This window comes from Podarcis vaucheri (assembly GCF_965113315.1).
Source record: "Podarcis vaucheri genome assembly, chromosome: 6".
NCBI classification, from domain to species: domain Eukaryota; kingdom Metazoa; phylum Chordata; class Lepidosauria; order Squamata; family Lacertidae; genus Podarcis; species Podarcis vaucheri.
The window spans coordinates 78,047,925-78,497,539 of record NC_138764.1 but is presented as its reverse complement, the minus strand read 5'-3'; the positions used below and the strand labels follow the sequence as shown (position 1 = coordinate 78,497,539).

The following is a 449,615-nucleotide window of genomic DNA, read 5'->3' as shown; positions in this document are numbered from 1 at the left end:
AAAGGAAGGTGTGTGTTTCTTACAGCCTTTCTAAAACAAAAGAATATGGAACCAGCAGGCATCTTTATGGTACCCGCACTGTCAGAACATAACAATCCTGCGGAGCCATTTAGTCCAGCATCCTGTTTGCCTACAGGAAGCCCACTAGCATGACATGAGTTCAAAGAAGCCTGCTGCTTGTGATCCTCAGGAACTGGTATTCTGAGGCATGCTGCCATCAGTCTTGGAAATATAAGTATAGAGCTGCTATGACAAGCAGTCATGGGTAGCCTTATCCTCCATTAGTTTGTCTTTTAATGCCATCTAAATTAATGGCCACCGCTATATATTGACACAGGAATCCTTTTAATTATTATATTTAATGGGGCTGCCAAGTTTTAACCTATACCTTTCAGATTTCCCAGGACAGTGGATGATAAGCTAGTTGCAGCTTCTCCCACGAATTAGTCTCTCATTTCTCTTCTCCCATGAATTAGCCCCTCATTTGTCTTAATTGACAACACATCTACTTGCAGTAGCAAGCAGAACTCTAGGGCTGTGTACATATTCCCATTAACTCTACATCTAGTGCATTCCCACTCACACAGCATTAGCCACAGGTAGAGGCTGAAGGTAGGGATAGAAAAACCAAGTCCTCTTGATTTTGCATTTTCCCAAGTCCTCTTGATTTGCAATAATACATTCATTTTAATGCACACTTTTACCTAATAATTGCATTTTGTAAACATCGGTTGGGTGGACCAGCGGCATTATGAAATTTGAATAAGTGCAAATTTTGAAGGGGGGGGTGTTATGTACTGAGTCGAATAGGATCCAAACTGAAGCAGTCTGATTGGTCCTAGAACAATAGGATCCAAATTGCAGCAGTCTGATTAGTCCTAGAACAATAGGATTCAGAATGCAGCAGTCTGATTGGTCCTAGAACAATGCAGCAGTATGATTGGTTGGCAGGAACCACCCAATCCTGCTCCAGATAGAAGTGAATCCACAACCTGATTGGCTTACAGTAGAATTCCGGAATTAGCCAATCATGTGCAGCCCATTGTGTAAATAATGTATATAAAGCAGATACTGTGAGGGGACATTCATTCATTCCTCCTCACCACTATGAGCTGAATAAAGAGCATGAAATCACTTTGCGACTCTGAGTATATTTCAGGGGGGCTAAGTTTCAGTTCTCAAATCGTTTCAGAAAGTGCCTATTTGATACGTCTGCCTTTAAATGTGAACTGAATTAAGTTTCTCCCTCATCCCTAGCCACAGTCCACACCTACGCTGTCATTTCTTTTTAAATGCTGCATTTCCTCATAAACCAGCCACAATCCAATTACAGTAGTATACATAATAAAACGTATGAGGACATCCATGCCCCAACTCTGCCCACTGGTGTGGACAGACAGCAGGTGACTTGGAAACAGATCCAGCCGTACTGATGTGAACCATAATATGCTAATACAGTCGAAAAAGCAACAGAGGTGGGGGAAGAAACCTGCTGCGTTTTAAGGTGCTGGCGCTGCACACAGCTTGGGTGTGATGCCCAGTCAAAGGAAGATGGCAATGTCCGAAAAAGAAACACATGTAGGACAGGGACAGAGATGGAATGTATGCAAGCAGCTGTGACTCTCTTCTCTCCTGCTGCACTGTGGGAGTTAAAGATACGTTGCAGGCATAAAATGCCATTGAATACTTCTTTTCTAGTAATCAGCCACCCTTCTCTCTCTTTCTGGCTACAGTTATGGATGTCTGTTTTTGTTACTGTGATGGTTCTTCTACTCTAATATTCTCCCCCACTATGCAACGTTCTACACCTCTTTTATTTCTTTTGTACAATTCAGCTAACATCTGTTTGGGGGGGGATACTTCCCAGCATCATCTGCTTGAAATCATGCCTAATATGTGGTTTATGTGACACTCAAAAAGTGAAAGATGAGATCTTGGTACAATTACACCTTCTTGAAGAATTTAAGTTCTGAGACGTACAACTTCTTTTCCCTTCCTCTTTTTTGCCTTTAGTCTTTTTATCCTACCTAATTCTTTTCCCACAAGGAGGAACTGCCTTCTCCCAGTTTCCATGCCATAAAATTGGATAGCCCTTGCTGTCTTTGTCTAAAGGTGGGGGGATAACAGTTATAGCAGTTGATTGGACAGATGTGGTTGTATTGCACACAAACCATACACTTAAAGCAAATCCCCTCAAACAAAGAAGCCTGGGAACTGTAGTTTACCTCTTACAGAGCTATGATTGCATCACCCTGAACAAACTACAACTCCCAAGATTCTTTGAGGGAGTGGGGACATGTTTTAAATGTGCTTTAATGCAACCACCACAAAGCCAAGATAAAGCTAGAAAAGGCAACTGAGTAGTGTTAACGGAGGAATCCGAGGGCTCCCTTGGACAAAAAAAAACGAGGACAAAAGCCAGGAATACCAGAGCAAAACAGCAGCCAGTACGCTTGGTCTTTATTGAAGACTGTCGCGAGAGGACTCCCACCTGCCACCAGGTGAAACAAAATGGAAGCCCAGAACAAAAGACGATCCCAACTTTTATTCGTTACTAATCCTCCAAACTACACCCCTAGAACTACATCACAACTACATCATGACTACATCATTGACACATCACAAAAAGGACGGATTTAAGGAGGAGTTGTGGAGGTAACCTGAGTATCTTGTCACCTGGCTGGTTCCTCCTTTCCCCCTCCCCATGAGTCATTTCCAGAGGACAAAGGGGAGCTGGCAGTTTCCTGCCCCCAGAGGGAAGATCTGATCATTGTCCTTTGTTCCAATCCATGTTGAATCCACTCCCATATGCAAGTCCTTTGTGACCTTGATGGTCTTCTGTCTGGGAACATCAAGGTTGTCATGCCAACTGGGTAGGGCTCCTGTGTATGTGCTGGTACGGTTAAGGGATTATGGCCGTCCTGTATCCAACCATCCCCCTTTGATAGTCCTTCCTTCATGGAGTAAAATAAAAGTGGACCGGTGTAAATCCAATGTATGGTTGATTTGCTATGAATTTATAACAAAAACGTTGCGTATGTCGTGTATGAGTGTGTCGTGTTTGTACAAACTGAATGATTGAGGGGGGGGGGTCCTGCAACAGTAGACACTTGAACTGAACATGACTGAATGTTGCCCATTCTTAAATATCTGTATCACCACTGCAACTTGTGATCTTGCTATGTAAGGAGAAGGGGAATAAACTAGAGGAACACCTTGGGTAAGCAGAAAAACAAAACGTGTGTGTATTCCCCCCCCCCTTTGGCAATCTAGAGGTGCTTGGGGCAGGGGGAAATGCACTGTGTTTATGGGCCTGATTTTGTGAGAAATGAAACAGGGAAGGAATCAGCAGGAAGGAAGAATGATAAGGCAAAGTACTGATGAGAAGCAGGTGTGTTGGCCAGGGACCTTCAGAAGGAGCTGGCAGCCTCCTGGTGCTTTTAAAATAATGGCGTAATCTTGGCTAAAAGGATGAGAGTGCATTTCATCTTTGGACCAATTTGTGGTGTTTTCTGCTGCACAAATGATGAGCTGGGAGGAGGTTTGGCCCACAGAAGTAGCAACAAAATCTTTGTGCCATCTTCTCTAGCTGGGCTAACTGCAGTCGCCAAAGGAAAAAGGTAACTTTATGTTCATTACTCTTCTGTTAGGGCAAGATAAACATTTTTATTAGGCACCTAAGGATTCTACATAAAACAGTATTCAGCCATTTCTGGCCCTTTGTAATAAATGAAGCTGTTGCCTTTATCTGTAATACATAATCTGAGATTTTCCTTTCTCAAGATTTGACCCGTTACATTTTTTGGTGTCTTCTTGTCTGATTTTCATTCCTGTTCCTTTCTTTGTGTCTTTTTTTTGGGGGGGGGTAATTGATGTTACGGGACGCGGGTGGCGCTGTGGGCTAAAGCCTCAACGCCTAGGGCTTGCCGATCGAAAGGTCGGCGGTTCGAATCCCCGCGGCGGGGTGCGCTCCCGCTGCTCGGTCCCAGCGCCTGCCCACCTAGCAGTTCGAAAGCACCCCCGGGGGCAAGTAGATAAATAGGTACCGCTTACCAGCGGGAAGGTAAACGGCGTTCCGTGTGCGGCTCTGGCTCGCCAGAGCAGCGTTGTCACGCTGGCCACGTGACCCGGAAGTGTCCCCGGACAGCGCTGGCCCCCGGCCAATAGATGTGAGATGGGCGCACAAACCCCAGAGTCTGTCAAGACTGGCCCGTTCGGGCAGGGGTACCTTTACCTTTACCTTTAATTGATGTTAATCTAGCACCAATAGTGCCCACTTATTGAAAATGTGGGCAATCTTTTAAAAGATCAAATTTCACAAAATGTAATCAAAAGCTCCACAACATTGTTACAAAGAGCGAAGTTGTATTCCTAAAGTTTCAGAAATTGTATCTCTGTATCTTCCACAGCAAATGAGTAACAACTGTACATCTAGGAAGACCTTCTGAGTCTCATAAGATTCAATGTTGTTCTGTTTACTCAATCGCGATATGTACCTCTGACAGAGGAATGCATGAGCTCCAGTTACTCAGTGGTGTTTTTCATGGGTTATGTTATGGGTAGGCAAACTAAGGCCCGGGGGCCAGATCCAGACCAATCATCTTCTAAATCCGTCCGGCAAACGGTCTGGGAATCAGCGTGTTTTTACATGAGTAGAACGTGTCCTTTTATTTTAAATGCATCTCTGGGTTATTTGTGGGGCCTGCCTGGTGTTTTTAAATGAGTGGAATGTGTGCTTTTATTTAAGATGCATCTCTGGGTTATTTGTGGGGCATAGGAATTCATTCATCTCCCCCCCCCAAAAAAATATAGTCCAGCCCCCCACAAGGTCTGAGGGACAGTAGACCGGCCCCCTGCTGAAAAAGTTTACTGACCCCTGGGTTATGTCATGTAGTTATGTGCAATCTCTCCCCCCCACCCCATCTCTTGTATTAGTGATACTGCGGCCACCCAAAACTCACTTTTACATGAATTCTTTTGCCCTCAGTACATTGGCAAATGGCCATCACATCAGTCAGTAGAGAAACCTAAATTTCCAGAAACTAATCAGTGCTCCCCAGGGGAAACAGAACGCTTTAGCAAAAGAAACAGCCATTTATTTAAAGAATTGCTTCTTATTGTGGCACCTGGCTATTGAGGTGATGAGTTTTAGCTAAAATGACAAATACTATTCAGGCTGGCCTTACCTCCCCAAGGGCTCTCCAGATTTTATAAACCGTTTTCATCTGCAAGATGATTGGGGATTTGGCCAGTTTTCTTTCAAGATCAAAAGGAATTCCAAGATCAAAAGAAGATTCTTGTTGTATGTGAATGTTTCTCTGGTTTGGGTTGAATTGGAGAGATTTGTGGCCTAGTTGGGAGGATGGAATGTGGGGAGGGTAGGAGAAAATGAATTTCATCAAATAAACATAGCATTACAAAATGGGCCCGAGTCTGTGCTGTGTAGGTAAACCTTACCTGAAGAAATAAAAAGTGAGAGGAGGGGCTGGTGAAGCACGTTGCCGGGGGGGGGGGGTTGTATCTCTTTGAAGCTTGACAAAGTTTATTCAGCTGTCATTTTGGCTGGTCATCTGTTCAGGGCTGGCTACAGCACCTGGATTCCCTTGGTAGTTACCAGGGAATCAGCACCATGACAAGGCCCATCATTGATGCTCATTGTCCTCACTATATTTCTGAAGCAACACTGCCTTTGGAGAAACTGGAGAATTAAAATGCTAGTCCTCAGCAACCAAACGCTGTTGCTGCTACATGTGAACATATTAAACCGTGTGTGCTATAATGAGTCACACTGTACATACTTCAAGTATGGAACGCATTCTCACAAGAGGCCACCAATTTGGATGGCTTTAACAGAGAATTGGACGAATACACTGGGCATAAGGCGATCAGTAGCTGCTTGGCACAATGGCTTTCATTGTCAGAGGCAGCATGTATCTGAATATTAGTTGCTGGGAATTGCTTCTGTGTAGTGGAAGTGCTGGCTTTGGTTGGACTAAAGTGTTGAACTAGGACTGTGAAGACCCAAAATCAAATTCCTACTCAGTCATGAAGCCCATTGGGTGACCTTGAGCCAGCCATGCTCTCTCAGCCCACCTCACAGGGGTGTTGTGTGAATAAAATGGGGGTAGGATGGAGAACTGTGTATGCTCCTTGGAGCAAAGTTGGCATTTAAATATAATAATAAATATAATGTAATAATCAATAGACTAATGGAATTAGCTTTTTGACAGAAGAGAGAAAATTATTTGGTTGAAAGACAGACATAAACTTGGAGCCCACCATTCAGAAGTTTGAAGCAGAATATAATAGTTTCATTCATATACTGAGAGAAGATCTTGAGAGGCTCAGAGCTTTTGAGCAAAAGGATGTATAATATTCATTGCGGAATCATCTCCACAGTTTCCTTTATAATCACATTTCTACTGATAGTGACCAGGAAATTTTCCTTCCCAACCCAATTATTTTTAAAAGACAAGAAGCATTATTTTTGATAAATACTTTATTCGTTTCCATACCCTGTAAACGATCACGCAATGTGAGCCACGGCCAAGAAATTCAGTAAGGCATATGATTATTTCACAGTGCTTATTGTGGAACACATTGTCCTTTTTGCCATTAATTATCATGGTAATGAGTCACAGGAAATATTAGAAACAACATCTTGCGCACACCTTTGTATCTAAATAGTGGTGAAAAAGCAGTAGTAACAGAAGATCATGTGAGTGTATGGAAAAAAGACATAATTAATTCCTGGTTAATTCTAAATGCATAACAAAATAGTTAACTGCGGGCCAAAGGAGATATGACATCTGGGTGAAAGCAAGTAATGTGCACAGTTTAAAAAAATATCAAAAAGACATTATGGGGGGGGGAGGAGAGGATATCGGGACTGTTTTCAGTCCCCCTGACTGCTCCTGATAAAATTACCTCTGAATGGGAGCTCTCCCCTTCAGAACTAATAGGAGTTTTGGGGAGGGAAAATTTTCATTGGATTTTGAAGTGGGGGATATGGTCAAATCTTTCCCTGTGCACCATGCTATCAACATCACATCGAATTTGGTCCTGAATTACTGTGTTAAAAATCTCATAACGGTCTAAGTAAAAAATATTTAACTGCATTTAGCTGCCCATGTGCTTGTTCACATCTCCACACATGTATACATGCCCACATGTAGACCAAATGTTGATTTGCTTTTCTTACCAAACTTTATGCTGCTTCGAAGTAAATAAACTCTAAATGAATACATCTTAATACTGGTCTTCAAATATCGGAAGGGCTGTTATTGCAGAGTATGAAATAGGCTTCCTCTCTGTTGCTCTGGAGATCAGGACTAGAACCAACAGGTAAAAATGGCAGGAAAGCAGATTTTAGATCTCTGTTTAGGCAAAACTCCCTAACGATAAATGTGGTTTGACAGTGAAGCTGTGCACATGCTGTAAATGTAAAGATGACCGCCCCCTGGAAAGAATTCTGATAGCTGTAGTTAGTTAAGTGCTGAGAATTGTAGCTTTGTGAGAAGTAAGCTACAGTTCCTCAGGAGGTGGGGGTCTTTCCTTTGCTGGAGATATTTAAACTCAAAAAAATCTTCATTTTCTGCAAAAGAGGTGTTTGTTGTTGTTGAAACAGGGAGAATGGGAACTTCGGAAGAAGAGAAATGTGGGACTGGTGTGGAGCCTAAGTTGATAACAATATCTTTCCCCCCCCAAAATTATATCTATGTTATAAAAGCCTTGCTTCTCCCTAGTAATGGTGGGGCTCTTTCACAAAGCGGAATTTGTCAAATTCGTACTTTCTGAAACAATATGAGAAGTGCACTTAACCAAATTTTGTGATGCAATTGTTTCACCAATCAGAGTTGACAAAAATGCACATATTAGGTAAAAATATGTATAAAAATGAATATATTATTGAACATAACATATAAAATGCATTATATGGCTAGAAATTGCTTGCAAAAAAGCGTACATTAGTCAAAACTGCATATGTGTATATTAGACTAAATTTCCACTGAAATGCTGAAGAACTTTCACGAGGATCTTAAAACAGAAAATTGTCAAATTTCACTAGAAATATGCAAAACCAAATTTAAGATTGGAAAAGTGAGAAATACAGAGAACCAAAAATTGACAGAAGTATCAGGGAGCAAAATGGGATTTACTTTCATTTTTGTTTTTGCATAGGATTGCAGGATTAAGAACTGATTGTTATTGGAATGGAATATTAATGGAATTGAGAAGAAAACCACATATTTGGTTCCTAAACCTGTATTTATTGAGCTAATACAAATGTGGGGCAAAGAGGATATTTGCCAGTGAGATTTGGTGGGGGATAAGGAAGAGTGCTTAAACTTTCTTATACTAACCACTTCTCTCCTGCAAATTGTTCTCCCGCCTATCTTCCCCTCAGCTGAACTTACTGCTTTGGAGCCCAGGTGGGTGAAGAAACAATTCAAATCACTGGAAAGGGCATTTGTAGGGGAGAATCAGCAGCTGGAGAACTCCTTCCACTGCTGTTTCCTTTTAAGTTCCACCAGCCCTCATATTTCCCTTGTAAGGAAAACACGGAGTTGGGGACACCATATTTTCATCATGTGGTTCTACCTAAATAAGGAATTCATGATCTAGGCTGCAGTATTTCTATTTTGTTTTGCTGTGGTATTAGGCAGTCTCCTGACATAATATGTTATCCAACCCAAGTTAAACACATTTAAAGTCTAATTGATTTCAATAAAAGCGAAAACCACATTCTTAATTATCGTCTACAAGTTATTATCTTTCATTTGCTTCTGCTAATAATTGTATTTTTACTCTAGCACAGCCCCTCCCAACCTTGTGCCCTCCAGTTGTTCTGGATTACAACTCTCATCAGCCCTCAGGCCAAAACATCTGGAGGACACTCAATTGGGGGAGGCTGCATGAATCATTATTATTTGTCTGGTTCTCTTTCATTCCCATCTTCATGTATTGGTCTTTAATAACCAGTGTGATATTTTTATTACTCCTTTTTGAAGAGGAGCCCTCACAGCTGGGATTTTGTTAAGTTTGCTTGACAACCATACTACAAGGCTCCCTGATATTTTGTGCTGCCATTAATTTAAAAAAGCAGGTTATGATGCTGTGCAAGATTTCTGCTGTTTGGTGGAATGCAACAAAAGGCAGAAATGGGTTTACTGGATTGAGGCCAAGGTGGCTGGTTTGTCCTCTGTCAACACTTTCATATTAGACAACAAGATCAACATGCCATGCTAAAAATCCATCACTGGGTGGATGGCTGCTTTTATTGTGTGAACTATCCCTTCTTTTCACTTTGGGGTTTTTCTTTGTAAGCAAATTAAGTGCAGATCTCCAACGCTGTAGGGCTGATTAGAAGTATCGTAATTCTTACGAACATTTTAATAGAATCCAACCTTCTAAGATTTATGGCAGTCAATAGACAATGTTGAGGGAGACAAATGTTCTTTGAGGTTTTGTCTGTCACTGCTTAGACTCCCTCTTGGTCTCTGTCTCTGTCTTTCTGTCCCAATTTCATAGAAGAATGGACTAGCAAACCTGCCCTCCACTCTCTCTTAACATCTGGCCTTTATATTGAGCACTGGTCTTTGAAGAGGGTGAAAAAGAATTAAATAGCAAAGGCATAAAAACAAACGTTTCTGAGCCCACTTCACAGAATACATCTATATTATTTGTGTCTTTTTGTTTACTTTGTTCTCACACAGTTCTCTGTAAGGAAATCCAAGTCTGCAAGTTATCCTCATGTCCCAGAAAGCCCAATGACAGATGATTCACTGTGCTTTAATACAGATGTGAGAGCACATCTTAAGAAAATAGCTCCTGTATGCTTGGGGAATGTGTGAAGGGCACTCAAGTAAATTCTGCTTGGATATAGCCATGTTATGCACTACACTGAGTGAGGTGGCAGAATTACAGATTGTACCACCATACCAGTGTTCAACAGCCTGGTGCTTCTAGATGGTTTGGGTTCTATAATTCTCATCAACCTCAGCCAGCACATTGCATGACTGTTGTTTGGAGGGCACAAGATTGGTGAAGGGTGAACCATGCAATGCTAAACCTTTTTCACATTGTGCTAATTAAAGCCTGTTGACTATTAAAGCTCTATGATGGATTTAGGGGTTGTTATTATTTCTGTATAGACCATAGCTTTTTTATATTAAAAAAATCATCATGGTGTGTTTAGAACATAATCAACCACTTCAACCATAATATACCACTTTTTTGGGGGGGGGGATTTGTAGAACGCTTTTTTTTTTTTTGCAAAATCTCAAAAAACATTCTGACAGCTGAATCCTGGCATATGGCAGCTCTAACCAGAAGCAATGCAGTTCAGAATTCAGGCATGGTTAGGATTGTACTGTTGTTAGTCCGCCACCTCATCAGAGCATAAGACAAGACCTGCTGAATTGGTTCAAAAGTTCCTCTAATTTAGTACCCTGTTCCCAACAGTGATCAGTCAGATTCTTCTGGAAAGGGCCTTCACATCCCCCTTAGTTTTTTTGTATTCAGCAGTACAAATGGGGACGTACAAAAAACCAAAGTTCACTGTTTTAATTTGTATGCATTCTCTTCCTAAATTAAATAGTTTTTTTTAGAAAATTAAACATTAATTGGTGTGCCAAAAACTCATGCCAAAACTTCCTAAATATACATATATAATGCTTTGCTATGTTGCGTGTTCATGTTCAGGGGAATTATTTTAAATTGATGCCCGCAGATAAAAACAAGACTACTGTTACACTGGTAAATATCCTGGAGGAAATAATATGCAGGAGGATTTTGGAAAGATCTTGGACATTCGGCTACTAGCACCCTGACCATGGACTATGCTGTCTGGGACTGATGGGAATATGACAACATTTGGAGGGCCACAGCACATCTGACAACATCTGGAGGGCCACAGCACTGATCAAAAGTTCCTTTAATTTGGTATCCTGTTCCCAACAGTGATCAGTCCCTGTCTTAAAGGGACCGCTTTTCTCACTTGTGAAATGCTTCGCTGAGCGACAGAGCAATATTGGCACATACTTATCAAATTATGTATATTATTCAGGTGCCTGAATAATTTGACCATGGGTGTTGTTGTTGTTTAGTCGTTTAGTCGTGTCCGACTCTTCGTGACCCCATGGACCAGAGCACGCCAGGCACTTCTGTCCTCCACTGCCTCCCGCAGTTTGATCAAACTCATGCTAGTAGCTTCAAGAACACCATCCAACCATCTCATTCTCTGTCGTCCCCTTCTCCTTGTGCCCTCCATCTTTCCCAACATCAGGGTCTTTTCCAGGGAGTCCTCTCTTCTCATGAGGTGGTCAAAGTATTGGAGCCTCAGCTTCACGATCTGTCCTTCCAGTGAGCACTCAGGGCTGATTTCCTTCAGAATGGAGAGGTTTGATCTTCTTGCAGTCCATGGGACTCTCAAGAGTCTCCTCCAGCACCATAATTCAAAAGCATCAATTCTTCGGCGATCAGCCTTCTTTATGGTCCAGCTCTCACTTCCATACATCACTACTGGGAAAACCATGGCTTTTACTATACGGACCTTTGTTGGCAAGGTGATGTCTCTGCTTTTTAAGATGTTGTCTAGGCTTGCCATCGCCTTTCTCCCAAGGAGCAGGCGTCTTTTAATTTCGTGACTGCTGTCACCATCTGCACTGATCATGGAGCCCAAGAAAGTAAAATCTCTCACTGCCTCCATTTCTTCCCCATCTATTTGCCAGGAGGTGATGGGCCCAGTGGCCATGATCTTCGTTTTTTTGATGTTGAGCTTCAGACCATATTTTGCGCTCTCCTCTTTCACCCTCATTAAAAGGTTCTTTAATTCCTCTTCACTTTCTGCCATCAAGGTTGTGTCATCTGCATATCTGAGGTTGTTGATATTTCTTCCGGCAATCTTAATTCCGGCTTGGGATTCATCCAGCCCAGCCTTTCGCATGATGAATTCCGCATATAAGTTAAATAAGCAGGGAGACAATATACAGCCTTGCCGTACTCCTTTCCCAATTTGGAACCAATCAGTTGTTCCATATCCAGTTCTAACTGTAGCTTCTTGTCCCACATAGAGATTTCGCAGGAGACAGATGAGGTGATCAGGCACTCCCATTTCTTTAAGAACTTGCCATAGTTTGCTGTGGTCAACACAGTCAAAGGCTTTTGCATAGTCAATGAAGCAGAAGTAGATGTCTTTCTGGAACTCTCTAGCTTTCTCCATAATCCAGCGCATGTTTGCAATTTGGTCTCTGGTTCCTCTGCCTCTTCTAAATCCAGCTTGCACTTCTGGGAGTTCTCGGTCCACATACTGCTTGAGCCTTCCTTGTAGAATTTTAAGCATAACCTTGCTAGCATGTGAAATGAGTGAAATTGTGCGGTAGTTGGAGCATTCTTTGGCACTGCCTTTCTTTGGGATTGGAATGTAGACTGATCTTCTCCAATCCTCTGGCCACTGCTGAGTTTTCCAAACTTGCTGGCATATTGAGTGTAGCACCTTAACAGAATCATCTTTTAAAATTTTAAACAGTTCAGCTGGAATACCATCACTTCCACTGGCCTTGTTATTTGCAGTGCTTTCTAAGGCCCATTTGACTTCACTCTCCAGGATGTCTGGCTCAAGGTCAGCAACCACACTACCTGGGGTGTACGAGACATCCATATCTTTCTGGTATAATTCCTCTGTGTATTCTTGCCACCTCTTCTTGATGTCTTCTGCTTCAGTTAGATCTTTACCACTTTTGTCCTTTATTATGGTAATCTTTGTACGAAATGTTCCTTTCATATTTCCGATTTTCTTGAACAGATCTCTGGTTCTTCCCATTCTGTTGCTTTCCTCTATTTCTTTGCATTGCTCGTTTAAGAAGGCCTTCTTGTCTCTCCTTGCTGTTCTTTGGAAATCTGCATTCAATTTCCTGTATCTTTCACTATCTCCCTCGCATTTTGCTTGCCTTCTCTCCTCCGCTATTTGTAAGGCCTCGTTGGACAGCCACTTTGCTTTCTTGCATTTCTTTTTCATTGGGATGGTTTTAGTTGCTGCCTCCTGTATAATGTTGCGAGCCTCCATCCATAGTTCTTCAGGCACTCTGTCCAGCAAATCTAAATCCTTAAACCTGTTCCTCACTTCCACTGTGTATTCATAAGTGATTTGGTTTAGATTGTATCTTACCTGTCCAGTGGTTTTTCCTACTTTCTTCAGTTTAAGCTTGAATTTTGCTATAAGGAGCTGATGATCTGAGCCACAGTCAGCTCCAGGTCTTGTTTTTGCTGACTGTATAGAGCTTCTCCATCTTTGGCTGCAGAGAATATAATCAATCTGATTTCGATGTTGCCCATCTGGGGATGTCCATGTGTAGAGTCGTCTCTTGTGTTGTTGGAAAAGCGTGTTTGTGATGACCAGCTTGTTCTCTTGACAGAACTCTATTAGCCTTTGCCCTGCTTCGTTTTGATCTCCAAGGCCAAACTTGCCAGTTGTTCCTTTTATCTCTTGATTCCCTACTTTAGCATTCCAATCCCCTATAATGAGCAGAACATCCTTCTTTGGTGTCACTTCGATAAGGTTTTGTAAGTCTTCATAGAACTGGTCAATTTCAGTTTCTTCAGCACCAGTAGTTGGTGCATAAACTTGGATTACTGTGATGTTAAAAGGTCTGCCTTGGATTCGTATCGAGATCATTCTATCATTTTTGAGACTGCATCCCAGTACAGCTTTCGCCACTCTTTTGTTGACTATGAGGGCCACTCCATTTCTCTTACGGGTTTCTTGCCCACAGTAGTAGATATGGTAGTCATCCGAACTGAATTCGCCCATTCCCGTCCATTTTAGCTCACTGATGCCCAGGATGTCAATATTTATTCTTGCCATCTCATTTTTGACCACATCCAACTTACCCAGGTTCATGGTTCTTACATTCCAGGTTCCTATGCAATATTTTTCTTTACAGCATTGGACTTTCCTTTCGCTTCCATGCATATCCACAACTGAGCGTCCTTTCGGCTTTGGCCCAGCCGCTTCATCAGCTCTGGATCTACTTGTACTTGTCCTCCGCTCTTCCCCAGTAGCATGTTGGACACCTTCCGACCTGAGGGGCTCATCTTCCAGTGTCATAACTTTTATATGCCTGTTGTCTTTGTCCATGGAGTTTTCTTGGCAGGGATACTGGAGTGGCTTGCCGATTCCTACTCCAGGTGGATCACGTTTGACCATGGGTACTATGTGCAATTTTCTGTTCTTCCTCAGGCAATAAGGTGTCTTGAGCCAGCCCTGAACCTTCTGTATTCTCTTTAAGTCATGCAGATAAAGGCAATTTCTTTTACAATGCTTCCTCTATGCCTTTTGATATCCTCTCTTCTTCAGTTTTTCAATACAGGGGTACTATTTGGGTATAAGCCAGGGGTAGGCAACCTAAGGCCCGGGGGCCGGATCCGGCCCAATCGCCTTCTAAATCTGGCCTGTGAACGGTCCGGGAATCACCATGTTTTTGCATGAGTAGAATGTGTCCTTTTATTTTAAATGCATCTCTGGGTTATTTGTGGGGCATAGGAATTCATTCATTCCCCCCCCCATATAGTCCGGCCCACCGGCCCATGGTCTGAGGGACGGTGGACCGGCCCACGGCTGAAAAAGGTTGCTGACCCCTGGATAAGCAGTCTTATTTCCCTTGGTTATCTTCAGCTTGCTGTACAAACATTCTATATCTATAGTTATTTTTCTTTATTGACAGTATGCCAACATTGGTTCATTTTTTAAAAAGAAATGTTCCCTTTCCTTCCTTCCTCAGTTTTATTTTCCTCACATAACTTCATTCAATTTTGCTTTCAGGACCGGCCTCACCATTAAGCAGAGTGAAGCTGAGGCAGCTCCTTCAGGCAACTGATTTTGCATGTTATGCAAGGGCAGAAAAAAAGGTTAATTTATATACAGTGGTGCCTCGCAAGACGAAATTAATTTGTTCCGCGAGTTTTGTCGTCTTGCGATTTTTTTCGTCTTGCGAAGCACGGTGTCGGGAAAGTTTTGGAAAAGCTTCAAAAATCACCAAAGTCTTTAAAAACCTCAAAAAAGGCTACCACACCGCGTTCTATGAGTTGCTCCTCGAAGTCAAGTCGCAACTGTATTAACGGTGTTAAGAAAAAGGAAACAAACTTCCAAGACGTTTCCGTCTTGCGAAGCAAGCCCATAGAGAAAATTGTCTTGCGAAGCAGCTCAAAAAACAAAAAACCCTTTCGTCTAGCGAGTTTTTTGTCTTGCGAGGCATTCGTCTTGCGAGGTACCACTGTAACAATAAAATCTGCTTTTAAAAAATAATCAGGACAAAATCTGGAAAGGCCCTAAGGAAATGTTTCATGATGTGTAGATCAGCTTTCCTGCAGTCAGATCAACATGAACCTGCATTTTCTAGTTATTCTCTTATTAGTCTCTGGAAGCATATACAGTGGTGCCTCGCAGGACGAAATTAATTCGTTCCGCGAGTTTTGTCGTCTTGCGATTTTTTTCGTCTTGCGAAGCACAGTGTCAGGAAAGTTTTGGAAAAGCTTCAAAAATCACCAAAGTCTTTAAAAACCTCAAAAAAGGCTACCACACCACGTTCTATGAGTTGCTCCTCGAAGTCAAGTCGCAACTGTATTAACGGTGTTAAGAAAAAGGAAACAAACTTGCAAGACGTTTCCGTCTTGCGAAGCAAGCCCATAGGGAAAATCGTCTTGCGAAGCAGCTCAAAAAACAAAAAACCATTTCGTCTTGCGAGTTTTTTGTCTTGCGAGGCATTCGTCTTGCGAGGTACCACTGTACTTGTTGTATTTATACTCCCAGAGGGGAGGGGTGGAGAGGCATCTATGGGATTATCTGATTTAGGAGCCAAAATAACTAGACCAGCCAAAGTTACAATGCACCTTGACTGGGAATGTTGAAGCGACGTTTGCTGTTCTGCCTTAGGCGGAAAAGTGATTTGGGCCTGCCCTCTCAGAAGGGAAACCATTTCATGTTTACTTGAAGCTAATAAGCAGTCCAAAGAATATTAGTCAATTTTAAGTAAACTTGAAATAAAGGGGGTGGGGTGGGAGAGAGAAATCAGGTTTACTTGAAGCTAATAAATGATTCAAAGACTACTATTTATAGGACTATTTATTTATCAACTTCAAGTAAACTTGAAGTGTTTTTCCTTATCCCTGAGAGGGCAGCCCCAAGTCACAGATCAAAGCCTATTTATTTATCAGCTTTGTTCAAGTAAGCTTGAAATATTTTTCCTTATCACCTCTTTTATTCAATTTGCTCCACTCTTTTTTGGTCATAAAACAATAATGTCTATGTTTCCTTAGGCAGCCTATCGATTTCTTACATTATTTTTTAAAGGACTGTGTATTTATTTGTATATGCTCCTCCTCCTCTATACTGTAAGAATCTTCTTTGTTGTTGCTATTTTTCTCTGACAGTGCATGTGGAAATTTATTTATTTTTTAATCCCCAAAAGAAACATAAATAGCATAAGAAATGCTATTTTTATTGATCTGTTATTAATGCCTGTTATTTATGCAATACAAATTGAACATATACCGTTAATTCCCCCCCTTATTCTTTCACTGTTTTTTCCATATATTTTAAAGTTGCTAAATGTTCCTTTTTTTTCATAGTTGATGGTTGGTTGAGATTCCTGCATTGCAGTGAGGTGGTCTAGATGATCGTTGCGGTCCCTTCTAGAGATGGGAAGGCCTGGGAAAAAACCCAGAAAAATGGGGGGGGCAGTCCCCCCCAAGCCAATTTTTTTCTGTTTGGAAAAAAGCTGGAAAAACCCTGGTGTCTCTCCCCACCCCCCATTTTTCCAATTCCCCCCAGGCCTTAGATATTCAGTGTTTTCATCTCAATTTAAGTTTCCTCTCTTTTTCTATTTCGCTATGGATTTCTGCCTGACGTATTGCTTTGCTGCCCTATCCTATTCCTCATCGCGACAGACACTTTATATTTAAAGAACATTCAAGCAGACATTTAAAGCACACGACATATTCCAAAGAATCCTGGGAACTGTAGTTTATGAAAAATACCTGGAACTGTAGGTCTGTGAGGGGGAAACTGCACTGCAGAGTTATTGGAAAGTACCCATTGCTAGCAGATGTGTTGATTAACCTGTATAAATTAAGCAAGAAAACTTGCTTAATCAACACAGCCTGCAGAGCCCAGGTATTTTTGGGACAGAGTTTGAATTAATTTGGTAAAGAAATCATATCTATTTTAGCACAGGCTACCTAAAAGTGGAGATATTGAGATGAGATTTGCTGCAGTGGCAGAATGTATTTAATTTAAAAAAAATAAAAGAATGAAAGAGGAGTGCATTTTTTCACAATGGGAAGTAAATGTAGTTTGTGATGTAGTGACGGGCACCAATTGTGATGGTTTAAAAAGGGTTGGATTCATGAAGGATAGCTCAGTTGGTTAGAGTGTGGTGCTGATAACACCAAGGTTGCAATTCTGATCTCTGTAAGGGACAGCTGCATATTCCTCCACTGCAGGGGACAGGATCAGGGATGTCCAACCAGTAGATCGTGATCTACTGGTAGATCCCCAGCTGATCCTGGTAGATCATGGGATCCTTAAAAAGGTAAAGGTACCTCTGACTGTTAAGTCCAGTTGCGGACGACTCTGGGGTTGTGGCGCTCATCTCACTTTACTGGCCTTGGGAGCCGGCGTTTGTCCGCAGATAGCTTCTGGGTCATGTGGCCAGCATGACTAAGCCGCTTCTGGCGAACCAGAGCAGAACAAAGAAACGCTGTTTACCTTCCCACCAGAGTGGTGCCTATTTATCTACTTGCACCTTGACATACTTTCGAACTGCTAGGTGGGCAAGAGCTAGGACTGAGCAACGGGAGCTCACCCCGTCGCGGGGATTCAAACTGCCGACCTTCTGACTGGCAAGTCCTAGGCTATGTGGTTTAACCCACAGCGCCACCTGCGTCCCCACATCATAGTAGCAAAGTAAAAAAAGAATATTTGTGCATGTGAGAAGTGCTTGTGGAAAAAACTAAAAAACTCTGTGCAATCCTCCCCCCAAAAAGCTCAACAACTCTGGGACTTCCCTCCTAAAAAAAGCTCAAAAATTCTGGGCAGTCCACCCCACGCATGCTCCTCTTCCCTTCAATGACAATGGGTAGATCACTGCCAGTTTTTTTTTTATACTGGGAGTAGATCACATTCTCTTGGGAGTTGGATATGCCTGGACTAGATGATCCTCAGGGTTCCTTCCAACTCTATGATTTCTTTATGGGTAAAGTCATTAATGGCTACTAGGCGCAATAGCCTTTTGTTACCTTTTGTTACAGAAGCAGTGCACCTCTGACAACCAGTTGCTGTGGACAACAGCAGGAGAGGTCTATTACCTTTGTATCTTGCTTGTAGGATTCCCATAGGCATATGGTTAGCCACTGTGGTAAATAGGATGGGCTGGATTTGTGGCATGTTGTGTTGATATCATACTATTCAGTAGGTGTCTGTGGAACTAAGTGCGGCCATGCTCCCCGCTTCAAAGGAGATGCAGTGGTCATAATAATTTGGGTAAGGGCCACTCTTTTCTAGGACCTTGGGTTGGCAGTTTCAACAGGCTTTTATCTTCCACCCTTGACAGAGAGCTAACTATAAAAGACTGAGCAGTAGCTTGTCTCCATCTGCCCTATACTATTTAAAAATCTTCTTTATTGCTACATGGCTGACTTTCTGGAATGTGCCTTTTGTAGCTAGTCAGTGGCCCATGTTTCTCGTTCAAACTTGTAATGTGAAATATAATACCACTTCTGAAGAGAGATATAATTCCTTCTTGACATGAAATCTGCTTCTTTTCACCTCTCTCGTAAATACCCTTTCAGGCCGTCAGGCTGCATCTCCTTTCTTTCCATTCCTTGTCATACTTGCTAGGGCAGTGGCTGTCTTGCTTATGACAGCATTTACCTCATGAAATATATCCCATAATTCATGCAGTTTGGGAGGGAGTAAAAGCCAGCCAGCCAGCCAGCTTCAAAAGTTCTTGGCTTCCTTTGCAATGCACATAAGACAAAGAGGCCTAGAAGACACACTTATGGGTCTAATAAGACACAGAGTCCCCGTGGCATCCCTGGTTTTTGATTTAGCAGTTTGGGTTTCCCATACGGCAGTAGCAGACTGTCTGAAATAGTCGGCAGTGACAGAAGGCACAAAAATCGCAGCAGGGACGAGATGGTGGCTTGCAGCTTGACCAAGTAGGCACACAGTTGGGTGGTGGTGGTGGTCTTGGTTGGGGAGGCTTTTTTTGCTGTGCCTTTTTCTGAGGAGGGGAAAAAAGGATGAAAAGCTTAATAAATCTTGGCTACAATAAAGTATAATAAGAGTTCCAACAGTGTAAGGTTGCCATAGTTCAGGACACCCCAAAAGTTGTTGAGTTTTTTAAAGAAGAAGAAGAAGAAGAAGAGTTTGGATTTGATATCCCGCCTTTCACTCCCCTTCAGGAGTCTCAAAGCGGCTAACATTCTCCTTTCCCTTCCTCCCCCACAACAAACACTCTGTGAGGTGAGTGGGGCTGAGAGACTTCAGAGAAGTGTGACTGGCCCAAGGTCACCCAGCAGCTGCATGTGGAGGAGCGGAGACACGAACCCGGTTCCCCAGATTACATGACTACTGCTCTTAACCACTACACCACACTGGCTCACACTGGCCTGCACAGTTTTTCTATTGACTTGTCTAAGATCCAAGACAAAGCACCACATTCCCCCTGGACGTCAGTTCCACCTCTGAAATCCTGTTAATGTCTGGGAAGATCCAGATGTATGGCAGCCCTGCAACAGTGAGGATTTGTTGCTCTTAAAAAATCTACTTAAAATAAAACCCCAGAGAAGGGCCATAGATCACTAGTAGAGTGTATGCTTTCCTTGCAGAAGGTATTGGGTTCAATCCCAGGCATCTCCAGTAAGGGTGAACTGAAACCCTCAAGAGTTATGGCTTGTCAGGGTTGACAATACTAGGTTGGATGAACCAATGGTCTAACTCAGTATAAGGCAGATTTCACTGTTTCTACTGGTCTGTGAAGCTGGTAAATGTAGAATATCAACATTGTTGAATAATAAAGAAGCTTAAAAAAAAACATTATTGAAGGTCAGGAAGAAAGTCTGTGATCCATTTTTAAATCCAATTTTTTGCATACCTGTCAATTATCATAGTTTTACTATGGATATGTGTAGTTCTCTGGAAATAAGCTTAATTTCCTATCTAGTTGTTCTGCTGAAGGCAACCGTATAATTTTTCTTTTAGCATGTCTGGCATTCACAGATAATCTCATGGTTCAATTGATCCGTCTGTATAGATTCTGATTTAGTTCTCTACTAGCAGTCAAACCTAATATCAAACTTGTAATTAGTGCCAACCCTGCCCCCCCAAACTGTGGGATATAAAGCTGTCAGTCAAGTCCAACATTCCGAGAAGACTAACTGCCTCTATGTGGCAGGCAGTTTTGTCAGTTGGTTGGTTGCTGCTAGGAGTTTTAACTGGTAACTGCTCGGATGCAGTCTTCTCATGATTCACTACTATCTAGTATATAGTTTATCTGTCATGTAACCTAAGCCTGCCTTCAGGAACAACTGTGTAAACCTGAATGAATCTGAAAGTAAAGTAGTTTATGTTAATATGATTCAGATTCATGTGTGTTTTTTTAAGAGGAACAGAAAGGGATTATCAACCAGGAAGGTATAATTATTGATAGGACTCAAACGAGTTAGCAACCCTCTTGTTGCTGCATAAACTCAAACAGAGGATCGTTTAAACTCTGCTAAATTATATAAACGTGCCCACACGAAGCATATCCAGTATACAGGCAACCCCTGATTTACACTAGGGTTATGTTCCAGATTATCACGCACTTGCATGAAATCATGTGCAATTGAAACACTTCACATATGGCACATGTGGCCACCATCTTATTGAAGCTAAGTAGTTCTGGCCAGAGTGGCAACTGCTTGGGAATTACAGTCATGCTGCCTTGACTTCCATGAAGGATATTGTGTGTCTGTGTATGTATGAACTTTGGAGTAAACTAGATGTGAGGTACATACCTTGCTTTTTTCTTAACTGATTTTAGAGTGTGAAGACACAGAAAGGTGAGTTATATATATAAGTACAGAGATACTGTACTTGTTAATATAAGCTGGTAACATAGATATCCCCATCAGCAACAGAAATGTAAAAGTGAGAAGTCCTATAACCTGTTACTGACAACTTGAACTATTTTGACCTTGCTGACTTTTCAAGATGGACCACTCACCTTCATAGATTTCCTTTTCTCAGCCTCATTCCTGCTGAGCTTCAGGGACGTTTTGGTTAAATCTTTAGAGGGGAAAAAACATTTTATTAAAGGTGCTACAATGCACGAATGTGTAACATGAAAGTAGATACTTTGAGAGACATGGATTTTCTCACATTGCTTGTCCCCTTATTCCAAGTAATGTGGCAAATTACAATATGTAACATGATGACATCACCCTCTGTGTCACCTCACACTTTTGCTTACTTCAGGGGTAGGTGATGTAGTACCTTCCAGATACTACTACAACACCATGTTTCATCCCCGTGAGTCCAAATCAGACCGGGACGAAGGATTGACTGATGCCCCAAATAACTCAGTTGCAGGGATTCCAAAGAAATATGCATAAAATGGCAAAGTGATCAGTTCAAGTGCTTTATATCAAGAAGGTTACATACAGCAATGCAATGCAGGATTCCTTGCTGCTATACCTCAGGACAGACACTGAAACAGCAAGCACCATGGCTTTGTTTGTGACAGGCCAATTGTATATGGGCTACTTATATAAAAAGCCAGCTACGTAAGCTGGCCCCAATTAACAACCCCTGGCTTAGAGGTCCGTTCCCCAGTCCCATCCATCTCTCAGATAAGGGAGTGGCTGAAAGGCAGCCAGCTTGAGACTTTAAAGCTTCAAAGCAAGCAGATAAACATGTATGAGTTTATTTTTGCAGTAAATACCAATTAGTCCTGGGGTTATCTTGACTACCAAGATAGTGTTTACAGGCCTTCCGGGACATTTGCACAATTTGGTTCTATACCCTGCCACCTCACCATCCCTGATCATTGGTCACATTGACAGGGCCTGCTGAGTACATTTGGGGGGGGGGGTTACTGTATTGCCTTTTATATGCCATACATCATGAGATGTCAATTGTAGGGTCAGAAGAACTAAACATACAAAAATATGCTTATGAAGAATGGGGCGGGGGTAAAGAGATGGGGAGTGATGGCAACTCTATGCTTCTCATATATCTGAGCACTAAAAACGTTCTGTGTAACTCTTACCGAATTATATATAATCTAGTGCAACCACCTTGCTCCATATGTTCATTTGATTTTGAGCATGCCAGGTTTGCTTGAGCTTTTGAGCATTCAGCTTATCACCAGGTGACATTGCCTATAACTTTCAGCACTTGGAGACATAGCTTCTGCAACTCTCCTCCTATTTCTCCAGCAGTTCTCTAACCTACCTCCTTTCTTCACCTCTTGCAAGTGAAAATAATCTCCTTAATAGGCTGGGTGGAAGTATGACATTGAAGAATTGGGTAGGTTTGGTTGTAATGAGAAGCCATGGTTTCCTGCTGTGTCAGGTGTGGGGAATCATTGGTCCTCCAGATGTTGCTTAACTACAGCTTCCATAATCCCTGGCTATTGGCCATGCTTGCTGCACAGATGCTCTTACAAAAATATAGTACTGCTAAAAATCATTGTAATTCAAATCAAACCTTTATACACCACCTGGATATAAAGCCATAACTGACCCTCTGCAGACAGACAGATGTGATCCATGTGACGCTGTCAAAATCCTATGTGGGCTGGGAGTATAAAGTGCATTGGGGCAGACAGGAAGGAATGTCTCTGCCTATGCTGTACCACTGAAATCACTGTTGCCCTACCACTTTCCAGATCAAAAATAACTCCACCCAGGAGAAAAAATGGCTGTGGGGAAGTACCCTTCTCACTCAGCTGTACATTAAATTACCTCCCTTCTTCTGCTTTAAAGCAATTTAGCACAACCTATGTCAGATCATGTTTCATCTAGTTCCTCTCTTGGAAATCTCACATAATAGATAATATGCCTTTTGTGTTTTAAATACACACTGAAAAGCCTTATGGTACTTGTTCATCACTTCGCTACTGAAGGATGTAATTGAAAAGGCCTACAAAAAGAGAGGTCACACCTTCTATCAGCGCTGACTTCCAGCACCTCTGCTGACATTTACTTTTGTCTTGCAGCCTTTCATCTTCCTGAATGCATCCATCGCTGCTGCTTCTAGGTCCTCAATTCCATCCTGATTTGCTTCATGTGCTCTTTGTAACTGATGATTACTCAAGAGTATAATGATCTCCATGTAATCCTGATGACAGTAAATCTATACTGATAGAAAGTGTGAAGCATCTTTTTACAGGCCTTTTCAATTACAGTCATTTCTCATTTGTCTATATTTGTTTCTAATATAAGCTTATATGCTCCCTTGCCCTTGCAGGGATTTATTTACACATACATCAATGTACATAGCAGACACATGCAAGGGTACTAGACATGTACCTTGTCTCTTTTCCTCTCTCAGTACCTTACAGTCTAGAGTTTGGAAGTAGGTATGAGTCACACAGTTATATTGTTCCTTTTTTGATTTGTTAGAAAACCCAAGGTTGCAAAACAAAGAATTTCTCTCTGCCACTCCTAAGAAGAGCCTGGCTGGATCAGGCCAATGGCCCATCTAGTTCTGCATCCTGTTGTCACAATGAACAGCTAGATGCCTATGGGAAGCCCAAACATAGGAACTGAGTGCAAGAGCACTCTCCACTACTGTGGTTTCAAGAAACTACTATTCAAAAACACCCTGCTTCTGGCATATCCATTGTGGCCAGTAGCTAGGAGCCATTCTGCATGAATTTGTCTAGCCCCCTTTTAGAACCACTGAAGTTAGTAGTCATCCCTGCCTCCTGTGGGAGTGAATTCTATTGTTTAACTATGTATAAAGTAGTACTTTCTTTTGTCTGTCCTGAATCTTCAAACATGACTCTGCATTGGATGTTCCTGAGTTCTAGAGTTATGAGAGGAGAAATTTTTTCCTCTATCTACTTTCTTCAAGTCATGCATAGTTTTTTTCTCCCTCCTTTCTCCCCTTCATCCTCTCTCTCACTCACTCTCATATACACACAAGCACATGTCCTATTCTGCCATCATCCATTCATTCTCGCATGTGCAGGTCCACTGGGTAGAGAAACTGAAAGTATCATTGGAAGTTTGGGCAGTTGTTGCTATCCTTCCCATCATTGCATCTGAAAAGCTAGCTAGAATGGATCTTGGAAAGCAGTTGTTTCCTCAGTACTGAGCAAGGAAGAAAAGTGAGCTGCTTGTTTGTTCTGATAATACTGTGGTGTTCCTCCACAGATGGCTTGCTTTTCTTCTGTGCCGGATACATAGAAATGATCTATTGCTCCTTGGCAGCTCACTTTGGGAAGGAAAGAACCAAAGAGGAGGCTAGGCAGGGGATGTTCTATGGCCTGGTGGTTCTGGACCCATTCCAAGACATCTAATTTTAGCAACTGCCTGTATATCTTCATTTTTCCAAAGTGGACTTCGTTGCCATTACAAATGGATTGTGATAACACGTCTTCTACCAAACCTCATGCAAGAGATAACTGAGATCCAGTTGACTTTGTCAGAGGAAGTAGAACACAACTCTGCTCCATTCTGGTAGTAGTGAACCTGACTTCAGCAGTCTAGGTAATTATTGAGATTTATTTTACATTACTTTTATACTGCACCCTTCAGTTATATTCTATGATCTATGATGATGGTTTACAAAAAAACTTTGCGTGGGATTCACCTAAGGAGCCACATCTGCAGAAACCCTTGCAAGGGCTTCCACTTGCACAATGGAGCTTTCCCTCATCTTCTCCCCTTGTGTCCCTGAAATTACCTTGTGTGTGTGAGAGAAAGCCTCCAGAACAGCACATGGGAAGGAGGGGGAATCATTCCATCTGGCGAGCTGAAATGCTTCTGCAGACAGAATGTTCAGAATAGTGCTACATGGAATTCCAACCGATATAGCTGGCGTTCTCATTCAAGAGCATTATAAAGGAAAGCGAATTCCACTATTGTCTTTTGCAATGTTCTGTGACTTATTCCCAAGCATTTAGAAGTCATGACAATCCTTAACTTGGGTAGGCTGTATTCTGAAATGATAGCAGATTCAGGTCAATTATGAAAGCCATATTTTGCTTAGATGTTGAGCTTTCCCAATATCAAATTTACTTTACTCTCAATTTAGTTCAATTAGCTATTTGTGAACAGATGGCTAATGTATATGTGTTTCTATTAATCCCAGAATGCCTATGAAGAGCCTTTATAAAATTAGCCTTGAAGTTTTGATTGACTCATCTGGTAACTCTGTGATGTGGTGGAGTTCATATGGGTTCAGTTTGAGTAGTCCTGGAAAGCTACCCCATAGCTTTATGCTTTTTTTAAGGATGACAGAGGCATTGGTGGGATTGCGATGATTTGAGCTAAAGTGCAAAGATAGCTAAGGGATTTACATGGATTCAGTCACTCAGTATCTAATAGGAGTATAGGCTTTTGTTTTTGAAAACGTAAATCAGCTGAATTTGAGAGGTGTTCCTTTCCACTCCTACTTGCCTGAAATGACGGTATTAGTTTATTTTAAAAATAAATAAATAATGGGAGGGCTCAGTTACAGATTAGATCCAGTTTGATCAAGGCTGGGCTATAGAGTACCAGAAGAGAGGCAGAGGTAAAAGAGACACAATGAGTTCTTTTTTCAGAAGTTGCATGCCTCCCATTTCTGTTTTTAAGATTCCAAACAGAAGACTTTACTGACCTACTATTGAGATAGGTGGGAGATCCGGAAACTTGATTTTGTTACTATTTACCGTACTGTTGACAGCATTCTGCTTTTCCTCAAATACCATGTAAGAGTAGCTGGTTATGAGCAAAGTGCAGCAGAGAAGGAAGCCAAGGAGGAAGTTCCTATATTCCATTCTGGTGAGAGAGAGAAAGAAAATAACACCGTATTAATTTTTTGTATCAGTCACATATACCTGAGGGATAAGAGGGTAGTGCATATAATGTCAAAGTATACAAATATTTTTGCAGCGTTTCGTTCTGTCCTTCCGACTAGTCACCTTTGCTAGAATGGAGAGAATGTAAGACCTTAAGCACACAAACCCTCTAGAAAGCCCTGGATTCACTTCTGGATGAGTTTTTTAGAAGATAAAAAGGCATCAAAAAGGATGCCAACTTTTTGTTGTTGTTGCTTTGCTCTATTTGCAATAACCTCAGTTACTCACATCAGTATGGGGTCAAAGGAAGCAAAGGTTGTTGGGTTAAAGAGGCAAAATTATTACAATAGGGCAAAAATAGCTTTCACTTTCATTTACTGATTGCATCATCATCATCATCATCATCATATTTTTTTATTTATATCCTACCCTCCCCAGCTGAAGCCGGGCTCAGAGCTGCTAACAACAGTAAAATAATACAGCATTCTAAAAGCAATTTATTATAAAATCAGTTCAAATCAAATTAATGGGCTAGAGTTCTGCAAAGTAGCCAGAATATTATCACCACTGCCACAAGATAGGAAACACCTTTAAAATTTTGTTTCTATAACAAGATCTGTTTAACTATATTTTTGACTGGCTCCAGGAAGAAAATACATGCAATGTAATTGAAATAACAATGATTTGGCTTCTACAATTCGAAAAAAATCTGGTATACCAGAACAGGGAATGTAAACTGTAAACTGTTGTCAATGTGCAAATAATTAAAATAGAATTAAAAAGGGCTCCTTTTATATCCCTATGCCCTGTTCCTGCTATGTTGCATTCTTGCAATTTCTCTTTGTTACTGTAAAGTAAATATTTGTCACTGCCTTTTGCTGAAACAATTGAAGTTATTGTTGAAGCATTGTGAAGGCATACATAAGAGAAAATGCAAAGCACCTGATTGCTTGCACAAGGCAAGAGGAAAGTAAAGTATCAGCTTTCTTTAATCCATGAACAAACAATTAAACCCAAGTGAACACTATCAAATCAACTGAAAAATCACCTGTGGTGATCAAATTTAAGCAGCCATTTCCAAGTCAAACAGTTCCAAGTTTATCCATTCTTAAATATCAACTTAGTCCCATAAAAATTGCTGAACACATTTAAACTCAGTCATATTAACAACAACAACAACAATTTATTATTTGTACCCCACCCATCTAACTGGGTTGCACTGGCCACTCTGGGTGGCTTCCAGCAAATATAAAAACATTAAACCTTAAAAAGCTTCCCTATACAGGGCCACACTAAGAAGCTATTTTTAAATATCCCCAGAGTTAGGGGTGAGAGCTATGTATATAAATAAATAAATAAATGGAGAGATCCAGTATTTTATTGTAGCTGAGATTTGACACATCTCCTTAAAACCATAATGGAGCTCCCCACCCTGAAAAAACCCAGAGCCAAATGAAGATAGGTTGTGGGTGCTCAGTGCACACTGGATGCTTTTGGACTGTTGCAGGAGGATGGGGAGATAAATATTTGGGGAGAAATGATGGAACAGAGGGGCTGAATCACTCTACATAGTAACATTTTATTTCAGTGCCCCACTTCTTGTTTTCTGTTTTTAAATTGAACTTGTACACTGTCTTGAAATCCAGTATAGTAAAAAGGTGAGTGAGACTATTTAGAAACAATGAACACGTTCAAACCAAACACAAACCAACACTTGTTGCTTTGTGGAATATCTCCATAATATTTTGCACAAAACATGTTAACCACAATCCCACACATAGTCAAGTATGCTTAGGTTCAATGAAATCAGTTTCATGCTGGTTTGTATTCCCCATCACAACAAGTTATGGCCTGCTTTAATTATGCAAATTGTTTTATTACCCAATTGATTAGGGGGGGAAATGACTCTCAGGGTCCTTTCCCACTCTACAGTTCTATGGTTTTGACAGCTATCAATAAACAATAACACAGAAAAGATTTGTTTTCAGACTTTTAAATAATTTTTATATGCCCATCTACCTTTGGGAATGTTACATATTGAGAACACATTCAAACCAATTCTCACCACATAATCCCAGAGAAGACAAGGTGCAAAGACTTGTGTGTGATGTGTATGTCTGTGTGCAGGATATAGTACATTTTAATCATTATTCATGAATGTTAGAACCATCCCACATTGAATATGTACTATAAGATTCATGTTATTTAAGAAATAGGCCTTAAAAAACCCCAACTTAAGCTCGAAACACCACTCATATACATATATTTTTGCTTCATTCTTTTTCCATCTAGCCCTTTATGCAGTTCTTAAACTCAGAACTAATCCTATCTGTTACAGTTAGTCTGCATTGATTGATCACAGTCCATCGCAGTTATGAGTGCAGAAACTCACTGGAGTCAAAGGGCTTCGGTTCTGTGATGCATTATGGCTATCAGTGTGCTCTAGATATGACGTGCATAATTCATTAAGTATAATAAATCCCCTTCTGTTTTGCAAGTGCATCAGAATCCATTCGTTTCAGGAAAACCAGACATATATCAATTATTCATATTATTCAGTGCCTCCAGATGGCCTTGATCTCTCAATACAAATTATATCATAGTTACCTTCTCTGAAGCAGCTCTCTAGGACTTCTCTGTCCTCTCCTTTCAGTTCATTTGTAAAGAGCAATTAGTCTGTTCATTGGCATTAAATATTAGTTTTTAAACTTGTTGACAGGGGGAAAAAGACGACCACAGAGCAAAGCTCTATCAGTAGGGAAATGCACAGTGAAAGTCTGTGATCACGCCTTCTTACCAATAATATATTTCAACTCTAGGGCATTTTTCCATTCTGGAAAATTCACTGGCACAATGCCACATCTTAATATGGAACATAGCCTGGGCCAGCTGATTGCTCCTGTTAAGACTTTGTCCGGGTTAATAAAACTACACTAGCTGAACTAATTTAACAGAACATATTTAAATTTTTGCAAATATTGAATTTAGGCTCACATAAACCAGCTGAGCTCTTGTTGAAATCAATTTAGCTCAAACCATCTGTAGCAAAACCAATGGATTTACAGTATTTTTTCATGTATAACACTCCCCCCCCCAATGTATAAGACACCCCCTATTTTTGGGAACTCCAGATTAAGAAAATGGGGGGAGATTGTGTCCATGTATAAAATGACCCACAATTTTGAACATATTTTTTTTTATTATAAAACCTCATATTATACACTGAAAAGTACAGTAAGTGCTATGTAAACTGGTTTAAAGCAGAATGACCAGATACTAAGTTTGCACTTCAGCTGCTGCTAAAATGTAGAGATTTATGGGTTAGGAGTGAAACTGAATCTAAGTAGTGCTAAGTTACACATCACACTGAAACATTAGTCCCCAATGCTTGTCCTGGAAAGGGTATTTGGTAGACAATTCCAGATACTTCGTTTGCTCTTCTCAGCCATGGCAAGGATGCTCACACATGTCCTAAGTTGTTGTGGTGGGCATTTTGCCAGGCTGGCACAAAGAGGGGAAATACACTAATTGAAGAGGGCATCTCAATGCACACTCCTTAGTCATCTCTAGGATGACCTATAGAATGCTTTATGGCTCAGCCACACTTCTGCTTATCCCATGTCTAGGACGCATGGGTCTGGGTAGTTTACCGCTTGTCACATGCTTTCTAGACACAAGTCTGAGTGGTTTTCGGTTTGCTCTACCGCTTTCTCCAGGAAAACCCACTCTCCACCACCAAATTGGAGCAAACGTCAATCCGCAGAGAAACTGATGTTTGCTCCAATTCCATGGTAAAGATCAGAGTTTCCCAAGGGAAACTGTCAGGATAAGCAGAAGTCTGTCAAAAAAGAAAGAATGAGTTGAGATGCAGAAGTTTCCATGTGCAGTCTCTGTGTGAAAAACTCATGACAGAATGTAACCTTTGTGGCATGTGGCTTGTCTTGGCCTTTTTAGGACTGTTGTGAAGGTTTTCAAAAGGAGTTATTTATTAAAAGGAGCTATAGTTATGAAAAATATTAGTCCGCATAGCATTTATGAAAGGAGTAACCTCAGGTAGTCTTAAAGGAATTCTACTTTGTTCTATCGTGAAAAGATAGCCAACCTAATCGGTACTGATACATTTCTTGTGCAAGCAACTGAACAAACTACGTGTGTGTTTGTTTGTCTGTCTGTCTGTCTGTCTGTCTGTCTGTCTGTATGTGTGTGGTGTGTTTGTGCACAGTACCTTGTGTATGTAGCACTAAGAAGGAAACTTAAAGCTAGAAAGTAAATAATGATTCTGAAGACTGAGTTCTTGCAGTTACCAGTATTGCTCCAAGAGCATGTTATCTCCTTTGTTGATTGAGAAACTAATTATTCTATAACAGCTATCTGAATGTTTGCCAGCTAGCCCATATTCACTTTGCATTAGGATTGCCATATTTCAAAGAGTGCAAATCTGGACACAAAAGTTTTCGACGAACGAATCCCGGTTATGTCCAGGAAATTCCGGACGTACAGCAGCCCTACGCTGCCTATTTGTAAAAATATAACATTTCCAAAAAAACCCCTGTGTGTCTAGATTTATTTTGGCGGGTTTATATTTTATCCTCACAAACACCCTGTAAAAAGCTATAATTTATATCATTTCCATATATCATTTGCATTCTTCCTGTTAAGCAATGTGTTCTGGGCAGTTAATGATAAACTGAAGCTGAAATAAACCCTGAAATTTACTACTAACTGGGGTCATGGGAAGCTGAGAGCCACTAGTATTAACCCTACAACTGGGATCATGCTTGGAGTTTGGGGCATGAGGAGAGTAGGCTACTATCTACCATACCCCAAACAATGTTTCGGTCAGCAATTTATAAAAAGGTTTATTCTGCTTTATGCCAGTCCCCCCAATTCACTGCTCATGCATAATACAGTTCATGTTCTTTCGAACAAGAACACGCAACCAGCTTTTTGTTTGTTTGTTGTTTACAACAATTTGGGCCTCGTTTAGAGATGCTTTAGGAAATTGATCTTTGTGAATTTCAATACAAATTGACCTGATCTGAACCACCAAGACTAATGTCCAGATAGGAACTTACAGTGCAATCCTCACCATGCCTACTCAGAAAGAAGTTCTATTGAATTCAATGATGCCTACGTACAGGAAAGTGGTGTTCGGTCTAAGCTATCCACTGGCTTTTAGTTTTGATGTCAAAAGTATCAAAATATGTTTAAAGCATGTATTTTGAGAGAAAATATGTTTAGAAATGCATATTTAAATACTTAAATGAAAATTGTCATTATTTGGCAGATTAATGTGGAAACAGGTTGGGTGCAAATTTATAGACTATTTCGTTTTATTTGGGGTGATTTCAATGGGAAATTAATTGGCTTTCCTTCTATGAAATTACATAAATTCTATTAATTTCTAAAAGCACCATTGTTTAGTAGGATTAGCCCCTATCACTACGGTATTAATCTTTATTATAAAATACCAGTATTAAAATTTAGTCTTCAGTCCTCGAACTGTACCTGGAAGGAAACTAGATGCCAGTTAGCTGATACAGAAAAATATAATACTGTGGCTTTAGGCTTCATAAGTGTATATCATAGTGGCAAAATTCAAGGACTGAAGGATACAAGTCATGGAGCAAGATGCTCTCCATACCAGATGGCACATTGACATTGATAATAATAATAAGCAAACAACTTTTTAAAATGACACATCTGGCAATGATTGTCTGAATTGCACTAACGTCACACAGGGTGAGCCAAGTCAGAGTTATCAAGTTGTGTGAAAATTCATAAACAAAAACAAGTTGCTGAAAACCTAGATGTTGTAAACAGCTTGCATAAAGTTCTGTCCAGTATGAAGGATCCAAGAAGATAGGTAGTTCAGTTCCCAGTGATACTTGACGTGACAATTGAAATGCTATGGCTCAGCCTGTTTATGAGTCTTACAAACAAACAAACAAACAAACAAACAAACAAACAAACTCCAGTATACCAGAATGTGGAGGATGCAGAGAACATTATGGGAAACAATAGGGTTTGTGCCATCTTATGTCATTAAAAGGTAAAGGGGCCCCTGACCATTAGGTCCAGTCGTGGCCAACTCTGGGGTAGCGGCGCTCATCTCGCTTTATTGGCCGAGGGAGCCGGCGTACAGCTTCCGGGTCATGTGGCCAGCATGACTAAGCCGCTTCTGGCAAACCAAAGCAGTGCACGGAAACGCCGTTTACCTTCCCGCCGCAGCGGTACCTGTTTATCTACTTGCACTTTGATGTGCTTTCAAACTGCTAGGTTGGCAGGAGCGGGGACTGAGCAACGGGAGCTCACCCCGTCGCAGGGATTTGAACCGCCGACCTTCTGATCGGCAAGTCCTAGGCTCTGTGGTTTAACCCACAGCGCCACCCGTGCCCCACGTCTTATGCCATTACCACACATATATTAATCTTGGGGGGGGGGAGGACAAGTGGGAAGATTTCAGTGGCTTGAATGCAACACATAGTTGTCTAAATCACACAGTAACAGTCTATCTAAATTGTTAGTAGCAAGATAGATTTCTTCCTTCGTTCTCTGTGGATTATTTATCATGTTTATATACTCTTACTTCCAAGGCAGTTTATAATTTAAATTACTAACACAATGAATGATGCAAAATATTCTCAGGCTGATTTCAGGAGCTGATGACACTTGCTCCCTAGCTTCTGCTTTCCCTCAGGGCAGCCAGATCTTAAGTTACCCAAAGAAGGTGAGGTTGGATTCCCAAGCAGTTCTTTCAGGATACTTCTTTCAAGGGCTGATTGTTATTTGCTTCCTGCCTGGGCTTCTGCTCTTTTGGCTTTGCTCAAGGCACACACAGGTCTTTCTGCTTTTGGAAGTGGTGGATAATACAGCCCCAGTAGTGTCAGCTTGCTTTGGTTTTATTTTCTTCATCTTCATTAATAGATTTATTCGGTATCATATGTGGATTATTGCCTAAGCTATGGATGTCTAACAGAAACCTAGAGTGTGAATATATGTAGATATTATTTGAATTCATTGTACAGTGGTACCTTGGTTCTCAAACTTAATCTCTTCCAGAAGTTTGTTCCAAAACCAAAGCGTTCCAAAACCAAGGCACGCTTTCCCATAGAAAGTAATGCAAAACGGATTAACCCATTCCATACTTTTAAAAACAACCCCTAAAACAGCAATTTACTATCTAACAAGACCATAGATCCATAAAATGAAAGCAATAATAAACGTACTGTACAATAAAATAAATAAGACAGTGTTGTAGATGATAAAAATTAAAATTATTATTTATTATTATTTATTATTTTTTCTTACCTGCATTGATGATAGTCATTGTTTGGATAGTCATTGTTTGGATGTGAGGCTTATCAATTTCCACAGTCACACAATCAGTAGCTGAACTGGGTTCCACACAGTCACAAAAACAAATTAACCAAAAAAGCCTCAAAAACAAAAATGCAAAATAAATAGCAAAAACAAAAGTACCAAACTTAATCTGTTCCGGAAGTTTGAAAACTAAGGCACAGCTTCTGATTGGTGCAGGCACCCCAGATACAATAGCCAACAGCTGCACCAGACATTCGGCTTCTGAAAAACACTTATTTCCAGGTCTTCGGTGTTTGAGAACTAATGTGTTTGAGTACCAAGGCATTTGAGAACCAAGGTACCACTATAATCATAAAAATAATGCAACTGCTTTAGCCTAGTGTATGCTTATCAGAGGGGCAGAGCAATTCTAACCTCTGTCAAAGTCCAGTTGAGGGAAGCTACCACATATAAAGAGGCTATATCAACCAAAGGCAGCATGAGATGATGTCACTGGTGTTAAGAGGCCAATAGATCTGGACCAGTCTCATCTTGAACTGGGCTGGGAAAAGACACGGAGACCTGCCTGCCTTGCTGTTCATGCTGAGTCCAAAGCTATGGGTTTGGGGGCCTCCCTAGAAATCTTATAGGAAAGCAAGATCTGTTGAAGTGTTAATGCTGTGAACTCTTCCATCTAATGCATCTAATGCATGGAACTCTTCCATCTAATGCATATATATCTAATGCTTGCATATAGGTGTGTAAATAAAACTATATATCACAAAGACACCACTGTCTCCAGTAACCTTCATTCAAAGGAAATCAAGCCCAAGATATATGCTGACAGCCCTGAAATCTTTCATCATTTGGAAATTGTGGTGCAGCTAACAATATAAATAAATAGGAATGCAAGATACATATTGTTCATTCATTCATTCATTCATTCATTCATTAAATTTATTAGTTACTCTTTTTTTACTCAACTCAGAGTGACTTACAGAACAACAGTATACACATATACAACAGTATACACATATTAAATGGAACAACTGTAGGGTGTTTTCATATTTATCTTGGAGTTTTTAAGCACTGGCTTGCATAAATTTCTTTTTGTAGTAGAAGAAGAGAAGAGTTTGGATTTGATATCTCGCTTTATCACTACCTGAAGGAGTCTCAAAGCGGCTAACATACTAACATACTCCTTTCCCTTCCTCCCCCACAACAACACTCTGTGAGGTGAGTGGGGCTGAGAGACTTCAAAGAAGTGTGACTAGCCCAAGGTCACCCAGCAGCTGCATGTGGAGGAGCAGAGACGTGAACCCGGTTCCCCAGATTATGAGTCCACCACTCTTAACCACTACACCACACTGGCTCTCAGTAGATCTTAAGAAAGTCCATGACCCTGCTGCTGGCTTCATAGCCATTATAGGGAGCATCTTAAATGAACTTTTATACTTCCTATGTGGAACTTCCCTAATTGTGAAACCATGATGTGGCACAATTTAACTGGGAAAAAATCAGTGTCACTGCTCATAAAAATCTTACGCTGGAAAACAATAGGTTGCTACTACAGGCATATAAGGAAAGGGAAGGGGGAAGTGAACTTAAAAGCTCTTGTTTGTTTTCATTTGCATACAATCTATTTGGCATGTTCAACAGTATTGGGTAAAGTGGGGTCATCACAAATACTGATTCTCAGTTAGATCACTGCATTTCAAAGATTCTGCCTGAGAATACTTTCATCAACATGTCTATAGAGGATTTCCTTTATGTTGCAGAGAATTGTGTGAGATTTACTAGCGCACACAATCATGCAGAGTGCTGCTGTCCAGGCCTGTTGGGCTCTGCATGCATGAGAGGGCACCCAGAACCACAGTCAATACATCTTTTTGTTGAGTATTGTAAGGGAAACTGTAACGGAAACCCTGTTTGAAATGGATCCAGACAATCCCAGAAAAAGCTCTAGAAGCCCCTGAGTGAAGAAGTCAGTATTTATTTATTTAATATTTCTATCTCACTTTCACTTCATCTGGGGGGGGGGGGTCTCAAAGTGACTGGCAGAAAATGGAAAATATACAATGTACAACATTTAAAACATAGATTAAATAATCAGAGACTGAAACAAAGGCCACCACAAAAAATGCACAGAAGACCAAGAAAATCTGACAGGTTTCCCCAGAAAAGCTCAACAATTTGGGTTTGTTCCACCAAAAAAGCTGTCAGGAATTTTATTTTTGAAATATGGCAACCCTAGATGTAACATCGTGTAGCGAAGAAGCAGAATCAAGCCTCCCCTTCCCCCTCCCTAACTGGAGATAAACTCCAATTCGCTTTATCATTATGTGTGAACTGGGAAAAGCCTGGTCCCTTTAAACTGTGATTTGTTTTAACAACACGGGATTACAAATCATGGTTTGATCCTCAACAAACCATAATTGAAAGTAACTAAAGATCCCCTGTCTGGTGCATCTAACAGTACACAATGGTTAGTTGAAAACAAGCAGTGAATGCTTCCTATCTCCTTGTGGCTGTGCCAGAGATAGAGAGGAGAGCATGTGAGCCCTTTGCTTATTTCTGCTTGTTAGCATTGTATCTGAAATCCACCATTAAGTCTGTGACATTTCTATCCAAAGCCCAAATGTATACAAGAATAGAGTGACCCATTCACTGCAACAGTAATAGGCGGTAATAGTATTATCATAATGAGGGCTATGGAGAATTTTCCAGACACAGAGAACCATGAATTCAAAATGGCTAGTCATATAATTAAGTTAATTTAATTTACATTAGTAAGTTCATTTTATTCAAGTGGATTTAATATCTGAAATTACCTGAAAGTATTATTATTATTATTATTATTATTATTATTATTATTATTATTATTATTATTATTATTAAAAATGTATTGAATTAAGCAGGATCTCCACAAAAGCAAATTTGTGTTGCAAAAGACAAAGTTACATTGTTCATCACAAAACATAAGTTGTGTCCACATATCTGTCAGTCACACGGTTATAAAAATAACCCATTTCTCTTTCAAAAGTCCATCAGTTTCCCTGCTTTTGCTGTTTTTCTTTATTTTTTCTACATATAATGGTTAATTACATCTAAGTTATAGAACTAACTTAGTTATAGACAAGGACAAATAGTGTCTGTTTCTGTGGGCAAAATTCCAGTATTTAAATGTTGATCAAGGAAACAGAATTTGATCTTGTACAGACTATTTTACATTTTCCCTGCGTACTAGAAACTTTTATTTTCTCCTTCCTGCAAAAGCAACACCACCCCTGAGAAGGGAAAAGAAAGGACTTAAAACTGAGGAAAATTTATAGATGTTTAAGAGAACAATTGCCAGTATGATTTTATTATTCTAAATTACAAACCTGAAGTCACCATAGTCGTTGGAAGCAAAAGGAGATCCTACAGAATCTTTCAGACACTTTAAAAATGATAAGAAAACATTTCCCGAAAACAACCATGCCAACAAAAAGTACAAAAGATGTATATCTTGTGATACAAAATTTTACTTCATTTTGGAATAATGATAAAATTGAAAATATGTAATTAAAAGGCGAAAAGAAATACTTAATATTGTTAAAACAGGAAACCAACATTCAGAATACTAATATGCAATAAATTACTTTGCAGTTATATGGAAGAAGTTTATAATCATTCTACCGCCATTTAGTCACCACTTGCTTATGCAAGAAAACGCCTCTGATCAGGCAACTTGTTTTTTTGTTTTATCAGGCAACTTGTTTTAAATTAAAAATAAATATATCCTTCTTTTATTTTCAGTAGTGAATATAAGACCAAAAGAACAATGCGTAAGAAATGAAAAACGGTTACTATTGTCTCCACGGAGTGATTCCAAAACCTTCAGAAAATAATGAAAGAATACTAAATAAATGCTGCCCCACTTTAAACTTCATACACCATTCCTAAAAATGCAGATACCGAATGTACTTGACCAGAATACATTTTTTAGTATAAAAAAGTGAAGGAAACAAAATCAAAAAGAATCTTTTGAACCAAAGTTAGAAGAAGAAGTAAAATTGATAAGATTAATGAAGCAAACAAATGAGCTCAGTGTAACAAGTGATGATAAAGTTTTGTTTTAAATGTTAAAAAGGAGCGCAAATACAGCACAATATTTGAACATTAGGAAGATCTGAGTACCGGTAACTCTTGGATTCACTTTTTCATCCCACCAAGCCATCCTTTGGGGTCTGGCTGGAAGTGGGAAATGGAGAGTCTAAAATGTAAACTTTTCTCCATAAAGGTATGTTAGAATGCAGAATTTATCAGAAAAGGTATTATTATTATTATTTTCCTATGAAAGTAGCAAGTGGCTACTGCATTCAGTACTCACTAGTGCAAATCAGAGCAGCTTTTCTTTCTTGTCGTCCTCTTGTCGTCTTGTCTGAAGAGAATACGAGCGATGCTCCTGGAGTTTTTGCTGTCACCCTCCTCCCCTAGGATTGCTGCAAACCTTTTCCTCTTCTAGCCTTTTTACATAGAGCCATACCAAGTTGCAGCCAAATTAATCAAAGTACCTGGATGGGCTCTCCCCTCCCACTTTAATTTACTGCATGTGGTCAGGTGTTTTCCCCCGCTCCACATGACTCTTCAAATCATTTGCAAACAGGAAAAGAGTGTACTTGAACTTAATCCTGTGTAATTTTAATCATAGAAAAATTCCACTGAGTGCAATGAGAACATCCCCAGATGCAAGCCAGACACAAATAATTGCTAGAAAAGCATTTGGAATAGTTCTTTGGTAAAATATCAAATCCTTCCGTAAAGTCCAGTTTTATCTGTTGACTAGGCACAGGCTTTGCTGGCTTTGATGAATGCAAAAGGGTTGGACACTCACTCACAGCCCTAGTATAGTTCTAGCCTTTCCTTAAGTCTGAGGAGAAGAAGAAACCTGGCAATGATTTGAATTTGAAAAAGCAAGCGACATCTTAGTTATTTTTAAATACTTTAAAAATGCATAGAAAGAAATTAATAGTCCCAGTATTGACAAAGAGCAGGTATGAGTTATAGGAGAAGCAGTTTAAAATTGTGTGTATCAAGGCTGGACTTTTATACGTTCCAGTCTCCCCTAGTCAATTTCACAAGTGTGCTCTTAATTGATTCTGCGTTGGTTTACACCACTCCATGCAACGTATATATATATTTAGTGCTGAATTGAAAATACTGCTGTACTGCCATAGTCCGATTTGCAGACTGCAAAATCATGCTTGCGTTTTTGTGATTTCTTGGGGGATGTTGAAAGAAAGTCTAGAAATGTAAACTAAGAGGCTTATTTGGGTACAAGGTACCGGTGCACCCAACTCAGGCCCCCCAACTTTGCTCCTCCCTTCCTCCAGAGGGGAAGCAGACCATGGAGCAGCAGACTTTGCATGATATCCAAATCAGGGGTGAGAAGCCGTGATCTGAAATGAATGTTCGCTCTTGGTTTGCGGTTTGCTCGGGAGCAACAAACAATGAGCGCTGAGTCAGAAGTACGGTAATTCTAAGCCATACTGTTATCTGTTTTCCCTCTGGATAAAGATTAGAGTAGATCAGGAGTGCTGGAACTACTGTAGTTTGTTAAGGGTGCTGGGAACTGTAGGTCTTGAGGGGTGAACTACAATTTCCAGGATTCTTTGAGAGAAGTCATGTGGTCTAAATGCACATTGAATGCACTTTAAATGCAAGATGTGATTCTGCCAATTGTATCACATCTGAATATGGCCAACAGTCACACATGCCTCAATACAGTGATGTTTTCAGCCTTAACATGGGTGTAGAACCAGCTCTCACTTTTAGACTCAAGTATGCATGATCCTGTTCAGAAACATCTCTTTCCCTCCTGCTCTTCCCCCTCCATTTTTATTTTGAACTTTTTTCCCTGATAGTGTTATAAAATTTGGATTTACATATTACTTTAAGTGGTAGAAATAAAAGTTACTGATTAGCATCCACCGAACCATGGAACTAGGTCTGTATGCCCCACAAAGTACTGAGCATGTGTTTGTTGAAAAGCAGCCTCCAGTGCCATAAGGAAAATGGAGCATGATGAAAGCAATGGGTATTTCAAAATTAACTTTTAAAATGTCATGGAAAATCTGCTGTTCAAATTGTATGTGGGGGAGTGAAAAATTGTAATTAGAATTCCAAATTCCAAAGTAGCTCTTTGGAATGAAATGGGAAATGGTACTTTACAGTGCAAGCTTATAACCTGATTCCCAGGTATGGGTGAATATCTCAGTTTTGGTTTCTCTGTTTCTCATTTTCAAAGCTTAGCTTTGTTTCTTCATATTTCTACATCCAGGTTTTGTTTTTTCAGGTCCTCATGAAAGTTCACCAACATTTCACTACAATTTTCTCCTAATATACACATGTTTATATATACTTTTTGCCTAATATACATATTTTGCAAAGCAATTGTGCTTTTGTATGCTATTTTCATTAATGTATGCATTTATATGCACACGTTACCTGAATACTGTATGAGCATTTTTGTACCTATACATTGACTGGAGAACTGCACTGCCAAATCAGGAGGAGTTTGCATTTTGAAAGATGACTGTGTTCCGTTTTGCTTATTGTTTCGGAAAGTGTAAATTTCATAGGTTTGGCTATAAATGGGAGCTGAATTTTTGCCCCATCCCTACTCCCAGGCAAGCGGGTAAACAATTGCAGCTTTAATGTCAGTTCACCTGAAACCACTTGGACATACCAAAGAAGGAGAGAGGGGAGGGAGAAGCATACGGACGGAACCAGTACTTAGCAGTTCAGATTACACGTACATGTAATGCTAAGGCAAACTATGCTCTAAACCCAGACCCATGGTTTGTCTTCTCCAGACAAATTATGGTTAAAGATTGTTGTTTGTCTGGAGCAAGACAACCCAAAAGCAAGGGTTTGGGCAACATACTAAGCCAAACCATGGCTTGACGCACAACAGCAGCAACAGGCCAGATATGAAGAACAATATGGCCATAATCTCCGTTTTGGGAGCCCACATGCTTGCTCATTTATACTAAGCTGTGGTTTTGCTTAGTGCTATGAGTGAACTACGTCATGCTGCCCTTGTTTATGAAGCAAAGATTCTCATGCTCAAACTGTCCCATTGTCTTGTTCACTGTTTCTTGAGCTACATTTCGAGAACTTAGAAAAGTCAGCCATATGGGCCCTCCCCATCACAACCCATGCCTCTTCCAGATAATTTTAACAGGTCTAACTACTGACAGTGTGGCTTTTGCAGTGGGCAGTAGTCCAGAGAGGATATTATTCAGAACCCTCTTGCTTCATCTGCTCCCTCGTAGGTTCTCTTGTGTTCAGTGCCAATATCGAAAGAAGAAGAAGAAAAAAGAGGGAAAACGAATACAGGGACAATAACTTAACTAATTGCACCCCCCTCACCAGGTTTATAAACTTCACTGAGCTGTGAACAAGTCATGCATTTCTCATAACCTGCACAAAGCCACACAGTTTTTGGTATATAAAATAATCACAACCAGTTTAAATAATTAAGAAATAAGGATAAAACACAAGACTTGAAGGCTGGCAGTTAATGCAATGGAGCAAGCCAAAGGCAAGGGCCATTTCTCATGATGTTTCAATCTAACATTTATCTGATATTTGGTGTTGCTGCAATTTACACAAATGTCAGAAAGCTAAGCTAGCTGCCTATAGGAAAGAGTCTGATTCAAGTTACAATACAGTACTGATCAGGTGGGCACCCTCCAAGCTTGTGGGATCTACTTGTTTTTTGTTTTTTACTAGAACCTCAAGATCTATTAACTGAAGCCAAATTTAAATTGGTGGCAGGGGCAGAAGCAACATACTGTTAGTATTAAGGAATAGGGTAACTCTGAATTGATATGCAGCCCGTGAATTTATTTTCAGTACCAGCACTTAGCTCATAGTCCTATCACACAAAAATTAATTCCTGATTCCACCCTACAAGCTTTATTCCTCTCAAAAGCCTAATTTGGAATGTGGGGAAAGGCTTTTTGTTGCTATTATTAAACAATAGAGAGTCAGAATCCTTGCTGATCTTCTGCAGCTTACCGAGAGAACCACCGGTAGATCATGATCTAAGAACATAAGGAGAGCTTGGTTGGTTCAGGGCAAAATTCCATCTAGTCTAGTATTACGTTCTTGTAGTGGCTGTGATGGCCACTCCCAATCATCCTGGGTCTGGAGCTGTCTGATGGGAGCGTGTTCCCTACTAGCACAGAGTATACCCATCTGCTCAGAGTGTGCGGTATGTGTGTTGTTGTATGTCACACTCACTGTTTCTGGGTACTTTACAAAAATGCAGGATCTCATACCTTTTAAAAAAGATAAATTGATGGGAGTTTTTGCTTGGGCTCTTCTTTTTTGTAAGCTCACTTATATTTAGGTAGGTTGTTTCAGGACTTGGCACAAAAGAGCCTGTGCTTATGCATCCTAGGAGTCAAGCAAGAGAACAGGTTTGCATTCCATCATGCATAGGGTTGTCATCCATCCCTAGAAAATTGGGATCACACTGTTTTGGGACAAAAGTGTCCCCTGTCCTGTTTGGACTTCAAACAGGATGCCACCCCCCATGTTTGAGCTCAGCTGGCCCAAAATGGCAGTTGTGTCGCTGTTGGTATGGCTGAAGGGGTGTCTGGCCCGGCACAAGTGTCAGTAGAGGGAAGGAGCAACCTCCTCTCTCTCCCTCTTCCCCTCCTTCCTTCCCTCTCGCTGCTCCTCCTCCTCAGCCACTGCCCCTCTACCACCCTGACCTGACCTCTCCTCCTCCTCTGCCCTTGAGTCTTCTCTGATGCCAGCTGGGGTGAGAGGATGGAGCTGTAGCTCAAGTCACTGTGGGAGCTGGCCTTCTACCCATGGCCCCTGCCCATCTACAGGCCAGGCCAGGGTGGCGGGAGGCTGAATGAGGAGAACCTCACCTCCTCAAAGGGGGGAGGGAGGATTTGGTGCCATGAAAGAGAATGTGCCCCACAATTCCCCCAACCTGTCCTTTATTTTGTCCCACCTGTCCTGTATTTTGCCTGACCAAAGATGGCAACCCAAGCCCAGTAGCTAATATGGATTTGCCCCACCATGAGACAGTTACAGATTGATTTGCACATCCAAGCATGTGGCTGACAGACTCATTGCATAAGCTGCCAGGCTATTTTAACAAGTCCTCAACTAAATAACTATATCCAACAGTACGCAAGAGTCCAGGCTTCTAAAATGGCTTTTATATTGAAGACTTCATTCTGCATAACAAAAGCATAAAATCAGTTATTCACAAGATGAACAAAGCTCACTTATTTGAACGGCCCACTCTACCACATTTGTTTCGTTAGAGACAAATAAACATGCCTTGATCTAGCAAGTGCAACCCGCACATGGAATCTTTTCTGTAATTGGCAACCAAAGAGCTATAAACAAGTTCTGCCCTAGTTTAGCAGACTTTGGGCTTCTTTCTTTTGGGAAAAAAACCCACCCATTAAGATGTAATAAAATTTGCTTTTAAAAGTTAAAAGACTTTCATAAGAGCATTTAAATAGGATATAGTTGGACCTGCCCAAGCCCATGCCTATGGTTGATGAAGATGTTTGTTACATATAGAGTAGGGTGAGGTACACATAATCCCCACCGTGAAGCCTGCACATATAATTCCAGTTGCTGGAATGGGGCTGCTTGCATAGTGCTCACAGTGATCAGTTTTGCTAGCAGGCATGCTAATTCTGATAATCAGTTTGGGCTGAGGGCAGTCAGAACACACCCACCCAGTAGATGGTTGGTACTATCAAAGTAGACAGCACAGACCATCTGTTGGATAGGTGTACTCAGTTCTTGCAAGTATCATACATTGATATATTTGCACAGAGCCATCACCGAATTCCTATCCCTCTTCATCATATAGATAAAAAGAAATGGAGAGGAAATACAGCTGGGGCTTCAGGAAGAGTGGGCAGCTAGATGCTTTGAGGAAAAGGACAAAAGCATTTTATTTTACTACAAGGCTGGTCAAAGTTTTCGTGCTACGCTGCACAATAGCTTTGCCATAACTCCTTCAAACATAAATAGCTTTGATATTTCCCAAGTGTTCCCCCCTCAAAATCTTCTCAAAATGTCACTAAAAAAATCAAATCCAAGATTCTTTCTGTTGAAAAAGAAAGAAAGACTCTACCCATAGTACAAACATCTGTAGACATTGTGCAAGAGTTTTGGAACTTCATCCTGGATCAGCACATACCACCAGAGCCTTTTCTGCCTCTATAGAAAGCAAATGATTCTTGCAAAATATGGTTTCAATGATTCCTTCTCTTTGTTTCTTGGATCTGTCAAGACAAGACCTTTCTTATCTCAGCATGCAATACTGTTGTGAGCCATCTCAAGAAACGGGAAAAGCTGTACAGAAATAAAATATATACATTTTAAGAAACCCACAAGTATATAACTAAAGAATCCTTACTGTCTCACTCTACAAGTGGTTATATTTTAACTCCAAGAATAAGTTCTATTCCGCAACCTATTCAGTGAGGAAGAATGCTAAGAGACTGAAAGGTAGACATCTTTGTTATTGGCATTGTCATATATGTAACTTTGATTATTAATTTATTTGATATGTATGATTTGTAGCTTATACAAAGAGACCTATGAAAGCACACATACAGTCTGAAATAAAGAAAAAGCAGTGTTGTCGTTGTCTGAAACTTCTTATGAGCACAGGTGTAATATAGTAGCTAAGGAAGTGAACTATGAATTTGGAAGTTTCTAGCTCACATCTCAACTCTACCATAAACTCATTAGGTGGCATTTAACAAGCCATTCTCTCTCTACGTCAGTCCCCTTCTCTCCATATGCAGTATGGGAGAATAGTAGTATATATTGGTCCATTAGGGCAAGTTGGGCACTGCCCCACCAAGATGATTTTGCCTTCACTCAGTCCCCACCTGTCTGCCTCCTAACTTACAACCAGTCCAAGGGTTGTGGCACTGACTGTCAGCCTCCTCCTTAGTCTCACTCAGTGATGCCTTTGTTGAACTCAGCAAGGAGGAGAATGGAGGCAAATTATCCTTGGCTCTGTCTCCACTGTTGTTCTTCCTGTCTTCTGCCATACCAGTCACCACTGGGATGTGTGCACTGGACATGTGCAACTGCCTGATACAGATTCAGCCCATTAGTCCACCTAACCCAATATTGTCTACTCCGACTGTCAGCGACCCACCAGAGATTTTCACTGGTATAATTATTGCCTCTCCCATGGGGAACCTTAAGAACTTTAATTATGTGATGGGGATAATTAAAGATTTATCTTTTAGATTTATTAAATTAAAGATTTATATTTTAGATTTATCAACTGCCCAATGAACAGTTCTCAGGAACTGGTATCAATCCAATCTGAGTTTCTCACACTGATATGTTTATTTTCTGTCCTTAGTCATGGCCATCTTTAGTTCAGAATTTTGCAGTGTGTGTTAGGAGATATTTGATCAATCCAGAAATGAAGTGGGGGTTAACTATTTTATTTCTTGTAAACTTTATTGAAAATGCATTACTTTTTTGTTATATTATTGGTTAATGTAATTTCCGAAAACATTGTTCTTAAGCTGCAATCCAAAATACATAGACAGCTGGGGGACAGTAATTGCGCAAATGCCATTAATGTTTGTGTATTTGTGATGTAAGTATCAGCAATGGAGGAAGCAGTATCAGGACCGCAGAAGACTACTGGCAGGATGGGCTGGGGGAGTTAAACGAACATTTCTAGAAAGGAAGTTCCAGAATCTGGGCACTGCCACTAGAAAGGCGGACATTGTGCATCTTCCCTGCTGAGGCTACCTGACTGGATTTAATTATTTTGTCATAGAAAAATGTCTGTCTTTCTCAGGAAGATTGAAAACAACTACCCTTGTGTATGTATTTAACTATGGAGGTTTAGGAGTTAGGAAGAAAATGGGCTGCAATGTATTTGTGACTAAGAAAAGAAGGCCCCTTTCGTTTCTTTTCCCAGAAACCAGATGCACATTTTGTCTTTTTTCTCTAGAGAAAGACTGTTTTGCTTTAAAAATAATGATAACTGAAAAGCACTTCAAATTCGGCATAAGTGTTTTGGGACTCCCCCAATGTGAGGCCACATGGAGGTCACTGGCTGTATTTTGCACAAGACTGGTCTTATTTCCAGGAATTGTAAGTAGAACAACTCAGAGTGCTTCTTTTCCATGAATGGGCATCACTCGCAGTGTGTGGAACCAATGCCATTTAATTTCTTATGCAAGCAGTCTCTGTTTGGTAAAAAATATTTCTTATGGATATTCATATTGCTTCCAGATTTGTCTGTATTTTGTGAGTGGGGTTCAGTTGCAAACTGGCAAATTCAGGTTGCACAATTTTGTGCAACAAACCTGTCCCCCCCCAAAAAAAAAATCAGGAACTTTTTCTGCAGTATGTAAAGCAATGGAGAAAATACACCGAAAAGCTTGCAGTAACAATTTCTCAGTAATATGTTGTATATCTTCACTGGAAATAAATCAGAATGAATACTCAATAAATAGCCAACATAGCATAACCATCCTGCAAACTTTGTGCCATCAAATCAAGATCAATGCTAAATAAGCAGGTTATTTTGAAGAGACATCTTCCTTCCTCCCATTGTCCTTCCAATCCAGTCTCAATAGCCAGAAAATACTAATTTGTGATTAACCCTGGACATCCTAAATTACTAACTTGAATGTTAGTGATGTTCAACTAATTCTTAATCAGAGTAGAACCATTGAAATTAATGGACCTAACTTAACCATATTCATTAATTTTAATGGGTGTGCTCTGAGTAAAATTTAGTTGACTACCACCCAAGGTTTGGATCTGTCACAATCATGGCAAGCAGCGGAATAAAGGCACACAAAGGAGGAGGCTTTATTTTCCCACAAGGGCCATGCCGATATTCTCCAAGCTGCTTTCCTTTGCATAAGGCAAATGTTTATAGAGCTATATGCTTCCCCATTGTGAACAGAAAAGCATCCTGAGGAGGCCTATTTTGAACACAAAATTGCTGACACCTCGCAGCTGTTGTGATCAAGTCTGCATCACCTTCACTGCATGTGGGAGGGGGGCAGCATAAAGGAAACTGGGAGACCAATAATAAATCTCAAGCTGCCACATGGAAATTGATGTCTCAAAACAAATAAGAGATATCTAAATGATTTGTTTGTGTTGTGTAATAATAATAATAATAATAATAATAATAATAATAATAATAATAATTCTGTTTATACCGCACCTTTTTCCGTGACCGGGACTCAAGGTAGCTTACAAATAAAATAACAGCTATTCCAAATTAGACCAAGAAAAGCAACCTTGAAGGCAGAGCCATCTTCTAGGGGAACGTGCCAGAAGAGATGAGGCAACCCCAGGCCAAGAGACAGTGAAAAGATTATGACCCGTTTGTATACGGAATTAAGACGTGTGTTGTGTTTATGACATTTTTACTGTTTTTAAATGTAAGGGGGATAAGCTCAATCCTTTGTAAATATATCTCTGCCACTTCAAACATTTTTTTAAATAAAAAAGGCAAAATCATGAGCTTTAAAAATCAGCATATGGAAATAGGATTATGTTTATTACTTTGCTCATAACACTGTCCAGCTGCCCAAACGAATCTCATGTTAACCACACCATTTTTTTAAATATCATTTTAGAAATTTATTAGCTGGATCATCTTCCGCATGTGAAGCAGATGATAATAACAAGGGACATTTTTCCAGAAAAAGAGGTGCTGGAACTCACCATGAACTTCTCCCTCGCTCTCTTAGAATGGCAATTGTGCCCGTCCAAGAGGGACGGGAGCTGAGCACTGGTGAGCTCTGGTTGAAAAAAAGCCCTGATAATAACTAAATTCTCACTTCAATGTACTGTGCTTTTCTTCTTCTTTGGATTTAAATTTGATCATTTCCTTTGCAACCATGGCTCCAAAAAAGTGGTGGTTAAAACTGCATGTTGCAGAAAAAACTTTTTTTCTTTCTCAAAAAGCCTGCTTAAACTATCCACTTGCATTTATTGATTGATTGATTTTTGTTTGGGGAAAGCAGCCACGGCTTCTTGATCTAGGATAGGGGTTGCACAGCTGTGGCCCTCCAGATGTTGGTAGACTCCCAACTCCCATCAGCCCCAACCACTATGGCCAATGTCCAGAGATAAAGGGACAACTCCCATCAGCCCCAGCAACTATGGACAATGGCCACAGATAAAGGGACAATATCTGGAACACCAAACCTTCCTCTGCTCTAGGATACGTTTCCAATCAGAGTTGGCTCAAGACATTTTGGGACCTGAGGCAAACCATAAAATGGTGCTCCCTCTCTAGCCATGCAACTTGACTAGGACATTGAACAGTCACCAGGTAATAACTACCAACCCGTAGGATCTTAGACACACCCTCTTAATCATTTTTAACGTATTTGTTCAGTGTTGTTGAATGCACATTGAGCAGCACATTAATGACTTCCAAAGACTGTTCTAAATCAAAATTGCTATGATGATAATTGGAGCAATCTAACTGTGGAGTTTAAGGAGCCTTGTAATAGTGCAGATTTTTACTCAGGTGAAAAATGGCCCATCATGTTCAGTGGCGCTTGCTCTCAGGAAAGTGTGCATAAGATTTGTTTGTATGTTTGTTATCCTAGCCTTTGGTACTGAAACAAAAAACCAGAGGGATTGATAATATAGTTAACATGGCACCCCAATCTCTATGAGCTGGGCGAGAGTCCATAGGCTGCAGGCACATTTACTACAGTAGGTTCCCTTTTAGGAAAATGAGGCATAGCAGAGTCTGCGGTGTTTATGATACAGTGGTGCCCCGCAAGATGAATGCCTCGCAAGACGGAAAACTCACTAGACGAAAGGGTTTTCCGTTTTTGAGCTGCTTCGCAAGACGAATTTCCCTATGGGCTTGCTTCGCAAGACGGAAACATCTTGCAAGTTTGTTTCCTTTTTCTTAACACCGTTAATACAGTTGCGACTTGACTTCGAGGAGCAACTCATAGAACGCAGTGTACATAGTAGCCTTTTTGAGGTTTTTAAAAACTTTGGTGATTTTTGAAGCTTTTCCAAAACTTCTTTTGCAGCCATTTGGTAAGTTAAGCTTTTAAAACTTTTTTTTTGGGGGGGAGGGTTTGGATTTTGGGTTGGGGTGTTTGGAATTCAAGGACTTGATGTTGGGAAGGGGTTTGCAAGAATCTGGAAGCTTGTGTTTTTTTTTCTGCATTTTTATGATTTTCTGTGACCATTGGGCCACTCTGCTGTTTTTTTTAAAAAAATCTGGATTTGAATTTCTGTGTGCTGGGTGGCTGGGGGAACAGTTGGGGAGGGGTTTGCAAGAATCTGGAAGCTTGTGGTTTTTTTCTGCATTTTTATGATTTTCTGTGACCATTGGGCCACTCTGCTGGGTTTGAATTTTGAAATGCTCTTTACAGTATGTGCGACTTTAAAGAGCACTTAATAAACTCTTGTTGTACCAAATTTGGCTTTCTTTGGACTTTTTTTGACCATAGGAACACATTAATTGATTTTCAATGCATTCCTATGGGAAACCGTGCTTCGCAAGACGAAAAATTCGCTAGACGAAAATATTCACGGAATGAATTAATTTCGTCTTGCGAGGCACCACTGTATATGGTTTATTTACACATATACACAACCTGCTCCTAGATGGAGAGAGTGCAGAGCATTCACATCCCAAGAGGGTCCTGTTTTTCCCATTGCTGCAGCCTCAGACTCCAAATATCACATCTGACCCTCTCCGGAGCATAAAACAGACTCCCCATCTCATGCTCTTTTACTAAATCCAGGAATTATGGGGAGGATCTGGCACCTAAGAGTTCAGGGGATCCTTGCCCCTCTCCCAACTTATAGCAATACTAAAAATACAAAGCTAACCTTAATTACAGGATTAAGCCTAAAAGCAGGAACCCTGGGGGGAGAATGCTAGGATGCTCTTTTGCTTCCAAGTGTCTTCATTTAGGCTGCAGTTACCAGAGGTGAGTGGGTTTGGTTTTTTTACTGTAGTAATAATAATAATAATAATAATAATAATAATAATAATATACTATTTCGCACACACAGCTCTGGCTGTGGAACTGCATGCATACTGCAGTCATTCTCACATCCAAGCCCCCGTCCCTTCCCAAGCCAGGGACAGGCATTTGAAACATTTGAAGATGTTCACCAGTTGCAAGGCTCTTTACAAATTCGCTTGATCAGCAGTGTCCTGCAATACAGTGGTACCTCGGGTTACAGATGCTTCAGGTTACAGACTCCACTAACCCAGAAATAGTACCTCGAGTTAAGAACTTTGCTTCAGGATGAAAACAGAAATTGCACGGTGGCGGCAGGAGGCCCCATTAGCTAAAGTGGTATCTCAGGTTAAGAACAGTTTCAGGTTAAGAACGGACCTCCAGAACGAATTAAGTTCTTAACCCGAGGTACCACCGTCTATATCAGCTGCCCCCAGTTTAATTAATATGCTTTATGTAAAGAACACTATGATAAAGTTAACCATTTGGGCATATGCAAGGCTTTACATATGTAGCACCATTTCAGAGGAGTGAACTGAACAGAAATCTACATTTTGAAAAGAAAAAGGGAGAGCCCGTTGTCCTGGTATATTCCCTGAAAATAAAATAAAAATTACATGTAGTGTTTCAGATTATTTCTCCACAGTAGGATTTATCTGTGTTATTTGCTCATAAGACATTTGTCTTCACTAAATACCCTTCAAGGCTGACGATGGTTAATATTTCAATAGGTTTAATTGACTGAAGGCTACAGTCACACACTTGCTTGGAAAGAAGTTTGACAGAACTTAGTAGGCATTGCTTTTGATTACACATGTACAAGATTACACTGTAAATTAGTTAAAACACTGTTCTTCTGGCTAAACCTTTAAGCACCTTGAAATATATGCACACACACACACACACACACACACTCACACACACACCTGCATCACTTTACAATGGTATAGAGTTGGAATGTGTAAATGCCAAAGTTTTGAAAATTATCAAACCATGACCTATTAACATAATTAAATATGAGACTTCGCTCCTTAGGCTGAAGTATGTTCTTTCATTCGCAGTGGTTAAAATGAATGAGTTAAACCTGTATCTTACAGGGGTCTTTTACATTTATTAGATTCGCTTTGAATGTTAGATAAAAAGAGAAATCATGTTCTCCGGATGATTATTAGCAAGTCCTATGTTTTCAAAGATAACCTTGTTTTAAGAAATATGTTAATTCCTTTTACTAGCTCCCTGGTTCTAACTATGTTACACAAAAGAAAAGCTTGAAATCGACAAAAAGTTTCTCCCACCAAAAGTGTTAAGAGCCAATGTGTAAATCTAAGAACTAGAAGATATCTCTGATGTCAAACTGATTTTGCAAATAATTTTGGTAAAGGTTTATAGATGTTCACACAGTAATTTGCACATTGGTACGCATTATCTGGGTACATTCTTTAATTATTTTCACTGATGCTTAGAATAAAAATTTAAAAAATCAGGTTTCTGGATGAAAGTATCACATAAGGTCCGAAAGCCCAGAATATTGTCATCATAAGAATATTCTCTTTCCTAAATACATCTTTGATGCATCAAATCTTTATAGTTTGTTTATATTGTAACTTTTAGCATCTCTTCACCTCCACCTAATTCTTTAAAAAACCCAACCCTGAACATTAAGTCCACAAGTGATATTATCAGAAATAAGAAGCCTTGATTAATTTTCTACTAATGATTGCTAGGGGAGAATAAAGTTTGGGTACACAAGTGGTAGGGTTGACTAAGATTCACAAATCCTCAAGCATAACTGCCACATACCTTAGTGTTGTGCCAGGCACTATAAAGCTTCAAACGATCTGCTTCTCCCTTTTTTCTCCTCACAGATAGGCAGCTAAGCATCGGTTGGCGAATTAAAGATGCTAGTCATCTTGTTTATATTGCCTGTCATAGTTGGGCTGGCAGGGGCGGTACCCCAAAGCAGTACTCTGCACCCATACTCAAATTCATGTACACAACACAGCTGCTTTCGTCACCCCCATGTGGGTTGGAGAACTTTGTAACAGTAGACTTTAGAATGCTTTGATCTTTTTCAGACAGAAGAAAACCAGAAGGTGCAAAAGCACCTTTCAGAGGAAAGAAATGGTTGAAATAAACACGTGCCCTACGCCATGAGGGAATGCAATCTGTCACTCCATTGATGAAAATGGATGCATTCCTCATAACTCCTCGCACTATATATGTTTTGCTCCCTTGGAGGACAGCTTATAACATGTTGAAGGAAAAGAACAAAAGGGTGTATACATAGCCTGTGCAATGAGCAACTATTTACTTGTGTAATTTTCAATACACAGAAGCCGAAAAGATTACTAGAATAATTCATCAAAATCTGCTTTTGTTGATCACAAATGCCAGTTTTCCAGGTGGGCGTGCCACTGATGTTCTGTATCTAGTTCTAAGATTCAAATGACCTTTCCTGAGGCTAGGGCTATACAAACATCTGAATTTCAGTTTCTCTGCACTTGCTTCACTTTTGAGAGGTAGCTGCCTGTCACTATCCTAAGCTTGTGATTCAGTTGAAATTAATTTGCATCTCTTGAAAATGTATTTATAGGCTATGGTTAAAAGTAACCACTGCCTTCCTGTTACCTTCAGATTCTGTTCCTTAAGATGCAATCCCCCCCCATACCTATTAAAACAGCATCTGCTGGGCTGTGGGAAGGAGAACAGTTTGTGCCATCAACCAAAGACTGGAATGAGCTACTTATTAATTTGTGAAAATGAGCATCTAGGTTTTAACTTAGCACTGCCTGCTGTTTATCTATATAATGTTTACCGATGGTTTTGGATCTTAAAAACAACAATGTTTTAGGTGCTTTTTGTGGTAGTTCTTTTTCTGTATTAATTTTAATGTTTTATAGGGATGCTTTTTATTTGCATTCTTTTCCTTTAAGCTGTCCCTAACTTTGGAGAAGCAGGATCTTTGTCTATACAGTATTTGTTTGTGCCTGTGAGTACGTGAAATAAATAGGGCGCCCCATCAGGCTTGCTAAATGGAAAGAACAATCTTGCAAAGCTTAAAAGAGAGTGTAACTGCCCGGTTAGCATAAGCTCCTTCTGTTTTGAATTCAGTCTGATTCTTCCTCAGTTCAGCTACTCTGGTTTGAATCAGCACATGGTCGTTGCAGAAGTATGACAGGAGCAGCTGGAGGTGCTTGGTAATTACCTGATATACCTTTGCTGAGTGCTTTTCCCACCCCAGTGGTTGCCGCTTGGAATTCTCCCTAAGGGTACTATTTATCAAGCATCTCCTGTCCCACGCTGGGTCACAAAATTTACAAGTAAACAGAAATTGACTAAAGGGGTGGGGTGTGCTTTCATAATTTAGCTTTAGGAGAAAAGCTGCTACATAATAACCTCTGCATATTCCTTAAAGGAGGGCCCTGTGTGCAAGGTAATCAAAGCTCCTTATTGGATACTTCTCTATAGCCCAAGCATTAAAAAATGCATGGTAGTGCTAATCACCTCCAGATGCGCATAATAGCAATAACTTGGACTATTGTGTCCAGCTCAAAAAGGATATTGTACAAAAGGGAAACCACAATTATCAAGGCGCTTGTGATTAGGTTTGGGGTTGCACTAAAGGCTACTGTGAAGGGCTATATATTGATTTATTATTTTTACTGAATTTCAGTGGGGAGAAAAAGGAATTATTTGCCCCAGTTGCATATAAACCTTGCCAGTCATTAAGATCTTCTTTGGAGGCCTCCTTCCAGTTGGCTGTACCTTTTGAGGAGAGATTTTTGGTGTTAAAGCAGAAGATCACCTTTGTGGCAGCATATTAGCTATGGAATTTCCTCACCTGTTCCTTATTTAGTATTGACTCAAATAAGGAACCTTGTAATAGGGAACAGGAGGGCAAAGACTGCTTGACACCTTCCTCTTTGTTGAATTATATACAGCAGACCAAAATGGTGATCTGTATTCTTGATTTTTGTAAAGTGCAAAATGAAGAGCTAGGAATCCATGGCCCTCCAGCAATCCTGGAACTCCCATCAGCCCCACTGTGTGTGGCCAACGGTCAAAGATGATGGGGGTTGTGGTCCAGTAACATCTGGAGGGCCTACTGGTCCCCACCTCCCACTCCCAAGAATTTTTGCTGACTTTGCAGAATCTTGCTGGTCAATAGTTTTATTGATTATTTTTACATTGAATAATGATGTTTTTGAGTTATCCCACCTTGTTTTGTAAATTAAAAGAAGATGCCCAATGCAGGTTCCAAGATTCATTTATGTCTTTAAATATGTCTAGACCTCACTTTCATATAAAGTCGTATGCAACCTAGTACCAGTACTACAGTAAAAGCTGAATGATTGAACGTTGAGATACAATAAGACCCTTTGTCAAAATGTGATCATGCCTGTTTCAAAAACTAGCTAGGTTCTAAATGTGCACAAGAAAATAAGACTAGACTCCTGTGTCACTCCAATGCCCATCTAGTCTAGCACCCTGTTTTCATAGTGGGCAGCCAGGGGCTTATGGGGAGCCCAAAAGAAGGACTTGATCTCAACAGCACTGTCACCTCCTGTGGTTTCCAGCAACTGGTATTCAGAAACATATTTTTGTGCTTTTATATTGTAAACCACCCTGTGATCCTCAGATGAAATGCAGCATAGAAATCTAATAAATCTAATAATAAAGATAATATTGCTTCTGATAGTGAAGGCAGAACATTGCCATCAGTGTTAGTAGCTACAGATGGCCTTATTCAAAATGGCCACAACTTTATTGATTACAGATGTAAGTTGGTTTTGGTTTAGGCATTGGGTATGTATCCTGAATCAGCCCACCCGCTTGCTGACTGATATCTCCATCAAGGTCAAACCAATTGAATGGGTGATCCCACCAGGTTGCCCTTTTGGCATGCTCTACGGCCCATCAGCCCTCTTTGTGCTTTCAGACAGAACCCAACCCCTGGACCCCTTTACTAGGGTCTAGGGGTGGGGAACCCACCCATCCCTAGGTTGACAGGGGCAGGTGCCAGAAGCAGATACTAGGTGCGGGTCAGCACATGGTTTCAGGGAAGTCAACTCTTTATTCAAAGAAACAAGACAGTCTAGGAGGCCAGGCCTAGTGAGCACAGCAACTCTTCCTGATAGAGCTTGACCCTATGAGGCTGTTGCAAGGGTTGGGTTTTGTTGGGGAAGGTGGCAGGAGAGCTCTTGGATGAGTCAGAACACTGTGCCTCCCTCCCTAAGCTAGGCAGAAGCTTCCTGGGCTTTGGGAAGGAGGTGCCAGGCTTTAATACTTTAACACTCTAATTTACTGGGAACATTTAGGGGACTAGTCTAGTCCCCCATGTCCACTGATTGCATGCCACTGGTTAGGCATGCACTTCTTTGGATGCTGTTGACTCGTTTTTGACAAGCTCTTCATACTGCGTTTCTAATGCCCATGATTTTCCATTGTACTTTAAAGACACTTCTTAGCAACGAAGTGACTCATAGAAATGTCACAAATAAATAATAAATGTTTATGATTTATTGAGAGCTGGCCCTTTCCAAATATTCATCCAAATACATGCCAAATGGAAGCTGGAAGAGAACAACAGGGGACAGTGTGTTTAATGCGTGTTTTGTATTGTGGTGGCCTGTTATACACAAACACTTCACAGCGGAGCCAAATTATTCCCAGGATGTATTTATTTAATGTATTCATATCCTGCCTTTCTCCCAAGCTGGGACTAGAGGCAGCTTAAAACATTAAAAAACTTCATAAAATACAAAATATTTTTTTAAAAAACTAGTAAAAAACCCCAAATAATTAAGATACATCAGAATGCATGTACAGCAGCCCCAGTGATCAGCATCACCTGCAGCTTAGTTTTCAAAGATCTCTGTCTCGATAGAAAGGTCTGTCTCGATAGAAAGGTCTTAGCCTGCCAGCGGAAGGATAATGAAGAGGAAGCTGATCTAACCTCTCTTGGGAGAGAATTCTACAATATGGGAACAGCCACAGAATAGGTTCGCCTGTCACCAGCATCCTTGCTTCTGATGTTGTTGAGACTTAGAGAAGGTGCTCACCCAAGGATTTTAGCACCCAGAGAGACTTGTATTGAGAGATACGATATTTTAGGTAGGCTGGGCTCAATGCCTTGGCCTTGTATATTTAAATGTTTTCCTACCACACCATCCCTGCAAATAGAAAACCAGCATGCCAAGAAGCAAGCTAGGCTAGAACCTCCCCCCTAGCACCAGTTCACATAGGAAGACCCACCATATGGCAGTGCTAGAATTGGTGGCGGCAGTGCTGGAACCACATGGTGTAGACTCTACAAGTGTGCAATCTGCCATTACTGGCAGCGTATCAGAAAGACCATATAGCTACAGCACATCCCATAGCACCATAGTCATGCCTGAAGGGGCTCTGGACTGAGTCCAGTTCTAGAGATCCCTTGCATTTATTAATCTGACCTGGGTGAAACTAGTTTTTGTCGGCAATGTATGCACATAGAACAGCCTTCCAAAGCCTGATGCCTTCCATCAGCTTCAGCCAGCATAGTACAAATGATGAGATTTGTGATCTAAAACATCTAGAGGGCACCAGGTTGGTGATGGGTATTGAGGCTAAATTGCTGCATTGGTGGAAGCTACAACAATGTTTTTGAACCTCTCCTTTACCGCTATGAGGCCCCCCTAATACAGGTTTTAGATTTTGATTGGCTTCTGTCAAAATTGCTTACTTCTTTTCCTCTGGTTTGGGATGGGAAAATATATCAATTTTGGTTTCTTTCCATTTCACATTTCTCCAATCTTATGTCTCCTCCTACTTCTCAAAAGCTGCCTTATGTCAAGTCAGAACAGTGGTCTATCTAGCTTAGTATTGTCTAAGGAGACTGGCAGTTGCTCTCCAGGAATTCAGGTAGGATGTCTCCCAGTTCTACTTGGAGATGTTGGTGATTGAATCTGGAGCCTTTTGCATGCAACACATGTGCTCTGCCATTGAGTCATGGATGATGACAACACCACCACCACCATCAATATATACTTGTATGCTTCAGGTGCCAAATTGCCTTCATCTGTCATTTTGTCTGGTCCCTGGCACATGCATAGAAACACACTATATAGTTCTAAGAAGAATTCCACCCTCAAAAAAATATTCAAAAATAAAATAGGGACAGTGTTTTAACAAAGAACAGGTGCCAGAAAACAGAAGTCTGTCTGTGATATATAGGGACACTTCTGTAAAGAAAGATTGAATTGTGAAAACATGACACCCCCCCCCACTTCAGCTCCAATTATATCTGTAGTTTTAATCAAGCCACACTCTTGCTCAGCCTAAACTCAACAGAGGGATAAGACTACTGATACTATCTTGGAGGGTCATTGTGTTAGGTTTTATTGAGATATGTGAAGTGCACTGAATACTCTTTTGTTGTTCTTTAGTCATGTCCTACTCTTTGTGACCCCATGGACCAGAGCATGCCAGGCACTCCTGTCTTCCACTGCCTCCTGCAGTTTGGTCAAACTTATATTGGTAGCTTCGAGAACAGTGTCCAACCATCTCGTCCTCTGTCGTCCCCTTCTCCTAGTGCCCTCAATCTTTCCCAACATCAAGGTCTTTTCCAGGGAGTCTTCTCTTCTCATGAGGTGGCCAAAGTATTGGAGCCTCAGCTTCACAATCTGTCCTTCCAGTGAGCACTCAGGGCTGATTTCCTTCAGAATGATCTTCTTGCAATCCATGGAACTCTCAATTGTCTCCTCCAGCACCAGAATTCAAAAGCATCAATTCTTCGGCGATCAGCCTTCTTTATGGTCCAGCTCTCACTTCCATACATCACTACTGGGAAAACCATAGCTTTAACTATACGGACCTTTGTCGGCAAAGTGATGTCTCTGCTTTTTAAGATGCTGTCTAGGTTTGTCATTACTTTTCTCCCAAGAAGCAGAGGACTTTTAATTTTGTGACTGCTGTCACCATCTGCGGTGATCATGGAACCCAAGAAAGTAAAATCTCTCACTGCCTCCATTTCTTCCCCTTCTATTTGCCAGGAGGTGATGGGACCAGTGGCCATGATCTTAGTTTTTTTGATGTTGAGTTTCAGACCATATTTTGTGCTCTTCTCTTTCACCTTCATTAAAAGTTTCTTTAATTCCTCCTCACTTTCTACTATCAATGTTGTGTCATCTGCATATCTGAATACTGAATACTCTAAAGGATTATATAGGCAGGCTTGCCATTATTACTCCCAAAGTCACACACAGTTTAATAACTTGACCGCAAGAGGGATATTATGAGACAACTTTTCACTGTTTTGTAGCTTTATGACTGATCCATCAACAGCGCACCCACCGCTCGCTTTGTTCTGGTTTCTAATACAACACTGCTCCCTTGCGTGCAAATAATACATTGCTTTGGAAAAACCCATTTCCCTTGAGGCTGTTAATGATTCTGCAAATTTCTCCAAGATAGTGAGTGTATAAGCTTAATAAGGTGTTTCTGCAAGTTTAGCAACAACAACAACAACAACAATAATAATAATTTATTATTTATACCCTGCCCATCTGGCTGGGCCTCCCCAGCCACTCTGGGCGGCTTCCATAAAACCAAAAATACAGTAAAATCACACGTTAAAAACTTCCCTGAACAGGGCTGCCTTAAGATGTCTTCTGAATGTCAGGTAGTTGTTTATCGCTTTGACATCTGCTGGAAGGGCGTTCCACAGGGCGGGCGCCACTACCGAGAAGGCCCTCTGCCTGGTTCCCTGTAGCTTTGCTTCTCGCAATGAGGGAACCGCCAGAAGGCCCTCGGCGCTGGACCTCAGCGTCCGGGCAAAATGATGGGGGTGGAGACGCTCCTTCAGGTATACTGGACCGAGGCCATTTAGGGCTTTAAAGGTCAGCACCAACACTTTGAATTGTGCTTGGAAACATACTGGGAGCCAATGTAGATCTTTCAAGACTGGTGTTATATGGTCTCGGCGGCCGCTCCCAGTCACCAGTCTGGCTGCTGCATTCTGGACTAGTTGTAGTTTCCGGGTCACCTTCAAAGGTAGTCCCACGTAGAGCGCATTGCAGTAGTCCAAGCGGGAGATAACCAGAGCATGCACCACTCTGGCCAGACAGTCCGCAGGCAGATAGGGTCTCAGCCTACGTACCAGATGGAGCTGGTAAACAGCTGCCCTGGACACAGATTTGACCTGTGCCTCCATTGACAGCTGTGAGTCCAAAATGACTCCCAGGCTGCGCACCTGGTCCTTCATCTGAAAAGCGGGACACGTGTCTTTGGGTGTGCAAGTCAGTGGGCCGCCTTCCCTGCCACAGCTGCTCACTTCCTTCCCTCCTCACTCACTTCCTCCACCCACACTGTGGCAGAGAGGGGCTGGCAAGAGCATTGTGCGTGTCCACCATCTCCACTCCAGTGGGGAACTGACTCTCCCACTCATGAGGGTTCCACTTCACAAGGGTCCTACTGCAAATGCCGGCTGCAAGCGCCAGCTCACGCTCCTCTCTGAGCTTGGTGGCAGCAGCACAGGAGGGGGGAAGCAGAACATTCCGGGATCAGATTAGAAGCCAGGATGGCTCCCGTAATTCCAAGAATGTCCCAGGAAAACTGGAACGCTTGAAGGGTATGGACGAATGTATCTGAACAAAATGCTGGTTTTTCTCCCCTGGTTTCCTAGTGAGACAATTTTGCATTGCCCTTTACATACACCTTGAATCAGGCCCCAACTGCACTATACATTTAAGGTAGTATTATACCACCCTAAACAGTCATGACCCAAAGAATCCTAGGAACTGTAGCCTGTTAAGGGTGTGGATAGTTGAGGAGACTTCTATTCATTCTCGCAGAGCTACAATTCTTGAAGTGGTTTAACAATCAACCCCTCTTCCTAGGAAGCTCTACCACAGGCATAGGCAAACTGGGAGCTCCAGATGTTTTGGGACTACAATACCCATCACCCCTTACCACTGGTCCTGTTAGCTAGGGATCATGGGAGTTGGAGTCCCAAAACATCTGGAGGGCCGAATTTGCCTATGCCTGCTCTACCCTGAGAGGGGAATGGTGAGTGTGTCTTCTAACAATGCTCACCACCCTTAAACCACATTTCCTAGGATTCCTGGCAGTGGCAGCAGGGAGAGCCATAACTGTTTAACGTGTTTAAGTGTTATAATGGTGCTTTAAATGCTCAGAGGCACCAGGTTGCTCCCAAGATTGGGGTACTGGGTGCTGGTGTGTGTTGTGTGTTTGTTGTGTGTCACGTGTCACATGCGGCACAAGAACCCTGGAGGATCTGGTCACTGGACCTGCACCACATATTGCATGTGTGACATCACACACGTGTGATGCACACAGGATGTCACACACACTTGACGCATGCAGGGCCACCTGAAGATTGAGGGGACCCATTCCCCTTAAAAATATATGTATTAAGGGGGTCAAAACAGTTGGCGTGCTGGATAGTGAAAATGAAGCCTAAGGCTGTAATCATATAACCACTGGGAGTAAGCTCTATGGAACTCAATGGGACTTGCTTCTATGTAGACATGTGTTAGGTTTGCACTGTAACTTTATCACAGTGACAAGGAGATTGCCTCCAAATGTTGCAGTCAGGAAAGTCAGGAATTGTACTTTTGACATGGAAGTCAATTGATCTAACTTCAGCAAACTGGGCTTAGTTTTATGAGATAACATCTGGACTCCAGAGAATGTATTCCTTATGTCCATCATTATAATATCCAACAAAAGAAAGAAAGCCAGTGGTTCTTTTTTATAGATAGATAGATAGATAGATAGATAGATAGATAGATAGATTATTTATTTTATTTCTAAAAAGATTTTCCATCAGGGCAGCTCTCAATCAGTAACACCTTTTAAAACAAATAAATTTAACATCAATGAAGCACACAGCAAACCCACAGCAGAACGATGATAAACAGCAATTGGAGTTAAGTCAGCAGTGAAATTGACTCAGCTCACATTTTTATAAGACACATGTCTAAATAATATTATTTTTAAACTGATTCCACAGTGCACTTAGTGGTTGAGTGCTGGGTGAAAGAAAGAGCTTATGTATACTCTTGTGAGGCTTGAGAGCTTGTTAAATCTTACAAACAGAAGTTGAGTTAATGAAGAATTACAAACAGCATGCACTAAAGCTGGACAATCATTTCCAGGGAGTTCCATGGAAATGATTCTATGTCAAGACTTGCACCATTCCATATTCTTGGGTAAAAAGGTGGCAGCCCCTATTCAGCCAAGTACTACTGACCGGTAGCAGATGGTGTGGTAGGATGACACCAGTCAGCGAACCTTTGAGCAGTTGTGTTGTTGCTGCTTACTGGGAGGTAAAGGGGAGGGGTGGGGAGGCAACGACGAGATCAGTAGGGTGCAAATGCACAAGAGCCAGTTTGGCTCCGCCTGTGCATTTACACTACACTGACCTTGCTTCCATATTGGTCATCTAGGTCCTGATAAGCTCTTAAGGGGTGTGTGTGTTGTAGCCTATCAACTTTAGGATTCCGCTTTGGGGCTTCCTTGATGGGAAATTTCTGTATTGTGGGAAATTTCAGAGCTGGTGGCACACATCACTCTTATGCTTGAAAAGAGGAGGTTTCTTTTACACTCAGTGCAGAATTTTTCACTTCCACCACGCAGGCTAATTAGCAAGAGGCAAAGGTGGAACAGTGACAGCCGACATTTTGGATGGTGGAATTTGGACTCAGAGGGTGTCTTTGATTTATTTCTTTTTTACATATGAACACCAGCACAACACTTGAGAATCGTTGATACCAAATGAAACTCATTTGCAGATCAGTTAATCCTGATTCGCTCACTTGGATTTTCCAAGCAAATGTAAAGCAATTAATACATTTAACACAAACTGTCAGTGACAGGGAAAGTCATTATGTGATTGCTTGGATTTACATGATGAACACTGATTGTGTATGGGTGCACAGATAGAGTACAGCTTCCTGCGAATGACAGTCTCATTTGGGTTGCATCAATGTACCCAAACCTATGGAAAACTTTCTACTGTACTTCATATTGGCCCTACTCCAAAACTGTGAATTGGCTACATGTTTTGTGGACAAATCTCCACATGCCTAGCTATAAAATGGGTGTCTGCTGCTGTAATTTTGACTAACTCAAATCACCTTGTTTCAGAAGGATTGTGGATGTGTTAATCCAAGCTCTCTCCATGATGTAGAAGCTCAGTAGCAGAGCACATGCTCTACTACTACCAATCCCTGGTGTCTCCAGGTAGGGCTGAAACAATAGAGAGCTGCTGCCAGCTGGTGTCAACAGTACTGAGTCACATGGATCAATGACCAAATATAGCTTCCTATATTCCTGAAACCTCATACAAAATGTCAGTCAAAGCACCTATAATGTGTTCAATACCATCTTCCCTATGTCTTCCTCTCTCCCATTATAAAGGCTAAGCCTATGGTACTGTTATGTGGTTTTTTTTGGGGGGGTAGGCTGCATGCTGAGACCCTTCTAACTCCTAGATCCAGCAAGTGTCGGCGGGGGAAAAAGACAGGCTAGCTTCCTGATGAGGTGATTGCCTGGGTGATGAGCCATTGAGGGGAACAAAGAGAAAGCACTCTGTGCGAGATGGCAAATGGGTGGGGCCCTTTTCTCAACTCATGGGTAGCTAGAAAGACAAAGCCAGAGTTGAAGGCTGAGAGTTTGGAGTGATGTGAGCTAGAAGTCAGAAAGAGAGGGAGAGACAGCACACCATGTCTGATTTCTGCTGGAATCCCAGGCTGTGGCTATGGGAGAAACAAGGCGTGTTTTGGGGTGTTAATGCTGCGAACCCTTCTATCACAGACTCAGGTTGTATATATGTATGAATAAACCTTATATCATAAAGACATCACAGTTTTTGCTGTCCCTCGTTTTGAAGGAAACACAAACCCTGGGTAAGCGCCTGGAACTCCTAGAATCTCACATCATTTGGAGATTGGAGTGGTGTGCAATAGTATTGTAACCCTGCTAGCAGGAATACCCCCCCCCCAAAAAAAAATCATAATTAGCTTAAGAGCTGAAGAGTTGATTAACCAAAGGTTATAGCAAAGTTTTGTAAAACTGCTTTGGTTGAAGCTTGATTACCAAAATAGACAACTTTGTTCTCCTAACATAACCTCTGTTAATATACTCTCTGCCTAAAGCTCGATTTGTACAGGCATTTTGAGTTTTTATTATGTTGATATCAGTTGTTACAAGGTTATTTGAATAGCATGCGATTATCAGTAGAGCATTTTGTAATAAAGCCAGCCAGATCAAGGCTTAGTTGAGATTCCTGCATTGCAGGGGCTTTGGACTAAATGACCCTTAGGATCCCTTCCAACTCTGATTCTATGAAACTCAATTTACTCATGAATTGGCTTCAGCTGTCAGTAAATAACTACAGGCTAAATGTAATCTTATACTGCCATCTAGCTTACAGCTCTTCACATTTCCCTCAAGTATTTACTGCAAAATAAATATATAATTTTATTTTAAAAATATCCTCAATTTTTCTTATTGGCAATTTGGCATTGCTCTTGAAAAGAAAAAAAAGAAAAGGGAGAGAAAGAGAGAGAGAGAATAAAAAGCCATCCAATGGCAAGGGGATAGATCTAACTGAATCTGCTGACTCTAAAATAACTTAATACAAAATGAAATAACATTTCTCTGAACTCTGAAAATGTGCAGGAAAGGAATGTATTGGCTGGGGTGACTTATTCTGTGCAAGTGGGAAGAAGTCTCTGTTGCAACTTTGTTCGTTGGTTCTTATATTTTCGGGCAGTACACAAAAGCTTTCACTTTCAAGAATTCACACGATCTCATTTTGTAAGGCATGTTGATGTACTAATTTCTGCTATAATACTTCTTAGCTTGCTTATTATTACTGACGACTTTGAACACAGTCTAAAGCATCTTTCCGCTACCTGGTGCTTTCCAGATGTTTTGGAGTGCAGTTCCCATCAGCCCTAGCTCCACAAGCACTACCTTATTCCAACTCTTTACACCAAACCTATCATGTAGGTGAATATGCTGTAATCTTACAAGCATATGGGAGTAAGGCCTGTTGACCACAGAGGGACTTCCTTCTCAGCAAACATGCATATAGCATTGTTCTGTATAATTATCAACGCTGTGGTGTAGGTGACTGGGGAAGCTGATGCAGGGTCAGTGGCGTAGCATGGGTTGTCAGCACCCGGGGCAAGGCAAGTAATTTGCGCCCCCTAACCAGTGGATTTGCGCCCCTAACCCTAACCCCCAGATGTTGCGGCCAGTGCGGCCGGTGCGACCGGGCCCCCCTGCACCCCCCACGCTACGCCACTCTGCAGCAGTAGCTTCAAAACCCACCTTGCCAGTTCCCAAAGGGCACCATGCACAGCAAAACCCAACGCCTTTCGTTTTTCTCATTTATTTTTATTATTACTATGTATCTTTAAAAGATAAACATTCAGCGTAACAAAGAACTTAAACCGGAAGCCTTTCTTTAGCACACACACACACCCTTAGGGGGATGATCCACCACTCATTTACTCGTGAGCAAGCCCGCCAAACTTGCTGACGTGAATAAAACCGAAAGCCTCTTAACCCGCTGGCGAGAGGCTTAGCCGGGCCTCGCCCGCCCACCGGCTTCCTCTCGGAGGTTTTTGGGGAGCGCAGGGCGTGGCGAGGCCCGGTGGCGCGTCGGGGTGTGGAGGCTGCCCGTGCCGGCCAGGCGTCGGTGGCGGCGTCGGCGCTGCTGCAGCGGCTGCTCCTCCTGCGAGCAGTGAGTGGAGCGCAGCCGCAGCGGCGGCGGGTGGCGCGCGCGCGCTAGGGCGCAAGGCTGGCGGTGGCTGCGGGGAGCCCAGCGGAGGAAGGAACTTGTCCCTTCCCTCTGGACTCGCGCCCCCCAGATGTTGCGCCCGGTGCGGCCGGCACCCTTGGCACCCCCCACGCTACGCCACTGTGCAGTGTGTCTTGTCTAAAGAAGCCTGGTAATTTCATTGCAAAAAGGGACACATGGATCAGGGACATCCTGGTTAACAGTGCAGTTTCTCAGCCACTGTAGCACTCTACTAATAGAAAGGTTAGTGGAAGGCAAGTTTTTGCATATGAAGCACTGTGTTGGGATAATGCAAAACCTGAAAGAGTGGGAAAAGGTAGTCAGTAAGGGAATTATGAGTATTGAGTTCCAGGGTGGAACAACTGTGGAGTGAGGGAATGTAAGAACTGTTTTAACAATGGTGTCATGTGTGGGACGCGGGTAGCGCTGTGGGTTAAACCACAGAGCCTAGGACTTGCCAATCAGAAGGTCGGCGGTTCAAATCCCCACGACGGGGTTTGTTCCCGTTGCTCGGTCCCTGCTCCTGCCAACCTAGCAGTTCGAAAGCACATCAAGGTGCAAGTAGATAAATAGGTACCGCTGCGGTGGGAAGGTAAACAGCATTTCCATGTGCTGCTCTGGTTTGCCAGAAGCGGCTTAATCATGCTGGCCACATGACCTGGAAGCTGTACGCCGGCTCCCTCAGCCAATAAAGCGAGATGAGCCCCGCAACCCCAGAGTCGGTCACGACTGGTCCCTAGCACCTTTACCATGTGTTCTAGACTGGAAACACCCACCAGAATTCTCTCTGGGCAGTTGGAAACCTTGGAAAATTTGGGTTATTGGTGGTATGGGGAGAGCTTTGTGTATGTACAGTCTACACATTTATGTACACATGTAAAAATGAGGTGCTGGTGCTCATATTAATAAATCCTCTCCCCCCATCCATTAATCACACACACCACAAATACAACTCTCCCTCTCTCGAACAAATCACCTACATACCTCTTTGTTTTTGCCACTTACTCCCCCTACAAATTGAGCGACTCCTTCAGAAAATTCCCTCCATTTCCACCTGACTGGCGGGCAACAGCAGGCTGAGTTTGCTGGACATACCTCACTGCTCCTTCCTTCTCTCCCCAACCTTTTTTAATTTTACACAAGCCCTAGCACAGGGTGAAGAAGTTGCCTGCTGATGGATGGTGAGCATGTGGGGGTATCTTGCCACTCCTCCCCATCCACTTTCCCTCCAGCTAGTCCCAGCATGGGATGAGGTTCAGCTGCCTCTTGGTGGGCATCTCACTTGTGTTTAATAAGTGGGGAGTGGAGCTTTCAGAAAGAGTTTTGAATCCATGCATTAGATTAGTATTAGAATATCAGAGCAATGCCATGGCAGCAACTGCTGGCAGAGAAGATCTCTTCATTAATATCTTACTTCCAACACATCAAAATTTTCCAGTTCATGACAAGTAAAAAACTATTTCCACAGAAGTGAGAATATGGTAGCAACGAAACCGTCAGCACATTATAGTAAGATTTGAAAGTGTTTCCATGTCATGAACTGCTTGCAGCTGGGCTGCTTGAGAGAGCATGGGTCCCGCTGTCCCAATTTGGAGGACACATCCCCCCAAAGCAACTGGTTTGATACCCTTTCACAAAATGGTCTACATTTTTGCAAAGCAGTTTCATCTCTTGTAATGCGTTTTTCATTGTTATTTTCATACATGCATTTCTATGCGCACTTTACCCTAATATATGCATTTTTGTACACATTGCTTGGCTGGAGAACTGCATTGCAAAATTCAGGGAAGTGCACATTTTAGAAGAAGGCTACATATTGTTTCAGAAAGCGCAGGTTAGGTAGCTTCAATTTTTAATGTGAATTGAATCAAATGTCTGTCCCATCTGTACCTTTTGCAGCATAAACTACCTTTCTAGTTTAAAGTCAAATGTGTGAGAGCTGACAGCAGGACCGTATGACTGGCCTCCAAAATGTATGGAAATATTTCTCTGGAACCAAAGCACCAGCTGCCCTCAGCCCAAAATGCCCTATCTCTCATTTCCTATAAACATGTGAGAGGGATTTCGTTTACTGAAGCTGGCCAGCAGCCCACAAACACTGCAATATTATCTTCAGGAACCTTTCCTTTGCCCCCTAATAAATCCTTCACAGATTTTTTCCATTTGCCTGGCAAGTTAGAGTTCACATCTTTGGTTTGTGAGGGTTTCTGGCCCTTCCCTAATTTCAGGAAATCTGGTTCTCTAGTAGATTTCTCAACACATCTGTTCATCTTCTGGGTGCATTGCATGGAGGTGAACTAATTTTCTTTCTTTCTTTCTTTCTTTCTTTCTTTCTTTCTTTCTTTCTTTCTTTCTTTCTTTTTGTGTTTTATTTCATTTGAACACTGCCCCCAAAACTGGCAAGGCATTAAGAATTTATATCTTGTATTGTGAGGAATCGACAAGTGGATTTATGGAGGTTTGGTGGTGAGAGAGATTTTGAAAAGGAACATCACATAAAATTACCTGTGTTCACTCAGAAGATTTAATAATCCTCATTAGGAAGTGAGAAAACTGCAGGAGGCCTTTGTAAACTTCACCAAAGGAATTCTCTTTGCTGAGTTGTCATTCATAGGCCTATCCAACAAGGCATACACGGGAAAGAAGGCATACACGGGAAAGAGGCAGATCATGACAGGCCCTGGTCTAGGCTGCAAACAGAGGGACCATCTCCAGGGGATCAAAAGATCAGTTATATGGCAGGAAGTGTCAGTGGGAGGGGGAGTGAAGAAGGCCCCATTCTCTCACCAGAACTTCTATTTTGCATGGAGAACCCAAGAAGCTCAAAGCGAGTTTGAGAAAATCTTCACTTTATACACTCTTCCTCTTCCGGGTAAAGGTGGTGCTGGTATCAGCACTTGTATCCTTGGGTCGATCCTGGGGAATAATGACCACTCCCCGCTTAAAACGGGGGGCGCCCTTTGCGTGGACGCGTGCAGCCCCTAGATCTGGAGCGGCCCCAACAGCATAGGCTTGGCTTTGCCTTCCCCCAGGTGGGATACCTGGAGGTCTCCGCCTACCTCAGTCAGTTGTCCAATCCCACCTGGGGGAAGCGTTGCCAAGGAGACCAGGCCAGGTAGGGGAGGGATTACCTGCCCACACAATAGAGGGAGGATCTTACCTAGGAATCCTCACTTGGCTCCAGAGCTTCTCCCACCCTACCCACCCTCAGTTAAGGTCTTATTTTGCAGGTTAACTTTTCTTCACAGGTTTTGCAGGTTAACTTTTCTTCACAGGTATGCGGGCGCTGCTACGTTAAGGTCGCTGTTAAAGGGCCGGAAAGGAATTTCCCTGCATTGGCAGGTTTCGCCTTTCCTGTAGCAAAACGTCACATTTTGACGGTATCAGGCCTTGGGCAGAATCCTTTTGTCCATCTTCCTTTTGCGGCGGCGATACCAGGGTTCCCCATTAAAGGGGTTTTCTGAAGGGAGGCTTTTGCCGTACACCGAAAGGTCGTCATTGCTCTCTCCTGCGGTGGCGGCGTTATGGGGGCGGCCATCTTTGCTTGAACATATGTTCTCCAGAGCCGGCCCATCCCCCCCCCCACACACACTGGATAACCCTGGCGCTCCCTAGGTCCCCGGCTGGGGACCGGGGAGGGAGAACGCCCAATGCCTGAGCCAAGGTCTACCCACATTTGAAATTTAATAAAGTTGTGGCCAATTTAATCCCATAGCATGTTGTCTTGAGTCGTTATTCCACATGACGGGGGGACCGTGCAGGATCTGGGGACTCCGCCTGTCCACGCAATGGTGTGATCCTAACCCTGGCTATTAACAAACAGGTGGGGTGTAACGAAGGTGGTGGTGGGTGGAGAAGCAAATTGCTATTATAGTTTGCAATTGGCAAAGTGATCAGGACAAATTGGGCCCAGTGCCATTACATGATGACGGCGTGATTATTTATTTATTTATTTATACATACTCCGCCCATCTGGCTGGGTTTCCCCAGCCACTCTGGGTGGCTTCCAACCGAATATTAAAAACAATACAGCATCAGACATTAAAAACTTCCCTAAACAGGGCCGCCTTCAGTTGTCTTTTAAAAGTAAAATAGTTGTTTATTGCCTTGACATCTGCTGGGAGGGCATTCCACAGGGCAGGCGCCACTACCGAGAAGGCCCTCTGCCTGTTTCCCTGCAACCTCACTTCTCGCAGCGAGGGAACCACCAGAAGGCCCTCGGCGCTGGACCTCAGTGGCCGGGCTGGATGATGGGGGTGGAGATGTTCCTTCAGGTATACAGGACTGAGGCCGTTTAGGGCTTTAAAAGGTCAGCACCAAGACTTTGGAAATGTACTGGGAGCCAATGAAGATCTTTCAGAACCGGTGTTATATGGTCTTGGCGGCCACTCCCAGTCACCAATCTAGCTGCCGCATTCTGGATTAATTGCAGTTTCCGAGTCACCTTCAAAGGTAGCCCCACATAGAGCGCATTGCAGTAGTCCAAGCGGGAGATAACTAGAGCATGCACCACTCTGGCAAGACAGTCTGTGGGCAGGTAGGGTCTCAGCCTGCGTACCAGATGGAGCTGGTAAACAGCTGCCCTGGACACAGAATTAACCTGCGCCTCCATGGACAGCTGTGAGTCCAAAATGACTCCCAGGCTGCGCACCTGGTCCTTCGGGGCACAGTTACCCCATTCAGGATCAGGGAGTCCTCCACACCAGCCTGTCCCCTGTCCCCTGTCCCCCAAGAACAGTACTTCTGTCTTGTCAGGATTCAACCTCAATCCATTAGCTGCCATCCATCCTCCAACCGCTTCCAGACACTCACACAGGACCTTCACTGCCTTCACTGGTTCTGATTTAAAAGAGAGGTAGAGCTGGGTATCATCTGCATATTGATGAACACCCAACCCAAACCCCCTGTTGATCTCTCAGTGGCTTCATGTAGATGTTAAAAAGCACGGGGGAGAGGATGGAACCCTGAGGCACCCTACAAATGAGAGCCCAGGGGTCTGAACACTCACCCCCCGCCCCACTTTCTGGACACGGCCCAGGAGAAAGGAGCAGAACCACTGTATAACAGTGCCCCCAACTCCCAGCCCCTCAAGACGGTCCAGAAGGATGTTGTGGTCAATGGTATCAAAAGCCGCTGAGAGATCCAGCAGAACTAGGAAACAGCTCTCACCTTTGTCCCTAGCCTGCCGGGGATTATTGACCAGTGCGACTAAGGCAGTTTCAGTTCCATGGTGAGGCCTGAATCTCGACTGGAAGGGATCCAAATGGTCCGCACCCTCCAGGCGTTCTTGGAGTTGTTCAGCAACCACCCATTCAATCACCTTGTCCAAGAATGGAAGATTTGAGACTGGGCGATAGTTGGCCATATTGGCCGGGTCTAAAGATTTTTTTTAAGAAGCGGTTTAATGACCGCCTCTTTCAGTGGGCCTGGGAAGGTTCCCTCACAGAGGGAAGCATTCACTACCCCCGAAGAAGAAGAAGAGGAGGAGGAGTTTGGACTTGATATCCTGCCTTTCACTCCCCTTAAGGAGTCTCAAAGTGGCTAACAATATCCTTTCCCTTCCTCCCCCCCAACAAACACTCTGTGAGGTGAGTGAGGCTAAGAGACTTCAGAGAAGTGTGACTAGCCCAAGGTCACCCAGCAGCTGCATGTGGAGGAGCGGAGACACAAACCCGGTTCACCAGATTACGAGTCCACCGCTCTTAACCACTACACCATGCTGGAAGAGATTGATCAGGCAAGGAACAGGCCAGTAGATTCCTCACTATCCCCCACCCCACTGTCTCCTAGATCCAGAAGGGGGTTGAAGAAGGAAGGGCAGAGACTGCTTTTGTGATGGGTGCTTGGAATATATGGTTGAGATATCAACTGAAATATGTAGCATGAACCCCAAAATGTGGGTGCTTTTGACAACAACAACAACAACAACAACAACAACCCAGCAATGTTAGCAATAGTTGGCCACTCTAAGAACAGATTCCTGGGCTAGATAGACCTTTGGTCTGATCTAGAAAGGGTTTCCCTAAGTTTCATCTTCTACAAAGACTTTTCTTTAAGTAGCTCACGACTTCATTTCTTATAAATCTGTGATCAATGGATTATTATTATTTTTTGCATTGTTGCTGTGATTAACTGGAGCATTCAGTCCAAGCAAAGAAGCATTTGTTAACATCTTTTGGCAGTTTGACCTTTCTTCATATAATAAAGAAAAAGATACGCTCTTATGTTTAATTAACCTGAACCTTTAAAAAGGAACTATATCTACTTAAAGCCCTAAAGTGGGGCTTTAAGTCTAATAGTTGTCATTCGCGTATTCACTCACTGGAGATAATTTGGCCATTTTCATTCATTATTTATAGTAGAACAATTTTGTGTGGCGGGGGGGGGGCGGGGGCGGGACAGGACACAGACACTCAGGAAAACAGCAAACATTTGGAAGTATTTACAGGTCTTCGTGCAGAACTGAAACTACGAAATAGCAGTGCTCAGAGAATTGGTTCCAGGTGCAAATTAAGAACAAAAAGACTAATAATTTTATAAGCATCAGGGCATATATAGTTCTCCTTTTAGAATATATGTAAATATTTAAAATATATGCTACCACTTATAACCATTTCAAAACACACAAACAAAATATATGAGTTAAATATTAAGGGAGGAAATATTTAACTCTCATATATATATATTGTGCTAAGCAGATTATTCCATCTGCTTGCCTGATGCAACAATATTCCCTCTCCTCCTTCAAGGCAAGAAAGTTTCTCATCTCTTCCACCCCAGCAGTCACCTGCACCACCTACAAACCATCTCATGAGTACCATGTAGTGCTGCCATGTGTCCTCTTTTTCCTGGGTAGGGTTGTCATAGCTATCCATAGTTGAAAGTAGAAGTCGGCAAATGTGTCCTCTTTTTTGCTCTTCAAAATATGGCAACCTTAATTAGGACATAGGGTGCTACCTTATATTGAGGCCATTGATCCCTCTAGTTCCATATTGCCTGCATTGACTGAAATTAGCTCTCCATGGTTTCAGATGGAACATTCCCAGCCTTACCTTGAATTGATGGTAATTGAACCTCTAACCTTCTGCATGCAAAGCTCCACCACTGAGGTATGGCTTTTACACAGGTGGAGGCAGAGGGAAGTGAGGTATGGGAGACTTTCCTTCCATGTTTTGCCTTAACATCTTAGGATCTGAGCCAGTATCTTTATTGATATTTTCTGACAGCTTCCTTCCTTCCTTCCTTCCTTCCTTCCTTCCTTCCTTCCTTCCTTCCTGCCTGGTGTATTCACCGTGTTTGTTAGAAATTGACCCCTAGTGTCTTGCAATTTTGGCAAGATCTGTTACTATTACTATTATTATTATTCTATTTATATCCTGCCACTTATGGCAAAGCACTTCCAGGTGGACTTGCAGCATAAAATAAACACAGAAGAGGTACATTTATCTTAATTATTATATTTATGAGGCACCCCATAAAATAAATTATCCAGGCATAATAAAGAATAAAAAGAATAAAATATAAAAACATGCTGCAATAAAACCAGACTATAATACACTGCACACTAGACCAAAACCACAATAAGGTTAAAGACAAGCAGCCTGAAAAACCAAATACAAAATCAGTCCCCAAAGAAGCACATACAGCAGCATAGAACCAAATTGCCAGCCATGCTGCGGGATCTTAAAATCAGAACTGAGAGAAAAGAAAAGTCCTCATCTGAAAAAGATAGCAATGTGGGCACCAGGCATGGTTTGCTAGGCAGAACATGTCACAGCTAGGAGGCTACATCAAAAAAAGCCCTGCCATCCTCCAAACAGTAGTTATAAAAATGTTAATGTTTTGCATGTTTCTTCTTCTTTTCTTTTTCAATAGTTTAATGTACTTATATTTTAATGCAAGTTGCTTAGAGACCTTAAGTAACAAGCAAATAATAATAATAATAATAATAATAATAATAATAATAATAATAATAATAATAGGAGGGTCACACTGAAAAGGGTGCCTGTTGATGACCTGAAGGTATGCCTAGGTGAATATAGGAGGAAGTATTCTGTTAGGTACTGAGGTCCCAATCTGTGCAGGGTTGCCAGTAGTGTGGAAGAGAGAAAAGCAGTCGCAATGTGTGACCAAAGGTGCAGACACTCAGCCCCAAATTCACTCTTTAAAACATCAGATCAAACAGCAACAACAACACTATAAAAGGTAAGTGTGGAAAGGTCTGTGGCCTCTGTCCAGGCAGCTCCCGCAAGCAGCTGTGTGATGTGAAGTCGTTGAAGGCAGAGGAAATCTTTCAATCCTATTCAGAGTGAAATTGTTAAGCGTTGACAATGTGCATCATGCATGCCACCTCATACCTTTCACAGCTGTATGACAGGCAAACATGTAACGTGCTTCTCCATCAAATAGATTTGATGATGGGGGGGGGGATACCACTTTAATTTCAGAAATGTCTGCCTGCCATGTAGCTGTCACAAGGTATGTGTGCTTTTGTACTTTAACCACTACATGAAACAGGAAAAGTCAGTCAATGAAGCTGTTCTCAACGCTGCCTCATGTTAGGGCTGGGAAACTTGTGGCCTTTCTAATGTTTTTGGACTCCAGCACCCATCTGACCCAGGCAGCATGGTCGAGGGTCAGGGATGATGGGAGTTGTAGTCCAGCAATGTTGGGAGGGTCACAGGTTCCCCACCTTTGTGTTAGGGAAAGCTTCTCCTGCAAGATGTCTACATATTGAAGACACAAAGGTGCTGCCGGGAAATTTATTTATTTATTTTAAAAACACACAATTTTAATGTTATTGCTGTACTATGTGCTGAGGCAGGTGTTGGGCTGGATTGCTTTCATGTGCTGAATTTTACTTTCAAGATGTGCTGGAGTGATCACATGACCAGCATGCTAAATTCCATACTAATTGCTTCAATCTACACTCACAGCAGTGTAGCTCAGTGGTATGAATTGGTCATTTGCACTGCTTTGCAAAGCCTTCCAAGATCTTTCTGAAGCACCATTTCAGCGATATACTGAGAGCCATACTTCACGTGAGGCACAGCTGTGTGGGTCTTAAATGCTTAGCCTGGAGTGCAGAGAGGGTCCATAAAGAGCAAGGTTAATTGTGAGGCCATGACTGCCTAAAATAGTTGTCTGTTAGACAAGCTGTGATCTTGGGTTTGATTACTGGCTTGTCACAAAGGCTTAGTTCTGTGAGGTGGTGAGAAGTCCCACAAGGTGAGGCTTATATGACAGAATGCTCCTCCATCAAAAAAAAATCCTTTCTGTCACAAAGGCTTAGAAGACTCAATGGTCAGGAAGCTGCACAATGACTTTATTATCATAAACAAGAACATGCCGCCACAGGAAACTCCATCCAGACAAAACGATCAATCCTACACATTCTTGCCTGGGAGTAGAGCATCTGTTTTGCATTCAGAAGGTCCCTGATATCTCCCTGCCTAAGACCTTGGAATTGTTGCCTAAAGCCTGCCAATACAAAACTGGATGGACCAATGGTCTGATTCGGTATAAGGCAGCCAGCAGAAGAACATCTTTTAATTAAAAGGAAACCCCAGATGTATTCTCACAAGCTATACTTACATTTGAAAAAAGGCATGTTTCATGAATGCATTCATTTTAAAAAGAGTCCTGGGATTGTAATTTCTCATTTCTAATTGCACAGGCTCAGAACCAGTTGCCTATACTACCATTCTGCAACTACATTTGCGCTGCAGAAATATCTCCAGTCGATGTTGCAAATTTGGATTAAATTCTGTAACTGACATGGCTTCCCCCTAAAAAATTCTAGGAATTGTGGTTTGGTGAGGAATTCTCAGAAATCCTGAGATCCCTTTCATCCAAACTGCAGTTCCCATAGCTCCTAGAAGAGGGAATGAGTGACAAACAAGTTTATTGGTGCATGTTGCAATCCTTTAAATACCAGGAAGTAAATCCCATTGAACTCAATCCGATTCACTGCTGAATAGACACAATGGGCTTGTTCTGTATGTCCCATTGGAGTCAAAGGAGCTGACTCAGTTCTAAGTAAGTATAGGCTTGCAGCATCAGGCTAAACTGAACAAAATATCTGGTTTCTACAAGGAAGAATACACCAATTCTGCAAGTTTGGGCAGCAGCCAAAATTAGTTAATGGAATAGTTTTTAGCAATTTAAAGGGTTGAATATCTTAACCTTTTCCAGATGTGAAGAATTGCTTGAGATGTTTCCCTCCATATATTTAATTCAGGCATCTTTTATTCTGTTACATATATGCTATAAGAGTGAGAGTTCAAAATTGGAGAACCAAAACAGATCATGCCCACAAAATATGAACACATGTTGCATTACTATAATTACACATTGCTCAGTTTCATAGGAGATGCAATGTGAAAAATCATCAAAAGGCTTAGAATTGTTTAAGTCCAAGTTGGGTCCCCACATCAACCCCCTTCCCTACATATTCCAGTTGTTGAAAGTATGCAAACACATACAAAAGCACAGAGAAATATCAAAGAAAATCCAATTGTAAGTGCAATAAAAATATTGTGTATCTGGATGGCATAATTTCATAGGAAAAGTGCAAAATGTTTATGGAATAAATATGACTGAAAGAATTAAAGGGATCAAAAACTGCTAACAGTCACCAACAATTGAACCACATAACAGTTTTCAGGAATTATTAATGGATGGTTATTTCTAGGTTTTAATATGTTCAGTATTGATATAAAGTAGTTCAGGCAAACATTATAGCTGCAGTAAAACAAAACAAAACAAATTCTTTGGTTTGTATGTAATAGGTTAACTGCTGGCCTACTTGCATAGACCTGTATGGATATAGGCTGTATGTGCATTCTGTGAACCTGATCGTAGGAGTTTGGAAAATACATGGAAAGCTAATGCCTTAATGGAGTGCCACTACCATAAAGGCCCTATTCCTAATGGAAATGAATGCACTAGAATTACCAGACAGGCAGGCTGACCTGGAGTCTCCAGGTTTGCCTAACCCCACACCCCAGGTGGCAGGTGAAGGGCTTGAATCTCCAGGTGGACGAAAGTGGCAACAACAACAACAATTAATAAAGAAGACTACATGCAGCTTGGAAGCTTCAGGCCAGCAGGAGCTGGTTGAAAAATATTGCATATACTTTCAGGGGAAGGGGTCTGCCCTTTCCTCCCCTCCCCGTCCCAGTTAACCTCCATCTCTGAAAATGATTGTGTAGATGCTCTGGAGGTGTATGCATCTGCCCTTCTCTACTGTTGCAATTAGCCTCTTTCTCCAGGCCTCAGTGGTGGGAAGGAGCACAGAGGACGACAAAGGACTGGGCTGTGCTCAAGAGTCCAGGTTATGAGTACGCATGCACACCTGGCACAAGGTGTGGGGCCGCAGAAGTGAGCAGAGCACAGCAGGGGCAGGAGCTAAGTCCTGCTGCTTCTGCCACCCACACCAACTCATGGATGGGCCTTTGTTCTTCCTGAGCAAGTTTGAGGAGGTGAGGCCGAATACCGACTGAGGGTGACTAGTGCTGAAAAGCTTGAGTGGAGGAGGAGGTATTTATTATTTATTTTCATTCGCAGTGGAGTAGAGACTAGAGGGATCATTTCAGGGAGAAGTAGGTGGGGTGGGGGCTGCCTTGGAGACAGAGGAACAGAAAAAGCTGCCAAGATCCCAATCTCATTCTTGCGTGTTTGCCCCATTCCAGTGCGTTCCCTCCCCTCTTTCCACCTCAAGGGAAGCTTAGGATTGTGCACAAGAAATCAATTTGGATATGGGAAAGAATAGAATGATGGAAGGGGAGGTGTTTAAGGAAAATGGCAGAGTTTGCTTTCCAAGCTAAAATCTGAATTGATATATTGATTCACAGAAGCTATATTGAATCACAGCTACATCCATTCATAAAATGGGTGTGTGCTAATGAGAACCTAGTAGTTCCCCCCACTCCCACATGTCTGAAACACAGAGTTTGTGGAATATATTGTGCCTGTGTATAAAGCAGATGTTTGGAAAGTGCTGTTCTTAGTGTGAAAATAGGTCCTTGCAATTTTTCCATTAAATCCCACACAAAGCTTGGAGGAATGAATTGTATGTATTTCTGCACCTTTTTGTTTAAAGCAAAGACTGGGAAGGTTAATTTGTGCCTTCCTCACTTATGCCAGGTAGCCTTATATGCTAGACAGGTAGACCTGCACATGTGATTTTGTATGCCAACACCAATGTTAAATGTTCCTTAGAGCTCTTAAATCCCCCCCCCCCCCGGCAACAAGCAAGAATGTCTTGTGGTATCTTAAAGAGTAACTAATTGTATAACTATGATAGCATAAGCATTGCTGAGGGGCGGGGTGGGGGGCAGGGCAGCTGTAGATCATGAGATTAGAAGGAAATTAAATGCATACCATACTGACTGGCAATTGTGTCATTTACACTGGCTGTTCACAAGAGCAGTTCACAGCAAGCACAGGAGCAACCCCTTTAGCTATGGTTTCTACCTTAATTTCCAACCAGTGACATATTTGCTCATTTGTTAGACTTTGGTTTTTTATTTGAATGACATGCTCTCAGCAACTGTGGTTAATGCTTGGTGTGCCATGCTTACGTACATCACTGGGGGCCACCCCTAGGTCTCGTTTGGGCCCTGGGATCCTCCTGATCTACAATGCACAAGTATACAGGTCTACATTTGTAGGCTTTCTCTTGCAGGCATCCATGCCTAATGCATGAATGTCAGTCAACGAACTGCAATAAAGACATATGCTGCTGCCATTAGTTGATGGGATTGAGCAGCCCTGGAACTTCACCCTTAACTCCTTCCAAAACTGACATAATTCCTTTTTAGTTTTATCACTCTGTCACGGACAGAAATCAGGACCAGAGCTTCTTAGTGAAGTAAGAGCTGCCACATGGTTTGAAGGTTTCAGTGCCATTAACCAAAAGCACCTCCATCTTAGAGATGTCAGATTTCTGGACATTTTGAGGCTGTAGGGAATAAACATTTTTTCCTCTCCCCTCCCTGGTAAAAAGGAGGTTTTTGGGGAAATTGAGATATATGCAATACATAAGCAACAAATGTCCTGTATATGGGCCTCATTAAGATGCCATCCCTCACTAAGCGCAGGGACATACCTTGATTGTGGCTATTTTATATGTCAGAATTATCATTCTTGAATGTTGTAGGCCATCTTAGATAGAAAATTGTGATTTTAAAAACCATTTTGTATTATAAAAGAGAAAATATTTTTTCACACACACCCCCAATCAGATTTTCTATTGGAAACATGTGGGGAGGGGGAGTCTTCAAAAATGAAGAAAATTTAGAACGCATTTAAAACGCTGTTTTTTGACTAATGTAGCTGAGTCCCAGATCTCTACTCCTTCTAGAAAGCCTTTGAACAAACTGGGCTTACCAGCTGGTGCTTTAAATTTTGGGCATCGCACTGTGACATCTAGAAGAGACGATGGCTTCTAGGAGCATTGGCTTCTGTAGCTGTCCACGCGCCACCTCTTCACCAATGTATTTGTTTGTGGCTCTTTTACATATTCAAGCATTGTAAACTGAACACATAAGAGGCAGCAGCAGTGCTTTTTTCTGGCAGTATGTGACAGTACAGAGTACCACCACCTTTTTGGGGGGGAGGAGAAGGTGGGAGGGCTCTTTGATCCCATCAAAGCATCGCACCTTCTTCCTTTAAGCTGGGCTTGGGGAAAGAGGCGCAAGCCCGTGTCCCAGCAGAATGTTGGACAGTTTGACCCTGTGGTGCACAGTCAGGTACTGAGAGTACAGAAAAAGGTATGGTGTTGTAGCAAGTCAATTAATTATCATACATTATGCAATAATGATATACCAAGATCTTAGTGACATTCCAGAAAAAACATGCAGTTGTTTTACATCTAATTGTTTTTCCTGACCCCAAGGAATTTTTGTGTCCAGGGCAGCTGCCCAGAGTACTGGCACCTTTTTTTCCTAGAAACAAAGCACTGGGCAGTAGGATGGCAGTGGCAGGCCCCACCCTGTGCACATCCATTTTTAGGCTAGTATAGGGGCTGTTGTTACACAACTGAGAACCCTGAAAAAGCAGGCCAAACTTTTTATCCACATTTTGTAATGCCCCTCTTTAGTTTGTCTTCTACAGTAAAGAGCCTCCAAACTTTAGTTCAGTATTCACCAGCTTGGTGCTGGCTGGGAATGATGGGAGGTGTATCTCAACAACGTTGCCTTATGACGAATGGAAACGTTGCCTTATGAGGAACGGCTAAGGGAGCTGGGCATGTTTAGCCTGGAGAAGAGGAGGTTAAGGGGTGATATGATAGCCATGTTCAAATATATAAAAGGATGTCACATAGAGGAGGGAGAAAGGTTGTTTTCTGCTGCTCCAGAGAAGCGGACACGGAGCAATGGATCCAAACTACAAGAAAGAAGATTCCACCTAAACATTAGGAAGAACTTCCTGACAGTAAGAGCTGTTCGACAGTGGAATTTGCTGCCAAGGAGTGTGGTGGAGTCTCCTACTTTGGAGGTCTTTAAGCAGAGGCTTGACAACCATATGTCAGGAGTGCTCTGATGGTGTTTCCTGCTTGGCAGGGGGTTGGACTCGATGGCCCTTGTGGTCTCTTCCAACTCTATGATTCTATGAACATCTGGAGGGCACCAGGTTGGCAAAGCCTGACTTAGCCTTTCCTTGTATGGAAATTGCTCTGACCACTTAATCATTTTGACTGTTCTTTTCTGGACCTATTCCAACTTTTCTTTTTTTTTAGATGGAGCAACCAGAACTGTATTCACATTATTCCAAATGCAGCTGAACCATAGACCATAAAGGGATCACAATACTATTTTATTTTTGCTCTATTTCCTAATAATCGCCCAAATGGAAATTTCCCTTTTCACTGCTGTCCTGCCACACACAGAGCTGTTCTTCCCACCAAGCTATTCTCTTTCCTGTTTAGTCACTGGCGAATTAGGCAACATCAGTGTCAATGTGAAGTGAGGAATTTTTACCCTCATCTGCTTCATTAACATTGAATCTGATTTACCATTTTGTTTTTTTCCAGCTTTGTTTTGTTTATTTTTGTTTGTTTTCCAGTTTGAAGAGGTTCTTTTTCTTTACCATGAATAATTTGGAAGTATAATTTGGAAACTTAGCCACCTCACAGCACATCTGTTACTATAGATCACTTTTGAATACATCAAATAGCACCATTCCCAATACGGATGTTTCTGGGACCCTGCTGTATCCTGCACTGCAAAGATGGTATAATTATTACCATCATCCACTTCCTGTTCTTTAACTAGTTACTGAGCCATAAAAAGACCACTTCTCTTACCCAATGACTGTTAAGTTGAGCCTTTGTTGAAGGAAAAAGCCTTTTTAGAAATGAAAGTATATAACGGTCTCGTTCCCACGACATGCATTAACAAACCTTGGCTGCAGTTTGTGGTTAGTGTTGGTTGCTGTCCAGACTCAGCCCCAACTGGGGCAGAAATACAGCTAATACATGAATCACAAAGATATAGCTCAAAGCTAGAACATAAGTTGCTACATGGTGCAAATGGATACGTGTAACACAGGTTCCCAACATGCACACTAACAAATTGTAACAGATCCGGTAACCACACTGAATCAGCAAAATTGCCAGTGCTTATTGCACATCTTTAAACGAGGGCATGATGTACATGATTGGTGAAAATTGAAATGCTTTGTTTGAAACTTTATAAATACCACTGCCTGAACCACTGGGCGTGGTTGCAGTTTTGCAGAACAATCCTACTGTAACCTATTGCTTTTGCAATAAACACTGGACTCTTAACTCCTCACGTTTCTGAGTTTTTATTGGCATAAACTCAGGAGATAAGCCATTTTTGACTTACAACAGTAGGACTGGATCCACTTAATACAATACCAGTATACCAATCCCATGACCCAGTTCAGGAGGGACCTACATCCATTACACTCATATCTTCCTTGTGGGCTTCCTTTGGGCATCTGGTTGGCTTTTGAGGGAACAGAATGTTGGACCGGATAGGCCTTTGATTTAACCCAGCAGGGCTTTTCTTGCCTTCCAGTGAATGTGAAAATGTTAATGGATACAGTTTCAAAAGAACACAAGAGATTTATAGATACAGTTCTGAGCTTTTCTAGCAAAAAGTGAAATGGATCCTCACTGGAGAAAGCTGTAAATGTCAAGATTCTGAACTAGAAACAATTATTTATGATCACAGACCCCATGCGCTTGTATACTTAAATGGGGCTGGTGGTGTTTTTTTTTTTTTGGGGGGGGGGTTAAAGCTTTCACAAATCTCCTTCAGTTATGTGAATATTGTGTTACAGAATTTTGGTAGGTGAGAAAACAAAATTGCTCTCCATCTGATATTTATTTAGCAATTACCAAAAAGCTAAATTCTCTCTAACATCACAGTTATCATTACATAGAAAGTCCAGGAGCACAGAACATATAAAGAGAAAAGAAACGTTCTGCACAAATAACTCACATCTTTGATTCTATAAATCAGATTTGCTACTTCTGAAAAACAGGAGAAAAAGCTGTATGCTCCTCTTTAAAACATCAGTACTAATATTCTCAATTTCATCATACTTTCTTTTCCCTTGATGAGGCAGATCTGTTCTGAGAACATATATAGGGAACTTCAAAAATGACATTAGTTTGTATGTTTGCATGAAATGGGCAATATTGCGTAAAATTACATCCACTTCTTAAACAATTCTACAAGAAAGTTGTTAATGTGAAACCCAAAATACGTAGTTTGACTTTGAAATGTTACTAACCAAGTCTCTAAAATAAATTGCAGACCGGTCTTTATTGCTCTGTATATATTCCGTGTATAGTTAGCTAACCACAAGGAAGATTTCAGCCCAGTCTGAAAAATGTACAGAATGCCAGAGTCTTCCCATCTCTCTTGCACTGTGGCACAAAGGCACAAAGTACTTTTTTCTGGCGGGAGTGCTGATGCAGCTCTTTGACAGGGGTGACGTCTCTGTGTCTTTGTTCAACTAAGGTCCAAGCTATAATGGACTCTCCAGGTGTTTGTTTGGTTTTTAAAGCTACGGTGCTGGAAGAAAATTTGATGGAAGCAGTACTATTGGGAAAGGGCCTACTAACTGATTACCCCATGCTATTTCCTGATCTAAATCAAAGGACCCATGTGGCAGCTAAATCTGGGTCCCTGTATTACCGAAGGCTAACAGCACAGGTTTTGATTGGGGTAACAGTATGGGGGAAAGATTACCTCTTCATCTAGTGCCTGGGGGCCGGATCCAGCCCAATCGCCTTCTAAATCTGGCCCATGGATGGTCCGAGAATCAGTGTGTTTTTACATGAGTCGAATGTGTGCTTTTATTTAAAATACATCTCTGGGTTATTTGTGGGGCATAGGAATTCATTCATTATTATTTTTCAAAACATAGTCCAGCCCCCACACAAGGTCTGAGAGACACTGGACCGGCCCCCTGCTGAAAAAGTTTGCTGACCCCTGATCTAGTGCTACTGCTATGATCAAATTTACCCCCCTTTCCCTATAGCTGCTCTTAAGAAAAAGTTTGGAGATATCATCAGGAACACCTATGACATGTGTCATTTGGTCCTTGAGTTGCATAAAAAGCTGCATTTTAACAATGCTATCCTTAAAAAAAGAAAAAGAACGAGAGTGTAGTTATTCTTAAAAAGTTCTATGCTACTCTGTGGGTTCCAAATACATTAGAAGCATGGGACATAAGCAGTGATTTTTTTCTTTTAAAAAAATGTTTAGGAGTACTCTCATTTTGACTCAAGAAAATCACCATTGACAGGAACACCATGACAGGAAATGAGGCCACCATTGGGGTAGCAATGGAACTGATGATTCACCGTGCTAGAGAAGAAAATAAAATTTTTAAAATTTTAAAGTTCTTCCGTTAGAGTCACAAAATGTTTAGGGGTATGTGTACCCCTGCGTACCCCCAGAAAAAAAGCACTGGGCATAAGTTTTCTAAATGATAACATTGCAATATAAACAGAATATAAAAACAGCTATGGCTAATATTTCCATGAAACACAATGTCAGAATTTCATCTGTGTTCCAGTAGAACATAATTTTCTTCTACAAAAATTATTATTTTGTAAAAGGCAGAGGAAACAAGAAAAAATAGCTTCCCACTCAAACAAAATTAACATATGGAAGAGTATGATGAACATTACATTAAAACCTATCTGAGAACCTTGTTTATCAACTACTGTGAATCCATTTGCCTTTTCAAAAAACAGTATTCAGTCTACAAAATAATTTTAGTTCCTTGATTTTTTCTCAGAATCGCACATTCATTCTAACTTAAATAAAAATAGAAATAGTATTGCAACAAAAGCTTTGCCTTCTCTTTCAGTATCAGTACAACTGAAATAAATGGACTTGTTAAAGCATAACTAACTTAAATCCATTTATTTCAGTGGGTCTAATCTATGGTTTAGGCCAGGTTAAGGGAGGACCACCCTAGGGTCTTCAATTACCATATGTAAACCTGGTGAAATTCTTTGGGCTTATAGTTGGCAGGCGGGGGTAGAACTAAAATTTCACATAAGTTTTTTATTAACATAAATTATCATTATTTTTAAAATACTGAAATAATTTTGATCTGTGCCAGGCACACAATGTTTTGATTGCTCCATGTATTTTATTTTGTATGTGGGATTTTAAAAAAATTAGAAGATGCAGAAGTATAGAACAGTCATTTTGTTAATCTGAAAGAAAAGGCTTTGGTTTTTTCCTAATGCATTTTTATGAGAAATGTACAGTAGCTTGTATATAAAATGTTTTAAGATCTTGGAAAGATAAACACAAACACTCCTGTACAATTTAGGGCATGGTACACACTTTTGTGTGGCTTACTTCAACACAGAGAGAATATTAAAACAGTTTTATGCCTTCCTGTTGATTCTAGCAACTGTATTTGAGTTTCACCAGAATCTGTAAACATGGCTTTTAAGTAGCATCATTTACACAAGAAGCTGTGGACCACAGTACTTGTGTCCATTTGATGCTATTTATCATCATGTAAAACTATTTTAACCCTGAAATCCTATTCATACTTTCCTGACCACAAGCCCTATTGAACACAGTGGGACGGCTGGTTAAAAATGCACAGGGATGCATTACACATTTGTTTTTATAAGTTTGTTCTTATTAATCTCCACATATAAAAAATACAATTATAAATTAAATGAACACCAGAATTTAACATACTGTAATGAAAATAAATGCAGTTCGTTATAATATTTAAAATTAATTTGAAATGTACTTAATTCTTTATTTTTTTTTACACCAGATCAATTTAGGATCAAGTCCTGATGTGTTAAAAGTTTAATAAGTAATAGTTACAGAACTAAAAGTTTGAAATTTACTGGTAATTGCCTTATTTGTTCTGTGCAAGCTTGAAAGGCATACCAGGTTGTTAGACCCATTAGCTAGACCCATTGTCTCTCTGATCGGTTCTGAGCACTTTGTATGACAAGGAGAATTTTCAATATCTCGGAGATCATTATGGACACATTCATAATAATCAGCATTTGAATGATATGTGTGCAAGTTCTATAATAATTTTAATGGGGGGAAACAGATACAATTCTTTCTCGCTGGGTGCTATGAATTGAAATATGCCTACAAGAAGAAATATTTTTATTTTCCATATGGTAAACATTTCCATTGTTCAGACATTGCTTATAAACCTATAACCTAGCACATTCTTTGTGGGAAATAATCACAGTTTTAAAGCACATTTATGCCACACACTTCAATGAGCTATTTCTGAACAAATTAATCTTTAAACAAATTAAAAAACGTGTGGTTTTTAAAAAACATCTAAATGTTCATCAATTTAATGCCTTATCTCCATGCTTTTTTATTGTAAGTTGAAATGTTATGCACCCTGACTTGTAAGTAAATTCAGTTGAAATCAATGAAAGTTTCTTCCAAGTAAATACGTTTTAGAATCGAATTCATAAAAAGATGCACATTATTGTATTAAAATTGTATATAGAAAGCCACTGGGTTACTCCTAAAACAAAGCATTTGAAAATACATTATAACTTAATTCATGCAAATTCAAACATGAATGAGAGAAAAAAAATACAGCATTCATTTAAATTAGTATCAAAAGCATTGTTGGGATTAAAAAGAGGATCTGTTCCTCCCAAGTCAGCTATAGTGTATTCTTGTTCGGTAAATGTAATAACGGAGCATGTTACAGAGGCACAGAACTAACGACAAATATATCAGGAGCAAATGTATGCATTTAAAAAGCTATCACAACAAGAAAAAAGCATAGTACAGTAGCCAAACCTCTCTAAGCCAATAAAGGTACTTGAAAGCATAATTAGGCACTTCGAAAATTCAAGCAACAGTGCTACAGTGCAGCATTTAATTTACTTTTGATGAGAGCCTTAGGGTGTCTTTGCAGAGCAGAGTATCTTAGAAGCAAATAGACCTTCCCTCAACAGTCAGCAGATTCCTACAGACAGGCAGCCCCACAGCTTCATAGGGCTTTAGCATTGTCCACTCACTCCCCTCCCCTCTAACTCTCACAAATTCAAACTGAAAACTGTCTGTGATCAGTAGGGTGGTCAGTCAGTCAACAACCATAACAGTATAAATACATGACTACTCAAAGGTGTTGGGAGTGTCATTCTTTGCAAGAAGTTTGACCCTGAAGGGGGGGGGGCTTACTAGTATGCTGCATGAGCATAACACTGAATTTTCACACGCACCTATTGCAGCCAGTTTGCAGTTCTTAGAAGAGTCTGACAAAGCACATTGGCAATTATAGAAGCAGAAACCCATAGGAAAGAGGTGCATTTGAAACCTCGAAAAGTAAAGCAGTACAAATCTGAGCGGGACAGAAAAAAGGCAGGGAGATGTTAGTAAAGGGTACATGAGAGAAACAGAATTTTATTTGTTATTCAGGGGAAAAAATGTGATTTTGGCTCCTACCTGAAAAGAATGTGCCTCTATTTATTCTACCTTGGGAAACAAAAAGTTCCAGATTCTCCCTAGTTATCTGGATTAGCTTTCCCCTTTAAGAAGTTGTAGGTTCATAGCAAGAGGGGATTTTTTTTTTTGCACAAATGCCTATTGAAAAGGGAGGGGGGAGACGGGGGAGGAGGGAGGAGGGAAAGGGCGCGTGTTGGGGGGGGGGTCAAGCCCAGTACAATAAATGAGTAGAATCAAAATACTGCCTGCACATTGAATCCATCAGGCTTCGCTGACACTCCCCTAGAGTCTAATTCATCTGAGAGGAGAGGGGATGCCAGCTCAAGATAATCTCAGTTTCTTTCTCTGTCGCAGGGCAGATCAAAACTCAATCTACTCAAGGAATATGGCATAGTTTATCGTCTCTTTCCTGGTTCTAATTTGCAGTGAATTTCACAGGGCTTCCTGATTCATTTCCGGTCCCTTGTAAATCAATGTACAGACTTCGCTGTTTGCACAAGAAATTCACTGTTTAGATTTAGGCCAACGAACCATTTTCTGCCTTTAGATTGTCATACATGACTTTCTGGCATATAGGACTTTTCAGCGAGTAAGACTTTGCTTTTCAGCAGAATTAGAAAAGATACAGGGAGACACTATGCCTAGCAAACAGAGTCTTACAAAATCTGCAGCATGGAGGACCCTTCAGTAAGGATCAATCGTTTGGATGTATTAATTTATTTAAATGCATATTTGTTTAAAATTGCTCATTGATAAAAACTGAGGGACAAAACAAACCTGGACTGGGTAGTATGCGGAAATAATAAGACGTTTAAAATAACCTTCTCCAGCTTTTGCTAGGCTATTAAAGAAGGACCTGAAGCAAGACCGGAAGGAGAAATTCAGGCCAGGGGGCCCATGCAATCAGCTTCTGAAGCACCCATTAGCTATTATTAATTAATTCATTAAATTTATTTATTAATTTTATTTCATAAAATTTATACACCACTTGATTGTAAAAAAAAACCAAACAAACCTCAAAGTGGTTTACAAAAAGATAAAACAAAATCAAGCCCAATCAAAACCAAAGTACAATACTGTAAAACATATAGTGAAGGCACCTGCTTGATATCAGTAGGCAGTCAAGTGACCACAAGTGGAGTAAAGTGATATTGTAGGTAAACTGGTCTCAAGTTATTATGGGTTTTGCATGCTAATTGCAACGCCTTGAAATTGGCTGGTAGCAGATGGGCAACTAGTGCAGCTCTCTGAGCACAGGTGTTACATGCAGATATTGGTGTCACTCCTGTTGTGCAATCGTCCTGAAGCATTATTTGGCCAAGAGGACTCTGCTCCATATTTTCTACCATTTATTTGCTTTAGTCCTTCAAAATTTGCATTTATTTATACGGTGACTTTTGTCTCTGTCACTGCCCACCACTGACACATGGGAATGTGTCCCGTGGGCTGAAGAAAGTTCCTCACTACTGTCCTAATGGAAGGTTTTGTGTTTTGGTTTGGGCTCCCCCCCCCAATTGGGATGCTGGTGGCACTGTGGGTTAAACCACAGATCCTAGGACTTGCCGATCAGAAGGTCAGCAGTTTGAATCCCTGCGACAGGGTGAGCTCCCGTTGCTCAGTCCCTGCTCCTGCCAACCTAGCAGTTTGAAAGCATGTCAAAGTGCAAGTAGATAAATAGGTACTTCTCCAGCGGGAAGGTAAACGGTGTTTCCGTGTGCTGCTCTGGTTCACCAGAAGCGGCTTAGTGGTGACATGACCCGGAAGCTGTACGCTGGCTCCCTCGGCCAATAAAGCGAGATGAGCGCCGCAACCCCAGAGTCGGTCACGACTGGACCTAATGGTCAGGGGTCCCTTTACCTTTACCCCCCCCCCAATATTTAGCTCTCTAACGCTTTCCTTCTTCTTCTTCTTCTTTTTAAATTAGCTAGTGAACCTTAATTAATTAATTTTTTTGTAGTGGGAACGCAACAAAAAACACTTAAAAATAATATCGTTTGACTGCCCTGAGGCAGTCACTATCAGTGTTACTTGTCTCTGTTAGTTCCTGCTAATAATGGAATCCAGTGCACAGTGAATCATGCCTTTACCCAATGGATGGACTGTGGTAGAGATGGATTTAGGGCAATGTGACCAGTTCTGCTGCACTGGGCGCTGGACCTGGGGGGCACTGCAGGACGTTGCAACTATGACATAGTAAAATGGAAGCCATTTATACTCCTAATAGCATTTCAAAGGACTTGGACTTTGTGGGGAGTTTGACATTTGGAAAACATCACACTCTCCTGATCTCTGTCATAATACAGAGTTGACAGGAAACAATTGCAAACACTTTCTAGACTTTCAACATTGACTCTTTTTTTTTTTTTGTCCATGTCATCTGGATCCACTGAATATGTAATTCTAGTAATTATTAAATTTTGGAAATACTTGAATCCTCATAACAGATTGTGTGGGGCAGTGAGAGGGATAGAAAGTGGAAGTGGTCACAGTATTGGGGAGTTTGTGGTTTTGGGGGGGGAGTGACTAAAGGGAGACACGATGGATTTAATTATGCATGGTAGGGGGGAAAGTCCTCCCCTCTCGTAAACATTAGAACACAAAGCCCACTGGCTCATGGCTACTGGCCATAATGGTTGTGCTCAGGTCCTCCTTGAGGAGAAAGGTCAGGATGACTGTCTCAAGGAAATCTAAACAATGTAGTATAAACACTGACAAATGGGAAATTGTGTCCTCCCTAAAAGAGGGCACATGTTGCGGTGAGACCTGGAGACCGACCTCCTGTGTTGTGGATGGGTGAGATTGGACAGCCACAAAACCCAATTGGTAGGTCCCTTGTTGCTGGGTGCAATCTGGCCAATGGGGCACAGTTCAAATGGATTGAGGGACCTATATATATACCCATGCACATGACCCAGAGCTTCCTCTTTCGACTTGTGCATTCGGAACACCCGTCCACCTCTCCCTATATTTAGGGTATTTTGCAATTGACCTTGCTATGCCGTTGTGTGTCATTGGGACAGGGGCACAGGAGGAATTTCCCCACTTGGCTGATTGGCTGTTGCCATTTGGGTTTCGCCTGCCGCGTAGCAAATCGTCACAACTTGTAAGGTTGTGGATAGGCACTGGTTCAGGTGATAGGGATGGGAGAATGGTATCGCCATCCCTATGTGAAGGGTATTCCATTAAAGGAATCCATGGACTCAACTGGTTTGGTCAACCCCCAAGAGGGGGTTGTGCCCATGCCTAAGTCCAGGGGGGCATCTGGGTTGTGAACATAGTCTGTTCCTGGCTTTTCGCCTACCCAGGTGTTCACCCTTGGCTAACCTATGCTGGTGCCCTGGGTCAGCGCTGCCTGCAAGGGTGCAGGCAGCTAGTCGAACCAGAGCCTATGCAACCACTCACCTTCTGTAATCAATAAAGTTGTGGCCTAAATTCTGCCAAAAACCAAACTAAAATTTGAGTCAAGTGTGTATTTATTTAGGGGGGGAGGTCTCTGGTTCTGAACACACAAACACTGGCCTGCGTGCACGCCAGTTGGAGAACAGCTTTTACCAAAGGTGTCATGGGCTTTGAAGACACTCAAACTCAGGATGCAAGGGAGAAACGTGCTAAGAGGAAGTCACGCTTGGCAAATTCACACCATGATCAACTCCCGTCCAGAAACCAATGCCCCAACTGTGGAAGGACAGGTGGATCCAGAATTGGCCTCCACAGTCACTTACGGACTCATTGTTAAAACCCTGTTTATGGAAGACTATCTTACTTGGCTACGAGTGATCGCCAAAGAAGAAGAAGAAGAAGTGATCTCCAGGTTTTTAGTCACTATTTGCTATTTAATGGCTGGTTACCACAACTGCAGAGCTGTCTGTGGGTGTCAGGGCACAATTGGAAGGCACATACTGAAACTAAAGCTTATCTGGGTCTAGTGAGTAGTCTATTTCAGAAAAGAAAATCACTGTGGAAACGTGAACTTCAATACATTTGTATCCTGCAAGTATAAACTGTATCTTTTAAGGACTCTAGAATTGATTAGAGTCATACATTAGCCTGTCAACACCCCACACTCCACTTTTCTGCCATTTCTTTTAGTTTCCTCAACATTCCTCAACATTCTGTCACATTCTGTATCTGAAGAAGTGTGCATGCACACGAAAGCTCATACCAAGAACTAACTTAGTTGGTCTTTAAGGTGCTACTGGAAGGAATTTTTTTATTTTGACTATGGCAGACCAACACGGCTACCTATCTGTAACTGAATTCTGTCACATGCTAGTGTGACCAAGAAACAGAACTCAGGATGAGTAGCAGTCTTGGTTTGCAATGGCCGGGATCAGCAGGAGTAGGAAGCTGCTTTCGTAGGTTGCCACCCCACTGATGCCTCAAAATGCAACCAGACTTACATCTTTTCTCTAAACGGTTATAGTTGCTACTCATTCCGATGAGAAAGTGTGATCCAGTCACTTTCTGGAATATGAACACTATGATTGTAGCAATAGTTTTATAGTTTTTATATTCTGCTTCTCTTGCATTTTACCTTGTTTTATATTATTCTACACCACTTTGATCGCTTCCAGTGGGAAGATGATTTGCAGAATGAAAGAATGGCTACTCTTAAACACCTCTTAGCTGCCTCAAAAGGTAACTGCATAAAAAAACCCCCGACTGATAAGAATTTCACTAAACTTCCCATCCCCTTCGATAATGTTCAAATACATTTTCCCATTAGTTAATGGAGAATGGTAGAAAAAAAGCAGCTGGGGGGCATAGAACTATGGATTTAATAATCTTTCATGGTCAAAAAAGCTCTCTACATTGAAATCTGATGTTATGCAATAACTTTTACTGTGTACTGGCTTGGTAATGATTTTACTCATTCATATAAGCCAGGCAAAGGGAACCTTTGGCCCCCCAGATGCTTCTGAACTTCATCAGCCCTACCCAGCATGGCCAACAGTGAGGAATGATGGGAGCTGCATTCAGCCATATCTGGAGGGTCAGAGGTTCCCCACCCCTGATGCAACCAATCATGTTGAGGTCAAATGTCAACTCTTTCCACTTGGCCATCCCCTAGCATTTTGTATTAGGACTGGTTATAATACTGTCATGTCCTTCCTAATTAAGAACTTATGTTGGGCATGTTTACTAAGGATACCCCAACACACTTGGGAGCCTAGCCAAAGTCTTTGGTTATTGCAGTTGGGTTAGGAAACCTGCTGGGTCAAATTGTTACAGTTGGACTTAACAAGGGAAATAGGGAAATACTGTTATCACTTTTAAGGATATGAAACCCTTGTTAATCGTGAGAAGTGTTGTTTTCTCCTTCCTTCTGTTCATGCCAAACCCACTAATGACAGAGTACAGCGAACACTTAAAACACAAATAAACAGCTTGTTCTAGTTTTAGGGGGAATGGCTTTCTGTCTTTGCAACCTAAAATTGTCCCACAGCTTTTTTTCTGCATTAACTTCCATAAAAAACAATTAGATATTAATACTCCTTTGTAAATGTTTGAACTGTTCCAAGGGTTTTTAAAACATTTTGGGTGGTTCTTCTGGATGGGATTTAGATAGACAATTGAGACCATAAAATGTATTGCAGTTTCTCCACCATTAATACAGGATGTCTCTTGGTGGTGTTGGAAAGTAAATGCTGCTGAGGACACATAATGATGTCTGTTGTAGTGAGGATGTTAATAATTGCAAACAGGCAGCACTTGAAAGGGATTTCATGGATAAACTAGTCAAGTGATTCTGAAATTCTGGTGTGTAGTGGCTATTTTCAGGTAGAAGGAAGAACCGTGATATCCAAATTTCATTTAAACAGGCCAGAGCTTTTTTTAAGAGCTAATAACAAAGGACCAGGCCAATGGGGTCTGTGCAGTTGTTAAACAAGATAACAAAATCACTATGTCCCATTAAATTGAATCATTGCAAGGCATGCATAAGGTGCCCTGGGGCACAGTTTAACAGACTGGAAGCATAAATAGCTCACAGCATACTTAGAAGCGGGGTGACTTAAGCAAAAACACGTGAAATTTGAAGTAGCCATTTACATGCCAAAAATTATATTAAGAAATAAAATGGCACAGCCCCATGATCATTTGGGGTATGCCATCTGAATTCCTGTGAGCAGGATGAATATTGTTATAGATTGAACCGTAGAAATTAATAAATGATAGGATTTTGATTATTTGGGATGCAAAGAGAGAACTACAAGCTGCAGACAGATTCCTAAGCTAGCCTATGCAAAATGACCCGCCAAGCTAGAGCTATTAAGAAATGATACAGGGCCATTGAGGACCATTGGCAATACTGGGATCCATCTTGGGCAGGCTGGCTGGGAGAGATGCCTTGGACTCCAGGGCTCCACTGCTGTGGGGGACAAGTCCCTCTTGAAATGACCATGCATAGTGAAGGTGTAAATGGGTGATTAAACCATATTTATTAAAGCTATGCAGTGTTCACTGTGTCTCAGTTCTCCAAAGGAACACAGACCCTGGACTCCCAGTGGGAGTGACACCTGACTTTTGTAGCAATACTAAGTTCAGAACCATTTTTAGGGAGTGAAAGAAGACAAAAAGCACCATAAATGCTAGAATGTGAAGGACTGGGATAAGAAAGAGTGAAATTACTGTTTGCAAGCAGAGAAGAAACATAGTTTACCTTGGGTATAAACAAAGGGTCAGTCCCAGTTAATACCTTGTCTAAATGAAACACACATAACTGAGCACACAGCTGCAGGAAAGAGCTGGCCAAAGGTTCAAATGCAGCCCTGTGAAAGAAGAGAACACCTAGTTTAGGCTGTAAGGCAGGAATTGGTATAAAACCTAACACAATATGATGATGATGGTGAATAGTAATATTATTATTATTATTATTATTATTATTATTATTATTTCTACTCCAGCAGTAGAACCTCATGTCAGATAGACCCTACATGTGCTACTACATATGCAGTTAGAGGAATCCCTCCTAGAGAACAATGTGGCCTTGACACTCGAAGCAACCCAGAGCCATTCAGCTGTGTTAAATAAATAAGGGCCAGCTGGAAATGTACAACTGAGCTCTGCAACAGCAGAACTTCCTGGATTGGACCCTTCAGGGGCTGTGGAGAAAGAGTCAGCTTTCAACAGAGAAACTATTTGATGATAGTCTAGCACCTTCAGGAAGAAGGAATAGTCCCATGTCCCTGCCCAGGATGTTTGTATCCTTGTCTGCTGTGAGGAGACAACCCTGGAACTCATTAGAATTCTTCACCAAACGCCTCACCCCTTAAGTTTCTGAGGGGTAGGGAAAACTGACAGATAACCCCAACGTTGACAAAGGCTTGAGGAAACCTCCTCTCTCTCAGCACAGAGGGGAAACACTGGACACCAAGATAACCACAATCCACCTTACCGTATGAGCCTTCTGCATTGACTACACTACACAAGTCCATAGCCTCACTCCTTCACCTAAATCCCTGGCATTTAGGGGCTGGAAAAAAAGAGGAAAGAGATACTGGGCCGACTGTTGTGGGCCTTGACTGTATTCATTACAGTTGAGTGAATTACACAATCTCCAAAACCTTGATTAGCATTCTTTGCTGCAGCTGACAAACTCTGGGAAAAGGACATAATATCAACCATCAAGACAGAAACAAAGGAAAACAGAGACCAACTTCACCACACTGGAAACATCCACTCAGCCTGCCAAGCTTTACAATAAGCTCATGGGGAAAGCACTGCAGGAGGTTGGTGGGAAGAGAAGGAAAAACTTCAGCATTTGTGGCCAGATATTGGGCTGAGGACCCAGGCCGAACCACAGTGAACTGAAAAGTCTACCACAGAAGACTTTGCGTTATGGACTGTTCTGGCACCAGATCTGTCCCTGTTGCTTCTGTGCTTCTTGGAACTACATTTTCCCTTCCACTTATTTGATCTTTTGGCAGAAGTCCCAGCCATGAGAGGCTGTAGTGCAGTACTGAAGGAGACCTTTAACCCTCTGGGTAGGAACCATCTGAGGATCAACTACAGAAAACAGGAACTCATCATTTCACAGCCCAAGAAGGTTGATTCTGTAGCATCATACATACCACTATGGGCATTAGACACATCTCCTTCTTGAGGCAAGTACAGTGGTACCTCGGGTTACAAACACCTCGGGTTACATACTCCATTAACCCGGAAGTAGTATCTCGGGTTAAGAACTTTACCTCAGGATGAGAACAGAAATCGTGCGGCGGCAGTGGGAGGCCCCATTAGCTAAAGTGGTACCTCGGGTTAAGAATGGTTTCAGGTTAAGAACAGACCCCCGGAACGAATTAAGTTCATAACCAGAGGTACCACTGTAATTGTGGGAGACTGAGGAAGTGTCCAGGGATGCCAATGAGGCAAGATGCAGCAGTCCTGCAGATTAAGCAATAGTGTGGGAAAACTGCTGAGGTGTATGTGCTGTTAGCCATGGCACTGCTCAACCTCAATAAAACGTGCAGTCTGGACAAAGCAGGCAGGCATGACATTGCCAAAGGCCGCAAAGTTCAAACAATGAAGATGGAAAGGAGGGAGCCTGGTAGCTGCAGTCCTGCAAGGACGGGTGTATGCAAGATAACATGGTGCTATGGGGCTGCTGGGTCCAGCATTGATGATTCATTTGCAAGGGCACAAATCAGTGATCCAACTCTGTTCAAAGATGTGGAACATGCCTTCAAGTCACCAGTGGTGGATTTCCTGCACCCAGCTGGACAGATCTAAACACTTCTCCCTCCCCAACCAGCAATCAGTAACAGTGGGGATGAAAAAACAAGCAGGGAGGCAAAAACAGCCAGTGTAGCCGGGGGGGGGGGGATAGAGGGGAAATGCTAAGAACCCTGATAAAGGAGATAAACACTCAAAGGAGCCCAAATGACAGAAGCAAATTTGGGAGAGGAAAGGGGGAAATCACCAAACTCAGAAACCGACATGAATCAAACATTAAAATGGCTATAGATAAGGGTTTTTTTCCAGAGAAAAAAGATCCAGCTGTTACTGACAGTAGACAAGTGGGTCAGGAGAGAGAGGAATGACTCCTCCCCATGGAGAGGAGGCAGAAGGCTTCTGATGACCCTGCCTGGTCTTTCCAATAGGAGTTATCTATTTTTGTGTTTCTAGACCAACAATTTAGAAACACATTACCATATTCTGTGACCAGAGATTCCTACCTGTGTTTTTATTGCTGCTGTATGGAAAAGACACATGAATCTCACCTTTGGAAGTTTGTAAGTAAAATCCACTTTAAACTTATCAAACTGTGTGGGCTGTTCATTACAGATGAGGGTAGAAAGGGGAAGCACTGTAAGCAACTTGGGATGGTATCTTTAAAAGGTTCAACAGCCTACATTCCGAAACTTTACTTCGCTGCTGGGGCTCTTTCTTACTGGAGAGTGTGCTTGCTTCTGTGTTTCAGTCTAGGGATCCAGTGAACTCTTTTAAACAAAATACATTTATTTATATAATAATTCCTAATAGATCCATCTAGCTCAGTCCTGTCTACACCAACTGGCAGCAGCTCTCCCGGGCTTCAGGCAGGGAACATTCCCAGTCCAACCTGGAGATGCTAGGGATCAGACCTTGGACCTTTCACATGCAAAGCAGATGTTCTGCCACTGAGTTAAGGCTCTTCCATGTGAAAATGACATCATCTGCCAGAGTGCAAGGGCGACTTTGGCAGCCTCTCCTTGCTCTGGCAAGTAAATGGGATGATAAACAGGCTTTCCGTTTTTCCCTATTGTTTGACAGATTAGCAGAAAGGAAGTCAGACAATGAGAAAAATAAGCAGGAGATGGATAGTTATTTCTGTTATCTTCATACCAGCATTCAAATGGAAGCATTTCTTTGAAATCTTGTTTGCATTTCTAATTGAAGGTTGCATTTCAGCTGGCTGAAGATCTTTTGTTAAAGCTGAATGAGTTTTGCAATTTGAATCAATGCAATCAGAAGCAAGCACGGAGCTTACCCCAAGAAAACTATGTATAGGATTGTGGTCCTGCTGATTATAATAGGCTGGAGTGTTATGCTGCATACTGCTGCTCTGTGTGTAGTAATGGATTGGGTACAGCTGCCTGCAGTTTTGGACTCACATTTCAACATGGCCTTGGGGGCTGTCAGGATGTGCTCCTGCTGTTTGAAATTTACCACTGAAAATTTACCTCTTTTTCTTATTCTGGGTATATTTTGAACAGCAAAGACCGAGCAATTCTAGCAAACACCATAGTGTTATTCTTTTGAATCTGTGAAACTATGCTAAGGATAAAACAGACATATTGCTATTAACTTTGACTTGGATTTAAAAAGAAAAGGGGGAAAACTGGGGGAAGAGCTGTAGCTCAATGGTATCAGCTTTGCATCCCAAAGGTGTTCAGGTTCGTGTCCTGGCATCTCTAGGTAGGGCTGGGGAAAACCCGTTTTCAGTAAAATTACACAATACTGAACTAGATGAACTATTGGGCTGACTCAGTTTAAGGGAGCTTCTTATGCTGCTTTGAATGATAGGTCTAGGAATAAACACCTTAAGGCACTATAACAAGGCATCCACTCTTGACCCTCCCCTGCTCACACTTTTCTCCCCCACAGTTAGACAGATTATCTCATAAAAGCATAGAGTTGGAATGGACCCCTGAGGATCATCTTAGTCCAACCCCCTGCAATGCAGGAATATACAGCTGTGCCTTACAGGAATTGAACCATCAACCTTGGCATTGTCAGCGCCACACTCTAAACAACTGAGCTATCCAGTCATCCTCAGCTGTTTTTCTCCTGATGACAGCTGCTTCTGACCATGGACCCTTACTGGGATTTTTAAAAAGCTGGGTGAAAAGTAGCATTAAGTAACACAGTCTGTCAGTGAAGGATTTCCATTTGTGCAATTGGACCTCCCCCCCCCCCACCTGCTCCCCTGAGCACCCCTAAAATCTGTTCTAGGGGTTCCCTAGATTTTGAGGGATGTGTAGGAGGGAGGAGAGTGGGCAAAGTCCTGTTTCACAAATGGAATATTTGGCTCCTCAGCCCCACTAATGCTGCAGTTTAAATTTCTTGAAACTCCCAGTTTACAGGGAGTTTTTCCAAGGTTTTTTTTTTTCCTTTTGTTATCTCCTCTCACACACATAGTTTTCTATTAAGGCTGATGATTTCATGGGGAAACACCCTGCTGTGAATCAAATGCCAAGCTGATATTTAGGGGTGCTGAACATTTATTTCAAAAGAAAGAGAAAGAAGTCAGTTTTCTCTGACTTGATCTCTTTGAAGAGGCTTAAGGTACAATTCAAACCCCAAGCAGAAGTTTTTTTTCTGAAGAGCAGGGTTAGGAAATCTTACACTCGGGGCCTCAATGCCTCTGGCGCTTTCCAACACTTGCATGTGGTCCCTGGAAGTTTGACCAGAACCTGCCCTTTAGTTAAAAAGGTCCCCCACTCTTGCAGGAGTCTGATGATATTTTTTTAAAAAGACAATTAAAAATATAGGTTCTGCTTCCTATGATAAATTCACACTATTGTTTTCTCCTACCAGCCCCTCTTGTCAAACAAGCTTTAGAAGTAGTATAAAATCTTGTAAAACCAGTATCGTAGAGGAATTAGTGGGCTGATGAACCCTCTTTGAAATTCCCTGTAACCCTCTGAAAAGAAAGTCTATCTCAAGACTGAAACAAAGCCCTATCCTCAGCATCACAGATGTGCAACAAAACTACGGTATTTGTTTACATATTTTATGTTCTGCATCTTCAACATAAATGTATGCCCCAAAGCAGCTAGGAGTAGTAAGAAACAACAAAATACAATTCGATAGTAGTGATCGTGAAAATAGTAACAATACAGCAAAAATAAAACAATAAACAAAAGCAGCAGCAATTCATTCACATAAAAAAAATATCAAATTGTTCCAAGTTAAAAATACTTCTATTTTGCTGTTGTTTAGTCATTTAGTCGTGTCCGACTCTTTGTTGACCCCATGGACCAGAGCACACCAGGCACTCCTGTCTTCCACTGCCTCCCGCAGTTTGGTCAAACTCATGCTGGTAGCTTCAAGAACACTGTCCAAACATCTTGTCCTCTGTCATCCCCTTCTCCTTGTGCCTTCAATCTTTCCCAACATCAGGGTCTTAAATCTGCAAAGACATATGATTTTGCCTGCTGACAGCAACTACTTCACCAGATTGTTGCTGTTGGTAAAATTTCTATAACACCCTTTATCCGAAGATCACCCATGGAGAAGACATTCCAAGGCAAAGGTGCCACAACAGAAAAGGCTTTCTCTCCAGTTGCCACCCACATTTTAGAAAGCAGTGGAGTCCAGAAAGAAGCCTCAGATGATGACCTCAGTGGGTGGGCAGAAAGATGTGGAAGAAGGTGGTCCAAGAACATTCCGGATAATTGTGTGCGATAATTCTCCCCCTCCCTTTTCTTGAAGTCACATAGGATTAAAGGGAGGTTTTCCATAGTCCTCCTACTCAGAGCAGACCCACTGAAGTTATGACTAACTTAGGGTCTTAGTTGAATGTAACCCTGTTCTATCTTTCTCTCCCCCCAGCAGAGTTCTGAAGCAGAATCCTATTCAGGCACTCATCTGACACAGCTGTGCCTGGCTCCAGCAAGGTTACTACATTTCATATTTTGCTTCAGGACCTGATACAGTGGTACCTCGGGTTACGTACGCTCCAGGTTACAGACTCCGCTAACCCAGAAATATTACCTCAGCTTAAGAACTTTGCTTCAGGATGAGAACAGAAATCGTGCTCCGGCGGCACAACGACAGCAGCAGGCCCCATTAGCTAAAGTGGTGCTTCAGGTTAAGAACAGTTTCAGATTAAGAACGGACCTCCGGAATGAATTAAGTACTTAACCCGAGGTACCACTGTATTCTATGTGCTGTAGTACAGGGATGCTGCCCACTCTGTGCCTATTCTGTGAACCTACATAGCCCTAAAAGCAATTCAAATTTTGCATATGCGATTGAATCCTCACCTTATATTTTCCTTTCTTTTGCCACACCTTGGAATAGAAGAGGAAGCTGTTGCATCTGTTTAATCCAGCCTTGTTTTTAAGTGCTCCCCACAGGCAACAAAAATGCCCCAAAGGCAAGCCAGTGATCTGCTGGAGGAGTGATGGGGCTCCGGTCTTGATCACTCCCTTGCTTTGCTCAGCAAGCTAGTAATTTTTTTGTGGTCTGGTTTACAAGGCATGTTTAATCGTTACCAATGGTGGGTGGAGGTTGCGAGGCACTGAGCATATGCCATCACCGATAATTCTGGGGAACTGAGGGGAGAGTCATTTGCATTCCAGTTGCTCCAGTTTTCACTTTCTGCATTGGCACTGACTGATGGGAAAAATTCTCCTTGGAACCTGAGATTCTTCTGGGCTGAGAGCCTCATAATAACAATGCTGGCTGCTGGATGTATTGACAATTAGTTAGGACAATGGTTTCCAAATGGGAGGTTCATATCTACCAAAGTATTGTGAGATGTCTTTAAGGTGGTCTGCCAGCCTGGCTGCTTGGGGGGAAGGTGGCTTTGGAGTTGGTGACAAAATCTGGAATGGATCTTGAGGAAAGCCAAAAGGCCTTTGGCGGGGTTTGCAATATGCCACCTAGTCTCACTTGGGATGAGAGATAAGATCCGCTACTCAAAAACAGAACTTATGGCAAGAATCCACCAGCCTCACCACTGCATATGGTACATCTGGAATCGTTAATTGCTCCCAACTTTCCCAAAGTTTAGTTTCCTAAACCACTCATTTAATGCAATGGATGCGCACAGGGCTTTTTTTTTTTTTTTTAGCCCAAACTTGGCACCTCTCAGGTGGGTACCATTGCCATTATAAGAGAGGAGTTCATGGTGAGTTTCAGCACCTCTTTTCCTAGAAAAACAACATTGGATGTGCCTATTGTGTTAAATGGAGTTCTTCAATGCTTTGGTGTAATTTTTGTCAGTTTGAGTCCTAGGCCAAATTCAATTCATAAAAAAGAAATGTTCCTGCTGTTGTCAGTCACTGCACCCTCTGTTTTTCACAGACATGCTGTGGACCACCTGTATGAAGCGCATGGACCACGGCTTGTGAATTCCTGAAAAGGATGTCCTACTGTATGATGGGGTAACCAGGCCTTTAGTGTGGTGGCACCTACCACATTTGGAACTCCCTCCCTGTTCTTATCAGACAGGCGTCATCTCTATTTTCTTCCTGGTGCCTCTTGAAGGTCTTCCTTTTTCAATATTTCATTTAAGTGGATATCTTTATTCCAGGCTAGATTTGTATTGTTTTTGGAACTGTTTTTACATATGAAATTGATTTCAATTGTTTTCTACGTATGAAGTTAAGCAATTGTTTTTATTCTTGATGTTCTTATTGTGAAATCGCTTTTAGCAAATGTTATGTACTGAGCTGAATCCTAGAACAATAGGATCCAGAATGCAGCACTCTGATTGGTCTGCAGGAGCCACCCAATCCAGCTCCAGGTGGAAGTGAATCAGTGACCTGATTGGCCTGTAGAAGCAGCTAATCAGGCTCCTGGAGGAGGTGAATCCGCAACCTGATTGGCCTACAGAAGCAGCCCGGAATTAGCCAATCACGAGGGGCCCATTGTGTAAATAATGTATATATAGCTAGACGTTTTGGGGAAAGTTTCATTCATTGCTACTATGAGCTGAATAAAGAGCATGAAATTCACAATTCATACTTGACTCGGTGGAGATCTTTATCCCAGGCTAGATTTGTATTGTTTGGAACTGTTTTTACATATGAAATTGATTTTAATTGTTTTCTACGTATGAAGTTGTGCAATTGTTTTTATTCTTGATGTTCTTATTGTGAAATCGCTTTTAGCAAATGAATAAACCAGAGAGACAGCAAGCATTCTAGCCCTACCTCTGGCACACACTAGTATAAAACTAATATGTTTGCTTTGTGTGTGTGTGTGTGTGTGTGTGTGTGTACACACACACACACACACACACACAGAGAGAGAGAGAGAGAGAGAGAGAGAGAGAGAGAGAGACATAACTTTAAATATAATCACCTCAGTATATGGCATTATCTCTGTTCATCCCTACATCTCCCACCAAATTAGCAGTAAGACAAAAATGGGCAAGAAACCAAATAAATTGAAAACAGATATGCCTCCTCTCCCTGCCCCAGCTAAATAACAACAATGTGAAACAATCCTTAAAGCAGATTAAGATGATTTGAGAATCAGATGAGTTGAGTCAAGCATTTGGTGTTAAGGGCTCTGTTGGGTTTCAAGAATATGTATGAAAATAAATATTTCCTAGAAATCAGTGTTCAGATACCTGGAGAAAGCAAAGATAATCTAGATTGATTACAGAAGCCAAATACACCATTGTACAGTTACAGCTGTGTATCTTATGAAGAAAGGGCTATTTTTAGTGCACTGGAAAAACCATATCTGGACTACAGTGTTCAGTACTGACTGCATCACAGGTCAAGAAGAGTATTGACAACCTCAGAGATAAGCTATAAAGATGAAAAAGGGGCCTAAGGGATAACATTTTATAAAGAGCTATAAATGTTCAGCTCAGATCATGAATCAGCAACCAAGGACAATTCAGTGCTCATGCATTGCCTATGCCAGGGAATGAGAACATGTGCCCTCCAGATGTTGCTGAACTAATGCACTCATGAGACCTAATGGCACTCATGGCCAACGGTCAAGGATGATGGGAGTTGTTGTCCAACAACATCTAGAGGGCCACAGATTGTACATCCCTGGCCTTGCCTCTCTAACCTCATCATCCGAGGCCCTTCTTTGTGTGCCTCCTATGCAAGAGGTCTGGAGACATCAGGAAACTATTTGGACACTTAATCCTCTGGGATGGACCATGATAATAAGGTCCCCATCCTTGCGGTGACTGCAAGCTATTGTGAGTATAAACTTGATAAGACAACAATCTGTCCAGAAACACTGGATCGTATCCAGAATTGGCAAATCTTCAATCCAACCACTCTGATGCATGTAGGGGCTTTGATAAGAAGAAGGAATTCTGTGTGAGTAGGGCCTACTATCCCATTCTTTCCCAAATCACTCTGTACACATGCTGCACATCTGTAGAGCACTTCTCAGTAATGAAGAGCTTCTGCTTGCACAGCGTCTGTATTACTGGAGACCCTGGGCAGGATTCAACAGATGAGCTCCACCAGTGGAAGCCACATGAGGACTTCTGCTAGAGCAACAGGGCCTTTTCTTCCTTCTCTTCCTCCCCTGTACCCTGCGTGAGTTGGTTTGGGAGGAGGGGGGTTAGGAGAACCTTAAGACAGGGTGGCGCTGTGGGTTAAACCACAGAGCCTAGGACTTGCTGATCAGAAGGTCGGCAGTTCGAATCCACGCGACATTGTGAGCTCCCGTTGCTCGGTCCCTGCTCCTGCCAACCTAGCAGTTCGAAAGCACATCAAAGTGCAAGTAGATAAATAGGTACTGCTCTGGTGGGAAGGTAAATGGCATTTCTGTGCGCTGCTCTGGTTCGCCAGAAGCGGCTTAGTCATGCTGGCCACGTGACCCAGAAGCTGTACGCCGGCTCCCTCGGCTAATAATAATAATAATAATAATAATAATAATAATAAATTTTTATTTATATCCCGCCCTCCCCAGCCGAAGCCGGGCTCAGGGCGGCTAACAACACTAAAAAAGTGCAACAATATAAAAACATCATAAGAATTAATTAAAATCAAAATTAATGGCAACCATAAACTAAAGTATTGTAAAGATTGCTGAAGGAGGGAGTCAGGCTGTGCCCCAACCAAAGGCCTGGTGGAACAGCTCTGTCTTGCAGGCCCTGCGGAAAGATGTCAAGTCCTGCAGGGCCCTTGTCTCTTGTGACAGAGCGTTCCACCAGGTTGGAGCCGCAGCCGAAAAAGCCCTGGCTCTAGTTGAGGCCAGCCTAACCTCTCTGTGGCCTGGGACCTTCAAGATGTTTTTATTAGAGGACCGTAAGTTCCTCTGTGGGGCATACCAGGAGAGGCGGTCCCGTAGATACGAGGGTCCTAGGCCGTAAAGCGAGATGAGCGCCGCAACCCCAGAGTCGACTACGACTGGACCTAATGGTCAGGGGTCCCTTTACCTTTACCTAAGACAGGAACAGCATGAGGGAGGAGAGGGCAAAAATGCTTTCACTCATGGACCAATCTGCTTAGCGTTATGTTGCATTCCACAGAAACACAGACTATAGCCTACATGAATGCCAGCACTTTCTATTGGCTTGGTTTCACTAGAAAGCCAAAGTACGGTATTTTTCGCACCATAGGGCGCACCGGACCATAGGACACACCCAGTTTTTAGGGGGGGAAATCAAGAAAAAAAATATTTTCCCCCCCAGCCCCAAAGAGCAGCGCACAGGCTGCACACAACCTCTCCCTACCAGAGGGGTTGTGCACAGCTATGGAACAAGCCAAGGCAGCGAGCGGGATGGATCCCGCTCGCTGTTTTGGCTTCCCCTTTAGCCCCGTGCAGCCTCTACCTCCTGGGAGAGGCTGTGTGGGGCTAAAGAATCCATAGCCCCATGCAGCCTCTCCTTGCCGGAGGGGTTGCGCGCAGCTATGGAAGAAGGCAAGGCAGTGAGTGGGATGGATCCTGCTCGCTGTTTTGGCTTCCTCTTTAGCCCCGTGCAGCCTCTCCTTGCCGGGAGACGCTGCACAGGGCTAAAGAAGCCATAGTCCCGTGCAGCCTCTCCCTGCCGGAGGGGTTGCGAGCAGCTATGGCACAAGCCTGCATTCGCTCCATAGGGCGCACACACATTTCCCCTCAATTTTTGGAGGGGAAAAACTGCATCCAATAGAGCGAAAAATACGGTAAATATTCACTCAAGAACAGCAAGGGGTTCACCTAAATGGATAATTTGTTGTGATTTTCATTGGAGTGTTTTTCTAAATTAATGCCACGGCTGTGGAGGTGTTTCTGAAGACCAGCTGTTTGCTTAGTGGCCTCACTCAGCTAGATCTTACAATTTCCCACTGAGCTTCTGGTATTTCAAGTACTCACCCTCATCCTGTGCAGCATGGCTCCGTTTACCAAAATGTGTAACAAGTTCAGCCTGGCAGACATTCCAGAGAGCAAGCATTTGTTAATTTCCTTCAGGCTGCAGGGAAAACTTTATTGCAAAGATCCTAATGGTGATATTTACCAACAGAATTATCTGTTCATCATTGGAGGGGGGCAGCAATGTGATTGATTTCCTTCTCCTATCCTGCTCTCAAAGGAAATGAAAAAGATTACTGTGGCTAGGAAAGGATAGATATACAGTGCACGACAGTGACAGTCCAGGAAAGTGGAGAGACTTCCCATAATGTATGGCAGATGAGTATAGACAATTTTAACATCTGTTTGTCACTTGAGTGGAACCCCATCCAAACTGGTATCCTCAGAATACATTTATTACTTGTCCTTTTATTGACAGGCTGTGTTTTAATGTTACGAGGTGGAAGACTTTCTCCATACCATGCATAATCAGGTGTTTTTCCTCAGCCAGAGCTCATCGGAACTCGGTTCTGGAACCTCTCAGGTGGGCGCCATTGCCATTCTAAAAGGACAAGAGGGGCATTCATGGTGAGTTCTCGCACCTCTTTTTCTAGAAAAATAGCCCTGCTGGTAAGGATGCCATATACCGTATTTTTCATCCTATAAGACGCACCAGACCATAAGATGCACCTAGTTTTTGGAGGAGGAAAACAAGAAAAAAAATATTCTTAATCCCAGAAGCCAGAACAGCAAGAGGGATCGCTGTGCAGTGAAAGCAGCAATCCCTCTTGCTGTTCTGGCTTCTGGGATAGCTGTGCAGCCTGCATTCGCTCCGTAAGACGCACATACATTTCCCTTTACTTTTTAGGAGGAAAAAAGTGAGTCTTATAGAGCAAAAAATACGGTATTTTACAAACAGCTGTCTCCTTTTGTTGCAGGCTATATAAGGAATGGGGCACCTATATCCCTCTATGGTGGTTTTGCTGCCTAGTTGTGAAATTCTGGAAACTGGTCCTATGAGAGATGAGTAATTTGAGTATATATTTTATGATCCTGAGTGGTGTCTTTTTTCTATATTTCCTGAACAAAAAGTGAGTTTGTTGTTTTATGTAGGTTGCTGCATGTTTGGTTATTACATGCACATAATCTGGTTTTAGAGGCATGGTAGAAAGAGCTCTTAACCATTGTGTTATCAGAAGGGGAAAAAAGACATCAGGATTCTGAAACTGTTTGGTGCCCATTTATTAATCATACAGCAAGTGATTCATGCAAACATTGTATCCAGAGACATCATTTATTTATATGTAATTACTTGTAACCCCTTTCCATTTGAAATATATTCCGCATCTTTCTATGGATTATGATTTTTATATATATTATATTGGAACAGCTAAACTGAGCTAAATACAATGGTACCTCGGTTGTTGAACATAATCTGTTCCGGAAGACTGTTCAACTTCCGAAACGTTAGACAACCGAGGTGCAATGGGCGGTCGGCAAATTCAATTGAGAAACGCACCCCAAAAGCCGTTCAACTTCCAAGGCATTTTCGAAAACGGAAGCAATTACTTCCAGGTTTTCGGCATTTGAAAACCGAAACATTTGGCTTCCGAGACGCTCAAAAACCAAGGTTCCACTGTATATAGGTTCACTTTGATGTTATAAGACCATGTACTTGTGGACTTATAGCATATGTTTCCTTTTTTTACATTTGCTACAGAAGGCAATGGAATAAGGATTATGTACTTAAATTTTTGTTATATGTGTTATATGTGTTATTGGAATTCTTTGAAAAATGAAACCAGCCAATCGGTTGACATCACTCCGATGGTGTATGTGTGCTGGATGCCAGCTGTTAGCCCGAACTGCTCACATGTCAGAGTTGGACCTCCATGGGTGGAATCTGACCCACCAGCCAGAAAAGTTTCCCCACCCCTGGAGTACAGCCTTCCTAGCTTTCTGCGCATACAGGAAAACCATAGAATTGCAGACGCCCAGGGAGGCTACACAATGCAGAGCACTGGAGAGATAATTTGAAGAATGAAAGAAATGACCCTTACTAATACGTCTTGCCCCCTTAGAAGACAAGCACAGAAAAACAACAACACCAAATCAAAACCCATATCCCACAAGATTTTTTTGCTCCCGTTGGAAAACTTTTATCATTAATTGTTGGAAAGGAAAAAAGAGGCTTTCTTTTCTTTCCTTTTTTTAAAAGCAGCCACTAGTAAAAACTTTACCTAGCAACTCATCTAGCCTACATCATAGCTGTCAACTTTCCCCTTTTTAAAAGGGAAATTCCCTTATTCCGAATAGGATTCCTCGCAAGAAAAGGGAAAAGTTGACAGCTATGGCCTACATGTATTTGGGTCAATCAAAATACATTTTTATAGGTTACTGCATGTGAACCAAGATTAATCCACCAATCTTATCAAAAGAAAATTAGGTGAGAGGAAAGTAGTAGACAATATGTTGCCCAGTGGGGATTTGTCTAGCAAAGACCTAGTCAACCAAACTAGCCTGTGTGGGTCTTTGATTAGCCTTAATCATTCATTTCCTGCATAGGAAAGAGGCATAATAGCTATGAGGATGAAAGGAAAGAAACTTACAAATTGTCAGCTGGCGCTCTCTGACATGCAGGAAGCCAAGTACATGAAAAGCTTGCCTTCTTACATCTATTAGCGCATTTATTTCACACATTTCTATACCAAGGCAGTTTACAATAGCTTATAAAGCACACCAGAAAAGCAATAACCAATCAGTTGTTGACAATAAAAGGCAGTGCTAAAGACAAACACAACTTAAGTAATAAAATAACCTAAAATGGAAACAGGAGAGGAAATTGCTGGTGTTCGCTTATTCAGCCCATGTCTGGAACGAAAATCAATCCGACAATTTATATTCAAAGTTGTCGTTGCTTTCAGTCTGCAAATGATGCAGAGGTCTGTTTACTCCCTTTTGGGGTATGGCAGCATTGCGGGACGGGCAGCACCTCCCCTCCCCACCCCCCCAACCCCAAACGAGGGAGAGCTGGATCCCTTGGGACTATCCTCAGCTGGGGTGGGAGCTTCAACTCACACACCCTGCTTGAGATCCGACTCTGCCTCAGCTTGCTAAATTGGTCAATGGCCGGCTGATGCTGAGGGCAGGACCAATGAGGATTCAGTCTGCAAAGGATGCAGAATTGATTTGTAACTTGACACACTACCTAATTAAGCAACTGAATTATGTTAATTTCAATGTGTGAATTTTACTCAAGACACACTGAAATCAATGAATCTATCTTAGTCATGATCCCGAATTTCAATGGGCCTGCTCTGAGAAACACTTTGTGTATCAGTCCTTGGTGTTAGGCGATTCCACCCATTTATTTCCATGCATGCAAAGGAAACACAATACAAAAAGCGATGTCAGAAAATTCCAGCAAAAATAGAAATAGGGGCAGATATTGCCAGTGTTCATTCTGGACAAGGGACAAATAAGTGAACACTGGCAATATCTGCCCCTGTTTCTATTTTTGCTGGAATTTTCTGACATCTCTTTTTGCTCCCCAACCCTGGAGGACTCCCCCGCTCCCCGCAACATGGGAGACAATCAAGGCAGTCTACAAAACTTTTTCCATGACTTTGTCTGTTTTCTCAAATATTGCAATTCCTCTCCTTGGATGCTGTTCCCTGCCTACGACTCTTCACAACTTCACCCTCCCCAGGGCCACTGGAGATGGAGTTGGGGGTAAGAGGATTCCTCAATGCCCCACTGCCACCTCTCACCTAATAAGGACCACAAAGTTCTCATTCTCAAAAGGCCCTGCTGGGTCAAGGCAAGATTTTTGTGACCTACAAAAAAAAAGGGGGGGGCGAAGGGCAGCAAGAAAGCAACATTGTGGAATTCCAGCTCAGTTGGAGTTGCTGGAGAAAGAGAGTTCAAATTTTCCTCCCATTTAAAAGATTTCAGCTTTATTGATTGATTGGTTTTGCTACATTTGTATTCTGTTCATCCAAACAAGTTCTCTGGGCAGTTTACATAAACAATGAAATAAAATATACCATAAAAGCAAAAGCCCAGCAACCCCCCCAAAAAAACCCAAAAACAACCACAACCACTGACTAAAATCAGCATAAAACACAACAGTGGAAACAATTAAAACCAGGATAAGACTTATTACCAAGGAGGCAATGGAAAGGACCTGGTAGATTGTAATTCAAAGGCCTGGGAGAATAAGAAGACAGCTAAAGGACTGCCGCGTAGCCAGCAGGAGAGCCTCTCTGGGGATGTTTTTCCACAAGTGGGGTATTACCCCTGAAAAGGCCCTCTCTGTATTCACCTGCCTCCGTTAATTAGGCAGGGACCTGGAGAAGAGCCTCCAGGCACTTGCTGAATTCAAAAGCCTGGCAGGATTTGGGGGCCTGACAGGTGACAACAGAGTTGTTTTTTTAAAGAGCAGAACGGAGGGTGAAAACCCAGTAGAATAGCTGCAGACATTATGGTCAGCAGCTAGAGGAGAAGAGACTGTGATTTTATTAACCTGTCTGTCAATGGGAGTGTTCTAATTATCTCGTGGATTGCAGTTTTCAAATAACTTTGAAGTACTTTTCAATGAAGCCTATGGCAGCTAGAGTGATGACATTTCCCCCTCTATCCATGCTGAAAACACAATTCTGAAATCCTTGTTGCGGACAGAAAAGAGGCTCTGCTCTGGAACCTCACTGACAGAATTATGCCGACACTGCCACGCCCACTTTCTTCCTTACACCTGATCCTGGTCTTTCTGCTTTGCATTGTTTTGTGGTCTCGAGCTGAATGGAAAGTGAAGCTAAATTCGAACAAGGCCTGAAACAATGTCAGGATTTAAAATGAAGCAGAAGCCTTACCCTGGTATGGCGTCTAGCATTTTGCTGAGCCTTTCCAAACAAATGTTCTCTTTTGTGTTCCTTCTGATAAATGGAAAGCATCCAGGAAATCTCTCATTCATTAACCCAGTACCACAGAGGCAGTCCACTTTTGACATTTCAGCTGGAGAGTCACTGCGTTTTGAAGACAGCTTTTGAACGTCATCGAAGCAAGATCCATTGGATGGAAAAATACTCTTGTGTTTGTTCTCTGTCCAAAGGTGATTTGGTTTTGGAAAATACAATACAAACTTCCAATTTTAGCCATATGTGTATATGCTGGGCATCTGGCAAATCTAAAAAGACACCCCCCTCCTCAAACACAAAGCTACGAATCATTCTTCTTCCCCTGGACTTTTAAGAATTGCCATGAATGGTTTCAATGAGGGCTCATTATTTAATCATTTTTTCAGCACTGTGGTTGAAAATGTTCATCTGGGGTCAGTTTGGCGAATATGACTTGCATCCTGGATAATAGTTGGAAATGTATTTTGTTACAGAGCTTCTGGTGAAGAAACCAAAGTGTCTGAAGGGCGTTAAAGAGCAGCTTGAGGAATGCCACCATGGGATCCCAAAGCCACGCTGGTGGGGGCTGACGGGAGTTGTAGGCCACAGCATCTGGAAGCACTATGTTGGGGGAGGCTGGGATATGTGATTTAGAAAAGCACCAACATGACAGTGATGGGGAGATTGAGGATAGGAGTGATAGTTCTGTGGTCAAGTCAGCTTATTGTGTTTTAGCAGACAACCATTATACACATGAAAATGATAACAAAAATAACAATATTTACATTTCTGCTCCTTAACCGTTAAAGGATAAATCAATTCCCATCATTCTGTGGCATTATGGCAGTAGGCAAAGCTGAAGTGTAACTCTTGATTTTGTGGGAAATGTGCTGTTACGATTTGTTTTAATATTAAATGAGTGTGTGTTTTTTAAAAGAAAGAAAGAAAAGGACAACCAAAATGATCAAGGGGTTGGAATGACTCTCTTGTGAAGAAAGGTTGCAACATTTGGGACATATCAGTTTAGAGGTAAGGTGAGTTAAGAGATGACATGATAGAAGTTTCTAAAAGTATGCATGGCATGGGGAAGGTGGGTTGAGGAAACTTTTTCACCCTCTCTCATAACACTGGTGGGCATCCAATTCTGCTTGGCCATGGACTCTCATTGATCCACATTAGATTTGTGTGGTTGCAACCTTTATTGTGCCACCATTACAATCTGGTTTGGAAAACTTTGGACTGTACCCAACAGTGCCCTATGCATGAGTGGAACAATTTTTTTACTCAGGCAATAGGACCTTCCCTTCCTCTCCTCCCCCTCCATCTCATGCAACCCCCCAAATCTGACCTGGAGGGTCAGGGAACCATCCAGGGAACCAAATCTGGGAGGTGCATGATTGCCACAGGGGGAGGAGAGGATGGGGAAGTCCTGCTATACAAGCCAAAGCCCACTTCTGTCTATTCTTATGTACTTAGAGAGGAGACTGAGGCATGTGCACGAGCTCTCCAGATTTCTGAATTGGAATATTATGAGCACTTGTACTATTATTTTTATCTTTGGCTGCCCTTCTGACAGAACATATAGATCTGAGATTCTAGAGCCACTTGTAAAGAGGGCAGAGGCTTGCTCGTACATGGCTACTTGGCTTGGGAATGCTTTATGTATATCCATCAATGAAGTCGGCAATTATTTGGTTCTCTCTGTATTAATTATACTTGTGTCTGGAAAACTTTTGTAAGAGTGCCCTCTGCCAGTGGACAAAGGTATAGATGAGCACTTTGAAGTTAAGAGCTGATTCCACAGCCTGTGAGGAAGGAAGTTTGGAACTAGACAACAAAGGATATGTAACTGCTGTGAAACATCTGAACCAATCCAGTTCCAGGTCACAGGAAGGAATTTAAATATTCACATTATTTAAATGAATGGGAGCAGAGGAAGAAGGCTCAAATTTATTTAAGAACCATCTGTGTCCCCCAAGCTAAGGGTAGTTAACTTAAAGCACTGAGGGCCAAATCCGATCTCCAAATATTTTATTATAATAGTAATAGAAACTATCCTGGCTGGATAACTCACACACGCTGCTCCAGGAGCAATTTCAGGGTTAGGGTATTGCAATATAAATCAGCAGAGCAGAAATAAGAGAAGCAGCGGGTGGGTACGAGTTCCTTGAGCATCGTTTTTGAAGACAATGACATCCTGTCCTCCAAGTCGCGCAGGGGGGGGGCACAAAAGTGAGGATCAGGATTTCAACTCGGGCTCCCTTAATAGATCCAGCACTCAAGTCACCACGCGGGTTACAACTCCCTGACAAGACTGCATGCATTTTCGACCGGCGAAATGTTCGGATTGATAACACGAATACCGTCGCCCATTCCGGCGTGCCAAAGAAACACCAGGTCCGCCCCGCAGGCTCCCCCCCCCCGCCCCCCGTGGCGCGCCTGCCGCTCGACTAACGCGCGCCGGGCCCCGCCCTGCCTGCCTGTGACCTCAACAGCTCGACTTCCTCATCCCCTGAGCAACACGTGCTATAGTCCCAATCCCCGGACTCCTGCCGCGCTTGCGCAGCGGCTGGACTACGATTCCCGAGAGGCTCTGGCGAGGCGGGGCGTGGAGTGAGCGCTGCGCATGCGTCCATCCGGGGTAGCCGGCCCCTGTCTCCTGTCTCCTCCTGCTGCTGATGCAAGAGCTGAGCGCGACGGCGAGGTGGGCAGAGAGGCGAGAGGCGCCTGGGAGACGGAGCGAGGAGTGACTGACTTGGCCGGCGGCGTTGCGGCCACCCAGAGCGGGGACGAGCCCTTCCGAGCTTCTGCCTTGAGGGCCGGCGAGAGCCGCAGCCATGTCGGGAGACGAGGTGAGGGCCCGGGCGCGCCTAGGCCTCGGGTGACGCGGGGCTGTGGCCGCCTCCCGCCATGTGAGGAGCCAGGCCTGAGGCCTTCCCTCGCCCTGGCCGGAGACCGGCTGGGGGCTCCCCTGCCCGGCCTGCTTCGGCTTGAACGGAGGTCGCTCCGTCCTCGCCCGAGTCGCTTTAGGGAGAGGCGCTTGTTGGTTCCTTCTAATGGGCAGCGAGGTGCTTCCTCTCACTTTCCACGGATCAGGACATAAAAGGGAGGCCCGCTGGACCCAGGCCACAGGCCCGTCCAGTCCAGCATCCCGTTTCCTTCAGGGGCTAATTCGATGCCTATTCGAGGACACGAGCTCGCTCCCTTCCCTTCCGCCCCTGAGACATCAGAGAGCGCTCAGAATCTCTTCACACGTTACATCAAAAGCGAATTGGCTCTTGCGTGTACACTTAATAGAAAGGTGCAGGGTCACTTCATGTAGCCTTTAATATATATTTTTTTTAAAGAGAAAAGCCTCTGCCATAAAACGTAAAGAGTGAGTGCAGCCATCTTGGTTACAAGCATGTGTAAAGGTGCTGGAAGCGTTGGGTGTGGGCGCCAGTGAAGTGCACGTTTCACAGCAGGCCTGTGCTCGCCATCACGTAATGTGTGGATTAGAATATACCCGATTTATGTGCTGATGGGGAAGACCCCTGCCTCTTTAATTGGTGTTAAACCGTTGTAACCACACTTGATGTGCTTAGGTGTACAGCCAACACATCTTGTGCTTTTGTTTAGAGAGTTAGCAGAGCTCTTCTCTCTTTCCTTCCACTGGGCTTTCTCATCCTTTTGTACTATGGACAAGTGTGCCTGTGTAGTACTTGCATGCTGTGTTTGTGCTAGTTTGTTGCTTGAGCCCCAAACAACGTTTTGTGGAAATTCAGGGTTAGAATTAATTGTGAAGCTCATCAAGTCAATGACTCTTGGACCTTGTGAAATAAATGGACTTGAAAAGAATTGGCATACTTAACAGCATTGATTTAAGATTGTAATCTTGCTTGGAGTAAGGAAGAATTTAAACTCCTCATTTTAAGTTCTGATCAAGGCAAGCTGGCTGTCTTGAATCAATTTAGGTACCTAGTCTTTTGTGCAGAATAAAATTATTGATGGTTTGTTTTTATTAAGATTTGTTGATTAAATGGTTGAGCTTTTCCACTTCTTTCTATGGTAGTGGTGACATCGTGCAGCTTCTAACCCAGAGATGTGCCAGGGTTTACACCAGGGGTCAGCATACTTTTTCAGAAGGGGGCCGGTCCACTGTCCCTCAGACCTTGTGGGCGGCCGGACTATATTTTGGAGGGGGGGAATGAACGGCTTCCTATGCCCCACAAATCACCCAGAGATGCATTTTAAATAAAAGCACACATTCTACTCATGTGAAAACACCAGGCAGGCCCCACAGATAACCCAGAGATGCATTTAAAATAAAAGGACACATTCTACTCATGTAAACACACACTGAATCCTGGACCGTCCACGGGTCAGATTGAGAAGGTGATTGGGCCAGATATGGGCCCCGGGCCTTAGTTTGCCTACCCATGGTTTACCCCCTAAAAATGCAGATGCAAGATTTAGAAAAATAATGTGCTACACCTGAAGTAGCTTAGGATTAGGTATTAAAGCACTACTCCAGCACAGGAATGAAAATGCTTTAGATTTTCAAGCATCTGGGTCTTTAGAACAGGTTTTATAAAAGTTTGTAGTCTTTAGAACAGGTTTTATAAAAGTCTTTATAAGGGGCTTATACTTTTGATTCTGAGTTATTAATTAGTAGTTGTACAATCACAAAGGCTAGAAAGTTACTGGTTCAGATTTTTTTGGTATACTAGTACATGTGGTCTGCACCAATTTATATGAAGCTTCTGGCTATTTAGTTGCTGATTTATTTTCTTACATTTATATCACCACCTTTCACCTGCCATGGAACTTAAGGTGGTGTATATATGGCTTCCAGAAGGGCTCCCATGCAACCTGTTTACCTCCAGCAAGTTGATGCCCTCAGGTGCCTTCAGACCGTACCCAGTACAGAATAGAGCCTTCAGTGGATTTATCCCATAATTATTGTTTGTGAACACTTGTTAGCCCATTGTCACATGTTCCTAAGTTTTAAATGGGTATCCTTAACTATAATGTACTAAGGTGACATTACCTACATAATCTAGAAATTAAGAACTGTACCTGGCTATTTAGAAACTTTTCTCCACCCAGAAGAATTCTCACTTTAGCTTGATGAGTCAAGAGTATTTTAGCCCATCATTTTTCTGAACATTTTGAGGAGTAATCACTACAGCTGTTTTTATAAGTTCCAGGGCTAAGTATGTGATGCATGTGCTGCTGTCATTCATGGCACCACTGGGTAGCAAACTAAAATATCTACATAAGATTGTTTTAAAAATATTGCACAGAAAAAGACCAAATTCACAATAAGACCAATCAAAATTTCACAAGGGTTATATGCATGCTTGTTTATTATCAATGTATCTGGCACAATGTTGAAATCATTTGGAGAGCTATGAAATACATACAGTTCTTTCTGCATGAGACTTGCATGCCTTCCAATAATGTAAGAACCAATCTGTAGCATCATAGTGGATACTAAGGGAAAACATTCATTCTGCTCTCAACATTGCAGTGCATGCTGGGGGAAGCAGTCCAAAAATGCATTTAATAGGCAAACAAGTTTATTGTGAAGAGAGAACTAGTCAGAATGAGACTATTAGTTTAATTCTTAAGGCACAGAGGAGATTCTTGAGATTTTGCTTTTGGCCTCTAGTTTGTTTCATCCCTGCCTGGCAGGAGCAAACACACAACAAGTGGTATGTCAGAAATAAATCAAGGCTTGTTAGGTTTATTTCTGGCTTACTACTTATGGTTTGTTTCAAATAAGTCATGCTCCTGGTTCAGATGACAGAGAAGCCATGCTATGGCTTGTGGGAGGCATTTTTATGTTTAAAACATGGTTTAAGATAAATTGCTGGTTATTGTGATGTGCAAACCAAACCAATATCTGTTAGAGAAATATTGAAATGCCTTAAAAAAACCCCCTGTTAAACTAAACTTTGAATTCTGCAAGATAGTAGAGCATCTTTACCCCCACCTTGGTTCAAATTATGAAACTCCTTGCAGGTCATGGGGAAAATCTTTAATAGAATGTTGGTTGCTTAAATATAGGTGGTAAACTAGCTTAAGCTGGAGAATTGTTTTAAAAATAGGTTTAAAGTTGCATAAGAAAACTGTTTCTTGTAGATGATTTTTGATCCTACTATGAGCAAGAAGAAGAAGAAGAAAAAGAAGCCCTTTATGCTTGATGAAGAAGGAGGAGATGCGCAAACCGAAGAAATGCAGTTATCAGAAACAAAAGAAATGGAGCCAGAGCCAGTGGAAGACAAAGACACAGAAGCAGATGAAGAGGACAGTAGGAGAAAAGGTAAACTAAAATCTTCATACCTCGGGTTACAGCCGCTTCAGGTTGCGTTGTTTCGGGTTACACCTCCCCCCCCCCGAAACCTGGAAGTACCGGAACGGGTTACTTCCGGGTTTCAGCGGTCTCGCATGCGCAAAAGCGCTAAATTGCGCTATGTACAGAAGCACCGAATCGCAACCCACGTGTGTGCAGACGCGCCACTGTGGGTTGCGAATGCTGCGAGTTGTGAACATGCATCCCACATGGATCACATTCGCAACCTGAGCATCCACTGTATACGGTAACTAAATCCACCTTGCCTTGCAGTAGTTAAATTTACATGGGATAATCCCATGTTTGCTGCCATGACTTCCTTGAATTTAGGAAGCAAAGGTCCTAATTCTGCTATTCACATGCAGAATTAGGTACACCAAACCCACTGAAATCAATTCATAGGATTGCAGCCCTGGGGACCCGCCATCTGCTACGTATGACAAACCCAATGTTGCACAAACAGATTTCCTGTTCCTCTCCTGCAGCCACCTGCAGCCCTCCAGTCTATTCTAACCCTCTTGTTTATGCCAGCCTTCTGCCTTCACCGGTAAGCGTTTTAATTCTGTAGCACTTTTAAAGGATTGGGCTACAAGCTTATTTTGTGCATTTCATAAGAATCCTGGTTAGATTGGTATTTTCCTATAATTAACAGGTTATAAAGCAACCCAGCAGTTTCACTTCCTACCCCCATTGTTACAAATATTAAAGTAATAGCATGTAGCAATAAACCCTACCTTCTTTTGTATGTCATGCCAGCTAAAATGTAGGCTCTATTTTTTTAAAAAACTGGGAACCAGTTCTTGTTTATACTTTCAGTAGCACACTTTGATTTTTTTTTAGTCAGATGCTATGTCAGTCATGAATAATAATAATAATAATAATAATAATAATTTATTATTTGTACACCGCCCATCTGGCTGGGTTTCCCCAGCCACTCTGGGAGGCTTCCACAAATACCAAAAATACACTAATATGTCATACATTAAAAACTTCCCTGAACAGGGCTGCCTTCAGATGTCTTCTGAATGTCAGGTAGTTGTTTATCTCTTTGACATCTGATGGGAGGGCATTCCACAGGGCGGGCGCCACTACCGAGAAGGCCCTCTACCTGGTTCCCTGTAGCTTTGCTTCTTGCAATGAGGGAACCGCCAGAAGGCCCTTGGCGCTAGACCTCAGCGTCCAGGCAGAACGATGGGGGTGGAGACGCTCCTTCAGGTATACTGGGCCGAGGCCGTTTAGGGCTTTAAAGGTCAACACCAACGCTTTGAATTGTGCTCAGAATAGAATGGTGATAGCGTTTTCAAAAGTCACCATTGATCAACTTTCTACACATTGCTAAGGTATTGCACAATATTTTTTCAAAGGGACTACTTCGTTCACACAATCACCTTGTTCGATGGCAGCTAAGCTAAAGCTGATTTGCACTAATCTTGAAATGTTGCTGCTGGGTGCAGAAAGGTCTGGAGAATTATTCCTGAATTATTGTTGCTGCATACATGATATTGATGAATATATTTCAGTGTTGCATTTTTGTAATATAATTGCTCTGTAATGTTGCTTTTGACTTTCAGATGCATCAAATGACTTAGATGATTTAACATTCTTCAATCAAAAGAAGAAGAAGAAGAAAACAAAAAAGATATTTGACATAGACGAAGCTGAAGAGGGTGTAAAGGTCAGTCTTCCAAAATTACTCAGTTGTGCCCTTTTCCCTTACTGCTCTTGACTAAATATTTTATACAGCATAAGTCCAGTAGAAGTTTAGTTGGTTAAATCATGTAGCTCTAGATATATTTGGTGATATCTAATACTTCTGCTCCATGAACAGAAGGAGAGTTGAGCTCACAGAAAATACCTTTCCTTTTCTTGGTGCAAAAACATTGGCTACCACTCATTGGAATGGTGTGCATATATTAAACCATAGTTTAGCATGACAGGAATGAACCTTCTTTGGCACAGGGGTGAAGAGTTGTAATGCAATGATATGGCAAGCTGTGGTTAAGCAAAAGCATCTTAACAGTATGCTGTGATTCCCATCAACTAGTTCAGTTCTAATCCAGTTCTGGGCACCACAGTTCAAGAAGGACACTGACAAACTGGAACGTGTCCAGAGGAGGGCAACCAAAATTGTCAAAGGCCTGGAAACGATTCCTTATGAGGAACGGCTAAGGGAGCTGGGCATGTTTAGCCTGGAGAAGAGGAGGTTAAGGGGTGATATGATAGCCATGTTCAAATATATAAAAGGATGTCATATAGAGGAGGGAGAAAGGTTGTTTTCTGCTGCTCCAGAGAAGCGGACACGGAGCAACGGATTCAAACTACAAGAAAGAAGATTCCACCTAAACATTAGGAAGAACTTCCTGACAATAAGAGCTGTTCGACAGTGGAATTTGCTGCCAAGGAGTGTGGTGGAGTCTCCTACTTTGGAGGTCTTTAAGCAGAGGCTTGACAACCATATGTCAGGAGTGCTCTGATGGTGTTTCCTGCTTGGCAGGGGGTTGGACGCGATGGCCCTTGTGGTCTATTCCAACTCTATGATTCTATGATTCTAACTAGTATTCAGAAGCATACTGCCTCTGACAGTGGGGTGGAACATAGCCATTGTGGCTAGTAGATATTGATTATCCTCCATGAATTTGTCTAATCTTTTGATGTCATCCCAGTTGGTTGCCATCACTACCACCTTCTAACCTCTCTGCCTTGCTTCTCTTTGCTCTGGTTCCGCATTTAACTTGCAGATTTTCAACCAGCCAGCCTTCAACTGTGTTCAGTTTAAATGCTGCAAGTTAAATGTGCATGATATGTGATTCTCTTGTACTTTGCTGTTTTCTGCTGCTGTAATTGCAGTATGCTGCACTGTTTGTTGTGCAACATTAGCCTATCCTAAATGATGTCTTGCACCAGCTGGGATCTGTAGGCTATGTACACTCAAGAGTTACAAACCAGCAGCCACCAGCCACCCTGGGGTTTGTCATACGTAGTGTAGTGGAGTGGCACTTTTGGATATAGCCTTTTAATTTTGCTGTTACTTTGTATAAATGCCTGCTATTTTATGTCCCTTCAACATTATGTTAAAGGACCTGAAAATTGAGGGGGATGTTCAAGAGGTAGCAGCAGTAGCAGAACAAGCAGAAGATGACCTTGATATCATGCTTGGAAAGAAGAAGAAGAAGAAGACTGTGAAGTTTCCAGATGAGGATGACATATTAGATAAAGATGAAGGTGATTTTCTTTTCTTTTTGTGTGTGTGTTTGCTATGAGTGAAAGAATAATTTTAAATGTTGGAACAAAACATATTCACACCTGGTAGAGTGGAAGAAAAACTGTCTTTCATAACATTTACCTCCACAGTAGCTCCAACTTCACCATACAGTTCAGCATTTCGGTATGCAGCCACCTTTCCTTCTGTGTTGTTTTCTTTCTATGTCTCTCCCTTCCTCTCTTCCTCTCTTCCTGCTTTCTCAGAATTCCAATGGGGTCCCGTGAAGGGAGGGGGAACTCTTTTGAAACTCTCAGTAGGATCTCACTTTCAGTTGTCAATCAAAACCAGGGGTCAGCAACCTAAGGCCCATGGGCTGGAAGCGACCCGCGGAAGTCGCTTGACCAGCCTATGAGCCACCCCAGAACCGAGCCGCGTGCTGCGCTAAACCAGCACAGCACGGCATGGGAACTCACTTCTACAGCGCCGGAAATCGTGTCTGTGCATGCGCAGACGCTGGAAATCGCAGGCGCATGTGCTCACACGCAATCTGGCCCACGCAGGGGTCTCCACAGGACCGATCCGGCCCAGGCAAGATAAACCTTGCTGACCCCTGATCAAAACAATGGGAGGTCATTTCTTCAAAGCTAGTATAGGCAGCTACTGATTTGCTGCAGGGGTTACTTTCCAGACCCCTGCATGTGTTGGGAACCATGTAAGGCCCCCCCCTTTTGTGCTGTTTTTGGGGCACTTCTGGGTTCAGAGCAATGTGCTGTTGTTGCACGCATAGTAGACGCGCCTAAAGCAGACGTTGCCTGTATCTAAAATAACCATAAACTTAAGCCTTAATACAATTTTCTCCAGGAAACCCTGGGACTCTGTGTGTATACTGAGAACTGTTTTTGAGACGCCGAGGCTACTTTGAACTAAAATTCCCAGAGTTTCCTGAGAAAAGCTGACAATATTGCGCCTTCCTTCCTCTATCCTCTTTTGTTTGTGGGTTTAGGTTGCATGCACATCTGCGCTCATGGCTTCTCTCTTCAAACCATGAGTTGTAACAAAGCAGCAAGGTTTGTGTTCTTGGCTTTATGCACATGATTTGTTTAGGGCAGGCATGGTCAAACTCAGCCCTCCAGGTGTTTTGGGACTATGGTTCCCATCATCATTCCCATCATCATGACCACTGGTACTGTTAGCTAGAGATGATGGGAGTTGTAGTCCCAAAACATCTGGAGGGCTAAGTTTGGCCATGCCTGGTTTAGGGGGAACAAACGGTGATGCTGGGTTTGCACAAACTACTAAGCCAGACCTTGGCTTAGTTCCTGGTAGTGTGGCAGCAGCAGGGCCAGAGGAAGGAGCAAAGCAGCCACAGATTTCTAAATAAACACCAGCATGCTTGTTCATTCATGATAAGCCATAGTTGTCCACAAATCATGTGAGTGCCATTTTTATTTGATTTAGCAAATCTGAATATTTTCATTCCCTCCCCGCCTGTAAAACTAATTGCTATTCACATATGGAAGACAGGAGTGCCTGGCGTTCTCTGGTCCATGGGGTCACGAAGAGTCGGACACGACTAAATGACTAAACAACAACACAACATTCACATAGGCCAAACACTTCCATGGGAAGACAAGGGAGAGCTGTGTTTCCCTTCCAGAATGATCCGGTGTCACTTTAGATGATCCCTTAACTTTCAAGACTAGTTTCTGCCTGTTGTTAGTTGGTTGAAAGTTTTCTTTTGTATCCCACTTTTGTAAAAGTAAGTGACACTTTGTCCAAGACCAACTGGAAGACAGTTCCTTCGATCTCAAGTATATTTCTTACTCTACAGCATTGGAGGATGAAGACAGCAAAAAAGATGATGGAATCTCCTTTAGCTCTCAGTCAGGACCTGCATGGGCAGGCTCAGAGAGGGACTACACATATGATGAGGTAAATAGTTTATATGCCTCTTACTAATCTGTTTCTGTCGATAGCTTGTTTGGGGGCCATGTGGACAAATATAGCCTAAAATTGCTTTCGATTTATATAAGGCTTGGTGCATTTTGTTAAACTTGGGCTGTTGTTGCATGAACAAAGGAGAATGAATTATTTCTGTAGGGCGTTAATCAGGAGGTCATAAAGTACATTCACATACACTTCAGTGAGAGTTCTTAACACTGTCTTTCTGGCCAGGAAGACTATGTTCATCGAAGTCACATGCTTCCTGTGGCACAAGCCTGTGACAAAAAGATATGTTTTGGAAACAGAAGAGTGGGCTCTACTCCTGTACACTTAATTCAAAAAGGTCAAGAATAAGGTTATTTCTCATGCTTAAAGCAACATGCATGCCTGTCAGCACAACTCTGAATGAAATATAGGGGCTGAGGCATAGAGGACTGAATATGGTGTTAAACTAAAGTAACAATTGATGTGAATAGGGCCTTTTCTGCCCTTCCCTAAGGCGAAGAACATTCCTTGTTCAGTCCTAACTCCTGCCCAGAAACACGTGCACTTGCTATCAGTAAATAGAAATAAAATAACTTACTGCAATCTGTGGTTCTGAAAATGCAGAGTGGGACTTGCTGAGGAAGCAGTAGCAGTGATGTAAGATGTTTGAAATGCATCTCCTAATTCTTGATGTCTTCAGATTTGCCCAGCAGGGAGAGCTTACACCAACCTCTTGGAGTATAGTTGGGAACTACTGCTTTTTGTGGCCTTTAGTTATGATTTCTAGCCCTACATCTTCCCTTGCTACACTTTACAAAGCAAAAGGAAGCAATATGAGACAAATTGTTATTGTTTCATTGGAGACATTATTACTTTTTTTTTCTGAGGAGCTAAAACAAGAGTCTGGTCACTGCTATTAAAAGCTTGGTTCCATGTGTTTAACATACAGAGGACATAACAGCCACTGGTTCTGCCACTGACCTCTCTGTACCAGTGTTAGAAACTGAGATATGAAAGCAAGGAGCTAAATGGCACCTTAAACCTAGGTTATGGGTCCAACAATGGAATATATAGGTCAGGGGTCAGCAAACCTTTTCAGCAGGGGGCCAGTCCACTGTCCCTCAGACCATGTGGAGGGCCGGACTATATTTTGAAGGGAAAAAAAAGGAACCAATTCCTATGCCCCACAAATAACCCAGAGATGCATTTTAAATAAAAGCACACATTCTACCCATGTAAAAACATGCTGATTCCCGGACCATCCGCAGGCCAGATTTAGAAGGTGTTTGGGCAGGATCCGGCCCCCGGGCCTTAGTTTGCCTACCCATGGTCTAGGTGCACTTTTTTTAATTACAAGAATACAAAGCTGAAAATGAATGAATTGCAGCTAAAATACTGTGTTCATTTTTCACATGGTCTAGTCCTTCCCTTGCCCACCCCCCTAAAATTCTTAAGAGGGCCTCTTCTCTAGTCTTCAGAGAGTAGCTGGAAGTGGGGAGGCAGAAAAAGGTCCTCCTTTCCTTCCCCTCTGCAGTTTTAATCTGAGATCCTAGGCGCAGTACTGCATCCAGAGCTCAGAAACTGCTTGTGCTAATGAAATTCCCTGTCACAAAATATGCCTAAAAATGGGAGTTTTGTACACTGCTCTGTGCACTTAATGGAGTGTGAGAATAGGCTCTGTGTGTGTACAGCTGTAGACCTGATTGAAAGCCCCAGGTCAACTCTGCTGTCCTCTGTGTGGTTTGGTGGGATGCACCAGAGCATGAGAGAAGGGCTGTTCTAAAACACGTCACAGAAGATCAAAATCCCCCATCACCCCCACCCCCAAAGCCAAACTTAATATGTTGACTTGATCACTGGGAAACCCTTGCTTTTTTTGATAACAATAAAGTGAGAGATGGTTCATGACTGAAGTAATAAATACCTCCCTCCATGTGTTTGCAGTTGCTGAATCGTGTTTTCAACATTATGCGAGAAAAAAATCCAGATATGGTAGCTGGTGAAAAACGAAAATTTGTCATGAAGCCTCCACAAGTTGTAAGAGTAGGAACCAAGAAAACATCATTTGTCAACTTCACAGATATCTGTAAACTGTAAGTCTGTCTGTATTGCAACTTGGAGCAGGGTGCAGCATTGGGTGGAGGGGAACCATGATCCTTACATTGTGTGCTGTATAGTTATTTAATTGCATGGACTGGAGGGAACTCAGTTGAAAGTAATTGAGTAGCCCTACTGAAGAATTAATGGATCGAGTATAGAACCATCTTCACTTCAAAGATGTTTGCTTTGTCAGACGTCGAAGACAGTTGAAGAACTGAACTTAATGCATCACCACTAAAGGTTATTACACGGAAGGGGGCTTCACTTGGGGGTGTGGTGAGAGTTTGGGATAGCTCTGCAGAAACACAATGGTGTTTAACAAAACAAAAGGCCAGCTAATTTCTTGTGAATTAAACCAGCCCTTTCATACCCTTAGGGATACTGGATGTCTCTGCCAGCCTCCCACTCAAAACCATCTTTGTGTGTTTGTGTTAAATTCTAATTCAGTGAGTCTTCACTGAAAGCATTCTCTTTCAGAAACCAACCAATAGTGTCTGTGGTGCACTGGAATACTAATGTCAGATCAGTTTTCTGTGTTATTTAAGTCTCTTACTGCTGAAATAGAAGCAATCTGATTTTTACTTTGAAGATTTATATCTTGCTAATCTCTCCTTCCCTATTTTTTTCTTGACTGATTCTTTGCTCTCTTCAAAGAGGTTCCCGTCAGGCAGATTTTGCTGAAAGTTTTATATCCTGACTTTTGTGTGTGTGTGTGTTGGGTATTACTTTCATATTGCATCCCTACACTGAGGAACATCAACATTGACCCTGTGGACACACATGTACCTGTCAAGGCCTTTCCTGGTGCCCACAAGGTCCTTTCCCCTGTCAATAGAACATGTCATGATGTGTGCTTGGTTGCAGTGTGGTGCCCACAGTAGTTACTCCTGTTTGCAGATGTGACCATAGAGACCCTAGGTAATACTATGTTCTAGGTCAGATGATGATGTGTGGAAGAAATTACTGAGCACTTAATCACTGCATTGAGCTGGGCTATTTGCTTAGTACTAAGTGCCCTAAATATATAGTTTGTGATCATCATCATAATTATTTATTATTTCTACGCCCGCTCATCTGGCTGGGTTTCCCCAGCCATTCTGGGGGGCTTCCAACAGAAGGTTAAAAATACATTAAAATATCAGTCATTAAAAACTTCCCTAAACAAGATTGCCTTCAGTAAACTTCTTTCTTTATAGATTACATCGTCAACCAAAGCACCTCTTGGCTTTCTTGCTTGCAGAATTGGGTACAAGGTAAGCACCTTCCACTTCCGCAGTGTGTACTCCAGTGTTTCCTGAATGCAGGTGTTAGCTGTCTTCTCTGGGTAGACTATTTTTGATTTCATTCTCTCTCTTCTGGAAGTTAAGGAAACTTGCTATTAAAGGTGTTGCTTTTGCATATTTAGATTTGAAATTCAAGTATCTTAAAGTGCTATGGGCTTATGGGAGGAAAGGTGGGAGTTGTTTGCAAGAAGACCATATTTTCCCTTGGGGCAGCTGCTAGTACCGTTCATGAGCTTGAAGGTTTCTTGCAGCAGATATTTCTTAAAGGTACAGATGCATACTACTGCTTCTAAATGCTAGTAATTAAACTTATCAGGGAGGAAATAAACAAGTACTTTGCAAGGTAACCAGTTCTGCATCCTTTCCCAAGGTTCAAGTTCTTGTACATAAAAGGTAATTTGGGAGTAAAAAAAAAGGGTGGTGGTGGTTGACTCGCAGCATCCACCCAGGGGCATGTATGCACACAGGGGGAGGGGCACAGATTTCTTCCTCCACCTCAGCTGTAGTCCTTCACACTAGCCCTGGTTCCTAATTTTCAGAAGGAGAGCAAGCAAGCCTATTTGGGGAGTGGAAGTAACCTCAGGCTATTTGGAATCCAGGCTTGATCAAGGTTTTTTTCCTTTTCTTTGCAGTGTCTCTTTCTTAAGGATAGATAGGGCAATTCTTAAGCAGGCGGGTTATGATTAGCTTGTTGGCTGATGTACCACTTTAACTCTTCTTGCTTGCAGATTGGGATTAGATGTGGTGAACAGAACTTTGAAGGGTATCCCTGGCATTCATGTATTACTTGAGCTTTCTTATTTTTTATTATTTAGTGAATTTATATACTGCCCCATGCCTGGAGGTCTCAGGGCGGTTCATGGAATAAAATCAAAATATAAAACCACAACATACATAATCAAGATAAAAACAATCCAGTAACTCCCCCGTCCCCATCTACATTTTAAAAAGTCATAGGCACTCCGGACCACTGAGGCCACCTGAGCCTTGAGCGACAGCAAAGGATCCAGGAGTACCCCCAAGCTACAAACCTGCTCCTTCAGAGGAAGTGTAAGGCAATTTCCCACCCATCTGGTCTAGGGACCCACCCATTAACAATGCCTCAGTCTTATCTGGATTGAGTTTCAGTTCGTTGGCTCTCATCCACTCCATTACCAAGGCAAGATTCTGGTTCAGCAATTCCACTGCCGAACCTGCAGGTGTAAAGGAGAAATAGAGCTGAATGTCATCAGCATACTGCTGACAATGTACTCCAAACCTCCGGATAACCCACCCAGCTGTTTCTTGACCAAAGGAGCTGGAAAAAAAACATATAAGAGAGCAGGCAAGATGGGAGTCCTTGCTCTAGTTTGAATTTGTCTTCATGTACTTTTTCAAAAAATGCTTTAAAGTGCAACCAGTGGGAATGTAAATCAATGGTAGATGAAGCTTAGATGATATTTGAGTTCTGATTTGGCATGGATGGTGGTTTGGGGGGTCTGTTTTTAAGCAGGCTGACCTTTGCTGCAGCTTGAGAGGTATAGGGCACTTAATCTAAACCTGCTTCAGCCCCACCTCTAGCCTGCCATATTAATAGACCACATTGTAGGGCTGCCATAAGCTATTTTCTCAGCGCAACCTCTCAGTTGTAATAGGAAAATAACAGTGAACATCATTGCAGGACTTTTGCTAGTGACTCTTCCTGTCCCAAACACTGCTATAAGGGGACAATGAAAATGAAGCCTATTTTTAAATGTACAGCCATACCTCATGTAACGTTTGCTTCAGGTTGAGCGTTTTCAGGTTGCGTCCCGCGGCAACCTGGAAGTACCGGAAAGAGTTACTTCTGGATTTCGCTGCTTGCGCATGCACAGATGTGCAAAATGACGTCACACGCATGTGCAGAAGCGGTGAATCGCGGCATGTGCAGATGCGGGTTGCTTTCCTTTCAGGTTGCGAAAGGGCCTCCAGAACGGATCCCGTTCGCAACCAGAGGTACCACTGTATTGCACTAAATAAGACCTGGTGTTTTTTTAAAAGTAAGAACTCTTCTCTTTTTCCAGCTACACTAAACTCTTAGAGTTTTATGCACAGCTCACACTTCTGTCCCTGGTGACTTCTCAGTGTTAACTTGAAAACGACCTGTTCTCTCTACTCTTTTTTGTTCTGTGTTTCTTTGTCTATTATCTTCTGCTTATTTCTCTTGGATAAAGAGAAATTGAGTAAATGGCAGTAGAAGAAAATATACACATAAAACTGCTCACCTTCCATTCTTTCATCCTAGTCTTCTTTCTCAGCTAGCTTCAACTTCTACTTTGTTGGTCTGTGTTCTCTCTCTCTCTCTCTCTCTCTCTCTCTCTCTTTTACCATACCAGCTAAGTAAAAACAGTTTGCAGCAGGAAGGAAAGGAGAGGAGAGGAGAAAAAAGAAAGTGTTAACTCTTCCCCTTAAACCACATACCTCCACCATCCACCATCCCAACCCTCTGCTGTTTCTTTCTCAACAATCTCATGATGTTCTGTAACTACTCAGCAGGCACAGTAAAGGTGTTGTGGGATTCCCCCCCCCCTCCATCTTATGTTGGAATTATTTTTATTAAGAGAGTTTACAAATTCTGTAAACCTTCCCTGGGCACATTGATATGTCCCTTTTGATGCTGCATAGCCTGGTTTTGGCTTCAAAGCTGTCAGCACTCTGGGAATGAGTTCAGCTTTAGCAGAAGTGATGAAGTTTGTTACCTCCATACAAATGGAGGTATCCTCACAAACCTAAGTTTGTATATGCTTTAATTAGCATTAGGGAAGCTTGCAGCCAAAGAAATATATTCTATTTGATAGTGTTATTTAGTTCTAAACTATAAAATTCTTCTTTCAAATCAGTGGCTCTATAGATGGTAACAACCAGCTTGTAATCAAAGGAAGATTCCAACAAAAACAGATAGAAAACGTCTTGAGAAGATATATCAGTAAGTATATTCTGCTTCATTTAAAGTTGATTTCTGTGTTTTGTTAGCACTTAACATGAAAGAGGCAAGTTGATAACTTCATGAGAAGGTTTCAAATATTGTCTGAAATGTGCACATTTTTAACTAAAATATTTACGCCAGCTTTATGTAGATAACGATCGTGAAAAATAATAAATCATACAACTTTCAAAAGAGAACAAACCATAGCAGATCCATCATCATAAGTAGCAATCCAACCAACTTGCGATTGTCATGTCTTCTGAAACCATCGTATTTTCACTGGTTGCCATATGACAAGTAGTGTTTGGACCAGGTGGACACTGAGAAGGGAGTTATTTGCAACATGAGGCTCAGATCAAAATCTCTTTACACTGCATCTATCTGAGTGCTTGAGTAGCATGGGAAAAGGGGTCCTGTCTGGAATCCCTTGGCTCTAGATGGTTTCTGAAGCAATTCAGCTAAAATGCAAAATGAATAACCCTTCTTGTGAACTTAAGGAGTTTTGAATATCACACATACAAAACATGTATTCAACTGCAGACTTTTTGCTAGCTTACAATAGAACTAGCTCAATAACAGAAATAGAAGTTTTGGATGTGGAAGATCCTGTGTGGAAGATTCAGTCCGCTCAGTCTCTGGCATCTGCAGTTAACTGGACTGGGGGAGCAGGTGATGGGCAAAACCTCTGCCTGAGATTCTGGAAAGCCACTGATAGTCCAATAGGCAGCAGCAGTTTTGGCAGCAGGAGCAATTTCTGAATTGTCAGAGAAAAAAGTGTTTCTCTTTTCTTTGGCAGTTCAGAGTTCCGTTGATAAAAAGTTGACTAACTTATCTGCACAGAGCCCTGTGAGCTGCTTTCCAGACCTACCACTCAAACCGTCCTGTGGCACATAGGTTAAATGTGAGTGGGCAAGCAGATAGAACTTTTCGTGGAGTGTTGATTCTTTAGTACTTTCATCCTAAGGCAGAACTGCATACCAGGAAGATGTATTAATGAGCTAGCGTGCAGTACTGCTCATTTGAGAAGAGGTAATTAACTCTTAAAACAAGTTTATGGGGCAAATAGAGAGCTGCTATTAACTTTAGTCTTCGCAAAATAATTTGTTTATTTCTTTGTAGTAGTATCATTGGTGCTTGAAGACCATTGGTGTTGTGACCTAGGCAATTTGAAAATTATGTTGCTGTGACACAATTAAATAACTAATCATCCTATACAGTTCGGCATGTGAAATTTTGGTTAATCTCTCGTTGCTAATTCAGCATGTTTAATTGTTCCCCCAGAGGAATATGTCACCTGTCACACATGTCGGTCGCCAGACACAATCTTGCAGAAGGACACCAGATTATATTTTTTGCAGTGCGAGACCTGCCACTCGCGCTGCTCTGTCGCCAGCATCAAAACTGGTTTCCAGGCTGTCACGGGCAAGAGAGCGCAGCTCCGTGCCAAAGCTAACTAGTTGGTTGGTCGACACTGGATTTTTGCAAAGTGATCTGGGCACAAAAGGCTGGACAGGCTTACGACCTGAGTGGATTTCCAATGTATTAAAACAAGATTGTAAAAGCTGCTTGGCTTTGGGTTGGTCTGTGAAATTCTTGCAAGATGCAGATCCTCAAGCTGTTGACATTTGCTAACTGAATATTTTACCAACTGTCAAGTGTGATGAGAGGAGGTGCTTTTTAATCTGTTCATAGAATTCTGTAAAATGCAAGACAAATTAAAGTTATTATAACAGTGACTCATTTCAAGCTTTCTTTCTGTTTCTCTGTTAAAATGACTGCTATGGCGACAATAATACTGTGAATACATGCGAGTGTTGTGGCTGATTCCAAATAATCAAATGTGTTCTTAAAAAAAATTGTTTCTTGGAACAAGTATTATAGTAGCAAGTGAGAAAAGGTAATGAATGAAATTCATAAAAATATTCTGTCATTAAAAATAGATTCTTTCAGGTGAATGACTCCATGGATATAAAAAAATTCTAGTTACATGGAGCAAGCCCACAGGTATTTATGATTAAATCTGGATTGATTAGGGTTGGGTTTCCTGTCCATGCTTGGGCTCAGTTTCATCTGTATGCTAATATAGATAAGTTCAGGGCACCTTACTAATGCATAAGGTTTGGGAAATACGTCAGGGTACATGCACATCATCACTGCCAAGTGCTAGCTTCCAAATGTGTGCTAGAGCACACATCTTCAAAATAAATTGTAAGGCTGTGCCAAGTGTTCTGCACACAATTCCAATGAAAGCGTCCACTTAATAATGGAAACCAAGAAGATAATACACCTATTAATCCTTAATTGATCCTGTTTCTTTCCTTTCCCCTTGTTGATGGATCTTAACCATAACTCTTGCTACCAGCTGCCAAATCAGTGAATTCCAGGATGACCACCAGGAACAGAACTTGCTGACTAGTAACTTGATTTTTCTTTAGTTTTATTATATACAGCAGAATAAAGCACAGCTTTGTACAAGCTACTATATACACAGAAACGAGATTCAAATTCCTCTTCCAAACTCAACGCTCCAACAACAAACTGCTGTGATACTGCTTATAAGGGAGAACTTAGCCAATCACCACCTGTTGCTAGGCTTCCTGCAAGTTACTTGGTATAATTTCCTCCCATTCCTAATAGTGTGTTAAAAGAATTGAGTACTGATACAAAAACCAAACTGCCCATTAGCTTTGTGTGTTTATACCACAGTCTGTATTTGTTTTATCAGTTTGAACATGCTAAAAGAACTTCTATCATTCTTTGAGAGTATTAATAAGTGTGTGGATAAGAATGTTCCGGTGGACTGTGTACCTGTCCAAGACCTTCACAAAGATGCCTGACAGCACAAACTTACACATGCTTATCCCAAACCAACTCTAGTTGAATTCAGTAGGACTTATTCCCAGGTAAGTATAAACTTGTAGTCATGCAGTAAGGGGTGCATTGTCTTACGGATCAGTAACTGGTAGAATAGGAAGCAGGGAGTGAGAGTATATAGTTCTTCAAGAATATATCAAGTATCGGTACTGGTGCTTTTTAAACTTTTCTCATAAAGAACCTGGAGTTAGGGGTGAGCAGTGAGGTCACAAGTTTGCTCATGATTCTAAATTATTGAGGAGGGTCAAAACAGAAGAGCATCAAAAAGGGGATCTCCAAACTATTTGTTAAAATGGCAAATGTGGTTCAGTCTATAAATAAAGTGGTGTGCATTGGGGCAGAATAGTTCAATCTTCATATGCCTGTGACGGGGTCTGAGTTTTTAGGGAGCATATATTGGATTGGGATTATGGGATCATTGTGGATAGTTCAGTGAAAACTGGCAACTGAAAAGAAGTGCGTTCATTAGAATAGGGGACTGAAATTAAACTACCGATATTATAATGCCTTTATGCAGATCTGTGGTGTGACCATGCTTGGAAATGCTGTGCAAGTTGAGGTCACTGTGTCTCAAAGGAAGTTGTAGTGCTTGGAAATGTGAAGAACAGGGCAACCCAAATTGAGCTTGCCAAGTGAAGGGTACAGTCTTCAGGGCGTTTAAAAAGGTAAGAGATATGTTAGAATAATATGGATAGAAAAGTTTTCTCTCACATAATACTAAGCTGGAGCATATCGATAAAGCCTGAAGATTGTTCTGAATCCCCAAACAAAAGTAATGCCCGGGACATGAACAAGGAATGGAATTGTAGAGTTGGAAGGGATCCACCCATGTGGTCATCTCATTCCACCCCCTGCAATGTGTCTCCCAAGTGCTGGACCACAGCTTCCCTCATCCCTGAATGGCTGGCTCTGAAGGGAGTTGCGGCCCAACATCACCTGAAGGTTCATAGGCTCTTCACCCCTTGAATAAATGTCGGAAATCTGTAAATCGTGCTGGTGACTAAAAGGTGGTTAAGTAACTTAGTAGTAGTTAAGGTTTTTGCAATGGCTACTGGTCACGATGGCTGCGTGACATGACACTATGCATTTGATCAGCAGTTGCTTGGGAACAGCAACAGGAGAAGGCTATTGGTCTCTTGACCAGCCAGTGGACTTCCCAAGAGGCATCTGTTTAGCAGTGTGAGAAGCAGGACAGTAGATTAGACAGGCTGTTCTGAACCAGCAGGGCTGGATTCTAAAGTTTTAGTATTTTACAAATAACGGTTCAAGCAATTTAAATGTTCAGGGGCATTGGGGAAAGAGTCGCTCTTCATTACACTACAGGGCCTTGCTGTGCAACTGACAATTTTAATCCACAGTAAAGGGAAGAGGATAAATCAGTGATATGTATGTGCTTTGCGGGCATTTGTGGTGAGTCCTATACTTTGAAGGAGTAGCATGTATCCATAGTATTAGCCATAGCAGCTGGGTTAGCCATATAAAGCAAGCTGGGGGCGGCTGTTTTTGCAGACCCCTCCAACGTTTGAAAGTTTGAACCCAGTCTGTTTTTGAATTTTAATTTGTATGTGTACCATCGCACAGGTCAGTTTTGCTACCAAATCATTTTTATTTTCTCTGCAAAGACTTGAGAACAGTAAAGTCTAAAGTCATGTTTGGTTTTGTAAAAAAGAAAGGAAAATGTTTTTAAATAGCATCTGAACTGTAATGAATGATATATTAAGGTTACCAGATTTTTTCCAATGAATCCAGGGATACTTTTCCACGTCAATGGATTTTGTATGGGGGCTGGTTTGTAAATCTGGGGACGTCTGGTAACCTTATGATAGATGTATCTTCAAAAGTTAATAAAGCCAAGATCAGTGCCTCTTGTGTAACATTACTGTGGCATTGTGGTTGTCTTCACAGGACACTTTTATGAACCCCATCTACATTTACTGCTCCCCTGCTATAGCCTTGCTTCTTCAGCCACTGCCACCAACCCCCAGCATTTGCTGCCTGGCGGAGCTGCCTCACTTTGCATAATGGTAGTGGTGGTCCTCATCCCCAAAACATTTTGGTAATTTTTAGCAAGGTCTGAAAGGCTGGGATTGTTGAGTGAGCACTGCGGAGAGCCAATCTGATTGTATTTGTAAATTGCAACTTGCTGTTTGCAGACTGTTTATGTGTACTGCTCAGAACACTCCAAAATTCTGCTTTCCACTACAATATTTGAATGTTTGAACCCAGGCTAATAGCTTAGGTCCCCTGGACAAACCCATAGTTAGTCTGGAAAGAGCTAAACCATGAGCATGAGTTTGAACACACTAAGCCAAACAAGCCATGGATTATCTTAGCATGTCACAGCAGCAAAGGTACCAGACAGCGTAGCAGTTGCAATCTCCTCTCTGAGATGTGTGGATTGATTTCCCCCTGTGTGGCATGAGCACAGCAGGGGTGTGTGCAGGTGGCAGGCTCCTGCGCTACAGACACTTGCTTATGCTTGATGCTGCAGATCTATGGCTCTTTTAACAGGCACATAGACCCATGCTATTCACCAGGACAAGCTTTCAGCACTTTCAGTTTGCAGCAAGGGCAACAAACAATTTAAACTAGAACTGTACTAGTAGTGCATTCAGTTTGCTTAAGAACCCACCGTTAATATTGCCAGTTATTCATGAAAGGACCTTGGGAAAAACCTTTAGGGGACCCCCCCCCGCAAAATCCCCCCGCCCAATGAGGGCTGAGCATGCTTAGTGGTTAGGGAATGTCAATTGATAGTTCGATTGGGAGGGCCTGACTGGGTGGAATGCTGAGCAGGATAACCACACTCCAATGTTTGGTTGTGGATCCTACTTGCGGTTCTGAATGGCTAGCATTTGGGTATACAGGCAACTCTCAACTTTGGCAGGGGATGCATTCCAGGGATAGCGTGTAAAACTAGAATTGTGTATAGTCAAAACACATTAGGTTCAATGGCAAATTGGAGCGCCAAACTCATTTTTCCCAGACTGCTGCCCCCTTCCCCCCCCCACTTTTTTTTTTTTTTTTGCCAAGCACTTAAAGCTGAATGCACACAGATTAAATGTGTGTAAGTGGCAAATTACCTGTGTATGAAAAAAGAGCAGTGGGAAGAACAAAAGAATCAGTGGGAAACTGTGAATTAAGCAATATGAACCAAAACAAATACTCTATGTGATGTAGGCATACTTGGAAATCAGTTTCTATTTCTAGTTGGAAGACTAAGACTTTCACAGGTAGCAGTAAAACAGAGCCTATTTAAGGAAGTTAAAAAAAGTAGCAGCAAGACTACATGATGAATCAAGTTCTTCCTTTTATTATACAGGATTTTATATACAAAGCCCCCCCTTCCTTCCATACCCCAGTCTTGTGGTTGGATCATAGCAAAACAAAGCCTAGAAAGCAGTTCTAAAATAGCTCAGTACAACAAAGTGGCCAAACTTTGCAGGAGGCGCAGAAGAGAAAAGGCAATAGAAAAAGAAAGCGGAGAAAAACAAAACAAGTGCCCCTTTTTGCTCTCCAGGATGTATTTCCAACAAAGAAGCTGATGTATGTTGTTGTGCTTTGAGAGCCATGACCCTCTGTTAACAAGCCCTAAGGAAGAGATGCAGTCTGGTGGGATGTTTTCCAGCGGAAATCTTTTTCAAAAAAGTTGAGAAGAACCCAAGGTCTTATGGAAGTGGCTTATACAACAATGCTGTTCTCTCCCTTTCTGAGCAGTTGGTTGAAGCCTCTAGGACAGAGTCATGCTGTTAAGCCAACACCACACCATCTCTTGCTGAAGTTGGCGATGAGGAGTAGACTGTTTTAGAGAGGATTAGATCACAGAAGGGAACATTGCAAAATAATAATAATGATAATATGCAATTTGCCGGATATTTCAACTTAATCAGCTGCACAACATACATTGCATACCTTTTGTCATTACGGGTGTGAGTAGGCTGAAAGCATCTGCATTTCAGAGCAGGGATGAAAGGAAGAAGATTAAAGGTAAAGGGACCCCTGACTGTTAGGTCCAGTTGCAGATGACTCGGGGGTTGCGGCGCTCATCTCGCTTTACTGGCCGAGGGAGCCGGTGTTTGTCCGCAGACAGCTTCCGGGTCATGTGGCCAGCATGACTAAGCTGCTTCTGGTGAACCAGAGCAGCACATGGAAATGCTGTTTACCTTCCCGCTGGAGCAGTACCTATTTATCTGCTTGCACTTTGACGTGCTTTCGAACTGCTAGGTTGGCAGGAGCAGGGACAGAAATGGAAGCTCATCCCGTTGGGGGATTTGAACTGCCAACCTTCTGATCTGCAAGCCCTAGGCTCTGTGGTTTAGACAAGCAGATTAGAATCATAGAATTGGAAGGGACCATGAGGGTCATATAGTCCAACCCCTTGCAGTGCAGGAATCTTTTGCCCAACATGGGGCTCATGCTCTACTGGCTGAGCTACCCCAGGAAACCTTCAGGCCTCTATCCTTAAACAAAAATGAAATTGTTTTTCCTCTCTTAGATTGGAAATGCAATTGGTTTCAGGTTTATACGAGTCTTTTTTTTTGGACGGATTGCCATCTGACCATCTCATCTTTTACCTTCCCTTTTGGACCTGATTGGGTTGACCTTATTTATATAAAGAGCAAATAAATGGCTTATGGAACTCTGATGAAGCGCATGGGTTGTAAAGCAAAGACTCCAATAATCCCTTATTCTGAAATGCTTATCTCTTATTGTATCCTCTATGGTAACTTCACTCCGTACTCACACCTGTGTAAAGTAGAGACCTACCACCTGCCTTAACCATTGCTGACGCTTAGGAAACTGGATGAACAAAAGGCAGTTTGTTGCTCCTGTACAGAATGGTCTGTAAATAGCCAGGTTCTCTGTTCTTCTTTCCAAAGGACACACCACGTATGACAAAGGGCATGTCTGAAATGCCATAGTCTGCAGGGTGGAGTGGGACCAAAGCTACCTAGGAGGAGGTAAATGGACTAGGAGGAGGCACCCCTGGCTATCCTGGTCATGACCTGGATTTCAAATGCAAAACTGTAAATTGTACATAGTGAAATAGTTTTCTTCACTTTCCGCATCCTGTCCTCATCGTGTCTCAGGAGCAAGGCTCTTTATATAGTATCTCTCTCGCTTTCCTTTCCAGATGTAAGAAATCAGTTCCAATATTGGCTGTTGAGATCATGGAACGACGGGTGCTTGTGCTGGCAGCAGGGCTCTAAGTCTGTAGTACAAGGGTGGGTTTGATGGGCACTGATGAGGATCCACTGGGATGGCTAGTTTGCTGTGTACTACAAAACGGCTTGGAGAGATTGGTCCATGTTTCTCCTTTTGAATGCCAGGCAGAGAGATGATGGCAGTCCTGCATGTTATGCTTATCTGGCTCAACATGCCAAGGCAGGATCGAACCTCTTGCTGTCCTCCCTCTCTTCATCGCTGTTGCGCTGATTATGCTAGGGGGTGGGGAGGAACAGGGAAAAGAGTAGACAGATAGACTGAATAACTTCTCTGTGATTCATGCTCAATTGTTGGAAGCATTTATTGGCGGAAAGGGTCATATCTCAGCAGGAGGGCACATCTTCTGCATGCAGAAGGTCCCATGTTAAATCCATGCCATTTCCAGGTAGGTCTGAGAAAGATTATTGTCTGAACCCCTGGAAAGTCACTATCAGAAATAAGGTGGGGGCCGTTAAATTTAAAGGGTGGAATTCATCCATCAGGGTGAATGGGGCAGTGCTCCACCAACCTCAGTCTGCTTCTAGCCCCTCATGCCCGCCATCTTCCTTACAACCACTCCAGGGGGTGCCACTGGTTGTCAGCTTCCCCCTCAATGTCTGCTTGCTGAACTGAACAGGAAGGAGGATGGGGACAAAACTAAAACTAGTTGTCCCTGTTTGCCATTAACTCTGGCTCTACCTACTGTTGGCCTCTGTGTCTTTTCCCCTTCCAGTCCCAATGAACAGCCCAGCATTGCACATCTGGAGGGCCCTAGTTTCCTCATCCCTGGCCTGTGTCATAAACCTCTTTGTATGGTCTTTGACTAAAATCAAAGAGCAGCAAATTTGCAAAAAAGGGGCAACACTGTTGAAATTAAGCTTGCCGAATTGACTATATACAAATGTGCACCGTTCATTATATCTTTTTTTGAGAAAAACCAAGTATTATATATGCTTGTAAATATACCTAGTTACTGTAGGCTGGAGTCCTCCACATCTGTGTAATGGCTATTCTCCTGAAAGAGAAGAAAAAGGGGGGAGGAGATTATTTGGTTCTCTTTTTGAGCTGTTGCTAGGATAAGGGTTACATGTATTGGAAATAAATAACCCTAACAGGGATATTTTATACATGGCTACTCAGAGCCCTTACTGAATTCAGGTGGGCTCATTCCCAGGTAAGTGTGTATAGGACTACAGCCCAAGTGTCCATGGGATTGGGTTGTTGCCAATTTCTTTTGGGTGCATAGGCCCATTTGTAAAGCAGAGAAATGGTTGTGGGCACCACATACATACTGCAACCAAGCACACACTGCAATCTATTATATTGACTGCAGCTGAATTTTCTTTTTAGCCTAATTTCAAAGGGGGGTGGACTCTGTAGGTGCCCAAGAAGGCTTCTCTGACCACGTGGGTGCCACATTGTCAACCTTTGTGAAAATTGGCAAATACCTAGTTCTGTAAGCATTCATTACTAATAAAAGTGATGCTGGAGCATTAGTTCAGCATTAGTAACATCAAATTGCAGCTCAGAAGTACCTGAATTAATAATCTGAGCAGAATGCCCTGAGAAGAGCTTCTTGTAGGGGGAAATATGATACATGAGATGGGAGTTATAAAATACTTCGTGCATGGGCAAATGCTCTAGAAATCATTGCTAAGTGATGATACCAGTACTTTAAAACAGCTTGGGAATTTGTTGAGCAAGCAGGGCTGGGTCCAAAGAAGTTTCCATGAATTTTTATAGCTTGTTCCTCTTGAACACTATTAAATCATGCATTAAATGTGAATCCCCCAATCATTACACTACTTTGGCAATATTGGTTCGAATACTTGGGCCCTGGTTTGGCAGCTGATTATTCACAGTGACATTTCATGCTGTAATGGTAAAGGTATCCCTGCCCGTATGGGCCAGTCTTGCCAGACTCGGGTTGTGCGCTCATCTCTATAGGCCAGGAGCCAGCGCTGTCCGCAGACACTTCCGGGTCACGTGGCCAGCATGACAAGCTGCATCTGGCGAGCCAGCGCAGCACACGGAACGCCGTTTACCTTCCCGCTGGTAAGTGGTCCCTATTTATCTACTTGCACCCGGGGGTGCTTTTGAACTGCTTGGTTGGCAGGCGCTGGGACCGAACGACGGGAGCGCACCCCGCCGCGGGGATTCGAACCGCCGACCATGCGAGCGGCAAGTCCTAGGCGCTGAGGATTTACCCACAGTGCCACCTGCGTCCCAATTTCATGCTGTAGCAATGCTTAATTTGGTTAATGCAACACCACCACCAGCAGCCCGTACTGTGTCTGCATAACAGCTCAGCAAGGTAGGGTAGTGACTGACCTTCCACGGAAAAGTCACTGGGGTTTTCTCCAGTGTGCCACAGTGCCTTTCAGTGAATGAAGAAAGATGCATGTTCTGGAATTATGGCCCCTCTAAACTTTGTATTGCATGTGTTATTTCAATGTATACAACTTTCAAGATTGCTCGCTGACAAGTGTATAAACCAAATTGCAGAAAGGCAATAATTTGCTGAACTGGGTTCTCGTTCTGTGTGTGTGTGTGTGTGCGGGCACAGTTGGATATTTTATTGGAAATGAGATCAAAGGATAGCTCACGATAATAATGATGAGTCAGATGTTCAGCTGCGGGCCCTGCATGTTCAATTTATGTGCACAGAGTGAAACCATGGCAGGATCTGCTGAACACACTCTTTTGCAAATCTGATGTGCTTGTGGCATTTCCACAAACAGGACATATGATGGAACACATGCAGGGCAGAGCCTGCTAGTTCCATGCCATGCACACATTCATTCCATGTGCCCAAATGTCCATGCAGGGCTAAAGAGTGGGGTGGAATCAGCTGCGTCATGCCACCAAGGGGAGTCCTGTCTGTTTAAGTTAAATGCCCACTGCTGTAAAAGTTTCTTGGCACTAAGGTTTTAAACCGGTTTTCAAAATATTTAAGTGGTATAGTTTTGGCTACAATTGGGATGACGACGACGACGGCTTGTTAATCTATGGATCACCTTTTACATGCAACTCAATGTGATTTACAAACAGGCCGTATAATCTGCTGCAAATAATTTTTAAAACAGTATAAACACACACACAAACCAACTGCAACTGAAAATAGGTTTTCATTTTGTGTTGTTTTTAAACCTAACTAGGAGACCTTTTCATCTAACTGGAAAAAGATGCCAAACTATAATGTCTTCAATTGTTTCTGGAAAGGACATAGAGCAGGAAGCTGCCATAGCACCACAGGGATACTGTTCCACAAAACAAGGGTGGCCAAGCCAAGATGAAATCCCTGGTCCTTGTAGTTCCTGTGGAGCAGGTTTCTGCTATTTTTGCTTGGTACTGCAAATTTCAGAGCATTATCTGCAGGTCTAGTAAAAACTTGGGGTGCTGGTTCCAGTTTGTGGGGTGGGCAGGCAAGACGTTATCAGCAGCGCCCCTGTCCGTATGGGACTAAGAACATCCAGGGATTGGCAGTGAGCCCTTCACATGAAATGGGCCTTGGCAGATGCCTGGCATTACCACCTCCTGGATACTTGTCCTGATCCAGCTGAAAGCTAGACGTCTGCAGGAGGAGCCTTTTGCTTATTCGTATCCCTTGCTGGAGAGAAAATCCTGCTGCGAGTTCCTGATTCTCAGTTCCAGCCTAGGATTCAAGGCTAGAGTAGCCATGCACCCCCGTTTTTGGAGAGGACCATCTTCTGTTTGAAGGGCTGCCTTCTCTCAGTTTAAAAATCAAGAGCCATCAGAAAAGACAGTGGGTGGGCTAGCCAACAGCACCTGGACAGCATAATGAGCTGGCACAGAGGTCACATGGGAACTGTCTTCCCTACAATGGTGAGATGCATTGTATTTCTGTTTAAATTATAGTAATTAGGCTAAATTTGCATTTCTACATAGAGATTAGCATATGCAATTCTATGCAAGTCTCTACTTTTGTCCCCTTCTTTGGCAATGCGCAGTTGGCCTCCCCATCCAAGGTTCTGTACTGGCAGTTAAGACACTGCATTTTAGCCATCTTGATAATAATAATAATATATTATTTATACCCCGCCCATCTGGCTGGGCCTCCCCAGCCACTCTGGGAGGCTTCCATAGAAACCAAAAATACACTAAAATATCACACGTTAAAAATTTCCCTGAGAATTATTGAGAATTATAATGTATTATTAAGCCAGTGCTTTGTTACCCCAGGAGGGTGGCATATATGGCTATTAATAGTTGCCCTGTGAGTTTCCATAGCAGGTTTCTCCTTTAATTCACCTACTGCTTGGGAATTTTTTATAGTTTATATATTGCAAAGGCCTTAAAAACAAAAGAGTGGTATTTCAGGAGTAGGAATGGTGTGCATATGTATGAAATTCCAGCCTCCTGCTTCATCACTACATAGCTGGTTTCACATTTATTTATTTTTAAAAGGGCTATCTATGCATGTGCTGCATTGGATCAGACCCAAGGCAATCTGAGTTGGGAATTTACAACAGCTTATTATGATATGTTTTCCAGCCACATATTCAGACAGTCACACATCTGAGAATAAACTGTCTTGGAACAAAGCTCTTTGCATTAGGCAGAGATTGACAGCCGAGAAAGCCTGGATTTGTTGATGTGAATGTGGAAGGACAGGTCCCATTCCTGAGCATCAACATGCCAGGTGCTTCCTGGAAAGGCCACCTTCCAGGATGGGCTGAAAAGCGGATAACCCAGCTGTAACCGATCACAGCATGAAAGACTGCCATTTATTTGAGGGGAGGGGGAGAGAATATTGCTTTTGCCAGCAATCTGAACACTGTCAAAATTGTACAAGGCTTATCAATCCACAGGGGTGGGAGAGCAATGGTTTCCTACCAATTCGTCGTCACAGTCATCTCTCAGGAGACCTTCTTCTTCTCCTTCCTCGCCGTTGAGTGGCTCCTCTACGTTCATTTCTGCCTCAGACGCTGTGTCTTCTTGGGAAAGCTCGCTTTTGTTCCCATCTGCTTTCTTTCTGACCTCTGCAGGATGAGATGTAGTAAGGGACAAACCCAAGAGATTGACACTCCATTTGGGCCACTCTGAATCAGAATCATTTCATTGTTGCTCACACTAACCAGTGGTCTGGGATCTCTTAACTTTGTGACAGATCCTGCCTTTGATCAGATGTAAACTGGAGGAGGGTATGGGAGGAGCTTTGATCACCTACTGAGAGCTGGGCAGGGGTGGTGATTCCAGGTTTAGAGAGATGAAACCCCCCCCCGCCGCCATTTACAGTGGGAGGACATGGTTTCCATACAAGGGGACGGGACGAGCAACAACACTGTGGGTTAAAACTTGAACATCTTATGGAAGTGTTATAAAATCTACCTTTTTAGGACTATAGCCCTTCCCCTTATCTGGAAGTAAGCCCCATGGAATTCTACAGGACTTACTTTTAAGTAGACATAGTTAGGATTGCAGTGCAAATCAGGAAGCACCATCGTATTAAAACAAGTGGGCCTTGCAACAACTTTTTGCAGTGTTGGTTGCTCCTGTTCACTGGTCAGTCTGCTAACTGCCCCCCCTTTCATTTCCCCCTTCCTCAACAGGAGTTTGTGGCCATTGAACACGCTCAATCCTCATGGGGGCTGGTGGAGTGCCCTTCCCTGTGGGTTTCCACCCCTGCAAACTCTCTTCCTAAGTCTACTGTTATATTTCTCTTGTGTTTGTTTGTGTGTTAGAGATGTCACAGAATTCCAGTGTACACAGAAACAGGAGCAGAAAATTGCTGATGTTCGCTTATTTGTCCCATGTCTGGAACGGAAATCAATCCAGCGAATCACCATCCACTACCGTTGTCGCCTTCAGTCTGCAAATGATACATAACTAATTCCACGCCAACCAATTTGCAGTGCACTGACATTAAAGTGGTGGGATAATGTAATGACAATGCAACTTATGTAACTTGCATAAATTACATGATTTTGCCGCAGTCGACAGTAAGGCAAATAACATTGTTTTCGGTGGAAGACAAACTGCAGCAGAGCAGAAACTACGCTGCATGTGATTAGACAGAAAGGATGCCTTTTTACATCTTTAGTGTGTGTGGTTTCCAAAAGCTGTTCTGTTTAACTCTTGCCATCGCAACCTTTGTGATAAAACGCTAACAGAATATCCTCATCTTTGAGATGCTTCAGAAACAATAAAGGTAAAGGTACCCCGGCCCGTACGGGCCAGTCATGTCCGACTCTAGGGTTGCGCGCCCATCTCGCTTAAGAGGCCGGGGGCCAGCGCTGTCCGGAGACACTTCCGGGTCACGTGGCCAGCGTGAAGAAGCTGCTCTGGTGAGCCTGCACCAGCGCAGCACGGAAGCGTTGTTTGCCTTCCCGCTATAAAGCGGTACCTATTTATTTACTTGCACTTAAGGGTGCTTTCGAACTGCTAGGTGGGCAGGAGCTGGGACCGAACGACGGGAGCTCACCCCGCCGCAGGGATTCGAACTGCCGACCATACGATCGGCAAGTCCTAGGCACTGAGGTTTTACCCACAGCGCCACCCGCGTCCCTCAGAAACAATAGCTTGTACTTAAAAACAATAGTATGTTGGAATAATACAGTGGCCTCAACTGCTGAATTACAACAGCAAAAACATAAATGAATGCAGGTCCCCAAGTGAAGGAGTGCTGGCGACAGCTAGGTAGCTGGCACAGAGTTAATCTCTGCACCTGAACTCCTGCAATGTTTCGGCCTCATTGACGAGAGATTTGGAATCAGCCCACTGACCTGCCGATGCTTTCTGTTGTTCTGCAATCTGCTCCAATCTGCCCAGGAGAGCATCAATGTTGGATTTGATCTGCGTCAACTCCGTTTTAATTGTCTGCAGTTCATTGCATTTCACTTGGAGGAGAGAGAGAGAGAGAAGCTGGAAGCAAGGCTTACTATTCTTTCTTATTTTGCAAAAGTGGTGCCTTTCTTGAGCAGAGACTTAGTTCTTTTCCTTATATACCTTTCAGTAGCAGGTCCTACTAGGGAGCCATCACAATATAAGGTTGTTGGATTCAATATAGGACAGGTCTCCTTTGCCTTTAATAGCTGTGAAGAAGACAGGAGAATTTTGGCAGGTACAGTTTCTCCCATCCTAAGGTAAAGGTAAAGGTACCCCTGCCCGAACGGGCCAGTCTTGACAGACTCTGGGGTTTGTGCGCCCATCTCACATCTATTGGCCGGGGGCCAGCGCTGTCCGGAGACACTTCCGGGTCACGTGGCCAGCGTGACAACGCTGCTCTGGCGAGCCAGAGCCGCACACGGAACGCCGTTTACCTTCCCGCTGGTAAGCGGTACCTATTTATCTACTTGCCCCCGGGGGTGCTTTCGAACTGCTAGGTTGGCAGGCGCTGGGACCAAGCAGCGGGAGCGCACCCCGCCGCGGGGATTCGAACCGCCGACCTTTCGATCGGCAAGCCCTAGGCGCTGAGGCTTTAACCCACAGCGCCACCCGCGTCCCATCCTAGTGCTCCATAAATGGGACAAGCAATCAGTGCCCCAATCCTCAGGCACAGCTTATTAAAGGCACGGAAGCTCTGGACTATAATGACTTTGGCAAGAGAATGACATTGCTTGGAAGTAACCATGGATTGTAACTTAAGAAAAATATTTAACCCCCCCTCCGCCAAACCTGAGAATTTTAACATACAAACCTTGAACATTTAGCAATGGATTCTCATTTCATTTAAAGATGCTTTACACAAATCACTTTGGTGGTGGACAGGTGCGGAACGATCTGATCAAGAGATCACCTTCCTCCTTTTTTGCAGTGTTGCCTTTGTAGAACTCAGCATGGACAGAACTAGAATTAGTTGGCTCTGCATGTCATTGGCTTTGGTTCAACTTGCTGTTGTTCTGCCTCCTTTCTGCCCTGTCAGTCCCAACGGGGCACCAACCACCACCATGTTTTTATAAAGATATGCATACGTAAAATACAGTAAACAGGGTTGCCTTGCAAAAGTATTGTTAGCATATGCCGTACAATACAATGCAAAGGCAGGCTTTGAAGGCAAGCTCTTGTCTTTGAAATATGAATTATCTCTGTGTAATAACATAGAAGCTTACATTTTAATTTGGCAGAGCTGTTTGCAATGGCAGTGGATCGGGCAAAGAGTTTGACTGGGAGTGTTGCTTTTACGCGCCGTACCAAAGGGATGGTCACTCGTGGACGCTTCACAGGAACCACCCTGGGAATGGGAGACACCCGTCCCCGATACTCAAAGAGTCTGCAAGACAAAAGTAGCTTACGGTAGAAGAAGCCCCCCTCCCTTCCCCCATAAAGTTCTATATGATTGTAAGACCTTAAGATAAATTTAAACATACAATTCAACTACGACATCCCATCAGTACATGGATTTCTTGTTGTGCAATGAAACCTCCCCCATCTCCTCCTGCTACACGTATCCTCCCCAAATCGGCTCCAGAGGTTTGGAGGAAACCCCAGAACAGATCTAGGGGGCATTAGGGGAAAGAGAGGGAGAGAGAACATTTCACTGCGCAAGTGGAAACCCTTTCACTGACAGAACGTTCATTTAGCACTGTGTTGGATTCCAGCCGTAATGCTTATTGCTTCCAAATGAATCCTTTAATGATACAATTGCAAACACTCGGAACCATGCAATGGAACTTCAGCTTTTTCAAATGTACGGAATCCTTACACAAAATCAATATACAAAAGACCTTAAAAACGCCATACAAATGTAAGATGCTATGCAAAATCGTTAAAGACCTCACACAATATTTTCAGAAATTTAATACATCATTAACTCTTACAATTCTTGCATTATAAACCTAATACTTAGTTCTAATCTAAATACTTGTCTACAAATGTATAATAAGGGAAAGGTTTGCCTTTTATTAGGCTTTCTGTAGGGAGCTACTTTGGCTCAAATTTGTTCATTTTGACCCTCTTCTGTTTTACCTGTAGTACTCAAGGATGCTATTCTGCTATTCCCCACATTTTCATACCTCATTCCCTTAATTGTGCTGTTTCTTTCCTTTTCCAGTATTTAGCCTAGAGGACATGGGCTGCTACTATCACATGAAAAAGTAGCTTTAAAAAATCTTTCAGAGCAACTCCTTTTATATAGGTCAAACGATGACTTATAGGATGCATTTTGTCATCTTTTGAATCACTCAAGAGCATAGGAAGCTCAGTATTGTCAGCATTGTGCCTGTGGCTCCTCAGAACTTCAGGCTTTTCCTAGCCCTACCTGGAGATGGAATCTGAGACCACCTTTATGCAAGGCAGAGATGCTCTACCACAGAGCTACTCTCCTTCCCCAAGGACTGTTATTTCCTGGCAAGGTATCCATGCAGCCGAACAGACCAAAAGGTATTCTCTAATCCTGCCACATTTCCAACAACTAGCCATACAATTATTTTATACCTTTTGGATAGCATAAGGCAGGAATGGTCACACATCAGGGTTGCAGGATCGACTTTTGTTTTATTCCCTGAAGCCCTAAAAGTCACCAGCTGGGGACAGGTGTAAAATGGTGGAGGCAACATACTCTTAGACAAAAGGATATGCTCAGTACAGGAATAGGTTTCCAGTACCAAAATTGAGCTCATAATCATGTCACTCAAAAATCTACTTCTGGTTTCCTTTCCCCCAATCTTTCTTCATCTCAACAGCCTATTTTAGAAGGGGGCGTGGAATTTTTTGTTGTTGTTGCTGCTGTGAGCCAGAATCCTTGCTGAACATCTGAACATCACCCAGAGATGGGCCAGTATATACTAATTTACCTTCTGCCCACACACTTGGTCTAAGAGCTATCAAGTGTTAAAAGCTTAAGCACTTTCTAATAATGTTGTAGAAACTATTTATTTGCAATTTGTGGAATCTCATGTATATGTAGGAATAATCTGGGATGATCTCATTATGATAACTGAGATACATCTTTGTTTTTATCCAAAACTATTCTATTTCAAAGCAATTCAGTTGTCTCACTCCTGGCCTTTGATGTCTTAGCCAAGGGGAAAAGGAGCAGAACAACAAACACTTTCCAGCAGCACAGAACCAGACTGCGGCGAAATACATTCAGACCAATAACAAACTTGGATGAACATGAGACAATGTTCCCTTACTGCCTCTAGGGGTAGCTAGCATTCCATCCACACATGCCAGTCACTAGATTGCCTGGGATAAAAAGCAGCGGCTAGGGATGATATTTGATCACGAAGGTTTTGGAAGACACATTCGCTAAACCAATGCCGTTAACCGCACACAGAATACTTTTACTTAACAAATCACTATAGCCTGCAAGACTGTGACTTTTAATGCATTTTTAAAACACCTTAATGTTTCCACTCTTAGAATTAATTTAGGAACTCCCGAGGACTTGAGAACTGACGTACAAGCCCAGTTCTTCCTCTCCTGTGCTCCTTATCTCATTTTAGTGTCTATCCATAAACATTTCTGGTGGGTAGAAAGTTGTGGCCTTTTATACCATGCAGTTTGAGATGCAGACAGAAGCGGGTACAATGGTATTTATTCAAGTTGCACATGTAGGCAGAAGGAACTTTCTGAGCACAAAATACTTTTTTTGTCTTTAGCAAACCTTTGGATACCTAGATGACAAGAGCACTCAGGAACCTATAGGGGAAATGTCAACCTGGGGAAGTATGTGAACGACTCCAAGAGAGCAGGGGAAAGAATAATAAAGGGAGGCAGGAAAGAGGGAGAGCAGGAAGATGGGTATTATGAAAAAAGCATGTGGATGTGGAACATGAAACCTGAGTTTTAAAAGCACCAAGGGCTGTTCCCAGTCACATCCCTGATTGCCTTTGCAACCATGGGAGGAATTCATGGTACACCTTTATGCTCCTCCTCCTTGATGGGTTTGGGATTTGTCTCTTGTGACTTTTAAAAATCTATCCCCATCAGCTGAATGCAGAGCAATTAACACAGTGCACTTCTTTCAGAGCCCCAGAAATGAATTATTCCATTCCTGCCAGCTCAACTCAAGGTGTTTCACTTGGTCCTTTCAATCTGCTTACCTGTCATAGAAGTCATCTCTGTAGTAGTCGTAGTCAAATTCATAGCCACTGTAGACAAATGAAAACCAGTTAGTATTATACTATCCCCACCCATTTCTATTCGCTTGTCACAGCCTTTATAACATGGGGTGGGAGACCTGTGGATCTGCAGATGTTTCTGGACTACAATTCCCACCATTTCTGAACCTTAGACTATGCTGGTTAGGGCTAGTGGGAGTTAGTGTCCAATAGCTGTGCCCCAGAATATAGCTGGAGTCCCCATTCCTGCTTTATGAGGTAGCAGAACTCAGCCTTGCAGATTTGGAAGAAAAGAAAATGCCCTGACTGTATGCAGAACCATTTTGGCACAGCGGGACACCCAACTTGCACAGAATTAAGCCACAACCAGGCCTTCCACAGGAAATCATGTAAAGCAGCCAGCTTTGAGCTATAGTAGCATGAGGTTATAATGACGTAGAGGCTCAACCAACAGTTATTGTTAGCTGGGCTACCAAAAGATAAATGGGCATCATTTTAGAAGGCAATCTGTTCTTAGCTGGAGGGGTCAGGATACGGGGAGACAGGGGCTGCGTAAGCACCTGTCAAGAACAGTTGAGGTGGAGTCACTACCATCAAAGTGCCAGCGGCTGCCTTGATAACCCGCCATTTCCCTTTTCTCTTCCCTGAGCGATATTTTATACACTGTAATGAAACTATCATGCAGGAACCCTTGATAGAAGAAAACTTTCAGCATGAATCCATCTGGCGAATAGTAGAAATGGAAAGCTTTGACATTTCCTGCTGAAAAGGAGCATATAGCTACACATCAGTTTGAAAGGTCGGCTCAGAGTGGAATTTTTAATTTTGCCTTGACATTTTTGACTTCCCAGTGACGTGGAGGCGGCATTTCAGGAGAATAAAAACCACCGGAGATTTAATGCTCGGCCCCTCGCACTGCTCCGCGGGAGCAACCCCCCTGCCCCTTATGTTGCCTGAGTCTCTGTACAGCTGGCAATGGGGCATTTTTTTCAGCCCCAGGGCAGCTTCCTAAGGGCCACCTGCCAGTGGTAGGAGAGCGTAAGGGATAGAGGCAAAAGTGGGCAAACCAACAACTGTACAACTACAACCTTTGTACTATAGAATAGATCCTCCAGACAAGCAAAGTGAGAGGCATCGTCACAGTTCAAGGACACATACCAAGAAGGCAAAAAGAAAAAGAAAAAGCGGGTGGGGGTGAGGGTGTGGCCTAGGGAGAGTTCTGAGGGCCAGGCAGAAAGATATGGAAGGCCACATTCACCCCCAAGCCTGAAGTTCCCCATTCCTGCTGTTGCACTTGGACCAGGAAGGTCTGGGTTTAATTTCTTTTAAAAACTGCAGAAAACTAACTACTTCCTTTTCTGTTTGCCTCTGAATTCTCTGAATTCTCTGACATCTCTATCCCTCATACATGCCACCTTGAGCGCTTGACAACCCCATGGAAGAAAGGTAGGATACATAAAGGCAGCAAATATACTCTGTAGTCCTTTTTCCTGTAAATAGGTAGCAGTAAATAATTTGGTATACTATAGTATACCTTGATGGTAATAATCACCAAGGGATATGGTTATATGTAGGTAGCTTCCTGGTTCTCACCATGTTCCATAGGGTGTTTCAACAGGTTATGGGCCTTGACTACATTGATTTAATGATGCATTTAGGTCTTGGGTGGATAGCTGATTGCTGAATTCAGCAGTACATTTAATTATTCGTTTTAGAATGACAATGTGAGTCTGCATAGTTAAGCCCATTGGGGCAGGAAACAGACAAAAAGAATGAGGAAAGGGTTCTGGGACCTATTAGGCTTTCAGTCTTAAGGCTGAAAGCATCCATTTCAACTTCTTTCTTTTTAACTCAACCCTTTCCCTTTGGGTTACTCATAATCTCAGAGAAAGGCTGGCACATTTCCAGATAACAGAGCTATCAAAAGTTATTAAACGGAACAATGAGGAGCACACTTTGGCCTCCATGTTTGACTGATTCAAGCTGGCAAGATCACTGAAGCTGGTTAGAGCAGAACAGCTGCATAGTCCAATGCTTGATCTGGGAGTTCTATAGGCAGCTCAGAGGAGACACGCAGGATCACCAGACCATTGGTCCATAAGGATCAGCGCTGTCTACTGTATACTGATGGGCAACAGCTTAAAAGAGCTCAAGGAATGGTCTTTCCCCGCCTTGTTATCTGAACCTGGGGTGTTTTATGTTTTGAGGTATTAGTAGTAGTAATGTTGTTTAGTTGTGTCCGACTCTTCGTGACCCCATGGACCAGAGCACGCCAGGCACTGTAGTAGAAAAAGTAACAACCAAATAGCCTAGTTGGTACACCATGTCCTTCCACAAAAAGATTCTTGCATTGCTGGGGGTTGGGTCATATGACCCTCATGGTCCCTTCCAACTCTACAATTCTGTCAGGTATATCAGATGACCTTAGGGCTGGTGACAATAAAGAAAATGACCATACAACATACACTGTAAAAAAAATAAATCGCAAAAATTACCACTTCACATAAAATCCAATAATCAGTGGGGAGGGAAATCAATGCAAGCAGCTCAAAAAAAGCTGTATCTGGCAGCCACCCTCCTTGTGAGAAAAATGTTTTAGTGAATAGGTCTTATGTTTAAGTGACCTTGGTGTTGTAATGAGAGCAATAATGGTTCCAGCCAAGCCTCCACATATTCAGTTCCTGAGTTCTTAAGAGTTTCAAAATAAACATAGGAATAGTTACAATATTGTACAAAAGCATCCTAGACTAGAGTATCAGACAAAGGGGAATAGGCAGGCACCATGTGTATGTTCTTTGGTAAAGTGAGCTATCCACTGGTGTTATTATTAATTTAAGCGAAGGGCGAGAACATAATACAATCCTAAAGGTGGTTAGAAATCATCAAAACAAACACAGATCCTGCTATGCGGTTCTGATCAGTGAATAGGACTATCCTAGCGGGTTTCCTTAAGGTCATACCTGGGCAGTGTTTTGGACTTGACAAAAGGAGAGTTACTAGCCTGGGTGCTCTGTCTCCATGGGAGCTAATTGTTAGAACATTGCTTCTTGATACAGGACCACTCTGCAGTGTTCTGGCTAGAAAATTGATGGAAGGTTATGAAAGGGGGCATATCACCCTAGGTAAGGATGAGATAATCTAGCTGTGTGTCTGTCTGTGGAAGGGAACAAATGGGGGAGACTGCAGTTGGAGTTTTGCAGTGAAAGAGCCAGCTTAGAAGCGTTTTGATTTGGCAGAGGGGGGCTGCTACTTTGGAGACCTGGTGTGTGGAAGTGGCTTTGGCTGCCTGACGGGGTGTTCAGGCGTCTGCCTCCACCTATGCTCTGTCTGTACATTTGTAATTCAGATACTACAAAACACTGTAGGCTTCTGGTCACCTCCTTCCCAAGGAAGCTGAACCTGGCTAAGCTCTGCTCCCCTGGATTTTATTTTATTTTATTAACCAGAAGTGAGGAAATCCCAATACCAACCAAGCACACAAAACCAGTTAAAAATCCCTCATAAAACAAGCCGCAAATCACTGGTAGGAATATGATAATGATGATGATGCTTAATAATATCAGAAAAAGCAAAGAATCATAAAATGATAGAGATGGAAGGGGTCCCGAGAGTCATCTAGTCCAACCCCATGAAATGCACACATCTCAACTAAAGCAGATGGCCATCTAACCTCTGCTTGAAGGAGAGTCCAGAATGAAGAGTCCAATGAAGGAGAGTCCAGAACCTCCTGGTGGAGTCAAACAGCTCAGACATTCAGAAAGTTCTTCCTGATGTTAAGTTGGAATCTCCTTCCTTATAACTTGGATCCATTGATTCGGGTTCTACCCTCCAGAGCAGAAGAAAACAAGCTTGCCGCATCTTCCATGTGATAGCCCTTGATATGTCTGAAGATGGCTATCATATCTCCTCCCAGTCTACTCTTTACTAGACTAAACCTACCCAACTCCCTCAACTGTTTCTCATAAAGCTTGGCTTCTAGATCCTTTATCATCTTGGTCGCCCTCCTCTGTACCCATTCCAGCTTATCAATATCCTTCTTTAATTGTGATGCCCAGAACTGGACACAGTATTCTGGGTGTAATCTGACCAAGGCAGAACAGAGTAGTACTATTATTTCCCAAGACACTATATTTCTGTTGATGCAGCCTAAAAGAGAATTAGGTTGTTGTTTTTTTGCTGTCGCATCACACGGTTGACTCATGTCCAGTCTGTGGTCTGCTAAGACCCTTAGAGCCTTTGACTACTAGCAAGCCATGTAGTCCCCCATCTTATATTTGCCAAGCTAATTTAAATTCTCAGCAAGTGCTTTCAGTGGCATAGGAACATAAAAAGCCACCTGAAGCAGTGTCAGACCAGAGGTTCATCTAGCTTAGAGCTGTCTACACTGACAGCAACAGGGTTTCAGAGAGGGGACATTCTCAGCCCTACCTGGAAGTGCTGGGCATTCTACTTGGGACCTTTTGCATGCAAATCAGATGATGTGCCATGGACCAAAGGGCGTCTGCCCCCCCATAAGTCCAGGGACCCTGGGACCAGAAGTGCCTGAAAAACTGCCAGAAGCAGAGAGCTGGTGGTAGCAGCAGTAGTGTGTTTTATGTGACAGCAGTGTGAAAAGCCAAGCAAGGCATGCAAGTGTCTGCATGCAAATGCTGGGGTGGATGTAGTGCCAAAGTTGGAGGGAATCCTCAAGGCCTGAGCTCCCCTCAAACCCAGCATTGCCTCCAGGTGCCTTGAACATGCTATGCAGTGCTGTCTCAGTGCTTGACAGCTATGCAGTGCTTGACAGCAAAAAGGGAGAAAACAGACAAAGAATTTCTGGACACCACCACTGAGAAGGCCCTGTCCTATGTGTCTCATCTTAGATGGCACTGGAACATGAAGCAGGACCTTCTCTGGTAACTGATGCAGGACAGGAGTAGATGCTCCTTTTATATATCCAGGATCCAAAGCCGTTTCGGACAGGGAGGACTAACCTACGGCCTTCCTGATGTTGCTGTTCTACAACTCCCATTATCCTTGACCTTTGTCCATGCTGGCGAGTGCTGATGGGAGTCCAACAACACCTAGAGAGCCACAGCTTAGCCACCACAAATTTAGGGCTCAAAATGTGAAAACCAGCACCTTGAATTGGGTTGAATGAAGTTGGGACAATATGATCAGAAACCTATGTTTCCCTGAGCACTCTGGTTACTTCAGTTTTCATTTTCATTTTATAATGTACGAAGTTTCCATGCCTGCAGACAGTGCTCCCCCCCCATAAAAAAATGTTTGGGGGTACTCTCATTTTGACTCAAGAAAAGCACCATTTTATAGTTCAAATCGGGGGAAATAAATACAGTAAATGGACAAAAGTACAAAGATTCACAAAATATTTAGGGGTATGTGTACCCCCAGAAATAAGCACTGCCTGCAGATACTGTAGAAAGACCACTCAAACATAAATACTCATGTCAAGTGTTTCCACAGTGCCTTGGAGTTATGGCTGCAATCCTCTGCAATTTTATTGGAGATGCACAACCCACTGAGTTCAGTAGTCTGTTCTTCAGAGTAAATAGGCATTTCCACACAGCAGTTTATCATTGATTCGGTGGTATGCAAAGTTTGCGCAACATACTATGTCATCCACATCAAAATGCCACCCCACATTATCAGCAAATTAAACTGGATTTACTGTTTCCATAGTACCCTACACCCTCTGCCAAAAAATAACCCTTGCAAAAATGGTACATCTGAATTAAATGGGTATGTGTGTGTGTAGAAATACAGGGGAGCATTTTGATTAGCATGTTGTTGTGAAGATGCTGCAAAAAAAACCCCATAACGGCCATGCACTAGCAGCCCTGACTCCACAATAAACTGCTGCACAGAAACACCCCATGTGTTCAGGATTGCAAGGCAAGGCTCTTTAATCATAAGCAGCAGTTAGGCAGTAAATAATTCCCCCCCTTTTAATGGTTAAGGGATGATGAATTCACTGCTGATAGCAATAATAATCTCTGTGGTTTATGGCTCAAAAATCAATGTGCTGTAACTGTACAATACCACCCACTCTCACACCTGTATCTTCATAGTCTGTGTTTCCCTCTTCCATCCCCTGCAACTGCATGGGAACTCACCTTAAGAGAATAGACAGGAGAATTTAATGTCTCCTGCTCCTTAGCTGTATGCAGAGATTTAGAAGGCTGTGGCAGACACTGATCCAGTCATAAATCATACTGTTCTCAATAAAGAGCCCCAGTGGGCAAAGACATGATATGACAAATGCCACACATCATTATGGTGACCCTTTGTTTAGTTGATTTTAATTTCCACTATTTAAATCTGCAAAGGGCTCCTAGGAGGATTCTGAAGCATCATGTGCCTCATTGATCACTTCCAGGTGAGATGTTTATTGAGCATTTATCCTGGTTTGTTTCCACACTTCGCAGGGAGGCTAGATGCTGTTCAGCTATTTACTGAGCATTCATTCTGGTTTGTTTGCGGGAGGTTATACAAAGTTGTGCCAACCAGTTAATATCCCACACTTTCCAGTCTGAACTGGGTTTTGTTTTTTGGTTGTTGGTGGTTTTGTTGTGCAGGAATGGCAAACCAACTTCAATTATGCAATCTAAATTTGCTGATATGAGACTGAGTCCCACCCAAATATAAGAACGGCCTGGAAGTGTCCAGTATTACTTGGAATTTGTGCTAATAAATACCCCTGTTAAGAGCAGGCAGAATAATTCAACTCACTACCATTAGAACCATAGCAATTGGACACAATCCTGCCCAGAATTAAGTATGTTTTAAATGCTATAGATTTCAATGGGGTTTTAACAGCATAATCTGATGCATTTTTACTTGGATGCAGTCACACAATAGTCAATTGAGCTTACTCCCAGATAGGTATGTATAGAACTGCAATTTAAGACTGCAACACAATTCACTTGTAACTTGGCTTACTTGCATGCATGAGCAAGCTGCTCATTAAGCAGTTTTCTGAGACACACTAGCCTCACAGCAACAGGTTGAACAAGAATGGACCTGTGGTACCTCCCAGATCAAAGTCCCTATTTTGAAAGGCTTGTGGAAATCACACAGTTTCTCTGGTCTGTTTGACAGTGCGCACAGAAAGAAGTTTCTGTGATGTTTCAACTGGTGAATTGCTGCTTTTACCAGTGGGAAGGGATTAATAAAGGATAGGATGGAGGAGAGTGCTGGGATGTGTACTGTTACTATTTACCTTTATACTCCTGAAATATCAAGCCCGGCCATGTGAGAAATAGCTCCATGCTTTTATCTTTCCCCACCTGGGATCTGAATGAGACAGCTGGCTGACTGCGGGTCTCTTTAGTAGGTGGGTGGAAACTATGCCCCCCTCCCCATCTTGTTAGCTAATGCTTGACAGATCAGATGTGATTATGCTCACATCTTTAATTCCTCTTCTTTTTCTTTATTTCTGATGTTTTTTCAGGATGTTCTAAATTTGGGATTGTATCAGAAATGAAGTGGAAGCTTAGAAGAAATCCATTCTCTTCCATTGTCTCATGCAATTGATCTCACATCCACACAATGCATTTAAAGCACATGGCTCCCCTCCAAAGAACCCCGGGAAGTGAATTTATTTTTTATTTTTTAATTTTATTTTGACAAAGTAATAATCATAAATAAATAAGAATCAAAGTGTGCACCCCACCACCGAAACCATTCCATTGTAACTATCCAACCTCCCAAAATTTCAACACCTCTTGCGATGGTTTGACCCCTTTACGTTTTAACAGTGCAAATTCTACAAACACACTCCATATCTCCTTAAAATCATTTCTCCTGCACCTTAATGGCACATGTTAATTTATCATTAATAGTGTATTTTACCCTTCACAGAATTACAATCCCAACACCCTTAACAAATTACAATTCCCAGGATTCTTTTGGGGAAAAGCCGTAATCTTTAAATGTGCTTTAAGAAATATGGCTGGTGCAAATGTGACACCCATGTAACAAATGCAACAACAGAAGCACAGGCACAACAACAAGCAGAACCTAGAAACAATGCAAAGTACAGTGGTGCCTCGCAAGACGAAATTAATTCGTTCCGCAAGTTTTTTCTTCTTGCGAGTTTTTCGTCTTGCGATGCACGATTTCCCATAGGAATGCATTGAAAATCAATTAATGCGTTCCTAGGGAAACCGACTTCAGACCAGGTCCGGGGACAGTCTGTCCCCGGACCTCCTCTGAAGGCTGGGGGGGGGGGACAAGGGCTTTTCTTCCCACCCCCAGCATTTTAAAAAACCCTGGGACAGCGGAGGACTTCTCCGCTGTCCGGGGCGATCTTAAAATGCTGGCGGGCGGCATTTTAAAATCGCCCCGGACAGCGGAGGACTTCTCCGCTGTCGGGGCGATTTAAAAGCCCCTGGGAAGGCAGGCAGGGGGGACAAAGACTTTTGCCCCCCGCCAGCCTTCAGAAGAGGTCCTGGACCTCTTCTGAAGGCTGGCGGGGGCGAAAGTCTTTGCTCCCCCCGCCTGCCTTCAAAAGCTGTCCGGCCCAGGCTTCCCGGACCTTTCCGCCAGCAGCGGCAGCGCTGCCACTGCTGGCGGAGACTTGCCGGCATGCAGAAGCCTGCGCGCAGCGCGCCCAGGCTTCGCAGATCTCTCCGCCAGCAGCGGCAGCGCTGCCGCTGCTGGCGGAGACTTGCCGGCATGCCGAAGCCTGCGCGCAACGCGCCCAGGCTTCGCGGATCTCTCCGCCAGCAGCGGCAGCGCTGCCGCTGCTGGCGGAGACTTGCCGGCATGTCGAAGCCTGCGCGCAGCGCGCCCAGGCTTCGCGGATCTCTCCGCCAGCAGCGGCAGCGCTGCCGCTGCTGGCGGAGACTCTCCTGCCTTCAAAAGCCGTCCGGGATAGCAGGAAGCGCTTCCCTGCTATCCCGGACTGCTTTTAAAATGCTGGCGCTGGGGAGCAAAGCCTTTCGGCCCCCGCCAGCCTTCCTGGACCTCTTCTGAAGGCCGGAGGGGGGGGAAAGGCTTTGCTCCCCACTGCTAGCATTTAAAAGAGGTCCCCGGAGATTTCCCTATGGGCTTTCGTCTTGCGAAGCAAGCCCATAGGGAAATTCGTTTTGCGAAGCGCCTCCAAAACGGAAAACCCTTTTGTCTAGCGGGTTTTCCGTCTTGCGAGGTGTTCGTCTTGCGGGGTACCACTGTACTGCAATGACTGTCAGTGACCAATTGCAAATTGCCACTTAGACCTAACACTGCTTCCATGCTTAGCAGATTACAACCCTGGAATTTAGTGGCGTTTGCTTCCAACCTGCATTGCAACCATCTCATCTGCATGTCTACTTGGAAGTAAGCCCTATTTAATTAAACTGGACTACTCCAATGTAAATGTGCATATGATTTCAGCTTACAGAGGGTTAGAATTGGGATGCTAGACTCCAGTTAGAGGTGGACAAGTCAGTCTATTTCTAATCCATGTGAAATTCACATTAAGAACGGACCTCCGGAACGAATTAAGTACTTAACCCGAGGTACCACTGTATGCAGTTATACATATATTTTGTCTCAACATATGACCTTGCGTACGAAGTTGTCGGATGCATTCAGAGGGCAGGAGGAAAAAATCGTTCACATTTTTAAGTGAACCATTCTAATGTGCACTTAGGTGCACAGACTAATACATGGATCATCCTTTGCATTTTACATCACTTTGAATGTTGAGGTTCATTTCTCAACTAAAAAGAATGCATCAAAATGCAAATAAAGTGTATTTGGTGGCAAAATACATAAAGAAATGCATATGTTGAGTTAAAACACGTATTTGATTGCGAGAAATGTATTTAAATATTACTTTTCAAAAATCCACCGATTAATCTTTAGGTAGGATGGAACAGATTTATGAATGAATATGCATGGAATTGATGCGATCCAGAAATAGACTCATCCGTCCGCCCCCCTGGATGGGTGGGATCATCTGGAAAAAACCTGGAAGATTTCGGACAGACTAAAGAAAGTGTTTCTTCATGCAGCTCATAGTTAAACTATGCCATACACTCCCACAGATTACACGAGCACCCCCCCCCACTCAGCTCTCTTAGTCTTAATTCCCCTCGTTTACTGACCCAAACCCGAAAGTCAGTTGCCCTATTGTTATCTTTTCATTCAGCAGCCTAACAGCCCACGGATAGAAGCTGTTCTTTACCCTGTTGGTGTGACTAATCATGCTTTCATATCTTCTGCCCGAGGGCAGAAGATCAAGAAAGTGCCAGCCAGGGTGTGAATCATCCCTGAGAATTTTCCTCACTCTCCTGAGGCAACATTCTTCCGCGATGTCATCCAGCGGATTCATGGGACAGCCCATAATATCTTGTGCTGTATTCACCACCCTCTGTAGGCACCTCCTATCAGTTGATGTCAAACCAGCGTACCACACCGTGATGCAGTATGAAAGGACACTTTCTATTGTGGACCGGTAGAAGGAGATAATCAACCGTTGATTGACATCATTCTTTCTCAATACTCTGAGGAGATGGAGTCTCTGTTGGGCTTTCTTAACCACCTGGGTTGTATTGATTTTCCAAGTAAGGTCTTCACTGAGATGAACTCCTAGGAATTTAAAGGAAGAGACTCTCTCCACACAGCCCTCCCCAATGTACAGCAGTGCTAGTTCTCCTCTCTGCCTCCGAAAGTCCAATACCATCACCTTTGTCTTGCTGATATTAAGGTGCAAGTTGTTCCCTAGGCAGCATGTAGATATTTTTTGGGTCTCCCCAAAAGAGAATTAGGCAAATTCATGAAGGACAAGGTGATCAACAGCTAATAGCCACAATGGCTATGCTCTTCCTCCATGACTGGAGACAGGATGCATCTGTAGGAGGGGTGAGTACAGTTGTGCTTAAGTCCTTCTTGCTTGTGTCCTTCCCATAGGATCTGGAAGATCACAATCAGAATCAGATGCTGCACTAGGTGGAGCAATGCCCTGATCCAGCAGAGATCTTCTTATGCTTTTTTATGTTCTAACCTTCCTATGGTGGCCTATAAATTACTCCAGATTATTAGCAAGAGTGTGCTGCTGAAACACTCTGGAATTTGTGGGTTTTTTTAGGTAGAAAGGGAATGTTGCCCTGGGATAACTTCTGAAATAACGATCATTGTGCCTGATTGTATAAGCAAGCCTTAAGAAATGTGTGGGCAAACACTCGGAGCTGCACGTATTCTGTGAAAGAATAAACAAACAAGCTGGTGCCAAGGTGACCCAAAATCTGTGTCAAGCAAAGCCATTCTGCCATGTGAATAAATCACGCAATTAAGCAAATTTGCACTCATTTGCTTCTTTTGCATTTAGTTTGCTCCTGGTAGATAATTACCAGTAAATAATTAAGAGGCACTACATGAGCAAGAGAAAAAGAACAGTGGATCACAACTGATCCACTGCAAGTCAACTAGAGAAAAATAAAGGGGTCAGTGTTGTGTCCACCAAAGTGACCTACAGCCTGACAGGCTTCACATTCAGATGCCATTTAGAGAAGGAAAGAAGCGAAGAGGTATTTATCTCATGCTTCTGCTTGCAATTTCAGTCAACTGATCTATTAGCTCTGAAGTCTAAAGATAAATAACAGCGTTTGCACTACTCCCTTTTCTATTTGTAGCCCACAAACTTGAAACTTGAAAGATCCTGGTTATTATTTTTTTTTTAGAAAAATGTACATAAGTAAATGTCACTTGCATCCAAGAAATGTGGACATTCCTATCCTGAGCAACTTAGGGACAAAACACCACATCTTTCAATTCAGCTTTCCCTAGTTTCAAACGCCTGCTCCCCTCTGCCACTGCACATTTACTCCTCTCCCTACCACCCAATCTGAGGCTGGTTCATCTCACAAACCACAGGCATTTTGTTCACATGTGGCTTGGCTCTCTGTCTAATGGAGAACCGATTCCTATTATAGCCCTATCTGGGCATTTGATCCCTTGGGAAAAGACCTGTACTTCAGAGACAGAGCATTTGCCTTGAGGGCAGAAGGTCCCAGGTTCCATATCTGACATGTCTAGGTAGGGCTGGAAATGTTCCCATCTTAAACCCTGGAATGCTGCTGCCAGTTTGTGTAGACAGTAGTGATTTAGATGGAACAATGGTCTGACTCAGTATAAGGCAACTCATACATATTTGCCAAATATCATACTTTTCCACCAGAACTTAAACCCCTCTTTATCCAGGAAGAAGATGTTGTGTTGTGCTCATATTTCCGTGAGTTCTGATGGGAAGCAGCTAAAGACCCTCTCACCTTGTCTCTCTAAATGCACACCATTTCCCCCTTTCTTATTTACTATTAGAGATGATTTCCCTGGTCTCCCACCCCCACCGTACTTCCCTTAACAACACAAGTGATACGGCAGTGTTTGATGTGTGTACCATTGCTTGAAGGTAACATAATAACTAAGATGAGGCCAAAACACCAGCCTGGGCAGAGAAGAAAGCTTGGTGGGTAATAAAAACAAGAGTGCCAGGACTTCCCTTTAATCTTCAGATGGGCTTCTTCAAAGTGGCATAAGCTGTGCTAAAGGGGCTACTAAGATTTTACCTGAATTAATGATACGATGAAAGAGGCAGAGTGGAAGAGATTATATTGACAAGAGTATTATTAAGAAGCAGAGGTTGGCAAAGGATGAAAGCAGAGTTTATCTGCTTGCTGAGTTTCTTTTAGGGGAGATGGGGAGATTGTTCCCCAGCCCACCCACAAAATCCCTACCTCTCCCATATTGGCACAATGATTATGCAGAACTATCAATTTTAGGAACCCAGGAAAAAAATTGATAAAAGTGATCACATCTTCTTCCCTTAAAGCAGACGGCTTCAACCTTGGATTCCCATATGCTGATGGACTACAACACCATCATCCACAGCTGGCTTAGCCAATGATCAGGGATCAGGGAAGCTACAGTCTGACAGCATCTGGGAACCCAAGGTTGAAGAACCCTTGATACCTTTGCAGGACTAGCACCACGATTATACCAGCAAATACCGTATTTTTTGCACCATAACACTCACTTTTTTCCTCCTAGAAAGTAAGGGGAAATGTCTGTGCGTGTTATGGAGCGAATGCCTACGGATGGCGGGGGGATCTGCTGCAGTCGTGAGCAGAGGATCCATGGTTCCCCTTTCTTCCCTCCTCTGTGGCTTGCTTTGAAATAGCAAAGCGGGAGAAGAGCCACTGAGTGGGGAGGAGAGAGGGACAGAGAACCTGCTTGCTTTAAAGGAGCAAAGCGGGAGAGGAGAGGAGCCGCTTACATGAGTCCGGAGCTGTTTTTTCAGCGAGCCGGGGAGGAGGGAGAGAACAGCTCGCTAAATAGCAGCAAAGCTTTTTGCAAGCAGGCTCTCTGTCCCTCTCTCCTCCCCACTCAGCTGGCTTAATAGCAGCAAAGTTTTTCAGCAAGCCGGGGAGGAGGGAGAGAAGCAGAGCCTTTAAAGGAGCAAAGTGGGAGAGGAGAGGGGCCTTCTCCTCTTATACCCCTCTCCTGCATTATTAGCAGCATCCTTCTCCACCCACCCCACGCGTGTTCCTTGTCCCTTGAGTGCTTTTCCTTCCCTCCACTTAAAACGTGGTTACAAAGCACAGATCCACATGGATCCTCAGGATTTTTGCATTGGGCTACCCCAAACTCACCGTCAGATCACATGTCTGTGGCCACAGCATGAACCACAAAAATCATACATCCACTGTTTCATTTAGAAATTTTTTTTTCTTGTTTTCCACCTCTAAAAACTATGTGTGTGTTATGGTCGGGTGCGTGTTATAGAGTGAAAAATACGGTAATTGTGTACCTTGCCCTCCATTCCAAACTGCAATGAAATTTGAGTTTGCTGACTAAGTCCATTTGGCACTTACAATTCCAATATGGAGAGACTGCAAACCACATTGGCGCCTGTAATCTGTAGCATACAGACAGGAATATGACTACTTTTGTTATGTTTGCAATTATGCAATTTCTATTCATGTCGTAAGCAGCTAAGTGCATGGTTTGAACTATGGAAAGGCGGCATACAAATAAAAGTATGCATGTATGTATGTTGGCAAATACTATTACCATGCAATCACTAGTCAACAGTTTGCTGTGGACTAGTTTGAATAAGGGTGCCTTATTCAAATTCGTTACATTTACAATGAATTGTTTTTAGTTTGTTTTATTTTGATAATTTGATGAGAGCTGTAAAGTGGCATATAAATTAAATATACACCTTTTTTAAAAAAGAAAAACGGCAAGCAGTCATCTGTTACCCTTTAGCTGATTCAAAAAACAAATTTATTTGCAGAGATGAGGAGGAGTAATTTTGTAGAGAAACAAGCCAAAATTGATTTGGCAAAAAAGTGTTCCTCAGAACTTTCCACCGGGGATTCTGATGACTGAATATTCTAATATTATGCATCAAACATAGTGTACTTAATGTAAGTGTTTGATATTGAACAGTATTTGATAATTGACATTAAGTGACACTAGTAGCTCATGCACAATAGCAGTTGGTATTTGACAGATATGACAGCTGAAAGAGAACATTTTGTAAAGTGAATGCTGACTTTCCCCTCCTAATAATTCCACATATTCACTTAGCCAATAAGGAAGCAACCTTTTGAACAGGAATAAAAAACCAAACAACTCCTCCAGAATGTGCTTTTGCTTTGGGCACTCTCTTGATGTTGCCTTCGTCTGGAACTGCTTTGCATCTGACATTTCTGCTGTGGGATTCTCTCTGCCCAATCACCATCTTAGACTCTTCAACATTACACACGGTCCACCCTCCCTATATCCCACCCCCTACTCCTTCCCTGAGCTCCTCTCCATTGAGCCAGTGGCCTTCTCTGAAACATTGCCCTCTACTATCTCTCCTCTCCTCCTCTGCTTCTGCCTGCTCCATAGATGCTGCAGTTGTTACCTTCAATTTGTCCCTGTTGTCCCGCTCTTCCAACATACTTTTCTCCTCCCCGCACATCCACACCCCTGGCTCAGTGCCTCTGTTTGATAGTTTCACTCATATTCAGGTACAGCTGAAAGCCTTTGGTGGAGAACAAAAAAAGTGTGTGGCTGATGATCTCAGCCACTGTAAATTCATGCTCTCTCCCTTCTTGTCTAAGCAGCAATGCTGCACACATCTCATCTATACCAACCCTAGAAATTCACAGCACTTCTCCTCCTCCAATCTTGATGCTCTGTTAGGGCCTTGCTACTGGCTCTCCACCTCCTGACACTCTGCTCAACATTTCCCCTCTTCTTCCATGCTGAAACCAAAACTTACCTGCTCTTATTTCTTTCTCCTGCTCCTTCCATATACCAGTTATTCCTCCTCCTACACTTCTCTCTACCATTTTCATTTACTTTTTCTCACCTGACGTCCACTACCCTGCTCCTCCATGTGCTCACTTGATCACATTTAAAACTATTTACAGTGGTACCTCGGGTTACATACGCTTCAGGTTACAGACTCCACTATCCCAGAAATAGTACTTCGGGTTAAGAACTTTGCTTCAGGATGAGAACAGAAATCGCGAGGCGGCAGCGGGAGGCCCCATTAGCTAAAGTGGTGCTTCAGGTTAAGAACAGTTTCAGGTTAATAACGGACCTCCAGAACGAATTAAGTACTTAACCCGAGGTACCACTGTAGTTTAATATTTTTCAATTAAATGGACAAACTTGATCCACTGATACTGGCTTTTCAATGTCCAATAGTTATTTACACCTCCAGCACCCTGCTGCCACCCCCTTGCCTCTTAGGCTGTTTCTACACAGATATAAAAAACGCTATAAAAAAAAAGTTACAGGGGGAAGGGGGAACCCACTCCCAAGGCAATCTGCCATTGACTTTGGATTCTGCTCTACAGCACCATCTGATGTCAGATTTTTTAATAATGCATTTTTAACGTTATAAATTGACCTGTGTAGTTGAGTCCCCTTCCCCAAGTAACCCCCCCTTTGATATCCACTGCTGTAAACCCAAAATGATTCCCCCTGGTTAATGGGGAAACAAAACTCTTACAGCAGTTTTGAGAGCAAACTCTAAACCTGTCCGGCTTCGGGGATCCAGATCAAACAAAAGGAGCGTTCTTACCAGTCAGCTTCTTTAATAATCACAGCAAGAGACAAAGGAATGCATATCTCTCTAGAAATGGTGTTGCTTCCAGTAAAGGCTCACCCCCTCCGTCCCCATTAATCTATGTCATTTCTCTGTCGGGTAATCTGATCTTGTTGCCGCTGCACTTTCTGTTCCATCACTCTCAAAACCCGTCTAGTCTTAGGCGAAGGGGGATCAGGAATGCTTTCCAAGGATACTGAATCTACCAGCTGACTCTCTCCTGGCGTTTCCTCTTCTAGCTGTTCCTCAACCAGTATTTCCCAGCTTCCCCCCCCCCCGGACTATGCCCCTCTGCAAACCACTGTTCTAAATCAATACTGTCCTCCTGCCCTTGGGAAGGTTCAGGAAAAAAGTGGGGAGGCAGCTCCCACCATTCCTCCTCAGTCCAACCCCTGACAAAACCTGGGCTTAAAAATGAGTCAGCCCCTATTCTGTACCGGACCCCATATTCTATTGGGTAGGAGTGAGGAATCTTTTTCAACCTGAGGACTGCATTCCTGTCTGGAAAACCTTTCAGGGGCCACATACCAATGGTGGGAAGGGCCAGAGGCGCAACAAACATGAATTTTACCTTTGTGCAGTAAACTAGTTTCTGCACCCATTTACACACCCCTCTGCTCCATCCTTGGCAAGCAAGAGGCATTCTGGATTGTGTTTCAGCCAAGCAAATGGATTAAAAGAAGGTATGAAGTAGGACTAATGAGGAGTGCGGCTTGGGGGCAGAGGGGAGATGCAGGCTGGAGAGACTCCTTAGGGCCAGATAGAAAGGCCTGGGGGGCTGCAATTGAAGTTCCCCATTCCTGCCCATACAGCACGACATATATAGACTGTATTTCCTGAATATCCCTGTTCACGCTTGTCAGATTCATTTCATTAGGTGGGAATCACAACAACATAACTTACCTGTATAAGGCGGATGCTGTTCTCTTCAGGCCTTTGGGTCTGTTGGGCTTTGGTTCTCCAGCCATGTTTATATCTGCAGCAAATAACAATTTGGAATTACTGTTGTATTGCTCTCTTCCCATCCCTTATGCATACTTTTTTGTATCAAAGTCTTTTTTTTAATTTAAAAAAGCTTCATCTGTACTATTATTTGCATACCTTTATGCTATTTCCATACCTGCAAATAAACAAACATATACAAAGAGGTACTAGCCTTTTTCCTTTTGTGAAGGGTATAAAATGTATATGTATAGATTGGGGTGTTTCCCGCAGCAAATATGTCAGCTAGAGCTGTCAGAGGACCTGCCTTTTAAGTGACTAATCAATTCATTAAATAAAAGTAAATATATTTCCATATTGCCAAAACCTGTTTGAGATGATTGCAGTTTAGTAAACATCTAAGCACTGGTAGAGATATAAGGCCATTTGATCTCCTAATCTTGCACTCCTAGCGCTCGTGAATTCTTTTCCCTCCACTCTTTTGTGAAGATTATCTCCTGACTTTAGCTTTCACAAAAGAGAGGAGAGAAGGGGAAAGAGTTCAAAGGATTAGGAGTGCACGCATGGTTGGAAGATCAGATCTAAACAATATGATCAAAACAGCACAAAACAAAAATGAAATTAGTTAAAAATAAAACCACTAGCAGCGACAGAAATTCAGACGCCCAATACACCTTGCTTCTCCTCAAAAGCCTGGGCAAAGAGGTGCATCTTTACCTGAAATTGAAAATGTGGCTTGTTGGAAACAGGGAATGAAACTTCTATTTCCTCCTCTCATGTGCAAAGGAGGAATGAAAGTGAAGGATGGACAACACGGGCCTGTAGCTTGCTATAGCTCGTGTTACACAACAGCAAACCATGGTTTCTTGTTCATAACTGAAATGGGTCTCCCTCTCTCTATTCTCCCCACCTTGTTAAGCAGAACTCTACTCATGTAATGGGGGTTTCCTTGTTCCTTCCTGCACTATAGCTCCTCCAGCCTCCTAGGGACCCTCTAAGCACAGGTGGCCCATCCTAGTCTGCCACCTGTAGTGAAATGGGAAGGTGCTGTCTCCTCCACCACCCCTCCACTGAAGCCTCATTTCTTGGGTTTGCACGGCAGTGGCTTCTGGTGACATCTTGGAGGTCAAGTGAGAGTTTAGTGAGATCTTGCCAGAAGCCGCTGCTGTTCCTCCTCCTTTCTCCAGCAGTGGCAGTGGCGGGTGGGGCACGGTTGGGGGAACTGCTCTGCAGGGTTCTGTCATCTAAGGCTTAAGCCCACCTCACGGGCAAGCCAGCCCTGCCTCTGGGATAGCATGAGATTGGGAACAGGGAGTCAGAAGGAGAATGGGGAGAATTTGGCCAGCCGGTCTTGCTCATGCAGAAGTGCCTTTCTGCTTGTGCAAAACATCTCTGGATCCAAGCCAACACATTACATGGCTCTCAGCTTATAATCATTGTCTACCTTCATCCTCCTGTAAAATGAATGCCAAATATAGAGCATACAGGAGATGTTAGTTGTGTTCCTCTGAGCCTGCTTCCATTCAGGTGAGGCTAAAGGCTGTGCTGGGTGCAGACACATGTTTGAAGTCACCCAGCATGATTTCATGGACAGTCTTCAACTCCCACAATGGGGGAGAACGATGCTTTTTTGATCTGCCAAGGAAATGTTCATTCCCAAACCTCTGTACTGAAGGGGTGTGTGATATACATGAGGATAGAAATGTGTGACAATTTTTCGCCGTCTGCATGGAAACCAAAGTAACTCTGCGAACAAAGATGCCGACCGCTTTCTAGAAGCAAAGCATAAGGAAAGGTGATGTACCCTGCCATCCTGTTTTCTGAAAAATGTTCGGATGCTTGATGAAACACCCCACAAGGCCCTTCCGGCTTCACCTCACCCCCAACACACTGGGAAGTTGCCGGCACAATGGTACAGCACCACAGATCACAGGCATTCTTCCTTGCAAAGCTAAGGAGACTTAAAACATGATAAGGGTGCCTGCGTGTGTCATGACAGGGAGACACAACAGAGTTTATGAGGGATTTGGGGGAAACACTGCAAAGTTGCTGCTCTACAGAAGAAGCGCATGTCCTAGTCAGGTGCTATACTCGCAGGCAAGACGAGCACATGAGTGGGGCCATTCATTGCAGCCCTGTCCCTGGTGTTATGCATGCAAAGTAGCACCCAATTCAAGGTGTGACTATTAGTACATAAAGCCCTCAACAATTTTAGACCAGCTTACTTGAAGGGTCGTCTTACCCATATGTGCCCACTCAATTGCTTTTATATGCAGAACTGGCACTTTTACACATTCCATATAATGTTTGTTCTGCACTTGCAAGGAATTGCAAGTGTGGCAGCAGCTACTCTCTGGAACTCCCTGCCTATTGACATTAGGGAGGCCCAGTCATAGAGCTGTTTTCACTGCCTGTTAAAACGAGCCTACCCAGACTTGTAATTTTATTCCATTTTATTTTTTGAAACTCTTGATTTTACCTACATTTTGGCGATTTCATTGTCAGTTTCCAAAGTCTTGTTATTTTCATTGCTATTTCTTGTGAAGGTTTCATGTTATTTTATGTAAACTGCTTACAGGCTTTTTTAAAAATGTATTTTTTATTAAAGATTTCTTGGTTTGCAAAAATATGTGCAGTGTCTCTATTTTTCAAGTTACATTTTCTACAGATCAGTTTCATTTGTTGAGAAATTAGTGTTACATTATGAAGCTTTTGTTTAGGGAAGCTTTTAATGTTTAATAGACTATTGTATTTTAATATTGTGCTGAAAGCCACCCAGAGTGGCTGGGGAAACCAAGCCAAATGGGCAGAGTATAAATAAATTATTATTATTATTATTAAGAAAAGGGGGGAAGAGGTGGAGGGGGCCATGGTGGGTGGGGGTGGGGTGGGGTCAGGTCTTACAGGCTTAATTTTTTTCCCCCAAGCAGCATATAAATAAAAATAAATTGCAAGCTGCATTTCAGTTCTGCTTAAGGTTTTCATAAGAATAAGGTGATAACCAGAGAGCATTGTGTGTTGCTTTGGAGAACTGCTTCCCCCACCACACGCCACACACTGGTTGTGTGTGTGTGTGTGTGTGTGTGTCTCTGTCTGTGGAAGATTTATAATACAATGGCAATATCTGTTTTCTAAAAGGATAGCAAAATGTTCTGAGTTCTCATTTCAGGTTGTTACGCCAGACTTTGCACAGGGTGGGAATAGGTTTTGGGCCTCTGCACAGGCGTGTCTAGCACTCCTGCCGCCTTCAATATCGCCACCACCTACTGGGAGATCAAAAATGCCAATTTCTGATGGAGAATGCTATCTTCAGCAACAATTCTCAGTTTATGCCTGGTGACAAGAGCTGCTCAGCGGGTGACATTTCAAAGCACTGCACACATACAAAAATAAAAATGTTACTGTAAGAAACAATTCATTTCAAGCAAACAGATACCGAGTTAGATGCTGTCACTATTGCGGGTGGACCCTCCAGTACATTGGCTGGGGAAGTTTCAGACAAATGTGAAAAGTTTGTTTCCCTAATACCAGTCAAAATGCAGAAAGGCACAACCACCTTATTGTGCAGCCCACGTTGTAATAGTTTGCTTGGGCCAAGCTACATTTAGGAGTGGACAAGCATATCAATTTTTTGGATTCTCTCAGCTTCTCATTTCTCCAGCCTTAAGTTCTGTTCTCTCTATTCCCACATCATCTTGCAATCTTGATTTTTTAAAAAGATTCCATCAGCATTTCAGTGGGAATTTCTCATAAATATAAAAATTTGTATGCAATTTTGCTCACTGTACATATTTTTGCAAGGCAATTCTACCTAATACAATGCATTTCTGTATGTTATTTTCACCAATATATGCATTTTTATTAACACTTTCCTTTAATGCATGCATTTTTGCACATGTTACTTGCCTGGACAACTTTATCACAAAATTCAGCCAAGGATGAATTTTGAAGGATGGCTGTGTTTTGTGTATTGTTTCAGAAAGTGAAAATTAGGTAATTCAGTTGCAAATATGAACTGAATTAAATTTATCTCCATCCATAGGTACATATTATGTTTAATTCATTTGTATTTAATGTTACTGTTTTAATAACCAAGAAGGTGGGGTACTCTGGGTGTGTGTGTGTGTAATTTCCCCTGTTCCCCAAATCGTTGTGATGCCTCTAGCAGGTAAACTTTCAAACCCTTCTCCCCCTGCAGTTGGTAAACTAATGCTAAACCCCTATGGGAAACAAGATACAGTATGTGAAAAACACCCAAGCAGAAAGTTCTGCTGCCAGCACCTGAATCTGGTTGGATTGCTCTGACATGAGCTTAAAAATCAAAGATTTCAAGAGACACTGAAAGTGAGTAAAAAAAAAATACATTCCATGAAAAGCATAGCATAGACATGAACAAAGTCCAACTCTCAAAAGAGTTTTCCCAAGAGACAGTTACTAGCAAAAGTCACTGTGAACACAATTAACAAGCTCAGAAACCACTTAAAGGAGCATACTTTATGCTTGCCAGAAGACCCAAGGTGGGCTGGTGAAAGAACCTTAGCCTGCAATCTAACTCCACTGACCTGGGAATAAGCACCACTGAATTCAGTAGGTCTTACTTCTGAGTAGACATGCTTAGGTTTGAACTGGTGACACTTATGTCTCAGCTCTCAGCCTCACTATATTAAATGATCTCCCCTCATTGACTTGCAAGAAATCACTAACATTAAAAGAGTCTTGGAACAGTATTTTCCAAAAATAGATTAAGTTTCAGGTCATGACCTAATATTTACTTCTCTTGCCTTCTATGTCTCCACCTTACATTTATTAATTCATTTGAACAGAAAAATACAACTTTCTTCTTTGCCTAAAATTATTTCTGTCAGATTAGCTGAACTCTTCCTTTTCCAACCCATTGTTCTTTATCTTCCTGTGAAATCCCATAGATGTCTACTAAAAAATGAGTTCCATGGGGCTTACTCCCAGGGAAATGTGTCTTCTTTGGTGCTATTTTCCTAGAAAAAGAGGTGCTGGAACTCACCATGAAAGCCTCCCCTGTTGTCTTCTAATGGCACTGGCACCCACCTGAGAGGTGCCAGAACCAAGTTCCAGTGAGTTCTGGTTGAAAAAGAAAAAGCTCTGCTCTTAATGACCCTTCTAGGAGACAGGGATCATTAATCCTTCCAAGAGGTAGGGATATTAGATGCAGCTGGGCAAAATCTAATCTTGCTTGCCACTGGCTTAAAATACTCAGATGACAGAATAGCTAAGGATGGGATGAAATAGAGATTAACTGTTTTAAGAATGAATCAACCTAAAGAGGGTGACTCTAACTCATATTTCCTTTTATTATTGATGGCAAAACCCCATTTAAAGTTACTGTTTGCATTGGGAGGAAGCTCCCTGCCTTTCTGACTTTGGGGAACTCAAGAGCTGTTCTTTCAACTGTACAGGCATTTATACAGGTATATACTGATTGGCAATAGCAAGTGAGTGGTCCAGTTCTATAGTTGCTATTGGGCATGAGAGCAAGCTCTGCGCATTTCTAGCAGAAAAGGCAACTATGTGGGTGGTTTCATGCACCAATGTGCAGAGGAGGGTTGACTCAGTACCTCTGAAAATGACATAGTCAGATTCTGAGCATAAACAACAGTTATCAAGTTCTGATTGTGGACTTTCTAGCAGTATCTGGCTGGGCATATTAAAGGTATAATCCTGGCACAGTGGTTGTATCATCTAACTCAGAATGGCTGCTGAGCTTATCAGATGGGGCCCATTATACTATAACTAGAAACGCTATGAATGGAACCTTATAATCTTTGGAATAATAATAATAATAATAATAATAATAATAATAATAATAATAATAAATAAAAATAATAAAAATATAATAATTTATACCCCACCTATCTAGCTGGGTTTCCCCAGCCACTCTGGGCGGCTTCCAACAAAATTTTAAAATACAATAGTCTATTAAACATTAAAAGCTTCGCTAAACAGGGCTGCCTTCAGATGTCTTCTAAAAGTCTGGCAGTTGTTTTTCTCTTTGACATCTGGTGGGAAGGAGTTCCACAGGGCGGGTGCCACTACTGAGAAGGCCCTCTGCCTGGTTCCCTGTAACTTGGCTTCTCGCAGTGAGGGAACCCCCAGAAGGTCCTCGGCGCTGGACCTCAGTGTCTGGGTAGAACGATGGGGGTATGCAAACCATGTGATCTACCAATGAGCCATGGACCCTTTCAAAATTTCCCAGGCTTTCCCAGCTGTGCTACTTGAGATCCTTCAACCAGAGACCTCAGAAAATTAACCTGCAGTACTAAGCTGCTAGGGAGTTTAAAGAGAAGCAGATGTGATCTGAATGAGAAGATTCTATCACTTTTCAACAGTAACAAGGGCTTTGGGCAAAGTATTACACCTACTGTATTAACACAGAGCATATACCAATAATGAGCTATATTGGATGCAGCATTCAGACTTTTCAATGAAAGCAAGGTTTAAGTGAAGTAACCACTTCCATCAGGACATATTTCCCACAGTAAGCTTGCTTACATGTTATGTTTGCAGTGCAGGTAATCAGGATTATCCCCAAGGAAATTTGGTAGCTTATACTGTTCTCTCCTTTCGTTTCTAGTAGTTTATGATTAAAAGCCTCTCCTGCGCTGCGTGATCATTCATGGCTCTTTAGTAGTAGATGGGCTGCTTTTTGTAATATGTGAACAATTGGGGGCTGCGGTCACATATCATGGCACCAAAGCACCGAGAATAAGCCTTTTGCATTTTTCACAGTGTGTGCCACATTAGGTGCCTAATTTGATTTGGGACCTCTCGGTGCTGCTGTAGCGCATACTACAGCAAACATCATCATCACTTCGTGTTCAGCAGCTGGCAGCCTCACTGCAGAAAATGAAATCCTGAACACCCACACACCTGGTTTTAGAACATCTGTTTGTCTTGCAGCAAAGACTCAAAACGGATCTGCAACAAATTGCCCCTAATAGGCCCAAGTTAGTTGCAAAAGACTCAGAATCAGCAGAAGAAGGTGGGCAGGTGACCTACAAGAAGGGCTGGCCTACTTCTCTAATGCTTCCTGGCTGCCTTTAAATTAGGGCTGCAGTTAGCTTAATTGGCAAATTAATTAACTAAAATGTTAGTTGATTAATCAGCAAGGGCCCCCTGTAATAAGTCAGGCTGCTAATGAAGCAGAGACTTAACCTATTTTTGGGGCTATTTGGCTAGATTTCCTGTGACTGCTATACAGGTAATGCATAAAAGTTTATTAACATGGAACGGTAACTTTTGTTTACTGCAATATTGTGCTTCTTTTTTGAAATGTTAGTTATAATATGCAGATTTAATTAAATCAATTAATTAGTTAGTTAATTCATTTATCAGTTAAAAGGCACCAGATCAGTTATTTAAGTGGTTGATAGCTGGCCCTTTCATTGTACACCTTCAGGCACCAGGCAAAAACATTCCTCCTCAATCAGGCCTTTGGCTGATGAATATCCTAAACCCTTTTAAATATGTTTGGGGGGAGGGTTATTGGTTTGGGAGGGTTGTTCTTGGTTTTTATCATGTATTTTGTGTTTTTATCTTGTATTTTTATGTTGTGAACTGCTCTGAAATCTAAGGACGAAGGGCGGTATACAAATTTAATAAATAATAGCAACAGTAATAATGTAAGCACTGCCCCTCAATGTAATCCTCTCTTTGAGGCATGTATTTGCAGTATAAGGTTGTAAAGTGTGAACGTTTTATTTATACAGAAAGCAAATGGGCGCAAATCAACATTTGCTTTGGAGTATATGCGAAGTAACTCGACAAATAGCAGGCTAGTTCTTGACGCTGCTTATTGAACAGGAGGAGAGGGGATCAGCTGCAGAAATTAATACTCCTCTGAAACCAAAGCTATTTTCTTTCATGCCTCCTCCAAGGCTAGGGAGCTTATGGCACAAGTCCTCTTAAAACAACCTCAGGAACACATTTTTGCATAGGTTTCCTAGCCTTGCAACTTAAGGTTCTATGTCAAGAGTACAACTTTCCATGCAAATGTCAAAACTCTGTGATATTCATTTCAACTTCACATGGGAGAGGCCTTCCCCCAGTTCCACAGGGACCTTCAGTTTTCCGAGGGTTCCCATCCACCTTAGTCTGCACATACCAAGTTCCAAATAAGGATATTAGAGAAAGAGGCAACGAGTCCTTACCTAATGTCTGCCCGGCGAGTACTCTCCCATTCTCCCCCAGGACAGCTGCCCGTGCGTGCCTCTCGTTTGAGTACTGTACAAATGCATAGCCCTTGTGAACAGAGCAGCCCACCACCCTGCCGTACTTAGAGAAGATGGTCTCTACGTCTGACTTCTTGACCACTGCTGTGTTGAGGTTCCCAATGAAGACTCTGGAGTTGATGGACTTGGGGTCATTCTTGTTTGTGATGTTACTCGTCTGCACTTTCAGTGACATCTTGACACCTGAGTAGGCAAGATATAGGGAGGGTCAGGAAGGCACCGGCATCCTAAAGGAAAAGAGCCTGGTGGTGCCAGGCAACGGTGGTCACATGGGATTAGAGCAAAATGTTCCGTCAAAAATATGCAGAGAACAAAGTGAACTGGTGACAACCAAAGCCCGTTTGTCAGGTGTTATTCATGCAGAAACTAAATCCTCACAAAGCCTGAGGAACAGTGGTCTTGTGGCACCTGAGACCTCAATCAGGCCTAATTTTAGGTTTATAGTATAGGCTCTGAATTGTGGAGGTTGTTTTTCCTTATTTAGGAAAGAGGTTCAATCAGTAGAGAGAACTATTCCCTTTCTTGGTGTCTTTGCTACAGAATAACAAGAAATAGGTCACAACCACACCATGCATTTAAAGCACATTGTTTTCCCCAAAGATTCCTGGAAACTGGAGTTTGTTAAGAGTACTGGGACATGAGAGGGAGTAAACTACAGGTCCCAGGATTCTTTGGGGGCAGCCATATGCTTTAAATATATTCAACTCAACTGGCACTCTAACAGAAGCCAGTTGAAGGGCTCTTGCTAGTGCAAGGAGGGTTTACCCCCTCTCTTCACCCCATGTGGTCACATGCCTCCCCCAGATCTTGTCAGGAGAACCCTGAGAAGAGTGCACAGGAGAGGAGCGGGTGGGTCATTCCATCAAGCAAGCAGAAATTCTTGTGCTGGTGGAACAGTCAGAAAAGCATAACATTGAATCCCTCTCGCAGTGTGGAGGCGACCATAGTTACAGATTAGTGTTGCCACATTACAACTTGGGGATCCTCTCTTTTGTTTTCAGGTCCACCAAAGAAATGGGAGACAAAACAGTAATTGTTTCTCCTTCTCATTTGACTCCCCCCACTTTTATCCTTTTTTCCTTTCTCACCTGCTGAATAGCATCCTTGGAGTTATCAGGGCAAAAGAAGTCAAGAGAGGAGGGTAAATACAAGAATCTGAGGGAATTCATGACAGGTATTGCTACACAGTGCTTCGTATTTCCCACAATGGGCAAACAAAAGATCAAATCTCAATCCACTTCTCCCATCAGCACTGCCACAATATGTTTTACTGCCCGGGGTGATAGACAAGATGGCAGCTCATCCCTTTCCCATAAATTCCATGTACATAATCCAACCTGACTGGCACTTAAATTTTTACTTCATCACTGGTTGCCTCCGCTGTACCTCAGGGCAGGTATAGAACTGACTATGTGACAGCACAGTTCTGTCATCCCCGACTTTGCTGGCCCTTCCCACTCCTCAGCATTTGCTTCCTGAGGAAGTTGCCTCACTCTGCCTCATAGTATGACCAGCCTTGTCCCTTTCTAATGGCTCTCTAAGACGCCTTCTGTATTAAACATTTAAAGCAGCGTTGTACTACCTGAATAGTCATGGCTTCCCTCAAGGAATCCTGGGAGCTGTAGTTTGTCAAGGCAGCTGAGAGTGGTTAGGGGACCCCTATTCACCTCATGCAGCTACTGTTCCCAGAATTCCCTGGGAAAAGTAATTGACTGTTAACCACAGATGGGGACTTAGTGGGAATTGCTTGCTTAGGTGGATGTACATAGAATTACTGCTTCAGAAGGAATGCTACTAATAAATAATAATACTCTTATGACAGAAAAGGGACAGTGGGATAGCTGTTTGGGTAAGATGGTGGATATTCTTGGGTGTCTGCCCAGACTGAACAGGAACACATCACAAAAAGAGAAGGATCTCTGAAATGAGAGCCAGTGTGGTGTAGTGGTTAAGAGCGGTAGTCACGTAATCTGGGAAACCGGGTTCGCGTCTCCGCTCCTCCACATGCAGCTGCTGGGTGACCTTGGGCCAGTCACACTTCTGTGAAGTCTCTCAGCCCCACTTACCTCACAGAGTGTTTGTTGTGGGGGAGGAAGGGAAAGGAGAATGTTAGCCGCTTTGAGACTCCTGAAGGGGAGTGAAAGGCGGGATATCAAATCCAAACTCTTCTTCTTCTTCTTCTGAAATCTTATCTGAACCATCCCAGTTATAAGCAAAAGAATGGGCTATACTATGAGGCTTGCTTCATGCTTTCTTCACACACAAACATTTAAGAAGCTTTTACTACACTCTGACACCTCCCCTGCTGTGAAAGCCCCTCCTTGGAAGACTGAGATTGGGACACGCCAACTGTATTCAAAGAGAATTTTTAAAACCCTTTCTCTCAAATGTCCTCTTCTCCTTGAATCGTAACCCTCTCTGCTGAAAGTTGCCTCCCAGGGATGTGAGGAAGAGGGTATTGAACAGCCCTCTGCCTTCCGACACTCCTCTCCCTATCAATTTCCACCGGGGGCCCTTCCTGATCCTGTGGGCCAAGGGGCAAGGCCTGTGTGACTTTCCACCACCTCCCACGGCGATGAACAGCACACCCTGAATACGCTTCACTTTACACCACTTTGGTCTTCCTTCCCGAGCCGTTTGTAAGATTGGCTCGAGTAGCTGCGAGAGGCTGTTCTCTGGCAAAGACTCTTCCGCCTGCCAGTTCGATTGCACTGGGCTGTGACGAGGAGGACTGAGCCCCGTTTTCAATATGCAGAGCAGCGCTGGCCTTGGAATACCATGGGGCATGTCAAATTCACCTTTCCCACTCCTCTCATGCCTTCTGCATTATTCATGCCCCCCGGATCAATCTGAATAGATCTGAGCAACGCATATGCAATCCAGACAGAGCACGGAGCCAGACTTTATAGCTTTAGCTTTCCATTTTTCACTCCCACAATGCAATGTCAACACGGTCTGTGTCAGTGGGCTCAGCTCCCAGTAGGTAGTTCTTTAAAAAAATATCAAACATCAAATCTGAGCTGTGAGACAAGACAAAGCTATTCATCTCTCCTAGATACACCAGCTTTCTAGTTATCCTGGGCTGAAAACTTTCATAGACTGTGTATGCATCATGCACTTAAAGCACACCCCTCTGAAATAATTCCAGGAACTGTAGTTTGCTAAGGACCCTGGGAATTGTAGCTCTGCGAAGAGTTAAAAAACCCCCACAGAATTATTGGGGTGTGTGTTTTAAATGTATGGTATATACACAGTCTTAGGTACAGTGAGGGAGGCTTGGCACAGGGAGCAAGGAAGTGTACAATGTGCAAGGGGTGCAAGAAAACAGCAGTACGGTACTAGCAGTCCCCCACCAATGTTGTTTTAAGCAAGGCTTTGGGAAAGGGGATATGCAACGAGGCTGGGATATCTGACGCGCCTTTAATATTTCATTTGCTGCTTTCCAAAGGAAATGTTGCTTTTGCTTGTTCTGAAATAAGGCTGCAATCCTCTATACACACAGGACCTCCTGAAACAAGAGGGGGCTTACTTCCAAGTAAATGTATACAGAATAGCACGGCACAACAATTTTTTGAAGAAAAACACACCAAAGTTCTTTTTGGAGCACTTGGGATGATTGCAATAGCATTCCATGCAGCAGATTAACCATGAAGAACATAAGTAGAGCCCCGCTGGATGAGGCCAATGGCCCACTGAGCCCAGCATCTTGTTCTTACAGTGGCCAAGTGGATGGCTATGGAAAGGCTGCGAGCAGGGCTTGAGTGTAACAGCACCCCCCCCGTGCTGTTAATTATAACAACTACTATTTAGTGCTCACTGGAAGGACAGATCCTGAAGCTGAGGCTCCAATACTCTGGCCACCTCATGAGAAGAGAAGACTCCCTGGAAAAGACCCTGATGTTGGGAAAGATGGAGGGCACAAGGAGAAGGGGATGTCAGAGGACAAGATGGTTGGACAGTGTTCTCAAAGCTACTAAAATGAGTTTGACCAAACTGCGGGAGGCAGTGGAAGACAGGAGTGCCTGGCGTGCTCTGGTCCATGGGGTCACAAAGAGTCGGACACGAATAAATGACTAAACAACAACAACTATTTAACTTTAAGAATTGAGGTCTGAATTTGCTTTCCCCCTCTCCTCTCCCCCCTCTCTCTTTTCCTTTTGTGTCATGTCTCTTAGATGGTGAGTCTGTAGGCAGGGACTGTCTTGCTTTATGAATGTCAGTGGTTCTGGGAGCCTTTTTGGCTGAAGAGCTGGGTAAACAAACAAACAAACAAATATTGATCTAAAAGGCTCCCTAGAGACCAATGTCCATAATTTCCCTAGGCATTTTGCTCTTGCAGGGTCAACATTTGTACTTGGTTTCCTTTTTTAAAACAGAGAAAGTTTGTTCAACTTTATCTCAAACCCTGCTTAGCCAAAAGAAAGAATCATTGACTCTGACAAAGGGACAAGAGGTGGGGCAGCTTGCAAGCATTCTTGGAGGACATAGATGATCTGGAATAATAGAATAATAGAATCAGAATGGTGGAATTGGAAGGGACCACAAGAGTTATCTAATCTAACCCCCTGCAATGAAGGAATCTTACATCCATTCCAATCAGGCCTGGCCGTGGAGGAGAGTCGCCCTTGGTCACCCTGATGGATGATGTGGATAAGAAAACAACAACCCAAGCTTGAATCCTGACAAGATGGAGGCACTATTAGTGTGTAGCTCCCATGTCTGGCCAGTTGCCTACCCTGGATGGAGTTGTAGCCCCCTGAAGGAGCAGGTTTGGGGGTGTTTCTCGATCCAGCTCTGTCACTGTATGCTCAAATAGCCTCAGTGGCAAGAAGTGCCTTTTATCAATGCGGCTGGTTCAACAGCTAGGGCTGTTCCTGGGCCAGGAAAGCCTTGCCACAGTAGTTCACTCACTGGTTACTTCAAGACTGGATTACTGCCATGCACTTCAAGACTGGATTACTGCCACGCTTCCCTCATGCTTAGTCTGGAAGCCACAGCTAGTGCAGAATGCTGCAGCACAATTGCTGACAGGAGTGGGATCTTGTTGGCATACGACACCTGTGCTCAGAGATCTGCACTGGTTGCTAACCTGCTACTGGGCCAAGTTCAAGGTGTTACTATTAGTATACAAAGCCTTAATGACTTGGGACCATATTACCTTCATGATCACCTAACTCCACAAGTGCCCACTCAAACGCTTTGATCGGCAGAACTGGCAATACTGCAGAGGCCACATAACACCTGCCCCACATTTGTAAGGACTCAATTGTTTGGTGGGTCAGAACCTGCCCGTTGGAACTCCCTGCCTATTGATATCAAACAGCCACCTTCACTGCATAGCTGTCAACTTTCCCCTTTTCTTGCGAGGAATCCTATTCAGAATAATGGAATTTCCCTTTAAAAAAGGGAAACATTGACAGCTATGCTTCACTGTATTCTTTTTGGTGCCTGCTAAGAAGGGCAGTGCCAAAGAATGCTCCAACTACTGCACAATTTCACTCATTTCACACGCTAGCAAGGTTATGCTTAAAATTCTACAAGGAAGGCTCAAGCAGTATGTGGACCGAGAACTCCCAGAAGTGCAAGCTGGATTTAGAAGAGGCAGAGGAACCAGAGACCAAATTGCAAATGTGCTGGATTATGGAGAAAGCTAGAGAGTTCCAGAAAGACATCTACTTCTGCTTCATTGACTATGCAAAAGCCTTTGACTGTGTCGACCACAGCAAACTATGGCAAGTTCTTAAAGAAATGGGAGTGCCTGATCACCTCATCTGTCTCCTGAGAAATCTCTATGTGGGACAAGAAGCTACAGTTAGAACTGGATATGGAACAACTGATTGGTTCAAAATTGGGAAAGGAGTACGACAAGGCTGTATATTGTCTCCCTGCTTATTTAACTTATATGCAGAATTCATCATGCGAAGGGCAGGGCTGGATGAACCCCAAGCCGGAATTAAGATTGCCGGAAGAAATATCAACAACCTCAGATATGCAGATGACACAACCTTGATGGCAGAAAGTGAGGAGGAATTAAAGAACCTTTTATTGAGGGTGAAAGAGGAGAGCGCAAAATATGGTCTGAAGCTCAACATCAAAAAAACGAAGATCATGGCCACTGGTCCCATCACCTCCTGTCAAATAGAAGGGGAAGAAATGGAGGCAGTATGAGATTTTACTTTCTTGGGCTCCGTGATCACTGCAGATGGTGACAGCAGTCATGAAATTAAAAGACGCCTGCTTCTTGGGAGAAAAGCAATGACAAACCTAGACAGCATCTTAAAAAGTAGAGACATCACCTTGCCAACAAAGGTCCATATAGTAAAAGCTATGGTTTTCCCAGTAGTGATGTATGGAAGTGAGATCTGGACCATAAAGGCTGATCGCTGAAGAATTGATGCTTTTGAATTATGGTGCTGGAGGAGACTCTTGAGAGTCCCATGGACTGCAAGAAGATCAAACCTATCCATTCTGAAGGAAATCAGCCCTGGGTGCTCACTGGAAGGACAGATCGTGAAGCTGAGGCTCCAATACTTTGGCCACCTCATGAGAAGAGAAGACTCCCTGGAAAAGACCCTGATGCTGGGAAAGTTGGAGGGCACAAGGAGAAGAGGACGACAGAGGACGAGATGGTTGGATAGTGTTCTCGAAGCTACCAGCATGAGTTTGATCAAACTGCGGAAGGCAGTGGAGGACAGAAGTGCCTGGCGTGCTCTGGTCCATGGGGTCACGAAGAGTCAGACACGACTAAACGACTAAACAACAACAACAACGCGAGTGCTTAATGGCGGTCCTTGCCTCGAGCTCCGAGGGAGGACTGCTCCGCAAGTTCGGGTCTGACCCGCTACGGCGAGCGGGGGACCCCTAAAATTACAGACGCTGAAGCCTGTAAGCAAGGAGACTCGGCGGGCACCTTTTGCGCCCCCCGGTACTGTGAAAGAGCCTTTTTAAAGGCTACGGAGCGGCATCGGGAGTGAGCGCGGTGCTGAGAGTCGTCACCCAGCCTGCGGAGTGAAGCCGCGTCGCCATTGAGCAGAGAGCGCCGATTCCTTCCTGAAACTGAATTTGGACTGTAAAACCCGTGAGTAAGATTGACAGACGGAACGGGACATTTAAAATGGGACTTAAAAATTTGGCTGAAAACGGGAAAGGCATAAAGTAAGGAAGTCTGCCTCCCCGGACTGCATGTAAATAAAGCAACGAAAGAACAAAGCTGCATTTAAACGAAGGTTAACTTCTAAGTTGTTTAAAACCTGACATCGGACTTAAACTCCCCCCCCAGTGAGCAGGAGAAGGGGGGGAATAAGAGTGAAATTTACAAGCCTGCTTAAAGGAGTGGAGGAAAGAGATCTTTCACTGTCAAAACCCTGAGTCGGGCTGCCGGAGCAAGCACCTGGCAACTAAACTGTCAATTTAAATTGGATACAAAGTTGGGGTTTTGACTGAAACAAAGTTATAAGACTTTAATGGAGTTATTTTGTGAACATCTCAGATTGAAACTGTAAAAAGTGTTTTGACTATGGACTTTTGGACTCTGTTTTTTGGGATTCTTTGTTCTCTACCCTATGTCTTTTTGACTTTCTAAACTGGATACAACTAAATGCTCCCTCTAGAGGACTTAAAGAAAATTTGTTACTGTGAGAGGGAAAGAGTGGAACTTTCCACTTCTAAGCCTTTCCTGTGAGAATTGACCTTGAGGACATGAGTAGCCAACCAGATGAGATAACAACTAGATCCAAAGCAAAACAAACCCAGCAAACTCAAAAGAAAAGGGGTTCTTTGCAAGGCATAACACCAGCTGGACAGGAAAAAGCACCAACTGCATCTATGGAGTCAATGACACAGGCATTGCTCAAAATAAATCAATCTTTGGAAGCACTGACAAAGCAGTCAGCGGAGAATACAAAAAAATTGAATGATCTAACAACAAGATTGGACTTGAACACGGCAAGCGTAGCCTCTAATACAGACTCGATAAATAAACTTATTCAAGAAAATTCAGAAACAAGAAAGATTGCCCAAAGTGCAAAAGACACAGCAGAAGGAACTAAGAGGGAGCTTGCTCCAATTACGAAAAAGGTGAATGAACATGATGCAACTCTGGCTTTGTGGGAACTTCAGAGAAAGGAGAAAAATCTTAAATTAAGATCAATCCCAGAGGAAGAGAAAGATAGTCTTGCAGAATTCCTCACAGAAAATATTTTGGAATTTTGGCAGGACGAATTCCAGGAGGAATAATTTGAAATAACAACGGCCTTCCGACTGGGCAGAAGGCAAGGCAAGAAACCTAGGGACTGCTTGATTACATTGAGATCTAAAGAAGAAAGAGACAAAATTCTAGATCTACATTACCAAAAGGCCCTTGTAATCCAGAACTGTCAAGTACAGATCTTCAAAGACATCCCTAAATACATTTTGGAGGTGAGGGCCTTTTATAAAGATCTGGTCTACCTTCTGAAGAAGAACAATATACCTTTCAGGTGGGAGTTCCCACAAGGACTGTCTTTTAACTACACAGGAAGGAAGATTAAAATAAAAACAATTCAAGACAAAGAATTGTTTTTGGAAAGAAACCAGGAGGATCTACAGAAAGGAACAGTAGGCACAACAGCGGAGAAAGAACCGACAGATATTGCAAATCTCTCATTTGGACTTTTACTACCATCGGAGGAAGAACAAAAACTTGGAGCAGTCGGAGGAATAGGTACATAGCACCAAAATGTCTCTGCAACTTCTCAGTTGGAACTGTAATGGTCTAAACCTCCCCAGGAAGAGGCGCCAAGTCTTTCATATTTTGAAAAAAGAACAATTGGACTTAATTTGTTTGCAAGAAACGCATGTGACTAGGATACACAGGAAACTACTTATAAATAAGAGGCTTGGACAAGAATTCATTTCATCAGATAAAGTTAAAAAAAGAGGTGTTGTAATTTATGCAAAAGAGAAATTGGCTCCTAAAATGATCTTTAAAGATGAACAAGGAAGATACCTGGCAATAGAAATACAAGTACAGGGAGAAAAAATTATGATATTGGGAATATACGCACCAAATGAGGGGAAGGCGGAATTCTTTAAGAAGTTGCATGAGACTTTAATGGACTATTTGGACTTTAAAATTATTATGATGGGAGACATGAATGGTGTTGTTTCCACCAATATGGATAAGGCTCAGAGACAGACCATCTCCAATGATGGGAGACTTCCAAAGACCTTTTTTGAAATGACTGAAACACTGGACTTGATTGACATCTGGAGAGTAAAGAACCCTCTGGAGAGGGAGGGAACTTTCTTTTCTGAAGCAAAGATGACCTGGACAAGGATTGACCAAATTTGGGTAACTAGTTGTATGGCACCGAAGATAAAAAAAGCAGAAATTTGCCCAAAGACTTGCTCAGACCACAACGCAGTGAAGATAGAGATGAAACTTACAACAACTGGAACCTTCAGATGGAGGATGAATGACGCCCTATTTAGAGATGAAGAGATCTACAAAAAGGCCCAAAAAACACTGAAAGACTATTTTGAAATAAATTTGAGAACTGATGTGGAAAAAAGAACAATTTGGGACGCTAGCAAGGCCGTGATGCGAGGTTTCATAATACAACAAAATTCCATAAAGAGGAAAAAACAGAATGAGAGAAAAGAAAAACTTTTGGAAAAGATAAAAGAAGCCGAAAAGAAATTGAGGTCCAAACCAAAGTCTCATGAGATTTTGAGAGAAATAAAGTATTATCAGTCACAATATATGGAACTGATGAACCAAGAGATAGAATGGAAGATAAAGCAAATGAAACAAAGAACATTTGAATCGGCGGACAAATGTGGGAAACTTTTGTCATGGCAATTGAAAAAGAGACAAAAATTGAACACTGTGACAAGTTTGGAAATGGAAGGAAAAATTATCCACAAACCAAATGAGATAAATAATTGTTTCCAAAGTTTTTTTTAGAAAACTATATGCACAAGGGCCGATTAATGAGAAGGAAATAGAAGAATTTATTCAAAAACATGGATTACCAAAGATCTCAGATCAAAGTAAAAGAATTTTGAATGAGAAAATAACAGGACAGGAAATAGAGGATGCCATTCAGAAGATGAAACTAGGAAAATCTCCAGGCCCAGATGGCTTGACTGCTAGATATTACAAGGCACTGAAGGATTGGTTAATACAACCACTGAAGGAAGTTTGTAATGAAATTTTGGAAGGGAAAAAGGCACCCGAATCGTGGAAAGAAGCTTTTATTTCACTTATACCGAAAACAGAGGCTGAAAAGAACCAGGTCAAAAACTACCGCCCTATATCATTACTCAATGTGGATTACAAAATCTTTGCAGACATTTTAGCAAAAAGATTGAAGAGAGTATTGGTGCAGGAGATTCATAAGGACCAAACAGGCTTTCTCCCAGGGAGACATATGTCAGACAATGTAAGGAACATTATAGACATTTTAGAGTTGTTGGAAGTTAACATTAATAGAAAGGCAGTGATAATTTTTGTGGACGCGGAGAAAGCCTTTGATAACATTGGTTGGACCTTTATGAAGAAGAATCTCCAAGGGATGGGGGTAGGCCAAAGATTTGAAAACGGTATAGGTGCTATATATTCTAAGCAAAAAGCAAAGCTGATTGTTAACAATGTGGTAACGGAAGAGATTCCTATAGAAAAAGGTACACGACAGGGATGCCCAATATCACCCTTACTTTTTATAACAGTCCTGGAGGTTTTGCTGAACATGATTAGAGGGGACCAACTGGTTAAAGGCGTTCAGCTTGGAACAAAAGACTACAAATTAAGGGCGTTTGCAGATGATTTGGTACTGACGTTGCAACAGCCAGAGACTAGTACTAAAAGGGTCTTAGAACTAATTGAGAATTTTGGTCAAGTAGCAGGATTCAAACTGAATATGCAAAAAACTAAAGTGTTAGAGAAAAATCTAACAATGGCAGAAAAAGACAAGTTTCAGAAGGAAACAGGTTTAACAATAACAAAAAAGGTGAAATATCTGGGTGTGAACCTGACTTCTAAAAATGTAAATCTATTTAAAGACAATTATGATAAATGTTGGACAGAGGTGAAGAAAGATCTAGAAATATGGTCAAGATTGAAACTTTCCTTGTTAGGCCGAATTGCTGTTATTAAGATGAATGTATTGCCTAGGATGTTGTTTTTATTCCAGACACTCCAGATCTTGGACAAGATGGACTGTTTCAAGAGGTGGCAAAAAGACATATCAAAATTTGTCTGGCAGGGCAAAAAGCCCAGAATAAACTTTAAGATTTTAACTGATGCAAAAGATAGAGGGGGTTTTGCCCTGCCGGACTTGAGACTTTATTATGAATCGGCAGCTTTTTGCTGGCTGAAACAATGGCTACTTCTTGAGAATACAGACATTTTGGATCTGGAAGGGTATGATAATAGATTTGGCTGGCATGCATATATATGGTATGACAAGGTAAAATTGCATAAAGGCTTTAAAAACCATATTGTGAGGAAAGCACTGTACAATGTTTGGATAAGATACAAAGATTTGCTGGAAAGTAAAACCCCTAGGTGGCTATCACCAATGGAGGCTAAAGAGGTAAAAAAACTAAATATGGAGTCCAACTGGCCAAAATATTCTGAAATCTTAGAACAAGATGGTGAAAGAGTTAAACTGCAGAGTTTTGACAAATTAAAGTCTAAGGTGCGAAATTGGTTGCATTACCATCAGATAAATGAGGTATTTAAACAGGACAGGAAAATAGGTTTCCAGAGGGAGAGGTCGAAATTAGAAACAGAACTGTTAGAACCCAATACTAAGAACCTGTCGAGAATGTACAATTTGCTGCTGAAGTGGAATACACAAGATCAAGTAGTAAAACCAGCCATGATTAAATGGGCACAAGACATAGGTCATGACATAATGATTGATGACTGGGAACAGTTATGGAACACAGGTATTAAGTTTACAGCTTGTAATGTATTAAGAGAGAATATAATGAAAATGATCTATAGGTGGTACATGACCCCAGTCAAACTTGCAAAAATTTATCATCTGCCCAGTAATAAATGTTGGAAATGTAATGAGACGGAAGGTACCTTCTATCACCTTTGGTGGACCTGCCCGAAGGTAAAGGCCTACTGGGAAATGATCTATAATGAAATAAAAAAGGTCCTTAAATGGACATTTTTGAAAAAGCCAGAGGCCTTTCTTCTGGGTATGGTAGGCCAATTGGTGCCAAGGAAGGACAAAACATTTTTTATGTATGCTACCACGGCGGCAAGAATTCTTCTGGCAAAGTATTGGAAGATGCAGCAGCTACCTACTCTGGAAGAATGGCAAGCGAAGGTGATCGAATATATGGGAATGGCAGAAATGACCGGCAGAGTTCGCGACCAGGGGAGAGAGACGGTGGAAGAAGACTGGAAGAAATTTAAAAAATATCTTAAAGACTGTTGTAAAATTGATGATGCTTGAGATGTTATGGTTATAAGAAATAGAGAATTGCAGCTGTAAACTATAAACTTAAAGAATGTACAAAGAAAATGAGCGAATTAATTGAACGAAGGGTTGCTGAGAAAGGGTTAATATAAGGATGCAGAAAAAGGGAGGTATGGGGAAGTCCGGGAAAGAAGGTTTTAAAAATAAGTTTAAGAAATTATACATGTTTATTTGTTTGTATGTCTTGTAGGGTTTGTTTTGTTATTTGTTTTATTATATGTTTGGAAAATTAATAAAAATTATTATAAAAAACAACAACAACAACAACAAAACATTCTTGTTTAGGTAAGCCTATCCAGATGCTTAGAATTGCTGGTGTGAATTTTAATCTGTTTTAGTATTTTAACTTTTTGTATGTTTTAAAGTATTGTGATTTTTTTTCTTGATTTTATTTTTTTATCTTTTTTGTAAACTGCTTTGATTTTTTTACCATCAAGCAGTGTATAAATGTTTATGAAATAAATAAATAAATAAATAAATAAGCGAGCAAGCAAACTATCCGCACACCCTCTGCCCTTTTCTATTTTGAGCAGCTCCGGCATTGATTCCTTTCACGGCAGGCCTTCATCAGGTGCCATGTTTTGGCTTCCCGTCTGCATCTGAAAAGTGAGCTTATCACTGAATTTCAGCATCTGATATGTTTTCATTCTCTCTCATCATCCCTATTCTCATGACAAGCTGAAAGAGAAGAAAGGGAATGGAGTGAGTTATTTCTCACTCGGGGAGCTCGAGTTTTCATCAAGCTTTGACCTGATTGATTGCAAAAACCTTCCGGTCACTTGTTAAAAGCCCCAGTGAATGTGTGTTGCTTTCCATTCCACTCCCACCCCCAAATGAATTATAGTTTGTCCTGGCAAAAGCATTAGCTTGCTTCTCTGAAAAAGTGGTGAAGCAGTACTTCCAACCGCATAATGACAGCTGAAATCTAATATTGCACAATTAGGGAAGAGATTTGACCCACCTAAGGAAAGGTTCACTGTCAAGTCGAAAACAATTGCGAGGCCACACCCTAAAAGACTTACATATAGCCTTGATCCAGCCAAAATGATGTGTTAATAATCACAATAATAATTAGTAATTTGGCTTATTAGCTGCTTACTACAAAAGAGTCGCTGAGTGACATATGGAAAATTAAGGACACTTCTAGGCTGTTGCTATTTTGGGGAAGGATTCAGTTACGTACCTGCAAATTCAAGTTGTGCAGTTATAGCTGATTTGCAGCTCTTGCGAAACCAACCTGCTTCCCCCAAAGACTTGACTTTTTGCAATAAGGAAAGTAATGTGAAAAGGCCCAGGAAAATGTGGGATAACACTTGCACCATCTAACCTCCCTGTAAACAGAGCAAATGCTCAATAAATAGATAATGTTGTTTAAACAACTCCAGATGGGTGCTCAATAAATAGGTCATCTGATAGCGCCCCATGAGCAAAAGGCGTAGCATAAAATAAAAAACAGTACATGACAATAAAGCCATTGCAATGACCATAAACAGAAAAAAAACTATCCCAGAACAGAACTGCCTCTACTAGTGCTTTTTGTGGGATGTTATCACTATTCACAGAAATCTTTCTCCTTATCACCACTGACTCTACGCCAAGCAGCTATTTAGTTGCCATCATGTAGCTTGAGAGATGCCCGTTTAATGTTCTTGCTGGTGTGAATTATAATTCACTGTGGTTGGAAAGGAGAGCAACAAATTCAAGTTTTAACAAGCAACTGGAAATAAATATAAAGCTTCCACTGGGGGATGGGAGGGGTGGAGGCGGCTTCGTGAGTCAGGACCTCTGTGGGCTTTTAAAAGTGTGACTGAAGGGTTAAAGAAAAATCATCCTGAGCATGCGCTAAGAGTGTGTTAAGATCTCTGGGTGGCCTCCCCTCGATGTCCCATTGCCAGCAGAGCTTCATTATGTGGCAATGTGAGAAAGGGGCTTTCTGTTTGGTAGCACCCCAGTTATGGAATGCCCTTCCCTCTGAAGTTTGGCTTTTTTCATTTTGGTGCCAGCAAAAAACACACTTTATTTACTCAAGCTTATATTGTGTTATTAGTGGTGACAGTCTAAGGTTATTCATACTCCATAGTTTTATAGATTGGGAGTTATTTGCTGTGTGTCTACTTCCGCAAATGGTGGTGGGGAAGCGAGGAACCTATTATTTATGCAGATTGTTTTGGTGTGCTTGAACCCTGGCCCTGGGATCAATTTCAGTTAGCTCAGCATCTGGAGTTCAGTTCCTGCCATCTTCAGGTAGGGTTGGGAATAATTCCCTGTCTGAAACCTTGGAGGGTCTGTGATAGTCAGGTTTGACAAAACTGAGCTAGATGATGTAGTTGGCTGCTTCGGCCAATCACTCAGATCACCCAAGTGGAGAAAAAGAGACATTAACTTGTAACAAATCTTGGTTGTAATCACAAAAATATTGCAATTTCAGTAAGTCAGAACCAGGGCTTAGGATTCATATAGGAATTACGACCAGCTAATTTCAAAGTATGTGCCAACCAATTAGAATCTTGGGCAACATCTCTAAGTGATGTTAAATCAGCTGCTTCTGTGTCCATTGCCTAGATTAATCCAGTGTCTTGTGCAGGTGATTGCAGGTTTCTGCTTGGCCAGTAGGTGCCGCTGTTAATTTGGGAACAAGCCTCTCCCTGGCTCAGCTGTTTAGGACTCTGATTTATTCTTCAAAGCTCTCCTAGCCCTGGAAATTACCGTAGCTGAGACTGGATCCTGGTGCCTTCCAGATGTTGTGGACTGCAGCTCCCATCAGCCCCAGCCAGTGTGGCCAAAGGTCAGGGGTGATGGGAGCTGTAGTACAAAGCATCTGGAGGGCCCAGGTTGGGCTGAGATAGGGAAACAAACTGAGAGCGTCCACTGCTCCTCCTACCCTTTTCCTCCACGCTTGCTCTCACCTTCATCCACTCAGGTGTGCTGTGCAGCAAGAGAGTGCACAGTATGGATGACATGGACCACAGAGGGAATCTTCTCCATGCCAACAGCAATTAGAATATTCAAGGTGTGGCAGCTCCCTTTAACGGCGTGTTGCTTACTTCCGGAAAAAGGTAAGATGAGATATAAATGCAATAGACTTATTTTCACCAGCTGAATTGTAAACTGCCTTGTCCCTAGCATGCTACCTATAAAATACCACTAAACCTGATCTCTCTAAACAGCAGAAGAACCACTGTGATCACAGTTGAAATGGAACTCGTTTTTTTCTGCCTAAAGAGTTTATGGTATTACTGGGGTATCTATTTAGAAGGCAAGGGTTTGTTTTTTTTTAAAAAATCAATTAATAGGTGCAATTAACTGATTAATGAATTGTTAACTAAAAATAGAGCTAGGATTAATCAGAGCTTGCCACCTGGGCTCTCTCACTACTTCAGCTGGGAACCTGCCAGCTCTGGGACTTACTGTTTCCCATTCCCTTCTCGTCTGCTTTGCCACCTGGCAGCAGCGGCTGGAGAGATCTCCCAGCTTTTAATGGTGGGGCAGACAGATTAGCCTACCAGCCTCAGCCCTGATGGAGCAAAAAGGCAGAGGAAGTTTTATTCTAAACATGCCAAACAGCCATGTTCAGAAGCAGGATGCCAATGGATGCCAGATGCTGAGGGATGAAGATGCTTCCTTCTCTCCTTATGAACTTACTAGAGTTAACTCTTTAAAACGGCTCATGAGAAAATTGAGGGCGGGGGCCTGAAGCCCATCTCCAGCTGAAGAGGGTCCCACAGGACATGTGGAGTTTAGATTACCCCTCTCAGTTTTCCCAGAGGTAACTCTTTACAACACCCACCTAGCAAAGCAACAGAGATGTTTCTCTGCTAAGGGGCTCCTTTGAAGAGCTGCCTCTGGGGAAATGGGATGAGCAACAGTGTTCAGTAAGATAAGCAAAATGAAAGTGTGTACGTGTGTGTACAGTGGTACCTCTGGTTACGGTACATATGCTTCAGGTTACATATGCTTCAGCTTACAGACTCCGCTAACCCAGAAATATTACCTCGGGTTAAGAACTTTGCTTCAGGATGAGAACAGAAATCGTGCTCTGGCAGTGTGGCGGCAGCGGGAGGCCCCATTAGCTAAAGTGGTGCTTCAGGTTAAGAACAGTTCCAGGTTAAGAACGGACCTCCAGAACGAATTAAGTACTTAACCTAAGGTACCACCGTATTTCCTTATACCCCTCCTTCCCTCACTTTGAGTTCTTCATGCCCACCTTTTGGCCAGCAGAGCACTTGATACAGGATAGTGACACCCGTCCTACTTGCAGGACTTGCCAAGTTAGTTCGGAAGACCTGAGATTAGCTGATATAGCAGAGGAGATCCTGAGCTGCATGCTTCAGTTTGCCAACAATGTGAACCAGATTCGTCTTGAGCCACCAGCTATGCATGTGAAATCTGCCACGCACATAAAAATCGCATTGCACTGCGCTGGTCCTTGGCCAACAATGTAAACTGGAGTCATCTTGAGCCACCTGCTGTGCGTGTGAAATCTGCCATGCACATAAAAGTTGCATTGCATTGGGTTGGCCAACAATGTGACCTGGAGCCGTCTTCAGCCACCTGCTATGTTTGTGAGATTTGGTTCACACAGAGATGTTGTGCACCACCATTTGATGGAATAGGCACCTATCAGGTATGTATCTAACATAGAATCATAGAATTGTAGAGTTGGAAGGGCCCCCGGGGTCATCTAGCCCAACCCCCTGCAATGCAGGAATAGCATGTGTCTGATTAGCATCCTTTTGACTAGACATTTCAGAGTAAAGGCCCTTCAGTTCTTGTTAGGAGCCTTTTATACTGTCTTGTTTTAACTCATTATCTGCTCAGATAATGCCTTCTTATCCTTACTGCTCCAGGCTATTCTCAAAGATTCAGACGTGGATTCCCAACTTTATCATTAAGCCTGACAGGAGCAGATAGGGAGAAAACAACAACAACCCCCCACTCCTCTGAATATCTTAACATATTAAAGTAAAAGTTCTGCTTCACACCTTATGCTATGGTTCCAAAGAACATAAATGCCAGAATCTCAAGTGCCGTCTTAAGAAAGCATCAATCTGGCATTAGTCTAAATGCTTCTCAAATGGACCCTGAGCAATTAAATTCACAAAAGGTCATATCTCTGATCAGCTGGTTCTGCCTGTAAATAATATCATCACTGCCAGTGTGTTGAGCTACAGTTTGGAAATGTGGGTAAACTGGCCACCAAGGCATTGGAAGTAATGCATAGGAAGAAGGAGACTAAGTGCTTGAAGAATTCAGGCAAATCTGGAACGGGGTGACAAATTTGGGTGGCAGCCACTGGAGCTCAAACAGGCATTCATGATGGGCTTAACTAAGCATGTGAGAAAGGGAGAGCATGCATGGATATGCTAGCTCTCCCTCACCCTTCTAACCACCCTTCTCATGTTCAAGAATGACTATGTGTGATGGACAAGCCTCCCATAAGAACCTAAGAAGAGCCTGCTGGGTCATCTAGTTCAGGATCCTCTTCTTGCAGTGGTCAACTGTGTCAGGAGCTTGACCTACTTAAAGTAGGACCCTGGTAGAGACACATGCCTGACTGGCATGTTCTCTCCCTCCTTTTCGTTCGTTTGGGAGCTTCAAAAGCCTTCTTCAGCCTGAACATCACAGCGACTGATGCCAACAGACACCAGCACACTTAGGGATCCACAGAGTGTTCGCAGTTTGCGTAACAGACCTCAGCAACTCAGCATTTTGGCTAATCTACTTTATTTACACACACAACATGACTCCCTCTCTCTCTAGCATCAGACAGCAAAGAGAAAGAACAAAGGACAATAGACCCACTTCACGGAACACAGTAACACAAACATCCTGTATCCGTCATTCCGCACTCTGTGGAGTCAAAACATACACCGTCACGTGAAAGACTACAATCCCATGACTGCAACCACAGAGCAGGAATTCTAACAAACTGGATGCCTATGGGGAGTCTGCAAGCAGGACCTGAGCACTCAGAGGCATTTGGAACCCTGATTTTCCAGGGTTCTAAAACATGCAGGGACCATCACCAAGTGCAGTTGTCCTTGAACATGCAGAAGACACTGAGGATGGGAACATGGAATCAGAGCTAGCAAGCTCATGGACGATTCCTGCTCTCTGCATGCTTAGTTAAAGCCATTGCTTAGCTCAGATGTTGTTGTTTTTTAAATAAAAGGGTTAGGCAAAAAGATATGTTTATGAATGACTATTACTCATGATAAGCCACATGTAAGCCAGATGTTTTAGGCTATGCAGTCCATTCTACTCCTCAGTTCAGGAAGTCCCATGCTAGACTTCATGCGAGAGACGCAATTGTCCAGGTAACTGTCTCGCTGCTCTCAAAGTCCAGACATTTCTCCTAATGTTCAACCAAAATCTCCCTGCCTGTAACTTAAGCCCATTAGATCTTGTCCTGCCATTTGGAGCAGCAGGGAAGAAGCCTTTGTTCCTGTGGCAGCTCTTCATAGAATCATAGAATCATAGAATCATAGAGTTGGAAGAGACCACAAGGGCCATCGAGTCCAACCCCCTGCCAAGCAGGAAACACCATCAGAGCACTCCTGACATATGGTTGTCAAGCCTCTGCTTAAAGACCTCCAAAGTAGGAGACTCCACCACACTCCTTGGCAGCAAATTCCACTGTCGAACAGCTCTTACTGTCAGGAAGTTCTTCCTAATGTTTAGGTGGAATCTTCTTTCTTGTAGTTTGGATCCATTGCTCCGTGTCCGCTTCTCTGGAGCAGCAGAAAACAACCTTTCTCCCTCCTCTATGTGACATCCTTTTACATATTTGAACATGGCTATCATATCACCCCTTAACCTCCTCTTCTCCAGGCTAAACATGCCCAGCTCCCTTAGCCGTTCCTCATAAGGCATCGTTTCCAGGCCTTTGACCATTTTGGTTGCCCTCCTCTGGACACGTTCCAGTTTGTCAGTGTCCTTCTTGAATTGTGGTGCCCAGAACTGGACACAGTACTCCAGGTGTGGTCTGACCAGAGCAGAATACAGTGGCACTATTACTTCCCTTGATCTAGATGCTATACTCCTATTGATGCAGCCCAGAATTGCATTGGCTTTTTTAGCTGCCGCGTCACACTGTTGGCTCATGTCAAGTTTGTGGTCAACCAAGACTCCTAGATCCTTTTCACATGTACTGCTCTCAAGCCAGGTGTCACCCATCTTGTATTTGTGCCTCTCATTTTTTTTGCCCAAGTGTAATACTTTACATTTCTCCCTGTTAAAATTCATCTTGTTTATTTTTGCCCAGTTCTCTAATGTGTCAAGGTCGTTTTGAAGTGTGATCCTGTCCTCTGGGGTGTTAGCCACCCCTCCCAGTTTGGTGTCATCTGCAAATTTGATCAGGATGCCCTTGAGTCCATCATCCAAGTCGTTGATAAAGATGTTGAATAAGACCGGGCCCAAGACAGAACCCTGTGGCACCCCACTAGTCACTCTTCTCCAGGATGAAGAGGAACCATTGATGAGCACCCTTTGGGTTCGGTCAGTCAGCCAGTTACAAATCCACTGAGTGGTAGCATAGTCAAGACCGCATTTTACCAGCTTCTTTACAAGAATATCATGGGGCACCTTGTCAAATGCCTTGCTGAAATCAAGGTAGGCTACATCCACTGCGTTCCCTTCATCTACCAGGCTTGTAATTCTGTCAAAAAACGAGATCAGGTTAGTCTGACATGACTTATTTTTCAGAAATCCATGCTGACTATTGGTGATCACAGCATTCCTTTCTAGGTGCTCACAGACTGTTTGCTTAATGATCTGCTCCAGAATCTTCCCTGCTATTGATGTCAGACTGACTGGGCGGTAATTATTTGGGTCCTCTCTTTTCCCCTTTTTGAAAATAGGGACAACATTTGCCCTCCTCCAGTCTGCCGGGACTTCGCCTGTTCTCCAGGAATTCTCAAAGATGACTGCCAGTGGTTCTGAGATCACATCTGCCAGTTCTTTTAATACTCTTGGATGCAGTTCATCTGGCCCTGGAGACTTGAATACATCTAAACTAGCCAAATATTCTTGTACTATCTCCTTAGTTATTCTGGGCTGTGTTTCCTTTGCTGAATCATTTGCTCCAAATTCTTCAGGTCGGGCATTGTTTTCTTTATCGGAGAAGACTGAGGCAAAGAAGGCATTGAGTAGTTCAGCCCTTTCTGTGTCCCCTGTTTGCATTTCACCATCTTCTCCTCTGAGTGATCCCATTGTTTCTTTGTTCTTCCTTTTGCTACGAACATACCCATAAAAGCCTTTTTTGTTGCTTTTAACCTCTCTAGCAAGCCTGAGTTCATTCTGTGCTTTAGCTTTTCTGACTTTGTGTCTACACGTGCTGGCTATTTGTTTGAATTCCTCTTTGGTGGTTTCCCCCCTTTTCCATTTTTTGTACACATCCTTTTTTAATCTTAATTCAGTTAAAAGTTCTTTAGATAGCCACCCTGGCTTCTTTAGGCACCTTCCATGTTTCCGTCTCATTGGTATTGCCTGATGTTGTGCTTTTAGTATCTCCCTCTTAACAAACTCCCAGCCATCATGAACTCCCTTTCCTTTTAGTATTGTTGTCCATGGGATCTCACCCAGCACTTCCCTAAGTTTTATGAAGTCGGCTTTCTTAAAGTCAAGAAATTGAGTCCTAGTATGCTTGGCTGCTCCTTTCCGCTGTATAGTAAACTTCAGAAGAGCATGATCACTCGCGCCTAATGATCCTTCCACTTCTACCCCATTAACCAGGTCATCAACATTGGTTAGGACCAGATCTAAAATGGCTGTTCCTCTTGTTGCTTCTCCCACTTTCTGGACAATGAAGTTGTCTGCAAGGCCAGTGAGGAATCTGTTTGACCTTATGCTCTTGGCTGAGTTTGACATCCAACAAATATCCGGGTAATTGAAGTCGCCCATTACTACTATCTCCCTTCCTTTTGCATGCTTGGCCATCTGTTCCAGGAAGGCATCGTCTATGTCCTCCGTTTGGCTTGGGGATCTATAGTAAACTCCCACAATGAGGTCTCTGTTATTCTTCTCTCCCTTAATTTTGACCCAAATGCTCTCACTTTGGCTTTGAGGCTCTAAATCTTGGATCTCTTCACAGGTATACACATCCCTGACATATAACGCCACTCCTCCTCCTTCTTGTCTGGTCTGTTTCTCTGAAATAGATTGTATCCCCCCATTATTACATTCCAATCGTGGGACTTATCCCACCAGGTTTCAGTGATGCCTATTATGTCATATTTAGTTTGCTGTACCAAGAGCTCAAGCTCATCTTGTTTATTTCCCATGCTTTGCGCATTAGTGTACAGACATTGAAGTCCATTAATCATTCCCCCGTGTCTCTTATTTAAGGATTTTTTCCTCCCACCACTAGGTCCGCGTGCTGTTTGCTCCATTTGGTCTATGACATTTGGATGATCATCTTCATTAATTGATAGACTCCTACCTTCAGGAGCACTGTCTCCCTCCCCCACATTAGTCAGTTTAAAGCCCTCCTGATGAGGTTTCTGAGATTTTGGCAAAAACATTTCTCCCAACCGTTGTGAGGTGCAGCCCATCACTTGCCAGAAGTCCATCTTCAAGAAACTGCAGTCCGTGATCTAAGAATCCAAACCGTTCCTGTTTACACCATTTGCGAAGCCAGCTGTTCACTTCCACTATTTTCCCCTCTCTCCCTGGGCCACGTCGTTCAACTGGGAGGACAGATGAGATGACAATTTGTGCATTTAGTTGCTTCAATTTCCTGCCGAGAGCCTCGTAGTCTCTTTTGATCTTCTGGAGGCTATTGCTTGCAGTGTCATTGGTTCCCACATGAACCAAGAGGAAGGGGTATTCGTCAGTGGGTTTTATGATTCCTTGCAGTCGTTCAGTTACATCTTGGATCTTAGCCCCGGGGAGACAGCACACTTCCCGAGACATCTTGTCAGGCCCACAGATCACTGCTTCTGTTCCCCTCAGTAGGGAATCCCCTACTGTATCATACCTTTGAAGAGAGCTATGGAATTACTGAGACTAGATCAACAGACCTTTGGTCTAGCCCACTGGCCTCTCAAACCGCGCACTAATGCATGCTCACCATTCTCAGGCTGCTGGAAATTTCCCATCATCTGAAGCTAGAACTTTTTTTAAAAAACCAGACCAGATACATTGGGCTGGTAAAGTTGTATTCTGTGCCCCTGATCTGTTGTGCATTCATCTAGGAAGTGTTCTTCTAAGCAGAGCAATAAGATTTTGTCTTTGTGATCTTGCAATATGATCCACTGGAGCCTCAGTTTATGCAGTTGCAAAACTACAAAACCCATGGTGTAGTGCAAAATGAGCAAGAATGTTCATGCAGAAAAGCATCTGAGGCCAGTAACTTGAAACAAGCAATTGGCAATACCAAAGACATGTCAGAAATGCAACCAAGCTGAAATGTAAAAGGGCAGATTAAATGGGAAACGGATTTAACAATGGAATTCTTCCTGGAGTTTTCCATAGATCTCCATTTTAGAAACAGTAGCCTTGGCAAAAAAAAAAACCCAAAAAACCCCAACCACAAACTATTATGTTTTATGGTTTCTTTCTTTTTTTAAATGGTGACTTTTATAGATTAGTCAATCAGTCATTAGGGGGGAAAAGTCCTCCCCTCTTGGAACATTTCACAATGTTTTTAAATGAAAAATAGGCTGTAATAATTTCACACTACTTAAGAGACCCCTTTCTTTTGACAAGTAAAAAAAAAATACATTAAGCCATCTTGTATTAATATTTCATGCTCTGCATAATTGCATTGTAGCAATGAGAGTATTACACACTGTATGCAGATTAACTCCAACATCGTATCAGCCACACTGACTTATTATTCCTTTCACAGGGAAACAAATGAAGTTCTTCTGAACATCTTGAAACTGTGTAGCGTAGTATCAGAACCCTTTTCTCTCTGGTAAGTTGTGTACAGTCAGAGAAGGTCTGCTGTGAGCAAGACAATTGGACACAAACTTCTCTCCACACCTCTAGTATGATTGTGATTTGAAGCAGGGAAATGATGTCAAACCTCTGATATGGAAATATGTGTGTCATATAGAGTTAGCTCTTTATGCCACTGATTTCTGAACCACATAATGGTGCCCTGGATATATGAGAGAGAAGACTGAGGGGTAATGCCTGGGACAGTGAAAGGGATATGAACATACCCTTCTTCTTCCCTGAGGCCATCTATGAATGCTGCTCCCTTGTAAAAGTTTATTGCTTCCTTCTTGCTTTATGGGCTCCCTTCCACATTTTACTGAGCTGGACCAGAAGCCAATACCTCTGTGCATATTATCTCCATCTTTCCCAAACTACAAAACAATAGATTCCTTTAGGACATGTTCACGGTAGGGAAATGTTAAGATTTCCAGTGGTAATTAAGGAAATTTAAGTGTAATTAATTATGCTGAACGGGGGAGAAGTTTCTGTTGAGAACACCTGCACCATATTTAATCATTTGAATGAGTGTTTTTGTAGATTTCTTTAGTGCTGATATAAAAAAAACCTCACCACACAGCACTCCACCTGGAGAACTCAGAAACTTTAATGTCTTTTTAATTGCCCGCTTGTTAACATGTATGCCGACATGTTGTTTAACATTTATACAAGTGTTGTGAAATATGGTAGGTTTCGCAAATGCTGTTTCCACATAAGCAGTGTGGGGTTAGATCAAACTCTCAGAGTGATGCTGGGATAAACCTGGTATAAATCAGCAGCAGCCAGTTGGTTTATTCTGGATTTATACCAGCAGAATAAAAAGCAGATGCTCCTCTCTATGGGAGGAAAGTATTTGTGAGGATGAGACACATTTATCACAACAGGTTGGGAAGTGGGCTGACGTCCCATTCCTAATATTTGTTGGGCCAGCAAACATTTCCCTACAACATACCATCTACGGTGCCAACACCTTGTCTCGAAGTAGAATGGGTTTTCCCCAGAAAAGCTTGTATTTGCATGAGAAATGTGTAGTTATTCTGTAGTTGCTGAGCATAAACTAGACAATAGCCCTCACAGGAACATGCAAATATAGGAAGCTGCCTTATACTGAATCTGTTTATTGAGTATTCATCCTGATTTGTTTGCAAGGAGATGAGATGACATTGGCTGTTTAATGAGCATTCATCCTGGTTTGTTCGCAGGAAGGCTGGATAACGTTGCTGTCAAAGCAATTGCTCTCCCACTTTCCAGTCTGTTTTCCCATTACTTTCCTTAGTCAGATCTTTTGGGGAAGCGGATCTGTGGTGCAAGCCCTCCAAACATGCAACCCGTATATGCCATTGAATCTCACCACAAAATAGCAATAGTCTAGAAGTGTCCTGAGTCATACCAAGTGGTCCATCTAGCTCTGTATATCTGGAGTGGCGTCCCTAGTGGCGGTTGGATGGTGCCTTGTACGTCTCCTTCTGGCAACTCCTGCAGCCAAGCTGGTGACAAATGTATGGCTCTGTTTTCCTTTGGACCACATCAGTGAGACTGAGATAGGGGGTCTTGTCTGGGCAGTCCAGTTTCTCCATATACACTGCCTAGGCTTGTGCCCCAGAGAGGTCACTTTGATGCTGCAAATGCAGCAAAAAAAGTAAAATAACATAAATCTGCAGCCACAGCAGGCACTGTGATTCCCCAGTGGTTTGACTTCACCCCTGGAGGAGCACTCCATTATCTCTCGAGAAAGACGGATGCCAACAATAGCCTAGGGGCTAAGTGTTGATGTGCAACTTCAGGAGTTCATGCTCTTCGTTCTGATGGTTCTTTATAATCCAACTGGACTTTATAATACGACACATTTCTGTGTAGACATACTTCAAATGGTCTTACAGTGCCCCACCCCCAGATAATAAAGTGTATTGTTTCATTTACTTTAAAATGTAGTGAGCCAGCCCTGTTGCATTGGGGGGTCTTTCTGCTCATTCTGCTAATTGGGACCCTGCACCTCTGCCCCAAAGTCCGGTCCTAATGGCACCTCTGGACAAAAAGCTATCACAGCTAAGGACAGTTGATAATCCCTATAATCCATCTCAAACCTGTCTAGTCCTCTTTTAAATCTATCTGATCCTGTGGCCATCATTACATCTTGCAGCAGAAAACACCATGAAGTTATCATCCTCTGTGAAGAAGTACTTGCTTTGGTCTTTCCTGAATCTGTTGCCAATCAATTTCATGGGGTGAGCGGAACTTGAGCTCTTGTATTATGAGAGAGGAAGAAAAGTCTCTCTCTATTCACTTCCTCCACATCATCCAAAGTGTCAAAAAACCTCTATAATGTCCCTTCACTTTCCCCCTCCCCCAGGAAAAGACCTGGGGTGCCCTTTTTGGGCACCCTTTTCTGCATCTTTCCCAGCTCTAGCATATCCTGTCTATCTAGCATATCAGCTGATTGGCAGGTCTCGTGAAGCCCAAACACTCCCCAGGAACAATCCGGAGTGGTTGCAGAGGGTTGTGCAAGGGGCTCTACACAACCCAACAATTAGCTGATTATCAGGTCTTGCAAAGCCTGCTACAAAATATTCCAGAAGAACCAACAATCGTCTGATCATTGGGTCTTCTTATCCCTTTTCGTATGCTATGCCCTTTGAGCTGAGCCATACCTCATATCATAGGGATGTGGCTTGGATGAATGCTCATCATCATATAACTTACCTGCAAACATGAATGTGTTGTTGTTGTTGTTGCTGCTATTTCTAATTTCCCATGAGTCATCCCATAGTGATTTGCAATATCTAATCTAACCTCTGTATAAGTGGTTTTCAAGGATATCACCGTAGTCCAATTGAAATGCATGTAGGAGGACCATGGCCAAGTCTGCCTGTAACAGGAAGAGGCACAACCTTTTGTCGCCTTTCCTAATCTGTGCTGTACAGCCTACCTGTATCCCTAGAACAGTTTATTTAAAAACCAGCCAACCTCCCAAGCATCCTTCACCCAAGAGATAAAGAGATGATAAAAGATTGAGGGTGTACACTAACTAAGGAGCACTGCTCACCTTTACTTAAAGTTGGAAACCATAGCACATGAAGCTATGAAAAAACAGGTGAGAAAAGGCTGCAGCTTAGTGGTAGAGCATCTACTTTGTGTGCAAAAGGTCCCAGATTCAATCCCTAGCATCTTCACATAAGGCTGGGAAACAGAACCTCTCTAAAACCCCGGAAAGCTGCTACCATGTAAGCAAAAGGAAAGCAAAAACATGAGATTCATTAAGCTTTTGCATCCCTGTTAAGGTCAATGAGTTCTAAGATCACTTTCGTCTTGTGCAGGATGGAGAGCAGTGCCATCAGTTGCCTTATTTTCCCCACTCAGAAGGAATTTGTGATCATTCCAACCACACACAGATTTCAGCTGTTCAGTCTTTAACAAAGACCCTCTCCATCAGGGATGGGGACCCTGTGGCTCTCCAGATGTTGCTGGACTAGCAACTCCCATCAACCCCAGCCAGCATAGCCAAAGGTCAGGGATGACATGAGTCACCATAATCCAAGAACATTTGGAAGGCCACAAGTTTCCCTACCCCTGCTCTGAAGCTAGTACAGAGGTAGTTGATCTCTGGACAGCACCACTTCAGATAACTGTGGGGGTAGGGACTCATATATTTTTGAATGAGTTCCCATTTCAAAAGTTCCCTCCACTCACACTAAACACACACACCTAGGAAAAGGTCTTGGTTTACTTCTTCTTCCTGATGTGCTAGCTGTTCACATTCAATTAATTTTTTAACATTAATATGTTTTTAAATTTTAAAAAAATCACCCCTTCTGACTGCACTGTGAAGTGGCACAATCTAGAACTCCACCAGCTCCAGCTACCACCTCATTCTGCACAATTTCCTTAAAAAATTGGGGGGATCACTGCTGTTGCTTGATACCATGTTGGAATCTTTTACAGTTATTGATGTTCTCCTCACTGATGGCCTAAGGCCAGCACTGGCTTCCTTGATAAGCTATTTTTCCTTCCTGGCATTAAGTGTTTTGCTTCACCGATTAGCTATTTAATTGAGAGCCAGGTGTCTTAAAGCTCCCAGAGGCCACAGTCTTAGTGATGAACTGTCAGAGAAGAAGACAAGAAACCCGACTTCTCTCTCTTTGCGGAAGCCTCTCATTATTTCAGTGCATAGACAACACACGGCCCAGCTGTTACTTCGTTCTTATCACGGTTGTTCACAAATGGGAAACATGATTTTTCATCCTGTACCTGAGCTCGACACGGTAATGAGTTTTAAACAATTCAGGTAATTAATTGACCAAAAAGAATGTGCAAGGTCTAGAACATGGAGTCACTACGTTCATTCTTTCCATAGATCCTGTTCCAAACAGACACTGTACTACTGAAAGAGAAAACTAGGGTTAGGCATTTAAAGATGGCCCCTAGAATCTAGAATAGAAAAAGCATCAATTGACTTTGAAGAAGGCTATCCATGGAGACAAGCAAAGTCAAGGAGTTGAGTAATCCAGCAATTTCCAAGGAGCACATTGTGAACAGCAGGAGACCCTGAAACATGACAAGTGCTAAATAAAGAAGCACACATGTTCAGAGTGCCTTTTCCTTATCATTGTATTGCCATAATAAGTTCCTGAACAACTAAGATTACTGTGAAAGACATCCAGGTCAGTAGCAGCAGGTGACAGAGGGAGCAGGGCAGGAAACAGCATTCACCTAATGACAGACGAGTTGGTCGTGTTGCTGCTGCTTACCAAGATGTGGAGGGCTAAGGCAGTGGCAAGGTCAGTGTGGTGCAAACACATTGGTGAAACCAATTCAGTGATCATGACAGTGTGTTTGCACCACACTGGCCTTGCCACCCCATCACTTCTTCTCCTATACCTCCTCATGAGCAGGAGCAATGTGATCAGTCAGAGGTCAGGTGAGTGCCCCTCCCCCCACTGTCTGATACTGCATACCAGGGCACCTTGCAGAATAAAACATGGAACATCTCTCTCTCTCTCTCTCTCTCTCTCTCTCTCTCTCTCCATCCCTGTATCTCCAGGTATAGGGTGGTATATAAAATCAATAACAATAAAAAATTAGAGGGATTGGGCCAGCTCACTGCATTCACACGTGGACACCCAGCCAGTCAACTACAGAGCTGCAAAAGTATTTTTATATCTTTATATGCTGAATACCTTTGGAGGAGTAGGAGGCTGTCATGACTCCTGTGCTCCACATGTTTAGTTGAAGGTCATGGTGTTTCAAACCATGATTTAAATCACATTCATTTAAATCCACTCACCCAAATATTGTCAGGTGTTCGTGCTAATCTAATCTAATCTATCACCTACCTACCTACCTACCTACCTACCTACCTACCTACCTACCTAAGATATCTGGTGTCCATTGAGACTGTTGGGGTGGAAGACAGATGCAGCTGGAATCAATGACAAGCACAATTAACTAATTTAACTTTTGTGCCCATCCTTCCCCCTCCTCAATTTTCCTATGTTGTCTGGGGCCAATGACCATGTTGGCCAGGGCAGTTGGAAGTTGTAGTCCGAAAAATGTGGAGAGCAGCAACTTGGGAAAGGCTTCTTTAAAGAGAGACTCAAGGAGAATTGTAAAGAAATTCTCCAATAGCCATGGGGGGGGGGTCCCACAAAAATATTTGTGTTAACAGCAACAGCAAAGTTTGCAGACTCTTCAATAACTTCTTCGTTCCCATCAGTTCTCTTCTGGAATGCTTGAAGTTTTGGTATCTCTCCCCCAAGATGGACAGACAGCCTTTTGGCTCCTGTGCGTTTCAATAACTTCAGTGAACTAGCATTGCTGAATTGTGTGAAATAGCCCTTTGCTCAGCTGAGAATTTGGTTCTGACTTGTGATACATGAGCTGCTTGGGGAGAAAATTGCTAGAAGACTAGAATGTTATTTAAAAATGAAAAAAGAAAGATGTAAGCCTCACTCAACTAATCTTATGAAACTGGTGTTGCCTTCTGGGGAACAGACCTAGAAATCATTGTATCAATGTTTAAGATTAAGGGAGGGGTGATTTCCAGTATACAGCTGTTATTTTTCCTGTGCTCCTTGTGAAAGTGGCCCAACTCCAGAGCTTGATCAGCCAAATCAGAATCTCCTCCCTAATGGCCCAATCTTCTATTTTGAAATTAAGATTCTGTCCATTTCATTAGATCTAGATCTGCATCTATTTCCTAAGTGTCCTGGGGCATTAGTCTTATTTTCGAATGTTCTACTTTATAAAAAAGAAACAAACCCTGTTTGAAATCAGACAATATACTTAAAAGGAAAAAGGGGAAATGGAGGAAATGTTCATCTGTTTGGCATTTTGCTTTGTTTCCTGCATTTATAGCTCAGCTTTCTTTAAATTATTGAAGGTAGCCAGCAGAAAAAGTAAAACAAACAAACAAACAAACAAACAAACAAACAATAAGTGAAGCCAACAAATAAACAATATTTGGGAGTGAGGGGTGGGTTATGGATAAAAGTAAATCCTGTTTGCTCCTTTTCACAGATAGAGGCCCTGGACTTATTTGTCTGCAATTTGACAGGCTTAACCAACTCCTGTATCTGCAGATTTCTTCCACTGTGGCCCCAAGGGGGAAAAGTCAGAACCATTTTAAGATTATAGTGAATTGAGGGAGATGGGACACAGTGCTTTGTTTTATACAGGATGGTTCAGAACCCAAAATGTAGACTGACATTCAGAGAGCACAGAGCAGCTCAGAAACTTGTTGGATTTTTTTAAAAAATGTAACAGGTAAAATACAAGGCAAATGCTGGGACCCATGCACATCTCTAGTATGTATGCCATCTCGAGTTCCTTGGTAAAATATCTCACAATCTGAAGAGCATGGTGGAATATCAAATAAAGGTTTATCCTGATACTGACAAAACCTTTAGTGATGCAGCAAATTTTCTACCTGATGTTTCAAGCACTCAAGTCAGGGCAGGTATCAAACATCTTCAAACATATGTGTCAGAAATACCCAGATGATCTACTAGTAGATTTGAATTGGTTTTGTTGAATTCACATCCTTTCCAGATACTGAGAAAATACAATCTATTTAGAGATCTGATCTGTTTCTGATCTGATTCTGCAATGCACACACCTCACAATGCAACGCAACAGCCACCACAGAAGCCCAACAGTTTGAATACCATCAAATTGAATTTGGCCCTAAGATTACAAAATGCTCTTGAGGTTTCAAATACAGCCCTGACCCTCTAACCCAGCCTTTCTCAACCTGTGGGTCCCCAGATGTTGTTGAACTACAACTCCCATCACCCCTATCTAGCAAGGCCAGAGCTCAGGGATGATGGGAGTTGTAGTCCAATAACATCCGGGGACCCACAGATTGAGAACCAGTGCTCAAACCTCTCCATCCCTACAGAAGCATGTGGTGTCAGTCCAAGCCTCTGAACATTGCTTATCCTTTCTCTGAGCTCAGGGCACACAAATCCAGAACCCTCACTGATCATTTCCTTACAGATACTTTTGACAATTTAGGACATTTCCCCAAAATATGCTGTTTTACAGTTCATTTGCAAAATAAACATGTCTTAAATTTTCTCTAACAAGTATTGATCAGGTCCGATGAGTTCTTATTGGAAGTGGCGGGGATGCTGCTTTACTTATGGTGCCTGCATGGTTTCTGTTATTAGTGATGCTTATGTTATTACTCGATGGCCCTTGTGGTCTCTTCCAACTCTATGATCACCAACCAAGAAAGGGACTAGCAGATGACATAATTCAAGAGCTTCCAGTGGTCCATTAGGGTGGAAATGGGTAAGCAGTGGAATCTCTACCAAGGGTGTTTGGCAGAAGATAGGCTTTCCCCTCCCAGAGTGGGTTTGGGAGGAGAGGAAACTGAAGTCCTGTCATATCAGTGGAGCTCTGCTGGAACCTAATTAACTGATTGATAATTAATTAATTACCAATCATAGTGATGCTTATGTTTTTAGCAGTGTTGTTGTTATCAACAGTGTGAATGATTTTTTTTTTTAATTTTTAAACGCAGAGGGTGGCAAAAAGTTTTAGTCCCAGCTAGCTCATGGCAGTATCTGGCATCTTCACCAGAGACTGCTGGGGTATTGTTGCTACCTCTTCACCTGACCTCAAGCCTCTCTGGTGGAGGCAGACCTCAAGGTGGCCAAAAGCCCAAGTTAGCTCACAGTGATTTCCAGCAGACCTGAAAGGCATGCACCCCCCAACATGCAATACAATGTGATGTGACTGTGCTATTGGTGAGTGGATGGTTTTAGCGCTACATCTGATAGGAGCCAAAAATGAGATCCCCAAAGCCAATATTAAGTACTCTAAATGAGCACTCATGTTCGACAATTGGTCCACACAAACCTTTTGTAGGTCCTTGAATGCTACTGTCTTTTGAGTTCCTTATTAAAATTCTTTTCATTTATTTCTCTTTTCTTAAACAAAGAATAGGAGAGGCAGAGACACGGAGAGTGGGCACACTTCATGCTCTGCAGATAAATGTAACAAGTAGATTTTTCTATAGTTTCTACTCCTAATCGCCTTGGAAATCTCTCATGTAGGCTAACATGCTTTTTGACAGAAGCAAAATAAATTTTAAAGGTCAATTGAATCAGATAAGCCCCTGTTGGCAGCACTTGCGTACTCAGAATTTTATGGCTAACATTTAGCTTATGCTAGCAAAGGAGAAAAGGGTGGTTCTTTGGAGGAAGGAGAGTCGCTGAAGGAAAGTGGTCAGAGTAAAGAACAATTAAAATCAGAATGTCATATATAGTCCCACTGGTGTGACAGATGATTACCTGCTGGGCAGTGGACAATGCTACAGGCATTAATCTCATTAAAAACCTTGCTGTGGTGGTTTGGATCCAGCTCATTAGAGGCATCATTAATGGCTTGCCATGACTAATTTCTCTGGAAGTACTCTGCAATTCTTTATCAGTCACTTCCTAATAGGCAAACATTAGGCTCCCCCACCCATCTTCATCTTGTACCCCTATGGACCTCATGAGATAGCATCTGATCACAAACCTATCGACTAGATTTTAGTTAATGAACAAATGCACCAGGAGCTATAAAGCCACTTTAACAGTGAGTGATTTGTTTAAGAGCAAACAGAAACTGCGAAGAAGTGAACTTTTTGTGTAAATGGCATGGCAACTTTCTTTCAATGAATAGAGACCCACTGGAAAGTAGATGTTCCACTCAGAGAACTGGAGGTGAAGAAGAAGAAGAAGAACAGTTTGCATTTGATATCCCACTTTATCACTCCCCTTCAGGAGTCTCAAAGCGGCTAACATTCTCCTTTCCCTTCCTCCCCCACAACAAACACTCTGTGAGGTGAGCGGGGCTGAGAGACTTCAGAGAAGTGTGACTCTGCCCAAGGTCACCCAGCAGCTGCATGTGGAGGAGCGGAGACGCAAACCTGGTTCCCCAGATTATGAGACTACCCTCTTAACTACTACACAGCACTGGCTCTCTAGGTGTGCATATTTGACAAAGGGATAGACACATCAGAACAACTGCACTGGAAGAGTGATACCTGCCCTGTGATACCTTGGAAGAGTGATACCTGCCCTGTGATACCTTGAAGAAATATCCTGTTTAAGACCAAAATTGCTATCTTCAGGAGTGAGAAATGTTTTTGCACAACTAACACAGAAATGATTGCTAAACAGCCACTACATTCACCTATATTTCCGTTAATGCTTTTGCATTGTGTGCGAACTCAATCATAATGTGGAAAGTAACAGCTAGGGAAATGTCAGGGAAATGGAAAAATACTGCTGAGTGAATTCAACAGAAGAGATGCGTCTTTTAAATGTGCTTCAAATGAATGGTGCATATACACAACCTCAGTTTTGTCCTGCAAAGCATTGAATGTGTTCAAATACGGTTGCTTGAGTTCCACAGATTTTCAAGGCGATGTGAGCACCCTGTGTTTACATATGAAACCATCGTGTGCATATGATTCCCTTGCATATGCTTTCTTCTGCATCCTTAAAAAATAAATAAAAATTGAATGCCGCCCCAAAACACTCTAATTTCTGGCTTTAACACAGGATCCTGATTTATAAGAGCAGCAATGCAACCTCCTATAAATGCCCATTTAAAAAGAAAAGAAAAGATGTTGTCTGAATGCCCACTTAACCGGAAAAGGGCCCAGATATTGGCTCCCTGCTTCTGAAGTTTGGTCTTTCAACTTTGTTTTTAAAGGACAGTTTCCAACCCACTGAAGTGGAAGAATCCAGCTGTAGTTAAAAGTCTATAAAGAAGTGCCTTCCCAAGGGACCTGGCTGAAGCACTGTGACACTGACATGATCTGCCGTCCAAGCACAGGGAATGTGATTAGTGAGGCGCTCTGTGCCTTATTTGTCTCTCCTTGTCACTTTGATATCGTGTGCTGTATGTAGGCTTTGACACAGGAGACTTGCAAAACTAGGGATGGTTCCTTGTGGCTTAAGGAAGTTACTCAACAGCCCACTGCCCAGGTTTCAGTACTGGGTGCTGGGCAAATGCAGGCAACCATTTACTAATCGGTGACTTACTGCAGTAAGGAGAAGTTTATGCATTTAGCTCCCTGGTTTTCAGACTGAGTGAAGATAATCTGGCAAAATTGTGCTCAGCACAAGGGAGAAATCACAGACCACTGTTTTCCCACACAGCTGTATGTTAGGTATAGGAATACCTTTTGCTAAAGTGTCATCCCATGAGGTTAAAGAATGTCACAACTCACAAAAAGACTGATCAGAAGGGCTGAGGTAGAAGGAAATTTGACCATCCTTGGCAAACCTGACTTCAGTTCTTAAAAAAAAAGAAGTGTATGCTTTAAGCAACAAAACTTCCAGCATGCCACCTCCAGCTCTCTTAAAAACTGTTGTCTTTCTTAAGAGCTATTGCCTGCCATTGTTTCATCAGAGATCATAAGCAGCATGCAGGGGGACTGGTGCTGCGGAAATGTATGCCTAAAAATGGCTCTCTTTCTTCTACCCTCCAGCCAAGCTGTATTAGAAAGGATGGCAGGAGAGCATTCAAAGATGTTTAAAAATATCTACAAATGCCTATTCAGTATGTTGTGAATGATACCATTTGTGACAATGTAAAATATATCATGGACTAACCCTGTTTGGCATGTATACCATCCATAAGTGCTGCACCAAAGTTTTCCCCTGAGCTGAAAATTGGCCACATGCAAAACTTCCTTTTTTTCAACCAGCGTGGCTAAAAACAATGAGACACAATGCCAGCAAAACAGAGGCTGTGACACAACGAGGCAACAATAAGAGCCCTGAACCACAGGGACCTGAAAGATGCGCCGCTGTAATGAATAAGGTACAAACCAAGAGCTCGAGACAAACCAATCCGCTGGTTAACAGCAGGCAGTATTTGCATATTAAAAGATCTGTAACATTTAGAAGGGGTGCTTTTGTTGGGGGGAACAAACAACCGACATGAATAACTGCAATTACACCAGCACAATTGCCAGCTTTGCATCAGGAACTATATGGCAGAGAGAGGTGATTAAATTATCCAGCAATGAGTCACAAAGCGATAAGGAGGAAGAAAGGAGGTTTCCTTGGAACATGCCTACACAGGCCACTTACTAAAAAATAAGAAATCCCTTCTTAGCATCCGCAGCTGCTCAATGAAACTTCAGTGTGCTGGGAAAAGGCTGCCTTTATTTATACATTAACCATTTGGAGCAGATATCATGTTCTCCACGTGCTCATAGGATCAGTGAAGGACATTGTGCACTACTGGGTCACTATAGTACACACTGTTGTTATCCCAGGGGTGGATTGAGCCCAGAGGAGGGGGCAAGTATGTGGGCACTGATGACAGTAGCGAGGAGCTGGACCCACCAAAGAGGTAGGCCCATGGAGTGGATCTTCCTTGAGGACCCCTACAATCTGAGCCATCATTGCATGTTAGTTATATAAATCTCCAACAGGTTGACCATTATTTGCTGCCATTGTCACTCAAGAGTCCTAAGAACCTTACAGCCCAGTCCTATTGAGGTTGATTCAGAAATAAACTTCATTGCTTCTCTTCTAAGATTATGCATCTTTGCAAAGGAATGGATGGCATAACAAGTTTCTCACCATCTTCCAGAGCAGCCTTTCTCAACCTGTGGGTCCCCAGATGTTGTTGAACTACAACTCCCATCACCCCTAGCTAGCAAGGCCAGAGCTCAGGGATGATGGGAGTTGTAGTCCAACAACATCTGGGGACCCACAGGTTGAGAACCGCTGTTCCAGAGTGCGAGCTTAATCCTTTAGTGGAGAAAAACATGTCCATGCTGAACTACAGTCACTTCTTTTCTGGGCAAAGTGGAGAATTAAGGCTCACCCAACACCTTTCTTGGTTTTTTGTTTTTTGTTGTTTTGTTATTTATATCCTATCATTCTTCCACCATGGAAACCAAGGTAGCACACATCCAGTTACCAAGCTGATACCCACCAAGCATTGGCCAGACCCAGACCTGTGGCTTCTGCATGTTGCTGGCCTCATGTGCCTTCAGATGAGACCCTGGGATCTTCAGCTCTTTTCAGTAGTGCCAAGAAAATACCATTTTATTTTCCCAGGTCTTTACAATATATATATGTTGAAAGATCGACTTTTAAAATGCCCTGCTGATTTTTATGCGGCGTTACTTTTTCTTCTTGTTCTTTTATAGTCCACAATTGTATTTTAAATGGTTAAATTGTTGTAATGTAAGCCATCCAAGGAACTTTGTTGCTGGACAGCATAAAATCCTGCTGATAAGTAATTATATATAAGGGATGAGGTGGCTTCTGGATAGAATAATGTGTACAGTAGAACCACTATGGGCAGGACAGTTCTTCACTCCTGGCATCAAAGGACCACTTTTATCTCCTTCTTCAAGGAGTATAAACCTTTACTAGTTTGCAGCTGGCATTGCTGAATCCAGTCATTCATGGTTCATGTTAGTTCCTTGTGCTAGTGTGCATAAATCTAGCCCAGAGAATTCCTGGAAATTGTAACTCTGGCCGCTTTGTTAAGCCAACTATGCGGAAACATTTGACAGTCAAAGGAGGTGCACTAATATGTCCCTTGTGCTGCTGTCACGACTGCAAACTTCCGAAACGCAAATCATACTAGCCTTACAGATGCAAGTCAAACTTGAGTGCATTACGTTTATGCAATCAAAGCTAGAGAGATAGACACACACACACACACACACACAGAGAGAGAGAGAGAGAGAGAGAGAGAGAGAGAGTGTAAGGGAAAAGAAAAAAATGGAAAAGCAAAGGTGAAGGGAGAGGGGACATACAAATGCTATAAAAAGTGCCCTCTCAGGCTCAAGGCAAGCAATATATACAATGGCAAATCCAAAGGGGATTTAGGATATAAAGCAGAATGTTAGGGAGTTGACAGAATTGAGGTCAATGCATAATGCATAAAACAACAGCCTCTGTTACCAGATACAATCAACATTAAAATACAATTTTATGGAGTTAAAGTTGATCTTCCCTTATTAAACTCAAGCTGACTATAGCAACTGATGGTGTCCATTTATGGCATAAATGTAACAGAAAGTGGTTCTAAATGGTGAGTCAGTGATGGCAACTGCAGCTCCGATGCTATTCTTTCCATGATATTCCTTTTCTAACTGTGCAAGTTTGGTGTGTGCCTCATTCAGCCAAGATAAGCCCTACATTTCAAACACTGGAAAGCTAAGTGTAGCCCTTGAGACTCAATCACTAGGCGCTGAGTGGTAGGAAACAGGCTTAGTGTCATGGTAAATTAGGCATGAAGGTACTTGCTGCCCACTTCTCGCTCAGGGTCTGTTTATTATTTGCGTTCTGGACAAAATAAGGTGGAACATTCAGTCCTTTGTGATGCAGAAAGATGCTCCAGATTTCCAAGAGCTAAGACACAATGTAAGTATTGCACAAAGAAATTTTAATATTAGCCCCATTCAGACAAAATGGCTCATGTGCAAAAACAAGTAAATGGACCACAGCAGTTAGCAATGTTCATGATGTTACTGCCCCTCCAGTCCTGCTCAACACCTGTGTGTTGAGCACTTACAGCAGAAAATGGAAAGTCTATGTGCTTGTAGGCTTTCATGTGACCATGTCTGAATGGAGATCCTGACTGTGTGGAAGACTTTGGGGTAGGACTGTAGGTCATTGGTAGAGCATCTGCCTTGTCTGCAGAAGGTCCAAGATTCAACCCTTGGGTTCTCCAGGTTGGACTGTGAAAGCCTCCTGTCTGAAACCCTGGTGAGACACATGTACTGAGGTAGATGGAGCAATGTGTTATGATTCTCTCAGCACTGTTGGAGGGCAGACTCTGGAGGAGGAGGAATGGGAGAGGGGGCCTGGAACAGAAGCAAAACCTTCCTTCTGCCCTATGCTATCTGGCTCTAGAGTGGAGATAGGCATGTCCTGTGATGTTTCCCTTTAGGTCAGAACTTAATTGTTTAACCCCTTGATATTTGTGGGTGTTCATGTTCTCTTAAATTTTGTTCCTGTGATGTAGAGATTAATACTTTGTTACTAAGATTTGACTAAAGCAATCTTTGAAACATTTCTTTGGATATTCTTCCTTGGGTGAAGTATCGGAAAGAAGTCCAACCAGAGATAAAGAACTGCAAGAAGATCAGCAACATTTATCATGGTTGAGTGGGGTGGCACACCCAGAGCCAGAGCACTGGATGAGTCCTCACTGTAAGAGCAGCACAGTGACAATATCTGGCAAAGAATTTGCCTCACCAAAATCAGATAATCTAACATATATTTGTTAGCATTTTTATCTATCTGAGCTGCTCCAGCACATGGTACTATGATTGTCTACATCATGTGAGTGTCTGAGAGAGCGTGAGAAAGGAAGTCTGTATTATCTCTTCCTTTCTGAGTACTATTGGAAGTTTAGTTTCACTTCTGTGTGTGTCGCGTTTCTGTACTGGTGTTCAGAGAGCAGAGACGTACTGATGGAGTCTCTATATATAAGACTGTAAAATAAAGTCGTTTAGAACTACGATTGAGTCTTTCTTCTGCTATGATATGCCAGAAGACTGGCGTGATTTTTTTCAGGAGAGAAGGGTCACCTATTACCAGTTTCTCTGGACTGAAGGAAATTTACAGCCAGAGAGGAGCACCGGAGAGACGCTCCGAAGACTTGGGAAGTTGGCAGCTTTCCTGGCGTTTTCCCAACAATATTAACACAAATACCATCCTGCCACATATAAACTTAAAGAAAATGCACTGCTTAACAACCGACACATATGAGCTATGTATATCACAAGAAGTACTACATGTTGCCATTGAAATGCAGTTAGGGGTAGTCCCAGATGTACAGGAGTTGTTTTTCAGTGAGTGGGCTCCATGCAGCTTGGAGAGTGTTTAAACGAACTGGCCATATGGAGAGGACCCAGTTGTGTCAGCCTTTCCCATGGAATTGGAATCACTGCAGAAGCCAGAGTGCTGATTCTGTTGGAAAGACCCTCACCCTTGGGTCTTCCCTATGGGAGCTGGGTCAGTTGAATATTTTTTCACCTGTGCAGAATCTTCTCTTAAAGATATGGCTTCCTGGATCCCATGCGGCAGAGAGAATTTCTAAAGGGCACCTCAGACAGGCATGTTTATCCTGCGAACTGATGAGGTATGGCAGCAAAGCAAGACTAGGTGGTACAAAACAAGCTTCAGGGAAAAACCTGGTGCTCCCTTGGCGATCGGACAAAATGTGTGTCTGTGTGACATCAGGTCAATTCGCCATTTTAAAATGACATCTACTGGAACAGTGAGAAGGCCTAATGGGCTTCTCCCACAGAGCTTTCCCCCCACTCTTCCTACCTGACAGCAACAACCTCTTTCTTTGACGCTGCTATTGTACCTGTGTACTTTGAAAGAAGTGTGTATTGATTTTAGAATTTTTACTGTTGTTAGCTCTCATTGGGGTTGCTTACGATGGCTGAAAGGAAAGGGAAGAACTATAAGAAACAAACAAACAAACAAACAAACAAACAAACAAACAAACTGAACACATAATATACTGGGCTCGCATTATTAAAGCACTGGTACATTCTTATGTATCATTTCAGTAGCTTCACTTACACACAGTCAGAAAAAGAAGAAGGCATTGTTTGTGATAGTTAGAATCTCATTACCACAGCTTTAATCAGCAAACCACAGACAATCACATTCATGTGGGAAAATCATCATAATCATCAACAGCTTGACTCGTGGCTCATAATGTTGCAAACCAGACCCCCAATTTAGAAGAACAAAATGATGGTCGCTTGGATGCATTTCTTTTCATTGTATGTTATAAAACTTATACACTTTAATATCAGTGTGAGCCCAATTTCTTATGTGTTCTGTTCATTTGCTGATCGGGGCCAGCTCTAGGCCTCGTCTTACATTTGGTTCACTTTTGTGGTGACAAGGCCAACCCTAGCCATTCCCCTATATGGAAAAGTGGCAGCATTTGGGGATTTATTTATTTTTTGGAAAAGAAAAGGTGAGTAAGATGTCACATGACAGAAGTGGATAGACTCTTGGCTGTAAGTCCTAGAAGACTTTGCAGGCCTTTCTCCACCTGGCCTGGGAAGGAGGGCCCTGACTGACTCCAGCTACAAAAGCTGAGGCTGCTGAACAGACTCTTCGGCTGGCATGGGCAAAGTTTGGTAATATGGTACCCCGAGTGAGCCAAAAATTTGCTGTCGCCAAATGGATCCTATGGAATTTCTGAATTCCAGTTGCAGGAAACCACATGAGGGGAGAGTGTTATCACAATGCTGGCTACGTAATTCCTTATTGGCCATAACGAGGGAGAAGAAAAACCCTCTTTTTAAAAGAAATTGTATCAAAGCAGCTGCCAAAAGTGGTAATGGAACCCCCCCCCAAACTCCCCAAAACATCATCTTCATACCACAAAACATTCACCCACAAAAGAATTGTTCAGGACTAGCTTGCAAGCAAATATACACCTCATATTTGCATGTGTGGAGAATATTCAGAAAATATCCACCAGCATTCACAGAGAAGAATTTAGAGCGGGGGAATGTTGAGATTGGGCAGGGGAAGTCATTTCAGATCTATGGATTGTGGGCATTCATGAAACTCTGTTTTAAAAAGGGTGTGCTGTTCTTACAGAAGGAAGAATGCAGAAACAGGAAAGGCACAGAGGTTAGTACTCTAACAGCAAGAGACAAAACCCAGAATGTAATAAACTGCAAAATACTGCATAGGTTTATACAACCTACCAGACAAATCATCCACGTAGCAGGATTCAAGCACTAGAACGTTTGATGGGTGTAAGCATTGTGGTTTGTGGCAGTTTCACTTCTGAAGTCTTTGTAGCCTACTGGGGAATTTGATTCCTTTCTTATTTTCATGGTCATAGACTGCATATTTTATGACTGCCAAAGAACTCCAAGCAGAAACTAAGCCTGTCTTGATGCTGCCACTCCAGGATTATTCACTCTAACTGCAACCGTCGTTGGGGAAAGCAAGAGAAGAATGATTTTTGTTTTCTAATAACACTGAGTTCCCTCTGCCCTCTTTGGGTAAGAAACAGGGCCTTATTTTCATTTACATTAGGGGTGGCCAACTCCCAAGAGAATGCAATCTACTCACAGAGTTAAAAACTGGCAGTGATCTACAGTTGTACCTCGGGTTACAGATGCTTCAGGTTACAGATGTTTCAGGTTACAGACTCCACTAACCCAGAAATAGTACCTCAGGTTAAGAACTTTGTTTCAGGATGAGAACAGAAGTCATGTGGTGGTGGTGCGGTGGCAGCAAGAGGCCCCATTAGCTAAAGTGGTAACTCAGGTTAAGAACAGTTTCAGGTTAAGAAAGGATCTCCAGAACGAATTAAGTTCTTAATCCGAGGTACCACTGTACCCCCTTATTTTGGGGTTCAGGTCAAAGTTGTTGAGTTTTTTTCAGGGAGGAGGTAAAATGTTGAGCTTTTTTAAGGGGCGCCACAGTTGTTTAGCTTCTTTGGGGGGAGCCAATGATCTACCAGTGATCTACTGGTAGATCACGATCTACCTGTTGGACATGCCTGATTTACATGATTGAACTGATCACATTTCAGGAAGGGCTGTAGAGCTATCCTGTCTGCCAAACTCTCAGCCTTTTGAACAACCAGCACAGAGTATCTGTGTGTGTGCACATGTATGCACTCACAGACACACAGAGTAATAAAATAAAAACAAAAACCCATGGGCTAAAGCTGGGGTTGACTTTGACTTGCAGGGTTGGGAATGTGTTCACTCTGAAACCCTGGAAAGCCATGTTACTGCAGAAGCTGCTAAATAAGGTGTGTGAGAAAGGTTGCCATTTCGCAAGGCTAAAAGCAACAGGAAATCTCTAGCTCTGCAATCACAATCACAATCACAAAGTCACAATGGATGAAGAAAAGTCCCAAAGTCAAGCCTCCCTGGTTTTGGGTTTTGTTTTTTGTAAAGTAAGGACAGTTGGTTTTATGCTACCAACTTCCATTTGCCACTGCTTTCAGGAAAGCCAGTCAGAGACCACTGATGGAGGAGGAAGGTCACAGAGGCCCAAGACCCCTTCAAGGTTCAAGTCAGACTTGCTTTCAGTCCTCCTCACCTACACATATACATCATTTCAAAAAACACAATGTAATTAACACCCATTCTCTTAGTCAGGCATAGGCAAACTCGGCCCTCCAGATGTTTTGGGACTACAACTTCCGTCATCCCTGACCACTGGCCCTGTTAGCTAGGGATGATGGGAGTTGTAGTCTCAAAACGTCTGGAGGGCTGAGTTTGCCTATGAGCCATGCTCACGACAGTCTTTATAGTAGGTCAGATATCTTTTTATCCTATTGTTCATAGTCCAAGCGTGAATACAGCTAAATGATGGCATGCCTAAAATTTCCTGGGCAGGGAACTAATGCTGTGCATCGAATAAGAAATGAAAAGAAGCCCAGCCAGCCAGATTATATCTCTAGCTGTATCTCAAATCCTAAAGATTCTGGGCTCTGTTAGATTTCATGGGTCCCAGCAGGCATATCTTTGAGGGGCTCTTAAAAATTCTGATTGCTTTTAAACCTTGCATATTCAGATCTTAAATTCTTCAGAGTGAACATGAAATGAAAAGCAATAATTCAATAGCCAGCCTGTGTATGGAGCCCCCACTGTGATCAGTGGGGAGATCTCTGCATGGGGAGAACGCACAGGTTGAGCTCAGCATATGGAGGGATAGGGATGAAAAGCAGATAACTGGCTCCAGCACGTCAAGGGGAGAGCAGTAGGGAGCTGCCATTCTGTGCCTTTGTTTCACACGTGGAGTGTTCTGCAGGGTGGTGTGCTCTCTCCTTCTCTCACCATCTCAGGGCTGATTTGAATGTCACTCCATCCTCTGTATAATCCTCACCTTAAAAGCTAACTGCAAATGAAACGGGATCAAAAAAAGCGTCTCCACTAGGTGGCTAGGCATTCCACAGACTGGAAGGATCAAATATGGAAGAAAAGGTAGGAATTCAACAAAGATGATCACACACACACACACACACACACACCTACACCTGAATGCTGAATCCAGTCGAGTGAAGGAATGAAGCAGCAGGTGCACCTCCGAGACCAGCAGGGTCCAAATGAAATTGGATGCTCTAAGATTTGTTATCTCCCTTTCAGATGTCTCTGTCAAGAAAGGTTAACATCAACCAGAACAGTGCCCAGTAGGTGCATCCAGACAAATGGATTTCTCCATATGCTGCTGTATCAGCCTAGAGCTGAAATATATTAGGGACGTGTTTTGTCCGGCAATAACCCATGGTTTTCAGCTTTAACATTTATGAACATACTTGGTGCGGCCAAAGTGGGTGCCCAGCTTCATTCTGGACAACAGATGCTTTGCCATTCTCTTTCTACGAGTCATAAAATGCATTTGTCATATTTATTTGGCTTTGTTTATGCTTTATGATCTATCTTTGCACCAAGAATCAATCCGTAAAAAAGGACAAACGCTCTCAATGACTTTCAGTGAAGTCTTCAGAATGTCAGTAATGATAGAGACTACTCAAATTAGTTCAATGCTTCTTTCTTCAAGGTAGGGATTGTAGCCTTAGGGAAGCATTCAGTGCCCTTGTTCTGTTAGCGCAAGGATTTATGGTTGTGCAATGGAACTCTCATCTTCCTTTGTGCGCACTGCACTGTCCCCAAATTTGCTTTGGAGAGTTAAGGGAACCTTATAAGAGATTTAAGAGGTGTATGATCCAGTCTGGACCTGATCCAGACTGAGACTGCAGTGAGGGACAAAGAGCTGAAGTCCGCTTTCCACATTATGCTCCATCACCAGATTGAGACCCCTGTGCTGGCAGTTCATGAAAGAAAAAGCTTGCACGAAAGAGGAAGTGATGTGTGTACTGTAGTATGGCAGGCCCTTGGAATGGAATTGAATGTTGCTAAGAAGCTTATACAACCTTGTAAATGCATCTACATAAGCGACATTCAGTGTGATAATACCCATCAAAATGTTACTGTGATATCTGAACCCTTCAGGCCATTTGTATGTTTTTGTTATGGTTGGTTTTATCAAATGAAATCTTAGAGCTGGAGCACATCTTTCAGTTGCCATGGGGATTCTCTTGAAATGGCTTCCCTTAGGTGAAGCATTTCTGTACCTGCTCTCATCTTCTGAAATACACATCTGCTGAGGCCGTCACATTGGCAGCTTCCATTCTCTCCCTAGCAGCAACTGGGAACATGAAGCAGGAGCACAGATGATCACAACACGATGGCCTTGATCTATCTCCATTCTGAAGGTGGCTGCACATATTAAATGGCAGCAAACCCAGGTCCGTTCTCTTGCACATCCTTCTAGGATTCAGATGCTCATGGCATCCACACATTGGATTTTTACTTTGCAGTGAGAAATTGCAGGTATATGCCTAATAAATGTAGTGTGTAAAGTATTTCTGGACTTTTTTTAAGGAAGAGGAAAATTCTTTTATGGAATAACAGCTACCATCATTCCTATTAACTGCTGCGTTTGAGAGTCCTGTGTGCAAATCATTGCATAGCCAAAGGGGCGTCCCAAACAATAGGGATGTCTCTGAATGCTCAGGGGAACCCCAAGAATACAGAAATATGCAACATTTCCAACAATGGGGAAATCCCCTCTCAAAGGAAAACTGCTTACTGAACATCTCTGTGAATGTATCACAAATTTCCTAAGAATATTTGTTCCCTGTATTCTGGGCTTGAGAGATAATAAGTGCAACAACTGATTTGTCTTTTTTCACATAAGAGTGTGGCATGGTTAGGAAGGAGTCATCATGTCAAAAACTTATCACCTAGCACCAGGCACATCAGTCAGGGCCAGACCCAGGGTATGGGAAGTAAGATGCACAATACATCTCTTGCTCTGATTATGGTGGTGCATGTGTGTAATGGAGTTAAAAGTGTGTAATGGAGTCTCAGACATGGGTTCTCTATGTTGTGAAGACAGCATTGGTTGGGAGGCCAGGCAGGACAGCTGACCTGGCACTGTCATCTTATGTGGTGGCACCCAGAGGCCATGAAATCCCAGCTTGGGGTAACAAAGCCATTCCATCACAGATGCTACTCCAAATCCCAGTTCCGGCTGACTCTAGGGGAATTTCTTTACTATAGTTTTAATAGTGATGTTACTTTCTTTTGTAATCTGCTTTAAAAGTTTCTTAGGGTTATGATGTGGGATATAAGCATTCTAAATAAACAACATGAAATAAATAAATAAAAAGCAGTAGTGGGTGAGAGACAGAAAGATATGAAGCCAAGAGACAAAATATTAGGGATTAGAAAAGTGAGAGGGTGGAAAGGGAAGTTTAGGAACATAGGAAGCTGCCTTATGGTCATCTAAAGGACCCCTGGACAGTTAAGTCCAGTCAAAGGTGAGTTGTGGTGCTCATCTCACTTTCAGGCTGAGGGAGCTGGTGTTTGTCCACAGACAGCTTTCCAGGTCTTGTGGCCAGCATGACTAAACTGCTTCTGGCACAACGGAACATTGTGATGGAAACCAGAGTGCACGGAAACACCATTTACCTTCCTGCCACAGCAGTACCTATTTATCCACTTGCAATGGCATGCTTTTGAACTGCTAGGTTGGCAGGAGCTGGGACAAAGAAATGGGATCTGACTCCGTCGTGGGGATTTGAACCGCTGACCTTCAGATCAGTGAGCCCAAGACACTCAGTGTTTTAGACCACAGCGCCACCTGCGTCCCTAGCTTGGTACTGTAGCTCAGTACGGTCTACACTGATTGGCCATGGCTTTCCAGGGTTTCAGAGTGAACACATTCCCAGCCCTGCCTGCATATCTTTCCCATAAAAAGCTCTACCACTTAGCTACAGCCCTACTCATGTCGGGGGGCGGGGAATGACTTTGAAGGTGGACAATAGGAGGGTTTGGGAGACATTTCCTGAAATGTGGACTTGATAGGGGATAAAATGGGGAGGAGGGTGAATTGCGTCTAGACAAGACAGAAAGTGGGGGGTATCTTCATGTCTTTGTAGCGGCTTGATTTGAGCTCTGGGTAAACACACTTGCTTGAACATGTGGAAATCTCCCTTACTCTCTTTGTCTTTGATTAAAGACAATTTACAAGGCAGAACATTGGCACGGATGTTGATAATTGCAGAAGGACTGGTTGCTTTATATGCTTCTTGTTACCATCTCACTTTTAAATATTGCAAATTAGAACAATTACACCTAGAAACTGCATTCTGATTTCACCCATGCTGGGAAGTCAACTGGCAGAGCTCTGAACATCTGCTACTACTTGGCACAGGGGCAGCCATATTAACTCTCCTTCTATTCTCTTGTTATCCACAGCTATATCTTTTATACCCGTCTGTCCTGCAGCAGTACCATGACTCATAGCAGTATTCTGAGAATTAACTGATGTTTGCAAAGTGCTTGTGTTAAAGATGTCATGTGAATGCAAATGATAATGATGATAATTTTACTCAGGGATGCATATGCATGAGTCTCTTTTCGTCTTTAGATCTGCAGATTTCTTAAAAATGCAAAACTGCACATGCTCAGAGAACCTCCGTTTTAGTCAGGTTTGGCAACTTGGTTTTTGGTTTGCTTGTCACTTTAACGCATCAGGAATGTAAAAGCAGCTGGGAAATGTGGAATAGTGTGGGGAACAGAAGAGAAATGTTAAATGTTTGATTCAGAACTCGCATAATATTCATGGTCATCTGAAGGGAGAAGGGTCCCGTAAAATCCAGAACAGAAAATTACCCAGCTACAGCACTGGCTACAAATACATTCCCACTTTTCTCACTGGCTGGAGGGTGTTAGAAAGTTATTATTTTAAATGCATCCTCAGGAGCTTGCAATAAGGGTTGGGCAAATCTGTTACTTTTGGCGAGTGCTACTGAAGTGCAAAAAGTTGCTACAAGCAATGAAGATTGTTGCATGAGGCATGTGCCAAAGTGCCACCTGTGTTTAACGCCTCTCTTTAAATAAGAGTCAAAGGACATCGTTGCTAAATGCTAATTGATTACACATTCTTCAAGTCACAGTTGGAGCCACATTCTGCATGGACATCTCCTCCCCTTTGGCTTTTATGCCACTGACTCATCCTTGCATTCACCATTCCATATCCACCCTTGCATTGGCTCAGAGGCGCAGCAGATAAATAAACTCACCATAGAACCAGCTCTGTCTTCATGCGCCTGTAGCCCGCCACGTACCTTGTAGAGAGGAAACACTTATACAGTATTGGAGTTTGGCAGATCGGCTTATTTTTATCTAGTAATTTTTATCCTAAGGAATTGAGACTACTTTAGTAGTCTTGCCTTCCTGATAAGGCTGGAATGAAATGGAGAATATGCTGTTGGGGTGGATGAGAGCTTAACATGGAATAGAGATATCCTGTGCTTTCTTTTTCTTTTTTAAGAAAATGCTGTGCTTTATGAATTGTGAGTGATTTCTTCTATCTGTCTGTGTATTCAGCAGGCTAAGGTGGATCCTGTTAATTTTATTACCAAGGCATCTTAAAAAGAGGTACAGACACAGTGCAGCTCAAAAGACTCATGCTAGCACACACAAGCACACACCCACACTCACACTGTCATTCATTCATTATGTACACTTTCATAACACACAACAAACTCAATTAAAAGGGTGAAAGTATTGGCTGACTCTCAACTATAAATCTGTTATCAAAATGCTGCTATTTCACTCTGACAGTCCTGGATGAACAAGTCTTACAAATCATCTCATGCTTACAAGCTACTTAGCATAATCAGTTCATCTTAGGGTTTGTCCACATTACTGCTTGCCCCCTGCCTGGGAAGCATGGGTCTGAGCCGTTTTCACTTGTCCTGTGTTTTCTAGCTATGGGTCTGAGCAGTTTTTTGTTTGCCCTGCTGCTTTCTCCAGGAAAATCCATTCTTTAGTGGTGAACAGTGGCGTAGCGTGGGAGGTGCAGGGGGGCCCGGCCGCACCGGGCGCAACATCTGGGGGTTAGGGTTAGGGGGTGCAAATCCATGGGTTAGGGGGCGCAAATTACTTGCCTTGCCCCGGGTGCTGACAACCCACGCTACGCCACTGGTGGTGAATTATAACAAATGTCAATCTGCAGAACACCCAACTGACGTTTCCTCCAATTCCTTCATAAAGATCAAGTTTTCCAGGGTTGAAAGTGGATGGACATGTAGAAGTTTGGATGAGCCCTTAGCTGGAAGTGAAACAAGGCTGCTGGTGGACTTCCATTGTTTTAAGCATTATCATCATCATCCCCCAATACAGCAGACATACAAAGAGTGTGAATGAGACCTATGATCCTAGTTGAAAGCTATACGTTTTCTAGGCAATGTAACAAAACAAAAATTATTTGTTTATAAGAAGTGGAGTGCTCTCCAAAGCACAGTTTTGACCCATTCATGCACATAGAACTGGATGACATTGTTACCAATCTTCTTATGACCTTGGTTGCAAGTATTGTACAGACATGTTTTGGAAATGCATTTGCTTGAAGTGAGGAAAATTGTGCTCAAAGTTTCTGGGTCTAGACAATAAACGACTAGATTTAACAGAGGTCAATCAAGGTCACTGTAGCAAACACCTGTCTTCCACAATGCATCTTGCTTACCCTGAACTACTACATACACAGTGCATCTCTCTTAGCTCAGTGGCTCACCAGTGTGAGAATCTATAGCCCTTAAGTGTTTATTCATTGTTTAAATTCATTTTCTTCCAGCTAGCCTACAAAAGCAGCAAAGCACTGGGTAAGGGACAATAAACTGAAATATAATCCATATGACTGGTATGATAGAGGCATTATCAATGCCAAGTTCACAAGCCTAGGAATAATAATAATAATAATAATAATAATAATAATAGTAATAATAATAATAATATAATAAATTATTATTTACACCCCGCCCATCCGGCTGGGTTTTCCCAGCCACTCTGGGCGGCTCCCAACAGATTAAAAACAGAATAAAACATCAAACATTAAAAACAAACATTAAAAACCAGGCAACTGGTTTTGGCTCTTTCACACAATACAAAGAGGAAATCCCAGATCTGCCAATGAGTGCACACTCAAGAAACATAGCAGCCAACCATTGCTCTCTAAAGCACCTGTTTATATATGATGCACACCTTTGTCACAGCCATAATTTACATTTGTAGGTGATCCCTAAAAAGTGCAATGTTTGAAGTGCCTCCTTCTGCACCATTTATTTTACAAGGTAGTGAGAACAATATGTTTAGGCTGTCATCATGTTAAGCGCGTGCATTGCGATCTATCTTCCATTTGTGTCTGTAAGAATTACTTTCAAATAAATGTACTTGGGACTGGATTTAGGAAACAATGATCAAATGTGACAGGGCCCCTTTTAAAAATATTCATTCATTATTATTATTACTCTGGGTTTGTAAGGTTGTGAACTGAGAGAGAGAAAAAGAAAAGATTCTGCATGAAGCTCAAGTTACAGTGAACCTGTGCAAGTGTGCTTAATGCAGGAAGGCCACATGATTCATTAGGGGGGAAGGACAGGACAACTTATCTGCTTCCTGCAATTCCACTCACTACTAAGAAAAATGAGCTAGTTTAATAGAAATTATGCGTGACAGCAAAGGACAAACCATTCCAATTGCAAACAACAGCGGCTTGGAGAATTCCTGAACACATCTGCATGCCAATGCATGATGCTGTTTGAAGGGTGGTATCAGCTTGGGATGTATTTAGGACATTGCTGCATAAAAAGCTACCTAATTTAAAAATCAAAACTAAAAGAGGGAGAAAGATGAATAAAAGAAGAGGAGTGTGTAGGAATCTGGTGCAATGACGGATTTCCAGCCCTAATATGCGGCAGATCTACTGCAGATCTGCAAGAGAGCAAGGGTATTTTGATTGAAGTCAAAAGGAAAGAAGGAAGGACTGAAGAAGAAGAAAAACAAGGTTCCATTCCAGAATGGAAGCAGTGCTGGGACGAAGGGAAGCAGGAAATAATGCAAGCCTAGAAATGTTTCAAATCGTTATTGATGGCAGGGTTTTCATTCTGTTTTCCCACTTCATTGTTTATTTTGCTCCAAACCTCGGGGTCAAGAGCATTCTATTCAGACTCTGCTCAAGTTAACTGGTTTATAAGCAGAGAGTGACAGTCTTCTGTGACCATTGTTAGCAACGAACAAGCTACAAGCCCCTCCAAGCTGTTCATCTTCTTTTTTTCCTGCATCAGGAAGGGAGGAAATTGTTGGAGGCAGCTGGTCACAGCTTTCAGAAACCTGATCTGAGTTGTTTAACAATACCAGGTGGTTTTATCTTGTAGAACACACCTTCAGGTGGACAACTAGCCCAGGAAGGGTCCCCGAAGACACGCTCACTTTCAAAAACATGTAAGCATGTGGCCCACCAGGGCAGCATTTCATGAACACAAGGTCAAAAAATCCCTGGTCAGGCAAAAATGGGAGGCAGCGATGCTTCCGAATACTGATTGCTGGAAATCACAGGTGGGGGGGCTCAAATCCTGCTTCTTGGTTTCCCATAGGCACTGTAAGAACAGGATGCTGGGACTAGATGGACCATTGTCTTATATTCTTAAAAACGACTGTCTTTTGGTCCTGGTCAAAATGTCTTAAAGATAGGGATGCAAAAGGGAGCATCTGAAGACACACAGAAACGAAACGAAAAAGGCATACTCTGTGGATAGTTATTGGGCTTTGTATCAGATGGGAGTCCTAGGAATTTACAGAAGTAGCGATGACTATGGCATGGAATGCTTGGCAAAATCCTCCAAGCTTTACCTCACATGAGACGCATGGCAGAAACAACAACAAAAATCACATCACATTTTACTTATTTCATAAAATGTATACACTGCTGGATTTGTAAAAACAAAGAAACCTCAAAGTAGTTTACAAAAAGCTAAAACAATAAAATCAACCATACAACATATAACGGTATTTATGACAGTTCAGAAACTTCAGTGAAAAATTTGACAGCCAGGTTGCTCACCAGAACAAGATGGTGTGAGCATATATTGCCAATCCTAGCCTAGTTGCACTGTCTGCCAATTAGTTTCCGAGGCCAATTCAAAGTGCTGGTGCTGACCAATAAAGCCTTACATGGCTCAGGACCTCAATATTTTAAGGCCTGTCTCTCCCCGTACGAACCAACCTGAACCCTGTGCTTGTCAACCAAGGCCCTTCTCTATGTGCCCCCTCCCTGAGAGGTTTGGAGGGTGACAACACAAGAACAATACTTTTCTGTGGTGGCTCCCCATCAGTATAATGCTTTCCCCAGAGAAGCTTGCCAGGCACCATCATTATATGCCTTTAGGTGTAGAGGTAGAGCTACCTGCTCTGGCACCCAGAGTGGTGCAGGGGCGGGGCTAGCCGGGGCGTGGGGATGGGGCTGTCAGGAGCTCGGCCTACACTCGAGTAGGACCCTGGCAGAGACACGTGCCTGACTGGCATGTTCTCTTCCTCCTGGTCGATCGTTTGGGAGCTTTATAAGCTTTCTTCAAGATCACAGCGACCGATGCCAACCGACACCAGCACACTTAGGGATCCGCAGAGTTTGCACAGCATTGCGTGACAGACCTCAGCGTGACAGACCTCAGCAACTCAGCATTTTGGCTCATCTACTTTATTTACATATAAACACACACGGAGCACTGCAACATGGCTCCCTCTCTTTCTAGCATCAGACAGCAAAGAAGAAGAAGAAGAAGAAGAAGAAGAAGAAGAAGAAGAAGAGGAGGAGGAGGAGGAGGAGGAGTTTGGATTTGATATCCCGCCTTTCACTCCCCTTCAGGAGTCTCAAAGCGGCTAACATTCTCCTTTCCCTTCCTCCCCCACAACAAACACTCTGTGAGGTGAGTGGGGCTGAGAGACTTCACAGAAGTGTGACTGGCCCAAGGTCACCCAGCAGCTGCATGTGGAGGAGCGGAGACGCGAACCCGGTTTCCCAGATTACGTGACTACCGCTCTTAACCACTACACCACACTGGACAAAGGACAACAGACCCACTTCACGGAACACAGTAACACAAACATCCTGTCTCCGTCACTTCCCACTCTGTGGAGTCAAAACATACACTGTCATGTGAAAGACAACAATCCCATGACTGCAATCATGGAGAAGGAATTCTAACAGGGGCTAGCCGCCCCCACGGCGAGCATCCCTAGCTGCCATCCAGTGAGTGTTGGGGGGAGGGGCATCACTAGCTTCCCACCGTTCTCATGGCAAGTGTCAAGGGAGGGGCGCCGCTAGCTTCCAGCCGCTTGGGGGGTGCCACTAGCTTCCCGCCGCCCGTGGCGAGCATCCGGGGGGCGAGGCGAGCATGGGGGGTTGCAGCGATGCCCCCCCGGGATGGCACCCGGAGCGGGCTGCAGCCCCTTCCTCTGCCAGTGTTTAGGTGCCAGGCAAAAATATTCTTATTTACCCAGGTCTTTGACCTGTTAAATGTGTGTTTGGGTACTATTATGATTATTTTATTATTATGCTGTCTGTTATGTTTTTATTATTATGCTCCATAAATTACATTTTTAATGTTGTACACTGCCTTGGGATCTTTGGATAAAGGGGAGTATTTAATTGAATAAACTGTAATAATAAATAAAAATTACTTCAACTTTAAAAGCATCTGGGTAGGCCATACATTTGCTGACTGAGCAGCCACATAGCAGAAAATTTCCTAAGCAGTAGGTTGGTTGTCTACACTTGACAAAGGTGTATTTATCTGTGCGTGCTTTTTTGGTTGAAAATATTCCTATATTACTTGTTAGGATAAATTCTTCTAAGGCAGCTTACATACAAAACATAAAATTGTAATATCCTATTCCAACAAAATACAGACATTTAGTTTGTAACATTTCACAGTCTAGTAACACACACATTTAAAACTCATTTAAGGAGAAATTATTTAAGAAACAGTTGCAATGTAAACCACTAAAGTTACAATATTCTACACACTTACATGGGAATAAGTCCCACTGAATTAAATGGAACTTACTGAGTACACTTGAATAGGACTGCACTGTAAAAAAACAGAAATTCTTTCATGCTAGGAATGAGAGGCCAAGACCACCTACAAATATGCTGAAGCTGTGAGAGTTTGCTCTCTGATTTTCAAAAAAAAAGTGCAAAGTGAGCAACTGGCTTTGGCTTTCATGCTGGGCTTTGGAGGAAGGCAGAAGTAGCCCCAGCTTTCTGCCTTTGTCCATAGCATGGAGTGAAGGAAGGAAGAGACTTGACTTGCAGCAAAGCTAGTGCAAAATGTATTGGTCTGCTTTCCTGTGGACCACATTGGTGATGCTGAGAGGGGGGTCTTATCATCTGGGCAGGCCAGGACCTCCGTACACACTTGTGCCCAGAGGTCACTTTGGTGCTGCTAACACAGCGGTTTGAATTCACCCCTGGAGGCACCATTGTCTCTCACGTTATAGAAAGGTTTCTATCTTTAATAAATTATCTTTGAGTTCAAATCCAACCCTACAGACTGCCTTTGGACGGAAGATATATACCACACATTCACAAAATGTAGCCCTCCCCATGGCAACAAATGCAGGCAAGTGGTGGCACTTAACCAGATTGAGGCATTGTAGTATTTAACTAACTCCCTGGAAGTCTGTCTAGCTTAGTGCCAGAGATTATTTGTTGGCATAACTGTTAATCTGCTCAAGTCACTCATTCTCAATAATAATTGAGGATATTAATGGCTGGTGTGAGTGTGTGTTTTAACCATTTGTTAAGATGGCTTTTTCATGGCATATATATATATATATATATATATATATATTCCTTTGATTAAGAGCTATATAAGTTTGGAACACATTGGATGACTGGATGGTTTTGTTAAATATATTTCTCATGGCTCTGCACATACGCAATTGCTGTTTTGATGAATAAAGAGCTAGGTGAAATTAGGGCCATTGAAAATTTAAGCTGATGACTGACAACGGCATTTTTTTGTGCAGATAGCTGAAGGTGGTATGATACAACCACTGTTGACTGTAGTGTGAACTATAAATCTGGTTCTACTGTTCCCAGTCTGGCATTTTATGATTTCCCAGCCACTCCATCATAGGTAAGTAAAGATGCCACATCCAGAGGTTATTGATTAAGTCTGTCTAGCTGCAAGCAGATAGGGAAATCTGGTAGTAATTTCTATCCACAATAACTATCTTCCTCTGCCCCAGGAGGTGTACCACCCCCCACCCCAAGGTGGGAAACCTCTACTTGCCAAAGATGTTACAGTTCAGATTGACTACAAGTCAGACTAATGTGGGTCTTGAACCCTTAAAAATGGATAGTAGCCATGTAGTTGATCTGAAGGAACAGGTCATCACCGAATTTGAAGTTGTTGTGGGTAAGGACAAATTGGCAGAGTTTGGTGGCAAGGTCCGCTGTGGTTTTATCTGAAATGGTGTTCCTGTTGTCTAACTTCATCTGCTGGGTATTTTAGTTCTGAGAAGGTTTGCTGTAGATCTCTGTAGGTTTACAAGCTATAAGGAACACCATTTCAGATCAGCGGCACAGCAATGGGCACCCGCATGGCCCCACAGTATGCCAACATCTTCATGGCAGATTTAGAACAACGTTTCCTGAACTCCTACCCACTCAAACCTCTCTTGTACCTGCGATACATTGACGATATTTTTATCATCTGGACACATGGTCAACAGACCCTGGACACCTTTCACCAGAAATTTAATGATTTTCACCCCACAATCAACCTTACAATGAATCAATCTATGCAAGAAATACATTTTTTGGACACTACTATAAAAATACAGGATGGGCGCATAGACACCACCTTATACCGCAAACCAACTGACCGACAAACATATCTACATGCCTCTAGCTACCATCCCAAACATACCAAACAGTCCATTGCATATAGCCAGGCACTACGTTACAGCCGCATCTGTTCCAATTCTACAGACAGAGACTCTCACCTAAGAGATCTACAGCAAACCTTCTCAGAACTAAAATACCCAGCAGATGAAGTTAGACAACAGATCAACAGAGCCAGACTGATACCCAGAGAGAACTTGCTGCAAGACAGACCCAAAAAAGAAAATAACAGAACACCTCTAGTCATCACATACAGCCCCCAAGTTAAAACAGTACAACGCATCATCAGAGATCTACAACCTCTCCTGGACAATGACAGTTCTCTTTTTCAAGCTCTGGGAGGAAGACCTTTCATTGCCACCCAATCTTAAACAACTCCTAACCCACAATAATACTACAACCAGACTTAACACAGACACTGGCACCAGAGCCTGCAATAAACCCAGATGCCAACTTTGCTGCCACATACACCCGGACAACACCATTACTGGCCCCAACAACATCACACATACCATCTCGGGACTATTTAATTGCTCATCGTCTAACATTGTGTATGCCATCAAATGCCAACAGTGTCCTTCAGCTCTCTATATTGGACAAACAGGCCAAACCTTACGCCAAAGAATAAACGGACATAAATCTGACATCAAGAATCACAAAACAGAGAAACCAGTAGGAGAACACTTCAATCTCCCAGGACATTCTATACAAGATCTCAAAGTAGCTGTTTTACTACAAAGGAATTTCAGAAATAGACTGGAAAGAGAAGCTGCTGAATTACAACTCATTACCAAACTTAAAACCATGGAAAGACCTGGGCTGAACAAAGACATTAGATTCTTATCTCACTATACATGACTAAACCATTTCTCACCTTCTCACCCCTTGCCTTTTCCTGTAAGACCTATTACAGTCGTTAAGAGTCGTCAACAGGCTCTCTCAGCTATCTGCCTATCTCCCATTCCCACCACCCTTCTGAGTAACACCCCTCCCCACCTTCTCACTATATAGAAGGATCTGGCAACTTCTGTTTCAGTGTATCTGAAGAAGTGTGCATGCACACGAAAGCTCATACCAAGAACTAACTTAGTTGGTCTTTAAGGTGCTACTGGAAGGAATTTTTTTATTTTATCCATTCTACAAAGTTGGTGCTGAAACATGGGACCACCCCAATATTATGCCTGGAACCAGTGGAGGCTAGTCCATTAGGGTGAACTGACCCGCCCACCTCAGACTTCCTCCAGCCAGCTCCCCAAATCAGCTGTCCTGTTTATAACCAGTCCAGGTGGTGGCACTGTAAGCTGCCCAGAGTGGCTGGAGAAACCCAGCCAGATGGGCAGGGTATAAATAATAAAATTATAATTGTTATCATCCCCCCTCCTTAGTTTCAGTGTTACCCTTGTAGAACTCATAAGGAAGTCGGATGGGGACAAAAGTAGAGTTAGTTGGCTCTGTCTGTCATTGGCCTGAGCCAATGTGTGTTGGTCTCCATTCCCTCTGCCCTACTGGTCCCAACGGGCACCAACCACCACAGCTTGGAACATCTGTTTGATGCAAGAAGAGTTCAGGACAGAAGAAATGATTGTGTATGCCGTGTCTGACTTCAGCTTAAATCGCCCATTTAAGCACATGCACCTTGCTGTCTTCAGATTGCTTTTTTCTGTACCCGGAGGGTATTGTATCCAAACAGAAGAGTAGCAGGAACTGAGCCTAAATTGGGGGCCTGCCATTTGCCCCCTCCAGTTGTACTGGAGCAATGAGTCATTGCTACAATAGCAATTACAAGCAATCACATCTTTATACGTCTACTGGGGTTTGTCAAGGGGTTATGGCAAATCCTGTTACACAAAAGCTTTCGGAACATCATATTCCCCTTTGTTTGGAAGAGATAATTTTATTAGTGAAATAAGTAAAAGGTGTACAAGAAATGGTAATGATTTCTGCGATACCAAGCTATTTCAAAAATGGCATCTACCCACTCCCACTGCTATTATCATTTTAATTGGACTGCGATAAGGCGCAGAAATGTCAAGGGAGCAAAAATCTAAAGGCAAAAAGTGTGGATTACTAGCTTGTATTATCTGTATACACTGACTTGCAGAGGCTTTTTTCTTTTTTTTTACCATATCAGAGTAAACTGAAGCATACATGTTGTCACTCACCACAAAAAAATAACCAGGTGCTGGCTTGCATGTTTGAAACAGGTCAAACATTATAGAAAGAGCTTTTGTATCAACTGACCCCACCACAGAGAATATGCTTTTAAATGGGTATAATTGAGACATCACTCCCTGGAAAAGACCCTGATGTTGGGAAAGATGGAAGGCACAAGGAGAAGGGGACGACAGAGGACGAGATGGTTGGATAGTGTTCTTGAAGCTACCAGCATGAGTTTGACCAAACTGCGGGAGGCAGTGGAAGACAGGAGTGCCTGGTGTGCTCTGGTCCATGGGGTCACGAAGAGTTGGACACGACTAAACGACTAAACAACAACAACAACAATTGAGACATCATGCTGAGTCACTAAATGATGGACATACATGTGTGGGTAGGTTCTGAAAGTTTGTTCCTAGAGCCTGAATGCCACCCTCCTAAAAAGTAAGGGGAAATGTGTGTGCGTCTTATGGAGCGAATGCAGGCTGCACAGCTATCTCAGAAGCCAGAACAGCAAGAGGGATCGCTGCTTTCGCTGCACAGTGCCCTCTTGCTGTTCTGGCTTCTGGGATTCAGAATATTTTTTCCTTGTTTTCCTCCTGCAAAAACTAGGTGCGTCTTATGGTCTGGTGCGTCTTATAGAGCGAAAAATACGGTATGTGTGTGTGTTTGCCAGGTGAAACATTTGAGGAATTGTAAGAACTTAAAGTTTGTTTGTTTTTAAAGCAACATATTATAAAAGGATGCAGTCCTTCTCCAAATTGTCACTAGAATTGGCATAAAGTGAAATTCAGCATAAAAGGTGAAAGGAAAGCCAAAAGTGTTTGAACAATATGCATGATTTCACATATATTTAGGCTTAATGACAATGCTGCCTTACAAATTTGATCAGGGATGGGGAATGTGTGATCTCCAGATCTCCCATCTTCCCTGACCATTGGCCACATTGGGTGGGTGAGGAAAGCCAGAGTCCAATAACATTTGGAGGGTGACATGCCCCCCAACCCTCATTAACAAAATAAGATATTCTCCTGGATGACCCTGTGGAATATGAATCAGTAGAATATGCATCAAATTTCTACTATTTCCTCAGCGTGGGTAAACAGTGTGTACACACATGTAAGAACTCACATGTGTGCTGGTTTTCAGGAGCAGGATTTAATATCAGCTGGTAGTTTAGGACAAGATACTCAGCTGCTGCCATGAAGCTCTATTGAAAGCCAAGATAACTTGAACCAGTGAAGAATTGGGCCCTTAAAACAAAAAGTGTTATATTAATTTTTTTTTTCTGTTCCCCTCCCACCATTAAAAGAAAAACCTCTACTTTTTCTACACATTTGCTAGATTTTAAATAAACTTGGGTTTCTAGTTTGGATAACAAGGAAGATCAGCCATCTGTTCTTAAGTTGCTGGAGTCCTTTTAATTAACTCTCTCTCTCTCTCTCTCTCTCTCTCTCTCTCTCTCTCTCTCTCACCATTTGCAGCCTGCGATTAAGTTCTGATTTGCCTTCTGCCTCTCACAAGAAATGAAGTCTGGTGGATTCCCATGCTGGCCATCTGCCTATCCTATTTGCATATGTTGTGGAATGATCATACACCAATTGCCTGGATGGTTGCCATAAATGCCCTTGCCTACAAATTTAGAAGCAGCTTTTGCATTTCTTTGCCACACCTCACTCATGGGTTTGACAGCAACAGAAGTAATTCACAGGCAACTGAAATGGCTGTATCTCTAATGGGTCCAATAGACTGACGCTGAAGTAGGTACAAAGAATGCTCTGCAATGACTGGGGTGGCAGATAGCCTTTTGTTCAGGGAAGGGAGGTGTGGTCAATGAAGCCAGCATAGGGCTGCATGCAGTGCTAATTTTGGGTTAATGGTCAGCAATGCTGGGTATTTAAGTCTGCTCTGCCCCTCTCCAGCCTCTTCATTTTTCAGTGTCTATCCTCCCACCATATATTCAGTACAGATATTTCTGGTTACCTTTTGAGGCCAGGCAGGGTTTTTTTTTGTTTTACTCATCAACATATTGGTCTGGCTGATTGTTTACTGTTGTTGTTTTCACTTACTCTGTCCTGATGCACGGGTGTGGATCACATAGTGAGTGCCAGCAGTTAAACAGGATGTTCATATTTGTCAGGTAGGAGTGGGAAGCTTAAGGCAGTTGAAGTTTGCTGAGTACTCTTTGGCAGGGCTATTTTACTAGAAAAAGAGGTGCCAGAATTCACAACGAATGCCTCCCTTTTTCCTGCTAGAATGGCATCCACATGAGAGGTGCCAGAACTCAACAAAGAGGTTCTGGAACCCACTTGAGAGGTGCTGGGACTGAGTTCCAGCATGTTTCCCCTGAAAAAAGCCTTGCCCTTCAGCACCTTTGAGGATGAAAGTGTAGTCCCAAAACCTGCCTCTAGTGCTGTGGGACTTGCTGGCAAGGTAGGGAACACCTCTGAGGCCAAGTAGAAACAACCACTCAGAATTGTGGGGCCCTGGGGTTATCAGGGTTGGTTTGCCCATAGCTGATGAGTTATGGACAGTCTTCTGCACCTCAATACTACTGCAAATCTGTTTCGTCAGCTCTGTAAATGTGGTCTTAGTTCACCCAACCTTTGTATCCCATCTTCTTATACCCCCTCGTTCCTTATTTATATGGTGTAAGGTATTTGTGTTTATGTTTTTGAATGCCAATTGCTTGGGGACCTTTTAAGTAACAAGTGACTTATTACAGCAACAGTAAATTTAAATTACTCAGGTTTCCATCCACATACCCCATACTAGAGGTTCTAGTAAAATCAGTGTAAATTGTCATTAATTTACAGGGTTTCAGACATTTAGATGCATATGAAGCATTCAAACAATTGTCTGGAATCAATGAAAAGCTCCAGCTGACTTCAAGGGATTAAGAGTTTTATCCATAGATACCAAGACTGAAACAATTTAAGCTCTATATATTCCAATTATTTTGATTTTAAGGAAGAAAATCTAACTTACTTCATCCACTTTGATTTATTCCATTTAAACATGTTACTCACACAAATCATATCTGAAACCAAATTAAACCAAGTGAACTTTTTTTTTTTACAAATACTCTGAAGAGTACAAATTTGATGTTGACTGTTGTTCATTAAAGAAAATAAATACATTTTAATTGCATTTTTTATATAAACCTATTTGTTCTGGCTCTGGTAAACATGCAATTTTTTAATATTTATTTGTTCAAGACTCTAAAGGTAAAATTTGGCTTCAACCTCATACATAATCCTTAAAATGAAATTAATTTTACTCAAGCAGTGGGAAATTGTCATATGAATCTAGGCTGTTGTAAACAGCGTTCCGTATATTTAGTAGTGGTATCATGAGCTGCTATGCTGACACATAGGTTCTTATCACTTTTCCCCACAGACAACCATTGTATTTTATTAACTCTGGGACCCAGTTTCAATCCCAGGACTTCCGTGATAGATGGATGCAGGCCTTATGTAATGGATAGATCCATATGACCTCGGAACAGCCTAGATTCCTTTGTCTGTGCTTAACAGTGGCCCAGAGGTTTTAACAAGGTTTTAATTAAAGCAGCAGAAACCTCTTTAAGATTGCTACAGCTAAAGCAACTCTAGATTAGGGGATTAGGCTATAAGAAGACTCAAGAGAACAGCTAGATGATAATGAATTGTACCAATTCTTTTTTAAAAATGGCCATGATAATAAATTTCGACGTGGTTAGAAGACTGATATGCAAAGGAATGTTCTGTGTCCCCCCACACTTTCCTCCTCTTCATATCTCCCAGTCTCACCTCTTCTCCTACATATACTGTAGAAGAAAAAGAAGAGTTTGGATTTGATATCCCGCTTTATCACTCCCCTTCAGGAGTCTCAAAGCTGCTAACATTCTCCTTTAGCTTTGTCCCCCACAACAAACACTCTGTGAGGTGAGTGGGGCTGAGAGACTTCAAAGAAGTGTGACTAGCCGACGGTCACCCAGCAGCTGCATGTGGAGGAGCAGAGACGCGAACCCGGTTCACCAGAGTACGGGTCTACCGCTCTTAACCACTACACCACACTGGCTCTCTGTAGATAGATCTACAATACTGTAGATATTGTATCCAGTCCTGTATATTACTTTCCCATCCCCTGAACAATGCCAATTAATTCCCCAAACAAATCCAAGTAACAATCCAAGTCTAGCATTTTCAACCAGGATGACTTCCTGAATTGCAGGGGATTGGACTAGATGACCCTTGGGGTCCCTTCCAACTCTACAACTCTACAACTCTACAATTATATGATTCTCTGAATTTAAACAAAGTTAAATGCATGCATAATATAAGCAAATGTATAATTGGGTAGCTAAGAATGTGAAGCAGGATTTCCCCAGTTCAAGCAGTGCATCCATGGCCTTAGGGAAGCCACAATTCTCTTCCCAGCCTCAGACTCTTCCCACCTGCAGTGTGGGGATAATATTAATGATCTAGTTGGCAGGATCATTATAAAGATTGCTAAGATATTATTTGTGAAATGCACTGAAATGCACTGCCATAGATATGCTAAGTGTTGTGAAGGGAGCCATTCTAATCTAAGCCTAGATTAAAGGCGAATGAGGGGTGCTGTTCATCTGGTGCAGATTGGGGTATGCTGGTGGGACAGTGATTTTAATCTCACCATTCTCCCAGTGCAGGACCAAAGGTGCCTCACAAGATGAATTAAATACAGATACAGCTAAAGCACACACCAATTGATTATAAATATTAAACAAAATTAAATAAGTTGCCAATATTAAAAATGGCACTGAATCAAAACAACTTTTAAGCATCTAAAAGCACATGCGGAGAAGAAAATACACAACACTCACCATTAAAAGATGCTGCTGCAACAGCAAAAGCCAAAGGCCTGCCTACACAAAAAAGTATTTGCCTGCCAGCAAAAGAAGAGAAGGGACCAGCCAAGCCTCCTATGGAAGGGCGTTCCTCAATCTGGGAGCAGCTATGGACATAGCTGTCAATGTTTCCCTTTTTCTAAGGGAAATTCCCTTATTCCGAATAGGATTCCTCGTAAGAAAAGGGAAAAGTTGACAGCTATGGCTATGGAGAAGGCTCTCTCTTCTGTCCTCTTCAAACAAATGTTATAAGGTGGTGGGACTGGAAAAAAAGGTCTGAAGATCTCTAAACCTGGGCAGGTTCATATAAAGAAAAATGGTCCTTCAAACTTACCCTAAATATATAGCCTTCTGAGTTGCTGCCAGAGATTCTGGTCCTCCCTTCACCCTAATAGGTTACTTCCACTCTCCCAACCTTTTCTCTCTCCCAACACACCTGGTCTTTTCAGACTGAGGGCAACAGTCAGAGAAGTGGATTTCCAGTCTTGTGATTTTACATTACAAAGCAAAATTAGTTTTCACATTTGTTTAGGGCAGCACCCCTCTGTGCTCTGAATCCTCATGGCGACAAGGGCAAGAGTGTGAAGCAGGAATATTTTTTAAAGTGGAAAAATGGGGGAAAATCATGGAACATATGAGAAAAGCCATAGCACACAGGTAGAGTGTCTGCTCGGCGTGCAGATTGTCCCTGGTTCAAACCCCAGAAACTCCAGTTGGGGCTGGGAGCCAACCATACAAGAGACTCTCTGTATTGGGGATTGCAACTTCTATCTGAGCCTCAGTTTCTGGACACAGTTCCACCCTGTGCATTTTGTTGGGCTCTCGATATGCTCCTTTTCCCTGAGAGATACCTCAGCTTTCTTATTTCTAGTGATGTATGGTGCTCGGGAATGCTCGTATATCCAGTGGGCAGCCTCATTTATACACAGTTTGAAAAATAGATGGTGTATGAAGTGCAATTTGGTGTTGCAGCAGAGTTCTGTCCCCCTCGGGGTCCCCTGGGTGTTTGATTAAAACCCTTTTATGGGAAATCAATGGGTTCCCCATTATAACTCTCATTCTCCTTCCTTAAAACACCAAGATGGTCTTGTAAGGGACTGCCCTGCCTGCCACCTTCCCTTGCCCAGATGTGAATGATCCCTTCAGTGTTTATTTTTATCCCATGGCTACATATTCAGGGAAATAAATAGCTTTCTTTCCCTCACTCCGCTTTACTGGCTTGTAAAATGATGGCAGAAAAAATGCACTAGATTTACAATGTAACTGAAGGGTGTGTGTATGTTTGGGAAGATAGTATTTTGTAGACTGAGCTCAGAGACATCCAAAACAGATATATGTGCCCCATTAGGAATGTTGCCCCAGATACAGGAAACTTCAGCGATATACTAAATGTTTCTGGTCAGTATCTTAGGAAGGTTCATAAGCAGAAACAGCTTTCCATCAATGAAATTTGCTAAAGTTAAGAGATTGGATATTAAAAGAATGCATTACCGTATTTTTCGTCCCATAGGACGCTCCGTCCCATAGGACGCACCTAGTTTTTTTTTGGGGGGGGGAATAAAGGGATTTCCCCCCCTTTATTTTCCCCCCAAAAGCAGGTCGGGGAAACTGAACCAGGTCGAGGAACAGCGGGATGGCGGCGCTGCGCCTCCCTGCTGTCCCCTGAGCTTGTGGAGCTGGCCCATGTCTGCCCGGTGTGAGGGGCGCTCTGTTTCAGGGTGCCCTGCCCGCCGGGCGGCAGGCTGCTATCCGCAGCGTGGGGAGCCCTGCGGGGAACTCCTGCAAGGCTCCCCACGCCGTGGATGTCTGCCAGGTGCGGGGGGCGCTCTGCTTCAGGGCGCCCCTCGCGCTGGGCAGCAGGCTGCTATCCGCAGCCTAGACAGCCCTGCGGGACCTCCCACAGGGCTGCCTAGTCTGCGAATGTCTTCCTGAAGCCTGGAGAGCGAGAGGGGTCGGTGCGCACCGACCCCTCTCGCTCTCCAAGCTTCAGCAAAAGCCTGCATTCGCCCCATAGGACACACCCAGATTTCCCGTTCATTTTTGGAGGGGAAAAAAGTGCGTCCTATAGGGCAAAAATATGGTATCTTGAATCAGGACCAAGGACAGCACCAATACACAGAACAGAGAGAATATCAGGGTTCCTATTGCATCCTCAGAGTTGGATTGGCACAATCTGTTCCTGCCCAGGGATGAGCTCCTCCCTGACATGCAGAAAGGTCTGAAGGCTGCCTTAAATTTTTTAGAACTGTTGAGGTTTCAAGGACTTGGCAAAGGGCCTGAATATTGCAGAGAAATGGCCAACGCTCTGTGACAGCAGAGATGAGGGATGCCATTGCCTAGGATAATGGTGGCATTGTGCCTGTTACAGCAAGGCTTTCCCCTTGTATTTACAAACAAAATCTGCAGGACATTTACCCCGCAATCTCAACTGCTATTATTAATTGTAGAAAATGCTCTCCAAAGTCAATCTTTTTGTTCCCCCCTTGGAGAAACTCCTGTGCTTCCAGCACTCTGATTATCTAGAGCTGAAACCATGGCAACGGAAAGGAGTACACAGTAAGAATGGGAGTAAAAGCAGGGTATGAGGAACTTTATAGAATAATAATCTGTAAAGGGGGGAAATGGAAGCGTTGCACTCAAGAGCTGTGGTGGAGCGGTGAGGAGGCCAGGCAAGGGGTAGCAGAGACTTGGAGTCCTGGGGCCTACCTTGAGACAGAGTGCTTTGGAATCTAGGCCTGGCAGAGGACAACAGGTGCATGGTCCAGAGGAAGGAGAATGATTAATATTTATTAATTTTTAATAAATAAATAAATGAATAATAAAGCAAATGCAGTTTGAACAATCAAACTGCCTAGGGGCAAGTGGCTCCACACTGCAGTGTGTGTTTGTGTGTGTGCGCGCTTACACACACGTGTTTCTGAGAGACAGCAGGCAGACAGACTTGATTCAACCTTCAGGAAGCAGCTGAATGGGAGAAAAATTAAATGCAACCATACTTGGGTTGCTGCATGCAACAAGCTGTTCATAAGGAGTGGCTAGTTATGCAGGGCCATCTATTTTCCTTATACCAACATAAAATGGCTGGTGATGAAGCAGAGGGATATCTAGGTAATGAGCTATACATAGGGCTTGCTGCAAGCAGCAGCCATTGTTTGTAGGGCATTTAAATGGCGAAGGCATCACTGCTTGCTTCTGCAAACTGAGCCGATGATAAACCTTCTGGAGATGGGAAGTGTGATCACATGCTTTTTGTCTAGTTTTGCTATCCCTGAGCTGCAAATATAGCAAATCACATTCTGTGTTGCTCCTTCTTTGCTGAGAAAAGATAGTGAAAGAAAGCCAGAAAAAAATAAAATAAAAATTAAATAGCATGCCAGTTAAGACTGCCTGGATATAAATGGCTCTTCAGAGGCCATTCTTCACACAAACCTGATGTGAACATTTAAGTCCGGGAAAAACTACCTTCTTCCAATCGCTCTGATGAGGAGACAATAATCTGCTTTTCATCCATCAACATCATCAGACTGGAAAGCACAGCTTGGTCGCCAAAATGCTTTCTGCTGCTAACCTCATTATAAACTCATTTAATTGTTCTTGGATCTGTGTTCCCACTGTGCAGTGCATCTTGTTTATTTACTCTTCAGGGCTCAAGCAGCTCATCTCAGAGCTGACAACTGTGGAGTTTGCAAGTAGTATTGAGGGTTATGTTCCTCTGTGATGTACAGTTATGCATAAAATATTGTAAGGTTTTATCATTAAGAATGTAAGAAACTTGTATTTGGTGCTGGGGAAAATGGAGCCACATTCACTTTCCCTTATCCAAGTTACCACATACTCCATCAACATGAGTTGATGTAGCCATGTACTCTGATGCACTTTTGTCATTGTGAGATGGACAGCACCTGCCATGACTCCATATGTGAGCTAATGACTGCAGTATTGTTTAATAAGTACTTCTCTAAGTAAACACTGAAAAAAAATCACATGTAACATATTTTTACAACACCAGATGCTGCCTCATACCACGTTTGATCATTAGCCTATTACTGACTGTGCTAGCTGGCAGGATCTCTTTTGTGTTTCTTAGCCCTACCTGGAGATGCTGAGGATTGAACCCGGGATCTTTTGCATGCAAGGTAGATGCTCTTCCACTCAGCTTCCCCACTTGGAACACATTTCAGTATAGAAAATAGCAGATATACAAACATGGATCACAACAGGTGATTGCCTGACCTAGTGTCTATTTTGTTACCTGCATTGTACACACAATGCACCTAGGCTCAGGAACTGCAGTCAGTCCTAGTTGTCCAACATATCTCTGCTCCCACCATCCATGCAATGCTGTATCTGGGAATGCTGTTGCAGCTGGGATGAGATGAGGCTGTCTTCTGTGTGAGAACTGGCATCAAGAGCTTTATAGGCCTTGCCTGCACCCCCAAAAGCCTCTTTGGCAGATTCTCACACCCATCCAGACCACCCTCTGCTGGAATTTTTTTGCCTGCCTGAGCAAGTTTCTTCTTCTTCCCTATATTGGATTCTGGGGGTTTGGAGCTCAGTGCAGTTAAATAGGTTGGCCTCCAAAAGTGCTCTTCATTTTCAAAAGTGCCAAAGGGTACTGACCTTATCTCACCTTAACCTTTACTATTCAACCAAATTAACCAACTGCTCAGAGTTGCAGGGCCCTTAGCCTAGATATGGCATGTTTTTGAGGCTCACCTGTTGCACCTGGGGCCATAGGAGAATAGGAGAGGGTGGGGGGAGGAAGGCTTCTCAACATAAGGAGAGGCCCATTCTCTGGGGCTATGCTGTGTCATGCCCCTTGGAAGGGGTGGGGCTTGGCTTGCCCAAGGTTGAAGCTAGCTTTCTGCTCTTTTCATTTCCCCTGAAGATGTTAACAACAACATGTGGTTGTTAATATCAGCCCATCACCAGTTGCAAGTACACATAGCAAAATAGTGCAATACTTACACATATATGCTCTTTTTTACAGAGGAATGCTTTCTTTATAGGGAATTGGTCACATTTGCTGTGATCCTGAATTTGACTTATCTCAATTAAAAACCTTTCCTGAGATGAAATAGAAGTGAGCGGCAAAAGTGAGAGAGAAAAACTAATTATCTAGGGTTTTAAATGGCTTTTGGACTTGTCGGCGAGCAGCCATGGACATGAACCTTTGTATATTTGTTTAAAGCAGCTGTGAGTAATGATGAGCCCAACTGATACTGCTTTATGAGTTGTTTCATTAATTACAGTGTGACCGAAAGGGTGCTTCATGGAAATGGCATCACAGCAGACAGCGAAGGCACAATGATTACGAGCCCCAGGCAGATCACTCTTGTCCGTGGTGCTTGTGAAGCACACTGCAGAATTGGGAAGGGACATAGAGCAGGAAAGCTGAAGATAGGGATGCAATCCTGATCAATCATGACCTTCAGGGAAACATCTCTGAAGCTGCTATCCAGAAAGGAAAATGAATACATGCTCATAGTCAGTTCAGAATTCATCACACTATTCCCATCTAAAGAATGCTCAAATAGCGCACACATGTGCTTATGCGTGAAGATAATATATACAACACATACTGTACACATTTGTACACATGTTGTGTGTCAGGGAGGGGTAGATGGTAAATTGGGGCTGACTGGATGATTTGTAGTAAATAACCAGGTTTTAAACAAAACAAAACAAAACAAAACAAAACAAACTCTCAATTGGATTGATTGTTCTGTATTGGCTTACTGGTATTATTATTTCTAATAATAGTTTTTTAATTGGTACATTTATTTAAATTATATTTGTTATGACACATATAAGTAAAACAAAACAAAGGAACAGAACAATAATAGAAAAACAATAAAAACAAATTGTTATATTTATTGTTGTTTATTTCACACATTATGAGCCACTTTGGGCATTTTTTTTAGGGAAAAGCATCATACAAATAAACAGATTGATACTAGAAGCAATAAAACAGGTTTTTATTAGTCCCTTGAAATAAAGAACACTATCTAGTTTTATTTTGCATGAAAGAACTGTAAGCTCAGTTCAGTTCTGGCACTGAATTCAAATTCCTAGGCCTAGAATGTGCCCAGGGGCACCCTGTGGCTTTATTCTAACTCTATGTCTTTTGTATGGCTGGTAGATGCTGGGGTTTTCGGGGTGGGGGTGGGGAATAGATCTGACAAACCTTTTCCTGCTATTACAGTAACTTGAATTCATACAAGCTGTAAATGATTTGCCTGTGTTGCTCCTTTGAAACTGTAGCTTTCATTAATATATATCATCCATATCCAGCTTGATACAACAATATTTATTATAATCAGGAAATTAATCAATTAATCAGTCAGGAGTAGGAAAGTTAATGAACTAAACACTCTTTAGTCACTTGACTGCTTTCACTATCAGTACTTCTACCGGAGAAAGGGCCTGACAGGTTTAATTTTGCTCCTTTATTTCATCCATTTAACAGCCACTAAACCTTTGCTGGGGGTACAGATGTTATTAGAATTCTGACAATTTACTAGCTGCTAGACTATTAGAACCTGGCTAATTATTTGACCTTTGGGTCCCTCTTAGTTTGGAAATACTCAGTAGCAATTAAGCTCATCTATCCTATTTCACCCCAGGTTTGCTGGTATAAACATATACAGTGTTCCCCTGCACCCACCCACATTCAAACAGAATGATGCCATGTGATTAGCAGGTCACATTCCTTCTGGTAATTTCAAGATTTCCATTTTACTTAGATGCGGAGCTGAGTGAAGACCTACTGCTTTGTGGCACAGACAAGATTTGGGGGAGAGAATGGTATATTATACAAGATTTATATATTTTCATTTCAAAGTGTCACTTTCTATTTATTGACCCAATTTCCAGTCTCACACACAGCTCTGGGGATTAACTTAAAGCAGCTGATGGGAGGTATATTTTCTTTAGGAGTTGCCAGGAAGTAAAAGAGTGTGTTTGCCAGTCTGTTGTATGGGACCCCTTGAGCATGATTCCCTTGGCATGATCAGTCCAGGTGCATATGGCAGCAGACTTTGAAGGAACACACAGGCATTCTCTTGCACATACACACATTAAGGATATCCTGTTTTGGAGCACACTAAGGCAACTAAGCATTAGCTACAGGGAGCCCATAATTTTCATCATTACCAACCACAGCCAGTCAAATGCTCATTAACCGGAGGCAATGGTGATTGCCATAGTAAGGGAAAGGGAAAGACCCCTGGATAGTTAAGTCCAGTCAAAGGCGACTATGGTGTTGCAGCGTTCATCTCGCTTTCAGGCTGATGGAGCCAGCATTTGTCCACAGCCAGCTTTCTGGGTCATGTGGCCAGCATGACTAAACCGCTTCTGGTGCAATGGGACACCGCGATGAGTGCCAGAGCGCACGGAAACGCCTTTTACCTTCCCACCACAGCAGTGCCCATTCATCTACTTGCACTGGCGTGCTTTTGAACTGCTAGGTTGGCAGGAGCTGGGACAGAGCAATGGGAGCTCCTGCCAACCAGATGTTCATTGGAAGAGCCAGAGTGCAACAACCCTCTCTCCACCTCTGATTCCTTGAGACTGGTATTCAACACTGCACTGCTTCTGACAGTGAAGGAAGAACATAGTGATGTTGGAATTCTGCCTGGTCAGAGGAATGTGCCACAGCGTAGGCACCGGCAGATATTCCTGTCGACCTCCCCGCGTCTCCACTCTGCTGATAAGCAGGCGAGGTCCCGGCGATTCTTCTCAGATGTGTGAGAGGAACACACCGTTCTTCCTCTCTCCCCTTTGGTGTCCCCCAGGGAGGGGAAAGAAGCAGACAGAAAACTATTTACATCCTTTATTTCTGTCTCTCATATCAGTACAGAGAAACATGTCTGCACTCGACAACAGCAAGAAGAAACTCCACCCATGTACTTCCAGTACGGGTCATATGACACACACACTGAGCTAACATCCGGTGCTCAGTACAGAATGGACTGCCCCTTTGTTCCCATGGCAACAGTCACAAACATCCTGTCTGGCTTTCCAGCCACAAGCAGCTGACTGAGCTGCTGGAGCCTTTGCTTGTTGCAGCATTGGTGCTTTATGGTAACAAGTGACTGATAGCTTCACCCTCCACGAATTTGTCTAATCCTCCTCTATGTGTACACAAGAGCCCTGAAGTTCTGCAACTGCAGATGTAATGATGTTTGAAAAACAAAACATTAAATATAACCACAACAGATCAAACATTTGACTGCTGTTTCCAGAAGATTTGTTCTTCCCATAACTCATAAAGGGTTGTCAAATTTTCTCAAAGTATTTTTTTTTAACCAAGTATTGCTTAAATGTCACCCTTCCCTTATCCACATATGTAAATATCACATACCCATATAATTTGTTTTCTCAATCTGTATTGATAATGATATGACTTTTAAAGTTGGCCAGAATCCCTGTTAAACAGTTGTGGCAATGGGAAGCCAATCACAAGGAGTGACATCAAAATAACTCATTTGGAGCATTCCAAAGCTGCTATATTGTGTTAAGACCATCAGGCAAGACCAGTTTGTAAAGCTCAAGATAGCTTGTGTGGGCTGGTGCTTCTTTATGTTAAATGGGAAAGCAAATGGGAAAGCTCAGCTACAGCAGGAAGGCCTCCCTCTTCTGCCATAGGATACCTCTCTTACGCATGTGAGAATTACTATGTGGCATTTCTTTGAAATGAAAGGCAGTGTTGAAGGATGGTCACTTCCAGAAGAGGAGGTTAAGGGGTGATATGATAGCCATGTTCAAATATATAAAAGGATGTCACATAGAGGAGGGAGAAAGGTTGTTTTCTGCTGCTCCAGAGAAGCGGACACGGAGCAATGGATCCAAACTACAAGAAAGAAGATTCCACCTAAACATTAGGAAGAACTTCCTGACAGGAAGAGCTGTTCGACAGTGGAATTTGCTGCCAAGGAGTGTGGTGGAGTCTCCTTCTTTGGAGGTCTTTAAGCAGAGGCTTGACAACCATATGTCAGGAGTGCTCTGATGGTGTTTTCTGCTTGGCAGGGGGTTGGACTCGATGGCCCTTGTGGTCTCTTCCAACTCTATGATTCTATGCTTTGTGGAATAGAATTATAGAATTGTAGAGTTGGAAGGGATCACAAGGATCATCTAGTGCAACCCCACTACAATGCAGGGTCTCAGGCAGTTAAATGTCTTGGCTCATCCTGGACTCTATTTCATCACAAAAATGGGATTTTCTTCTTCTACACTGTTTGTGTATAATTATGCAAGTATACTAAGCATATATCCCATGATCTGTAACCTTTCTTCAGTGAAGAATGTGACTTACCCACTGCCAAGGTTATTATGCAATTTAGTCGTGTGAGCTGCCTCCAGACTATATTAAGTAGACTAATTTTGTTTTTTATGTCCTGGAAGTGTGTGGTTCTTTTTGTGAGATGAGGGCAGAGAGCCGCACTACATTAATCCTCTGCAGAGCTATGATTCTCCAGGTGCGTTAAGTGGCCTTAACATGTTGAATGTGGATGTGACCCTAGTTTGTTCCACTAGTGGCTGATTTCTTAATGCAGGGCATTGGCTTAAGTCACGGCCAAATCTCAGGTGATAAATTATGTGGAATACTTAACTTGGGGTGCTTTGAGATTTTGAATGTTCTTCAAATATGGGATCACAAATGATTTTTTTGGGGGGTGGGGTGGGTGAATGTCAGCATTCACCAGTGCACTTGAGTCATCTCAATTTATTTTTTTAATTAACAAAATTTGCCTGGAATGGGTAGCACTCCCATGTGCTGAGTTTCATCATTTACTGTGCAAAGGAGAGGAGTGCTATAAACTGTTTTATCATTTGTCTGTCAGTATGCTTTTTATTATTGGTGTTCTGTAATGTGTTTTTAATGTTGTATACCACCCTGGGATCTTTTGATAAAGAGTAGTATATAAAATAAATAAATAAATAAATAAATAAATAAATAAATAAAGTAAGTAAGTAAGTAAGTAAGTAAGTTAAAAATCACAAAAGGAACAGGCTGAGAAAATAATATGGACTGTACTGGAAGTTGAGGGGCTGTTGCTTAACCACTTGTTTGTCTAGACTCTTATGTTATTCATATTTACTGAGCTTTGGATTCTCATGATGGGTAAAAAGCACAGATCAAAACCTGTTGAGAGGAGGGATTAAAAAGCGGAGCAGACAGTGTGGGGGAAAAAATGTCAGATTTAAAAGGTTTAGCCAAGAGCAATACAGACTGCGGACTCCTTTCATGACAGCAGTTTTCTATTTGGCTAGGAGTTGCATGCACGTCAAGGTCTCTGGCTAGTTCCTATTTGCACCTCATATTTCAAATTTACAGAACAAGCCGTGAAAACCAAAGGAAGCCATCATTTAAATTTCAGTTTTTATCGTAAAACAACACAAAATCTCAGGTCTAATTCCATGATGGCTTACTGAGGCCATCATACAGTATATAAGGTATGGCTATCAGTAAAGGTGGTGATGGTTAGACACTTGGACTGTGACCTGGGAGACCACTCAGCCCTGAAGCTGACCTTGGGCCAGTCACTCTCTCTCAATGCATCTACTTCACAGGATTCTTGTGAGGATCAAATAGGAATGGGAGAGGAGCCACAAACAGCATCTTGAGATTCTGAGAAGAAAATGTGGTATCTTTATGTAATAAATCAATAAAAGAACAAACTGGGCACCCTAACAGTAAGAGCTGCTGATACTTGAACTAACTGCCTCAGCATGCTGTTGCTCTCTTTTGCTGAAAGTATGTAGCTATTGCAGTTGCATTGCAAGGATCCTGCATTGAGGGCAGGCTTGGAAGAGATGCTCCCCAAAGACCCTTCCGACTTTAAAACTCTTTGATTCTATGCTTTGATGCAGCAGAATTTCCTAGTAGATTGGCATGTGAATAAAAAGTGCGCTGAGACCAATAGAATATAGGCCCTGATCAAGAATAAGATGTTTACAAACTCTTAACATATTAATTCACATTGGCTACATATTCCATTAAGACCAAATAAAATGACTGGTATCTGATTAATTCATGCTAAGAGTAGTAGTCAAGGCTAATGTGTACACTTTGCATTCTGTAAATCTACTCTGACTCTGTCAGATACCCCCCTTAACATTTTTCTGAACTGGGTGGTCTAGTTCTCCAGCCATAATTGCAAGCACACAGGGGTTTTTGATGCTTTAACAACTACTTGGTATATAATCAAGGATCTTTCATCTTAAAGCAGAGATTGGGAACCTGTGGTCCTCCAAATGTTGTTGGTCTACAATACCCATTATTCCGCCCACTACCATGCTGGGTGGACCGATAGGATTGGGAGTCCAGAATAATCTGAGGGCCACAGTTTCACCATCCTTTCCTTAAAGTCAGATAAAAGTTTTGTTCCTGATTCCCACCCCTCCACTGTTGGAGGTCGTTCTGTCCCGTCTCCATTCGCACTTTGTTGCACAAAATTCCCTTTAAACACCAAACAATAAGTAAACAAATTGTTAACAAAATAAAAGCAAACAAAAGATAGAATTAGCATAATTACTCTAGAGTGTGGAGTGCTTCTAAATTCATGAAAGGTATTTTGTTAACTAGATAAGACGGGCAGGAATATTAGGTAACCAATATCCACTATTTCCACACTTGGTGCTTGATATCTTCCAATCCATACATCACAGCCAGCGCTAAATTAAGTTAGTTAGAAAAGATAATTTAATTTCTTTTGATTAAGTGCCAGGAATAAACTCCAGGTGAATGACAGAGTATTTTAATGAGCCCAAAGCCTAATGAATCTTTTTTCTTTCCTGTGTTAATTAGAATTTCAAAGGAGAACTCTGGAGGGACCAATTTATAGGGAGTGCAAAGAAGAGCCTTTTGTTCCAACACTCCCAAGCTGGTAAGCACACTTACTACCTGACCTTGCATCTGTTTGGTTAGCCATGATTCTGCTTACTCAGATAAGATGCTGAATGCTCCAGGAAAATGCTCTAGGGAGAGCATTGCTCTTTCCGGCTCATAATAAATATTTTGTAGCGATCGCTGCAGAAAAGATAAGCATCCCATGGAATGTTCCAGTCACACGTACAATAGTCTTTCTAGACACCCATGTTGTCAGCTAAAGACAGCAAATTCCCTGAACAGGAAATCAGCACAGGCTCCATCATAATTCATGCCAGGGAGCAGGAATTAGAAACTCAAGTGCCATTCCACTTGCTGGCTTCACCACCACAAAATGAAATCATTTAAGAGCACAAAGGTATATAGGTACGTACATGATCTTGGGAGCTTCACAAGTGACCAAGAGAGCATCTTTCATTTTCAGATAATGTGCCATATTTTCTAACAAATACATTTGATTTTCTTTTGTTTTCTATCCATACTTAACAGGCTCACAGCTTGTTGCTTAGCTATTGATTGTTATCATAATATCTGATAAAATGCAGTCCATTAGTTGGCAATGAAAGAAAAAAGAAACAACTCATTAATTATGTTAGATGTTACATTAAAACCAGGCAGTTAATGAGATTAAATTTTATAAAGGAATTTTCAGTTCAGGGATAGGTAGAGGTTTGGTGAAGACACCTGCTTTTGCTAAGTAAGGAAAAGAAGCAGCAGAATTACAGGGGAGCCACCTTAGCTCAGTGGTAGAGCATCTGTTCTGCATGCAGAAAGTCTCACATTCAGTCCTTAGCATCTCCAGGTCGGGCTGGGAATGTCCCCATCTGAAATCCCGCAGAGCATCTGCCAGTCAGTGTAGGCAATGCTCAGACAGACCAAGGGTCTGATTCGGTATTAGGCAGCATTCTCTGCTCCTAAAAATATACTGTTGTCCCTTCTGAACTGGCCTCCTGCCTTAGGGAGCTGGGTTGCCCTACCGCCCCCAACACAAACACACTTTGGCGGCATGGATGTTGAACACCAGGTCACTCCACAGCATGTCATTGTGGGTAAGAGAGCAGACCTGCATTTAACACCTCTCTTTTCCACTAGGCTTCCTTGGGCCTATATAGCAGAGAGTGATGTATTCTGAATTGATATGGTGTGCATTTATATATAGTAGGGGACTGTTGTCTATTATTTTGCTTGATGTATTTTGTACATTGCCATGCACCCTGAAATTGTTTTATGCAGACGGGATATAAATTTTTAAAATGAAATATTAATAGAGGAAATTTTGCTACTCCCTGGGTCATTAATTTATCTTGATTACTCAGAAGGAGGCTAACCTTTTGTTGAAAATCAAAGCCCAAACAACAGATTAGCCAGACAGTTCCCCCCCTTGGAGATACATGAATATTACAATATGTCAGATAGTGAAAAAAATATTCTACATCCTTTCAGCCGCATATATAACAACCTTTTATCGTGAGAGAAGCAGATATTCTACATTATAAAACAGATATTTCCCACCATCTATTATGTTGTAATATTTATCCATCTCCTGGGGAGAATTGTCTGCATTACTTGTGAATGTTGTTAACATGTTTTGCAAAGCTTCACTGTGAAAACACCCTTGGGCCTGTGAGAATTTTCATCCTTTTTACTTCCTCTTTATCCAACCTGCTGCAGTTGACCAACAGATTGTCACATTCAGGCAGAACTTTAGCCACACACTACCCACTTGTGATCTTGAAGTATGCTTAGTTCAATGGGTACATATGGTCCAAAAAATAAGCCATAATCATCTAAACTTGGATGATGGAAGAAGAGATTTTCAATGTGGGAGGCATCTTGCTTTTCTGGACCCCCCCAAAAAAAAACCCCTTACAAAACTATTTTACCGAATGCCTGATCTTTGAAAAGACCCACTCAATGCCATGCAAAATTCAGTAGCTGTGTTGTAAACTTCAGTGAGGTAAAATGCAGAGGCATATAATATACAGGTACACTGCTTTTCAGCTGCAGCCTTGTATTCACTTACTTGGGAGGAAGCCCCACTGAATTCAATTCGACTACCTTCTGTATGGGATGCAGGTGGCACTGTGGTCTAAACCACAGAGCCTAGGGTTTGCCGATCAGAAGGTCAGCAGTTTGAATCCCCGCGACGGGGAGAGCTCCCATTGCTTGGTCCCAGCTCCTACCAACCTAGCAGTATGAAAGCATGTCAAAGTGCAAGTAGGTACCACTCCAGTGGGATGGTAAATGGTGTTTCTGTGCGCTGCACTGGTTCACCAGAAGTGGCTCAGTCATGCTGGCCACATGACCTGGAAGCTGTCTGCGGACAAACGCTGGCTCCCTCGGCCAGTAAAGTGAGATGAGCGCCACAACCCCAGAGTCGTTTGCGACTGGACTTAACAGTCAGGGGTCCTTTACCTTTACCTTCTGTATAGGATTGCATTGTATGTCACAGAATTCCAAAGGAATAGTAATATGTAGCACCTAATTCAAATGGGCGTAACAGCCCCCATGTTTAGTTAGTAGTGTTCATTTCTTTAATTCCTCTGCTGTGTTTGGGGACTCTCCTGCTCATTCTGTTTAGTACCCCCAAAGCTATGTTCTGCTGCCACCATTGGGGATTAATGTTTAATCTGCATAACAGATTACTGGTCCAGTGTCTATCGGTTTTTATTTTAAAATGCATGATTCCCTCTTCTCCATTATCTCAGAGTACACATTAAAGATTTGCAGAGAGGCCTGTGGTACCACTTCAGTAATATATGGTGAAGATGCTTTAAAATACTTATTTCTAGAGAAGGTGCATCTATGCTAAAACCATCACCTTGGTTTGCAGTGGTTGAACCTTTAGACTTAGACTTTGAATTAAATAACATTACCAGAGCTTTAGAGAACTGAGTTCAGAAATTTAATGAGGCATTTGTCTTAACACACTTGAGCTCTGGATAAGCTTTTGAAATCAAAGAAAGATGATGGGGGGGATATGCAAATACATCTGTTATTTTGGGGCTCATTCCAGCAGCTGTTAAACAGAAACTAGGTGCACCTGTATTGAAGCTACACTGAAAATTGGTGTATTTGTTTCATTGTGTAGGTGTTTTGTCTAGGGAGAAAATTGTTAACACCTATCAATTTGTTTAGCCTTCAGGGGCCTCAGTAGAATTGCAGTATTTGAATCCATCCTTCTCTTCACATATTAGAAATCAATATAGCTATAATACTCGCTATAGAAATAAAACGAGCTCTGTTAAAATCATTGTGGTATTAGCGTTGAAGATCAGAATTTGGATCGGAATGCCTATTTCATTATATATGGTAATTTAGGCAGGGCAGAAAAATGGACACAAAGTGAACAAGCGTTCATTTTTGGAGCAACTAGGTGATATCGTAGTGCAAATAAACACCTTAGTACCTTTATCCTTTTTGTCGTAATCACATAAGTAGAGCCTGCTGAATCGGGCCAATGGCCCACATAGTCAGCCTCCAGTTCTCACAGTGGCCAACCAGATGCCTGTGGGAAGCCTGCAAGTGAGGGGTTGCCATATGTCCGGAATTTCCCAGACATATCCAGAATACTGCAGCCTCAAGCAGTGTCTGGGTGGAAAGTGACGAAATGTCTGGGAACCCTATGCGACCCTATGCAAGTGGGACTGGAGTGCAATAGCACTCTTCCACCTGAGATTCTCAACAACAAATCATGTCATTGCTTGGTGGAGTTCATGTGGTTTGCATCTCCAAACTTGAAAGTATGTGGGGGGTGGGGTGGGATGGGGAATCCCTCTTTCATTGCAAATGTGCATACTTTAATTCATTCAATGATAGTTGTACTTTGAAAGTTAGGTATTAATTTTAAAGTTTTGCATTTTGTATTTTTAAATAGTTGCCTGTTAACTGTTTCTGTGAATGTAAGGAACAAGGAAAGACTGAACTCTAAAATAAAACGAACATTTGCAAAATAAATATTGTATATTTCGGTTTGATATTATGGATTTTTGCTATTTTTTTAGGCTGCAATCATAAACGCACTTACCTGAGAATCAACTCCGTTGAATACAGGGACCTACTTATGAGTAAACATGCCTAGAATGGCACTGTTTATATTTGCTTTAATGTTTGCAGTTAAAAAGTGACTATAATAATTCATTGTTATCCTAAGGATTAGTGGTGAGAAAAATATACAAAGGTTGCAATCTTGGTATGAAGTTATATTTTCAGAGGAAATGTGTTCCTGGTGCATGATTTCCCTCCTCTCCTTCAGGGGAAAAAATACAATTTCTTCCACAACATGTTTCCCCAGAAGCAGAGGCAGTAGAATGAGTCACTCATGTTCCCTCTTTTGATGCTCTTCAGTAATGTGTGAAGTGGCGGTTCTGTTTCCCTTCCTCCATGGTGAGACTAAAGTACCTGCAGACATGGAGTTAGTGGGATAGGGCACCATTATTCTAGCACAGCAACATAATTGCCACAGAATTTGGCCTAAAGCAACAACTGAGCTGATTTTGAGACTTCCACTTAGGTAAGACATCTGTAGGATTTCGAGGACAACGAAAAGAGTTTTGATGAGAGTAGCAATGTTCCTTTGGCACTTCCTTAGGTAGCTACTGAATTCTGCCGAAAGCAAAATTTGAGATGAACAGAGAGATTTCTGCTCAGGCAAGAGTTGTGAGGAATTCAGAGGAAAACTTAAAGAGTTCTGATGACTAGTGACATTTCTCAGTGATTCTGCACATTTTGGCACAGCAATACATATGTCTTTTGTCCCATCAACTCTCCATGACTGAAATCTTATATCCAGCAATGTGGATACTGGAATTCTTTGAAGAAACTGATTCTCTGGAACCATCTGATTCTAGCTTTGGGCTAGCTTGGTTAGGGAAGTAGCTTTGGTTGTGCTGATAGATTTATTTATGGATTTAAAATATTTTGTGACGTCCCAGCTTCTCACCCTCAAACAGGCTGTTTGATATGGTTTTGGTCAGGAATATAGGAACATGGGAAGATGCCTTAGATCAATTCAGATTATTGGTCTGTCTATCTAGGTATTGTCCACACTGGTTCTAAAGGATTTCAGACAGAGATTTCTCCTAGTTCTGCCTGGAAATGCCAGGAATTGAACCTGGGACCCGGCAAATGCAAAAGAGATCTTCTAATATGGAGCTATAATCCTTCCTTACTGTCCCTGATCAAGAAAGAGAGAGCTAAAAGCCCTCAAATAAAATGCATCCTCTGTAACGTAGGGTATATGGCCACCCTCGTCCAAAGGTCAGACTAATTAAACTCTCTGTTTCTCAGAGTGACCAATGACATCTTCAGGAAGCCTACAAACAGGTCAGAATGGCAAGAACCCCCTCTCTTTGTCATTCCCCAGGAAATGGTATTTGGAGGAATGCTGCCTCTGATCCTAGTAGCCATTGATAGCCTAATCCTTTGCGAGTTTGTCTAGTTTCCTTCTACAACTACTTATGTCAGTTGTCATCACCACTCCTTGTGGTAGTGTGTTCCATCATGTAACTATGCACTATAATATATGAAGATGTACTTCCCTTTGTCTGTCTTAAATGACCCATAATTCAGCTTTATTGGGTGAACCTGGATTCTAGTGTTATGAGTGGAGGAGAAAAGCTTCCTTTTCTCTTTTTGCTTCTTGCACGATGGCAATACGTTACGCTTTGCCCAGAACAAATAAAATTATTTCATGCATCATATAAGAAGAGCCCTCCTAGATCAGGCCAAATATTTATCTAGTCCAGCACCCTGTCTTCATCAGTGACCAACCAGATGCCTATGAGAAGTCCACAAGCAGGACATGAAGACAATAACCCTTTCCAGTAGATGCTTCCCCGCAGCTCCTACTCATATGTGTATTGCCTCTGAATCTGGAGGTTGTATGTAGCAGCCTTTGCCAATCTGTTGCCTGGCAGGACATGTAGTCCAAAACATCTGGAGGGCAACAGATTTGCAAAAGCTGGTATGTAGCATTGCACGTAGCTATCATGGGATGGGATCACATTACTCTTTCATGCTTGTCTAATTGTGTCCACCAGCTATATACTTAATGAGAGCACTGGGACAGCATCCTTAAGACAGCCAACCAAGATTTGTTCTCAGAATGAAGTGGTGGCAGACAATGATTTAATTAAAACCTTCCTTACAATCCTCTCATTTCCCGCCTCCTGCAGCTCTTCAGTTAACACTCTTGGGGAACAGCAGACATACCATAAATACTCAGGCAAAAAGAGTGCAATAACGAACTTAATAGCAATTTTCCCGTAGATAACTGCCCTTTTTTCTGACTTGCCAAAGGGACCAGCATCTTCAAATTCATTTCCCTTGTTCAGGTGAGAGTGTTGCTCAGCATTTGCACAGCTAAAGGGCAAGGCAGTACATATTCATGAAGCCAGTGGCATTTATAGCTCTAATAATATTTATGCACTGACTGCTGAATGGTATTTGACAGGGCAAATATTTACACACAATATTGCTGACAGTCTCACTAACCATGAACAGCATTATCTGAGGAAGAATCAATACTCGGCTTTAACACTGGAGTCCCAGCAGTGCATCCTAAACCAACACAGCTTGGAGGAAGAATCCCAATCAAGATTTCTTTTATGAGGTGGGTCTGCTCTGAAGGGGATATCTTTATGTTTCTTTCCCCATCACTTTAATGATTCTGGTTTCAGTAATGTGGCTTAGCACTGATGATTAGGAAGGTACTACATGTTGAAAAACAACGTAGGCAGAAAACAGCAGCTCTGGGAAAACTCTCCCTCTTCTTCCTCCATCACATGTAGAAAAAAATCACCCCATAATAATCCTCTTGACATCATTATGCTGGGTATTTCCCTGTCCCTGCATGTGGTAGTCAATGGCAGGGATTTGAGGTGGGGAAACAAAGAAGGGCTGTTTAGAAGAACTCCCCTCACACATTAGGCGTTTCACTCGCTAGCACAGGGATGAGGAACCCCAGAACAGGAGCAAAATGTGACCCCCAGACTTCTTTATCTGGCCCTATGGACTATGCCATGACCCTCCATAGGCCACACCTCTTACCACAAATACTCTAGGTCCATCTTGAGTGCCCCTGTCTGGCTGGAATGAGCCCTTGAACTGATAAGACTGATAATCTCTTCATACGGAGAGATGTGTTTGCGTGGTTATAGAAAATCTGGGTGTTTTTTATATGTCTGCATGTTGCCTATTGTATAAAGGCAGGAGTCACACCCATTGCTCCACTCACTTTTAACTCTGGCCCCACCCACCATGGGTATGTGTGTGTCCTTCCCCCCCTTACGTTGGAGGTTGCTTATGAGTGAATGTGGTCTTTGGGTTGAAAATGGTTCCCCATTCCTGCACTAGCCCTATCCCAGTGCTCTGACTGGCCATGTCCCTCCAAGTGGCCCCACAGATAGCATTAGTCTGAAACGGTTGTACTGTGCATGTTCAAATTGCATGCACAGTCCCTTTTGGACCAATGTGGTGTGTGTGGTTGCAGGAGGGAGTGAGCCTACTAGGGTGATCTTACTCTTCCCTTGCATAGTCACTGCACACACCAAGACACAAGGTATTACATGTGACAGATAAGGTTGGGGGAAGTAAGCATGGGATTGCTGTTGTCAGCGGCAGCCCCAGGTCTGTCCTTTTGCAGCCTAGAATTGAATGTTCTTGTTTTGGTGAAACTTCATCAATGCTGGTGATCAAACATCAACCATTGGGTGAAACACCATTCAGGCTGGAATACTAGAGATAAGTTGACGATCAGAGCAAATAGTGAATTTTCACAATGAAGATATAGGGAACAGGGATGGGGGTGGGGAAGAGATTGGTTTAGTTCTCATCTAAAGGCAAACCTTCCTAATTTTCACCTCCCCAAACAGTGTGCAAACACAGCCATGCTTTGTTCTCCAGCCAAGTAATGGACAAAGCCCAGAAAGGGATCTACTAGGGTAAAGTGCATATAAAATACATGCAGTAGTGAAAAACAAACATACAAAAATGCAAAGGTGATGCCACTTTGTTGATCAAATACCTGCGCAGCCTCCACTAAGCCTCTCCCATACTCCCCTTCCAATGTGTCTGAAGTTGGAGTTGAAAAGGGTGATCCCCCCTCCTCCAACCCAGGTTCTCACAATTCAGTCCTTCTCTCATTTATTTATCCCTCCATCAGAACTGACCAACCCAATCCCGACAGCACTATGGGGCTCATGGCAAACTCTCAGCAAGTTGTACCAAATTTTAACTTCCCTCTGTTCCTCTTTTGAGCCTTTTTATATTGAAGAACACAGAAACATGATATCTGTGTGCTTAAAACCATACTCATCTAACTCTGAACACCAGAGACAGCAAAATCTAGCTCAACCTTTTAAACACAGAATTTAAAAGTTAAATATATAATGATAAATTCTGTATTTCAAATGAGTGGCTTTTGAAATGTGGGTGGAAACTGAAAACCTCAGGAAGCAATGATATTCCTTCCAAAACTTCATTTCAGCTCAAGCCATGCCTCCTGCAAAAGTATATTATGGAATGAAAAGAAGCTACACAGGATTCTTGACATCTTTTAATATTAGGAAGTCAATGAGTTCCGTCTCCTTGTGGGCGACTGAAATGAAGCTGTTATAATCAAGAGCAAATGGAAAGAAAGGAGTCTAGAGGACAAGAGCAAATGGGTCAGCACCTTGAAACTAGCTGAACAAAGGAAGCTGATGTGGGCAGACTTTTGGTCATTTGGATGAATTGTATTGCTGCATTGCCGTGGAAACAAGGCAAATGTCTTCGAGAAAGACAGTACCAAGCATTTAACAAGCTGAGATCTGCGAATCTCTGGCACCTGCGTGTGTATGTTTGATCTGTGAACAGTGGAGGGAAAAGTTCAAGGACCAAAGTCTATTCCCAGCTTGCCGATTCATCACTGTTATCTTACAGAGCTAGCACAGCTCTTGCTGTGTTTGAAAGTGGGTTTCTCTGCACTGGTGATAAAGGAGTGTGAGTGGGGGGTGGGAAAGCCTACAGGAAAGCAAGCGACTCATGTGAACTCACTGCTAAGACATAACAAGTTGTTCAGAGTCAGGATTGCTTCGTATATTACATTTGAGCCAGAAAGAGATAATCATGGCGGAAGAAAAATAAAAGTTTACATGTCTGTTTCTTGTGTTTCCAGTATACAGACTGGAAAACTGAAGGGGAAGTAAGTGTGAGTGACACACACACACACACACACACACACACTGTGGACACCAAGCAGGGTATGTCTCCCACATAGCCATTTGGCACAGTTGCATCCCATCATTTTGTTTAGAAAATGAATGAATCTGTACCCCTATCAAAACAATGCTGAGCACTTTTGCAACCTGGAATTTGCCACCTTCGGGGAAATAACTTGAATGCCAGCAATTATATTTCCAGAGCCTGTGCCAATACTGTTGCAATGCTACTCAGAACACAGTTATGTCCTCCTTCCCCACTTTGTGTCCTTTTATTTCTAAGACTAATCCCCTCCCAGACATATGGTTTAAAGAAAATATCTTCACAAAAGGGCCAGACCTACTATTAAGTCAAATACAGCTTTGGGCAACAGATTAGAAACATAGGAAGCCACTTTATACAGAGTCAGACGAATGTTTCATCCAGCTCAACATTTGTCTACATTAACCAGCAGCATCTCTGCAGGGTTGCAGACCAGGGTCGCCCCCACCCAGCCCTAACTGGAGAAACCAGGGAATGAAGTTAGGACCTTCTGCATGAAAACAGATACTCTTATCACTGAGCTACAGTCCTTCTCCCTGACATGGTACAATTGTCTTGACTTAATTCTGTTTCTGTGTGTCCTTTTTAAAGAAAAAGAGTAGTTTGTATCATTTTGGCTTTTAGCTTTAAATCCTAAAATATGGGATCAGGCAAGAACCTTCACCATACTCTTTTTGGAACTTGATAAAACCATTTATGTTCAGACAAGCCTATCCAGACATGTAGAATGTTGACTTGTGTTTTCATCTGGTTTTAAGCTGATCATTGATCTTAATTATTTTTAAAGTGTTTTGAATAGTTGTTTTCCACTGTTCCAGTAATATTTTTTAAAAATCCTTTTTGTAAACTGCTTTGCAGGTTGTTGTTTTACAATCAAGCAGTATAATTTTTGTGGAATATAAAGAAATAATCACATACGCTTATTCTGGGTGTGTACATGTCAACCTAAGTCACTCTTTGGCTCCTTAATTGTATGAATCTAAAACAGGAAAAGCCAATGTGGAGCCCTCCAGATGTTGTTGAACTAGAACTCTCACCATCCCTGGTGCTTGTCCATACTTGATATGACGGATGGGAGCTGGAATTCTGGAAAGGACATGTTGGCTACCCCGCTAAAATAGAGTGAATATGTTGCAGCGTTCCAGCTCATGGCAGATTTCCAGAACAGCCCCCAGTTCTCATCAACTTACCAGCCATGAAGCTCCTCTCATCTCATGGAAGGGATATTTTCCATCACTTCCTTCTGATGCAAATACAGGTCTTCTCATTGAGCCCCTCTTTGACAATTTCACCACTACTCGGCTTGATTCAATAAATTAGTCTTTGTGGCAAGTGTTGCCTCAGACTGAACTACTTGTTAGTTTTGAGGTTTTATGGAGTATAGATCTGTTTCCCACACAGCCATGAACTTTGCTGACTCAAAGGAAAGTGATCTTTAACAGTCCCCCAGATAGATGTATTTTTCCTGCCTAAGTGCACACAAATTGCAGCCTACAACCAATTAAACATACAATTTCTCTCTCTCTCTCTTTCGCAGTAAACATAATTTTAATTCCAAAATGTCAATAGAGGGCCTTTGCTTTTATTTTCCCATATTTTCTACAGCCCAACATGGTAATTTGGGCAGTCACTAAAAGGAAGACAGCTGAAGTGGTTAATTGAGTGCCACCTACATTCGTTAAATTGCATGCTGTAGTTTACATTACTGTGGATTGTCTTCCAATCAGCAGGGCCCTTCAGATATAAAAGCCATATTCAGGCAATATATTTACTAGTTAGTAGAACATGACATGAGAAGAGATTATGGGGATCAACGTGCTACCTCCTTCCCTAGCCCCCCCCCCATCACTGTCCCCACAAGTTAAAGGGTGATGGTCTGCAGTGAGAAGACTGTTCTATCTATGAAGACTCTCCAAACAATGTGCAGCCATGGAAAATCAGGGGTCTGCATTGCACCCAGTGGAGGTGGGTCCATTAGGGCAAAGGCAGGTTGCTCCATCAACCTTAGTCTGCCCTCACCCAATGCCTATCTGCCTGCCTTCTCTCTTAAAACCACTCCAGGGGTGGTGGAGCAATCTGTCAGCCTCCTCTTCCTTAGTCTCAGTAATGCCCTTTACGAAACTCTGCAGATCAAAGGAGGAGGGCGGAACTATAATTAGTGGACTCTGCCTGTCATTGGCTCAGGCTCCACTTACTGCTTGGGATACCCTGCCAGATGGGTGGGGAATAAATAATAATAATAATAATAATAATAATAATAATAATAATAATAATTCTGCTCCTCTAGTTTTGATGGCCACTAACCACCAATGATTGCACTGGAAGCCTCCATGAGGACAGGAGACTCTCCACCACACCTCTAACTCATGGAGCACAATGCGTGGCAGAGGTAGAGCACTCACCCCTACTCTCCCTGTTTACATGTTCCACTTATTTGTGAGTATAATATAGGTGCCTCCCTCCTCCTTTACCTCAACGAAGTCCCACCACAACCCAGCATTTCTGGAATGTTATTGTTATTCTCATTTATACCAAAACACAAATTCTTAAGGGGCATTATTGATGTGACAGATTCTTTCCAGACACGAAGGCAAAGTCCAGCAAGAGCTCACCCACAGACACAGGGAGGAAAAATGCTGCATATACAGCATCCTAATGATTTCATCCACAGGGATATTTTTTGGATACCTGAGTGTTGTTAATGCACTTCAGCATGATTATATGGCTTGGCAAACTGTCGCCTTCAGCATCTGACAACCTGCTTTCTCATTATACACAGAGAGAAAACAACAGCAGACTGAATACATTGGTGTTAACCTAGACACTTTGGAAGGAAGTGTAAGCTAAACACAGCAGGGAAGGGAGAAAGAAGTGACCTCACTATAAGGACGTTACCCAATTAATTATTATTAAGTGCTTGCAAACACTGGAGTCTAGTGGCTAGACTACTGTACAGAAATTAAAAATTAAACTCCAAATTTATGCAGAAGCATCTTTATTCTAGCAGCAATTTGTGCACCATCTTAGGTTGCTGCATGACTGCTTCAGCTGATCTGCAATGAATCACACATCTCTAAGCTGGACCTACACTGAAGCGTCTAAATACCAGGCTGATAACTGTGACAGGTCACATTGCATGGGTGCTCTTAGAGCAGAGCTAGCATTGCATCAGTGCTGGGATTTCTTACATTTCCCTCTTACTAACTGCATTGATTATCAGCTTTCTGTTACTGACAAACGTCCCCTTTGCTGAGAGTTAAGTGTTACGTCGCATGGTTTAAAAGGCATAAACTACAGTGTACCAGAACTCCAAGGCAAAGTGCAGCCCGGCCAAAAGACACATTGTCCTATCAGCAACCATCTTTTCCCACTCCAGCATCTTCTGTCTTCCTCCCGAAAGCCATGATTAGCAACAGCAATGAAAGGGCAAATAAAGTGTAGACAAGACAGCCGTGATCTGATGGCTGATTGAAGCTCTATTCTCTGCAGCAATTTCATTAGGTGCTGATAAAGAACAGTGAAGGATTTCCAGCTGCAAATCTGTACACTGAATGTAGTATCTGATCTATGGATTTCTTCAGTTTACCAAGGAAACAAAGCAGTGCAAGAAAAAGGTTGTTTAGAATGAAACATGTGAGTTTCTCCTAAGCTTTATGCCTTCTCATCTCCCAGATGATCAGCCACCATTTCTGCCTAACTCCCTAACCCTAGGCACTATGCAATTTCCCCCTTCTAATCCAAATACCTTCTATTTCTTTAATAGTAACTACCCTGAGTCAAATTCCACAACTGACTTTTCCCTCTCAGAAATCAGAATGTTTGTGAATAGTCCATGATATACAGCCAGGTGAGCTGGGACTTTTCAGTTTAAATACATGGGAGATAAAAAATGTAATAACTAAATGAGATTCTTTTTAAAATAAGCAATGCCTTTGAAATAAGATGGGCTCTATGGAGTGAGAATGTTTGATGTGGCTTATGCTGGTATTTGCTACTGTGATTAGTTAAATTGTGAAGCACAGGTGTGTGTTCCTAAATATTTGGTGGCATGCACTGGGGAGGCTTGGTAGCCTATGGCTCCCTGCTCTGTGTCTGTTGCTTGTCTAGGAATGAACACCCCTGCCTTGGGCACTTGGTATGTTTACTGTGAGGAAACAAGACTAGTGAGCATAGTGTGAAATAGTTCTAAGTTGTCATTAGTAATGGTAATACAGGCTGTTAAAAAGTTACATTGTGAGGTTCAAGCACTATTTGCATAAAACATTTTTCTTTTTGTACACTCAGGCAAATCAAGTGCAAAGTCTTCCTTGACTGGACTGTTCCAGGCCACAGGTGTGTGTGTGTGTGTTGGTGAGGGACTCACCCATGTTTCCTCTCCCTATCTACATAGGTTTCACCTGCTACTTAGTTAAGTTAGTTGCAGATCTCCGTGTTATATTTATTGAACATAACATTAGTTCTTGAGTCTTCCTTTGGGACATGTGGGCAAATGATACATGCCTAAACTGGGGGGGGGGGGAATTGTAATGTGTATGTGAAAATACAGAGCTGGAGAAAATGTTTTGGACAAGTAACAAACAGGAAGAATTGTAGAGCACTCCCTTCCCTTTTGTCATTTATCCAACACAAATTATTCCTTACTGAGATACTGCACAATGGAGAAAGGACTATCAGGGCCTCATATTCAACATGAAATTTCCCCCTAAGGCAGGAACAGGGAAGCTATGGCCCTTAGAATGCTGCCAGACTACATATTCCATCATTCCTTTTCATCAACTGTGCAGGTTGGATCTGATGGGAGCTGAAGTCAGACATCACCTGGAAAACCACAAGTTCCCCATCCATAGGATATCCCTAGAGTGGATATTCTGGGTTCACAAGGAAATGTCCTCTCTTTATAGCTTGTTATTTATGCTGCAAGCAAAGAAGAAAATCTCTAAGTAAAAAAATCTGAGTCTTATTTTTAGTTCAGTGACTGGGTGTCATCATGCATCTTTCCCTGTTCTCAAAATTCACACTTTTCCCGAATGATATGGGCGGTCTTTTTCTTGCCATTAAACACCAGCACATTTAGGCTTTCTAAATTACCCCACATCAGAGAGTGACAGCTCTCGTACCAAACTGCATATTTTGTTTTCAGTGAGCTTTAAAAATTGCTCTGCTTTTTCCTCCCTTCTTGGAATATGGATTTTTTTTTTTTTAAAAAAAGCTCTTCTCCCTCTCCCTCTCTTTTTCCACCTCTCTCTGAGCTTATTTGGGCTTATAAACTTGAGATGCAAGGAGTCATGGCAAGCATGTTATACAACTCACAAAATGCAATGAGGAAGGAAAGAAATTCATTTCATTAAAAATATTCAGTGCTACAATAGCAGATAAATGATCCAAATCTGTTAACAACTTCTCCAGCATGTTGCTGTCTCAAAAACAAATGAAATGATGCTGCAGGAAGTATGTACATATAGGTGGGTAAAACCCTTTAAGCGTGATATGCTCTAAAAGGAGGACCCAACTATCTCTTCTCCATTTTGTAATTTCCCCCAAGAGTAAAGTCTGCACAGATTCAACAGGATTTTCTTTCAACTATATAGTAAGGGGGGGGGGGAGGTTATAATGTTCAAATAAATTCATTAGATTCCATTATCTTCACAATTTAGAAATCTAGCCTCCTCTGGCGTTGTGAGCTTCAGTATAAGCCAGGTAAAATTTGCCACTTGATTGCATGATATTTCTTTTGAAGCTGACTTTACACGACTTGAGGCTTTTCTGCGTGTGAGCGAAGCACATGAAAAGCATCTGCCAGCCTCAATTAAATGTTAGTCTGGTTGTACAGTCCTTATAGGCAGAGAAGCCTATGTATAAAGTCAGTCTGATGCAAGACCTGCTTAGCAGCAGGCTGTCACTATCCCTTTGAATGATCTATGCACCCCAAACTAATTTGCAGTACGGTTGCTTGGGTGGACTACAATTTCTGTCTTCCAACAGAGTGTTAGACTTAAACAGAGGATGCCTTTGCACAAATCTCAGTTCTGCCATAAAGTCACTGAGTGACCTTGGGCCAGTCATTCTCAGTCTAACCTACTGCACAGGGTGGCTGCAATAATAAATGGGATAACCTCCCTCTATCTATCCTGAGTTCTTTAGTTGGCACAAATGTTATAAATAAAATGTGTTCAGGAATTCAGATGTCGAAACTAAAAAAATAGAGTTTTGTGCTAAGCTATGCATGGAAAAAATGGAATTTGAATAAGGGCAATGACAGGTTCGTAAGCGGAAGTTAGGAATATGAATCTGCTTATTCTGATTCTCTGTGTCTCTCATTTTTTCAGTCTTCAGTTCTCCACATTTTCACAGCAATTTAAGATTTTTTAAATAAAAAACCCCTCATGAATATCCACTAGCATTTTAGTGCAAATTTCTCCCAATAACCACATTTAGACAAATATATGTGAAAATTCTGTGCAAAACAGGTGTATTTGTTTTATGCACATTTCCCACTAACATATGCATTTGTGTACAAATTATTTGGTTGGACAACTGCATTGCAAAATTCAGCACAGCGCAAATTTCAAAGGCTAGTTGCATTTCAGTTTGAATATTGGTTCGAGATGTGTTAGTTAGGAAGTTTCTAATTAAAATGCAAACAAAACTGAATTTCTCCTCCATCCCCAGTGGAGATAAGATAGCAGCCTCAAATAACTTGTAGAGCTTCACTAGTGAAGAATTCTGGTCTATGCCAGTGTTGCTGATTTAACCTAGCAGCTCCATTCTTCTTAAACACGTATCTTACTCATCTTAAATGCCATTGCAACTACTGAAGAAGAGAGTGTTTTTCTGCTGCTGCCATCTGAAGTGAACAGTAGAGGTGTGGCCAAAAGACAGATTAGTCCTAGCAGCAGTAGTCCTCCTAACACCCAAACAGCTGTCACTGGCAAACAAGAAAGCAACCCCCCAATTTAATCTTGAATGATGTGAAGCATGTGATGGAAAACTATGGCAGGCAATGTAAGAGGCTACAAAGCACAAGCCCAGTCCAGTTGGGAGGTTGAACAGTGAGGCAGCAAACTTGGGAAAATTAAATCCAAGAAGTACACGGTGAAGAAAAACCAGGGAAGCACGGAATAGATTCAAGGGTGGCGGTGGTGGGGATCAATAAAGGGCAAATGACACAGCAGGATAATGGGAAGCACAGAGAGATAAATTAGAGGGTTGCCCAGAGGTTCTGATAGCCAGCAAGCAATACATTAAAAAACAGGGCAAGGGGGACCATCAGGAAAAAACCTAATTAAAAGTAAGGAAGGCAGAGCCACATGGTGTAAAACATGCAGGAAGAGAAGAGGCTTGGCAGAAAAATTACAGAGTGTAATGAAAAGAGAGGTGTGAGAATGACAAGAAGAGCCAAGGTTGAGAAGGGAAAGGCTTTGACTTCACACAAGGCTCAGATAAATAATAAAGACATGTTTTCAGGTACATGGGGAGCAAGAGAAGATTGAAAGAGCCAGGAGGTTATAGCAGAGGAGGCAGGAGAACTTATTGGTAGCAGAGGTTGGGGGCACTCTTGTAATAAGACAGGAATATTGGATTGGGAGGGTAAAGCTACTGTCAAAGGTACGTGATGTAGAGCCTCCCAGGCTTGTGAGTCTGTCCCCATCTGCTTCGTACTTCCATGCAACTTCTGATACCTGCCCAGGTCTTAACTCTTATAGTTTTATGTGATGAGAATTACCACTTCTGCTTTCATCTTGGGACTTTCATCTTGGATTTATAATTGCATATATTACAAGCAGAGCTGAGCCTATTGCATTTTCAGCCACACACATTTACCCGCAGAAGGGTCCGTGGCAGAGCATTTACTTTGCACGCAGGAGGGGTCAGACTCAGTCCCCAGCATCTTCAGTTAGGGCTGATAGGTTGTTCTCACAGAGGCTGTGGAAGATAAGGCTATTCACAGCTAGGTTCTAGCTCCATCATTGTAGGAGGCATGCCTCGTGACTACCAGTTGCTGGAAAACACAGGAGGGGAGAGTACTGTTGCACTCGGGTCCTATTTGCCATGCAGGCATCTGTTTGGCCACCATGAGAACAGGCTGTTGGAGTAGAACCAGCAGGCTCGTCTTACATTCTTATAACTAGAAACACAGAGGAAAACCAGAGCTCAGGCAAGGAACTAGTGAAACAGGAAGTCTCCTTACATCATAGGCACCATCTCAGAGGGCGTTTGGCTCCACCCCCTGGCTCTTTGCATCCATGTCATACACATGACATTGTGTTGGGCCTCCTCAATGGTGTTGAGAAGCTGATGCCTCTACCCTACACTCCTTTTCCTTGGGAAGAAGCCAATGTTCAGTCTGGGTGGGCAGAACCAGGGCAATCAGAATGTTCTGCCCAGCAGTTTGTTAGCCCTCCATACGGTTTGTTTATTTTCAAAACTTATACAGTGGTTACTCACTTATACAGTGAGTTACAAACCAAGCTTAGTTCTCATTCAAAATACAGTGGTACCTCAGGTTACATACGCTTCAGGTTACATACACTTCAGGTTACAGACTCCGCTAACCCAGTAATAGTACTTCGGGTAAAGAACTTTGCTTCAGGATGAGAACAGAAATCGTGTGTCGGCAACACAGCGGCAGCAAGAGGCCCCATTAGCGAAAGCACGTCTCTAGTTAAGGACAGTTTCAGGTTAAGAAAGGACCTCTGGAACGAATTAAGTTCATAACTAGAGGTACCACTATAAAGCTCTATCTTCACCCAAAAACAGATTTCATAGGAAAATAAGTAGCTGCTATATATATATCGAGTCAAACTCTTGTTCAATGCAAGAGTGAGCCAGTGAGCTTCCTGGCTGTGTGGAAAATGAACTGTGGTCTCCCAGGTCCTAGTATGCCACTCTGACAACTACACCACACTGACTCTGGATTTATCAGTGGTGGCTGGTAGGGAAGAAAGCAGTGATGACAATAACAGGCAAAGTGGGAGGCAATGATAAGCAGAGCCAACTAACTCTAGTTTTGTCCCTAACCTCCTCCCTGCTGACTTCCAAATGTGCCAATCACTGGTCTAGTTGTAAGTAAGCCAGTAGGCTGAGGCTGGTAAGGAAGTGTGCCCTGTTCACCCTAGTGGGCCAGCCTCCCATGAGATTAACTGATTAGTAAAGCAGGGTACATTTTGTACTAGATCTCCATGCCAAATATGCAAGTTGTGTTGCTTCCAGAATTGTCTGATAGCTCATATTAATTATGGTAATCAGGGCAATTAGAAGACAAAAAATATCCAGAGTAATTCCTTCACTCAAAATTACATAATTGTAGATAATTTGTACATAATTTGTTCCTCTGGGGTTGGGCTTTTTTTTTTGTTTGAGGGGGGGTGGAGATTCATCATCATTCACCTTGCTCTATTTTATTTATGCATTTTTAAAGATTTTTAGGACACACTGTGGTACAATGTTCTCTCTAGGCAGTTTACAAAAGCCAAACACAATAGTGCATACAAAATCGAAACAAAACAAATTTCACAGCCAAGGAGCAATAACTGCAAATTAAAACAATATACAGCCCGGCGTAAAATAACCAATGCAATGAAGAAAAATTTGGTTGCTTTAAACCAGGGGTCTGCAACCTTTAAGACAAAAAGAGCCACTTGGACCCGTTTCCGAAGAAAAAAAAACTGGGAGCCGCAAAACCCGTCAATAAAAAAATAACTTTTTTGTCACTTTTTATTATTTATTTGTTTGACCCCTCAGATTTACTCCTCCTCATAGAAATAAACATTAAATTAACAAGTTACCTTTTTTTTTGTGTGTGTTCTTCACTCCCCTTCAAAACAGTGACCAGCGTACATGCCCCTTACAATGTAGCGGGCGGGCGGGAAGGTGATGTCGGGACGGTGCGTGACTAACGCATGCACTGCCCCCATGCGACATCACAGCCAGAACAGCGCCCGCCACAGTGGGGAGTGTTGGGGCACACAATGCGCCTCCTCCCCTCGCTAGTATCCGCCCTGGAGCCGCGGCAAAGGTGTAAAAGAGCCACATGCGGCTCTGGAGCCGTGGGTTGCAGACCCCTGCTTTAAACCATAGAATCTTAGAGTTGGAAGGGACCCAAGGGTCATCTAGTCCAACCCCCTGCAGTGCAGGAATCTCTGCTAAAGCATCCATGACAGATGGCCATCCAACCTCTGCTTAAAAAACCTCCCGAGGGAGACTCTTCCACTGCTGAACAGCTCTTACTGCTCTAGAACTACTCTACCATTGGTAGTGATATCATTAACACCTATGTGTGTGGACCTGTGTGCATGTAGAGTTAAATAAACAAATCATTTCTTTCTTTTGGTGTTGCAGAAATTGGAAAGAAGATTAATTGCATCACATATATCACAGTGGTAGAAAATGGGCTGATGCAACTATACACTTATAGCAAAAATGCTCCATTTTGAGTGGCCATTACATTAAGGCACTTAGCAAGGGTCACATAAGACTTGGGTCTGGGCTTACTGTATACATTTAAGGCCACTGGGAAAGGTCCTTTAAATCCTTATCTCCAAACACCATAGGTTTTCCCTATGCCAAATAACTGGCACTGTTTTGGCTTCAATTCACTGGAGAAAGTATAAATAAGGTAAAAGGTAAAGGACCCCTGACAGTTAAGTCCAGTCGCAAACGACTCTGGGGTTGCGGCACTCATCTTGCTTTACTGGCCGAGGGAGCTGACGTTTGTCCGCAGATAGTTTTTCCGGGTCATGTGGCCAGCATGACTAAACCGCTTTCTGGCGAAACCAGAGCAGCTCACAGAAACGCCGTTTACCATCCCACCAGAGCAGTACCTATTTATCTACTTGCACTTTGATGTGCTTTCGAACTGCTAAGTTGGCAGGAGCTGGGACCTTCCGATCGGCAAGCCCTAGGCTCAGTGGTTCAGACAACAGCACCACCCGCAAGAGAGTATACATGTATGAAAAATTTGAATCAAACATTGAGAGCTCCAATGAGCTTGTTATTTAGAACACAGAATTTCAGGCAGGGTGGGTGGGGAGGTGACTCTCAGCTGGCAAGGCCCAGATGAGGAAAACAGGGGAGCCATGGGAAAGAAGTTACAGGAAAAGTGAGGGGCAGAGGCTAAGGCCCCACAGCTGCTTCTCTACCACCCCCTCCCAAAGTTGCTTTTCTCTCTAAGTTCACTTCCATCGGGCTTTAATTGCACAGATTTCTTTGTAGCCTACAATTATGTTTTAAGCATACACAATTGGATGAAACACTGTCGTCTGTTACAAATGTGAAACTGCCTACTGGCCCAAATCTTGTATTTATTTATTTTTTAAAAGGAAGGTAAACTAATTTTCAAGAGGATAATTGTCCTTGCAAAAATTGCAGTATTTGCAAATCTACCCTAAAAGTGGAGAAGGAGGACTGGACATATTTAAAGCCCACCAACCGTGGCAGAACCCCTCTTAAATTAATCATCAGTTTCTGTGTTCACAAAAGAGTATGGGAAACAGATGCTAGCAAGAAGATACATGTCCCAGAGGGGGAAATCAGAAATGCAAAAAGAATTCAACACCAAGTCAGAAACAGGTGATCAAGTAATTAGACTGTCTTCCACATGATGAAATTAAATTAAGCAGAATTTCTTTAAACCGTGAAGAATCTGTGTGCAGAGATGCAGCAACAGTATAAGCAAAGCAGAACAGCCATTACCTCTGCCTCACTCAATTGAGTAAAACACCATCCAATCCTATGCACGTTTACCAGGAAGTAAGGCTGATGGGGGTTGGTGCCTAGTCTTTCCCACAGCTTAAGAGAGAGCCAGAGCAATACAGTAAACAGGGATCAGGTTTACAAAACAGATTCTTGCCAACTTAAGTAGTTTCATATACAATGAGGAGGGAAAGCTTTCCAGGGTTCCCAACAGTGTGGTGGCACCCTTTGCATCTATAGTTGAACATAAGGGGATTCATTTAGACTTATAAGGAGCATGTGAATGTTAGGCAAATGCACCTCAGATCTCTGTTCTATTCATGTGCTTATTCAGGGTCTATCAATTCAGGATCCAGTGTTCACGTCTGGAATTTTGGGAGAGTGCCATGGCCTCTAGTCACAAAATGGCTGCTGTGGGTGTATGACATAATACAAAATGGTCCTATCTAAAAGTGCTTTCACACAACAGCAGCTTCCAGAAATATAGCACAATATAGCACAGTGTTAGAACTCATTTACACGTTATTTGCAAGAAGATTTGTTCTGGAAGCCCTATAGAGTCACAGAATTATAGAGTTGGAAGGGACCTCAAGGGTCAGCTAGCCCAACCACCTGTAATGCAGGAATCTCAACTAAAGTATCCATGACAGATGACCATCCAACCTCTGCTTAAAAACCTCCAAGGAAGGAGAGTCCACCAACTTCCAAGGGAGCCCATTCCACTGTCAAACAGCTCTTACAGAAAGCTATTCCTGACATTTAGTCAAAATGTCCATTCCTGTACCTTGAATACATTGTTTTGGGTCCTACCCTCTACAGCAGGAGAAAACAAGCTTGCTTCACATTCCATGTGACAGCCCTTTAGATATTTGAAGATGACTATCATATCTCCTCTCAGTCTCTTCTTACTCAGGCTAAACATACCCAGTTCCCTCAACAATTCCTCATAAGGCTTGGTTTCCAGACCCTTGATCATCTTGGTCACCCTCTTCAGCACACATTCCAGCTCTTCTTAAATTGTGGTGCTCAGAACTGGATGCAGTACACTAGGTGTGGTCTGACCAAGGCAGAATAGAGCGCAACTATGACTTCTCTTGATCAGGACACTATACTTCTATGGATGAGGGTAAGAATAGCATTAGATTTTTTTGCTGCTGCACCACACTGTTGACTCATGACAAGCTTGTGGTCCCTAGACCACTAGATCCTTTCCACATGTACTAATGGCAAGGAAGGTGCCCCCATCTTATATTTGTGTAGCTGGTTATTCTGGCCGAGGTGCAAGACATTACATTTGTCCCTACTGAAATTCATTTTGTTAGGGAACATTCAGATCTACAAGGAAGAGAGGTGTGCTTTTTTGCTTTTGGTTTTATTGGGTAACCATAGAAAAGGAACTTGTGTGAAGGAATTGAAGAATCTCAGGCTGCTTTAGTATCTTCCTTGTGGTTTAGTATCTTCCTTTCTTTTGGGATTGTTACACGAGGGACCAACCACAAAATGCAACAGTGTAAAGTGTACTTGCTCAGAGTAAAAGCCAGCCAACCAATCACAATGTACCCATGTTTCCCATCCACCCCAGCAATCAGCAATCTGTACCCACTGAGATGTTCTTGAGTCCCTCCTCCCTTTTAGCATTATTTTTATACTATGTTTTATATTATGTTTTATACTACCTCAAACCATGTGGTTTCCCCAAGCCCGTTAATACTTCATGCTTGTTTGTCGATGCCATTTTGGTGATAGTTTGAATAATGATACCACATACTCAAAACCAGGAAGTATTTATTCTCCAGTAAGCAACTGAAGCTAGCCTCAGATGTTACCATTTTCATTTGAACCCAAAATGTTGTTCTGCAGAAGATGTTGCCTGCTATGCTTCCACTTTTTGTACTGATTAAAAATTAAAATGCATACTGACTGAGGTACGAGGATCTTCTGTAGAATGGGAGTTTGGTTTCCTAAAGAACACTACTGTGTAATTAAATAGTAAATAGTGCCTTAAAGCTAGTGTCTCATGTGTATGGAAGAATATTTATCCACATAAGAGGGCAACACTAGAGAAATGTAAAGGCACTTAAGGGGAAAAATAAAGATGTTATTAACCCGTCTCTAATAATTTCAGTCCCAAAGGTATTTCTGGGCTTTCTCTACGGTATTAAGACTGCAGCCTCAACTTGTGAGTCACATATCCATTTTGTAAAGTTGTGATTGTAAAATTTAGGCAGGGTAATCAAATATTATGAACACTCTCACATAATAGGATTATGAATATCCCTATCCCATATTTTAAATGATGCCAAGAGATGGAGTTAAGTCAACATGCGCCATCTCGTCCCACAAAAGCACCTGAACTTTACCATATCAAGATATTTATCAGAATCAGTCTTGAACCTAGCATTACGGAGTGCTTTTCCCTTTCCCTGTCATTGGTATATTTTCTCTTTTTCTTATTGTTCTTATAATGTAAATTTAAACAAATAAATATAGTTCCTTTTCAGAAGAGGCACGTTATCTTTATCATATGTGCCTCTGACCTTGCTAACTTGCTTATGCAAAAGTGGGAGGGGGAGAATAGCATCTCTGGAATTTGAAAACCACCCACAACTTTAGCCTAGAGCTATTCAGGGAACTTGATGTTTGGCCAGGAATTTAAATCCAGGTTTCCCTGAAAGAAATCCAGCCCTGTCCACTACACCACATGTTTCTGATGTGCCCAGGGCTGTGTGAAAAGGCAGAGATGCCATAGGTGTTGTGATGCATCAAGCAAAAGAAATGGCAAATTGAAAATTTTCACATCACTTGAGATGTATTCCTGATACGGTACATTTGTGTTGATATGCTAAGAGTCGGGGTATATATTTAAAGAAAATTATGGGAAGAATGGACATTGGGAATCTCGTGAAATTAGCAATGCACTCCATTAAAAAGAAATGCTGGTCTGTCAAGAAGCAAAATGCCATAGTTAAAATTTTGCTGCCGAAAGCACTTGTCCATTCTGTCTGTCTGCCTGCCCCTCTCAAAACACATTATGAAACTTCATTTCTCTCTTTGTATTTCCTGGTCCACATGTCATACCTGATACATCAGTGCAGTTACTGTCAGTCACTTCTTATCACGAGCCTTCAGATAAGTCCGGTGAAAGCTTCGTACAGTGAGATTACAAAAGGCTATTATTATAATAATTATGTTACTTGTAAATTTACTTTATTATATTTTTAAAAGTATTTCTATAATGGCCACTCAGGTAAAAGAGAAAATGAAACAGACCAAGAGGCCTTTCAGACTGCAAGGATGCCTGCTGAATCTGCATTAGAAGGGTATCCCACAGAATGGAAGCAGCAACATTGAATGTCCAGCTACTAGTTGAAGCCAGGCAGACCTTGGTAACACAAGGGACAATCATCTCTGGATGATCTCAGTGGGATAAACAGGCTCAGGTGGTAATTAAGGTTTCATGGATCCAAGGTGTTCAGGGCTTTGTATACTAATACAAGAACCATGAACCTATCCCAGTAACATATCAGCATCCAATGCAGATATTTTAGCAAAGCTGTCACATGTTGTCAGCTATCTGTCCCCATCAGCATTCTGCACCAGCTGGAGTTTCCAGACCATGTCCAAGAGCAGCTCCACATGCAGCACAAATTCCTAACTGATGTTGAGCAAGCTCTCCCAAAAGCAATTATTGTTTGCTTTCTGAAATATATTTTTTAATGCACAGTTATCCCCAAAGATGCAGCCGGTATACAAGGTGGGCTGAAGAGGCTGACAAATGAATAAACACACAAGGAATACTACCAGTTCAGTTTCTACATGCCTGAGTCAAAGCCATTTGCTTGTGGTTGGCCCTTTGCTCAGTTAATTCATCCACAGTGGTTTGGATGGTTTTCACAATGCCAGTAGAAACAGTGTAAGGCTTGTGCCAGCATTGTGAACATGCATTCCATTCAAATCCTATGTTTTCTCCAAGGAGCTCAAGACATTGTACACGGTTCTCCCAACAACAGCCCTGTAATTTAGGTTAGGCTGAGAAACAGTAGCTGTCCAAAAGTTACCAAGTGGGCTTAATGACTGATTGGGGATTTGGACCTAGAGCTTCTCAGTTTTAGTCCAATATTCTAACCACCACACCACCCTGACCAAATTGCCAGAACCATGTGGATGAGCCCCTTTGCATGAACAGGTTCGCTATATGGCATTATCTCCATAAAGCTGCATTTTCAAACAGTGACTACACTGAAGTGTGCATAGGTGACTTAGGCCTCACTCACTCACACTTCCATTTTCAGATAAAAATTAGATTAACAAGATCTGGGTTACTTCCAGTATTTAACTCTCTCTACCTGGGTCTTGGCCTTCAACAGGAAGGAACGATGGTAAAAAACCCCACCTGTGCCTCGTTGAGGCTTTGGGTGAAGACTTTTGAAAACAATTCCTTGTTTTATTCCTTGTTTTATTAGAACATCACATGTTGGACTTTGGATTAATCTGTAGCAGACTGACAAGGAGTCAAAAAGTCATTCAGCAATCATCAGAACAAACTGTGATCCACTGGACCAAATATCATACCAGCTTCTACAGTGGACCTCAACAGACAAAATATTTACTATTGGTATTTTGCCAAAATATAGAGACTGAAATAAGGAAGAAGTATTTTTACTCCATGATAGGTGAAAAAAGAACCATCCTACCAAACAAGGTCCTCTAAACAGACCTGCCATTATTTCCTAAATTACTGTTTCTCAAAATAGTGTGCATTTTATTTTATGCACCAGTTCCTTCTAGCTTCTAAAGTAACCCCCACAATTTCTGGTTCCTATATACTGTTTCCCTTCAGTAAGCAGGGATATGTATGGTTTGAGATTCACTCAGAACTAATGGTGACCTGCCCATTCCAATTGGTTTTGTGATATACTCTAGTGGGTACCTAAGGTGCTGGAAGCCAAGGACACAGTGGAGATATAAGCAGGGAGAGATAGCAGAGAGGCATTTTGGTGCCTAGGTAACACTGGACCAAATATTTTGGCTAATTAAGACTTTGCCATAATTATTTGGCTGATAAATATTACCAATATAAGATAACATACCTGAGGCAAAAGATCACTACCCAATATAGATTTTGATCTGGCACCTTCTCATCTATAATTTTACAGCACTCTCGATTAACTCACTCTAGAAGCCCAATAAGAAAGCTACGTTTTTTGTTGTGTTTTTTTTTTTGAAAAAATACTATCACACTCAGGGAGACGGAGCGCAAATATTATATAGCTAAGCCATGATGTGTTTATTCACCAATATTTTCATGAGGCAAAACATATTATGGAAAATTCTTATATGCCATCTTTGGAGGCCTTGCTTGCCTCAGGCAGTCCTCAGAACCATAAAACCAAATAACTACAGTGATTTAAAATAATCAAAATTAAGGCAGCAACATCTAGAGTTATTTTTAAAAGGCCAGTATATAGAAAGACAGACTCTGGGGTCTGTCAAGACTGGCCCGTTCGGGCAGGGGTACCTTTACCTTTACCTTTATATAGAAAGACAAATATCCAAACAAAGCTATGTTTTACAACACAGCTTTGTAGAAAAAAGCCTTTTAGAAAAAGGCGGCATATATTCATCAGAAGCTTGACTGAACCCAGTAGCCATTCCAAGTACATGTTTATGTGTATGTACAGAACACCCTTTTGCTAGAGTCAAAGATACAGAGCATGCGTTTATTAATAGTTGTGCTTGACCCGGGGGTCAAGAGGATTAGCATTGTACTGCATTGCTTAATGTGTCCCTTTCTCAAGTTGTATTTCTAAAGTTGGCTTATGACATCAGCTGATGCCCTGAAGAGTGAGAGTTCTGCGGTTGCCTAAAATAATGTTCTTCTTCTCAAAGTTTTCTCCCCATGACAAAGACCTCCAGATCCATATAAGGGAAATATGAACAGTTACTGTCCACATGACCAACGTTTTATTGGTTTCAGTACATGGGCATCTTTTTCAGTTCAATAGACAGCTTCAGTGAGAGATATGATATCAGTTAACTCAAATGCATGAATTTCAGGCAGCATTTGACCAAAGGCAGCTTAAAAACTGTTCACTTTCCTATTTACCCTTCTCTTGCATGTCTTTTTTTGGAATGCAGTTCACTTTTCCTTCAGTGGGGGCTACAGAGGTCGCAGACAGGCCACCACTTTAAAAGGGTATAGAATGCAATATTAATCCAAGGTAGACAGGAACTGCAACATGTGATAAATGACTGGGACAAGTGATTAGAGTCTGGATTAATTTGTGATTAGACACTGTGATTGAGCTTACTGAGCTCATAGACACCAGAGGTACCTGAAAGGGCACTCTCAGGGCAGGAATGTTTGTTTCAGACACTAGAGATGACACACACAAATCATTGTTGGCTTTGCCAGCATAAAACTTAGACACAAGAAAGGTTATGGGCCAGATGCTACAGAATCTTTGTGATCCTTCAAAACTTAATAAAGTGGTTTCTCTCCCACTCGCCGTGTACACAATAATTGGTTGCTTCTACTTGTCATTCATAAAGCTCCATGCTGTTTCGGTATGTTCACGAATCTGATACATGAATCTGATACATGTTCCTGAATTGACAAGATTCAACCCCCCTGCCAAATAACTGAAAAATTCAAGGCTTGCTTTCTACATTTGAATATGCCAAGCCATCATGCCCAGCCCTGCCATTAGGCATGGTGATACATCTGCCTCAGGCAGTAAAGGAGCAGGAAGATAGACTGCTAGTGAGCATGCCTGCCCTGTGCCCCTAAGCTGCTCTGCCACCCTCAAGTGCTGTGGAGGATGTAGCCCCATTGACAGTGTTGAAGATTCAACTGCTAGTCAGTTTCATGCACATAATACGTGTGTGTAGAGGGGGCACCATCTTGTCATTCACCTCAGCTAGCAAATGTCTTAGATCAGCCCTGCTAACCATAGAACAAACCTCCTCCCTTCCACAGCCTTTGTTCAGAGATCACATAATCTTGTCTCATAACACTCTTAGTTCCCCACAACAATAGTAGTTACATCGCGAATGCAAATTTACTGGCTAACCTTAAACTGAATTGTGTCAAATCACTCACCAGGAATGGTGCTTTGGGTACAAGAGTGCAGTTCCTCCTTGCCCACCAGGTAGGGGGGCTCAACTGGCGTGGTAACCCTTTATAGACCTGGATTTACCTACAATAAACAGGACATAGGAAACCATTACCAAGCATGACATACAATCCAATGTTTTGTCATCTATCTACTACATTATACACACAACAGTACTTGAAGTGTGTTGGCATGAATTTGCAGAGCTAGATCATAGGACCTCTTTGATGTAGCAGTGCAGGCCATCCCTTTTTTGAGGCAGAGAAAGGGTTCATTAGGAAAGGTCTGGATCGCCTTCCCCAGTATGTCCCAGGCATCTTAGTGAGATCATCTTAGTGGTCCCCCATGGATCAGAAGCATGATTCATATTCCAGGTGGGACCTGCAACAAAATGTAGTAATGCAGTACACTCCTATTCAGACAGCCATTAAGCCAGCCATGTCTTCTTCCTGGATTCTCGCACAAACACCTGTGCCCTTGTGAAAAAAATATATTGTGGTGAAAAGCCCTGGCTGGAAGAGTTCACAGTGTTCTAGACCACTTTGCCCCATAATGAAACTGGATATGCCCCTCAAGCCCAATAGCACACAGACAGAAAAAGCAGTAGAAAGTCAAAATGTCCAAGCTCACAGTGTTGTTCACACCCAACTGTTATTTCAAGACAGTGGTGGTTTTGAAGTATAATGCATGCAACAACTTTTTTCTCTCAGAGCTGATTCAGAGCTGGATCACACATGCACACATATCACTTGGTATGCCATCACACATGTTAATTGCTTCCTTTGAAAGTGTTTGAAGTGGTGTTAGGAAACATGAAAGCTCTACATGCAGTGTTTGATCCCTGATGGCCAAGCAAGTTTTCATGTGGTGTTGTAGTAGCTGAATGATGAATGAACATGTGTGTATGTGGCTCATTCTCACATGGACCTTAATGGTGACTGAAAGGTAGGTTGAAGGAATGTGGGTACTCATTTCTACTCTTCATACTTGATGGTGCATTTTTATATTATTCTAGCAGTCTTTTACCTGGTGTTGCTTGGAAATTCTAAGTTTTGAAATCGGTGATTAAGATCAAAACACTTTTATAAGGCTCAGTCTGCCATATTAATTCAAATGGCATAAAACTGTGGCCAAACACAGGTGAAAACCTGCTCCTTTATCTCAGGAACCATCCTACAAAAATTGGTTATGATATCTTACAGGGTGTCCAAACACATGGTGAACAAACAACTTTCAAAAATGTATAGTGTTCTGTGAATCTAGAAACAACACTTTTATGTTTTTTAAATTAAGGAAAAAATCAACACCCAAACTGCCTAATTTGAAGTAGTCCAACCCATGCCCTTTATTATAAAATGTTAAAAGTTGAAGGTCAGCTCATCGGTCTAATAAACCAGACAGAAGCCTCTCCTTACTCCTTCTATAATTAAGGACTCAATCCATATTTGGTTCTCTGGATTATTTCACAACATTTCACTGGGGCTAAAGTTTTAAACTGAAGAGTGATGAGAGGAATGCAGAGCAAACCTTCTAGCAAAGAGGACACTTGTGCTTAATGTGTCAGTGAGAGATTACATGTTTACTGAGAGATCACCTGCCTTGCTGGAATCTCACTTAGTTTACAAGTGCACAACAGCAGAACTGGTTACATGTTATGTGTTGATACAGGATGAGAAGCAAGTGGGACCCTGATTGCATATAAGAGATGCAGTCAAGGTCAGTTCTTATATCCAAACATTTAATTTACTCTAAGAAATGTGGCTTGTTGACATTTATGCTGCCCGCATCCAGGGTTTTCACACACAGACACTCCCAGCCTTCAAAGCAAGTATCTTTGGTAAATGGAGTGAATATTTGGCTGCTCTCATTTCTACAGATATATGTATAGTTGGAGCTGTTACCCCCTGACCTCACTTTTTTCTCCTGCAAACAGTGGTTTGGATCCAGAATTTTTCATCCTTAGACTAAATCCATTGAAATCAGTGGGGCAAGGCAAATGCAACTAATTTAAGTCCTATCGGTTTCAGCAGATCTACGGACTAAGTCTGCTTCCAACCCATTCAGCACAACCTGCGAAAAGGGTTTAGTTTTAGTTTAGTTCATTATTTATAATTTGATTTTCGGATGAGACAATCAAATCGACTTACATTTAAGAAATACACTAAAATGTAATGAGTTAAATTAGAAACAAGACTTCCCCTTGTGAAATAAAATGATCAGCAATTATAATTAGAAGACAGCAAGCATCAGACTAAAAATTCCAGTAGTGTGTAGATCATAGATCTGTAGAAACTGTATGTACTTAGGATGTAATCCTAATCCCAGTTACATGGGAGCAAGGCCCATTGAATTCCATGGGACTTCCTTCTGAGTAGACATGATTAGGATTGTAGCCTCAGGCTGTGTCAGGGTGAGTAGAAATTATTCCAACAGATGAGTCCCAAATACATGAACAGAATTTGCAGATGAAGTTAGTATGCATAGCTGCTCTTTGACAATTAATGCCATGTCAACACAGGAAGAGGGAGGACCCAGTAGGCATGATCCCACTCCCCCTGCTATGTACATAGATTATACACTAATGGAATGCATGCACATTCTTCATAATATTCTTGCTCACTGCTTTGTTTTGTGGACTCTCTCTCTCACTGGCACTCAGGGCTTTCCACCCGGCAAAGCCCCTTTCACCATCCATGCCCTGCACTCTCTCCAGCTGCTTTTGTCTGGCAGGGATGCCTCCTTGAAAGCTTCTTGCTTGCCTGGAGAAATATGGAAATATGTGTGAAGTGGGTGGCTGTGTAGGAACCTTCAATGTCCAGGTGGCTGGAATGTAGCCTACTCAGGAAAGTTAAGCGCCACATATGTAACCTCACCCACTTTTTGCTTGTGTCCCCAACCATCACTGATATGTGGTTCTTGGAAGGCTGCCTATGAAGGAACACAGCCTTTGGATTGAAAGAAGCCCCCATCCTTGCATGAAATAATGCTCTTCCACAGTCATTTCCAAAGAACCCCATTGATTTCTATGATACTCAGCATCTGAGTTTTCTTGACTGTTTAGGTACAAACAGCCCTGGCTGGCTAAGGGGTTACATTTCTGGTGCATTCCACAGTTCAGAAGATTTCCATCACATCTATTAATGCGGTAACATCAGAGCAATGGTGATGTTGGATACAACTGCAGGAACGTTGAGATTTATTCAGCTCCCTGCTTGCTCCTTCTCAGTTACTGAAAACACTCTCTAATTGAATTGATAAAAGCCAGTAAATTGCCCCTTTTTATTGTGCATGCCTTACAGTACGGGCTGGAGAGATGACTCATCCCCCAGTTGTAATGATGTGAACCACGGAGGCTACTTCGGTGATTCACTTTCAGCTGCATTGTTCACATAGATTACTTGGAGGAGATTAGTGTTACTGGTGAAGAGTGCGTCAGGACATCTGGCTTCCTTTCCTGGCTCTTGCATCATTAACATCACTTAGGATCTTCCCAAAAAGGACATATAGGCACATCTGTTTCTCATCTGTCACCTGAATTCTGCACATTTCATGCACAAGAACATTAGGTTTCTGTTGCTGAAACGACATTTTCACAGCGCTCAAAACTGTAACATTATTTTCTCTATTTTCACTGTCCAGGGTGTCATCGCTGATGTATCCAAAAATGGCACCAAACACACACAAGAGAAAGGAGTTTGCATGGGGAATCTCTTGTTAAAATGGAGAGTCCCCTCCTTCATCTGAGCAGGGGTTTCTGTGCAAATCCTTTCTTGAATCAGGAAGGTTTCCATGGAATCCTGCTGAACTGAGCAGGATTTAATCTACACTCACAAGCTGACGAATGGTGGATAAATGCTACTCAGTTAGGCTATGTGGCCCTATTCCCTGCTGGAAGCAAGCATGCCCAGCCAATGAAGGATTTAACCATGCCCTCCTGCCCATCAGATAACATCGCAAGGCATGGGATGGGGAAAATGGCTTCATGGGCCAACTTGGATCCCCTGGTTCCCCACCACTGCCAATGAACACTTGATTAGTCATTTAATAAACCTGCAATTGTGTTTGTCTTTTCCCAAAACGCCGGGTCAATTACGGATTAGCAATCCGAGCTTATACAGCTTTGGGGGAGAAAGTTCACTGCAGATCAACTTTACAAACAATCACTTTATTTAGCATTCCTCCCCCTCTCTAAATCAATATTCAAATGTTCTAATTAGGAGCTATCTACTCCTGTAACCTTCGTCTACGCTTATTTAGTAGGTGTGAGATTCAGACACATATTGAATCATCGACAGTGCTGAACTTTGCAGAGTGTCTTCTCACATTTTAAAGAAGCATTTTGTTTGTTAACTGTGCTTGCTGGCAGTGGCGGAGCTAGCCGCTCGGATGCCGGGTGCGGCGTGCGTGTCCAGCAGCCGGGGGCACGGTAAGCCGCCCATGGGGGCATGCCGCACTGCTTGGATCCTCTCCGCCGCCTCCTACTCAGCTGTCGGGCAGCTGAGGGAGAGGCGGAGGGCAGACACAAGTTCCATGCTGCCGTTTCAGGCAGCACGGAGCCTGCAGGTGCTCAAGCCACCAGGTCACTCCCAGGAGAGACGTGTGGCTCAGGCACGCTGCAGGCCCTGGGGTAAGTGCCGGCCCCCGCGGTGTGGCACCCAGTGCCAGCTGAGTTTTGTTATGTTTGTTGACTAAACTAAAAAGTTTCATGAGCCCAATTTTTTAAAAAAACTCATATTTATGTCATTTTGTCACCCCCCTCTCCGTGATGACACCCAGGGCAGCCTGCACCCCCTTCCTCCGCCACTGCTTGCTGGGTTCCCTGTCTCTGTCTTTGCAATGCTGTCTCTTTTCTCTGATGCTGACTTCAGCTACAGAGCTGAACAAGCCATTCACTGCTCTCTTATCATATGTTAGGCCCACTGCAGTGCTGTGGATCAACCTGGTGCCCTCCGGACAACCTGCACTAGTTGGGGCTGATGGGAGTTGTAGTCCAAAACATCTAGAGGTCACCACACTGATGAAGGCCGATGTACATCATGATCATAGAATCATAGAATCATAGAGTTGGAAGAGACCACAAGAGCCATCGAGTCCAACCCCCTGCCAAGCAGGAAACACCATCAGAGCACTCCTGACATAAGGTTGTCAAGCCTCTGCTTAAAGTCCTCCAAAGTAGGAGACTCCACCACACTCCTTGGCAGCAAATTCCACTGTCAAACAGCTCTTACTGTCAGGAAGTTCTTCCTAATGTTTAGGTGGAATCTTCTTTCTTGTAGTTTGGATCCATTGCTCCGTGTCCGCTTCTCTGGAGCAGCAGAAAACAACCCTTTTCCCTCCTCTATATGACATCCTTTTATATATTTGAACATGGCTATCATATCACCCCTTAACCTCCTCTTCTCCAGGCTAAACATGCCCAGCTCCCTTAGCCGTTCCTCATAAGGCATCGTTTCCAGGCCTTTGACCATTTTGGTTGCCCTCCTCTGGACATGTTCCAGTTTGTCAGTGTCCTTCTTGAACTGTGGTGCCCAGAACTGGACACAGTACTCCAGGTGAGGTCTGACCAGAGCAGAATACAGTGGCACTATTACTTCCCTTGATCTAGATGCTATACTCCTATTGATGCAGCCCAGAATTGCATTGGCTTTTTTAGCTGCCGCGTCACACTGTTGGCTCATGTCAAATTTGTGGTCAACCAAGACTCCTAGATCCTTTTCACATGTACTGCTCTCAAGCCAGGTGTCACCCATCTTGTATTTGTGCCTCTCATTTTTTTTGCCCAAGTGCAATACTTTACATTTCTCCCTGTTAAAATTCATCTTGTTTGTTTTGGCTCAGTTCTCTAATCTGTCAAGGTCGTTTTGAAGTGTGATCCTGTCCTCTGGGGTGTTAGCCACCCCTCCCAGTTTGGTGTCATCTGCAAATTTGATCAGGATGCCCTTGAGTCCATCATCCAAGTTGTTGATAAAGATGTTGAATAAGACCGGGCCCAAGACAGAACCCTGTGGCACCCCACTAGTCATTCTTCTCCAGGATGAAGAGGAACCATTGATGAACACCCTTTGGGTTCGGTCAGTCAGCCAGTTACAAATCCACTGAGTGGTAGCATAGTCAAGAGCGCATTTTACCAGCTTCTTTACAAGAATATGATGGGGCACCTTGTCGAATGCCTTGCTGAAATCAAGGTAGGCTTGATTTCAGCAATGCTTTATTATGCTGAGATATCCAAATCTTATGTTCTTTCCACAAATGCAAAGCTGCAAGTAACTTTAAGAGCCTACTTTTATGCTACATAAATATCTATGCCATAGACTCTATCGGAAGCTCACATCATGGATATAATGGGGGGGGGACAACAACAAAAAATTGGCACATTTCTTACACTGCAAAATTTATATTCAATCCTGAATATGTTTTCCCTTCACCCATTTTGGAGAGTAAACAGAATTGCTCTCAGGGAGCCCATGCAAGTATGTAATTTGCAACGAAATCCAATTCCAGAAGGGATGCTGTGCCGTCAACAGTAAACAAATGTATTTGCTCAGTTTCAGCCAGTGATTACTGGTGCCAAGATTCAGATCTGGAATCTAATTCATAAACTGATGCCAAACCCTGAAATCTGAGTCTCTCATATTCAGTCATAGAGTATTTTTGCTCTTATATGCAGGCTGTAAGGAAAAGCAAATGCCTCTTAGAATGAGTGGAGTGATCTTTTCTTACCTTAAGCCAGACCCTGCAAAATCTACAGTGATCACAGGTAGAACTTCAAGGGAGGCTTCAGAGTAAGCCTCTCTTTTTAAAGAAGCTAAATACTGCTCATTGGTACATCCTGCCTCTAGGCAGAATCTCCCAGTTCCCAACTATTGAGATAAAATAGGCCATTATGGCCAACACAGGCCATCAAAACTTAGGCAACAGCTGACTTGTGTGTGGAAGATGGTGATGCTAAAGGTATTGGTGCCTGCTTTCAGATGTTTCCATGATATTAGGTCCTGCGTCTTATGGTTTTGAAGAAACTAACATCAAATTGTATACATGGTTTTATCTTAATCTTTGTAGAAAGAGGAGGATTTGCACAATCATAGCCGGCCCTGCCTCTAGGCAGAGTGAGTGTTATTTAATTTATTATGGTTGTATTTTTTTTCTGCCATGCAGGAGGAAATGAGCTTACAGGATTTTATTTTATTTTTTGCCTCAGGTGTCAAAATACATGTGTGTGTGTGCGTGCGCGCGCGCTATTTACCACTTTGTCTCTGGCAACAAAATGTCTTGAACTGATTCTGGGCACAATTACTACAAAGACTGTTGAATTTGAACATCTCAATATTATTGAACTGAATGAAGGGACATATTTTGCCCTTGCATTCTAATGACAAAGAGGCTATTTCTACTCAAAACACCAGATAATCTCACTAACTCATATGCAGCTGCCTTATTGAGTCAGACCATTGGTGTATAGAATTAACATCTTTTCTGACTAACAACAGTGCTCTACGGTCTCAGACACACATCTTTCCCAGTGTCTCCTACCTGCTTCTTTGAGATAACAAGTACTGAAGCTAGAACTAAGGATACTTGAGAATTCAATCTTTGCAAATTACAATAAGAACTGATCTGATCTGCATCTCTTGTGCTAATGGGAAGTTATCCACTCATTTGTACATTTCCTGAGTACCCTGACACTATTCTCTGCTGTTCTGTGAAAAAATATGCTTAGAAATGCATGCTTTGAGAGAAAATAAAATTTGAAGTGCATTTTTTGAGAGAAAAAAGTTTTTATACATATATTTTTTCAGTGGGGGTAATGTTTTAAAATACAATTTTTGGATAGATTTCAATATCAGTTCACACATTAATGGGGAAATGGGATGGAAAGGACGGTTCAGAAACTTCAGCTGCTGCCGAATTTGGCAACCGGGTTGCTCAGTAGGGCAAGATGGTTTGAGCATATTATACTGATCCTGACTGGACTGCACTGGCTGCCAATTAGTTTCTTGGCCCAATTCAAAGTGCTGGTTTTGACCTATAAAGTCTTAAACAGCTCAGGATTGCAGTACCTCAAGGACCACCTCTCCCCATCTGAACCTTCCTGGACACTGAGATCATCCTTTGAGGGCCTTCTTTGTGTGTTCCTCCACAAGAGGTCCAGAGGGTTGCAACACAAGACCTGGCCTTTTCTGCAGTGGCTCCCCATTTGCAGAATGCTCTTCCCAGGGAGGGTCACCTGCTGGCTTCATTATGCACCTTTAGGCACCAGGTGAGAACATCCCTCTTCAACCAGGCCTTTGGCTGATTAACATCCTATGTCCTTTTAAATGTGTTTTGGGGAGTGGCGGCAGATTTTTTTTTTGTTCTTGTTTTTATTTTTCATTTTGTGTTTTTGTCTTGTATTTTTATGTTGTGAACTGCCCTGAGATCTTCAGATGAAGGACAGTATACAAATGTAAATAACAGTAGTAAGTAGTGATGATGATGTTGCAATGGGCAAGTATATGCAAAAGTGATACAGACTGGAACAAGACTGAGGGCAAATGCACACCATGCAATTAAAGCACACCCAACACACATCGAAAGCATGTGACTTCCCACAAAGAATCCTGGGAACTGTAGTATGTTAAGGATGCTGAGTGTGGGGAAACCCAGGATTCCCTTGCGGTAAATCATTGCTTCAGATGTGCATTGAATGTGCTTTAAATGTGTGGTGTGGATCTGTCCTGATTTGTTCCGACCTGAAACCCTTGGCATAAAAGAATAATCAGCAATACCACTGAGATATGGCCCTTTCCAGTAACTCCTCCAAAGCCACATAAACACTGCCAAATATTTTAAGGACATTACGGCAGAACTGGCTGGAATAATCAGCCAACTGGGACAGGTTAGATATGTTGCAGTCCACCCACTGAAAGTATTGGAGAAGCTCTGGAAATCACATTACCTCCATTAACTCTGGTTGAATATTAATAGTTGGCAGCTGCACAATGGAACGAAGGTATGAGTGCCTAGTGTTGAAATGATTAACTCTTTTTCCATCTCAGTTGGTAAGAGCTCAAGTCAGGAGACTTGAGGGGAGCCGCAAAATAATTTTTGCTGACCATAATTACATTATTTTTTTTGCAAATCCAATTAGTAGCTTCAGGCTCTCATATAATTTGAACTGCAAACTCAACTATCCCTCTGGAACTGGAGGGGAGAGATTTTCGATGAGGGGTGGGTGGATGTTGCTGGTCTGCAGCTCCCATCACCTCTGCCCATGGGCCATGTTGGCTAGGGTTGATGGAAGTTGGTGCCCTATAACATTTAGCAGGTCACAGGTTGCCCCATCTTGTTTCAAACATTCACCCTTAATTTTAAAAAGGCAAAAGAAAGATTTCTTTTTATCTTCCATGTGTGTGCATCCAAATAGTGGTAAGGGAGAATAATTTGTGTCAGGGTCTTTTCCCCCCCATCCCACAGTAGTAGTATTCATAAATGCAATCTCATTGTAATCTGGAATAGATGTGACAGAAGATCAGAACAATTTCCTCCTCAGAAGCTCCCCATACTGAACCCCCACAAACATCTTGTCAAATTTGCCTAATAACAGTAATGACCACATCTATTGATGTTTTGAATCGTGGATATGTGACTGTTACTTGGCAACTGTAAATAGCATCAGTTAGAGATTGATGTTGTCTAAAATTGTGTGCACAGTGTCTCTCTCTCTCCTCTCTCTCTCTCTCTCTCTCTCTCTCCACACACACACACACACACACACACACACACACGAGCTAAGTATAAAAGCTCATAGCACATCACAGGTTTCTACCTTTTCAAGGCATTCTGTAAGACAAGGTAAGGGTCATTAACTGAAAAACAACAACCCTACTGACCAGCCTTTAAAATAGTCTTGTTAGAGTCAGTGACAGAAGAATAGGGAAAGGACAGAAATTCAGTTCACCTTCTCATGCAAACCTACCTAATTTGCAGAACCTGAAACAATATTCAAACCAAAAGGCAACTATCCTTTGAAATTCACACTTCTCTGAATGTTGTGATACAATTTTCCAACCAAATGATGTGTCGAAAAATGTGCCATTACAAGAGAGTGTTTATAAAAAGGTGGTTATGGTGAACACAAAATGCATTTCATTAGGATAAATATCTTGCAGAAAATGTGCATATTAGGCAAAATTGCATGGAAAAGTATTTGTAGTAGGGAAAATGCACAGGAAAATGCTGACAAACTTCATGAATAATTTTTAAAAGAAAATTTGTAAACTGATGTGGAAAGTGGAGAACTGAACTTAAGATTGTCACTATAGAAGACAGGCCTACATTTTGAACATCAGTTTTATGCCAGTCTAACTTGTCATGGCTATCTCCTCCCAAACCTATCCCAGGAATTGTAATTTCCCAAGGATGCTGAAGCTTGTCAAGGAGGGGGTCTCTTTCCCGTGTCCTCCCTCCAGCTACTAATCACTCACATGCAAGCACTGAATGGGTTAGCAGGCTTTATTGACGACTTCTCTGGCACCAGCTACAGAACATCAAACAGCAGTCTCATCCATGGTGTATTCTCTGCCCCACCCCCGGGCAGGTTAACTCGAAGATTTCTATGAATTAGGGGATGCTGGCAGCCAGCCAGCCCCATCACCTGCTCCCACTTTGGGGACCAATTGTTACCACCTGCCTGAGGGGCCCCACCCAGCGATACCTGCTTACAGAATCACTACTTCACGCCAAAGCTTACGTTAAAGATTCATCACATCAGGTGCCCAGTCCAACTGTTAACACAATCAAGTCCAATGTTTGGAGAGTTGGCAAAAAAACCCACAGGTCGACAAAACAAGAAGTTCTAACAGCACAGAAGACTAGCCTTCTAGATTTCCTCAGCAACCAGTTGCACAGAGTGTGGCCATGCAGTAGAGCAATATGAAAGGCAGTGAAACTGGATTGGCTCTCTAGAATCACATGATTCCTCATATGTTTCTCTAGTCAGATTCCCAAGTTGTGCAGGGAAATCTGTTCCCAATTCACAGGCCTTCAGGTTCAAGCTGAACATCCAGCCACCTCAGCCATTCACAGACAACTACTCACAGGCTTTCCTGGGGAGAGGAAATGCCAATTTAACACACACACACACACACACACACACACACACACACACACAGATGTGCCCAGCCCAGACCTTCAGGATGGAGGAAGGTGGGGAATATTTGTTGGGATATAATACTCTGCTAATACTGAAGAACAAGGCTTGGGGAACTGTTCACCACAACCACCTCAGGACTATGTGCAATAGAGGGCAGGAGAGCTAAACCAATGATGGATTAATATCAGCAATACTTGCTGCTATTCCCAAACATATTCTTTCCTCACCGGTACCTCTGTAAACCGTCACATCTGTTTTTAAAACAAAGGCATCACCTCCCCATTCTTTCCACTCCTCCAAAGAAGACTGAACTTCCACTGCCCACAAAAGGAGAGCAAGTTAATGAGGAACTGCTTCCAGTCAGCACACCAGGAAGGGGAGACTCTGCCCAGTTTTGAAACAGCAAATCAAAAAGACTCAGCTCAGGCACAGATCCTTTCAACCCACAAAAGCACACAACACACACACACACACACACACACACACACACACACACACACTGGCCAAACTCTAGAAAGCCCTGCCTTAAACCTAAGATGCCATCTGCTAGCATTAGTTATGCCAGAACAGGGGCAGGGCCCACCTGTCTCACATTTTCCTCCAGGTATCCTTGGGCTTAACTGTCAACTTCTCTTATGGCTTGGTTTTTAAACAACCAATAAGTCTGCTACGTAGTGAGGTATTATGCTCTTCATTCACCCAAGCTTTTCAGAGAGCCTTCTTTTCCCACCCCTTCCTTTTAATTCCAGGATCACAGGCAGGGTGCAGTTATGAAGAGGAGGCTTGACATTTCTCCTTGAGCAATTTGCTGTGGAATTTTCAATGGAGCCTTTCACCCCCCCCACCAACATGACGTTAATTGTTGTTAAATATTCTTATCTGTTACATACAGTTCTGTTTCAAGAAAGGTCAGCGGCTGCGTCCATGACAGGGTCTGTTGTCACTGTGCAGTAGAACTAATCAGTCACTCTCTGTATGCTTTCAGAGCCCCCTCCCTGCACACCCCTCATTAATTCAGGCTCAGCAGATAGACTTTAAAAAATGCAAAACATTTCAGCTGCTCAGATGGGTATTAGGATATGAAGTTATTAGCTCAGCTAGTACTGGAAGCCGAGTTAATATTGCCTGTGTGACTCTAACTACACCACCACCTCATTAAGTGGCCACATGGCTTCACAATGGGAAGAAAATCCTCCTTTATTTAAAAAGTCAGCATTTTTGGTAGAGGTGAAGGGTAAGATCTTTTACTGAGGTTTGCAGAAGATGGTTTCTTTCCCTATGCTTGCTGGGTTCAGGGTAACACTAAGCAGGCCTGTTTTCCACTTGCCACAAACCTTGCTGCATATTATTAAATAACAACAACTGCTCTTGAAACCCACCAGCAGAGGAAGAAGCCCACATAGGTCCTAGCAAGGGTACTGCGGCAATGCCAACCACACATCTTGTAAATAGACATATACTTCAGAAATCCACCTTGTGCTGCTGCTTTCCTCCTGGTGCAATAAATGTGATGCTATAGAAATGACACGAGCAAGGAGAGGGAAAGTAGTCTTGTGTGCTGTCCATTGGATCTGGATTTGGGAGCTGAACTGTATCAGGTAAGACCATCCCTTTCAAACTGCATAGTGTATCAGAAGAAGAGGGTTAATAACCCAAGAAAGCAAACAAAGTGAGATCTCCTGCTCCTCGTATCAAGCTCAGTTCAAGCAATAGCTTTTGAGGATCTGAAATGAGCTGTGGGTGGTGGACTCTCATTCACTGGTGGCTTTTAAGCAGAAGGTGGATGGCCATCTGTCATGGATGCTTTAGTTGTGATTCCTGGATTGCAGAGGATTGGGCTAGATGACCCTCAGGTCCCTTCCAGCTCTATAATTCAGAACTGGGAAATCTGTAGCTGGTTTCCAGTTATGGTTTGAATGTCATGTTGCTTTGCATGCCATGGCAAACTAGGGCTAGTGATATATTTCAAGCTGAAAGTGAAGCTACACAAGAGAGGGAAGACAACACACACTAATCGAAACAACTTGTGTGGGAAATATTTGTCAACACCAGTCCAGGGATGGCGTTACCTGTCTCTAGACCTGTAGGGTATGCTTTGAAGCTTAGGATCCCTGAGGTCATCAGTCACCAGTCCCTGTGGTCAGTTCTGGACCAGAAACCCAAAGGTGCAACAAAGAGAAAAAGGATTGTTCAGCTGTCTGATTGCTCTGATACTTTGTATTTTGCTTTATCAACTCAGAAGATTTGCACTGCCTGCAATCCTTCACAGAATTATTTGGGAGTAAGCTGTAAGTGTACATAGGCTTGCTGATGAAGACTGAATCAATTCATCAAGAGTGTGTCAAGAGAAGAATGTGTAAAAAAGCACCAGTTTGGATGCACCTGAAACCTTGGAGAAACCTTGCCTTCAATTAAACCCCCGACTGCTAAGAATTATGCAAGATTACTCAAGCACATGGGGGGTTGAACTGAAGGAGTTTAGGGCTTAATTAAATCCAGTAGGCCTATCCCCTTACTTCTGCCAGTTTTAGCCAAATCATGCCTCACTCACCAGCCATAATAAATAGTAACTAAGGCATCATCACAAAAGCTAAGAAGACCATGAATCATGGAGGAAATAGTAAGCCCCAGAGTAGTCATAAATACACAAATACTAGCTCCACTAGTGAAATCATATCACCACTTGCATGTTTTAACTGTTGTCAATTCTTAGTTTTAAGAGATTTAGCTAGATTGCGAGCTGCTTTGAGATTTATAAATCTGTAAGTGAAAAGTGGTATACAATTTTGTTTCAATAAATAAAGGAATATTCAGCTCCTGAGAGTTAAGCAACATTCTTAAGCAATCTGCTGGCACAGAGATGTAGAAGACAGCCGCTGCTGGCAGCATTTATTTAGCATTTAAACACTGTATGTATTCTATTAAGCAGCTAATTTGGCTTGGCAATATTTTGGCCATGTAGTGAGCCAGGTTGGGAATAAATGCTTGTCGGGTGTAAAATGACCCAAGGATTCAAGTGGTCAATGTACTTTTCTATTTTAAACCAACGAGCCTGCATTATATTGCCTGTATTAAGCTGATGTGCGTCTGTGCGGGATTGTATGACTGCCGTCTCCACTGGGACTGCTTCAACAAAGGTCACATCTCATGCGTGCTCATTGTTTCTCTTCCAGCAACTCAGTAACACGTTTATATTTATGTATCTGAAAGGAGATATGTGTTGTTTATTAAGAGGCAGTACATTTATCAAATATTCATAGATCTTAACGACAACAACAAATGCACACGGGACTGGCTACACAAGTAGCACCTTGGCATTTGAGAGATTAGTCTGGGGTCCAAAGAGCTGATTTAACTCAGCCCAAGAACTTGAATTGGACATGTAACATGGGAGCTGTGATTTGAGAAATGTAAGCCCAAAGTCCCTTTGAGCACATGGAACCAGATGCCTGGCTCTTCAGATTCTGCAGAGGAAAATTTAGGGGCGTGCAACCGCTTAAATTGCACTGGGCGTTAAGCCTCAGGGGCACCACAACTATGATATAGAATGGAAGGCAAGAGGCAGGAGGGACCCAAATCTGGTGGGTATGTAAGACGCCAAGATACACCACTGGATCCTGGACCTAGATTCTATGAATAAGAACTGCCATGCTGGGTTTTTTATTTTATTATGACAACAACAGATTCAGGGAGGTCAATCTGAGAGACTGTGACTGGCCCAAGGTCACCCAGTGACCTTCATGTCTGATTACAGATTTGAACCCAGGTCCCCCCAGCTCTTGTCCAACCACTATACTACACTATAGCCCCGAGCAACACACCCACAAGCCTAGAAGAATGTGCACTCTTCAAGTTGGACACAAGAATGGGACAATTAGAAGATAAAGACTGTGCCAATTTATTAATTTAGCCACAGACATTCCAGGGAGTGAGAGTGGAAGCTTCTCACAAATGCTGCCTTTTTGATTGACAGACCTTTGCCAGCTGCACTGGAGGGTATTGGATTCCCCCTTTCAATGCAGAAGGACTTCCTCCTTGCCTTGGCTCACCCGAAGCTGATGCCTTTCAATTATTTTTAGCTCCGGGATAAAAGGCCACTCCAGCATGGAAGCCAGGAATGATAGTGGGTAGAAGATTCTGGGTGAAAGATTTAGGGCAGGCTGTAGCCAATGTGGCGTCCTCAAGATGCTCTGAAATTTCCATCTTCCCAGATCAATGTCTTTGGTGGCTGGCGCTGACTTCCAGAGGGCATCATCTGGCTATTCCTAATTTAGGAAGACAAGTGCTGTCCTTGTAGGTAGCTCTTGAGACTCCTTCGGGTAGTGAATAAATATCAAATCCAAACTCTTCTTCTCTTGGTTGATAGTCTAGTTACTTAGCAATGGATCTCTTTGGGCTGATGCAAATATTCGCTTTTTGAAGTGCTGCTGTCTTCTCATGATAACATACCACATCTGATTCTAGGTGGGGAGTTGCTTATTTTAAAGCACCCTACATGAAAATCTCATGTGATCCCTAGCAATTGACATACAGAAGCATACTGCTTCTGACAGTGGAGGTATAATATATCCAGCAGTTGATGGCCCTTGTAGCCAGCCATTGATAAATCCTGTTCCCCATGAATTTGTTCAATCTTTGCAGTTGCCCATGGGCCCCATCACCTGACTCCCATCCTTACACTGTACACTGTGCTGTACTTTTCTCCTTCCTTCCCCATCATTCCAGGCAAAACTCTGCAATGTCTGACCCCATAGGAAGAAACTGTGCAAATTATGTAACTTTCTGCAAATCTGGCTGCCTGGTGTCATTTATGCTAATTGCAGAATTTGGTTTGTTTTAATAGAGTTGAGAGGTTTCGCCAGCGGCTGATGGGAGATGGCAGAAACACTCAATCAGCAATATAAAAAAGCAGCCCACCTTCCGCCTAAGATAAATCCATTTGTACATTCTCAGGCACACTAATACCATCCTTCCGGGACTGTGCAGGATTAACAGGGAATGCCAACTCTGCTTAATAGGAAAGCTCCTCAAAGCCAATATGTATGATAATGCTTATGCAGCCTAGGTACCACTAGCTGCTATTAGCTTAGTCGCTTACGATATCTCTATTGCACTTCTGCCTTGCAACTGGAAGGATAGCTAGTGTGCTGCCTTTATGCTTTCTAGCTTCTGAGTGATCTCTACGACATCAAAGCTCCCCCGCCCCCATGTTTGGTAATTTGTAGTAGTTACTTAATGCTAGAATACTTCGCAGTCTCTTTATTTATTTTTAGGTAAATAATTTTTATTAATTTTCAATTAAAAACATCCCAGTTAATAACAAATCCAATCCAATCTAATCAGTCTCTTTAAATAGGTTTTCCAACTATATTATAGCAGTTTTCTCAAAATACAGTGGTACCTCTGGTTAAGAACTTAATTCATTCTGGAGGTCCATTCTTAACCTGAAACTCTTCTTAACCTGAGGTACCACTTCAGCTAATGGGGCCTCCCGCCGCCGCTGTACCACCGCCATGCAATTTCTGTTCTCATCCTGAAGCAAAGTTCTTAACCCAAGGTACTATTTCTGGGTTAGCGGAGTCTGTAATCTGAAGCATCTGTAACCTGAAGCATCTGTAACCCGAGGTACCACTTTATTGGGACACAGACGTGTGTGCGCGCGCGCGCACACACACACACACGGATGAATGAATCCATTGGATTTAACCAGCCAGCTTGGCCTCTAAAAGCAAAGCTAACTCAGGTTGCAACTTAAGAGTGCTGAAGGTGGTGTACAGGTAAGCACAGACTGATTGTTTAAGAGTCCCTGCCCTCTTTCTTGTGCATTCGTGATTATTTGTAATCATGATGGTACCAGGGTGGTTGCACATGATACTCCTTTTACTTCTGTTTATGCCTGCAAAGGTTTCACATGGACATATTGCTTTGTTTCCAATCAGTGCATGTCCTGTAACTTCCTACTGAAATCCTGCAACTTTTTATTCCACGCACATTCCAATGTATTGGTTTTGCCCCACATCTGTTGTACTATAGTGCATGAGTGCTCCTCCAGATGGCAATACAGCAATGCAATGACACTGGGGAAGCATTGCAGAACAGCGAATGAGGTAGAATGGTGTGTGGATGGTCCAGGATAAATCCACCATTAATGTGCTATTACTGTGTCAGTGACATGTTGCAAAATGCACCCGCACAAACACACCGGTTGTCCAAAGTGACCCAGAGCCTGCAATATCACAATAGAGAATAGCACTATTTGTGGAATTTCCTGTCCCTCGTTAAAAGGAGTCCCTTGTTTGAAGGACTGTGCAGTCCAAGTCTGATTTAAGGATGGAGAGCAGGGCGTGCTCATCACCTTTGTGGCAATTAGAGACCTGCAGCTAATCTTGCACCAAAGAGTTGCCCCATTGTATCAGGAGACATTCTGTCCTTAAGGTACCAGGTACTCCTTATCTTGTTACCACATACCAAAGTGTATGTATAATACAGAAGAGGCCCACGTGCTACATGAAGGTACTCAGAGAGTCCTTTGTTTGCTTGCTTAATTAAGATGTAATTAACCAGAGTCCTTATATGGAATCATAGGAGGGTGTTATCCCAAATGATTGGAAGGTACTCCATGCATATGTATAGTCTTAACAGATAAGGGAAAAGTATATTAGGAAGCCCCCTTCTTTGGGAGGGTGCTCAGTCCTTTTGGATGTTAATCCACTGAGCCTGTCTGTCTGGCCAGCAAAGACAATAAACGTTCCTTTGTTCTTCCCATGCAACAGCATGGTATTTTCCTTTCAGCCTGTTAATTTGCAACACCATGAGGTTGCTCATCAAAAGTTAAGACCCAGACAGCAGGCTGAGCAGACGCACAGGTTCGCAGCCTTTCCCACTAGAATGAGAAGAACTGTATGCCTACTTAAATCATAATCATTTTAAAATGTATACCTATCAACTAGCATGTGCAAATTTTACAGCAATGTGTGTCCTTTGCGATGCAATTCCTCTTTTGGCAATGAGTTATTGGCCACCTTAGCATGTCCTGATCTAGGACAACAGTGTGATATTCTATCCCCAAATCATGTATGGGGAGAAATCTTGCTCTCTCCATTTCCAAAAAAGGGCACCAGGCCAGATTTGCACCCGAGCACTGGAGAGTCAGATGCGGATGGCGCTGTGGGTTAAACCACAGAGCCTAGGACTTGCTGATCAGAAGGTCGGCGGTTCGAATCCCCATGACGGGGTGAGCTCCCGTTGCTCAGTCTCTGCTCCTGCCAACCTAGCAGTTCAAAAGCACGTCAAAGTGAAAGTAGATAAATAGGTACCACTCCGGCAGGAAGGTAAACGGCGTTTCCGTGCGCTGCTCTGGTTCGCCAGAAGCAGCTTAGTCATGCTGGCCACATGACCCAGAAGCTGTACGCCGGCTCCCTCGGCCAATAAAGCGAGATGAGCACCGCAACCCCAGAGTCGGCCACGACTGGACCTAATGGTCAGGGGTCCCTTTACCTTTTTACTGGAGATTCAAAGATCTAAATTAATGGCTTATTTATTTATGGGGGGGGGGGAGAGAAAACCAACAGAATGCTCATGATACGGTATTCCTGCAAGAGGAGAGAACAGCTTTGCTAGTGCTTGCCATTTCTTTTTTTAAAGTGCCAGATAAGGAGTTCTTCACTTATTTGGTGGGTGGAGGCGAAAGCCTCCAAAAGCACAAGACAAATTTTCATTTTACTTGTATTCCTAGAAAGCATTCTGGCCTGCCAAATGCAAAACCAAACCAAGCATTCATATGTTGTGTTGCTTTCCCTGCTCCTAGATTAGCAATAATTGCTAAAAGCAGAATCACGTAGAATTACACCAGTACGAGGGGAGTGGGAGGCTGATGTAATAGAGGAGCCAGAGCTGGCATCCCTCTTCCCAGGTTAAAGACTCCACTGGCCCTGCACATTGTCCCCATTTGCAGTTTAAATGTGTGCAGGACTATCCTGGCCTTTCAGCTGCAACATAGACACATATAAGAAAACTTCTGCTGAAGGACAAACAACTCAAAAATATCCTGGGTGGTCAACTAGACATACCCTAAAACATGCACTCAGAATTTGGATTCCAGTCAGCAGTCCCTTTCCAGTTTGCACGCCACTGATTCCAAATCAAGGGCATAAAGCAAATGAAACTTCTGCAAGGCTTTTCGGATGGGGCCCAGGGCATTTCAAATGGAATCTGGCCCGGTACCTTTTCCAAGTAGCACCTGCTATGTTTTATTAAACCAGGTTGAATGTCACAGGCCCTTTGCCAGCAGGTGTCAGGAAAAGAGCAGCTGAGCCAAGGAACTGACGTTGTCCTCAGGGTTAAGGGGACGATGCAAAGCAATGCAAAGCTCTTCAGCAACCCATCTAAAGTGGGAGTCTTGTATTTCAAGACCAGCCTCCTCTCCTCTTCCCAGTTACCTCGCTGCCCTGAAGGCCATTGGCCACAAGCCAGGATCTAAATCTGGCAAAGCAAGCAAACAGATATTTCTTCTTCCCTACCCATATGAGCTGACAGTTTGAATCTTGGTTGACTAGGCCTGGCAAGGTACAAACTATATTGTTTCTCTTTGGATTTTGCTGGTTCTACGTATACAAGGGACTCCAGTATGCTCAAGAGGTCATCTTACCCCCTGGAAACCTCTGCCACCGTCCCACCCCACCCCACACAAGTGATGGTTTGCCACTGTGTTGTTTTGCTGCCTCATGGGACACATTGTCACACCACCACTAGCCAGAAACATGAAGACCGTCTAGGCCAGAGGACGAAAACCTGAGGCCCAGGGCCAAATGTAACCCTCTAGGTTTATTTAGTTCTAAGAATTCTCTCCAGGCCACATCCACTTTTTCCAGGCCACACCCCTCACATGCCCTGCTTCACACACATAATGTTTTTGCCTGACTGGAATATGTCCTTGAATTCTGACAACGCTTCTTTTCTGGATGGAGGATACAGAGGAGTGTGTGCAGAAACTAGTCCACTGCACATAAGTAAAATTTATTGTGAAGAGGTGTATGTGACTTTGAACTTATGATATGGTTTATCTCCATAGATCATAGCATGAGGATAAGGATCAGCATAACTCTAATATGACCAGACACCCTCCATGATGAACTTTGGTGACGCTGGAACTTCCAGCCTCCTGAAAGGCACTCAGGCATATCCTGAGTTCACCGACATAAGGACAGGTAGACATTCCTTCTTCCTCTCTCCACTTCTAGTGTGAGTTTATGGCAAAATTGTCATGCCCACGTTTCTGTAGGACTTTTAAAAATAGTTAAGGTCCTGGGGCCCAATGCTATGCCAACCCTTACCTTGCCTTCTACTGTCGATAAAGATTTGGCCTGATTTTATCCTATTGCCATTGTACAGTCTGGTTATTTTGCTGTTCTCATGGGTCACATAATGTGCTTGCCTGGGCAAGAATGCACCCGTAATTTCAGTAGAACATATTGCCCCAAAAGGCTAAATATTGAACAGGTATCACATCTGCTGTATTTTCGGTGCTTACTGAATACTTTCCTCTTTCAACACAACTTTTAAGTACAGATCTTTCCCAGTCTGTTTCTGTATTAGAATTGTTTTTTAAAAAAGTTTTAAGATATATTAATTGTTTCATTGCTTGCATGTTTGCCTCACTAGTCTCCTTTGGAAGGAAGAGTATGCTATAAATTTAATTAAAACTAAATAAATTCAATCTAAAGTTTAATTTAATAAATGAAAATTCATTTCACATCTGATATTACTACAATAAGCATAGTTACATGAAATGACCCACAGTTTTCATTTTCCTCATTCCATATATAGTGATTTTTGTTAATTTATCCAGGGAATTTATGAATCACTCCCTCTGAAGCTCCTAGGGTAGCATGCAGTTACAAGAATAATGCAATATAATAACATTCAAACAGTAAAACGATATGAAACACAAAAACAAATAAGCCTTAAAACTACAATTAAAACAAGCCATTCAACATGCTGCAGCCCTTGAGCAAATAACAAAGTGTTTGCCTGGCACGAAAAAAGACACCAGAGTGCCTTTCCAGGCAAGCTTCTATGGGTACAGCATTCATAGCCGCAAAGCAGTCAGAGCAACAGTCTGTCTAGCTCAGTATAGTCAGAGTTCTCTAACCCTGTCAGTTCTGTGCACACATTTGGATTTTTCAGTGAGTGCTGCTTATTTATCTGTTTGTTTATTTGATTTATAAACCACCCTTCATCACAAGACCTCAGGATGGTTCACAGAATAAAACACAGGATAAAAACAAATGAATAAGTAAAACAAAATAGCAAAACAATAACCCACCCTTCCCAAAGACACATTTAAAAGGCTGTAGAATATTAATCAGCCCGAGGCCTGGTTGGAGAGGAGCGTTTTTTGCCTGGCACCTAAAAACATGTAATGAAGGCACCAGGTGAACCTTCCTGGGGAGAGCATTCCACAAATGGGGAGCAACTACAGAAAAGTCCCATTGGCACACGAAGAAGAGCCTCAGAGGATGAATGCAGAGTTCAGGACAGTTTATATGGGGAGAGGTGGTCCTTTCATGTATTACAGTTCTGAGCTGTTGGTACCATCCCCCCTGGACACTTTTGAAAAATTAACCTGAGCCTTGAAAAGCACATAGAGGTGGAGACTTAGAAGATGTCCTCTGATGAAAGTCCTCAGTGTACTGTCCAGTGTATTTTGGATAGATGGAAACCGTATTGGACAAGGAGCTTCAGAACAAGGGCTACTGTTTATATTACTGCTTCCTGTGATGGAAAAAGTGGCATGAGAAGTGGTGTTAAGTAGTCTACTGAAAGTCGTTCACTTCATTCATAGCAGCATTCCCCTACTTTGCACTCTCAAAAATCGAACAATTTGTAAAGAATACAGTCGTACCTTGGTTTACGAACTTAATCCATTCCAAAAGTCTGTTCTTAAACCAGAGCATTCTTAAACCAAGGCATGCTTTCCCATAGCAGTAGGGGACTCAATTTACAAATGGAACACACTCAACAAGAAGCAAAACACGTTCTTATTCCAAGGCAAAGTTCACAAACCAAAACACCTACTTCTGGGTTTGCAGCGTTCTTACTCCAAGTTGTTCACAAATTAAGCTGTTCTTAAACCAAGGTACCACTGTATATCGTTTAGGAATGAGATCCATGCAATGGTAACCCACCTCAAACATTTGACTGTGACAATGATTCACTTTGAAAACAAACTCCTTCCACTTTCTATACCACGTCAGCAATGACCACAGGTAATGTTTTTCATACTCAAAAAACACCTTTGCCATCATTTGTGAAAATGATCTTAAGTCTCACCTGTCACAAGCAAAGCCCAACACTATAGGACACAGGATCTTCTAATACTGACTGATAATCTAGTCTGATTTATATATAATATCGACCTGTAATAACCCTGCCAGAGGACAGAACATCCAAAGCTGAGGAGAAAGGCCACTAAAAGCTTTACTGTAATTTTGGAAATGCGTTTTCATGACAGGTACAGTGTCAACTGCCTGCTAATCCAAAAGCTTTGTGTAACAAAGTGTGAAACATCAGATTTCCCCCAGTATTTGATTGCCTACAATCATAGCACAACAGAGTAAACATTAACAGCCACGTCACCCTGGAGGGGCAGTTTGTACAGCGTTATATTTTTATGTCTTCTGCTCCTTTGTGAATCTGTGTCAGATTCAAGCCTTGCATAATGGAGTTCAGGTTCTAAGTCACATAAAGTCTATGAATCACTCTTTACCCATGTATGTAATCCAAACCTGTGACGATCAGGTCTGCAACCATATGGAGAAGCACTTAAATTTTATTAAACTTATACCCCACCCCATCTTGGGTGGGTTAAAACAGTAAATATATAATAAAACACTAAACATACACACACACACTGAGGAGGGAGAGAAGGATCACACATATGATCCTTGTTTCTGACCACCCATTCACTTAATTTGCATTGATCCAACACAACATACAACTGTATGCATGGCATTTCAGTTCTCAATTGCCTGAAAAGGACCCTATGTCTGTATGGAAGGGTCATTATTTGCATACATTGTTAAACACATGGAGGTTGAGAGCAGAGCTGTTTTGTCCAATCGTGCTTCCCTTCAGGTATATCATGTAACCTTTGACAACTGCTTAAGTGTAAGTGAGGCAATGCACATGTACACCCATTATGATTTCTGTGAGTGTGCAGCTTGAAAAAAAGTGCTGTAGACTTTACAGCTGCTCACTCGCATGCGTAAGTGACTATGGGCATCTGTTTGCATCCAGGTTGTATGCAAAGAGGTTTTTACAATGCTGTTTTCTTACTAATAGTATTTGTTTGAAAAAGTCATGCTACCTAAAAGAAAGACATGGGTGTTAAGTTGTGGGTGAACATATCAGACGACACAGCGATTCTTCAAACAGCTCTTGTTTATTCAGAGGCCAGAACAGAACTGAACTGAAGGGTTCAGTCAGCCTGCTTACATAGAGCTCCACTACAATGTAACTGTAACAATTTCCTAAAACTATCCAATCACTGAACGTCACTTTCGATCCCTTATTTGCATAGCTATCTACAGTATCCCCCTGCTGGCCCAGGGTGAGAACTTCAGTACATAACAATGGGCATGGTAAGAATTTCAATCTTGGCATCTGCCTAAGCAGCATCCCAGGAATGCAGGCAGAACACTATGACCTGTGGCACTGCATTGGTACAGCTATCATCAACACCCATTCTAAACATTAATGGTCTTGCTGCAGTTTAGTGTTAGGGTGTATCCTCACTAGGGATGGGCAAATCTGCCAGTATGGGTTTCTCTCCATTTCTTATTTTTCTGATCTTAAATTCAGCTCTTCACATTTCAACATCAGTTTGCATTTTATTTTAAGTCCTCATGAAAATTTATCTGCATTTTAGTATCATTTCTCTCTCCCCCCATACACATTTTTGCAAAGCCATATCCATAATACAATGCATTTTGTGTGTTATTTTCACCAATATATGCATTTTTGTGCACATTTTACAGTGATGGATTTTTCTCCTGCGTTGCAAAATCTGGAAGAGTGTGAATTTTGAAGGATGGCTGTGTTTTGGTTTGCATCTTATTTTAGAAACTGTGAACTAGGGCTCATCCCCACTTACCTTTACTCCACATTTCTAGGCACAGGTCTGGGCTTTTCAGGTCTGTGTACAACAGATTTTTCCTCTGCCATGACGCTTTCCCATGAAAACCTGTTCTTTGCTGCTGAATCAGAGGAAACAACAATCCACGGAAAACACAAAAAGCTGTTTGCTCCGATTGAGCGATAAAGATCAGGTTTTCCTGGGGAAAGCAGCGAAAAGTGCTTGGACATGGACTGGGAAAGCATGGGCCTAGGAAGTGTGAGGCAAAAAGTAAGTGTGATTAAGCCCTTAGGCAGGTTTGCTTTTAAGTGTAGACTCAATCAATCCCCTAATCACTATTAAGACTTAAACTGAATTAATAGACATTCTCTGTTCCTCAGTAATTCTTGGAACTGTAAAGCTTTCAGCAACATACCAATCTACAGTTTCCAAGATTCTTTAGGTGACACTATGACTGTTAAAAGTGACACAAACCAACATAAATCAGTAGTGTAAACAGAACTTTCCAAAATCAATCCTTTTGTGCTTTTCCCCACCCTTAAGTTCACAGTATTTCAGAGTTCCATATTTAGACTCTGGCAGAAGCAGAACTCTGAAGAGAAGAAAAGCAAAAAACTACTCTCTGTATGTCATAAGACTAAGTTTTATATGAGTTCAGCTAGGGAGAGAGTGGGGTGGGGGGAGTCATTCAATTTCCACAGGAGCAACTTTAAAGTAAACAGCAATGCCAAAAAAATCCCCCACACCTATTAATAGAAAATGTCACTCAGACATGGTAGCGTATCAATTCCCATCCCTGTTTGCAGAATCTGGTTCATGGAGTTTGTGTCTTGCTATAACAGTTTCCTTCTGGTAGGACTGAGACTAGAGTGCTTATAAAAATGGGTACTGTATCACCACTGATAGAAGGAATCAATAGACCATTTCTCGGTTAGGAAAGGACTGACAAGCTATCTGGCAGTCGGATGCTGCAGCTGGTATTAGCTTGCCTTCGACTGCCTGGTGATGCTTAAGTTGGCTGTTTCCTGATTTTGCTTTATTGATGTCAGACAAACCTCCAAAAATTGACCCAAAGAAGTTTTACATGATGCACTTTAATCTTTAGCGTAGATCACTGAGCAGAACGTGGTGTGAAAGAAAAGAGCCTTGGCTTGGATGAAAATATAATGGCATGTGGCTTTGAGAACAAATTCTGAACTTCAAGCAGAACTAAAATCAAAGTTACACTATTCACCGTTTTCCCATTCATAATCTTCAGAGAGAAAATACTGATCAAGCTCCCCAAGCGACTGGCAATGGGAGAAGGAGAAGTAAAAGTATGATAGAGCTCAGCTTTGCAAATTGGAATGACCTTTTGGCCAAGAAGGCCAGGCTCTTCTCAAGCACACTATGGAATATTCACACTCTGAAGCCTTGCTTTTATTATTTTTTAAAAGAGAGACTATATTGAGACTAGAATTTCCATAACAGGGAAGTCAGAATACCTGCAAATTTTGATGCACTTGAGATCTGCAGCAATAAAAAAGGTTTCCTCTTATTCCTTTAAGACAATGTTTCTCAAACTTTCTAGTCTAATAGTCTGGTGGAATTGGAAGGGAATGCCCAGTTAGATGCCTCCCTGGACATACACTCTAGTGTGTGACTTTCCTCTCTGTAGTGTACAGTCATCCTCAGGTGTGTAGCACACTGCTCGGTGATGCTCTCTTGCCTAATTCTTAGACTATTAATTCACGCAATCTGGGTGCTGCATACAAATGTGTGTAACAAAATGCCAACAGCCACTTCTATTAGGCTGGAGGAGCTTTGGGAGTGGACAGCCTGAAGGTGAGGAATGGCAGGAGATAGGAAACATCAGAAGCTGCCTGATTCCAGGCCAGATACTCCTTGTCCAACTACTCCAGAATTGTCTACGTAAGAGCACAAGAAAAGCTCTGCTGGATCACACCAAAGGTCCAGCTTCCTGTTTTCACAAGAGCACACTCCCAACTTGGCATTCCCAGCAACTGCAATTCAAAGGCATACTGCCTCATCACTGGAGGCAGAACATACCCATTGTGACTAATGATTGATAGCCTCACCCACCAAGAGTTTGTCTAATCCTCTTTTAAAGCCATCCAAGTTGGTGACTATCACTACAACTCATGGGAGCAAATTCAATAGTTTAATTATGGGCTGTGTGCAAAAGTACTTTTTTTTTTTTTTGCTTTCCTTAATCTTTAAACACTCAGTATTTTCAAAATGAGAGAAAAACAAATTCTCTAAAAACTTTCTCTACACCATGCATAATCTGCCATTACTCACCTTTTCTCTAAATTATAAAGCTCTAAACTATAAAGCCCTTTTCTCATAGGGGAGTCAGTCCAACCTCTTTGGTTGCCCTTTTCTGAACCTCTTCCGACTTAGACTAGCAGAGGCTCTCCAGGGTCTCAGGCAAACGTTTACCTAATTCCTCTTCTTCCTTGTTGACCCCAAACAGAGGCACACTATGACACACATGAGTTCTACCTGCTATTTTTTTGTATGGAATGAGAATGAACTGTACGTACTCCTCCTATCCATAACATGACTATACTTCCTTGGCCATCATCTCAGCCTCCACTGCACTTTGGTTCATAAAGTGAGGGGAGAAGATCAATTTAGTATTGATTTGTGATGCATGGATTGGGTTTTATTTCTGGTACCCCATGACTGCAGATAGTTTCTTGGAGTCTCAGCTGTTGCTATCAGTGCTGCAGCAAAGCATGTATGAGCAGAGGAAATCAAGTCCACTGCTAACAATGGCAATTAGAGTCAAGCTTTTACATATTCAGTCCTCCCATGAGCATCAAACAGAATAATCTTATTAACCTTCATCCGGCCTTTCTGAAACAACTAATTCTGTCTCTTCTCTAGCCTAGAGTAATATCATTTGTTTATGCAATGGGAGCCCCTAGTAATACATTATTTGGATGGAAATGAATATGTTAATTTCATGTTAAGCCCCCCGCCCACCCCCAAAAGGGAGTAATAACACTGGTCAGCATAAAGCATGCTTGACACTGTGAATGGAAGAAAGAGAGGGAAATGCTTTAAAGTAAATGAGCTGATAACCTCCATTTCCTTTTTTTCTCCAAGTGGTGTGGCAAACCCATGGATCTATGGCCATTTCCACGAGCAAAAGAGAAGGAGAAAGGGGAAAGATGAGCTCCACTTTGAGCTCTTGCTTCCACTCTCCCTGCAGTGTATGTGTCTCTGTGTGTGTCATCTTTCAAATGCATAAAGACACAGAACTTTTCCTTAAGTAAAATTATTTTCAGCTGCGTGCTTTCTGAAGAACTACACAACCAAGCACCAGGAGCTAGTTGGTTCTACTGATCACAGGCCACTATAAACCCTAGAAAGCCACTGCCAGCCAGTGCAGACAACACTGAGCTACATGGACCACTATAATGTATAAGCCAATTTTCTCTGTTCCTGTGATTAGAGCAACAGGATCTCACCAAAGAAAATTACTGGTCCAGTTCTTAAGCTCTTTGTTCTGCTTCTAGATCTTGAAGGATATGATGTAGCAGAAGTTGAGTACTTTGGGTTTTGTTTTGTAAAAAGAGTAGCTAGGAGTCAGATGCTGCCTTGTGGACTCCTGCAACAGATGTCTTGGCATCACTGTTGAGATAGGAACCGTCGGGAAAGGAGGAAAAGGATTCCTTGAGTTACTCATGAGTAATACTTTGGCCACCTTATGAGAAGAGAAGACTCCTGGAAAAGACCCAATGTTGGGAAAGATGGAGGGCACAAGGAGAAGGGGACGACAGAGGACGAGATGGTTGGATAGTGTCTTCGAAGCTACCAGCATAAGTTTGACCAAACTGCGGGAGGCAGTGGAAGACAGAAGTGCCTGGCGTGCTCTGGTCTATGGGGTCACGAAGAGTCGGACACGACTAAACGACTAAACAACAACAAACTCTGGGTCTTACAGAACCACAAGAACCTACAGAGCTCAGTGCAAATGTGCCAGATATTTTACCTTCCTTAATTATATTTGCTCACAATTCCATGCTTAGGTCACTCCTCAGCTGGCAGAGAGTTCCGGGGATGCCCTTTTGCAAAGGGTCAGTTTACTTGTATGGTGGGAGAGAACTGGACATCTTTTTCTAATACAGTCGTACCTTGGTTTTCGAGTTTAATCTGTTCCGGGAGTGCGTTCGACTCCCAGAACAGTTAAAAAACCAAGGCACAGCTTCTGATTGGCTGCAGGAGCATGCTGCAGCCAATCAGAAGCCGTGGAAGCTGTGCTGGATGTTCAGCTTGCGAAAATCGTTTGAAAACCGGAACAATCACTTCCGGGTTTCGATCATTTGGGAGCCGAAACATTTGAGTTCAAAGATATTTGGCTTCCGAGGTTCCACTGTATCTGTTTATTTACAAATATACAAGCATAGGGGAACATACAATGCCCATCTTAAAGAACGCCACTTCCTCCAAAAGCAACAGCTTGCCCTTGTTGGCTTTTAAAAAAACTTACTTATCTAAACAAAAACTATTCTAGATCAAGGGAAGCATCTAGATCAAGGGAAGTAATAGTGCCACTGTATTCTGCTCTGGTCAGACCTCACCTGGAGTACTGTGTCCAGTTCTGGGCACCACAGTTCAAGAAGGACACTGACAAACTGGAACGTGTCCAGAGGAGGGCAACCAAAATGGTCAAAGGCCTGGAAACAAGGCCTTATGAGGAACGGCTAAGGGAGCTGGGCATGTTTAGCCTGGAGAAGAGGAGGTTAATGGGTGATATGATAGCCATGTTCAAATATATAAAAGGATGTCACATAGAGGAGGGAGAAAGGTTGTTTTCTGCTGCTCCAGAGAAGCGGACACGGAGCAATGGATCGAAACTACGAGAAAGAAGATTCCACCTAAACATTAGGAAGAACTTCCTGACAGTAAGAGCTGTTCGACAGTGGAATTTGCTGCCAAGGAGTGTGGTGGAGTCTCCTACTTTGGAGGTCTTTAAGCAGAGGCTTGACAACCATATGTCAGGAGTGCTCTGATGGTGTTTCCTGCTTGGCAGGGGGTTGGACTCGATGGCCCTTGTGGTCTATTCCAACTCTATGATTCTATGATTCTATGATTCTATTCATTTCCATTCCTGACCCGAGCAAGAAAGCATAGGAAAGTAAGAAGAGCCTGCTGGCTTAAACCAAATTTCCATCTAGCCCAGCACCCTGTTCTCACCGTGGACAACCAAATGCCTGTGGGAAGCTCACAAGCAGGACCTGAGCATAAAAGCACACTCCCCAATTGTGGTTCCCTGTAACTGGTATTCAGAGGCATGCCGCCTCTGACCCTGGAGGTAGCTTTTCTTCCATGAAAAATGCTCTAAAGCATTAGCTATTCAGCCATACACAACAGATGATTTCCGCACTTAGTATCACCCAAATCAGGGGTTCTATCTTTGTACCCAAGTTGCAATGCCAAAACTGTCTTCCTGTTGTCCACAAGGTAATTTTATGAGCAGCTGGCCCCAAATGCAAATGGTTCTTCCACTTCTCACTAACACATAGTTTCAAAGAATGGTTACATCAGCCATTGGCTTGATCTTGAGTTCTTAAAATGTGAGAGCATCACTTATACAACTTCTGCTCATTTTATCATGCTCGGAAACTCTCCATTGTTACATTAGGTGGTGGAACTATTAATCCTCTTTCCTTCACCACACGCTCTAGGGAAACAGCAGCCCTGAGTACTAAAGCATTATATTCTCATTGATTCTTCACCCGCTATTAAAATACTGCTTTGCAGCTTGATTAGACTGGGTGCTGTGCTCCATCCTAGAATAATAAGACACTAGATGTTCAGGACTAATCCTGTCTTTTCTGGAACTCCAAGGCCTTTGGACAAGACACTCAGCAGCACTGTGCTGGATTAAACCCATTATGACCTTCCAACAGAGCAGTAGCACTTCATTGTAAATTGCCATCAAATTTGGACCAGACGGTCTTTGGAAGGCAATGGTCTGATGCTAACTAAGATGGTCAAGAGATTGTGGAACCTTTCATGTGCCCTTCACACACCATTTAGGCTATTAAAAGGATGTTGCTGTACCATTGCTGAGAGACTGTGTCCCAGATCTTTGGAAATGAATGATTAGCTGGTGCAGAAGGAGAACATTGGCCTGGATTAAAAGCCAGTCAAGCGTTTGGAAACAAAATAGTTTTAACAAGAATGACTGCTCTTCAGAGTGGCATGAACTCTTCTCAGGTCAGAGCTATAATCAGTATTAATTTATTGAATTATTTACAAATATAAAAGCCCAGGGGAACATACAATGCCAGTCTTAAAGCAACACCACTTCCTTCAAAAGCAACAGTTTTAAAACACAGCAAGCAGCTGCCAAATATGTCACTCAAGGTCCTATATAGAATTTGACAGCAAAGTCACAGCTCTATTCTCCACAACAAGAAGGAACACGTCCCTGCTGGGGATTGAACCAAAAGCCCTCCAATCCAAAAACAGCTGTTCAGACTACTTAAGTCTTGAATACCTAATGCAAAATGGTTCCCAATGCATTATATATATGGCACATGTGGTGCAGAGCTGGAGGGCTCTTGGTCCCTTGGTAAAGACACACTAGCTACAGACACAGAGAAAACAGACGTCTGCTGAGGCATGCTTCTATTTTAGGACCATGGTTTTCATGAAATAGGTTCTCCATCTTTAGAATAAAATTATATTTCACAGGGCTCTGTTTATTAAAATAAAGCCAGAGTGAAACATATCGATTTTTAAAAAAATAAAAGATAGCCTTGGAATTCCATTGCCAAGGTATATGAAAAAATTGTGACTGATGCTTCATAGTATGCACTTGAAATTTGCAAGGATGTGCAGGCATGTGGCTTTTAACTGAATGCTGTCAGTGTTGTAACTGACCCCACCTGGTCCAGGAGCACAGTTGCAAATAAGCATGTTATTTTACAGAACAAGGCATAAAAGAGCAGGCTAGCAAAACAGCTGGCAGGGGGCAACAATTTCAGAGTGTGAAGATAAAAGCTTCCCTACCAACATGGAACGGGGATTCTTTTGCTGTTGCTCGAGATGTTAGAGGAGAAAATCACTGATGTTCTACAGTCAGTGAATGGTGGGTTTCTATACACAAGATGTAGTGATTTGCAGGCTCCCAAGCCTACCTGGGGTTTGGCTTTACCATCAGCCTGATGAAGACTGAGGTCAGGACTTTGCCAGCACTCCACACATCAGCATTGGTGACCACATACTTGAGGTGGTAGACGATTTTGCCTACCTTGGTTCTACCATAACCAGCAACCTTTCCATCCGTGTTGAGCTGGTCAAGCACATTGGCAAGGTAAGCTATGGCAATGGCTTGCCTCTTCCAGAGGCCATGGGAGAATGTGATGTCTACGACCAAGACAGGATGCAGGTCTACCAGGCTTGTGTGATGAGCACACAGCTTCATGGTGGTGAAATGTGAGCAACTTACACCTGCCAGGAGCGATGCCTCAGTGCCTTCCACATGCACTATATCTGGAAGGATTGGGGCATCATACGGCAGGATAAAGTCTCAAACAAAGATGTGCTGTCCCAAGCCCATATTCCCAGCATGTTCACACTCCTGTCTCAGCCACATCTCTGCTGGCTTGGTCAGGTCCACAGAATGGAAGATGGCAGGATCCCCAAGGATGTACTCTACAGGGAGCTGGCTTCAGGCAGCAGGTCCAGGGGCAGACCAACTCTACATTACAATGATGTCTGAAAATGTGATATGAAGACTGGCAACATTAACTCTGCCACGTGGGAGTCCCTTGCAGATGACTGCAGCACCTGGAGACAATTAGTCAGGTTGTGTATCCACAGCAGTGACCAGAGGAGGAATGAGCACTGGGAGGAGCTCAGAAAGAGGAAACATCATAGCACACCTGCACCAGCAAAATCAAATGACTTCATTTGCCCCAACTGCAACAAAACATGTCTCCCCTATATCGGTCTCTCCGGCCACAGCAGGCACTGCAACTCTCCAACAGTATGACTTCACCCTTAAAGATGCACTCTTCCATAGCCTCCCAAGACAGATAGATGGCAACCAATCAATAAGTGATTTGCAGGCAAACATTTGGGCTTAGTATTTAAACATGCTTACTAGGGATATAAATCCCTAAGAACTTAAATGGGCTTACTTGTGAGTTGACAGAGGGAGCTTCCAGACTGTCCTTAGATTGCAGTTGGGATTCAATTACATACCAGCAAATTCAGGTTACACAATTAAAATGATGAAGGGATGCACTGGAAAGGGTGAGTTTGCTTGATGCAATTGCATTTAACTGCAAAAACAAGTAAGAATGAATGGTCCATAAGCAGGGATGATTTATAACCTCCCTGCAAACTCTGTGCAAACAAATCACAGGAACAAAGGAAGCAGCCTTATACCGACTCAGACCATTGGTCCACTGAGCTCAGTATTGCCTACATTCACTGGCAGCAGCTGTCCAAGGTTTGGGACAGGAATTTCTCCCAGCCCTACCTGGAGAAGCTTGAATTGAACTTTGGACCTTCTGCATACAAAGCAGATGTTCTACCACTGAGCTACAGCAATTCCCCTTAAGATGAATGTCTAATAAATGGGTCAGCTGGACGACCATGCCTAGGACTGGACTGTAAGTAGGATTGTTGGAGAATTCTGGTGAAAAGGGAAACAGGAATGGAATGGTTGAAGTTTTTTTTAGATGTCCCATCTTTGCAATGGAAGTCAATCCACTGATTACAACTGGTATTTGCATGTGTTGTTGCAGTCAGTCTGCAAACAATACAGAATTGATTAGGCCACCGCTTGCATTGTGTTTCCTTTCAACTGAAATGAACAGGGTGGAATAATGTCAACCTCATCTATGCAATTTAATAAGTTACATAATTTCGCCACAGTGGGCAGTGAGTTGAATAATGTAGTTTGGGGTGGAAGATGAACTGCAGCAGAATGGAAAGAGCGCTGCATGTGACAAATACATGGTGGAAAAGAAAGTGCCTTCTTATGTCCTCAGCTGTTAGTTTTATGTTTTAAATCAACATGAGCTTTCAGGGTAAAGAAAAGCGAGGAAAAGTGAAAACCTCATTTCTTTGAATTAGAAATTAGTCTAGGAGGTCTGAGATGCTATGCTCTGCATTCTGTTTGAAAGGTTTTGCATCCCTATGCAATTATCTAGGAAGATGTGCTTTTTGTTTGAACTTACTGTTCCTCTTCCTAGCTAACTTTTCTCCCTGCCCGCTGCTTTAGAAATAAAAACCTGTGTACGGTTTCCTGTAGTTCAATTTCATGCAGGCCTTCAAAGCGGGCATAAATATACATCTAAATACTAAGTGAGCAACACTAATTATGTAAACAAGAAACATGAAAAGACAAGATGAAAGCTGGGCTTGGGACACAGGTGCTTACTAAGTAGACCAAGACAAGTGCTAGGGACTAAGAACCTGGGCTTCTGTTGTCTTCAGTAAATGCTGCAGCATCACTTGAGAAAGTGGCCTTTTACCCTTCCAAAGCAATCCCATCTTGCGGAATTGGGGAAACCACATAGGCGTGCTATATATATATATATATATATGCTTTCGTAGATTTTCACGGGTACAGGAATGCAGGTTTTGGTGTCTTCGGGTGTCTTCCCGTGTAAGAGTCGGGGTGTCTGGGCGACGTTTCGACGAGGTCTCACTCGTCATCTTCAGGCTGGTGCTTTCGGCTTCTTGTTACTGGAACAGAGCAGAATCTGGTGTTTGAGTTCCTATAAATACTGTTGAGGGGTGTGGTGTATAGCCTCCAACGTTCTGGGCAGAGAGGAAGTTCCTAGATTAGTGTGCCTTTTCTTCTTTTGTTCCTTAATTACTTGAGGGATATCTTGAGTGATTTCATGAGTGATATTCTGAATACCACTGGGTGGGTCATTAAGTGTAGATTAGTTGCTAAAGCTTTCGTGTCTTGACCTCTTGAGCTTGTGAAGAGTATATATATATCCTCTTTTTCTCTTACACACATATACAGACACTCTGAAGCCTTTCCAATGCCAGCATAAATGTAGAACCAATCATTATGTTTGCAGAACTATTTAGCTGAATACGGCCCATAGTATGAGTGTCATAGTCAATTAATTTATTTGTATATCATATTTCCCACATGTACATTGTGCTTGAAGTGGTTCACAAGACAGGCAATTTAAATATAATAACCCTATTTATAATACATCACAGTATAACATTTTCCATTCAAAAATGACAGTGTTTTCTGTGAGAGAGGAACAAAATGAGGAACAGCTTAGGGGAGGCAGGAAAAGGTTTAGTTATGAGCAGGGATGGGGAAATCTGTTTCTCATTTTTCCAGTTCGGTTCTCTACATTTCCACATCACTTTGTGATTATTTTTCAGAAAGTCCTCATGAAAATTTATCAGTATCTTTGTACCAATTTCTCATATACTTTTGTATTAAATTTTGCCCAAAGCAAACATTTTTTGCAAGCTAACCCCTTTCATAGAATAAAGCTAACCCCTTTCATAGAATACATCTTTATGCACACTTTAGCCTATCCATTTTTCTTCACCTTACTTGGTTGGAGAGCTACATTGTAATATTCAGAAAAGTCTGAATTTCAAAGGATGACTTATGAATTGTTTCAGGAAGTATGAATTAGGTACATTCACCTTTGACTACAAGCTGAACCAAATTCCTCCTCCCTCCCTAGCTGAGGGAGGGGAGAGGAAACTCTTTAGGGAAAGGGGAAATTCAAAGGAGAGTCAAGAAAGAGGAATGGGAGAAAGGTTTACAGTAGTTTGCAGGGAGGCTATTCCAACATTGCCCCTGCTGCAAGTGCCCGGTTTCTGAGGAGCACCTGGGCATGGTGCTTCTAGTGGTTCCTCCTCCAAGAGTGCATCCATAAGAACATAAGAGGAGCCTGATGGATCAGGCCAATAACTCATCTAGCCCAGCATCATGTTCTCATAACAGCCAATCAAATGCCTGTGGAAACCAGCAAGCAGAAACTGAGGACAAGAGCACTCTTGCTTTTTGTGGCTTCCAGGAACTGGTATTCAGACGCATTACTGCTGCTGACCATCTCTCCCTGATCTACCCATTCGCTGGCCTCTCCTGGAAAGAAAAGCCAAGGGTTATCCTTTTCCCTTGGTCCTCTCACTACTTGGTCCTACTTGGTCCTCTCACTACTTGCTCATTCAGGAAGGGCAGCTGAATAGATGGCAGCGGGAGAAGCAACAAGAAAAAGGAACAGCAAGGCTACATATTGGCAGCAGGCCCCTTTATCTGGAAATGAGCCTCAGCAGATGCCCGACAATGGAGACTTCTGATGCCAGCTCCCTCACTACCCACCATCCCTGTCGGAACCATGGGATGAAACGCCAGTTGGCTTGGCCCCAGCCGGAGCGTCTCCCTTCTCAGCTTTGCCGCTGTGGAGATCCATCAGTCATCCTCCTCCAACGTGCGACTGCGACTTGTGCAGCTGTGCACAAGCACACATTACTCAGCAGAGTAAACACACAACAGATCAGGCTTGAGGCGTGGATACTATACTAAACTACGCATTTATTATACATAAATCAGGACAAAGAAAAACATGGCCTCTCTCCTTGTTGTTGTTCTTGGAGAGAGGGAAAACAAAAGCAATACAGAGCGGGTGTTCCGCTCACAGGACTCCAGCCATCTGTGCTGGAATGTAAACAGACATGTGACATGTAACAGTCCCATGTATCTGCAGCTCGGGAGGAGTGTAATTCCTACTGCAACTTCTTACATGTGCCCTCACTTTATTCCACTCTTGTAAGAAACCCATTGTTACACACACACTTCTGTAGAGGCTTCCTCAAAGCATAACTAGCAGTCAGCCTCCTAGAATCAAGCCCTTTCAGGTCTGTTCAGTTTCCTGTGTGATTAGACACGTGCAAAATTCTGTCAGGTGACTTCATGCCTGGTGAATGTAAGGCAACAAGGCTCAGAAGATCCTAAGCAGCTCTAACAGTTGAACCCAAGGGGTTTGTTTGTTTTTAATGAGCTGTTTCTATTAAGCTGCAAAGAACAGGATACTTCCCCCCTGCAAAAGAACTGATTTTCTCAGAAGCCCTATTCACAGTACACGTGTGATGGGGTTCTAATTCCAGTGGAGGTATAATGCATATTCCAGTGCATATAATGTCTTCTTTCCCTAAATTACTGTAACCTAGTTCATTAATTATAACCCAATTCCTTATTCCAGCAAAGTGATAGCAAGGGCAGCACTGCATATCCAGCACAAGACTCTGTGGTGCTGAGCTCTTTCTTCTATGCAGCAAACTGATGAAGGCAGTTTAGGCAGTTTTGTTGGCAGCGCTAACAGAGATTAGATGGGTGAAAAACATTTTAAAATTATGTGCATATGAGAGGATGTTACATAACAAAGTAAGTTCAGACTGTTGTAGCATTGTTCTAGGTAGGGATTAACTTTTCTGAAAATCTCTATGTCAAAGAAGCAAGCCTTTTTCTTTTCTTTTTTTACTGCCTCCACTAAAAAATAAGAGAAATCTTTACATATTGCATGCATTTTTATAGTATGCATATTATGTGTCTATGCACCCCAGATTTCCTAAAGTAACCAGCAAGTGAACAGATGGCTACAAGAATGCATGTAACTGTGTGAAAAACTGCGAAAATACTCAATTTTAATGAAAGTATCCTGTAGAAACATGGGGCTTGATTTTTTTAATACATAGTATATGTACAACATATACTATGTTGGTTGGATGAGATGGTTGGAGAGTGTTCTCGAAGCTACCAGCATGAGTTTGACCAAACTGCGGGAGGCAGTGGAAGACAGGAGTGCCTGGCGTGCTCTGGTCCATGGGGTCACAAAGAGTCGGTAATGATTAAACAACAATATCTACAACATACGTGAATTTTGCATATAATTAGTTGGCCTTTTTATTTTTAAAAAACAACCAAAAAAGCAACAATGCAGGCAGTCGATGCAAGAGGCAGTTCTATGTGGACAAAATTCAAACAGGTCAGAACCCACAAAATCAAGATATAAATCAATTTAAAACAGATCCCTCCTGCACCTGTCAGTCATTCCAACAGACCCTTAGTAACCAAGTATTTGTCTGAAGAAAGGAATAGGAAGATGCTCACACAGCTGGCTGCTTCAGTCGTAGTGGTCTCCACATGAGTGCCTCAGACTGCCCAGGGCCATTGCCGCCCTCACAGCTAGATGTTGCTGATTCAAACGAATAGTGCCTCTCCATGTGCACATTCTGGCTGTGAGCTTAGCAGTAGCCCTGTGCATTCCTAATGCACTCATGTGTGGGCTGCTGGTGGCAAGTATCAAGAACTGACTCCAGGCAGCAAAACTCTCAAGGCACCTAGATTTTGTACTGAAGCACCTTTCTTATGTAGAAAGAGGAATCATGCCATACAGCTCAGATTGTTTCTTCATGAAGAAGTAGTGATAGGGCAAAGGGGATTTCAATGGGTCTACACTGAGCATGACTTAGCTGGATATATATCTTAACTGCATGTATATACTAAACCTCTACACCACTTTATAACCAGAAAATATTCCAAATCAATTTACAATACCGTAAATTCAAAACAACAACAACAAATCCAAAAAGAAAATACATAAGCAGAAAACTAAATCAGAAAAACAGCGACAAAAAGCTTCCACTGCTCATCAAAAAGCTGCTGCTTTTGAAACAACAAGCCAAACATAAATGAAAACATTTGCTTCTACCATACCAGAAGAAATGGAGAAAGTGCAGTCCATGGAAGGGTGGGGGGGATCCTTTGGCCCTCCAGGTGTTGCCAAACTGCAGTTCCCATCTTTCCTGGCCATTGGCCATGCCTGCTGGGGCTGATGGGAGTTGTAGTTCAGCAACGTCGGGCAGGCCAAAGGTTCCTCAACCCCTTGGAGTGCTCAGAAGGAAAGAAGCTGGGGAAATTAGCATGGAGCATCTGACACCAAGAGAGAATGCACTAGTGAGATAATGGGCTGTGGGACTGCTTGTAGCATGAGTGCTTTCAGAAAGGACTGGAGGCACAGCACCACAATAAAATTCCATTATGGGTTTTGTATTGTGGCTTTTGCAATCACCATATTCAAACTGAAAATGAATTGCTTTTTCCAGTTTCAGAAAGTTCATTGTTAAGATTTCACTTGCATTTTATCATCCTCACTACTATTTGGCAGTGCTTCTGAAGTCCTATTAAGTTTGCTCTCTACCGAATATTGAAGCAGCAAGTTGACAACCTGAAAGGACCATCTGTTTGGCTAAGCACTGATGCACATGGCTACTTCAATTCAGTAAGTGTATTCAAAGTGGCCAATTCACTTCAGCAGTGATCTCCAAAGAAAGGTCCCATTGAAGTTGGCGGAAAGCCATTCAACTGGCTAATAATACACTCGAGTAGGCCAATAGGCACAAATAAGTCCACTTTCCTTTCTCATTGCTGAATATTACTCAGTGAAGTAAGGACTGCACAAGTAGGACCTAAATGCACCTTTGAGAAACTAATTTGGTTGTGAAGTTTAACAAATGATGATGTCACTGAACCTCTATTGCCCATTTCTGAATGGGTTCTTTTTATATTAGGACATGAAAGAAGGTGGAACGAAAGAAGATATGGAGTTTCTAATCTTCAACCAGTGCAGAAAAAAGATAAAAAGGATTCAAATGCAGAAGTTGTTAGACCTGCAGAGAAAAAGCAGGTCCTTTGTATAGCCACCTATTAAGAGATAATGGGAAGAATGAACACATTCTGGCCTTGCATGCTGGTTTCAGTGAACTACCATTATCACACTGTTCATGCTGTTTAATTAGGAACAGGGGAGTGTGGCAAACTCAGAAAGCTGGCTTTTTCAATGTCTCCCAATTGTCTTTGCTGAATTGGGGTCACCACATTTTTTTGTGTTGTTGTTTTTATTACACACTGTGCTTTGTTTTAAACATTGCGATCCAACAAAGCAGACTTTGATGATAGTTAGTGGTGCTTATTGACTTCCCTTACTTGTCCCAGTTGTATTAGTGGACCTCAAAATACCCATTTCTCTTTTGAGTCTCATTATCTTCCAATGTATTAATTTGAAAATAAAGTTTTTTAAAATGTTTTTGGATATAATTTTTAACTAGCTTCTTTCTATGATCTTTGTACGTGGATTTTAAAAACTTTTTGTAATTCAGACAGTAGGTGAAATATTGCATTTGATGGAAAAAAATTTTTGTTAAGGGGTGAGAATTCTTTCCCCTTCCCTCTTTTTTGGGGGGACACTTTAAAACGAATAAAAGGTTTTTGGTGTTTTTTTTAAGAACATAGTGTGTTCCATGGGGCTATTTCCCTCCTTTTATTTCTCTGCCACTTGTATCTTATTATGACTTACTGAATCTGGTGCCAAAATGCCTTTGGAGGCTTCAGTGGCATATTTCTGTAGGCCAGTAAGCAGCCAACAGTCTTGCCCTGAGTACAGAAACAAGCTTTACACTACTGGCATCATGGGATGCTGAACTCTGTTGTCATGGCAGGAATCTGCTGGGTTTTATTTCACTGTCCATTAGCTGAAGTATTGCCAGGGGACGGCATTTGTAACTGCTGAATGCATTTCAGTCATGGAGATGCTCAGCTGAAACTGCCTGCAAGGACATGTCCAGCCAGGTTGTGGTTTGCATGCTTCTGACTAACAAATAACAAAAAAGCGGCCGAATTTTCAGATCTCTTCTGCCTTCCAAGTCTCCCAAATCAAAGGCAAGAAGGGGAAATTACTGAACCAAGGCTTCTAGCACATTACTTCCTGTTTTATCAGCAAGACAGAGAGACTGACCTCTGGACTTCAAGGGAGCCATACAGTCTAGGTCTTAGCCACAGACCTCCAAGTCAGTGGCGTAGCGTGGGTTCTCAGCACCCGGGGCAAGGCAAGTAATTTGCGCCCCTAACCCATGGATTTTAGCACTCGAGTCTCTTCCGCCCCCCCAGATGTTGCGCCCGTGCGGCAGGCCCCCCTGCACCCCGCACACTACGCCACTGCTCCCACCACAAGTCTTCAGGACAGCCATCCGAAGGCTGGCGCGGGGAGAAGGTCTCTCCGCCCCACCGCCAGGCTTCCGAAGGCTGGCGGTGGGGTGGAGAGCCCTCCTCCCGCCGCCAGCCTTTGGAGGATCCTTCCGAAGCCTGGCGGTGGGAGGAGGTCTCTCCGCCCCACCGCCAGGCTTCGGAGGAGGTCCGAGGACAGTGGGGAAGACGCGCTGCGCTTCCCCGCTGTCCCGGAGATTTCCCTATGGGCTTTCGTGTTGCGAAGGAAGCCCATAGGGAAATTCGTTTTGCGAAGCGCCTCCAAAACGGAAAACCCTTTCGTCTAGCAGGTTTTCCGTCTTGCGAGGCGTTCCTCTTGCGGGGCACCACTGTACCTGAGCTCTATAGTTAGAGACTCACCATTTCCCCAGTTGGCTTGGCCCCCAATTTCTCTTACTATAGAATTTGGGGCTGGTGGTGGAGGAAATCATTATTCTTCCCCCTTGCTACCCCCCCCAAAGCATAAGAGAGGGACTCCCAAGAAGGTGAAGCGGGACTTCACCCCAGGGTATCTCGGAAGCCCTCGAGGCAGCGACGCCTCCACCCCCTGGAAACAGCAGGAACGGAGAGCGCTCTTGTGCCCCGGCCCTGCTTTGAGTGCTTCTCATTGACGTGTCTGCTTGGCCACTCACTCTACATGGGCCCTTGTGGCCTTGATCCAGTAGCCGGGTCCTTCTTTGGAAAGAGCAAGCACCTCCTAAGCACGTGCAGAGCGCCTCCCTCCGCCCCCGCCACGCGGAGCTCAGCCTGCACGTGGGCAGGTCCTTTGCATCACGTGCGCTTGGCGCGCTGCTCTCTCCAGCTTCCTCCTGGACGGGCCAGCGGCTCCACCTCTTTTCCTTTGCCTCTTTGAGCCGCTTAATTCCCAGCAAGCAATTAGCAGGCTCGCTCCACCTCCTCCTCCTCACAGCTTTACTGCTGCTGCTGCGCGGCTCTTTTCCTCCACCGACGGCGCGCTGCGCCTTGGAGAGGTTCCCGCTTCCTCGAGGGGGGCCGGCCAAACGCGCCCCCCAAATGTTGCGCCCGGTGTGGCCGGCACCCCTGGCACCCCCACGCTACGCCACTGCTCCAAGTGTCCCCATTTTCCAGGACAGTCCCGGCTTTACAGAAACCATCGCGGTTCCTGATTTGATCCCAGAATGTCCTGCTTTTTCTTAGGATGTGCCTATTTTCATTGGAGAAATGTTGGTGGGTATGGAGTTATGCCAAGGAAATAAGTAACTATACAATATTTAGAAGACATCTGAAGGAGCCCTGTATAGGGAAGTTTTTTAAATGTTCCACCAGGCAATACAACACTCTTGTGCTGTTGTTACTGTGGTAGTAATACTGTTTCTCTGCTTAATCTGAATAGAGGGCAGACTATAACTGGTGATTATCAACAGACATCCCCATGTACTTTTCATACTAATGGAATTCTGGAAGGCTCAGCATTTCTCCCTCTTCCTCCCAATGACGGAAAAAGAAGCTGCTATTAAGTAGCTCTGCGCTCTGCTCCCGCCTTGCTCCAGGAGATCTTGGTGGTAGGCCCATATTGATCAATTTCTAATTAAGCACTAAAATTCCTGGCGCTTCAACCGTAAGGTCAGCAGAAGACCTCTTGCAGAGTGAATCCTTCCTGGCCCTATGCCAGCCTTTCAAGTGCATCCGTGGACAGTGCTAAAGATTTATACACTTCATCGCCTGTCATTTTCTACCCGCGAAGAAGTAAGCCTCTAAATTGAATTATCACAAAGAAATCAATTGCTGATCAAACCTCTGTGAAATTATAATTGCTTTAATGATCTGTGGGCTGGAAATGAATGGATGGAGCCATGCAGATAGTGTACTGTTCACAGAGCTCATATCAGGATCATTCTTTGTTTGTGGAGAGAATTAGAACCTCCTAATTATGCATTAATTTAGCCTCCTCTTAGTGTTCCATTTTTGGACATTTCATGCCCCCAGTTTCTTACTTTGACTAATGTGGCTGCAGCGTAGGATTCTGAATTCTGAGAAGCTCTCTGTGGTTATCAAAGAAAACAGTCACAGCAGACTTGATTTCATTTAAGCCTAAGTAGCTGCCATTTTGATGAAAATATTCAGGAAATATAACGGGAAAAGATACATGAGCCTTTATGACTCATGCAAAATGTTATCAACAGCCTCCTTTAGCCTCTAGCCTTAAACCACTTAGGTATAATTAGAATTGACATTTTGACAAGTTTATAGAAAAACACAACAACAACAACAACAACAACCGCATGCACACCCTGCAACATCTTGGAGTATTTTTAAAAAATGATCACTGGCAACAACAGAACCAAAACATGCAAGGAATATATGCAGCTGTGACAACCTATTTCTTCATCCTGAAAAATGGTTGATAATTAAAAACGAAACGCAAACAAAAGCAACCAGCCTTACTCATCTCTGCTAAAAGGCTCAGGATTCCCTGCATTATGTATCAGGTTGTGGACGCAACTGACATAGTTATGACGAAAGCCGAACAAACAAACGAACTCATAGGAATGTGGATGGAGTTAATTCCTCCGCCCTGCAGGCCAAGGATCCTGTTCATCAGGGAACAGGCCGCAGCTCTGCTTTAAAAAATCCTCTTTGCTATGGAAGGAATCCAAGATGCCACGGGGGATAAGAGCTGCATTGATTTATACCACTGCCAGCAGCAGGCATGTTCTCTGCTGTGCTGAGGGTGTTGGCAGGAACATTCCCTGAGTAAAAATGAATGAAGCAGAAGAAATCCCACAAGTCAAGATACACTGGAGGCAGAAATGAGCCGTTGGTGGGACCGGGTTGCAAATGCAGGCCTCCAGTCCATGATCTGCGGGACATCAAGCTTTCTTGACTATTATTCTGCATAAAGCAACACGATCTATTAATCACCCAACCCCTATCTCTGTCACACACTCTTAAAACTACTTGGTTTCATTGCTGTTTCCTTGGGCCCTAGGTCAGCCTTCCACTCCAGAAAGACACACAGGAGCATAGGCACCTGCCTTGCACTGAGTCAGACCATGGGCACATCTAGCCCTTCATTGTCTACAATGACTTGCAGCAGCTGCCTAGGGTTTCAGGGATGGGCATTTCCCAGCCTCACCATGCTAGGGATGGAACCTGGGATCTTCTGCATTCAAAGTAGATGCTCTACGGCTAGTGCTTGGAATAAACTAATTCATATCCACCAATTCACTGAATTGTTTTTTAAAAAATCTCATTTAAAAATGACACAAGAACAATTCCTACAATTTCTGGTTGAAATGAACGTGAATTTACTGGAACTTGGGGCAAATTTTAATTCAGTTCTGTTTGAATTTTAACTCAATAATTTATATATAGGGGTTTCATCACACCAGGCATAAGCAAACTTGGCCCTCCAGATGTTTTGGGACTACAACTCCCATCATCCCTGACCACTGGTCCTATTAGCTAGGGATGGTGGGAGTTGTAGTCCCAAAACATCTGGAGGGCCGAGTTTGCCTATGCCTGCATCGTACTTAACTCTGGGTTTGATTGTGACCAATGCATTTGCCATTCTTACCTATCTGAAAAGTGATGCTGCTTTAAATTTAAATTTAAAGATAATAATTGTTGGGTTCAATGAAGTAAGGTTACTGTATTCTCATTTGTGAGAAATTTACTGATAAATTAAGAGTATCTCAGGGTGCAGCTAAACTTGTGGATTTTGCCTCCATTTGGTGGCCATCTGTTACTTATATGACAGGCCAATCATAGGGATGGCAAGTCCTAATGAAATATGACTTATTCCTAACATTTGTTTTGTATTCTTTCTGTGTCAGGTCATTTTTGTTGCAACATCTAAGTCACTATATAGTCTCTTGAGAATGTATTTTATTTTATGAGGTAACAGCTGTGAACTTTGGTTTTGTTTGCTGGTTTTGTACTTCTCTTCTTTTTCACTTATTTTATTTCATATTTCTCACAGGGTTGTTTTTTAATGTCATAAGAAAGTATTGAAAAGGACAATCCTTGCCTTGTGTTGTGTTGCCTAGCTGCTTTATTTCAGTAATGCTACTGATTCCTTTAACCAGGGTGTTTTCTGCATTGAGCCTGAGACAGGATGAGCTAGAAAATACAACTGTTGAAACCCGAAAATCAGTACATATTCTAACTCTTTTATTCTGAAGCTTTGCAACCCACTCATTTCCCATACAGTGTTACCTTGGGTTAAGAACTTAATTTGTTCCGGAGGTTTGTTCTTAACCTGAAACTGTTCTTAACCTGAGGTACCACTTTAGCTAATGGGGCCTCCCGCTGCCACTGCGTGATTTCTGTTCTCATCCTGAAGCAAAGTTCTTAACCCGAGGTACTATTTCTAGGTTGGCAGAGTCTGTAACCTGATGGGTCTATAACATGAAGTGTCTGTAACCCGAGGTACCGCTGTATATCTATAGGATGTTTATGTTCAGTGCCAGCTCCAGTTGTTTGTTTGTTTGTTAGGGGTTTGTTATCCTTGGGTAAGATGTCCTCAGTCAGCCTATAATGGGCCAGGAGTCAGCTTCACCTGCTGAACAGCAGCCTGAAGGGGAAGAAGGGCAAGTGACTCCATTTGCTGCTGATCAAGGACACTGAGGAAAAGGCACTGTTGATAGCCAGCTGCCACTGATGATAACCAGCTGGCTTCAACCTAAACAGAGCTCTCAGAAGCAGTCAGATGTTGGAAACAACACCTGTGACTCCCAGTCCTAACCTGCTGTTTCCTGCTCAGACCCTTGGCTTCATGATCATCAGACTCCCTGATCTCTGGATTGGCTGACTACATAGATTGTTGTTTTCCCACCCCTCAGAACAGACTTGGCTTTGTATGAAGACTCTGCCAAGCATATCTCAGAGATTCGTATCTTCTGCTTGCCTGGCCTCACGCTCCACCGAGCTCTGCATGCTGTTGCTCAGCAATGGGACTATGACACAGCCCTCCCCCCCCCTGAATCTCCTCGCTAAGTAGACCTGACTTTGCTGTAGTAATTGCTACCCATTCACTTCCCCTCTCTCTGGGCCCAGTCCAGAAGCAGAGGGTTAGTAGAGAGGCATCTGCTGCTCCTTTTCCTTGCTCCTGTCATTTATTATTGAGCTGCTCTCTCCGAGTAAGCAAACAGCTACTGAAAAAAAAGGAGGAAGAGCAGAATTGGGGCCTGCAGGAATTGACAGTGGGATCCTGTGGGGTATGGACCTTGGCATATGCCTGATAATGTTGCTGCCTGGTCCTTTTCATGTACACACAAGATGACAGTGGGAAATGGCAGCTCTAGGAGGAATGCTAAAAATGAAACCCAAAACAGAAGGCTTTACAACATCACTATGCAGTATCCCTCACCACTTTCTACCAGAAGCTTTGATTTAGGAGATACAAGTTTGATTCATAGTACTGCAAAAAGCTTGCTGTGTGACCCTGGGACTATCATTTCATCTTGCTCTGTGCAAGCTTCCCATTCTATCTAATAGTGATGCGTACTATTATCTGTCATGGCTGTCGATCAAGGGTGTTGCTGTGCAATTGGAAACAAGCAGGGTATCCATGTGAAAGCCCATTATTATCAGTGAGACATTTTCCATTGGCTTTAGGGTGTTTGGATAAGACCTTGGAGTGACAGATTAGCCTGGTTTGTGAGCATCCAAGACAATAAAGAGAATGAATTAAGCAATAAAGTAAAGGAAATGCAATGTAAGGGCAGAGGACTGTCATTGACTGTGTATATGCACCAAGAATCATGGCCTGGCTTAAGTCTTTGGCAGTCACTTCAAAGTCATCATTTCATGTTACTCCATGGATAACTGTTCTGTATTATGGACCATCTCTGTGATGGTGAGCAATTCAAGAATCTCTGGTGCCAAGTATAATGTCCTGATCTGTGTCCCCTAGTCATTGTAATCAGAAACAGTACTGAAGTGTGCCGACAGAGCTACTAAGAATCAAAAGCTGAAGAACATCATTAAAGAAATGAGGCGGGCTTGGTGTACTTAAAACTGAAATTTCCCTGACTGTAATGTGAGCAGAGGCTGCAATACAATGAAGTAAGGTGGAGAGGTTTCTGAAGAAGGGCATTTATCGCTAGAGAATTAGTCGGGTTTACTTGTGTTGATCAATGCAGACATTTATTTCAGTTCCACATCAGAATGTCAAGCAGAAACCACAGTACTTTTTTTAAAATCTTAAAAATTAAGTGTTTTATGCACTCTGTTTAGTACCACCATATTTAGCTTTTCCATTTCTTTTGCAACTCAAATGATTTTTGTTGAAACATCACATATGTTATGTGATGAGTCTGAAATCCTTGGTTACCTCTCAGTATCACACTGAACAAATGCATTACAAATTTGCAGCCATATCACACATTTAATTGTGGCAATTTTCATTGTGTGGAGATTTGATACTGACTGAAGTTGAGTCTTCTTGAGAATGCTGGAAAATGCATTCCCTCAGAATCACATAGAACTGATGGGATTTTATGGTAGCTTATTCTCTTTATGACCCAGCAGGAAGGGAGAACTGTGGGTATCAGTGGATAATTGTGGCAAAATCATGAGATCACTTTCAGAGAACAAGGAATTAAAGACCTAATGTAACTGTTTACAGTAGGACTCTGCACACACAAACACACACACATCCAATATGAGGTCCGATCTGGGACTTTAGATCTGCCCTGACCCAGATCTGGACTCCAAATCAATTTGGGGTGCAAGACAAAAGGAGCCACCGTACCTCCTTCCCCCTTCCCAACTGCAGAGCAGCCAGCAGGGTTGAACCCCCTGAGAATGCAATCCTGCTGCCTGCTGCTTTGCCTGTGGGTTTTCTATAAAGAATAAGCTGGCAAATCAGACTCCTGCATTTAGCAGGTCAGAACCATCCACTCACCAGTTGGTAAGCAGAGAGTGCAGTCCTGCTGGGAATGCACTAGAGTCAGCAGGACTGAACCCACCACTTACTTAAGCTGGTAAGTGGAGAGTTCAATCCTGCCCAGTCTGGCTCCATGCATGTGTTCCTCTGCTGGGAATATGTGCACACAACCAAAGTGCAGTGCAGTCAAGGCTGTTTGGAAGCCCTTTTGCAAACACCCAAGTGGTTGTAGGCATCTCTTTAATAACCATGCAACAGGAAAGTATTAGGAGGAGGTGTCAGCCAAGAAGAAAATCTGGCTTCTGACCAGCTTCACTTTCAACTTATTTCATTGGGTGCTGACTTGACTTATGTTGAACTGGAGACTCTAGCCGAGCATTCTGGGCCCCCTGCGTTCTGCAAAGCTGTGGTAGGATAACACTTGCTCTGCAGGCATTAGTGAGCACATAAAGCGAGGTGTATATGCTTAACATTTACTGCCTGAAAACATCACAAAGCACTGAGAACTAAGCAGGAGACCTTGAAGAATAGAAAAGAAAAACACGACGGAAAAGGGAAAGGTTTGTGCTGGCAGCAAGACACAGAAGCATTTAATATTTTTGCATGGTAAAGCTAATGCAATCCGACATTGCTTTAAACCACAGCTACCCAGCTCCAATGAGTCTTTCATCAATAAAGCTCATTGTCACCACCTGAAGCGCATGGCAATACTAATGCATTTCACCTGTGTGCACTTCCCCCTTAGGGCGCCTTCCTTTACAACACTCCTTATGGAGATAGCATGATAATTTGGTGGGTTTTTGCTTTCTTTTGTCGCACAGTGCAAAGGCTGTCAACATGAGTCTTCATAAGGAAACTAACACACATCTGACCTATATAGGAGAGCATGGATGTGAGTGGCCCTTCACAGCAACACATATATTTTTGCAGTAATATAGTAAGCTTTATCGTATCTGCTCCCTCTATTGTTCCTGGAAAGTGAATAATCATTTTTTGGGGGGGAAGGAAATGGCAGCATTTATAAACATTTATTATTCCAATTCCGGTACAAGACTCTGTTCAGTTGTGTTATCACCTGATAGAGCTGTTGCTTCCTCCCTATCAATATTGTACTATCGCTATATAGGGAAGGACGGTTGCCCTGGGTTCAAGCCCTGGCTTCTTCAGGTAGAGTTAAGGAAAACCCGATGATTTCTGTGCAACGAATATTACTACCAAAGCTGTACTGACATTATATCAGTATCCCCCCCCCAGGCAAAACACCCCTTTTGAGCCAAACTCCTCTACCTGGTCTCCATTTAACTCACATAAGGCAAAGAAAATCAATTTGCAACCCTATGCAAATAGACCATTGGGAGGACAGCATCATTAGCATCATTTGCAAAGACATACTTCATTAGTTTATTATTTTTACTCTGCCACACAGGCATTTATGTGAAAACAATACAGAACCCCTCCAAGTATCCAAACATCCCAGCTTGAAAGTGGTGCATTTCCAACAGTGTGAGTTGAGTTGAGGTGAATTTGCAATCTGCCTTCGAAGATGGTTTAGAAATGTGCAGATAACTCAAAACACAACTGTTTGGCTGATGACTGGGCATTGGAGTTGCATCTCACCAGTGCTGAAACTAGTATAATAATAATAATAATAATAATAATAATAATAATAATATCCGCCCATCTGACTGTGTTGCCCCAGCCACTCTGGACAGCTTCCAACATAATAAAAGCACAGCAAACATTAAAAACTTTCCAATACAGGGCTGCCTTCAGATGTCTTCAGGAGGTTGTGTTGTTGTTTATCTCTTTGACATCTGGTGGGAGGGCATTCCACAGGGCAGGCACCACTACTGAGAAGGCCCTCTGCCTAGTTCCCTGTAACCTCATTTATCACAATGAAGGAACTGCTGGAAGACTCTCAGAGCTGGACCTGTGTCTGGGCCAAAATTCCACTCCATATTTTTTATCAACCATTCTGTATCAATAAACCTACCCAAAGGCTTAGAAAGTTTAGGGAATTTTAATCTGTTTTAGTATTTTAACTTTTGTATCCTTTACAGTATGGTTGTGAAGTTTTCTTGATTTTATTAGCTTTTTGTAAACCTCTTTGAGTTTTGTTTTTAAATAATCAAGCAGTGTATATAGATTTTATGAAATAAACAAGTAAGTAAAATGAATGAGAAAAGAAATTTCATTTGGAAATTATTGAAGTAGAGAGAAAACTTTGGTGAAATCCACCCTGGGGGGGGGTGCTTCCTTACTTCTGAGGTGGCTATGTGTGTCCATTCTTTCATTCTACAAATCATCTTACCCATGGTCTGCACTCTGCAGCCTTCCCAGGTGCAGCCCATGCTTCAGTCAAAGCTGAGAGAAGTGGCGTTTTGTGGGGAGTGGTTCCAATACACTTGGGGGTGGTGGAGCAAAGCATTCATTCATTGGGTTCTGCATACTGAACTGTGCATCATGAGACTTAGTTTAACTGATTTGCTTTGCTGTCTTTTTGGTGTGGTCTCTCTCTCTCTCTCTCTTTTTGTCAGACCACTTTGCCGGAATTTGGGGGCAGCTAGTGGCAGGAAGGGAGGAAACATTCCTTTCCTGTGCTCAGGAAGCCTTGAAGGGTCTTTCCGGAGACAGGTTTGAAGCAAACCAGCAGGAGTGAAAGAGCACTGTAATTTAGACTTAATGATGAAAACAGCCCTATCTGTGAGTACACAGAGCCTGTTCACTCAGGGAAAGAAAAAGGTAATTTCAGGTACATTTTACAACATTTGCTGACAGAACAAAGAAGAAGGTTTATAAGTTATTATCAACGTTTCAAAGTGATGTGGCAAGACACAGAAAATAAACAAGCAACCAAGAAGAATGAGTAAAGGACGACTAAAGGAAAAAAGAAAGAAAGAAAGCATTTCCCTCTTCTCAGCAAATACTACAGTAACTGGCTAAGTTTGGAGAGGCCTACAGCTTCTGTATACAATGCACACATGCAGCACTTCATCTGGAATCATTTTACTGTGAGCCATCAGGAATGGCAATGTTGTAGGAATAACACCTGATAAATGGGGAACTATAGTATAGAACCTTTGGTCACATAAAGCATTTGCCATTGCAGGCACCATCCTATACTAGTCAGAAGTCTTAAGATACCAGACTGACTCGAGCCCTGTCCAAAGGCATGCCTTATTCTTCCTCTGAGGAGTTCAGAGCAGCTTACATCTGGTTCCCAGGTGGTCACCTCTTACCCAGGCAACTCACAGGGCCAGAACTCCTCAGCTTCAGCAGTGGATCTGAATCACATGCCTCAGATTATTCTTGACTCTGCCTGGAAACAAAGAGTTCTGACTCAGAAGGGTAGCAGGGAGCTTAGGTAGAAGATGCTACACATGATCATAGGTATAAAACTAGTGTTGAGTAAGAGTCAAGGAACACTGCCTCCAGTGCTGTGAGGATTTCAGTGCCTCTCTGGCTTTGCAAGACCCTCAGAGGCAGTAAGGGGAAATGGCTCTAAGGGGAAAGAAAGCAGTGATCCATTCACCCTGCCCTGCTCAGGGCTTGCAACTACTACTTACAGAACCTCTGCCTGAAACTTTTGTTCCTCCTCCACCACCTCCATAAATTACCTTTATATCCCATGCTAGAATTCCTTGTTCTACCCCCAAACACATAATTGTTATGTACAGAGCTAGGATCCTAGAACAATAGGTAGGTAGGATCCTAGAATGCAATAACCAGATTGGCTTGCAGGAGCAGCCCAATCAGGCCTCAGGAGGAAGTTAATCAGCCTATTAGGTCGGGAGGATCCTAGAATGCAACAACTGATTGGCCTGCAGTAGCAACCCAATCAGGCTGCAGGAGGGAAGCAGAATCAGCCAATCACACGGGACCCATTGTGTAAATAATGTATGTAAAGCCTGAGGTTCTGGGGGGAAAGTCAATTCACTGTTTACGAGATGCAATAAAGAGCATGAAATCACTACGTGACTCTGAGTATATTTCAATAATGCAAGGGGATCAGGCGAAAGGCCTGTCTATTCCAGCATTCTGCTCTCACAGCAGCCAGCCAGATGCTTAAGGGAAGTCCACAAGCAGGCCATGAATGCAGAAGCACTTTCCTCACTCGTGTTAGCCTTTGCGTGGAAAGGATGTTGGGCTTGAAGGGCCATTGGCCTGATCTAGAAGGCTCTTCTTGTGTTCTTATGCTCCCAACAGCTGGTACAAGAGAGGGCTGTTGCACTCACAACCTTTCTGTGGATTTCCCACAGACATCTAGTTAACTACTGTGGGGGGCAGGATGCTGGACTAAAGCGGCCAGCAGAGCTCTTGGGTTTTAATGCTTCATCCAAGCATTGTCAAGGCAATTGAGCTAGGATGCAGGGTTTGTTTTTTTCAGTCTGTCATTCATGAAAAGAGAAAGATCCACCTCCACACTCTATAAAGTATGTTCTCAATTAAAAGCTGGTAATAACACTTAAAATGTGTATGCATTTCTAGGAATTAAAGCCACATGTTTTAGCAATTGAGGGTGGCTAGTTTGAAGCTTCAAAATGCAATCACTCTGGTTAAAATGTTAATTTGAGTGTAGACCTGGCTTTCCCGGACCAAATAAGAGTAACAAGCATATCATTTCACAAAGGTCAGCCTACAAAGAAACAGGAGAAATGTAGGATGTAGATCAGCTGAGCAGCCTTTCTTTGCTTTTTCTTAAAGAAAAGCTGCCATGGCACTGAACTCAGCTGCACTTTACTGTCACTCAATGTTTGTGCTTGGAGAAAAGCACAACCTGAGAAAATGTCTGAGCAAGAATCCAAGTTTGTGCTTGGAGAAAAGCATAACCTGAGAAAATGTCTGAGCAAGAATCCAAATTATGAATACTGTTTGATAGTTTTGAGGATTTCCTTCCTTCCTTCCTTCCTTCCTTCCTTCCTTCCTTCCTTCCTCCTTGTCTAAGTAATTAAAGGTAAAGGGACCCCTGACCATTAGGTCCAGTCGTGAAAACTCTGGGTTTGCGGTGCTCATCTCGCTTTATTGGCTGAGGGAACCGGCATACAGCTTCCGGGTCATGTGGCCAGCATGACTAAGCTGCTTCTGGCGAACCAGAGCAGCACACGGAAACGCCGTTTACCTTCCCCTGGAGCGGTACCTATTTATCTACTTGCACTTTGATGTGCTTTTGAACTGCTAGGTTGGCAGGAGCAGGGACCGAGCAACGGGAGCTCACCCTGTCACAGGGATTTGAACCACCGACCTTCTGATTGGCAAGCCCTAGGTTCTGTGGTTTAACCCACAGCGCCACCCGCATCCCTTTTAAGTACTTAAAAGCCTTACTAAATCAAGTTATACTAAGTCCATAGCATCCCCCAGATCCACCAAGCTTGTAACTCTATCAAAAAAAGAAATGGGATATGTCTGGCATGATTTGTTTTTGACAAACCCATGCTGGGGCTTAGTCATCATAGCATCCTTTTCTAAGTGCTCACAGACATACCGTTTAATTATCCATTCTAGGATCTTTTCTGGTATTGATGTCAAGTTCATTTGTCCTCCTTTTTGAAGATGGGGACAACCAGTGCTTTTTTCCAGGAGGCACTCAAGGGTATGCAGTACCAGCACTTTTTTTGTTTGTTAAAAAATGTGGCACTTACTGTAACAACTTCATGGTGAGTACCAGCAACCATTTTTATAGAAATAAAGCACTAGGGACAACATTTGCCTGCCTCCATTCTATGGGGACCTCATCTATTCTCCAAGAATTCTCAAAGGTTATAGAGGCTTCACAGGCTCCTTTAGTACTCTTGGGTACAGCTCATCAGGCCCTGAAGATCTGAATTCATTTTAAGTAGCTAGGTGTTAGATTCCCACCTTTCTTCCTATCTTGAGCTGAACCTCCTTCCTTGAATTTTTTACCCTATTATCACCAGAACACTGCTTTCCTTTTGGGTGAAGACAAAGGCAAAGTAGGTGTTGAGCAATTCTGCCTTCTTTGTGTCACCCAGTAGCATTTCTCCATCTTCTGCACATAGAGGACCTGCCATCTGCTTGTTCTTCCTCTTGTTTCGAACATAGCAGAAGAAACTTATTATTTTTTATTATTTCTAACCTCTCTCACAAGCCTGAGTTCATTCTCAGTGGTGGCCCACCTGACTTTCTCCCTGCAACTGTTGGCTCCTTGTGCACTCTTCCTTTGTGATTTCCCCTTTCCCACTTCTTACACATGCCCTTCTTAAATTCAAGCTCATCTGTAAGCTCCTTATGTAGCCACATTGGTTTCTTTGGATGCTTTCCAGGGTGGGGGGTGGTTGTCAGAGCTTCCTCTGCCTCTGCACCCCCATATGACACCTGATTTCAGCTTAACTTCTGCTTAAGTTCTTCAATTTTGAAGTCATAAGCATTCTGCTGGTGCATCTCACACAAGAAACTTCACTGGTTGTGGCTTATTAGTACACCGTACAGCTTGCCGATATTATTTACACCACATTAAAAAGATTGGACGGCTTTTTCTTGGATGCAAGAAAGCCTTCATTCCCACTGAAGATTAAACAAGAAAAATCACTTTTGATGTCACTGCAGTGGCAATGATTGTACATTTGATGTTGTGCAGTAGAATATTAGATTCATGCAGAAGCCCTTTCAGTGGAATTTTACCATTCAACTTGTTCCTTCCCAGGTCTTTGCTTTCAGTTGATACAGAAAGTAACAGCTGAGAAGTGTAAAGTACACAGATCAGTTAGAAATGCCCTCTGATCATTTTGACAAAGAAATCTTTGAGATATCATTTTCTCCACAATGCAGACTATGTTCTGGTTAAGGGGAGGGGGCATGCATGTGAAAACCACATAGCAACCCCTGGAGTTCTATGTAGACATAATCCTTAACTATACTGTTTTTCTTAACCATGGTTCAGTTTTACAGGTGAATACCTAAACTATGGTCAAGGACAGCCTGCAAATCAGTTTTCAATGCCAGTCTGAAGTGGATTTGCAAACCATGGTTCATGCTTACAGTGCTGTGGCTGCATTAAGCAAACCATTATTAGGCAGTTTTACATCTTACTCTCTTGCAAAAGGTAGCATGCAGATTACACTGGTTTCTCCTTATATCCACCTTCTGGGGCAGAGCTTAGGTCAACAAGCTGAGACATTTTGAATCTTAACTTTGATTGGGTGGGGAGGGGGGAATCCACCAAAACCCTGTGGTTAGCACTGGGATGGTTAATATCAGACTTGCCTGTTGGGCACATAGCAGCCTGAATAGAGCACTACACCTATGAGTACACATGCAAACATAGAAAGCAACTCAGGCAGCCTAGAACAATTTAAGGGGTAAATCCAGACTCCTGGCAGGCAGCAGATGGCGCATCTTGGCTTGACCGAGTGGGGCAGGCATTTACACAGCCTCCCACTTATACTGGCCCGGGTGGAAGGTGATTTGACAGGGAGGAATAACTACTTATTTTGCCAGCTTCCAAGGTGGCAGTGTAATGAGGCATGGAGTGGGTCTCAGCATGGTCAGTACAAGATCCAGCAGATCCTATGCTTGCCCAGTCCTGCCCAACCCCTCCCTGCCCCTGGAATGCCCTGTTGGGGACATTTCCACTAGCTATCACTAGTGGGAATGTTGCCAGTAGTAGCTTCTGTCTGTCTGGGCAGGTACATTGGGGTGCTCCTCACTGGAGGGACTCCCCCACCAATGTTGGCAGCCAGAGAAGGGACACCTCCATATAAACCCAACCCCCTCCAACACTGTGGAGGGGGAGATGAATTGCTTTGCTCTTGTACTTCTGATCTAAGTTTTCTGTATTTGTTATCTGAACAAGCAATGCCTACCTTCACAAGATTACAAGGAAGCTCATCCTCCCTCCTCTCTAAGCATAGATATCCAGTCGGTAAAACTGGACCCCAAAATCCTCAAGCAACTGATCAAATGAAATGTAGCATAATGATACTTTATTATAGGGAGCTAAGAGGAAAAATAGATGTATATATTTCAGAAAGGTTTTTCTTTTTTTAAAGAACACATTTGAAGGGTTTCAGGCTGCTCCTTACAGCCTCATACCTCATAATGGAATGTGTGTGACAATGAATCCTCAAGAAAAATTATCATCCTTCAGTGACATAAGCAAAGAAACAAGGAGCCATTTACATTGCTAGAGCATTGTTCAGAAAATGATAGGGATAGGGATATAGGCACCATCACCATTCTCGACTGTCACTAGAAAGTACAGCATCAATCTCTAAAGTACAATGAACACTGTGCTATATGAAATCCATCTTGCAGGAGGTAGCCTTAACAGTGCCAGCAGAAATGTTATAAGTGAAGCTCTGTAAAATTAGAAAACTTTGCATAAGGTCATGGTCTCAGATAGTACATTCTAGCCACAAGGTTTATCCGCTAACTTTAGGATTTCTTTCCTTTGTGGTGGAGACAGGGAACCATACTGCATCTATTTCAATGTCTGTCTGCATTCTATTATCATGTTGTTCCAAATGGTTTTTATGTAAATTTATTATTGTGAACCATCCTGGGCTTCCTTTGGGGACGAAGGGTGGTTTATAAATGTGAAATAGGCAAACAATGAATAAACAATAGTTGAATAGTAGAGCACGCGCTGTGCATGCAAAAAATCCCAAATTCAATCTCTAGGTAGCGCTGGAAGAAACCCTGATCTGAAACCTTGGAGGGCCACTGCCATTAGTGTACATAATCCTTAGCAAAATGATTCAGTAGTTTTGACCCAGGCCACATGCACACCATTCATTTAGAGACCTCTATTTCCCTACCAGAGCTACAATTCCCAGATTTATTGTGAAGAGAGATTCATCGATAAACCACTCCGGGAATTGTAGTGGCCTCGGTATAAGGTAGCTTGCTATGAAATTATTGGATTTCTGGATCCTACATTTGCAGGGGCAGGGAGGGTGTACACCACTTCTGATGAGCGATGTTGCCAAATTCCCTGTTGCTTTTTTCATCCTGTAATAAACAAACATGTTGACAAAAATGCTCCATATTTCTAGTGCTTAGTGTGCAAAGTTTGCTTCAAATATGCCACCATTTGGAGAAGGCAGGGCTGCCAACTTGAATAAAATATTATGCTCCGCATAATCAATCACGTGATGCTGTGCGCACACACCATTTGAATGGGAATGCCCATCAACTTTGTTAGGGCCCAGCCCCCTCAAATATTTTATTGTGGGGGCCGAACCCTCCCCCAGCCTCCTATGGGAGAAGGGAAAGCAAATGCTTATTAACAATGAGATCTGCCTTTTTGTGCACATGTTGTGTAGGCCTGCCATGTATTCCTTTGGAGAGAATGAGCAAAAGCTTGAATACCCTCCTTGGCTATGGGGAGCCTGTCAGTCTCTCACCAACCATAATTGCCACCTGATATAACATTTGAATGCTGCAGCAGTCCCACGACCTAGCTAGTTTTGACTCTCCCACAGCACCAGCACATGCCAATTAAGTTTCTAGCACTGAATTTTATATGAGCCATGGAACTTGAAACCTGCTCTCTTGTCTTTCAGCTTCCCTTTCTTTCCCCATCCCACCAATCAAATGGCTTTACACCCCCCACCCCCGTTGCTTCACTAACAGTTCAGTCAGGGTTCAGACAAAAGGACAACACAACCAGCAGAACTTTCAAAAAGCTGGTAGATAACAGATGAAAATCCACCACCCAGGGGGCTGGCCCAAGACATTGTGTGGCCTGAGGCAAAGTACAAGATGGTGCTTCTTCCCTTTCATGTCCATGGGAAGGGCTATGGCTCAGTGGAAGAGTACATGCCTTGCATGAAAAGGCTCCCAGGTCGCCTCACTAAGGCTAGAGAACAGAGTTGACAGATCAACAGTTCCAAAAAAATGGGCCCTGCAGGCCTATAATGCCTAGTGGGTGGATTATCAGGATTCTAAAATGTGGAAGTCACATAATATTCTATGTGGATGAAAAGAGCAAGAGAACATGAAAATAAAGGCTACCATTGGCTACTAGCCATGATGGGAATGCTCTGTCTCTACTGTCAGAGGCTGTATGCTTCCAGTTGCTGGAAACCACAGAAGAAGAGTGTGTGTCTTGCATTTGAGTCCTGCTTGTGGGCTTCCTGCAGGAATCTGGTAGGCCACTGTGAGAACACAATACTGACCTAGATGGGTCAATGGTCTGATCCAGTAGGCTCTAATTGTGTTCTTAACAAGGAACAGCCATCATTTGGCCAACACAGCACTATGCATGGGCAGCCAATGGTGAGGAAGTCCCCCCCCCCGCCCAGCCGGGTGGCCAAATTCCTCCTGGGAATCCTTTAAGGCTTAGGACTAACATAACATGTGCATATACATATAAGTATGTGGTTGGTGTATTAAGGAAAAATCAGGAGGGTTCAAGATTATGAGGACAAGACCAACAGCATATCATAGTTAACAGGAGATAAGAACTCACAACATAAGCAGGAGCATACCAAGGTGCATACAAAATGCTTTGCTAACACTTCAAATATAGAAATGGATGAGCACCAGTTTTCAATAGCTAATATACTTACATTATGGATTTCAGCAATAAAATGCTTAGCTAAGGAAGCATAACTTGATGGATGTCTCAGATAGACCAGCGGAACAAGGCCAGATACTTGTGTATTTCAAGGAAGGATGAAGTAATGTTCTTGTCTGGGACAGATAGCAAAGAACTAGGTGAAAGCGCTTCGCCAAGAGACTAATGGGGCATTTGGGAACCAGTCAGAAAGAGACAAGCAAAGTTGAATGGAGATAAGGACAGGGGATAAAAGGCTACGGCTGACAAGGTACAAGAAGTTGAGATTTCTGCCCATAATGGTGATAAATGAGTAATAATGACCACATAAAGATGTATGTAGGATCAAATGCAACAACTGCTGTGCCATCATAAGTATTGGGTTGGAATTGTACCAGCACTACTGGATTTCATGCCAGCAATGTTACGAGTGCAGCAAATGACCCATCTGCCACATGCAGCACAGGATTTTTGCATAAGCTGATGTCAAAAGCTGAATGTGGGCAAACCAAGGGCAGGACTCAGAATGCCTTGTTTATGGGTCTTTGCTGATTATCAAAGACTCAGCTAGGATGGTTCTATTTGCTATGTGCAAAATTAAGGTGCCCTCGCTTTAGTTGAACTCCACCTGTTGTACATCAACATAGGTCTAGCCAGGATGCCAGAACAGCTGAATCAGTGGAAGCAAATTGTAGCAGAGTTTTTAAACTTGCAAGTTCAAGGCAGCTCACTGGTTACACAGATCCACAGGATCTGGGTGTTCAACAATCGTACTTTAAGTAAATCTCAGAGAATTTGCTTTTCTTCCTCTGACTGAATCATTGTTAGTTGCTCTCTTTGTTACAGAGTGATGACTGGTGTTGCCAGTCTCATGCTATGGAATACTCTTCCAGCAAAGATTCAGCAGGCATCCCCCATTTTGACTTTTAGGCATCTCTTAAAGACCTTTTTATGCCAGAAAGTCTATGCCGTTGTTTAAAATTTTCTTGTGCAGCCAGTGATTTAAATCAATCAGTCATTTTATTTGTATGCCACCTTTCCAAAGTCAAACCATGCCCAAGGCAGCTTACAACATATGAAAAAAATCACACAACTGCAAACATAGCAAAAGTAGTCATAAGCAACAAACAAATCATCAAAAAGTTCACATCCAAACAGAACAATTTACACATAAATCCCAAGATCCTATTTATATCTATAGACAGATCTCTATCTAGATATATAAAAATAGCAGCAGCAACAACACCCCCCAATAGAAACCCCTAAACTATACCTCAGCTTTGTTCTGAACTGCTTTGAATGGTGTTTAATGTGTTTTTTCTTGCTGTACACTGCCCTGATATTTTATGAGATGGTAGCATATACTATAAAAGCAAATAAAGCAAGTAAGAGTTAGTCCTGAAGCCCAAGACCCCTGAAGTGATCATGATGACTTTCCTTGTGTTCAAACAACCTTGTTATCAGGCCTCTCAAAAGTAATAAAAGCAGACCCTGTATAATGACTGTGTTAAAAATTTAGGCCACAGCAAGGGTGCAGTCAGACATGGGGATTATTGTGTTAAGATTTCCTGGCTATAATGCTAGTGCTTCTGTCCCAGTTTCTAACATTCCTTTTACACTGCCTTACTTGTTGAGTTATGGAACAGTGGCTTTTTGATCCGTTTACCACCTTGATTCTATGTCATGCTTAATTTCATTTACACCACTGGACATGGCATGATAGAACAACATTCATAATTGGGCATGGCATGCTGTCACCATTTATGCACATGTGTGCTTCTTTTCCCCAATGACTCATCCATGAAAATGGCGGGAAAGAACTGTATGCTGGAATACCACCCCAGTTTTTGTCAAATGAACAAGTGGTGATATGATCCATGAAAGTGGGGAAATTATAGCGCATAACTGCAGTTTTCCAGGTTAATGGGGTTGCAAACAGATTTCCCCCCTCAAATCAATTAACACGACAGTGAGCTATTGCTTCGTTTATTATTACATCATGCTTTTTGTTTTTATACTGTAAACCACACTAAGATCCTCGAAAGAAGGGTGATATATAAATAATAAAAGATTCTGCTAGGTTTCCATAACGCCAGGTTTTTTACGTCATGTAAAAGGTAACATAGGTAAAGGTAAAGGTACCCCTGCCCGTACGTGCCAGTCTTGCCAGACTCTAGGGTTGTGTGCCCATCTCACTCAAGAGGCCGGGGGCCAGCGCTGTCCGAAGACACTTCCGGGTCACGTGGCCAGCGTGACATCGCTGCTCTGGCGAACCAGAGCCACACACGGAAACGCCGTTTACCTTCCCGCTTGTAAGCGGTCCCTATTTATCTACTTGCACCCGGGGTGCTTTCGAACTGCTAGGTTGGCAGGCGCTGGGACCGAACGACGGGAGCGCACCCCGCCGCAGGGATTCGAACCGCCGACCTTTCGATCGGCAAGCCCTAGGCGCTGAGGCTTTTACCCACAGCGCCACCTGCGTCCCCTAAAAGGTAACATAAAGCATGATAATTGTCAGATAAAGAAAAGCTGGGGAAATAGAATAAAGTACTGTCTGAATACAACCTAAGACATCACTGCTGTCACCTGTCAGTGAACAAAACTGCACAGAACCATAGCAATTTATGTCTCAGAAAGATTCTGACAATCATTCACTAACATCCTGTTCTGAAGAAAAATCATAATTATCCAAACTCAACTAGCAGAGGGGAGGACGAGGGAACAACCCACACAACACAAGGCCTCATTTGGACCCCTTGTTAGTTTGGACACCGTGGCTCAAGAATTGTACTGAATCCTTCTGCCCCTAGTCTCAATCTGTAAGACAGAGGTGGGGAACTGGAAGGCCAGATTCTGACCTCCCTCAAGCCCCACAGGCTACTTTCATGTGTGGGTAGGGCTGCCTATCTGTCAATCATGACATCAGGTGAAAGCAAACTGTTTGAGGGCAAAGACACAGGGCTTTCCAGGAGCTGAGATCAGCAGGGCCTGAAAAACCCGCTTTCCAGCAGGGAGCCATGCCTTCACCTAGCAGAGATGGGCAATAAACCTTGTGTCCCCCCCAAAAAAAAACCCTAACTGTGACAAAGTGCTCCAGGTGAACACTTGAAACGTCTTGAGGGGACCACCTGGCCATTCAACTTCATGCTCAAAGGATGCACCTTGTCCCCCTTCCCAAAGGCAAAATAACAGCAACAGCAATCCTACTAGAGCAGTATTGCAATGAATGAGCTGCTCATTTGTATGATGCAGATTCCATTTTAAGCACTTTTTAATTGTCATTACTAAAAACAAAGAGAAGAGTCAACATATTTCCAATAAAGGGTAGAACAGGCATCTAGCATAAGTGCTTCTGGTATAGATGAGTCATGGGGAACCTGCACTCCTCCAACTATTTCTGGACTCTCCCCACCCCTGAACACTGGGAGGCATCTGAAGGGTCACTGGTTTCCTATCCCCAATATAAAGCATTCTGTCTCATGACACAGGGGGAGACTTGACAACCTATTGTGCTATCAAACTTGGTAGAATGTATTTAAAGTCAGTAATTTATAGCTTGGTTTGCACATGGCATGGCACACAGAACAGTTCTATACATGTCTGCTCAGAGTTCTGCCCCACTGATTGCAATGGGAATTATTCCCAGGTAGGGATAGGATTAGTCTTAGGCATCAGGCACATTTTTCTTTCTTTATCCTGGCATTTTAACCTATGCAAACCAACTATTTTGAAAGATCTTCTCCAATGCATTTATTATTATTATTGTGTGTTACTGTACTAACGTGCGTGTGAACCCGTGTGTGAATAAGCAAAAGCAATGGGCTAAATCTTCTGCCACTTCTGCCACAAAAAGAAACTTCTTAGCCCCGTATGATATGCCCTAGGTTAGAGGTATGGAACCTCCAGACCACAGGCCTAATCAGGCCCCCAAGACCTGCCCATTTGGCCCATGAGGACATGTATGGCCTGCCCTACACCTGACATCATAGCTGGCATTATGCCTTCACTTGTGGCCCTGTGGCATCCCAAAGGGCAAGAAGGCCTGCTTCTTATTTAGTTCAATGCCTCTCTCTTCTCAAGGGTTTCCAAGGGCTAGGCGAGGTCAACAGCTAAAGATACAACATGCACATGCCCTGCAAAAATGTAACCATCTGCAAAACCATAGCTGCTTAATGTCAACCTAAGCAGGAGTTTTAGTGTTTTTGAAAAAGCCTTATCAACTATGATTCCTATATAGGGGAAAAGGCAGTTCCTTCCTCTAGAAGGCAGAGATACTAGATTTAAATCTAGTAAGCCATACCTTTAAGTGTGGCTTCTTACATGCTCATGACTTGACAGCTACAACATCAAGTGACAGGTTGCTTGTATGAGACAGCCATCCCAGCACAAACATCACAGAGTAGAGATTGCACGTTGTTGAATCTCAAACACTGTATGGAGGCGATTGATGCACTGAAGTGAGAGTCCCTGGATGATAAGAAGCCACATGATGATGAGCTATCATATGATGCCTCTGCAGGTATGAATCAGCTCTTCTCCGATTCAGTTTTAAAACGAATGACACTACATGCTACCATGGCTGATTAAGACAGTGATTTCAAGACAGACGGTGGCACTCAAATCATTTAGTAGACTACAAATGGACTACAGCAAGAAGCAGATTTAAGATTGCATAAATGGAAAAAAAAACTTCTACAAACCCATTTATGTTTTGGCTTATGTGAATTAGTGTGTATCACCCATGCCTGCTCATGAAGCAGTCAAGTGTAAAAGTAAATCCACATTCCTCAATTTATTAAGGCTCCTGAATACTTAGATGTTACTCATTATCTCTTTCACCACAATCATCTGTAATCTAGACTTTTGTAAAACAGCCAGAATGCAGTTTCTGTAAGATAGCCTTCTGCAGCCTGGTGGCTTCCAGACTCCAGCTCCCATCAGCCTCCATGGTTTTGGTGTCAATTGTGGTCCAAAATATCTAGAGAGTCAGAGGCTGGGGAATGCTGCCTTCACCAAGTACAAACCTGACCTTCTAATTAAAATAGATAATTCAGACTTGAAACCTTAGATATCAAATTCACCTGACAGCATAAGAGCATTAAATGCAATGGAAGGAAGAAAACAGCTAGAGCAAACTATCCCACTCAACAGCAGTGTATTCTTATGCAAGAGAGAGATCAACTTAATCATAGATGACAACTTCTGAAAACCTTTGCTTTGAATTCATCCCTGGCATTTTTCTAGGCCAGCTTGAAAACAAAAGCTTTGTCTTCTTTAAAATGCAATAGCCTCAGGCATCTTTGCAAAAATAAAAAAGTGACATATCTCAGGTCTGGGGGAAAAAGTCTGTTCCTGTTGCCTTCCCTCTAAAAGCTTCTCTCTACAATTTAGCTAGATTCAGATTATCCAGATCAGCATGAATTCTACAGATTAACCTACTCCTATAAATATAGGTATGAAAAGTGTAGGTTTAGGATTACATTTTAACTACCTCATTACAGCTTTATGGGTTGGAAGAAAATCGCTCGTTATTAACCCAAGACACTTTTGCCTAGCGAATTTTTATGAATTTAGAAAGCATTTGCTGTGGCAATATATGTGAATGTTACATCTATTCAGCTCATTATTTCAGACTTTGCTCTCCCCTCCCCTCCTGGGCTTGCTTATATTGCACTCTTTCCATAACTGTATTCTCCCCAGCCTATCCACACACTATTTTCTAATGCATGTCCAACAAAACTGCATCCTGTGAACATGCAACCTGTATTTAAGCCTGAAATAAAACATCTCTTGAGTTTCTTTCCAAGTTTGAGTTTCTTTCCAAGTTCCAAGCTCCTGCACATGTCAGCTTATTTTTTGAGCTTGAAAATGGAGACCTTTGACTTTAGTGACCAACAGTGTTTGCTGAAAAAACCCTATAGATCTTGCTTTTACCATTTAACTAAGGATGGAACCAATGAAATAAGTTCTACCAAGGAATAGCAAACAAGAAAAGGCATAGAATTACAAGCTTCGCTCCTCCCTGTCTCCCCATATATGCAAAATTAATGACTATATGTTGACACGTCTCTTAACCATGATTGATGCTAATCAAGATGGTTCCATACCATCTTGATCAGGATTTTAAAATCACCATTAGCTATGGCTAAGGGACAAGTTGTTTAGGTTTAATCTCAGATAAGCCACTCTCTCCATCCCACCCTCTCATGTTGTAGCTGAATGAAATTCTGCCTATCAGGGAAGCTACTGTGATTTTACACCCAGAAGCCATTTCCTCTTACAGTCTCAATTTAGTTGCTGGTCTGGAATTTCCAAACACAAATAATCATCATGGGATACGGATCAAAATGTTCTGGTTCCATTATTGAATCACTTGCAAACTGGCCAGTTAAAAGCACCCTTGCTGGCAATGCTTGTGTCTCCTTTCTCTGAACAGCTAAAACTGTCCAGTTTTCCTTTCAAATAAATGATCTCCATCAACAACCCTGATCTTCCTTTCATGTTCTGCAAAGCAGAAGGCCTGTAGCTAAGGTTTTGGCTGATGAATACACCCACCCACAATCCACTATGGGAGTATGTCCTCATCCTCTGTTGTGTCTAGGGGTGCCCACACATTACATTCAACAAGTGTGACCTCTGTACTTGTGCGCTTAACAGTTGAGCTGTATAAATGTGTACACAGAAATGCCTGTGTATGTGTAGAGACAGTTCGTATCCGTGCTCAGTGTAACGTGTGACTAAGCTCTCATTCTCTAGTTCCTCTCCCTAACCCTCACCTTCCAACCCAAGTGTTTCCCTCTCCATCTTACTATCCTTTTCCCCTTTCATACCTGCACATCCCCCTCTCTGACGCATTTGCTATTGGTGGCAAGTCTTCCCGACCATGAGAACAATGCAACATAAAACACTCCTCCCCAACCCCTGCCTTGTTATCTGCCTTTTCTAAGGCAACAGTCCTCATAAGGCTCCGCCTTCCTTGTTTTGCCGTTCCCTTGAAATCCATCTACAACTTTTATCTTGACAGTCAGAGCCCACATATATCCTCCAATGGGGTTCAGTTGGGCAGCAGAGGAATATTAGTCTACGGTATGTGCCTCAATGCCTTACATTCTAACTAAGCCCGATTTTTCTCTTCAACAAAAACATCTATAAATATGAATAATACCACTGACAAGCCACTATTGAGAGCAGGTAGCTTTTAAGAGACTCTAAAGAGCTCTACTCTTGCTCCATTACTGTGATGTTGTCTAGATTTTTCTCACACAGCCTGAACTCCATTGCCAGGGAAGTTATTTTCTTCACAGTTCTTTTTTTAAAAAAATAAAAATGAAGCAGTAGCAAGAAAACCCTGCCATGTAAGATTTTAGTTCTGTGTATCCTGCTTCTCTACAGCCACAATGGGCATGTTCCAGCCAGTTATGAAGATTGAAATCCTACTGATTGCTGTATGTATTTACCTCTCCCCACACTGGAATGAACAAATCTCAAAACTGCTAAACTTTTGATTGGATTGAGCCCAATGGATGTTGCATTTCATTGTCTTATTACAAAAGTCCTGTACATGATGCTCTTTTAAAGGGGGAGGGAACCCCAACCCCTGTTCTTAGAAACTGTCCCTACAAAAAAGCAGGCACAACTCATCTTAGAAAGGTAAATGCAACAGAACAGTGAAATCAATACTTTAAAAACAGAAAGCCACCATTCCGAAACATCCTCTACGCAGCCCAACCTGCAAACCAGTTAAGCTGAAGTTTAGGGATTTAGCTCCAATGAATTGGTTTTTAGCACGTAAGCCTGGCCCCTGGAGCTGTTATTCCTCACTGATTGCAATGCCACACTTGATGAATCTGACATATTTAGAAATGGATGCATAAGCTCACCACCTGCCTTTCACAGCTTATTTGGTTCAAGAGATCATGCCAACGATGCCCTGAATTTGCATCTCATCTCCAGCCCCCAACCCCTGCAATATTACCCACTTCCTGGATGTTCTCAGCATATTCATGGGACTTCAAATGGCACATACATTAAAAGGGAAGTCGCTTTAGGAAACAGCATGTTTTATAACTATACATTTTCAAATGCACATCCAAGGATGCTTCATCACAACCTATTCAGGAAAAGTACTTGCAGAAACAGGAGCCTTTGCCAAGATGGGACAGCATTTAAGGTCAATTAAAAGGTGATCATGTTGCTAGAAGGAGCAGAGGTGTTGATTAATGTACTGAGAAGTATTTGTATGATCACTTGTAGTGCATTCCAAGTATTGTGCTTTTAAATTCTACGTGTTTCTTTTGTGTGTGTTTCTAAGTCACCTTGAGGCATTTTGTGTAAAGTTTTTAGTAAGTAAATAAATAACTAAGGTTTGGGAGCTCAATAGCAACCTTGAATTGTTCACATCTCTAAGGGGCAGCAGTGCTGCACTAGCTCAGCTGGTTGAGAGACGTATTAAACAGAGCTCATGTAATCTTTACATGTCTAAACAGTACTCCATTCTGAAGTGAAGATCAAGTGTGCTACTGCTGGGGTGTTGGGTTTGACTGCGAAATCTAGATCCAAACATCCTGCAAAGTTCAGTGCAAGGCTCCGGGCAAATTCACTACTTCACAAAGCTGTTGCAAGACTAAAATAATTCTTTTGAGCTCCTTTATTGAAGGGTGTAATAAATGTTCTAGATATGTCAGATTACTCACAACAGCAAACCTTCCAGTGGAGCCAAAGTTTCTAAGCACTGAATGGAGGCATTTTGCTTTGGGGGAAAAACAAGCGTGGAGTCGTTTTGTATTTTTTAAGAGCTCAGATCTGACTGCTCGCCATCCTATATAGTGCATGTCCCCGAACTGCTGAAATCAGTAAGAAGCGTGTTTCTAGGAAGCAATATGACATTCCCACATTGATAGGCCAGTGCAGTAACTACGACGACGTTTGATTTAGATGTGAGAGGGCAAGGTTCAAATCCCAGCTCAGTTCATTGCACAGCCTTGGGCAAGTCACTAACTCTCAGCTGCACCATCTCGAAACCCAGTGAAGGTTTCTAAAGAGGACTGAGGATAAAGGGAACTGCAGTGCACTTGTGTACTGAAATGCACTTTTAAAATAGTACTAAGCATGCACAAATGTTTCCTGCTGAAAGAAACCTAAGCAACATAGCAGGATGTGTGGAGGGCCAACAGCTCAGTGAAAGAACACGTGTGTGGCATGCAGAAAGCCACATGTACTGCCAGTTTAAAAGACCAGGTCACAAGTGATGGAGGAGGGCAGCCTCAGAATAGATCATACTGGGCCAGATGGACAAGTAATCTGACCTAGTATAAGGTGGCTTCTGATGTTCTTATGATAAAACATGTGTTAAACTTATCTTGCTACGTTAGCTCTTGACTGTTATCCCTTATATATACATATCTGACAGTGACCCAGAGATCAGATCATTCAGAGACTATTCCGGCCACACTGGCACAAGACCAAGCTTAGGAAATTATCCATCCACCTAGCTCAGTATTGTTTACACTGGCTGGCAGCAGATCCACAGACTACAAGCAGAGGTCTCTCCCATTCCTGCCTGGAGATGCCAGCAACTAAAGCTGGGACCTTCTGCATGCAGGACATGCTCTAGCACAAATCTGGAAATCTCCCCCGATGAAGAAAACTTAATTGAATGCATTTTAAAAATTGAGTAAGGAGATGCCCCCCGCCCCAGCTGCCCCCTGCACAACAGTGATCTACAAATAACATTTGCAATGCAACCATCAACAAACCTGTCAGATATCATGGACAGAACACTGGTCATATAATTTATGTCACAAAGAAGCCAACACACGGACATCAAGTACACTTCACTGGGGAAGGGTTGACAACATATATTTGGACTGTTTTTATTTATTATTACCATTATTATGAATTTTGGTGCTTCTCCAATAGAGAAAGGGATTTGACCTATACTTTGGGTTCTCAGAGATTCAGAAAACTTTTTTCCTTTCTGAGCACCTGGCTATCTGTAGGCACAGTAGCACCTCTGGTCTCTTTGCCCCTTCCAGACGCTCCGTGGGACTTAAAACAGGTGGAGGGTATTGACGTAGTACAAAACATATTTGAAATCCAATTGGGAAGGAACCATTTTTAAAAGAAAAAGGAAAAAAGATTTCATTTCTGACAGGCATGTCCAATTCCTTTATAAAACAAAACAAACAAAAAAAAAAAGTCCAAGAAAGTGGTATATCATTCGGCAGACACAAGAACTATACCCTTTTTTGTAATAATGAAGAAAGGGGGAGAAAACACTTAAAAGTTCAAAGACCAAAGAAAGAAAACCACGCACATTAGGCAAACATTTGAAGAAGGGAGAAAAAAGGAAAATGGGTGGTGTTTTTTTTTTAAATTTGAGCAGAGGAGTGCATAAGACAAGGTTGCAAAAACCAGAACTAATTGTTGTAAAGGAAAAAACAGAAGGGGGGTTAAGCAAAAGGAAAAAAATAGTTTAGGGGTGGGGGGTGTAGGAAAGAGAGCCAAAAAAGGGTAAAAACAGCTGCTAGACCTCACACTGCAAGGAAAACAAACGAATAACAACAACCAAGAACAAAACAGGTAGTGTCTCTTTTTAAAAAAGGAAAAAAAGAAAACCACAACCAAAAAGTAATTCATTATTCATCTTATGTTGTCAATTTGAAAAGAACAAAAGGGGGGAAAGCAGTTGGAGGAGGAAGAGAAGAAGAAGCGGGGGAAATACTCACCAAGCAAGAAAATACTCAGAAGTAAAAATGTCAAAGAAGGAGTGAGTGAGAGACAGGGAAGGAGGAAAGAGTGAGAGAGCCACCAGCACAGACAGAGTAATAGCCCAGAAGCAGCAGCCCGAGCTACCGCCGGGTTCCCGAGCCAGCGCCTAACGCCAACTCTACCGAGCTGCGAGCAAACTGGCAGAGCTTAGAGTCCGAGCGCTAAGAGTCCTTCCACCAGAACGCACCATCGCGACGACCGAAGGGGGGGAAGGAAGCGATCACAACTCGACGGTCTCCCGGCTTATGCGCCCGAGAGCGCGCCAAGCAGCCACCCCTTAAAGGCTCTCGAAGAGAGGGAAGGGGGATTTTGCTGGAAAAGCCGAGTGCCGCCGAGCAGAGCTGGGGGGAAAGGCTGAGGCTCCGGTTTCCCCCCACTCATTATGGTGTTTTTGGAAAAGTCCGCTCCTGGAGGTAGCGGGCTGGGAGGAGGGAAGCGAGAGGTGGAGAATCGCTTCTAATCGGCGCTTGACTGTTCTCAAGGATGTGATCCCCTTAACGAAGCGGTGCAGGCATAGTTCCGACGATCCTGGCTGGGTCCTCCTTTGCTGGGGGTGGGTGGATCTTCGCCAGACGTGGGGCTTGGTGGTGGTGGCAGGCGGGGCCGGGTGCCTGACAAGCAGGATGGATGAGATTCTGTGCAGTAGACAGCTGAGCGCAGCAAATAAAGGGAGCTGATGCAGAGACGGGCAACCTGTGGCCCTCCAGCTGTTGTGGGACCACAACTCCAGTCGCCGCTGGAGTTGGGAGTGCAACACATCTGGCTGGCTACTTGTTCCCTATCAGAATCATAGAGTTGGAAGGGACCACGAGGATCCTGCCTATCCTGGTGTATTAAGATTCTGTCTGTGCAAAAGGAAGTTCTACTGCATTCAGTGGGGCTTGTTCTAGGTAAATAGTTATAGAATTGTGGCCTGAATGAGACTGCAAAAGATGCTTTGATGCTGTAACCTTCAAGTGCTTCTTGGGTATCTTCTTCTATAGAAGCGGTGGGGAGCCTGTGGCTCGCCAGATGGTGGTTGGATTACAACACCCATTTTCTCTAACCATTGACCATGCTGGCTGGGGAAGATAGGAGTTGGACTCCAACAGTATCTGGAAGGCCGCAAGTTCCCCACCTGCAAAGTGGTGTGGTGAAGCCTGCAGTGTCTCTGATGCACCCATAAATATTCTAAGCAAAGTTCAGGTTTGCTAACACCTTGATGAGGAAGTTAACTGATGAGAGAGAGAGAGATAGGCAGGAGAGTTCTCAGAGCATCGCAAATTGGCAGTTATGGGCTAAACCATGGTGGTAATAATCCCATGACAGAAGTTAAAGTCTCATCCAAAGAAAGGCTCGTAAAGTCAGTTTAGTATAAACCAACAGGGAGTCGTGGCTTCGACAAGCCCAAGCCCATATGAAATCAAGGTTTTTTAAGCATGTCTAATGCTTAATCTATTTACTTATTTAAATCTAATTAGTTAAAATTAGGGGTGGTGGCTTACAACAAAAATATGCAGACAAAACACATACAACACATAAAAGTAACCCTATCCTTTAAAACACGCAACACAACAAATCACTGAATGGAAATTACTAATAGCAGCAGCAATCAGGTCTCTCTCTTCCTTCAAAGGCCTGCCAGAAAAGGTGGCTGCCAAAAACTAAAGGGAGATGGGGCCAGACACACCTCTTTCAGGAGGTGGGGTTTGACAAGAGAGGAGCTGCCATTGAAAAATCTGTTTCCTGGTCCCCAACACCATGCCACCAGGAGGGTCTCATTTGCTGATTTGCTATACAGACCTGGATAGGAACTTGCACAACTGCTCTCTGGCTAGTAATGAAGCATTTTGCTAGTAATGAAGCATCTCACTCTCTCATAACACTAGAACTTGTAGACATCCGAAGAAGCTGAACGTTGGAAGATTCAAGATAAATAAAAGAAGGTACATCATTAAACAATGGAATTTGCTCCCACAGGAGGCAGTGATGGCCACCAATTGGATGGCTTTAAAAGAGGACTGGACAAATTCATGGAGGGTATTAATAACAACTGATAGCTATGTTCTACCTCCACTGTTGGAGGCAGTATGTTTCTGAATGCTAGTTGTTGGGAAGTGCAGGAGGGTAGAGAGTGCTGTCGCAATCAGGCCCTGCTTATGGGCTTCCCATGGGCACCTGGTTGGCCACTGTGAGAACAGGATGCTGGATTAGATGGTCCATTGGCCTGATCTACAAGGGCTTAGTCTTATCTTCTTATTGTGACTCATGATATTGAGCTGGTGCACCAGAACACTAAGACTGTCACACAAAGGCAGAAGCTGAAAGTAGCATAGCTGTGTCTGTTAACTTACAACTTCACATTATTAGTGAATTTAGCTAGGTGCAGAAAAGGAGGGGGTGAGCTTGGAGAGGGAACTGGGCAACAATCTTCAAATTCCTATCAACACAGACCACTTTGAACCTGTGCAACACAGAGCAGCTGTAAAACATGAAGATGAAGTGCCCAAGTCCTTATTATTTCAGTTGGATGGTCCTATCCCCCACAGAGCTATCAACCACCAACCATCAGTAGCAGTCTCCAAATAAATAGGCTCCATCTGCCTGGAAACAAGCTATAGTTATCACAAAGTTCTTCCTCTGCAAGTGTGGCGCTTAGCTGGCCAGAACTTCTGCTTCCTCCAACAGGCTTCTGTTCTCCATGTAGACGTTCCTTTGGTGGAGCCAGTATCCATTCCATGGGAGTTGGCAGTAAGGAACAGCAAGGACCCAGAGACGCCTGAGATATCTTCTGGCTTCCTGCTTCTACAGGGATTGGGAATATGCGGCCAGCTAGGTATTGTTGGATTCCAACTCCCATCAGCTTCTGCCAGCACAGCCAATGTTCAGGGATGGTGGGAGTTGGAGCCCAACAACAACTAGAGTTAGATAGATCCTCTGTCCTTGCGTTAGGAGTGATCCTATGCTTGTGCCCTGATAGAGGGCTTTTTGTAAGCTTCTGACTGGCCACTGTGAGAACAAAATGCTGAACTAGATGGGCTTTTCGACAGATCCTGCAGGGATTCTGGCATAGGATATAAATGTACAGTGGCACCTCGGGTTACATACGCTTCAGGTTACATACGCTTCAGGTTACAGACTCTGCTAACCCAGAAATAGTACCTCGGGTTAAGAACTTTGCTTCAGTATGAGAACAGAAACCGTGCTCCGGCGGTGCGACAGCAGCAGCAGGAGACCCCATTAGCTAAAGTGGTGCTTCAGGTTAAGAACAGTTTCAGGTTAAGAATGAACCTCCGGAACGAATTAAGTACTTAACCTGAGGTACCACTGTAGTTTATTAAACTGGCTGAGGAAGAATGAGCGTTTTGGGGAGAGGTTCATTAAGTTGTAGTTGCAAGCCCTGAACAGGGCAGGGTGAATGAATCACTGCTCTTTTTCTCTTAGAGCCATTTCCCCTTATTGCTTTTGGGGGTCAGGTAAAGCCAGAGAAGCCATGAAACCCTCACAGCATGGGAGGATTCCTTGATTCTTCCTCAACACTAGTTTCATACCTATGATCATGTGCAGCGTCTTCTACCCAAGCTTCCCACTACCCTCCTGGTTCAGAACTCTTTGTTTCCAGGCAGAGTCAAGAGTCGTCTGAGGCATGTGATTCAGATCCACTGCTGAAGCTGAGCAGTTCTGGCCCTTTGAGTTGCCTGGGTAATAGGTGACCTCCTGGGAGCCAGATGTAAGCTGCTCTGAACTCCTCAGAGGAAGAATAAGGGATACGTTTAATAAGGACAGGGCTTGAGTCAGTCTGGTATCTTAAGACTTCTGACTAAGAGGTATAAGAGGGTGATTGCACTGAAGGGTGCTGTATATGATTCTACACTCAGCCTGATTCCAGGGCAACATAAAAAAGTCAGCCTTCTATGACTTGTAGCTTTTAGGTTTTGGAATGCAAACTTGACTCACCAAATGGGATAAATTATACAATCAACATGCCTTCAATCCAACCCAATACACTCAAGGATGAAGGGCATCAAAAGAATGTGGTTTAGCCCAGGCAGCCAAGTTGAGTGTGTCCAAAAGCGTCTGTGTCCAAATGCCAGAGTGCAACTCCTGATGCATTAAAGCAAACTGTTTAAGTCTAGTTGTCCTTGATTCTTTATCTGGTCAACAAAGCAGAGTTTCTGCCTGCTGCGCTCCAGACTTTGGATGCTATGCTGTGCTTTATTTATATACTCAAAATGCCCCCAAAGCAATGAACTTCTTATTAACACCAAAGAAATGCATAATAAACTCAATACAATAAATTCAGTCAATCAAAATAATATAAAACAGCAGTCACCAAATACCCACCAATCACACTAGATATACATTTGTGACTTGTGTTCATACTTACATCACAGACACAGCTCCTCAGCATTCTGCCTGTCTCTTGGAATCTAGATTTGATGTTTTATTGTGCTTTTAATATTCTGTTGGGAGCTGCCCAGAGTGGCTGGGGAAACCCAGCCAGATGGACAGGGTATAAATAATAAGTTGTTGTTGTTATTATTATCGTATATAATCATGCCCCCTCCCTTGGTTGCTCCAATCTCTCTTTTAAGAGCAAATCCATCCACAATCAATCACCCACAGGGAATGCTCATCACCCCACACCCCAAAGGATAATCACAAAGGGCTATATTCCCTTTAGTGTCCACCCTTCAAAGCTGCCCCCACTGGGGGCTGTCCACTGGCAGCAGCCCAGCCTCAACTGCAGATCCATATAAATAAGTTTCTCCCCTTCTGGAAACCAACAACAGCTGGTTTTGGGTGCAGCTAGCGAGGCAAACTGTCTGACTATTCTAAGAGGGTGCTGTTCCTCAGCTGCTGCAGAAAAGGGCTGGGAAGGCTAAGATGGCATTACCAACTAGCTGGCAGCAGTCCTGCTACTGCTCTCTGCCTCCTTTTGCTCACTCCTGCTCAGAGGCAGTATCAGAGTTGGACATCTGCCCAGGTCCCAGCACTCTGCCAGGACCCACCATTGCTGATGCATAGATCACCCAGCTTCCCAATCCTCTGGCTAGGGGCTTAGCTTTGGGAACCTGTAAGAGCTCTGTTGTTGTTGTTGTTGTTGTTGTTGTTGCTACTACTACTACAATTTATATACTACCCTATACTCTCAGGTCTCAGAGTGGTTCACAAGATATACCTTTCCATATAGAGTTTCACATATTAATGTGAAGAGGTTATCACAGCAAGTAACATTCAAGGTTGTCAAAATAAAAAAATTCCTTCCAGTAGCACCTTAAAGACCAACTAACTTAGTTCTTGGTATGAGCTTTCGTGTGCATGCACACTTCTTCAGATACACTGAAACAGAAGTTGCCAGATCCTTCTATATAGTGAGAAGGTGGGGAGAGGTATTACTCAGAAGGGTGGTGGGAATGGGAGATTGGCAGATAGCTGAGATGAGCCTGTTGACGACTCTTAACGACTGCAATAGGTCTTACAGGAAATAGGTCTTGCAGTCGTTAAGAGTCGTCAACAGGCTCATCTCAGCTATCTGCCAATCTCCCATTCCCACCACCCTTCTGAGTAATACCCCTCCCCACCTTCTCACTATATAGAAGGATCTGGCAACTTCTGTTTCAGTGTATCTGAAGAAGTGTGCATGCACACGAAAGCTCATACCAAGAACTAAGTTAGTTGGTCTTTAAGGTGCTACTGGAAGGAATTTTTTTATTTTGACTATGGCAGACCAACACGGCTACCTATCTGTAACTGGATTCAAGGTTGTGTTAGTCATTCTGGGAGAAGATCTTTGAATTGCAGCTTCATTTCTTGTCCTTACCTGTTACACTTCCTTTTCTTCATGCAAGTACTGAGAAGTAAATCAAAACACAACAATTTTTTGGGGTTTTTTTAAGCCAAAAACTATTTGTGACTTCAGTCTCTCCTTCCTTTGTCTATATTCTTTGCCACATAACAGAGGCACAATGGCCACTTTTTAATGAATTTTTTATTTTCTTCTCTATAGGTACAGAAAGAATAACAATGAAGAAAACAATGTCAAAGCCAAGGAATTCATTCCCAAACATTACACAGCAGCAAATCTGCCACGAAAATAAAAATAAAACAAACTCAAAGGGAAAATTTTGTTTTTTCCCCCAACTCAAGTACACATTACAGTTATTTGTACTTCCTGAACAGCAAAATCACTCCAGGGAGTGACTAAAAATGATTGCCCAACAGAAGTGGCTTTTTTAATAAAAAGGGAACAGAAAAATGTCACGGGACACAGCAAAGAAGAAGATGACCTTGGCTTATGGCATAAGGGGGTGATTTACAAAGCCATCATTTAGGACTGATTCCCATTTCCCAGTGGTTGGCTGGGATCTCCCAGAAGAGATCTGCAGGTGCTATTGCTAAGTCTGCACAACAAATCTATACCCAGTGGTGTACGTAGGTGTCTGTCTTGCAAACAAGACACACTTGTCAACCAATTCTAAATCTTCTTCTTGTCATTATTAAAAGTTTATTGAACTTTTACATTGGGGTACAATACTGGAATATGCTGTAGCATCTTAGAGAAAGCACTGGGGAAACTCCATACACACATTCTACTTTCCTTTCCCCCAAAAAGATAGAGATAGGGAAAGAAGCACATAAACACAGATAGTGTATGAAGAAGGTGGTCCTATCAATGAATATATATAAAGGCAACAGTTCAAATTGATAGGTGCCTATCTTTCCATGAATTCTGATTTTTCTGTTATCTACATGAAACTGACCAACTATAAATCACCTATGTAATGGAGGATTACCCAGACATACCACAATCTCCCTACCTGTGCATCCATATCATGTATTGACCATACATACTACAGCAGCCCACTCCAACCTTGTAGATTCCAGCTAATCAGTTTGGACTCCAACTCCCATCCACCCAGTCAATCAAGCAGGTTTAACTGAGATTCTCTCACTTCCCTAACATTGCAGGGAGTCAGGCTACATGACTCTTGGGGTCCCTTCCTACTTTGCAATTCTACGAAAGGAGGGGACTAGAGCTCTCTGGAACATTACTAGTACCTTTAACCAAACCATGAGTCTCAGGATTCCTTGAAGGAAGCCATGCCAGTTAAACATAGCATAGGTCTGGCCTCCTGGATAGCATTAGCCAAGCCTTTGGTTTGGAGGGAGCAATATATGTGGATCTACAGGAAAATGGTGAAGTTTAAGGAAGGATGGTGTGATATAAGCACTCACAGATGGTGTGCAAAGCAAAGCCTGAGCCATACTTCCTTTTGTGCCATGTCTCTAGGCACAGGTCTGTGCTTTAGGGCTCTGTGTTCAAGAACTTTCTCCCCCCTGGCACTTTCTCCACTCTCTACAACTGAATTGGAGCAAAAGGTGATCTGTGGAAAACTTAAATTGATGGGACTTGAGTTCCAATTCAGCATTAAAGAGAAGGTTTTCCTGGGGAAAGCAGTGGGAGGAAAAGAGTTCGGACATGGAGCTTTAGAAAGGACCTGGAAAGCTCAGTAGGTTAGAGCAGGGGCCAGCAAACTTTTTCAGCAGGGGGCCGGTCCACTGTCCCTCAGACCTTGTGGGGGGCCGGACTATTTTTTTTTTTGGGGGGGGAATGAATTCCTATGCCCCACACATAACCCAGAGATGCATTTTAAACAAAAGCACACATTCTACTCATATAAAAACACGCTGATTCCCAGACTGTCTGCAGGCCAGATTTAGAAGGCAATTGGGCCAGATCCGGCCCCGGACCTTAGTTTGCCTACCCATGAGTTAGAGCGTGGTGCTGATAATGCCAAGGTTGTCAGTTTGATCCCCGTAAGGGACAGCTGCATATTCCTGCATTGCAGAGGGTGGGCTAGATGACCCTAAGGGTTCCTTCTAACTCTAGAATTCTATGACCTGCACCTAGAAAGCATGGGGCAAGGGGAAGCCAAGGGTGGCTGAGTCTTAACACTTTCCATCTGCACCACTTGTAAGGGGTGTTTTAGTGCTTGTGTTCATTGCAAATCGAGAATAACCCTCCCTGCCCATGCTTTAATTTTTGTTTCTTAATGAGCTTTCATACAAACAAGCAAATCAACAACAAAGGCGGCTTGGTGCTGAAAAGAGCAACATCCATTAACCATGAGAAGGATTCGAGATGAGCACCACTTTCTCGTGGAAAGAAGGGTGAGAGCTTATGCAAACATTTGTCAGTGACCCTTTAGCCCCCTCATTAGGTGCACAGCTGCAGCCAGATTTACGCACTTTAATTAAAACTGACTTTACGAACTTGCTTGCTCAACCAGAAGAACATTAGACGGAAAAACCATGGGGGAGGGGGTTAGAACGGTGACATTTTTTTCTAATGAGTAAGCAGTTTCTAATCCTGCCTCCCCTTTCCTCCCAGGTAAATGGAAGTAACTTCCTCTAACCATGTGTGTGGCAATTAAGATCTCAAGCTGCCAAAGGAAAACAGTTTCCCCTTTCCCACACGCCAGCCTGTGTTGTCAAATGGGGCTCGTGAGCATGCTTGGGAAGAAATGTCCAAAACTGCTGTCCTCTCAGTTTTTGCCCTGGTGAGCAAGGGGGTCAGAGGCAGCGTGCTACAATGGCGATTGCATGACAGGCACATGGGAGCCATGAACAACAAGACACAGCAAGCGGGTGAAAAATGGCAGCAACTTTATTGATTATGCTGGGGTTTGGGGTGACCCAGCGCAAGCTTCTGTCCACTAGACTGTCTGCTGATTAGATGCTCTTCACTGTCTGCCTGTAGGCAGTGCATCATGGCAGGAGATATTTGTACCTCAGTTTGAACTGGAGTGGTGAGGCACTTAGCAACTTGGGAGCATGCCATCTCGCCTTCCCCACCTCCAGCCCTTATCTAGGGCCAAGGTTTTCCACATCAGCCCATAGATTATCACAGTCTATGGATTCTACCCAATGCCCTCCCCTGCCAAGTTGTGACAACTGAGAGCATGACTGTCAGGGAACTGCCATTGGCTCAGAGGCGAGAGGTAGTGGGGCAGTTGTGTTACAGGGAGCCTCTGAAAATCTTGCGAAGCAGTTCCTCTTCCGGTGAGGAGGAAAGCCCCACCTCCAGTGGGGAAGAGGTGCAAGGACCAGAGGATGCTAGAAACAGCCTTAACACCGCGCCTGAGCAAGCCGGAGAGGAGGGAAGCATGTCCCTGCCAACGCCCATCATGCACAGTAGTTTGAGGCACAGGGAGGGGTAGAAAAGGCTGGGGGTGACGAAACTTTTATGTTGGTGGAGGTACAAAAACAGACCACTCCCGGATTCTGCTAGCGATTGAGCCAGACATGACTTATGACGCTCTTCACTCTAAATAGGTAAAGGTAAAGGGACCCCTGACTATTAGGTCCAGTCATGACCTACTCTGGGGTTGCGGTGCTCATCTCGCTTTATTGGCCAAGGGAGCTGGCGTACAGCCAGGTCATGTGGCCAGCATGACTAAGCCACTTCTGGCAAGCCAGAGCAGCGCACGGAAATGCCATTTACCTTCCCACCCAAGCGGTACCTATTTATCTACTTGCACTTTGACATGCTTTGGAACTGCTAGGTTGGCAGGAGCAGGGACTGAGCAACGGGAGCCCACCCCGTCACAGGGATTCGAACCGCCAACCTTCTGATTGGCAAGTCCTAGGCTCTGTGGTTTAACCCACAGCGCCACCCACGTCCCTTCACTCTAAATAGTTTGCACCAAAATAAAGCCTGTAAAAGACAGGTCGGAGTCCTGCCTGGTTACTCTTGAGCAACCGCAACAGCACCTGACAATGACGGACAGGGAAGCAATAGCTTGATGTGAGGATGGCAACCTCCCCCTGCAAGAAAACCCAGGCCAATTTGATGGTGGGTAAAATTCCTTTTCTGGCCGTGAGGAACAGTGAACAGCACTAGTCCTCTGCAAAATGCTGTTAACTGTGGGAATGTGGGTGGGTCATTTTGAAGCAGTGTGGGACAGAAGGGGGCTGCTGGAGTTGGGTGCACCCCTTGCTCCCCAGAGCCTGCCAGATTTGCTGAGTGGCTCCCCTGGAGATACTGGCAGCAACGTCTTCTGGCTCCCTGCCCCCACCACACCTAATGCACAACGTCCTCCGCTGCAGAGGTGCGGCAAAGTTGTATGACTATTAGAACAACAGACACCCACACAACCTCTTCCTAATGAAAGACATATTGCGGCGGAGCTTTGAATTTTTGCAGAAACGCAAGTAGCCAATCTACAAGGGAACGGTGAGAAAATAAGAAACACCTCGGGTAATTTATTGAAGTTGGAATATTTTCATCCCCAAAAAGCACCATGATAATAAAGTGTAAAATAAAAGCGGCAGCAACAACAATAGAAAGAGCAATGCGCAGAATAATGGCATCTTCGCGATTCAACAAATCACTGTCGAGAGGAGGAGGGAAAGAAAAGGAAGGAAAAGATAAATTGTTTGGCTCCTCATTTTTGTCTGCATTGGAAATGAATATTATTACTTGCAGTTCAAATGGATAGGACATGGCCTTCCTCTGAGCTCTCTTTTATTAAGAGTATATTAGCTTATATTATACCATAAAAGAGTAAGATATAAAAATTGCCAGCTTCTTGCCAGTATAATGAAAACCCTAATTATCCATGACCCTGCAGGACTTTCTACTTTGCTCAACACACACACACACACACACACACACACACACACACACACACACACATGTATGTGTGTGTCTCTCTCTGTGTATATGAATGATACACACTTTTCTAGCCTTCATAAAGCCTTTGAGAGAAAATTAATAAAACAGTTGTCTGTTATCTCAATCACTAGCTATTGCGGTTTCAGATGGAGAGGAAAAGAAATTTTCAGTGTTAGCACTTCAATAAAGATGAGAGCAAGTTAATAATTTCATGCACGTCAGTCATGAAGTGGTGACTTGCATGTGTGAAAGAACAGCACAGCTGCAGAAAGTGTCACCAGAGATGTAAACCAAGCTTAGTTCTCATTCAAAATACAGTGGTACCTCAGGTTACATATGCTTCAGGTTACATACACTTCAGGTTACAGACTCCGCTAACTCAGAAATAGTACCTTGGGTTAAGAACTTTGCTTCAGGATGAGAACAGAAATCGTGCTCCGGCGATGCAGCGGCAGCAGGAGGCCCCATTAGCTAAAGTGGTGCTTCAGGTTAAGAACAGTTTCAGGTTAAGAATGGACCTCTGGAACAAATTAAGTACTTAACCCAAGGTAAGGTAAAGGGTAAAGGGACCCCTGACTGTTAGGTCCAGTCGTGGCCGACTCTGGGGTCGCTTTATTGGCTGAGGGAGCCGGCGTGCAGCTTCCAGGTCATGTGGCCAGTATGGCGAATCAGAGCAGCACACGGAAATGCCGTTTACCTTCCCGCCGGAGCGGTACCTATTTATCTACTTGCACTTTGACGTGCTTTCAAACTGATGATGATGTCAGAATATGACTTTCAGGGTCCCATTCAACAAAATGAGCAGAAGTGCCTCCAAATATAGCAGCCCTTCAAACCATAACAGAGAGTGCTAAAGCACAGTGATCTTGAAGTGCAGCTGCTATGGCCAGGGCTGGTGCCATCCTCCAAACATACACTCAAGCCCCATATGCTTTCTCTGCTGCTGCTGTTGCTGCTTTGGCTGTGGTGACAGTGCCACCACTTAACACCCTCTACCAGGCCCCCAGACATACTTTAGTGGTGGACAAGGAGTTTTTTAATACAGTGGTACCTTGGGTTAAACAGTGGGGCTGTGGGTTAAATCACAGAGCCTCGGACTTGCTGATCGGAAGGTCATGGTTCAAATCCCCGCGACGGGGTGAGCTCCCGTGGCTCAGTCCCTGCTCCTGCCAACCTAGCAGTTCAAAAGCACGTCAAACCACGTTATGGTTTGAAGGGCTGCTATATTTGGAGGCACTTTTGCTCATTTTGTTGAATGGGACCCTGAAAGTCATATTCTGACATCATCATCATCATCATCATCATCATCATATATTTATACCCCACCCATCTGGCTGGGTTTCCCCAGCCATTCTGGGTGGCTTCCAACAAAATATTAAAATACAATGGTATTAAAAGCTCCCCTAAATAGGACTGCCTTCAGATGTCTTCTAAGAGTCTGGTAGTTGTTCTTCTCTTTGACATCTGGTGGGAGGGCGTTCCACAGGGCGGGTGCTACTACCGAGAAGGCCCTCTGCCTGATTCCCTGTAACTTGGCTTCTCGCTGCAAGGGAAGCGCCAGAAGGCCCTCGGCGCTGGACTTCAGTGTCCGGGCAGAACAATGGGGGTGGAGATGCTCCTTCAGGTATACTGGACCAAAGTCCTATCCAGACAGGACCACGAAAAGGTCCTCTCTCTTGTCACCACCTGCCTAACTTCAGAAGGCAGAGAAAGTCACAGGGGATTTCCAAAGATTAAGGTGGCATGATTTGGGAAGTTTATTGAGAGGATTCAGTCCTTCTTCATTGCCAATTTGTTCCGGGTATGAACGGCTGCACTGCCTCTACTGAAGATCTGGTTCCCCATTTCTTGTTGCCTTCTGGGCCCCATGGTGGCTCAATCACCAAGAGTGAAATAATGAACCCACCCTTTCCTCTTATTCTTTTGGAAAGTTGACTGCCAAAAACATTTTCTGCTCTCAAGAACACTATTATGCACACTTATGTCCCAGTGAAATCAATAATGTTTATGAATACTTAATTGCATAATAGTCTGTGGATTTCTTTTCTTTCTTTCTTTCTTTTTTAAAGAATGAGACATTAATGGTTTATTTTTTAAGAAAATGCAGAAAGCACACAAGGCTGCTCTGAATTATTGTACAAAGCAGATGCCTAGAACTCAGAATCTAATTTTCTCTCTGGATTCACATAACATCCTTGATCTTCCAGCAGCTTCAAAATAACATGTAGCAAGCATATAGCTAAGTCCTTTCAAATAGCCACAAAGTGCATAAAACTGCTCAAGGGGAAAGAGTATTCCTTCTGTATCCAGTGTATGAAGTCAGCTTGCTCTGGAAGAGTGAGCAAATAGACCTGTTACACCTGAAATTGGGCTTGACGGAGGAGGCAGGGTGTTGCATATTAAAGGAGACCTGGAATCGCTCCGCTCAGCAGCACCTAAGCGTATAAGTCTTTATTCTACGCTTCTGATGATTTTATAATTACTTGAGATATCTCTAGAACCGGCAAGGCTTTTTCAAATGCACTTAGTACTTGGCTTCGGAAAACTGAGAATTTCTCAGTATTAGAGGATTTGGAGTTTCAATTTCTAGAAACCGAGTAAAGAACTTATAGTGTACTCTTCCTTGCAAGCTTTGGAAGGCAGCAGTATACGGTACCTGAATTACCTAGGTTTCATTTTGCAGTAACCATTAGGCTAAAACCTTCACAGATGGTGGATTTGGAGGGAGGATTTGAAAGAAGAGAGGGCAGGATCACATTCAGGAAGAAATGTGAAAACATAAGGGGTGTCAAATGGACCACGTGAATTAGGAGAACTGGAAAACTTAGACTGCCTGAAAGTGGTGTATTTGGAGATGATCATCCAATCTGTTGTCCGAGTGCTAACTCTTGATGGGCAATTTCACGGCCTCTCCTTTTCTCCCTTATCTAGAAACTGGATAATCCTTCAAATAGAGAACTGTCTCCCTAAAGTAGGCCACATGGCCATACTAATAGCCTCTTTTTCTTTAAAACCACCATTATGGAAGGTCCTAGGAAACAGGTGGACTCTGAAGAAGTAACTTTCAGAACAGGCCTCTGTGTTTGTTTGTTTGTTTGTTTGTTTGTGTGTGTCTATGTGTGCGTGTGACCCCATTTATAGAGATGAAAGAAAATTCACTTTCCACCACCATTTATTCCCTTTTTTTATATACGTTGTTAAAATTAAAACACCCATTTTGCTGTCTGTGGCTTATTCCACACAAAGTGTCTGCCCAAATGGTTCTGGTGATGCTAACCTTTTATGTAGCTGCCCAACAGGGCTGCCTTTCTTAGAAACAGCCTCCAAGCACTTCAGGTAAACTCAAAGGCAAACTGCATACTCCTTGGCTTCCACATTGGCTCACAATGCCTTCCTCCTCCAACTCACCTCTAAAAGAAACTCCCTTTTCAAATACTTCCCATTGACCCATTGACAAGATGAATTTTAACAGGGAGAAATGTAAAGTATTGCACTTGGGCAAAAAAAATGAGAGGCACAAATACAAGATGGGTGACACCTGGCTTGAGAGCAGTACATGTGAAAAGGATCTAGGAGTCTTGGTTGACCACAAACTTGACATGAGCCAATAGTGTGACGCGGCAGCTAAAAAAGCCAATGCAATTCTGGGCTGCATCAATAGGAGTATAGCATCTAGATCAAGGGAAGTAATAGTGCCACTGTATTCTGCTCTGGTCAGACCACACCTGGAGTACAGTGTCCAGTTCTGGGCACCACAATTCAAGAAGGACACTGACAAACTGGAACGTGTCCAGAGGAGGGCAACCAAAATGGTCAAAGGCCTGGAAACGATGCCTTATGAGGAACGGCTAAGGGAGCTGGGCATGTTTAGCCTGGAGAAGAGGAGGTTAAGGGGTGATATGATAGCCATGTTCAAATATATAAAAGGATGTCACATAGAGGAGGGAGAAAGGTTGTTTTCTGCTGCTCCAGAGAAGCGGACACGGAGCAATGGATCCAAACTACAAGAAAGAAGATTCCACCTAAACATTCGGAAGAACTTCCTGACAGTAAGAGCTGTTCGACAGTGGAATTTGCTGCCAAGGAGTGTGGTGGAGTCTCCTACTTTGGAGGTCTTTAAGCAGAGGCTTGACAACCATATGTCAGGAGTGCTCTGATGGTGTTTCCTGCTTGGCAGGGGGTTGGACTCGATGGCCCTTGTGGTCTCTTCCAACTCTATGATTCTATGATTCTATGATTCTATGACCCAGGAACTAACTACGTATGCACACGCCTTCCCTTTATTGACACAACCTAACTTATAAACCACTTTGGCAAACATTCAATTTGAAAAGCATCCTATTTTTTTTAAATAAAAAAACCAATAATAAATTGTCTCAGCTCTAGTGTCAAACCAGTCCCAATGGGCACAAGCTACCCCTGGCAAGGGCAGACGCTGGTGGCAGGACACAGTGAGAGCAGCTTATCCAAACCACCCCGAAGCCAGGAGCTGCCCTCCCTTTATGAATAAAGGCAAGGCATATATAACTTTTTTTTACAACATTTAAAAAATAGGAGCCATTAAAAGTGTTGTGAAGAAACAGGTGCCCCCACACACATACGTGTGTTCTACTCACACACAACTGTATATATGCACAGCACCAGGAAATAATTAAACAATTCAGTTCAAACCTGGAAATGATGGGAGAGAGTTGGAGAGTGATGAGACCCTTCGCTGGACCCCAAAAGCATGTAAATGAGGGCAGAGGAAGCCCTGAAGAGACTCAAGGCACAGTAGGGCTTTGTTTGGGCTGCTCAGCCTCCCCACCTAACAGCTGACATGTGGGATACCACAGCAGCAGCAGCAGCAGCAGCCATTTGCCCATGCGTCCTCCAGCCCCCTGCTGGCCCCAGAGCTTCAATTCTTGTTGTGGATACAGTATTTTTGGGATGGATTGAAGAGAGAGTGGCAGGGAGGGTGTTTAAAGGGTGTTTAGAGGGTGCTCCCCACTTTATGTAATTTTATTTATGCACACGAGCTCCCAGAAAGTAGCCTCTGTGTAAGAGGGGAGTTGCCTGCACTACAGCTTTTTCAAAACAGGAGCCTTTTAAAAATTGTTACGTGCCCATTTGGGAGCTAATCAAAACACATGTGCATGCTGGTTCCGCGCACATATTTGGCTTTTTAACTATAACTGTTTCATTTAGCATTTCCTTCAGTTTGGGAAACACTTCTTGCTCCAGCTGGTTATGAATTATTCCTTCTTGCTTATTAGACTCACAAGTGTGCTTGTTTCTATTTATACCATTGTTTTGTATTAATATTTAAGGATACAGTGTGTAACACCTGAATATGCTTCTCTGCTATCTGCTGTTTTATTAGGAGAAATTCACACTAGAATGCTGCTGAATTTTCATTAGGATTTCTTTTTAATGCAAATTTGCTGTAGAAATGTGGAGAACTGGATTAAAGCTTAGAAAAATTAGAACCCGAGAGAACCAAAATTGACAGATCTTTCCATCCCTACTGGAGAGGCCAAGGGTTGAACCTGGTACACATTGCTTTCAAAGCAGATACTCTGCCATTGAGCTACAGCCCACAACTACTCAAAAATGCATGGGGAACCGCCATAGATACAAAAGGCTCTCTGCTACAGGCAGTCATCTTTCACAAGTCTGAAGGTGTCTGGAATGGTGATGGAGGGGGACAGAGCTGGCACATTCATTCCCATTGTCCCTTCTCACATGCTTAAAGGTAAAGGGACCCCTGACCATTAGGTCCAGTCGTGACCGACTCTGGGGTTGTGGCGCTCATCTCGCTTTATTGGCCAAGGGAGCCGGCGTTTGTCCGCAGACAGCTTCCAGGTCATGTGGCCAGCATGACTAAGCCGCTTCAGAAATGCTGTTTACCTTCCCACTGGAGTGGTACCTATTTATCTACTTGCACTTTGACATGCTTTCAAACTGCTAGGTTGGCAGGAGCAGGGATCGAGCAGTGGGAGCTCACCCCGTCATGGGGATTCGAACCGCGACCTCATCGGCAAATCCTAGGCTCTGTGGTTTAACCTACAGCACCACCCGCATCCCTTCTCACATGCTTACTTTAACCTAATTCTACTGCTTTGAAGATGGCTTGTGTTTCATTATCCATTTCCAATTCTAGGAAATGCTCCTCTCATATATTTTGCAGCAGGGGACGGTGTATGCATGTGTGTGTGAGAGAGAATTCAGGAGAAAAAGACTATGTGTGTGGTCAAGACCTACTTTCTAAATATGCATTTATGATATATTTTGCAAGCACGTGCTTTATCAGAGCTTGAGGCTCTGCAGTAAAAATAGAACAACACCCAGAATACAATTTAAACCAATTAAGAGGGGATTCAATTAAAGTGACATGCACAAATATTTTAGCCAGCACAGTCTAAAGGAAGCGCATACCACCAACATTACATTACTTACCCTGCCTTCATTTGTTTGGTTCGCACATCAACCCCACCAATTACCTGGAAGGAAAAAGGAGAAAGAATGACACTAAAGCCAATAAGATAATTCTCATTTACATAATAATTTCCCAGTGCTGTGCTTAATAGTCTGAGAGTAACGTCAAAAGTATATATCATCCATTCTTGAAGAAGCTTCAGTGCACTAATTGAAACTAAATTACACCAGATCTCATTTTTTCGTCTTGTGTTGGTTGGGAGATATTTTGTGAGCTCTAGTTCTATGTATTGTTACTAAAACTGACAAATATACATGTCCCTTTCTCTCCAAAAGAGTCCTAGATATGACTCCTCTCAGCCTTGGAGGCATTCCTCTACATTAAAATGTTACATTTCATGCACAAAGAAATGTAATCCTTTTGAATTTGAGATGCAGGGGGAAATACCTATTGGAAGAATAACTGTTTTCTTCTTAAATTTCCTTACACATAGAGAATACAGCTCAATTAATCTGTCAAGATGACATTTTCATTTTAAAACACAAGCCACTGACAAGAGGTTCATGGCAGATTGGCAGCCCGCAAAAGCAAATCTTTTCAGTACACTTCCAAAGCTCCCAGTTCTACAGTAAAGACAAGGTATTCTTCCAGAAAAGTGCTTTGGCCAATATGTATTCTAGCTGACCTGGCTGGCAGAACCATATGATCTGAAGAGGTTAACGTATCCTCTAGAGTTCCTCCACTATTAGCAACTGGACGATAGTTATTAAAGCCATCCAGGTCCAGGGAGGTTCTCTTGAGGAAAGGGTGCATCATCATTATCTCTTACAAGGGTTGATGGTACCCTCTCCTCCTGCAATGAGGCATTCACCACTTCTTGGAGCCACTCAGACAATCCCCTTTGGGTTGCTCTTATGAGCCGTAATGGGCAAGAGTCAAGAGGACAAGTGATTGACCTTTCAAGCAGCTTTTCCACATTAGCAGGCCAAAACCACTGACCGTCATCAAAGACAACAGGAAAAGACAGTGCTCTGAACACCTCCTCCACACTGATCCCTACCAGTGGCATCTAACGCCGTGGAAATCTGAACAATTTTATATCCATGAAGTGGCTTGCAATATTGTCACAACAGGCTACGGATGTTACCAGAAAAAATGCTCCTTCCAGTCAGATGTCACCTATCACCACCCAGAATAGCTCTCCTGGAGGGCTACTCAATGCTGGTGATGGAATCACATAATCCACCACACCTGGTGGCAGCAGTCGTTAGAGGGTCTCAGGAGAAATGGCGGGTTAGATGGGGTGGGGTGGGAGAGGTTATACGCTCCAGCATTTGCTGCCTGAATGACTGGCCTTGCTGCATGGAAACTGCACCTCTTCTTGCTTTGTTGACTGAAGAGGACTCTGAGGAGTAGGCATACACAGATAGTGAGTATGCCTCACGCTAAGGTACTTCTCAGGCCTAGTCCTGCAGTGTGTGTGTGTGTGTGTGTGTGTGTGTAATATCTGTTGGGGTGTGTGCAGAGTGCCCATTCAACATGCCAGTGGAGTGTGCCAATGGAACAGAAAAACACCAGACAGTTCTAGGTGGGGTAAGTCCCTTTACTGACAGTATAATGCAGTTCCACAGCTTATGGGTTACATAAAAGGTAAAGGTAAAGGAACCCCTGACCATTAGGTCCAGCCACCAATGACTCTGGGGTTGCGGCGTTCATCTCGCTTTATTGGCCGAGGGAGCTGGTGGGTCATGTGGCCAGCATGACTAAGCCACTTCTGGCAAACCAGAGCATTGCATGGAAATGCCGTTTACCTTCCCGCCGGAGTGGAACCTATTTATCTACTTGCACTTTGACGTGCTTTCAAACTGCTAGGTTGGCAGGAGCTGGGACTGAGCAATGGGAGCTCACCCTGTCGTAGGGATTCGAACAGCCAACCCTCTGATTGTCAAGCCCTAAGCTCTGTGGTTTAACCCACAGCACCACCCGTGTTACATACAGTTGTAATAAACAGTCTTACCAGCAGTGTCCCAACACAGAGTAGGCTCTGGCCAAGGGCACGAGCCAAGAGAAAACTTACTTCAAATACAAGTATATTTATACTTGAGATTGTGCTGACTCACTCTCACATGCAGGTGCAGGACAAACACCCCCCAAAATTAACCAGCACACCTAACTTAACTCTTTCTTTTCCTTTTTTCTCTGCATGCACAAATCCTTATACATTAACAATAGCATGGTAGAATTGTGCAAAGAGGCCTCAGAATACCAGATAATCCTGTATCTTTTAACAGGATTATCTGAGGCAACCTCAGTCAGGAGCTGAATACAAAGGAGGCATTAATGGTGGCCAACATTTCTCCGATGAAACTAGGGACATCCCATTCCATAAAGTTAATGTTACTATTTATAGCACACACATCTTACTGGGTTGCCTGAGCCACTCTGGGCAGCTACCAACATATATAAAAACATAATAAAACAGTAAACAGTAAAAAACAAAACAAAAAACCCTTCCCTATACAGGACTGCCTTCAGACAGCTTGCGGCTCAGATAACTCCATACCCTCCAACATTTCTCCAATGAAAATAGGGATGTCCTAAGGAAAAGTGGAACATTCCAGGATCAAATGAGAAAATGGGATGGCTTCTCTAAATAGGGACACTTGGAGGGTCTGCAAGTGCTTAGAGGACTAGAGTGAAGGAGACTGGGGACATCACAAGGGTTTGAATAGGGGCATTTACAAAAGCTCAACCCTTTTGGGGGCTGAACAAAAGATGCTTGTGCATCTCTAGAAGGGAATATAATTTGTATTGGAACTTCAACATAAGACATCTGGATTCAGCTCCGGACCCAAGGTGTTCTTTGAAGATCCTTCCAACCATATGTGAGTGGAGTATCAATTAAAAAGCTCCAAAAGAACATTTAAACGAACCAGCTTCATAACATGGGGTGGATTCTGTTGCTCACACCATGTCACTGGGTCATTTAATGTTCTCCCAACTGCATGGGACTAGCTAATGAATAAGCAGCTCCCACACAGTACAAAAAGGCACCTGAGTTCCCATCTTCCTCCTCATTATTTCATAATAATCTCTTCAAATTCATCTCTAGGAGATTGCAGAGGCTGCTTTTATGCCTAATCACAAGGCTTTCAATCAATGCTAAGAGGCTTATCCTGATTCTTAAGGGTTGTTCTATGTACTGTCTGCCACCCCACCCCATTGGTAATATTAAGCCAAGAAGGGCAACATCCAGGCATCCATATTAGAGCTTCCTTTTCATTCTGCACCACAAAACAACTGGATAAAATTGATCACAATTCACAAAGCTTAACTGGTTAGCCAAAGGTCTTCACCAATCATATAATAGCGTGAAAGAGAAAGGAACACTGCTCAAAGTATGATAAAAAATAGCATAATAGCATAATCCATTGCAATATCTAACATCTTTTACAACAGCAACAATAAACTGTAATGCACTTTACAAAAACAAAAGAAACAAAAAACCAGAATCCTACTCTTTACAATTTGGGGGGAGAAAGTATTTTTTATTGAATTTTATCCATATAGCCCCAATAACAAAACAAAACTTCATGAAGGAAACACAAAAGAATCCAACACATCCCAAGGCTGGCATCGGATGCTGCATTCACAAGGATAAATGATAAAGCTACTTATCCAGATATTTGCAATAAGATACAGACAGCTAAATGTCTGTACCTTCATAAGAAATGAGAGAATGCTAGGTGTGGTGCACAGTACTAGCATAAACCCATCACTGAAACAATGAATACTAAGAATAAAAGGCTCTATGTTACATCAAGTATTCTCCCTTCCCCAGTCAGTTAGATGCTACTTATCCCAAATTTCTTGAGAAGTGTGGAAGAGACAAATGTAAATTTTCTTTTTTAATGTATTCAACAAAATCCCACCAAACTGAGACAAAGAGGTTGTCTTTGTTTTAACAACCAATATGCTCAAAAATTGCCTTTTTAGCATGGCTGCACTATACAATCCAATGCTTCATTTTAGTTCAAAGCTTCAAGAGATATTTAGGGAGGGGGAAGAGAAGATTGCCAACCATCTCAGAAGTAGAGGAAGCGAAAAGGATGCGAAAGCAAAAGCGGGCAGCATGGCCGTTGATCCAGTCAATAAAAATAAACATACCAGCTAGAAATAAATGTTTCTGAAGCGTTTCCTTGCAACAGAAGCTAAATTAGAGGGGCCTCTACTGGAAGCTGCACAGGGCCGAAAGGAACAATGGTTTGAGGCAATCTGACCATAAAGATGAGAACACATCCCCAAAGAGATTAATCAGCTGATGGGTTCACCATCACCAAAGGACCCAAGTTGCCTTTTTCAACTATTGGCTTAGCACTCAGAGGTCTCATCTTTTGGACAAATGTCTTCCTTGGGCCTGGGTTGATATACAACTTGTGTAGAATTTTCAATTGCACTTCTCAGACCTTAGTGACCTCTGAGAATTCCTTAATACAGAACATCATTTTGCTCTGCCGACAAAACCTCAGTTTCCTGGCTGCCTCTCATCTCTTCCATCCCTCTTGCCTCATCCGTTGTTTCATTTGGCACGTAGCAAAGGGAAATTGCATCCCTGCTATGCTGGCACTGTCTAAAACTTTTCTTTTTCACTGAGGTGGTGGTGGTGGTGAGGGAAGCAAGAAACAAGCAGTCGGAGCTGCTCCTCCCACAACAACTCTGAGATAGGCTAAGCGAAGAGACTGTGACTGGCCCAAGGTCCCCCATTGAGTTTCATGGCTGAGCAGGGATTTGAACCCTGTCCTCCCAAGTCCTGGTCCAACACTCTAACCACTACATCATTCTGGCTCCCTATTCACCAGCCAGTCCCTAAGTACTACTTCTATCTCCATCCCATCCCTGCTTAGCTTGCCTCATTTAGATTGCAAAACCTTTGGGTCTGCACAGAAACCAGCATTTAATTTCACTTTTTAGAAATTAAGTTATGGCATACTTTATATCTGGCCAGATTATGTGGAAAAGCCAGCCACATCTCTTGCTTAAATTCCTTTGAGAGAAAACAGATGAGAAATATTGAGGAAATTATTCAGATTTGTACTGGCTACCATGTAAGTATTTTTTTTTTTTTTTTGCGAGCCTTGAAGCAGTTACCCACCTCCATCAATACCAATTATAGGAGAATGAGAGCAACTGGGAACTCACACAGAGTTTGTTTCCTGTTATTATGGATAATTTTTTGATTATTATTTCTTTCTCCTACTTCCTAAGTCTAATTATATGGGAATGACATGCAAGCTTGCAGTAACACACAAAATCTAGTTAAGTGTGCTATTATGGCATTATTTACCAGCAATTCTGACAAAGCCTCAGATGTTAAAAAATGCTCCCCAGATGAGTTAAGGCAATTAATTCATTTGGATAATGTGCATGTAGTTGATTTTCAAGTCAAATAATGTCCTTAATACAATGCATCACTAGATTATCGCTTTGAGTATCTTGCATTTGTTTTTCTGTTTTTCACATTTTTTTCATTGTAGGCAATGATTCTCCATTCCTCCCCGATAATGATTTGTGAGTGATAGCTTTTAAGCATCTTTGTTTAAAACATGGTTTGTGTTGTGTTGACTGTGCCTCAATATTTCAATTCTTTTCTGTAGTTTGGCTGCTTTTTTATTATTTTTAAAAAATGCTTCTGCTTAATTTACATCCATTCCCAGATATATATATATATTAAAAATCTTGAACTTAAATGAGTAATTTGAACAAAAGTGTAATGGGGTGATTTAGATCCCCCCAGAACTTTCTCCACAGGAATGACAATTGTCCCATTATATGAAATTAATGCAATCTCCGTTTTTATTGGAACTCTGGCTTACCTTACAAATCACATCTTCATTTCAACTCAGGCCTGGCACTAGCACATGGCATAGCTCGGAGAGCGCCAGGGCTCCATGCGGCTGATACTGAGCCTCTGGAGACTACTTTACTTTCCTTATTTTCAAATTTTCTTGGGCCTGGTGCTGACAGAAGCATCAGGTCTGGGCAGCTGAATTTACTATATGCAATGTATACACCGCAGGAACTGAACTGTGGGGCAATTAACATAGAACCAACAGGTCTAACTGCTCTCCTGTCAGTGCAGCAGCAAGGCCACCATGCCACTGATGCCTGAGCTCTTTCATGGTGGTGGCAGGTAGAAACTGGGCAGAAACGCCGATCCTGGAGCTCCTGGTACTAGCAGGCAGACTTGCTAGTGTCATGTCAATTTCCCCACAACACAGCACCCACGGTATGTCTTTGAGATGCTGAAATTACTAGGGAAATTAGTAGTGGTTGCACTGGTGAGCAAATGTTGTAGGCCCAGAAATACTGGGTGAGCACTGCTGCCAACTGTTAAGCCTGCCATTGTCATGGAACTCCACAAGGATGCTCGGCTCTGGGCTTCCTGAAACTTGGAACCACCACTGATTCAATTATTGACCAGAGACTATCAGCCAAATTACACATGATATCAAATATATTACTTAAGTTTTTTTGATTCTTAAAAAAAACAACAACCTGAGAATTAGGGTTGCAGGAAGGAGGTGGCCTACACAAAACATGGTCCAATTTAAATTCCCTTCCCTCGCCCCAAAAGCTGCTGTTAGCCTCAAGAGAAAAGCTTGTCTTGATGCCAAAGCACTTTTTTTTAAAAAAGAAAAGAAACCAAGATCCTTTGCACTCTGCTGCCCCTTTCTTCCTACCTGAGGGTGGTCCTGCCCTCTACCTGCCTCTCAGAAACAACTCGCCTGGATTCCATTAGCTTCCATTCACTGGGGTTGGAGGCTAAGACTAAGGCAAAAGGATTTCATGTGTGTCAGGGCTGGGGACCTTTTTTTTCATCCCAAGAGCTGCATTCTCTTCTGGGCAAACTTTCAAGGGTCACATACCAGTGGTTGATGGAGCCAGAGGCAAAAATGGATGGAGCAATGAAGATAAATGTCGCAAGAGAAATTCTTCCACTGCCATAGTAGAAACATTCTCAAACTTAGAGAAAAAGGCAGCTTTGCATTTGAATATTACTTCCCCTCGCAGTTGTTTTCTGTTTTTGCACACCTCATCCATCTTACATTTTTTAACAAGGCCATGCTCCTTTTACTACACAAGGGAATGAAATATGAGTTGCTCCCTCATTTTGTGTGAAAGCTAATAGAGAGATGAGCCAAGGTCACAATAAAAAACAGAATGCAGAATTCTATCAATACTTTAAAGTTAAATGTTAAACTAAGTAAGCCATAATGCTATGTACCTCTTTCTCCATCATCACCACCCAATGATATATATTTTTTGTTCTTGCTATGCCAGCTTTCAATAGTACACAAGTAGTTTAGCCTCACCATGGCCATGTTCATTATTCATGTCTCTAGACAATATTCTTCCCATTAGCCAGAGGGCCACATAACTATATCCACCTCGGCTTCTGCTGTGGGCTTTCAAGACTTTGACCTTGAAAAATAGCCAGGACTTGGACAGATGAGGGAGGATGCCTTCTTATGAAGGCACTGGACTCAAGTCCTCATGGCAAGCCTGAACCTGACAGCTGGGAGCCACTGGAATCCAGAGCCGCTGGAATCTCAAATAGCATTTCCTGAGCTGGACTCACTAGGGGAACTAGGGTCCTCTTGGCCAGCAACTTCTTGCACTCTCCAGCATATCAGATATGGGTCTCCAGTCCTACCTGGAGATGCTGGGGGTTGAATCTGAAATCATTTGTATGCAAAGCAGTGTTCTACCTCTGAGCTACAACCCTTTCTCCAAACTATAGATTGTATGAAGCTGAACAGCCAAGCAAGTTAGGAAGCATGTTAGTTACCCCTGCATTCCTTGACATAAACAAAACCTAATAATAATGCAACTCAGTAGGGTGGGGGGGGGGCTTTCCAGTGTTTTGCACTGCCTGCCCGTTGGATAGAAGTGTAGGTATGCACTTGGCACAGTGAATTCCTGGCTGTCTAGACACAAGTTTCTTTCCTTGAGGCCAAGGTGGCTAACCTGGAAAACCTGAGAGGTGCAGATAGGTTGGTGGACAAAGCCTTCAGGGACGTTAGAGCTGTGTCCCACTCCCAGGTTCATAGCTCCCCCACTGTCATAGAGAATGAGGATCTTGGGGAAAGAAGGCATCACTCTGAGGAAGAGGGAAATGGTCCTTTAGAAGGACCTATTCCTTGGGAGATGGTAACACCCCTCCCATGTTGAGTATACTTCTCTGGGGTGTGTGAAAATACTGGTAGTGGGTTATTTGATCATTAGGAACATAGGGAGTTGAGTGTGTGATGGGTGTACAGACCACAGGGTGATTTGCCTGTCAGGTGCAAAGGCTGCAGATGTTGCCCATCACCTAGACAGCCTGGTAGATGGTGCCAGGGAGGAGTCGGTGGTTGTGGTCCATGCTGGCACCAAAGGCAAGGAAAAATATAGTTGTGAGGTTCTAGAAGTGAAATTTAGTTTGTTGGGTAGGATGCTGAAAGCCAGGAGGCTCCAAGTTAGCCACTGGTTCCATGTACAGAGCCAACTGGTACAGATCCCAAAAAATTCCTAGATCTTGTACCAAGTTGTAGCCTACAAAGAAGCACTTCCCCACTGTATAAAAAAGTTTTTGCCATGTTTCATAAGTTGGATCCTCCTAACAGAGGGTCCATGTTGTGCTCGGCCCCTGAAACTCTTCCCCAACCGGCTTGTGGGCAGGGCTTGCCCTGCTCCAAGCCAGCGGTGCCACAGTTATGCCACTGGCCTTTAGCATCATGGCAAAGGTTGGGGGTTGGCAGCGTGATGTAGGGACCTCCTTTTGCTTTGCGCTGCTAAACACCTGCCCACCCACCCATTAATTAGGTGGTGTTTGGCCTTGCATTGGACTTCAGTTGGTCGCCTGTTTTGGAATGGGGGCCAGGTAGGAATTTTCCCCAATGTGGCAGATTGGCTGTGGCCACTTAGTTTTTGCCTACCTCTTAGCAATCGTCACAACTTTGTAAGGTTTGGTGGTTAGGCATTGGTTTAGGGGAATGTGGGGAGGGGAGGTGCAGCCATCAGCTGCCCCTCCAATGAATAGGGTATTCTGTTAAAGGAATCCGGGGGTCTGGATCTCGTCCATAGCCCAGAGAGGGGCTAGGGCCATGCCAGGACCCCTGGGAACCCCAGGGGTGAGCACCAGTCAATATACACTGACGGAGATCCCCCTGCTGGTTGTTTACCCTTACAGGCTTTCTGCAGGGTGGGGCAGGAGCCAGTTGTAGTTTTGATACCATTGCCTAAGTCAATACCAGTCCCATTTGTGTATTCAATAAAGTTGTGGCCAAAATTTGCCCATTAATATTTAAACTAAATTCTGTCTCCACTGTGTCTTTATTTCCATGAGGGATGGGTTTTGGTGCTCAGAGCACAAAACATTGTTTTCTCTCACACCTAGGAAATGCTTTCTTGGTTTAATGAAAGATACCTACTTCATGCTGGGCTTTCCCAAGCCATATTGTCAGTCTGAAATTATAGCTTCATTTAGCTCTCACAAAGAGCAGAGTGCTTCACTGAGGGTATGTATGGTCAAGTCCTTCCCTAGTGAACAGTTGCTCAATCAGGAAGCAGCAAGAAGTGCAATTTTGTGCCCACTAAAGTGGATGGGAATAATAAAAAAACCATGGACCTCAATGGTGCCACAACAGCATCTGAAAACATCTTCAATAAATTCCTCTAGCTTAGGTTTAAATACTTAAACTGAGAAGTGTGGGAAATGCTTGAAGCACTGATGTCTGAGGGAGTGCCTGAGGGTTTGCTTTGTTTATACATGAGTAATTTAATTATTCATATTTCTCATATAAAAGCAGTTGGAATGCAAACTCTGACTCCATCTTTTCTTATAACATGAATAGCATAAGGAAGAGGTCAGTCAGATTTACTCATCTTTCTTTGTAAGACTAGGTGAACATTGATTAAGAAGGATATGCTTTTGAGAAGTGATTCTTTTTTTATACTGAACAACATGTTGTGGGGATGAGGAAGAAACAAAACAAGTCTTTCATGAATAGAACTAGGTATAAAGAGAAATGATCAATCAGTTTCTTTTTAATTTACTCAGTGGAAGAGGTGTTGACAAACAGTTGCCCAATTCCAGACAATGGAAGCTTGGCAGACAACACCGTTTGTGAGGTAACTCAGCAATAACCTTTCCAGTTTATGCCCTAGTATCTTCCTGAATATGTTCTTTAGCCCATCAGTAATAATGCTGTACTTCAGCTTTTTAGGGTTTCGTCCACATGCTTGCTAATGACACATCATTAGTTTTGGGCCAATTCTAAGGCTAATTCATAAATATTATTATTAAATTGTATCTTGACCATTCAACATAAAACATTTCCAAGCTCGCTTACAACAAGATTGTAAAACAGAGTAAAAGAAACAGCAATCAAAAGAGAAATAAATCAGCAGCATTAAAGCAATTTCCTCAGAGCTTGAATACCTGGTATTTGCGGCTGCAATCCTATTATTCCTAGGACAGCTTGTTTCCCACCTCTCACCTCCACTGTGAAGTGGAACAGGCCACATGTTGGGACCACCATGCAGTGAGTTCCTGCACCCCTGCTGGCCGCTTTAATTGCTGTGGGATAAGTTACATAGCTTCATTAGAAGATCAGTAATTTCATACGTGTGTTCTTTAAAAACTCTCAGGTGGTTATCATCTTGGCCCAGGGATTAAAAAATAAATAAATTCATTTATCAATAAGGCCTAGAATGTCATCTCTTGCCACCATCATTTGCCTTGGCTCTACAGTTTTCAGGCACAATTATTTTCTCTGTGTCTTCTGCTGTGAAAACTGTAAGAAAAACACTGGGGCCTAATTTGATTAGTAGGTTCAGGTAGGTAGCAGTGTTGGTCTGACACAGTTGAAATAATAAATAAATAATAAATAGTCCAGTAGCCCCTTATAGACTAAGTTTGTTCTGGTATAAGCTTTTATGTGCATGCACACTTCTTAAGAATGCTTATACCAGAACAAATTTAGTTGGTCTATAAGGTGCTACTGGACAATTATTATTATTATTATTATTATTATTATTATTATTATTATTATTATTATTATTTTGATTAATAGAATGTCTGCCATCTGGTGGGCAGGGAGTTTGTGTTGTGCTCTGGAATCGGCCCCTCCCTTCGGGAGTTCAGTTAAGTTCAGTTAGAGAGGCCAACTCTCATTCTTGCCTCATCATGTTGTTTTAGTTTCTCTCAGACAGTATGTTACTGTGCTACAGTTTTCTTTATTTTTAAAGCTTTGTTTGACATCTACATGAGCATCTTACTTTGCTGAAAGAAAATAAACTCTGCTGAGAATGGTAGAATATCCTTAAGTGGGTGAGTGGGGGGATGTTCCCCATCTGACAAGAGGACTGATTTTTTTTTTTATCACCCCATCCTCCACAACAAAAACAGCCACGAAGAATACATTCAGCTTCTCTAAACCTCCTTTTCCTTCTTTAGCACATCTTCCTTGCTTGCAATCCAAAGGTCCTGCTGCATCCCTAACCAGCTTCTTGCTTCTAAGGCATTAAAATATTTATATCTTCCATTCCCTTAAAGCAAAAGCAGGTATAGGCCCAAGAACTGCAGCTGACAAAATTGGACTGGATGGACCACTGGCTTATTCTCTTTTGGGAGATCTTTCAAAATAACTTCTGCACTCTTAAATCTCTCTATAGCATATGGTGAGTTTTGCGCAGTCAGATGGGCCTAGAACTCTGATACATTTCCCATTAGCTTCCCGGCAAATCTATGAATTTCTCGCAAAACTCTGTGCCAGAAACCCATCAAAGGTGCAACTGAAATAGTTTGCGAACTTTAGCAAAGGCTTTAGTGAAAATGGTCAAAGTGTTTAATGAAACCCCAAATGAGTCAAGTTTCACATGGTTGCAAATCTTTCTCCCAGCTATGATCAAAGGCATATTCAGCAAGGATGAGCCTTTGATAGTGCAAGACAGCACATCCCCTGAAATGTTCAAAGTAGTGCCCTGGGATTTTGCTGAGCAATTCCTGTTGGGAGTGTTGCAGCTAAACTTAGCAATGCTTAGTTTGGGGAGAGGGGAGGATGACAGGAATATGTCATATTTGCAGACCATTCTGCATTTCTCCAGGGGCAGCTTTTTAATTCCAAAGCCTTCACATCAAAGTTCAAAATGCAGTCTGAACCTAAATGCATTATGGAAGGGAATAGCTGCCTGTCATGTACCAATTTCATTCCCCTTCCCCCCTTTCGTAGCTTCAGTCAACAAGCTGTAATAAGAAGTGTAACCAGAATTATTGCTCTGCTCCTTCAAAATGCAACTTTTTTACTTTAGGAAATGAAAAACGTCAGTATATTCAGGGGAAGAAAACATGTTACCACTCAGAAATCGGTTAGTGACCCGCATTCCAGCAATCAGGCTCCAGTGAAGTTGTAACATAAGGGAGTCGGGCTTCTACCATCATCTGATCACAGAGAATGTATGCCTGCTTGTAGCCTAGGCTAGACAGTAGGCTGCTGCATTCAGTCTTGCCTGTCTTTATTTCTGTGACTGAAAGCAGACTTGCATATTGATGTGTTTTCAACTATAACAGAATGTCCTTCTGCTCACTCTATAATGCCTGACTAGGTAATCGAACATATGGAGACTACATGCAGATCATCTGAGACAGGTGCTATCTGTCACCTTCTCCAGACTAGTTCAATGGTTTCGGCCTATGCGCTATTGGTATATGTTGTTGTTCTTCAGTCGTTTAATCATGTCCGACTCTTTGTGACCCCATAGACCAGAGCACGCCAGGCACTTCTGTCTTCCACTGCCTCCCGCAGTTTGGTCAAACTCATGCTGGTAGCTTCGAGAACACTGTCCAACCATCTCGTCCTCTGTCGTCCCCTTGTTCTTGTGCCCTCAATCTTTCCCAACATCAGGATCTTTTCCAGGGAGTCTTCTCTTCTCATGAGGTGGCCAAAGTATTGGAGCCTCAGCTTCACGATCTGTCCTTCCAGTGATCACTCAGGGCTGATTTCCTTAAGAATGGATACGTTTGATCTTCTGGCAGTCCATGGGATTCTCAAGAGTCTCCTCCAGCACCATAATTCAAAAGCATCAATTATTCGGCGATCAGCCTTCTTTATGGTCCAGCTCACACTTTCATTTCAGATCATTTCTTGGTCCAGATATACAGTACCACAGCCTTGGACCACGAACTCTGGGATTCCAGAGCACTACACTGTCCACAATAGGCCCTATTGAATAGGGCCATCTGAATCCAAGAACTAGAAGTGACTCCATGGTCTGCATCAACTTCATTGCATATATCCCCTGATGGTTTGCCACTCAAAGAAAACAGACTGAAGAGATCACAGAAAATTGTAAAAAAATCAAACCCCAAAACTGACCAAAACAGAAATATAGATACAAGATGAATCTTGGGACCCATGCACAGCCCTACCATTTATGTTGTTTAGTCAATGTTCCATTTCCGCTTACATTGACTCTAGACAAATAAATGTATTTATCATGTAAAGGTTTCTCAATACCCTTTACGTTCACAGTTACTTAGTCCCTAATGCATGCCCAGGACTCCAAGTACTTAAAGACAGTGCCTTTGTCGACTCTGGTGAAAGACATAATACAACAGTTACAGTCACTCACAGATACACATGCATATGTCTTCTTGACTGTTGATCAAGCAGAGAAGGCATTATTGTGCTGAATTTGTATCACCAGGTACATTTCCATAGCAACAGACAGTGATATCACTAACAGGATTATGGTCCCACTCAGGCAGGGAATGTGGCATGCAGAAAACCTGTTATGAGAAACAATGTCAAAAGTGTACATGAATTATCAATAGTAAATCCTTCTGACTAACAGAAGGTTCATTAAGAGGCAAGGATTAAGAGGCAAGCACTCAAAGGTGGCCTTGTAAACCCACAAGGTTTCTCTTTGTTAAGAGATTTGGCTTTTGGCCATTCTTCAGACTTGCAGCCTCAGACTCAAGCCTCTCTGGTGATATTACCAGCATCTCTGGGGTGATTGTACATTTCCACATTTCTTTCCACTGTTGTCATGGACAAATCTGCTGACCTCTCAGCAAACTGCCTCATTAAGCCTCTCATTAACACAGGTTATCTCCCATTAGTGGCACAGTGTGCTGTTCCCATGGGATGACTTCACAATGACTGAAAAACAACCAATTTCCTCACCTGTCCTAAATTTCTAAATCCTGGAGCTCAAGTGTGCTTGGTAACTGCACAGGCCTAACTGGAGTCTTTTTTTTCTTTTTCTTTTCAAACTGTGGGGGTTTCAGACCTTGGTGGGAAATTGTGCTGTGTTTAGAGGAAGACATTTTACACAAACTCGTGTCCTGTCCTGGTTGGGTCCCAAGTTGCTGGGGAACTTTCAGACAGCAGAACTACCACAGACAGCAGCAATATCCAAGGCCAGTCTGAATGAAGTCCATTCTCAGGCAAACAGTGGTTCAAGCAAGAAGCAAATTGATGAGCAGTCCAGGTAAGCAGAGATTCAAGGAAGGGCTCAGGCAAGTCAAGGGAAAACCTGAGTTCTGCTTCTAGGCAACAAAGGTCAGGTGCAAGGCACAATGCTAGTAGAAAAACATTATTCCAGTAGCTCTTCCAGCCTGGCACTGAGGCTTTTGAGCTGCAGCTGCTGGAGCCACACCCAGGTTCAAGCTGAATTCCACCAGCTGTTGTCAATGAGAGCTCTCCTCATGAGAAGGACTTTACTTGTGAGGAGACATTGACTCCTGAGGAGTCTTTGATTGACTCCTGTAATTTTTTCTTATGGAGTAGGATTCCACCTGCTGTTTAAGGTGCTGTTGCTCATGTAGGCTCAGGTCCTATTCAACCTCAGATTTTGCTTCAGAGGCTGAATGCTCCTGCTGTGCTGATGACCTCCCAGAAGCCTTGTCTGAGAATCCTGGTTCATCCTCGTCCTTAGGTCCTCAGCCTTGCCAAGTCGACTGCTCAAAAAACAAACTTATAAACAACAGGCAGTCCAGCTTATGTAAGGGAAGGCAGTTTGGTTGGGATTATAAATACACCAAGCTAAATGTAAATTGGGGATTAGGAAGAGGTCACAGAGCAAAACAAAAGGTACAGACTAATCAGAAGTGGACTGGGGTTTTAAAAAAGCTCAAAGGAAGGTGACCTGATTAAAAGGGCAGCGGAGAAAGGGGTTTAGGCAAAAAGAGACCAATCCGAGAGAAGGTTACCTTCATCCGCTGCTTAAATTCAAGAGGAACAGTATGTGTGGAGAGTGAGGGTGGGAAACAACAGTGCTAGGGAAGCTGGTCAAGGCACGGTGTGATCAAAGGAAGTGGCCACTATGTCTGCAGCAGGGACAGAAGCCTGTATCCCTCCAGATACTATTGGACTCCAAGCTCCAGTAGTCCCAGCCATTGTGCCTAATAGTCAGGGATGACAGTCTAACATCTGGAGAGCTACAGGTTCCCCACCCTTGTCTTAGGCCTTAAGAAAGGAATTCTTCCAGTTGTGTCTTCTTTTGTCACTACTGCATTACAATTATTTCTCAAGAATGCCTTCATCCCTGGTTATGAAAGCAACAACTCTCTTAAAATAAGCTGTTCTATTAAAAAATGAAATTGGTAAATGTGTGCAGGAGCAGGCCTTTGAAACTTGCAGTGAATTTTACCACCACTCCAACCTGAGATTGTGTGCCTCTCTGCAGCTGTCTGTGTATGTGATGACCTCCCTCTTTCCCTGCTTTCATCAGGACATACAGTCCTATCTCGTTCCGTTTCCTCTGGTATTTAATATGCTCTTCATCTTTATGCAAATGAATATTTAATTATTTATAAGTCGGCCCATGCTGCTCTATTTTACATGCTAACATATCCATGATTTATTAAACAATGTGGCATTGCATAAAAACCTGCCCTGTCAGTAACATTGATACCCTGAAAGGGGAACAGTAAGCCTTGCCCTAAAAGATGCAAATGTCCTGGGAAAATATTAAGAAACCATTAGGACACAAGGCACCAAATAGACCCAACAGCTTCTATTGTGCTGAGACACATTTATTTTTTTCAACGGAGGGAACCATTGAATGTCAGGGGAGGGGCCTAATTGGCACAGCTCCACTTCCTAATAATGTATTGACAGATTGTGTGAGCACTTCACCTGAAAAGGGCTACTGCAATTATTTGATTTTCATACACACAGTGGCTGCTTCTGCCCCTTTCACTTGACTTGAAGGATGATTAGGCCAAACATCTGAGTCAGAATATATTTTTTTTGCAAACTCACATAATATTAGCAGGCATTTCATGGCAGACAGTCTTTTTTGTTCTTATTCTTATTCAAAGCACTGGATCAGAAAACAACGTATCCCAAGCCTCCTTCACGAGTCCTGGGATGTCATGCTCAGTATAACAGATCATTCAAAGTTTAAAACGGTCGGGTTTTGAATTAAATCAGTGTTTCAGGGGGAAATGATCTCCTCTGATCTGTGGGACAGATCTCGGATATGCTACTGAAACGATGAGTGCAGCAAGTAGCTCCTTCGTGACAATAATTGACATAACTAAGGCATTTTGAACCAGTGATTTCTTTCCCTCTCCAGAGCAGCTGTAGCAAACAATGCAGACACATTTCAGTTCGCTCATCAATGTTTAATGTTTGTTTAGGCTGCATTTGTAATAATCAAAGGGTAGCAGCAAAGTGAATTGGGTAAAAATCTTCTCAGCTGTATCTCCATTGATTTCAGCAGTTGCTCTGTCATACGCGATTGTTATAAAGGACTATGAGAAGAGCACTTGCACAGCACCTTGAGAAGTCTGGCATCATTGGGGTAAGTGCACGCCACATTTAAGAGCAGAGCAACAGGAACACTGAACAAGCAATGAGAAGGATGAGAAGTGAGGCTCTGTGGCGCAGGGTATATAAAACGAGGGAGGAGGGTTTGTGGCTTTTCAGCTGCTGAACTCCCATCATAGAATTCTAGAGTTGGAAGGGACCTCGAGGGACATCTAGTCTAACCCCCTGCAATGCAGGAATAATCTCCAGCAAGCACAGGCACTGATGAGGGATGATGGGAGCTGTAGTCCAACATATGGAGGGCCACAGGTTTGGCATGGGGGAAAATTTGCACCTCCTGAAAGAAATGCATTCTTTTCAATGTTGCCCTTCTCTACATTTTGCAATGCTGCCCTCCAGTGAAAACAAAATGGCCACACAAAGGTGTACATTGGGGAAATGTGTGCATAAGAAAAAATGTATTCATGGGAGAAAAGCACTAAAATGCATTATATTAAGCAAAACTGAATACAAATATATGCATATTATGAGAAATGTGCATTAAAGAGTTGGCTGTTGTTTTTAAAAAGGGCAACCAAACACTGGAGCAAAGCCACAACCCCAGATTGCTCACATGCCTCTCATGCAAATGTTACACCAATGCCCCACTTCCAAATTCTGGAGTAAATAAGGACACTTGGTCTGCTAGTGTGCCATACTTGCAATATATCTTTTGGTGGGGATCACACCTACCTCTCCAATTCTATGACTTTCAAACATTTGCAGAAGTGGAATCTCATTTTCAGTTAAATTAAATAGGACTTGGGTGTAATGCATAAAAGACCCATTAGCTTTCATCTGTTTTAAATTCTGTGTAGCTTTTTCGCAGGAAATCAAATGAAAAAGGGATTGATTGCCTATAGCATCTATCTTAAACTGCGTTGAAAATCTCACTGTGAGTGTGTGCTGTGACTGGTGACATCTATGTGATAGATTACAGATCCAGATGTGATATGCTGTATTTTTCAAGGTCTCTTGACAGCCTTCCTTGCACTCTCTCCATTAATCCAGTTCACCGAGCAGTTTCCAACAGGAACTATTTTTTAAAACTGCTGTGTTAAAGAATTGTAATCCTCTTTCCACCAAATAAGAAATTCTTTCCCCCCTTAAAAAATATTCCGGGCTGCGCATCAGGATGGCCAATAATTTCAAGCATCATTTTGCACCTTTGCTGTTCTAGAAGGGATTTCTGGTTATTGTTCCTTCAGTCAGATTGTCTCCTGATGGGAATTATGCCTCCCTCCTTCCTCTCTCTCCTGCCTCCCATAATTCTCTTTAGCTCTTGGCTATATACTTTCCCCTCCAATGCCTTACTTCCTGTTCACCTGCTCAGCTACAATAAAGCCACCAAATGTGGTGTTCCTAGTGTTGGAAGTACAACAGAGACCATTCAGTGTATGACTTAAAGGGCTATTTTTGCTATTAGTCTGGGTGACAGCATGCTCTGATTGTATGGAGATTCTAGTCAGTTGTGAGTTAGCTGTCAGTGAAAAAGACAGTTGAGATCTAGGAGCTGGAGAGGGGGGTAAAGTGGTTCTGAAGGAGTCCATACCCCACACCCAGTGTAGACCTGAACCCTGTAAAGAAGGGAAAACCTCTGGCTATTTCTTCTAGAGTTATATGCTGTTCTTAATCAGTTTTCCTCAGTAAAGTATTGTCAGTTTCTTTTCTCTCTGCTTTATTCCAATTGCTCTTTTAACATCCTTTGAGCCCTATTGTATTGTGAATAAGATAAATAGCAGATTGCTCAGCTTTGATTTTGACTTGTGTCCAGTTTTACAGAGCCTATGGAGGGCAGGGGGAGAGTCAGTTGCAAAAGAAATGCCATTTCCTAAACCACATTGGACTTGCTGCTTGCGAGAGCGGAAACTGGTGGAGCAGCTCTCCCTCACCTCTATCCCCACACTATTGGTACTTGGTTGTCCTTTTCACATTCTCCCCCCTTTTGGTTTCAATGGAAGGTAAAGGAACTATGCCAGCTCTGGAGGCTGCCATCATTTTTCTCTCTGGGGGGCTTGCATGGGGAATGAGAGGGCCTTGAATCACATGGATCAAAGACATTTCCCAACCCACTTCTGACACGTCCCTTTTCTTTCTTTTTTTTAAATATATTTATTAACTTTTCAAATTTATACAAAAAAGACAAAAAACAAAAAAACAAAAATTAAAAACACATATAATTTCATTCACTTGTTTTCTTTTAACTTATTTCTCGGACCTCCTCATACCTCCCCTTTTTGTATTCCAATTCAAATTATTCATCCAGCAAATCCTCACCCTTAATTTTCACTTAATTTTACACCTTTCTTTCTTCTTTCCCCCCCAATTATCTTAATCATTACAGCTGATAACCCCTTATTCAGTCCAACATCAATCTAGCATTCACTAATTTTATAATATTTCCCAAGATAGTCCTTAAATTTCTTCCAATCTTCTTCCGTTGTCTCTCTTCCCTGGTTTCGGATTCTGCCAGTCATTTCTGCCAGTCCCATGTAGTCTATCACCTTCATCTGCCATTCTTCCAAGGTGGATAGATCTTGTGTCTTCCAGTACTTTGCAATAAGTATTCTTGCTGCCGTTGTTGCGTACATAAAAAATGTTCTGTCTTTATTTGGCACCAATTGGCCGACCATGCCCAGGAGAAAGGCCTCTGGTTTCTTCAGGAAGGTATATTTAAATACCTTTTTCAGTTCGTTATATATCATTTCCCAGAAAGCCTTAATCTTTGGGCACGTCCACCAAAGGTGAAAGAATGTACCTTCAGTTTCTTTACATTTCCAACGTTTGTTATCGGGCAAATGATAAATTTTTGCAAGCTTGACTGGGGTCATGTACCACCTATATATCATTTTCATAATATTCTCCCTTAGGGCATTGCATGCCATAAATTTCATACCGGTGGTCCACAACTGTTCCCAGTCAGCAAACATAATATTATGTCCAACATCTTGTGCCCATTTAATCATAGCAGATTTTACCATTTCATCCTGAGTATTCCATTTCAACAGCAAGTTATACATTCTTGACAAGTTCTTAGTTTTGGGTTCTAACACTTCTGTTTCCAATTTTGACTTTTCCAACTGGAAGCCAATTTTCTTATCCAAATTATATGTCTCCATTATCTGATAGTAATGAAGCCAATCTCTCACTTGGTTTTTTAATTTCTCGAAACTCTGTAATTTCAATTTATCTCCTTCTTGTTCCAAAATTTCCCAATATTTCGGCCATTTGGCCTCCATATTGAGCCTTTTCAAAGATTTCACTTCCATCGGTGACAACCACCTTGGCTGACACGTCTCTTTTCATTTCCTACCACTGTTGGACAGTGGAGTAGTGATGGTTGCATGGCTATTTGAAGTCTCAGAACCATTTCCCATTTCATTGTACAATTAAACATTATACTTAACAGCTCCCTCTCTGCTTGCAGAGAAAGTGATCCAATAACCAATAAACACACTTCCTGGGAGCTTACAACTGCTCCATAATTTTCTTTTATATCAGCCCAGTATATTTCAGGTTCGGGCTCCTGTGATCAAGAACTTGTGACATTCCTATCATTGTGCTTCATACCATGCATCCTATTTCCTCTCTTCTCTCCACACCTCACCGTATTCCCTGTATAAAAAGGTAAAGGGACCCCTGACCATTAGGGGTTGTGGCGCTCATCTTGCTTTATTGGCCGAGGAAGCCGGCGTACAGCTTCTGGGTCATGTGGCCAGAATGACTAAGCCGCTTCTGGTGAACCAGAGCAGCACACGGAAACGCCGTTTACCTTCCCACCGCAGTGGTACCTATTTATCTACTTGCACTTTAACGTGCTTTCAAACTGCTAGGTTGGCAGGAGCAGGGACCGAGCAACGGGAGCTCACCTCGTCCTGGGGATTCGAACCGCGACCTTCTGATCGGCAAGTCCTAGGCTCTGTGGTTTAACCCACAGCGCCACCCATGTCCCTATTCCCTGTATACCCTGTTCCTAGAGCTCAATCTTGATCACTGAGATCTTCTGAAGGGGCACTTTGGATGGTCTCATATATCCCTTTGTTCAGGTGGCCTTTACTAGAGCCTTTAGTGTGGTAGATTCTGCCCTGTGCAAGTCCTCCTCTATAGAAGTTGGGCAGCAGTCACCCAGCTTTCTTTTCTACAACTTTTGAAAACTCTACCGCTTAGACAGAACGTTGGAATGTGATTTAAAATGAAAGAAACAAAACAAAAACCAACCATGTTTTTTACTGATGTTATTGTAACATTATGCTTTTATGTTGTATACCGCCTTGCTACAATTTTAATGAAAGTGCAGTTTCTAAATATTTAAATATAAACAAAAACATACAGTGCTTTTTGTAGCTGAGCTTTCTCTGAGAAGTCAGAATGTTCCTGAACAAACATTATTTTAATCGGTGACCCTTTGTTTCCAAAGCCATGATCATAATCACATTTATTGATTTCTGCACCGTTCCTATTGAACATCTTCATGAGAAAGTGCCACTAAACATTAACATCACTAAAGGTCATGCAAATATCAGCTTTTGCATTCATTAGAAAATAAGAATGTTAGTCAACTAGGGATGCTTGAGGAATTGGATCTTTATTACCTCCAATATGATCTGGAGGCAAAGGCAATCATTGTCTACTAACCATGAGGCTATGTTGAACTTCCACTATCAGAGGCTTTCTACCTTTGAATAGCAGTGCTGGGAATCACAGATGGGCAGAGTGGTGATGATCACATGTCCACCTTGCAGGCATCTGGTTGGCCACCTGTAAGAATGGGATGCCATTGGCCTGATCCAACAGGTACATTTTACATTCTTATGTCTTATGTTTTCAACTGACCTGAGTCACACATCCTGGACTAACACACAGGCGGGATATCCACCTTTTTCACTTCTTTGTATGTTGCAGCACAGTTCTTGGCTCAAAAAAATATTGAAATTGTGCATTTTTAGTGAAAACATTTCCAAGTTGCTCATTTAAAAACATAAATGCAAAAATGTGTAATGCAGAAACAAGGTGGGCATATCAAGACAGCGATAGCTCTGAGCTCACTAAGTAACAGATTCAGTAGCTAAAGAATTGAATGACATTGAGATTGGAACTTGGAGACCTGCTTTTACACCAATATGAATGATCAGGAGATAGACTCGAGGAGTTTTCCATTCTTGAATAAACCCCTTCAGATCCAAGGCTACTGATCATGGATGAGTATGCTGATAACCCAGTTGCTAACTTCCAAGGAAATAATTTCAGTCTGACACCTAATTTGTTCAAGCCCCTATGTAGCATCTTTTGATGGAACTCAGGAGGCTACAGGCAGACACTCCACATTCCCTGCCCCACAGTGCAAGTGGGAGAAAAAGGCAATAAATGATGGATTCATAAACACACTTGGAAAAGCAGTGAATGGGGGGGGGGTCCAAATTCCAATGATGATTCTTCTAGAAAGAGGTGTTGTACAGATAAAGTGAAGAAATCTAGCAGAATAATGAAAACAGAATCTGAATTGCAAGCAGGAATTCAAGCCAGCTTCCCTGATATCCTTCCCTGATATCCTTCCTTGCTAGTAGGTCCCATCTGCAGGCTACAGACAGAATTCCTGTCTCCAGTAACCCAACTAGTGCACCAATTATGGCATTCAAATCATAAACTTCCTTTTCCAAAGCATTGATTCTGCTAAGGATTCCCTCCGCTGTTAGTTGTGTCAAGAGAATTGGTCACGTAAAAGTTCCCATGGTGAAAGTTTCATTTTGTTGTGGCCAAGTCTATTATGCTACAATTGTTATTGCATATTGTTGAGGTTTTGTTATATGGAGGAAGCTGCAGTTGCCTGGAAGCCTATGTATCAACTCCTAACAAGTCCAAATAAACTAACTATTTAGGCTAAGCTTTCATTGCAGGAACATATTACGTATGTTACATTTCTTGCACAGTTGCCATTTAAGGAACTAGGGCAATTCATATATGATAAATTAATTGTATCTTGCCGCAAATGCTTTTCACTTAGCTCCATTTACCTTGCTCCAGTTGCTCCAGTTACTGATTCACAACAGTCCAGTATACATTTCTGGACTAAATTTGTTAATGGAGTTCTGGACGATTTATTTGAAGCACTGTGGGTCTGTGCTTGTGTGGCAACCATATCAAGACTGATATAACTGCAGAGTCTCCTTCAGTCGAGATGAACTTCTATTCTTTCCTTATCAGCTAAATGCTGAACACTGAGTCGAAACAGCTGCTCTCCCAGTGCCTGTCCTCCAATTAAAATATATGGCTTTTAAGTCCATGTAAAAGAAATGCGCTCCTTGCCTGTTGTTGCAATTATCAATAACAGCTGAGTCAACTGACTTTAAAACTATTCAAAAAACAACAAAAACAAATTAAATCAGACTGTGGAGCTAAAGGACAAGTAGTCTTCGTTGCCGCCACCTTCACCCGGAAGTCAGAAATGAATAATGATTTATGTTATGCCCTGCCCCTTTTTAAAATTTGCAAAATGGTGCAGTGATAACATGGTACAAAGGTTCTTCAGGTTTTTGTCGGGATTCAAAACCTTGCATATTTTGTTTGCTCAGATATGACAGGGAAAACAGTGTTTGGACTAGAAGACAAGATTTAAACAAGTCTGACCCAGACACCTAAAGGAACTTCTTTCACTGTACAGTCACACCTTGGGTTGAATGTGCTTCAGGTTGAGCATTTTCAAGTTATGCACTGCGGCAACCTGGAAGTAATGGAGCACGTTACTCCCGGGTTTCGTCGCTTGCGCATGCGCAGACACTCAAAATGACATCACACGCATGCATGGAAGCGGCAAGACACGACCCGCGCGTACGCAGTCACGTCTTACTTTCTATTCAGGATGTGACCGGGGCTCCGGAACTGATCCTGTTTGCATCCCGAGGTACCACTGTATTAAGATGCCCATGTATTAATATTAGCAGGGTGGCTTCATGGTTTCACCTATGGGTGGGGCACATGGAATGGTGGTAAAGGACAGAATAGGGCCTTTTCCATGGTGACACCCCAACTATGAACTCTTTGTTCCCTGAGATTTGGTTGGTGCTGTTGTCAGCTATCTTCTGACACTTTAAAAAAATAATAATCTATTTCCCCCAAAATTTTACCAGAAATTCACCATACCATCTTCAATTCTCTGAAAAACCCTTTTCTGTCTCGCAATCCCAACTGTTTGTGTGTGTGTGTGTGTGTGTGTGTGTGTGTGTGTGTGTTTGTGTGTGTTTTCTTTCTTTTCCAGATTCTCTGGGGAAAGTACTGCCACAACTGCTGATGCTAAACTGCTGTGAAAGTTTTTGAATGATGTTGACAAGAAAATAAAGCAAATCTTGCAGGGAGGAGCACACAGTGTTGGCTCAAAGAGCCCATACTGAACTGCAAGGAGAGTGACTTGACCTTACTCTATTTTTATAGCTGTAAGGAATTATTGCCTTCCCCTTAATGTCTGCCTGTGTTACAAGGAGAGACTTGTAGAGTACTGACCTTGTAGCTCAGCTAACCTTATCACTGAGTAATTATTACAAATGAGCTTTCATGGGCAGTGCAATTAGTTGAGACGCAGGAGTGCTGATCCCACAAAGAAAACAAAATGGCATTTCTGTGCAATTCTCAATAATTTCCCCTCCTTCATTTCCTCTTTTCTTTTGTTCTCCTTTTGTTCAATGTTATGAAGAGTGTCATTGTTTTCCACATCTGACAAAAGGGAGAGAGAGAATGCTACAAGCAACAACATATTGAGGCACAGTGGAGTCTGGTCCATTAGGATGAGCGGAGCCTTGCTCCACCCATGTTATTCTGTCCTCAGCCAGCTACCACCTGCCTGCCTTTAGCCCTTGCTGTCAGCATCTTTCTCCTTACTCTAAGGCCACGTTCACACCATACATTTAAAGCACTTTGATGCCAATTTAAACAGGCATGGCCTCCCCCAATGAATTATTTGTAGTTTGCAAAGCAACCATTCCCAGAGTTCTCAGGGCAGAGGGTTTGACTGTTAAACCACTCTGGGAACTGTAGCTTCATGAGGGAAATAGGGATCTCCTAGCAATTCTCAAGAAGGCTGATTGCCGAAGAATTGATGCTTTTCAAGAAGGCTGATCGCCGAAGAATTGATGCTTTTGAATTATGGTGCTGGAGGAGACTCTTGAGAGTCCCATGGACTGCAAGAAGATCAAACGTATCCATTCTGAAGGAAATCAGCCCTGAGTGCTCACTGGAAGGACAAATCGTGAAGCTGAGGCCCCAATACTTTGGCCACCTCATGAGAAGAGAAGACTCCCTGGAAAAGACCCCTGATGTTGGGAAAGATGGAGTGCACAAGGAGAAGGGGACGACAGAGGACGAGATGGTTGGACAGTGTTCTCGAAGCTACCAACATGAGTTTGACCAAACTGCGGGAGGCAGTGGAAGACAGGAGTGCCTGGCGTGCTCTGGTCTATGGGGTCACAAAGAGTCGGACAGGACTAAACGACAACAACAAAAGCAATTCTCAGCACTCTTAACAAACTATGCTTCCCAGGATTCAGGTGGGGGGACCTTGACTGATTAAATTGGTATCATAGTGCTTTACATGTATTGTTACACACCATCCCAATTTCCAAGTGATGTGAGGGGTTGCAGATTCACCTGCCAGAGTCTGTGTCTCCTTTTGGAACAGCGAAGCACCACAGAGACTTGGGTGTCTTTATGATACAGAGTTCTATTTACACATATATACAACCTGCACCTAGAAGGAGGGATTGTAGAGCATTCAGATCCTATGCAGGTTTGGCTTTCTCCTTAAGGGCAGCATTAGATTCAAAGGCTAGCAAAAAGCCACCCTCTGTGTCTCTTAGTCCCAGCCTACCATTCCAAGCTCCCATGGAGTTCTGCCCTTCCTTCCGCTTCTCACTGCTAAACAACTCCAGGGACCTCCTCGCAGCCTACATCATTCAGTGTTGAAACCCTTAACCTGGCCTTTGCCTCTGCCCACTAGCACCCAGAAGAAGAAGAAGAGTTTGGATTTGATATCCCGCCTTTCACTCCCTTTAAGGAGTCTCAAAGCGGCTAACATTCTCCTTTCCCTTCCTCCCCCACAACAAACACTCTGTGAGGTGAGTGGGGCTGAGAGACTTCAAAGAAGTGTGGCTAGCCCAAGGTCACCCAACAGCTGCATGTGGAGGAGTGGAGACACGAACCCGGTTCCCCAGATTACAAGATTACCGCTCTTAACCACTACACTACACTACACTACACTACACTACACTACACTACACTACACTGGCTCCCAGGAAAGAAGGAGCCTCACCCCCATTGACTGGCTTGCATACTGATGGTTTCCTCGATGGGCCATGCTAATGGATGAACTGGCTTGGCTCATAGGTAAAGGTAAAGGGACCCCTGACCATTAGGTCCAGTTGTGGCCGACTCTGGGGTTGCGGCGCTCATCTCGCTTTACTGGCCGAGGGAGCTGGCGTACAGCTTCCGGGTCATGTGGCCAGCATGACTCAGCCACTTCTGGTGAACCAGAGCAGCGCACGGAAACACCGTTTACCTTCCTGCCGGAGCATTACCTATTTATCTACTTGCACTTGACGTGCTTTCGACTGCTAGGTTGGCTCATAAGCATAACTAAATCCAGGGGGTTTCCATGTTTGGCAAAGTTGATTCTAACTTTTACTACATCCTGGAATTTAGGTGAATCGGGCCCCACACACAAACCCAATTTCCTAACAGTATGGTGTGGATGCGGCCTTTGTGTTGCCCTTGTAGAACTCAGCAGGTGGATGGGGACAAAACTAGAACTAGTTGTCTCTGCTTGTCACTGAATCTAGGTCCACTCCTCATTGGTTGTACCTGCTTTTGGCCTTCCTGCCTTCTGCACTGCCAGTCCTGATGGTCACTTGCCATCACTGGTCAGGCATAAATAGGGATTGGGGGAGGGTGTGAGGGAATAGGCATTTTGCAGCAATCTCACATCAGGAACACAGTGCACTCCCTTGCCTCTTCCAATGTCCTTCCAGGAGCGGAATACCCTGTATGAATTCGGAAGCAGATTTGGAAAATGACCAAAATCCAAGTGGAATTAGTTGGAGCCTTTCATGGAAGGCCAAAACAAAATCTATTTGCTTAGCAGCTGAGCTGTGGGGGGGGGAGTACTTATGTTTTTATTGTAATGAAAAGCATCCAACAAATCTGAGCTAAGCAAGGAAATATTTACAGTAACAGGAATTATATCAGCATGGTTTAACAATAGATATCTGTGATTAGAATAATTTACATAATGTTTGAAACTCTGAAATTGTCATAATTTTTGAAAACCTGAGAATAGGTGAAGAGCCTCCATGATAGGCCTCCATGCCAGGAAACTCTGGCAGCCATGTACAAAGCTCTCTCTATGGCATCTGGAAGAACTGTGTATTAAGTGGCACTATGCATCACCAGATGCAGCTTTGTCACGCTGGCCACGTGACCCGGAAGTGTCTCCGGACAGCGCTGGCCCCCGACCTATAGATGTGAGATGGGCGCACAAACCCCAGAGTCTGTCAAGACTGGCCCGTTCGGGCAGGGGTACCTTTACCTTTACCTTTATGCATCACCAAAGGCACCACGTGCGAGAGAGAATTTTGTTGTTGCCTTTGTTATTTCAGCTGCCTAAGTTTCATCTTTATGATCCTCAAATCTGCTGTTTCCATTATCTGACTACAATAAACAAAACTACAGAGTAGATTTTTAAATGTTGGCAGTCATTTGGATCATATTCCTAAATACTAAAAGCAAAAACATGAAGATGCATCACACCACCATGCTTTAACACTGCAGAGCGGGCTGTAAGTCATTGCTATTCTGCTCTATTTATAACTTCCGAATTAGGCATGTTTTCCTCATTCTGCTACCAAAGGAGATAAAGTCAGGGAAATCAGTCTGCCCAGCAACTTTGGCATCTTTATTTTAATTAACTTGAAGATCAGCTGAGGTTTTACAATGCACTTTGAACGTGCAAGCTCAGCTCTTGCAAGGCTTTCCCTAATTTCCATTGGCATTGCTTAGGGAATCTCAATAAAACTGGAAAAGAAGAGGGGAAAAGAGGAGAAAGGATGAGTTTTCAAAGGGGTAGGGAGGGTAGATCATCAGTGAAGACTGAAGAAAGTGAGAAAGGTATGGTGGCTTCACAAAAAACCTGCCTCATGCAGACTGTTCAAAATAGCTTCTGCACAACAACTGCTACAAGCAGTGAATCATTTGAGGCTTGCCACAAAGGGTGGTTCGCAATGAATAGTTTGAAAATGTCTTTGCAGTGTACAATATAAAAGCGACATGCATTAAACCAAAAATAGAACAAAAAACCAATAAAACAACAATGTAAAAACATATAAAAACAAATTTAAAAAATGATTCCGTGGATTCATACACATAAAACGTGGTCTGAAAAATCTGGGCAAAGAGAGAAGCCTTTACAGGGTGTCTGAAGCAACTTATGGTTGTTGCTTCACATACAGCAGAAGGGCATTCCACAGTACAGGGGCAACAGTGGAAAATGTCTGTTTCTGGCTGGATCTATACAGAAAAGAAAACGCTACGGAAAAAAATCTATAGAAAAAAAGCTCCCAAGGCAATCTGCCATTGATTTTGGATTCTGCTCTATAGCTCCATCTGCTGCCACATGTTTATAACACATTTTAAACACTATAAATTGACCTATGTAGCTGAGTCCTCTGGGTCACCGCCCTATGCAGTGTGCCATGAGTAGAATTTCACCAGATGGGCAGCTTAGGTGAAGACTGAAGAAACTGCATATGTGAAGAGGTTCTTCAACCATCCCTTGAAGTAAGAGAGTTGCTTTAGATAATTGAGTTGGTAAAGTAGGTAATTCACTTTTGTAGGAACTTAAAAAAAAGGCAATCACACCAGTCTTTGAACCTAACTTCCTTTTCTGTGGGATCTGGCTGTTTAGCATAACTCCTGCCTAAGATGCCATAACAACACTGCTGGCTTCATTTGATTTCCTGAGCTCCATAACCAAGAAGGTTGGCAGGGTAGTGGGGAGGGAAATATTAATTATTTGGAGATTTCCACTGTAACAGCAGGGTAGCCTCTGTATAAGCAATCAGCTATAATGGTAAACCAAGGGAAAGCCAACGTAGCTGGAAGATGGCAGAGAAATCTAGCAAAGCAACTCATTCGACACCAATTAAAATGCACAAGAAGCCATCATCCCTGTAATAATCTTTCTGGGGTTAAACCCAATCTGCCAAGGCATATTCATAATTCATTGACAATTGTTTTCTCGCTGCTGTTTAGAAGCCCACTGCAGCTGGAAAGTGAAACCATGAACATTGTGGTGACATGGTGAATTTGTGTGTGTTATCAAAGGGGGAGTGATTAGAGATAAACTGAGAGCCTTACATTCCAACATATAATCTAGTGAACCACAACTTGTTGTTGCCTTTAACACTTCTACTTAGTGTTAGAAAGGTTTTGTTGCTTCTCCTCTTCTTTTTATTTTTTTAAAGAGAAAAATTCAGGTTCCACGTAGGTTCAAAAGGAAACAATACAGACCAACCATACCCCATTTGTGAGACTGATTTTAAAATCTGCATGAAGTTCTTTCCTCTGGGAATCAAGGTGCCACCTGCCACCTCCCAAAATATTGGGTTTCCATTTCAATAAATATATTAGTTTGATATTCATATTTACAGAACAACAAAACACAGACCTCGTTTACAAGCAAGCAAGCAAGCAAGCAAGCAAGCAAGCGGCAGAAATAGAAATTCAAATATCCAAAACATCTCACTCCTTCTCAAAAGCCTGGTATGTCTTCGCTGTGATCAAAATGGCATCAATATCATGGTTGGAAGCACTTCAGAAGGTTCATTTGGAAGGCAAAGGGGCCACTGAAGAGAGAACCCAGTCATGGACTCTCACCCAAGATATCTCATTAGGCATGAGGACCACCAGCAGAGCTTCTCCTGCTGTTGTTAAAAGAGGCAAGTTGGTATGGGAGGAGGCCTGGGTCATTTAACACCTTACACTGTAATATTGACATTGGGCCCAGCTCCAGCTGTATTTTTCTTTTTGCGAGAAATGTTTTAAATAACTTGTGCTTCTCTGTCACAAAAATGATTAAGCAAACTTAGAATTAATTTCTCTCTCACATAGTTGGCGTGCTCAACAAGAGAGCTCTTTCCTTATCTACTTCCCAAGTATCAGGCTGGTTATACTGTAATTATACTGTATTAATTACTGTAATTTTTATAAGCATTAACCATCCCAAAGAAAAGCAGGGTTAAGGCACAGTACTGGTGGTGAATTAATATTCAAGGGAGACTAACCTGGCTGGCACTCTATATATTGGAATTTCTAAGCATTCCCCATTTATAGCATAAGGTGATGTTTGTTTATTTAGTCACTGGAGTAGTTACAATCTGCATTTTTACAAAGTGAAGCAAGGTGGCATATAACACACAAGATTATAATAAAAATCAGTAAAAATATCAGTAAATAGTGGTCATTTAAAAATAATATATATTGCAAAGCGTTGTTTAAATAATACAATTTCCAGAAGACGACAATTCCTGCTGAACCTCTGCTAGTAGGGAGTTTTGTTTATTTGTTTTATTTGTTACATTTATATACCCCCTTTTTCTTCCAAGGATCTCGAGGTGGTTTACATGGTTCTCTTCCTCCCCATTTCATCCTCACAAACAATCCTGTGAGGGAGGTTAGGCTAAGAGATGGTCACCCAGTAAGCTTCATGGCTGAGGGGGGATTCGAACCCTAGTCCCCCAGGTCATAGTCTAGACCCTCCAAGTCTCCCTATTTTTCAGGAATGTCTCTGATTTAGAGAAGCCGTCTCGGATTTCTGATTTGGGTTTTTTTTGGGGGGGGGGTTGCCAATAAATTTTTATTATTTTTTCATTAAACATACATTCATTATACAAATAAATCACATACTTATCTTTAGCTCTGCCAAGCATCGGACTTCCCTCCACCCCTTCGGTTGTGGTGACCTCACCGCAACACATGCTCTCGAGGAGGAGAACTTGATTTCTCAAAAGGGACCTGATTCTATAATACCATACCCTCCAACATTTCTCCAATGAAAACAGGTACATTCTATGGAAAAGTGGGACATTCCATAATCAAATCAGAAACCGGGACAGCTTCTCAAAATCAGGGATGCCATGCCCCTGAAAAATAGAGACACTTGGAGGGTGTGTAATACTTTCCAAGAAACTCCCACTGATCAGATAAGTGAAGATCCTGAACTGAAGATGACTTGATGTTTCATTTAGGCAAAGAGTTTGGGCAGCTATGCCTTTGCCTACAAGATCACCAAAACAGGCCTATTTTGAAGCAGTTCATCTATGGATGATAAAATGTTAGGGGGGAATTCCTCCCCAGTCAAATGCTATGAGCAGCTCACCAACTTCCACGGTTCATCATAACAAGAGCAGCTGCAGCAGTCTGAAAGTAAAAGGTGCCTGTTCTCTGACTGACATATTTTGCTTCAGCTGTCAGCACTGCAGGTTATTTCTGTGCTAAAACTGATATGTCATGTGCGTAATGTTGTCAGGCTGACTTAAGGTTTGCCCTGCTAGCCTAATAGGTCCCTAGTAATTATATTAAGTTGGAAGGAAGGAAGGAAAGAAAGAAAACTCACAGAATACCACCAAGGAAAGTACAGTGGTACTTCCAGTTACGAACTTAATTTGTTCTTGAGGTCCGTTCTTAACCCAAAACAGTTCTTAACATGAGGCACGCTTTCGCTAATGGGGCCTCCTGCTGCTGTTGCTATGTGACTTCCACTCGCATCCCAGGGCAAAGTTCACAACCAGGAGCATCTACTTCCTGGTTAGCGGAGCTCATTACCCAAAGTGTTTGGTCAAGAAGGCAGATTTTACCTGGAAGTGTATGGAATAAAGTTTCATATCCTAATACAGTGGTACCTCGGGTTACATACACTTCAGTTTACAGATGCTTCATGTTACAGACTCCGCTAACCCAGAAATATTACCTCGGGTTAAGAACTTTGCTTCAGGATGAGAACAGAAATTGTGCAGCGGCGGCACAGCGGCAGCAGGAGGCGGCCCCATTAGCTAAAGTGGTGCTTCAGGTTAAGAACAGACCTCCAGAACGAATTAAGTACTTAACCCGAGGTACCACTGTATATTGTTTGATTGCCAGTGGAGAGATGCTCAGTAAAGGCCTTTGAAGACACAGTTGGGCTGTAACCATATTGGTGAGTAAATGCTGCCTCCAGCTTTGCTTTTGTAACCCCCGTTAGCTTTGCTTCCCTCTCTGCTTCACTCTGGCCCTAGATTTTTCTAGTCATCCATTCCTTGACCCCCTTACTTGACAGTCTAGGGATGGAGCAGAAATTCGATTCACTTTGCATTTAAAGGTGAACATCCCTAATTAGCACTTTCACGAACCAGGCCATTCTGTGACTCTCAAAGAAATCAAATCACAATCTGGAATGAGCAAATCAAAGAGGGTGGACAGCTCCAACTTTTTGGATAAATAAAATAAAATCATGCACTGCCTGACACTAATTTTCTGCCAGATTCTTTAACAACTGTATTGGAAAGGTGGGGAGAGATTATTGAAAATAAGATAGGCCTTCTCTCTCCCAAGCTTCAATGACAACTTGAGTTAAGCTCTCTCTGTAATAGATTCAAGCAGAGAGGTTCAAGCTGTATGAGTAAGAAAAGAAATGAAAGAGCTTTGTTAAATATAATTTTAAAATGATTACATGAAAATGGCTAATTCTGTAAATTGCTGCTAAATTGAAGGAATATGCAAAGGAACATTGTCTGTACTGTTTACATCTGCAGCTGAGCATATTAGAGTAGTCACTGTATAATTTCACAGCAGAGCTTATAATCAAATTTTCCCATATCAGTCATATCCACATATATTGTATGATCATGCTCATACTGCTGTGTTGAAACAGATGTTTACGATAATGCTATTATTCTTGAATACATAGCTTCACCATTGATTGCACTTAGAAAGCTTGTCAAACTTCTAACAGAATGCTTCTGTTGTGCTTATTTTTCTGGGCTTAACACATTTCCCAACGGGATGCGAGAAAATGCTTACGAATAATGTGTAATTTGTAGTGTGTGTCTATAGAAAAGGTCTGCAGCTTCATTACACCCCCCCCCCCCCAAATGTGAATAATGTGATAAGGGGAAAAACCCAACATAAAATGTTACCCAACAGCAGACATGTTGAAGCACATTGCGTGGGCATTTTATATTGTTTTTAACATGTGCTGTGACATTTTGCTTGTTACCATTGATCACCATACCCCTTATCAGGCATGGCCAAACTTGGCCCTCCAGCTGTTTTGGGACTACAACTCCCATCACCCCTAGCTAACAGGACCAGTGGTCAGGGATGGTGGGAATTGTATTTTTTAAAAATATATTTATTAAAGTTTCAACATATTACAAAAATAAGAGAAAAGAGAAAAAAGAAAAGAAAAAAATATAGAAAATGAAAATACAAGGTAAAAACAGTTAAAAACAGATCAGTCTTTCCATATCTCGTCCTTCATTTGCTTGTTTCCCTGACCACCTCACACCTCCCTTTTTTGTATTCCAGTTCAGTTAGTTAATTCAGCAAATCCTTTCCCTCTTTAATTTTATCTTAATCTTTTATCTTAATATATTATGACTTTAGATTATCACCTGTTAACAATCCATTTTTACATATTCCTTTATAACATTCCTGCTAAAAACCACTTAACTTCAATCCAACATCATTCTAACATTCATTAATTTTACAGTATTTCTGTAGATAGTCTTTAAATTTCTTCCAATCTTCTTCCACCGACTCTTCTCCCTGGTCTCGGATTCTGCCAGTCATTTCCACCAGTTCCATATAGTCCATCACCTTCATCTGCCATTCTTCCAGAGTGGGCAAATCTTGTGTCTTCCAATACTTTGCAATAAGTATTCTTGCTGCTGTTGTAGCATACATAAGAAAGTTCTATCCTTCTTTAACACCAATTGGCCAACCATGCCCAGGAGAAAGGCCTCTGGTTTCTTCGGGAAGGTATATTTAAATACCTTTTTCATTTCATTATAAATCATCTCCCAGAAAGCCTTAATCCTTGGGCACGTCCACCAAAGGTGAAAGAATGCACCTTCAGTTTCTTTACATTTCCAACATTTATTATCGGGCAAATGATAGGTTTTTGCAAGCTTGACTGGTCTCATGTACCACCTGTATATCATTTTCAAAATATTCTCTCTTAAGGCATTACATGCTGTAAACTTCATACCTGTGGTCCATAACTGTTCCCAGTCAGCCATCATTATGTTATGTCCAACATCTTGTGCCCATTTCATCATAGTAGATTTCACCGTTTCATCCTGAGTATTCCATTTCAACAGCAAGTTACACATCTTTGACAAAATCTTGGTTTTGGGATCTAACAGTTCTGTTTCCAATTTTGATTTTTCCACCTGGAAGCCAATTTTCTTATCCAAATTATATGCCTCCATTATCTGATAATAATGAAGCCAATCTCGCACTTTATTTTTTAGTTTTTCAAAACTCTGCAGTTTCAATTTGTCTCCCTCTTGTTCCAAAATTTCCCAATATTTCTGCCATTTGGCCTCCACATTGAGCTTTTTCTGAGCCTTCGCTTCCATCGGTGACAACCACCTTGGGGTTTTCTTTTCAAGTAGGTCCTTATATCTTATCCAGACATTAAACAATGCTTTCCTGACAATATGATTTTTGAATGCTTTATGTGCTTTGACCTTATCATACCACAAATATGCATGCCATCCAAATACATTATTAAAACCTTCTAAAGCCAAAATGTCTGTGTTTTCAAGAAGCAGCCATTCTTTCAGCCAGCAAAAAGCTGCTGATTCATAATAGAGTTTAAGGTCTGGCAGGGAAATCCACCTCTTTCCTTTGCGTCTGTTAGTATTTTAAATTTTATTCTAGGCTTCTTGCCCTGCCAGACAAATCTAGAAATATCTCTCTGCCACTTCTTGAAACAATCCATTTTATCCAAGATTTGCAGTGTTTGAAACAAAAACAACATTCTAGGCAATACATTCATTTTTATCGCAGCAATACGGCCTAACAGTGAAAGCTTCAAATTTGACCAAATTTCTAAATCTTTTTTCACTTCAGTCCAGCATTTTTCATAATTGTCTTTAAATAAATTCCCATTTTTAGCTGTCATGTTGATCCCCAGGTATTTCACTTTCTTAACCACTGTTAAGCCTGTCTCATTCTGAAACCTCTCTCTCTCAATCGCTGTTAAATTTTTCTCTAAGACCTTTGTTTTTAACTTATTCAATTTAAATCCTGCAACCTGACCAAATTCTTGAATCAGTTCCAAAACTCTTTGTACTAGATTCTGGCTCCTGTAATGTCAATACTAAGTCATCTGCAAATGCTCTCAATTTGTACTGTTTAGCTCCGACTTGTATACCTTTAACCAATTGGTCCCTTCTAATCATGTTCAGCAGGACCTCCAGGACCGATATAAAAAGCAGTGGGGAAATTGGGCAACCTTGTCGTGTCCCTTTTTCTATCTTAAATTCTTCCGTAACCACATTATTTACGTCACCACGTTATTAACAATTAATTTAGCCTTTTGTTCTGAATAAATTGCACTTATACCATTTCCAAAGCCTTGACCTACCCCCATCCCCTGTAGGTTCTTCTTCATAAAACTCCAAGAAATATTGTCAAAAGCTTTCTCCGCATCCACAAATATCAAAACTGCCTTGGTATTAATATTCACTTGTAATTTTTCTAAAATATTAATTATGTTTCTCATATTATCAGACAAGTGTCTACCCGGGAGAAAGCCTGCTTGATCTTTATGAATCTCTTCCACTAGCACTTTTTTTAGTCTTTTAGCCAAAATATCTGCAAAGATTTTATAATCCACATTAAGCAGTGATATGGGGCGGTAGTTCTTGAGGCGCGTCTTTTCAGTCTCTGTTTTCGGTATAAGTGTGATATACACTTCCTTCCACGACTCTCATGCCCTTTTCAGGGATGGTGGGAATTGTAGTTCCAAAACAGCTGCATGGCCAAGTTTGGTCATGCCTGCCTTACTCTCATTGGCGAGGAGCTCGTTGGTGGACTGCTGGTGGGAAAAGGCACAGCACAGCACACACACTTATTAACCCACTGTTCTGTGCGAGTTTGGTATATTGAAAACTTGCGTCACAAACATAATTGGCCCATGCCTAAAAACATACCTGCATGCATGCCCACAATGGGCCTCAGCTTTCCAGAGGTAAGGGAGGGTGGTTGAAACCCTTATTTGGATGGAAGCCAGTGTGGTGTAGTGTTTAAGAGTGGTAGACTTGCAATCTGGTAAACCGGGTTCAATTCCCCGCTCCTCCACATGCAGCAGCTGGGTGACCTTAGGCTAGTCACACTTCTCTGAAGTCTCTCAGCCCCACTCACCTCACGGAGTGTTTGTTGTGGGGGAGGAAGGGAAAGGAGAATGTTAGCCGCTTTGAAACTCCTTCGGGTAGTGATAAAGTGGGATATCAAATAGTGCAAATATCTCCCATCACCACCTGCCTGCTAATGTGGATGAAAAACACTGAGATACAGTTCTTTCAAAAATGCTCGTGCATGGACAGATGTGCCCAAAGTGCACATGGGAAAATGGGATCTGTGCAATGATGTAGGCACTAGCACTCTGGTGTGTACACAGCCTCTGTCTACTGTGGAGATGGTGGCCCTGATCATCACCTGGCAGCAACACAATTCTTCTTGCTTTCTTCGTTTACCTCTTGCTGCCTTTATGTTGCTTCCTGCATGAATAATGCAATGGTGCATCTTATGGCCATTTGGCAGCTGGAGATCTTCCCTGCCTTTGTCCATGGACAAGACTCTAAACGTAGACCTTTGTTCTGCCCACCCTTCCTTTTTAGCATTTAAATAGTTTCTCCATCTCCAGTCCTTTCACATTGCATTTCACTGTCATGCCACTTCATTTTCCCAAGTACTTTCTTACTAATTTCTCCCGGCTTCCTAATGTTCTTCCTGGTAAGTACCAACTTGCTAATTTCTTCCTTTATGCCTTTTTATAAAAAGGCTGAACTGGACGTTATGAGAAATAAGTGATCTCTCACGAATGTGGATTCTTTGTTTTTGTTTTTAAAAAGGTGACGGGGATATCACAATTGGGAGGGTGGGGTTAACCCTCCCCATGCTACTCAACCTGGAAGAATGCCATTTAAGTACCAAAAAGCAGCTTTGGAGAGCGTTATTTGTTAAGACTACAGTCAGAAAAAAGGGCTAACCTTCACCTTCCCACTCAGTGAAAACATCAAAAGTGTATAGGGTGGCTATGAGAAAGGCAAATTCCATGTTAGGGATCATTAGGAAAGAGATTAAAAATAAAACTGCCAATATCACAAAGCTTTTATGAAAATCTATGATCTGAACACACTTGGAATACTGTGTACAGGTCTGCTCACTGGATCTCAAGAAGGACATTGTACAGGTGGACAAGATTCATCAAAGGGCTGGAACTGCTCTCCTATGAGGAAAGCTTGCAACAGTTGGAGCTTTTTAATTTAGAAAGAAAAGTGAGCAAGGGAGGACAACAGAGGTGCATTAAATTATGCAAGATGTGAAGAAAGTAGATTCAAATACATTTTTCTCCTTCCCTCATAATGATAGAATTCAGGGTCATCCAATGAGCTGAATGTTGGAAGATTCAGGCCAGGCAAATCCTGCTGCAGTTCATCTCCCGACTTCTTTGTTTATTGTCTGCAGTTTTATCTAAGGGTGTTTTTTTATTAAAAAAAAACAACAACTAATAATAATAAAAAAATCATACTCTTTTGTTCTGTTTTTAATAACAGATTTCCTAGGAAGTAATTGTGCTGCATTTCAAAAGCTGTTGGAAGTGGCTGGTTACGAATCAGATAACATGAGTAAACTAACGGTAATGAGCTCAGCAACCATTGTTCCTCTACAACAGGAAGACCTGAGATTTCATCCACTTATAGCAGATGGATACAGTGGTCGGCTATTACTCTGGATAGTCAGTGCCTTCCTTCATGCTTACGGAGGAGGGGAAAACATACCGATGTTGTGTGTACCCATTGTGTATACCAAGCGTACTCATTATGTTCTCACAATGGGACAGATAATAGATTTGGAGGGGGTCGTTTTAATTAATCCCCTGCAAACACCGTCTCCCTCCAAACTCCTTTTACTGTAGTGCTCCAAGCAGCTTTGTGGCCCAGCATCTGGCAGCTGCCTCTTATGCAGGGAACCATCCCCTGATGTGCCACTGCCCTCCACTTCTGACCCGGCTGCCCACCTCCTCCTCCATCACTCCACACTCTGGAGTTTTCTCGCTAAAGTTGTCTCCATGTGTTAAGACTGCACAGTTGTTTAGCAAATTCTTATGAACACAGTGGTTAGCTTAAGTCTGTATTCTCTGAGCTCCTTTCTTCCCTAGGGAGAAAAAAAGTGATGCCTTTTGTACTACTTTTTTGTCAGTTTAATTTTAATGTTGATTTTTGCTGTTCGCTGCCATGGTATTTTTGCTTGATGTTGTCAGTTGTAGATTTGATTTTTTTTTATATAAAAAAATTGCAAATAAAAAATAAAAACAAAACTGCTCCTGCCTGGCAGCTGGACAACCTAGGTTCAGCCTGACTTGGTCTTCCAGTAGAGAAAGACTCCCTCAGCTCCATCGCACCTTCCAATCACCTCCAGAAATAATTTCAGCATAATCTTTCAAACTCCTTGAAATTGCTACTTCAAATAATGCAAATGGCAATTCAGCCCTGAATTTTCATTCAACACTTTTGTAGCTTCAAGAAGCTTCCTTCTCTTCGCCTGCCCCTTTCCGCCCACTTTCTTTACAAGATTTTGATAAAATGAAGTGCTGTCTGCTTGGTGTGAACATAAAAGTTTCCTCCATGTATTTCATAAAGGTTTTGCCACCGTGTCAGATATAAGTTTGTGACATTCATCATCCCCTCCCATTCATCTCTCCTTTGTAAGCTCAACTATCCTACTTTCTGAAGTCCCTCCATGTACCACTGCCTTTGACATCCTCTAATCATTTCCTCTGCCTAGTCTGTATCTTTCCCAGCAATATTGCAGTCGGGGGGTGGTGTGTGACATCTGCGCACACAGTATTTACATAAGATTTCTATTTTCTATATTGGAGTCAGTGTATAGTTCTACAGAATGAGGCCCTTGAGATGACAGAATTCTGAAGTACATCACTTGTGGGCTCAGGTGCAGTTGGCCTCGGGTCACTGGGGGAGGAGCATCGGAAGCAATAAGTGACATGACAACATTTTGGGGGTCGAAATGGCCACAACTCTATGGATTACAGATGTAAGAAGGTTTGGCTTAGGGGCACTGGGTAAGTATCCGAGATCAGCCAACTCAGTTGCTGGCTGATAACTTCATCAGGGTCAATCCTGGTTAAGGATCCCCATATTACCACATCAAATATGGGCTACTGCTCCAGAGCCCAAGACAAAATCCTTCCCCTTGCTTGGACCTCTTTACCAGGGAACCCTGCTATTTCATTCAGAGGAGAGGGGGTAAAGTTCCTCCCCACCCCATTGTTGGGATTCTATTCCACCTTTTGCTGCAGACACGGGATTGTTGTGTGTCACATGTCTGTTTACATTCCAGCACAGAAGAAGAAGAAGAAGAAGAAGAAGAAGAAGAAGAAGAAGAAGAAGAGGAGGAGGAGGAGTTTGGATTTGATATCCCGCCTTTCACTCCCCTTCAGGAGTCTCAAAGCGGCTAACAATCTCCTTTCCCTTCCTCCCCCACAACAAACACTCTGTGAGGTGAGTGGGGCTAAGAGACTTCAAAGAAGTGTGACTGGCCCAAGGTCACCCAGCAGCTGCATGTGGAGGAGCGGAGACGCGAACCCGGTTACCCAGATTACGTGACTACCGCTCTTAACCACTACACCACAGATTGCTGGCAGAAGCGGAACTTCCGCTCTGTATAGTTTTTGTTTTTAGCTCTCTCTCCAAGAAGACGGCAAGGAGAGACGACATGTTTCTTTGTCCTGATTTATGTAAAATAAATGTGTAGTTTTAGCATGTATCTACAGCCTCAAGCCTCTTCTGTTGCGCAGTACACACTGCTGAGTAAAGTGTGCTCAAGTCTGTAAGCTTGGTTCACTGATGTACATTGGAGCAGAGGTTGAGGAAACCTTCGCAGCAGCAAGGCTGAGAGGGAGACGTTCCAGCTGGGGCTGAGGCAACTGGCCTTTCAACCCCGAAAGGCTGACACCCACCTCCTGATTAGCCTAAGGATCCAACCCAATGCCTTTTTCTGCTAACAAGGTGTGACGTAACCTTCAGCCTGGAAGGTGGCACAGCTGGCTTGCATGTTTCGGTGGCAGACCTGAGAGAAGACAGGATTACACAGGTTGTTCTTCAAATTCCTGCCCCGCAGTCTGGCCTCTGATTAGTCAGTTTAAATCCCAAAAGTAGGGAAGCCCTGCCACCACCTGCAGCCAGCTGGGGCTGATGATGCGAGCCAGTACACAAGTGCAGAAAGGGAAAGGGTTGTGATGTTGTCCAGTGATGCTTATTTTTGTGTCACGCCATGCCTATTGGTGTAAATGAAAGGAACTACAATGCCCTGACTTCAACAGCAAAAAGGTGACATCAGAATGGGCTCTCATTGCTATGTTTCTCCTAACTGTGCTAATTCTGGGGGGGGGGGGGAGGACATATTTTTCAACCAGTAAAATATTAGCTTCAGGTGTGTGTATGTGTGCACGTGCCTGCAGATTTTGAAGAAAAAGGAGTGAGGATGTAAATGAAGCTCTCCTGGAGGGGTAATAAAAAGCCTAAGGCCAATGGAGGCTGAAATGCAGAGTGTGGGGAGAGACAGACCTCTGCTTCTAGGTCTGTTTGGATTATTTCATATTTTGTAAGCCTGTGCTGGACAGTACAAGACATTGTATGGATATTTTTGGGATGTATCTTTGTTGCTTATGTTCTGTTTTTAAAGAATTTTGCAAGTAAAAGTTTGAATAATTCTTTTATGGGCCTGGACAATGATTACTTCCAAAAAGAATCAGTTCTTATGCTTCCAGTCACTTTGAACTGCACAATCTTAATATCTGCAACACCAGGACGGCTGCTCAGAAAGCAAGTTGGTCCTTGGACTGAAAAAAAAGAAGGTTTCCCTCCTTTCCCCCTAAGATTCCTGTGAACCCCAACTTTGTAATCAGCCCCATGTAACTCAATGAAATTTCCTTTGGAGTGAAGGTGCATAGCATTGTGCTGTACACTTTGAGAATAATTGCAACTGAACGTGCATCCGGGAAGCTACAGGGATGATTATCCATTTAAATAAAGAGTTCCAGCTCTTCCATCTCCAAACAGATGTGAGGGAGGTACTGTGTTCACAGGCAACAAAAGGGAACTTAAATGATATGCAAAATACAAGATGTCATGGTTTGACATTCATCATCACTTTTATGAAAATATCTAATAAGTTCTAAGTAGGTGTAAATGTCACATCGCTGAAAGCACCTACTTGCTATCATCCAGTATAATAAATGTTTACAAACACATTTACGCATAAAATACCAGCACAAGTGAAACATGAAATAAGCTTGAAGGGAGTATAAAGATAGAACCACGGTAACTTTATCCTCCAACTGTTTGGATTCACATTTGAGGGAAATACTGGGGGCTGCAATGGCGGGGGGGGGGTATAAAAAGCCCTTCTCTGAGCAACAAGGCAGCAGTTGTATTCCAATCACCCTCACCCTCCTATTTTCCACCTAGCAAAGCAGCTTACCAAAATGAAAGCAAGTAAGACAAACTGCGAAAGTATGCTGAACAACAAAACAAAAAAAGCATGTAAAACATTGAAATGGCAGCTATAAAACTTAAGAGCAGCCACTGTAAAACATAACAGCAGCAATCATAAAAAACAAAAGCATTCACTTCCTCTATTTGATTAAAGTGGCACCTGATATGCTTTACCTATGGGGAGAAGGAGCTTGGAGGAGTGCTTTAGCTCAGTGGTAGAGCATCTCTTTACAGAGAGAGAGAGAGAGAGAGAGAGAGAGATGGTGCAGGAGGGTTGTGTGAGAGCTGGATCTGAACTGTGTAATGGAGTCCCATTCAGAATTTTCCTACTACACCTGCCATTTGCAGCAGGAGGGAAGCTCCCATTGGCACCCCAGGCCTTCCCTCTTCCCGCTGGAAATGAAAGAGCTGCTGCTTCTCGGCTCTGCTATGCTCCAGAACACACCATCCACCATGCCCCACCTGGCATCACAGGAGAGCTGATCGTGTCAGTTTTATTCACGCAACTCACTCCTCTAGGGCCCTGGAGGCAGCTACAGGCAGGTCATTAAAGTTGACTCAAGAGCTCCTTTTCAGCCCTGATATCTCCTTTAAAAATCTGTTTCATTGAGAGGCAGAAACATTCTCCTAGCTAGCTCTGGCTCGCTTGCCTGCCTTGCGAAGGCATAACGTGAATACACCTTGGAAATGGAGTAGCGGCCTCTGCAGTGATTGCTGATGTGTGATAACTGCCCAATGCATTATTCATGAGAGATCCGCACCGGTTTGTGCATTCTAAATATACCATCAGGTCTACAGAATTCATTGGCCAGTGACCCAGAATACAGTAACTCCAAAAATGTATGATATGGTTCAGAGCAGAGCAGGAAATGTGTGTCTGACAAAGGACTGGATAGTCATTATTCTGGGTCCTTGGAGTCATCTTAACTTGGTACATGTTGTGAATGAAATGCTCAGTATGAAGTTTAAGGAAGGCTTTCAAAAATAATAATAGTGGACCCCAGTTTTTGTTAAAAAAAGTTGCAGTTTAAAATCTGTTTAAAGAATTCTTTTAAAGTGTAACTCCTACATCTTCCAATTCCGCCACCTTTCCTCTAAGAAGATGAAGGTGGAAATATAGTTCTTCCTCATACCAAACCTGCAATGTAGGTTAAGCTGAGAGGGTTTGACTGGCCAAGGTCACTCAATGAGTTTCATGAATGACTGGGGATGTGAAGCCTGCTCTCCCAGGTCCTAGACCAAAACATGAACCGCTACACCACATTGTCTGTGCATAATACTATTGTTGTTTTTTAAAGGCAGTTTTCCAGAATAAACTCATAAACCATAGAGCAAACTTTTAAAAATGCACAAGAATGCTAAAGGCATTCATCTATCCAAATCCATATCTTTGTTCTTGTTCCTGATCAACCAACCATCCTCGCTCCCAGGGTACTTCATTCTGTTCCTTCTCCCACCCATTTTTTCAGTCCAGTAGCATTCTGTAGTCACTGAGTTCTCATTGGCCTGTTTGGGGGTCTTACCCTTTAGGGTTTTCCCTCCCCAAATATATATATGTGTGTGTGTGTGTGTGTGTGTGTGTGTGTGTGTGTGAGAGAGAGAGAGAGAGAGAGAGAGAGAGAGAGAGAGAGTGTTTGGCAAACCTTGTGGTCCCATTGAGCCAGCTTAATATTTGCTGGCGTTTAAGATGACCCCGCTTTGAAATGAAGATTCTACCCCAAGCTTTGGCCATAGTCTCCCATGTGGCTTCATGGAGATGTTACCCATGAATAAAGCCCCCCCCAACCCAATCTGTCAGTCCCTTTTGTTCATTTATTTTATTGATTTTTCTTCCTTAATATGGTCTACGAATAAAAACAATAAAAGGAAAGAGAAAGACCAGCAATGGCCATCAATTCGTTGTGTAGTACCACATAGTAAATACGGTGCAAACAACACTAAAAGGGGGAAGGGAGTTTGGTGGGGGGAGGGAGATAGAAGGGAAAAAGGGAGCAGAGCTCACTGAGCATATACTTTATGCAAACTGGGATAGTTCAGATGGTAGAGAATGAGACTCTCTCCCTCAGGGTCGTGGGTTTGAGCCCCAACAGTGGTCAAAATATTCCTGCATTTCAGGGAGTTGGACTAGAAGATCATAGCATCACAGAGTTGGAAGGGATCACAAGGGTCTACCCCTCCTGCAGTGGTGGGATCTTTTTGCCCCATGTGGGGCTCAAACCCATGACCCTGAGATTAAGAGTCTCCTAGGGACGCGGGTTAAACCACAGAGCCTAGGACTTGCTGATCAGAAGGTCGGCGGTTCGAATCCCCGCCTCGGGGTGGGCTCCTGTTGCTCAGTCCCTGCTCCTGCCAACCTAGCTGTTTGAAAGCACGTCAAAGTGCAAGTAGATAAATAGGTACCGCTCTGCTAGGAAGGTAAACGGCATTTTCGTGTGCTGCTCTGGTTCACCAGAAGCAGCTTAGTCATGCTGGCCACATGACCCGGAAGGTGTACGCCAGCTCCCTCGGCCAGTAAAGCAAGATGAGCGCCGCAACCCCAGAGTCAGCCACGACTGGACCTAATGGTCAGGGGTCCCTTTACCCTTTACCCTTTACCTCTACCCTTACCAACATAGCTATCCCATTGTCCTGAGGGTCCCTTCAAATTCTATCATTCTTAGTACTGATCCCCAATGCCATGGTGCTTACTCTTAGTGCTGCCTGCTAAAAGCATTTTTTTTTATATGCTGCAAAAGGAGTTAAGTATTCTGCCCATTGAGCAACCGGCTGGGACAATTGTTTCTTCTAGTGTAGTAAGACCAACCATTTGGCCAGCAACAGGCCACGCTGAGTCCAATTATGTTGCCCCTCCATCAAGGGCCACAGCTCTGGAATATAATTGAGTATAGCATGGGCATCTGCGAAGTTTAGGGATTTTTCCATGACCAAGTTAATATTGGCAATGACCTCTGCCCAGAATAGAAGAGAAGAGGAGGAGTTTGGATTTGATAGCCTGCTTTATCACTACCCAAAGGAGTCTCAAAGCGGCTAACATTCTCCTTTCCCTTCCTCCCCCACAACAAACACTCTGTGAGGTGAGTGGGGCTGAGAGACTTCAGGGAAGTGTGACTGGCCCAAGGTCACCCAGCAGCTGCATGTGGAGGAGCGGAGACGCGAACCTGGTTCCCCAGATTACGAGTCTACCGCTCTTAACCACTATACCACACTGGCTCTCCACTATAGGGCATGACCAGATCATATGTCCTTTGGCGATCTATAAAAGTTCACGTCGTGTACACAACATTCCCCAGAGTTTTGATATTGATCCTATTACTACACATCACACACTTGCATAGATCATACTTGCAATTTTAAGTGCAATTTTAATTAAAACTAGCTCAAAGACTTATATCTCCTACACACAAACTAATTTTCGAGGGGATCTGTACTGCAATTTTTATTTTATTTTTGGCTACATCCAAATGATGTTCAGTTTTACACATGAATCATACAGAAATGTCAGTCTCACTAGCAACCAACTGGAGTGGGGCGGGGGAGAGCCAATCTTTGGTGGCTAGGTATTTTCCATCACATTAAATGAGGTTTTTAGAAAATTAAAAGATATCTGAATTTCTAAAGGATCAAACAAAACGTTATGATGAACATTTCTGTACTAAAAAACCTAATGCAAACTGCTTTCAATAGATGCCCTAATTAATGATACCAGTAGAAAGGAAAGGTAATAAAGGAAATAGCATGTATAGAAAATTGATGTAGACACCAGAATTGCTATATTTTATTAAACAGGCTTTTGTCTTTCCCTGATGAAATTTGCTGGATGATGATATTAACAAAAAGCAATGATATATAACAACCATACAGTTCATATTCTGGCTGCTAATGGAAATTCTTCCTCAATCTGAGGTTTATTAAATTTTGCAATGGAGCAACTCCTTCCTAACACCTTTCCCTTTTGCTGCACCTGCCTCTTCTATCCCCCCGAATTGTGCTCAAGCCATTCCAACTCTGCAGAACACACTTCTCTGCCTAGGATGAGATTGCCCTTGCTGCTCTCCATAATCATTGAAGGGAGAGATCAGCCAGACCTCCACATCCCCTGCTACCCCCTGCCTCAAAACATCCATACTTTGGGGCAAAGCATGTAAATAAAAGAAATCAAGGTTCCTGGAGCTTGTGGGTGGGGGGAGTGAGGAGTCCTGAGAGGGATGAACACCAGGGATGGAGTCAGTAGGTGACAAACACCCAATTTTACCCTCCACACAGTTACAATTGCATGGAAGGAATCTCCTGAAAATGGCCACAGAACCGGCCAACTATCAGTAGACACTGTTTACAAGATACTGAGCTTAGCTACTGAGTAACATGGTCATACTCAAGCCTGGAAATGGAAAGTTTCTAGTCACATTACGTCTCTTAACTGCAGTGTGAAACTCACTAGAGCCAACTCAGAACAGATGCAGCCTTTCTGATCAATTGCCTTGTCTCATCTCTTGTCTGAGAAGAGAACTGGCATATCAACTCGAGTTGTGTGATTTCCAGACATTTTACACTTTGTCGAACTTTCTAAATAAAATTCCAGTATACAATCATAAAATGAAATGCAGAGGGATTTCGCCACAGAAAAACAACAACAAAACCTCAATATGACCATAGCCTCTTTTTTTGGTAAGTTGCAAGTTGACAGGTACTAACAATTCAGAATACATACGATGAAGTGGTTTAGATCATGTCATCACAGCAACTGAGGGAGTTTTCTGTGTTTTAACAGCTCTTCTTTTTTCAGTTCTTAAATGAGAACAGCAGCAGCAAAATTCTAAGTTACACTTAAAAACAATCCGGCTGGAGGGAACAGTGATCAGGAATGAAAGATTAATCCATTGCCAGCAGTGCATCAACTGCACTGTTGCTGTCTCTGCTAAAGAATACACATAAGTACCTTTATAGTATGGGGTATCTTCAGACAGGTAAAGGTAACACTGTCCTATTTGTTAGAGGGTGAGTTATTGCACTCAGACACACCCAAAGATGGTGTGGTATGGTTGCTATAAACCGAGCCAGAAAGTCCCTGGTTCAAATTGAACCTTGGCTTTGAACTTGCAAGCGGCCTACAAAAAAACACACCATTATTTCCTAGCCTCTCCCCCAATGCCTCTCACAATAATACTCGACTTTCAGATCTGACTCCAGGTTTTTTGGTGGGTGGGTTCTTGGGCAAGATGCCTCCAGTGCTCTGCTCTGTATCTGACTCACAGCTGCCACTGTTGCCCATTGCTTTCATTCTCCTTTTGGCCCCAGAGAGACAGTGCGAGGCAAGTGGAAGATGCCAGGAGCCTCTGGGGGTTGGCATTGGTTTCCTTGCAGGGCTGTGGGCATTAGTTGATGCCCACTGATCCCCGATGCTGGGTGGATAGACTGCGCTACTTAAAGATGGGAGAACTACTTCTGAATGTTCCACATGTAAAACAAAGAAAAACTATGTCCCTGCAAATGGGAAACTAGTACAACAGAGATTCAGGTAGGTAGCCGTGTTGTTCTGATGCAGTCGAAATAAATTAAAAAATTGTCCAGTAGCACCTTAGAGACCAACTAAGTTTGTTCTGGGTATAGGTTTTTGTGTGCCTGCACACTTCAGATACAATAGTACAACAGAGATAAATGTTCTAGCCAGCCCCCTTGCCTGCTATGCTGGATTTCTGCTTGGAGGGGTTATTGTTTAACATTGAGAAATGAGATCCTTTACCTGTATTCTAAGGTGGTGCAGCTGAAACACCTCCTCCTCCTGCCAAAGCAGAGGAGATGAGTATGAGGCAGAGTGGCCACTTTGAATGCAGGTTAAGGCCAAATAGATGTGCACTCAGAAGTAATTCCCTCTGAGTTTAATGGGACTTGTACCTAGGTAAGTGCAAGTATAAGATTGCAGCCTAAGATTCTCTGAACATGTTATCTGGACTGTATGATACTACCTCTACCCACCGAACTGCTGCTCTGGCTCCACTGCATTATTTTAAGGGCTGTCATTATTGTGACTGCATTGTATCATGATATTGGGTGAGCTGGCTTTCTGTTGTTTCCAAATAGTTCCTTTACATTAGCATGATGTGATGGTGGAAATAACTTGGAATGCCTATGGCAGCAAACGTTAAATAAATGCACAGCATATTGTCTGTAGCATCGCACATGTCCTTGTTACAGTGGGACAACCCTTCCCTCGAACTCCACGGACCTTGATTATACGATGCACAATAGCTACAAAGCAAGCCCAAGAGGGCAGCCCTTCTTAGCCCTCCCATATACAAATGGCACAGACTGCGCCCGCCAATGATGCAACCTGCCCTTTTCTCTATCTGCACTTTTCCCTTAGATCTCGAGTATATGACAAGTTTGATTTTTTTACAAAGTGATTTTGTTCCTTGATGTTTTTTCCCCCCTTTACGCAGAAAGAGGAAAAACAAACCCTTCATCTTTCTGTTGTGCTCAAGAGTGTTGATTGGGTCTTATCACTTCACTGTGGGGGTTTCTCCTCTTTGCAGCCCATCCAATCTGTAGGTTGACTCAAATATTTTAGCTACTTGGGAAAAGGAGGAACTTTGTAATTTTTTTTATAAAAAACAAAACAGCAGCAGCTACAACAGCAGCAACAGAGGGGAAAGGCAGACACTGTTAATTCAGTTCCAGTTGTTATGCCAAGAGTTTTAGCGTCCCTCGAAACTAAGGTGGCGCTGTGGTCTAAACCACAGAGCCTAGGGCTTGCCGATTGGAAGGTCACGATTCGAATCCCCGTGACGGGGTGAGCTCCCGTTGCTCGGTCCCTGCTCCTGGCCACATGACCTGGAAGCTCTATGCCAGCTCCCTCGGCCAATAAAGCGAGATGAGCGCCGCAACCCCAGTGTCATCCACAATTGGACCTAATGGTCAGGGATCCCTTTACCTTTAAACTAAGGATGGGTAAAAATATCAATTTGTTTCTTTGTTTCTCATTTTTCTAGTCTCATGTTCAGTTCTCTAAACTTTAACATCAGCTTGCATTTTTTTTAAAAAAAATGTCCTCATGAAAATTCATCAGTATCCTAGTGTGAATTTCTCCCACTATGCATATTTTCACAAAGTAATTTCCCTAATATAATGCATCTTTGCATGCTGTTTTCACCAATATATGCATCCCAATACACACTTTACACTAGCATATACATTTTTGTACTTGGCTGGAGAACTGTATTGCAAAATTTAGAGAAGTTTGAATTTCATGGCTGTGTTTCAGTTTGCATATTGTTTTGGGAAGTTCACCTTCAAATGTAGACGGAAATAAATTTCTTCCCTGTCCCTGGTCAAAGCAGGAGTTATTGAATAGGTGTCACTTCAAACCAAAGGCTGGTATTCCAGTATTGCTGATTATCATTCTGTTACCTCTTATCTTCAAGACCCTCACCCTGGTCTTTAGAATAGCCAAAGTCAGGAAGAAAGCACTTTAAGTGATCTCATTCCTGGCAGCACTACAGACATTTTACATATTCATTCCACATGCATTAAGTCCCAGAGAACTTTGGTGCCGAGGGCAGGATTTCAGCTTTCTTAATATTCAAGATTGAACTTTCTGAAGTAGTGAAGATTGTTCAGGGAAAGAAGAAGAGCCATAACTTAATGGTAGAACACTTACTTTGTATGCAGCAGGTCCCAGGTTCAATCCCCAGTATATCTAGGTAGGGCTGGGAATTTTTCCTTCCTGAAACCCTGGAGAGCTACTGCTATTCAATGTAGACAATACTGAGCTAGATCGACCAATATAAGATGACTCAATATAAGATAGCTTGCTAGGATCCTTTCCCTTCCCACTATTTCCTGCCTCTTCCCCTATTCCTTCATCGTTATCACCATCCCCTTTATTTACATACCACTTTCCCAAGATATGTGCAAAATGGCTCACAAGAATACTAACAAATCATCATTATACAGTGCCAATTAAATATAGTCATAAATAGATCGACACAGTCCTAAATAATAAACATGATTTTGAATCCTTACAAAACCATTGATGTTAAAAGGCAAGCCCTAAACACAAGAAAAGTATTATTGGCATCTTCTGCAGCAAGAGCGTTGGAAATTGCTGTCAGTCTTCACCCTATCTTCCTAGGCTTGATAGAAACAACCAGGGGCCAGATCTTGCCCGATTCACATGCTCTCTAGGTACTTTCAGCAGCAGCAGTCTTAGCCTTCAGAGCTGCATATTATAGCTGGAATCAATCAGACCCCTAGCCTTCCAGGCCTGGTGGAAATGTTTGAATGAGAGAGCAAGGCCTTTCAGGATTCACATAACTTTTCCCTCATTTCATTCCATGCCACTTCCTACTGACTCTTGCTGTGGAGACAGCTGTGTGGAGTACAGTTCTGTGCAGCTGGTTCAGGTTCCACCAACACACAATTGTTCTAACTGGGCTAAGATCATTTCCAATCCACACACTGAAAGCACTAATGAGTCACTTTAATAGTCATGAGGAAACTTGGAGACTGTAGTTTGTTGCAGGTGCATCACTCACCACTGCAATTCCCTACAACCTTAAACTCCAGTTCTTGGGAGTCTCCACAGCTGGGCATAATAGTGCTCTAGATGCATGGTGGGCATGGGACCTACATATTAGGCCAGATTTTCTTTCGCTTTCCATTTGTCTTCTTTCCTTTCTCCTTGACAATTTCCCCCCTCAAGGGCGATGTCTTTTCAGTTTAAAGATACCAGCAGGCATGCATTGCTAGGGGTGTTGCTGTGTGTGTGTGTGTGTGTGTGTGTGTGTGTGTGTGTGTGTGTGTGTGGAGGCAGAGCCTCACGACTTTTGTGTCTGGCCATAGATGTCCTGCCACTCTTCCCCTTTCTCCTCCCCCTTCCCCACTTTTTAAAACTTTGCTTAAGCTGCAAAGCACACTGTCCTAGTCCTGTTGCTGAGCAACAACGTGCAGAGCTCAGTGGAACAGGAGGGCAACCAACCAGAAAAGACTCTGAGGTGTACTTGCCTGGAGGCTGAGTCAGCATCTAAAGTCAGGTCCAGTCTTAGGGTCAGGCAAACAGCAATTCCAGGGGTCAGGGAATCCAATGACCATGAGTTCAAGGGTCAAGATGAGCAGCAAGGTAGTACCAGGAACTACCAATGTTGTTTTCGGCTTCTGACTGCTGCTGGAAGCTCTGCTTAAGAAGGCTGAAGCCAGCTGGTTCTCATCAGTGCCTTCTCCTCTGTGTCCTTGAAGGCTAATCAGCTGCAGGTGGAATCACTCCAGTTCCCTTCAGGCTGCTGTTCAGCTGGTGAAGCTGACTCTTAGCCCATGACACACATGCTAGTAAGAACTCAATGGGATGTTGCTCTTTCATTTTGCCTGCCATAAATCCTGCCACTGTGCACATCAGAGATTTTTCCCTCCTCCCTATGTCTTACAAACTATTTTTCTCCTCTCCTATGACATCTTCTCTCAGTCTACATGCACATCTAATTTTTAACCTTTGGGGCTCTCTCAGTTGTCCACTTCAAGGCTGAGGCCTGGACTGTATTTGCAAGTCCCTTTCATCTTCTCCTTGTCCATTTCAGTACCTCACACAGCCACACTTGAGCTGTCATTTACGAACCAACCCTCTTTGCCCAACTATACAATGTCGTTACCATTTATTTTCTTTATTATTTTATTATTTATATCCCACCCTTCCGCCCAAAGGAGCGCAGTTATGAAACCACACAATTACTAAAAATTGACTTAGGAAAGGAGATGAAATAATTATGAGGGGAGAGAGGATCATCTTATAGACCGACAAATTTCAAATCTGGAAGTCATTCTTCCTACTTTAAACTATGGCTGTTTCTCTTGCTATACATGTCTTCAAAACATTTGAATATACAGAAAGCAAAGTGGAAAGAACTCAATTTTTTGAAGCAAATCATCAGATATAGACATTGAAACGTTGTCTTGCTCCAGCCTTGAATCTTTGTGCGTCTAATGAGCTTTTGCCCCTTAAAAGTCAAAACGGTACTTGAAAACAACTGATGACTACTTAACACGTTTTGACTCCCTTCTACCTTTTTGGAACTCTGAAGGTGGGTCTCGCTGTCAAACACAATTCCTGCTTAGCAAATGCACAAGCAGCCTGCAGGAAGTTGCGTCCTCATGGAGTGCTCTCGCAAACTTCAAGCACATGTGGTTTATTTGTCAGGAACACATGTATATTTCCCCACTTTCTTTCTTCCTCAACTCTCTCTTTTGTTTTGTTTTTGGAAGTTGGATGTCAGCCACATGGCAAGGTTATTCTGTTAGACAAGCTGGCAAATGCCAATGACAGGATTATAATTAAGTGCCAGGACATGGAGCCAACACAATTACTGTGCTGTTATTACGCTGTATGATGTGCTAAAGAAGCTCATAAAAATGCCGTAAAGAATATAAATCAAGGGGCATGTATACAATCAGAGAAGGAAAAAACCCTTTCTCTCATTTAGAGCTGACACCCAAGAAAGAAGAGATAACTTTAATGAAAGATATGCTTTTTTTCATTGACAGACCTTCCAGTCTCTGGGCACACTAGTTACATTTCATCTGTCACATCGCAAAATTCAAGAAATGGGAGCGCAGTTTCATAGCTTGCATTTCCTCAGCTTCTTTTTCACATGCCCTTTTCTCATGTTAGCTTAGCTCCAAAAGAGGAACATAGAAGCAACCTTGTACCAAGACAGACCAATGGCCAACCTAACTCTTTATGGTCTACACCAGGGTTTCAAAAACTAGGGTTTCCAGCTGTTTTTGGACTACAACTTCCATCCTCCCTAGTTAGCAGACCCGTGGTCAGGGATGATGAGAACTGTAGTCCAAAAACATCCAGAGACCCAAGTTTGTGAAACCCTGGTTTATACTAACTGGCAGCAGCATTCTGGGATTTCAGATGGGGATCTTTCCCAGTCTTATCTGGAGATACCAAAGACTGACCGAGGGACCTTTTGAATGCAGACCATGAGCTCCACCACTGAGCTACAGCTAGGAATGTAAGAAGGCATCACTTTCCATTCTGCCCTGTATTCATCACATGCAACACTGTTTCCATTCTGCTGCAGATTGTCTTCCACCAAAAATGATGTTATTTGTACTGCTGTCCATTGTGGCAACATTTTGTAACTTACGTAATTAATTACATAAATTACATTGTTGTTGGGTACCTTTATCTGGGCCCCAGATATCTGAAAGACTGCCTCCTTTCCTACAGATACTCTTGGGTGTTAAGGTCAACAGAGGAGGCCTTCTTGGTAGTTCTACCACCTGTAGAAACTTGAGTGGTGGTGGTCCAGGAAGGGACACTCTCTGTGGCAGTACCTAAGTAGTAGCACTACCTCTCCACAGAAGTAGCTCTTCCACCTTCACTCTACAGTTTTCATCAAATGCTGAAGGCCCTTTAACCTGGTTGTTGTTGACACCTGAGATGTATATTTTTAACAGCCCCACTTTTCTTGTGATTGTGATACATTTTACATTGCTTTTAATGTTGTATTTTAAATGGTTGTGACCTGCCCTGGGTGAAGGGCAGGCAAATGATGATGATGTTAGCCATTGTGAGAATAGAATGGTGGACTAAATAGTCCGTTGGTCTGATCCATCAAAGTTCATCTTAAGTTCTTATGTACTTAAACCTCTCAAGATGGCATAGGGTTGCCTTCAACTAACTTTTGGGTGCATTCACTTCAGTGGGTCAATTCTGAGTAAAAGTTAGTTGACTACAACCCCAGGTATCTTCTGCTTTGCACAAGTTCTCTGAATAGAAGTGCCACTTGGCAAAACACTCATAGAGCTGATACTAATATCCAAGGTCATGTGCAGACCCACGGCGCTGTTCTGAAATATGCCTTACATAAAATTTTGTTTAATAATGCATGTTTACCTGTGCTATTTTCATTCTTCCTTATTCTCCAGATAAATGCTGAACCTGAAGCTCTTTCTTGTCAACATTTTCCTCAAGGCAACAAATTCTGGTACTTAATTTGAAAGGAAGGTTAGCTGAGCTCTTACTCTGCTTAGCAGAAGTTTCCGTTAAACCTAGAGTGAGTAATGGGTAACTTTGGACTGAATACCTCCATTTGGTAGACTACATCTTAATACAGACCATTAAGACAATATTGTAATAACGGAATTCAAATTCAGTTGCCAGACTCATGAAAATGTGTTGTAATGCTGAAGGAGAGCTGAAGGCCCCAGGATGTTTCATCTTTGAAATTTGGGCTTGTGCATATGGAAAACAAACAGGCTGTACAAACAGATAATCATCATAAGGTGCTCTATCCAATGCTGTCACTCTGCTGGTGCAAGAGATTTCCATGTGGAACTTCCTTTTCCTTTTCTGTCCCCTCCAGTCCTTTTGTGCCCTCAAAATTCACTTCAGTGGGTCAAGTCTGAGCTCTGGAGGACTGGGGTGTGGGTGTTCCAGAACAGATTTGGGGAGCATGGAGGTGAAAGAGAGGAAACAGAAGTCGTGTTGCACCAGCAGAACCCAGTCACACAGCACTGGATACAACAAAGTATCTAAGATTAACAAATATATTCAAATCAAATCAAAAGAAAATCTTCAAACATAAATCATTCACTACACTCATTATTTCAATTATTTTTTTCTCCTTTTCCTGGCTTTGGCTGGGGGGAAGTCATAAATAATGTTCCTGTCAAGATTCAAGAAGTGTCCACTATCTGCACTTTCTGGAAACAATTCAAGACATTTTAGTTCCAACGAGCTTTCCCACCTGAAGAAATGGGTTTTTGCCCTGAGTGTCTGTTCTGTATTATTTTTGTTTTGTTTTAAATGTATCTGCTCTTTTTGGGTTTTGTGGTCTCAAAACGGCATACAAAAATGGATTTCCCTGCCCCTCAGTATTTTAAACAACCCTATAAGAAAGATAAGGCCAGGAGTGTGTGCCAAAGGGTCCACGATGTGCAGCTCTTATTACCCATGCATTACTAATCATGAGCAGAGCCTTGGTTGCATGCAACTCAAGATCAAGGTAATTATATGAAATAATAATAATAATAATAATAATAATAATAATAATAATAATATATTATTTGTACCCCGCCCATCTGGCTGGGTTTCCCCAGCCACTCTGGGCGGCTTCCATAGAAACCAAAAAACACTAAAATATCATACATTAAAAACTTCCCTGAACAGGGGATATCAAGTTTTAATGTACGTTATCTTCTGCATAGATGCCACTAACTTTGTGTTGCTTTTATTGTGTTTGTAGATGACACTGATTCTGGTATAAAAGTTATGTTATGTTGTTTAGTTAATTTTGTTGGGAGCCAATTTGAGAACTCCAATTTGAGAAGTCTAAAAGGCAGAAGTGAAATGTTATACAAAATAAAGAAATGTAGATACCTTAGGTTTTATATGTAAAAAGATAACAATGTCTCCGCTACCACTAAGAAGGAGGGGAGGTTGAACCTGACTGTCCTACAAAGGTAGGTAAAGGACCCCTGGATGGTTAATTTCATTCGAAATCGGCTATGGAGTGCAGTTCTCATCTCCGCTTTCAAGCCAAGGAAGCCGGTGCTTGTCCACAGACAGCTTTCCGGGTCATGTGGCCAGCATGACTAAACCAATTCTGGCACATGGAGCACCGTGACAAATGCCAGAGCACATGGAAACACTGTTTACCTTCCAGCCGCAGTGGTACCTATTTATTTGCTCATGTTGGTATGCTTTCAAACTGCTAGGTTGGTAGGAGCCGGGACAAAGCAACAGGAGCTCACTGTGTCATGCTGATTCGAGCAGCCAACCTTATGATTGGCAAGCCCAAGAGGCTTGATGGTTTTGACCACAGTGCCACCTGCATCCTCTAACCCACCCATAAGGCAATGGTAGCAATAGGTTGCTGGGCTTTCTTGACTTTTGTCCATACTATCCTCAACTCACATGATTGCTTCAAGGGACAGTGGAAGTGCAAATCTGATTCCCCAAATCCATGGAATTGCCAGGTCCAATTTAGTTCTAGCATCTATACTCAAATACCTTCATGCAATTCACTTGCTTATGCTAGTGAATACAGTATATTCTAAATAAATAAATAAATAATCTGTATATTGCTTATACTAGTGTATATACCTGTATCCTAGAAATATTCTATTTTTTTTTTTACAAAAAATAGAAACTTTCAACAGGGGCAATTTCATGCCTCTTTTAAAGGCAGAGAATCTCTGTCAGGAAACAAGGGCAGATATCAAAACTGGGTACTCTTTATGGATAAGTCGCTGGGTAACTTTATGGATACTTGGGGCCCTTCAAAACATTTATAAATAGGCAATGGTACCAGATGCCCAGAAGTCTTTTTAGAAAGATGTGTTGCCATGGAACTTGTAGCCTTCATTGTCATCTGACACATTTAACTATTAATATGACTGGTGCTGTGTACAAAGGGTATGCAATGTGTTTTGTTGTATTCTGTTTTTTTTAATTGAAAATACAGAAATACAATTTAAAAACCCACACATTTCTAAATGTATTTTCTCTCAAAATATGATTTGAAGAGCATAGTTCAGCATGTTTTTGGAGGCGAGAACTCTGTTGGAATGTCCAAGAAGTGTGAAAGCCAATATATAATTAAGTTCCAATTTGCACAGTAGTCCATACGATGAAAACCAAGCTGGTTCACACTGGAATCTGCAAAGATCAAATTCCTGAAGCAATGAAGCATCCCTACTGTGGATGCGTTTTCCCTTTGTAATAATGGGATATTCAGGGGCTAGTGTTAAATCTGCCCTGCAATGACATGGCCTTTTCTTTAAACACATTCTAATCACATGTAGACCAGGCAAAGGCAAAAGCCTGCAGAGCTACCTAGCTTTGATTCTTTTAAAGCTGCCCTTGCTCTTTCATAAGAAAAGACGACAATGTGGCTTGACATTTCAATCAACTCACCCCTCACTCTCTTCCCCATTTTACAACTTAATGAGGAGCCTGACCTGCAGCTACAAAGGATCTTGCTCATTGCACCTGGAGGCACCACCATCCATTCAGACCAAGCTTCTGTACACGCCAGCAGGCTGTGGAACAAACACAGAGCATGTCCTTGGAGTCAAGAGACAATTTGGAGGAATTCAGATTCTCGGTCAGAACTTCTCGCAACAGCATCTCACAAATCATGACAAAGTTCTTGGAGCCTCCCCAAGGCGTACAAAAGCAGCGAGACGATTAAGCTGCTGATAGATGTGGAAGAGCAGTGGAGGTTTGCAGGCTGATAATGACAATTTATTTATTATTATTCTCAGAGATGAAAGATGAAATATCAATTCAATCAATCAATAATCAATCAGTAATCATTATTCCATATTTTCCCCAAGGAGCTCAAGGTGCCGCACATGGTTTTTCCTCTCATGCACCTTATTATCCTCAAAGCAACCTGTGAGGCTGGGAGATAGCAACTGGTCCAAAGTTACTCAGTGAGCTTCAGGGCTGCATGGGGCCACAAATATACTGGTGTTCCACTGGACACCACCATCAAACCCTAGAAATGGCCAGCCATCCCATGAAGCAGTGCTGTTCATGTAGCTTCTGTTCAGGTCCACTCTGTTCAAATAAGGCCCAAAGAGGTCAATATCTGAACTCTCTGAGCCACTGACTTATTAGAATTGGGTGCTCTCATTTGCTAGTGAATGCTAGGCAAGAAGAAGAAACATTCCTGAAGTGAAGGACATGAGACAGGAGTTGATCATGCAGGTGAGCTGTGCATAAGCAAGCTGCCAGCTAGCTCTGTTGAGGCTCTTTTTATTAGCACAATATGCAAAACCAGTCAGATACATTTGGGACTGTGCCCTTTACACATCTTCCAATCACAAGATCGTGGGGTGGTACAAAGTTATTTTGGCACCTGTTTCCACCACGTCACTTTCCCCCCGAACAATGTTTAATTGAAAGAGACAAAGGTCACAGACAGGTCACGGCAGACTACTAAGAGAGCAAAGGTTAGATAGAGGGCATGATGTTCAGACAGCTGTGGCTCATCTGCTGGTAGAAGTGTGCTCCACACCCGGCGGTCATTCCTTCACATTCCAACTTTTTAAATGAAAAATGAGCTAACGCCCCCTGCTAATAAAGGGCGAGTGAATTAGATGGTTCTGCACAACCATTTTGATGCGAATTAACAGAAATAACGACATCCCATTTATTCTATCTGCATTTCCTCCCCTATCCTAAGTCATCTCCTTTGTGTTGATTTTCAGATTGCAAGTCCTTTGGGGGCAGATACCTTTTTTGGGGGGGAGGGGGTATTATTTTGCACTTTGTAAAGCAGCATGCATGCATATTGGCAGGATAGTGCTATGTAAACAACAGCCTCCTTGTCCTTTGCTGGAAATGTAGGGCATTCTCAGTGCCAAACTGTTTGTATGCATGCTGCCACTTGAAACCTACATGAGAAAAGCCAGTCCAAGCTATATTCAGTGGAGGCGATTTGGGGTGGGAGTGGGTGGAATGGGGTCATAATAAGCAGCTTGGCACAGGTTGGCATAGCTGGTAGAAAGGGCCCTGTGTCACCAAGGCCACAGATGCTTCCAGTAACAATGTTGGACCCAAGACTGCCCCTGGCAAGGGGAGAACCCCCCCCCCCCATACAGCACTTGATGCATTCCTTGACTCTGGAAAGAGGAAGCTCTCACAAACAGTGTCTCTGTCTTATCCAGATTGAGAGACAACAGTTTCTTTCTTCCTGATTTAAGTCTGTTGTAAGAATTGTCAGCATAACATTCAGATCATGCTTGGGCTGATAGTACAGCCTCATGGTTATTTGCGGCTCTGCTTTGTTTTTGAAAACAAAGTAGAAAAGAAAGTACAGGCATGAAAGTGGGAGAAGATCAATGAGTTTGATTCAAGCATGTTATTCAGCCTAGAAAGTTTTCATCTATCGGGAGAAGGAAAAAATAATAATCCCCAGAAGAGTGGCACTAGGTTGGTGTACACAGCAATCACATCAAGTGACCTTGTTCCCAGCCTGTCAGTCTCACCCTGGAAAAACATTAACCATGAAAGACAAGAGACCTTGTAAAGAATTATACAATCTGAGGGGCAGCGTCTACCTTGGAAATGTTCAAGGAGATTTCCCCCTCTTCACATCTCCTGACACCAGCTGAGTCACAAAACATATTTGCATTCTCATAATTTCTGATGTCTAATTTTGTCTGAAATAATGGCGAGAAAAGCATTGCCATTGGGAATCAGTCTGCCTTTGTCTGCCAAAAACACTCAAGGTCCTGAATGTCCAGGAATATATTCCTGGTCTAATATACAGTTGGAACATAGTTATTACATATTTTTTGCCCTTCTTTGGACTCCTTGACTCAAAACATGTACCAACATGCATGTTTTGCATTAAAAGACAAGCAAAATGCACATGTTAAGGTAAAATACATACTTTGCATACTTTGTGAATAAGCATACAAATGCATACTTTGTGAATAAAATGTACACACACACACACACATTTTAAAAAAAGAAGTTGTGGAAACAGGATAGAATGGATGAATTAACGCATGCAAAACTGACCAGAAGTAAACTGATCCACACCCATCCCTAGGGCTTTTTCACACATTACAATGTGGCAAATATGAGCTTGCTCTTGGTTAGCCATTTGTTCCCAAGCTCAATTCACAGTGCTGGTGTTAATCTTTAATGGACATTATAGGAAGATGACCACATTATGAAAGGATGTTACAAATGGGCTGTACCATATGGAGTTTTTACTTTTGACTTAACATTTGTTTCTACCATTCCAAAATCAGCCACCAGTTAATGTAGCACTTTCCTGCTATTTCCTCAGCCATATCTCACTTGTCTCTGCCAATACGCATAACAGCATCCTGCTTAGAAAGATCACTGAACAACAAAATGTAATAAAGCCTTAAAATACGGATACAGTTTGATTTACAGTTGACAATGATGCTGATGTCCCCAAATTCTGCTCTTTCGAACAAATGACAAGTTAATCTAACATTGGTTAAAGGCTAGGCAGTCATTGGCACTACAGTTAGCTGTGACTAATGTGCATTCAGCAGGTCTATCATCTGGGAAAGGGAATGCTTTAACAAAGGTATCTTCCATGGGAAGTCATCTACAAAAACACATCCTTTGGCAGAGTGAGTCCATGGGTATCCTGAAAGATATAAATCAGCAAGATGTTTCAAATGAATATAGGCAACTAAGTCATGTATCTGGGTACGCTTGTTGAAATAAAAAAAAATGTTTTCAGCAAGTGTCTCAAACAATACAGCGAAAGCACCTGCCTAATGCCAATAGGCAAAGAATTCTAGTACACAGGTTGTTGGCATCTGTCCTGAGAGACAACAGAGTTTACCTCCAGGGGTGAAGTCAAACTACTGGAGAATCACAGCGCCTGCAGAGCGCTACAGAGACCTTTTAACTGCTGCCTCCCACATTGTTTTTGCTGTGATAGCAGCACCAAAGTGATATGGGGTGCAAGGCTGGGCAGTGTGTATGGATGGAGGTCCTGGACTGCCCAGACGACAAGACTCTGCCTCATGACCTTGTTGATCATAGAATCATAGAATCATAGAGTTGGAAGAGACCACAAGGGCCATCGAGTCCAACCCCCTGCCAAGCAGGAAAGTGTGATGTGGCAGAAGGTACCAGCTTGACTGCAGAGGTTGCCAGAAGGTGGCATACAAGGCACCATCCAACTGAGTTTTCATGAGAGTTTAAAATAACTCCACCCAGATTAACCTGAAAATTTGATGGAATGGATTTATGGGTGAACACAAGCAAAAATGGCACAGGGTCAGCATAGACTTTGCTCATCCATTTCCTACTAAAAATATCAAGAACTTCTACTGGGCATATGGAAGCCTTTGGGAAATCTGGGATTGTATTCTTTGAATGCATCAAATTGTATAACTCTTACCTTATTCATCCTCACAACAATGTTATTAGGGGGATCATTGTGACTCCTTAATCTAATTTTACTTACTATGCTCCCTCATCACTCTCCTCTCTCTTCAAAATGTGTAGACATTTCTGTGGATGAAATCAGATTGTTTTATATTGGCACATATATCTTGGCGTATTTTATGAATTGGCATATATTTTATATCAATATTAGCACTGAACCAAAACCACTCAGTTTCAGTGAACATCTTCAACAGTGACAAAAATAACCCTTAGTTTTGGGGCAATTTTGCATGCCATGTAACAGTGTTTGCAATTCAGCTCATTTCTTCTAAATGACATCATCATAGCCAAATCTGATTGGCTACACAGTGCTCAGATATTCATCTATTCATTGTGTGATGCCTTATTGGATAGGATCAACTACTGTGACTCATCTAGGCAGGAGGGTACCCAATGTTTGGTGGGGAAAATGGTGACAGCCAGACACAATGTTTGGTGGGGAAAATGGTGACAGCCACAGCAGCTGGGGAAAATCAATGGGTTGTGCGCAGTGTACTGCTGAGTCAAAATCTCAAGGTTAGAATCCCACTCAGACCTGCCTGGAGGGAGGCAATCTTCAGCAAAGACTCTCCTCCCTGGAAGAGAGGGGAGTGGTTGTGGGCAGGAGCCCGAGCACCGCCCCTAGCAGGGGGCGTTAGCCCCCTGCCTCCACCTCACCTGGCTGGCGCCCACGCCCCTCGGCAGGCACCCAACCAGGTGCCTTGGAGGGGGCGTGTTCAGCAGCCTTTTGCTGCGGCGCCAGCCTCTCCCCGGCTTCATTCTTCGCCTTCGTCTCGTCGCGTGTCACCCACCCTCCACTCCCTTTGAGTCAGGGCTTAGGTCATTGGCCTTGCTATGGACCTTAGGTTGGTTGCCCTGGTTGCCCAGGGGGCCTGGTAGGAGTTTTTCCATTTGGCATTAGGCTTTTTGGTTTTTTCGTTTAGCTCGTAGCAACCGTCACAACTTTTGTGGTATTGGTGGGTAGGTTAGGCATTGGAATAAGGTGTTGTGGTGTGTCGAAGGGCTAGGTGTGGCCATCACCTATGCCTTCAATTTTTGGGTATTCCGTTAAAGGAATCTGGCGGTCGTGTATTCTGTCCGATGCCTGCTTGGCGGGAGGCCTTGGCACGACCCTCGGTGACATCAGGGGAGAGCCTATAGTTGGATTAGCATCAACAGGCTCCACCTACTGGTGAATAAACCCACTTGTTTTAGAGATCCAGTGCCTAAGCCAATACCTTTTCACTGCTGTAATCAATAAAGTTGTGGCCTTTTTCTAGCCCATTAACCTTATATCACATGTCCTCATGTATTCATTTCACATCGTGGGGGTCGGGTCCTCAAACCACAATTCCTCCTGCCTGATACAGCTGCCCTGAATCTGTGCTGTAAGATCTCCCACTGTATTTCACCCAGTACTGCTAGTAGTCCTATTACTACTAGTCATGCTAGTAGTAGAAGTTGGCCATTTAGTGTTGCTGGTCCCATGCAGAGATTTAACAGCTGCCCTCTCTTTTGACTTCCAGGTACCTCTTGATATTTTTTTAATGTTGACAGGCCTATGCAGCTTCCAATTTTCTTGAGCTTTAATTATTGTTCCATAATGCTTTTAATGTTTTATTTATGTTGCTGTACACTGCCTTGATGTTTTGCAGCATTTAAATAAATTAATGAAATGGCAATAGTAGCACTTGGTCTCTTGTGCTCAGATTCTCCTCGTGGGTTCCCCACAGCCATCTGGTTGGCCACTATGAAAGCAGGATGCTGGACTAGAAGGGACATGGGCATGATCCAGCAGACTCCTCTTATGTTCTTATGTTCCCAGAACCAAGAGACAATGAAAATGACCAGATTTTTTGTTGGTTGTCTCCAGAAACGTTTTCATACTCCTTCCAGTTAAGTTTTCAGGCTCCTTCCAGAATTCCAAGCCTCCATTCTCAAGTTATTTTGGAGTACTGCTACTTGGGTTTTCACAATCGGGTGGAGGAATTATGTGGGTTTGTATCAAGGCTGCTGGAAAATCTGCCATGTTCCGGGAGCACAAAATAAGCTCAGATGCATTCAGCATTCAACAGCATTCTTGATGCCATTATACGAGAAACCAACCAACTAGCAGCTCCCTCTTGTTTGGCCCACTTGGACATATTGAATGTAATGGTTCTCTCTCTGCTGAATGATTCCATTGCCTTTCCAGCATCCCAATTGCTCTCTTGAAAACAAAGTCGTCTTCTCTGTAAGCAATTGAGGCCCAAAATAGCCTCAAGTCTTTCAACAAGATGTTGGCTCTTAGCCAGGGCATACAACATCCAATTAAAAAGAAAATGCCTTTTAAGAGAGAATGCAAAGAACAAGAAACATATGATTTATGTGGGGAATATCTTTTGGGCATTGCCCATTTTTGCAAGATTTAAGAAGACAAGACATACAGACAACTCTGCATGACATAGATGTACTATAAGGCCATAAGAAGGGTTGCCAAGACTCACACTTAAAGGATGTACTGGGTCAACAGATTCAATACAAAATAGTTTGCTACCTGAGGCAGACCATCAGGTGATCTCCCCACCACCACAAGCTGAGGTACATAGGAGGTTGGCCAAGTTATTTCAGCACCTGAGGCAGAAAATCTCAAACACTTCTCTCTGGCAGTAAAAATACCATAATAATGAATTAAATAAATAACCATTTGGCACCCTTCCATGGCAACCCAAAATCAGCCTCCTGAGGAAGACCCACTACCCTGTCTAATGGTAGGGCTGGAGCTGCTCCTCCATGGCAGGGAGGGAGTCTCCTGCCACTGTACCACTGGGACCTGGCATACACAGAATAAGATGGCATGAGATGGCAGTAGGGGATTGGAATATTACAGGCCGAATTTGGAGGCTGCTCACATAAATTTCATTGAGGTTTTTTGTGTTTTGGGGGGGAGGGGGTAGTTCAGCCCTAATTAAACAGAAAGCAATGTAAGGGAAGAGAAGGTGAAAGAGATTAGGGTTAGTTTATTTTAGCTAGTAGGTGGGAGAAGGAATCCAGAGTTTGGGTCTCCCTGTAGAACCAGCAAGAGCCACAGCTGTGCTGTCAGAGGGAGGGGACCATTTTGACATTTCTTGCTTTCCTTTTCAGCTTGTTTGTGGGATCCCATTTCATAAAGCCGGCCCTGGCTCATTTACGATTCCTGGCCTCCAGGCTCTGCCATGCAGTTTACTTCAAGCTCTGTGTGGAGTGTGTCTTTGCATGTCTGAGTAGGATTCCACTTTCACTTGAATGAATCTAACCTAATTATGCCGTCCCCAGATGGTATGTTTAAAACGTTCCTGGTAATCCTGGCTGTTTTAGTGAGAACAGCAGCTTTGCTCACAGCGGTACAGCAAAGGCAGAAGATGTGAGCATTAGAGATTCTGGCAGGGGGTGGTGCTGGTGGCGAGCAGGAATAATAAGCCCTCCTTTCTTTATTATGCAGACTTCTCCCAAAAAGAGGGCAATCTCTGCAGAAGCCATCTCTGGATGCGTCCTATTATATTAAAAGCATTTGGCAGGAAAAATTGGAATGGGCAGCCCACACACAACAGTACGAGGGTGGATCTATCCATATCGTCATGTTACATGAACACCCACAACACACACACACACACTTTGAACCTACACGCCTTTCCCAAACCACATGTTACAGGGAGAGGGGGAGGGGGCAGCAGGGGGATTGCAACCCTTTGATTGTCTTCATGGCTAATTATTGTTTAAGCTAAAGGGGGAGAGTCAAAGAATCGTGCTATCTTTGGGAAATACATATCACAGAGGTACATCTCACAGCAGCTGTTTGCTAGGCAAAATTAGAGCAAGTCTGCATTTTGCCCCTTGTGTCTCTGAAAATAGTAGGACACCTCTTGGGGCAGGGGAAACTGCAGCTCTGTGTTAGAGCATCTGCCTTGCACACAGATGTTGCCAATTCAATTCCTGTGGTTTCCTGGTATGGCTGGGATAATCTCATGCTTGAAACCCTGGAGAACTACTGCCAGTCAGAGCACTGCTGCTTCCAATGCTTTACTTGTGTCCAGTCAGTCACTGGTGATCTTTGAGTGGCCTTCCATGTCATTTGCACTTGTGGTACTGCAAGGTGAGAAACCACAGCTGTAGCAGCAGAGCACATGCTTCTCAGGCAGAAGGTCCTGCTAAAAGGATTTCAGGTAAGAGGTGATGTGGAGAACCTATTCCTGAGACTCTGGTGAGACTCTGCCGGTCAGTGCTGACAATTTTGGGCTGGATGGAATAATGTTCAGACCTGGTATAAAGCAACTTCCTATGGAAAAAGATATCTGTACCACACTTTCCCCCGTAATTTGCCAGCAGTTTTATCTTGTGATGTCCTTCATCTTGGCCAATGCTCTCCCGCTCCTATACCATTTTCCTTTAAACAAAATTCATAAGCTGATTTTGCACAAATTCCACCATTTCGCTGATATATTTAGTATATTATATACAAGGGGGTTGTTTTCCATCTTGCCCAACCCTGGTTCTGTCATGATAAATCTAACCTTTTAAAGCCCACATCAAAGTTATAGTTGGAAGTACATAAGCAAAGGAATATAGTTGTTATTTGCAAAGTAATAATACATTAAGGATAATAAAATGAGAGGAATAGCTAGCTATCAAATCCATGCAAAAATTAACATGGTTGAGACAGAAATGGAAAGAAAAATGACAACAAACCTGCAGCCATTGCAGGGGGGAAAGCCCAGCTATATTTAAAAACAACGCAAAATAACCACTTTCTCATCCAGCTGAAAAAGCTCGGTGAAACAGAAATGTCTTCAATTGTTTCTTGAAAGTGCATATTGTGGGTTCCTGTTGTATCTCAGCAGGGATAAAGGTAAAGGTAAAGGGACCCCTGACCATTAGGTCCAGTAGTGGATGACTCTGGGGTTGTGGCGCTCATCTCACTTTATTGGCCGAGGGAGCTGGTGTACAGCTTCCGGGTCATGTGGCCAGCATGACTAAGCCGCTTCTGGCAAACCAGAGCAGCGCACAGCAACGCCGTTTACCTTCCCACCAGAGCGGTACCTATTTATCTACTTGCACCTTGATGTGCTTTCGAACTGCTGGGTGGGCAGGAGCTGGGACTGAGCAACGGGAGCTCACCCCGTCGCGGGGATCTGAACCGCCGACCTTCTGATCGGCAACCCTAGGCTCTGTGGTTTGGACCACAGAACCATCCGTGTCCCTTTTTCTCAGCAGGGATGGTTTCCCTCAAAACAGGGGCAGCCACACTGAAAGCCCTGTTCTGAGTTACTGTGAAGCAGGCTCCTCATATTTCAGGAACTGCAAGAAGAGACTCTGCAGCTATGAGTGGGTATAGAACAGATACATTGGTCTCTCAAGTCAGCTGCACCCAAGCTGCCTCATATGTTAGTGACAAAACCTTAAACTTGGCCTGAAAGTAGATAGGCAGCCAGTACTAAGTCAAGGCCAGATGATTCTTGGGATCCATTCCTTCCCTTGGAATGAAGAAGCTCATTATTACAGAGCTACAGGCTCACGCAAATCCAAAGTGCTGTCTCTCTGCTGGAGTGTCCTCCACGTGTGTGACTCTGATCACTTTTGATTCATCAGCTGTGTCCTTTGGAGGTCAAACATAAACCAGGATTTGCAATGGTTTACTGTTTTACTCTATCTGAATATAGAATATGGCTGAGCTACCCTTAGTTCCATTAACTTGAAGTTAAACAAAGGTTATGCTGTTGGATGAGAATAATAAAATGCATCACCTTGACTAGCAAAACCATATCTTTCATACCATTTTAAAAGGTCCATAAAAACTGTGATAAATGGTGTCTAAGTTTAGCCCTGCTACAATGTTCAGCTAAGAATAGCATCACAGCCCCATGGGACTCCCTTGCTCTCTTTTTCTTTTATATTGCTCTGCCATCCTTGCAAGATGCCAAAGAGAACAGCGACGCTGGGAGCCCGGTTGTAGCAGGCTGGCTTTTTTTAAACCACCGACAGCTGGGACACTGGTGCTTCTGAAGGGCCTCAGTTTGTAACACGACACAACTCTGGCAAGCTCTGATCCCGAGTTTTCGAAGCGAGATCCTGCTGGCGCTGATGTCAGCAAGCGCTGGAGCCAAAGTTGAGGAAGTGTGAGAAACACAACACATACAAAACAGAAATAAGAGCTTGTTTAAATATGGGGTGTGAAAGTCACAAGCCAGCCAGTAAGCAATCCTTTTTTTAGAGCAAGTAGTCCTGAATCCGTACATGTTTCCCATCAGTTTAATTTGTACATGCTTCTGTCAAACTGTAGCCCTCTTCAGACAGGCTGTAAATGTGTGGAGTAAGCATGCAAGGCAGGGCAGTGAGGACAAGGGGTTCGCGTGTGCTAGATCCATAGCCATCAGCTATCATACAGTGGGTGACTGTAGGATGTAGGGAAACTCCTGTTCATACCAGTGTCCCTGTTCTAGGCCCAAACACCTGCCATTTTGTATAAGCAACTTATAAAAGGGAGAGAATAGACACACTAAGGAAAACAGCCAGCAAAATTCAGTGCTGCATTTTTTTAAAAAATAAAAACTAGATTATTCCTTTCCTCCAATAACTTGGGTTTTGCTTTGCCTACTCTCATTCTACTTTAGCAGACCTTCCAAGTTTCACTGTTTTCCAGAGACAGTCCTGGATTTACAGAAGCCATCCTGGTTTCTGATTTGATCCCGGCATGTCCTGCTTTTCCTTAGGACGTTCCTATTTTCACTGGAGAAATGTTAGAGGGTATGGAGTTATGCAGCCCTGGGCCCAGTGGAGAAGTTAGTATAGAACCTTTAGAAGACCTCTGAAGGCAGCCCTGTATGGGGAAGTTTTAAAATGTTTAATGTTTTATTGTTTTATATATGTTGGATATATATATTTTTATATATGTTGGAAGCTGGGGTAACCAGTCAGATAAGCGGGGTACAAATAATAAAATTGTTGTTGTTGTTGTTGAATAGGATGTTGGAGGGAATGCTTTGGCTAATAAGGCATTTTTAAAAGACTAGTTTATTCCTTTCCTCCAGTATGCAGCCCAATGCCGAAATGAAGAACGCCTATCCTTCCAATATAGAACACATTTGAAGGTGCATTCAATCTGTCTGGCGGACTCACCTGCCTAAGGCTGCCAGATTAGAGTACAGATGCACCTGGCCCTTAAACTAGGCTTCTGTGCTTTGCAGGCAAGCTGGTCTCACCTCACCCCTTCATTTCCTCAGCGCAGGACTCACATGCTAGGACAAGCAGGTGAAGGGGAAGGCAGAGAGTGTGCAGGTGAAGTCGTATTTTCTATGTGGGCCAAAGCTGACTTTTAGCTCTGCTCTACAATCTCTTTCCCTGGATGTGACTCCTTTTCAGTCCCCCGGTAAATTTTAAATCAATGTTGGTTTAGACAAATTAACACAGAGAGCAAGCCTTTTAGTGTGAGTTGCCATTATCTGTTTTAAATGGTTCTGTGGGCTGAATGCAAACATTTCAGGCACCACGCAGAGGAAGAGGCCCTGTAAAAGAGAGCATGAGATCCTCCTTTGTCAGCTCCAGATTGTGGAAGCAGATCTGCTGAGGCTCTTTGAGCAACTTAACAACACACAACCTTTACCCAAAGTCCATCTCTCTGGGTCAGGTCAGTCTTTTGATCCCATTGTGCCACTCTAGCTGTAGATGGGGAGCTTGAAAGGAAAGAGCATCCCTCTGGATGTTCAGGGTACTTGACTCACACTAAACAGGACTCCAAAAACCCACGGGCAATGAAAACGGCTTTTGTTTTGCCCAGCAGAACTTTCATCTATAATCTTCCATTTGTGCCTGTCAAATGTCAAAGGGAAACGATGATGAGGTGGTCACAGAGGTTACTGATAATTCCTCTGCAACTCCTCTGCAGTTAGCCAGCCTGCTAGCATGATGACAAAAAGAAGGGAATTCACGACCCCATGGACAAGAACCTGGCCATGAAAGCAGTGGTCTGAAGCCATGAGGGATTGGGAGGGGGGAGGAAGTGAAACAGGATTCTTTGAGGACAACATCCTCAAAGAATCCATAGGAGATTTGCTCAATGCCTTGTCTAGAATAGCAACTCCTCTATTGATCTCAATAGGGAGTAGATTTAAGATAAGCAAAAAGATTTTATTTTTTATTTTACAACTCATCGTTAACCTGTGGAATTCATTTCCACGTGATATTGTGGCAGGCCCTGTAAGGACCTAGATGATTGGATGGAGGATATGCTCTCAGTGGTTACTAGTCAGAAGTATCAAAAGCAGTGTCCTTGAAAAAGAGTGGGGTATTCTTTTCGTTATTCTGTAATGAAAGAGTGTACCAAACACACTAACAAAGAGTGTCTCGTCTATTTCAACTTTCTGGGTAGTTTTCATATTTTGAGCTAAAGACAATTGATCTGCTCTAATTCAGAGTGGCAATCATTATGTTTAGTGGGTCCATTCCAATAACCAGTTTTTGAGGTGGGATTGTTCACCATAGTGTTCAAGGAGTAAAATGATCTTCTGAGAGATCACTTGCAAAAAGGATGGTATCAAAAAGGAGGTGTTGTGGTTATGAGCAAGCTGTCCCATTCTTCCTTTCTATCAGAGTCCCCATTTCACAAGCTTGTTTCCTCATTATTTTTCCAGGCACTGAAAAGAGTTTCCGCCTCATTCTATGTATTTTCAGAGTATTTGGAAAGAGTAGTTTATGTGAAATAAATAAATTGAGGCCCCCTCCCTCCCCCTGAGGTTGTATGCCTTGGGAAATAGAAGCTTTTTAACGCAGCTGCGTGAGAAGAAAATTGTAGGCTTTTGCCGTCTCTCTCTCTCTCTCTCTCTCTCTCTCTCTCTCTCTCTCTCTCTGTGTGTGTGTAGCACACTAAGCTGGAAAGGAATCACTTTCACTTGCTTTCTGTAGCAGAAGCTGCATTACTTACTGTACCAAAACAAACGAATCCTCTCTATACTTATTTAAGAGCAACCCTGTTAAACACAGTGGGACTGACGTCAGAGGAGACATGCATAGGAACATAGGAAGCTGCCTTATACTGAAGAGTGACTAGTGGGGTGCCACAGGGTTCTGTCTTGGGCCCGGTCTTATTCAACATCTTTATCAACGACTTGGATGATGGACTCAAGGGCATCCTGACACCAAACTGGGGGGTGGGGGGTGGCTAACACCCCAGAGGACAGGATCACACTTCAAAACGACCTTGACAGATTAGAGAACTGGGCAAAAACAAACAAGATGAATTTTAACAGGGAGAAATGTAAAGTATTGCACTTGGGCAAAAAAAATGAGAGGTACAAATACAAGATGGGGGACACCTGGCTTGAGAGCAGTACATGTGAAAAGGATCTAGGAGTCTTGGTTGACCACAAACTTGACATGAGCCAACAGTGTGATGCGGCAGCTAAAAAAGCCAATGCAATTCTGGGCTGCATCAATAGGAGTATAGCATCTAGATCAAGGGAAGTAATAGTGCCACTGTATTCTGCTCTGGTCAGACCTCACCTGGAGTACTGTGTCCAGTTTTGGGCACCACAATTCAAGAAGGACACTGACAAACTGGAACGTGTCCAGAGGAGGGCAACCAAAATGGTCAAAGGCCTGGAAACGATGCCTTGTGAGGAACGGCTAAGGGAGCTGGGCATGTTTAGCCTGGAGAAGAGGAGGTTAAGGGGTGATATGATAGCCATGTTCAAATATATAAAAGGATGTCACATAGAGGAGGGAGAAAGGTTGTTTTCTGCTGCTCCAGAGAAGCGGACACGGAGCAATGGATCCAAACTACATGAAAGAAGATTCCACCTAAACATTAGGAAGAACTTCCTGACAGTAAGAGCTGTTCGACAGTGGAATTTGCTGCCAAGGAGTGTGGTGGAGTCTCCTACTTTGGAGGTCTTTAAGCAGAGGCTTGACAACCATATGTCAGGAGTGCTCTGATGGTGTTTCCTGCTTGGCAGGGGGTTGGACTCGATGGCCCTTGTGGTCTCTTCCAACTCTATGATTCTATGATTCTATGATTCTATGAATCACACACTATAGGTCCATCAGGGCCTATATTGTTGAGACTGGCTGGCAGCGGCTCACCAGAGTTTCCGACAGCAGTCTCCCAGCCTTGCCTGGAGATGCCAGGAATTGAGCTGGGGACCATCTTGCATGCAAAGCAGATGCCCTGCTGCTGAGTTATGGCAAACTGGAGCAGGATGGCTTTTCTTTCAGACTATTTGATCCAGGCTAAGTGGAGGTCTGGTGGCACTTTCCTCTCTTTTCCAAACAGAGCCTTCTCACACCTTTTGTTAAAGGCCAGCATTTGTTAGCATTTGTGCTGTATTTGTTAGAAAATGTATTTTACAAAGTACAAATTGTCAGTGGCGTAGTGTGGGGGGTGCAGGGGGGGCCGGCCGTACCGGGCGCAACATCTGGGGTTAGTGTTAGGGTGCGCAAATCCACGGGTTAGGGGGCGCAAATCCACGGGTTAGGGGGCGCAAATTACTTGCCTTGCCCCAGGTGCTGACAACCCATGCTACGCCACTGCAAATTGTACTTGGGGGGGGGGGGGAGAAAACCTATGTAATGTAATGTAATGTAAGAGCTGCAAAATCTTGTGACTCCAATTAAGGTCACAAAATGATCGCTCCCCGCATAAAACGGGGGGCAACCTTTGCGTGGACGTGCGCAGCCCCTGGATCTGGAGCGGCTCCATCAGCACAGGCTTGGCTTTGCCTTCCCCCAGGTGGGATACCTGGAGGTCTCCGCCTGCCTCAGTCAGTTGTCCAATCCCACCTGGGGGAAGCGTTGCCAAGGAGACCAGGCCAGGTAGGGGAGGGACTACCTGCCCACACAATAGAGGGAGGATCTTACCTGGGAATCCTCACTTGACTCCAGAGCTTCTCCCACCCTACCCGCCCTCAGTTAAGTCTTATTTTGCAGGTTAACTTTTCTTCACAGGTATGAGGGTGCTGCTACGTCAAGGTCGCTGCTGAAGGGCCGAAAAAAAATTCCTCTGCATTGGCAGGTTTTGCCTTTCCTGTAGCAAAACGTCACAACTTTGGCGATATCAGTGTCACTTTGAACTGCTACAAAGGCGTTTTGGAAGCAAGAAGACCAGGCATAGGCAAACTCGGCCCTCCAGATGTTTTGGGACTGCAACTCCCATCATCCCTAGCTAACAGGACCAGTGGTCAGGGATGACCTTTTATTGGGCTCACGGGAGAGAAATGCATTGTATTGGACTTGCTATGCATGAATAATACTGCTTGTTAATAGCTGCCATCCTTTACATAACTTGTTGATTTTTTGAGCTCCTTTGACTTTACAGAGATCTCTTTGCAGGGTGTTTTGGGAGGCAGCTGCATATGGAGAAAGATTGGCTTGCCCTATGCACATCTAGAGGCATTTACAGCACAGGCAGTCTCTCTACATCATGCACAAGTAAATTGTGCTGGAGATTTAACACTAGAAAATAGGCTTAACCAACAATGAAAGAATGAATGTTCCATCAGAAGCAAGACATGCAGACCCTTCAAGTGTCCCTATTTTCCAGGACATCTCTGATTTAGAGAGGATGACCCTGCTTCTGATTTGATCCAGGAATGTCCCACTTTTCCTTAGGATGTCCCTATTTTCATTGGAGAAATGTTGGAGGGTGTGGAATTATCTGACTCCTGGGCTGTCTGAAAGCAATCCTGTATAGGGAAGGTTTTTTAAATGTTTAACATTTTTTAATGTTTTTTATAGATGTTGGAAGCTGCTGGGAGTGGCTGGGGCAACCCAGTAAGATGTTTGGGGTATAAATATTAAAATCATACTATGGAATGGGATATCCCTATTTTCACTGCTGAAATGTTGAAGGGTATGGACCTGGAACTAGAAAAATTTAAGAATTCAATGATGGAGAACCTCAAAAAGCTTTTCTGAACTGGTTAAGAGATCCCTGAAGGTGTGGGGAGTGTTCTATAGTAAAAACCAAATGAAAACAGAATGAGAATTATTTCAGTGGCTTGAAAGCTCTGCAGCTTTCTTTGATGTGGGTAAAAGGTGAGGGAGGAATACAATGATTATGGTGTGGCTTTGTGCTGTTCACAGAAACAAGAATTTGGCCACCAAGCAGATAATAAGTGGAGACACCTGAAAGGTCTTAAGAAGCCTTGTTTCTTTCCCTTGTTTTGATTTTATACTTCCCCTTATCTCTCTTGTTCTAGTGGGGGGAAATGTAATAAAAAATACAACAGCAGCAGCAGCAGCAACCACCACCACCACCACAACAAGTAATAATAATAATAATAATAATAATAATAATAATAATAATATTCCAAAACATTTCAAGTACTTAAGCATAAAACAAAATTAAAACATTAAAAAGTATTTCCTTTTTAAGGGTAACTAGAGTTGCCCTGGAATACAAGTCAACGTGATGAAGAACCACAAAGTTATTCTTTGCTGTATTATAGCTAGATATGTAAGGTCCGTATAGTTAAAGCCATGGTTTTCCCAGTAGTGATGTATGGAAGTGAGAGCTGGACCATAAAGAAGGCTGATCGCCGAAGAATTGATGCTTTGGAACTATGGTGCTGGAGGAGACTCTTGAGAGTCCCATGGACTGCAAGAAGATCAAACACATCCATTCTTAAGGAAATTAGCCCTGAGTGCTCACTGGAAGGCCAGATCGTGAAGCTGAGGCTCCAATACTTTGGCCACCTCATGAGAAGTGAAGACTCCCTGGAAAAGACTCTGATGTTGGGAAAGATTGAGGGCACAAGAAGAAGGGGACGACAGAGGACGAGATGGTTGGACAGTGTTCTTGAAGCTACAAACATGAGTCTACCAAACTGCGGGAGGCAGTGGAAGACAGAAGTGCCTGGCGTGCTCTGGTCCATGGGGTCACGAAGAGTCGGACATGACTAAATGACTAAACAACAACAACAAGCTAGATATGTACTTTCATTGAGATTCTGGTCCATCCCATTTTCATACGTGTCAGAAATGTACTGCATTTCTTCTCAAATCCACAATGAAACTACATCACTTTCATTGTGGATTTGAGAAGACATCTAGAAAAAAATAACTTCGCAGCAAAGCATACTTCAAAAAGGACTTATGGGGGCTGTGGTCTTGCCTGCCAACCACCAAAAAAAGGGGCTAATGCGTGGGGCTACTGCTGAGTGTGCTCTGTACAGAACATAGCAAGTCCCCTAGGAGCGATGGGACTTGGCAGCATGTCATCAATCTCATGGGGAATTGCACGGAAAACCACTGGGCCATTTTCTTCCATTCCCCCAAGAGAGAACTTTTTCCTCCCGCTCTCTGAATAGCAGAATCCTGGGTCTTCCAATGATGCTGAATGTTGGAAGGCTCATAACAGGCAAAACAAAGCAGTTTTTTACACAGTGTATGGTTAAGCTAGGGACGTGGGTGGTGCTGTGGGTAAAACCTCAGCGCCTAGGGCTTGCCGATCGCATGGTCGGCGGTTCGAATCCCCGCGGCGGGGTGAGCTTCCATCGTTCGGTCCCAGCTCCTGCCCACCTAGCAGTTCGAAAGCACTCTTAAGTGCAAGTAGATAAATAGGGACTGCTTTCTAGCGGGAAGGTAAACAGCGTTTCCGTGTGGTGCGCTGTTGCCGGCTCGCCAGAGCAGCTTCATCACGCTGGCCACATGACCCGGAAGTGTCTCCGGACAGCGCTGGCCCCTGGCCTCTTAAGTGAGATGGGTACACAACCCTAGAGTCTGGCAAGACTGGCCCGTACGGGCAGGGGTACCTTTACCATTACCTATGGTTAAGCTACATAGTCCGATGTAGCACCAGCCACCAAATTTGGATGGCTTTCAAGAAGAAGAAAAAGGCTGGAACTCACCATGATGTTGTTAGGTGGCATATAATTACTGCACTACAAATAAATTAATTTAAATAAGTAAAAATATTCCGCCTGATATTTATGTCATTCCAATGCCGCCGAGTGCCTCTTTGTTTCCCCAGCTGCTCTTCTTCTCATCGGCATTCCCTTTTTCTTCTTTGTCCTCTTTGCCCTCCATCTTGTTTGCTCATGGCTGCCTGTTAATCCAATTGGCCAGGGTGATCCACTTGATTTTTGTTTATGGGCATCCATGACAACACAGCACCAGGTGCAACACTGTGACATTGACAAAGGAATCACACAGGGTTGTTGTAGCCAATCAGACTAAATGACAAGGTGACCACATAAAGCCAAGGACAGGGAGTATAATGGAGAAGAAAGGAACCGGTACCATGATGAATGGCTCTGAAACAATTGTGAATATGTTGCAATATTTTTTTTTAAAAAATGCTAATAGTTGGGGGCAGTTTTCAACAGTCAGGAAATAAGTACCTTTGGCTCAGGCCTGGCATAACTGGATTTTTACTGCACATTTGTTTTGCGCCTTCTGCTTTCATTAAAAACGATTAAAAAACGAAGAAAAAAAGCCGTCACCTACTTTCCTGATTATAAAATCACAAATAGTCTGTTAAGAAAAATCACATGTGTAAACAATTGATTAGTCATTTCCCTAGGATGCAATTTATAAAAATATGTCATGTAATTTTAATAGTATATGCAACGTTAAGTAGTCCAAGCATTGATTTACTAACCTTTTATTGGCCTGTCAGCAAAATTAATGTTCTATTTGCGCAACGCACCATCTCAGTCTTCTCGTCTGCAGAGGCAGAGAAGGCCGGGATGTTTGTTGAGTGGTTTGCATTTTAAGATGAACTTACTGTTTTAATGTATTTTTAATCTTTGCTGGAAGCCGCCCAGAGTGGCTGGGGAAACCCAGCCAGATAGGTGGGGTACAAATAATAATAATAATAATAATAATAATAATAATAATAATAATAATAATAATAATAATAATAATTCCTAATTTGCACTCTCCAAAATGATACGTGAATCAAAACCCAGCTCTCCTTCAAAATTTGCACTTCTCCCAATTCTACAGTGCAGCTCCTTAGCCAAGTAAAGTACACAGCAATGTATATGCTAAGGTAAAAGGTGCATATATTACTGAAAATAAGATGCAGAATGTGTTGCATTAGGAAAACGGTTTTGCAAAAAATGTGTGTGTCAGGTAAAACTGCTTACAAAAATGTGGGAGAAATTGGGAGAAATATGCCCTAAAAGGGTGATTAATTTTCATGAGGACTTTTTTAAAAATTGTAAGCTGGTGTAGAAATGTGAAAAATTGAGGAGTGGAAAAATAAGGAAATTAAAAACTGAAATTGGTAGATTATCCCATCCATAACTCCATAACTCTCTCTCTCTCTCTCTCTCTCTCTTTGCTTCAGGATGAGAACAGAAATAATGTTCTGGCGGTGCGGTGGCAGCAGGAGGCCCCATTAGCTATAGTGGTGCTTCAGGTTAAGAAAAGTTTCAAGTTAAGTACAGACCTCTGGAACGAATTAAGTACTTAACCTGAGGTACCACTGTGTTTGGCAGAAGAGGGATAATGCTTGTGGGAAAGGTTGGGGGATGATGCTTAAGTGCAAATCCTTCTGTTGTGCTCCAATACTCTTGGACAGGTCATATATGTGCGGGTGAGTATCTTTTTAACCTGATATTCACAGAAAAGGGAACACTATGCGCACTTGACTGCAATGACAGGGGGGACACAGAGTAAATTTGATGAAGCTGCTGTTATTGATAAATGAAAGCTTGGATTTGGGGGATTTGACTGCATTAAGCGGTTATAAATAGAATCAATACATGAAGTATAACATTGCACAGAGATTATGCCAATTAGTACCTCCAGCATGCAAAGCTGTTCACTGCCTGTTTGGCCTTGGGTTTCGTTTATCTCCTTGAATGCATCCAGTATGTCACCAGTATGTTTTGATGATGGTGGGGAATTAACCAGCTGAGATTTGCCCCAGTGGGAGGCTGTAACCTTGTTTAGAATTTGCATGGCCTCCTGGGATCTATGAAAAGCTTGAGGCAGCACTTGTTGCAAGCTATAATAGGGGGCAGGAATTAAACAGCAGAACTGCCGGGACACCTGTTGCTATTGGGGATGTGCAGTAGCTGCTCTTGTAAACCCTTCCATAGCCTTTTCCTTACACCTCTCCTGTTCAATACCAGCACCTTAGCAGAACAATCCTCTACCCTCCAACATTCCTCAGAAAATAGGGGCATTTTACTGATCTGAAGCTGGTTGTCTTGGCTCTTACTAGCTCAATTTATCAGTGCTTTGTTGCAGTACTGTAAAGTTTCTATAATAGTTCAGCTTGGTGTGGTTTTTTTCTGTTCAACTCTTTCTGAAGCTTGATAAATACAATAGTTTATGCAAAATGCTGAATGTAGAACAACAGAGGCAATGTTGTCCATTGTGTGTCTGACCATCCCACGATCATATTTGCACAAAGCCTGAAAAAGGTAAAGGGACCCCTGACCATTAGGTCCAGTTGTGACCAACTCTGGGGTTGCGGCGCTCATCTCGCTTTATTGGCCAAGGGAGCCGGCGTACAGCTTCTGGGTCATGTGGCCAGCATGACTAAGCCACTTCTGGCGAACCAGAGCAGCACATGGAAACGCCGTTTACCTTTCCGCTGGAGTGGTACCTATTTATCTACTTGCACTTTGATGTGCTTTTGAACTGTTAGGTTGGCAGGAGCAGGGACCGAGCAATGGGAGCTCAGCCCGTCACAGGGATTCAAACCGCCAAACTTCTGATCGGCAAGCCCTAGGCTCTGTGGTTTAACCCACAGCACCACCTGCAATAGAGTCAGTGTTGTCCATTGTGTGTCTGACCATCCCACTATTGTATTTGCACAGAGCTTTACATTGGCCCAATTTACACTTTGCTGTGAACAGTAGTTAACAGCTGGTGGTGAATGCGCTGTGCTGGGCTGTTTTGTTCCTTCCTTCTCACACAGAGGAGAAACAAACCACGATCCCCGGCTTACTTAAGGGTGGGAGAGAATTTCCTTCGGTCTGCATTTTTAAGTGAAATGACCTAATTTGTACCTCCCAGATGAAAACACAGATGAGAACATTTATGCTTCAGATTGTGAGCTTCTCTGAATTGCTCAAAAAGACATATATCAGCATGTGTTAAAAATGCGTATTTTGGGATGAAATGCGTTCATAAATGTGAACACTGTGAAAAAATATGCATTTGAATAGGGGATTTATGGGAACCCCGCACCTCTCTCCAAGCCCCAAGTTAGGGGCTGGGCAGGCTCCCACTGCTCAGCAATGCCACATTCCTTCACCCCCTCCTTCCCATTGAAACAATTTTATAGCCTGCAAGTGTTCCAGAAAAACTGGGACATCCCGTTTCTTGACAAGACGGCAGCCATTTGGGGTGCCGTGATTTTGCGTGAAATTGAGCAAGATCACAAAACCCAAAATGGCCGCTGGCCTCTCACTGAGGGGGGAAAATGGGAAGATGGTTTCCCAGAAGATGGCATCCTGGTTTTTGCCTTTGTTGTGTTGGAGGGTATGCGATATTCAAGTCTTACAGTTTGCTAGCTCCTTATTTGTGTGTTGTGATCACATTAAATAAGCCTTGTTAAAACCCCTTCTGTATTTCAGTTCTCCTAACTAAAACACAGTTGGCCTATTAGTACACCATCAATTCCCCTGTCTCAGACTACGCTGCATGTTAGAGATTTCAAAGAAGGTGCAAAGAGAGTAACATGGCACTCTGGCAATCCTCTGTCGGTGCAGAATCCCCGGAGGATCATATTCAGTTCAGCTGGAATAAATGAGAACTGCCTTGGCATGCTCTAAACTCACCATGGGGCCAGGAAATTAGGTATCAGTGGTATAAAGCATCTGGAATATTAACCGCCTGAGCCTCGTAACATGCCTGCAACGTGAGTTGGTATATTATCCATATTTTAAACCAAATGTGTAGCACTGGGAAGAGTAGATATTCTCAGTGTTGTCTACGCACAATGCTCATATTGGTCTAGAATTGAATGCCCCCAACTGTAGTTAGTAAAAAAGAAAGAAAGAAACCCTCCTGGTTTTACAGATACAGTGGTACCTCGGGTTACATATGCTTCAGGTTACATACGTTTCAGGTTACAGACTCCACTAACCCAGAAATAGTACCTCGGGTTAAGAACTTTGCTTCAGGATGAGAACAGAAATCGTGCTCTGGCGGCATAGTGGCAGCAGGAGGCCCTATTAGCTAAAGTGGTGCTTCAGATTAAGAACAGTTTCAGGTTAAGAACGGACCTCTGGAACAAATTACGTACTTAACCCGAGGTACCACTGTACTTGTGCCAGGACCTGGCAAAACCCCAGTGACAAAAAATAAATAAATTGCTTGGGAGAATGGTTAACCATGTAAAGTAAGATAACCAACAAGTGAGGATTGTTTGGGAATAACTGCTTTTATATAAGGTGACACAAACTGTACTTTATGTACAGCAGCATTCTGGTATTTGTAGGCAGATTATACAGCTACCAAATTTTGATTTTTGGATCGGGCCTGGTGTTAGGGTTGGAGGAGTAATTCATTTTTAATGGAGTTTTATCGGGAAATTGCTGTTTCCGAGGCAATCAAGCTTTGCCCGCATTGGGACACCTCTTGTGCTGAGCACCCACTGCTCGTGCATTGTAATTATATGCAAAATTATACTCCCTCAAATGCATATATTATTCATAATTCAATTTATACAATTATAAAGAGTCAAGCCCCCATGAGGCACTATATTTCTGCAGCATAATTTTATATCAGTAATAATATATAAGCATTTTTAATCAGTTATGTGCATTATTGTATTTATTGCTTAATGTGCTGGTTACTTTAAGCAACCTGGAGTGCATATGTGCGTAACATTGTATGTATTAGGATGCATATGGTTGTTTGTATTTTTATTGGGTCTGATGGAAGGGGGGGGAGCTTGCTTCTTGTTAAGATCAAGGTATGAGGCAGAAATTAGAAAATATCTCTGCAGATAAGCTTTGCATTGATATTTTCAGAAAAGTCATACCTGCCTGGGGATGGGCAAGGCTGTGGCAGCAAACCTGGCCTGTCAGGGGCAGAGTCTGCAGAAATATGGTTGGTCGGGACCAAAACTGGGATGGGAGTGAGGCAGGGGCAGATCTACTATGAAACTAACAGCTTAAGCTTTAGGGCCTCTAATCCTGGAGGGGCCCCAGAAGCGAATTCAGTCCACATTACTTAAAAAGTTTGGGTCTAGAAAACATAATTTGATTAATTTTTTATCGTATATACCGTATTTTTTGCTCTATAGGACTCACTTTTTCCCTCCTAAAAAGTAAGGGGAAATGTGTGCGCGTCTTATGGAGCGAATGCGGGCTGCGCAGCTATCACAGAAGCCAGAACAGCAAGAGGGATTGCTGCTTTTACTGCGCAGTGATCCCTCTTGCTGTTCTGGCTTCTGAGATTCAGAATATTTTTTTTCTTGTTTTCCTCCTCAAAAAACTAGGTGTGTCTTGTGGTCTGGTACGTCTTATAGAGCGAAAAATATGTATATATTTGAGAGTCAGTAGCTTCGGTCACCTCATGAGAAGAGAAGGCTCCCTGGAAAAGACCCTGATGTTGGGAAAGATGGCGGGCACAAGGAGAAGGGGACGACAGAGGACGAGATGGTTGGACTGTGTTCTTGAAGCTACAAACATGAGTCTAACCAAACTGCAGGAGGCAGTGGAAGACAGGAGTGCCTGGCGTGCTCTGGTCCATGGGGTCATGAAGTGTCGGACATGACTAAATGACTAAACAACTAAACAGCAATAACAACAAAGCATAGATTTTGTAAAGTTTTGGTGATCTGTCATGGAACAAGCCCATTGAAGAAGATCACAGTGGTTACCCAGACTTCGCTGCTGGTTGGAAAGGGATCCCCATAACAACTCAGGCTTCAGGACCCAAAAAATATAGGTCTGCCACTGAGTGGAGGAACAGGAGTGTGGCTTCCATGATCTCTTCTAAGATAATATCCTCAGCACTGGGAGTATTGAAGACAGTCCCATATAAAAGCCAATTTGAGGGATTTGCTGCAATTGGGGGGGTATTGCTTTCTTTATCCCCTCAGGATCAGTGCCATTAACTGACACCAGTAGACTTTGATATATGCAGCTATATTAAAGCCTGACTGTATCCCCATCCTGCAGACGTCACATTTGGTGCTAGAGACTGGGTCACCTTGACAAGGTGGGGCACCCTTGAGTCAGTTTTGGAAACAGAAGGACCCCATTTCACTTCCCATTGCCCTGTTTCTGCTTGTGAGATGGGACTTTGAGGCTCTGCAGTATGCTGTCTCATGAACCCAAACCACATGTGAGGAGATAATGAAAGGAAAGGATTTTTTCCCTCAAAATGTGGTGATCGCAACAAGAGTTTAAAATATTCTTTTGGAGCAACTTGCTTAGTTATTTCATCCACAGGCGTAAAACAAGTTTCAACAAGTTGGCGCTGTGGCAGATGCACAACAAATGCTCCCCCCACAACACTCTCTTTGTGTTACTATTGTTAGGCCAAGAGAAAAGCTTGGAGACAGAAGCCAAGGCTGCTTTTTGTAATTTAACTCTCCCTATGGAGACCTTGAGGAACGCCATGTTGCCTTGCGCAGCAGGGAGTGTTGCTGAATCCACAGGAAAGCTGGTTTTGTTCCAGTATATGCATCAGTATAAAAGAGAGACACATAATTTACTATGTAGACGAGGGACTTGGGTTAAAAGTGAGCCCAGATGTTAGCGCTGAGATGTGCCAGACTGACACATGCGTCACTTCATCAATGGCATGTTCCATTTCTTGTTAATCTCTCAGAATCTTGCGAATGTGTCTCAATGTGTCGAGAAGTTTGGCACCTTGCAGAATAAATCAGACCTCCGTGCTTCTAGGAAGCTGCCTCAGAACTAAAGGGCTGTTAATGAATTTAGGTTTATAGTATCTACCTTCTGTGACACGTTGAATTTGAACCTGGAACATGTGGGTTTCAGGCATTCTGTTGCTCAGCCAGAGACTGACCCACTGCTGCCAGCTTTTTTCCACCAGTACATTGCCTATGTCAGGAGTGGAGAACCTTTTTCAGCCCAAGAACTGCATTCCCTTCTGGGCAACCTTCCAGGGGCATGAATGTAAAGCTTAATATTGTATAGTAGGCTAATTTCTGTATACACTTACTCTACTTTCTATCCTCCATCCAGAGAATTCAAAGGCATTATCAGAGTTCAAAGACACATTCCAGTCTAGGGTTGCCAGATCCCCAGAGCTGACCTGGAGTCTCCTGGTTTGCTTACCCCTCCTAGTGGCAGGTGGAGGGCTTGACTCTCCAGGTGGACAAGAGTGCCTTTATAAAATAAATTTATTAAGAAGACTGTGCATGCAGCTTGGAAGCTTCAGGCCAGCAGGAGCCAGCTGCAAAATATTGCATAGACTGCCCTTCTTCCCTTCATCCTCTACTCTCCCAATTAAGCTCCATCTCTGCAAATTATTGCATACACTCTCCAAGGGATCTGCCCTATTTTCCTCTCTCAGTTAACCTCTGATTCCAGGACTCAGTGGTGGGCGGGAGCACAGAGGAAGAAAAGGGACTGGGTTGGGCTCAAGAGGTGGAGGGTGTTACGAGTGTACAAGTGCACCTGGTACAAGGTGTGGGGGTGCAGAAGCAAGCAATGCACATGAAGAGCAGCAGCATGTCTGCCGCCCACAGCAATTCCTGGGTGACTTTTTGTTCTTCTCATGCAAGTCTAAGGTCTGGGATTTCAAAGGCAGAATTAACATTGGGGCTCAACCATTTTGGTGGTTTCCTAAGAAAAAGTTCAACCACTTTTGGGGTAGCCTACCATACCCTCCTGAGGGATGCGGGTGGCGCTGTGGGTTAAACCACAGAGCCTAGGGCTTGCCGATCAATAGGTCGGAGGTTCGAAGCCCCGTGATGGGGTAAGCTCCCGTTGCTCGGTCCCTGCTCCTGCCAACCTAGCAGTTCGAAAGCACAAAGTGCAAGTAGATAAATAGGTACCGCTCTGGCGGGAAGGTAAACAGCGTTTCCGTGTGCTGCTCTGGTTTGCCAGAAGTGGCTTAGTCATGCTGGCCACATGACCCATAAACTGTATGCCAGCTCCCTCGGCCAATAAAGCGAGATGAGCACCGCAACCCCAGAGTCGGCCACGACTGGACCTAATGGTCAGGGGTCCCTTTACCTTTAACTTACCATACCCTCCACATTTTTTTCTGATGAAAATAGGCGTGTGTTAATGAAAAGAGGGACATTCCAGGATCCAGTCAGAAATGGGGATGGCTTCTGTAAACCCAGGACTGTCCCTGGAAAATAGGGACACTTGGAGGTCTGCCGAAGGTAGCTAACATCTCTATGATATCCACAATCTTTGAGACTAAGTAACTATGGTTAGCAACCTCCCTCTACATTTCTTAAATTAAATATTAGGTAACCAATTTTGCTGGGTGGGGCTGTAATCATCTTTGCAGTACATGTGGAGGGAGATTTAAGCCTTCACTCTCCATTGCAATAGCTGCGAAATCTCCTGCCCCAAAGCATTTAGTATTAGGGTGCAAGTTCCAGTTGGCAACGATTTGGCACAAATCTTGTGTATAATTTTTAAATCCACACAATGTCATTGGTATCATATCATGTGTAGTACCCTAGGCCCTTACTCTGCCTGTTCACCAAAATAAATTTTCAGCAATCAAAGTTTGGGTGAGATGTGGCTATTTTTCATGAGGAGTGTAACATCCCTTGAACACAGTCTTCAGTTACAAGAAATTAATTGTGCAAACTTAAATGTGCAGCTAATAAGACACTTGTTTGCAAAGGATTTTGCACAGCCGACTGATTAGTCAGAGAAACCTGACACATTTCTAAAGGCCACTCATATTTTTCATGACACAGTTTCTTTGAAATTAAAACATACAAGTCCACCCCTCCCCAAGTAATTGCTATTGGGATAAGCAGATTTAAAATAGCAACCTTTGCTGCCCCCACCTCTCCAGTTCACCTGGTTTTCTACAGTACAATAGCAGGGTTTTTATGTGTTTACCTGACAATTAAAAAGTGGAGTTCTTTCTTGAAACTCCTTAATTACAGTGCCATGAATGTGTTCTCAAATAAAATGTAATGGGTCTTTCACTTCTTCATAATTGCATATGCAACACCCTCATCAATTACCATGCTTGAATTAAGGTTAGGCATTTTCTTCAGGGAAATGATACTGCAGAGGATTAAAAACAAAAACACCCCCCCTCCTTTATCATGCACAAGTGCACATAGTTCATCTAGCTGTTGTTATTGTTACTGTATTCGGGAATAAAGTCTTCCCCATAACTTTTAAGAGTGCCATGTAAGCCACTGGGAGTGGTGGGCTGTTTCTGAGGTAATAGACTGGGAGCCCTGCTGTACATTTAGAGATTACTATACAGGCCTTTGGATCCAAGGTTTATATGTAGGTCCGTCTCTCCCCCAGCCCTTGAAGGTTTTGACCTTTTGTATGGAAACAGATAAAAAAAGTTTCTGTTAAATATACATATTTAAAAGGATGTTGTTGTTGTTTAGTCATTTAGTCGTGTCCGACTCTTCATGACCCCATGGACCAGAGCACGCCAGGCACTCCTGTCTTCCACTGCCTCCCACATGGTCAAACTCATGTTGGTAGCTTCAAGAACACTATCCAACCATCTCGTCCTCTGTCGTCCCCTTCTCCTTGTGCCCTGTCGGCAAATACTTTGGCCTAGTTCTTAGGCTTACTTCTGAAGTGTTAAAATCCACACAAAGTGACTTATAGCTCTTGCTTTCATTGATTATGAAAGTCCCTCACACACAAATCTATCCAAATGTATCCCATAACCCTCCAACATTTCTCTGATGAAAAAAGGGATGTCCCATCCCATAAAGATAATTTTACTATTTATACCCCACACATCTTAGTGGGTGGCCCCAGCACTCTGGGCAGCTTCCAACATATATAAAAACATACTAAAACATTAAACATTAAAAAAGCTTCCCTATACAGCGTTGCCTTCAGACAGCTTGGGGGTCGGATAACTAAATACCCACTAACATTTATCCAATGAAAATAGGGACATCGTGCCATACCATCCAATATTTCTCCAATGAAAATAGGGACATCCTAGGGAAAAGCGGGACATTCCCGGATCAAATAAAAAACTGGGACGGCTTCTCTAAATCAGGGACATGCTAGGAAAATAGGGACACTTGGAGGGTCTGATGTATTCTGAAATATATCAAAAGAAGGTGCTTGTATTCAGAGAAGAGTGAAAATGGTATCCTGAAATTCTTCACCCCATTCTCAGATGACAACATATTTGTGTGGTGGGCATTTGGCAAAATATTATCCATGTGGGCTGGCGGAAGCTCACCTGTAGCAGTGACAGTGACATGCCATCTTTCTTTTATCCTAAGGATTTTGTTGTTGCTGCCACTGCCACTGTCAGCAGCAGCAACAAATGCAAAAGCAGTCTTGGCTGCCATTTTGCATTCCCTCACAATCCGTCAGGCCTAACACCTTTTTGGGCATTGTGAGGGGAAATGGTAGCCGCTATAAAAAAAGGGGGGGTAGAGAGCAAAATTAAGCAAAACAGTCTTCTTTTTCAAGAGAGAGGGGAATCGTCAGGGAACATTTTCTTAGACATTGTGGCTCCATTTGAACTTTATTATTTTATTTATTGTTGGGCTTTCTGGGGCAAGGAGGAGGTGGGACTGAGCCAGCACAGGCTCCTCTGGCTTCTAAACTAGCACTGCTAACACCATGTAACAGATCTGGACCCCATCTGGGCCTGATCCCTGCACCAGCTTGAGGCAGGCACAGCAATCTGCCTAACATCCACATTCTGCTTTTACCATTGTGTGTGGCAAGGCTATGAGTGTGTCGGTGGCCCAGCCATTCTGTAAAGTCCTGCTGTGCTTGGGAGAGGGGCAGTTAGGCTTGCTCCCTAAGAGAAAGAAATCATGCAAATAACATAAAAAGTGGCTATAGAGGCAGAAAAACATGCTAGCCATTTATTAAAAAGCAGTTGCTCAGTATTTCTTTCATATATGGGCTCATTCTCTCAAACTGGAGAGGAAAATGACCAGGTTTAGGGGATGAAAGGATGGCAAGGGTGCTTAGGAGCCTTGAACCCTTTGATCCTGTTGTCTTAATCCAACTCATCCCAAAACAATGTTTATTCTAAGGCAGGCTTAACAACATAAAAATAACTTGGAGAATAAAACTCTCCTTTGTGTATCCCCTCATCCAGCTTAAAAATAATAATAATTGCCTGAAAATAAATAGGTTTATTTCATCTCTGCTCCTCATGAATGTGTTTGAAGGTTTATAACTGTTGCAGAGATTGATAAAAATAGTTTCCTCCTCAGGGAATCCAACTATTTATATAATGCAGAATTGTGGAAACAAAGTGTCATAAACAGTAACACTTGGGCTGGAGTTTGCATTACTTTTGTATCTTGGCTTTCCTACTCGTGTCTTTGAGGCTGTATATTTGTGGGGAAGGAGAGCACAAAGGTTCCTTCTTGCAATGTAGTTTTCTTTTCTACAATGTCTGGGGACATGGGCCAATTTTTTGCTGCGCTTGCTCACCCCATAGACAACTGGGGGGTTTTGGTTCTTGCCCCAGTAATGCCTGACATGGGATAAAATGATCCTTTACAAAATAGGATTTAAGGAAGGAGCCATTTCTCGGAGGTAGAGATCATGCAGAAAGTCCCAGGTTCAGTCATTGGCATTTTTTGGTCAAAAGGATCTGGTTGTTGCAGTAGCAGTTGGTGAGATGGAGTGGCAGTGCTCACCTGATCTCTGGTCACTTGCATCACTGCTGCACACTGGGTTGGAGAGGGAGAGGGGTGAGGAGGAGGTGAATTCAGCGCAGTGCAAATGCACCGGCAGAACAAACCCACTGTGCTTGCTGGTGCATTTGTACTGCACTGACCTCACCATCACTTCACCCCTCCCTCTCTCTGTCCCAGGATGCAGCACTGCTTCAGGCAACCAGAAGTCAGGTGAGTGCCAATGGCCCATCCTGGCACCAGCTACTGGGTAGCAAGTGATGGGAAAAGTCCTTAGCTTGAGTTCTTGTAAGCCTACTGCCACTCATAAACCTTACAAGGCTAGATGGACAAACGATGAAAGGCAGATTCCTGTGGACCAAGTTCAAATTCCAATGAAGCTCACTGGGTTCTCTTGAGTCAGTCACTGTTTCTCAACCTAAACTACCTTACAGTTTTGTTGTGAGGAAATGGTTGAGGGGAAAACTCTATATGGCATCCTGGGCTCCTTGGAGAAAGAGTGTGGCAGAACAATGTAGTAAAGAAAATTCATCTTTTTGTCATTGGCAAAAGAGGGATGCTTTCTGTTTTGTTCTCACAATAGAACTGAGGCTGTTTCAGCATTTTATGCCTCTGGATATATGATCTAAGCAAGTTGCTTAAAGAAGGATATTCACCCCAGACACACTTTTGATGAGATAGCCTGCGTACTGTAGAGCAGAAATATAGATGTTTCATTTCCCAGTCGCCACTATTTCCATGAAAGATGTTTGTGTCTGAATAGGGCTGCTTTTAGTTTAATGTCAGCGACTCTTTTGTGACAGTGAAAGCTGGAATTCTCTACGATATCCCAGCATGCTGTCGTGGAAATGTCAAATTTAGTGTTACAATTCTTATTGTAAGAGAACTGTCATGTTCAAAGACCTCCGCAAGAAACAAAGGCTTAATGCGCACAATATCTCTGCATGAAAGGAAGGATCTTTTATACTGCATATATTCATGAAAATTAAGGCAACTAGGTGAGAAACCAACTTTCGTATGAATTGGTCAGAAAATTGCACTTCCATTTTGCATGACAGGTTGCTGCAGGTATGTGAGGAAACTGCCTTGGGTCTGGACAGTGCAATTATCTGCTTTAATGCTGTGTAATAACTAGCTACTTTAACGTTGTGTCTTCTTGCCCTTACAATAGGGATAAGGAACCTGTTGCTGTCCAGAAGTTGTTGGCTTTCAGCTTCCAGCTCCTAGCTAGCATGGCCAATGGTCAGGGATGATGGAAGTTGCAGTCCAGCAACAGCTAGAGGGCCACAGATTCCTCATCCCTGCCGTATAACATAGTTCACATTACATATAGACATGTGGTCACTGCATTTGAAAATAATGGTGGTGAAATTAACTAGTCTTAATTTAAGAGGCAGCCACCCCTGGAAAGCTCAGTCAGTAGAGCATGAGACTCTTAATCTTAGGGTTGTGGGTTCGAGTCCCATGTTGGGCAACAAGATTCTTGCATTGCACGGGGTTGGACTAGATGACCTCTGCGGTCTCTACGATTCTATGATTCTACACCCATTCATCTACACAATGCAAAAGTGGCAGAAGTTTAAAGTCCATCACATGGTAAAGGAATGGACTCACATTTTGTGGGCTGCACTGCACAGAGACAGTGGATGGAGCAAGGGATACCTAATCAGATGCTCTAAGAATGTTTGAAGAGGTGAAGAGAAATTGAACCCATGCGGCCTCCACTATCCTATTCCACCAAAGGGGAAGCTCTAGCTATGCAAAGTCACATCAGGCAAAGTTTCTTTCCTTCTGGTCCGATATATTTGCTTCCAATCCAGTAAAGACGCTTTAAGCAGGTTCACAGAAATCAGAACCATGGAAAGCTCCCAGGTGGTTATTGCTCTTTAGGAGGTTGCACTTCTTCTGAAGCAATGGGCACATAGCTTGGGTCCTTTGCTGACACTTGAGGCTCAGGTGGCCTCGGTGGCATCAGCTTCGGCTGGTGGCCCAGCTGCGCCCCTGCAGACAAGGATAGCCCAACTTTTGTCATCTATGCTCTAATAACCCCTAGGTTAGATTACTGCAACATATTGTACATGTCTCTGGAGACAGTTTCAGCTGGTGCAGGATCCTGTGGCCAGGTTGCTTCCTGGGGCAAGACAGTTTGAACATATCCTAGCCCTACTGCACTGGCTGCAAATGGGTTTCCAGGCCCAATTCAAAGTGCTGGTTTTGACCTTTAAAGCCTCAAACAGCTCAGGACCACAATACCTCAAGGACCACTACTCCACATATGAACCAGCTCAGTCCCTGCAATCATAATCTCAGGCCCTTCTTTATGTGCCCTCTCCATAAGAGGGTGGCAACACGAGAATGGGCCTTTTCTGTGATGGTTCTCTGGGGAGTGTTCTCCTCAGGAAGGCTCCCCTGGCACTTCATTATATATCTTTAGGCACCAGATGAAAATGTTTCTCTATAAACAGGTCTTTGGCAGATTGACATTCTATGGCCTTTTAAATGTGTTTGTGGAAGGAGGAATATTGGTTGTTGTTGTTTCATTTTCTATTTTTATGTTGTGAAGTGCCCTGTGAGTTTCAGATGAAGGGCAGTATACAAATTTAATAAACAAACAAATAAACAAAACAAAATATTCATCTGTATGTAGTTCCGGAGTAAATGAACGAGACATACAGGGACATGTGTCTGAAGGGCATTTATGTATCCTTGCTTCTCTTCATCATGATCACTGATTAGGAAGGGGGGGAGGTAAGAAACCATTAAAATGTGTGAAAGAAAAAAGCTGAAGATAGATTTGAAATAATAAATACCTTCCTATTAGAGTGAACCTTTTGTGACTGTAATCAAAGTCATGAAATATATGAGCATATGGCAATTAGTGGCAGTGCTTGAGCATTTTTCTTTCTGTCCCAGTTGTTTAAATAATGCTAAATTGAGCATGACACTGACTAGCTGTTAATAATGGGACTAAGTGAAAGCCATCAGACAATGGAGACAACTCAGCCAAAGAAAGGTCTGTGCACTCTCCTCAAAATGATGGGCTAGAAGAAGTGTTGTCCAAAGGTAATTGAGAGTACCCAGGCAGCATGTTTGTAGGATAATATTGCTCCAGCACATCAGACTATTGATATCACGAGTGTTGGAAGATTCAGGACAAAAGAACTTATCCACACAGCACATTGGTAGAGTATGGAATCTGCTCCCACCAGCTGTAGTTATAGCCATGAACATGGAAGGCTTTCCAAGAGGATTAGACAAATTCATGGAGGATAAGGCTATTAGTGGCTTCTGTCCATGACAGCTATCCTCCAGCTCTGCTGTTGGAGGCAGTATGCTTCTGAACACCTGTTGCTGGGGATCACAAGTGGTAATAGGCACTGCTTGCAAGATCCCCATAGGCATCTTGTTGGCCACTGTGCAAACAGGATGCTTGACTGGATGGGACTTTTCACCTGGTCCAGCAGGGCTCTCTGTATGTTCTTATCTGATAGCATGCTATTGAATTTTCTCAAAGCATTGCAAAGCACAATAGTTAATCAGATCAGCTTTCACTCCTGACCAGTATGAGTCAGCTGCTAGAAGCAACTTCATTTTTAGGGATGGCATTTTCCTGAAAATCTCAATGTCAAGCTTTATCCACAATTTTTATTATTATTTCTTTCTCGCTCCTTAATCTTGCTGAGCATCTAGCCCCCACCCCACTATAAACAAACATAGTTATATTTGTATTACTATATGCATAATTACTATATGCACCCGGGACGCGGGTGGCGCTGTGGGTTAAAGCCTCAGCGCCTAGGGCTTGCCGATCGAAAGGTCGGCGGTTCGAATCCCCGCGGCGGGGTGCGCTCCCGCTGCTCGGTCCCAGCGCCTGCCAACCTAGCAGTTCGAAAGCACCCCCGGGGGCAAGTAGATAAATAGGTACCGCTTACCAGCGGGAAGGTAAACGGCGTTCCGTGTGCGGCTCTGGCTCGCCAGAGCAGCGTTGTCACGCTGGCCACGTGACCCGGAAGTGTCTCCGGACAGCGCTGGCCCCCGGCCTATAGATGTGAGATGGGCGCACAAACCCCAGAGTCTGTCAAGACTGGCCCATTCGGGCAGGGGTACCTTTACCTTTACCTTTATGCATAATATTATATGCAAATTATACACCTAAACACTCCTGGCTTTCTCAAGTAGCCAGCAGATAAACAGATACTTACAACAATGCATACAACTGTAGAAAAATACTATAGTATGGGGCTTGAATATTTATTATACAAAAAGGATTGTATCTGATGATGTCGCACTGTTCATGCAAGGATTTCTGATTGTGCAAAGGAAATTCCTTTTCCACTCTTCTCCCTATTGAGTGTCCCCAAAACCTCGCCAGAAGGTTGAGGGAACTCCAGAACCGATTTTGGGGGGCATGCAGGGGGAGAAGGAAAGGTTTTGTTGCTAAAACTGAAGTGTTTGTGCGAACAAGATGACTTTGTTGGATTACAGCCATATAATCAGCATCATTATACATACATGACTGGACTAAGCCTTGTTTGAGTCCAAAGAGAGAGATCAGGTCTCAAGCAGTGCATTCATACACATGTCTACTCAGAAGTACACCACAGTGCTGTGTTTTTAGTGGGGCTCACTCCCATATAACCTGGAATATTGTTTTTATGTTGCCATGTTGTTATAAACCCATAAAATATTGACCAGATAGGTACCCTATAAGCAGTGCTATTTTTCTAGAAAAAGATGTGTCAGAGCTTACCATGAACACCTCCCTTGTTTTCTTATAATGACAATGGTGCCAACCTGAGAGGTGCCGGAACTAAGTTCTGCTGGGTTCCAGCTGGGAAAAAAAGCCCTGCCTTCAACCTCAAATGGTGTAGAGCAGATGTAATGGACAATCATGTTGGCTGTTATACCACCTTGTGGGATTTCATTTCTCTTATTGGATCAGGGCTGTATCTGACATTGTATCAAAATAAGAGGGACAGCCAACAGTCAGTCTCTCTCTCCCTGGAATCAATATGCAAAATTCATCCCTTTTCAATTCATTCTCTCCTGCCAACAATTTACAGTGACTCCTCTCCCCATGAGACTATACATTACAGGAAGAGGGGAAATTCTGACATGGGAAGGCTGTTTTGGAGGCCCATCCTCTATCTACTGCTACATCTGTTTTGTAATCTAGCATTAAAACTCATGAACGGAATTTACATAAAGAGCACTGTGAATGGCTGTTGGTAGAATATCCTGCATAGTAATTTATTTCAGCCTGCTGCTCAAAGGAAAAAATAACTCCAAAGTATTTATTCTGAATCAGATCCTATGCTAGGATAGTATAGTTCCTGTACTAGCAGTACAGTACTGTCTACTTGAGACTTTCAGTTGTTGCTAAAGTTCATGGGCCTCTAAAAGCTGGTGGGGGGAGTGTATGAGCTTTACCATGGACTGTATCTATCACAGTGCTCCATAAACATTCCATGAACATAAGGATTTGCGCTGGTGCAATGAAACATTATCTCACTCTCCTCCCCCAGTGTACCCACCCTCCAGGGTTCCACCAAACTTCTGAACCAAAAAAAAGTAGTACCCTTAATGCACTACACCTTTCAGCTGCACAGACACGTACTAGATATAAGTTGTCATTGAAAAACAGTGGAATGATTTACTCTGGAAGTTATGTGTGCAAATATAACTTGGGATTCGGAGCACTGAGCTGCATCATGGGAAATTTTGATCCTGGAATCCTATGTCCTGATGTGACAGGGTTTTTTTTTTTTAT

At 42.7% G+C, this 449,615-nt stretch overlaps 2 protein-coding genes and 3 long non-coding RNA genes across 14 annotated transcripts; 2 read left to right on the top strand and 3 right to left on the bottom strand.

The window, feature by feature from the left end:
• Positions 1 to 21,266: 21,266 nt before the first annotated feature.
• LOC309534377 lies at positions 21,267 to 99,864 on the bottom strand. 2 transcript variants are annotated; one of them, XR_014220647.1, is made up of 5 exons: positions 98,152 to 99,864; positions 91,842 to 91,950; positions 32,676 to 32,854; positions 25,926 to 26,034; positions 21,267 to 21,328 (listed from the first exon to the last, which is right to left on the bottom strand). It is a non-coding gene; the product is annotated as an uncharacterized lncRNA (long non-coding RNA). The 2 variants fall into 2 exon arrangements; XR_014220648.1 differs by lacking the exon at positions 32,676 to 32,854 and having other exon boundaries at positions 98,152 to 99,863.
• A 10,827-nt stretch (positions 99,865 to 110,691) lies between these two features.
• Positions 110,692 to 127,573, top strand: EIF2S2 (eukaryotic translation initiation factor 2 subunit beta). The gene is made up of 9 exons (XM_082226405.1): positions 110,692 to 110,894; positions 114,169 to 114,349; positions 115,951 to 116,054; positions 117,457 to 117,601; positions 119,413 to 119,513; positions 121,455 to 121,603; positions 122,807 to 122,863; positions 125,752 to 125,837; positions 127,119 to 127,573. Exons 1-9 carry the CDS (start codon positions 110,880 to 110,882, stop codon positions 127,292 to 127,294), a joined length of 1,014 nt encoding a protein of 337 aa, XP_082082531.1. The 5' UTR covers positions 110,692 to 110,879; the 3' UTR covers positions 127,295 to 127,573.
• Positions 127,574 to 133,761: 6,188 nt separating this feature from the next.
• Positions 133,762 to 340,580, bottom strand: RALY (RALY heterogeneous nuclear ribonucleoprotein). Of its 4 annotated transcripts, XM_082226474.1 has the most exons (11): positions 340,364 to 340,578; positions 304,367 to 304,510; positions 271,923 to 272,019; positions 170,165 to 170,428; positions 161,943 to 162,015; positions 144,926 to 144,973; positions 141,989 to 142,149; positions 140,663 to 140,776; positions 138,774 to 138,919; positions 134,883 to 134,931; positions 133,762 to 134,152 (listed from the first exon to the last, which is right to left on the bottom strand). In XM_082226474.1, exons 4-10 carry the CDS (start codon positions 170,418 to 170,420, stop codon positions 134,887 to 134,889), a joined length of 843 nt encoding a protein of 280 aa, XP_082082600.1. In that variant the 5' UTR covers positions 170,421 to 170,428; positions 271,923 to 272,019; positions 304,367 to 304,510; positions 340,364 to 340,578; the 3' UTR covers positions 133,762 to 134,152; positions 134,883 to 134,886. The 4 variants fall into 4 exon arrangements, with proteins under 4 accessions (XP_082082600.1, XP_082082599.1, XP_082082601.1 ...); XM_082226473.1 differs by lacking the exon at positions 304,367 to 304,510; XM_082226475.1 differs by lacking the exons at positions 304,367 to 304,510; positions 340,364 to 340,578 and adding an exon at positions 339,523 to 340,286.
• Positions 340,581 to 346,361: 5,781 nt separating this feature from the next.
• On the bottom strand, positions 346,362 to 371,191 carry LOC309534406. 2 transcript variants are annotated; one of them, XR_014220687.1, is made up of 4 exons: positions 371,159 to 371,191; positions 367,968 to 368,105; positions 357,505 to 357,548; positions 346,362 to 346,389 (listed from the first exon to the last, which is right to left on the bottom strand). It is a non-coding gene; the product is annotated as an uncharacterized lncRNA (long non-coding RNA). The 2 variants fall into 2 exon arrangements; XR_014220688.1 differs by lacking the exon at positions 371,159 to 371,191 and adding an exon at positions 369,883 to 370,654.
• Positions 368,617 to 411,875, top strand: LOC309534381. Of its 5 annotated transcripts, none has more exons than XR_014220656.1 (4): positions 368,617 to 368,858; positions 370,664 to 372,019; positions 374,255 to 374,338; positions 411,090 to 411,875. It is a non-coding gene; the product is annotated as an uncharacterized lncRNA (long non-coding RNA). The 5 variants fall into 5 exon arrangements; XR_014220658.1 differs by lacking the exon at positions 411,090 to 411,875 and adding an exon at positions 381,596 to 382,434; XR_014220659.1 differs by lacking the exon at positions 411,090 to 411,875 and adding an exon at positions 379,009 to 379,238 and having other exon boundaries at positions 374,258 to 374,338.
• The last annotated feature ends 37,740 nt before the right edge of the window (positions 411,876 to 449,615 follow it).

Bases quoted from the DNA above. Each gene is read 5' to 3' on its own strand.
- EIF2S2 (XM_082226405.1), top strand. The intron at 119,514-121,454 runs GTAAATAGTTTA...ATGTGTTTGCAG, and splicing joins GGGACTACACATATGATGAG to TTGCTGAATCGTGTTTTCAA. The intron at 122,864-125,751 runs GTAAGCACCTTC...CTTTCAAATCAG, and splicing joins CTTGCAGAATTGGGTACAAG to TGGCTCTATAGATGGTAACA.
- RALY (XM_082226476.1), bottom strand. From the start codon at position 170,420: ATGTCACTGAAAGTGCAGACGAGTAACATCACAAACAAGAATGACCCC. The intron at 140,777-141,988 runs GTAAGCTTCTAT...CTCTCCTCCAAG, and splicing joins CAGCTCTGCCAAATTAAAAT to TGAAATGCAATGAACTGCAG. The intron at 138,920-140,662 runs GTCAGTGGGCTG...CTCATCCTGCAG, and splicing joins ACAACAGAAAGCATCGGCAG to AGGTCAGAAAGAAAGCAGAT.